Raw genomic sequence first — 501,174 nt, 5'->3', positions numbered from 1 at the left:
TGACAAGCTCCTCTCAGGCCCCTGAACGAAATATCTGCTCAGAGTCACGGAACGACAATGGCAACTGCCTGATCGCGATCGATGGGCGCGTAACAAGATGCAAACCGAATTAAATAAAAATTAAACGATGAGTGGAGAATATTTGGCTGTCCTGCTGAGCAATAGTCATATCAGGATGAGCTACGAGAAATTATTCTGCATTAAACCAAAGGGAGGTTTGTTTGAAGTGTATACAACTATGAGGAACAGGGATTGAATGGCTATTAAGGACATCATACGCTGAGCAGAGGGATCAATACACCAGGTTTGGAAATGAGAAAGAATGAAATCTTCGAATTAATACACCGCCTTCCAGCACCACCGCCACCCCAAAGTGCTTTTCAGACATGGAAGTCCATTTGAAATTGTTTCCATGCTTCTTTTAAAATGCGAAATTTGGGGCAACTTAGCGTGACCAATCTTTCTACACTGCATACATTGTGTGCTCTGGGGGTGAGAACCACGCAGATAGGAAGTGCATTCACTGTCGCAAGAAACGGAACAGCTTCCACAAACTGCACCACTATAATGAGGAGAGAATCTATTCTTGCTGTCGTGTTCGAGGGACAGAAGTTGGATAGTAAACGGTTCCCTGCTCCCTGCAAAACAGTGACACCTACAGGGCAGTGGGACCACAGATTTAAATCTCAAACATGGGACACCACCTCCGCCAGTGCCTGCCAATCTACTTCTCTGTGGATTCCATTCTTTGTCTCTCAGATTTGCAATTCAATGGCTGAGCAATGAGATGGGACATCATAAAGTCCCCAAATGGATGGCAGCGGTTGCAGGAGAGCTTGTGCCCGCTGGCATACATGCCTCTGCAGTGGGAATGATCAGACTGAACCCATGTGTCCAAAATGACTGTCCCGCTATTTAGTTTGGAAAAGGAAACCTGATGGGAATAATTGTCATTCCGCGAGTCGGAATGTGAAGCTATCAGTCACTGACACCCTCGTTTACGCTACCTTGAGTAACGCTCGTGTCCAAGTCTCTGTGCCGCAATTGGTTAGCGCGTTCGGCTGTTAACTGAAAAGTTGGTGTTTCGAGACCACCCAGTGACGTGGTTAGCTCCAAATTTTACTTTTTGCTTTGTCTCCCTTTTCCAGAACAGCATTTGGGACATTGTAACTAAGAACAAAACGCAAAATCTGTATCAACTGCACTGTGTTACAGTGAGATCACACAGAAGTAACTGATTGTTTGACAACAAATTGCAAATTGCACGACACAGGAATCAGACCACAGTTTTGACAACTGAACAGAGTTTGGTTCAGTTAGAATGAACAACTCAATAAATCCCTCGTCCTCCACTGCACTGTGTGACTGTGAAAATCAGAAGAGCAGCAATATTCCGCCTCTGTAATGTCCATTCATCCGCTGTAATCAGAGCGTGTCAACTGCCGTTTCAATCAGTGGGCTACTGCTCATCCCTGGGACACAACATACGGCAATCCGGGACAAGCATCCCATTACACCGAGCACAGGCCCACGATCACGACGGTCTAATACAGCCCACTCACTGAACCTCTGAGCTGCTCATTCGAACCTGAGTGAGTGTAACTAGGCCAGCAATAAATTTGACACTAACATTCTAAATCTTCTCACCGTAAAATTCTTTCATTTCGGAAAAAGTATACTGCTGTAAATCTGAAAATTATCCCCATGGAATTATTGGTACAGAACGGGTTTAACATTTTTCTCTGTCAGGATTGCATTTCACTTTCTGGCGACTGTTAAAGATAGTTTCGTCTGAAAATGCTGACACAAAACGAGAAAATGTTAAACACGTGGAATAATTCGTGTGGAAACTGGGTCACAATAGTTTCAAGGAGGTGCCCTTTGGTTCGGAAGCTGTGAATAATGTTATTGATAATTGAGTGGAGCGGTTTGAACCCATGGGCTTCTGGGAGGCATGTTTCTTCACATTCGGTGCAATCAGCCAATTATGTCACTGCGATGTTTGATGTAATTTGAAATCCTTAGTGTTTAGAGCTCGCTCACTCGGTAGAACTTAAGTCTCTTAATTTCAGGGTCGTGTGTTCGAGCACCACGTTGGGCGCAGGTCCATTATAATGCTGCTTGTTGAACCCATGCTCGCGATTCCCCCGGCTGAGTCGCCGCTCAAACTGTGTCTTTTACCATACAGCTTTGTTCATCTCACAGTTGCTGCTTTGTGAGCGCATAAAGCTCTTCTTTCCGAGTGTGAGGCTAGTTTGTTTGATCCCCCTCATGTACAATGAATTACCTCACTTTAAAAATGACAAGCTCCTCTCAGGTCCCTGAACGAAATATCTGCTCAGAGTCACGGAACGACAACGGCCTGGTCGCGATGGATGGGCGCGTAACAAGATGCAAACCGAAATAAATAAAAATTAAACGATGAGTGGAGAATATTTGGCTGTCCTGCTGAGCAATGGTCATATCAGGATGAGCTACGAGAAATTATTCTGCAGGAAACCAAAGGGAGGTTTGTTTGAAGTGTATACAACTATGAGGAACAGGGATTGAATGGCTATCAAGGACATCATACGCTGAGCAGAGGGATCAATACACCAGGTTTGGAAATGAGAAAGAATGAAATCTTCGAATTAATACACCGCCTTCCCGCACCTCCGCCACCCCAAAGTGCTTTTCAGACATGGAAGTCCATTTGAAATTGTTTCCATGCTTCTTTTAAACTGCGAAATTTGGGACAACTTAGCGTGACCAATCTTTCCACATTGCATACATTGTTGTGCTCTGGGGGTGAGAACCACGCAGATAGGAAGTGCATTCACTGTCGCAAGAAACGGAACTTCGTCCACAAACTGCACCACTATAATGAGGAGAGAATCTATTCTTGCTATCTTGTTCGAGGGACAGATGTTGGATCGGATACGGTTCCCTGCTCCCTGCAAAACAGTGACACCTACAGGGCAGTGGGTCCACAGATTTAAATCTCAAACATGGGACACCATCTCCGTCAGTGCCTGCCACTCTACTTCTCTGTGGATTCCATTCTTTGTCTCTCAGATTTGCAATTCAATGGCTGAGCAATGAGATGGGACATCATAAAGTCCCCAAATGGATGGCAGCGGTTGCAGGCGAGCTTGTGCCCGCTGGCATACATGCCTCTGCAGTGGGAATGATCAGACTGAACCCATGTGTCCAAAATATCTGCCCCACTAATTATTTTGGAAAAAGAAACCTGATAGATATAATTGTCATTCCGCGAGTCGGAATGTGAAGCTATCAGTCACTGACACCCTCGTTTACGCTAGCTTGAGGAGCGCTCATGTCCAAGTCTCTGTGGCGCAATTGGTTATCGCGTTCGGCTGTTAACCGAAAAGTTGGTGGTTCGAGACCACCCAGGGACGTGGTTTGCTCCTCTTTTTCTTTTTGCTTGTCTCCCTTTTCCAGATAGCATTTGGGACATTGAAACTAAGAACCAATCGCAAAAATTGTATCAGCTGCACTGTGTTACAGTTAGTTCACACAAAAGTAACTGATTATTTGACAACAAACTGCAAATTGCACGACACAGGAATCAGACAACATTGAACATTTTTGACAACTGAACAGAGTTTTGTTCAGTTAGAATGAACAACTCAATAAATCCCTCGTCCTCCACTGCACTGTGTGACTGGGAAAATCAGAATAGCAGCAATATTCCGCCTCTGTAATGCCATTCTTCCGCTGGAATCAGAGCGTGCCAACTGCATGTTCAATCAGTGGGCTACTGCTCATCCCTGGGACACAACATACGACAATCCAGGACAAGCATCCCATTACACTGAGCACATGCCCACGATCACGACGGTCTAATACAGCCCACTCACTGAACCTCTGAGCTGCTCATTCGAACCTGAGTGAGTGTAACTAGGCCAGCAATAAATTTGACACGAACATTCTATATCTTCTCACCGTAAAATTCTTTCATTTCGGAAAAAGTATACTGCTGTAAATCTGAAAATTATCCCCATGGAATTATTGGTACAGAACGGGTTTAACTTTTTTCTCTGTCAGGATTGCAATTCACTTTCTGGCGACTGTTAAAGATAGTTTCGTCTGAAAATGCTGACAAAGAACGGGAAAATGTTAAACACGTGGAATAATTCGTGTGGAAACTGGGTCACAATAGATTCAAGGAGGTGCGCTTTGGTTCGGAAGCTGTGAATAATGTTATTGATAATTGAGTGGAGAGGTTTGAACCCATGGGCTTCTGGGAGGCATGTTTCTTCACATTCGCTGCAATCAGCCAGTTATGTCACTGCGATGTTTGATGTAATTTGAAATCCTTAATATTTCCGGCTCACTCACTCGGTAGAACACGAGTCTCTTAATTTCAGGGTCGTGTGTTCGAGCACCACGTTGGGCGCAGGTCCATTTTAACGCTGCTTGTTGAACCCATGCTCGCGATTCCCCCGGCTGAGTCGCCGCTCAAACTGTGTCTTTTACCATACAGCTTTGTTCATCTCACAGTTGCAGCTTTGTGAGCGCATAAAGCTCTTCTTTCCGATAGTGAGGCTAGTTTGTTTGGTCCCCCTCATGTACAAATAATTACCGCACTTTAAACATGACAAGCTCCTCTCAGGCCCCTGAACGAAAAATCTGCTCTGAGTCACGGAACGACAATGGCAACGGCCTGATCGCAATGGATGGGCGCGTAACAAGATGCAAACCGAAATAAAAAAAAGTTAAATGATGAGTGGAGAATATTTGGCTGTCCTGCTGGGCAAAAGTCATATCAGGTTGAGCAACGAGAAATTATTCTGCAGGAAACCAAGGGGAGATTTGTTTGAAGTGTTTTCAACTATGAGGAACATGGATTTTATGGCTATCAAGGACATCATACCCTGAGCTGTGGGGTCCATAAACCGGGTTTGGAAATGAGAAAGAATGAAATCTTCGAATTAATACACCGCCTTCCAGCACCTCCGCCACCCCAAAGTGCTTTTCAGACATGGAAGTCCATTTGAAATTGTTTCCATGCTTCTTTTAAAATGCTAAATTTGGGACAACTTAGCGTGACCAATCTTTCCACATTGCATACATTGTTGTGCTCTGGGGGTGAGAACCACGCAGATAGGAAGTGCATTCACTGTCGCAAGAAACGGAACTTCGTCCACAAACTGCACCACTATAATGAGGAGAGAATCTATTCTTGCTATCTTGTTCGAGGGACAGATGTTGGATCGGATACGGTTCCCTGCTCCCTGCAAAACAGTGACACCTACAGGGCAGTGGGTCCACAGATTTAAATCTCAAACATGGGACACCATCTCCGCCAGTGCCTGCCACTCTACTTCTCTGTGGATTCCATTTTTGGTCTCTCAGATTTGCAATTCAAAGTCATAGCAATGAGATGGGACATCATAAAGTCCCCAAATGGATGGCAGCGGTTGCAGGAGAGCTTGTGCCCGCTGGCATACATGCGTCTGCAGTGGGAATGATCAGACTGAACCCATGTGTCCAAAATGACTGTCCCGCTATTTAGTTTGGAAAAGGAAACCTGATGGGAATAATTGTCATACCGCGAGTCGGAATGTGAAGCTATCAGTCACTGACACCCTCGTTTACGCTACCTTGAGTAACGCTCATGTCCAAGTCTCTGTGGCGCAATTGGTTAGCGCGTTCGGCTGCTAACTGAAAAGTTGGTGTTTCGAGACCACCCAGTGACGTGGTTTGCTCCAAATTTTACTTTTTGCTTTGTCTCCCTTTTCCAGAACAGCATTTGGGACATTGTAACTAAGAACCAATCGCAAAATCTGTATCAACTGCACTGTGTTACAGTGAGATCACACAGAAGTAACTGATTGTTTGACAACAAATTGCAAATTGCACGAAACAGGAATCAGACCACAGTTTTGACAACTGAACAGAGTTTGGTTCAGTTAGAATGAACAACTCAATAAATCCCTCGTCCTCCACTGCACTGTGTGACTGTGAAAATCAGAAGAGCAGCAATATTCCGCCTCTGTAATGTCCATTCATCCGCTGGAATCAGAGCGTGCCAACTGCCGCTTCAATCAGTGGGCTACTGCTCATCCCTGGGACACAACATACGACAATCCGGGACAAGCATCCCATTACACCGAGCACAGGCCCACGATCACGACGGTCTAATACAGCCCACTCACTGAACCTCTGAGCTGCTCATTCGAACCTGAGTGAGTGTAACTAGGCCAGCAATAAATTTGACACTAACATTCTAAATCTTCTCACCGTAAAATTCTTTCATTTCGGAAAAAGTATACTGCTGTAAATCTGAAAATTATCCCCATGGAATTATTGGTACAGAACGGGATTAACATTTTTCTCTGTCAGGATTGCATTTCACTTTCTGGCGACTGTTAAAGATAGTTTCGTCTGAAAATGCTGACACAAAACGAGAAAATGTTAAACACGTGGAATAATTCGTGTGGAAACTGGGTCACAATAGTTTCAAGGAGGTGCGCTTTGGTTCGGTAGCTGTGAATAATGTTATTGATAATTGAGTGGAGAGGTTTGAACCCATGGGCTTCTGGGAGGCATGTTTCTTCACATTCGCTGCAATCAGCCAGTTATGTCACTGCGATGTTTGATGTAATTTGAAATCCTTAATGTTTCCGGCTCGCTCACTCGGTAGAACATGAGTCTCTTAATTTCTGGGTCGCGTGTTCGAGCACCACGTTGTGCGCAGTTCCATTTTAATGCTTCTTGTTGAACCCATGATCGCGATTCCCCCGGCTGAGTCGCCGCTCAAACTGTGTCTTTTACCATACAGCTTTGTTCATCTCACAGTTGCTGCTTTGTGAGCGCATAAAGCACTTCTTTCCGAGTGTGAGGTCAGTTTGTTTGATTCCCCCTCATGTACAATGAATTACCGCACTTTAAAAATGACAAGCTCCTCTCAGGCCCCTGAACGAAATATCTGCTCAGAGTCACGGAACGACAATGGCAACTGCCTGATCGTGATGGATGGGCGCGTAACAAGATGCAAACCGAAATAAATAAAAATTAAACGATGAGTGGAGAATATTTGGCTGTCCTGCTGAGCAACAGTCATATCAGGATGAGCTACGAGAAATGATTCTGCAGGAAACCAAAGGGAGGTTTGTTTGAAGTGTATACAACTATGAGGAACAGGGATTGAATGGCTATCAAGGACATCATGCGCTGAGCAGAGGGATCAATACACCAGGTTTGGAAATGAGAAAGAATGAAATCTTCGAATTAATACACCGCCTTCCAGCACCTCCGCCACCCCAAAGTGCTTTTCAGACGTGGAAGTCCATTTGAAATTGTTTCCATGCTTCTTTTAAAATGCTAAATTTGGGACAACTTAGCGTGACCAATCTTTCCACATTGCATACATTGTTGTGCTCTGGGGGTGAGAACCACGCAGATAGGAAGTGCATTCACTGTCGCAAGAAACGGAACTTCGTCCACAAACTGCACCACTATAATGAGGAGAGAATCTATTCTTGCTATCTTGTTCGAGGGACAGATGTTGGAATGGATACGGTTCCCTGCTCCCTGCAAAACAGTGACACCTACAGGGCAGTGGGACCACAGATTTAAATCTCAAACAATTGGGCACCATCTCCGCCAGTGCCTGCCACTCTGCTTCTCTGTGGATTCCATTTTTGGTCTCTCAGATTTGCAATTCAAAGTCATAGCAATGAGATGGGACATCATAAAGTCCCCAAATGGATGGCAGCGGTTGCAGGAGAGCTTGTGCCCGCTGGCATACATGCGTCTGCAGTGGGAATGATCAGACTGAACCCATGTGTCCAAAATGACTGTCCCGCTATTTAGTTTGGAAAAGGAAACCTGATGGGAATAATTGTCATTCCGCGAGTCGGAATGTGAAGCTATCAGTCACTGACACCCTCGTTTACGCTACCTTGAGTAACCGCGTTCGGCTGCTAACTGAAAAGTTGGTGTTTCGAGACCACCCAGTGACGTGGTTTGCTCCACATTTTACTTTTTGCTTTGTCTCCCTTTTCCAGAACAGCATTTGGGACATTGTAACTAAGAATCAATCGCAAAATCTGTATCAACTGCACTGTGTTACAGTGAGATCACACAGAAGTAACTGATTCTTTGACAACAAATTGCAAATTGCACGACACAGGAATCAGACCACAGTTTTGACAACTGAACAGAGTTTGGTTCAGTTAGAATGAACAACTCAATAAATCCCTCGTCCTCCACTGCACTGTGTGATTGTGAAAATCAGAAGAGCAGCAATATTCCGCCTCTGTAATGTCCATTCATCCGCTGGAATCAGAGCGTGCCAACTGCCGCTTCAATCAGTGGGCTACTGCTCATCCCTGGGACACAACATACGACAATCCGGGACAAGCATCCCATTACACCGAGCACAGGCCCACGATCACGACGGTCTAATACAGCCCACTCACTGAACCTCTGAGCTGCTCATTCGAACCTGAGTGAGTGTAACTAGGCCAGCAATAAATTTGACACTAACATTCTATATCTTCTCACCGTAAAATTCTTTCATTTCGGAAAAAGTATACTGCTGTAAATCTGAAAATTATCCCCATGGAATTATTGGTACAGAACGGGTTTAACATTTTTCTCTGTCAGGATTGCATTTCACTTTCTGGCGACTGTTAAAGATAGTTTCGTCTGAAAATGCTGACACAAAACGAGAAAATGTTAAACACGTGGAATAATTCGTGTGGAAACTGGGTCACAATAGTTTCAAGGAGGTGCGCTTTGGTTCGGTAGCTGTGAATAATGTTATTGATAATTGAGTGGAGAGGTTTGAACCCATGGGCTTCTGGGAGGCATGTTTCTTCACATTCGCTGCAATCAGCCAGTTATGTCACTGGGATGTTTGATGTAATTTGAAATCCTTAATGTTTCCGGCTCGCTCACTCGGTAGAACCTGAGTCTCTTAATTTCAGGGTCGTGTGTTTGAGCACCACGTTGGGCGCAGTTCCATTTTAATGCTGCTTGTTGAACCCATGCTCGCGATTCCCCGGCTGAGTCGCCGCTCAAACTGTGTCTTTTACCATACAGCTTTGTTCATCTCACAGGTGCTGCTTAGTGAGCGCATAAAGCACTTCTTTCCGAGTGTGAGGCTAGTTTGTTTGATCCCCCTCATGTACAATGAATTACCGCACTGTAAAAATGACAAGCTCCTCTCAGGCCCCTGAACGAAATATCTGCTCAGAGTCACGGAACGACAATGGCAACTGCCTGATCGCGATGGATGGGCGCGTAACAATATGCAAACCGAAATAAATAAAAATTAAAGGATGAGTGGAGAATATTTGGCTGTCCTGCTGAGCAATAGTCATATCAGGATGAGCTACGAGAAATTATTCTGCAGGAAACCAAAGGGAGGTTTGTTCGAAGTGTATACAACTATGAGGAACAGGGATTGAATGGCTATCAAGGACATCATACGCTGAGCAGAGGGATCAATACACCAGGTTTGGAAATGAGAAAGAATGAAATCTTCGAATTAATACACCGCCTTCCAGCACCTCCGTATACCCAAAGTGCTTTTCAGACATGGAAGTCCATTTGAAATTGTTTCCATGCTTCCTTTAAAATGCGAAATTTGGGGCAACTTAGCGTGACCAATCTTTCTACACTGCATACATTGTTGTGCTCTGGGGGTGAGAAACACGCAGATAGGAAGTGCATTCACGGTCGCAAGAAACGGAACTTCGTACACAAACTGCACCACTATTATGAGGAGATTCTTGCTATCGTGTTCGAGGGACAGATGCTGGATAGGACACGGTTCCCTGCTCCCTGCAAAACAGTGACACCGGCAGGGCAGTGGGACCACAGATTAAAATCTCAAACATGGGACACCACCTCCGCCAGTGCCTGCCACTCTACTTCTCTGTGGATTCCATTTTTTGTCTCTCAGATTTGCAATTCAAAGTCTGAGCAATGAGATGGGACATCATAAAGTCCCCAAATGGATGGCAGCGGTTGCAGGAGAGCTTGTGCCCGCTGGCATGAATGCGTCTGCAGTGGGAATGATAAGACTGAACCCATGTGTCCAAAATGACTGTCTCACTATTTAGTTTGGAAAAGGAAACCTGATGGGAATAATTGTCATTCCGCGACTCGGAATGTGAAGCTATCAGTCACTGACGCCCTCAATTACGCTACCTTGAGTAACGCTCATGTCCAAATCTCTGTGGCGCGTTCGCTTCTTAACCGGAAGGTTGGTAGTTCGAAACCACCCAGTGACGTGGTTTGCTTCCACTTTTTCTTTTTGCTTTGTCTCCCTTTTCCAGAACAGCATTTGGGACATTGTAACTAAGAACCAATCGCAAAATCTTTATCAACTGCACTGTGTTACAGTGAGATCACACAGAAGTAACTGATTGTTTGACAGCAAATTGCAAATTGCTCGACACAGGATTCAGACCACAGTTTTGACAACTGAACAGAGTTTCGTCAGTTAGAATGAACAACTCAATAAATCCCTCGTCCTCCACTGCACTGAGTGACTGGGAAATTCAGAATAGCAGCAGTATTCCGCCTCTGTAATGTCCATTCATCCGCTGGAATCAGAGCGTGCCAACTGCAGCTTCAATCAGTGGGCGACTGCTCATCCCTGGGACACAACATACGACAATCCGGGACAAGCATCCCATTACACTGAGCACAGGCCCACGATCACGACGGTCTAATACAGCCCACTCACTGAACCGCTGAGCTGCTCATTCGAACCTGAGTGAGTGTAACTAGGCCAGCAATAAATTTGACAGTAACATTCTATATCTTCTCACCGTAAAATTCTTTCATTTCGGAAAAAGTATACTGCTGTAAATCTGAAAATTATCCCCATGGAATTATTGGTACAGAACGGGTTTAACTTTTTTCTCTGTCAGGATTGCAATTCACTTTCTGGCGACTGTTAAAAATAGTTTCGTCTGAAAATGCTGACACAAAACGAGAAAATGTTAAACACGTGGAATAATTCGTGTGGAAACTGGGTCACAATAGTTTCAAGGAGGTGCGCTTTGGTTCGGAAGATGTGAATAATGTTATTGATAATCGAGTGGAGAGGTTTGAACCCATGGGCTTCTGGGAGGCATGTTTCTTCACATTCGCTGCAATCAGCCAGTTATGTCACTGCGATGTTTGATGTAATTTGAAATCCTTAATGTTTCCGGCTCGCTCACTCGGTAGAACGTGAGTCTTTTAATTTCAGGGTCGTGTGTTCGAGCACCACGTTGGGCGCAGGTCCATTTTAATGCTGCTTGTTGAACTCATGCTCGCGATTCCCCCTGCTGAGTCGCCGCTCAAACTGTGTCTTTTACCATACAGCTTTGTTCATCTCACAGTTGCTGCTTAGTGAGCGCATAAAGTACTTCTTTCCGAGTGTGAGGCTAGTTTGTTTGATCCCCCTCATGTACAATGAATTACCGCACTTTAAAAATGACAAGCTCCTCTCAGGCCCCTGAACGAAATATCTGCTCAGAGTCACGGAACGACAATGGCAACTGCCTGATCGCGATGGATGGGCGCGTAACAAGATGCAAACCGAACTAATTAAAAATTAAACGATGAGTGGAGAATATTTGGCTGTCCTGCTGAGCAATAGTCATATCAGGATGTGCTACGAGAAATTATTCTGCAGGAAACCAAAGGGAGGTTTGTTTGAAGTGTATACTACTATGAGGAACAGGGATTGAATGGCTATCAAGGACATCATACGCTGAGCAGAGGGATCAATACACCAGGTTTGGAAATGAGAAAGAATGAAATCTTCGAAATAATACACCGCCTTCCAACACCTCCGCCTACCCAAAGTGCTTTTCAGACATGGAAGTCCATTTGAAATTGTTTCCATGTTTCTTTTAAAATGCGAAATTTGGGGCAACTTAGCGTGACAAATCTTTCCACACTGCATACATTGTTGTGCTCTGTGGATGAGAACCACGCAGATAGGAAGTGCATTCACTGTCGCAAGAAACGGAACAGCTTCCACAAACTGCACCACTATAATGAGGAGAGAATCGATTCTTGCGATCGTGTTCTAGGGACAGAAGTTGGATAGGACACGGTCCCCAGCTCCCTGCAAAACAGTGACACCTACAGGGCAGTGGGACCACAGATTTAAATCTCAAACATGGGACACCACCTCCGCCAGTGCCTGCCAATCTACTTCTGTGTGGATTCCATTCGTTGCCTCTCAGATTTGCAATTCAATGGCTGAGCAATGAGATGGGACATCATAAAGTCCCCAAATGGATGTCAGCGGTTGCAGGAGAGCTTGTGCCCGCTGGCATACATGCATCTGCAGTGGGAATGATCAGACTGAACCCATGTGTCCAAAATGTCTGCCCCACTATTTATTTTGGAAAAAGAAACCTGATGGAAATAATTTCGGTGTGAGAACAGCTGGTGAGTCAGTTTCAGCGGGAGCATTGCGGAAGGAGGTTGCTGGGAGGTAAGTCAACCTTTTACACACTTGTGTTTGCAGGGGCAGGCCAGTCGATTTCGGCGTGAGAACAGCTGGTGAGTCAGTTTCAGCGGGAGCATTGCGGAAGGAGGTTGCTGGGAGGTAAGTCAACCTTTAAAAGCACTTGTCTTTGCAGGGGCAGGCCAGTCGATTTCGGCGTGAGAACAGCTGGTGAGTCAGTTTCAGCGGGAGCTTTGCGGAAGGAGGTTGCTGGGAGGTAAGTCAACCTTTAAAAGCACTTGTCTTTGCAGGGGCAGGCCAGTCGATTTCGGCGTGAGAACAGCTGGTGAGTCAGTTTCAGCGGGAGCATTGCGGAAGGAGGTTGCTGGGAGGTAAGTCAACCTTTAAAAGCACTTGTCTTTGCAGGGGCAGGCCAGTCGATTTCGGCGTGAGAACAGCTGGTGAGTCTGTTTCAGCGGGAGCTTTGCGGAAGGAGGTTGCTGGGAGGTAAGTCAACCTTTAAAAGCACTTGTCTTTGCAGGGGCAGGCCAGTCGATTTCGGCGTGAGAACAGCTGGTGAGTCAGTTTCCGCGGGAGCTTTGCGGAAGGAGGTTGCTGGGAGTTAAGTCAACCTTTAAAAGCACTTGTCTTTGAAGGGGCAGGCCAGTCGATTTCGGCGTGAGAACAGCTGGTGAGTCAGTTTCAGCGGGAGCTTTGCGGAAGGAGGTTGCTGGGAGGTAAGTCAACCTTTAAAAGCACTTGTCTTTGCAGGGGCAGGCCAGTCGATTTCGGCGTGAGAACAGCTGGTGAGTCTGTTTCAGCGGGAGCTTTGCGGAAGGAGGTTGCTGGGAGGTAAGTCAACCTTTAAAAGCACTTGTCTTTGCAGGGGCAGGCCAGTCGATTTCGGCGTGAGAACAGCTGGTGAGTCAGTTTCAGCGGGAGCTTTGCGGAAGGAGGTTGCTGGGAGGTAAGTCAACCTTTAAAAGCACTTGTCTTTGCAGGGGCAGGCCAGTCGATTTCGGCGTGAGAACAGCTGGTGAGTCAGTTTCAGCGGGAGCTTTGCGGAAGGAGGTTGCTGGGAGGTAAGTCAACCTTTAAAAGCACTTGTCTTTGCAGGGGCAGGCCAGTCGATTTCGGCGTGAGAACAGCTGGTGAGTCTGTTTCAGCGGGAGCTTTGCGGAAGGAGGTTGCTGGGAGGTAAGTCAACCTTTAAAAGCACTTGTCTTTGCAGGGGCAGGCCAGTCGATTTCGGCGTGAGAACAGCTGGTGAGTCAGTTTCAGCGGGAGCTTTGCGGAAGGAGGTTGCTGGGAGGTAAGTCAACCTTTAAAAGCACTTGTCTTTGCAGGGGCTAATTTTTAAATTAGTTTTTTAGGCGGGAACAGGAAGTCGACCCGCGGACGTCTGGGAAGACCCTCACCAATAAATTCTGGTGGAGAGGAAACCCGAGACACTACACGTGTAGTGTCTCCCACCCACCCTCCTCCTCTAACCTAATAATAAAACCCATTGGTCTGAGGTAAGTACCATATTTTATTATATTATTATTATTTTTTATAAAAATTTAATTTAGTTGTTAGCCAGATCTTGGTAGAAAGTTAGAGGAATGGCAGGGAAGGGAGTGCAATGTTCCTCCTGCAGGATGTTTGAGGTGAGGGATGCAGTTAGTGTCCCTGCTGATTTTACCTGCAGGAAGTGCTGCCATCTCCAGCTCCTCCAAGACCGAGTTAGGGAACTGGAGCTGGAGTTGGAAGAACTTCGGATCATTCGGGAGGCAGAAGGGGTCATAGATAGCAGCTTCAGGGAATTAGTTACACCAAAGATTGGAGATAGGTGGGTAACTGTAACAGGGACTGGGAAAAAGCAGTCAGTGCAGGGATCCCCTGCGGTCGTTCCCCTGAGAAACAAGTATACCGCTTTGGATACTTGTGTGGCGGGGGGTGGGGACTTACCAGGGGTAAGCCATGGGGTACGGGCCTCTGGCACGGAGTCTGTTCCTGTTGCTCAGAAGGGAAGGGGGGAGAGGAGCAGAGCATTAGTAATTGGGGACTCTATAGTCAGGGGCACAGATAGGAGATTTTGTGGGAGCGTGAGAGACTCGCGTTTGGTATGTTGCCTCCCAGGTGCAAGGGTACGTGATGTCTCGGATCGTGTTTTCCGGGTCCTTAGGGGGGGGCGGGGGAGCAGCCCCAAGTCGTGGTCCACATTGGCACTAACGACATAGGTAGGAAAGGGGACAAGGATGTCAGGCAGGCTTTCAGGGAGCTAGGATGGAAGCTCAGAACTAGAACAAACAGAGTTGTTATCTCTGGGTTGTTGCCCGTGCCACGTGATAGTGAGATGAGGAATAGGGAGAGAGAGCATTTAAACACGTGGCTGCAGGGATGGTGCAGGCGGGAGGGATTCAGATTTTTGGATAACTGGGGCTCTTTCTGGGGAAGGTGGGACCTCTACAGACAGGATGGTCTACATCTGAACCTGAGGGGCACAAATATCCTGGGGGGGAGATTTGTTAGTGCTCTTTGGGGGGGGGGTTTAAACTAATGCAGCAGGGGCATGGGAACCTGGATTGTAGTTTTAGGGTAAGGGAGAATGAGAGTATAGAGGTCAGGAGCACAGATTTGACGTCGCAAGAGGGGGCCAGTGTTCAGGTAGGTGGTTTGAAGTGTGTCTACTTCAATGCCAGGAGTATACGAAACAAGGTAGGGGAACTGGCAGCATGGGTTGGTACCTGGGACTTCGATGTTGTGGCCATTTCGGAGACATGGATAGAGCAGGGACAGGAATGGATGTTGCAGGTTCCGGGGTTTAGGTGTTTTAGTAAGCTCAGAGAAGGAGGCAAAAGAGGGGGAGGTGTGGCGCTGCTAGTCAAGAGCAGTATTACGGTGGCGGAGAGGATGCTAGATGGGGACTCTTCTTCCGAGGTAGTATGGGCTGAAGTTAGAAACAGGAAAGGAGAGGTCACCCTGTTGGGAGTTTTTTATAGGCCTCCTAATATTTCTAGGAATGTAGAGGAAAGGATGGCGAAGATGATTCTGGATATGAGCGAAAGTAACAGGGTAGTTATTATGGGAGACTTTAACTTTCCAAATATTGACTGGAAAAGATATAGTTCGAGTACAATAGATGGGTCGTTTTTTGTACAGTGTGTGCAGGAGGGTTTCCTGAAACAATATGTTGACAGGCCAACAAGAGGCGAGGCCACGTTGGATTTGGTTTTGGGTAATGAACCAGGCCAGGTGTTGGATTGGGAGGTAGGAGAGCACTTTGGGGACAGTGACCACAATTCGGTGACGTGTACGTTAATGATGGAAAGGGATAAGTATACACCGCAGGGCAAGAGTTATAGCTGGGGGAAGGGCAATTATGATGCCATTAGACGTGACTTGGGGGGGGGGGGGGGATAAGGTGGAGACGTAGGCTGCAAGTGTTGGGTACACTGGATAAGTGGGGCTTGTTCAAGGATCAGCTACTGCATGTTCTTGATAAGTATGTACCGGTCAGACAGGGAGGAAGGCGTCGAGCAAGGGAACCGTGGTTTACCAAGGAAGTGGAATCTCTTGTTAAGAGGAAGAAGGAGGCCTATGTGAAGATGAAGTGTGAAGTTTCGGTTGGGGCGTTGGATAGTTACAAGGTAGCGAGGAAGGATCTAAAGAGAGAGCTAAGACGAGCAAGGAGGGGACATGAGAAGTATTTGGCAGGAAGGATCAAGGAAAACCCAAAAGCTTTCTATAGGTATGTCAGGAATAAGCGAATGACTCGGGAAAGAGTAGGACCAGTCAAGGACAGGGATGGGAAATTGTGTGTGGAGTCTGAAGAGATAGGCGAGATACTAAATGAATATTTTTCGTCAGTATTCACTCAGGAAAAAGATAATGTTGTGGAGGAGAATGCTGAGCCCCAGGCTAATAGAATAGATGGCATTGAGGTACGTAGGGAAGAGGTGTTGGCAATTCTGGACAGGCTGAAAATAGATAAGTCCCCGGGACCTGATGGGATTTATCCTCGGATTCTCTGGGAGGCCAGGGAAGAGATTGCTGGCCCTTTGGCTTTGATTTTTATGTCATCAATGGCTACAGGAATAGTGCCAGAGGACTGGAGGACAGCAAATGTGGTCCCTTTGTTCAAAAAGGGGAGCAGAGACAACCCCGGCAACTATAGACCGGTGAGCCTCACGTCTGTAGTGGGTAAAGTCTTGGAGGGGATTATAAGAGACAAGATTTATAATCATCTAGATAGGAATAATATGATCAGGGATAGTCAGCATGGCTTTGTGAAGGGTAGGTCATGCCTCACAAACCTTATTGAGTTCTTTGAGAAGGTGACTGAACAGGTAGACGAGGGTAGAGCAGTTGATGTGGTGTATATGGATTTCAGCAAAGCGTTTGATAAGGTTCCCCACGGTAGGCTATTGCAAAAAATACGGAGGCTGGGGATTGAGGGTGATTTAGAGATGTGGATCAGAAATTGGCTAGCTGAAAGAAGACAGAGGATGGTGGTTGATGGGAAATGCTCAGAATGGAGTACAGTCACAAGTGGAGTACCACAAGGATCTGTTCTGGGGCCGTTGCTGTTTGTCATTTTTATCAATGACCTAGAGGAAGGCGCAGAAGGGTGGGTGAGTACATTTGCAGACGATACTAAAGTCGGTGGTGTTGTCGATAGTGTGGAAGGATGTAGCAGGTTACAGAGGGATATAGATAAGCTGCAGAGCTGGGCTGAGAGGTGGCAAATGGAGTTTAATGTAGAGAAGTGTGAGGTGATTCACTTTGGAAGGAATAACAGGAATGCAGCATATTTGGCTAATGGTAAAGTTCTTGAAAGTGTGGATGAGCAGAGGGATCTAGGTGTCCATGTACATAGATCCCTGAAAGTTGCCACCCAGGTTGATAGGGTTGTGAAGAAGGCCTATGGAGTGTTGGCCTTTATTGGTAGAGGGATTGAGTTCCGGTGTCGGGAGGTCATGTTGCAGCTGTACAGAACTCTGGTACGGCCGCATTTGGAGTATTGCGTACAGTTCTGGTCACCGCATTATAGGAAGGACGTGGAGGCTTTGGAGCGGGTGCAGAGGAGATTTACCAGGATGTTGCCTGGTATGGAGGGAAAATCTTATGAGGAAAGGCTGATGGACTTGAGGTTGTTTTCGTTGGAGGGAAGAAGGTTAAGAGGAGACTTAATAGAGCCATACAAAATGATCAGGGGGTTGGATAGGGTGGACAGTGAGAGCCTTCTCCCGCGGATGGATATGGCTGGCACGAGGGGACATAACTTTATACTGAGGGGTAATAGATATAGGACAGAGGTCAGAGGTAGGTTCTTTACGCAAAGAGTAGTGAGGCCGTGGAATGCACTACCTGCTACAGTAGTGAACTCGCCAACATTGAGGGCATTTAAAAGTTTATTGGATAAAAATATGGATGATAATGGCATAGTGTAGGTTAGATGGCTTTTGTTTCGGTGCAACATCGTGGGCCGAAGGGCCTGTACTGTGCTGTATTGTTCTATGTTCTACTTGTCATTCGGCGAGTCGGAATGTGAAGCTATCAGTGACTGACACCCTCGTTTAAGCTAGCTTGAGGAGTGCTCATGTCCAAGTCTCTGTGGCGCAATTGGTTAGCGCGTTCGGGTGTTAACCGAAAAGTTGCTGGTCCGAGACCACCCAGGGACGTGGTTTGCTCCTACTTTTCTTTTTGCTTGTCTCCCTTTTCCAGAACAGCATTTGGGACATTGTAACTAAGAACCAGTCGCAAAAACTGTATCAGCTGCACTGTGTTACAGTGAGTTCACACAGAAGTAACTGATTGTTTGACAACAAATTGCAAATTGCACGACACAGGAATCAGACAACATTGAACAGTTTTGACAACTGAACAGAGTTTGGTTCAGTTAGAATGAACAACTCAATAGATCCCTCGTCCTCCACTGCACTGTGTGACTGGGAAAATCAGAATAGCAGCAATATTCCGCCTCTGTAATGTCCATTCATCCGCTGGAATCAGAGCGTGCCAACTGCAGCTTCAAACAGTGGGCTACTGCTCATCCCTGGGACACAACATACGGCAATCCGGGACAAGCATCCCATTACACTGAGCACAGGCCCACGATCAGGACGGTCTAATACAGCCAACTCACTGAACCTCTGAGCTGCTCATTCGAACCTGAGTGAGTGTAACTAGGCCAGCAATAAATTTGACACTAACATTCTATATCTTCTCACCGTAAAATTCTTTCATTTCGGAAAAAGAACACTGCTGTAAATCTGAATATTATCCCCATGGAATTATTGGTACAGAACGGGTTCAACTTTTTTCTCTGTCAGGATTGCAATTCACTTTCTGGCGACTGTTAAAGATAGTTTCGTCTGAAAATGCTGACACAAAACGAGAAAATGTTAAACACGTGGAATAATTCGTGTGGAAACTGGGTCACAATAGTTTCAAGGAGATGAGCTTTGGTTCGGAAGCTGTGAATAATGTTATTGATAATTGAGTGGAGAGGTTTGAACCCATTGGCTTCTGGGAGGCATGTTTCTTCACATTCGCTGCAATCAGCCAGTTATGTCACTGCGATGTTTGATGTAATTTGAAATCCTTAATGTTTCCGGCTCGCTCACTCGGTAGAACATGAGTCTCTTAATTTCAGGGTCGTGTGTTCGAGCACCACGTTGGGCGCAGGTCCATTTTAATGCTACTTGTTGAACCCATGCTCGCGATTCCCCCGGCTGAGTCGCCGCTCAAACTGTGTCTTTTACCATACAGCTTTGTTCATCTCACAGTTGCTGCTTTGTGAGCGCATAAAGCTCTTCTTCTTTCCGAGTGTGAGGCTAGTTTGTTTGATCCCCCTCATGTACAATGAATTACCGCACTTTAAACATGACAAGCTCCTCTCAGGCCCCTGAACGAAAAATCTGCTCAGAGTCACGGAACGACAATGGCAACGGCCTGATCGCGATGGATGGGCGCGTAACAAGATGCAAACCGAAATAAAAAAAAGTTAAACGATGAGTGGAGAATATATGGCTGTCCTGCTGGGCAATAGTCATATCAGGATGAGCTACGAGAAATTATTCTGCAGGAAACCAAGGGGAGATTTGTTTGAAGTGTTTTCAACTACGAGGAACATGGATTTTATGGCTTCAAGGACATCATACCCTGAGCAGTGGGGTCAATAAACCGGGTTTGGAAGTGAGAAAGAATGAAATCTTCGAATTAATACACCGCCTTCCAGCAACACCGCCACCCCAAAGTGCTTTTCAGACATGGAAGTCCATTTGAAATTGTTTCCATGCTTCTTTTAAAATGCGAAATTTGGGGCAACTTAGCGTTACCAATCTTTCTACACTGCATACATTGTTGTGCTCTGGGGGTGAGAACCACGCAGATAGGAAGTGCATTCACTGTCGCAAGAAACGGAACAGCTTCCACAAACTGCACCACTACAATGAGGAGAGAATCTATTCTTGCTATCGTGTTCGAGGGACAGAAGTTGGATAGGATACGGTTCCCTGCTCCCTGCAAAACAGTGACACCTACAGGGCAGTGGGACCACAGATTAAAATCTCAAACATGGGGGACCACCTCCGCCAGTGCCTGCCAATCTACTTCTCTGTGGATTCCATTCTTTGTCTCTCAGATTTGCAATTCAATGGCTGAGCAATGAGGTGGGACATCATAAAGACCCCAAATGGATGGCAGCGGTTGCAGGAGAGCTTGTGCCCGCTGGCATACATGCCTCTGCAGTGGGAATGGTCAGACTGAACCCATGTGTCCAAAATGTCTGCCCCACTATTTATTTTGTAAAAAGAAACCTGATGGAAATAATTGTCATTCCGCGAGTCGGAATGTGAAGCTATCAGTGACTGACACCCTCGTTTAAGTTAGCTTGAGGAGCGCTCCTGTCCAAGTGTCTGTGGCGCAATTGGTTAGCGCGTTCGACTGTTAACCGAAAGGTTAGTGGTTCGAGACCAGCCAGGGGCGTTGTTTGCTCCTATTTTTCTTTTTGCTTGTCTCCCTTTTCCAGAACAGCATTTGGGACATTGTAACTAAGAACCAATCACAAAAACTGTATCAGCTGCACTGTGTTACAGTGAGTTCACACAGAAGTAACTGATTGTTTGACAACAAATTGCAAATTGCACGACACAGGAATCAGACCACATTGAACAGTTTTGACAACTGAACAGAGTTTGGTTCAGTTAGAATGAACAACTCAATAGATCCCTCGTCCTCCACTGCACTGTGTGACTGGGAAAATCAGAATAGCAGCAATATTCCGCCTCTGTAATGTCCATTCATCCGCTGGAATCAGAGCGTGCCAACTGCAGCTTCAATCAGTGGGCTACTGCTCATCCCTGGGACACAACATACGACAATCCGGGACAAGCATCACATTACACTGAGCACAGGCCCACGATCACGACGGTCTAATACAGCCCACTCACTGAACCTCCGATCTGCTCATTCGAACCTGAGTGAGTGTAACTAGGCCACCAATAAATTTGATGTGGAGATGTCGGCGTTGGACTGGGGTGAGCACAGTACGAAGTCTTACAACACCAGGTTAAAGTCCAACAGGTTTGTTTCGATGTCACTAGCTTTCGGAGCGCTACTCCTTCCTCAGGTGAGGAAGGAGCAGCGCTCCGAAAGCTAGTGACATCGAAACAAACCTGTTGGACTTTAACCTGGTGTTGTAAGACTTCGTACCAATAAATTTGACACTCAAATTCTATAATTTCTCACCGTTGAATTCTTTCATTTTGCAGAAAGTCCACTTCTCTAAATCTGAAAATTATCCCCTTGGAATTATCGGTACAGAACGGGTTTAACGTTTTTCTCTGTCAGGATTGCAATTCACTTTCTGGCGACTGTTAAAGATAGTTTCGTTTGAAAATGCTGGCACAAAACGAGAAAATGTTAAACTCGGGGAATAATTCGTGTGGAAACTGGGTCACAATAGTTTCAAGGAGGTGCGCTTTGGTTCGGAAGCTGTGAATAATGTTATTGATAATTGAGTGGAGAGGTTTGAACCCATGGGCTTCTGGGAGGTATGTTTCTTCACATTCGCTGCAATCAGCCAATTATGTGACTGCGATGTTTGATGTAATTTGAACTCCTTAGTGTTTCTGGCTGGTTCACTCGGTAGAACATGAGTCTCTTAATTTCAGGGTCGTGTGTTCGAGCACCACGTTGGGCGCAGGTCCATTTTAATGCTGCTTGTTAAACCCATGCTCGCGATTCCCCCGGCTGAGTCGCCGCTCAAACTGTGCCTTTTACCATACAGCTTTGTTCATCTCACAGTTGCTGCTTTGTGAGCGCATAAAGCTCTTCTTTCCGAGTGTGAGGCTAGTTTGTTTGATCCCCCTCATGTACAATGAATTACCGCACTTTAAACATGACAAGCTCCTCTCAGGCCCCTGAACGAAAAATCTGCTCAGAGTCACGGAACGACAATGGCAACGGCCTGATCGCGATGAATGGGTGCGTAACAAGATGCAAACCGAAATAAAAAAAAGTTAAACGATGAGTGGAGAATATTTGGCTGTCCTGCTGGACAATAGTCATATCAGGATGAGCTACGAGAAATTATTCTGCAGGAAACCAAGTGGAGATTTGTTTGAAGTGTATACAACTATGAGGAACAGGGATTGAATGGCTATCAAGGACATCATACCATGAGCAGACGGATCAATAAACCGGGTTTGGAAATGAGAAAGAATGAAATCTTCGAATTATACACAGCCTTCCAGCACCACCGCCACCCGAAAGTGCTTTTCAGACATGGAAGTCCATTTGAAATTGTTTCCATGCCTCTTTTAAAATGCGAAATTTGGGGCAACTTAGCGTGACCAATCTTTCTACACTGCATACATTGTTGTGCTCTGGGGGTGAGAACCAGGCAGATAGGAAGTGCATTCACTGTCGCAAGAAACGGAACAGCTTCCACAAACTGCACCACTATAATGAGGAGAGAATCTATTCTTGCTATCGTGTTCGAGGGACAGAAGTTGGATAGGACACGGTTCCCTGCTCCCTGCAAAACAGTGACACCTACAGGGCAGTGGGACCACAGATTAAAATCTCAAACATGGGGCACCACCTCCGCCAGTGCCTACCAATCTACTTCTCTGTGGATTCCATTCTTTGTCTCTCAGATTTGCAATTCAATGGCTGAGCAATGTGATGGGACATCATAAAGTCCCCAAATGGATGGCAGCGGTTGCAGGAGAGCTTGTGCCCGCTGGCATACATGCCTCTGCAGTGGGAATGATCAGACTGAACCCATGTGTCCAAAATGTCTGCCCCACTATTTATTTTGGAAAAAGAAACCTGATGGAAATAAATGTCATTCCGCGAGTCGGAATGTGAAGCTATCAGTGACTGACACCCTCGTTTAAGCTAGCTTGAGGAGCGCTCATGTCCAAGTCTCTGTGGCGCAATTGGTTAGCGCGTTCGGCTGTTAACCGAAAGGTTGCTGGTTCAAGACCACCCAGGGACGTGGTTTGCTCCTACTTTCCTTTTTGCTTGTCTCCCTTTTCCAGAACAGCATTTGGGACATTGTAACTAAGAACCAATCGCAAAAACTGTATCAGCTGCACTGTGTTACAGTGAGTTCACACAGAAGTAACTGATTGTTTGACAACAAATTGCAAATTGCACGACACAGGAATCAGACCACACTGAACAGTTTTGACAACTGAACAGAGTTTGGTTCAGTTAGAATGAACATCTTAATAAATCCCTGGTACTCCACTGCACTGTGTGACTGGGAAAATCAGAATAGCAGCAATATTCCACCTCTGTAATGTCCATTCATCCGCTGGAATCAGAGCGTGCCAACTGCAGCTTCAATCAGCGGGTTACTGCTCATCCCTGGGACACAAGATACTACAACCCGGGACAAGCCTCCCATTACACTGAGCACAGGCCCACGATCACGACGGTCTAATACAGCCCACTCACTGAACCTCTGAGCTGCTCATTCGAACCTGAGTGAGTGTAACTAGGCCAGCAATAAATTTGACACTAACATTCTATATCTTCTCACCGTAAAATTATCCCCATGGAATTATTGGTACAGAACGGGTTTAACTTTTTTCTCTGTCAGGGTTGCAATTCACTTTCTGGCGACTGTTAAAGATAGTTTCGTTTGAAAATGCTGACACAAAACGAGAAAATGTTAAACACGGGGAATAATTCGTGTGGAAACTGGGTCACAATAGTTTCAAGGAGGTGCGCATTAGTTCGGCAGCTGTGAATAATGTTATTGATAATTGAGTGGAGAGGTTTGAACCCATGGGCTTCTGGGAGGCAAGTTTCTTCGCATTCGCTGCAATCAGCCAGTTATGTCACTGCGATATTAGATGTAGTTTGACAAATTTCCATGTTCCCGGCTAGCTCAGTCGGTAAAGCACGAGTTTCTCAATTTCAGGGTCGTTGGTTCGCGCACCACGTTGGGTGCAGTCCCAGTTAATGCTGCTTGCATAGTTGAACCCATGCTCGCGATTCTTCCGGCTGAGTCGACGCTCAAACTGTGCCTTTTTCCATACAGCTTCGGTCATCTCACAGTTCTTGCTTTGTGAGAGCATAAAGCTCTTCTTTCCGAGTGCGAGGCGAGTTTGTTTGATTCCCCTTCATGGACAATGCATTACCGCCCTTTAAAAATGACAAGCTCTACTCAAGCCCCTAAACGAAATATCTGCTCAGAGTCACGGTACGACAATGGCAACTGCCTGATCGCGATGGATGCCCGCAGAACAAGATGCAAACAGAAATAAAAAAAACGTTAAAAGATGAGTGGAAAATTCTTAGCTGTCCTCCTGAGCAATAGTCATATTAGGATGAGCTGCGAGAAATTATTGTATAGGAAACCAAGAGGGAATTTGATTGAAGTGTATACAACGATGAGGCACAGGGATAGAATGGTTATGAAGCACCTCTTACCCTGAGCAGAGAGATCAATAACCCGGGTTGTGGAATTAGAAAGAATGCAATCTTCGAATTTATACTCTGCCTTCCAGCACCACCGCCATCCCAAGTGCTTTTCAGACAAGGAAGTCCATTTGAAATGGTTTCCATGCTTCTTTTTGAATTCGAAGTCAGGGACAACATGCGTGAACAATCTCTCTACACTGCATGCATCGTTGTGCTCAGGGGTTGAGAATCACGCACATAGGAAGTGCATTCACTGTTGTTAGAAACGGAGCAACTTCCACAAACTGCACCACTATAACGAGAGGAGTATCTGTTCCTGTGAGCTTGTTGGAGGGACAGATGTTGGATACGACACGGTCCCCTTCTCCCTGCAAAACAGTGACACCTACACGTCAGTTGGACCTCAGGTTTAAATCTCAAACATGGGACACGACCTCCGACAGTGCCTGCCACTCTACTCCTCTGTGGATTCGCTTTTTTGTCGGTCAGGTTTGCAATTCAAAGTCTGAGCAATGAGATGGGGCATCATAAAGTCCCCAAATGGATTATCATAGAATCTACAGTGCAGAAGGAGGCCATTCGGCCCATCGAGTGTGCACCGGCTCTTGGAAAGAGCACCCTACCCAAGGTCAACACCTCCACGCTATCCCCATAACCCAGTAACCCCACCCAACACTAAGGGCAATTTTGGACACTAAGGGCAACTTATCATGGCCAATCCACCTAACCTGCACATCTTTGGACTGGTTGGACTGGCAGCGGTTGCACGAGAGCTTTTGCCCACTGGCATACATGTGGCTGCAGTGGGTGGGATCAGAATGAACCCATGTGTCTAAAATGACTATCCCACTATTTATTTTGGAAAAGGAAACCTGATGGGAACAATTGTCATTCCGCGAGTGGCGATGTGGCACTATCAGTCACTGACACGCTCGTTTACGATAGCTTGAGCGCAGCTTATATTCGAGTCTCTGGCGAAACTGGTTAGCGCCTTCGGATATTAATCGAAAGGTTGGTGGTTCAAAACCACGCAGGGACGCTGTTTGCTCCTACTTTTTCCGTTTTGTTAGTCTCCCTTTTGCAGAATAGAATTTGGGACATTGTAACAAAGAACAAATCGCAAAAACTGTATCAGTTGCACTGTGTTACAGTCAGTTCACACAATAGTAACTGACTGTTTGCAAATTGCACGACGTAAGAATCATTGAACAGTTTTGAAAACTGAACAGAGTTTGGTTCAGTTCGAATGAACACCTCAATGAATCCCTCGTCCTCGTCTGCACTGTGTGACAGAGAAAATCAGAATAGCAGCAATATTCCACCTCTGCAATGTCCAATCATCCGCTGGAAGCAGAGCGCGCCAACTGCAGCTTCAATCAGCGGGTTACTGCTCCTCCCTGGGACACAAAATACTCCAACGCGGGACAAGCCTCCAAATACACCTAGCACAGGCCCACGATCACGACGGCGGAATATATTCCGCTCACTGAACCTCCGAGCAGCTTATTCAAACCTGAGTGAGAGTGAGTGGGTCACAAATAAATTTGACACTAACTTTCAGTATCCTCTCACCGTAGAATTCGTTCATTTGGTAAAAAGTTGGTTGTTGCAAATGTGAAAATTATCACCATGGAATTATTGTTACAGGACGGGTTTCCATTTTTTCTCTGTCAGGTTTGCAATTCACTTTCTGGTGACTGTTAAAGATAATTTAGTTTGTCATACTGAAACAAAAGGAGAAAATGTTAAAATCGTGGAATAATTCCTGAGGAGACCGGGTGACAATAGTTTGAAGGAGGTGTGATTCAGTTCGGAAGCTGTGAATGATGTTATTGATTATTGAGTGGAAACCTTTGGACCTATGGGCTTCTGGGGGGTAAGATACTTCGCATTCGTAACAAGATGCAAACCATTAAAAAAAACACTTTACAAGATGAGGGGAGAATATTTGGCACTCCTCCTGAGCATTAGTCTTATCAGGATCAACTGCGAGAAATAATCTTGTTTCAAAATGCTGACACAAAAGAAGAAAATGTTAAAATCCTGGAATAATTCGTGAGGAAAATGGGTCACAACAGTTGCACTGAGTTCGGAAGTTGAATAATGTCATTTCTAATTGAGTGAAAAGTTTTGACCCTTGGGCTTCTGGGAGACAAGTTTCACAGTACTCAGCAAAAGTTTATATCAACAAAAAGGTAGGACGGTAGAAAGAGGGAACATCGACTGTGGATATCTAAGGAAATGAGGGAGAGGATCAAATTGAAGGAAAAAGCATACAAAGTGGCAAAGATTAGTTGGAGACTAGACAATTGGGAAATGTTTCGGGGGCAACAGAAAGCTACTAAAAACGCTATACAGAAGGGTAAGAGAGATTATGAGAGTAAACTTGCTCAGAATATAAAAACAGATAGTAAATGTTTCTACAAATATATAAACCAAAAAGAGTGGTTAAGGTAAAGATTGGTCCTTTAGAGGTTGAGAAGGGAGACTTAATAATGGAAGATGAGGAAATGGCTGAGGAACTGAACAGTTTTTTTGGGTCGGTCTTCACAGTGGAAGACACAAAAAACATGCCAGTGACTGATGGGAATGAGGCTATGACAGGTGAGACCTTGAGACGAGTGTAATCACTAAGGAGGTAGTGATAGGCAAGCTAATTGGGGTAAAGGTAGATAAGTCTCCTGGCCCTGATGGAATGCATCACTGAGTACTCAAAGTGATGGCTAGGGAAATTGCAAATGCACCAGTGATAATTTGCAAAAATTCACTAGACTCTGGGGTGGTCCCGGCGGGTTGGAAATTAGCAAACGCGACACCACTGTTTAAAAAAGGAGTTTGGCAGAAAGCGGGTAATTATATGCCAGTGGGCTTAACTTCGGTAGTAGGGAAGATGGTGTGTCATGTTAGAGTATCTTTAAGAAATGGGTGTTTAGAAATGGGTGTTTACTACTGCAGTGATGTCAGAGAGTGGGTGGAGCTGAGCTGCCTGTCAGTTTTTTTGTTTCGTTTTTGAGCAGGCTGCAGGGTGTGTTTTAGTTTCTTTTTCAGTGTTGGAGCTGAAGCCAGATCAAGCAGGTGTACTGCTGTTCTATCTGCCATCAAAAGACTACCTCTTGATTATTTGGTGAATTCTCAGTAGTGAATGTAAACCTAATGTGCTTCTGGTAAAAGGTGTTTTAAGTCTTATTGACGTTAAAAGGAAAGCTTAAAGGATTACTTCGTGTTGTATTCTTTGGGGGTTGTATATGAAATAATGGTTGCTAAGATGTTCACTGTATGTTTTAAAAAGGTTAACTTGAGTTCATAGAATAAACATTGTTTTGCTTTAAAAAATACTTTTCAATTTCTGCTGTACCACACCTGTACAGTGGGCCGTGTGCTCCCCATACCATAATCTATTAAAAGTTGTGTGTCAGATGAACTCCATGATACACTTTGGGGTTAGAACATAGAACATTACAGCACAATAAAGGCCCTTCGACCCTCGATGTTGCGCCGACCTGTGAAACCACTCTAAACCCATCTACACTATTCCCTTATCGTCCATATGTCTATCCAATGACCATTTTAATGCCCTTAGTGTTGGCGAGCCCACTACTGTTGCAGGCAGGGCATTCCACGCCCTTACTACTCTCTGAGTAAAGAACCTACCTCTGACATCTGTCTTATATCTATCTCACCTCAATTTAAAGCTAAGTCCCCTCATGCTAGACATCACCATCCGAGGAAAAAGGTTCTCACTGTCCACCCTATCCAATCCTCTGATCACCTTGTATGCCTCAATTAAGTCACCTCTTAACCTTCTTCTCTCTAACGCCAACAGCCTCAAGTCCCTCAGCCTTTCCTCATAAGTTCTTCCCTCCATACCAGGCAACATTCTGGTAAATCTCCTCTGCACCCTTTCCAATGCTTCCACATCCTTCCTATAATGCGGCGACCAGAATTGCACGCAATACTCCAAATGTGGCCACACTAGAGTTTTGTACAGCTGCAACATGACCTCATGGCTCTGAAACTCAATCCCTCTACCAATACATCTAACACACCGTACGCCTTCTTAACAACCCTCTCAACCTGGTTGGCAACTTTCAGGGATCTATGTACATGGACATCAAGATCTCTCTGCTCATCCACACTGCCAATAATCTTACCATTAGCCCAGTACTCTGTCTTCCTGTCATTCCTTCCAAAATGAATCACCTCACACTTTTCTGCATTAAACTCCATTTGCCACCTCTCAACCCAGTGCTGCAGCTTATCTATGTCCCTCTGTAACTTGTAACATCCTTCCGCACTTTCCACAACTCCACCGACTTTAGTGTCATCTGCAAATTTACTCACCCATCCTTCTGCGCCCTCGTCCAGGTCATTTATAAAAATGACAAACAGCAGTGGCCCCGAAAGAGATCCTTGTGGTACACCATAGTAACTGGACTCCAGTCTGAACATTTTCCATTAACCATCACCCTTTGTCTTCTTCCAGCTAGCTAATTTCTGATCCAAACTTCTAAATCACCCTGAATCCCATGCCTCCGTATTTTCTGCAGTAGCCTACCATGGGGAACCTTATCAAACGCTTTACTGAAATCTATATACACCACATCAACTGCTTTACCGTCATCCACCTGTTTGGTCACCTTCTCAAAGAACTCAATAATATTGTGAGAGACGACCTACCCTTCACAAATCCGTGTTGACTATCTCTAATCAAATTATTCCTTTCCAGATGATTATACATCCTATATCTTATAAACCTTTCCAAGATTTTGCCCACAACAGAAGTAAGGCTCACTGGTCTATAGTTACCGGGGTTGTCTCTACTTCCCTTCTTGAACAAGGGGACAACATTTGCTATCCTCCAGTCTTCTGGCACTATTCCTGTAAATGAAGATGACTTAAAGATCAAAGCCAAAGGCTCAGCAATCTCCTCCCTAGCTTCCCAGAGAATTCTAGGATAAATCCCATCCGGCCCAGGGGACTTATCTATTTTCACACTGTCCAGAATTGCTATCACCTCGTCCTTATGAACCTCAAGCCCTTCTAGTCTCGTAGCCTGAATCTCAGTATTCTCCTCGACAACATTGTCTTTTTCCTGTGTGAATACTGATGAAAAATATTCATTTAGCTGCTTTCCTATCTCTTCGGACACCAAGCACAACATCCCACTACTGTCCTTGACTGGCCCAACTCTTACCCTAGTCATTCGTTTATTCCTGACATATCTAGAGGAAGCTTTAGGGTTCTCCTTGATCCTACCTGCCAAAGAAATCTCATGTCCCCTCCTGGCTCTTCTTAGCTCTCTTTTTAGGTCCCTCCTAGCTAACTTGTAACTCTCGAGCGCCCTAACTGAACCTTCATGTCTCATCTTTACATAAGCCTCCTTCTTCCTCTTGACAAGTGTTTCGACTGCTTTAGTAAACCACGGTTCCCTTGCTCGACCACTTCCTCCCTGCCTGACAGTTATATACTTATCAAGGACACGCAGTAGCTGTTCCTTGAACAAGCTCCACATTTCCATTGTGCCCATCCCCTGCAGCTTTCCTCTCCATCCAATGCATCCTAAGTCATGCCGAGTCTGTGCGGAGTTTGCACGTTCTCCCCGTGTGTGCGTGGGTTTCCTCCGGGTTCTCCGGTTTCCTCCCACAGTCCAAAGATGTGCGGGTTAGGTGGATTGGCCATGCTAAATTGCCCATAGTGTCCAAAATTGCCCGTAGGGTGGGGTTACTGGGTTATGGGGATTAGGTGGGGTTACTGGGTTATGGGGATAGGGTGGAGGTTTGGACCTTCGGTAGGGTGCTCTTTCCAAGAGCCGGTGCAGAAACGATGGGCCGAATGGCCTCCTTCTGCACTGTAAATTATATGTCTATGTCTATGCCTCATTGCATCATAATTGCCTTCCTCCCAGATATAACTCTTGCCCTGCGGTATATACCTACCCCTTTCCATGACTAAAGTAAACGTAATCAAATTGTGGTCACTATCACCAAAGTGCTCATCTACCTCCAAATCTAACACCTGTCCTGGTTCATTACCCAGTACCAATCCAAGATGGCCTCGCCTCTCGTTGGCCTATCTACATACTGTGTCACGAAACCCTCCTGCACACATTGGACAAAAACGGACCCATCTAAAGTACTCGAACTACAGCGTTTCCAGTCAATATTTTGAAAGTTAATGTCCCCCATAACAACTACCCTGTTGCTTTCGCTCCTTTCCAGAACCATCTTTGCAATCCTTTCCTCTACGTCTCTGGAACGTTTCGGAAGCCTATCGAAAACCCCTAACAGGGTGACCTCTCCTTTCCTGTTTCTAACCTCAGCCCATACTACCTCAGTAGACGAGTCCTCATCAAACGTCCTTTCTGCCACCGTAATACTGTCCTTGACTAACAATTCCACCCCTCCCCCTCTTTTACCACCTTCCCTGAGGTTAATGAAATATCTAAACCCCGGAACCTGCAACAACCATTCCTGTCCCTGCTCTATCCATGTCTCCAAAATGGCCACAACATCGAAGTCCCAGGTACCAACCCATGCCGCAAGTTCACCCACCTTATTCCAGATGCTCCTGACATTGAAGAAGACACACTTTAAACCACCTTCCTGCCTGCCGGCACACTCCTGCAACTTTGAAACCTTACTCATGACTTCACTACTCTCAACCTCCTGTATACTGGAGCTACAATTCAGTTTCCCAATCCACTGTTGAACTAATTTAAACCCTCCCGAAGAGCATTAGCAAATTCCACCCCCCCCCCCCCCCCAGGATATTGGTACCCCTCTGGTCCAGGTGTAGACCATCCCGTTTTTAGAGGTCCCAACGACCCCAGAATGAGCTCCAATTATCCAAAAATCTGAAACCCCCCCTTCTGCACTATTCCTGTAGCAACGTGTTCAACTCCTCTCTCTCCCTATTCCTCATCTCGCTATCACGTGGCACAGGTAACAACCCAGAGATAATAACTCTGATTGTCCTAGATCTAAGTTTCCATCCTAGATCCCTGAATTCCTGCCTTACCTCCCTATCCCTTTTCCTACCTATGTCATTAGTACCTATGTGTACCACGACTTGGGGCTGCTCCCCCTCCCCCTTAAGGATCCCGAAAACACGATCCGAGACATCAAGCACCCTGGCACCTGGGAGGCAACACACCCACCGCGAGTCTCTCTCATTCCCACAGAATCTCCTGTCTATCCCCCTAACTCTGGCCCATAACAGCTGGAATCTATCATCAAGGAAGAAATAGCGAGGCATCTCGATGGAACTTGTCCCATTGGACAGACGCAGCATGGGTTATTAAAGGGCAGATCGTGCCTAGCTAATTTAGTGGAATTTGTTGAGGACATTACCACTGCGGTAGACAATGGGGAGCCAATGGATGTGGTATATCTGGATTTCCAGAAAGCTTTTGACAAGGTGCCACACAAAGGTTGCTGCATAATATAAAGATGCATGGCGTTAAGTGTAAAGTAGTAGCATAGTAGCATGGATAGAGGATTGATTAATTAATAGAAAGAAAAGAGTGGGGATTAATAGGTGTTTCTCTGGTTGGCAATCCGTAGCTAGTGGTGTCCGTCTGGGATCGGTATTGGGCCCACAATTGTTCATAGTTTACATAGATGATTTGGAGTTGGGGACGACACTAAGATGAGCGACAACGCAAAAAGTGCAGAGGATACTGGAAGTCTGCAGAGGGATTTGGATAATTTAAGTAAACGGGCTAGGGTCTGGCAGATGGAATACAATGTTGACAAATGTGAGGTTAACCATTTTGGTTGGAATAACAGAAAAAGGGATTATTATTTAAATGATAAAATACTAAAACATGCTGCTATGCAGAGGGACTTTGGTGTCCTAGTGTATGAGTCGCAAAATGTTGGTTTACAGGTGCAACAGGTGATTAAGAAGGCGAATGGAGTTTTGTCCTTCATTGCTAGAGGGATGGAATTTAAGACTAGGGAGGTTATGCTGCATCTGTATAAGATGTTAGTGAGGTCACACCTGGAGTAGTGTGTTGAGCTTTGGTCTCCTGACCTCAGAAAGGACGTACTAGCGCTGGAGGGTGTGCAGAGGAGATTCACTAGGTTAATCCCAGAGTTGAGGGGGTTGGATTACGAGGGAAGAGTGAGTAGACTGGGACTGTACTCATTGGAATTTAGAAGGATGCGGGGGATCTATAGAATTATGAAGGGAATAGATTGGGGAGATGTGGGCAGGTTGTTTCAACTGGCGGGTGAAAGCAGAACTGGGGGGAGTAGCCTCAAAATAAGGGGAAGTAGATTGAGGACTGAGCTTAGGAGGAACCTCTTCACCCAAACGATTGTGAATCTATGGAATTGCCTGCCCTGTGACGCAGTTGAAGCTCATCATTAAATGTTTTCAAGATTAGGATAGTTTCTTGAAGAATAATGGAATCAAGGGTTATGGGGTTCGTGCGGGTATAAGACCATAAGACCATAAGACATAGGAGCGGAAGTAAGGCCATTCGGCCCATCGAGTCCACTCCACCATTCAATCATGGCTGATTTCAACTCCATTTACCCGCTCTCTCTCCATAGCCCTTAATTCCTCGAGAAATCAAGAATTTATCAACTTCTGTCTTAAAGACACTCAACGTCCCGGCCTCCACCGCCCTATGTGGCAATGAATTCCACAGACCCACCACTCTCTGGCTGAAGAAATTTCTCCTCATCTCTGTTCTAAAGTGACTCCCTTTTATTCTAAGGCTGTGCCCCCGGGTCCTAGTCTCCCCTGCTAATGGAAACAACTTCCCTACATCCACCCTATCTAAGCCATTCATTATCTTGTAAGTTTCTATTAGATCTCCCCTCAACCTCCTAAACTCCAATGAATATAATCCCAGGATCCTCAGACGTTCATCGTATGTTAGGCCTACCATTCCTGGGATCTTCCGTGTGAATCTCCGCTGGACCCGCTCCAGTGCCAGTATGTCCTTCCTGAGGTGTGGGTCCCAAAATTGCTCACAGTATTTTAAATGGGGCCTAACTAATGCTTTATAAAGCTTCAGAAGTACATCCCTGCTTTTATATTCCAAGCCTCTTGAGATGAATGACAACATTGCATTTGCTTTCTTAATTACGGACTCAACCTGCAAGTTTACCTTTAGAGAATCCTGGACTAGGACTCCCAAGTCCCTTTGCACTTCAGCATTATGAATTTTGTCACCGTTTAGAAAATAGTCCATGCCTCTATTCTTTTTTCCAAAGTGCAAGACCTCGCACTTGCCCACGTTGAATTTCATCAGCCATTTCTTGGACCACTCTCCTAAACTGTCTAAATCTTTCTGCAGCCTCCCCACCTCCTCCATACTACCTGCCCCTCCACCTATCTTTGTATCATCGGCAAACTTAGCCAGAATGCCCCCAGTCCCGTCATCTAGATCGTTAATATATAAAGAGAACAGCTGTGGCCCCAACACTGAACCCTGCGGGACACCACTCGTCACCGGTTGCCATTCCGAAAAAGAACCTTTTATCCCAACTCTCTGCCTTCTGCCTGACAGCCAATCGTCAATCCATGTTAGTACCTTGCCTCGAATACCATGGGCCCTTATTTTACTCAGCAGCCTCCCGTGAGGCACCTTATCAAAGGCCTTTTGGAAGTCAAGATAGATAACATCCATTGGCTCTCCTTGGTCTAACCTATTTGTTATCTCTTCAAAGAACTCTAACAGGTTTGTCAGACACGACCTCCCCTTACTGAATCCATGCTGACTTGTCCTAATCTGACCCTGCACTTCCAAGAATTTAGAAATCTCATCCTTAACAATGGATTCTAGAATCTTGCCAATAACCGAGGTTAGGCTAATTGGCCTATAATTTTCCATCTTTTTCCTTGTTCCCTTCTTGAACAGGGGGGTTACAACAGCGATTTTCCAATCCTCTGGGACTTTCCCGGACTCCAGTGACTTTTGATAAGGGTAAGTGGAGCTGAGTCCACAAAAGATCTGCAATGATCTCATTGAATGGCGGAGCAGGCTCAAAGGGTCAGGTGGCCTACTCCTGCTCTTAGTTCTTATGTTCTTATACCTGGCACACAAGATACTCCAACGCGGGACATGCTTTCCAATACACCGAGCCCAGGCCCAGTATCATGAAGGTAGAATATATCCCGCTCACTGAACAGCTTATACACAATACCTGCATGAGCGTGAGTGAGCCACAAATAAATTTGACACTCACGTTCTCACCGTAAAATTCCTTCATTTGATGAAACGTTGACTGTTGTGAATTTGAAAATTATCACCATGGAATTATTGATACAGTGACTGGTTTCCCTTTTTTGACTGTCAGGTTTGCAATTCAAATTCTGACGGATGTTGAAGATAATCCCGTTTTAAAATGCTGACACAAAAGAAGAAAATGTTTAATCGTGGAATAGTTTGTGAGGAAAATGGGCAACAGTAGTTGGAAGGAGGTAGGCATGAACTGAAGCTATGAATTATGTTATTGATAATTGAGTGGAAGGGTTTGGACCAATGGGTTTCTGGGAGGCAATATTATTCACATTCGCTGCATTCAGGCAGTTATGACACTGCAATAATAGATGTAAGTAGATCTTACCCATGTGCCCGGCTAGCTCAGTCGGTAGAGCATGGGACTCTCAATTGAATTATACCTCTTCATTCACCTGAGGAAGAAGCAGTGCCCCGAAAGCTAGTGTTTGAAACAAACCTGTTGGATATTGCTCTGGTGCTGCAAGACTTCTTACAGTACTTAATTTCAGGGTCGTGGGTTCGAGCCCCACGTTGGGCGCTGTTCTTTTTGAATGCTGCATGCATTGTTGAACCCATGCTCGCGATTCCTCTGGCTGAGTCGCCAGTCAAACTGTGTCAGTCTCCATCCAGCTTTGTTCCTCTCACAGTTGCTGCTTTGTGAGCGCAAACTGCTCCTCTTCTTTCTGAGTGTTGTAGCCACCTGGGTTGGCGAACTCCCGACGCAAAATGGAGAACAGCAAAGGCTGCAGGGAAATTCAGCCAACAGAGGCAGAAACTAGCAGGTGCAAGTTTACTGTGTATGAAACTCTGCAAAAGCCCAGACAGCATCGATACAAGCAGCCATCCACATAATAATGTAACAGCCATCTACATACTAATGAGCGATCCCCAGGTACAATGGAAACATTTGGGATAAACAAAGCCAAGCCAGACTCCCCGGCACCAGCAGGAGCCAACACAAAAGAGGTTAACGGACACCTCAAGACCGCCCATCGATCAGGGAACCGCTCCAGTATTGGAGAAATCGAACCAAGCGATTGGAACGAAGTCTAATCACTTGGAACCAGGTACAGGGGCCGCCCCGAAAGGCGGGAAGGCCCTGGGGACTATAAAGTTAAGCCCCCAAGTTCAAATCGTCCCTCTTGACCGGGTCACTCAGCAACACGAACCAACCATTGACAGTGACCAGTTCAGCTGCCACCAAAAGCCAGTAAGTCTTAAGCCAATGCTCGCTGCGAGATAGGCGCTCCTAGCTACCAATCCGTACCAACTTTGAATCCCACAGACTCAGAACCCGAACGAAAGACCATTTGTTCCCCTGACCTGGTGGGCCAGTCCGAAGCTAAGTATAGGCCTGTTAGTTGTAGAAGTAGCTTAGAAGTAGAATTTATGCATGAGTAGCGATTTACTGTGTATAATAAATGTGCTTTGATTTGAATCTTACTAATTGGTGTATTGAGTTATTGATCAGTACTTGAACTTGAACCTCGTGGCGGTATCATAAGAATACCTGGCGACTCGAGAGCAAAGGTTATAAAACAGAGCCAATTGAACCAACCAAAAGTGAGCAACATATTACTGGCGACCCAGGTGGGACCCGAACTAGAAGTGGCTTAACCACTCCGGGAGAACCCAAAAATTTGAATTAGAGATCCAATTGGGAACAGAAAACCACAAGTGTTCAAGCAGTTCTGATCAATCCTCATAATTCAGAAGTGTGTTAAATGCATGCGTAACTAACAGGGCTATCAGGTAATACTGATAGATTTTTTTTGTTGCGACAAAATTGTTGGGAGTTTGTATTTCGGAAATTAGCAAAAGCCATACCTGTAATTACAGCACCGACTTAATACCCCTTGTTCCAAATTTAAAAGAAGCATTCAGATAAGAAAGATGGCAATGCAGGCAATGCAACGCCTCATGAACCCAGAACAATTCGTGATCGCAGCGACCAGTAGCAGTAGAGTAGGACAGTGTCCCGTATGGGAAGAAGAAAGCAGGAAGCACCTCAAAGGGAAAGGATGGCCCCTTTGCTGCGAATTCTGTAGCAATGAGGAAACAGGTCCCGGGAGTATAGGACATACTTGGTGGGAGAACCTGAGCGAGATTCACAAGAGGAGCTCAGGAAAAGCTTGCAAGCCGATGGCAATCGTGTCCTGCTTGGCACAATTGCGACGCACAGAGGAGGTCGTTAGGACGCTCCGGAAAGAGATAGAAGGCATACATCGAATGAGCAAGGTCGATGTCAGTGAGGTAGAAAGAGAGAATGTAGAGTTAAGGAGGAAGTTGGCAGCAAAGGACGGAGAGTTGGATGATGCCAAGCGGGCACACCAGTCTTGTCTGGCGCACTTAAGCAGCTTTCAGTCCCAGTATGAAAAGGCCTATCAGGACACGCACCGTGCAGTCCTGGCACGAGAAGAAACCGAGAAGCAGGTAGAGGCATTTCAGAGGCAGTGTAGTGACCTGACGGCAGCGTTAAGAGCACTCCATGCTGCCACCACGGAGCAAAGACAAAGCTCACTAGACCACGCAAAGAGCCGGAAGTAGATTGCAGAACTGCAATCTCTGCTTTCAGTTCAAAAAGGATTCCACAAAACCTTTGGAGCAAAATTAGATGAGGAAGACGGCCCTGATTGGGAAGAGTTAAATCATAGAATTTACAGAGCAGAAGGAGGCCATTCGGCCCATCGAGTCTGCACCGGCTCTTGGAAAGAGCACCCTACCCAAGGTCCACACCTCCACCCTATCCCCATAACCCAGTAACCCCACCCAACACTAAGGCCAATTTTGGACATTAAGGGCAATTTATCATGGCCAATCCACCTAACCCGCACATCTTTGGACTGTGGGAGGAAACCGGAGCACCCGGAGGAAACCCACGCACACACGGGGAGGATGTGCAGACTCCGCACAGACAGTGACCCAAGCCGGAATCGAACCTGGGACCCTGGAGCTGTGAAGCAATTGTGCTATCCACAATGCTACCGTGCTGCCCACTGAGAAATGAGACAGTGCAGAGATATGTTCAGGGAACATGTGCGCAGGGAAAGCCCCAAAAGAGGAAAGCACCCCAACCCCCCACAGAGCAGATAGTTCAGGCTCCAATTTACCCAGTCACCACCCACTGCACAGCCAAATCGGACGACACGGAATTTCTGTACACCACCCCCTTAACAGTGAGCCAATTACGGGACGCATGCGAGAAGATCACACCGTTCCTCCCCACCTCAGACCCCCACCACTTCTTTGACAGAGTAAAACAATAGGCGACCATGTACGGCCTGGATGAGCGAGAGCACGTAAAGCTCACAGTTTTGAGTTTAGACCCTTCGGTCGTAGCAACCCTTCCAGACCCACAGAATGTAGGAGGAGGCACCCTTGCAGAAATGGATACCGCGGTCCTGGACTCGAACGGGTATAACTGGGGTGACGCCGTAGATGGCCTCATAAATGTCGGCAAAAGAAAACCGAGCACCATACAGCGTTTGCTGGACGCCTGTGGATCCATTTTGCAGCAGTTTTTGGAGACTTAGACCGCGCCCATTTGTCCCCAGACAAAATGGCCAAATGGACCCGCACCCTTATCTCCCATGCCACAGAAACAGGACAAAATGCTTGTGCGAATTCTGACCCCTCAGAGGAGGCTCATAATGAGAAATGGGTCGGAAAAAGATTGTCCAGCGCCTGGGAGCAGTCGGTACAAAACAAATCCTGAAGAAAAGCAGGCAGAAGCAGACATACAAGCAGTTAAAACACACCAGAACCCCGCATGGGTAAATGAAGGCAAGAACAGCCCCCCACAAAAGTCAGAGGAGTGTTTCAACTTTGGCCATTTAGGACACTTTGCAAGAGAATGCAATGCCCCACGAAAGCCACAGAGAGACCAGCAGACGGGCACTCTTAGTAAGAATAAGACAGAGCCCATACATAGCGTGAGCACCCGTTCAGATCAGATGGACCTGAACGGAACGGACTGACGGTGTTCAGGCTCGCCCAGTTGGGTCTGCGACAACCTTTGTGATAGGTCCGGACGACCGGTAGTCACAGCAAAAATACGGGGACAGCCCATCGCGTTTCTCTGGGACACAGGATGGTCCCGCACCACAATAAATTCCTCCACCATGTTCCAAAAAGGACACGTGGCCCACTACAGCCACTATCACCCTCAGCGGCTTTACAGGCCACTCACAGCAGGGACACATCACAGCCCCTGTACCCATTCAAATCGGCAACATCACCACCAAGCACCCCATAGTTTTAGTCGATCTACCCCACACAGCAGAACACATTTTGGGCATAGACTTTATGAATTCCCACAGTCTATCCTTTGATCCAGTCAATCAATGTGTCTGGAAAATGGCAAAATCTGCAAGAGCCACCGCAACACTCACAGTAGGTAAATACACCAACAAAATTAGCGCAGTAGGCGAATTTTGGTTTAACCCGACGACAATTAGCACGGACAAGCAGGTTAGGGCAGTGTTACAAAAGAACAGGACAGCATTCGCGACCCACAAACACGACTGTGGCCAGATGACTGGTTCAGTACAAATCACAGGACCTGACCCTAGACCCCAAAAGCAATATGGATTTCCCCAAGTGGCAGAGGGAGAAATCGCAAAAGTAATCGATAGCTTATTAGCACAGGGCGTACTTAGATCAGTAGCCTCCACTAATAATGCCCCGATTTGGCCAGTGAGAAAGCCCGATGGATCATGGCGACTGACCATCGATTACCGGGAACTCAACAAAATCACCCCCGAAGCAGCCCCCACAGTAGCAACAAGTCCCGAGACCATGCTCAAGCAGGGACTCAATTCCCGATACTTTACGGTTTGGGATATCAGTAATGGATTCTGGTCCATTCAATTGGCAAAGGAGTCCCAGTACAAATTTTCCTTCATGTTTAAAAATCAACAGTACACGTGGACATGCCTTCCACAAGGATTCCACAACTCCCCCTCCATTTTCCACCGACAGCTGGCAAATGGTTTAGCCAAATTCTCTCACCCCGAATGTCTGGTCCAGTACGTAGACGACCTACTACTGCAGACAGACACCAAGGAAGAGCACATTGAGCTTCTGTCCGAACGCCTAGAACTCCTACAAACAATCGGATGTAAAGGTAACCCCAAAAAGGCCCAGATTTTGGAACACAAAGTGATATATTTGGGTACCATTGTCACACATGGTAAACGCGATATTGAGCATAAAAGGATTGACTCGATTGCTAAATTGCCCCTTCCCCAGAACGTTTCAGCCCTCCGGTCGTGTTTAGGACTGGTTGGCTATTGGCGAAACCACATTGACGGTTTCGTCAGCAAGGCAGCACCCCTCTCAGACCTCCGAAAGAAAGGACCCTCTGGGAATGGCTTCCACAGCATACGGATGCCGTGGACTCTTTGAAACAAGCACTCATAGCAGCCCCCGAAACTACAAGTTCCAGACCCGCTTTCCCCCTATGCGATAGAGGTAGCAAGCACAGACCGCACCCTTTCGGTCGTGGTCCTTCAGGAACGGCACGAGCAGTTAAGGCCCGTGGCTTACTCCTCCAGAGTTTTACATGCTGTGGAGCAGGGATTTTCAGCCTGTGAAAGGCACCTGCTCGCAGTTTTTTGGGCAGGACAGTATTTTTCATACATTACCGGACTAAACCCCATCACAATCCTCACGGAACACACCCCCACCCAACATTTACTGGACGTACGACTTAAGGATGGTACAGTTAGTCAGATTAGAGCAGCTAGATGGACCCTTCTTTTGCAGGGACGGGGCATCATGGTTAAAAGGACAAAGACCCACAATTTTTTAGCTGATAACCTACAGTAGCCCGGAACCCCCTATGAATGTGAAATTATCTCTCCACACCACAACACAGGCCCCTTTATTGCTAAAACACCCCCCAGAAAGATAGGCAGTTCAACCCAGAGCCCTAAGCACACAGACACGTGCGAACTCATTAGGATATATGTGGATGGATAACAGGATGCGGCATTTACGTCGAGGATGCGCAGGGATGCGCCCTGGAAGAAAGAGCAATAAAACTTCCAGGACAATTAGGCGCGCAGGCGGCAGAACATGCGGCCATCGCATACATAGTGGAACACCCAGATTCCTTCCCCAGCCCAGCAGACATGTATTCGGACAGCCTCTATGTCTGCAACAGCCTTACGGAATTCCTAGCCCGGTGGAAAGCAAGAGGATTTGTTTCTGCAGACGGAAAACCCCTCCCTTCAGCCCCATTGCTCCATCACATTTTAGAGCGAGCACAGAACAGGACCTTTGGAATAGTCAAAGTTCGAAGTCACCATCGTTCCACCCCCCTGGAAATGTAAAAGCCGACGCACTGGCTAAAGCAGGTTCCAGGCATGGATATTTTTGGACACCCACCGAAAGCACACCAGTGAATGCAGTTCAGGTCTCGCAGACTAATATCGAGGATTTAGTGCAGGCCCAGAAGCAGGACAGCAATCTCAGGGAGATTTTGAAAGGAAACTATCCAGCACCCTATGAGAGATTTAAGAATACACTGACCACACATGACGGTGTGGTGTTAAAAGACACCCTTCATGTGGTTTCTGAACAGGACAGGAATCAGCTCATTTGTTTGTTCCATGACAGTCATGGACATCAGGGAATTGATCCCACTACAGCCCACCTCAGGCAGCTCTGTTGGTGGCCGAGTTTGAAAGAAGATGTAACTCACTACGTTGAGAATTGCCTTATCTGTGCCCAGAACAACTCGGACAGATACGCCAAAAACGCTCAACTCAGTCACACCCGACCCGTTAATGGCCCTTGAACTAAGAACACAAGAACTAGGAACAGGAGTAGGCCATCTGGCCCCTCGAGCATGCTCCACCATTCAATGAGATCATGGCTGATCTTTGTGGACTCAGCTCCACTCTCCGGCCCGTACACCATATCCCCGAATCCCTTTATTCTTTAGAAAGGCATCTATCTTTTTCTTAAAAACGTTTAAAGAAGGAGCCTCAACTGCTTCACTGGGCAAGGAATTCCAGAGATTCACAACCCTTTGGGTGAAGAAGTTCCTCCTACACTCCGTCCTAAATCTACCTCCCCTTATTTTGAGGCTATGCCCCATAGTTCTTCTTTCTCCGACCAGTGGAAACAACCTGCCCGCATCTATCCTATCTATTCCCTTCATAATTTTATATGTCTCAATAAGATCCCCCCGCATCCTTCTAAACTCCAATGGGTACATTCCCAGTCTACTCAACCTCTCGTCATAATCGAATCCCCTCAACTCTGGGATCAACCTAGTGAATCTCCTCTGCACTCCCTCCAGTGCCAATATGTCCTTTCTCAGGTAAGGAGGCCAAAACTGAACACAATACTCCAGATGCGGCCTCACCAACACCCTATACAATTGCATCATAACCTCACTAGTCTTGAGCTCCATCCCTCTAGCAATGAAAGACAAAACTGGATTAGCCTTCTTAATCACCGGTTGCACCTGCACACCAACTTTTTGCGACTCGTGCACCAGCGCACCCAGTTCCATCTGCACAGCAGCATGTTTTAACATCTTACCGTTTAAATAATAATCCATTCTGCTGTTATTCCTCCCAAAATGGATAGCCTCACACTTGGCAACATTGAATTCCATCTGACAGACCCTAGCCCATTCACCTAACCTATCCAAATCCTTCTGCAGACTTCCGGTATCCTCTGCCCTTTTTGCTTTACCACTCATCTTAGTGTCATCTGCAAACTTTGACACATTGCTCTTGGTCCCCAACTCCAAATCGTCTATGTAAATTGTTAACAACTGCGGGCCCAACACTGATCCTTGAGGGACCCCACTAGTTACAGGTTGCCAACCAGAGAAACACCCATTTATCCCCACTCTCTGCTTTCTGTTAGTTGACCAATCCTCTACCCATGCTACCACTTTACCCTCAATGCCATGCATCTTTAGCTTATGCAGCAACCTTTTGTGTGGCACCTTGTCAAAAGCTTTCTGGAAATCCAGATATACCACATCCATTGGCTCCCCGTTATCTACTGCACTGGTAACGTCCTCAAAAAATTCTACCAAATTAGTCAGACACGACCTACCCTTTGTGAACCCATGCTGCGTCTGCCCAATGGGACAATTTCCCTCCAGGTGCCCCGCTAGTTCCTCCTTAATGATAGATTCCAGCTTTTTCCCTACAACCGAAGTTAAGCTTGCCGGCCTATAATTACCCACTTTCTGCCGACCTCCTTTTTTAAACAGTGGTGTCACGTTTGCTACTTTCCAATCCTCTTGGGACCACCCCAGAGTCTAGTGAATTTTGATAAATTATCACTAGTGCGTTTACAATTTCCCTAGCCATCTCTTTTAACACTCTGGGCTGCATCCCATCAGGGCCAGGAGACTTGTCTACCTTTAGCCCCATTAGCTTGCCCAATACTGCCTCCTTAGTGATTACAATCATCTCAAGGTCCTCACCTATCATATCCTTATTTCCATCAGTCACTGGCATGTTATTTGTGTCCTCCACTGTGAAGACTGACCCAAAAAACCTGTTCAGCTCCTCAGCCATTTCCCCGTCTCCTATTATTAAATCTCCCTTCTCATCTTCCAAAGGACCAATATTTACCTTAGCCACTCTTTTTTGTCTTATATATTTGTAGAAGCTTTTACTATCTGCTTTTATGTTCTGAGCCAGTTTACTTTCATAGTCTACCTTACTCTTCTTTATGGCTTTTTTAGTAGCTTTCTGTTGTCCCCTAAAGACTTCCCAGTCCTCTAGTCTCCCACTAATTTTTGCCACTTTGTATGTTTTTTCCTTCAATTTGATACTCTCCCTCACCTCCTTAGATATCCACGGTCGATTTTCCCCCTTTCTACCGTCTTTCTTTTTTGTTGGTATGAATCTTTTCTGAACACTGTGAAAGATCGCTCGGAAGGTTCTCCACTGTTCCTCAACTGCTTCACCATGAAGTCTTTGCTCCCAGTCTACCTTAGCTTGTTCTTCTCTCATCCCATTGTAATCGCCTTTGTTTAAGCTGCTGCTGCAGTCTGTGGGCATTCCGGGGCGGAATGTTTAACCTCCAGATTGATTATATTGGACCATTGCCCCCTTGCAGGAATGGTTATAAATATGTACTCGTGGTGATAGACACGTTTACAAAATGGGTGGAAGCATTCCCACCCAGAACGAACACGACAAAGACCACAGCCAGCATCCTAACCCACCACATCTTTACGAGATGGGGACTCCCCCGCAGCATTGAATCCGGCCAAGGTTCTCATTTTACGGGACGTGTCATGAAGAACATCCTGACGATATTTGGCATTACCCAAAAATTCGACATTGCATACCACCCCAAGTCATGTGGTATCATAGAGCGCATGAATCGGACCCTAAAATCCACCCTCAGAAAAATGGTCCAGCAAAACAACACCACTTGGGACTCAGTCCTCCCCTTTGCGCTGATGTTTTTGCGAAATACAGTTTCAACTTCCACAGGTTACACCCTACACACTCTCATGACCGGACGCCCCATGAAAGGCACAGAATTTTTATTCGGATTAGATTTGACCAGCCCCGAAGTGACGGCCCTCACACACGAGAAAGCAGTAGAACAATTAGTGGCGAATGTTAAAACGGCTCAGCTAGCAGCCGCAGTGAAATTGGGCACAAGAGAGAAACAGAGCAAGGCCTGTTTCGATAAGACAGTACATTCGACTGAGTTCCGTGTAGGACAGCAAGTCATGCTCTCCGTATATAACCCCAGCACATCCTGTCACTAAAGTATTCAGGTCCGTACTCCATTGCGGACAAAGTAAACCCCTGTGTCTACAAAATAAAGTACCCCAATGGAAAGACTGCGTGGTTCCAAATCAACCAAATGAAGGCATATGGAACACAGTCTAACCACACACATCATGTCATGCTCGACGCAGCAGACCACGCCCCGCCCACACCAACGTCACCCTACCCTTCCCCAACACGTCCAGCCCAGCCACGGACTCAACCTTGACTCCACCCCCAAAATATACACTCCGCCCCGGAACGCCCACAGACTGCAGCAGCAGTGACAGCGACTGTGACTCCGACAATAGCCACAGCACGCCTCCCTACTATCCCCATGCAACAGGACCGACACCCAGCGAATCTGACCACGATTCGAGTGATCCCTTCATGATCACTTTCCTAAACAAACCCCACCACCGACCACCGACCTACAATGACGACCCCGATGCCGTCCCCACAGAACTAGACACCACCTTTTGACACCGAGATTATTCATACAGACTCGTCCGGAATGACGAGACCGATCCCAGATCACACCATGCAGCCCTATCAGCCCTACCAGCCCTGATACACTCGAGAGTTTGGCATCCGGGAGAAGATGACGACTTTGAGTCTGACTGCCAAAACGAGAACCCCTTTGCGACCCTGTTCGCAACCGATAACTGAGGTGTCCAGATGATGTTCTAAAAGGAACCGCTTGGGAGAAACCAGTGTCCTTTCTGATGGAACCTGCAGCATGTTTGATGTTGTTTGTAATTGTACTGTTAAATGTTGTATGTTCGACCGGAAATTTTTTCTCCACGGCCCCACGACACCACCCTTCTGACGCCCACTGGCAGTCAGAGAAACTAGTTTGGCTAGACGCTAGTTCAGCGGAACTAGTTTGTCCACAGAGATTGTTAAGATCCCAGATGCCAGTTCAGAGGAACTCGTCTGTCGACGGAAACACAGACCCCCGTTCATAACTGCCCTTCTGGTTCGAAGGAAGAACCAATACGGCAACCCCCCACGATGACTACACTTCTTGCCCGTTCTCGTCGGTTGCTCAGGCAGTGGAAAAACGGCATTGGGACCCGCCCTGCCTGGGAACCCCCACTCTGGTCAGCTACGCTCGGGTAGGGCACACACGGCATTGGTCGCCATCCTACCTGAGGACTCCGTCCAAATCGTACCCGTGGCGGCCCATACGCACCTAATTTCGGCAAGTTTTGTTCAAAAAGTTTTGTTTTGTTTTCAGGTGACCCTTAGGTTGCCAACCTTATGCTATTTACATCCTCAAACATTTGGATGGTAAATTGCACAGTCTGTGAGACGGCTCGCACTGGTTAAATATTTGTAAGTCTGTCTTGTCCTGAAATTCGGTTTTGAAAAAAAAATGAGGGAGTCACACATAGATGACCAATTATAAAGGGAGTAATTGGCACTAAAGGACAGACAGGCTATCATACGAGATATTAAACCAAGGTAGTAACAGACACTATGCTTGATCCCACAGAACTCCAGAAGCTCCAGGACCAGAGAAGAGAAGAGAAGAGAAGTGAAAGTAAAAGAACCATGAGGACATCCTCCGCGTGGCTCATGACCCTAATGGACATTTGGTTGTGCGCGAACGTGAACCCACTGACCTCAACCCCCCTCCCCCCTCCCAGCCGTTAATGATTCACTTCCCCACAGTACCCAGAGCCCAGTCACAAGCGACTCCACACCATCTTGGTGTGACAGGTTTATAACCTGGTACTCCCTGTACTACTTGATAGAATCCCTACTAGCATTGGTGATACTCTGCTGCATCTTGCAGACTATTCATCTGAGAAAATGGAGAAGGAGAGCCTACCGCGCTCGCACCCCGTATATAGGATAAGACCCCCTATTTTCGGATATGACCAGACCCCTGACCCCTGCGATCTATAATAAAGAGCATTCATTTGTGATTTGTTGCAAATAAAGAAATGTTCATGAGCAATTGTACAATCCTGAGCTTGACTGCCAAGCCAGAAAAATGTGTATAAAACTGCTATGATTTTGTTTGTATGGTTTAGGAAGTTAGTGTGGTGAAATGTTTGAGTGAGTGTAGTTCATTAAGTGTAGTCAGAGGTTCAAATTTTCTTGTTTTGTAATGCATGTCCCTGTTTGACATAGCGCCCCTTAGAATTGTCAGTTAAAAATGTTTTGCATAGTTATGGTCAGTGTAGAGGCCATAAAAGAGTGCTCGCCGGGTCAGGGAATAAAAAACAACGCAGTTATGTGATCCTTCACGCTTCGCGTTAGGATCACAAGGAGGGTGTGTAGCCACCTGGGTTGGCCAACTCCCGACGTAAAATGGAGAACAGCAAAGGCAGCAGGGAAATTCAGCCAACACAGGCAGAAACTAGCAGGTGCAAGTTTACTGTGTATTAAACTCTGCAAAAGCCCAGACAGCATCGATTAAAGCAGTCATTTGCATAATAATATAGCAGCCATCTATATACTAATGAGCGATCCCCAGGTACAACCGAAACATTTGGGATAAACAAAGCCAAGCCAGGCTCCCCTGCGCCAGCAGGAGCCAACACAAAGGAGGTTAACGGACACCTCAAGACCGCCCATCGATCAGGGAACCGCTCCAGTATTGGAGAAATCGAACCAAGCGATTGGAACGAAGTCCAATCACTTGGAACCAGGTTCAGGGTCCGCCCCGAAAGGCGGGAAGACCCTGGGGACTATAAAGTTAAGCCCCCAAGTTCAAATCGTTCTTCTTGACCGGGTCACTCAGCAACACGAACCAACCCTTGACAGTGACCGGTTCAGCTGCCGCCAAAAGCCAGTAAGTCTTAAGTCAACGCTCGCTACGAGATAGGCGCTCCTAGCACCCAGTCTGTACCAACTTTGAATCCCGCAGACTGAGAACCCGAACGAAAGGCCATTTGTTCCCCTGACCTGTTGGGCCAGTCCGAAGCTAAGTATAGGCCTGTTAGTTGTAGAAGTAGCTTAGAAGTAGAATTTATGAATGAGTAGCGATTTACTGTGTATAATAAATGTGCTTTGATTTGAATCTTACTAATTGGTGTATTGAGTTATAGATCATTACTTGAATTTGAACCCCGTGGCGGTATCATAAAGATACCTGGCGACTCGAGAGCAAAGGTTATAAAACAGAGCCAATTGAACCAACCAAAAGTTTGCAACAGTGTGAGGCGAGATTTTTTGTGCCGCCTCATGTACAATGAATAACCGCACTTTAAAAATGACAAACTCAACTCAAGCCCCTAAACCAACGAAACTCCGCAGAGTTAGTGAATGACAACGGCCACATCTTGATCGCGATGGGTCCACGTCTAACAGGATCCAACCCAAAAAAGTCCACTATAAAAGATGAGGGTAGAGTATTTGGCACCTCGTCCTGTGCATTATTCATATCAGAATGAGCTGCGAGAAATTATTGGATAGGAAGCCAAGGGGAGATTTGTTTGAAGTGTAAACAAATGAGGCACAGGGATAGAATGGTTATGAAGGATCTCTTTCCCTGAGCAGCGAGATCAATAACCCGGAATGTGGAATTAGAAAGCATGAAATCCTCACATTTCTACTCCGCCTTCCAGCACAACCGCCATCCAAAGTGCTTTTCAGGAAAGCAAGTCCATTTGAAGTGGTTTCACTGTTTCCTTTAAAATTCCAATTAAGGGGCAACTTCGCATGGCCAATCTTTGTACACTGCACACATCGTTGGATTCAGGGGTTGAGACACACTCAGATAGGAAGTGGATTCACTGTCGTAACAAATGGAGCAACTTCTACAAACTGCACCATTTTAATAAACAGATAATCTGTTCTTGCAAAATTGATCGAGGGATACAGGGCATGGTCCCCTGCTCCCTGCGAAACAGTGACACCTACAGGGCAGAGGGACCGCCAATTCAAATCTAAAACAAAGTACATCTACTCCGCCAGTGCATGGCACTATTTCTTCTCTGTGGGAGCATTAACCTGGATTACTGTGCTCAAGTCTGAGCAATGATATTGGACATCGTAAAGTCCCCATATGGATGGCAGCGGTTGTCGGAGGGCTGGTGCAGGTGACACACATATGCCTACAGTGGGTGGGATCAGACTGAACCCATGTGTCGACTTTGACTGTCCCAACATTTATTTTGGAAGAGGAAACCTGATGGGGAACAATTGTCATTTGGCTAATGGCAATGCAAAGTTTTCATTCACTGACTGCCTTTTTTACAATACCATGGGACAAATACGTATACCAGTATCGGTGGCGCAATTGGTTCGTACATTCAGCTGTTAACCAAAAGACTGGTGGCTCGAGATCTCCCAGGGACGGTACTACCCCTTGCGTTTTCACTTTTGCTTGTCTCACTTTTCCAGAATCGCATTTGGGGCATTGAAAGCAAGAAGATATCTCAAATACTGTATCAGCTGCACTATTTTACAGTGGGTTCACACAGAAGTAACTGATTCTCTGACAATTCATTGCAAATTGCACGAAATCAGACTCAGACCTATCACGTAACTATACTGAACAGTTTTGAAAACTAAACAGAGTTTGGTTCAGTTATAATGAACACCACAATGAATCCCCCGTCCTCATCTGCACGGTGTGACAGAGAAAATCAGAATAGCAGCAATATTGCACCTCCGCACTGTCCAATCATCCGCTGGCAGCAGAGTGTGCCAACTGCATTTTCAATCAGCGGGTTACTGCTCATCCCTGGGACACAAGATACTCCAACGCGGGACAAGCCTCCCAATACACTGAGCACAGGCACAGGATAATGAAGGTAGAATATATCCCGCTCACTGGACCTCCAAGCAGTTTATACACAATACATAAGTGTGAGTGAGTCACAATCATATTTGACACTAACTTTCTCACCGTAAACTTCCTTCATTTGATAAAATGTGGACTGTTGTTAACCTGAAAGTGATCACCATGGAATTATTGGTATAGTGACTTACATAGATACATAGATACATAGAAGATAGGAGCAAGAGGAGTCCTTTTGGCCCTTCGAGCCTGCTCCGCCATTCATCACAATCATGGCTGATCATCTAACTCAGTAGCCTAAACTTGCTTTCTCCCTGTAGTCTTTGATCCCTTTCTCCCCAAGTGCTATATCTAGCCACCTCTTGAATATGAACAATGTTTTAGCATCAACTACTTCCTGTGGTAATGAATTCCTCAGGCTGACCACTCGTTGGGTGAAGAAATATCTTCTTATATCTGTCCGAAATTATTTACCCTGAATCCTCAGACTGTGACCCCTGGCTCTAGACACACCCTTCATTGGTAACATCTTACCTGCATCTACACTGTCTCATCCCTTCAAGTTTTATAAGTCTCCATGAGATCCTCCCTCGTGCTTCTGAGGGCAGCACGGTAGCATTGTAGGGCAGCACGGTAGCATTGTGGATAGCACAATTGCTTCACAGCTCCAGGGTCCCAGGTTCGATTCCGGCTTGGGTCACTGTCTGTGCGGAGTCTGCACATCCTCCCCGTGTGTGCGTGGGTTTCCTCCGGGTGCTCCGGTTTCCTCCCACAGTCCAAAGATGTGCATGTTAGGTGGATTGGCCATGATAAATTGCCCTTAGTGTCGAAAATTGCCCCTAGTGTTGGGAGGAGTTACTGGGTTATGGGGATAGGGTGGAGGTGTTGACCTTGGGGAGGGTGCTCTTTCCAAGAGCCGGTGCAGACTCGATGGGCCAAATGGCCTCCTTCTGCACTGTAAATTCTATGTTCTATGATCTATGATCTATGAACTCCAGCGAGAACAATCCTAACCTAGTCAATCTCTCCTCATATGCCAGACCCGCCATTTCTGGAATCAATCTGGTAAACCTTCGCTGCTCTCCCTCGTGAGCAAGAACATCCTTCCTCAGAGATGGAGACCAAAACTGCACAAAATACTCAAGGTGTGGCCTCACCATGGCCCTGGATAATTGCAGCAACACATCCCTGCTTCTACACTTGAAATCTCTCGCAATGAAGGCAAACATACCGTTAGTCTTCTTTGCTGCCTTCTGCACCTGCATGCTTACCTTCAGCGACTGGTGCACAAGGACACCCAGGTCCCGCTGCACACTTCCATCTCCCAATTTACAACCATTCAGGTAGTCACCTGCCTTCCTGCTTTTGCTTCCAAAGTGAATAACCTTACACTTATCCAAATTATACTGCATTTGCCATTGGTTTGCCCACTCGCCCAACCTGTCCAGATCATGCTGTAGGATCCCTTCATCCACGTCACAATTCACCCTTCCACCCAGCTTGGTATCATCTGCAAATTTTGAGATTTTACATTTTATTCCCTCATCCAAATCATTAATATATATTGTGAATAGCTGGCATCCCAGCACCGAACACTGTGGTACCCCACTAGTTACTGCCTGCCAATTTGAAAAGGACCGACTAATCCCTACTCTTGTTTCCTCTCTGCTAACCAGTTTTCTATCCAACTCAATGCATTTCCCCCAATCCCATGCGCTTTAATTTTGCACAATAATCTCTTCTGAGGGACTTTGTCAAACCCCTTCTGAAAGTCCAAATATACCACGTCGACTGGCTCCCCTTTGTCAATGTACTGACTATATCGTCAAAGAATTCCAACAGATTTGTCAAGCATGATTTCCCCTTCATAAATCCATGGTGACAATGACTGATTCAGCACTGCTTTCTAAATATTCCACTACAAAGTCCTTGATAATGGATTCAAAAATTTTCCCCACTACCGATGTTAGGCTTACTGGTCTATAAATCCCTGCTTTCTCTCTAACTCCCTTTTTGAATATTGGAGTGACATGAGCTTCCCTCCAATCTGCAGGGACTGGTCCAGAGTCTATAGAATCCCGGAAGGTGACCACCAATGCATCCACTATTTGCAGAGTTACCGCCTTAAGCACTCTGGGATGCAGATTCTCAACCCTGGTGATTTATCCACCTTCAATCCCAGTAATTTTCCCAGCACCATTTCTCTACTAATGTTATGATGTGGAGATGCCGGCGTTGGACTGGGGTGAGCACAGTACGAAGTCTTACAACACCAGGTTAAAGTCCAACAGGTTTGTTTCGATGTCACTCGCTTTCGGAGCTAGCTTTCACCTGAGGAAGGAGCAGCGCTCCGTAAGCTAGTGACATCGAAACAAATCTGTTGGACTTTAACCTGGTGTTGTAAGACTTCGTACTCTACTAATGTTGATCTCCCTCAGTTCTTCCCTCTCACTAAACCTTTCATTCTCCAGCATTTCTGGTATCTGATTTGTGCCCTCTTTTATGAAGACAGAACCAAAGTATGTATTCAATTGCTCAGCTATTTCTTTGTCCCTTATTATGCATTCCCCTGTATGGGGCCTACATTTCTCTTTACCAATCTCTTTCTCTTCACATATCGATAGAAACTCTTAGTGTCAATCTTTACGTTCCCTGCAAGCTTACTTTTGTACTGTATTTTCCCCTGCTTAATCAATCCTTCCGTCCTTCTTTGCTGAATTCTAAACTGCTCCCAATCCTCAGACCTATTATTTTTCTTGGCCAATTTGTGTGCTTCTTCCTCATAATTTGTATAAGCTCTCCTCATAACAAAATCCCTGAAGACCAAGTACCATTCTTTTTTTGTTAACATTTTATTGAATTATCACATATAAACTGTAATGTATAGTCAAAAATATACACATAATATAGATTTCATATACAACAAAATAAAATATTTTAAAAAACGAATCAAAAGTAGAAAGACAGTTAACGAGTGGAATGGAACAAGAAACCCCTATTACTAAACTGTCCCCCGGGACCCTCTCATGTGTCCAGATTTTTTAAAAAGCAATGAATGGTCACCATCTCTGGTAAAACTCACCCACCATGCATCTGATAGTACACTGAACCTTATCCAGATGCTAGACCTTTATCATAATAATATAATAATCTTTATTGTCACAAGTAGGCTTACATTAGCACTGCAATGAAAGTTACAGTGAAAAGCCCCTCATCGCCACATTCCGTCACCTGTTCGGGTACACAGAGGGAGAATTCAGAATGTCCACATTAGCGAATAGCATGTCTTTCGGGACTGGTGGGAAGAAACCGGAGCACCCGGAGGAAACCCATGCAGACAGGGGAAGTACATGCGGACTCCGCACAGACAGTGACCCAAGCCGGGAATCGAACCTGGGACCCTGGCGCTGTGAAGCAACAGTGCTAACCATTGTGCTACTGTGCCGCCCAAAACTTCCAGCCATGCTGGTGTCTTGGGTGGTGAGGGAGATCTCCAGTTGAGTAATATTCGTCTCCTGGCTATTAAGGATACAAAGGCAAGAACATCCGCCTTCACCTCTGAGTAGAAAGACGGGGAGTCCGAAAGCCCAAATATTGCAACCAGCAGACAAGGTTCTAGGGTTGTCTGCAAGATCTTTTTTTAAATTTATTTTTTTATTTTTCCTTTTCTGAGTTACTGAGTTAGGCGAACCCCTAATCCAGCTCCTTGCCTGCTCCAAAAAACTAATTCAAATTGAATCGAATTCATGGTCCCCACAAGAGAGACATACCAGATCTGAACCCAAAGGCTCAATCTACAGACACTTGATCTTAGCCAAAAGGCCGAGAAGCAATGTTGTCTGCAAGATCTGGGATATTGTATCGAAAAGGGAGGCCCACTATCCAGTAATCTTAGGACCAGACCAAAACGCATGCATGTGGTTAGCAGGTGTAAGTGAACAGCGGTCACACTTGTTCTCCACATCTTGAAGGAATCCACTCATCCTTGTCTTTGTCCAATGTGTTCCACGTAGAATTTTGAACTGAATCAAACTCAGTCTGGCACATGATGAAGTGGAGTTCACCCTGTAGAGGGCTTCTCTCTAAACCTCCTCAGTGAGCAAAAGGCCTAGCTCCTCTACCCATTTCTTGTATACTCTATCCAAAGGGGTAGGATCCGAATTTGAGGTTGCAGATTAGAAATTGATCCTCTCCCCTGCAGTGCCAAGGCCAACACTTTTTCCAGGCAGGAAGGAAGGGCCAGGGAGAAGGAAGAAAATAACTTACTGGGCAATCCCGAATTTGAAATCAAGAAAAAGTTTGGGATCAGTCAGATTGTAACTGTCTGAGAGTTTTTCAAGGCTAAAATGCCTCCATCAAGATCTAATCCAGAATATAAGAGTAGATCACTGCATTTAGTGAGACAGTGTTCCTCTCCCATACGGTGTATTCCCCTGCACTCCTCCAATGACCTCAACGCTGTCGCCAGAGTTCAACTACCATTGCAAAAAGCAATGGAAAAACGGGGGCAGCCCTGTCTGTTGTCTTTCTCTCGCGAAAAGTATTCAGGGGTCATATTTGTGCGGATGTTGGCTTTCGGAGTGCTGAACATCAGACAAACCCAGGAACATCAGACAAATCCGAATCTATCCAAGATCTCAAAAAGGTAATTCTAGTCCGCTCCATCAAATGCCTTCTCTGCATCCGAAGATACTATAACTTCAGGTTACCAAGCAGATGAGGGGAATGGACAATGTTCCAACAGACGTCGGGCATTGGCCGATAACTGCCTATCATTGATAAAGCCTGTCTGATTCTCCAATATTATAGTTGGAAGACAGGTCTCCAGGACTTTTGCCAGTAGCTTAACATCAGCGTTAAGGAGTGAAATGGGCCCAGAAGACACACTCTCTACTGGGTTCTTGCCCTCTTTAAGGAACACCAAAATTATGGCTTGGGCACGGGATGAGGGTAGTGATCCCTTCGACGGTGAATCAAACAAAAACAAAGAAAAGTACAGCACGGGAACAGGCCGTTCGGCCCTCCAAGCCTGTGCCAACCATGCTGCCCGACTAAACTACAATCTTCTACACTCCCTGGGTCCGTATCCCTCTATTCCCACCCTATTCATGTATTTGTCAAGATTCCCCTTAAATGTCACTATCGTCCCTGCTTCCACCATCTCCTCCGGCAGCGAGTTCCAGGCACCCACTACCCTCTGTGTAAAAAACTTGCCTCGTAAATCTACTCTAAACCTCACCCCTCGCCATTTAAACCTCTGCCCGCTAGTAATTGATCCCTCTACCCTATGGAAAAGCCTCTGACTATCCACTCTGTCTATGCCCCTCATAATTTTGTAGACCTCTATCAGGTCGCCCCTCAACCTCCGGCATTCCAGTGAGAACAAACCGAGTTTATTCAACCTCTCCTCATAGCTAATGCCCTCCATACCAGGCAACATTCTGGTAAATCTCTTCTGCACTCTCTCTAAAGCCTTCACATCTTTCTGGTAGTGTGGCGGCCAGAATTGAACACTATACTCCAAGTGTGGCCTAAGGTTCTATACAGCTGCAACATGACTTGCCAATTCTTATGCTCAATGCCCCGGCCAATGAAGGCAAGCATGCTGTATGCCTTCTTGACTACCTTCTCCACCTGTGTTGCCCCTTTCACTGACCTCTGCAACTAGATCTCTCTGACTTTCAATACTCTTGAGGGTTCTACCATTCACTGTATATTCCCTACCTGCATGAGACCTTCCAAAATGCATTACCTCACATTTGTCCGGATTAAACTCCATCTGCCATCTCTCCGCCCAAGTCTCCAAACAATTATTGAACATGTCCAAAATTAAAGCTATTAGACATTCTGAGAACCTCCTACAAAATTCAGATGGGAAGCTGCAAGGACTAGGGGCTTTGCTGGATTGCTGCCAACCAATGTATTTCTGTATTTCTTTTGGGCTTATGGGGATTTCAGTTCCCATTCCCACTCCCTCAATGGTCTGGATGTGTAAATCATCTAGAAACCGCGGGCGTCATTCTCCGAGCCCCCCGGGTCAGAGAATGGCCGTTAGCCGCCATGAATCCCGCCCCCGCCGGTTGCCGAAGTCTCCGAAGGGAGAAAAGTCGGCGGGGCGTTAATGGCGCCGCAGACGTCGGAGAATGGCACGGGTGGGCACAAGGCAGCTGATTTTGGGCCTGCCGATATTCTCCCGTCCGGATGGGCCGAAGTCCCGTCGACGTGATGATGGGTCACGTCGATGTAAATCAAACCTCCTTTTAATCGGCGTCAATCTGTGCTCCAGGTTCACGCCGACCAGCGTGGAGGTGGGTGACGGCCTGGGGGGTTGGCCGCTGGGCAGGCGATGGCGTGGCCGCAGTCTGAATGTGTGGGGAGAGGTGTGTCTAGGGTTGTGTGTGTGTGTGTGTGCGGCGGGGGGGGGGGGGGGGGGGGTGGTGGTTAGAGTGGGCTGGGCTCCGGGGGAGTGCCGGGAGGGGGGTGAGTGCCAGGGAGGGGGATGGGGGGTCCGTGCCGGGGAGGAGGATGGGGGGTCCGTGCCGGGGAGGAGGATGGGGTCCATGCCGAGGAGGAGGATGGGGGCCCGTGCCGGGGAGGAGGATGGGGGGCCCGTGCCGGTGAGGAGGATGGGGAGGTGGGGGGCCGTGCCGGGGAGGAGGATGGTGTCCGTGCCGGGGAGGGGGATGGGGGGGGGCATGCCGGGGAGGAGGATGGGGGGCTCTGCCGGGGAGGATGGGGGCCCGTGCCGGGGAGGAGGATGGGGGGCCCGTGCCGGTGAGGAGGATGGGGAGGTGGGGGGCCGTGCCGGGGAGGAGGATGGTGTCCGTGCCGGGGAGGGGGATGGGGGGGGGCATGCCGGGGAGGAGGATGGGGGGCTCTGCCGGGGAGGATGGGGGCCCGTGCCGGGGAGGTGGATGGGGGGCCCATGCCGGTGAGGAGGATGGGGAGGTGGGGGGCCGTGCCGGGGAGGAGGATGGTGTCCGTGCCGGGGAGGGGGATGGGGGGGGGCATGCCGGGGAGGAGGATGGGGGGCTCTGCCGGGGAGGATGGGGGCCCGTGCCGGGGAGGTGGATGGGGGGCCCATGCCGGGGACGGGGATGGGGTGTCCGTGCCGGGGAGGAGGATGGGGGGTCCGTGCCGGGGAGGAGGATGGGGTCCATGCCGAGGAGGAGGATGGGGGCCCGTGCCGGGGAGGAGGATGGGGGGCCCGTGCCGGTGAGGAGGATGGGGAGGTGGGGGGCCGTGCCGGGGAGGAGGATGGTGTCCGTGCCGGGGAGGGGGATGGGGGGGGGCATGCCGGGGAGGAGGATGGGGGGCTCTGCCGGGGAGGATGGGGGCCCGTGCCGGGGAGGTGGATGGGGGGCCCATGCCGGGGACGGGGATGGGGTGTCCGTGCCGGGGAGGAGGATGGTGGTCCGTGCCGGGGAGGAGGATGGGGGGTCCATGCCGGGGAGGAGGGTGGGGGGCCCGTGCCGGGGAGGAGGATGGGGGGCCCGTGCCGGGGAGGAGGATGGGGGGCCCGTGCCGGGGAGGAGGATGGGGGGCCCGTGCCGGGGAGGAGGATGGGGGGCCCGTGCCGGGGAGGAGGATGGGGGGCCCGTGCCGGGGAGGAGGATGGGGGGCCCGTGCCGGGGAGGAGGATGGGGGTGGGGGTCCGTGCCGGGGAGGAGGATGGGGTCCGTGCCGGGGAGGAGGATGGGGGGGGGAGGCCGCGCCGGGGAGGAGGATGGGGCCCGTGCCGGGGAGGGGGATGAGGGGGGAGCGTGCCGGGGAGGAGAATGAGGGGCCCGTACAAGGGAGGGGGATGGGGGCCCATGCCGGGGATGAGGATGGAGTCCGTGCTGGGGAGGAGGATGGGGGGCCCGTGCCGGGGAGGGGGATGGTGGGTCCGTGCCGGGGAGGAGGATGGGGTCCGTGCCCGGGAGGAGGATGGGGGGCCCGTGCCGGGGAGGAGGATGGGGGGCCCGTGCCGGGGAGCGGGGTGTGAGGGCAAGTGAGTTGGTCCACCTGGCCAGGTGCCAGTCTCCAACAGTTGGACCCATGCGGTCCATGCCACCTGGCTGGGGGGAGGAGGGGATATGGGCAATGATGACATGTCGTCATTCCCCCCCCCCCCCAACCAGGCCGTCATGTTATCCGATCATCCAGCGATGTTGGCCTCCGTGGCGGCAGCCGCTAATGTCTATGTTGCCCTGGATGAGGAGGAGGAGGAGCGTGCCAGAGAGGCGGCGCAGGCTGCCGCATAGGAGCAGGCGGCAGCCACACAGGCTGGAGGGACACCTGACCGACAGGACGAGGAGGGGGAGGAGGACGTCGCGGACCCATGGCAACAGAGGCACCCGACGGCGCCCCGTGTGTACCGGCCCCGGCAGTCATACCAGGACCTCACGGACCGGGAATGCAGGAGGAGACTCCGGATGAGGCGGGAAACCGTGGCACACACCTGCCACCTGCTGGCACACCTGTCACCGCGTGGCACTGGCGGGGGACTCCCTCTCCCCGTGTCCGTCAAGGTTACGATGGCCCTGAACTTTTATGCAACAGGGTCATTCCAGGCACCTAGTGGGGACCTGTCCGGCATATCGCAGACATCGGTGCATCCGAGCAGTGACAGATGCCCTGTATGCCATGGCGCACCGCTACATCCGCTTCCCTGTGGACCGGGCCAGCCAAGATGCCCGGGCCATGGGCTTCTCTGCCGTGGCCGGGTTCCCCATGGTCCAGGGCGTGATTGATGGGATGCACGTCGCCGTGTGGCCACCTGCAGGTAACAGGGCCATGTTCACCAATAGGAAGGGGACCTATTCGATGAACATACAGGTGGTCTGCGACCACCGCATGATGATCCTGCACGTCTGCGCCCGTTACCCAGTCAGTGTACACGACTCAAACATGTTGTCGCGGTCATCCATCAGCGGCATGTACGAGGGACACTATCCCCGGCTGAGGGGCTGGTTGCTGGGCGACAGGGGCTACCCATTGCGATCGTGGCTGATGACGCCTATACGGAGGCCACGCAATGAGGCGGAGAACCACCACAATGATGCCCATGTAGCGACAAGGGGAGTGATAGAGAGGTGCTTTGGCGTGCTGAAGATGCGTTTCAGGTGCCTGGACCTCTCTGGGGGCGCCCTCCAGTATCGGTCAAATAGGGACGGCCGCATCATTGTGGTGTGCTGCGTCCTGCACAACATTGCCCAGCAGAGGGGCGATGTGCCGCAGGCAGAGGAGGGCGGAGTGGAGGAGCAGCAGGAAGAGGCGCAGTCCTCCCCAGATGAGGGGGATGGGGGCAGTGGTCAGAGCAGACGGGCTAGACACAGGCGGGTGGCTGTCGACCGTTACCGGCTGGCCCAGCGGGCACGGGACAGGCTGATAGCCGCACGCTTCACTGACTAGATGGGCGTGGGAATCGGGTAGTACGGCCACAGACCGCGCACCATAGCAACAGCCGACCACCCACCCCCCCACCCAGCACCCTCACCCCCCACCCCAACCCCATCCGCATGCACACCACCCCCCCATTGCCGATCCACCTGCGGCACAACGGCCGGGCTCACACAGTTGCGGGTGGACGTGTGTCTATTGCAGGCCATGGAGGATGATGACAACCCGCCCTGCGATGAGCTCCTGGCTCCACCTCGTTGGACTATGTCTGACCCATGGCCACAGTAGCACCATCCACCCGGACCATCCCTGCATGCGGCTGTGACACTGCAGCGCACGGTCCCGTCCACTGCCCTGGGGGGATGTTGATGGCGGCCCAGGGGGAAGGGGCAGACTCACCTGGGACTGAGGTAAGACCACCCCTCACACACACACACACTTGCGCTCAACGCACATGACACCCCCGCACACTTTGGACAGAGCACAAAGGCAGCTTCTGTAGGTGTAACATTGATTTTAATAACCAAAGGATTTCATGCACGTGCCCTAGCCCCTAAAACTCATCTGTGCCCTGCATCCGTGCCAACTGACTCCGTTTCCTGGGGCGTCCTGGCCTTGATGGGCCAGGCTGCGGCCCGGGCGACTGGGATGGTGAGTTGCCAGCCTGTCCTGCCCGTTGCCCACCCGATGCACCTGGGACGGAAGGGGGGGGTGGGGGGGGAGTCCGAGGTGTCGCGGTGTTCCGGGACCTCCCCTACAGGGGGACCCGGGACGGACCACAGCACCTCCTCCTCCCTCGGGGTGCCCGATGGCCTCCAGGCTTCTACATGGGTGGGGGATGCGAACGGACTGGCCATCCGACGCCCCCCGACATCTGGCGCTGCCAGTCCTGGAGGCCTGTGCTGGTATCGACAGGGGTCTGCAGGTTTGCAGCCATGGAGCCCAGGGGATTGGCAAACCCTGTATGTGACTGTGCGACGCCGGCTCGCACATGGCCAATGGAGCCGATGCCCTCAGCGATGGCCTGCAGAGACTGGGCTATGGCCGGCTGAGACTGGGCTATGGCCTGCTGAGGCTGGGCCATGGCGTTGAGCGCCTCTGCCATCTGGCGCTGGCACTGGCTCATGGCCTCCTGTGAGATGGCAGCCATTTCCTGGGCCACAGACGCCACCTGCACGGAAAGCCCCAGGCCTCGCAAACCGTTCCCCATGTCTGACACCGTCGCACCCATTGCCTCCACCGCGGACGCCACCCGTGCGGTGTTGGCCTGGGTGGCACGTATGACCGGCACCACTCCCAGCTCCTGGACGCGGGTGGACTCCTCCACCTGCGACTGCAGCCGCCGCAAGCCGGCCGTCACCCTCTTCGCTCGTCTCCAGGTCGGTGGTTGCATCGGATCTATGGGTGGGTGTGGTAACTCCAGGAACCCGGGATCCATCTGGGCGGCAGATGCTCGCTTGGTCTGGGCTGCCCTCCAACCGCCCGGCCCCTCTGCTGCTCCTACCTCCACCTGCTGTACCGGGACGGCTGTGTTGTGCACACCAGTGAGTGTACCAGACGCCTCATCACTAAAGTGCCCAACCGAGGTGAGTGTTTCTGCGATGGTGGAGGGTGTTGGTGACAGCAGTGGTGTTGTGTCGTGCTCTTCGTCCCACTCTGAGTCCATGGCACTTTGGGGTGGGGGTTCGTCTTCACCCATCCACTCTGTGTCACTGTCCGGTATTTCGTCTTCCTGGGTAGTGCTGTCCCGGGTAGGGGTGTCCTGGGTAGTGGTGTCCTGGGTAGTGGTGTCCTGGCTCGGCTGTGACGGGGGCCTGTGGCTGCCCCTCTCGTCGCTGGGTGGCATACGCCTGCGTCGTCGCACCCGCACGTGATGGGGGCGTCGTCTCCCTGTTGCTCCAGGTCTCTCCGTCTCCCGTGGTCTCCAAGGGACATCCTGCGGGCGTCGCATGCCGGAGGGTCTGGCTCGCTCCGTCTCCCGTGGTGTGCAAGGGGCATCCTGCGGGCGTCGCATGCCGGAGGGTCCCGGTCTCTCCGTCTCCCGTGGTGTGTGAGGGGCATCCTGCGGGCGTCGCATGCCGCAGGGTCCGGGTCTCTCCGTCTCCCGTGGCATCCTACGGGCGGTCTGCATCTGCGGGGATGGGTGTCTCGACGTTTGCTCCTGCGATACACAATGAAGCATGCATGGTTAGACACGCAGGCAGTGATCAGGTGATATGGGGGAGGGGGATATAGGGGAGGGGGGATATGGGGACGGGCTGTCGGTGGCTCACTTGCTAGTACGCCCCCGACCTCTGCATCAGCAACCTCCCGGTCCTCAGGTCCGCCAGCCAGTTCCAGGGCCCTTTCCTCGTGATCGGTCAGTGGCCTCTCATCAGCGGGGCCTCCTCCAGTCCTCACATGCTCCCTGGTGTTGTGTGCGCGTTTCTCCTGTGGCGGGGGCGGGGGTGGCAGGGGTAAAAGGCAACAGTGTTAGACAGGTATATGAATGCACGCCATCGGTTGTATGTGTATTGCAGAGGTTAAGGTTAGGGCTGGATTCACTTGGGGATATGAGGGGGGGGGGGGATATGGGGGAGGGGGGATATGGATATCGGACAGGGGGAGGCTCACCCTGCCTGCTCTGACGAGGTTGTTCACCTTCTTGTGGCACTGGGTGCCTGTCCGTGGTGTCAGGGCCACAGCGGTGACGGCCTCTGCCACCTCCCTCCACAGACGCCGGCTGTGGCGTGGGGCAACTCTGCGGCCGTGCCCGGGATACAAGGCCTCCCTCCTCTGCTCCACTGTGTCCAGGAACGCCTCCACATCCCGTGACTGGAACCTCGGGGCTGAGCGGCGGCCGGCCATCCGGTCGGGTGGGGGGGGAGCAGCGCGTCCTTGTGAGCCGTCACGCCTTGCGACGTGTATGACACTGCACAGCGTGAACCACGTGAGCAAGCGCGGATCCTGTCACGTCGCTGCTAGCCCATTTCGGGCCAGAGACTTTGCGACGATTTTTGCAGCGTGACGCAGGTCAGATTTGCAGCGTTCGGCGGACTTTGCGCCGATAGCGGAGAATTGCGCCCCTCATGTCTGAGGTATCTGGAGAACGCTCTGACTCAAAGACCTCCCATGGTAAAATGTACTGAAAGTGGCATTTACCTGGAGAGGGGCGGATACTAGGTTACCTTCTTTGCTCTGAATCTGTAGGATTTCTCGGGAGGCAGCCTGCTTCTTCAGTTGATGCGCAGGAAGATGACCCACCTTCTCCCCATGTTCATCGAAGGCGCCCCAGAACGTTGTATCTGATGCACCGCTTTCTTCATGGGAATCAATTCAAATTGAAGTTGCAAGTTTTTTCTATGCATCAGTAATTCCGGCATTGGGGAAAAAGAATATTGGCGGTCAACCTCCAAGGTGCAGTCCACCAGCCTTTGTCATTCCACTCCTTTTTCACAATGTGAGCTTTATATGAGATACTCTCCCCAGAGTGTTGAAGGAGAAATTGAGTCTGTTTTGTTGAGTTTGATAAAGTCTGCTACAGCAACAATCACTCACAAAATTTGTCATCAGACTGTACAGTGGTGTCTGGCTCAGGGGCCGAAATCAAAGCTAAATTCAATAAAATGAGGGGCATTGTCTGAGATGACAATTGAGAGTATTTGGCTGCTCTTACTGAGGGGAGGAGGGATTTGCCAGCAATAAAAAAATCAACTTGGGAGTAGGCGCAGTGAACATGGGGGAAAAAAAAGAAAATCCTTTATTGTTTGGATGCAAAAACGCTGCAGGTCAACCCCTCCAATCTTATCCATGAAAGAGGTTAGTGCCCTGGCCATCCCGCTTTGGGCCTAGGATTTGGACATAGCGTGGTCCAGTTTAGGGTCCACGATGCAGTTTAAGTCTCCTCCCAGAATCATCCAATGCGAGGCTAAATCGGGGAGGACATTCACTAGGGAGTTTATGAAGCTTGTGATGTCCCAATGTTGGATTTGGATTTTGTTTGTCACGTGTACCGAGGTACAGTGAAAAGTATTTTTCTGCGAGCAGCTCAACAGATCATTAAGTACATGAAAAGAAAAGGAAATAACAGAAAATACATAATAGGGCAACACAAGTTACACAATGTAACTACAGAAACACCGGCATTGGGTGAAACATACAGGGGTGTAGTGTTAATGAGGTCAGTTCATAAGAGGGTCGTTTAGGAGTCTGGCAATAGCAGGGAAAAAGCTGTTTTTGTGTCTGTTTGTGCGTGTTCTCAGACATTTGTATCTCCTGCCCAATGGAAGAAGTTGTAAGAGTGAGCAAGCCAGGTAGGAGGGGTCTTTGATTATGCTGTCCACTTTCACCAGGCAGCGGGAGGTGTAGATGGAGTCAATGGGTGGGAGGCAGGTTTGTGTGATGGACTGGGCTGTGTTCATGACTCTCTGAAGTTTGTTGCGGTCTTGGGCCGAGCACTTGCCATACCAGGCTGTGATGCAGCCAGATCGGATGCTTTCTATGGTGCATCTGTGAAAGTTGGTAATTCACCAAATATTGGCATATTGAGAGTTGGCATATGGACCAAAAGCACCAGAGTACTTTCCAGTGAACCACAGACGATAATGTAGCTCCAATTGGGGTCATCCAGGAAGGGAATGGAGGAGGGAGAGGTTTATAGATGGTAGTCTGATGTTGCCTATTAATTTGTTTATGTCCAGTCTTTGAACGAGAACAGGCCGCTATGCTGGTGGGATCTCCTCACCGTGGCGTTGCAGGGTTCCTTGCTTGCTGAACTACAGGTATAGTGGCTGACCCCTCTGGAAGAGGCCATATAACCTGGAACATGAGGGCTGTGAATGACCAGTGAATCGGGCACATTTGAACAATTGGTCTAGACCCAAGTGTTGTGTTTCTACAGGAGATCCACTTGCAGGTAAAAGGCCAGGTAAGACTTCGCAAAAATTGGGTGGGACGTGTCTTTCGCTGTAATTGTAGGGCCAGAGGCACAACAGTACTAATCCATTAAAAAATAGTTTACGCTGGCCCGGATTAAATGGGATTTGCCATTTTGTTCGTTAATTGTCTATATTTTTATATCCCAAACCCATCAACCCTCAATAAAAACATGAAATTTGTATCAAGCACGAACTCTCTACACTTTAGCCTAAGCAACCCCATGCCAGGTGTTTGCGAGTGGGAGCAGCAGAATACCTACATTTGTAACTTCCCTTTACTAGATCCATTTTCAACGATAGCTGAGAGGCTAACATTGAGGAAACTCCCCGTGTCTGTGGGAGTCTATGTGAAGTCTGCACGTTCTCCCTGTGTCTGCGTGGGTATCGTCTGAGTGCACCGGTTTCCTCCCACAAGTCCTGAAAGACGTGCTTGTTAGGTGAATTGGCCATTCTCCAGTGTACCCGAACAGGCGCCGTAATGTGGCCACGACCAGGATTTTCGCAGTAAGTTCATTGCAGTGTTAATGTAAGCCCACTTGTGACACTATTAAAAAATATTATTATTCTGATTAAAATTTGTCTGCATATGTCGCCACATTTGTCTCCCCTTAGCTCGTCCAGCGCAACCATTGTGTCTGAGAGTGCGCGTCTAGGGGATTTTCACAGTAACTTCATTGCAGTGTTAATGTGATACTTGTGATACTAATGATTATTATTATGTGGAGTTTGTGCATTCTCCCCTTGTCTGCATGGGTCTTAACCCCACAACCCAAAAATATGCAGAGTAGATGGATTGGCCAAGTTAAATTGTCCCTTAATTGGAAAAAATGTAAATAAAGAAAATTCACTTATAACAATCCAGTGAAAGCACAGGAAGAGCAATATATACAACAGCATAATAGAAAAAACACATCAACATTAATAACTTTGTGTAATTCAACCATATAAACAATAATTATTTAACCTCTGAACGTCCAGCAATTTAAATTTTGGACAGAAATACAGAAGGGTTTACGCAAAATTCAAACCAAGTTTCTGAACAAAAGTGTTTGCGTCATCTGGGGAGTCAAAGAAGTAATATTTTCCCTCAACAGAGACTCGAAGATGGGCCAGGTATAGTAGCCCAAACCGGATACCATTCCAGAATAGGGCAAATTTCCCCCCGTTAAATACTGCTCTTTTTTTCAGCATCCCAACGCTATGGTCCTGGTATAGCCGGATTGAGCGATCCTCCCATTACAATCTCGGTACCCTCTGGCTCATTGCAGGATCTGCTCTATTTTGTTAAATGTTCTGGCACTTTTCGATCATTGCTCAAGGAGACTCCTCTGCACCAGGTCTTAGTCGCAGCACGCAATGAGCCCGATCTAGCTCTGGGGAGGGTGGTGGGGGAACCTTCTCGCCCACAATCTTAAACAACATGTTGGCTATGTATTCAGTGGGGCTGTTGTCCTCCATTCCCTCCGAACCCACAAGGTTTTGTCTTTGAGACCTGTTCTCCAAGTCACTTACTTCATTTTTCAACAACTTGATTCTTTGTGGTCGGAGAGGGCCACTTCCATATTTTTGTTAATCTCTTACAATTGGCTTGAAATTTGGTTTTGGGATTCATCCACTGGAATTTCACTTCTCCGGATTCCTTGCTTGCTGAACTACAGATGTAATGGCTGACTCCTGCGGGAGAGGCCTTATACCCTGGAACGTGAGAGGTTTGAATGGACCAATGAATTGGGCAAAAGGGTCTTTGCACTTGGTACTTTTTCAGCTCCATCGCCACAATGCGGCTGATGGCCACATGGCCGCCTGAGGGGAGGGAGGCTTACCGCCGCCGCTGTTTTGTCCCCTGCCAACTCCAGGGAACCTTCTCGGCCCTCACTCTCCTATTTTTGTTATTTTGGGGGCATTTTCCATTGCCACATTGTTCCCCCATTCATTTTTAATGTTTTATAATTAGCGCTGCCATTATTGTGCTACAAGGGTCAGATTTTGGTCGGAGCGTCTCTCTCTCCTCACATCCGCCATCGGAAGTCCCAGGTATCATTCTTGTAAACTTCTGTTGCACTCCCTCCAAGACCAAAATATCCTTCCTCGGGCATGGTGTCCAGATCTGCTCACAGTACTCCATGTGGAGTCCAACCAGTGTTTTGTAAAGCTGCGGCATAACTTCTGCGTCTTATACCCTGATTCTCCAGACGTAAAGGCCAGCATTCCATTTGTCTTCTTGATTGCACTTGCTCGTGGCAATTTAGAGTTCTGTGCATCTGTACCCCCAAGTTTCTTTGGACATCCACTGAATTTAGCTTCATGCCATCCATAAAGTACAAGGATCTATCCTTTTTTGGTCCAAATAGATAATCTCACACTTGCTCACATTGAAATCCATCTGCCAGTTTTGCCCATTAGCCTAGTCTATCATTTCCCCTTTGTAATTTTATGCTGTCATTGACACGGTCTACAATGCCACTTGACTCTGTCACCAGTTCCTTTTCCATTTTCCCACCTGCCACTGACAATATTTTCCCAAATCACCACTCAATACTCTGCCTTGCATCATGTACTGGGATGAGCATATTCAGTTTTGCAGAGAGATTCTAGACAGGGATTGTTCTCTTTAGAGCAAAGAAGGTTAAAAGGAGATTTCATGGAGCCGTTCAATATTGTGGGCTGGGGTCACTGGAGGTGGGCAGTTTGAAAGAGCAGATAGGACAAAACAGTTTCCACTGAGAAGGGTGAGTAATCAGAGGATCGGCATTGAAATTAATTAAAGACAGGTTTACATTTAGAAAGCGCCTTTCCCGACCAGTCGACATCACAATCAAATTATTGTTGTAAAGACTGACATCAGCTCCTATGTTTTGTGGTCTTTGCATTTCTTCCCTTGAAACTGGACTAATCCCCAGCCTCCCAAATAAAGATGGGTTCAGTCAAAAACTAAAATCAAGCTTACCTATTTGATTTTTACCCAGAATATTAATCCATGAAACTGTGCTGAAGTTTTTGAGCATCAGCAGAAAAAGACCCAAATGAACAGGTTTCAGTCCTGGAATTGATCAACAGCAAAGTCCAATCACTGTAGTTACTTGTGAACTCACTGGTGTCTCCAAAGATGGGATGACTGAGTAAATTCCTTCCCACAAAGGGAGCATGTGAATGGTCCCTCCCCACTGTGAACTCGCTGGTGTATCAGCAGGTGGGATGACTGAGTGAATCTCTTCCCATAATAGGAGGTGAACGGTCTCTACCCAGTGCAAAATTGCTGATAATCAGTGAGTTGAGATGCCCACCTGAACCCAGTCTCACACTGACAGCACCTGAACGTTTTCTCGCCGGTATGAACTAGTTGATGGGTCATCAGGTTCCTAGATCATTAAAGCACTTCCCGCAGACTGCTCATTAAAAAGGTCTCTCATCAGTGTGAACACGTTGATGGGCTATCCGTTCCGAGGAACTTTTAAAGCACTTCCCACAGTCTGGGCACTTAAAAGGTCTCTCATCAGTGTGAACCCGTTGATGGGATATCAGATCAGAGGAACTTTTAAAGCACTTCTTGCAGTCTGGGCATTTAAAAGGTCTCTCATCAGTGTGAACTCGCTGATGGGACATCCTTTCCGAGGAACTTTTAAAACACTTCGCGCAGTCTGGGCATTTAAAAGGTTTCTCATCGGTGTGAACCCGTTGATGGGATATCAGATCCGAGGAACTTTTAAAGCACTTTCCGCAGTCCGGGCATTTAAAAGGTCTCTCATCTGTGTGAACCTGTTGATGGGACATCAGATTCCCGGAACTTCTAAAGCACTTCCCGCAGTCTGGGCATTTAAAAGGTCTCTCATCAGTGTGAACCCGTTGATGGGACATCAGGTTCCTGCAACTTTTAAAGCACTTCCCACAGTCTGGGCATTGAAAAGGTCTCTTATCAGTGTGAACCTGTTGATGAGACATCAGATCCCAGGAACGTTTAAAGCACTTCTCGCAGCCTGGGCATTTAAAAGGTCTCTCATCCGTGTGAACTCGTTGATGAGACATCAGTTCCCAGGAACTTTTAAAGCACTTCCCGCAATCTGGGCATTTAAAAGGTCTCTCATCACTGTGAACTCTTTGATGGGATATCAACTTTGAGGAACCTTTAAAGCACTTCCCGCAGTCTAAGCATTTAAAAGGTCTCTCATCGGTGTGAACCCGTTGATGGGATATTAGCTTCGAGGAACTTTTAAAGTACTTCCCGCAGTCTGGGCATTTAAAACTTTTCTCATCAGTGTGAACTTGTTGATGGGACCGCAGATTCCCAGAACTTTTGAAGTACTTCCCACAGTCTGGGCATTTAAAAGGTCTTTCATCAGTGTGAACTCGTTGATGGGGTATCAGGTGCCTGGAATTTTTAAAGCATTTTCCACAGTCTAGGCATTTAAACGGCGTCTCATCAATGTGAACTCGCTGGTGTGTCAGAAGGTCTGATGATTGAGTGAATCCCTTCCCACACTCAGAGCAGGTGTATGGTCTCTCTCCAGTGTGAGCTCGCTGGTGTCTCAGTAGGTGGGATGATTGAGTGAATCCTTTCCCACATTCTGAGCAGGTGAATGGTCTCTCAGTGTGACTGCGCGGGTGTGTCTGCAGTGCAGATGACATAGTAAACTTCTTCTCACACTCTGAGCAGGTGAATGGTCTCTCTCCAGTGTGACACCATCGATGAACTTCCAGGATTGATTGGCAATTGAATCCCTGCGCACAATCCTTACATTTCAATTGCTTCCCGTTGTGATTGTGTTTTTGGTGCAAAAGGTCAATTAATCAGCTGAATCCTTGTCCACACACACAACACAGTTTCTCCCCACTGTAACGGTGCTTTTTCCTTCCATGTTCAAAACCTGATGATATTCAGATTACCATAAACTGTGCGACTCTGTCAGATCCTGACGTGATGTTTTGTTTCAGTTTCCCGACTGCAAATCCTCCCCTTCTAATACCCTGTGGAATTGATACACAACGGGAAAAAAGGAGTGAGAGAGAACCACAAAAACACAAAGGCAGGTCGTGAAATTGAGCTGAATTAATGTGGTAATTTTTGGAGCCGGCACCATGACAATTGCTGGTTTGTTGCAAAAACCGAACTGGTTCACTAATGTCCTTCAGGGAAGGGAACCAACACCCAGTCTTGGTCTACACATGACTGGGGCTACAATGTGAGGAGGGGGCAGCTGAGCAGGGTTTGGAGATGTGGGAGGAGAAGAGGCCAAGGAGAGAATTTTATATGCCTACAACCAGTCAGAATCTCCCAAACCCTCAACCTCCACCAGTTAAAAAGATCAGGTTCACATGTCTATGTGAACACCATCACCTCCAAGTCACACACCATCCTGACTGGAGTGAGATGCAGTTCTCGATGAACAGAACTTTCCTCCATTTAAATATTGGGACGACTGAAGCCAATGTCTTCAATCCCTGCTATAAACTCCACCCCATGCACACTGACATCATCCCTTCCCCTCGAAATTACTGAAGCAGACTGTTCACAGCCATGGTGAAAAATGTATTTTTAAATTTGACTTGCAGGGTTGACAAGGCTGAGTTTGCCATTGTCGTTTCCAGTGTCTATGCCTGGTGGCCCGCCCCATTTCCTACCTTTTTACAGACTTGGGAGCAGTTGGATACAACCAAGAGGCTTGCTCTGCCATTTCAGAAGACATTTAAAAGACTGCTGCAGATTTGGAGTCATATATATGCAAGACAAGGTGAGGACAGCAGATTGTTTTCCCTAAATAGCATTAGTGAACCAGATGGTTTGTATATGACCATTAACAATGGTTCTTTGTTCACCATTAGTCTTTCGATTTCATACTTTTAGTAAATTCAACTTCCACACATGCCGTGGCAGGATTCAAAGCTGGGTTACCAGAGCATTAGCCTGGGTCCCCAGAGGATTAGCTTGGGTGTCACCACCGCTAAATCGATGCTTCTCTGTGACTCCTATCTGGTAATAAGAAACAAACACACACTCTTTCGAGCCATTTTGATTCTGGACCCTGGATCCCATGTGAAACACATTTGTTCTGTGATGTCTGCACTGTAAACCTTTCTTTTCTCTGTCAGTCTTTTGCTGTATGAATGAAAATGGAACAATGTTTAGACCCTCTTACCTCGCTTTGAGAGTCTGTAAACAAAAGTAACTCTTTGAGTTCATCCTATCTCATGGGAGTGGGAAATTTGCCATTGCTTATAAAGGAGGAATTAAATCAAAAACATCTTTCAGATTACAAATGGATGGTGAATGAAAAAGTCAGTGTAGTTTAAATTATCACCCCCCCCCCCCTCCATTCCTAACATATCCCAGTAACATTGATTGACATGGCCGTCTTAGCTCATGATTTTTAAACTTTCATGCGTTTAATACTTCTTCGCAATAAGTCTTGTTTAACGATCACCCCTATGCTCACTGACCTTCAAAAGACTCCCGATTCAGAAGCACCAAAAATTTTAAATTCTCGTTCTTGTTTTGCTCCATGGTTGTGACTGTCTCTATCTCTGTAATGTCTCCCAGCCACACAGCTACCGAGAGCGAATTCCAGCCTATTGAATATTCCTGATTTTAACTGCTCCACCATTCGTGACCTTTATTGGGGCAGCCATGTGGATAGCACAATTGCTTCACAGCTCCAGGGTCCCAGGTTTGATTCCAGCTTGGGTCACTGTCTGTGCGGAGTCTGCACATCCTCCCCGTGTGTGCGTGGGTTTCCTCCGGATGCTCCGGTTTCCTCCCACAGTCCAAAGATGTGGTTAGGTGAATTGTCCATGATAAATTGCCCTTAGTGTTGGGTGGGGTTACTGTGTTATGGGGATAGGGTGGCGGTGTTGACCTTGGGTAGGGTGCTTTTTCCAAGAGCCGGTGCAGACTCGATGGGCTGAATGGCCTCATTCTGCACTGTAAATTCTATGATTTCATTTGCCTGGGCCAAAAGCTCTGGAACCGAGAAACCGTGAAGTGCCTGTACCTGAGGCGCTGTAACCTGCCCAGACGCGTGGAAATTGAATTAAAATGGGTGGCGTGATTGTTCTTTCTCCTTATTGGACGAAGCAGATATAATGGGCTGAATGGCCTCTTTCTGCCCCCAAATACACAGTACTATGCACGCGCGTTACTGCACAATACCACACAAATATGACCACGCATGCGCCCTACTACACATTGCCTGTTGGAGACATGGCGGCAGTGAACTCCAGTCTGAAATGGGGAAATAAACTGTGGCCCGCTCAGGACAAACGGGGAACCGGCAACTTCTTTTTCGGGAGTGGTAGTTCGCAGAACATGTTTACGAAGACTCTCCACCCACTTGCCGGTCCATGTCCCCTCCATCCCGTCATTCCACGAACTTACCCATTGAACATTCAATGAACCACTCCATGTTCGCCATTGCTCACAGTGCGCTCGCTCCACTCAGCCATGCCCTCCCCCTTCCCTCCCTCTTCCATTCCGATTGGTTGGAGGACCAGCCGCTTCCGCCCGTTTCTCTAGTCCCGCCTGTCTTTCCCTATTGGTCCGCAGTATCCGTCAATCAGCTTGGCATCGTATTGTTTTCCAGAGGCTCGGCTCAGAGCAAGGTTTTGCAGCTCTTACAGCTGTTTCCTGCCTCACAGTGAAGGAAGGAGGGAGGGGCCGATAAGTTGGGCAACACTGATCGATGTGACCAGAAAGCAAGGTACTGCAGATGTTGCAACTCCCATTTCGAAGCGGAACATGTTGGAAATACTCAGCGGGTGGATTGTTTGCTGCTGCCTCCTTTGCTCCCATGCCTCGGACTTTGGAGTGGGAGGTGTCACGTGACTCGTGTCGGTGCTGCAGGAGCGGAGGCCCAATTCGGCTGTGCCACTCTGAGGTTGGATCAGGATACTTTGTGAACTACTGGTGACCTTTTGTGTCATAGAACGTAGAACAGTACACCACAGTACAGGCCCTTCGGCCCACGATGCTGTGCCGACCATTTATCTTAATCTAAGATCACCCAACCTACACCCCTTCAATTTACTGCTGCCCATGTGCCTGTCCAAGAGTCGCTTAAATGTCCCTCATGACTCTGACTCTACCACCTCTGCTGGCAGTGCCTTAAATGCACCAACCTCTCTATGTGTAAAGAACCTACCTCTGACATTTCCCCTATATCTTCCTCCAATCACCTTAAAATTATGTCCTCTCGTGACAGCCATTTCCGCCTGGTGAAAAGTCTCTGGCTACCTACTCTATCCATGCCCCTCATCACCACCAGTGATGTACTGCACCCAGTTTGGGAACCGTGTGAATTGTTGATGTTGTATGTTGTTACTTGTTTGTATTTTATGTTTGGATTCGAGTGCGATAGCGAGTGTGAATGACTGTTTTAACATTATGTGGAGAGCACGCCAAGTGCGAAGAACAACATCATGCCGAGTGTAAGGAATAACCTCTTGCCAAGTACGATGTTCCCGTAACAGCCTCCCCGAACAGGCGCCGGAATGTGGCGACTAGGGGCTTTTCACAGTAACTTCATTGAAGTCTACTTGTGACAATAAGCGATTTTCATTTTAATTTCATTTTCATGTGTTGCTAACTTTCCGGTTGGTTCAATTGCTCTGTTTTACTACCTTTGCTCTCGAGTCGCCAAGTATCTTTATGATACCGCCACGAGGTTCAAGTCCAAGTAATGATCAATAACCCAATACACCGATTAGTAAGATTCAAATCAAAGCACATTTATTATACACAGTAATCGCTACTCATGCACAAATTCTACGTCTAAGCTATTTCTATAACTAACAGGCCTATACTTAACTTCGGACTGGCCCACCCAGTCAGGGGAACCAATGGCCTTTCGTTCGGGTTCTGAGTCTGCGGGATTCGAAGTTGGTACGGATTGGTAGCTAGGAGCGTCTATCTCGTAGCGAGCGTTGAATTAAGACTTACTTCTGTCGGCGGTCACTGCACCGGTTACGGTCAATGTTGGTTCGTGTTGCTGGGTGACCCGGGCAGGATGAAGATAGAGAGCTGAAGAGAGCGATTTGAACTTGGGGCTCAATTCTTATAGTCCCCAGGGGCTTCCCGCCTTTCGGGGCGGACCCTGTACCTGGTCCCAAGTGATTGGACTTTGTCCCAATCGCTTGGTTCGATTTCTCCTATACTGGAGCGGTTCCCTGATCGATGGGCGGTCTTGAGGTGTTCGTTCACCTCCTTTGTGTTGGCTCCTGCTGGCGCCGGGGAGTCTGGCTTTGCTTTGTGTGTCCCAAATGTTACTTATTGTTCCCGGGGATTGCTCATCAGTATGTAGATGGCTGCTACATTGTTATGCTGATGGTCGCTGGTATCGTTGTTGTCTGGCCTTTTGCAGAGTTAAATACACAGCAAACCTGCACCTACTGGTTTCTGTCTGTGTTGGCTGACTTTCCCATCAGCCTTTGCCGTTCGCCATTTTAAATCGGGAGTTGCCCAATTTAGGTGGCTACAGATGGCACAGCAAGGGCATACCGAGTGCGAGGGTCCTGTTTACTACATATTTGTTTACTATGTAATTGTTTTCTTTGTGTGACTACAATGTTATGTGTTCTGTTGATACATATATTTTGTAGTGTATCCTGTGTGTATAGCATGATGCCGTTTCCCTATGGACTCATGGTACTTGTGATATGAGGATGGTTCATGGACCAGGTTTGGTCTGTCTCCTTGTAAAGGTTAAATGCTGGTGCGTTTGTGGTATTTTGGCTGTTTACTGTTTCATGTTGATTCGTACTTTGTTTTTGTATACACAGGAACACTTAATAAATTAAAATGTGCTTGGACTGACTTGCTTAGACGCTCCTCTTACCTGTTCGGACTGTTTTCCGGCAGTTGGGCTTGGTGCAAAGTTCTCCTGCTCTTCTGGCTGTCTGGTGCCTGTCCCAGTGTGTGTTTCCTGCCTTATCTGCCTAGTTGTGTGGAGATGTAGGGAGTCAAAGTATCTGGGAATCAGACAGCACAGAAAGGCCCTTTGGCCCATCATGTCTGTGCTGGTCAAAAACAACCACCTAACCATTCTAATCCCATTATCCAGCACTTGGTCCTTTGCCTTGTATGCCTTGGGATCGCAAGTGCACATCTAAATACTTCTCAAATGTTATGTATGAGGGTCTCTGTCTCCACCACCCTTTCAAGCAGCGAATTTCAAACACCCACCGCTCGCTGGGTAAAAAAGTTTTTTCTCCCATCCATCTCCTTCCCCTTACCTTAACTTTATGCCCCAGGTCATTGACCTCTCCACCAAGGGGAAATATTTGTTCCTGGTTACTTTATCTATGCCACTCATAATTTTATACATCTCAATCATGTCCCCCCTCAGTCTCCACTGCTCCAAGGAAAACAATCCAAGTATATCCAATCTCTCCTCAAAACTAAAACTGTCCAGCCAAGGCAACATTCTAGTAAATCCCCTCTGCACTCTTTCCAGTGCCATCATATCCCTCATATAATGTGGATTTCAGAACTGCACACAATACTTTAGCTGTGGCCTCACTAAAGTTTTATACAGTTCCAGCATCACTTCCCTGCCCTTAAACTATGTTGATTCCCAAATTTCTTTCTCTGTCAGTCTGGCCTCAATAAAAGTTGAGATGGATTCGCACGTAAAAATAAGTTATTTATTTAGCTTGCAAGCTTGATTCATTTCATAAGAGACATCCAGTTTCCTATATCCCAGAAAGCGAATGAACAAAGAAACAAAGGGATCTCTGCAAATCAATTCAAATGGTATCAAGTTTCACATACTTGACGCCCATAGGTCAGCCTATATCCCTCCTGACCTGTTTGATCTATTCTGATTGGCTCACTTCCAATCCCTTTCTCTGGCCCCTATCAATGCAGCATCACTCTCATAGACACACCTCTTCCTGCTTTTTCCATGCGGTCTCAAATCCCTTTCTCCCTAACTGCCAGAATCAAAGTGGCTTATTTCTACATTACATTAACTAGTATCTCTAAAGTAACTATTTTATATCACATTCGTCATTCCCTCCTTTTATCATTCCATGATAACCGAACTATCCAATCCATAGCTACGGTTCCTCATCTAAAAGATCCGTCGCTGCATTTCCAATTCCTGTCTTAGCCCCCCTTCATCTGCCTCACCCTCATGGATTTTAACAGTTAAATTTTTTTTTTGGTGATTGGGGCGGTGATCTGATCCAGTGCACCCCGCATTCTACCCATCACACATTTAAGGATGGCCAGGCCCACAAAGATGCAGCCGCTAGCTACCACTAGATACATGGCCATATTTATCAACCAGTCCTTCCATCCTCCAAATCCCCAGTTACCCCAAGAGCCAGGATCCTGCATCCCATCCAAGTGATCCCGTATGCGATCCATAAATTTAGTGATGTTAGCGGTCAAGTCCTGGACTCCCATGATACACTTGCCCTGTACTATGGCGCATACCCCACCCTCACGGGCCAGAAGATAGTCAAGAGCATACTGGTTCTGCATTGCAAACAACCGTAGCTGAGACAACTCCTTGGTTATTGCCCCGAGGGCTCCCAAGGTTTCATTTCCCAAGATGGTAAGGCCGCAAATAAAATAATTCCGATCACTGACAGCAAAGGAACCCCCCACACCTCCCAGTTTATCCAACTTTGAAATGCCATTCGGGCCGCCCAGCAATGCGGAAAGCCCTAGTCCCAACAGTGATATGAGAGACATTCGCCCAGCCACAGAGGAGCTGGAGGCCGGCGTTCAATGGAACGCAAGTGGTGTTGTAACAAACGCATTGGCCAGACGCCTGGGTGATATGGCACCTCCTGTCCGTACAGGTGGGAAACAGACATGTTATATTTGTGTCCACCTCTACCAGCAAACAGCCATATCCTTCACTGCTGAAGCAATTCTCGTACGACCGGGAATCCCTATTGGGAGTGAAGTGGCTAGGTATGTACGCTCTCCACCGTCGCAGCCTATCGTACTGTGAATGGGAATTATCCCGAGGAAGGGCAAGGCAAATAGCCGGTGGTGCTGAACCCGGATCGTAAGGAAGAGTGACCTGATCGGGCAGTGGTTCGGAATGCTGACAATGAACCACCGTTTGGGGAGTGCCCCAAAGCGGTGAAACAGAAAATAACCTAGACACCGCTGCGGGGTTTGGGTAGCAGACAACCCGTCCCTGGCCATACAGACGGTGGTAAATCTGGTAGAAGAGATTCATACTACCCGGGTTTTCCTCAGTTTGGCCTTTAATTAACTTAAGTGTATCTCCCGGTAACCTACGTCCTAGCTGTACTTCCCTTCTCATACGTCCCGTCCTCTCTCTAGTCCCTTTCTCTTTCTCATAGCCTCTTCCTACACTCTTCTGACAGCCTGATTTTACCTTTATTGTACCACTCTTAACACATCCAAAATCAAATTTACATGTATTCCAAAAACAAGGCAATGTCCATATAATGTTCCCTTCCCATCGCCGGGACCGGTGCAACTGCTTCATGACTCCTGCATTCTCCTTAACTTTGATGACCTTCCATGAGTCGATACCATGTCCTCATATATGGGGGCAGCGAAGAACATCACCTTTGCATAGGTGATGTATCCTTGTAGATTGGTTGGGGCTACACAGATACATAATATTCCCCTTTTCCATGTCCATCGCCAATAACACGCCAAGCGAAGTGAGGCCAAATATCAGACAGGCGATGCGTAGCCACTCCATCATGCTCCACACCTGTAAAATAGCACTGGAGAAGGGAGGCAGGTTAGTATCCGACCTTTTACAGTAGTGGAGATGGACTCAATTTACAGTGATGTAGGTGGACCCAAGCACTTCGCCCCTCCACTTTAACTGCTGTGGGGGTGGTAAGGAGAACTTGGAAGGGCCCATCCCATCGCAGCTCCGACCCCTTCCTAGTCCAATTTTTGACCATGACATAACTACCGGGCTGGACTGAAAGTGAGCTAGGTACTGGGGGCAATGGCTGGTGAGCCGCGCAGACCTGGCCATGGAGTTCCTTGAGCACTTGCGTGAGGGCTAGAACATAGGCGGTCATTTCTTCAGTCATCTGATGAAACTGAACCAGTCTGGGAACCTGCAGGCTCCAGGGAGTTCTAAGAGGCCTGCCATAAAGAATCTCGGCGGGAGAGAGCCGGGCCGGTCCCGCAGGTGTAACCCGCAGCTGGAAGAGGGCAACGGGGAGCAACTTAAGCCATGTCAGTCCCGTGTCTGCTCTTAATTTAGCCAATTTAGTTTTGAGGGTCTGATTGTGTCTCTCAACCAACCCGGCCGCCTGCGGTCTGTAAGCACAGTGTAACTGCTGGCGTATGCCCAACTGGGAGCAAAACTCCTTGTTAATTTGTCCAATAAAATGAGGCCCATTATCAGAACTTAACTGAGCTGGTATACCGTACCGGGGAATGATTTCCCTCATCAAGACTTTAACCACAGTAGCAGCTTTATTATCGATAGTCGGATACGCCTCGACCCATCTGCTGAACACATCCACAATGACCAAAACATATTTATAACATTGACACCTTTCCAACTCAATGTAATCCATTTGGAGCGTCTCAAAGGGACCACTGGGCAACGGGGTTTGCCCCTTCCCACAAGGGATACCTTTTCCGGTGTTATATTGCTGACAAATCAAACACCGATTACTGATACTTTGGGCCAACCCCTGCATTTTAGGGTGCCACCAAGTGTCCAGCAACAAATCACTGGACCCTCGAGCCCCACAATGAGTTGCAAAGTGTACACATTCAATGACCCATAAAGCCAGCACATCAGACATACAAGTCTGATGTGCAGGCGTAGTCCATAAAGAGGAAACAGAATCATATGTAAAACCTAACCGTTTCCACATTTGTTTATCACTCTCAGGAGCGTCCTCCTGTAACCTTATGACGTCTTGGATGGTTGGCATTGACTTGTCAGAAGCAGACATATTTATAGTAGATCGTTTAGTCTGACTTAACATCTTAGGCACCATCACTTGCTGAATTTGTGCGGCTGTTCGCGCTGCACGATCTGCTCGTTCATTACCAACGTCAACTGGGGTTGTACCATTCGTGTGGGCAGCGCATTTAATAACGGAAATCTGCGCAGGCATAAGGAGGGCCTGCAGTAGGTCATTAACTAAACCCCAGTGGGATATTTGACCACACATAATCATGTCAGGTTGTTCTGACGAAATGTCACTCAAATCGCCCCTTATTGTGGTAGTTTCCTGAATCAAGGCTAAACATTCTTGACCAGGTGCGTCCTCATGGACAGGGGGACCGCTAAGAAAACAGGCTGGATTGATAGTGGTACAGTATTTAAATGTCAGACGTGGATTGTTGAAAAGGTATATCTCATACCTATTCTGATGAGCTGCGGTAAGATGCTGACCATTCGCCCCATATCCCTGGCATGGTACTGGTCATGGACCTGACGTGTAATATGAGGGCTTACCGAAGCTGACTGTGGCCATAAATGTGGTGATATTGTAACAAAATCGGCTGTACCTTCTTTTCCCGTGACTGTGGCTGTAACCTTGACTGGCCATTCGGTCTCAAGTAATGGCCGGTATTTGTCCTCCAACTCCCTGTTTCGTCCAGTTCTGTCATAGGCCAGGGTAACGTGATGCAGTGACTGTTCAACGTCTTACGTCCACCACTGGGGGGTGATAGAAATATAGCACTGTTATCTCATCCTCCTCTTCGCTGATCCACCCACCCAAAGTCACTATATTGGGGCTCCTGCTGGTAAACTACCATTTCTGCCGCTTGTTGGGGTCGCAGATCATCCTTTTTCATTACGTACTCAGTCTTAACCTTTGTAACTGAGCCTCCTTCTTGGCCTACACCCTCCTTCCAGTAAAATCAGACTGCCCTTGCCATCTGGGAAGGGTCGTTCTCTGTCCAATTCATGTTATTACATTTCACAGCAGTAACCACAGAAGGTGGTAGGCAATGCATTAACATAGCACAGTATTGAGGAGAATTCTGACCATTTTGATACAGCAAATCGCCTGACTGCCCCTGGTAGATTTCATTAAAACGCTCCAGAAATTCCCCTGGCTCTTCAGTTTTCCTAGGTTTTAGGTCTAAGATAACAGAAAGATTTATGGGCCTTTGAAATGTGCTATTCAACGCATTCAAGATCTGTGTCCTTCTTTTCTCTATTTGCTCTTTTTTTTTTAAACTTAAAAATGTTTGAAAATTCAAATTGAATTACTGCAACTTGCAAGCTTAGCTCTGATCTCAACTCAGAACTAAATTTACAATTTGCTTAACACAAACTTGTATAACATTTACAACTTAATTATTTCTTTATCTTAACAATTTTTCTTTTAACAAGTTTTTTTTTTCTTTTACATACACATAAGTATTAGCAAAATCAACTATCATCTCCAGATTGACACTTTTTAAAATGGTGTCCATGATCTTCTTTAAGTTTCTATTAATCTCCAGATAAAATGAGATAAACCTTATTTCAAGTAAGTAAAACTTAAGATTCTGGCAATTTCAATCAATTGCTTTCGAAAATAATAACTTTTATCAAAGAGGTGGAGAAACCCACTGGTTTCCTTTAATTAATTCAAAACGTAACTTTGCTGGTGTTCACTGACTCAAAGGAAAGGTATCCGATTACACTACGGCTGCTGCTGTTATCTCAAAGCCTGAGTGAGAAGCACTGTCTGTTTTCAACTTCGCCTGCTGCTGTTAACCCTTTGAGAGACTTCTGCTTCAACCAATATGCAGCATTCCTCACAATCTCAACTAGACCTCGGAACTGCGTTTTTCGCCAATACAGTCCAAGGAGACAATTTTAGCTTAATCAACTATATATTTAAAACAATCACACATAGAGTTGAACCATCTTCAGATTTAAAAACAGTTATACTGGACTGAACCTTCATCTATTGAAGTCCCATCAGCCCCTGAACCCATATAATAGACTGAACCTTCATTACTGAAGTCACATCAGCCTCTGAACCCATATAATAGACTGAACCTTCATTACTGAAGTCACATCAGCCTCTGAACCCTTATACTTGGAATTGAATCATCATTTGAGATGTCCCATCAACCCAAAACCCTAACCCAAGCCGAAACAACAATATGAAATCCCATCAATTAAATTGCTAATCCCCAGACTGACCTGTGATTTCGTCGAGGCGGTCTTTCTGTGCCAACTGCGAGTGACCAGACTAATCAGACGATAGGAAGAGGGGAACAATCAATGCGCGGTCGTTTTCCAGTTCTACATTGAGGGCCCTTTGTTCCCCATCCTCCTGTTCATAATCAGTCTAATTCTGATTTCGCAGTTGCATCAGGATCGCCCTGAGAAATCCCGGTTTTCGGCACCAAATGTTGATTCCCAAATTTCTTTCTCTGTCAGTCTGGCCTCAATAAAAGTTGAGATGGATTCGCACATAAAAAGAAGTTATTTATTTAGCTTGCAAGCTTGATTCATTTCATAGAAATATAAGAGACATCCAGTTTCCTATATCCCAGAAAGCGAATGAACAAAGAAACAAAGGGATCTCTGCAAATCAATTCAAATGGTATCAAGTTTCACATACTCGACGCCCATAGGACAGCCTATATCCCTCCTGACCTGTTTGATCTATTCTGATTGGCTCACTTCCAATCCCTTTCTTTGGCCCCTATCAATGCAGCATCACTCTCATAGACACACCTCTTCCTGCTTTTTCCATGCGGTCTCAAATCCCTTTCTCCCTAACTGCCAGAATCAAAGTGGCTTATTTCTACATTACATTAACTAGTATCTCTAAAGTAACTATTTTATATCACATTCATCAACTCTATGCCTCCGATATTATATGCCTTCTTAACCACTATCCACCTGCTCTGCTACCTTAAGGGACTGGTGTACATGGACAACAAGATCCCTCTGATCCTCAATGCTTCCCAATGTCCTGCCATTTATCAGGTATTCCCTTGCTTTGTTTGTCCTGCCCATTGCATTACCTCACACTTATCCAGATGGATTCCATTTGCCACTGGTCAGCCCACCGATATCCTCTTGTAATCGAAGGCTATCCTCACTTTTTATCACCCCACCAATTTTCTGGCTCCAAACACAAATTACCACTGTGGTCCTTAATGGGCCCTAATCTTTCCTGAGATACCCTTTACCCTTAATGGACTTGTAAGACAACTTCGGATTTTCCTTTATTTTACCTGCCAGTGTCCTTTTTGCTCACCTAATTTCCTTTTTAAGTTTCCTCCTGCGCATTCTAAATGCTTCTCGGACTTCTGCTGGTTTGTGCCCTCGGCATCTGCCTCCCTTTTTCTCCTTATCCAATGCTGTATATCCCTAGATATCCAGGGTTCATTGGAGTTGTTGGTCCCACCCTTTTTCTTTTTTGGAACATGTTGGACTTGCACGCTCCCTATTTCCTTCTTGAATGCATCGCACTGTTTCATAGATTTCATAGAATTTACAGTGCAGAAGGAGGCCATTCGGCCCATCGAGTCTGCACCGGCTCTTGGAAAGAGCACCCTATCCGAGGTCCACACCTCTACCCTATCCCCATAAGCCAGTAACCCCACCCAACACTAATCGCAATTTTGGACACTAAGGGCAATTTATCATGGCCAATCCACCTAACCTGCACATCTTTGGACTGTGGGAGGAAACCGGAGCACCCGGAGGAAACCCACGCACACACGGGGAGGATGTGCAGACTCCGCACAGACAGTGACCCAAGCCGGAATCAAACCTGGGACCCTGGAGCTGTGAAGCAATTGTGCTATCCACTTGTGCTACCGTGCTGCCCACCTGTGACAAATGTCACAGATTTGCCTAAAAGTGTCTGCTCCCAGTCAAATCTGGCCAAATCATATCTGATCTTATTAAAATCGGCCAACCCTCAGATTCGCTCTTGGGCTCATCGGTGTACTTTTCCATAATAATCTTGAATCTAATGAAGTTATATTTGACCCTTCAAGTCTGCTCTGCCATTCCACAAGATCATGACTGATTTGTTGCGTTGACTTCCACACTCCCCATCTACTCTTGTTAACCTTTGATTCCCTTGCCAACAGGAACCTATCTACCTCTGCCCCCAAATATTCAGCCTTTACCGCCTTCTGACGCAGAGAGTTCGAATGCCACACAACACTTGGACAGGAAAAGATTCTCTTCAACACTGTCTGTAAAGGGTGACCATTGTATTTTTTAAAAAGTGCCCCTTAGTGCTGGACTCAATCACAAGCGGAAAAATCCTTCCCACGTCCACCTTGTCAAGACCACCCAGGATCCTATGTGCTTCAATCAAGTCACCTCTCACTCTTCTAAACTCCGGTGGCAACAAGTAAGGGTAGAGGTTCAGAACAGACAATTCTATTTTGATGAAACATTCTTTCCTCTCTTGTTTCCCCACAGATATGGTTTAGAGCAAAATGAGCCAAAGTCAGCAACAAAAGCAAAGGGAACCTTCCTAAATGAACGCTCCCGCATCATGCAGGTTCAGCACCACTTGGCCCTCCATCCTTAATTTATTTACTTAGTTTTTCATTTAAAAAAAAAATTCTACTTTTTTAAAATATCTTTCATAAATACCTTGATCTAAAGCAACTTATAATCAGTAATTTAAAATTGATTTTCCAATTTAACGCAGATTTCCTATTAGTCTTACAAGTCACGGCCTTTTTCAGGTTTTTTTCCCCCAATCAAGGTGTATCACTCACCTTCCCGGACTGCTCTCGATGTCTATATCACTCACCTTCCCGGGATGCTCTCCGGTTTTTATATCACTCACCTTCCCGGGATGCTCTCCGGTTTTTATATCACTCACCTTCCCAGGATGCTCTCCATCACCTTCCTCGGCTGCTCTCCGGTTTTCTCATGCTCCGCTCCTGTTGCTCCTACTCTTCCCAATAGAGGCTTGCATTGGTCCAGACAGGGTGACAGGTTCCCTTCTCTGAAGGACATTCAGGAACCAGTTGGGTTTTTACAACAATCCAGCAGCTTTCATGGTCACTTTTCCTTGTGCCAGCCCCATAAATGACCAGATTCATTCAGCACAATTTCACAACCTGCCTTTGTGTTTTTGTAGGTTCTCTCTCCCTTTTTTCTGTTTTAAATCAATTTCATTGGGTATTTGAAATGGAGGATTTGTAGTCTGGAAACCAAACATCTCACCAGGATCTGACAGAGTTGTTCAGTTCATCATAACCTTAATATGTTGGATTTTGAACATGGTGGAAAAAACACCGTTCGCAGTGGGGAGAAACCGTACATGTATTCTGTGTGTAGATGAGACTTCAGTCGATCACCTGACCTGTGAAAACATAAATAGAGTCACTACAGGGAGAAAGCTTGGAAATGTGGGGATTGTGAGAAGGGATTTAATTATCCAGTTCAGCTGGAAGCTCATCAACACAGCCACACTGGGGAGTGACTACTCATCTGCTCCGAGTATGGAAAGGGATTCACTCAGTCATCCAACCTGCTGACACAGCAACGAGCGTACACTTGCACCCAGTGTGGGAAGGGATTTGTTAATTCAACCACAAGTTTATACTGGGGGGAGACCATTCACTTGCCCTAAGTGCAGCAAGGTGTTCATTAATTCATCCAACTTCTGGTGACGGGATATGCTGAGCAGTCACGCACAAGGTGGCTCTCCTCCGATGGACACGAAAATAGGCACTTCTGGTCAAAATTAACCTGCAAAAACTAGACTAAAAGATCCCCTCATCCTCAACAACACAAAGACTAGCAGGAATGGCGGGGAACCAGCAGCTCCAGAGGCCACAGAGAAACACAAAATGGCAGAAAAGGACAGGAAAAGCGAGCAAGTGGGCCAGCGGATTCACGAGATGGCGAGTCCACGGCCACACCCGACAGAGGGAGACCAGTGACCGCAAGACAAGATCCACCAGCATCCCCTCTCCCCACATCCCCACCGGAGGATGGTTGGAAGACATTCCTCACAAAAGAACTGTAGGAAGAAATAAAAGTCAAGATCAAATTGGCAGTGACATTAGCGCTGGCCACCATACAGGTGGGCCTCAACAAAGTGGGAAAGAGACAAGAGGCTCAGTGCAATACAATAAAAGCACTGGAGAAAGCCTTGACATACCAGAGCGATCGAATCATCGCCCTGGAGGCCAAAATGAAGAGGTTTGTGGCAGTCCAGGGAACCTGAAGAGGAAGGGGAGGACCAGAAGAACCAGTCGAGATGGCAAAACATTGGAATAGTTTGCCTGACAAAAGGAACCAAGGGCAGGGACCCAACGAACAATGTGGCACAGATGCTAGGAAACCTGGTGGGAAGGGACAACCTCCACAACCCACCTGAGATCGACAGGGCCCAAAGGTCCCTCCGGCCAAAATCCAAATGGGAAGCAGCCGAGAGCAATCATCGCCAAGCTACACTGGGGGCCAGGAAAGAATCCCACGATGGGCCAAGCAAACAAAGGCCTGCAGCTGGGAGAACACAGAATCAGAGTGTACCAAGACATTGGGGATGACCTGGCAAAGTGCCGGGCAGCATTTGATCGGGCAAAGTCGGCCCTGTACAGGAACAAAATCAAGTTTGGGATGCTTTACCAGCCAAACTTTGGGTAACATACCAGGGCATGGAGCATTACTTTACCGCCCCTTCAGATGCGGACGACTTTGTCCTAAAAAACAGACCGGATTAGCAACAGAGAAGGCAGCGATGAAACAGACACAGGAGAGACAGATAATGTTAAAGGATGATTTCTGTACCGCCTCGTTCTGAACCGGGGAACCAGTTCAGCAGGGAATTAGCAGGGACCAGAGCAGTGAGATCTGTGGCGTGGGCATTATACGCCGACTTGCATTGGGCCCTAGACAGTTGCATTCTTTGCAGGACCGGAAAATTGTCAAGGTCCGGGACGTGGAGAGCTGGCACCGTCGTCCATAGTGTGCGGTTCGTTAGCAGCTGTGCTGGGGACAGGCCAGCAGACAAAGGAGTCGCCCTGTAGGCTAGCAATGCCAGGTGAAAATCTGAACCCGAATCAGCAGCTTTACACAACAGTGGTTTTACAATGTGTACCCCCTTTTCTGCTTTCCCATTTGACTGGGGTAGTGGGGGCTTGAAGTGACGTGCGTGAAATTGTACCGTCGGGCAAAATCCGTCCACTCCTGACTGAAGAAGCACGGCCATTATCTGTCATGACCGTAAGTGGAATGCCATGATGGGCAAAGGTCTCTTTGCACGCCCTGATGACTGTTGCTGATGTGAGGTCATGCAGTCTGACCACCTCGAGGTAATTTGAAAAATAGTCCACGAGGAGGACGTAGTCCTGGCCTTTTGCGTGGAAGAGATCAATGCCAACCTTGGTCCATGTGGACGACACCAGTTCATTCGGCTGCAAAGACTCTTTCGGCTGAGCCGGTTGGAACCGTTTGCACGTTGGGCAATTTAGGACAGTGTTGGCGATGTCGTCATTGATGCCAGGCCAATATACTGCCTCTAAGGCTAGCTGACGACACTTTTCCACCCCCAGTGACCCTCGTGGAGTTGGCCGAGGACAAGCTCTCGCATACTCTGTGGTATTACTATCCTGTCCATTTTCATTAGTATGCCATCGACCATTGCCAGGTCGTCTTTTATATTGTAGAACTGCGGGCACTGGCCCTTCTGCCAACCATCTGTGAGATGGCGCATGACCCGTTGGAGTAAAGGATCCCTGGCTGTCTCTTGACGAATCTGCGCGACCCTTTCGTCAGTGGCCGGAAAGTTGGATGCGCAGAACTCAACATGGGCGTCGATCTGGCAGACGAAGTCCGACTGCTCACACGGCGTGGTCATGGAGCGAGAGAGTGCTTCGACCACAATAAGCTCCTTGCCCGGGGTGTAGACCGAGTCGAAATCATAGCGTCGGAGTTTGAGGAGGATACGCTGTAGGCGTGGCGTCATATCGTTGAGGTCCTTCTGTATGATGTGAACCAGTGGCTGGTGGTCCGTTTCTACCGTAAACTTGGGGAGTCCATACACATAATCATGGAATTTGTAAATCCCCGCGAGGAGGCCCAGGCACTCTTTCTCGATTTGAGCATATTGCTGCTCAGTAGGGGTCATGGCTCTAGATGCATATGCGACTGGGGCCCAGGAGGAGGATTCATCGCGCTGGAGGAGTACTGCCCCAATGCCAGCCTGGCTCGCGTCGGTGGAGATATTTGTCTCCTTGGCAAGGTCAAAAAATGCCAGGACCGGGGCCTTGGTAAGTTTCGCCCTGAGCTCACGCCACTCTCGCTCATGAGCGGGGAGCCACTTGAAGTAAGTGGTCTTTTTTACAAGATTGCGGAGAGCTGTGGTGTGAGATGCGAGGTTGGGGATAAACTTCCAAGGAAGTTGACCATTCCTCGGAAGCGGAGGACCGCTTTCTTGTCCTCCGCGGAGTGTCTTCATAGCATTGATCGCCGACACCTTATCTGCGTCTGGCTGCACACCGAACTGCGAAATATGGTCGCCGAGGAACTTTACTTCTGCTTGACCGAACGGGCACTTGGCTCTGTTGAGTCGGAGGCCATGCTCGTGGATCCTATGGAACACTCGCTTGAGGCGATCAATGTGTTCCTGAGGAGTTGTGGACCAGACAATGATGTCATCGACGTACACATGCACCCCCTCGATGCCCTCCATCATTTGCTCCATTATTCGGTGGAACACCTCCGAGGCGGAGATGATGCCAAAGGGCATCCGGTTGTAACAGTAACGACCAAATGGGGTGTTAAAAGTGCAGAGCTTTTGACTGGATGCATCAAGCTGTATCTGTCAAAACCCCTTGGAGGCATCCAGCTTCGTAAATAACTTGGCGTGAGCCATTTCGCTAGTGAGCTCTTCTCGCTTAGGGATGGGGTAGTATTCCCTCATGATGCTAGGATACAAATCTTTGGGATCGATGCAAATGCGAAGTTCCCCTGACGGTTTTTTGACACAAACCATGGAGCTAACCCAGTCTGTGGGTTCCGTGACCTTAGAAATGACGCCCTGGTCCTGGAGGTTTTCCAGCTGCTGCTTGAGGCGGTCCTTAAGGGGTGCTGGCACCCGACGCGGTGCATGAACCATGGGTGTGGCATTCCGTTTCAGAAGTATCTTGTATGTGTAGGGGAGTGTGCCCACACCCTCTAAGATGCTGTGGTACCATGCTACAATGTCATTTAATTGGGTTTGAAAGTTGGCATCTAGCGAGCCTGATGCCTCAGCGGGCGACATGGAGTGAACCCGCTGCACAAGATTCAGGATTTTGCAGGCCTGAGCACCGAGCAAGGAAACTTTGTTGGACGTTACTATTTTGAAACACGGTGGCTCATGAGGAACGACGAGAAACCACAAGCTGGCATGAGCCACTGGCAGGAATGGCATTGCCATTGGAGTCGATTAGCTGGCAGGGCGTTGGAAAAATGCTCGGTTTGACGTGGATGGTATCCAGGTCAGACTTCAAAATGAGGTTTGCTGAAGCGCCGGTGTCCAGTCTGAAGCGTATGCGAGATTCGTTGACCGTAAGGGTGGCACACTACTCGTCGTCCGGATCAATGCTCAGCACTGGGAGTGGATTGGCCTTCTTTTTGGAAAGCATTGTATGCTTGGTGACGATGCCCACCGGGAATGGGGATGTGAGATCCTCGGTGTCGGGATCTTGAACCATGTCGGAGTCTGCAGCGTATTGCCACACTGACCGGACTTTCCTACGTTGCGGCTGGGATCGCTGTGTGGTGGGCAGTTGAGCAGATCTGCACAGGGCTGCCTAGTGGCCAAGCTTGCCATACTGGAGACAGCGCGAGATTTCGTGGGGCATTGCCGCTTTAAGTGGGCGGAGCCACAGTTGTTGCATGTCAGAATGTTCCTTGCGCCATCGTGCATGCGCGGTGTGGTCGAGAGATGTGCGCACATGCGCAGTTCGATCCTCGGCCTCGCCGTCCCCTCGGTGTGCGCATGCGCAGGAGCCCGGGAAAAGCACGCAAAATGGCTGCCATCATCCAGACTCAGGCCCTGGAGCTGTTTTACAGCCTGCACCCGCTCCGCATTGTGGGGGCCTTGCCACGCCGTCTCTGCCGCCTTGATATGGGAGTACCGGTCATTAGCGTGCTCATGTGGGACGCAGGTATCGATGGTGAGAGTGAGCTGCTTAACTTTGAGGAGTTGCTGGCAAAGGGAATCGGAATGGACCCCGAAAACGATCTGGTCGCGGATTATGGAGTCTGAAGTGGAGCTGTAGTTGCAGGATTGCGCGAGGATACGGAGATGGGTTAAGAGGGACTGAAAAGGTTCATCCTTACCCTGAAGCCTCTGCTGGAACACATAGCGTTCAAAGCTCTCGTTGACTTCGATGTCACAGTGGCTGTCGAACTTCAGCGGGACTGTTTTGAACTTTGTTTTGCCCTCACCTTCAGCAAAGGTGAGGGAGATAAAAATGTGGATAGCGTGGTCCCCGGCTGTAGCGAGGAAGAGGGCAATCTTTCTGCTATCCGATGCGGCCTCGAGGTCGATGGCTTCAAGATACAGCTGAAACTTCTGCTTAAAAATCTTCCAGTTCACACCGAGGTTGCCGGCGATGCGGAGCGGCGGGGGAGGGCGGACCCGGATGGTTGATCGCTGGTCAAAGGTAGACTCTCTCAAGCTGGGTCCGTCAAACTCAAACATAACTCACTGGTACCATGATGTGTTGGGTAAGCTGGATCTGCGAGGACTGCGTTTACTGTAGCAAAGAGAGAGTCAGGCTTCCAACACTTGAATAAATACAACACTATTTTATTAAACTCTCAACTATTAAACATGCTTGAACTGTGGGTTGATACTATGCTGAGTTGACTGGAGACCTGAGGCTAACCTGACCAGACTATCTTACTGCCACATGGTGGATGTTCTCGTTGTTGCTCACAGGTTCTGACTGTCTCAGAGGCTGCATCTCGAGAGCCTGGGAAAACTAGTGCCCCCTGGTTATATAGTGGCTGTGTCCTGTCTGCTGATTGGCTGCTGTGTTCTGTATGTTCATTGGTCATCCTTTGTGTTACTCAGTCTGTCTGTGCACCATCATATACTTGTGTGTATATTATGACATCTCCAACTTCCCCTCTCTGTCTCTCCTCCTTTTCTGTGTTTTTTCCTCTCTTGACACAGAGATTTAACACAGCATGTTACGGATGCTTCATCATTGAGTATTTCCAGCTGAGATGGAAAGGTTTCTGATCTCTCGGGGAGTTGAGCGAAAAGGGGAGCGCAGGAAATTGGAGTTGACGCCCAAGATCAGGTATAATTGTGAAATGACAGGACAGACTCTTTATTTGGTCTTCTCCTGCCATCATTTCTGATGTGCTTATGTAGGTCCAGAGTGGGGAGCAGGTTCCCTTCCCTAAAGAACATTAGTGAACCAGTTGGGTTCTACAATAATCCAGCAGCTTTCATGGTAAATATTTCCTTGTGTCGGTCCCACAAATTACCAGAATCATTCAGCTCAATTTCACCACCTGTCTTTGTGATTTTTGCGTTCTCTCTCACTCCCTTTTGTCTGTTTTAAATCAATTTCACAGGGTATTAGAAGGGGAGGATTTGCAGTCAGGAAACTGAAGCCAACATCACATCAGGATCTGACAGAGTCGCCCAATTTATCGTAACCTGAACATCATCAGATTTTAAACATGAAAGGGAAAAGCACCATTCACAGTGGGCAGAAACCGTAAACGTGTTCTGTGCGCGGGCGAGGCTTCAGCCGGTCATCTCACCTATCAAAGCATAAACAGAATCACAACGGGGAGAAACCGTGGAAATGCAGGAATTGTGGAAAAGGATTTAATTACCAAACTGAACTGGAAGTTTGTCGGCGCAGTCAGACTGGCGAGAAACCGATCACCTTCTCCAAGTGTGGGAAGGTATTCACTCAATCATCTGACCTGCTGAAACATCAGCGGGTTCACTCTAGGAAGAGGTCATTCACCTGTTCTGAGTGTGAGAAGAAATTCAGTCGCTTGTCCAATGTGCTGATATACCAGAAGGTTCACACAAACAAGAGACATTTTAAATGTCCAGAGTGTGAGAAGTGTGATAAAGGTCCAGAGACTTTATGTGCCATCAAAGTGTTCACACTGATGAGAGTGCTCTCATTGTGCAGCTGGGTTCAACCCATCATCTGAATTCACTGTACACCAGTGAATTCACACTGGAGAGAGACCGTTCACCTGCTGCAAGTGTGGGAAGAAATTCTCTCAGTCATCCAACCCCCTGACACACCAGTGGGTTTGCGAAAAGGTTCCCTCATCTCTAGTGTTAAATCGGAGATGCCTTATTTTGAACTGTCTCTCCTATTTCTAGTCTCTCCCACAAGGGGAAATGTTCTTTCAGCATCCACATTGTCAAGTCCTCTCAGAATGTTATCTGTTTCAGTAAGATCACCTTTCAATCTTCTAAACATCACCGGATACAGGCCCAGCCTGTCCAACCTTTCGTCATAAGATAACCTCCCTCGCCATCTGAGCATCAGCTGTGGGAACGTTCTCTGAATTGCTTTTGACAATTTTCTATCCTTCCTTAAAACTCCTTTACAGAGTTTTCTACTTGTAGTCTCACTAGGTCCCTGTACATCTTGATCAAAACATCCCTACTTTTCGATTCCATTCACCTTGCAATAAACAGCAACGTTTCATTTAATAGAAACACAGGAGATGGGAGCAGCAGAAGGCCACTCGGCCAGATGAGCCAACTCTGCTGTTCAATCACATCATGGCTGATCAACTACCTCAGGCTGATCCAAAGTAATGTGGCCAACTGTCACCATGCTGCAATCCTGTCTTTGTCTGATACTCTATTTTGAATGTCATAGTTAACAGATTAGTCGTGAAACAGTCAAAGTTTCACTATAAGGAAGTGACTACTTGGAAAATGCTCTGTACTGTTACAGATTGACTCACTGAATCTACTCATTCCATCCCAACTTTCTTCACTAATGGGAAAATGACTGAAAATCTGCAAAAGTCAGACGTTTATGTGGAATAATGAATCTTTTGCTCAAATTAGCTCAGGTCTTTTTATGTAGAAGGACTGGAGGAGATGCAACAACCTGTGAGGAGGCAGTGGTATTGTCACTGAGTAATGCAGAGACCCAGGATAATGCTCTGAGCCCTGGATCAGAACCCAGATGGACTGCAGCATTTCAAGAAGGCAGCTCATTGCTGCCTTCTCAAGGGCAATAAATGCTGGCCTAGCCCTTGAATCAATTTTTAAAAAACAAAATCAGGAGTGAGGACAAACTCTTGAATTTCCCTCAGAAAAGATTGGACATGCTCTAAATACTTTTTCTAGTAAAGAGAATGAGGGATGAAGATTTGATGTTGCAGACAAGTGCAGGCAGACAAGAATAAACATCAGTTAGCCATGAATCTAAGGTGCAATTCAGGCGCAATCTTTGAGCAGAGATTAAAGCAGAGAATGCTGAAAATACTCCTCATACCTGTGGATGGAGAAAGAAAGTTAATGTTTCAGGCCTGAGCACTGATGCAGTGCGGTTCCAATGAAATGTTTTTGGCCTGAAATGGGAACTTAATTTCTCTTGCCACAGATGCTAATAGATTGCTGAGTATTTCCAGAATGTTCTGTTTATAGTTCAGAATTTCTTTTTTTTAAATGAATTTAGAGTAGCCAATTTTTTCCACTTAAGTGTTAATTTAGCATGGCCAATTCACCTAATCTGCACATCTTTGAGTTGTGGGAGTAATAACCAGGCAGACACGAGGAGGATGTGCAAACTCCACAAGGACAGTGACCAAGGGCCGGGATCGAACCTGGGATCTCGGCATCATGAGGCAACAGTGCTAACCACTGTGCCCAGTATAGTTCAGAATTTCAACATCCGTAGTGTTTCACATTTCTTTAACTTGAGAGCACTGAGAATGTGAAACTCTTATCAGAAGGATTTGGAATTCCCATCAAAACTAGAAACTCATGGCTATAATGCCATCCTAAAAAGGTAATTTACCATCTTAATATGGAAATGCTTTCATTTGAACATATCATTTAATGTCAGAAGAACACCGTCACACCAGAGAGAGACCATTCAGATTCTTCACATTTACTCAGTTTTCCCATTGATTAAAATTGCATTGTTCAAAGCTCAAAATATTTGACCCATGGTCAGCACGTTCTTATTGACAAGGAGTAGTTTAACTTCAGTCAATGGGAGAAAAAAAATAACGTGTTCATTCCAACTGCTGAGACTCCAGTGTGTTCACACCTAACTACTGGAGTTTGTTCTGCTGTTCAGTTCACCTAGGACAGAACTGTGTTGGGAGGGGGCTGTATTTGCTGTATCAATTGATTTAATAATTTGAATGTGTGTCAGTAGCTGTAATTGTAATCGGATTCGCCAAGCATTAATTTCCATTAAACATGGGTCCCAATGGCAAGGTGTTTACCTGGCATTGTCACAGTTCAGAATGTGCCCTCTTCTCGCCACTGGAGCGCCTCGCGCAGGCGCAGTACCTAGCTGTGAATGGCGCAGGCGCAGTACCCGGCTGTGAATGGCGCAGTGTGGGCTGGTGCTGTGAGGAGCGAACAAGAAACAACGCAGACTAGTTGAGCAATGAAACCAGTGGATCGGGGGAGGAACAGAGCCAGCGGAGTGCGCGGGAAGGGTTCAGAAACATCCAGTGGAGATTTCTAAATCCGAATAACAAAATTACCGGACCCAAAATTTCAGGAGCAAACGGGGAGTGTCACCGGGAACAGGCCTGAGGTAAGGGCTGCCATCGTTATGTGGGCACAGTAAGAAGTCTTACAAAACCAGGTTAAAGTCCAACAGGTTTGTTTCAAATCACTAGCTTTCGGAGCACTGCTCCTTCCTCAGGTGAATGAAGACGTAGGTTCCAGAAAGATATATATAGACAAAGTCAAAGATATATGACTTTGTCTATATATATATATATATATATATATATGTTTCTGGAACCTACCTCCGTGCTCCGAAAGCTAGTGATTTTAAACAAACCTGTTGGACTTTAACCTGGTGTTGTAAGGCTTCCTACTGTGCTCACCCCAGTCCAATGCCGGCATGTCCACATCATCATTCTGTGCAACAATGAGAGTGAGTGCACATGTGCAGCCACTACCTGTCTTTGGGTAGTGAGTTCCAGGGAGCATGCGCGGCCGCAATTTTTATAGAGGCAGTGAGTACCGGGGAGCATGCAAAACCGCCATCTTTGCAGAGGCTGCAAACCTGGATGAATAACCCTCATGGGTCAATGAATCAGAGACTGAGTTTCATGTGGAATCAGTGGATTGTTGTAACAACAGGATGTCAGGTTTACAGTCAGAAACAACAACAACTTCTGTTAACATCATCAATCATCCCAGTGAAATTCACAGGAAAATTATCCAAGTCTGACAACCAGACAAAAAAAATTGGGCAGGTGGACAAAAGTTTTAAGGAACGTCTGAAATGGTCGCTCGATTATTACAGAACCGGAGTATGACTGAAAAAGGGACAGGTTGTTGAAGCTTTTCGGGTCATACTCATCGGGACAGACACAGGAATTCCAAATTTTAAAAGGAACAACAATTTACACTACGAGAAAAGGGCGCTGATTGGTATGCCATTCAGCTCTCATTGTTCATGTGCCAGGGAGCAGTTGCATTCCCCCCAGCTTCCCCCCCCCCCCCCCATGATTTTGTTTAATTCATCAAAAGTCCCATTGCTTGGACATACTCCTTGTAGTGAACAGCTCCCTGTGTATCTCTATGGAGCTTCAAGCAAGTGTAAGGAAGACATATTATAATCCTTGAAATTTGCTATTCTTGTGTTTGCCCTGATGAGCACGAGAAAAGGTTTTGGCAGAAATGCTTCTTTATTTAGCAATACTCTCGAGTCTTAAAGAAGGAAAGCATGTGGGAAATGGAGAGGTGTGGGGAGAGTGTTTCAAAGCTAAGAGATGAAGGGACTGAAGGGACAGTCACTGATTATTAAAATGGGGAATGTCCAAGAGGCCGGAATTAGAGCAAGTAGATATCTCAGAGGGTTGTGTGGTTGGAATGGATTTTAGAGGTAAGGCAATGTAGAGATTTGAAATCAAAGATGATAATTAAAATCAAGTAGCTGAGCAGTTGACAATACACATCAGGGAAAAGAGGGGTGATGGGGGAACAGGACTCAATGTGCTGAAGGCACAGACAGCAGAGATTGGGATGGTGTCAGGACTATGGAGGATAGAATATGGGAGCCCAGACAGGGTGTGTTAGGATAGTTGTGTCAGAAAGTAACAGCGGCATGAATTAGGGTTTCAGTCGCAAATGCACTGAGACAGGTCGGGTGATTTTCCAGAGGTGGAAATAGGGGATCTTAGTGAATGCACTGAAATGAGGTCATGCTGAGATCACAGTAGCATAGTGGTTAGCACTATGGCTTCACAGTGCCAGGGTCCCAGGTTCGATTCCCGACTTGGGTCACTGTCTGTGATGAGTCTGCAGGTTCTCCCCGTGTCTGCTTGGGTTTCCTCCGGGTGCTCCAGTTTCCTCCCACAGGTCCCGAAAGACGTGCTGTTAGGTAATTTGGACATTCTGAATTCTCCCTCAGTGTACACGAACTGACGCTGGAATTTGCCGAATTGGGGCTTTCATTGCAGTGTTAATGTAAGCCTACTTGTGACAATAAAGATTATTAGTATTAAATGTGACACTGATATTGCGAACAGAATGGTTCCAACTCAAGAGTATTCCAAGCGAGTGGGGTGGAGCTGGTATCTAGTGAAGAGATTGGAGTGGGAACTGAACGCTGTGTCTCCAGTCTTTTCAGTATTTAATTAGAGTTAATTGGTCATCAGGAAGAGAACCAGAATGTATCATGAGGCTGATCCCAGGTTTAACGTAGGGAGAAAGAGAAAGAAGAAAGGAAACCCTGGGAGGTTTGGAGAAACCATCGTCCCATCGCTCTTTAAATCTCCATACAATGTTTTGGACACAAGGCTCCATCCACACAATGTTTTGAACACAAGCTTAAATCTGCTGTTCTGTATGGCCGGTCAGGGGGTTTCAGATTAATGCTTTGTCATGCGTAATAACTGAAGTGAATGATCAAGCATATCGTTATTTCCTGCTGCCCAATTGTTTTTGTCTGGTTGTAAAAAAGAAATAATTGTCCTAAACGTCATCTGGATTTCATCGCAGGGAGGAGGGAGAGTGTGTCGGATGGGGATTTTTTTTTAGCTTTGGGACGAACAAATGTTCTATAGAAACTAAAATTTTCTGTTCTAAATTTTTATCCTGTAGTGACTGATGATTTTTGTAAACACTACTTCTAGGGGATTTACTGACGCCGTCAACTGATCAGCCAATCTGGAGAAACACAAGGACACCGGCACCATGGAGAAACCGTGGAAATGTGAGGACTGTGGGAAAGGATTCAATTACCCATCCCAGCTGGAAAACCATCGGCGCAGTCACACTGGAGAGAGACCATTTACCTGCTCCACATGTGGGAAAGGATTTACACGGTTAACCCATCTGCAGACACATCAGCGAATTCACACTGGGGAGAGACCGTTCACCTGTTCAGAGTGTGGGAAGGAATGCACTCAGTTATCCAACCTGCTGACACACCAGCGAGTTCACACTGGGGAGAGACCATTCACATGCTCCAAATGTGGGAAGGGATTCACTCAGTTATCAAACCTGCTGACACACCAGCGAGTTCACACTGGAGAGAAGCCATTCACCTGCTCCGACTGTGGGAAGGGATTCACTCAGTCATCCTACCTGCTGATCCACCAGCGGATTCACACTGGAGAGAAACCGTTCTCCTGCTCAGACTGTGGGAAGGGATTTACTCACTCTTCCTACCTGCTGATACACCAGCGAGATCACACTGGAGAGAAACCGTTCATCTGCTCCGAGTGTGGGAAGAGATTCACTCGGTCATCCCAGCTGCTGAAACACCAACGAGTTCACAAGTGACTGCAGGGATTGGATTCTGCTGTTGATGTTGATCACATGCAGGACTGAACAATGTTCATTCTGATAGTTGGGGTTTGTTTCTGTTAATGTAAATAAGTGCTGTAACTGGGCTGGGGTTTAATATTCTGGATCTATTGCTGATTGTGTTCCCGGGACTGCAGAGTCCCTTTAAGAGTCGCTGTCTGTCATCTTTCCCCATAATTCAGGAACTCTCACCAGAAGATAGTTTGCAACAAGATTCTGAACTTTTACTTCAATCCTATATTGATCTGTGGCATGAATTCTACAATTCATTGTCCGAGATGTTCTACTGATTAACATTTCCAATTAGAATGTGCTGATTAATCCTTGCTGACAATTCTTACTGACTTGCCCCTTACACTCAGTGACACCTCCATTATGCAGCAGAAAGAAGAGGAATGGGAATTGGTGGAGAATTGAGTGTACCCCTCCTGCTGGATACAGAAATCCCCTTGGCTCGGGAATGGAGACAATTTCAACACAACGAACCTTATAAAATCTTCAGAAATGCATGGAATATTCTAGAAATATATCACACACTCACTCTGTCTTATGGAGAAAGCTTTATATCTTAGTGTGATTCCAGGAATTGTAAGTGGAACTGAATCCAGTCAGCATGAGGTGAGGCCGAATAACATTTCAGCCGCAGTTGGAGAGGTTACTGGCCCTGGAGTACCTGGAAGCTTTCCTACTGTAATTTCAGATGAACCTACATCAAAACTACATAGACTGATCAAGCACCTTTCAAAGACCCTATGTCGCAAACCAAATAGATGATTTTCAAATAGACTTAACTATTGAGAAACTGCTTCGTTTTCCCCCTTTCGCTGTGTAATATTTAACTTTTTTATTATTGTTGCAAATCATGAATTAAGAAATTGAAAGGGGAGGGATGTGGTGATGTGCACCCTTTGTTGGAGGTGCGGGTTGGAGAGAAATCACTTGACCCATCGTGGCAATTGAGGAGAGGTGATTCTTAAACAATTGGAGTCCGGGAGTCGTGGAGTGCAGAATCATTCTTATCTCTGTCCTGTGTAGAGTTGTTTCCCCAATACACCCATTGTTAGTTCATCCACCAAGTTGGACATCTTTACTTTGCCGCTATTACATATATCTTATCTTTTTTTAAAGTACCCAATTCTTTTTTTTCCAATTAAGGGGAAATTTAGCATTGCCAATCCACCTACCCTGCACATCTTGGGTTGTAGGGGTGAGATCCAGGGAGACTGTGCAAACTCCACACGGACAGTGATCCGGGGCCGGGATCGAACCTGGGTCCTCAGTCCTGTGAGGCTGCAGTGCTGACCACTGCGCCACCATGCTGCCCAAACACACATCTGTGCCGTCTCCAACAATGGATATCCTTTTGTGTGGGGACTGAGACCTCACATATTTTTCAGAAAATAAATCATGAGATCCTCATGGATATTTCTAATGTTTTATAAACTGGACAAAGAGCTTTTTAAAACTGCTGAATCAGCCTGTCTGACTCCTGAACAAAAGGAATGATCTGGCAGAGACAGAGAAACTCACACCTCGTTATCTCTGAAGAGACATTTTGATTCTTGACTCTGGAACCCATGTGAAACACATTTTTTCTCTGTGATCTCTGCACTGTAAATCTTTTCTTGATCTGTCTTTTGCTGCACGAATGCAAGGAGGCAAAGGTCACACCCTCTTACCTCGTTTTGAGTGGTTGCGCACAAAAGAACTCTGAGTTCATCCTATAACAAGGGACTGGGAAATTTCCCACTGCTTGTAAACAAGGAATCAAATCAAAAACATTTTTTGGTTCACAGCTCGATGGTGAGTGAAGAAGTCAGAGCGGTTTGAGTGAATAGCCCTCCCTATCATATCCCAATAACATCGCTGAACATGGCTTTGCTCATGAAACTTTCATGCATTTCGTGCTTACTTGCATCAAGTCTTGTTCGCCCATCACCCCTGTACTCTGACCTACAGAAGACTACTGGTTCGGAAGCACCAGAAATTTAAAACTCTTATCTTTGTTTTCCTCCCATGGTTGTGACCATCTCTATCTCTGTAATGCCCTCCAGCCACACACTGGCTAAGATTTCTGCACATCTAATTCAAGTCTCTTGAGCGCTCCTAATTTTCAGCACTCCACTGTTCGTGTCCGTAGTTTAATTTGCCTGGGCCAGAAGCTCTGGAAGTGAGAAAAGTGGATGCACAGAAAATAGAAGTACGAGGAGGCCATTCAGTCCTTTGAGTCTGCTCCGCCATTCATTATGATCATGGCTGATCATCAAGTTCAATACCCTAATCCCGCTTACGCCCATGTCCTTTGATCGCTTTAGCCCCAAGTGCGTTATCTAATTCATTCTTCGAATGTCACAATGTTTTGGCCTCAACTACTTTCTGTGACAGTGAATTCCGCAGATTCACCACTGGGTGAAGAAATTTCTCCTCACCTCAATCCTAAAATGTTTATCCCTTAACCTCAAAATATGACCCCTGGTTCTGGAAACCCCCACCATCGGGAACATTTTTTATGAATCTACACTGTCTAGAACTGTTGGAATGCTATAAGTTTCGATGAGATTCCCTCTCACTCTTCTAAACTCCAATGAATATAATTCTAACCAACTTAATCTCTCCTCATATGACAGTCCCACCATCCCAGGAATCAGCCTGGTAAACCTTCGCTGCACTCCCTCCATAGCAAGAACATCCTTCCTCAGATAAGGACACCAAAACTGCACATAATACTACAAGTGTGGTCTCACCAATGTCCTATACAATTTCAGTAAAACATCTCCGTTCCTGTACTCAAATCCTCTCGCTATGAAGGCCAACATACCATTTGCCTTCTTTACTACCTGATGCTTACTTTTAGCATTTTAGTGATAGCGACCACAACATGGTGCAATTTAAGTTTATTATGAACACGGAAATAGACAAATCGCAGGAAAAGTCTTAGGGGAGAACAGACTTCAGTAAAATAAGGCAGGATCTGGCCAATGTAGATTGGAACACATTACTGGTGGGGAGATCTACAAAAGAGCAGTGGGGGTGTTCAAAGAGGAAATGGGGAGGGTATAGGCCCAACATGTTCCCTCTAAGGTAATAGGAAGGAGTAACCAACCCAGAGAACCATGGATGACCAGAGATATTCAGGATACAATGAGAAGGAAGAGAGAGGCTTATCCACTGTGCCACCGTGCTGCCCCTAGCACCCTGAATTCCTGATGCAAGATCTCATTCCTCTTTCTATCCATGTCATTGGTACCAGCATGTATCATGACCTCTGTCTTTTGACTCTCCTCCTTGAGGATGCCCTGGAGCTGTTCAGTGACATCCCGGACCCTGGCACCAGGGTGTCAACACACCATCCCAGAGTCACGTTGACGGCCACAGTAGCGCCTATCTGTTCCCATAACAATGGAATCCCCTCCCACTATAGCCCTGCCATTCTTCCCCCTCCCCTCTAGTGCAACAGATCCACCCATGGTGCTATGAAGTCGGCTGCCCCTCACTCCCACAATATCCAAAACGGTTTATCTGTTAGGGGGATGGCAAGTGCGGACGCATGTACTACCTGCCTACCTCTACTCTTCCTGGTGGCTACCCATGCCCTCTCTGCCTGTTCAACCCTCACCTGCGTATGACCTCCTCACTTAACGTGCTATCCACGACTTACTCAGCATCACAGATGCACCACAGTGAATCCACCCTCAGCTCCAGCTCCAAAATGAGATTGGTCAGTAACTGCAGTTGGACACACTTCCTGCACACGTGGCCACCAGGGACAACTGGAGCTTCCATGATCTGCCACATAGCACAGTGGAGCATACCATGGGTGCAAGCTCTCCTGCCATGACTCGGCACCTTATTTACTCCCTTTTTGCAAAAGAATAAGCTGTATAAGTTAAAGTAATTAATGAATTAGGGTTTTTTTTAAACATGCCTTTGGTTTAGAGAGCTCTACTTATGATTTAGTAAGTAATTAATTAGTTTAACAATGTTTTAGTTTCAAGTTTAAAAAAATAAATTTAGAGTACCCAATTCATTTTTTCCAATTAAGGGGCAATTTAGCGTTGCCAATTCACCTAACCTCATCTTTGGTTGTGGGGGCGAAACCCACGCAAACATGGGGAGAATGTGCAAACTCCTGTCCCGGACAGTGACCAGAGCCAAGATCAAATCTGGGACCTCGGCGCCGTGAGGCAACAGTGCTAACCACTGCGCCACCATGCTGCCCTCGTTTTAGTTTCAAGTTGAGTGTCGATTTCCTCCTAACCAATCAGGTCACAGCTTCCTGGTGACATCCTTTTTAGATTTTTTTTTAACCTCAGGTCAGTTACTCTTTTTACTCACTGGTGTCTGGAACTCCTCCCTCTGATTCTGCTCCCTAGAGACTTACCAGTCAGCTCTCACCTTTGGAGTCTCAGCTGTCAGTTTCACCTTCTCCCAGTTCCACCTAACTCCCCGTTTCCACCCAACTCCAAAATGCACTCTCACTCAGCCAAAGCTCTCACAGGGCACATCTCATAAAATTTTACAGTGGAAAAGGAGGCCATTCGGCCCATCGAGTCTGCACCAGCCTCTGGAATGTGCACCCTACTCAAGCCCACGCCTCCACGCTATCCCCGTAACCCAGTAACCCCACTTAACCTTTTTGGACACTAAGGGCAATTTAGCATGGCCAGTCCACCTAACCTGCACATCTTTGGACTGCAGGAGGAAACCGGGGAACCCGGAGGAAACCCAGGCAGACATGGGGAGAACGTGCAGATTCCGCACAGACTGACCCAAGCCAGGAATGGAACCTAGGCCCCTGAAGCCGTGATGCAACTGAGCTAACCACTGTACTGTGCTGCCCATCTCAGAGGCTTGTGTGGTTTGACGAGATTACAGACAGAGGGAGGTGCAAAGACCTGGGGGCGTTTCAACACGAGGATGATAGTCTTAAAATAAATACATTAGTGTTGTGCGGCATGGTAGTGAGCTGCCTCATGGTGCCAAGAACCCGGGTTCGTTCCTGGTACCGGGTCACTGTCCGTGTGGCGTTTTCACATTTTCCCAGTGTCTGCATGGGTCTCACTCCCAAAACCACAAGTTGTGCAAAGTAGGTAGATCGGCCATGCTAAATTGCCCCTTAATTGGAAAACAAAAATAATTGGGTATTCTAAACGTATTTGGTTTAAAATACATTAGTGGACAGTGACCCAATGTTGGACTTTCTGTGGGTTAAGGCTTGGCCAATAGAGCTTTGGATGATCCAAGTTTACAGAGGTTAGAATGTCCACTTATGTTCCAGAACTGACATTCTGGTGGATCAACATTGTCCTGTTTCCAAGACCAAGACTGATCATTTATAAGATTCCCAGACCTACACAGTCCTGGTGTGATCTAACTAGGGATTTGTATAGCCGTAGTAAACCCTTACCACTTTTCTATCACAGCATTTTTACAAGGTTGCACAGCGAAGGAATTAGATTGTATATATTGTCTGAGAAAAATGAGGACATTCATGATCAAAATAAGTTCCCTTTAAATATTCAAAACCATAGAACCCCGACAGTGCAGAAGGAGGCCATTCAGCCCACCGAGTCCACACGAGCCCTCTGAAAGATCTATCTATCTAGGGCCACTCCCCTGCCCCATCCCTGAGGCAAGGCCTGAATCCAGCACGAATGTAGAGGGGGAGCAGCGCACACCTGGTGGCCCTCCGCTGAACACACATGTTTGGGATGTTTGAAATCCGGTCCCAGGAGAAGAGATATTTTGAACTTTGATTATTGAAATTTGTTTTTTAATTAAAAAAAAAAATTGAATTTAATTTTTAATTTTTACTTTTATTTATTTTATTATTTTATTTTTTATTATTTATCTCGAGTTGGAGAAAGAAGGAGAAAAATATTAAGTGGTTAAGGGATGCGAAAAACAGCTGTGAAGAAGGGAGGAATCGTGGGCTCGGTGCCAAAGGAGAGGACCAGTAAAAGCGCTGACAAGATGGCGGATGCCAGACCGCGTGGTGGGGCTGCACTACTTACAGTGGAAAGGATGACTGAGGTGATGGCTGTAGAGCTGGAGAAGCAGTTTGCGAGGCACATGGAGGCATTGAGGAAGGAGATGGCGGTCACACTGAGATCATTGGTGGAGGAGGAATCGCCCCGGTGAGGGTGGATGTGGCAAAGACATCGGCCGAGGTGAGAGAACAGGGTGAAAAGATGAAGGCAGTGGGGGAAGCCATGTCGCAGCACAGCGGCCAGCTCACCTTGGTGGGAGATGAATGACAGAGGGTGATGGAGGTCAACAGAGGACTCCGAGCAAAGCTCGAGGTCTTAGAGAACTGCTCGAGGCAGCAAATCTGAGAATTGTGGGCTTACCTGAAGGGGCAGAGGGCTCAAGGCCAACTGAGTACTTTGCTAAGAGGCTGGCGGAGTTGATGGGGGCGAGTGAAGACCCCTCTCAGTATGAACTGGACCGAGCTCATCGGTCGTTAAGGCCGAAACCCAAAGTAAATGTGCCGCCGAGAGCACATTTACATATGTGTGGTATTTATGGAAGCAGATTATGGATCTGCTTCCATAAATACCACACAAAGGAAAAGGTGTTAAACTGGGCGGAGCAGAAGCAGGAGGTGCAGTGGAATGGTGCTAGAGTTCAGATTTACCAGGACTTGATGGTAAAGTGGAGTTACCAAAGAGATGAGCAGCGTTCAGCCGAGTGAAGGCGGCACTGTACAACAAGGGACTACGATTTGGTATGGTATACTCGGCAAAGCTGAGGGTGTTGTACAATGCCAAAGATTTTTATTTTGAAACGGTGGAGGCGCTGAGGCGTTCATGAAGGCTTGGGACAGAAATGAGATGTAGAGCTGGAAGAGAGATTGTGGACAGTGTTTGGGGAGCTGGAAAATATATAAATGTGACAACTTTCTTTTCACTGACCTGTATTATAACTTACTTGACTTCATATTGTTATAGAGTTTAACTTTATGTTTGGTTTGATTGTCATTTTTGCTCCTTTTTTTTTGTTGCAACGGTTATATGTTATTTAACTGAGTTGTATGGGTTAGATAGGGCGGGATTCTCCGGGAATTGGCGGGGCGGGCAGAAACAGCGCAGTGGAGTGGCGGGAACCACTCCGGCGTCGGGCTGCCCCAAAGGTGTGGAATCCTCTGCACCTTCAGGGGCTTAGAACGGCCGGCGGAGTGGTTTGCGCTCTGCCGGTCGGCGTGGAAGACCTTTGGCGCTGCGCCAGCCGGGGCCGAAGGGAATTCGGCGGCCAGCGCGGGTCCGCACATGCGCGAGAGCGTCAATGTCTGCTGACGTCATCCCTATGCATGCGCAGGGGGGTTCACCTTCGCGCCAGCCATAGCGGAGGCCTACACTGCCGGCGCACAGGAAGAGAGTGCCCCCAGGGCACAGGCCCGCCTGGGGATCGGTGGGCCCCGACCGTGGGCCAGGCCACCGTGGGGGCACCCCCCAGGGCCAGATCACCCCGCGCCCCCGTGAGGACCCCGGAGGCCGCCCATGGCGCTGGGTCCCGCCGGTAGGGAGCTACCTTGATTTACGCCAGCGGGACCCGTCAAAAACAGGTGGGAACTCGCCTCATGGTGGGCTGGAGAACTCGGGCAGCCCCGAGTCGCGCGGTCCTCGCCATTCTCTGAGGCTGGCGGCGCGATTCACGCCGCGGCGACTTTTGGGGGGTGGGAGAATCCGGAGGCCGGTGGGGGGGGGGGAGGATCGATATTGGATGAGATTTTTTCAAGGGCAAGTGCAGGGAGGGATTCTGGGAGGGGGGGGGGGTTTCGATGTTAATAATGAAAAGGGATGGGTCAGGCTCATGGGGCAGGGTCTGATGGTGGATAAGAAGGGATGGGGGTGAGAGACCCCCAGTTAGGATAGTCACGAGGAACGTGAGGGGGCTGGGAGGCCCAGTCAAGATGCTTGCGCATCTTAAAAGTTTGATGTAGCAATGCTGCAGGAGACCCACCTGAGGTTGAAGGACCAAATGAGACTTAAAAAGGGCTGGGTTGATCAGGTGTTTCATTCTGGATTTGACGGAAGAGCTCAAGGGGTAGCGGTAATGGTCAGCAAAAGAGTATGCTTCCAGATGGAGAAGATGGTTGCAGATCAGGGGGGTAGGTATGTGATTGTGACAGAGGCGCTGGAGGGGATGCTAGTGGCACTCGTAAGTGTATATGGTCCCAATTGGGACGATGTGGGATTCACGAAGAAGGTGTGTCGGGCCATCCCCGACTTGGACACACACAAACTGATAGTGGGGTGGGACTGGAACTTGGTGCAGGAGCCACAATTGGACAGGTCACGGCCGTGCTCGCTGGTCCCGTCAGGGGGCGTGAAGGCGCTGGCTGGGCTAATGGTGGATATGGGAGGGGTGGACCCTTGGAGGTTTCTGCACCCGAGGGAACGGGAGTAGTCGTTTTCCTCAGCGGTCCATAAGGTGTGCTCGTGGATTGACTTTTTCATGGTGGGGAAGGCACTGCTGGCTGGGGTTAAAGGGTCCGAGTACTCGGCAATTGCATCATCAGATCATGCTCCGCATTGGGTGGATATGGTACTGGAGAAGGGGATGGTACAGAGACCAGGGTGGAAGTTTGATGCGGGACTGTTGGGGACCGAGGGATCTGTGACAAAATTGAAAAAGTAATTGAGGAATATGTAAGTTTTTACTGCACGGGTGTGATGTCAAAGTCGCTTTTCAGGCGGTGATGAGGAGTGAGGTGATCTCATTCAAGGCTAGGCTAGACAAAGAGAGGTTGGAGCGTCAGAGGGTAATAGATGAGATGCTGGAGGTGGACAGGAGATATGAGAAGATAGGGACCCAGCGCAGTTGAAAAAGAGGAAGGTATTCCAGGCGAGCTTTGACCGACTATCTACCAGGAAGGTGGTATGCCAATTTAGGTGAGCAAGAGGGGGAAGTTTACGAGCATAGAGAGAAACGTTGGCGGGTCAGCTGCGTAGGGAGGCTACTGCAAGGGAAATTGTCCAGGTGCGGGACAGGGCAGGGAAGTTGGTGGTAGCTCCAGATCAGATTAACAACGTCTTTAAGGAATTCTATGAGAGGTTGTACAGGTCAGAGCCACCTGGGGGAGGCCGGGAGATGCAGGAATTTATAGGTGGGCTGGAGTACCTTAGGTTGGGGGGGGGGGGGGGGGGGCGGGGGGGGGGGGTGGACAGGGATACAAAAGATGTGATTGGGAGGATGCAGTCGGGGAAGGTGGCAGGGCCGGATGGGTTTCCGGTGGAAAATTATAAAAATTTCAAATATGAGCTGGTACTGCTGATGCTGGGGATGTTTGAGGAGGGGATAGGGAAGGGGGTGTCACCACAAACTTTGGGGCAGGACTTTGGGTTGGGGCAGCGTCAAGGGAAATGCGATTCGGGGAAACCATAGATTTGAGCCAGGGAGGTGGGATGGAAATTTTCGGAGATGGGAAGAGACAGGAATTAGGACACTAAAAGATTTATTTCTTGGGGGTCGTTTGCGGGATTGAAGGTGCTGGGAGCGAAGTATGGGCTGGAGCAGGGGGAAATATTTAGCGACATGCAGGTTCGAGACTTTGCCAGAAAGGAAATACAGAGCTTTCCAGTAGAGACAGCTTCCACATTGCTTTGAGGAGGTGCTGACGTCAGGGGGACTGGAGAAGGGGGTAGTATTGGCGGTTTACGGTGCTATTTTGGAGGAGAAGGCACAGCTAGAAGGGATCAAGGCAAAGTGTGAGGAAGAGTTGGGAGAGGATATGGAGGAGGGGTTCTGGTGTGAGGTGCTCCGGAGGGTGAACGCCTCCACCTCCTGTGTGAGGTTGGGGCTGATACAGCTGAATGTGGTGTATGGAGGGCACTTTACAAAGGCGAGGGCGAGCTGGCTCTGTGAGGGGGTAGAAGATGTGTGTGAACATTGCGGGGGGCCCCGCAAACCACATTCATATTTTAGTCCTGTCCAAAGCTGGAGGATTATTGGAAGGTGTTTAGAATAATCTCTAAAGTGGTGCACTTGAAACGGGACCCGGGCCCTCGGGAGGCCATATTCGGGGTGTCGGACCAGCCGGGGTTGGAAACAGGCACGGAGGCAGATGTTATAGCCTTCGCCTCATTGATCGCCAGAAGGTGGATCCTGTTAGGGTGGAGATCAACCTCTACACCTTGTGCCCTGGCGTGGCAGGGGTACCTGCTGGAATTCCTAACGTTTGAAAAGGTCAAATTTGAACTGAGGGGAAGGATGGAGAGGTTCTACAATTCCTGGGAATTATTTATAATGCACTTTCGCGAATTGGATCACATCGAACATTAGGGGGTTTTGGGGCTGGGAGAGTTGAGGGGAGGGGGACTGTATGTGTTAATGGTCATTTTGGGTGATTCCTGATTCCTTTTTGTCATTTGTGTTTGTTAACATGCCGGCCAATGTTTGGGGTTTGGTGGGAGGATGGGATCATTGTTATTAATATGGGGATTGACATTACATTTGTTACTGATTATTCTTTATTGTTGGGTGTAAATCTGGGTGAAAATGTGAAAAAGGACAATTAAAAAAAAAAATTTTTTTTTAACTGAAATTGCACAAATTGAATTCCTCAGATCAATATCTCCATAGCATTCTGCCCCCAATATATTGATGCAAAATAAGATCTTGAAGTGCAGCACGATGACACTGTCGTATTACTAATCAAGTCACTTCAGCTGCTTTCAGTAGAAAGTTTCGGTCGTGTAGTAGTTATCAAGTTAGACTATCAGCCGATCACTCTGGCTTCGAAACGGTGTTAAAGTCATTTAATTTCAGAGAGGCAAAAACTCACATTTCTTGTTGAATTGAATATTTGTTACATCCCTGGAACACAAGATGCTCCAACCCCAATCCAAACCACCCAAATACACCGAGCACAGCCTCAGGAAAACACAGATAGATTATATCCAACTCACTGAACTTCTGAGCAGCATTTACACAATACTTTGTGAAACTTTCCTTGAGCTTCAATCGGGAAACTCAGCTGATACAATTTGTGGAAACTTGCTCCTCATGAACTGTTGTTCATAGAATCCCTGCGGTGCATAAGGAGACCATTCAGCCCCCTCTGAAAGAGCCCACACCCACTTCCCAGCCTTACCCTAACCCACAGATTTTTGGACACTAAGGGACAATTTATAGCATAGCCGGCCCACCTAACCTGCAAGTTTCTGTACGGTGGGAGGAAACCGGAGTAGCCGTGAGAGGAAACCCACGTACACCTGAGGCAGCTAACCACTGTCCCTCCCATTTTTCTCTTGTGAACAGAACTAAAACCTTTTAAATTTGAGATTGTAAAATTATTATTCATTCTTGGGATGTGGGTGTCACTGGCTGAGCCAGCCTTTGTTGCCCATCCGTAACTGCCCTTGACCTGAGTAGCATGCTAGGCCAATTCAGTGGTGGTGGGGGGGGAGGCATTTAAGAGTCAACTGCATCATTGCGTGGGTTTGGAATCACATGTAAGCCAGACAGGATTAGGTCAGCAGATTTCCTTCCCTGAAGGACATTAGTGGACCAGGTGGGTTTTTATGACAATCGACAATGATGTTCATTTGACAGTTAATTCCAGATTTTTATTGAAATCAAATTTCACCATCAGCCATGGTGGGATTCGAAATCTAGTGACAATACCACTACTCCACTGTCTCCCAGTCTGCAGCAGATTATTTGTGCCTTGAGAACCATTACAAACAAACTTTTAAAACACAATTGGCAAAATGGCAAGTGGTAAAGCTTCATGTCATTGGGCAGACGTAATAACATTTCAGACAGCCTGTAGTAGAAATGAATGTTTATTGAAGCAAATTAACATATGTCATCCCCATCTAGAATGAACATGGCTGGACTTAAATGTTTTTAGTTATAAATCCCAACTACTGCAGTTATGTACTTAAGTTACTTATGTACTCTGTAGTTTCTCAGCAAGTGGGGTAACTGAGTGAATCCCTTCCCACACTTGGAGCAGGCAAATGGTCTCTCCCCGGTGTGAACTTGCCCATGTGTCTGTAGATTGCCTAAATCAGTGAATCCCTTCCCTCACTTGGAGTAACTGGTCTCACCACAATGTGAATTCACTGGTGTGTCAGCAGAATGGAATACTGAGCGAATCCCATCGCACACTCTGAGCAGGTGAACTGTCAATGACCTGTGTGAACTCGCTGGTGTCTCAGCAGGTGAGATGTCCGAGTGAATTCCTTCCCACACTTGGAGCAGCTGAATGGTCTTTCCCCAGTGTGAATTCGCTGGTGTGCCAGCAGGTTGGATAACTGAGCGAATCTCTTCCCACACTCAGAGCAGGTGAACAGTCTCTCTCCGGTGTGAATGCAGTTGTGTTTCCACAGGGTGGATGCACCAGCAAATCCCTTCTCACATATCAAACATATAAATGGCCTCTCCCCAGTGTGAGAGCGCTTATGGGTTTCCAGTTGGGACGGGTATCTAAATCTCTTCCCACAGTCCGCACATTTCCATGGCTTCTGCTCATTGTGACTGTGCTCGTGTATCGACAAGTCAGATGATTGGCTGAAGCCTCGTACATGCACAGAGGATATATCTGTGTTCTCCTCACTGTGAACGGTGCTTTTAACTTCCATGTTCAAAATCCAATGGTAATCAGGTTACGATAAATTGTGCAACTCTGTCAGATTTTGGCAAAATGTTGGTCTTGCGTATTTCCACCTGGGAAAATTGTTTAAAACAGACAAAGGTGAATGAGAGAGAACACAGAAAAACACAAAGGCAGATTATGAAATTGAGCTGAATGAATCCGGTAATTTGTGGGGCCGGAAAAAGTGACCATGAAAGCTGCTGGATTGTTGCAAAAACCAAACTGTTTCACTAATGTCCTTCAGAGTAGCGAGCCTGGTCAGAACTTCAACAAAATGTCAGTGGGGTGGAGAGTGAAGGAGGTGTGTGGGATAAGGGAAGCAGGGTTTTATTCATCTCGAATTCCATCAGAACTTTGACAGCTTCTCCCAAACCCTCACTCTCCACCCCTTGAAGGACCAGGATGGCAGGGGTATGTGAACACAATCACCTCCAAATTCCCCTCCCTGTCTCTCACTGCCTGACTTGTCTGATATTCAGTATTGGGTGAACAGAAATTTCCTCCATTTAAAAATTGGAAGATTGAAGTCATTGTCTGCAGTGCCCGCTACAAACTCCAGTTCCTAAGCATAATTTCCATCCATCTCTCCCACAACGTTGAGCCTGAGCCAGACTGTTCACTATCTTGGTCATATTTCACCCCAAGCTGAGCTTCTGACTACATATCACTGAGACCACCTATTTCTACTGCAGTAATTTAAAAAAAAAATTTTTTAAAGATGAATTTAAGAGTACCCAATTCATTTTTTCCAATTAAGGGGCAACTTTAGCAAGGCCAATCCACCTACCCTGCACATCGTTGGGTTGTGGGGGCGAAACCCACGCAAACACGGCGAGAATGTGCAAATTCCACACGGGCAGTGACCCAGAGCTGGGATCGAACCTGGGACCTCGGCGCCATGAGGCAGCAGTGCTAACCACTGCTCCACTGTGCTGCCCCTACCTCAGTAATTTTGTCTCACTTCACTTCTGCCTCAGCTCATCTACTGCTGAAACTCATCCATTCCTTTGTTCCATCTAAACTAGGCTATTCCAGTATTCACATAAAGATAAATCATTCAAAATTCTACTTCCCGTGTCCTTTCTAGCACTAAGACTTGTTCATCTAACACCCCTGTCCTCATTGAGCTACAAAGGCTCCTGGTTCAGCAACACCTCAATATTAATTTTGTCACTGTTATTTTCCCCTCACAAACTCTATAATATCCTCCAATCTACACCTCTCTCAGATATCGAACCTCATCTAATTCTGGCATATTGTGCACCTCTGATTTTAAATGACCCACCAATTGCGACCGTACCTTCAGCTGCCCAGGCCATAAGCTCTGGAATTCCCTCTTCAAATATCTCTCCTTACTACCGAACTCTTTAACCAAGCATTTGATCATATGCCCTAATATCTACTTGTATGCCTCAGTACCAAATATTGTAATATAATATTCCTGTGGTTAACTTTAACTGTTATTACTTTGGACAGTTTTATTCCATTCAAGGTGCTTTATAAATACAAGTTATTGTTGTTAATTTGGATATACATCATCACTGAGTGAAAATCATGTACCTCTTTACCAATCAACTTTGTGGTAGGACATTCACAACTGTGACTGCAGCGGCTCAGGAAGAAGGCGCATCAACACCTGATCAATGCACAATTGAGGATTGAGAATATCTGCTGCTCTTGTTAGTGACACCCAAATCCCAAGGTTGAAGTAAAGAAACAAAAAAATGAATTGGCAGTACCCGTTTACATGATCTTCCCCAGAATCTATCTCCCGTAACAATTTCACACTGAAAATTGCTATTCAAAAGTCCAGGCACCGTTTATCGAGTTGGAGTAGGTCGATGACCTGCCGTCAAATGGCAAGATAACTCTTAGCGACAGTGGCTGACAAATGGTGGTCAGTTTCCATAGTTCTCTACGCACCAGAAAAGTCTCTATCTAAAAATTATTGGTATAATAATATAATAATTTTTATTGTCACAAGTAGGCTTACATTAACACTGCAATGAAGTTACTATGAAAATTCCCTAGTCACTACATTCCGCCCCTCTGCGGGTACACTGAGGTAGAATTCAGAATATCCAAGTTACCTCACAGCACGTCTTTCGGGACTTGTGGGAGGAAACCAGAGCACCCGGAGGAATCCCAAGGACACACAAGCTGACTGTGCAGACTCCGCACAGACAGTGACCGAAGCCGGCAATTGAACCTGGGATCGTGGCAATGTGAACCAACCGTGCTATCCCAGTGTCTGCAAGGGTTTCCCATGGGTGGCATAGTGGTTAGCACTGCTGTCTCACAGCGCCAGGGACCAGGTTCAATTCTGGCTTTGGGTGACTGTGTGGAGTTTGCACTTTCTCCCTGGGTTTCCTTCGAGTGCTCCAGTTTCCTCCCACAGTCCAAAGTTGTGCAAGGTAGGTGGATTAACCATGCTAAATTGCCCCTTAGTGTCCAAAATCGTAAGGTAGGGTTCCTGGGTTTTGGGGATAGGGTGGAGGCGTGACCTTAAGTCGGGTGCTCTTTCCAAGAGCCGGTGCAGACTTGATGGGCCAAATGGTCTCCTTCTGCACTATATGATTCTAGGAATCTAGCACTCATATCAACCTTCAATCCAGCTCCATTGTTGGGAAAATGGTTCTTCCTATCCAGCTTATTTATGCCCCTGCTATACACCTCTATAAATGTCCCTTCTCAACCTTTACGGATTGACGGAAAACAGCCCTAGCCTCCCAATCTCTTTAATCCAATCCCGACTACAAGCTCCACATCTAACCATCAATACCGTTGATCTCTTTTACAGTTTGAGGTGGAAACGGACCGTTCACAAAAACAGTAAATGCTGAAAATCTCAGCAGGTCTCACTGCATCTGTAGAGAGAGAACTGGAAACATGATGAGATTAATGCTGTTGGGGGAGGGGTGTGCGGGCGGAGCAGTGGGGTTGGATAGAGGGCCAGCCATAGGTAAAGCCAAGAGAGATGCACAAAGATGTCGTGGACTGAAAGACAAAGGAAATGTAATGGGTGATGAGTGACACATTAAAAGATCAGATTGTGTTAATGGAAGAACAAATGTAAGCAGTGTGCCAAAGGACAACTTGGAACAGGGACATTTGGTCCTCCTCGGGCAGGGGGGGGGGGGGGTGGTCGATGTTAAGGGGAAAACAGATGGATGGAAGAAAAGAAAATATTTTTAAATGGGTCAAGGTGGAGGAGAGAGTTCACAGTCTGAAGTTATTGTTAAATCCGAAAGGCAGTAACGTGCTTAATCGGAAGATGAGATGCCCCTCCAGTTTGCGCTGGGCTTCACTGGAACAGTGCAGCAGACTAAGGATGGATATTTGGACATGAGGGCAGGAGGGTGAGTTGAAATGGCAAGTGTCAGGAAGATCTGGGAACTGCTTGCAGAGGAATTGACGATGTTCTGCAAAGTGATCACCCAGTCCCCGTTTAGTCCCTTCAATATAGAGTAGACCCCATTGGGAGCAGAAAATGCAACAGTCTAGACTGCACAGGAAGCGCTGCCTCACCTGAAAAATAATGTTTAGGCCTCTGGATGATAAGCAGCGATGAGGTAAAGGGAGGACTGTTCACAACAGTGGTGTCACATTTCACCCCAAGCCGAGCTTCTGACCACATATCACTAAGAGGGCTTTGTCTAACTTCACTCTGGCCTCAGTGAGGCACAAACAATTTGGCTGGAGATGAAGTTGAATTCAAACTGAAGCTTTATTAGTGTCTGAAGTGTGGCCTCCTACAGCAGCTGCCAAAATGGCTGCTAGCTGAAGGCCACGCATATTTATAACCCGGCTCCTGGGCGGAGCTCGGGTTATAAATAAGACTTAGCTCGTTCCCCCTGGCTAGCTGGAATTTCTCTGTCAGTTTCGCCCAGTGTTGCGACCCTACCGTCGGTGTATAGGTCCCTGACTGTCAGTGTCCCCCCACCTTTTGAAGGTGGCATCAGTCAGTGCTGGTGTGGAGATGGGAACTTTGTCGACATTTTGGTCAGGCCAAATTGCTGCCGTAGTTGGTTCCAGGGTTGGAGGGTGGCTATCACCACCGGGCTGCTGGAGTGTTTTTTGGGTGGGGATGGGAGTGTCGCCATGGCGAGAGCCTGGAGGGAGGTCCCCTTGTAGGAGGCCTCTTCCGCACGCACCCACTCGGCTTCTGGCTCCTTGATCCATCCTCTTATTCGCTCGGCCGTTGCCGCCCCCGGGTAGAATTGTAGGTTTGGGAGGGCTAGCCCTCCCCTTGATTTTGTTTTTTGTAAGACCTTCTTTGGGATCCTAGCACCCTTCCCCCCCGCTCCGCCCTCCCCCCCCCCCCCCATACAAACGCCATGATTAGTTTGTCAAATGCTTTGAGAAAGGCCTTGGGGATGTAGATCAGGATGTATCTGAATAGGAAGAGGTACCTGGGCAGCATGGTCATTTTTAAAAAATATATATTTTTATTGAAGCTTTTGCAAAATTTGTATAACAATAACAAACAAAACAAAAACATAAACATCAACATGGTAAACTAGACATTTCCCACCCAATCCCTTAACCATATTGCACCTACCCGCCCCCTCTCCCCCCTCCCCCCTTCAGAATGCTGCTTCTGCTGACATTTTAATTTTCCCCGAGAAAGTCGACGAACGGCTGCCACCTCCAGGAGAACCCCAGCATTGACCCCCTCAAGGCAAACTTTATTTTCTCCAGCTTGAGAAATCCAGCCATGTCACTGACCCAAGTCTCCACACTCGGGGGCTTCGAGTCCCTCCACATGAACAGGATCCGTCTCTGGGCTACCAGGGAGGCAAAGGCCAAAACGTCGGCCTCTTTCACTCACTGAACTCCCGGGTCTTCTGACACTCCAAAGATCGCTATCTCTGGACTTGGCACGACTCGTGTACCTAGCACCTTGGACATTGCCTTAGCAAACCCCTGCCAGAATCCACCAAGCTTCGGGCATGCCCAAAACATATGGACATGGTTTGCTGGGCTACCCGCACACCTCGCACACCTATCTTCTACCCCGAAAAAGTTGCTCATCCTCGCCGCCGTCATGCGTGCCCGGTGTACCACCTTAAACTGTATTAGACTGAGCCTGGCACATGATGAGGAGGAATTAACCCTGCTTAGGGCGTCCGCCCACAGACCCGCAGCACGTTCATTTTGATCGTCTGGACTCTCCCCGCGAGGGAGAGTAAGAGGGTGTTCCATCCTTGCAGGTCCTTTTTTACTTCCTCTGTCAGACTGGTGAGGTTCCATTTATGGATCCCTTTCCAGTCATGGGCTATTTGGATCCACAGGTAGCGGAATTTGTGTCGGGCTTGTTTAAACGGCAGTCCCATTAGTGCTGCCCCACCTACTTGTGGGTGTACCGGGAAGATCTCGCTTTTGCTCATGTTGAGTTTGTAGCCCGAGAAGGCGCCAAACTCTTTCAGGAGCGCGATGATTCCGTCCATGCTGCTTTGTCGGTCCGAAATGTAGAGGGGCAGGTCATCTGCATAGAGTGAGGCTCTGTGCTCTCTGCCGCCCCTTTGGATCCCCCTCCAGCTTTTTGCAGCTCTGAGTGCAATTGCTAGTGGCTCGATTGCTAGGGCGAACAGCAGCGGGGACAGTGGGCATCCTTGTCTGGTGCCCCTGTGCAGCTGGAAGTATCGGGAGTTGGTGTTGTTCGTCCGTACGCTCGTCATGGGAGCTTTGTATCGGAGTTTTATCCTGGAGATGAATCCTGTTCCAAGCCCGAACCGCTCCAGTACCTCTATGAGGTATTTCCATTTGACTCTGTCGAAGGCCTTTTCTGCGTCTAGGGAGACGATCACTGTGGTAAACCACTGTGTTCCTATATTAAGGGTTGTACGCTAGAACCTGCACTACAGGTTCACCTGGGCCCCTGCATGCTTTCTCCGCCCAGGAGCCGGGTTATAAATATGCGTGGCCTTCATCTCGCAGCCATTTTGTCAGCTGCTGTAGGAGGCCACACTTCAGACACTAATAAAGCCTCAGTTTGAATTCAACTTTGTCTACAGCCAAATTGATCGTGCCTCAATTTATTAGTATCTGATTCAGAAGATGGACCTCCAGATTAAACCAGATCAACTGCAGCTGGATCCACACGCAAGCGACGCCAGAAAGGACTTTCAGCACTGGCTAGCTTGTTTTGAAGCGTATATCAACATGGCGCCGACCCCTGTTCCAGAGCCTCAGAAGATTCAAACCTTGTACTCCAGGTTCAGCTCTAAAATCTTCCCGCTGATCCAGGATGCGCCCAATTACGCTGAGGCTATGACTCGACTCAAAGAGAATTATGAGCAGAAGACGAATACGCTGTTCGCCAGACACGTGCTCGCAACGCGTACTCAACTACCTGGTGAGTCAATCGAGGACTTCTGGACGACCCTGATCCCACTAGTTTGGGACTGTGACTGCCAGGACGTTACAGCTAAGGAGCACTCAGATCTCCTTATGAGGGACGCTTTTGTAACTGGGATTGGATCCGATGTTACGAGGCAGCCACGCTGAAGGGGCCACGCGCGACCTCACAGAGACTAAAACACTAGTGCTTTCCATGACGGTCGCCCTGCGCAATGTACAGTACTACACCCCCAACCGCGCGGCCCACTCCTCCTAAGCTTCATGGGCCCCACAGGCAGCCGCCCCAGCGGTGGCACTACCCACCCAATATGCCTGCGCTACGCACCAGCCAGTGATTTCCAGGGGGCCCCGATGCTATTTTTGTGGACAACAAAGACACCACCGCCAACGCTGCCCGGCCCACGCCGCCCTTTGTAAGGCCTGCGGGAAGAAGGGCCACCAAGCAGCGGTGTGCCAGGCCCACTCAGCAGCAGCGGTCGGCCCGTCCCCCGCTCCCCCGCTCCCCCACCCCCGGTCACGGACAATGGGAGCCGCTACCCTCCCCTCCGCCTCAGGCCATGTGCGAGCAACGGGCACCGCCATCTTCTCCCCACACAACACGCGCGTTTCATGGGCGCCGCCATCTCCACCCCTGCAACGTGCGTTCCATGGGCGCCGCCATTTTGTGACCCCAGAACCTCCGGGCGCCGCCATCTTGTCCACCCAGCAGCACATGGAGACCAACGGCGTTTCAGGACCCCGACACAGCGGCCGCCTCACTACCCGACGATCAACCACGACTCGCACCCATGGTAATCGACCAGTCCTGACCACACACTCTGACTAACGCTACCACCAGCGTGAAAGTCAACGGCCACGTGACCTCCTGCCTACTGGACCCCGGGAGCACCGAGCGCTTTGTACATCCAAATACGGTAAGGCGCTGCTCCCTTAAGGTACAGCCTACCAATCAAAGTATCTCCCTGGCCTCCGGATCCCATCACGTCGCGACCCGGGGGTACTGCACGGTCATGTTCACAGTCCAAGGCGTAGAGTTCCACGGTTTTCACCTCTACGTCTTCCCTAACCTCTGCGCTGCACTTATCCTTGGCCTGGATTTCAGTGCAACCTCCAGAGCCTGACCCTTAAATTCGGCGGACCCTTACCACCCCTCACTGTGTGCGGCCTCACGACCCTAAAGGTCGATCCTCCTTCCTTCTTTGCCAATCTAACTCCAGATTGCAAACCCGTCGCCACCAGTAGCAGAAGGTACAGCACCCAGGATAAGGCCTTCATCAGGTCCGAGGTCCAGCGGTTGCTTCAGGAGGGAGTCATCGAGGCCAGCAACAGCCCCTGGAGAGCTCAAGTGGTAGTGGTTAAGTCTGGGGAGAAAAATCGAATGGTCGTGGACTACAGCCAGACCATCAACAGGTACACGCAGCTCGACGCATACCCCCTCCCACGTATATCTGACATGGTTAACCAGATTGCACAGTACCGGGTCTTCTCAACAGTGGACCTGAAATCCGCTTACCACCAGCTCCCCATCCGTAAATTCGATCGGCCATACACCGCCTTCAAGGCAGACGGCCATCTATATCACTTCCTTAAGGTCCCGTTCAGCGTCACCAATGGGGTTTCGGTCTTCCAATGGGAGATGGACCGAATGGTCGACTGGTACGGCTTGCGGGCCATGTTTCCGTACCTAGACAATGTGACCATCTGCGGCCATGATCAGCAGGACCACGACGCCAACCTCGCTAAATTTCTCCGCACCGCCACTCTCCTCAACCTCACGTATCACAAGGAGAAGTGTGTGTTCCGTACAAACTGCCTAGCTATCCTCGGCTACGTGGTCCAGAACAGAGTTCTGGGGCCCAATCCCAACCGCATGCGCCCCGTCATGGAGCTTCCCCTCCCCCACTGCCCCAAGGACCTCAAACGCTGCCTGGGGTTCTTCTCGTATTACGCTCAGTGGGTCCCAAACTATGCGGACAAGGCCCGCCCACTCATACAGTCCACTCATTTCCCCTGACGGCAGAGGCCCAACAGGCCTTCACCCGGATCAGAGCTGATATTGCCAAAGCTGGAAGGCACGCTGTAGACGAAACACTTCCTTTCCAAGTAGAAAGCGACGCATCGGACATCGCCCTAGCCGCCACCCTCAACCAGGCAGGCAGGCCCATGGCATTCTTTTCCCGCACCCTCCAAGTCTCCGAAATTCGGCACTCATCCGTCGAAAAGGAGGCCCAGGCTATCGTTGAGGCTGTGCGACATTGGAGGCATTACCTGGCCGGCAGGAGATTCACTCTCCTCACTGACCAACGGTCGGTAGCCTTCATGTTCAACAACTCACAGCGGGGCAAGATCAAAAATGACAAAATCTTGCGGTGGAGAATCGAGCTCTCCACCTATATCTACGAGATTAAGTATCGCCCTGGCAAACTCAACGAGCCCCCAGACGCCCTATCCCGAGGTACATGTGCCAGCTCACAGGTAGATGGACTCCGGACCCTGCACGACAACCTTTGTCACCCAGGGGTCACTCGGTTGCACCACTCCATTAAGGCACAAAATTTGCCCTACTCCGTCGAGGAAGTAAGGACAATCATCAAAGACTGCCAGGTCTGTGTGGAGTGCAAACCGCACTTCTACCGGCCGGATGGCGTGCACCTGGTGAAGGCCTCCTGCCCCTTTGAACGCCTCAGCGTGGATTTCAAAGGCCTCCTCCCCTCCTCCGACCGACACACGTATTTCCTCAGTGTAATCGATGAATACTCCCGATCAAGGCGCAGGACCGGCTGAACCTCTGACCGGCCCAACGGATGACCAGAGACATTGTTTTTCACTGTTCTGTAAATATTAAAGATTGCGAATTGTATATAGTTATCCACCATCTCCGCCGGACTCAATTTTAACAGGGGGTGAATGTGGTAAACCACTGTGTTCCTATATTAAGGGTTGTACGGTAGAACCTGCACTACAGGTTCACCTGGGCCCCTGCATGCTAGCTCCGCCCAGGAGCCGGGTTATAAATATGCGTGGCCTTCAGCTCGCAGCCATTTCATTAGCTGCTGTAGGAGGCCACACTCCAGCCAAATTGATTGTGCCTCAATCACCTCTGGTGTTCTCTCCCCAGATGGAGTCATTATCACGTTCAGCAGGGGCCTAATGTTGGAGGTAAGCGGTCTACCTTTGACAAAGTCCGTCTGGTCCTCTGCGACCACCTCTGGCACGCAGTCCTCTCGCCTTTTGGCTAGAATCTTGGCCAGTATTTTGGCATCTGCGTTCAGCAGTGAGATAGGTCTGTATGTCTCACATTCCATTGGGTCTTTACCTTAGGTATCAGCAAGATTGAGGCCTGTGGTAGCATGGGTGGCAGTGTGCCCTTAGCCAGCGAGTCTGTGAACATCTCCCTTCAGGTGCGGGGCCAGTGCTGTCGCAAACTTTTTGTAGAAGTCCGCCGGGAACCCGTCTGGTCCCGGTGCCTTCCCCGCTTGCATGGAGCTAATGCTAACCACGATCTCTCCCAGTGCTAGTGGTGTTTCCAAGCCCCATTTTCTGCCCTCTCCCACGACTGGTATGTCCAGTCCATCAAGGAACCGTTTCATCCCGGACTCCCCCATTGGGAGCTCTGGGGTGTACAGCCCTTGGTAAAAGGCCCTGAAGGCTTTGTTGATCTTTTCTGGTTCTGTTTCTAATGTGCCTCTAGTATCCCTGATTTGTGCAATTTCTCTGGTGGGTGCCTGCTTTCTCAGCTGGTGTGCCAGCAGGCGGCTGACTTTGTCTCCGTGTTCGTATAGGGTTCCACGTACCTGGTGGAGTTGAAGCACTGGAGAGCAGATCAAAGTTCCATTGTAACTCTTTCCTCTCCGCCAGGAGTTCTATGGTTGGGGCCTCGGAGTATTTACGGTCTGCCTCCAGTATGGAGTCGACCAGCTGCTGCCAAGCCGCCCTTTCCTCCCTATCTCTTTGCGCTTTGAAAGCGATGGTTTCCCCTCTTAGTACAGCCTTTGGCGCTTCGCAGAACGTGGAGGGTGAGACCTCCCCATTCTGATTGTTCTCCGTGTACTCTTCTATGGCCTGCGATATCTTTTCATTGAAGGCCTTGTCAGCTAGTAGAGCAACGTTCGACCTCCATGTGGGGCGTTGGGCCCTGCCCGTCTCCAGCCTCACGTCCATGTAGTGTGGAGCGTGGTCTGATATCACAATTGCCAAGTATTCCACTTTGTCTATCCACGGAAGCACTGTTTTCCCCACCACAAAGAAGTCAATTCTGGTGTATACGTTATGTACTGGGGAGAAGGAGAACTCCATCTCGCCTGGGTGGGTGAACCTCCAGGGGTCCACCGCTCCTATCTGTTCCATCAAGTGACCGAAATCCCTTGCCATGTTTGAGGTTTTCCCCATCTTGGGTATGATCTGTCAGCCGTTGGGTCCTGTATACAGTTGAAGCACCCCCCCATGATTAGGCGGTGCGTCACTATGTCAGGGATTTCTGCCATGGTCTTCTTGATGAAACTCATGTCATCCCAGTTGAGCGTGTACACGTTAACTAGTACTACCGGTGCCCCATCCAGGGCCCCACTGACCATGACGTACCGTCCCCCTGGGTCCGTAACCGTCTTTGTCCCCCTAAACATCGTCCATTTGCTGAGCAGTATTGCCACCCCCCTGGTTCACGTCCCGTAACAGGAATGGTAGGTCTGTCCCACCTTGCTCTTTCTTACCTGCTCTCTCAGGTGCGTCTCTTGAAAGAAGATTATGTCTGCCTTCATGTTTCTTAGGTAGTTGAGGACTCTGGATCTTTTCACTGGGCCGTTGAGTTCCCTTACATTCCAGGTGACTATCCTGATGGGGGGCTTCTGTCCCCTCGCTCCTGTGGGATTAACCATATTTAACTGGTGGACGCGCCCCTACCCTCCGGGGCTCCCCCTTGTTAGGGGGCCGTCGAGCATGGCCGCAGTCACTGCTCTCTCCATGCGGTCGGGCCCCTGCGCTCCGGGGTCTCCCTTCGTCCAGGGGGCCCCTGGCATGCCCGCCCGCTGTGCGACCGCCACATGGGTAGCGCCCTGCACTCTGGGGACTCCCTTCGCCCAGAGACCGTACTGGGTGGATGCTTGCAGCGATTCCTTATTCCGAGCCCTTGGTTGTGGCACTTTGTAGCCCGATTGCTGTTCCTTTTCTAGCCTTGTTTGTCCTCCGTCCCTGTGTTCCGCAACACCTTGTTCCCTCCCTTCCTGTGCCGCCCCACCCCGGTCCCTCCCTTTCCTCCCCCTTTCTCCCCCTCTTCTGTATATCCCTCCTTTGTCCTTCTTTCCCCTGCTCCTATCCCTGTTTGCTCTCCCCCCGCTGCCTGGCGTCGTCCCCCTGTTGGGGGCGCGCTGTGGCCCAGCTTTTTTGCATGTCCCCGGTGCAAGCTTTCTTGCTAGTGCGGTGACCCCCCTTTAGGGAGTTACTGTCTCGCTTCTCCCCGCCCAGCCTCTGCGTTTTTCTGCCTGCTCTTCCCCCAACCTACCCTGCACTCCCCTCGTTTGCTCTCCCTTGTCCACTACTCTCGTAACCTTGTGCTGGGGCCTGGTTTCCTACCTGTGGCGGTTCTTTGGGTAGCGGATTGCTTTTTGTTCAGGGTGCGCTCGCCATGGTGGGGGTGGGGGTGATGGCGAGGGGGCCTGGCATAGCCTCACCCCCCCCCCCCGTCGGCGTGTTGTTGCCCCTTGCCAGGGGCCCCGTATTTCGACCCTCGCTGTTGGTTTTCCAGCCCGTGTTTGTCATGCGAGAGTGCCCGTTAAGAACTGGTTGTTTAAGCAATGTACCTTTAAGAAAACAGTGATGTCATAGAGTGGGTGGAGCTCAGCTCAGTTAAGCCATTTTTCAGTTGGGTTTTGCAGTTGGAAAAAGCAGTTGGTATGTGGCTGTGTGTTTAGTTTCGCAGTTGCAGGAAGAAAGCAAGGTGCTGGAGTTGAAGTCAACCAAGCTAATATATCTCTGCCATTCTACAGAAAATATATATAATCCTTTAACCTGATGTGATACTGTTTAAAGGTGTTAAGTCTCTTGGAAGTTTGAAGGAACATTTTAAGTAGTTATTTACTGTTGCAATATTTTCTGAGTTATCTTTGAAGTAAGGGGTGTTAAGAGATCCAATGTTTAATCAAGATGTTAAGTTGAGTTCATGGAATAAACAGTGTTTTGTGTTTAAAAACCCACGTGTCCATAATTGTAATCCCACACCTAGGGGAAAAGCCGTGTGCTCGAAAAAGCAACAAATCCATTAAAGGGTGAGGTTGGTTGAACTCCATGATACATTTTGGGGTTCTGAAAACGCCTCGCCCATAACAGTGTTCCTCGATAAACTTGTTTGCATCGGCGGGGACTGTAAAGAAATACTCTCTTTCTTGGTATGTGACCCAAAGTTTTGCAGGGTACAGCATACCAAAACGCACATTGTTCTTGTGAAGGGCTGCTTTCGCTCTATTGAATTTGGCCCGTCTCCTGACGAGGTCTGCCCCAATGTCCTTGTAAACTCTGATGTAGTGTCCTTCCCATTTGCAAGTTATGTTTTGGCTGGCCCAGCACAGGATTGTTTCCCTGTCGTTGTACCAGTGCAGTTTAGCTATAACTGTCCTCGGGTGTTCCACCGCCTTGGGCTTCGGGCGCAGCGACCGGTGTGCTCTGTCCATTTCTGGTGGGTTGTGGAAAGTTTCCCTCCCCACTAAGTTTCCCAGCATCTCGGCCACGTAGGCCGTGGGGTTTCTATCCTCGATCCCCTCTGGTGGGCCCACTATCCTAACATTTTGTCTTCTTGCGCGTTTTTCCTGGTCGTCCACCCTGCCCTTCAGGCTCCCTTGCGTTGTGCCCAGTCTCGCCACCTCTTTCTCCAGGGCCGTGATCCGGTCGCTCTCGTCAGTCACGGCTTTTTCCAGCTCCTTAATGGTCGCCTCTTGGGTTTCCAGTTTCTCCTCTTGGGCTTCCAGTTTCTTCTCTGCTCTGCCCAGGGCTAGCTGCACCTTCGCCAGGGCCTTGGCCATTGCTGCCTGCACTGCGGCCTCTATGTCTGCTTTGGTCCCTGCCTTGCTTTCCTGCTGGTGTTCCCTCAGCGCGTCGGCAAAGGCTGCCTTCCAGCTCCCCTCTGGCCCAGGGGGAAATGCTCCTGTCTGCCCAATTCTTTTTGTTGTAGTGAGGCTTCCATTCTGCCGCTTCGTGCGCTGATGAGCTCATCTGAGCGGGCTCGTGTATTGCCCCGTTTGCTTTTGATACCGTTACTCCCTGTCCTTTGGCTCCCTTCTGGCATTTTTCCCCCTTTTCTTTTCCCCCCTCTGATGCACGATCAATTAAACTCAAAGACGAGGTTGGAACATAACTGAAGGCTTTTATCGACTAGAACTGTTTCCCAGCAGCTTCTGTACAGTAAGTGAGGGCTTCTGGGACGGCACCCGTTCTTATACCCCGCCCGTCAAGGCGGAGCTATATACCAACAGCCAATGGTAAACTCCTAGGTTTAACCAATGGTCTTCGGCCTCTTGGGTACTGTAATACCTGATAATACCACATTCACCCCCTGTTAAAAAAGAGTCCAGCTGGAGGTGGTGGCCAGTGGTTACAATTGCATCTACATGGTATCAGATATGGAGGTACTGTGATATCTCTTTACAGAGTTGTCGAGAATATTTTACAAACGTGGTAGATATATACATTCAGTGTACGTTTACGGTTATAGTTACAGTTAAACAATCAGTCGGTCAGGTGGCCTTGTCGTCCTCCTGGATCGTCTGGGCTTCGGTGGTGATTCTGCTAGGGTTCCGGACGTCTGCGACTCCGGGAGCGTGGCGTCGGTCTCCATGGCAGCTTCGTCACCCCTAGATGGCGCTGGTGGGGCCAACGGTTGGGCCGAAAGGGGGGCGCCTGTAGGGGCCGTCGGTGGGTGGGATGGCCTCGGTAGGAGTGGCGGGAGGACTGACCCTCCAGTGAGGTGCTGTGGGGGGGGTGGGGGTAATGGTTCAGGTGCACGTGGGGTTCCGGCGGGCAACAGGTCCCGGAGGGAGACTGTATCTTGCCGGCCGTCAGGGAACGCCACGTAGGCGTACTGGGGGTTAGTGTGCAGCAGGTGCACCCTCTCGACCAACGGGTCCGACTTGTGCGCCTGCACGTGCTTCCGAAGCAGGATGGGTCCGGGTGTCACTAGCCAGGTTGGGAGCGAGGTCCCGGAGGAGTTCCTGGGGAAGGCAAGGAGACGTTCATGAGGTGTCTGATTGGTAGTTGGACAGAGCAGCGACCGGATGGCGTGGATGGCCTCCGGGAGGACTTCTTGCCAGTGGGAGACTGGGAGATTCCTGGACCGTATTCTTCCAGACCATTTCGTTCTCCCTCTCTACCTGCCCGTTTGCCCGGGGGTTGTAACTGGTTTTCTACTTGAGGCGATGCCCTTACTGAGCAGGAATTGACGCAGTTCGTCGCTCATAAAGGAGGACCCCCTATCACTGTGTATGTACGCGGGGAACCCGAACAGTGTAAAGATACCCTGGAGGGCCTTGATGACGGTGTTTGCGGTCACGTCGAGGCAGGGGATGGTGAATGAGAACCGACTGTACTCGTCAATCATGTTCAGGAAATACGTGTTGCGGTTGGTGGAAAGGTTGGTGGGCCTTTGAAGTCAATGCTGCGGCGTTCAGAGGGACGGGAAGCCTTTATCAGGTGTGCCCTCTCTGGCCGGTAGAAGTGCTGTTTGCACTCCGCGCAGATTTGGCAGTCCCTGGTGATTGTCCTGACCTCCTCAAAGGAGTAGGGCAGGTTCGGGTCTTAATGAAGTGGAAAAAACGAGTGACCCCGGGTGGCAGAGGTCCTCGTGGAGGGCTCGGAGGCGGTCCACTTGTGCGGTGGCACACGTGCCGCGGGACAGGGCATCGGAAGGCTCGTTTAGCTTCCCAGGACGGTACAAGATCTCGTAGTTGTAGGTGGAGAGCTGCCCCGTACACGTCTTCCCCCTACAGAGCCCTACCGGAAGTTCGATGTGGAATTCATACAGAGAGTGCTGGGGAAGATACCTGATCTGGACTTGTGCAAGCTGGTTATGGGAGGGGATTTTAATACAATCATCGACTCCGGCCTGGACCGGTCGTTTTCAAAAACGGGGAGGGTGCCAGCAATGGCAAAGGAACTGATAGGTTTCATCGAGCAGATGGGGGGGGTCGACCCATGGAGGTTTAGGCAGCCGACGGGGAAGGAGTTTTCTTTTTATTCGCATGTTCACAAGGTTTATTCCCGGATTGACTTTTTCATTTTGAGCAGGTATTTGCTGGTGGGGGTGGTGGACTCGGGGTACTCGCCCATCACTATTTTGGATCATGCCCCACACTGGGTGGAACTGCAGGTCAGTGAGGAGAGCTTCCAGCGCCCGCAATGGAGGTTGGACGTGGGCTTGTTGGCGGACGAGGCAGTGTGCGAGAGGCTGAGGAAGTGTATGCAGTACTACCTGCAGGTTAATGACACGGGGGAAGTCTCAGCAGCGGTGGTCTGGGAGGCGCTGAAGGCAGTGGTGAGAGGAGAGCTGATTTTGATCCGGGCTCACAGGGCTAGGACAGATAGGGCAGAAACGGACCGACTGGTTAAGGAAATCCTACAGATAGATAGGAGGTATGCGGTGACCCCGGGGGCGGAGCTCTTAAGGAAACGTCGGAGGCTGCAGGCGGAGTTTGGGGTGCTGTCCACAGGTAGGGCAGTGGAGCAGCTTAAGAAGGCGAGGGGTGCACTCTACGAATATGGTGAGAAGGCCAGCAGAATGCTGGCACAGCAGCTTAGGAAAAGGGAGGTGGCCAGGGAAATAGAGAGGGTGATGGATGAGGACGGGAATTTGATAGGGGACTCGGCAGGACTAAACAGGGAGTTCAGGGACATTTATAGTAGGTTCTATTGCTCGGCACCCTCCATGGGGCCTGAGGGGATGAGACGCTTTTTAGACGGACTGACCTGCCCAAGGGTGGGTAGGGAGCTGGTAAATGGGCTGGGGGCCCCGATTCGGACCGAAGAAATAGTTGAGGGCTTGAAGGCAATGCAGTCTGGTAAAGCCCCGGGGCCGGATGGGTATCCGGTGGAATTCTATAAGAAATTCTCGGGGATTTTAGGGCCGTTGCTGGTCAAGGTTTTCAATGAGGCCAGGGATAGAGGGGTGCTGCCCCCGATGATGTCACAGGCCACTATTTCATTGATATTGAAGCGGGACAAGAACCCGGAGTTATGCGGGTCATATAGGCCGATCTCACTGCTTAATGTGGACGCCAAGTTGCTGACCAAAGTTTTGGCCTCCAGGATTGAAGATTGTGTGCCGGATATGATTATGGAGGATCAAACCGGGTTTGTCAAGGGCAGGCATTGGTGGCCAATATAAGAAGGCTGCTCAATGTGATTATAATGCCCCCGGAGAGTAGGGAGGTTGAGGTAGTTGTGGCAATGGATGCAGAGAAGGCGTTCGACCGGGTGGAGTGGGACTATCTATGGGAGGTGCTGGGACGATTTTGGTTCGGTAGGGACTTTATCGACTGGGTTAGGCTGTTGTACCAGGCCCCGGAGGCTAGTGTAAGGATGAATAGGATGACCTCGGACTATTTTAGACTGTGTCGGGGGACACGACAGGGATGCCCCCTCTCCCCACTGCAGTTTGCGTGAGCTATAGAGCGACTGGCAATTGCTCTGAGAGCTTCAAGGGGCTGGTTCGGGGGGGGTGGAACATAGGGTCTGGCTGTGAGCAGACGACCTGCTCTTATACTTATCAGATCCAGGGGCAGGGATGGGTGAAATTATGGCGATTTTGGGGGAATTTGGCTGGTTTTCGGGGTATAAACTGAATATGACAAAGAGTGAGATGTTTGTAGTCCAAACGAGGGGTCAGGAGGGTCGGCTGAGGGAGCTGCCGTTTAGGTTAGTAGGGGACAGTTTCAGGTACTTAGGGATACAAATGGCGTGCGACTGGGGCCGGTTACACAAGTTGAACTTGTCCCGGTTGGTTGAACAGATGAGGGGCGAGTTTCGGAGATGGGATGCGCTACCGCTGTCGTTGGCTGGGAGAGTGCAGACGATCAAAATGACGGTCCTACCGAGATTTTTATTTGTATTTCAATGTCTCCCAATTTTCATCCCACAGTCCTTTTTAAAGACAAAATCATCCTGGGCTTTGTGTGGGCGAGTGAAGAAGATGATGCTCGAGCGGAATCGGGGAGAGGGGGGGGCTTGCCCTACCGAATTTCAGTAATTTCTACTGGGCAGCTAACATAGCCATGATAAGGAAGTGGGTGGTGGGGGTGGGGTCGGTTTGGGAGCGGATGGAGGCAGCTTCATGTAGGGGCACCAGTTTGGGGGCGTTGATAACGGCACCTCTGCCATTCCCGCCGGCGAGGTACTCCAGCAGCCCCGTGGTAGTGGCGGCCTTGAGGATCTGGGGTCAGTGGAAGAGGTACATTGGAGCAGGGGGAGCATCGGTCTGGTCCCCAATTTGTGATCATCATCGGTTTGCCCCGGGGAGCTTGGATGGAGGATTTCGAATATAGCGAAGGGCGGGAATTGAGAGGCCTGTTCTTAGAGGGGAGCTTCCCTAGCTTCAGGGTGCTGGAGGCGAAGTTTGGGCTGGCAAGGGGGAATGAAGTTAGATATTTACAGGTGCAGGACTTTCTGCGTAGGCAGGTATCATCCTTCCCACTCCTGCCACTAAGGCGGATCCAGGATAGGGTAGTGTCTACGGGATGGGTGGGAGAGGGGAGTGTCTCGGACATCTACAAACAAGTTATGGGGGCGGAGGAGATACAGACGGAGGAGCTGAAGCGCAAGTGGGAGGAGGAGCTTGGTGGTGAGATAGAGGATGGCTTATGGGCAGACGTGTTGAGCAGAGTCAACGCGACCGCAACATGCGCCAGGCTCAGCTTGATCCAATTCAAGATGGTCCACCAGGCCCACATGATAGTGGCCCGGATGAGTAGATTCTTTGGAGTGGAGGACAGGTGTGTAAAATATGCGAGAGGACCAGCGAACCATGTTCACATGTCCTGGGTGGACCCAAAACTAAGGGGATATTGGCAGGGGTTTGCGGATGTTATGTCCAGAGTTTTGAAAACAAGGGTGCCAATGAGTCCAGAGGTGGTGATTTTTGTGGTGTCGGAAGACCCGGGAATCCAGGAGGAGAAAGAGGCAGATGTTCTGACCTTTCCTTCCCTGGTAGCCTGGAGATGGATACTGCTAGCTTGGAGGGACTCAAAGCCCCCGAATTCGGAGACCTGGCTAACTGACATGGCAAGCTTTCTCGGCCTAGAGAAGATTAGGTTCGCCCTGAGAGGGTCACTGTTAGGGTTCGCCCGGAGGTGGCAACCACTCTTCGACTTCTTCGCGGAGAACTAAATGTCTGCAGGGGGTGGGGGGCAAGTGGGGGGTGGGGGGGTTAGGGAGGGTAGCATAGAATGGGCGGGTAATTAGGTGGGTCTTGGCGGGATGGGAGTCGGTGATTGCACTATTTTTCTTGTTCTTTGTACATTGTTTTTTATACTGTTGTTGTTTGTAATGCCAAAAATACCTCATTAAAATTGTTTATTAAAAAAAAAAGGAAATAATATCCGATACAAGGAAGAACAAAGAACAAAGAAAAGTACAGCACAGGAACAGGCTCTTCGGCCCTCCAAGCCCGTGCCGACCATGCTGCCCGACTAAACTACAACCTTCTACACTTCCTGGGTCCGTATCCCTCTATTCCGACCCTATTCATGTATTTGTCAAGATGCCCCTTAAATGTCACTATCGTCCCTGCTTCCACCACCTCCTCCGGTAGCGAGTTCCAGGCACCCACTGCCCTCTGTGTAAAAAAACTTGCCTCGTACATCTACTCTAAACCTTGCCCCTCGCACCTAAAACCTATGCCCCCTAGTAATTGACTCCTCTACCCTGGGTTAGAGCCTCTGACTATCCACTCTGTCTATGCCCCTCATAATTTTGTCGACCTCTATCAGGTCTCCCCTCAACCTCCGTTGTTCCAGTGAGAAGAAACGGAGTTTATTCAACCGCTCCTCATAGCTAATGCCCTCCATACCAGGCAACATTCTGGTAAATCTCTTCTGCACCCTCTCTAAAGCCTCCACAGCCTTCTGGTAGTGAGGCGACCAGAATTGAACACTATACTCCAAGTGTGGCCTAACTAAGGTTCTGTACAGCTGCAACATGACTTGCCAAATCTTAAAGTCAATGCCCCGGCCAATGAAGGCAAGCATGCCGTATGCCTTCTTGACTACCTTCTCCACCTGTGTTGCCCCTTTCAGTGACCTGTGGACCTGTACACCTCTGACTTTCAATACTCTTGAGGGTTGTACCATTCACTGTATATTCCCTACCTGCATTCGACCTTCCAAAATGCATTGCCTCACATTTGTCCGGATTAAACTCCATCTGCCATCTCTCCACCCAAGTCTCCAAACAATCTGAATCCTGCTGTATCCTCTGACAGTCCTCATCGCTATCCGCAATTCCACCAACCTTTGTGTCATCTGCAAACTTACTAATCAGACCAGTAAAACATCCCTGGCAGTGGAGAGATTCGAACCCACGCCCCCGCAGAGACTGGAACCTAAATCCAGCGCCTCAGACCCCTCGGCCACGCTCCCACATTAAGCATACAGTTTGGCCAAGAAAAATAATAGGTCTGAGGATTGGGAGCAATTTAGAATTCAGCAAAGAAGGACAAAGGGATTGATTAAAAAGGGGAAAGTACAGTACGAAAGGAAGATTACAGAGAACATAAAGACTGACACGAAGAGTTTCTACAGATATGTGAAAAAAACGAGATTGGTAACGAGAAATGTAGGCCCACTACAGACAGAAACAGGGGAATGCATAATAAGGGACAAAGAAATGGCTGAGCAATTGAATACATACTTTGGTTCTCTCTTCACAAATGAGGACACAAATCAGATCCCAGTAATGTTGGAGAATGAAAGGTTTAGTGAGAGAGAAGAACTGCGGGAGATCGACATCAGTAGAGAAATGGTGCTGGGAAAACTGATGGTATTGAAGGCAGATAAATCGCCAGGGCCTGGGAATCTGCATAGTGCTTAAGGAGGTGGCTCTGTAAATAGTGGATGCATTGGTGGTCAGCTTCTGGGATTCTATAGACTCTGGAACTGTCCCTGCAGATTGGAGGGTAGCTCACGTCACTCCGATATTCAAAAAGGGAGGTAGAGAAAAAGCAGGGAATTATAGACCAGTAAGCCTAACATCGGTAGTGGGGAAAATGCTTGAATCCATTATCAAGGAGTTTATAGTGGAACATTTAGAAAGCAGTGGCAGGATCAGTCAGAGTCAGCACGGATTTATGAATGGAAATCATGCTTGACAAATCTGTTGGAATTGTTTGAAGAGGTAACCAGTACAGTCGACAAGGGGGAGCCAGTCGATGTGGTATATTTTGACTTTCAGAAGGCATTTGACAAAGTCCCACAGAAGACATTATTGTGCAAAATTAAAGCACATGGGATTGGGGGAAATGTATTGAGGTGAATAGAAAACTGGTTGGCAGAGAGGAAACAAAGAGTAGGGATTAATGGGTCCTTTTCAAATTGGCAGGCAGTAATCAGTGGGGTACCACAGGGGTCGGTGCTGGGACCCCAGCTACTCACAATATATGTTAATGATTTGGATGAGGGAACAAAATGTAACATCTCAAAATTTGCAGATGTTACCAAATTAGGTGGGAGGGTGAATTGTGACGAGGATGCAGGGATCCTACAGCAAGATCTGGACAGGTTGGGCGAGTGGGCAAACCAATGGGAGATGCAGTAGAATTTGGATAAGTGTGAGGTTATTCATTTTGGAAGCAAAAACAGGAAGGCAGATTCCTACCTGAATGGTTGTAAATTGGGAGAGGGGAGTGTGCAGCGGGACCTGAGTGTCTTTGTGCACCATTCGCTGAAGGTAAGCATGCAGGTGCAGCAGGCAGTTAAGAAGGCTAATGGTATGTTGGCCTTCATTGCAAGAGGTTTCGAGTACAGAAGCAGGGATGTGTTGCTGCAATTGTACAGTGCCTTGGTGAGGCCACACTAGGAGTATTGTGTGCAGTTTTGGTCTCCTTCTCTGAGGAAGGATGTTCTTGCTCTCGAGGGAGTACAGCGAAGGTTTACCAGACTGATTCCAGGGATGGCGGGACTGTCATATGAGGAGAGATTGACTAGGTTGGGACTGTTCTCGCTGGAGTTCAGAAGAATGAGGGGGAATCTCATAGAGACTTATAAAATTCTAACAGGACTAGACAGTATGGATGCAGGATGGGTGTGTCCAGAACCAGGCATCACAGCCTGAGGATTCAGGGTAAACCATTTCGGACAGAGATAAGGAGACACTTCTTCACACAAAGAGCGGTGTGCCTGTGGAATTCATTCCCACAGGAAGTAGTTGATGCTAAAACTTTGAATATATTCAAGAGGCGGCTGGAAATAGCACTTGGGGAGAATGGAATCAAAGGCAATGGGGAGAAAGCAGGATTAGGCTATTGAGTTGGATGATCAGCCATGATCGTGATGAATGGCAGAGCAGCCTCAAAGAGCCAAAAGGCCTCCTCCTGCTCCTATCTTCTATGTATCTATGACCCATCGCCGGGATTGTCAAGGCCTGAGAATATTTGCATTGTCATTTCCAGTGATGAGGATCCATTGATCATTAGCCAAGAATGGACAGTGTAATGATATGTAGATTGACATATAACTGAGGGGTTAATCAGAACACCCGGCTGTGGCACAACCACTCGAGGGCATTACACAACTCATTATAAAACCAGACACACACTAGACCCTCCCTCTCACTCCTGGCAGGGACTGTAGGCTTAGCACCAGAATAGTTTAGATCTCAGGCTGTGGCCTAGATCCCAGTTGTACAGTTAGTCATTATCACTGAGTTACTCGAGTTAGATCAGCAGAGTGTTGAACTCATTTATCTAGTTGTTGTTACTGAATAAAACTTACTTCAAGGACTGGAGTGTCTTTCATCGTCATCTGTGGTCAGTAGCAACTTATGTTAATCAATCAGCATAACATAACATGGTACGGGCAGCACGGTAGCATAGTGATTAGCACAATTGCTTCACATCTCCAGGGTCCTAGGTTCGATTCCTGGCTTGGGTCACTGTCTGTGCGGAGTCTGCACGTTCTCCCCGTGTGTGCGTGAGTTTCCTCCGGATGCTCTGGTTTCCTCCCACAGTCCAAAGATGTGCAGTTTAGGTTGATTGGCCATGCAAAATTGCCCTTAGTGTCCAAAATTGCCCTCAGTGTTGGGTGGGGTTACTGGGTTATGGGGATAGGGTGGAGGTGTGGTCTTGGTTAGGGTGCTCTTTCCAAGAGCCGGTGCAGACTCGATGGGCCGAATGGCCTCCTTCTGCACTGTAAATTCTATGTATGTAGTGGCTGCTGCATCTACCTTGGTAAATTCAGTAAGTTTCGAGAAACAATCAAGACAGCTAATCGATAACAGATGCATCTGGAACGACCCTGTTGAATCCAGACACGATGGACAAACCACAAGCTCCTCATCACCTCAGGACCAACGTTAACCTTAGTGTTAACTGGTGCTTGTTTAAACAGAAATTCCAACTGTATGTAGAGGAGTCTGATTTAACAAACGCGACCGATGTTTGGAAAACATCTACAACTCATTTAACTATATAGATGGGCAGGATAAAATTAAGTATGAAACCGTCCTTTAAAAATTTGATAGCCGTTGCGAGGTCCAGGAAAATGAAAGCTTTGAGCGCTACATTTTTAAGAAAAGGATGCAAGGAACAATCTCGTAACTTTGTTGCACTAACTGACTCAATGATCAGAGACCAGAGATCCTCTCAAAGAGTAACTACTAAAGTTTAAACACATGACTTTAGAAATCGCCATAGAAACGTGCACGGTGCATGAACACTGAAAACATCGCAAACTACAGTATAAGAGCCCCGAACATGGTGAAAAAACCTCCCTCGTTGTCGAGTGTGTCCAGGCCATCTCCTGATTGCAGCGCCCCCATGTTTCTGACGGCAGCCATCTTGTGCGTGCGAATTCGCGCCCTGCACATGCACGGTACAAAAGAAAGTATGAAATGCCCGCGAACCGCTCCACGGGCGAAGGTATGAAACGGCCGAAAACCGCATTGCGCATGCGCGAAGACGCATGTAACGTCATGTTGGTGACGCGATGACGTGCACAAATTGTGGAACCGCCCACTTTAGAAAAAAATGCCCTGCCATTGCAAACACTGTCTCAACTGCGGGAAACCTAATCATTATGCTGCCCAGTGCAGATCTGCACCTCAATTCAGAAATTAAAGACCGCTCTTAAAGCAGAGTCGCATCAGAAGTGTGCAATTTCAAACGGATGCGTTTGATCAAGGTAGTACAATGGATCCAGACGAGGAATACCTGGATAAACCATTGCAAGTGGGAATCATCACCAAGTTTGAAACCTCCGCACAGGACACTTTGCAAGTGAAGTCAATCCATTGCGAGGTCCAGGAAAATGAAATCATTGAGTGCTGAAGCTGAATGGAACACAGTGTTGACTGGAAACAACGGCCCCATTAAGTTCAAACTGGACACAGGTGCCTCCGCTAACCTGATCTCAAAGCTCGACTTTACTAAGATCAAGAACGCTCCCAACATCCTTCCAGCTGCCTGCCAACTCCAGAGCTACAATGGCAACGCAATCTTCTCACTGGGGTCATGCCATTTAGCTGTATCCAACAAAGACAGGGAGGTGACCCTGATTTGAGATTGTTCAACCTGACAAGTCATCGCTGTTAGGTGCGCAAGCGTGCAAGCAACTGAACCTCTTTCGAAGAGTCCACACCATGACGTCTTCTCATCACGCTCTCCAGACCAGCATTGACGGAATGCTGGAACAATACCCAGATGTCTTCAGCGGCATGGGCACACTTCCATATCAATATCAGATTCTGCTGCGTGCTGGTGCGAAACCAGTGGTTCACCCACCCAGGAGAGTGCCTGCTCCCCTGAGGGAACGGTTAAAATCAGAACTTGCGAGTCTTCAGAAGAAAGGCATCATCTCCAAAGTCACTGAACCAACTGACTGGGTCAGTTCGATGGTGTGCGTCAAAAAGCCCTCGGGGGACTTAAGAATCTGCATCGATCCCAAGGATCTCAACAAAAACATCAGGAGGGAACACTACTTGATCCCAAAAAGAGAAGAGATCAGAAGCGACATGGCACACAAGCGTTTCTTTACCAAGCTAGATGCATCCCAAGGATTCTGGCAAGTCCAACTAGAAGAAACCAGCAGAAAGCTCTGCACCTTCAACATGCCTTTCAGCAGACTCTGCTACAGTCGAATGCCATTTGGGATCATCTCGGCATCCAAAATCTTCCACCGCATCCTGGAACAGATGATGGAAGGGATAGACGGAGTTTGTGTCTACGTGCGTGATGTTATCATCTGGTCCTCAACTCCAGAGGAACATGTGTCGCGACTGAAGAGGGTATTCAGACGCATACACAAGCATGGCCTCAAGTTAAATAGATCCAAATGCAGCTTTGGAATGTCCACGCTCAAATTCCTGGGCGACCAGATATTGGAACACAGTGTACGCCCTGACACGGACAAGATAAAGGCCATTGAAGCGATGAAGGTCCACGAGGACAAGAAAGCGTTACTTCACTTCCTTGGAGTGGTGAATTTTTTAGGCAAATTTATCCCAAGTTTGGCGACACACACCACGTCTCTACGACAACTGATTAAGAAGTCCACCCCTTTCGAATGGAAGACAGAACATCAGAACAAGTGGTTGGAGTTGAAGGTAAAGCTGACCACTGCACCTGTTTTAGCGATCTATGACCCTGATCGTGAAACCAAGATTTCGACTGATGCCAGTCAGGATGGCATTGGAGCATTGTTGCTGCAGAAAGATGACACCTCGTCATTGGTCCCAATAGCAGATGCATAACGTGCAATGACACCGACAGAGACTCGGTACGCTCATATTGAGAAGGAGTGTCTCGGCCTTCTCCTAGGCATTTTGAAATTTCATGTTTACATCTACAGCCTACCAACATTCACCGTTGAAACAGACCTCAGACCTCTGGTCCACATCATACAGAAGAATCTCAATGACATGACACCTCGGCTACAGAGAATTTTCCTTAAACTTAGAAGGTATGACTTCAATCTTATATACACGCCTGGTAGGGATCTCATCATTGCCGACGCGTTGTCTCACTCAGCCACTTCACCAAGTGAACCACTAGTGATGATCCGTCAAAGTGAAGCCCAGGTACAAATGTACGCAGACAACCTTCCTGCAACGGACAAAAAGATATGTCTCATCAGAGGAGAGACGTGCGCAGGTCCCTTGCTGCAACGAGTAATTCACAACCTAAACAATGGGTGCCCGCAATTCTGCAACATCAAAGACGACCTGACAATGATCAATGGTGTACTGCTGAGAATGGACCGAATAGTGAGCCCGCCGTGTCTCAGGCCCATGGTACTTCGCCAGATCCACGAGGGCCACCTGGGCATAGAAAAATGCAGACGAAAGGCTCGACAAGGCATCTACTGGCCTGGCATCAATCAGGACATCACGGACATGGTCTTGAGCTGTGAGACTTGCCAGAAATTCCAACCAGCGCAGCGTAAGGAGACCCTGCAACCACACAATATGGAAACCTCTCCGTGGTCCAAGGTAGGCATTGACCTCGTCCACTCCAATGGTCGTGACTACATACTACTCATAGACTACTACTCGAACTTCCCTGAAGTACTGAAGCTCTCTGACCTCACCTTACATACTGTGATCAAAGCATGCAAAGAGACCTTTTCTCGTCATGGCATCCCAAACACGGTCATGACTGACAACGGACCATGCTTTCACAGACGAAAATGGACCGCGTTTGCAAAGTGCTACAATTTCAAGCACGTCACCTCTAGTCTGCACTACCGCAGTCCGACGGCAATGTGGAAAAAGGGGTGCACAAAGTCAAACAGCTCATCAACAAAGCGTTGGATTCTGCATCCGACATTCATCTAGCACTACTCTTGTAGCGTGCTGCTCCCTTAGCATCTGGCATGTCACTGGCTCAACTGCTGATGAACAGGGACCTGCGAACAACGCTTCCGGCCCTACAACCGCCGAATCCACATCTCCTACCGGAGATACACAAGATGCGATGGCTTCGTGATGGTCAGAAGCATCACTTTGACAAACATGCAACTGATGCAATGGGCAGCACGGTAGCATTGTGGTTAGCACAATTGCTTCACAGCTCCAGGGTCCCAGGTTCGATTCCCTGCTTGGGTCACTGTCTGTGCAGAGTCTGCACGTTCTCCCTGTGTGTGCGTGGGTTTCCTCCGGGTGCTCCAGTTTCCTCTCACAGTCCAAAGATGTGTGGGGTAGGTGGATTGGCCATGCTAAATTGTCCTTAGTGTCCAAAATTGCCCTTAGTGTTGGGTGGGGTTACTGGGTAATGGGGATAGCGTGGAGTTGTGGGTTTGGGTGGGGTGCTCTTTCCAAGAGCTGGTGCAGACTCGATGGGCCGAATGGCCTCCTTCTGCACTGTAAATTCTATGATTTTTATGATGATTCTATGATATGGACACGCTATCCCCAGCAGACACCGTCAGAATCAAAATTCCTGATGGTGGCTGGTCTGCTCCAGCTGTTGTTATTCGACAAGCTGCACCCAGATCCTACGTGATACAAACGGCTGATCATACCATCGCCCGCAGAAATCGAAGGGTACTTCAGAAAATACGGCCGCCACTAATCATCGCCCCTTCACTGCCGTTTGTTGAGGCAATCCCTCAAAATATCCTGACCGATGTTTCCACTGGTCGTGAGACACACACAATGATCAACCACCGACGTCTACGCCACCACCTCTCAGGGGGCCAGCAAGGACAAGGCAGAAGCCTCAAAGATTGAACCTGTGAATATTTTCTCTTCCCCGTTTGCTCTGTATATAAAGATTGTACATATCATTATATCTAGCTTTGTCACACAATTTCCCTAGTACCACACCTGTAATGTTAAAAAAAAAGGGGGAGATGTAATGATTTGTAGACTGACATGTAACTAAGGGGTTAATCAGAACACCCGGCTGTGGCACAACCACGAGAGGGCATTACACAACTCATTATAAAACCAGACACACACTAGACCCTCCCTCTCACTCCTGGCAGGGACTGTAGGATTAGCACCAGAATAGCTTAGATTTCAGGCTGTGGCCTAGATCCCAGTTGTACAGTTAGTCATTATCACTGAGTTATTCAAGTTAGATCAGCAGAGTGTTGAACTCATTTATCTAGTTGTTGTTACTGAATAAATCCTTTCAACTTACTTCAAGGACTGGAGTGTCTTTCAATGTTGTCTATGGTCAGTAGCAACTTATGTTAATCAAACAGCATAACATAACAGACAGCGCCTGTTGTTATCGATGTAACTTCCACCAGGTACCAGGAAGTGAAGCTCTGCAACCTCCAGATGAGGGCGCAGATTTGGGCGTGGCTACACAATCCCTTGGAGACACACTGGCGTCGCAGGTCCCAACTGAGGATCTGCATAAGTCTGTGCACAGGGTGCAGACCAGCACCAAAACAGGGGTTGCCAAACCAAAACATAAAAAGAAAAGAATTTGCCAGATAATTGTTAAAACAAAAAAGCGGAGAAGAGTGGGACAGCTAGCTTATCCCACTGACAAAAACAAAAAAGAACATGTTGATGTTGTGAAAGACGAGCCAGAGACAGAAGAGACAGAAAACGTACAATGAAGCAGCAAAGAGCATCGTGGGAAGACACAATAAAAGCAGAAGAAGCTGTTGACGCATGTGTGGCCATCACGGATCCATGCCTTCAAAAGGCACGGTGTAAAAAGTATACGAAGCAAGAGACCGACATGCAAACCAGTCTTCAAAAAGACTGGCAATATGCCAAGTGATCACATAGGCGAGCCCGTGAGGGAGGCACAAGAACTGTGTGAAAGGTGCAGACACCAACCAGGCAGCTCATGTCCATGGACACTCCAGTTACATTTCTTTATATTGTTTATGCATATCACAAATGTACAAAGTGAAGATAGTAATCATGTTTGTACACACACATCAATATCTCCTAAGGAAGGGGGATGTGGTGATATGCCCATGGATAATATTATATGTGCAGTGTGACCTCCCATCAGCACATGGCATAAGACATCAGTCAAGTGACATTCAGCTACTAGGAGACGATTGTAAAGCATACACAAGGACAGTCGCACATAAGAGTAGTTCCAGGAAAGTCTAAAGTAACCCTGTAATAATTTGATTAGTATAAGATTCGTATTGTAACCTAACCACGTTTACATTAATAAATGATCATTCGGGCTAAGTCACCAGCAGTTCTGTAGAATCATTGCTAGACAAGGTCATGGAACACAACAGTAACTATTGCCCTGAGTGACATCGGCACTGAATTAGAACATAACAAAATAGGAATAGAACATTTTGCCCTCGAGCGCCACATGATCATTGCTATGAACTTGTTTTCCACCTGTCACATCGCTGACTTTTCCAGCTGTGGTGAAAGATCATCAGTTTCTCACTCCACAGACGTTGCAGGATTTGGTATCGCTAAATGAGGAATTCCTCTTCACCGTGGCAGTTAATACAGCGGTGAGAAGAAATTACACCCAGCCGCAGTGAAAGCACCAAATCCTAACCATTAGACCACCAGGGAATCTAAAAGCAACTTGCTCAATTAGCTGACTTTGATCACTTTAACCATTTGTTCCCTCAGCTCAACTGAACTTAAGAAAATATTCTACTTAAGAAAAATGCTATTTTTAGTTAACCGTTTGTCACCTGCTTTTGCGCCCGGGTCCTGGAGGTAAACATATCTGAACCACCAGACCACCCGGGCTCCATCATAACCAGCTCAATGTTGTCTTGTTCATCATTCCTTGTGTCAGTTAATCCATCTGCCTTGCTCTCTATCACAGACCTCGCCTTTTATTTTAACAGACTAACTCCTGAAAATGCTAGAAAAATGCAGCAAATCAATTAACCTTGAGCGACAAATGCACACATTTTTGAACTGTTCCTCACTCTGAAATTAAAATAATTTGACAATTCTTTTGCCGGGATCGAAGCGGGACTTTTCTCGTGTGAAGAGATCCTGATAACCACTACCCGACAGAACAACTCCGCTGACAGCACCCCAAAGGGACTGCACAGCATTCCAAACTGTTTTGTCATGCTACAATTCATGACCATGTTTTGCACACGTCGAATTTGGTTTGGATTTTTAGGAATGTTGTAGAGAAATTGGTCAGCAATGGAACCGCAAAATGAGAGAGCTCAAAAGGAGGCCATTTTCCCCATTATATCTATGCCAGCTTGTTTTCAAAGAGCTACCCAGTTCGTCTCATTACCTTTCCTCTTTCATCAATTCCCCACATTTATTTCCGATTCAATTTATTGTTCCAATCTCTTTTTCACAGTCCCCTAAAAGTGGTGACACAGGTGGCCAAGATGATATTAAGAAGGCATATGACACACTTGCCTTCACCAGCTGGGGCATTGAGTACAGGAGTTGAGAAATAATGTTGCAGCTATATAAAACCTTGGTTAGGCTGCATTTGGAGTTTTGCGTGCAGTTTTGGTCACCACATTATCAGAATGACGTGGAAGCATTGGAGAGAGTGCAAAGAATGCTCGCTAGGATGTTGCCTGGTTCAGAGGGTGTTGGCTATGAGGCGATGTTGGATAAACTATGATTCTTTTCACTGGAAAGACCGAGGCTGAGGGGAGACCTGTTTGAGGTCAAAGAATTATGAGAGGCATAGACATGGTGGACAGTCAGAGGCATTTTCCACAATTACAAGGGGGCACAGGTTAAAGGTGAGAGGGGGAAAGTTTAAGGGAGATGTGCGAGGTACATTTTTCATGCAGGTGGTGGTGGGTGCCTGGAACACTCTACCATACGATATGGTGGAAGTAGGCACATGAGCAACATTTAAGAAGTATCTGGGTGAGTACATGAATAGGAAAGAAATAGAGGGATACAGACTGAGTAAGGGCAGAAGCTTTTTTTTTTAGTTCGTGCATCATTATCGGTTCAAGGTGGATGGCCAAAGGGCATGTTCCTGTGTTGTACTTTTCTTTGTTCTTGGCTTTTTTAAAAAAACACTGAGTTAACAAGTACATTATTGAAAGTGTTGCAGGAGCTTCTGCAGGGTCCATGCTCAGTGTGTGAAAATTACAAGTTTCCCTGACTCAATGACATGAAGGTTTAGGTGAGGATTCTTATATGATTTTTGAAATAAAAATATTAATTTGTGCAGTTCATTTTGTACATTCCTAAGGATCAAAATTGTAGTGATCTCTATGTGCATGTACATAAGGGATTAATGTGTAATCAGTAGCACCAGATGATCACTAGAGGGCCGAACCAACAGGGGTATAAAAGCAACCGCATTGTGCCTCTCTCTCTCTCTTTCGGGTGTACTGTGACCAGGACAGGAGTATCAGATTAGCTCAGATGGTTAGTGTAGTTACTGTAGTTAGATCTTGTTGACCTTATCACTATTATCACATGGGCTGCACGGCAGCACAAGTGATTAGCACTGTGGCTTCACAGCACCAGGGTCCCAGGTTCGATTCCCTGCTGGGTCACTGTCTGTGCGGAGTTTGCACGTTCTCCCCGTGTCTGCATGTGTTTCCTCCGGGTGCTCCGGTTTCCTCCCACAGTCCAAAGACATGCAGGTTAGGTGGATTGGCCATGATAAATTGCCCTTAGTGGCCAAGAAAGGTTAGGAGGGGTTATTGGGTTACGGGGATAGGGCTTAAGTGGGTCGGTGCAGACTCAATGGGCCGAATGGCCTCCTTCTGCACTGCATGTTCGATGTTCATGTTCTATTCTATGATATCAATGTTAAAGTAAAGAACTCACGCAATTATTGTTACAGTTACTCAATAAACCTTTTGTTACTACTGGACGAGTTTGAGTCTTCTTCATCGAGATTCAGACGATCTCATCAACAACCAAGGTTTGCGTAACACATATTACACTCAGTAGTATATCAAAACACACAAAGAAGTGTAATAAAAGATGATACAGGAGTGCAATAAAATAAATATTGGGTTTGGAAACAGGGTAGTGGTGGTCCAGAAGAATCTCAGTTCTGGAATTTAAGTATACATTCTACCCTCTGTAAATGTGAGGTCATTCCAAAGATTTGGTGTGTTAACTCAAATCAAGTCTCATTTCCCCCAGTCACCTCGCTGCTCTCTGACCGACATTGTCTTCTGTTAAATTACTGGCTTTACTTTAAAATTCTGATGCTTGTGTTCAAATTCTTTCATAGCCTCACTTCTCCCTTTATCTCCACCCACTTGAACCCCACGATCCTCTAATTTATCTGTGCTCAGCTAATTCTGCCCACATGATGGGTAGAAGATCTTCTCATAATGCATTGTCATTTGATGATGGTATTGTTGATTGTTCTATCTCCACCATTCCTAATGAGAACACCTGAATTCTATTTCTTCCAAACAAAGACCCAAAGTGCATGACTCCACAGTTTCCAATTCCAGATAGCTCTATTGGGCTCGGCAAAGTTTCTGTATGGCAGCATGGTGCACAGTCACTCACACATAGAAGGTCCCTGAATCTAAACATGGCAGAAACATTGTCATTATCTAAGTAGTTATATATCTCAAAACCAACTGAATGTGTTGTCTCTGGAGAGTGAGGGCTGAACTGATTGCAGCCTTTTGTTCTTGGGAAGCAGGCGCCGCTGGCCTGCCCAGCATTTGGTACCCATCCCTAATTGCCCTTGAACTGAGTGACTTGCTTGGCCACTTAAAGAGTCAACTGCATCGCTGTGTGGGTCTGGAGTCACACAAAGGTGTCACATGTAGTCCAAACCAGGTAAGGACGGCAGATTTCATTGCCTGAAGGAATTGCCAGAAGAATTTTATTCCAGATTTTTAATGAGTCGAATTTCACCATCTGCTGTGTGGGATTCTCCACCCCCGGACCCCAGTGCATTACCCTGGGTCTCTGAATTACTAGTTCAGTGACAATGCCACTACGCCATCACCTCCTAAAGGATAAGGATAGACAAGCAGAAGATATTCCCACTTTTGAGTAGAAGAGAATAAATGTAAGTTAGTCAGTCACCAGGAAAGCAGATGCATAATTCAGGACCAACCAGTGAGAAACAGAAAATGCTTCAAATACTTGTCTGCCAATGTCTGTGGAATGAGGAACCGAGTTACCACTTCAGGTATAAGCACTGATACAGTTCAGTTCTGATGAAAGATCAACGGAATTTGCAGTATTTTCTATTGTGATTTCACATGCCCAAGATCTGCAGTGTTGTGAATATGGAACCCATCAAGAGAAGGCTTAAGATCCATGTCTCAGCTGGGAACTCGGGGGTAAAATTTCTGAGTATGAAATTAATACTCATTAGCAGAAAAGGAGATTCGCTCAGCCATTCCATCTGACACAGCAGCACAATGCACCAGAGAGAACGATCATGTCGATACTTCAGCTCTGCAAGGAGATTTATTCAGCTGCCCGATTTACATTCCAGCTTTCAAAGTTAAAGGATTTGATCCACAATCAGTGCATCTCAAGCAACAGTTTAAATGTTTCGTGAGGGAGAAAAACCTGATCATTACAATTGCTGAGACTCCAGTGAGTTGAACTTTAATTGTACACGTCTGCTCAATTACAACTGGGACAGAACTCTGGCTCCTGCGAAATTTTGTTCCTACATTCGTTATTTTCAGACCTTGGTCCAATGGATCAAATGCTACTAAAATGACAAAACATATTGTTTATTCAAAAATGTCATATTTCAATGGTGGGCGTTCGCCGCGAATCAGAGTGCACCATGTCCTCAGAACAGGAGGTGGCTGCCCAATGATTGGAGGCGGTTTTTAAAATGGAGCATGCGCAATGTTGTTTCTGATTGGCACATGCGCAGTGGCGTGCTGCAGCAGCAAGAAGGCACAAACGTTGCCTCTGGAGATTGCAAGAAACGGCGAATTCTGCAGGTAATGGAGGCAGTAGAGTGTATGGGGAGGCTTCATAAACACCCGGTGGATGCCGAAAATCCCAAAGGAGAACAAATTGCTCCCGTATTCGAATTAAATGGGGCAGCAGCATGAACTGTTTGAGTTGGAGGCCCCAACTCAATTTTATAGGGGGCAATGTACAGCAGGGTGGCGCAGGCACGGTCATCCTTCTCCAGGAGAAGTAAATGTGAATTTCTGTCCTTGACTGACACTCTTGGAATTTGGAAACTCCTTTAATAATATAATAATGCTCTATATTGTCACAAGTAGGCTTACATTAACACTGCAATAAAGTTACTGTGAAAAGCCCATAGCTGTCACATTCCGGCGCCTGTTCGGGTACATGGAGGAAGAATTCAGAATGTCCAATTCACCTAACAGTAGGTCTTTCGGGACTTGTGGGAGGAAACCGGAGCACCCGGTGGAAACCCACGCAGACTCTGCCAGGAACCTGGGACCCTGTGCTATGAAGCAACAATGCTAACCACTGTGCTACCGTGCTGCCCATATAGGTTTGTAACCCTTTTACAGGGGCTCCGAAGAGGGGAGGGTTTACACACACAACTCAAACCTGGAGATATGTTTGTCTCTTCTCAATTTCAATCCTGGACTGATGGTGATGATTTTTACTTGCAGAATAATAGAAGATTAGGAATTAAAGGCAGCAGATCGAAACATGACAGCGGCACCTGTTTCATCAGAACCTGAATGTAAGTGTGTCTGTGGGGAAAAAAACCTCAAACATTATGTAACAGGAAATCGGGAGGAACAATGTCATGGAGGGATTTGGAAAGAAGGATGGAAATTTTAAATTGACGTTATGTTTAACTGGGAGTCTGTGTAGCTCAGTGACCACAGGGTGATGGGTGACTGAATGGGACTCCATGCACAGGTTGTGAGGTAAAGGATATGTCAAAATGTCGAGAGATGCTGGAATTCTGGTCACTTGACTGGACATAGGGCCCTTACGGTATGACCACCTCTGAACGTGCTATCCACATAGCTCTCAGCCTTACGGATGGGCAACCTTGACTCCAGCTTGAGCCCTGGAAACCTGGACCTCCTGTTTCTGCAACTGGTGGCAGTTCCTGGGCATGTAGCCATCTAGGACACAGCGTCTATGAGTTTGCACATATTCCAGCACACTCATTTCACTTGGCCGAGGTGTCCTGCCATGTCTTTGCTGCTCGTGCATTAAATCTATTCTATTTTAGATGACTTGCGTACCTTTTTTTATATATATATATATATATATATACCGCCTATAAAAATGGCAGACATTAACTCGGTGCCTCCAACTCAGGCAGTTGCTGCTACGGCTCTGGTGAGAAAGCAGCACTAATTAGTTCTCATTCTGTTTTCTCGGCATCCACTGGGTCTTTAGGAAGTCCCCCATGCACTCCACCGCCTAGTTTTATAACCCTCTACAATTCGCCATTTCCTCAATCTCTGAAGCCGATGTAACTGCCTTCTTATTCCAGATGCTAGTTCTTCACGTACTGCCTCTTAAACTGAGCACTTACCAACCAATCAACTTACCAATTTCCTGTGTTGTCACATTTGCTTTTTTGCCCACTGCTGCCTCACAGATACTCAGCAAATAACAGTCCTCTTCCTCTGCAGCAGGGCAAGTCCACTTTCTGAAGGGTGAAAAAGTTATAGAAAGCAAAAAAGCACATCTTTCCCCACAGTACTGAATCTTGACTTGGATCAAATTCCCAAATATACTCCACTGTGTTTCACTCCAGGATGAAGTCTCTCGCTGTTCGTGTCCCACTTACTGATGCAGAAACATTCCTGGAAACTCAACTTCGGATCAAATATGAAACTATTTGATAAGTTTGTGAACAGTCTCAGAGTTTCCAGGCACAGGGGTGGAGTCAGAGTCCAGGGAGTGGAGTTTGCAGCGGGACTAAAAGCAAAGGCATCGTTCTGCAACTACGAGAACCAGGGAAGAATGGTCCTCGATTAATTGATGGTATTTGATATTGCATATCTTCCAAAAGATTCAATTCAAAGGGACAAGTTATGCCAGGACACCTCAAAGCCATGGTGTACTCTTTGTGCTCTATGTGGGAAGTCGGGAACATTTCCAGTGTCCAGGGGCAGCCTGTGTGCCGGAGGTGTCTCCAGCTGCAGTTCCTGAAAGCCTGGGTTTTGAAATTGGAGAGGCGGCTGGGGACATACGGAGCATGGGCCAGGCGGAGAGTATTGTGAACAGAACTTGGAGGGAAATTATCACACCACAACCTTAATGTACACAGGCAGGAAGGGAATGGGTGGTCACCAGGCAGAGCAAGAGGACTAGGCAGGCAGTGAATCATAGAATATACAGTGCAGAAGGAGGCCATTCGGCTTATTGAGTCTGCACCGGCCCTTGGAAAGAGCACCCCACGCAAGCCTACACCTCCACCCTATCCCAGCAACCCCACAGAACCTTATCTGGACACTAAGGGAGATTTAATGTGGCCAATCCACCTATCCTGCACATCTTTGGACTGTGGGAGGAAACCGGAGCACCCAGAGGAAACCCACGCAGACACTGGGAGAAAATGCAGACTCCGCACAGACAGCGACCCAAGCCGGATATTGAACCTGGACCCTGGAGCTGTGAAGCAACAGTACTAACCATTGTGCTGCCATGTCACCCAATCTCCTGTGCATATTTGTCTACAAAAGCACTGTTTAAAAAAAGGAGGTAGGCAGAAAGCGGGTAATTATAGGCCAGTGAGCTTAACTTCGGTAGTAGGGAAGATGCTGGAATCTATCATCAAGGAAGAAATAGCGAGGCGTCTGGATGAAAATTGTCCCATTGGGCAAACGCAGCATGGGTTCATAAAGGGCAGGTCGTGCCTAACTAATTTAGTGAAATTTTTTGAAGACATTACCAGTGCGGTAGATAATGGGGAGCCAATGGATGTGGTATATCTGGATTTCCAGAAAGCCTTTGACAAGGTGCCACACAAAAGGTTGCTGCATAAGATAAAGATGCATGGCATTAAGGGTAAAGTAGTAGCATGGATAGAGAATTGGTTAATTAATAGAAAGCAAAGAGTGGGGATTAATGGGTGTTTCTCTGGTTGGCAATCAGTAGCGAGTGGTGTCCCTCAGGGATCAGTGTTGGGCCCACAATTGTTCACAATTTGCATAGATGATTTGGAGTTGGGACCATGGGCAATGTGTCCAAGTTTGCAGCGACACTAAGATGAGTGGTAAAGCAAAAAGTGCAGAGGATACTGGAAGTCTGCAGAGGGATTTGGGTAGGTGAAGTGAATTGGCTAGGGTCTGGCAGATGGAATACAATGTTGACAAATGTGAGGTTATCCATTTTGGTAGGAATAACAGCAAAAGGGATTATTATTTAAATGATAAAGTATTAAAACATGCTGCTGTGCAGAGATCTGGGTGAGCGAGTGCATGAGTCGCAAAAAGTTGGTTTACAGGTGCAACAGGTGATTAAGAACACAAATGGAATTTTGTCCTTCATTGCTAGAGGGATAGAGTTTAAGACGAGGGAGGTTATGCTGCAATTGTATAAGGTGTTAATGAGGCCACACCTGGAGTATTGTGTTCAGTTTTGGTCTCCTTACTTGAGAAAGGACGTACTGGCACTGGAGGGTGTGCAGAGGAGATTCACTAGGTTAATCCCAGAGCTGAAGGGGTTGAGGAGAGGTTGAGTAGACTGGGACTGTACTCGTTGGAATTTAGAAGGATGAGGGGGGATCTTATAGAAACATATAAAAATATGGAGGGAATAGATAGGATAGATGCGGGCAGGTTGTTTCCACTGGCGGGTGAAAGCAGAACTAGGGGGCATAGCCTCAAAATAAGGAGAATTAGATTTAGGACTGAGTTTAGGATGAACTTCTTCACCCAAAGGGTTGTGAATCTATGGAATTCCTTGCCCAGTGAAGCAGTAAAGTCTCCTTCATTAAATGTTTTAAAGATAAAGAGAGATAGATTTTTGAAGAATAAAGGGATTTAGGGTTATGGTGTTCGGAGCTGAGTCCACAAAAGATCAGCCATGATCTCATTGAATGGCGGAGCAGGCTCGATGGGCCAGATGGCCTACCCCTGCTCCTAATTCTTATGTTTGTATGTAACAGATATACCGCTTTGGATACTGTTCAGGGGAATGCCCTCTCAGGGGAAAACAGCAACAGCCAAATTTGCTGCACTACAGTTACCTCTGTTTCACAAAAGAAGAGTAAAAAGTGTGGGAATGAAAAAGTAATAGAGATTCAACTGTATTGAGATCAGATAGGCATTTCTGTGGCCACAAACAAGATTCCAGGATGTTATGTTCCCTCCCCGGTGCTATGGTCAAGTGGGCTCAAAGTGGCTACAGGACCTTTTTTTACTGTACTTTATTACAAACATGTGTAATAAAGTACAGTAAAATGAACAGTAATATGCACAACGACACACTCAATAACCTCACAATTTACAGTTTGTACAATTTTTGCCCCTACCCTCCCCATTCCCCCTCCGCGACAAACAATTCCTCAAACATTGTCATGAACAACCCCCAGAGTGTTTCAAAGCCCTCCTCCGACCCACTCAACTCAAATTTGATCTTTTCCAACCGTACAAAGCCATACAGGTCCCCCAGCCAGGCAGCCAAATCAGTAGCGTATCCGCCCTCCAATTCAACAATATCTTCCACCGGGCAATTAGAGAGGAGAAGGCCACAACATTGGCCCCTCCCCTGCATCAGCTCCAGCTTTTACGATACCACAAAGCTCACTACCATTGGACCTGACCTCTACTTACATAATTTTGGACAATGTTCCAAATATCACTTCCCAATACCTCACAAGCCCAAATGTCTTTGCCTCTCATAATTTTGTAGACCTCTAACAGGTCTCCCATCACCTCCGTCTTTCCAATGAAAACAATCATACTTTATTCAACCTCTCCTCATAGCCAACACCCTCTAGACCAGGCAACATCCTGGTGAACACTCTTTGCACTCTCTCCACAGCTTCCAGTCCTTCTGATAATGTTGGGACCAGAACTGCCCACAATACTCCAAATGCGGCCTAACCAAGATTTTATATTGCTGCAACATGATTTCCCAACTCCTGTACTCAATGCCCCGGCTGATGAAAGCAAGCATGCCATTTCCTTCTTAATCACCTTGGCCACCTGTGTTGCCACTATTGGGGAACTGAGGACCAGCACGCCCAAATCCCTCTGTATGTTAATGTTCCAAAGTGTTCTGCCATTTACAGTATAATTCGTACCTAGATTTGATCCTCAAATGCATCGCCTTGCATTTGTCCGGATTAAACGTCATCTACCATTTTTATGCCCAAGCCTCTCAGCTGTCTATATCCTGTTGTACCCCTCGGCAATCCTTGGCACTATCAGCAACTCAGCCAATCTTCGTTTCATCCACAAATTTACTGAACAGACAACCCACATTTTCCTCCAGATGATTTATATATACTATAAACAGCAGAGTTCGGAGCACCGATCCCTGCGGAACACCACTAGCTACAGATCTCCATCCTGAAAAACACTCTTCCACCTCGACGATGTCTTCTATAACCAAGAAAGTTCTGGGTCCATCTAGCCAGCCTACCCCAAATTCCATGTGATTTTAGTTTTTGTACCAGTCTGTCATGAGGGACCATGTCAAACGCCTTACTAAAGTCCATATAAACTACATCCACAGCCCTTCCTTCATCAATTTTCTCTGTCACCTATTCAAAAAACTCCAAGTTCATGACACATGATCTTTCCCATTCAAAACCATGCTGCCTGTCACGAACTCATCCATTTTCCTCCAAATGTGCATATATTCTGTCCCTTTTCCAGATATCTTTTCCAAAAGCTTCCCCACCATTGATGTCACGCACGCCGGCCTATAATTTGCTGGATTATCCCTGCTTCGGGACCCTGCTGATTTAGGACTGAGTTTAGGAGGAACTTCTTCACCCAAAGGGTTGTGAATCTCTGGAATTCCTTGCCCAGTGAAGCAGTTGAGGCTCCTTCTTTAAACGTTTTTAAGAAAAAGATAGATACCTTTCTAAAGAATAAAGGGATTCGGGGATATGGTGTACGGGCCGGAGAGTGGAGCTGAGTCCACAAAGATCAGCCATGATCTCATTAAATGGCGGAGCAGGCTCAAGGGGCCAGATGGCCTATTCCTGTTCCTAGTTCTTATGTTCTTATGTTACAAGTTACAGAGGGACATAGATAAGCTGCAGCGCTGGGCTGAGAGGTAGCAAATGGAGTTTAATGCAGAGAATGTGAGGGGATTCATTTTGGAAGGAATAACAGGAAGACAGAGTACTGGGCTGATGATAAGATTCTTGGCAGTGTGGATGAGCAGAGAGATCTCGGTGTCCATGTACATGGATCCCTGAAAGTTGCCACCCAGGTTGAGAGGGTTGTTAAGAAGGCGTACAGTGTGTTAGCTTTTATTGGTAGAGGGATTGAGTTTCGGAGCCATTGAGGTCAGCTGTACAAAACTCTGGTGCGGCCGCATTTGGAGTATTGTGTGCAATTCTGGTCGCCGCATTATAGGAAGGATGTGGAAGCATTGGAAAGGGTGCAGAGGAGATTTACCAGTATGTTGCCTGGTATGGAGGGAAGATCTTATGAGGAAAGGCTGAGGGACTTGAGGCTGTTTTCGTTAGAGAGAAGAAGGTTAAGAGGTGACTTAATTGAGGCATACAAGATGATCAGAGGATTGGATAGGGTGGACAGTGAGAGCCTTTATCCTCGGATGGTGATGTCTAGCACGAGGGGACATAGCTTTAAATTGAGGGGAGATAGATATAAGACAGATGTCAGAGGTAGGTTCTTTACTCAGAAAGTAGTAAGGGTGTGGAATGCCCTGCCTGCAACAGTAGTGGACTCGCCAACACTAAGGGCATTCAAATGGTCATTGGATAGACATGGACGATTCGGGAATAGTGTAGATGGGCTTTCGAGTGGTTTCACAGGTCGGCGCAACATCGAGGGCCGAAGGGCCTGTACTGCGCTGTAATGAAATGCAAATGAAAAAAATGAAAATGAATGAAATGAAAATGAAAATCGCTTATTGTCACAAGTAGGCTTCAATGAAGTTACTGTGAAAAGCCCCTAGTTGCCACATTCCGGCACCTGTTCTATAGGATTAGATCCAAGGAAGAGGCATACAAATTGGTCAGCAAAAAACAGCGAACATGAGGATCAGGAGCAGTTTGGAATTCAGCAAAGGATGACCAAGGCATTGGTTGGTTAAGAAGGGGAAAATAGAGCATGACGGTAAGCTTGCGGTGTGATAGATCTGTACTTTGGTCAATATACTGTCGCCGCACGATATATTACTCGACCAAGCTTCATGCGTGAAGTAAATTCGAGCTTTATTCAGTCAGTTTTCAGATGTCTCTTGATCAAGTCAGTTTGCTTGCAAATACAGAGTTTTGAAACGTTTGTTTTGTCCAGGCAAATACAGATGACTGAGTCAAATTCAATACAAATTACAGTTCTTGATGATTTCTTTCAAATTAAAATACACACTACAGAGAAGTTGAAAATGGATAAAATGGCAGCTTTCAGAGCGAAGTGCAGGAAATAGTTAAAGACAGGAATAAGATAATTCCTGAATAATTTGCTCGAAATCGGCACCTATTTTTAACGTAATTGCTATTGCCAATGTTCGGTCCCCTTTCTGTCCATGATTGGGTCATAATAATTGTAGTTCATTTTATTCGATAGAAATGGGTGCCTATCACATTTTTAGTCTGGGGTGACTGTAACATCTCGTTCCCTCCATACTTTATCAGTTCTCATGACCGACCACTGAATGAGGAACTTTGCCCAGATTCATATACTAACGAATATGTCTGGAGTTTTATTCTGATCATTCTCATGCTATTCAGCAGTTTTCACTGCCTGTCTGTTTGAACTGTGTGACCTTAGTGAACGATTTTGATACTAAATCACTTTAAAAAGCCATTTTGATTTTGAAGGATTTCTTCCTTTTAAACTTATATATTAAAACTAGATTTCTATCACGGGGAATATAAAAACTGATTGTAAAAGTTTTTACCAGTACGTGAAAAGTGTTACGGTATCAGACCAGATCCAAATATCTGTTCGGAAACTGGACGAGAAACCGCAACAATTTTTCAATTTGTAAAACTGAGGAAAGGATACGTCACCCTAAGAGTGACTCCACTTATATTAAAACAAACTTTATTATTAACACAATACCATCGAAATTAACATCAAAGAAAACAGCTTACAGTTAAACAATTCTTAACAATAAAAGGAAACACTTAATTTTTTCTCCATTTCACAATATAAACAACAATCATTCAATTTTATACAATTTGGATAATAAACAAATAACCCTCCCCATATGCCGCACCCTGATTATTGCTAATGACTCCTAATTCTTAAAGAATTAACCGATCTCTATCCTGTAACCAATCTCTATTTGTTGATGTACCATTGTCAACGTACTCTGTCGATTATTCTTTTGTCTACTATGTACATACTGTTCACGTTCCCTTGGCTGCAGAAAAATACTTTCACTATACTTCGGTACATGTGATAATAAATATCAATCAATCAAAAGAAGGAGATAAACAGCTTCCGCCTCGAATAGATCCTCTCCTCTGACCCCCTAGTGACGTGCTTTATTTTCTGCAGATGCAAAAAAACTCTGATAGATCCCCCACCCAAGTCGTCACCTGAAGCGGCTCCAGTGCGTGCCACCAGAGCAGAATCCCCCGGGCTATCAGGGAGGCAAAGGCCAATACATCAGCCCTCCTCCCCTCCTGCAGCTCCAGCTCATCCGATACCCCAAATATCGGCACCCACGGGCCCGGAGCCACCTTTGCACCCCAAAATCTCTGAAATAGTCTCTAAAAAGGACCCCCAGAACGTCCCTAGAACATAGAACATAGAAAATACAGCACAGAACAGGCCCTTCGGCCCACGATGTGCCGAACCTTTGTCCTAGATTAATCATCGATTATCATTGAATTTACAGTGCAGAAGGAGGCCATTCGGCTCCCTGAGACTGCACCGGCTCTTGGAAAGAGCACCCTACCCAAACTCAACACCTCCACCCAACACCAAGGGCAATTTTGGACACTAAGGGCAATTTATCATGGCCAATCCACCTACCCTGCACATCTTTGGACTGTGGGAGGAAACCGGAGCACCCGGAGGAAACCCACGCACACACGGGGAGGACGTGCAGACTCCGCACAGACAGTGACCCAAGCTGGAATCGAACCTGGGACCCTGGAGCTGTGAAGCAATTGTGCTATCCACAATGCTACCGTGCTGCCCTTAAGAACAAATAAATCTACACTATATCATTTTAACGTAATCCGTGTACCTATCCAATAGCTGCTTGAAGGTCCCTAATGTTTCCGACTCAACTACTTCCACAGGCAGTGCATTCCATGCCCCCACTACGCTCTGGGTAAAGAACCTACCTCTGATATCCCTCCTATATCTTCCACCTTTCACCGTAAATTTATGTCCCCTTGTAATGGTTTGTTCCACCCGGGGAAAAAGTCTCTGACTGTCTACTCTATCTATTCCCCTGATCATCTTATAAACCTCTATCAAGTCGCCCCTCATCCTTCTCCGTTCTAATGAGAAAAGGCCTAGCACCCTCAACCTTTCCTCGTAAGACCTACTCTCCATTCCAGGTAACATCCTGGTAAATCTTCTTTGCACCTTTTCCAAAGCTTCCATATCCTTCCTAAAATAAGGTGACCAGAACTGTACACAGTACTCCAAATGTGGCCTTACCAAAGATTTGTACAGCTGCAACATCACCTCACGGCTCTTAAATTCAATCCCTCTGTTAATGAACGCGAGCACACCATAGGCCTTCTTCACAGCTCTATCCACTTGAGTGGCAACTTTCAAAGATGTATGAACATAGACCCCAAGATCTCTCTGCTCCTCCACATTGCCAAGAACTCTACCGTTAACCCTGTATTCCGCATTCATATTTGTCCTTCCAAAATGGACAACCTCACACTTTTCAGGGTTAAACTCCATCTGCCACTTCTCAGCCCAGCTCTGCATCCTATCTATGTCTCTTTGCAGCCGACAACAGCCCTCCTTACTATCCACAACTCCACCAATCTTCGTATCGTCTGCAAATTTACTGACCCACCCTTCAACTCCCTCATCCAAGTCATTAATGAAAATCACAAACAGCAGAGGACCCAGAACTGATCCCTGCGGTACGCCACTGGTAACTGGGATCCAGGCTGAATATTTGCCATCCACCACCACACTCTGACTTCTATCGGTTAGCCAGTTTGTTATCCAACTGGCCAAATTTCCCACTATCCCATGCCTCCTTCCTTTCTGCAGAAGCCTACCATGGGGAACCTTATCAAATGCCTTACTAAAATCCATGTACACTACATCCACTGCTTTACCTTCATCCACATGCTTGGTCACCTCCTCAAAGAATTCAATAAGATTTGTAAGGCAAGACCTACCCCTCACAAATCCGTGCTGACTATCCCTAATCAAGCAGTGTCTTTCCAGATGCTCAGAAATCCTATCCTTCAGTACCCTTTCCATTACTTTGCCTACCTCCGAAGTAAGACTAACTGGCCTGTAATTCCCAGGGTTATCCCTAGTCCCTTTTTTGAACAGGGGCACAACATTCGCCACTCTCCAATCCCCTGGTACCACCCCTGTTGACAGTGAGGACGAAAAGATCATTGCCAACGGCTCTGCAATTTCATCTCTTGCTTCCCATAAATCCTTGGATATATCCCGTCAGGCCCGGGGGACTTGTCTATCCTCAAGTTTTTCAAAATGCCCAACACATCTTCCTTCCTAACAAGTATTTCCTCGAGCTTACCAGTCTGTTTCATACTGTCCTCTCCAACAATAGGGCCCCTCTTATTTGTAAATACAGAAGAAAAGTACTCGTTCAAGACCTCTCCTATCTCTTCAGACTCAATACACAATCTCCCACTACTGTCCTTGATCGGACCTACCCTCGCTCTAGTCATTCTCATATTTCTCACATATGTGTAAAAGGCCTTGGGGTTTTCCTTGATCCTACCCGCCAAAGATTGTTCATGCCCTCTCTTAGCTCTCCTAATCCCTTTCTTCAGTTCCCTCCTGGCTATCTTGTATCCCTCCAATGCCCTGTCTGAACCTTGTTTCCTCAGCCTTACATTAGTCTCCTTTTTCCTCTTAACAAGACATTCAACCTCTCTTGTCAACCATGGTTCCCTCACTCGACCATCTCTTCCCTGCCTGACAGGGACATACATATCAAGGACACGTAGTACCTGTTCCTTGAACAAGTTCCACATTTCACTTGTGTCCTTCCCTGCCAGCCTATATTCCCAACTTATGCACTTCAATTCTTGTCTGACAACATTGTATTTACCCTTCCCCCAATTGTAAACCTTGCCCTGTTGCACGCACCTATCCCTCTCCATTACTAAAGTGAAAGTCACACAATTGTGGTCACTATCTCCAAAATGCACCCCCACTAACAAATCTATCACTTGCCCTGGTTCATTACCAAGTACTAAATCCAATATTGCCCCTCCTCTGGTCGGACAATCTACATACTGTGTTAGAAAAGCTTCCTGGACACACTGCACAAACACCACCCCATCCAAACTATTTGATCTAAAGAGTTTCCACTCAATATTTGGGAAGTTAAAGTCACCCATGACTACTACCCTGTGACTTCTGTACCTTTCCAAAATCTGTTTCCCAATCTGTTCCTCCACATCTATGCTACTATTGGGGGGCCTATAGAAAACTCCTAACAAGGTGACTGCTCCTTTCCTATTTCTGAATTCAACCCATACTACCTCATTAGGGTGATACTCCTCGAACTGCCTTTCTGCAGCTGTTATACTATCTCTAATTAACAATGCCACCCCCCCACCTCTTATACCACCCTCCCTATTCTTATTGAAACATCTATTACCAGGGACCTCCAACAACCATTTCTGCCCCTCTTCTATCCAAGTTTCCGTGATGGCCACCACATCGTAGTCCCAAGTACCGATCCATGCCTTAAGTTCACCCACCATATTCCTGATGCTTCTTGCGTTGAAGTATACACACTTCAACCCATCTCCGTGCCTGCAAGTACTCTCCTTTGTCAGTGTTCCCTTCCCCACTGCCTCATTCCACGCTTTGGCGTCCTGAATATCGGCTACCTTAGTTGCTGGACTACAAATCCGGTTCCCATTCCCCTGCCAAATTAGTTTAAACCCTCCTGAAGAGTACTAGAAAACCTCCCTCCCAGGATATTGGTGCCCCTCTGGTTCAGATGCAACCCGTCCTGCTTGTACAGGTCCCACCTTCCCCAGAATGCGCTCCAATTATCCAAATACCTGAAGCCCTCCCTCCTACACCATTCCTGCAGCCACGTGTTCAACTGCACTCTCTCCCTATTCCTAGCCTCGCTATCACGTGGCACCGGCAACAAACCAGAGATGACAACTCTGTCTGTCCTGGCTTTTAACTTCCAGCCTAACTCCCTAAACTTGTTTATTACCTCCACACCCCTTTTCCTACCTATGTCGTTGGTACCAATGTGCACCACGACTTCTGGCTGCTCCCCCTCCCCCTTAAGGATCCTGAAGACATGATCCGAGACATCCCTGACCCTGGCACCCGGGAGGCAACATACCTTCCGAGAGTCTCGCTCGCGACCACATAATCTCCTATCTATTCCCCTAACCATTGAATCTCCTACAACTATTGCTTTTCTATTCTTCCCCCCTTCCCATCTGAGCCCCAGAGCCAGACTCAGTGCCAGAGGCCTGGCCGCTAGGGCCTTCCCCCGGTAGGTCATCCCCCCCCCAACAGCATCCAAAACGGTATATTTGTTTTGAAGGGGAACGGCCACGAGGGATCCCTGCACTGTCTGCCTGTTTGTTTTTTTCCCCCTGACTGTAACCCAGCTATTCTTGTCCTGTACCTTGGGTGTGGTTACCTCCCTGTAACTCTTCTCAATCACCCCCTCTGCCTCCCGGATGATCCGAAGTTCATCCATCTTCAGCTCCAGTTCCCTAACACGGCCTTTGAGGAGCTGAAGTTGGGTGCACTTCCCGCAGGTATAGTCAGCGGGGACACCGGTGGTATCCCTCACCACCCACATCCTACAGGAGGAGCATGCAACTGGCCTAGCCTCCATCCCCTCTTACCTGACAGAATATAGCTGCCCTGTGGACTAACTAGATCTCCGCCCTCTGACTCTGCTCCCAGTCAGCTACACTTTCTGTAAACTCCTGGCTCTCTTTGCGGAAATGTCAGGAACAAAATGAAAGGAGCACCTAACTCCCTCCTCGCCTAACTCCCTCGGTCACCAAACTCTTACTATAGCACTCAAAATGCACCAAATTCAGCACTCAGTGCAAACAGTCCCTAATTTAGTACAGGACCAAAACAAGTGGGAGTGTTTCGTCGGCCCTCTTGAACAACGCGCGCATCTGCCCTTAACCTTGGGGAAAGAACCCACTAATGCGTGTTCTAGTCATGTGCATGCTATGCACTATTTTAAACTGGATCAAGTGTCTTGCACACGAGGAAGTAGAATTTACCGTATGTGGCGCCTTAGTCCACATGCACCCCCCCCCCCCAATCCCCCAATGCACTATCCTACTCTTCTCCCAATTTTTCTTTATGTCCCCCAAAGAAGCCCTCTCCCTCTCCATCAACTGCCTATAGATATCTGAGACCTGCCCTATCTCATCCAACACAGGACTTTATCCATTAGTGAGAGGGGCAGCAACCAAGGAAAATTAGAGACCTCCTTCCGAACAAAGGTCCTCATCTGTAAAAATCAGACCCATTTCCCCCCGGAAGCTGAAACCTTTCCACCAGTTCCTCCAGGCCCGCAAACCCTGCACAAATAAATTCCCAAATCTCTCTACCCCCTGCCGCTCCCAGACCTTGTAGGTGAGTTAAGTCCCACATATCGACACCCTGAACCACATCGACACCAGCTTAAAATTTTGCATAAACTTGTTCCAAACTCTTAACGAGGCTACCACCACTGGCTTCATAGAGTACCTGGCCTGTGAGACAGGAAGAGGAACCTTCACCAATGTGCTTAAACATGACCATGTACAGGAAGCTGCCTCCATCAGCCCCGAAACCGGCTTTTCCTCCATGACCCATTTCCGAACCTTCTCGATATTTGCCACTCAGTAGTAATTCATCAAATGAGGCAACACCAACCCCCTCCCCTGACTGCCTATTTCTTTGCAAAAACGCTCTCAGAAGCCGAGGTGTCTTGCCCGCCCACATGAAGTTTGATATCAGCTTGTTAATCTTCACAAAAAATATTGAGGTAGAAAGATTGGGAGACTCTGCAATATAAATGAGAAATTTCGAAGGACCACCATTTTCACTGCTTGAATCCTTCCCGCCAACGATAATGGGAGAGCGTTCCAACTTTCCAAATTCCGCTTCACCCCTTTTACCAGGCCGGCCAGATTCAGCTTGTGCAGCAATGCCCAATCATTAGCTATCTGTATTCGCAAATATCTAAAACTCAACCTGGCCAGCCAAAATGGCAAATTCTCAAACCCACACCCTGTCACTGAGGGTTCACCGGGAACACCTCACTCTTCCCACATTGAGTTTATAACCGGAAAAAGAGCCAAACTTAATACCTGCATAATCTTTCCACACTAGAGACAGGGGGCTGGATTGTCCAGTCGCCGGCACCGGAATCGGGTTCGGCGATCGGCCGGAGAATCACAGTTCCCGTCCAAATTGGGGGCGGTGTCGATTTTGCGATGCTCTGCCCCCTCCAAAGCGGCGTAATCTTTGAGTACACCACGGCGTCAGGACATTGCCTGAGGCCCTCCCTCCGAAGCTCCGCCTCCGGCCGGCAGAGTTCCCGACAGCGTTGGTCACGTGTGGTCTCAGGCGTGGACTCGGTCCAGCACTGCCACAGTCGGGGAGGGCCGATCCGCGGGCAAGGGGACTTTATTAGGGGCTGGGGGCACTGTGGGGGGGGTGTTGGTCCGAGGCGCACGAGCCGGCCAAAGCGGGGGCACATTTCGCGGGCTGGGTCCGTGAGTGGCATCCGTCATGTAGCATGGCTCTGCTGCTGCAGGCTGCCGCCGTGCGCATTTGAGGCCACGGACCCGACAATTCTCCGGGCCATATCGTTAGCTGGTGCCGGGTGCTCTACCCTGCCGGCATACTAGCCCCCAGCAACACGCGGAATCCGTGGTCGTTTTACGGCGTTTCTGGTGTGAAATGCTGCCGTACCCACGCTGGTGTGCGAACATAGCCTCAGAATAAGAGAATCCAGCCGAGGGTCTGTGACATACAACAGTAAGTCCTCTGCATACAGGGATATTCGATGCCTCATTCCTCCCTCTCCATAGACGACCTCGCTGTAATAGCCAGTGGCTCACTTGCCAACTCTAAAAGTGGGCACGCCTGCCTTGTTCCCCATGCAGTCGAAAGTACACCGAGTTTAATGCATTGGTACAAACGCTCGCAGTGGGAGCCTTATACAACAATCTGATCCATGTTATGAACCTAGGTCAAAACCCAAACCACCTCGGTATCTGAAAGTGATGCTCCCATTCTACCTGTCGAATGCTTTCTCTGAGTCCATGGAGATTATAACCTCTGGCTCCAAACCCGATGGGGCTGACATCACCACATTCAATCTTATATTGGTCAACAATTGTCAACCCATCCGATCCTCGGGTACTATAACCAGCAGACATTCCTCAAAGCGAGTTGAAAGCAGCTTTGCCAATAACTTTGCATCGGCATTCAACGGAGATATGGCCAGTATGACCCAAACTCCGCTGGATCCTTATTTTTCTTAAGGATTAGAGAGCCAGATGCCTGCGTCAATGTGGTCAGCAGCAGCCCCGGGATAATGAATCATTGAACAACCCCAGTAGATGTGGCCCCAGCAGTCGCCAGTATTTCACAAATTTCCACTGGGAATCTGGGCCAGGAGCCTTCCCAGACTGCATAGAACCAGTGCATCTCATAATTTCCTCCAGCCTGATTGGAGCCTCAAGCCGCTGCAATTTCTCCCTCTCCACCACCAGGAAATCCAGGAATTGTATCATATCGGGCAGTGTGGCAATGCAGTGGTTAGCACTGCTGCCTCACTTGGCCAAAGACTTAGGGCACTGTCCGTGTGGAGTTTGCACTTTGTCCTCATATCTGCGTTGGTGTTACCCCCCACAACCCAAAAAATGTGCAGGTTGGTGAATTGGCAGAAATTGGGAAAAAAAGAATTGGGTGCTCTAAATTTATTAAAGAAAAGAATTGTGTATCAGATCACAGCCTCCCTCTGTGGGCTCAGAATAGTACAACCCGCCGGTAAAAGATCTCAAACACTCCATTTACTCTTCCTGGATCAGATACCACTCCTCCCCACGGGTCCTTAATTTGCACTATTCTGCGAGAGGCTGCCTGTCATCTCAACTGGTGTACCTATAGAACATACAGTGCAGAAGGGGGCCATTCGGCCCATCGTGTCTGCACCAACCCACTTGAGCCCTCACTGCCACCGTATCCCAGTAACCCAATAACCCCTCCTAACCTTTTCGGTCACTAAGGGCAATTTATCATGGCCAATCCACCTAACCTGCACGTCTTTGGACTGTGGGAGAAAACCGGAGCACCTGGAGGAAACCCACGCAGACACTGGGAGAACGTGCAGACTCCGCACAGACAGTGACCCAGCGGGGAATCGAACCTCGGACCCTGGCGCTGTGAAGCCACAGTCCTATCCACTTGTGCTACCGTGCTGCCTATATAGGCTACCGGCCTTCTCCCCAAGCCCAGAGGATGCCTCTCATACATGGCGAAACTGGCCACCAGCCTTCCCTATCGATACAATTTGAACTCCAACTGGAGCTTCTTCCTTGAGCCGCACATTAGTACAGTGGTTAACACTGTTGCTTCACAGCGCCAGGGTCCCACGTTCGATTCCCGGCTTGCGTCACTGCCTGTGCGGAGTCTGCATGTTCTCCCTATGTCTGTGGTATATCCTCTGGGTGCTCCGGTTTCCTTCCACAAGTCCCGAAAGACGTGCTTGTTAGTTGAATTGGACATTCTGAATTCTCCCTCAGTGTACCCGAACAGGCACTGGCATGTGGCGACTAGGGGATTTTCACAGTAACTTCATTGCAGTGTTAATAAAAGCCAACTTTTGACACTAATACAGATCAGATTATTTATCTCCGTCAGTAACTCCTACAGGGTAGCCACGTATTGCTGGTCCACCACCAGAATAGCCTCTACCAGACTCTGAGTTTCTATCCTTCCTGCCTTATCCCTGTGAGCCTGAGTCGAGATCAGCTCCCCCATCACCGCCTTTAACCCCTCCCCATCACCGCCTTTAACCCCTCCCAGAATGTGGAAGGTGAGACCTCCTCCTTCATATTAAACTCCATGTACGTCCCCATAGCAGCGGCTATACTCACATGCTCCCTTATCCATCAACGATGCCACATCCAACCTCCACGGTGGTCGCTGGGTGCAACCCCTCTCCAACACAAGTCTAGATAGTGCGGAGCTTGGTCGGATATGACAATTGCCGAATATGCCGACCCTATCGCCCCAGGGAGCAGCACCTTACCCATTACAAAAAAGTCAATGTGGGAGTAAACCCAGTGCACGTGACAAAAAGGAGAATTCCTTCTCCCTCAGGTATCTAAATCTCCACGGACCTGCACGTTCCATCTGCTCCATAAACCTGAACAGTTCCATTTCTGTTGAACAACATTTTGGCTAGCAGGGTGACCCCCACCTGGGGAAAATGCAAGTTATAGTTTTTAAAATTCCACGCACAGTCCCCCTACCCAAGCCTGATTTTAATCTTGTACACCACAACAATCCATCCCCATACCCATTCCTCCATGCCCCCACTTTCCCACCCATTCCTCCATGCCCCCCACTTTCCCAACCATTCCCAACAATTGCTTTAAAACATCAAAAACCCGTACCCCAAATGCAGGGTAACAGATATTACAGAACTATATGAAATATAACCGGAAGATCCAGTGAAAACAAAACAAAATGCACATGCACCAATACTTTGAAATGTCCCCCAGTTCATGCTCTTTGATAATGTTGTTCACTTCCTCCAGTGTGTCGAAATAATGGTCTCTGCCCCACACGTGAACCACAGGCTGGCCTGGTACATCATTTTGAATTTCATCTTGCTACTAAAAAGAGCCAACCTGGCCTTATTAAACCCGGCCCTCCTTTTCACCAGTTCCGCTCCCAGGTCCTGGTAAATTTTCATGGTGTGGCCTTCCGACTTGCACTCTTGTGTCAACGTTCGCCCACCTCGGGATCGTTATTTTGTCTAAGTACCTGTGGAGTTCGACAATGATTGCCCTTGGCAGCTCCCCGGATCTGGGCTTCTTCCTCAACGACGATGAGCCCAGTCCACTTCAGGAGGGTGTGCAAAGACCCCCTCCCCCACCAGATGCCCGAACATCTTTGCCATATACCCTCTGGTCATCGCTCCTTCTCTGCCCTCGAGCAGCCCAATGATCATCCGGTTTTGTCACCTGGAGTGATGCTCTATTTTTTGCCCGTCCACCATCATCATCATCACCGCTGCTTCTGAGAAGGCAATCTAATCCTCATGATCTGAGACCATCTCCTCCAACTTCTGGATTGACAAATTCTGTGCTTCCAACCGTTGTTCCACCCTTTCTAGAGCTGCCTAAATCTGGCTTTTGCCAGATTGTCCATGACCGCCTCCCTCTGCCTATTAAACTCCCATCAGGATCTCTACCAACTTGTGGGTCATCCACTGAGTAGGCAATGATGCTACAGGTCCCTCCGCCATGTTTTTACCTTCTGCGCCACGCATGTCCCCTGAGTCTGAAGAGAGCGCTCTACTCGACATGCTCCTCGTTTGATAACCTTTGGACATTCCACACTGGAGGAGGAATCCAACTCTTCCAGTGGATCATTTTTTCACCTGCACAGCACCTTCTAAATGGGGAAAAAAGGGCCAAAAATCAAGTCCTCAAGCAGGAGCCAGCCACCTTATGTGCGAACTCTCGTTTCGTGGCCGCCACCGGAAGTCAGGAAACACTTTTAACTACTAACTTAGACCTCAATATCTTCTCTATCTCCAATAAGCAAATTCCATTACAGCCCAAAAGCCTCTTGTTAATAAAGTTATCAAACACAGGGATACTTGCTGTCCTCTGTGCAGAGATTTCTTGGGAGGGATTTTGTGGAGAGAACAAGACTTTCAGGAACAGCCAGCAAACCCTTCTGTGCCGTTGGACTTCAAATCCTATTTATCAACTGCTTGCTGCAGCCCAGGCTCTACCCATTAAGTACATAATTTCTTTTCCACTCAGATCTCATGATCAGCTTACCTGAATCTAAACCGAATGTCTCAAATTATCTAATCTTTCATAGAATCTTTTCAGAGAATTTACAGTGCAGAAGGAGGCCATTCGGCCCATCGAGTCTGCACCGGCTCTTGGAAAGAGCACCCTACCCAAGGTCAACACCGCCACCCTCCCGCCATAACCCAGTAACCCCACCCAACACTAAGGGCAATTTTGGACACTAAGGGCAATTTATCATGGCCAATCCACCTAGCCTGCACATCTTTGGACTGTGGGAGGAAACCGGAGCACCCGGAGGAAACCCACGCACACACGGGGAGGATGTGCAGACGCCGCACAGACCCTTCTTTCTTTAACAAGATTCCATTAGCACTCTATTGGGAATCAAATGAATGGTTAGAATCAATTATTATCTTTCTTTTACGACACTTATATTACATCTTTTGCAGACACACCGCCTGCCTGTAGGTTAAACCAGGATTTCAAAAAATATTCCTGCAAAAAATCTATCATACCATATATAACAATTGTCTATATTCATTCCAAAAGAAAGGCGATTGGTGAAGACAAAAGTAAGGCCCTTATATCAGAAGTGGGAAATTATAATGGGGAACAAAGAATTTGCTGACCAACTAAATACATACTTTAGTTTTTGCCTTCAGAAAGGAGGACATAAATCACTTACCAGAAATGTTGGAGAATTCAGGGTTTAGTGAGAGGGATGAACTGAAATAAAAAACAGTATTAGTAGGGAAATGGTGTTGGAGAAATTGATTGGGTTGAATGCCAATCTACTAGAATTCTTTGAGATGTATCCAGTAGAGTTGCTGAGCGGGAGCGAGTGGATGTTGTTTATCTAGACATTCAAAAGACTTTTGATAAGACCATAAGACATAGGAGCAGAATTAGGCCACTCCGCCCATCGAGTCTGCTCCGCCATTCATTCAATCATGGCTGATTTTCTCATCCCCATTCTCCTGCCTTCTCCACATAATCCCTGATCCCCTTATTAATCTAGAACCTATCTATCTCTGTCTTAAAGACACTCAGTGATTTGGCCTCCACAGCCTTCTGTGGCAAAGAGTTCCACAGATTCAGCACCCTCTGGCTGAAGAAATTCCTCCTCATCTCTGTTTAAAATGATCGTCCCTTTAGTTTGAGACTATGTCCTCTGCTTCTAGTTTTTCCCACATTTATTTAAATGATAAAATATTAAAACATGCTGCTGTGCAGAGAGACCTGGGTGTGCTAGTGCATGGGTCACAAAAAGTTGGTTTACAGGTGCAACAGGTGATTAAGAAGGCAAATGGAATTTTGTCCTTCATTGCTAGAGGGATGGAGTTTAAGACTAGGGAGGTTATGCTGCAATTCTTTAAGGTGTTAGTGAGGCCACACCTGGAGTATTGTGTTCAGTTTTGGTCTCCTTGCTTGAGAAAGGACGTACTGGCACTGGAGGGTGTGCAGAGGAGATTCACTAGGTTAATCCCAGAGCTGAAGGGGTGGGATTACGAGGAGAGGTTGAGTAGACTGGGACTGTACTCGTTGGAATTTAGAAGGATGAGGGGGGATCTTATAGAAACATATAAGATTATGAAGGGAATAGATAGGATAGATGCGGGCAGGTTGATTCCACTGGCGGGTGAAAGCAGAACTCGGGGGCATAGCCTCAAAATAAGGGGAAGTAGATTTAGGACTGAGTTTAGGAGGAACTTCTTCACCCAAAGGGTTGTGAATCTATGGAATTCCTTGCCCAGTGAAGCAGTAGAGGCTCCTTCATTAAATGTTTTTTAGACAAAGATAGATAGTTTTTTGAAGAATAAAGGGATTAAGGGTTATGGTGTTCGGGCCGGAAAGTGGAGCTGAGTCCACAAAAGATCAGCCATGATCTCATTGAATGGTGGAGCAGGCTCGAGGGGCCAGATGGCCTACTCCTGCTCCTAGTTCTTATGTTCTTATGTTCTAACTTCAGTGGTTGGATTTTGCAGTTAATCACACCCAGGACCATGTTCATTGGGGTTTGTTTCTGCTGACATTACTATACTCCAGCCCAGGAAAAGGGGCAAATATTCTGGGTGAAGTCAAATACATCAGCTTTGTATGAAACACAGTGTGTCTAGTCTTTCTGATATCTCCAACACATTACTCCCTTATGAAAGGCTCTCCCTCTCCTTTGTCTCCTCTGTCCTCGCCTCCCTTAATCCTTCCATCAATTCCTTTCTACGTAATTGTTTCTTTTTGCTGTTACTATGTTGCTCGCACGCTTGGACTTTGTATGTTGGAAGGATATGAGGTCAAATCCCATTGTTAAAACTTGAGGGCAGCAATCCAGCTAATACTCCCACAGAGCACTGAGGAAGCCCTGCACTGGTGGAGGTGCTGTCTTTGGTTTGAGATTTTAAACTGAGGTCCCCTCTGCCCTACCAAGTGGATATAGAAGACCCCATGGCATTATTTTAACAGAAAACAGGGACCCATTCCCTGTCCAATATTTATCCCTCAATCAACATCTCAAGAACAGGTTCTCTGTTCATTGCGATGTTGCTGTTTGTGAGAGTAGTTGCGTTTCTGACATTCCAACCGTGAATACACTTCAAAATGACTTCCTTATCTGGAAAGCACTTTGGAATTACGTGGTGATGAAAGGCGCTATATCCATGTGAGGATTTCTTTCTTTCTTAATCTCTGTCCCTGTTTATTGGTCCTCTACTCACGAAAATAGCTCCTTCCTATCCGCTCTATCTTGGTTCCTCATCATTTTATATACCTCACTCTTAGCCTCTTCTGTTCCACATAAAACAAACCCATCCTTTTTTTGAAATAAATTTAGAGTACCCAATTAGTTTTTTCTAATTAAGGGGCAATTTAATGTGGCCAATCCAGCTAACCTGCACGTCTTTAGGTTTTGGGTGTGAAACCCATGCAGACACAGGGAGAATGTGAAACTCCACACAGACAGTGGCCCGGGGCTGGGATCGAACCCGGGTCCTCAGTGCTGTAAGCAGCAGTGCTAACCACCATGCGGCTCAAAATAAACCCATCCCATCCATTGTCGACTCACAGCTCACTGTGATGTGAATAAAGTTCAGAGGAGTTCCCGAGTACTCTCCCCTAATCATCTAAAGTGGATTATTCTGATCTGGATCCTATTTGACATGGACCCGCTGCTTTTAGCCCCTCCAGAAGTGGGCATTCTAATTCTGTGACTCTGAGCAGTTCTGTTGGTTGAGAGCTTTTGGTGGAACTTGTCACTTTTAAAGTATCCTTATTCATTGTGAATTAGCCGCATCTACAAATTTATCACTCACACTCCCAGTTTTTATTCACAAAGCAGCAACTAATAATGACAAAGCGGATGGAGACAGACTCAGCTTGAGCAGTGACACTGCTGGAGGAATGGAGAGCTGGCGTACACCCAGGAAAGCAGCAAAGTTTAAAAACATTGGCGTTCAACGTGGGGCTCAAACCCACAACCGTGGGCAGCACGGTAGCATTGTGGATAGCACAATTGCTTCACAGCTCCAGGGTCCCAGGTTCGATTCCGGCTTGGGTCACTGTCTGTGCGGAGTCTGCACATCCTCCCCGTGTGTGCGTGGGTTTCCTCCGGGTACTCCGGTTTCCTCCCACAGTCCAAAGATGTGCAGGTTAGGTGGATTGGCCATGATAAATTGCCCTTAGTGTCCAATATTGCCCTTAGTGTTGGGTGGGGTTACTGGGTTATGGGGATAGGGTGGAGGTGTTGACCTTGGGTAGGGTACTCTTTCCAAGAGCCGGTGCAGACTCGATGGGCCGAATGGCCTCCTTCTGCACTGTAAATTCTATGATTAAGAATCTCATGCTCTACCCACTGAGCTAGCCAGAAACGCATGTATGCTGTGTCCATGTCTCATATCACAGTGAGATAACTGCCTGAATGCAATGGTAGCAACGAAAATTAACTCCTAGAAGCCCAAGTATCCAATACTTTCCACTCAATCATTAATAACATAATTACACTTCTTAGCTGTACCTCCTTACAATTATTGTGATCCATTTCCCTCAGGATTTGTATCTGGATTTAATATTTACCTGTTTTATATTTTCATTTTAAAATGAGATTCACTTCAATATCCAACGCAAATTGAATTTCAAACCTCACAGACAAACAGGTGGGAAACAAGTTCCTTGTGAACACAAATCCCATGGTGCTCATTTTCAGATGCATAACAGACAGCTTTTCAATCAAAGGAAGGAAGGAACTTCACAAGTTTTTGAAATTTGGTGCGACTTTTATTTGTGACTCACTCACTCAGGTATTGTGTTAAATACTGCTTGGAGGTTTAGTGACCGGGATATCCAAATTTGCAGATGATTCAATGTTGGGTCGGAGGGTGAACTGTGAGGAAGATGCAGAGATGCTTCGGCCGGATTTGGACAGGCTGAGTGAGTGGGCACATGCATGGCAAATGTAGTATAATGTGGATAGATGTGAGGTTACCTGCTCCAGTAGCAAAAATAGGAAGGCAGATTATTATTTGAATGGGTGTAAATTGAGAGAGATGGATACCCAGTGAGAACTTGGTGTCCTCGTGAATCCATTGTTAAAAGCATACAGGTGCAGCAGGCAGTAAAGAAGGCAAATAGTATGTTGGCCTTCATAGTGAGAGGATTTGAGTATAGGAACAGAGATGTTTTACTGCAATTGTGTCGGGCATTGGTGAGACCACACTTGTCGTACTGTGTGCAGTTTTGGTGTCCTTATCTGAGGAAGGATGTTCTTGCTATGGAGGGAGTGCAGCGAAGGTTTACCAGGCTGATTCCTGGGATGCAGGACTGTCATATGAGGAGAGATTAAGTTGGTTAGAATTATATTCATTGGAGTTTAGAAGAGTGAGAGGGGATCTCATAGAAACTTGCAAAATTCTAACCGGGTTAAACAGGGTAGATTCAGAAAAAATGTTCCAGATGGTGAAAGTATCCAGAACTAGAGGTCATAGTTTGAGGACAGGGTGTAAACATTTTAGGATTGAGATGAGGAGAAATTCCTTCACCCAGAGACTGGTGAATGTGGAATTCGCTACCACAGAAGGTCGTTGAGGCCAAAATGTTGTGTAATTTCAAGATATAACTCTTTGGGCAAAAGGGATCAAGGGATATGGGGGGGAAGGCGGGGTCAGAGTATTGAACTTGATGATCAGCCATGATCATAATGAATGGTGGAGGGGCGACCTGATAGAGGTCTACAACATTATGAGAAGCATGGATAGAGTCGATGGGCAGGAACTCTTTCCTAGGGTGGAGGGGTCAGTCACTAGGGAGCATAGGTTTAAGGTCCATGGGGCAAAGTTTGGAGGCAGGTGTTTTGCACAGAGGGTGGTGAGAGCCTGGAACATGCTGCTAAGGGAGGTTGTGGAAGCAGATACATTGAAGGCGTTCAAAAGGCATCTTGCCAAATACGTGGATAGGATGGGTATCGAGGGATATGGCACTCAAAAGTGGTGAGGGTTTTGGCCAAGGGTGGTATCATGACCGGTACAGGTTTGGAGGCCGAAGGGCCTGTTCCTCTGCTGTATTGTTCTTTGTTCTTTGAATGGTGGTATAGGCTTAAAGGGCTTAATGGCCACCTGCTTCTATTTTCTATGTTTCGATATAATCTACCTGCGTTTTCCTGAGCCTGTGCTCATGGTATTGGGAGGTTTGACCTGGGTTGGAGTATCTTGTGTCTCAGGGATGGGCAGTAAACTGCTGATTGAATCTGAAGTCGCTGCTTTCTGCTGGCAACGGATGATTGGATAGTGCGGGCTAAAATCCTGCTGCTCAGCTCTGTCTCACAGTGGAGTGGGCGAAGAGGAAATCATTGAGGGGTTATTTACAACTGATCCAAAAGCTGCGTAAGTGTCTGATGAGTTAGATGAAGGCACATGGGATGTCTCATTGTTTCACAAAGGCGGTTACTAATATGAGGACCCAGTGCATAATAGCAGAGCTGATAAAGTTTTATGGGTATTTTTTTGATTTAAATGTACAAAATTACATCACGGAACTGTGTGACAACAAATGCTGATGGGGAGAAAACAATGAAGGCTCTGTCACCTTTCAAACAGCAGGCGACTGCGCGGACCAATTGCACCACAGGCGCCAAGACGAGAATGGATCTTGCCACATTCATAACAGGGTTTCAGTGACTTAGAACTTCAAATTGCCACTACAAGAATGACAGTTGGTCTTCTACAACCAGTGCAGTATCCTTTTGAGACTTGTGTCTTGTCTGTTGCCTGGTAATGTGATTGCTCAGAAGTTGATATTAGGGTGAATTCCTGAAGTGCGGTTACGAGAACTCTTTCAATGTCTCAGATCAATTAATTCACTGATAACATCAGAGTCAATGGTCTAGCATCTTAAAGAAGGAAAAGGTGCCTTGACTGTCTCTGCTCAGTCGGGGGATTCACCTTTCATTTTCCCTTGATTCTGCTTCCCAAAGCGTTTCTACAGATTCACAAAGCTGGAGATTGGGTTTCCTGGTGTGGCTCCTTCTCTGTTTTCCCCACCTGCCAACTGGCAACATTTTCCAAAATTTCCTCTCAATCCTCCGCCTGGCATCATGTCCAGGGATGTCCAGTATCTCCTTTCTCATTTAATCACTCCAACCTCACATTCTGTCTTGAGACCATTTGTTCTTTCCTCCTCTCTCACTCCCTTTTTCTGACTCTATACTTGTTTGTAAAATCTTTAGTCTCTAAATTCTTCCAGTTTGGATAAAAAGTCAGGAACCTGAAACATTCACTCTTGTTTCCCTCTCCACAGAGGATGTTTGACCTGCTGAAAATTTCCAACATGCTGTGTTGTCAGATTTCCAACATCTTCAGTATCTTGTGCTCACTGTGGATTAGTTTTCTCTGACTAAACCTCACCTGATTAAGTAGATAAAGAGCAGAGGTTTTCACAAACGAGATCCGGTATCTGTCACAGAAACATAGATAAACTCAGCAGGTCTGGCAGCATCTGTGGGGAGAAAAACATTTTTTTTTTAATGCAGGGGCAGTTTAGTGTGGCCAATCCACCTACCCTGCCCATCTTGGAGTTGTGGGGGTGAGATCAATATAGACAAGCGGAGAATGTGCAAACTCCACATGCACAGTGACCCGGGACCAGGATTGGACCCGGATCCTTAGTGCCGTGAGGCAGCAGTGTTAAACACCATGCCACTGTGCTGCCCCGAGAGAGTTAACCTTTTGAGTCCATTTGACTCCGTCAGAGCTTAAGTGGGGGAGAAATGTGATGGATTGTATAGTTGGAGAGGGGCTGGAGGAGGGGGAGCAGAATAGAAGGTCAGAGATATGTTGGAGCTAAAGAGAGATTGACAAAGATCCCATACAGCCTGGTATGGCAACTACTCGGCCCAAGACTGTAAGAAACTACAGAGAGTTGTGAACATAGCCCAGTTCATCACGCAAAACCGCCTCCCATCCATTGACTCTGTCTACACCTCAGGCTGCCTTGGGGAAGTGGGCAGCATAATCAAAGACCCCTCCCACCCGGGTTATTCTCTCTTCCACTGGTCAGGAGATACAAATGTCTGAGAATAGGCACCAACAGATTCAAAAACAGCTTCTTCCTGCTTTTACCAGACTCCTGAATGACCCTCTTATGGACTGAACTGATCTCTCCACTCATCTTCTCTACTGAGTAGAATTACACTCCGTATGCTTCACCCAATGTCTGGATCTATGTATTTATATTGTGTATCTATTGTATGTTCTATGTTTTTTCATGTCTGGAACGATCTGTCCAGACTGTACCTCGGTACACGTGACAATGAACGCAAATCCAATCCATGATCACAAACTAAAGGGAGTGCCATAGGTGGTATTAAGGACTAAAGTAACTGCTGATCATAGCATAAAGATAAGATAGCATAATGTGTTATGAGGAGAATAAAGGTCAGTGTGCAGTGAAAGCAAAACTAGCTAGCAAGTAACGGATGGAACTCGGGGGGAGGGGGAGGAGTTGTGTTGGGGCAACAAAGTAAACAAATACAAGAAAAGTAAAAAGGGGTCAAGGTGGAGGGCAAAGTTCACGCCCCCAATTGGAAGATGAGGTCTTGCACCTGCAGTTTGTATTAGGTTTCACTGGAACTTTGCAGCAGGCCAAGGACATTGTGGGCATGAGATAAAAATTGTGAATTGAAGTGGCAAGTGATAGGTAGGTTGACTGATGCTTGTGGACTGAGCGTAGTTACACAGCAAAGTAGCCACCCGCTCTACAGTTAGTTCCCCCAATGTAAAGGAGACTCCATCGGGAGCAATTAATACAGTGGCCCAAATTGCTTCACCTGAGGCATTGGACAGTGAGGAGAGAGGATGTAAAGGGGTAGGTGTTGCACCTCCTGCAATTGCATGGGAAGGTGCATTGGGGAAGGGGAAGAATTGTTGGGGGTGATGTAAGAGTGGAGCAGGGTGTATTGGAACAAGTAGTGAGATAAAAATGTGTTTTGAGGTGGCATCATGCTGGAGTGGAAATGATGGAGGGATGATCCTTTGAATACAAAGACTGGTGGGATGAAAAGTGAGGAAATGATGGATCCTGCTATGGTTCTGGGAGAGAGGAGAAGGGGTGAGGGCAGAGCTGTGGTAGATGGGTTGGACACAGTTGACTGTCCTGTTAACTGCAGTGCAGGGGAATCGTCAGTTCAGAGAAAAGACAGGCATGTCCAAAGAGCTGTTTTAGAACTTGTCATCATCAGAATAGATGTGGCGGACAATCCTGGAGAACGGGATGGAGTGCTTACAGAATCGAAATTTGAGGAACTGCAGTTCAGGTAGCTGTGGGAGTCGATGGGTTCGAAATGAACAAATAACAAAGAAAAGTACAGCACAGGAACAGGCCCTTCGGCCTCCAAGCCTGTGTCGACCATGCTGCCCGTCTAAACTAAAATCTTCTACACTTCCGGGGTCCATATCCCTCTATTCCAATCCTATTCATGTATTTGTCAAGATGCCCCTTAAACGTCACTATCGTCCCTGCTTTCACCACCTCCTCCGGCAGCGAGTTCCAGGCACCCACTACCCTCTGTGTAAAAAAAAAAAAAAAAAAAAAAAAATTGCCTCGTGTATCTCCTCTAAACCTTGCCCCTTACACCTTAAACCTATGCCCCCTAGTAATTGACCCCTCTACCCTGGGAAAAAGCCTCTGACTATCCATTCTGTCTATGCCCCATATAATTTTGTAGACCTCTATCAGGTCACCCCTCAACCTTCTTCGTTCCAGTGAGAACAAACCAATTTTATTCAACCTCTCCTCATAGTTAATGCCCTCCATACCGGGCAACATGAACAGTGGGTGTCAGTCTATTGTCAGAAATTTGAGGAATAATACCAGCTAGGTTGGGTTAGGTTAACACAGTCGTTTAGATTATCTGGGGAGCTCCGACACAAGCTCCATGCAGACAAGGCTTTATTTCTTTTCAGGAAGATTCACAGGTAAGATTAGAATATTTTTATACCATCATTCTTCGCTTCTCATTTCAACATACTGGCTGATAAATAAAGTTTCAATTTGCAGATGGTATTTCAGCAAATAACTTGACATTGACAAAAGTTAATCCCAGGTAAGAATGTGTAATGCACAGAAATCAATTCATTTTAACCCCCATAATTGAGTTTAGGTTTGTCAGGGGATCCAGCATTAGTTTTGCGCAGTGGCAGTATTGTAGCCATTTAGGTTTAACTGAGGTGTGATTATTGTTTATTGAAAACTTTTATCAATACCCCACTTTGTTGACTTACCATAGAATCAACTTTAGCAATTTTTGGTTGTCTTTTTGGAGGTTGTTGACACATGAAAAAGATAGAAATGGATGATCAGGTGAATATTCAACAGGAAAGCAGCTGTCTCTGAAGGAGTTAATATTCTGTGTTATGGATGTGTTAATTAAATTTTATCATTGTCAGAATTCCTAAATACTGCTTAAAAATTCATGAAAATTGATTTTGTAGTTTTTGTATCACCAAATATTTCCAAACATTGTTGCATTTTCCTGGGTGAGGGGTTTAGTTGCAGCATTGCTAATTTCATTGATTAATGAACCTGTACCCTTGCATGTCATTGAATTTCATTTAGTCTCCATTTTCCAATCAGTAGTTAGACTCTCTTTATTCCTCCTAACCAATAGGGTGGCACGGTGGTTAGGAACCCAGGGACCCAGATTCAATTCTGGCCTTGGGTCACTGTCTGTATGGAGTTTGTACGTTCTCCTCGTGTCTGTGTGGGTTTTCTCGAGGTGCTCCAGTTTATTCCAACAGTCCATAGATGTCCGGGTTAGGTGGATTTGCCATTTTAAATTGTTCAGGGACTGTAGGTTAGGTTAGGGGTTACAGGGTTGGGGCGGGATGGATGGGGAAGTAGACATGGGTAGAGTGCTCATTCGAAGGGTCGGTGTGCACACTCGATGGGCCAAATGGCCTCCTTCTTCATGTAGGGATTCTATGATACTCTTTGACCAACTTAACTACAAGAAAAGAAAAGGAAATATATGCAGATGCCTGTGAAATCTGACACTAATAGGATTACAATGGATTGGTGCTTGATGGCTCGCGCAGACACGATGGGCCGAATATCCTCTTTGTGCAGTGAAACTCTAACTCCATGACTTAGTATTACTTCACTTTAGTTATTGTTCCACTGGAATTAATTGTTGGTAATTTTATCCACATATGAGTTCCTATTCTCTCCCATACCTAAGGCAGAGACTTCTGTCTGTTTGCAAAGCTAGTTATTCCCGGAAAAGGTAGTGAGTCTGTCGCCATGGGTTTACTAACTTGAGAGGCACCACTTCATATCAAGCATGTCTGACCAGGAGTCTATCCCAATCTTTCCACCAGACATTTCGTGTTTGGAAGGATTCACAATTGACACTGAACCTGTTTGACCACGTTAGGAACTCCCCTTCCTTGGCCATTAAGTCCTGGGTTGGGACTCAAACTCAGAGCTACCACTATCCATGACATTACAAAATCTCACATATGAATTAATGATAACTTGTTAGTTAGACAAATGTTCAGAGGGTCAAACAGTAACTGTTTCCATATCCATGCGTACAATTTATATTTCAAAATATGAAACATCTCTGTGATTAATGTGATCGCTTCTCAGCATTTTTGTTTATTCATTCATGAGATGTGTATGTCGCTTGCTGAGGAAACATTCATTGTGCATCCCCAATTGGCCTCGAGAAGATGGTGATGAGCTATTTTCTCAAACCGCTGCAGTCCACGTGGTATAATTACACCTATGGTGCTGTTTGGCTCTGATCCAATCTGGAATCCATTCACAGTTCAGAGATTGTTAGTTTGTATTTGGATATCAATGCTGCTCTCAGCCTGACGTTACAATGGCATTGGAATCTGCACATCTGCGGTCAGACTTACACCAACAGAGTGATCAGAAAGACCAGAAACAACCATCTAATCCAGGGGATGTGCCACACTGTCAGGGTGCCAGTGAAGGGGGTCGCAGAATGAAAGCTGTGTCCGGAACCTCTTCATGAAAATAATCTGATTTGGCTGCTGTGTTTCCTACATCACAACACTGAGGACACTTTAAAATGTCCTTCTTTGGCTGGAAAGTGCATTGTGGCATCCACTGGTTGGGAAAGCCACTATACAAATGCAAATCTGTCATCACTTAATTATCTTCAATTCCAGTCCTCTGGTTACTGATCCTCATCGGTGGAAACAGCATCTCCCTATATGCTTCACCAAACCACCAGTCCCCACTGCCCCTCCAAACCCATTATTTCAAACAGCACAACGAAATTCCGTTTAGTCTTCTTTGCTCTAAAGAGTACAATCTTGGTTTCTATCATCTCTCTATCAAACTGGATTTCCTCACCTCTGGACATGATGCAAGGTGGAGATTGGGGAAGGAACCAAACCAGAGAACTGAAATTTGTGAATCAACACTGCACACAGTACTCCAGCGGTGATCGCACCAGGACCCTATAAACTCTCAGATTTACATAATCTTATTTTTTTATTCTTCCAGGCAAAATGGACAATTTCTTATTTGTCAGAATTATTCTCCATTTGCCAGACCTCGCAATTCACCTATGTATGTCACATTGGTAACCACCTTAAGTCCTCTTCACAATTCACTTTCCTACTTATCTTTGTGCCATCAGCAAATTTCACAACCATACCTTCAGTCCTTTCATCCAAGTCATTTACATGAATTGTTGAGACCCCAGCACTGATCCCTGTGGCACACCATTGATCACATCCTACCAACCAGAAAATAACCAAATTATGCCTGCTCTTTCTTTCCTGTTAACTAGCCAATCTTCAATCCATGCCTATATGTTACCCCCTACACAATGAACTTAAATCACCAAAATTACATTTGTTGTGGTAACTTATCAAATTCCTTCTGGGAATCTAAGTACAGTACATCCACTGGCTCCCCTTTATCAACAGCTAATCCTTGAAAGAGCTTCAGAATGGCCTAACGAAAGAGAAAATGCTGGAAAATCTCAGCAGGTCTGGCAGCATCTGTAGGGAGAGAAAAGAGCTCACGTTTTGAGTCCGATGACTCTTTGTCAAAGCTGACTCTTTATTCAGAATGGCTTAATCTGTGCTCGAATCATTATCTGATTCTATGTTTACCTGACCCTGAGGTCATGGATTGCAAAGTCTTTTCTCGTTTAATCTCTCCTGACATCTACCCTATCAGAGACCTTTCCTGGTCTTGTGTTTCCTCCCTCCTGATTTATTTTGTTTAAAGCTCCTTACATTTCTAACCTTTCCCAGTTTTAATGAAAGATTATGGGGATGAAAGATTAGATTTGTTTCCCTGTGCAGGCTGCCTGACTTCCTGTGTTTTCCAGCACTTTCACTCCACTGTGGACATCTGATCGACTTTGGATGTCACTGAAAGGATTGTTAATTTGAATCCTTCAATCAGCGTTGGTCTAGGGGTGTGATCCTTGCTGTGGATTCCTGCCAGCAGTGAGATTGCGGGAGATCCCAGGTTCAATCCCAGACCAGCCCTTTGCTGTTGTTTACGATTGGCCATGTCGCAGGTTTTGTTCATTTCAGGATGTTGCCCCTACTGTAGTGAAGGAACGGCGATATATTTCCAAGTCAAGGTGGTGAGTGACTTGGAGGGGCTCCAGAGGGTGGGGTTCCCAGGTATCTGCTGCTCTTGTTCTTCTCGATGGTAGTGGCCGTGAGTTTGGAAGGTGCTGTTTAAGGTCCCCTTGTGAGTTACTGCAGTGCATCTTGTAGATGGTACACATGGCTGCCTCTGTCAGTGGTGGTAGGTTTGAATGTTTGTGGAAGGGGGAGCAATCAAGTGAGTTGCTTTGTCCTGAATGGTGTTGAGCTTCTTGAGTGTTGTTGGAGCTGCACTCATCCAGGCAAGTGGAGAGTATTCCATTACACTCGGACTTGTGCCTTGTAGATGGTGTACAGGCTTTTGGGGGTCATGAGGTGAGTTACTGAAGGATTACTAGCCTTTGACTTGCCCTGATAGCCACATATTAATATGGCTAGTCCAGTTCAGTTTCAGGTAAATGGTAACCCCCAGGATATTGATTGTGGGGGATCCAGCAGTGGTAATGCCATTGAATGTGAAGGGGTGGTGGTTCGATCCTCTCTTGTAGGAGATGGTTGTGTGACGCAAATGTAACTTGCCACTTGTCAGCCCAAGCCTGGATCTTGTCCAGGGCTTGCTGCATTTGGACATGGACTGCTTCATTATCTGAGGAGTCGCGAATGGTGCTGAACATGGTGCAGTCTTCTGCAAACATTCCCACTTCTGACCTTATGATGGAAGGGAGATCATTGATGAAGCAGCTGACGATGGTTGGGCCTAGAACACTACCCTGAGGAACTCCTGCAGTGAGGTCCTGGAGCTGAGATGATTAACCTTCAACCACCACAACCACCTTTTGTGCCAGGTATGATTCCAACCAGTGGAGAGTTTTCCCCCTGATTCCCATTGACTCCAGTATAGCTGGGGCTCCTTGATGTCATACTCGGTCAAATGCTGCCTTGATGTCAAGGGCAGTCACTCTCACTTCACCTCTGGCATTCAGATCTTTGTCATTGTTTGAACCAAGTTCTGTAATGAGGTCAGGAGCTGAGTGACTGTGGCGGAACCAAAACTGAGTGTCCATGAGGAGGTTAGTGCTGAGTAAATGCTGCTTGATTGCACTGTTGAGGACTCCTTCCATCACTTTGCTGGTGATGGAGAGCAGACTGATAGGGTGGTAATTGGCTGGTTGGATTTGCCTTTTTCTTGTGTACAGGACACACCTGGGCAATTTTCCACATTGCTAGTAGATATCAGTGTTGTAGCTGTACTGGAACAGCTTGGCTCGGGCTGCTGCCAGTTCTGGAGCACAAGTCTTCAGTACCATTGGCGGAATAGTCAGGGCCCATAGCCTTTCCAGTATCCAGTGCCTTCAGCCATTTCTTGATATCATGTGGAGTGAGTCATATTGGCTGAAGCCTGACATCTGTGATACTGGGGACCTCTGGAGGATCATCCATTCGGCGCTTCTGGCTTAAAATTGCTGCAAATGCCTCAGCCTTGTCTTTTGCACATAGTGCTGGGCTCCTCCATCATTGAGGATGGGGCTATTTGTGAAGCTTCCTCCTCCAGTGATTGTCTACCACCATTCACGGCTGGATGTGGCAGGACTACAGAGCTTAGATCTGATGCATTCGATTAGCTCGGTCTATTACTTGCTGCTTATCCTATTCGACACTCAAGTAGTCCTGTGTTGTCGTTTCACCAGGTTGACACCTCATTTTTTGCTTTGCCTGATGTTGCTCCTGGCCATCCTCTCCTGCACTCTTCATTGAACCAGGGTTGATCCCCTGGCTTGGTGGGGGATATGCTGGGCCATGAGGTTGTAGATTGTGCTTGAATACAATTCTGCTGCTGCTGATGGCCCACAGCACCTCATGGATGCCAGGTTTTGAGTTGCTCGATCTGTTCAAAGCCTATCCCATTCAGCACGCTAGTAGTTCCATACAACACGATGGAGGGTATTCTCAATGTGAAGATGGGACTATGTCTCCACAAGGACTGTGCGGTGGTCACTTATACCGATACTATCATGGACAGATGCATCTGTTGGCAGATTGGTGAGGATGAGGTCAAGTATGTTTTTCCCTCTTGCAGACAAACTCCTCCACTTTGCCTTGTGTGGTGAAATAATGTTCATTGTTTTGGTGGACTACCCACAATTTGGCTGGGTATAACATCCTGAACCAAACCTTGCTCTTAAATACAGCTGTTTTGGCCCTATTAAATTCGGCATGGCGCTTGGCCGGATTGGCCCCAATGTCCTGTTACACACGGATCATGTGCCTTTCCCAATTTCAGGATCGTGAGTTCGTGCTCAGGCTCGGCTCCGTGTCTTGAAACCGGTGGAGCTTGGAGATGGTAGCCCGAGGTGGTTCTCCTGCCTTGGTCATCTGCCAGAGTGACCTGTTGGCCCTCTCCGCTTCTGGGGGATTCAGAAAGCTTTCACCCCCGAACCAGCTCACCCAGCATCTGGGCCACGTACTCAGTCGGCTTCCTGCCCTCTGTGCTCTCTGATAGTCCCACAATCCAGCGGTTCTGGCGATGTGATCTGTTCTCTTGGTCATCTACCTTCTCTTTTAGTGCTTCCTGGGCCACTACCAACCTTGACACCTCTACTTCCAGTGAGGTGATCAAGTCTACCTGGTTGGTGACTGCCCTCTAGAATTTTCACACCGTTAAGTCCTGAATCTCCAGTCATCACTCTGTCCTCTCCAGCACCCTCTTTTTTTCTTCTTTTTAAAATAAATTTAGAGTACCAAATTCATTTTTTCCAATTAAGGGGCAGTTTAATGTGGCCAATCCACCTAGCCTGCACATCTTTGTGTCGTGGGGGCGAAACCCACGCAAACACGGGGAGAATGTGCAAACTCTACACGGAAAGTGACCCACAGCCGGAATCGAACCTGGGACCTCGGCGCCTTCAGGCAGCAATGCTAACCACTGTGCTACCGTGCTGCCCTCCAGCACCCTCTTTGAAGGGGGCCAAGGCATCTGCACTGCTAACTTTACCTTTGCCATAATTTCTTTCTTCATGGCATCTCCATCCATTGCCCTATTGCTGGGTAAATCAACGTTTGCAGCGATTCTGCTCTCTCCACCATATCTTGCTCTGCCTTGCTCTTTATGTCCGCTGTCTCGTCCTTTCTCTCCATGCTCTTGCTGCCCTTATTCTCTCCTTGACCATTTTGTTGGTTCCAGGGGTTATCCTTGTGTATGTGATGATTTTCTGGGCTGGGTGGTTTTTTTTTTTTTTGGCTTCGCCACCAATTTTCAGGTTAATAGTGCTTAATTTGGAGTTACCAAGAGGAGAGCCACCATTCCTGTGACTGCTCAGCAAATCCAACCAATGGAACACAATCTTCTTAAAATTTCCAAGACTAGTTAGTTTGTTTTGAACGGCTCTCCCTTCCCCCATCTCCTCCATACTCACCTCCAACCATGTGTGAGGAGGTCATGGAGCTTCTTTATCATTAAAATTGAGACAATCTGATCAGCTACTTCTTTAGCCCAGCAAGTTAAAAAGAAGTCTCACTTTAAAAAAAAAAATCATTCATGGGATGTGGACATCACCATTTCGGCCAACATGTATTGCCCATCGCTAATTGCCTGTAAATTGAGTGGTTTGCCATCAATTTCAGAGTCAGTCATTGCTGTGGACTTGGAGTCACATCTCGGCCAGATCAAGATTATTCCCTTCTCTAAAGTGAGCCAGATTGTTTTTTACAAAATCAAAAATGATTTCATGGTCAGCATTCGACTTGCAATTTCAGATTTTTTTGTTGGATTCCAATTTGCTGTGGTGGGATTCGACCTTCAGGTTCCCCAGAGCATCACCCTAGGTTTCTTGGTTAATTGTGTAGCTGTAATATCACTGCGGCACAACCTCCCAAGTTTCACTCTGTCATGGCCCCTATAACACCCACCATTCTCCAGTTTTTCTCCTATCTCCTCTCATGACTTCTCATAGCTCATCTGTCTTTGAACATAGAATTCCTACAGTGCAGAAGGAGGCCATTTGGCCCATAGAGTTTGCACCAACCCTCTGAAAGAGAACTCTAACTCGGTGAACTCCCCCGTCTTAACATCGTAATCTCACGCATTGATCAAGGCCAATCCACCTAACCTACACATTTTGGACTCGATAGCATGCAAGAAACAATACTTTTCACTGTATGCTAATACATGTGACAATAATAAATCAAATCAAAATCTTTCTGCTACACAGATAAGACTAAATCCCGATTGGGTGACTACTTTGTGGAACATCACCATTATTCTGCAAGGGTGATCCTGAGCTTCCAGAGATTTACCAGATTAATTCTCCGTCTCACTCCCACTCTGACCTCTCTGTCCTCGACCTTCTGTATGCATCCAATGAAGCTTAATGGAAATGCGAGAAACATCAGCTCATCTTTGAACAGGCACTTTACAACTTTCCAGACTCAACATTAATTTCAACACTTGGGAATCATAAACACTTGTTATGGGCGAGGCGTTTTCAGAACCCCAAAATGTATCATGGAGTTCAACCAACCTCTCCCTTTAATGTATTTGTAGCTTTTCCTAGCACACGGCTTGTTCCCTAGGTGTGGGTTTTAAACACAAAACAATGTTTATTCCATGAACTCAACTTAACATCTTAAATAAACATTAGATCTCTTAACACCCCTTACTTCAAAGATAATGCCGAAAATATTGCAACAGTAAATAATTCCTCAAAATGTTCCTTTAAACTTCCAAGAGACTTAACACCTTTAAACAGAATCACATCTGGTTAAAGGCTTTACTATCATGAGTATAAATTACCCAAATGATCCAGAGATAGTCTTTCATGGCAGAGATCCAGCTCACTGCAAACACAGACACTCCCAAGCTCTTTTCAAACTGCAAAACTAAACTGCAAAATGGCTGACCCGACCTCCGCTCCACCCACTCTCTGACATCACTGTTTTCTTAAAGGTACATTGCTTAAACATTCATGTCTTAAAGGTACTCTCACATGACACACAGTTCCCATTTATTCAGTCAGTAGGTGCAGGTAAAGTTTCTGTAGTTAAATTTCATCCCCCCCCCCCCCCCCCATCTGGATCTGTCTTCTGCTTTTTCACTTGTTCCGTTTTTTCACTTGTTCCAACAGTTTATTTACTTGTCTCATTGTCACCCATGTTACCTCGCACCATCATCCCCTTTATTATTTCATCACTTCAGCCTTCCATCCATTGACAAGACAATTTGTTTTTTCCTCCTCTCCCCGTCTCTTTCCCCTAACTCTGTTCCTGTTTGTAAACCATGAAATCTCTGAACTCACCCAGTTTGGATAAAATATCAGCTACCAGAAACATTCACTCGTTTCCCTCTCCATCGAAGTTGTTAAACCTGCTGAGTGTTTCTAACATTTTCTGTTTTGAGGTGGGCTTTGCAGCATCTGCAGTATCTTATTTGTGGGTCACAGGAGATCAGTTTTCTCTGATTCATCGATCCTTGTTTAAAGGTGAAGAATGAGCTTTTGAAGAATGAGACAACAACTGTCCCCCTGTTCAACATGAAACTAAACTCACTAATTCCTCCTCAATAACAATTTGAAACACAAAGTTTGCAGGCGGGAACTTTCGTATGTAAAGGTGATAATCAGTGCACGAGGGAAATGCGTATGAATCATATCATAGAATTTACAGTGCAGAAGGAGGCCATTCGGCCCATCGAGTCTGCACCAGCTCTTGGAAAGAGCACCCTACCCAAGGTCAACACCGCCACCCTATCCCCATAACCCAGTAACCCCACCCAACACTAAGGGCAATTTTGGACACTAAGGGCAATTTATCATGGCCAATCCACCTAACCCGCACATCTTTGGACTGTGGGAGGAAACCGGAGCACCCGGAGGAAACCCACGCACACACGGGGAGGATGTGCAGACTCCGCACAGACAGTGACCCAAGCCAGAATCGAACCTGGGACCCTGGAGCTGTGATGCAATTGTGCTATCCACAATGCCCCCCCCCCCCCCCCCGCGCACAGAGGGGAACTGACCATCCATCTCAAGCTCTTACTCCCAACAGTAAATGCTGCCAATAATCAGCAAATCAGGCTGAGGCTGCTCCCACCCGTTGAAGGCGTCACAATGGCTGGCTGATTGACGGCAGCTCCGGACCAAGACTGCCTATTGGAGGGCGGGACTGGGATGACCGAACAGAAGCGGCTCGTCCTCTGAGTGAACGCGGGGCCAAGCTGGGATGGAGCATGCGCACTATGAGCAAGGTAATTGGGTGCAGCTGATTTGATTCCCAATCGGAAGGGTTGGAATGAGGGGATGGAGATAGCTCTGGATCCGGCATGTGGGCGAAGAGGCTTCGTAAACATGTGTAAACTACTGTTCCTGAAAAATAACTTTCTGGTTCTCGGTTTACATTTGGCGGGTCACGGTTTTTTCTCAGTTACGGACTGCTGTTCACGGCCTCATGTTTCCAACGGACATTGTGCATTAAGGCGCATACGTGGTGGCCATCTTTGTGCGGGGCAACATACAGTAAGGTGCCTCCGCGGCCGTCAGGTTTCTGAAAGAATCCCGACTGAGCAGAAGCAGGTTATTTGGCCTATCGAGTCTGCACCGGCCCTTGGAAAGAGCATCCAATTTAAGCCCATGCCTCCATCCTATCACAGGAACCCCACCGAACCCTTTGGATACTAAAGGGCAATTTAACATTGCCAACCACTGCACCTGCACTTCTCTGAACTGTGGGGGAAACCGGAGCAAACCCACACGTGAACACGGGGAGAAAATGCAAACTCCACACAGTCACCGGAGGCTAGAATTGAACTCAGGTTCCTGGGGCTGTGAGGCCACAATGCTAACCACTGTTATTTGGGACAATGTTCTTCAAATTTTTAGAATGATAGAAAGGTTACAGTGCAGAAAGAGGCCATTCCGCCGATCAGGTCTGCTCTAGGCAATTAGGAGAAAAAATAAACTTGGATTTGGGATTTGTTTATTGTCATGTTTACTGAGGTACAGTGAAAAGTATTTTTCTGCGTCCAGCTCAACCAGATCATTGAGTACATGAAAACAAAATTCGTAACAAGGTACACAATGTAAATACCTAGACACAGACATCGGGTGAAGCACACAGGAGTGTAGTATTAATCTAATCAATCCATAAAAGGGTTTAGGAGTCTGGTAACAGCGGGGAAGAAGCTGTTTTTGAATCTGTTTGTGCGTTTTCTCAGACTTTTGTATCTCTGCCCGATGGAAGAAGTTGGACGAATGAGTAAATCGGGTGGGAGGGGTCTTTGATTGTGCTGCCCGCTTTCCCAAGGCAGCGGGAGGTATAGATTGAGTCAATGGATGGGAGGCGGGTTCGTGTGATAGACTGGGCAGTGTTCACGACTCTCTAAAGTTTCTTGCGGTCTTGGGCCGAGCAGTTACCATACCATGCTGTGATGCAGCCAGATAGGATGCTTTCTCTGGTGCACCTGTAAAAGTTGGTTAGAGTCAGTGTGGACATGCCGAATTTCCTTAGTTTCCTGAGGAAGTATAGACGCTGTTGTGCTTTCTTGGTGGTAGTGTCGATATGGGTGGACCAGGACAGATTTTTGGTCATATGCACACCTTGGAATTTGAAGCTGTCAACCATCTCCACCTCCGCCTTGTTGATGCAGACAGGAGTGTGTACAGTACTTTGCTTCCTGAAGTCAATGGCCAGCCCTTTAGGTTTGCTGGCATTGAGGGAGAGATTATTGTCTTTACACCACTCCACTGAGTTCTCTATCTCCCTCCTGTATCATGACTTGTTGTTCGAGATCCTACCCACTATTGTTGTGTCGTCAGCAAACCTGCAGATGGAGTTGGAACCAAATTTTGCCACACAGTCGTGTGTGTATAGGGAGTATAGTAAGGGGCTAAGTACGCTGCCTTGTGTGACCCTGGTATTGAGGACTATCGTGGAGGAGGTGTTGTTTATTCTTACTGATTGTGGTCTATGGGTCAGAAAGTTGAGGATCCAGTTGCAGAGTGAGGAGCCAAGTCTTCGGTTTTGGAGCTCTGGTATGACCTTGGCTGGGTTTATGGTGTTGAAGGTGGAAGATGGAGCTTCACCCCATTTCCAGTACCTAGTGAGGTTACAGCACATCAGATGCAGAACTGTAGACATGGTTTCTCATTTCCAGAGCTTGTGGCCCAGGCAAAGAAAGGATGGTCACTAATGGTGGAGTCAGAATTAGATGAGTAGAGATCTCGGGGTGGGTGTGGCTGGAGAACAGTACTGAGACAGAGAAGGTCACAACCATGGAGGAAAACAAGGATGAGAATTTTAAAATATTGGTGCTTCTGAACCAGGAGTCTTGTTGGACAGTGAGCACAGGGGTGGTAAGCAAACAAGCTTTGTTGTAAGTGAGCATGAAATGCATGAAGGTTTCAGAAACATGAAGCAAGACAGGGCCATGTCGCTCGACTTTAGGGACAGGAGGGGTGATAATTTAAACAACACTGATTTCTCCACTTGCCATCTATTTTTATCTCAGAATGCCGACAATGTAGAATTCTGCACCGACCCTTCGAATGAGCACTCTACCCATGTTCACTTACACATCCATCCTGCCCTATCTCTGTAATCCCATAACCTAACCTGCACATCCATGGACATTAAGGGGCAATTTATCATGGCAAATCCACCAAACCCGCACATCTTTGGACTGTGGGAGGAAACTGGGAGGAAACCCATGCAGACACAATGAGAATGTAGAAACTCCACACAGACAGTGACTCAATGCCGAAATTGAACACGGGTTCCTGGTGCTGTGAGGCAGCAGTGCTAACCACTGTGACAATGTGCTGCCCTCGAAACAGAAAGATATTTTTGATTTGATTCCTCTTCTAACTGGTGGAGAATTTCCTATTCTCTTGAGATAGGATGAGGTCAAAGAGTTGGTTTATTTAGACACGCCAAATTATCTGAGAGGGTCTGAAAGTTGCCTCCTTTGCAGTCTTACAGCAAAAGACCAGTAAAATAAAGATTTACAGTGCAGAGATCACAGATAATAATTGTGTTTCATATGATTTCTAGAGTCCAGAATCAAAATGCCTCTTCAGAGATAATGAAGTGTGAGTTTCTTTGGTAATCCCAGATTGATCATTTTGTTTGGGCAGAAATAGACTCTGTTATTTTAACAAGCAGAACAACAATGCCAAACTCAACCCTGTCGACCCTGCAAAGTCTAATTTTAAAATAAACATTCACCATGGTTGTGAACAGTTTTCTTCAGCCTCAGACAGTTTCCAGGGTGAGAGATGGGGTGGAGACATTGCCTTCAGTCTGCCCAATATTTAAACTGAGGAAATTTCTGTTCATCCAGGATAATGTGCAGTGTGTGACCTGCAGGTGATGGTGTTCACATTGACATGTAAACCTAGTCTTTTTAGATAGTGGAGATTGAGGGTTTGGGAGATTTTGATTGGTTGTAGATATAGAACATAGAACATTACAGCAGGGGACAGGTCCTTCGGCCCTCGATGTTGCACCGACCTGTGAAACCACTCCAAAGCCCATCTACACTATTCCTTTATCGTCCATATGTCTATCCAATGACCATTTGAATGCCCTTAGTGTTGGCGAGTCCACTACTATTGCAGGCAGGGCATTCCACGCCCAGAGGGACATAGATAAGCTGCAGCGCTGGGTATAAGATTCCTCTCTTTCGCCTCTTCTCCTCCTACATCTCTTAACCCTGCTCACCTTCCCCCTCATCACGTCAAAGTCCTAATCTTGTGTCGGCACAAACTGGGTGGCTGGTTCCATTCCCCGAAGGACAGTTATGAACCAGCTGGAGCTTTACAACAGTCCAGCAACTTTTATATTCACTTTGTGGTGATGCCGGCCCCACAATTTACTCGACTCATTCAGCTCAATTTCACAATCTACCTTTGTGTTTTTGTGGGTTCTCTCTCACTCCATTTTTTCTGTTTAACTCCGTTTCAGAAGGGGAGGATTGCAGTCGGGAAACTGAAACCAAACATCACAATCAGGATCTGACAGAGTTGCCCAATTTATCATCATCTAAATATCATCGGATTTTGATATGGAACGACAAAGCACCCGTCGCAGTGGGGGGAAACCGTAGATGTGTTGTGTGTGTGGACGAGGATTCAGCATATTTGCCATTTGAGACTACAAATGCAGTCACAACGGGAAGAAATTGTTGAAATGTAAGGATTGTGGGAAGGGATTCAATTACCCATCAGTTCTGTAATTCATCAACAGTGTCACACTGGAGAGAGGTCATTCACAAGTGTGGGCAGTAATTCATTATGCTGACACACCAGTGGGTTCACAGTGAGGAGAGACCATTTAAATGCCCAAATTGCGTGAAGTCTTTCAAAATCTCCGGGAGTCTGATATTCCATCAGAACGTTCACACCGATGAGAGACGTTTTAAATGCCCAGACTGTAGGAAGTGCTTTAAAAGTTCCTGGGAACTGATGGCCCATCAACAAGTTCACACTGAAGAGAGACCATTTAAGTGCCCAGAATGTGAGAAGTGTTTTAAACGTTCCTGGGAACTGATGGCCCATCAACGAGTTCACACTGATGAGAGGCCTTTTAAGTGCCCAGACTGTGGGAAGTGCTTTAAAAGATCCGGGAACCTGATGTCCCATCAACAAGTTCATACTGATGAGAGACCTTTTAAATGTCCAGACTGCGCAAAACGCTTCAAAAGTTCCGGGAACCTGATGTTCCATCAACGAGTTCACACTGATGAGAGACCTTTTAAATGCCCAGACTGTGGTAAGTGCTTTAAAGGTTCCTGGGAACTGATGTCTCATCAACGTGTTCACACTGATGAGAGACCTTTTAAATGCCCAAACTGCGGGAAGTGCTTTAAAAGTTCCTCGGATTTGATATCCCATCAACGAGTTCACACTGATGAGAGACCTTTTAAATGCCCAGACTGTGGGAAGTGCTTTAAAAGTTCCTCGGAACAGATGTCCCATCAACGAGTTCACACTGATGAGCGCCCATTTAACTGCCCAGACTGCGCAATGTGCTTTAAACGTTCCTCAGAGCTAATGTCCCATCTACGTGTTCATACTGACGAAAGACCTTTTAAATGCTCAGACTGCGAGAAGTGCTTTAAAAGTTCCCGCAACCTGATGTTCCATCAACGAGTTCACACTGATGAGAGACCTTTTAAATGCCCAGATTGCGGGAAGTGCTTTAAACGTTCCTGGGAATTGATGGCCCATCAACGAGTTCACACTGATGAGAGACCTTTTATATGCCTCGACTGCGCAAAGTGCTTTAAAAGTTCCTCAGAACTAATGTCCCATCAACGAGTGCACACTGATGAGAGACCTTTTAAATGCTCAGACTGCGGGAAGTGCTTTAAAACCTCCAGGAACCTGTTGTCCCATGAACGAGTTCACACAGATGAGAGACCTTTTAAATGCCCAGACTGCGAAAAGGGCTTTAGAAGTTCTGGAAACCTGATGTCCCATCAGCAAGTTCACACAGATGAGAGACCTTTTAAATGCCTAGACTGTGAGAAGTTCTTCAAAAGTTTTTCAGATCTGATATCCCATCAACGAGTTCACACTGATGAGAGACCTTTTAAATGCCCAATCTGCGGGAAGTGCTTTAAACGTTCGTCGGAACGGATGTCCCATCAACATGTTCACACTGATGAGAGACCTTTTAAATGCACGGATGGCGGGAAATGCTTTAAACGTTCCAGGAACTTGATGACGCATCAATGAGTTCACACTGACGAGAAACCGTTCAGGTGCTGTCATTGTGGGGCTGCATTCAGGTCATCTCAACTCACTGAACACCAGCAACTTGACACCGGGGAGAGAGACCTTTCACCTACCATTGTGAGAAGGGATTCACTCGGCCATCCACCCTGCTGACACACCAGCGAGTTCACACTGGGGAGAGACCTTTCACCTGTTTCCTTTGTGGAAAGGATTCACTTAGTTATCTCATCTTCTGAGATGCCGACGAGTTCACATCTAACTATAGTGATTGGATTTTGTTGTTAACCACATCCAGGATTGAACCATGTTTATTAGGGTGTGCTTCTGGTCATGTAAATAAACTCCAGCACAGTTTTCAGTTTTAACATTTTTTGTAAAAATCAAATAAGTCAGTTTGGTTTTAATTTTTGAATTACCCCATCTTTACGGGGGAGGTTGGGAATAGTCTGGTTTCAAGGGAACAAAGGAAAAGACCCTGGGTGCGATTCTGCAAAATGGAGACAGAGTGTGAACGCCGTCGCGTTTCACAACGGGCGCGGGCACTACCGGTTCTGGCCCCCACAGGAGGCCAGCACGGCGCTGGAGCGGTTCACGCCTCCCATCCCGGCGCCGAATTGGCTCCGCGCCAACCCGTGCATGCGCAGTTGGGCTGCACCAGCCCGCGTATGCGTGGGGGACTTCCTCAGCGCGCCGGCCGCGACCCAACATGGCGTGGGGGTTCAGGGGCCGGCCGCCTAATAAAATAGGGCCGGGGCTGGAGAGACCGGCCCGCCGATCGGTGGGCCCCGATCGCGGACCAGACCCCATCGGAGGCCCCCCCGGTGAAGGAGCGCTTTTCCCTGCCCCACAGGCCGCCCCCCGAACCTACGCGCAGAGTTCTGTCGGCTGCGAGCAGGTGTGAACGGTGCCGGTGCGACTCTGCCATTTCCGCTCGGCCCATCAAGGCCGGAGAATCGGCAGCCCGGCCACGTGGAGCGACCAACGCCGGGCCAAACGCGCAGGCGCAAATGGCGGTGATTCTCCGCTCCTCGGAGAATCGCCTGCCGACGTCGGACCGGCGCCGTGGGAAAAAATGGCGCGAACAGCGATTCTACCATATGGCGCGGCATGGGAGAATCGCCCCCCCCCCCCTAAAACATAGGAGCAGAAGTCAGCCACTGTAACAATTTCATTCTGATGCCCACTGGTTGGGAATGGCAATATATTAATACAAATCTGTCTTTCCTTAATTATCTTCAATCCCCATCCTGTGGTTACTCACCCTTGTCAGTGGAAACAGTTTTGCCCTATCTGCTCTATCAGACCGCATGTCCCCAAAGCTCCCAACCCATAACATTGAACAATTCCATGAAATCTCCATTCAGACTTCTTTATTCGAATCTACAATCTCTCCACAAACTTGAATTTCCTCATCCCTCGGCATGATGCAATGTGGAGGATTGAGGCGATTTTGGAAAATGCTGTCAGTTGGCAGGTGGGAAAATGGGGAAAGAACTGATGGCAGAAGGTCAGGTGGCATTGTAGACAATGAAGATGAGAGCTTAAAATTACAAAGGGATATTGATAGACTAGGTGAATGGGAAAAGAACGGTGGCAGATGGGCTTCAATTGAAACAAGTGTGAGGTTATTTATTTTGGACCAAAAAAGGATAGATCAGGGTACTTTCTAGATTACCTGAAGCTGAATTCAGCAGAGGTCCAAAGAGTCTGGGCCTTCAGGGGCACAGATCATTAAAATGCCATGAACAAGTGCAGAATGTAATCTAGAAGGCAAAGAGGATGCTGGCCTGTATATCTAGAGGATTAGAGTGCAAGGATGCAGAAGTTAGGCTGCAGCTTTACAGAACCCTGGTTGGACCCAACATGGAGTACCGTGAGCATATCTGGGCACCAGAAGCGAGGAAGGATATTTTGGCCTTGGAGAGAATGCAATGCATGTTTACAAGAATAATACCTCAATATAATAATAAACTTTATTAATCTCACAAGTAGGCTTACATTACCACTGCAATGAAGTTCTTGTGAAAATCCCCTAGTTGCCACACCACGGTGCCTGTTCAGGAACACTCAGGGAAAATTCAGAATGTCGAATTCACCTAACAAGCACTTCTTTCGGGACTTGTGGGAGGAAACCGGAGTGCCCGGAAGAAATCCACGCAGACTACGCACACTTCAGGGGTTAAGTTATGAGGAACGATTATACAAATTAGGCCTGTTTTCTCTATAATTTAGAAGGTTAAGGGGTGATCTGATCAAAGTCTTCAAGATATCAACGGGAAAAGACGGGGTAGATAAAGATAAACTGTTTCCACTGGTAGCATATTCTAGAACTAGGGGGCATAGTCTAAAAATTAGGCCCAGACGATTCAGGAGATGTTACGAAGCACTTCTACACACAAAGGGCGGATGAGGTTTGTAACTCGCAAGTGGCAACCAATGCTAGATCAATTGTTAATTTTAAATCTGAGATAATTTTTATTGTGCAAAGGTGGCACTGTGGTTAGCACTGCTACCTCTCAGTACCAGGGATCCAGATCAATTCCGGGATTGGGGGTGACTGTGGAGTTTGCACTTTCTCCACGATTCTGCATGGGTTTCTTCCGGGCGCTGTGCCACGGTGCCATCGTACGAACGGGATATGGCGCTCAACTCATCGATCGACAGTTCCGACGCGCCACAGCAAAAAACCGCACTGACCTCCTCAGAAGTCAAACACGGGACACAACCAACAGAGTACCCTTCGTCGTCCAGTAGTTCCCCGGAGCGGAGAAACTACGACATCTTCTTTGCAGCCTTCAACACGTCGTCGATGAAGACGAACATCTTGCCAAGGTCATCCCCACGCCCCCACTACTTGCCTTCAAACAACTGCGCAATCTTAAACAAACCATTGTTTGCAGCAAACTACCCAGCATGGTCGGCGAGACCATGCAGACGCTGCGACAATGGATGAACGGACATCGCGCGATAATCGCGAGGCAGGAATGTGCCCTTCCATTCGGGGAACACTTCAGCAGTCAAGGGCATTCAGCCTCTGATCTTCGGGTAAGCGTTCTCCAAGGCGGACTTCAGGACGCGCGACAACGCAGAATCATTGTTGCTCCGTCTGGACCTGTAAAGACTTCATTACCTGCAAGGACTCCCATTCAAAGTATCATCTTGCATCATTGACTTTGTCTATATATATATATATATATATATATATATATGTTTCTGGAACCCACCTCTTCATTTACCTGAGGAAGGAGCTGTGCTCTGAAAGCTAGTGATTCGAAACAAACCTGTTGGACTTTAACCTGGTGTAAGACTTCTTACTGTGCTCACCCCAGTCCAACGCCGGCATCTCCACATCACTTGACACATTGACAGCAAATAAAAATCCCTAAAACTTTAACAGGTCCACTGTTATCCAGTAGTTTCTCACACTTGTATCCAGTATTTTGAAAATGCTTTTCAAAAACCATAAAGAAAGAATAAAACCTACCATGTAATTACATCTGACTCACTAGACACCTCAGCAGCTTCGAGGTCAATTGTAGCTGAAAGATCAATAAAAAGGGGACATAATTTTCAGAGGCAGGAGTTTTAGAGGGAATTTAGGGAAATATATTTTCACCCAGAGGGTGATGGGAGATGGAATGCACAGTTTGGAAAAGTAGTAGAGGTAGGAAACCTCGCCAACCTTGAAATCGTATGTGGATGAGCACTTAACCTGTCATAACGTTCAAGACTATGGGCCAAGTGCTGAAAAGTAGGATTAGTATAGATTTAGTGTAATTTTTGTCAGTGCAGGTTTGATGGGCCAAAGGGTTTCTTCTGTACTGTATGATTCTAAAGCTAACCCCTGAATGATTCTCCCTTTCCAGAGTGAGACAGGGACAAGCAGTAGGATGTTCCCCGCACTCTCCAATCATGCACTGCCAACAGAAAGCGGCGACTGCAGCTTCAATCAGTGGGTAAACTGTCCATCCCTGGGACACAAGATAATCCAATCCGGGTCAAACCTCCCAATGCACCGAACACAGGCTCAGGAAAACGCAGGTAGATTATATCCTATATAGGCAGCACGGTAGCACAGTGGTTAGCACAATTGCTTCACAGCGCCAGGGTCCCAGGTTCAATTCCCGGATTGGGTCACTGTCTGTGCGGAGTCTGCACATCCTCCCCGTGTGTGCGTGGGTTTCCTCCGGGTGCTCCGGTTTCCTCCCACAGTCCAAAGATGTGCAGGTTAGGTGGATTGGCCATGATAAATTGCCCTTAGTGTTCAAAATTGCCCTTGGTGCTGGGTGGGGTTACTGGGTTATGGGGATAGGGTGGAAGTGTGGGCTTGGGTAGGGTGCTCTTTCCAAGAGCTGGTGTAGACTCGATGGGCCGAATGGCCTCCTTCTGCACTGTAAATTCTATGATTCTATGATCCTGCTCACGAAACCTCAGAGCAAAGGGTGGCATGTGGCACAGTGGTTAGTACTGGGACTGCGGCGCTGAGGACCCGGGTTCGAATCCCGACCCTGGGTCCTGTCCGTGTGGAGTTTGCACATTCTCCCCATGTCTGTGTGGGTTTCACTCCCACAACCCAAATATGTGCAGGTTAGGTGAGTTGGCCACGCTAAACTGCCCCTTAAATGGAAAAAAAAAAATTGGTACTCGAATTTATATTAAAAAAACTTCAGAGCAGCATTTACACAGTGCCCGAGTGAGTGAGTCAGAAATACAACATTGTACCTACGTGCCCTTGTGAGGAGAAAATAACAACCAGTGCACCACAGCAACACTGTAGGGGCAAAATAGGAAAGGGACTTGTTCAGAATTGTAAAAAGTGTGGTCATGATATAGGCCTGGATCAGGTTTTACAGAAATCGAATTGGGCTTGGATATGTAGAGAACCTGCTGACCCTTGCTTCAGGATGTCTTGTGAACTTCTGCAGTACCAGTTTCTGTGATGCAATTGGGCACTACTTTTGGCTGTTAAATTATAGGTTGGTGGTTCGAGACGGACGTTGTGCTGTTATCTCCCCATCATCATTCATTGTCTCAAAGTCCTGGGTTGTTCTGGGTCCGTGGGCAACAATAAATATATCTCTCGAGTATTACTGGCTCTACTGTTATCCGGTGTTACCAACATTTTTTATTCAATGAATATTCATTACAAGCCTCTGACATGTAATAAAATATATATTTTAAATATGCTATTAAACTTAAATATTGGACTTGAAAGCTTAAATGTTGGCTGATCGTGGGTGACAGTTGCATTTTCCCACCCACTCCCCTTCACTCCCAGATGGACCAGAAACATGTCTATCCCCACCTGAAATGTGTTTAATGATGGAGCATTCACAACCCTCTGGGATGGAGAATTCCAAATATTCACAACCTTTTGAGTGAAGGAATTTCTCCTCATCTCAGTCACAAATGAGCAGCCCCTTATCCTGAGACTCTGCTCCCGTGTTTTAGATTCCTCGAACAATGGAAACAATCTCTCAGCGTCCACCCTATCAAACCCATTCAAAATTGTGTAGGGTTCAATGAAGTTGCCTCATTCTTCTAAACTCCAGGGAATTTCAGCCCAATTTACTCAGCCCCTTAAAACAGGAAAACCCCACCATCCCAGAGAGGAATCTAGTGAACCTTCGCTATACCACCTTCAATGCAAGTATATTGTCTCTTCAATGTGGAGACTGAAACTACACACAATATTCCAGATGTGGTCCGAGCAGAACCCTGAAACACCGTAGCAGGACTTTAAAAATGACAAAACGTAGCGATGCACGGAAGCCTGAAAGGAGATTGTGACTGAATACTTGGCACTGTGCACATTCCTGTATTCCGAAACTGGGAGAATCGGGAAGATGAGATCCTGGGGCGAAATTCTCCGTTATCGGCGCAAAGTCCGCCGATCGGCGCCAAAAATGGCGCAAATCCGACCTTCATCACGCCGCCCCAAACGTCGCAGTCTCCGGCCCGGAATGGGCTAGCAGCGACGTGACGGGATCCGCGCTTGCTCATGTGCTTCACGCCGTGTGGCGTCATACACGCCGCACGGCGTGACGGCTCATTAGGACGCGCTGCTCCCCCCCCCCCCCCCCCCCACCCGACCGGAACACCCGACCGGAACACCCGACCGGAACACCCGACCGGAATGGCCGCCCGCTGCTCAGCCCCGAGGTTCCAGTCATGGGATGTGGAGGCGCTCCTGGACGCAGTGGAGCAGAGCAGGGAGGCCCTGTATCCCGGACACGTCCGCAGAGTTGCCCCACGCCACAGCTGGCGTCTGTGGAGGGAGGTGGCAGAGGCAGTCACCGCTGTGGCCCTGACACCACGGACAGGCACCCAGTGCCACAAGAAGGTGAGCGACCTCGTCAGAGCAGCCAGGGTGAGCCCTTCCCCCCCCCCCCCGCCCGATATCCATATCCCCCCTCCTCCATATCCACCCCTCCCCGTATCCCCCCTCCCTGTATCCCCCCTCCCCGTATCCCCCCCTCCCCGTTATCCCCCTCCCCATATCCCCCCTCCCCCATATTCCCCCTCCCCCATTTCCCCAAGTGAATCCAGCCCTAACCTTAACCTCTGCAATACACGCGCAACCGATGGCGTGCATTCATATACCTGTCGAACACTGTTGCCTTTTACCCCTGCCACCACCCCCCACAGGAGAAGCGTGCACACAACACCAGGGAGCATGTGAGGACTGGAGGAGGCCCCGGTGATGAGAGGCCACTGACCGAACACGAGGAAAGGGCCCTGGGACTGGCTGGCAGACCTGAGGACCGGGAGGTTGCTGATGCAGAGGTCGGGGGCGTACTAGCAAGTGAGCCACCGACAGCCCGTCCCCATATCCCCCCTCCCCTATATCCCCCTCCCCCATATCACCTGATCACTGCCTGCGTGTCTAACCATGCATGCTTCATTGTGTATCGCAGGAGCAAACGTCGAGGCACCCATCCCCGCAGATGCAGACCGCCCGCATGATGCCCCTCGGAGGCCACGGGACACGGAGAGACCCGGACCTTCTGGCATGCGACGCCCGCAGGATGCCCACCAGAGGCCACTGGAGATGGAGAGACCTGGAGCAATAGGGAGACGACGCCCCCGTCTCGTGCGGGTGCGACGACGCAGGCGTGTGCCACCCAGCGACGAGAGGGGCAGCCACAGGCCCCCGTCACAGCCGAGCCAGGGCACCACTCCCCAGGACACCACTAACCAGGACACCACTACCCGGGACATCCCTACCCAGGAAAACAAAATACCGGACAGTGACACAGAGTGGATGGGTGGAGACGAACCCCCACCCCAAAGTGCCATGGACTCAGAGTGGGACGAAGAGCACGACACAACCACCACTGCTGTCACCAACACCCTCCACCATCGCAGAAACACTCACCTCGGTTGGGCACTTTAGTGATGAGGCGTCTGGCACACTCACTGGTGTGCACAACACAGCCGTCCTGGTACAGCAGGTGGAGGTAGGAGCAGCAGAGGGGCCGGGCGGTCGGAGGCAGCCCAGCCCAAGCGAACATCTGCCGCCCAGATGGATCCCGGGTTCCTGGAGTTACCACACCCACCCATAGATTCGATGCAACCACCGAACCGGAGAAGAGCGAAGAGCGTGACGGCCGGCTTGCGGCGGCTGCAGTCGCAGGTGGAGGAGTCCACCCGCGTCCAGGAGCTGGGAGTGGTGCCGGTCATGCGTGCCACCCAGGCCGACACCGCACGGGTGGCGTCTGCGGTGGAGGCAATGGGTGCGATGGTGTCAGACTAGGGGAACAGTTTGCAAGGCCTGGGGCTTTCTGTGCAGGCGGCGTCTGTGGCCCAGGACATGGCTGCCCTCTCACAGGAGGCCATGAGCCAGTGCCAGCGCCAGATGGCAGAGGCGCTCAACGCCATGGCCCAGTCTCAGCACTCCATAGCCCAGTCTCAGCAGGCCATGGCCCAGTCTCTGTAGGCCATAGCCCAGTCTCAGCAGGCCATCACTGAGGGCATCGGCGCAATTGGCCATGTGCTAGCCGGCGTCGCACAGTCACAGACAGGGTTTGCCAATCCCCTGAGCTCCATGGCTGCAAATCTGCAGACCCCTGTCGATACCAGCACGGGCCTCCAGGACTGGCAGCGCCAGATGTCGGGGGGGCGTCGGATGGCCAGTCCGTTCGCATTCCCCACCCATGTAGAGGCCTGGGGGTCATCAGGCACCCCGAGGGAGGAGGAGGTGCTGTGGGCTGTCCCGGGTCCCCCTGTAGGGGAGGTCCCAGAACACCGCGACACCTCGGACTTCCCCCCCCCTTCCGTGGGTGTCATGTACGTTGAGCGCAAGTGTGTGTGTGAGGGTGGTCTTACCTCAGCCCCAGGTCAGTCTGCCCCCTTCCCCCTGGGTCGCCATCAACATCCCCCCGGGCAGAGGACGGGACCGTGCGCTGCAGTGTCACAGCCGCATGCAGGGATGGTCCGGGTGGATGGTGGTACTGTGGCCATGGGTCAGACATAGTCCAACGATGTGGAGCCAGGAGCTCATCGCAGGGCGGGTTGTCATCATCCTCCATGGCCTGCAATAGACACGCGTCCACCGGCAACTGTGTGAGTCCGGCCGTTGTGCCACAGGTGGATCGGCAATGGGGGGGCGGTGTGCATGCGGGTGGGGTTGGGGAGGGGGGTGAGGGTGCTGGGTGGGTGGATGGATGGGTGGGAGGTGTGGGTGGTCTGCTGTTGCCATGGTGTGCGGTCTGTGGCCATACTACCCGATTCCCACGCCATCTAGTCAGTGAAGCGGGCGGCTATCAGCCTGTCCCGTGCCCACTGGCCCAGCCGGTAACGGTGGACAGCCACCCGCCCGTGTCTAGCCCATCTGCCCTGACCATTGCCCCCATTCCCCTCATCTGGGGAGGACTGCGCCTCTTCCTGCTGCTCCTCCACTCCGCCCTCCTCTGCCTGCGGCACATCGCCCCTCTGCTGGGCTATATTGTGCAGGACGCAGCACACCACAATGATGCAGCCGACTATCACTCCCCTTGTCGCTACATGGGCATTATTGTAGCAGTTCTCCGCCTCATTGCGTGGCCTCCGTACAGGCGTCATCAGCCATGATCACAATGGGTAGCCCCTGTCGCCCAGCAACCAGCCCCTCAGCCGGGGATGGCGTCCCTCGTACATGCCGGTGATGTATGACCGCGACAACAAGTATGAGTCATGTACACTGCCCGGGTAACGGGCGCAGACGTGCAGGATCATCATGCGGTGGTCGCAGACCACCTGTATGTTCATCGAATAGGTCCCCTTCCTATTGGTGAACACGGCCCTGTTATCTGCAGGTGGCCGCACGGCGACGTGCATCCCATCAATCGCGCCCTGGACCATGGGGAACCCGGCCACGGCAGAGAAGCCCACGGCCCGGGCATCTTGGCTGGCCCGGTCCACAGGGAAGCGGATGTAGCAGTGCACCATGGCATATAGGGCGTCTGTCACTGCCCGGATGCACCGGTGCACCGATGTCTGCGATATGCCGGACAGGTCCCCACTCGGTGCCTGGAATGACCCCTTTTCATAAAAGTTCAGGGCCACCGTAACCTTGACGGACACGGGGAGAGGGTGTCCCCCGCCAGTGCCACGCGGTGACAGGTGGCAGATGTGTGCCACGGTTTCCCGCCTCATCCGGATTCTCCTCCTGCATTCCCGGTCCGTGAGGTCCTGGTATGGCTGCGGGGGCCGGTACACACGGGGCGCCCTCGGGTGCCTCAGTTGCCGTGGGACCGCGACGTCCTCCTCCCCCTCCTCGTCCTGTCGGTCAGGTGTCCCTCCAGCCTGGGCGGCTGCCGCCTGCCCCTCTGCGGCAGCCTGCGCCGCCTCTCTGGCACGCTCCTCCTCCTCCTCCTCATCCAGGGCAACATAGACATTAGCGGCTGCCGCCACGGCGGCCAACATCGCTGGCTGATCGGAAAACGTGACGGCCTGGTTGGGGGGTGGGGGGGGGAATGACGACATGTCATCATTGCCCATACCCCCCATCCTCCTCCCCGGCACGGACCCCCCATCCTCCTCCCCGGCACGGACCCCCCCATCCCCCCTCCCTGGCAAGTACCCCCCCACCCTCCTCCCCGGCACAGACCCCCCATCCCCCCTCCCCGGCACGGACCCCCCATCCTCCTCCCCGGCACAGACCCCCCCATCCCCCCTTCCCGGCACGGACCCCATCCTCCTCCCCGGCACGGACCCCCCCCATCCCCCCTCCCCGGCACGGACCCCCCATCCTCCTCCCCGGCACGGACCCCCCATCCTCCTCACCGGCACGGACCCCATCCTCCTCCCCGGCACGGACCCGATCCCCCCTCCCCGGCACGGAACCCCCCATTCCCCCTCCCCGGCACGGAACCCCCCATTCCCCCTCCCCGGCACGGAACCCCCCATTCCCCCTCCCCGGCACGGGATCCCCCATCCTCCTCCCCGGCACGGACCCCCCCCCATCCCCCCCCTCCCCGGCACGGACCCCCCATCCTCCTCCCCGGCACGGACCCCCCCATCCCCCCTCCCCGGCACGGACCCCCCCCCCATCCTCCTCCGCGGCACGGACCCCATCCTCCTCCCCGGCACGGACCCCCCCATCCCCCCTCCCCGGCACGGACCCCCCCATCCCCCCTCCCCGGCACGGACCCCCCATCCTCCTCCCCGGCACGGACCCCCCATCCTCCTCCCTAGCACGGACTCCATCCTCCTCCCCGGCACGGACCCCCCCATTCTCCTCCCCTGCATGGACCCCATCCTCCTCCCCGGCACGGACCCCATACTCCTCCCCGGCACGGACCCCATACTCCTCCCCGGCACGGACCCCATTCTCCTTCCCAGCACGGACCCCCCCATCCCCCCTCCCGGCACTCCGGAGCCCAGCCCACTCTAACCACCCCCCCGCCCCCGCCGCGCGCACACACACAAAACCCTACACACACCTCTCCCCCACACATTGAGACTGCGGCCACGCCATCGTCTGTCCAGCGGCCAACCTACCAGGCCGTCACCCACCTCCACGTTGGTCGGCGTAAACCTTGGGCACAGGTTGACGCCGATAGAAAGGAGGTTTGATTTACGCCGACGTGACCCGTCATCATGTTGACGGGACTTCGGCCCATCCGGACGGGAGAATATCGACAGGCCCAAAATCGATTGCCTTGCGCCCACCCGTGCCATTCTCCGAGGTCTGCGGCGCCATTGACGCCCTGCCGACTTTTCTCCCTTCGGAGACTTCGGCGGGCGGCGGAATTCACGGCGGCCAACGGCCATTCTCCGACCCGCTGGGGGATCGGAGAATCTCGCCCCTGGTGTCTCTTTGTCCTGTCAAACAAAGAACAAAGAAAAGTACAGCACAGGAACAGACCCTTCGGCCCTCAAAGCCTCTGCCGACCATGCTGCCCGTCTAAACTAAAATCTTCTACACTTCCTGGGTCCATATCCCTCTATTCCCATCCTTTTCATGTATTTGTCAAGGTGCCCTTCAAATGTCACTATCGTCCCTGCTTCCACCACCTCCTCCGGCAGCGAGTCCCAGGCACCCACTGCCCTCTGTGTAAAAAAACCTGCCTTGTATATCTCTAAACCTTGCCCCTCGCACCTTAAACCTATGCCCCCTGGTAATTGACCCCTGTACCCTGGGAAAAAGCCTCTGACTATCCACTCTGACTATGCCCCTCATAATTTTGTAGACCTCTATCAGGTTGCCCCTCAACTTCCGTCGTTCCAGTGAGAACAAACCGAGTTTATTCAACCGCTCCTCACCGCTAATGCCCTCCATACCAGGCAACATTCTGGTAAATCTCTTCTGCACCCTCTGTAAAGCCTCCACATCCTTCTGGTAGTGTGGCGACCAGAATTGAACACTATACTCCAAGTGTGGCCTAACTAAGGTAGTGTGGATGAGCAGAGAGATCTCGGTGTCCATGTATATAGATCCCTGAAAGTTACCACCCAGGTTGATAGGGCTGTTAAGAAAGCGTACGGTATGTTAGCTTTTATTCATAGAGGGATTGAGGTTCGGAGCAATGAGATCATGTTGCAGCTGTACAAAACTCTGGTGCGGCCGCATTTGGAGTATTGCGTGCAGTTCTGGTCGCCGCATTACAGGAAGAATGTGGAAGCATTGGAAAGGGTGCAGAGGAGATTTACCAGGATGTTGCCTGGTATGGAGGGAAGATCTTTTGAGGAAAGGCTGAGGGACTTGAGGCTGTTTTCGCTAGAGGGAAGAAAGTTGAAAGGTGACTTAATGGAGGCATACAAGATGATCAGAGGATTGGATAGGGTGGACAGTGAGAACCATTTTCCTCGGATGGTGATGGCTAGCACGAGGGGACATAGCTTTAAATTGAGGGGAGGTAGATATAGGACAGATGTCAGAGGTAGGTTCTTTACTCAGAGAGTAGTAAGGGCGTGGAATGCCCTGCCTGCAACAGTAGTGGACTCGCCAACATTAGGGGCATTTAAATGGTCATTGGATAAACATATGGATGATAATGGAATAGTGTAGATGGGCTTTAGATTGGTTTCACAGGTCGGTGCAACATCGAGGGCCGAAGGACCTGTCCCGTGCTGTAATGTTCTATTCAATTGCTGCTCCAACCGAACCACGCGGTCTGTGAGGAGCTGCCATTGGTTACACTTGCTGCAGATGTCGTCGACCGGAATCCTGGATGTGTCACAGATCTGACACATCTCTCAGTTGGAGCACTGCACCCGCTGAATGACATTAAGCACTAATTAATTAATTTAAAATAAACACTTGAATTATTGTTAGATTGAGTTACAATTAACTATATGGCCCTGGCGCTAGATGATTTTTACTGTAAAATTAAATGCTAAATTCCGATCACTGCCCTCAGGTTTAGTTACTCCACTATCTAGTTAATCAATTAGATTTGTTTTGCAGTATTTTTTTTTTTTCAAATTTAACCGATTCCCAACCAGCCAATCAGGTCACAGCTTTATTGTGATGTCACTTCAGTTCCCCCCCCCCCCACAATTTGAAAAGGTAATAAAAATAAAAATCACTTACCTTCCCAGGATGCTCTCTGGTTCTCTCCCTGCAGATTAACAATTACAGACCAGAAGAAAGAGAACAAAACGGTAGGGGAAAAGCACCTCCTCCCACTCTGCACCGAATTACCTCACTGCACCAAATGACCAAGTTCCAATTCCCACTCTGGATGTGTCTCACTCACTCAGGATGTGTCTCCTTAACCTGCGCAAAGCTTACTGAGTATGCTGTCTGTCTGTCTTTTATACAGACCTCAGCTAACCAGGGTGACTCACACTACTTCAGTTTAAAACAGAAGAATACAATGTACACCCTTGTGCCACGAAACAGGCCTCAGGTGACTGACAGAAAGCTGCCTCTCAGCAATTAGGATGGGGGCATCTGTCATCTGTAAACTTCATCTCTTCTCAATACCTTGAATCCTGCACTCTCTATTCCTGCTTTCCAGGTAAAGCTCGGGTTCACCCACTGTACCATGGAAGCTGGATGGCCATAGGGAGCTGGAGGCGAGGCAGACAGAGATGCGACGTGAGAGTGTTTAGAATTTGATGTGTGTTATTTTCAGTGATGAATGTCTGCAGTGTATTGTCTTGTAGGTTTCACAGGAGCCGCAGTGATTAGGATGGTGGGTTTTGGAGATTGAAAGTTACACAATTGCAGCTTGTGGGACTGTCTTACCTCACTGTCGAATTCATGTTTCAGCTGACAGCAATCGGTGTTTTCATTGGCTGAAGAAGTCACTTACCTTTCATCTAAACATGCCATTTTGTTGAAGAAACTTGTCTCTGGTGAAAAAAGTTTGAAAGGAAAAGTTCTAATGGATAAACTAGGTTAAAAACATGACCTCGGGGGACTTCTGGTGCGACGTAGGAGGGAGTTTAAAAAAGGTGGCTACCATTAAGGTCCCGATATTTCGGCCCTTTTCCCTGTTTTTGCTCGGAATGTTTGGGGGTTTAACTCCAATGCTTACCAGGGAGAAAGCTTGAAGTGCTGAGAGGATCATAGAATCATATAATGTACAGTGCAGAAGGGGGCCACTCAGCTCATCGACTCTGCACCGGCCCTTGGAAAGGGCACCCTACCTAAGCCCACACCTCCAACCTATCTCCGTAACTCCACCCAACCTTTTTGGACACGAAGGGCAATTTAGTATGTTCAATCCACCTAACCTGCACAACTTTGGACTGTGGGAGGAAACCAGAACACCCGGAGGAAACCCACGCAGACACGGGTAGAACATGCAGACTCCACACAGACAGTGACCCAAGCCGGGAATCAAACCTGGGACCCTGGAGCTGTGAAGCAACTGTGCTAACCACTGTGCCACCGTGTTGCCCGAGGATATCGAAAACGGCAGTGAAGAAGGCTACGGGGAAGACGTCTCAGACAGGGAGCCCGGCAAAAGACCACGAGGGAGACAAAATGACGGAGGAATCGGCCACACCATCACTCTAGAAACCATGACGAAGGCGCTAGCACAGGAGCTCGGAAAATGTGGAAAATAAATAAATTGCAGGTTTGAGAGGCAATGCAAAGAGCTTAAGGAGTCGTCTAAAGCCTCTGTCGAAGAGGTGTGTTGGGCCCGCTCTGGAAGTAGCTTGGCAGAACTGCCCAGGGCTGTGAATGAGCAGGGTTAGACACTAAAGGGTGTTGAAGATTTCCTGTCTCGTCAAGAGGACCGTCTGGTTTTGTGTTAAACCAAGGTGCAGACTCTGGCAGAGAAAGACAAGGACCTGATAACCAACGTAGATGAATTAGAAAACAGACTGAGGCATTTGAATATTAAAACAAAGAACAATAGAGCACAGGAACAGGCCCTTCGGCCCTCCAAGCCTGTACCGGTCATTATACCAACCTTGGCCAAAGCCCTCAACACTTCCTAATGCTGTAACCCTCTATACCCATGGGTTCAATTCCCGTACCAGTCTCCCCAAACAGGTGCCGGAATGTGGCGATAAGGGCCTTTTTACAGTAACTTCATTGAAACCTACTCGTGACAATAAGCGATTATTATTATTGTTATCCATGTATTTGTCAAGATGCCTTTTGAACACCATTAATGTATCTGCTTCCACAACCTCCCCTGGCAACAAGTTCCAGGCACTCACCACCCTATGCGTAAAAAACCTGCCTTGCATATCTCCTCTAAACTTTGCCCCACGGACCTTAAACCTATGCCCCTGGTGACTGACCCCTCCACCCTGGGAAAGAGTGCCTGCACATCCACTCTATCCATGCCCCTCATAATCTTGTAGACATCTATCAGGTCACCCCTCAACCTCCGTCTTTCTAATGAAAACAGTCCAAGACTATTCAGCCTTCAGACCAGACAACATCCTGGTAAACCTCCTCTGCACCCGCTTCAAAGCCTCCACATCCTGGTGGTGTGGAGACCAGAATTATGCGCAATATTCCAAGTGTGGCCATACCAACGTTCTATACAACTACAGCATGACTTGCTAGTTTTTATACTTGATGCCCTATCCAATGAAGGCAAGCATTCCGTATGATTTCTTGACTACCTTGTCCACTAGTGTTGCCACTTTCAAAGATCTGTGGACCTGCATGCCCAGATCTCTCTGACTTTCTATATCCCTAACAGTTTTGTCATCTACGGTATATTTCCCTTCTACATTAGACCTACCAAAATGCATTATCTCACATTTGTCTGGATTAAAGTCCACTGGCCATTTCTCTGCCCAAGTCACCAACCTATCTGTGTCCTGTTGCATCCTCTGACAATCCTCAACACTATCTGCCACTCCACCAACCTTGGTGTCATTCGCAAACTTACTAATCAGACTAGCTGCATTTTCCTCCAAATCATTTAGGTCCACTACAAACAACAGAGGCCCCAGCACAGATCCCTGTGGAATGTCACTAGTCACAGCCTTCCATTCAGAAAAACACCCTTCTACTGCTACCCTTTGCCTTCTGTGACCGAGCCAGTTCTGTATCCATTTTACCACCTCACCTCTGATCATGTGTGACTTCACCTTTTGTACCAGTCAGCTTTGAGGCACCATGGCAAAGGCTTTACTGAAGTCCACCACCCTCCCCTCATCAAAAAAACAGATCAAGTTAGTGAGGCACAACCTCCCCTTCACAAAACCATGTCCATCGTTAATGAGTCCATTTGTTTCCAAATGGGTATAAATCCTGTCCCTGAGAATTCTCTCCAATAATTTACCTTCCTCTGCCTTCTAGGATTATCCCTGCTATCTTTCTTAAAAAGCAGTACTACATTAACTATTCTCCAGTCCTCTGGGATCTCACCTGTATCCAATGAGGATACAAAGATATCAGTTAAGGTCTCAGAAAGTTCCTCCCTTTCTTCCCTCAGTATTCTGGGGTAAATCCCATTCGGTCCAGGAGACTTATCCACCTTAATATCTTTTAAAATACCCAATACCCCCTCCTTTTCAATGTCAACATGACCCACACTATCCACACATCCTACCCAAGGATCATGTTCCGCAAAGTTATTTTCTTTGGTGAACACTTTTGCAAAGTACTCATTTAGTACCTCGCCATTTCCAATGGCTCAACACATAGATTCCCCCCACTGTCCTTAAGTGGTCCAATCATCCTGGCCACCCGTTTGCTTTTTACTTATGAATAAAATGCCTGGGATTCACCTTAATCCTACTTGCCAAAGACTTTTCATGACCCCTCCTAGTTTCTTGCTTAAGTACCATCCTACTTTCTTTATACTCCTCAAGGGTTTCCACTGTCCTCACCCGTTCCTCAGGTTATGTCTTTAAAAGAGAGAGAGACCTGGGCCAACCTTTCCAGAGTCTACACCCTCGCTGGATTCGCTTCCTTTCCCTTCAGATGGTAGCCATGATGTAGAGATGCCGGTGTTGGACTGGGGTGGGCGCAGTAAGACGTCTTACAACACCAGGTTAAAGTCCAGCATCACCTGATCAGACGATGAAGGAGCTACGCTGTGAACGCTAGTGATTCCAAACAAACCTGTTGGACTCAACCTGATTTTGTAAAACTTCTTACTGTGCCCACCCTTCTGGGCCATGCAAATGCTCCTTTTTCTTTTTGACGAGCTTCACAATATCCGTTATCCAAGGCTCCCTAAACTTCCCATACTTAACCTTCGTTCTCTCAGGAATGTGACTTTCATGAATCCTAATCAACTGTCGCTTGAAAGACTCCCACATGTCCGATGTTGATTTACCCTCCAACAGCCGCACCCAAACCAAATTCTTCAATTCTTGTCTGATGTTATCGTAATTTGCCTTTCCCTAGTTTAGCACCTTAACCCGAGGGTTACCCTCAGCCCTATCCAAAAGTACCCGAAAACATACGGAATTGTGGTCACTGCTCCCAAAATGTTCCCCTATTGAAACATTACCCACTTATCCAGGCTCATTCCCCAATACCAGTTCCAGTACTGTCCCTTCCCTGGTTGGCTATCGACCTATTGTGTCAAGAAGCCTTCCTGAGTACACCCGTTAAGGCTGAGCAAAAAGCTGATCCTAAGCACATCAACAAGTGTTTCCTCTCCTCATCTACGGTGAAGAAACACCAATTTGATGGACGTAATTAAAGAACCCATACCGGAATCTTTTTTGGTATCTCTGCTGAGCACTGTATATGGTATGCTATACTCCATGCCTCTGGTCTGTGTTGTTATGATGGGGTTCATGGGAATTGGTTGCGGAGCAATGGGGCTAGGATGTTCAGACGGAGAAGGAGGCTCAGGCCTCTCGACTTCTTCCAGATCGCCGAATTTGTGAGCTTGTTCATCCAGTACACTCGAATCTACCTCACCTTCCGCTGAATGCTTTGATCCTTGAACTCCAAAGATGCTCATTGTATCCTTCCAGATCTGGAGTTGTGACTTCAACTTGTCTGTCTCATGCTGACAACTGTGGGTAGTGGTTTGATGTCAAAATGTTTTATTGGTTTTATGCAACAATTTTACGGTTACTTGTAAATTACCACATCTCCTTTTAAACCTTTTAATTTCTTTCTGAGCTGAGCTTCGTTCACTAACAGCTCATTCCTTTTCCAGAAAAGCTTTCTCAGTTTCCATTTGGAATTGGCTCATAATTACAGAATTCATTTGACTTTTCTGCACCTCTGTGAGTAATTTTGATTTTGCAGCTTGCAACTAACTCTAGCTTTAAATTATCTATCTCCATGTATTTATCATGCCTCAAATTTTCTATCTCCATTTCTTATCATTTAAATCTGCAGCAACTAAGTATAAAGTGTTTCATATTTCGATGCACGGTTTCTTGACTCTGAGTGGGCTGCTTCCCACTGTCTCTGATCGCAGAACTGTTAATTTGTTCCCAAAACTATCTGTCCATTTGGGCCATTTATGGTTCAGGTACTCCTTGTGTGCCTTTTCCCATTCTGGCCCAGATTCAGCCATTTCTCAATAATAATAATCGCTTATTGTCACAAGTAGGCTTCAGTGAACTTACTGTGTAAAGCCCCTAGTCGCCACATTCCGGCGCCTGTTCGGGGAGGCCGGTACGGAAATTTGAACCTGCGCTACTGACCTTTGTTGTGCATTACAAGCCAGCTGTTTAGCTCACTGTGCTAAACCAGCCCGTCAACTCAGTAATTGACCATGTTCTGGTAGACAGGAAGAGAATGTTTCTCTTTAATCCTTTTAAGCTCCTTTCCAGATACTTCTGTCGCTAACTTCCGGTCGCTACGCACTCGAGGTTTGCTGAAGACGCCTCAAGGCTGATTACTGGAGCTTACATCTATAGTTAGTCACTTTAATCTTTTAACTCTTGCAATTTTATCTGCAACGTCTGTAGTTCGAACATGCCCTCATTACTAATTGTCTTATACACTCTTCACCCACTAAATCCTGGTCATCACGTGGGACTACTGCCCTCTTAATTATGGCTCAGTTTGGGAGGTTGAGATGTTTGACTCAGAACCGATCACCAATCACTTCTAAAGTTAGACAGGTCCCATATGGGATGCCAATATGTTATGCCTCTGCTGACCGCAACTTACGAATGCAAAATGAATTGAATACCCACAGCCAGGTAGATTTACCTTTAAATACAGTTTTTATTATTTCTCTAAGACTTTAGCTATGGTTTTATTTAAACAGTTACATAACTTTCAAGCCGCATGGCTTGAATCAAGATAAACTATCTGATGATTAGAGTGAACTTGGCCAGGGTCACTCTGAGGGGTGCGTGCTGGTGGGCCTTGAATTTCAGGTCTGAACGCACAACGGTTGATCCTAGATTATCGTTGGTGAAATCTCGGTGCTACTGTATTTATTTACTTTTTTATTTTAAAAAAATAAATTTAGAGACCCAATTATTTTTTTCCAATTAAGGGTCAATTTAGCGTGGCCAATCCACCGAGCCTGCACATCTTTGGGTTGTGGGGGCGAAACCCACGCAAACACGAGGAGAGTGTGCAAACTCCACACGGATAGTGACCCAGAGCCGGGATCGAAACTGGGACCTTCGCGCCGTGAGGCAGTTGGGCTAACCCTCTGCGCCATCGGGCTGCCCTGTGCTACCATATTTATACAGTTTCAATTAAGCAATCCTTCCAGCTTCAGACATCAGTCCAGCTTATGCTTGAGAGAATCTTATCTCGGGGTTCGATAACAAAGGCATTGTTTTACAGTGTAATGTCCAGCTACAAGTCTTCTTTCTGTCTGTGTCCAGAAAATCCATTTTGCACAGAACTGCAGTTTTCTCACAGACAAGACACCTTTACAAGTAAGGCAAAATCGCCAAATCCAGATGAACAGAAACTGCTTTCCTCTTTGAGAGGGAGAGCTGACTGGTGGTGATTTAACGTGAGGGTCACCACACCTCAGGCGAGGGACATGTTTGAGAAGGCGCGGCCTTCATGAATAATCTCAGCCAGTGCAGGAATTGAACCCGTGGAATTGGCCTCACTCTGTATCACGAACCAGCTGTCCAGCCAATTGAGCTAAACTGGCCCCTGACAGATTTACCACCATGCTTCACGGTCCAATATTAGCAATTGTCCTCTTTTCCCATCATGCCTTACGGTAAATGTTGGCCATCTTTCCGACTCAGCAACCCCCAATCCCATGTGCTTTAATTTTGCATCCTAACCTCAAATATCTCCAGCATGTTAGTCAAACCTGATTTCCCCTTCACAAATCCATGTTGACTTTGTCTAATTGCATTTGATATTTTCCAAGTGTCTTTTATAACAGACTCCAGCATTTTCCCTACAATTGGTGTGAGGCTATGTGTTCTGTAATTATCACTTTCTCCCTCCCTCATGTTTAAAAACAAGTTATGTTTGTCACCCTCCCTTCTGCCGAGACTGTTCCAGAATCTATAGAATTTTGGAAGATGACTCTGGTACTTTTTTAAACTAATACTAATTACCTTCAATTCCTCCTTCTCACGAGACCCTTGCATTCCGAGCATTGACCCTTGCTTTCCTAACATTTCTGGGAAGTTCTAAGTGTCGTCTTCTGTGAAGACAGAACTAAAGTAGTAGTTTAATTGCTCTGCCATTTCCTTGTTTTCCATTATAAATCCTCCTGTTTTGGACTGTAAGGGGCCTCCATTTGTTTTCTCGAATCTTTTTCTTTTTATATACTTACGGGAGCTTTTACAATCCGTTTTTTATTTCTTGCAATTTGTTCTCATACTCTACTTTTTCTCCTTAATCAATCTCTTGGTCCTCCTTTGCAGAATTTTGAACTACTCCCAATCCTCCTGGCTTGTTACTTTTTCGAGCAACTTTATATGATTCTGTTTTGGATCTAATACTCACCTTATTTCTTTAGCTGGCTATGATTAGGCCATTTTGCCTGCTATGTTTTTGCATTAGAAATGAATGTTCCAATGCCTGGCACTGGTACCTAAATATTAGCCATTGCCTCTCCACAGTCATGTCTTTCAAGGACATTACCGAATATTTCATAGCCAACTCATCCCTCATACCTTCGTAGAGCCTTTGTTTAGATTCAGATTCTTGTCTCGGGGCTGGACGTTTCTTAACATTAGCACAAATAGACCCCTAATAAACATAGTTCAGTCCTGGATATGGTTAACAGCAAATTACAGTCACTGCAGTTAATTGTGAACTCGCTGGTGTCTGAGGAGGTGGGATGACCGAGTGAATCTCTTCCCACACTGGGAGCAGGTGAACGGTCTCTCCCCAGTGTGAATTCGCTGGTGTGCAGTAAGTTCAGATGATCGCCTGAACCCAGTCTCACAGTGAGAGCACCTGAATGGTCTCTCCTCAGTGTGAACACGTTCATGGCACATTAGTTCCCAGGATGTTTTAAAACAGTTCCCACAGTCTGTGCATTTAAAAAGTTTCTCATCAGAGTGAATTCGCCGGTGTTTCAGCAGCGTAGATGAATGAGTGAACCTCTTCCCACATTCAGAGCAGGTGAATGGTCTCTCCCCAGTGTGACTGCGCTGGTGTACAGTGAGATGGGATGAGTGTCTAAATCTAGTCCCGCAGTGAGAGCACCTGAATGGTTTCTCATCAGTGTGAACACGTTGATGGGTCATCAGGTTCCCGAAACTCTTATAGCATTTCCCGCAGTCTGGGCATTTAAAAGGTCTCTCATCAGTGTGAACTCGCTGGTGTCTCAGGATGGTGGAAGAATGAGTGAATCCCTTCCCACACTTAGAGCAGGTAAACGGCCTCTCCCCAGTGTGAATACGTCGATGGGTTTCCAGGTCAGATGGGGATCTGAATCCCTTTCCACAACACTCACATTTCCATGGTTTCTCAGTATTGTGACTGCACTTGTGTTTTGACAGGCCAGATGATTGGGTGAACACACGTCCACACACAGAACACTTGTACGGTTTCTCTCCACTGTGAATGCTGCTTTTCCCTTCCATATTCAAAGTCTGATGATATTCAGGTTACGAGAAATTGGGTGACTGTCAGATCCTGATGCGTTGTTTGGTTTGACTTTCCCAGACTGCAAATCCTCTCCTTCTAACACCCTGCGAAATTAATTAAAAACAGAAAAAAGGGAGTGAGAGAGAACCCACAAAAACACAAAGGCAGGTTGTGAATTGAAGCTGAATTAATCTGATAATTTGTGGGGCTGACACGAGGAAAAAGTGACAATGAAAGTTGCTGGATTGTTCTAAAATGCCAACTGGTTCACTAATGTCCTTCAGGGAAGGGAACCTGCCACCTACTCAAGACTTTGGTTTGAGTAAGAACAGAGATAAAGAGAGAGGGAAAGTGTCGGAGACAGAAAGACAAACAGCAATATGGGTGGCTGGGGATGAAAGTGAGGGATAACATTTCACATTTACCACCTGACCAGAACATTCCACCGAGAAGGACAAGGGTAGCCGGTGTATGTGAACACCATCACTCCATGTTTTCCTCTAAGTAACACGCCATCTTGTTTTATCTGACATCCAGTACTGGATGAACAGAAATTTCCACCGTTTAAATATTGGGAAGACTGAAGTCACAGTCTTCAGTCCCCGCTACAAACTCTATTCCTTTGCCACTGACTTCATCCCTCTCCCTGACCACTGACTGAGACTGACACAGACTGTTCACAGCCATGGTGAAATATTTTACCACCAGGTGAGCTTCTGACCACATATCTGTGTCATCTCGAAGAATCGATTATTTATCTCAGTCACATTGCTTGACTGGGTCACACATAGAAAATAGCAGGAGGAGGCCATTTGGTCCATTGAGCCTGCTCCACCATTCATTATAATCATGGATGATTATCAAGTTCAATACTCTGGTCACGCCTTCCCCCGTTTCCCTTGAAACCTTTAGCCCCAAGAGACTCCCACAATAACCTGGGATATGTCCCATCCGGTCCAGAGAACTTGTGTGCCTTAATGCATTTTAAGATATCCCACATCTCCTCCTTGATATGCTGGCATGTCCTAGAGTACTCACAAACCCATCCCTAATCTCAACATCAGTCATGACCCTCTCCTTGGTGAATACCGATGTAAAGTACTCGTTAAGGATCTCACCCCACTTCCTGACTCCACGCACAACCTCCCTTCTTTGTCCTTGAGTGGACCTACTCTTTCCCCAGCTACCCTCTTGCTCCTTATACATGTGTGTATATACACACACACATTTTCCTTGACCCTGTTTGTCAATGATGTTTCATCGTCTCTTTTAGCCCTCCTAACTCCCTGTTTGAGTTTGTTCCAACTTTCTCTATGTTCTTCAAAAGCTTTGTCTGATTTCAGTTGCCTAGACCTTATGTATGCTTCCTTTTTCTTTTTGACTAGTCTCACAATTTCCCCTGTCATCCATGGTTCCCTAATCCTGCCATTTCTGTCCTTCATTTTCACAGGGACATGCCATCCTGCACTCTAATCAACTGGTCTCTCAAAGACTCCCATATATCAAATGTGGATTTACCCTCAAACACAAGCTCCTGATCCACAATCTCCAGCTCTTGTGGAATTCTGTTGTAGTTAGCTTTCCCCCAATTTAGCACCCTTACTCGAGGACCACTCTTCTCCTTATCCAAGAGTATTCAAAAATTTGCAGAATTATGATCACTATTCCCAAAATGTTGCCCTACTGAAACTAGATCCAGTAAGGCCCCCACCCTGGTTAGACTATCAACATACTGTTTCAGTAGGGGTCACTCTCATCACTTTTTGAATAGCGGGGTGATATTCGCTACACTCCAATCTGTTGGAACTATTCGAGAGTCCAAAGAATTTTGGAAAATGCCCACTAACGGATCTACTATTTCTAGGGCTACATCCGGGCTAAACAGCTGGCTTGTAATGCAGAACAATGCCAGCAGCGCTGGTTCAATTCCCGTACCGGCCTTCCCGAACAGGCACCAGAATGTGGCGACGAGGGGCTTTTCACAGTAACTTCATTGAAGCCTACTTGTGACAAGCTATTATTATTGTTATTATTATCAAGAACTCTGGGATGAAGATTATCAGGCCCTCGAGATTTGCCATCTTCAATCCCATGAATTTCCATAAAACCATTTCTTTACTGATACTAATTTCCTTCAGCACCTTACTGAAACTTGTGTTTCTCAGAACTTTCAATACATTATTCATGCCTTTCTTTGTGAAGACAGAAGCAAAGTATGAATTTTGTTCCTCGGCCATTTCTTTGTTCCTCGTTATGAACTCTGCCATTTCGACTTCCGGTTGTGGCTTTGCGGAAATCAAGGGTCAGCGGCTCCCGCAAAAACGGACTTTTGGGCTCTTTTCAGGGCCCCCAACGGCACTTTTTCGACGTTTCCTGGTGTGGGAAGGAGTTAATAACAGCACCCCATCAGTATATGGCTTTAACTAGGAGCTGGGTGACAAAAAAGGTGGTGGTGGACCCGAAGAAAGGAGGGAAGAAGGACAAAATGGCGGCGGGAGGAGACCAGGCAGCGTGGAGGCAGTGGGCAGAGGAGAAACAGGAGGGTAACCAGCGCTTCCTCAGAGAGATTAAAATGGACTTGCTAGAGCCGATGAAGGCTTCTATTGATAAGCTGCTGGAGACACAGACGGCCCAGGGGGTGGCGATCCGAGAGGCTCGACAAAAGATCTCTGACAATGAGGACGAGATCTTAGGCCTGGCGGTAAAGCACGAGGTGCTCCACAAGAAATGGCAGGAGCGGTTCGAGGAGATGGAGAATCGGTCGAGGCGGAAGAATCTGCGGATTCTGGGCCTCCCAGAGGGGCCGGACGTGGGGGCCTATGTGGTCACCAAGTTGAACTCGCTGATGGGAGCGGGGTCCTTCCAGGGGCCCCTGGAGCTGGAAGGGACCCATAGAGTGTTGGCGAGGAGGCCCAAGGCTAACGAGCCTCCGCGGGCGGTGCTGGTGCGGTTCCATCGGTTCGTCAATCGGGAGTGTGTGCTCAGGTGGGCCAAGAAGGAGAGGAGCAGCAGGTGGGAGAACGCTGGGGTCCGAATATACCAGGACCGGAGTGCGGAGGTGGCGAATAGGAGGGCCGGGTACAATAGAGTGAAGGCGGTGCTGCACAGGAAGGGGGTGAAGTTTGGCATGTTGCAGCCGGCGTGACTGTGGGTTACCTACAAGGACCGGCACCATTATTTTGAGTCTCTGGAGGAGGCGTGGGCCTTTGTTCAGGCCGAGAAGCTGGACACAGACTGAGGGTCGGGATTGGTGATTGGGGACTGCGGTGGATATGTTATGCCTATTTTTTGTTCGGGGGGGGGGGGGGGGGGCGCTTTACATTGCTTTGGATTTCTTTTTCTCTGTTTTTCTCTTTAGGGTTGGGGAGGGTGGATGGGGCGGGTTGGGCACTGTTTTGGTTGGTGGCGGGGCCTGGTAGGTGGAGAGCGCGGGCTTTTTTCCCGCGCCGAAGACTGGGGGGGTGGGTACCGGGGCCAGGAAGCGAGGATTGTTTCCCGCGCTTAGAACGGAGGGGGGAGGGGGAGATCCTGTGGATGGGTAGCAGGAGAGGAGGGTGTGCCACACAATGGGAGGAGTCGAAGGGGAGGCGGGAGTGGCCGGAGTCAGCTGACTTGCGGAAGTGCAATGGGGGGAGTAAACCAGCTAGGATCGAGTTGCTGCTGCTAAGGTCAAGGAGGAGCTGGAGCGCGGGGGGGGGGGGGGGGGGGGGTGGGGGGGGGTCGAGACGGGGGTATGCCGCTGTGGGGAACGGGCCAGGTATGGGGTGCGGGCGTGTGGCTGGCCGAGGAGGGGGGTCATGGATAGTCGGCGGGGGAGGGGGCGGGTAGCCCCCTGATCCGGCTGACAGCCCCCTGATCCGGCTAATAGCCTGGAATGTAAGGGGACTGAATGGGCCGGTTAACCGGGCTCGCGTGTTCGCGCACCTGAAGGGGCTCAAGGCGGATGTGGTTGTGTTCCAGGAGACACACCTGAAGGTGGTAGACCAGGTAAGACTGAGGAAAGGGTAGGTAGGTCAGGTGTTTCACTCGGGGCTAGATGCCAAAAATCGAGGGGTGGTGATCTTGGTGGGAAAGAAGGTATCATTCTTGGTGGGAAAGAAGGTATCACCTGTTTAAGAAGGGTAGCAAGGATAATCCCGGGAACGACAGGCCGGTGAGCCTTACTTCAGTGGTAGGGAAATTACTGGAGAGAATTCTTCGAGACAGGATCTACTCCCATTTGGAAGCAAATGGACGTATTAGTGAGAGACAGCACGGTTTTGTGAAGGGGAGGTCGTGTCTCACTAACTTGATAGAGTTTTTCGAGGAGGTCACTAAGATGATTGATGCAGGTAGGGCAGTGGATGTTGTCTATATGGACTTCAGTAAGGCCTTTGACAAGGTCCCTCATGGTAGACTAGTACAAAAGGTGAAGTCACACGGGATCAGGGGTGAGCTGGCAAGGTGGATACAGAACTGGCTAGGCCATAGAAGGCAGAGAGTAGCAATGGAAGGATGCTTTTCTCATTGGAGGGCTGTGACCAGTGGTGTTCCACAGGGATCAGTGCTGTGACCTTTGCTCTTTGTAGTATATATAAATGATTTGGAGGAAAATGTAACTGGTCTGATTAGTAAGTTTGCAGACGACACAAAGGTTGGTGGAATTGTGGATAGCGATGAGGACTGTCGGAGGATACAGCAGGATTTAGATTGTTTGGAGACTTGGGCGGAGAGATGGCAGATGGAGTTTAATCCGGACAAATGTGAGGTAATGCATTTTGGAAGGTCTAATGCAGGAAGGGAATATACAGTGAATGGTAGAACCCTCAAGAGTATTGAAAGTCAAAGAGATCTAGGAGTACAGGTCCACAGGTCATTGAAAGGGGCAACACAGGTTGAGAAGGTAGTCAAGACGGCATACGGCATGCTTGCCTTCATTGGCCGGGGCATTGAGTATAAGAATTGGCAAGTCATGTTGCAGCTGTATAGAACCTTAGTTAGGCCACACTTGGAGTATAGTGTTCAATTCTGGCCGCCACACTACCAGAAGGATGTGGAGGCTTTAGAGAGGGTGCAGAAGAGATTTACCAGAATGTTGCCTGGTATGGAGGGCATTAGCTATGAGGAGCGGTTGAATAAACTCGGTTTGTTCTCACTGGAACGAAGGAGGTTGAGGGGCGACCTGATAGAGGTATACAAAATTATGAGGGGCATAGACAGAGTGGATAGTCAGAGGCTTTTCCCCAGGGTAGAGGGGTCAATTACTAGGGGGCATAGGTTTAAGGTGAGAGGGGCAAGGTTTAGAGTAGATGTACGAGACAAGTTTTTTACGCAGAGGGTAGTGGGTGCTTGGAACTCGCTACCGGAGGAGGTGGTGGAAGCAGGGACAATAGTGACATTTAAGGGTCATCTTGACAAATACATGAATAGGATGGGAATAGAGGGATACGGACCCAGGAAGTGTCGATGATTGTGGTTTAGTCGGGCAGCATGGTCGGCACGGGCTTGGAGGGCCGAAGGGCCTGTTCCTGTGCTGTACATTTCTTTGTTCTTTGTTCTTTATTCGAGGCGTCAAGCATTGTGGCAGATAATGGCGGTAGGTACATAATGGTAAGTGGTAAGTTGCAGGGAGAGAGGGTGGTACTGGTCAATGTGTATGCTCCGAACTGGGACGATGCGGGTTTTATGCGGCGTATGTTGGGTCGGATCCCAGACTTGGAAGTGGGGGGCCTGATAATGGGGGGAGACTTTAACACTGTGTTGGATCCGGCACTGGATCGCTCCAGGTCTAGGATGGGTAGGAAGCCGGCGGCGGCTAGAGTACTGAGGGGAGACTAAATGGGAGGGGTTGACCCTTGGAGATTTGCAAGGCCGGGGGCTAGGTAATTTTCATTCTTCTCACATGTCCATAAGGTTTATTCTCGAATCGACTTTTTCATTTTGAGTAGGGCGCTGATAGCGAGAGTAAAGGATACCGAGTATTCGGCAATAGCCATTTCGGACCACGCCCTGCATTGGGTGGACTTGGAGATGGGGGAGGAGAAGGACCGGCGCCCGCTGTGGCGCTTGGAGGTGGGGCTGTTGGCGGGCGAGGAGGTGAGCGAGCGGGTCCGAGGAAGTATAGAGAGGTACTTAGAGACCAACGACAACGGAGAGGTCCGAGTGGGGATGGTATGGGAGGCACTGAAGGCGGTGGTGAGGGGAGAGCTGATCTCCATTAGGGCCCACAAGGAGCGGGGGGAGAGGGCGAGGCTGGTGGGGGAGATGGTGAGGGTAGACAGGAGGTACGCGGAAGAGCCTGAGGAAGGATTGTTGAGGAAGAGGCGCAGCCTCCAGGCCGAATTCAACCTGGTGACCACCAGGAAGGCGGAGGTGCAGTGGAGGAAGGCCCAGGGGGCGGTCTACGAGTATGGGGAAAAGGCAAGCCGGATGCTGGCGCATCAGCTTCGGAAGCGGGACGCAGCTAGGGAGATCAGGGGAGTTAAGGACAGGGGAGGGAGCGTGGTACGGAGTGGGGTTGGCATCAATGGGGTCTTCAGGGACTTCTACGAGGAATTGTACTGATCGAAGCCCCCACAGGAGAAGGAAGGGATGGGCCGTTTCCTGGACCAATTGAGGTTTCCAAAGGTGGAAGAGGGACTGGTGGCGGGACCGGGCGCCCCGATTGGGCTGGAGGAGCTGATCAAAGGGATAGGAAGCATGCAGGCGGGGAAGGCACCGGGGCCGGACGGTTTCCCAGTCTAGTTCTATAAAATATGGACCTGTTGGGCCCGCTGTTAGTTTGGACCTTTAATGAGGCAGGGCGGGGGGGCTTTACCCCCGACGATGTCCCGGGCACTGATCTCCTTGATCCTGAAGCGGGACAAGGATCGCCTGCAATGTGGGTTTTACAGAAAGATTTCCTTGCTAAATCCTTGAGGATTGTGTGCCGCAGGTCATCCATGAAGACCAGACGAGATTTGTGTTGACATTTGAACGCGAATGTGCGGAGGCTTTTGAACATTATCATGATGCCGGCGAGGGAGGGGGAGGCGGAGATAGTGGTGGCGATGGACGCTGAGAAAGCCTTCGATAGGGTAGAGTGGGGGTACCTGTGGGAGGTGCTAGAGAGGTTCGGGTTTGGGGAGGGTCAGGTGGGTTAGACTGTTGTATGAGGTCCCGATGGCGAGTGTGGCCACAAATAGGAGGAGGTCCAAGTACTTTCGGTTGCACCGAGGGACGAGACAGGGGTGGCCCCTGTCCCCCCTGGGGGGCCCTGCATAGGCTTAACTTTACAAGGCTGGTGGAGCAAATGGTGGAGGAGTTCAAGAGGTGGGACGCGTTGCTGCTGTCCTTGGCGGGTAGGGTGCAGTCAATCAAAATGACGGTGCTCCCAAGGTTCTTGTTCCTGTTCCAGTGCCTCCCCGTGTTTATCCCGAAGGCTTTTTTCAGGCGGGTTAACAGGAGTATAATGGGGTTTGTGTGGGCGCGAAGGACTCCGAGGGTGTTCCTGGAGCGGAGTAGAGATAGGGAGGGGGCTGGCGCTGGCCAACCTCTGTGGGTACTACTGGGTCGCTGGTGCGACGATTGTGCGCAAGTGGGTGATGGAGGGGGAGGGGGCTGCATGGAAGAGGCTGGAGACGGCGTCCTGTGTGGGTACGAGTCTGGGGGCGCTGGCAACGGTGTCACTGCCGCTCCCTCCAAGGAGGTATACCACGAGCCCGGTGGTGGTGGCGGCCCTCAAAATTTGGGGGCACTGGAGGCGGCATAGGGGGGAAGTTGGGGCCTCGGCGTGGACCCCATGACGGGGAAACCATCGGTTCGCCCCAGGAAGAACAGGTGGAGGGTTTTCAGGGTGGCACAGGGCAGGGATACGAAAGTTGGGGGACCTGTTTGTGGATGGGAAGTTCACGAGCTTGGGTGAGCTGGAGGAGAAGTACGGGCTCCCCCCCGGGAACACCTTAAGGTACTTACAGGTAAGGGCGTTTGCCAAACGGCAGGTGGTGGAATTCCCGCGGCTACTGCCACACACAGTACAGGACAGGGTGCTCTCGGGTGGGGGGGGGGGGGGTGGGAGTGGGGAAGATCTCGGAAACTTACCAGGTGATGCAGGAGGAGGAGGAGGCCTCGGTGGTGGAGTTGAAAGGTAAGTGGGAGGAGGAGTTGGGAGTGGAGATCGAAGAGGGGACGTGGACAGATGCCCTAGGGAGGGTGAACTCTTTCTCTTCGTGCGCGAGGATCAGCCTCATACAATTTAAGACCATAAGACATAGGAGTGGAAGTAAGGCCATTCGGCCCATCGAGTCCACTCCACCATTCAATCATGGCTGATTTCAACTCCATTTACCCGCTCTCTCTCCATAGCCCTTAATTCCTTGAGAAATCAAGAATTTATCAACTTCTGTCTTAAAGACACTCACGTCCCGGCCTCCACCGCCCTCTGTGGCAATGAATTCCACAGACCCACCACTCTCTGGCTGAAGAAATTTCTCCTCATCTCTGTTCTAAAGTGACTCCCTTTTATTCTAAGGCTGTGCCCCCAGGTCCTAGTCTCCCCTGCTAATGGCTTTAAGGTGCTGCACAGAGCACACATGACTGGGACAAGGATGAGCCGGTTCTTTGGGGGTGAGGACAGGTGTGTTAGGTGCTCAGGGAGCCCAGCAAATCACACCCATATATTCTGGGCATGCCCAGCGCTGGAGGAATTTTGGAAGGGCGTAGCGAGGATGGTGTCGACGGTGGTAGGATCCAGGGTGAATTTTTGTTTTTGTTATTTACACTGGAGGGTCTGAGGGGGTGTATACACCTGTTGTTTTAAGTCGGGGTGTTAATGTTAATTTATTATTTATGTACAGGGGGGGGGGGGTTGGGGGCTTGCTTTTTTAGATTATGTTTTGTACTTAACCCTGTTGGGTTCTTTTTTCTTTCTCATTTTGTTATTGATATTTTATGAAAACCTTTAATAAAATTATTTTTTCAAAAAAAATGAACTCTGCCATTTCTTACTATTAGTTTTTATCAATCTTTTTTTTCTTCACACTACTATAGAAACTTTTACAGTCAGTTGCTTTTTAAAGGGGCAATTTAGCGTGGCCAGTCCACCCATCCTGCACATATTTTGGGTTTTGGGGGAGAGACCCACGCAGACATGGGGATACAGTCAGTTTCGATGTTCCCCACTAGCTTACTTCTTAATCAATCCCTTGGTTCACCTTTGCTGAATTTTAAACTGTTCCCAATCCTCTGGGCTATTGCTTTTTCTTGCTAATTCGTATGCCTCTTCTTTGAATCTAATACTATTTCTAATTTCCCCAGTAAGCCATGGTTTGGCCACAGTTCTCTTTCTACTCTTGCGCCAAATAGGAATAAATACCTTTTGGAGCTCACCTATTTGTTCCTTGAATGGCTGCCATTGCCTGTCCACTGTCCTTCCTTTCAATAATGTTTCCTAGCTCATCATAGCCAGCTCATGCCTCATACAATCATACCTTTAATGAGGTTCAGGACCCTGGTGTCAGAATCAACTACCTCGTTATCCACCGTGTTAAAGAATTCTTATATTATGGTCACTCATCCCGAAGAGTTCTCTCACAACTAGATTGCCAACTAATCCTTTCTCATTGCACAACACCCAATCCAAGATGGCCTATTGCCTCGTTGATTCCTCAACATACTGGTTCAGAAAACCATCTCATAAATCTGCCAGAAATTCCTCTATTGTACTGTGACTATCTGTATGCAGATTAAAGTCAACAATAATCACAGATGTTCCTTTATCACATACATCTCTGATTTCCTGTTTAATGCTCTTCCCAACATTCCCACTGCAGTTTGGTGGTCTGTGGCGATCCATCCTTACGAATATATTTTGCCCTTTGTGTTTCATAACTCGACCCAGACAGATTCCACATCATCTGTGCTAATATCTTCCTCCATATTGTATCAATATCTTCTTCAATCAGCAATGCAACTTAACCACCTTTTCCTGTCTGTCTGTCCTTCCTAAAAACTGAATAGCCCTCAATGTTTGGTCACCTTGGACCTTTGTCTCCATAATCCCAACTATATCATACCCCTCTACATTTTTCTGTGCAACGTATTCATCTATTTTATTTTGAATGCTCCACGTGTTCAGGTACAGCACTTTGAGGCTAGTTCTTTTAAAGTTCCTTGTCCTGCCCCTACTATTTTTATAGTGTCATAATCTGATACAGGTCTTTTAACTCTGCCTATCACTTCCTTATTCTCCATGCTGTCTTTTTCTCTTGTTCTTGAAAACCCCTGCTCTGAATCCTTACATAGGTTTCCACCCCCCTGCCATATTAGTTTAAAGCCTCCCAACCGCTTCAGCAAGTAACCTCCCAAGGTCATCAGTCCCGATCCTGTTCCATGTTTCCGAAAGTCATCCATTCTTTTATTACCTCTACACTTGATGATTCAAACACACTGACTGGCTTCCCATTCTAAATCCCTGTCCTCTGCACTGAGTCCCACTTACTCACCCATGACCCTGATCTCCTGGTTAAACAACAACTCAATTTAAAATTGTCATTGTTCTTTTCAAATCCCTCCATTACATTGCTCTTCCTCATTTCCAGTCAGACAGACGTTTGATTTTTTTTTGCACTGACTCACTTACACTCATGATATGGAGATGCCGGCGTTGGACTGGGGTGAGCACAGGAAGAAGTCTTACAACACCAGGTTAAAGTCCAACAGGTACCTGTTGGATTTTAACCTGGTGTTGTAAGACTTCTTTCTTACTGTGCTCACTTACACTCAGGTTTTGTTCTGATGTTTGGTTTGAAATTTCTGCCTTTAAAATTTGCTCTTCTAATATCCTGCAAAATAAAGTCGTCATCATTACCGCAGAATAGAAATTAAAAGAGGCTAAAATAACCCTTGTTTTGACTTTAGTGTGTAAATCCCCCTCTTCTAATCCCTGTAAAAGGAGTTTCCAAAATCCATCAGTGTCAGTCCAGGACAGAAATTGACAACGTTGAGTCCTCCTGCTGACTGGAGCAGGATGACCACGCATACGCCCCGCTACACAAAGCCCCGATAAAGATGACGACTGTTAAGTCGGGCCTGCGACTCAGGCAGCCGCCACCCCGTTTGGTGCGAATGTGGGACAGATCGGTTCGTATTCGGGTTCTGAGTCTTCTACTAGGTATTTGTGAAACTTCTCCACCCTGCCGTCCACCACGATTAACGGTCTACGGTCCGTTGTTTCTCACCTGCCACAGAACCGCAATGTCCACCATTCCTCAGCAGCAGCACCTAGGACACGCATGCGCGGATCTGAAATCGCTCCATGACTGCAAGACCGCCTTTCAAGTGAAGACAGTGCACTTTCTGATTCGCTGTCAATGTTGGGTACGTCTCCCGGCAGTGAAAGGCGATTTTGCTCAAAGAAAATTATGATACATGGTCCGGTTGCGGAACCCTTGGGAAAATATATTAAACGATGAAATCAATTAAATCCGCAAGTAAAGTGCACAAACCCTCCAGCATGGTTCTGTCCAGGGTGTAGTTAACAGCAACATAATTCACAGTTAGATGATAATCGCTTATTAGAACATAGAAAATACAGCACAGAACAGGCCCTTCGGCCCACGATGTTGTGCCGAACCTTTGTCCCAGATTAATCATAGATTATCATTGAATTTACAGTGCAGAAGGAGGCCATTTGGCCCCTTGAGTCTGCACCGGCTCCTGGAAAGAGCACCCCACCCAAATTCAACACCTCCACCCAACACCAAGGGCAATTTGGACATTAAGGGCAATTTATCATTGGCCAATTCACCTAACCCGCACATCTTTGGACTGTGGGAGGAAACCGGAGCACCCGGAGGAAACCCACGCAGACACGGGGAGGACGTGCAGACTCCGCACAGACAGTGACCCAAGCCGGAATCGAACCTGGGACCCTGGAGCTGTGAAGCAACTGCGCTATCCACAACGCCACCGTGCCGCCCTTGAGAACAAATAAATCTACACTATCATTTTACCATAATCCATGTACCTATCCAATAGCTGCTTGAAGGTCCCTAATGTTTCCGACTCAACTACTTCCACAGGCAGTGCATTCCATGCCCCCACTACTCTCTGGGTAAAGAACCTACCTCTGATGTCCCTCCTATATCTTCCACCTTTCACCTTAAATTTATGTCCCCTTGTAATGGTTTGTTCCACCCGGGGAAAAAGTCTCTGACTGTCTACTCTATCTATTCCCCTGATCATCTTATAAACCTCTATCAAGTCGTCATTCTAATGAGGAAAGGCCTAGCACCCTCAACCTTTCCTCGTAAGACCTACTCTCCATTCCAGGCAACATCCTGGTAAATCTTCTTTGCACCTTTTCCAAAGATTCAACATCCTTCCTAAAATGAGGCGACCAGAACTGTACACAGTACTCCAAATGTGGCCTTACCAAAGTTTTGTACAGCTGCATCATCACCTCACGGCTCTTAAATTCAATCCCTCTGTTAATGAACGCGAGCACACCATAGGCCTTCTTCACAGCTCTATCCACTTGAGTGGCAACTTTCAAAGATGTATGAACATAGACCCCAAGATCTCTCTGCTCCTCCACATTGCCAAGAACTCTACCGTTAACCCTGTATTCCGCATTCATATTTGTCCTTCCAAAATGGACAACTTCACACTTTTCAGGGTTAAGCTCCATCTGCCACTTCTCAGCCCAGCTCTGCATCCTATCTATGTCTCTTTGCAGCCGACAACAGCCCTCCTTACTATCCACAACTCCACCAATCTTCGTATCGTCTGCAAATTTACTGACCCACCCTTCAACTCCCTCATCCAAGTCATTAATGAAAATCACAAACAGCAGAGGACCCAGAACTGATCCCTGCGGTACGCCACTGGTAACTGGGATCCAGGCTGAATATTTGCCATCCACCACCACTCTCTGACTTCTATCGGTTAGCCAGTTCGTTATCCAACTGGCCAAATTTCCCACTATCCCATGCCTCCTTACTTTCTGCATAAGCCTACCATGGGAACTTTATCAAATGCCGTACGAAAATCCATGTACACTGCATCCACTGCTTTAACTTCATCCACATGCTTGGTCACCTCCTCAAAGAATTCAATAAGATTTGTAAGGCAAGACCTACCCCTCACAAATCCGTGCTGACTATCCCTAATCAAGCAGTGTCTTTCCAGATGCTCAGAAATCCTATCCTTCAGTACCCTTTCCATTACTTTGCCTACCACCGAAGTAAGACTAACTGGCCTGTAATTCCCAGGGTTATCCCTAGTCCCTTTTTTGAACAGGGGCACAACATTCGCCACTCTCCAATCCCCTGGTACCACCCCTGTTGACAGTGAGGACGAAAAGATCATTGCCAACGGCTCTGCAATTTCATCTCTTGCTTCCCATAGAATCCTTGGATATATTGTCACAAGTTGACTTCAATGAAGTTACTGTGAAAAGCCCCAGTCACCATATTCCGGCGCCTGTTCGAGGAGGCCGGTACGGGAATTGAACCCGCGCTGCTGGCCTTGTTCTGCATGACAAGCCAGCTGTTTAGCCCACTGTGCTAAACCAGCCCCAGATGTGGACTGAACTGAATCTAAGCAGGTGGGGGTGTGCACGTTCTCCCCATGTCTGCATGGATTTCCTCCAGGTGCTCTGGTTTCCTCCCACAATCCAAAGATGTGCAGGTTAGGTGAATTGGCCACGCTAAATTGCCCCTTAGTGTCCAAAGATGTGCAGGTTAGAGGAGTGGAGGGCCCCGAGCTATTTGGTTATAATATCCATTGATGTAATAACTTTATATTTGGTTTTTGATGTTTCAATCACAAACGTATCAGAAAACAGCCCAGTGTTAGTTTCAATGCAGAATGTGCTCCATCGTCAGCAGAGAAGCATCTTGCACAGGTGTGGTATTTTTATTTAGTTTATTGACAACTCAACAATACAGCAACATGCAGAAACAGCATAGTCCAGAAAAAAACATGACATGTCAAAAGAGGTTGCAAGATACAAAAACCATCAGCATACACACACAACCACTCCCTGTCCCCAATGGCAGCCCCACATCGGCGGAAAGCACAGCCCACCGGAAAAGAACCTATAGAGGGTAGAATGTGAGAGAGAATTGGGAAAAACCCTCCTCTCCCACGAAGGGGCCACAGTTCATTCCAAAACAACAGTTCCTTTAAACAGGCCACCAGCAACAGAGTCAACATACAGTCACTTCTCTCCCCCCGCTGTCCCCCCCCCCCCAATGGTAGTCGAATTGTGAATTGAATATGCGCATTGCGGTCTCTAATTGGAGCCTGCACAACACGATCTCCCATTAGAACATGCGCAGTGGGGGCAGCATGGTGGCACAGTGGGTTAGCCCTGCAGCCTCACGGCGTCGAGATCCCAGTTTCGACAACGGCTCTGGGTCACTGTCCGTGTGGAGTTTGCACATTCTCCCCGTGTTTGTGTGGGATTCGCCCCCACAACCCAAAAATGTGCAGGCTAGGTGGATTGGCCCCTTAATTGGAAAAAATTAATTGGGTTGCACTAAATTTATTTAAAAAAAGAACATGTGCATAGCCTGTGCTGCTCCAACGGGGGGTGGTTATTTCGGCTCCAGAATCGGAGAGAAGTTGTGGATTCAAGGAGAGTAATGGAGGTGGCCGAGAGGGTGGGGAAGGTTCATAAGCATATTGTGAACATATTAAACCCAGAATGAAAAAATAGATGCCGGAATTGCATCAATCGGGCAGTAATTCCGGGGCTGCGTTTCCGCTGCTAGCCTCAGTTACCGGCTGCCATTTTTGTAGGGGGCAATGGAAAGGATGGCGCATGCGCAGAGACAATCTTTTCAATTTCTGTCCTGAACTGACATTGATGGATTTTGGAAACTCCTTTTAGAGGGGATTAGAAGACGAGGATTTACACACACAAAACTCAAACCAAAGGTGAATGTTTGTCTCTTAATTCTGTTCTGGACTGACAGTGAATTTCTTTTCAGGATGTTTGAAAATCAGGATTTAAAGGTGGAAATTCAAACCAAACACCAGAACGAACCCTGACAGTGTCTCCATTCATCAGAACTTGAATGTAAGTGTGTCTGTGGAAAAAGATTCAAACATCTGTGTGACTGGAAATAAGGAAGAACAATATCAAGGAGGGATTTGAAAAGCAAGGATGAGAGTTTGAAATTGAGTTGCTGTTGAACTGGGAGCCTGTGGACGTCAGTGAGACAGGGTGATGTTTGAGTAAATGGGACTCAGTGCAGAGGATGTAGGCAGCAGAGATTTGAATAAATGGTGAGATGATGACCTCGTGGTTATATCACTGAACAAAATCAGCGTCCCAGTCTATTGCTCCGGAGAAGGTTCAAACCCCACTCTGGCTGGTTTGTGGAATTTAAATTAAATGAATAAATTTAATGTTAAGATAACCTGGAATTCAAAGTTGGTCTCAGGAATAGTAATCATGAAACTATCAACATGTGTCATAAAAACCCCTCTGGTTCACTGGTGTCCTTTGGGGAAGGAAATCTATCATCCTTACCTGATCTGGCCTATCCGTCACTACAGACACAGCAATGTGATTGACTCTTAACTGTTCTCAAGTGATGGGCAACAAGTGTTGGTCATGCCCAAACCTCAAACAAATAAAAATCATCTAAATTTTCTGAGAAATTGTATTTGGGAGGCCTGGCAAGGGCATGTTAGAAAAGTCAAGTTTGCAAGTTATAAAGGGATGGATGAGAGCTTCAGAAACATGAACTGAGAGAGGGGCAAAGTTGAGTGACGTTACTGAGGCCTTGGAGATGCACAGATATGTTGCCGGAAACTCAGCTGGGAGTGAAATAAGTTGGGGCGGTAAGGTGGCACAGTGGATAGCCCTGCTGCCTCACAGCTCCAGAGGCTCAGGTTCAATTCCGATCTTCAATAATTTTCTGTGTGGTGTTTGCACTTTCCCCATGTGTCTGTGTGGGTTTCCTCCGTGTGCTCCGGTTTCCTCCCACAGTTAAAAGATGTGCAGGTTAGGTGGGTTGGCCATGATAAAATTTCCCATTAGTGTCCAGGGATGTCCACGTTAGGTGGGGTTATGGGGATTGGTTGGGGGAGTGGACCTAGCTGAGTAGGTCTTTCAAAGAGTTGGTGCAGACTTAAATGGCTGAATGGCCTCCTTTTGCGCTGTAGAAATTCCATGATCTCAGCCTGGTAGTGAACAGTTTGGTTTGACCTCACATAGTGGCTAGAGAGAGGGATGGAGTAGGTGGCAAGGGAGTGGAGATTTTGCTGGGGACAGAAGACAATGGCCAAAATCTCAGGATTTAAAATTACTTTGTTTCCCTTAATCAGTATTAGATGTCAGGACAGTGGGTGACTTGGAATTGGTGCTGCTCACATACACCTCCCACCCTGGTCCATCTAGGTGGTGGAGGTTTAGGGTTTGGCAGATTCTGTCAAAGTTCTGGTCGGGTTGTAGCTATTAAAATCCCTCTCCACCATTGTCTGCTGCTCCCACTTCTCCCTCCCTCTTCCCTACCACAAAGATCAGAGTTTTGTGTCGGTCCAGACTGGGCAAAAGTTTCCCTTTCCTGGAGGCAAAGGAAACTAGAAGTAGGAGGCTATTCAGCCCTTTGAGCCTGCTCCGTCATTCAATAGGGTCATGGGTGATCCTCTATCTCAACACCATAGTCCTACCCTCCCCTCCCCCCTACTCCTTTAAGAACATAAGAACTAGGAGCGAGAGTAGGCCATCTGGCCCCTCGAGCCTGCTCCGCCATTCAATGAGACCATGGCTGATCTTTTGTGGACTCAGCTCCACTTTCCGGCCCGAAAACCTTAACTTAACCCTTAATCGCTTCATTCTTCAAAAAACTATCTATCTTTATCTTAAAAACATTTAATGAAGGAGCCTCGACTGCTTCACTGGGCAAGGAATTCCATAGATTCACAACCTTTTGGGTAAAGAATTTCCTCTTAAACTCAGTCCTAAATCTACTTCCCCTTATATTGAGGCTATGCCCCCTAGTTCGGCTTTCACCCGCCAGTGGAAACAACCTGCCCGCACCTATCCTATCTATTCCCTTCATAATTTATATGTTTCTATAAGATCCCGCCCTCATCCTTCTAAATTCCAACGAGTACAGTCCCAGTCTACTCAACCTCTCCTCATGATCCAACGCCTTTAGCTCTGGGATTAACCTAGTGAATCTCCTCTGCACATCCTCCAGTGCCAGTACGTCCTTTCTCAAGTAAGGAGAACAAAACTGAACACAATACTCCAGGTGTGGCCTCACTGACACCTTATACAATTGCAGCATAACCTCCCTTGTCTTAAACTCCATCCCTCTAGCAATGGAGGACAAAATTCCATTTGCCTTCTTAATCACCTGTTGCACCTGTAAACCAACTTTTTGCGACTCATGCACTAGCACACCCAGGTCTCTCTGCACAGCAGCATGTTTTAATATTTTATCATTTAAATAGTAATCCCTTTTGCTGTTATTCCTACCAAAATGGATAACCTCACAGTTGTCAACATTGTATTCCATCTGCCATACCCTAGCCCATTCACTTAACCTATCCAAATCCCTCTGCAGACTTCCAGTATCCTCTGCACTTTTTACTTTACCACTCATCTTACTGTCGTCTGCAAACTTGGACACATTGCTCTTGGTCCCCGACTCTAAATCACCTATGTAAATTGTGAACAATTGTGGGCCCAACACTGATCCCTGAGGGACAGCACTAGCTACTGATTGCCAACCAGAGAAACACCCATTAATCCCCACTCTTTGCTTTCTATTAATTAACCAATCCTCTATCCATGCCTACTACGTTACCCTTAATGCCATGCATCTTTATCTTATGCAGCAACCTTTTGTGTGGCACCTTGTCAAAGGCTATCTGGAAATCCAGATATACCACATCCATTGGGTCCCCGTTATCTACCGCACTGGTAATGTCCTCAAAAAATGCCTCTAAAAAGTTCCACAAAAAATGCAGCACGGTAGCATTGTGGATAGCACAATTACTTCACAGCTCCAGGGTCCCAGATTCGATTCCAGCTTGGGTCACTGTCTGTGCGGAGTCTGCACATCCTCCCCGTGTGTGCGTGGGTTTCCTCCGGGTGCCCCGGTTTTCTCCCACAGTCCAAAGATGTGCAGGTTAGGTGGATTGGCCATGATAAATTACCCTTAGTGTCCAAAATTGCCCTTAGTGTTGCGTGGGGTTACTGGGTTATGTGGATAGGGTGGAGGTGTTGACCTTGGGTAGGGAGCTCTTTCCAAGAGCCGGTGCAGACATGATGGGCCAAATGGCCTCTTCCTGCACTGTAAATTCTATGATAAATTAGTTAGGCACGACCTGCACTTCATGATCCCATGCTGCGTCTGCCCAATGGGACAATTTCCATCCAGATGCCTCGCTATTTCTTCCTTCATTATAGATTCCAGCATCTTCCCTACTACCGAAGTTAAGCTCACTGGCCTATAATTACCCGCTTTCTGCCTACCTTCCTTTTTAAACAGTGGTGTCACGTTTGCTAATTTCCAATCCGCCGGAACCACCCCAGAGTCTAGTGAATTTTGGTAAGTTATCACTAGTGCATTTGCAATTTCCCTAGCCATCTCTTTTAGCACTCTGGGATGCATTCCATCGGGGCCAGGAGACTTGTCTACCTTTAGCCCCATTAGCTTGCCCATCACTACCTCCTTAGTGATAACAATCCTCTCAAGGTCCTCACCTGTCATAGCCTCATTTCTATCAGTCACTGGCATGTTATTTGTGTTTTTCACTGTGAAGACCGACCCAAAAAACCTGTTCAGTTCCTCAACTATTTCCTCATCTGCCATTATTAAATCTCCCTTCTAATCCTCTGAAGGACCAATATTTACCTTAGCCACTCTTTTTTGTTTTATATATTTGTAGAAACTTTTACTATCTGTTTTTATATTCTGAGCATGTTTACTCTCATAATCTATCTTACTCTTCTTTATAGCTTTTTTAGTAGCTTTCTGTTGCCCCCTAAAGATTTCCCAGTCCTCTAGTCTGCCACTAATCTTTGCCACTTTGTCTGCTTTTTCCTTCAATTTGATACTCTCCCTTATTTCTTTAGATATCCATGGTCGATTTTCCCTCTTTCTACCGTCCATCCTTTTTGTTGGTATAAACTTTTGCTGAGCACTGTGAAAATTCGCTTGGAAGGTTCTCCACTGTTCCGCAACTGTTTCACCATAAAGTCTTTGCTCCCAGTCTACCTTAGCTAGTTCTTCTCTCATCCCATTGTAATCTCCTTTGTTTAAGCACAAAACACTAGTGTTTGATTTTACCTTCTCACCCTCCATCTGTATTTTAAATTCCACCATATTGTGATCGCTCCTTCCGAGAGGATCCCTAACTATGAGATCATGAATCAATCCTGTCTCATTACACAAGACCAGATCTAGGACCGCTTGTTCCCTCGTAGGTTCCATTACATTTCTTCTGTATTTACAAATGAGAGGGGCCATATTGTTGGAGAGGACAGTGTGAAACAGACTAGTAAGCTCGAGGAAATACTTGTTAGGAAGGAAGATGTGTTGGGCATTTTGAAAAACTCGAGGATAGACAAGTCCCCCGGGCCTGACGGGATATATCCAAGGATTCTATGGGAAGCAAGAGATGAAATTGCAGAGCCATTGGCAATGATCTTTTCGTCCTCACTGTCAACAGGGGTGGTACCAGGGGATTGGAGAGTGGCGAATGTCGTGCCCCTGTTCAAAAAAGGGACTAGGGATAACCCTGGGAATTACAGGCCAGTTAGTCTTACTTCGGTGGTAGGCAAAGTAATGGAAAGGGTACTGAAGGATAGGATTTCTGAGCATCTGGACAGACACTGCTTGATTAGGGACAGTCAGCACGGATTTGTGAGGGGTAGGTCTTGCCTTACAAGTCTTATTGAATTCTTTGAGGAGGTGACCAAGCATGTGGATGAACGTAAAGCAATGGGTGTAGTGTACATGGATTTTAGTAAGGTATTTGATAAGGTTCCCCATGGTAGACTTATGCAGAAAGTAAGGAGGCATGGGATAGTGGGAAATTTGGCCAGTTGGATAACGAACTGGCTAACCGATAGATGTCAGAGACTGGTAGTGGATGGCAAATGTTCAACCTGGATCCCAGTTACCAGTGGCGTACCGCATGGATCAGTTCTGGGTCCTCTGCTGTTTGTGATTTTCATTAATGACTTGGATGAGGGAGTTGAAGGGTGGGTCAGTAAATTTGCAGACGATACGAAGATTGGTGGAGTTGTGGATAGTGAGGAGGGCTGTTGTTGGCTGCAAAGAGACATGGATAGGATGCAGAGCTGGGCTGAGAATTGGCAGATGGAGTTTAACCCTGAAAAGTGTGAGGTTGTCCATTTTGGAAGGACAAATATGAATGCGGAATACAGGGTTAACGGTAGAGTTCTTGGCAATGTGGAGGAGCAGAGATTTCTTGGGGTCTATGTTCATACATCTTTGAAAATTGCCACTCAAGTGGATAGAGCTGTAAAGAAGGCCGATGGTGTGCTATCGTTCATTAACAGAGGGATTGAATAATTTAAGAGCCTTGAGGTGATGATGCAGCTGTACAAAACTTTGGTCAGGCCACATTTGGAGTTCTGTGTACAGTTCTGGTCGCCTCATTTTAGGAAGGATGTGGAAGCTTTGGAAAAGGTGCAAAGGAAATTTACCAGGATGTTGCCTGGAATGGAGAGTAGGTCTTACGAGGAAAGGTTGAGGGTGCTAGGGCTTTTCTCATTAGAACGGAGAAGGATGAGGGGCGACCTGATAGAGGTTTATCAGATGATCAGGGGAATAGATAGAGTAGACAGTCAGAGACTTTTTCCCCGGGTGGAACAAACCATTACAAGGGGACATAAATTTAAGGTGAATGGTGGAAGATATAGGGGGGATGTCAAAGGTAGGTTCTTTACCCAGAGAGTAGTGGGGGCATGGAATGCACTGTCTGTGGAAATAGTTGAGTCGGAAACATTAGGGACCTTCAAGCTGCTATTGGATAGGTACATGGATTACGGTAGAATGATTATAGTGTAGATTAATTTGTTCTTAAGGGCAACACGGTAGCATTGTGGATAGCACAATTGCTTCACAGCTCCAGAGTCCCAGGTTCGATTCCAGCTCGGGTCACTGTCTGTGCAGAGTCTGCACATCCTCCCCATGTGTGCGTGGGTTTCCTCCGGGTGCTCCAATTTCCTCCCACAGTCTAAAGATGTGCAGGTTAAGTGGATTGGCCATGATGAATTGCCCTTAGAGTCCAAAATTTCCCTTAGTGTTGGGTGGAGGTGTTGGCCTTGGGTAGGGTGCTGTTTCCAAGAGCCGGTGCAGACTCGATGGGCCGAATGGCCTCCTGCACTGTAAATTCTATGATCTATGATTAATCTAGGACAAAGGTTCGGCACAACATCATGGGCCGAAGGGCCTGTTCTGTGCTGTATTTTTCTATGTTCTTTGTTCTATTACATACTGTTCTAGGAAACTATCGCGGATACATTCTATAAACTCCTCCTCAAGGCTGCCTTGACCGACCTGGTTAAACCAATCGACATGTCGATTAAAATCCCCCTTGATAACTGCTGTACCATTTCTACATGCATCCGTTATTTCTCTGTTTATTGCCTGCCCCACCATAATGTTACTATTTGGTGGCCGAGACTACTATCAGTAACTTTTTCGCCTTACTATTCCTGATTTCCACCCAAATGGATTCAACCTTATGCTCCATAGCACCAATGTCATTTACACTTTTAGAGTCTAGAAATCTACCTTTTTCCTACTTATATCTATTTCGTGATTTGACCTCCACAGCCTTCTGTGGCAGGGAATTTCACAGGTTCACCACCCTCGGAGTGAAGGAATTTCTCCGCATCTAAATCCTAAATGGCCAACCCTCTATCCTGAGACTGTCACCCCTTGTTCTAGACACTTCACCCAGTGGAAACAACATCCCTGCATCTCGTCTGTACAGCCCTGCCAGAATCTTATATGTTTCAATGAGATCCCCTCTCATTCTTCTAAATTCTAGTGAATACAGGCCTAGTTGACCTAATCTCTCCTCCTACAATAATCCTGCCATCCCAGGAATCAGTCTGGTTACCTGATGGATTTAACCATTTGGTTACCAGCAGCACTTTGCGATTACTGGAACTCAGTAGAAATTTGAGTTAAAACTTGTCAGGTGCAAATAAGAATTGTTTTATTTGTCTTCTATTGATTCATTTCAATGTCCAGCCATCATATGGCTCACAAAGAGGCAATTTGTCGACAACTGAACTTTCAAACAATCACAGATAAAATTTTACTTGCTTAGGCAAACAGCTCGACAATAACTTTAAAAGTCAAAGTCTGAAAATGAAATATGAATACAGGGAGACAGTGAATAGTTCAGATCAAAGTATTGATGATTCAAAAAGAGAGAAAGAAATCCAGCTAATCTTCAGCTTCAAACCAACTCCACCAACCAACCAACAAAAAATGGCCCCACGAAGCTTACAGATATACTGTTTCATATCTGTCTTAAGCCATCTAATCACACCCCAATATAATCCTAATTTGTTTGGGTTAGACTCAAACACATCTGATTTGACGGCAAGCCGTCCATCTTGAATATGCAACATTACTTCTAATTGTTTCGTATCTGCATACTTGTGTATATTAAAGAATGTGATATTGTGCTTTATCAAGGTCAGCAAAAACTGGTTTTCTGCTGGCTTAGCTATTATAACAGTGGAGCCTTCATGTTATCTTGCCAGGCAATGCTGTTGCTATGGGTCCTGCTCTGTCCTTGGACACTGACTTGAAAAATGTATTAAAACTGTCTGTTTCAATCTAGTAAAGTGAATTATGCTGCTTCTATGAAACCGTTATGTTTTGAGAGTATTGAAATCCTTAATTTAAAATGGGTAAAACTGGGGCTTAATATTTACGCTAAATCGCTATATTTTACCTCTATTAGGTGTTTTAGAAATAGTTGGCTTCTACATTACATTACATTACATTCTACTGCACTACTTCGATGGAAACTATATCCTTTCTTGGATAAGGAGACTGAAACTGCGCACATTTCTCAAGGTGTGATCTCACCAAGGTCCTGTACAGCTGCAGTAAGATACCCTTTCTCCTGTACTCTTGTCCTCTTGCAAAAAGGCCAAAATACAATTTGCCTTCCTGACTGCTTGCTGTACCTGTATGCTTGCTTTCAGCAATTAGCGTACTGCATGTCAATATTTCCCAATCTGTTACTATTTTAAATAATACTCTGCCTTTCTTTTTCTCTGTCAGAAGTGGATAACTTTACGTTTATCCACATTATAGTGCACCTACCATGTATTTGTCCACTCGCTCAACTTGTCTAAATGATCGTCAAGCCCATCGCATCGTCCTCACTACTCGCATTTCCACCAAGTTCTATACGATCAGCAAACTTGAAAATATTACTTTACATTCCCTCATCCAAATCATTGATGTATATTGTGAATTGTTTGGGCCCAAGTACTGATCTCTATGGGACACCACCAGTCACTCCCTGCTACTTTGAATAAAGACCCATTGATTCCTACTCTCTGTTTCCTGTCCGCTCGCTACTTTTCAATCCATGCCAGTAGAAACACAGAAATATACAAAATATAAGTAGGCTATTTGGCCCTTTGAGCCTGCTCCGCCATTCAATATGATCATGGCTGATTCTATATCACAACACCATACCCATTCCCTTCAAACGTTTAAAGTCTAGAAATCTATCTATTTCCTGCCATCCCAGGAATCAGTCTGGTGAACATTCGCTGCACTCCCTTGATGGCAAGGATATCCGTTTTGGATAAGGAAGCCAAAACGGCAAGCAATTCTGGTATATTACCCCCAATTCCATGCCTTTTAATTTTGCACACACAACCTCTTATGTGAGACTTCATCAAAAGCTTCCTGAAACTCCAAATGAGACCGCATCCACTGGTCCACCCTTATCTATTCTACTAGTTTTGTCCTCAAAACACTCCATTAGATTTATCAAACATGATTTCCCTTTCATAAATTGACGTTCACTTTGTTTAATCCTGTTGATAATTTTTTAAAAATAAATGTATTTTATTACAAACATGTACCAAAACAGGTTACAGCGAACAAACACCCCGGGAAACATGCTTCCCAACAACCAATTATAGACTCTGCACTGATTTTTCCTCTTTTTCACCCCTACCCCACCCCCGCGACGAACAGCCCCTCAAAGACGGTCACAAAGATCCCCCACCTTTCCTGAACACCGCCCTGAAGAGCCCCTTAACTTATACTTTATCTTCTCTAATCGCAGGAAGTTGTACAGGTCACCCAACCAAGCCGCTAACCCCAGTGGCGATGCCGACCACCACTCCAGCAAAATTCACCGCTGTCCATTCAGAGAGGCGAAGGCCAAGACATCGGCCTTCCTCCTCTCCATGAGTACCGGCTTCTCTGAGACCCCCAAAAATCGCCACCAAAGGGTCTGGGTCCACCTCCTCCTCCACTATCCTGGATAAGACTGCGAACACTCCCACCCAGAATCTTCCCAATTTTTCGCAACCACAAAACATGTGCGCCTGATTCGCTGGCCCCCGCCCATACCTCTCACACTCATCTGCTATCCCCTGAAAGAACCCATTCATTCTCACCCGAGTCCTATGCACTCTGTGCTCCACCTTAAACTGTATCAGGCTCATCCTTGCACATGAGGAGGTCCCGTTTACCCTACGCAGTGCCTCACTCCATACTCCCCAATTGATCTCCCCTCCCAACACCGATTCCCGTTTCTCCTTGATCTTCACCACCCGCTCACCTCCCTGCTCCCCGAGCCACTTGTATATATCTCCCCAATCCTTCCCTCCCCTTCCCATCCGGGAGCAGCAGTTGCTCCAGCAGGGTGTATCCCGGCAACCTAGCGAACCCTCTCCAGACCTTTTGTGCAAAGGCCCTAACCTGCAGATACCTGAACTCACTCCCCCTCGGCAGCTCTACCCTCTCCCTTAGCTCCTCCAGACTGGCAAACCCTTCCTTCAAATACAGATCCCTCACCTTGACCAGCTCCACTTCCCTCCACTTCCTGTATACACTATCCATCAACCCCCCGGCTCAAACACATGATTCTCGCACAGCGGCTTTAGCACCGACACCCCTTCCACCCTAAAATGCCTCCTCAACTGATTCCCTATGTTCCCTCTGGACTGCACCACTCGGAGCCACTGGTAACGCTGCCGTCACCATAGCCCTCAAACAAGATCCCTCCTCCATCCTAACCCACTCGACTTCTTCTCCTTCCCAATAATAATGAAGCAAGTTTGGCAACAGCAACCCCACCTGCTGCCTCTGCCTCTGTCGCAGAGTCCTCCCCACCCTCGGCACCTTCCTCACCCATACAGAGTCAGAAATTATCATGTCCACTTTCCGAAACAGGCCTTTTCTGTTGATAATTTCTATGTGTCTTGTTATCGTGTCCTTTACAATAGACTTTGAAATTTCCGAACTACTGATGTTAGGCTCACTAGTTGTCTCCCGCCCTCCTATTTTTGTACAACAGGGTTACATTTGTCACCCTCCAATCTGCCAGGGCGGTTCCAGAATCGACAGAATATTGGATCATGATAACCAACGCATCCAATATTTTTGAGGCCACCTCTTTTGCAAAACTGGGATGTAGAATATCAGGCCTCGGGAATTTATCAGCTTTCAATGCCATTGATTACTCCAGCACTATCTTTCTAGTAATATGAATTTACGTCAATTTCTCCTTCCCACTAGACCCTTGATTCCTTCGCATTGCTGGGATGTTATATGTGTTGTCCTCATGAAGGCAGAACTAAAGTATTTTTTAAATTGTTCTGCCAATGTTTTCTGTTGTAAATTCTCCACTTTCAGACGGTAATGGATCTACATTTGTGCCAGGGTGTGTGATGTCTCGGATCGTGTTTTCGGGATCCTTAAGGGGGAGGGGGAGCAGCCCCAAGTCGTGGTATACATAGGTACCAACGACATAGGGAGGAAAAGGGATAGAGATGTAAGGCAGGAATTCAGGGAGCGAGGGTGGAAACGTAGATCTGGACAAACAGAGTTATTATCTCTGGGTTGTTACCCGTGCCACGTGATAGCGAAACGAGGAATAGGGAGAGAGATGAGTTGAACATGTGGCTACAGGTGTGGTGCAGGAGGGATGGTTTCAGATTTCTGGATAATTGGGGCTCATTCTGGGGTCGGTGGGACCTCTACAAACGGGATGGTATGCACCTGGACCAGAGGGGTGCCAATATCCTGGGGGGGAAATTTGCTAATGCTCTTTGGGAGGGTTTAAACTTGTTCAGCAGGGGCTTGGGAACCTGAATTGTAGCTCCAGTATACAGGAGGTTGAGAGTAGTGAGGTCATGAGGAAGGTTTCAAAGTTGCAGGAGTGCACCGGCAGGCAGGAAGGTGGTTTAAAGTGTGTCTTCTTTAGTGCCAGGAGCATCCGGAATAAGGTGGGAGAACTTGTGGCATGGGTTGGTACCAGGGACTTTGATGTTGTGGCCATTTCGGAGACATGGATAGAGCAGGGACAGGAATGGTTGTTGCAGGTGCCGGGGTTTAGATATTTCAGTAAGCTCAGGGAAGGTGGTAAAAGAGGGGGGAGGGGTGGCATTGTTAGTCAAGGACAGTATTACGGTGGCAGAAAGGACGTTTGATGAGGACTCGTCTACTGAGGTAGTATGGGCTGAGGTTAGAAACAGGAAAGGAGAGGTCACCCTGTTAGGGTTTTCTATAGGTCTCCAAAACATTCCAGAGATGTAGAGTAAAGGATTGCAAAGATGATTCTGGATAGGAGCGAAAGCAACAGGGTAGTTGTTATGGGGGACTTTAACTTTCCAAATATTGACTGGAAACGCGATAGTTTGAGTACTTTAGATGGGTCCGTTTTTGTCCAATGTGTGCAGGAGGGTTTCCTCACACAGTACGTAGATAGGCCAACGAGAGGCGAGGCCATATTGGATTTGGTACTGGGTAATGAACCAGGACAGGTGTTAGATTTGGAGGTAGGTGAGCACTTTGGTGATAGTGACCTCAATTCGATTACGTTTACTTTAGTGATGGAAAGGGATAGTTATATACCGCAGGGCAAGAGTTATATCTGGGGGAAAGGCAATTATGATGCCATGAGGCAAGATTTAGGATGCACCGGGTGGAGAGGAAAACTGCAGGGGATGGGCACAATGGAAATGTGGAGCTTGTTCAAGGAACAGCTACTGCGTGTCCTTGATAAGTATGTACCTGTCAGGCAGGGAGAAAGTGGTCGAGCAAGGGAACCATGGTTTACTAAAGCAGTCGGAACACTTGTCAAGAGGAAGAAGGAGGCTTATGTAAAGATGAGACATGAAGGTTCAGTTAGGGCACTCGAGAGTTACAAGTTCGCTAGGAAGGACCTAAAGAGAGAGCTAAGAAGAGCGAGGAGGGGACATGAGAAGTCATTGGCAGGTAGGATCAAGGATAACCCTAAAGCTTTCTATAGATATGTCAGGAATAAAAGAATGACTAGGGTAAGAGTAGGGCCAGTCAAGGACAGTAGTGGGAAGTTGTGCTTGGAGTCCGAGGAGATAGGAGAGGTGCTAAATGAATATTTTCTGTCAGTATTCACACAGGAAAAAGACTATGTTGTCGAGGAGAGAACTGAGATTCAGACTACTAGACTAGAAGGGCTTGAGGTTCAGCAGGAGGAGGTGTTAGCAATTCTAGAATGTGTGAAAATAGATAAGTCCCCAGGGCCGGATGGGATTTATCCTAGGATTCTCTGGGAAGCTAAGGAGGAGATTGCTGAGCCTTTGGCTTTGATCTTTAAGTCATCTTTGTCTGCAGGAATAGTGCCAGAAGACTGGAGGATAGCAAATGTTGTCCCCTTGTTCAAGAAGGAGAGTAGAGACAACCCCGGTAACTATAGACCAGTGAGCCTTACTTCTGTTGTGGGCAAAATCTTGGAAAGGTTTATAAGAGATAGGATGTATAATCATCTGGAAAGGAATAATTTGATTAGAGATAGTCAACACGGTTTTGTGAATGGTACGTCATGCCTCACAAACCTTATTGACTTATTTGAGAAGGTGACCAAACAGGTGTATGAGGGTAAACCAGTTGATGTGGTGTATATGGATTCCAGTAAAGCGTTTGATAACGTTCCCCATGGTAGGCTACTGCAGAAAATACGGAGGCATGGGATTCAGGGTGATTTAGCAGTTTGGATCAGAAATTAGTTAGCTGGAAGAAGTGTTCAGAGAGGGAAATGTTCAGACTGGAGTCCAGTTACTAGTGGTGTACCATAAGGATCTGTTTTGGGGCCACTGCTGTTTGTCATTTTTATAAATGACCTGGAGGAGGGCGTAGAATGATGGGTGAGTAGATTTGCAGATGACACTAAAGTTGGTGGAGTTGTGGACAGTGCGGAAGGATGTTGCAAGTTACAGAGGGACATAGATAAGCTGCAGCGCTGGGCTGAGAGGTGGCAAATGGAGTTTAATGCAGAAAATTGTGAGGTGATTCATTTTGGAAGGAATATCAGGAAGACAGAGTACTGGGCTAATGGTAAGATTCTTCTCAGTGTGGATGAGCAGAGAGATCTCGGTGTCCATGTACATAGATCCCTGAAAGTTGCCACCCAGTTTGAGAGGGTTGTTAAGAAGGTGTATGGTGTGTTAGCTTTTATTGGTAGAGGGATTGAGTTTCGGAGCCATGAGGTCATGTTGCAGCTGGACAAAACTCTGGTGCGGCCGCATTTGGAGTATTGCGTGTAATTCTAGTCGCCGCATTATAGGAAGGATGTGGAAGCATTGGAAAGGGTGCAGAGGAGATTTGCCAGAATGTAGCCTGGTATGGAGGGAAGATCTTATGAGGAAAGGCTGAGGGACTTGCTGCTGTTTTCGTTAGAGAGAAGAAGGTTAAGAGGTGACTTAATTGAGGCATACAAGATGATCAGAGGATTGGATAGGGTGGACAGTGAGAGCCTTTTTCCTCGGATGGTGATGTCTAGCACGAGGGGACATAGCTTTAAATTGAGGGGAGATAGATATAAGACAGATGTCAGAGGTAGGTTCTTTACTCAGAGAGTAGTAAGGGCGTGGAATGCCCTGCCTGCAACAGTAGTGGACTCGCCAACACTAAGGGCATTCAAATGGTCATTGAATAGACATATGGACGATAAGGGAATAGTGTAGATGGGCTTTAGAGTGGTTTCACAGGTCGGCGCAACATCGAGGGCCGAAGGGCCTGTACTGCGCTGTAATGTTCCATGTTCACTAATCTTGTTTTTTAAAAATCTATTACATTAACCATCAGCTACTATTACAGTCCCCTTTTATGTTATTTGCAAGCCTGCTCTCATACTTTTTGTATCCTCTTGGTTGATCTCTTTGTCCTCCTTTGTTGAATACCGAACTGGTCCCAATCCTCAGGCTAGCTGCTTTTTCTAGCAACATTACGTGACTCTTCTTTGGATCCAATGCAATCCTTAATTTATTTTGTAAGCCATGGTTGGACCGTATTTCTTGTTGAGTTTTTGTGCCAGAAAGGAATGTTTCTATCGCACTTGGGGTGAAGGGGATCAACAGATATGGGGGACGGGACTGTGGAATTAGGCTACTGAGTTGGATAATCAGCCATGATCATAATGAATGGTGGAGCAGGCTCGAAGAGCCAAATGCTCTTCTCCTGCTCCTGTTTCTTGTATAACTGTTGCTATGCATACATTTGTTTCTTAATTATTAGCAATTGACTATCCACCATCATCCCTCTGAATGACTTTGCCCAATCTATGTTTGCCAATTCCCAACTCATAACTTGGTTGTTTTCTTTATTGAGATTGAAGACCCTGGTTTCAGATTGGACATCTTCATTTTCCATCCTAATGAAGGATTTGATCATGTTATGGTCACTGTACCCTAAATGGTGCCTCTCAACAACATTATTAATTAACCCCTTCTTGTTACTTGCATCTCTAATTTCCTGTTTAATTCCACCTTAACCACACTAGTACAGTTTGGAGGCCAGGAGACAACTCTCACTAATGTTTTCCTCCCCTCGTTGCGTCTTAGGTCTACATACTTACTCTACATCTAGATTTTATGAGCCAATATCCTATTTCACTGTTGCAATTTTCACATTAACCAACAATGCAACCCCACCTCCTTTACTTTTTCCCAGCACTCTCGAGTACCCTTGGCTATCCAGTTCCCAGCCTTGGTCAGCTTGCAGCCATGTCTCTGTAACAGGAATCATACCATACCCGTGAATAACAATTTGCGCTGTTAATTTGTCTACCATAGTGTGAATACAAAGTCATTAGTGAACCAGTTAAGTTTTTATGACAATTCAGCAGCGTCATGGTCACTTTTTTCCCACATGCCAGCCCCACAAATGACCAGATTCATTCAGTTCAATTTCACAACCTTTTTGTCATTTTTGTTTTTATCGGTTCTCTTTCATTTCCTTTTTCTGTTTTAAATCAATTTCACAGGGCATCAGAAGGAGAGGATTTGCAGTCGGGAAACTGAACACAGATATCACATCAGGATCTCATGGAGTCGCCCAATTTATCGTAACCTGAATATTATCAGATTTTAAACATGGAAGGAAAAAACATAATTCACAATGGAGAGAAACTGTACACGTGTTCTGTGTGTGGACAATAGTTCAAACAATGTTGAGACGCATGTGGAGTCACACTGGGGAGAAAGCATGGAAATGTGCCGACTGTGGGGTTTAATTACCCATCAGAACTGGAAAATCATTGGCTCAGTCATATTGGGGAGAGGCCATTCACCTGCTCCAAATGTGGGAAGGGATTCACTGATACACTGACCCTGCTGCGACACCAGCGAGCTCACACTGAAGAGAGACCATTCAGGTGCTCTAACTCTGGGAGTAGGTTCAAGATATCATCTAAACTCACTGTGCACCAGCGATTTCACACCATCTGCTCCCAATGTAGAAAGGTCTTCACGACCTCCTTACTCCTGCTGACAAACCAGCATGTTTACACTGATGAGACCTTTTAATTGCTCAGACTGTGGAATGTGCTGTAAAAGACCTGAGGAACTGATGTCCCATCAGCGTGTTCACACTGATGAGACCGTTCATGTGCTCTGACTGCGGGACTGAGTTCAGGTGACCTAACCGCACACCAGCGAATTCACACTGCAGAAAGATTGTTCACCTGCTCCCAGTGTGGGAATTAATTCATTCAATCATCCAACCTGCTATGACGCCAGCCAATTCATATTGGGAAGAGGGTGTTCACCTTCTCCAAGTGTGGGAAAGGATTCACTGATTCATCCAATCTGGTGAAACACCAGCGAGTTCACGCTGATGAGAGATCTTTTTAATGTTCGGACTGTGTAAAATGCTTTAGAAGTTCGAGTAATGCGCTCAAACTGCTGAGAGATCATTCAGGTGCTCTCTCAGTGGGACTGGGCACAGCTGATCATCACAACTTACTCTACACCAGTGAGTTCACACTGGGTAGAGACCGTTCACCTGCTCTAACTGTGAGAATGGATTTGCTCATTCATCCACTCTGCTGAAACACCTGCAAATTCACAAATAACTACAGTGATTGAATTTTGCTGTTCCATCACTTCCAGGACTTAAACATATTAATTGGTGTCTGTTGCTGCTGATATTAGTAAAGTCCAATTCAGCTATAGGAGTTAATATTCTGGATAACAGTCAAATAAATCAGTTTTGTGCTTCGCACACACACTGTTGAATCTTTTTGATATCTGCGACACAAGCTAGTTCCTTTTGAAGGGCTCTCATTCTCCCCTGTCTCCTTCATCCTCACCTCCAACAACAAGTGTGAGGAGATGATTGGGCTTCTTTCCCACTGAGATTGAGACAATCCGATCAGTTGCCTCTGCTACTTCCCTTCCTTCCACTAGCCCACCAGGCCAAATTGTTTAAAATAACCCTGGGCACGATTCTCCACTCCCACGCCGGTTGGGAGAATCGCCTGGGCCGCCAAAATTTCCCGCGACGCCGGTCCGACGCCCTCCCAAGCGTCGGGAATGGCCCGGTCGAGTTTCGCGGGCCGCAGGCCGGAGAATCGCCCGAGACACCCAAAACGGCGATTCTCCGGCATCCCTGCTATTCTCAGGCCCGGATGGGCCGAAGTCCCGACGGCGTGACCCCAGTTCACGCCGTCGCCGTTCACACCTGCTATTTAAAGTCGTCAGCCAGTCGTGCTGGCTGACGCTGAGCAGGGAGGAGGTGAACGGACTGTAGCGCAGCGCCCGGAGACCGGGTCGGCTTCCCTGAGAAGGCTGCGGCCAAAGGGGGGGTGCGGGAGAGTGTGCAGGTGGGAGGGGGGGGTGTGGGAGAGTGTGCAGGTGGGAGGGGGGGGGGTGAGGGAGAGTGTGCAGGTGGGGGGGGGGAGAGTGTGCAGGTGGGAGGGGGGGGGTGAGGGAGAGTGTGCAGGTGGGGGGGGAGAGAGAGAGTGTGCAGGTGGGGGGGGAGAGAGAGAGTGTGCAGGTGGGGGGGGGGAGAGTGTGCAGGTGGGGGGGGGAGGAAGAGGGAGAGTGTACAGGTGGGGGGGAGAGAGAGTGTGCAGGTGGGGGGGGAGAGTGTGCAGGTGGGGGGGGAAGAGTGTGCAGGTGGGAGGGGGGAAGAGGGAGAGTGTGCAGGTGGGGGGGGGAGTGTGCAGGTGGGAGGGGGGAGGGAGAGTGTGCAGGTGGGGGGGGATGAGGGAGAGTGTGCAGGTGGGGAGGGAGAGGGAGAGTGTGCAGGTGGCAGGGGGGTGAGGGAGAGTGTGCAGGTGGAAGGGGGGGCGGGAGAGTGTGCAGGTGGGGGGAGTGCGGGAGAGTGTGCAGGTGGGGGGGCGTGAGGGAGAGTGTGGATGGTATCATCCATCCGCGGGTGCCACATGTCAGGACGGTGACGAGGACACAGCCGCAGAGTGTCCGCGGAGTGGCTGATGGGCACAGGCGAGTGGCGCACTGGTGAGCAGTACGGTGTGAAGTGACCGTTGGGCACAGGCAGTGACCAGGTGTTAGGCTGGCTGCGTGTCTGCAGCGCGACCAGGCCACCAGGGCACACGGGTATCCCATGCAACCCGGCTGACAAGGTGTGGAAGAACCTCCGTGTAACATGTCGTTTCTCTGCCCCCCACCACCCTCCTGCAGGTCACCATGTATGCCAACCAGACAGCGATGTTCACTGCCGTGGTTGAAGCCGCAGTTCTGGAGTTTGCCATCCGGCAGCGTAGAGTCGGACGGCCCACAGTGGCTGCAGATGCAGCGGTCGCCGGTGCAGCGGAGGGGATGGCCGCGGAGTGGCCCGTCGTCGACGCGCAGGCCGTAGGCGCTCAGGACCCGAATGTACAGGGGGATGCCGAGGGGAACATTGACCGCCAGACGGCGAGGAATGCAGATGAAGTGCTTGGGGGGGAGCAGGAGGAGGAGGGGGAGCAGGTGGAGCACGAGGATCCACTGATGGTGGTGCCAGGGCGCCACAGGCGTCCAGCAAGGCCGAGGGTGTACCGTGACAGAATGTCGTTCGAGGCCCTACCGGACATCACATGCAGGAGGAGACTACGGTTCAGCAAGGAGACGGCCGCACATGTATGCCAGCTCCTGGAATGGAAGGAGGACTCGCAATACCAGTCTCCGTCAAGGTGGCGGTGGCCCTAAACTTTTACGCTACCGGTTCCTTCCAGGCGCCGAGCGGGGACCTATCCGGGATCTCACAGGCATCGGTCCACAGGTGCATCAGGGTCGTCACCAACGCCTTGTACGCCATCGCGGACAGGTACATTCAATTCCCCGAGGACCGAGCACAGCAGGAAGCACAGGCACGTGGATTCGCCAAGGTGGCCGGGATACCGATGGTCCAGGGTGTCATCGATGGTGTGCACATCCCCATGCGCCCACCTGCAGACAGCAGGGACGTGTTCATGAATAGGAAGGGCGCGTACTCCATGAACATTCAGGTGGTGTGCGACCCCACATGAAGATCATGCACGTGTGTGCAAAGTACCCCGGCAGTGTGCATGACGCCTACATTCTAGCACAGTCGTTCATCCCCGCAATGTTCGATGGATGCCCCCCCACCGGCTGAGGGGCTGGTTGCTGGGCGACAAGGGCTATCCATTGAGGTCATGGCTGCTGATGCCAATACGGAGGCCTCACACCAACGCGGAGAGCCTATACAACGAGGCACATGCAGCAACCAGGGGTGTGGTGGAGCGGTGCTTCGGCCTGCTGAAGATGCGCTTCAGATGCCTGGACCGATCAGGAGGGGCCCTGCAGTACTGGTCCGACAGGGTCGGTCGCATAGTTGTGGTCTGCTGTGCGCTGCACAACATTGCCATGCAGAGGGGTGATGACCTGGTGGAGGAGCCGGAGGGAGTACCCGACGGCACCGGAGCCAACGCAAACGAGGGGGATGGGAAAGAGGAGGATGCGGAGGATGAGGATGATGGGGCGCATCAGGGTGGGGGGAGGGGCGCAGGACGCAGACATTGCCCGGCAGCTCATTACGCCCAGGAGGCTGCGTGACGGCATTGTCGGGGACAGCGGGCACGCGACGCGTTGGTGGCCGCACGGTTCACGCACTGTGGGGGTGGGATTCGCTGAACACTGCCACTTGCACCGTCAATCCTGCACACGGGCACCACACACCAACCGCCCCCCCCCCCCCCCCCGCACCGCGTTCACGGCAACAATTCCACATCACCTTACCACTGCGGCACTACGGGATTGCACAACATTGATGATTGGGTAAGCGGATGTGAACAGTGCCATGTTAAATGATGACAGCCCGCTCTGCGATGAGCTGTGTGCTCAGATTCGCCAGCCGAGGTCTGACTCATGGCTTTAGCTGAACCATGCACTCCAGTGGTCACAGCCTTCCTGATGGATATTTCACCACATGCCCGTGTGGGGTGGCTGGCGTCGGTGTACCGAGGACAACGGTGTCCAATTATGGGGGGGGGGTCACCACATCTGGAACAGACCTTGAACGGCTCGTATACCACAACGCCAATCGGGCACCCTCCCGAGCCCCCTGGCACCGGACATAGCACACAGTCTTACAAGTCAAATTGAACAGTGCGTTTATTCGTGTGGTGAACATAGGTGCCCTACCCACTACAACTAGACTGTGCCCTGCACCCGTGCCAACTTCTTATGTGCCCTACCACTACGTCTAGGTGTGTTCCCAGATGGTACAGCAGGAGTGGAGGTGGACTGTTGTGAATCACGCCCTTCGACATGGCTCCCCTTCGGCACACGTTTCCTGGGGCGGCCCGGCTTCGATGGGCCAGGCTGCTCTGCGGGCATGCTGGATGGCGTGGTGCCACCCTGACCTGCCCGCTCCCCACCAGATGCGCCAGGGACAGAACGGGGGGAGGCCGAGTGTACCTGGACATCCCTTGGTGGAGCTACCTGGACGGGCCACAGAACCTCCTCCTCCCTCGGGGAGCGCGGTGGCCCCCGGGCCTCACTGTGGGACGGAGATGCGCTCGGAGACATGCCCCGTCGCACCCCCGACACCTGGCGCTGCCAGTCCTGGAGGCCTGCAGCGGTATTGACCACGGTCCGAATGTTCGCCGAGACGGGGCCCAGGGAGTGCCACATTCCTGCCAAGTTCTGTGCTATCTCAACCTGTGAGTGCGCTACGCCATCCATCACGTGTGCCAGGCGGTCTATGCTCTCCGCGACTGACTGCTGGGACTGTGCCATCGTTTGCTGGGACCGGGCCATGGCATGGTGAGACTCAGCGAGGGCCCAGAGAGCGGTGGCAATGTCGTGTTGGCTCTGGCGCATGGCTACCTGTGAGAGGGCAGCCCGCTCCTGGGCCATGGATGACGCGTGCACGTGAAGCCCAACGCCTTGCAGAACCTGACCCATGGCCAAAACCCCTTCACCCATTGCCTCCACCGCGGACGCCACCCGTGCGGTGTCGGCCTGGGTGGCTGTGATGAGCGGCACCACTCCCTGCTCCTGGACGCGGATAGACTCCTCCAGCTGCGTGTGCAGGTCCTGGAAGATGGCCCTCATCCCGTTACTCAGTCCCTGGGTGTCCATACGCATCGGTTGTCCGGGTGGGTCAATTACATCCAGGAACCCCAGGGGCAGCACGGTAGCATTGTGGATAGCACAATTGCTTCACAGCTCCAGGGTCCTAGGTTCGATTCCGGCTTGGGTCACTGTCTGTGCGGAGTCTGCACATCCTCCCCGTGTGTGCGTGGGTTTCCTCCGGGTGCTCCGGTTTCCTCCCACAGTCCAAAGATGTCGGGTTAGGTGGATTGGCCATGCTAAATTGCCCTTAATGTCCAAAATTGACCTTAGTGTTGGGTGGGGTTACTGGGTTATGGGGATAGGGTGGAGGTGTTGACCTTGGGTGGGGTGCTGTTTCCAGGAGTCGGTGCAGACTCGATGGGCCGGATGGCCTCCTTCTGCACTGTAAATTCTATGAACCGCCTGGGTAGCAGCTGGTTGCTGGGCCTCGGCTGCCCTCCGACCGTCCAGCCCCTCGGCTGCTCCAAACTCCACCTGCTGTACCGGCTCGGCTGTGGGGTGCGCACCAGACCGTGACCCGGGAGCCTCATCATTTATCTGCCCAACCGAGGTGAGTGTCTCTGTGATGGTGAACGGTGTGGGAGACAGCAGTGCCGCAAGCTCGAGGTCATCATCCGTCAAGAAGTCTGGTGTGTATTGTTCCCCCTCATGGCCCGGTGCAAGCTCCATGCGGGCCATGCCGTCTTGACCTCCAGTTCGATCCAGCGGGTGTGTGGCCGTGATGTGCGCTTCGGCATTACTGTCCACCCTGTGCCCCTGACTAATGTCTGTCCCGGAGGTCTCAGCGTCCCGGTCCTGTGTCCCAGACTGTGAGGTCTGCCCTCCTGTCCGACCAACTGTCAACCTCTGGCGTGCGTCCTGGGTGCCATTGCGGTGAGTGGCGTTGCGCTGCTTCCTGGGCGAGACGTCCCTGAAGGTTCGGACGATGGCCCTGGGGAACATAAAAGATTTGGGGTTCGTTAGACATGGTGGCCCGGGTGTATGGTGGTGGTGGGTGCACAGTGTGAGGGGGGATGGGATCTGGGGTGCAGTGGCCAGAGTGTGAGGGGGGGGATGGGATCTGGGGTGCAGTGGCCAGAGTGTGAGGGGGCGATGGGATCTGGGGTGCAGTGGCCAGAGTGTGAGGGGGGGATGGGATCTGGGGCGCAGTGGCCAGAGTGTGAGGGGGGGATGGGATCTGGGGTGCAGTGGCCAGAGTGTGAGGGGGGATGGGATCTGGGGTGCAGTGGCCAGAGTGTGAGGGGGGCGATGACGGGTTGGGTGTGGAGAGGACATGCAGGGTTCTCTCACTTGCTTCTGCGCCTCCGACCTGGCATGGCGCGATCTCCCGGGTGGCGGATCCCCCAGCGAGGTCCAGGGCCCTCTGCTCGTTAATGGTTAGGGGTGCAGGACAGGAGAACCCCCTCCGGTTCTCATGCGCTCCCGCTGGTTATGTGCTGTCTTGTCCTGGGGGGGGGGGGTTGGATAAAGCATCACCATTAGGCGGGTATCATCAGGGCATGCAGATATTGACACCATTGTTGCTGGTTCAGGAGACAGCACGCCACGGGTTCGCTCCAGGGGGTCCCGGGGCTCATGTGGGTCGAGTAGATAGTTGGGCACCGTGACACCCCCCAAACCCACCCAACATCGCCCCTGATGCCCCAGTCCCCCCAACACTCCCAATGCCCCCTCCCCTGGGTGGGGGGGGGGCGGAGGAGCCTGGGGGCACCCTCATGGCACTTACCCTGGCAGCCCGGGTGAGGTCGTGCAGCTTCTTGCGGCACTGCTCCCCCGTCCGGGGGATCTGCCCCACAGCACTGACTGCAGTGCCCGCCTCCCGCCAGCCGCGCCTCACCGTGCTGGATGGCTGGCGATGCCCATGTCTTGGGCAGAGGGTGTCCCTTCTCCGCTCCACCTCATCCACCAGGGTGTCCAGGTCCGTACCCCGGAACCTTGGTGCGGCTCTTCGGGGCTCAGCCATCTCCTCAATTCTCCTCCGGGTCCTCTGTGCGCGGTTCGCGCAATTTATGACGCAGCGGTGCGTCATTCAGGCGTCGCACGGTGACGACGCGGCCTTCGCGGAAGGCCCGCCTGAGGTTCTCGCGGCCCCGATCCTAGCCCTTTTTTGGGCCCTGAATCGGTCTGGATCGGGGTCGGTCCGCGCCGTTCTGGACCTCAACGCTGTTCCCGACGGCGGGGCCACTTGGGAGTGGAGAATCGCGCCCCCTTTGTCTGATTCCTGAATTTCCATCTTTCTCCATCCAGTCTCCACACTAACCAATGAGTTCAGACTGGTGTGCTGGGACAACAATTATGTACAATATATATATTAATGACTTGGACAAGCAAAGTGAATGCACTATTGCCAAGTTTGGCGATGACACAAACATAGGCGAGAATGCAAGTGTTGAGGATGAAACAAAGAGTCTTCCTGGGGATATGGAAAGGTTAAGTCAGTAACTGGACAAAAACCTGGCAGATGGAACATAATTTTGGAGCGTATGAAGCTGTGCACTGTTGCTAATTTTGCCTTAGTTCAATTGCTCTGTTTTGCTCTTGAGTCACCAGGTATCTTTATGATACCGCCACGTGGTTCAAGTCCGAGTAATGATCAATAATCCATTACACCGATGAGTAAGATTTAAATCAAAGCACATTTATTATACACAGTAATCACGACTCATTCACAAATTCTACGTCTAAGCTACTTCTATAACTAACAGGCCTATACTTAACTTGGAACTGGCCCACCAGGTCAGGGAAACAAACGGCCTTTCGTTCGGGTTCTGAGCCTGCGGGATTCAAAGTTGGTACAGATTGGTAGCTAGAAGCGCCTATCTCGTAGCGAGTGTTGAATTAAACTTACGAGATCGATCTTCACTGCTCCGGTCACGGACAATGTTGGTTCGTTGTTGCTGGGTGACCCGGGCAGGAAGAAGAGTTGAAGAAGAGCTGCTGAAGAGTGAAGAGAGCGATTTGAACTGGGGGCTCAATTCTTATAGTTCCCAGGGGCTTCCCGCCTTTCGGGGCGGACCCTGTACCTGGTCCCAAGTGATTGGACTTTGTCCCAATCGCTTGGTTCGATTTTCTCCAATGCTGGAGCGGTTCCCTGACCGATGGGCGGTCTTGAGGTGCTCGTTCACCTCCTTTTGTGTCGGCTCCTGCTGGCGCCGAAGCGTCTGGTTTTGCTTTGTGTGTCTAAATGTTGCTTATTGTTCCTGGGGATTGCTCATGAGTATGCAGATGCCTGTTGTTTTGTTGTGCTGATGGTTGCTGGTATCGATAGTGTCTGGCCTTTCCAGAGGTAAATACACAGCCAACCTGCAGCTGCTCATTTTTGTCTTGTTGACTGACTTTCCCATCAGCCTTTGCCGTTCGCCATTTTGAATCGGGAGTTGGCCATTTTAAGTGGCTACAGCACTTTGGTAGGAAGGATAAAGGAATTGAATATTATTTAAATGGAGAGAAACTACAGAAAGCTGCAATACAGAGGGATTTAGGAGTCCTCGTGCATAAATCATAAAAAGCTAGCATGCAAGTTCAGTGGGTCATAGGGAAGACAAGTGGAAGGTTGGCATTTATTTCAGTGGGAATGGATATAAAAATAGGGATGTATTGCTAAAACGATCCAAGGCACTAGTTGGTCCATTTATCTAAGGAAAGATATATTGGTATTGGAGTCAGCCCAGAGAAGGTTCACGAGGTTGATCCTGGATATGGATGGATTCTCTTATGAGGAGAGGTTTAGTAAGTTGGGCTTGTGATCATTGGCGTTTCGAGGAATGAGAGCAGACCTGATTGAAACATATAGGATTCTCAGGGAGCTTGACAAGGTAGATGCTGAGAGTCTTTTCCCTTTGTGGGAGATTCTAGACCAGAGGGCAGAATCTTACAGTAAAGGGTTGCCCATTTAAGACAGAGATGAGGAGGATTTTCTTTCTCTCAGAGGGTATTGAATCTGTGGAATTGTTTCCTACAGAGACCTTAGATTCTGGGTTGTTAGGTATGTCGAAGGCTGAGATAGACGGATTTTTAATCAGTAAGGGAATCAAGTGTTATGGGGACAAGGCGGGAAAGTGGAGTTTAGATTATCACATTGGACCAGTCATGATCTCATTGAATGGTGCAGCAGTCTCGATGGACCAAATGGCCTAATTCTGCTCCTCTGCCTTCTGGTCTTATGAACATGAAGTGAACAGTAAGGAGAAATAGCACCACAAGTGGCAGATGTACAATTTTCAAAACACACCAACTTCATCAATGTGGCTCCTCTGAAACTTTCAATGTAAGAGAAGAAACTAACATCAAATCCAGAGGAGGTATAAATGATAACAGCAGAAATGTCATCAGCATCGGGTTTGGGGTGCTAATTATCATCTGAAATAATTGAAATCATAGAATTTCCAGTGCAGATGGAGGGCATTCGGCCCATCGAGTCTACACCGGCTCTTGCAAAGTGCACCCTACTTAAGCCCACATCTCCACCCTGCCCCCATATCCCAGTAACCCCACCTAACCTAAGGACAATTTAGCATGGCCAATCCACCTAACCTGCACATGTTTGGACTGTGGAAGTAAGCCGGAGCACCCGGAAGAAACCCACGCAGATACGGGGAGAATGTGCAAACTCCGCACAGACAGTGACCCAAGCCGGAAATCGAACCTGGGACCCTGGCACTGATGGGTTACAGGACCATGGCAGGGGAGTGGACCTAGATAGGGTGCTCCAGTGTGCAAACACATCAAGGTCCCTCAGATCCTCAATGCTTCCTCGTGTCCTGGCATTCAGCATGTATTCCATTGTCTTGTTTGTCCTGCCCAAGCGCATCAGCTCACATTTATCTGGATTGAATTCCATTTGCCACTGATCAGTCCATCTGACCAGCCAGTCTAGATCCTACTTTAATCTCCACACTACTTATCACTCCACCAATTTTACTATGATCTGCGAGCTTGCTGATTAATCCTCCTACATTCATATCTAAATTATTTATGTAAACCGCAAACAGCAAGGTCCCCAACATTGATCCCTGTGGTACCTCACTGGTCACAGACTTCCACTCAGAAAAACACCTCTCGACTATCACCCAGTTCTTCCTCGCACTCAGCCAATTCTGGATCCAATTTGTCAAATTTCTTTGGATTCCACGGGCACTTAGATTCACTATCCCTTGTGGTCCCTTATCAAAAGCCTGGCTGAAGTCCAAGCGTACTACATGAAATATATTGCCCTCATCTACATATCTGTTACCTCTTCACAAAATGTAATCAAGTTGGTCAGACATGACCTCCCCTAAACAAAACCACGCTGATTGTTCTTGATAACCCCTGCCTCTCCAAATGCAGATTAGTTCTGCCTCTCAGAATTGCTTCCAATAGTTTAACCACCACTGAGGTTAAACTGACTGGCCTGTAGTTTCCTAATTTATCTCTTCCTCACTTTTTGAATAATGGTACCACATTGGCTATCCTCCGGTCCTCCGGCACCTATCCTGTGGCCAGAGAGGAATTGGAAATTATTGCCAGCGCCCCTGCTATTTCCTCTCTTGTCTTACTCGACAGCCTGGGATAAATTTCATCTGGCCCTGGAGATTTGTCTACTTTTACGCCTGCCAGACTGCTTCGAACCTCCTCTTTGTGTTAATTTCTTTAATTTTATCATGGTCCTTCTCCCTGATTTTTATACCCAAACTGTCCCTCTCATGAGTGCACACTGACACAGAGTATTCATTTTGCACCCTTACATTAGGAGGTTCACTAGATTGATTCCAGCAATGAGGTGTTTGTCTTATGAAGAGAGATTGAGCAATTTATGCCTGCACGCACTCGCATTTAGAAAAATGAGGGGAGATCTAAATGAAGTATATAAGTTCATATAAGGTATTGACAAAGTAGACGCGGAATGAATGCTTCCTATTGTGGGCAACCTAGAATGAGAGGTCATAGTTTTAGGATAAGGGGTTACAATTTGGATTTGTTGTCACGTGTACCAAGGTACAGTGGAAGATATTGTTCTGCGTACAGTTCATTTCAAACAAAGATGAGATGAAATTACTTCTCTCAAAGGGTTGTGAATCTGTGGAATTCACCATCCCAGAGTGCGATGGATGCTAGAACGTTGAGTAAATTTAAGGACGAGATAGACAGATTTTAAATTGGTAATGGATTGAAGGGATGTGGAGAACGGGCAGGGAAATGAGGTTGAAGCTGAGAGGAGATCAACCATGATCATATTGAATGGTGGAGCGGGCTCAAGGGGCTGAATTGCTTACTCCTGCTACTAGCACTTATGTTCTTGTGTTGTGTCTGGTGTTGTAATATGGAACAGAATAGATAAGTTATTTATGATTCTGTAATAAGTCCATTAATTTTTATTTTTAGCATTATAATATAGTACTGTAGTTACGTTATATATTTCCACTCATAGAGTCATTAAAGCACAGGAGGAATCCATCTAGTAACATTCCATGACGAGAGCAATGGAGTCAGTCCCATTCCCCCTCGATAGCCCCATTCTCTGCAAGTTTATTTCATAGAACATACAACTGTACAGCATAGTACAGGCCCTTCGGCCCACGATGTTGTGCCGAACTAGCTTGAAACTAAGATCAAATCAACCTACTCCCAATGATTCTAGTGCACTCCATATCCAATAACCACTTGAAAGTTCCTAAAGTGTCCGACTCCACCAACATAGCTGGGAGTGCGTTCAACGTCCCAACCACTCTCTAGTAAAGAACCTACCTCTGACATCCCTCCTATATCTTCCACCATGAACTTATAGTTATATCCCCTTGTAACAGCTACAGCCACCCGAGGAAAAAGTCGCTGAACGTCCACTCTATCTATCCCTCTCATCATCTTGTACACCTCAATTAAGTCACCTCTCATCCTCCTTCGCTCCAATGAGAAAAGCCGTAGCTCTCTCAACCTTTCCTCATAAGACATATCCTCCAATCCAGGCAACATCCTGGTAGATCTCCTTTGCACCCTTTCCAATGCTTCCACATCCTTCCTATAATGAGGTGACCAGAACTGCACACAATACTCCAAATGTGGTCTAACCAAGGTCTTGTACAGTTGCAGCATAACCTCACAGCTCTGAAACTCAATCCCCCTGTTAATAAATGCTAACACACTATAGGCTTTCTTCAGGGCTCTATCCACTTGGGTGGCAACTTTCAGAGATCTAGGGACATGAACTCCGAGATCTCTCTGCTCCTCCACATTCTTCAGAACCCTGCCGTTAACCTGTAATCTGCATTCAAATTTGTCCTACAAAAATGAATCACCTCACACTGATCAGGGTTAAACTTCATCTGCCACTTTTCAGCCCAGCTCTGCATCCTATCAATGTCTCTTTTCAGCCTACAACAGCCCTCCACATTATCCACTACTCCACCAATCTTGGCGTCATCAGCAAATTCACTAACCCAACCATCAACCAAGTCGTTGATAAAAATCACAAATAGCAGAGGACCCAGCACTGATCCCTGTGGTACACCGCTGGTGACTGGGCTCCAAGATGAAAATTTACCATCTATCACCACCCTCTGTCTTCTATGTGATAGCCAGTTACTGATCCAATCGGCCAAATTTCCCTCTATGTCATGCTTCTTTACTTTCTGCATGAGCCGACCACGGGACACCTTATCAAACGCCTTACTAAAATCCATGTATACGACATCAACTGCTCTTCCTTCATCTATGTATTTAGTTATCTCCTCAAAGAATGCAATCAAACTTGTGAGGCAAGACTTACCCCTCACAAATCCGTGCTGACTATCCTGAATTAAGCTGTATCTTTTCAAATGATCATAAATCCTATCCCTCAGGACCCTTTCCAATAATTTACCTATAACCGAAGTGAGATTAACCGACCTATAATTCTCAGGGTTATACCTATTCCCTTTCTTGAACAAGGGGACAACATTCGCCTCTCTCCAGTCTTCTGGCACTATTCCTGTAGACAGTGAGGACATAAAGGTCAAAGCCAAAGGCTCTGCAATCTCATCCCTCGCCTCCCAAAGAATCCCAGGATATATCCCATCAGGCCCAGGGGACTTATCTATCCTCAGGCTTCTCAAAATTTCTAACACATCTTCCTTCCGAATATCTACCTAATATTTCCTTCAACTGTCCATCCAACTTCAATTTGAAATCGTTGATCGTCTCTGCTTCCACCATCCACATACAAAGTGTGTTCCAAGTCATGACACCACACACCAACTAAATAAAGATTTTCCACTCATACCCCATGCAATGAGTGATACTGTGCTGTATATTAAATCTATTTTCTCGTCCAATAAATATCTTGTACATTTACGCAGTGAGCATGGATCTCTGAATAATAATAATCTTATTATTGTCACTAGTAGGCTTACATTAACACTGCAATGAAGATACTGTGAAAATCCCCGAGTTGCCACACTCCGGCACCTGTTTAGGTACACAGAGAGATAATTCAGAATATCCAATGAACCTGACCAGCACGTCTTTTGGGAATTGTGGGAGGAAACCAGAGCACCCGGAGGAAACCCACGCAGACACGGAGCGAACGTGCAGACTCTGCACAGATAATGACCCAAGCGGGAAGCGAACCCGGGACCCGGGTGCTATGAAGCAACAGTGCTAACCACTATGCTACGTGCCAAGCGGTACCTTCAGGAGAATTGGGAGGATGTATATTATGTACAGCTAAGTGTGAATGGTGGGCTGGTGTGTGGGACCCAGATTTGCTGCTATTGGGGAATAAGAGAGGAAAGAATGTTCTGTAGAATTGTCTGTTCTGAGTTTCTATCCCATACTCATAGTATTTCTAAACTCCTTTCACAGGATACCAGATTGGTCAAGGCCTGAATACCATTGACGTTTGAATCTAGGAAGGAGTAATGTTTGTCAGTTCTGTCTTATTCAAAAAAGTTTAAATATCAATGTGACCGGAAAGGCTACGAGACGCTCAGACACATAAGTGAGAGTGTACCAGCGCAGGGACTGTGGAAAGAGCTTTACCCAGTTACAATTTATCACGTCGCAGCTGGGAGGAACCTTACATGTGTTGTGTATGTGGACAAGACTTCAACTCATTGCCCAATCTGGAGATATAGTAGCCGACCCGCTCCCTGGAGAAACTGTGAAAATGTGGAACCTGTGGGAAGGGATTTATATCATCCTCTGTGCTGGAAATTCATCAATGCAGTCACACCGGGGAGAGGTGGTTCACCTGCTCAGAGTGTGGGAAGGGATGTACTGAGCCATCCCACCTACAGACACAAGCAAATTCACACTGGAAGAGACCGTTTGTCTGCTTGTAGTGTGGGAAGGGGTTCAGTCAATCAGATAACTTAATGGCACACCAGATAGTTCAAACTGGGGCGAGGCTGTTCATCTGCTCCGTGTGTGGCAAGGGATTCAGTACTTCAGGTACTCTGCGGAGACACCAGGAAGTTCACACCGGGGAGAGGCCGTACACCTGCTCTGAGTGTAGGAAGGATTTCTCTCGATCATCCACACTGCTGAGACATCAGAGAATTCACACTGGGGAGAGACCGTTCATATGCCCCGCATGTGGGAAGGGATTTGCTCATTTACACAACCTGCTGAGACACCAGCAAGTTGAGTGATGACAGGGGTTGTATTCTGCTTTTATTGCTGCTGTTAATCACACCCAGGACTGAACCATGTTCATTCTGACACTTGGTGAAGTGGGAGGGTCGGAGGGTTTCTTTCTGCTGGACTGGCCGGCCTCATGACTTTGCTTGCATTGGTCTGATGCTCTTTAAGCCTGGACCAGCAGATTTTCACCGAAATGATCCACAAAACCTGATAAAGGACTTTTATTTTATCATGGATAGTAAATAGTGCTTTTCCTGTCACTACCAATCGATCTAAAATAAATACATTTGTATCTTTTGCATTGGGTCTACAGCTCAGGGCCAGGCTAGTCGGCTCAATTAATATATGTCAGTATTTATGTTTCACCCACTCCTCTTCGACCATCAGCATATCCTTCTATTCTTTTCTCCCTCGTCCCGCTTCCCCTTTAATGTATTCATACAATGCACTTCAAGCACTGGGTGTCGGAGCGAGTTCCACACTTTCATCACTCACCTCACAGCGCCAGGGACCCGGGTTTGATTCCAGACTTGGGTGACTGTCTGTGGAGTCTGCACGTTCTCACCATGTCTGCATGGATTTTCCCCGGGTGCTCCGGTTTACTCCCACAGTCCAAAGATGTGCCGGATACGTGGATTGACCATGCTAAAAGTGCCCATTTGTGTCCAGTGATGTGTTGGGGTTACAGGGATAGGGCAGGGGAGTGGAGTGCTTTTTCATCAAATCTGCACCGGCCCTCAGAAAGAGCACCCCAGCTAAACTTAAACCGATGCCTCTACCCTAGCCCCGCAAACCAGTAACCCCACCTATCCTTTTTGGACACTAAGGGCAATTTAGGATGGCCAAACCATCTAACCTGCCCATCTTTGGACTGTGGGCGGAAACCAGAGCACCCGGAGGAAACCCACGCAGGCATGGGGAGAACTTACAGACTCCGCACAAACAATGGCCTAAGCCGGGAATTGAACCTGGGGCCCCGGAGCTGTGAAGTGCTAACCACTGTGCTACCATGCCGCCCATTGATATTATTCTAGCTCTCTATTGAGTAATCCAATCAGTCCCACACTCACTTCTCTATACCCATGGTGTGTTAGAATGGGTGTAAATTGTTTTATATGCTTAGCTTTAGCTTTGAGACCATTAACTTGGAAGGGACTTGCGTTCAATACTGAATGACCAGCTTAACCTGAAAGATCAGGATGTGGAATCAATTTGGGTAGAGATAAGGAATCATATGAGGCCTCCTGTGGGAGTAGCTAATGGACCTCCTAACAGCAGTCACACTAAACTGATTATTTTGAACATAAAAAAATAATAAAATACCACATACACAGTGCATAAATAAAATAAAATAAAATAAATACCAAATGATATACAGCACATGCCTGATTAAAAGACTGTGACCAAGTACAATCTTATTAATCTCTATTCCTTTTCACAAATAATGATTATTATGACTATAAATAAGCTCAAGTACTTCATTTTCTAGTTCACAGTCACATACCTTTCTCATTTTTTTGTGCTTGATTATCCTAATAATACTTCTATAACACTAACTTAATATAACCTAACCTTTTGGTGCTTGTATTTTTTTTTAATGCTGTAAGTATCTGCACATCTTTTCATATTTCATCCAAAGCATTACAAAGGTTCACCCCACAAACTGAAATACAGACTTTAAAGTCAGACAGACATAACATTTTTTAAAGTTGTTTTATCCCACTCAATTCACAATCATCAACCTTTAAAGTCAATTTTGTTTTACAAATTTTCAGGCAATGAATTATTTTTTGCTTCATACAAAATCATTGCAGTTTTCTGTTCAACTGACTCCCTAAACTTCAACACCTGTCATTTTTATAAATCATTTGTTCCTAAGTTGTTGAAAGTTTACTCCACTTACTATTCTTCTGACTTTTTTCTGTGACGTATAGATTGGATTACTACTAGGTTTAATATGTTTTTCCACAAACCGCTGAACAATAATTTCAATGTGGAAAAATAAGTCAAAAATACAAAATGTACAATGACTGCCGATCCAATCTAAATTTAGTTTTACTCAGAATTTCAATCCTCTTTGATTACTTTGTTTTAATATATTTTATATGGGTGTTGGTAAATTGATATCACGTGAATGTTTTTCGTTTTTGTAAGAATCAATTAACATCCTATTGTATGAATCTGATGAAAATTGCAGTCTATTTTAGCTTTAGCATCATGTGAGTATTCTTAGTTTCATTTGACAGCATATTGCATCTTGGGAATTTAGACAGAATACAGTTAAGTTAAGATGAGTTTAAGCATAGAGGGAGGCTAGCAGGAATTGAGAGGTGCAAGAGAGGGAAGTATAACAACACATGTTCCTTTCATTCGTTTCACTCAAGTTATTAAGAAGAAGCAATTGAAATGAAATGAAATGAAATGAAACAAGCTTATTGTCACAAGTAGGCTTCAAATGAAGTAACTGTGAAAAGCCCCTAGTCGCCACATTCCGGCGCCTGTTCGGGGAGGCTGTTACGGGAATTGAACCATGCTGCTGGCCTGCCTTGGTTTGCTTTCAAAGCCAGCAATGCTTTGTAATAGAATTAAACTTTGTTACAGTATATGAATAGCTGTTATAGTGTGATTTTATTAGAACTTTATTACTCAACAGTACGTTACCAGAATGTATAAGGAGACTGGTTTAGACATTTTAAACAGACTTATATTTTATACTCACTCTGTATAACTTTAAGTGCAACTTGTATTGTAACTTTCTGTGTCAGTGTCTTGTTGTATTCTGCATCAGATATACATAGTTTTGTCGTTTGCAACTCTACCACTTTATTCTTTGTTCGAACATTAAAGTGACTTAGTCCAGGACCCAATATCTCTAAATTAGTCACTGATAATGATTTGGATTTGATGAGGCCATTCTAAATTGCCTCTTTGAGTTCAAACATGTGCAGGTTAGGTGGATTGGCCCATGCTATACTGCCCCTTACTGTTGAAAGATGTGCAAGTTAGGTGGATTGACCATGTTCAATAAGCGGGGTTATGGGGATATGACAATGGAGTGGGCCGAAGTAGAGTGCCCTTTTGGAGGGTTGGTGCAGACGCAATGGGCTGAATGGCCTCCTCGTGCACTGTGGGGTTTCTATGATTCTTAGCAAAAATTGGGGAGGCAATTACATTGTGGTTTTGTGGCTTGGCTTGTGATCCAGAAATTTGAATTAGAGAAAATTTTTGAATTGAAATTATAATGATGCATCGGAATGATTGTCATAAAAACTCATGTGGTTCACCGATGTTCTTCAGGGAAGGAAATCTGCCATCCATACCTGGTCTGGCCTACATGTAATTCCGGAGTTTATGGATAATAAATGCTGGATCAGCCATCGACACCCACATCCCATGCATTAATAAAGCAAAAAGTACTCTTTTAATATTTTATCATTGTTCATTATATTAACCTTGGCATTTACGAAATAAACTAAACTTAGATTGTCATTGATTTTGAGTAAGCTTATTTTTGGCAAAGTATATCTTTAATCAATTTGATACTAAAAGCTGTTGAAGATCCCACCCAGTTCAAAAACACGTGGTGTCATCTGCAAACAAAATGATTTGTAATAACTTTTATACCTTCCAAATGTCATTAACAAATAAAAGAAACAAAAATGATATTGGTCATTATGCAGCTGCAGGGCATGTGTATCCACTCGCATAGGAAATGGAAACAGAGTATGGTACACCACTTTCATCACTCCCTCACCCATCCCCAATTAGAGAACAAAGGTTTTGTAACTGGAATGTGCTTGGATGAGAATGTGCTTGAGATTTGAAGGAATTGGTGATATCTATGAAATTAGTTGTTGAAAATTGGCTTAAATGGATAAAAGATGAATACATAAAATAAATAAATTAAATTTTATAATGGAGGATCTTGTTTATTATTGCAATCAAGAGATTGTGAATTTACAGTGCATTGTCTCTTTAACAATCTGCAGCCGTGAGAGAAAGCTGAGGATTAACTGTTTGAAATTTATGAGTTGTCAGAATCTGTGTGTTTGTTTTATATGGATTTGTGTTATTGTTTTGGGCGATGGTTGTTAAGGTTTATCTTTCTGGGGAATTAACTTTGTCTGAAATTAACCTTGTTTTGAGTTTTAATTACAGGCATCTTGGAAGTTTGAACAAAAACTACAAGGACACTTATTCAATTAATTTTGGTTAATGTTGTTTTGAAGTACATGATATATTTCGCTGCTTGTGTTTGAATCTTTGTATATTGTCTGTTTCAAGCTTTAATGTGTTCTGTTTGATATTGTGACTTTGAGATCATAGCTTATGTGATTTAGGTCATGCAGCTAACAAAGGAAAGTGGAATTACCAAACATTTGTTTCAAAAATAATCAGTCTGGATTCATGGTTATTGGCCAGAAGCATGATTCCAGGACATATTTGATGAACATGTGGGAATTTTAATCTGGTATAGATTCACGCATACAAGAATGATTTAATTTTAATTTGAAAGGTTTAATTGGAATATGGGATGTTTGAAATGGCTATGCCCCATCCTGTGTTGGATAGATGTTGGATTAAAACATCTTGTCAGGTTCAAGGATTTGTTCCTGACACAACTAACACAATGAAAAAGAAAAGTTCTGAGACTGAAAAAATGTCTCCAGGAGAAATTGTGAAATAAAATGTGTCTCTGATCGTATTTATTGTTAGTTTCAAACAAAATAAGGGTGGTGACATAATGTCCAGTTGGGATCTTTCACTCCACCCCTTTTCAAACCAAGAGAGAAGTAACTATTGTCTGCTTTTTTTTAACAAACAATTTTTAATGAGGTATCTTTGGCATAACAAACAGCCACAGTACAAAAAACAATAGAGTACAAAGAACAGTAATCAAAAAAGCAACGGCCGACATCCGTCCCTCCTAGGCCCGCCTATTTAACCCCCTACTCTGTACTACACTAACACCCCTCGCCCCCGGCTGACAATTAATTCTCCGCAAAGAAGTCAATGAATGGTTGCCACCTCCGGGCGAACCCTGACACCTACCCTCTCGAGGCGAACTTGATCTTTTCCGGGCCGAGAAAGCTCGCCATGTCGGTTAACCAGGCCTCTGACTTCAGAGGCCTAGACTCCCTCCAAGCCAGTAATATCCATCGCCGGGCTACCAAGGAGGAAAAGGCCAGAACACCTGCCTCTCTCTCCTGAACACCCGGATCTTCCAACACCCCAAAGATCGCTACCCCTGGACTCATTTCCACCCTTGTCTTTAATACCCTGGACATGACATCCGCAAACCCCTGCCAATATCCCCTAAGCTTTGGGCATGCCCAGAACATGTGGACATGGTTCGCTGGTCCACCCGCACACCTGACACACTTGTCTTCCACCCAAAAAGATCTACTCATCCGGGCCGCTGTCATGTGCGCCTGGTGCACCACCTTAAATTGGATCAAGCTGAGCCTTGCGCATGTAGCGGTCGGGTTGATCCTGCTCAGCGCCTCTGCCCATAGGCCGCCTTCCATCTCACCACCCAGTTCCTCCTCCCACTTACGCTTCAGCTCCTCTGGATGCGTCTCCTCTACCCCCATTAATTCTTTGCAGCTGTCCGAGATGCACCCCTCCTCCACCCATCCCCTAGACACTACCCTATCTTGAATCCCTCTTAGTGGCAGGAGTGGGATGGTACCTGCCTGCGCAAAAAGTCCCGCACCTGCAGATATCTGAAATCATTCCCTGCTGTCAGTCCAAACTTCTCCTTCAGCACCCTGAAGCTAGGAAAGCTCCATTCCAGAAACAGGTCCCCCATTTACTCAATCCCTGCCCTTTGCCATACCCGAAATCCCCCATCTAAGCTCCCCGGAGTGAACCGATGGTTGTCACATATTGGGGACCAAACTGATGCATTCACTGCACCAACGAATCTCCTCCACTGACCACAGATCCTCAGGGCCGCCACCACCACGGGACTGGTGGAATATCTCGCCATTGGGAACGGCAATGGTGCCGTTATCAGCGCGCCCAAGCTGGTGCCCCTGCATGAGGCCGCCTCCATCCGCTCCCAAGCCGCCCCCGTCCCCACCACCCACTTATCGCAAAATTTTCTGCCCAGCAATAATTACTAAAATTTGGCAGGGCAAGCCCCCCCTCCCCCCGATTCCTCTCGAGCATCACCTTTTTCACCCGTGGGGACTTACCCGCCCAGACAAAGCCCAAAATTATTTTGTTGATCCTCTTAAAATCGGGAGGCATTGGAACACAAATAGAAATCTCGGCAATATTGTCACCTTAACCGTCTGCACCCTCCCCGCCAGTGACAGCGGGAGCGCATCCCATCTCCGAAACTCGCCCCTCATCTGCTCCACCAGCCGGGACAAGTTCAACTTGTGTAACCGGCCCCAGTCGCGCGCCACTTGTATCCCCAGATAGCTAAGGTTCTCCCTCACTAACCTGAACGGCAGCTCAGCTGACCCTCCTGACCTCTTGCCTGGACTACAAACATCTCACTCTTCATCATACAAGTGATCCGCATACAGCGATACCCTATTCTCCACACTTCTCCATCCCCATCCCCTCCCCCGAACGAGCCCTTTCCAGCCCCTTGAAGCTCTCGGAGCAATTGCCAGCGGCTCGATGACTAGCGAAAACAGCAGTGGGGAGAGGGGCCATGCCTGCCTTGTCTCCCGGTACAGCCTAAAATAGTCTTGAGGTCGTCTTGTTCGTCCTTACACTAGCTTCCAGGGCCTGGTACAACAGCCTGATTCAGTCGATAAAGCCCCTACCAAGCCCAAAACGTCCCAGCACCTCCCATATATAGTCCCACTCTACCCGGTCAATCACCTTCTCTGCATCCATGGCCACAACTACCTCAACTTCCCTTCTCTCTGGGGCATTCATAATCACATTAAACAACCTTCTAATATTGGCCACCAACTGCCTACCCTTGACAAATCCGGTTTGGTCCTCCATAATCACCTCTGGCACACAATCTTCAATCCGGGAGGCCAACGCTTGGGCCAACAACGTAGCGTCCACATTAAGGTGCGAGATCGGCCTGTAAGACCCACATAGCTCCTGGTTCTTGTCCCTCTTCAATATTAACGGAATGGTGGCCTGTGACATCGTCGGGGGCAGCACCCCTCTCCCCCTTGCCTCGTTAAAAATCTTGACCAGCAACGGCCCTAATATCCCTGAAAATTTCTTGTAAAATTTCACCGGGAACCCATCCGGCCCTGGAACTTTTCCCGACTGCATTGCCTTCAAGTCCTCAGATATTTCTTCGGCCCTAATCGGAGCCCCCAACTCACCCACCAGCCCCCTGCCCACCCTTGGGAAAGTCAGCCCGTCCAGAAAGCGTTTCCTCTCCTCGGGCCCCGTGGGGGGCTCCGAGCGATAAAGACCACTATAAAAATCCCTGTTTAGCCCAGCCGAATCCCCTACCAGGTTCCCATCCCCGTCGACCACCTTATCAACTCCCCTGGCTGCCTCCCTCTTCCTCAACTGCTGTGCCAGCATTCTGCTGGCCTTCTCCCCATATTCGTACAGAGTCCCCCTCGCCTTTCTAAACTGCTCCACTGCCTTGCCCGTGGACAGTACCACAAACTCAGCCTCCGATGCTCCCTTAACAGTTCCACCCCTGGGGTCACCGCATACCTCCTATCTATCCGTAGGATATCCTTGATCAGTCGGTCTGTCTGCCCTATCCGTCCTGGCTCTATGAGCTCGGATTGAAATCAACTCCCCTCTCACCACTGCCTTCAGTGCCTCCCAGAGCACCGCTGCTGAGACTTCCCCCGTGTCATTGACCTGCAGGTAGTCCAGCATACACTTCCTTACTCTCTCGCACACCACCTCATCTGCCAACAGCCCCACGTCCAATCGCCACTTTGGGCGCTGGAAGCTCTCCTCACTGGCCTGCAGTTCCACCCAATGTGGGGCATGGTCCGAAATAGTGATGGCTAAGTACCCCGTGTCCACCATCCCTGCCAGCAGATCCCTACTCAAAATGAAAAAATCAATCCGGGAATACACTTTATGTACATGCGAGTAGAAAGAAAACTCCCTAACCGTCGGCTGCCTAAACCTCCCATCTGCTCCATGAACCCTATCAGCTCCTTTGCCATCGCTGGCACCCTCCCCGTTTTCGAGCACGTCCACGCCGGGGTCGATAACCATATTAAAATTGCCTCCCATCACCAGCTTCTGCGAGTCCAGATCCGGTATCTTCCCCAGTATCCCCTTAATGAATTCAACATCGTTCCAGTTTGGCGCATCAACGTTAACCAATACCACCTTCCTCCCCTCCAGCTTACTGCTCACCATGACATAACGGCCCCCCCCATCCGAAATTATACTGCCCGCCTGGAATTGCACCCGCTTATTAATTAAAATCGCCACCCCCCTCGTCTTAGTATCCAGCCCCGAATGAAAGACCTGACTGACCCAACCCAACTCAGCTTAACTTGATCCGCTGCTTTCAGGTGTCTCTCTTGCAACATCACCACGTCCGCTTTCAGAACCCTCAGGTGCGCGAACTCTTGGGCCATCTTGACAAGCCCATTCAGCCCTCTGACCTTCCAGGTGATCAGCCTGGTTGGGGGGCACCACCCCCCCCCCCCCCCCACCGATCAACCATTCCCCTTACTGGGGCCGCCCCCCAGCAATGAGCCGCGCCCACCCCCGACCTCCTCTCCGTCCCCGAACCTAAGTCCCTCCCTCATCAGCAGAGTAACACCCCCCCCCCCAGCAACATCACCCGATAGACCAACCCCTGCCCTGTATTGAACCAATATACGCCCCCCACTGTGCTTCCGTGGACTAGCTCACCCAGCTAGCCTGGTGACCATCGCCTCCGGCACCACAAAGTCTCCCACCTATTCCCTACTCCCCTCCCACCGCCCATCGAAACCACTTCCCTCATCAAACCGAGACCGAACAATCTCCTAATTACCATAGGAGACAGCCCAAGACTGACAGAGACCCCCACAAAACACAGCACAAATTAAAGTAATACGAAATACAACATTGAAAGCCCCACCAACCATCCCCATCAAAACACCGAAAAACCCAACAAAAACCGAATATCTTTTACTCCCCCATTTTCACCCAAAGTTCAAAGACAGAAAAAAGGCAACAATCAAATCATATATACATCGTTCAAGAAAAGAGAAAGATACTGCCGCTTCAGTCCAAAAAGTTCTCAGTTTTGCACCAGACCTTCTTCTTGGCAAAGTCCATCACCTCTTCGGGTGCCTCGAAATAGTCGTGCTGGTCGTCATGAGTGACCCAGAGGTGCGCCTGGTAGAGGAGCCCGAATTTCACTTTCCTCTTGAACAGGATCTCCTTCACTTGCTTGAAGCCTGCCCTCCTTCTGGCCACCTCCACACTCAGGTCCTGATAGACATGCAATATACTATTGTCCCACTTGCAGCTCCTGGTATGTTTGGCCCACTCTTTATCCAGAAATCTGTGGAACCGCACCACCATCACCCTTGGGGGGTCCCCCGGCCGTGGCTTCCTCGCCTTGGCCCTGTACGCCCTGTCCACCTCCAACCGTTGGGGGAAAAGCTCCCTGCCCAGAAGCTTCTGGAACATATTTACCACAAAAGCGCCCGCATCGGCCCCTTCAGCCCCTTCAGGGAGACCGACAATTCTCAAATTCTGCCAGCGCACGCTGTTCTCCAGCTCTTCCACCTTTTCCAACAGCCTTTTCTGCTGATCTTTCAGCATCCCCACCTCCAGCTTGACCACCGTTTGTTGCTCCTCCTGGTCCGCCAGCACTTTCTCCAACTTCTGGATCGTCCGATCCTCTGCATCCAGCCTGCGTTCCATCCGTTTGATCGACTCCTTTTTGGGGTCGAGACAATCTCGTTTCTGTCTGTCGAAACCCTCTTGGATGACCTGCATCAGCTCCTCCATCGATGGCTGGGCCATCGCAGCAGGGGTCCGAACCTCGGCCATGTTAACTTCAGCAGCCACTTCTACCCAGCGCTTGCTTATATTTCTATTTCTTCCTTTACGGTTCCTTGGGTTCTCCGTTCCATGCACCACTGTGTGGATCCAGTACTTAAATGTCCGCACTTTCCAAATCAAGACTCAAAGCCACGAAAAAGTCAGGGAAAAAGGTTCTAAAAGCCCGGCCAGAGCGGGTGCCACCAAGTATGCGACTTACTCCCTCATAGCCGCCACCGGAAGTCAGTAACAGCTGAAGATGTATTCATATTTTTTCACGAATTCGGAATAAAAAAATTGAAGTTTGAATTGTCATATATGTTCAGATTGATTAACCCATTTTGCCCCTTGCCCATTTGGACCATTTGTGTTTTGCTTTTCAGGAAACTTCAAGTGGAACAAGATTTGCAGTAGCTTCAACAAGATGGCAATATATTTGAAACCAAAATGAAAATGCTAGAAAATCTCAGCAGGTGTCGCAGCACCTGTAGGGAGAGAAAAGAGCTAACATTTTGAGTCCAGATGACCCTTTGTCAAAGCTAAAGACAGAAAAAGTGGGAAATATTTATACTGTGGAGTGAGAATGAAGATGAGTCATAGCCACAAAAACCTAGGGAAATGGGCTGCTAATAGCCAGCTAAATGCTAACGCCTGTGCTAACCCCCATCCCCATCTTATCCATCTTTCGTTACCCCTTCTCTCCTTTGCTTCCCCCTTCCCTCTCCCTACATCCACATCTGTCACAGTTTACCCTCTGATGTTAGTTTCTCTGCAGTTTGGCCTTTCACACCTTTTGTCCAGTCTGGTGACTGCCATTAGCACTCTTTCCCCTTGCTGTCTGTGGCTAAAAGCACCCATTTCCCTGGGTTTCTGTGGCTATGACTCATCTTTTATTCTCACTGCACAGTATACATATTTTCCACTTTGTCTGTCTTTAGCTTTGACAAATGGTCACCTGGACTCGAAACGTTAGCTATTTTCTCTCGCTACAGATGCTGCCAGACCTGCTGAGATTTTCCAGCATTTTCTTTTTGGTTTCAGATTCCAGCATCCGCAGTAATTTGCTTTTATCCATGGGAATATATTTGTAGACTTTCAATGCTGTAGCAATAGTCATCCTGATTTAAAATTAGTGAAATGGGGGCAGGCATCTCGTGAGAAGTTACAAAAGACAGAATGGATTTGAGGAGTGTGAAGATGCATTCACCAGTCTTAAACAACTCGAGCAACAGCACCAGCATTAGGCTGCCAGATTTGACTTTCCGCCTTCCACATATTTGACCATTATAATGGAAATTATTACACTACTGTAGTGATTCAACAACATGGAACTATAAGGGACCTGTCACCAAATATTCTAACAAGCAATCAGCAGTTTCTACGGGATGTAGGGAATCCATATATAACGTCCCTTAGTGCAGATTCTGAACATGGGAAGATTTAAAACGGTCTCAGATGCTAGAAGACCTCGAGGGGAGTGTCTATTACTTAAATTGGCAGATTGCAGTATTTAAAGAGGAGGGAAACAACCCAATGGGATCTATGAGCATTGAAGGATGAAACTTGCAGGATAGTGCGAAGCCTAGATAGTGTGGACTGGGGAGGATGTTTCCACTAGTCGGAAAAACTAGAACCAGAAGGGAAAGTGTTCGACTGAAGAGATGATCCTTTAAAACTGAGATGAGGAGGAATTTCTTCAGCCAGAGTGTAGTGAATCTATGGAACTCTTTGCCATAGAAGGCTGTGGAGGCCAAATCACTGAGTGCCTTTAAGACAGAGATAGATAGGTTCTTGATTCATTAAAAAAAATAATTAGAGTACACAATTCATTTTTTCCCAATTAAGGGGCAATTTTGCATGGCCAATCCACCTGCCCTGCACATCTTTGGGATGTGGGTCAGACGCAGGGAGAATGTGCCAACTCCACACGGAGGGAGAGTGACCCCAGGCCAGGATCAAGCCCGGATTCTCAGCGCCGTGAGGCGGTATTGCTAATTACTGCACCACAGAGTCGCCCAAGGTTCTTGTTTGATAAGGGGATCAGGGGTTATGGAGAGAAGGCAGGAGAACGAGGATGAGAAGCATATCAGCCATGATTGAATGGCGGAGCAGACTCGATGGGCCGTGTGGCCTACCTCTGCTCCTGTGTCTTATGGTTGCATGGCGAAGAGCAGGTCCCAGACATGCACATGACTGACAAACGGCTTAGTCTGGTTTCTCATGTGCGGGAGAGTGAAGTGCATGATAGCCGAATAGCTGTATAATTTCCATGCAACAATGGCATAAACAATAATGAAAGCAACATACTGCTAATCTGAAATAGAAACAGAAAACACAATGTAGTTTTGTGTACTCTGCTCGCAATGTGATGTGCCCAGCATTGTCGAAGCCCTATCCAGATTAAGTGACTAGTTTCTGGACTATCACCATTCTCACTGCAAGAATGGTATTGAACTTTCAAGAATTAACTATTTTAATTCTCCATCGCAGTTGTGAGCTGATCTCGTAGTCCTGAGCCTACTGCGCTGTTCCTAGGAAGCTCAATAGAAACCTGAGGAATGGTGCCTCGTTTTGATTGGACACTCTTCTTTCACAGTATAATAGCTCAGAAAAAGCTGACGGTACACATATTTACGATAGTCTGCAATAAGGCAGCATCTCACTCCCAGTGCCATCCTAGCTGTGAGGACTGATCTCCCTTTGGACATTGTTCATAATGAGCCCTTGGTGTTTAGCCTCCGCCCCCTACCCGGGGAGCTCAAAGAACAACAAAGAACAAAGAAATGTACAGCACAGGAACAGGCCCTTCGGCCCTCCAAGCCCGTGCCGACCATGCTGCCCGACTAAACTACAATCTTCTACACTTCCTGGGTCCGTATCCCTCTATTCCCATCCTATTCATGTATTTGTCAAGATGCCCCTTAAATGTCACTATCGTCCCTGCTTCCACCACCTCCTCCGGTAGCGAGTTCCAGGCACCCACTACCCTCTGTGTAAAAAACTTGCTTCGTACATCTACTCTAAACCTTGCCCCTCTCACCTTAAACCTATGCCCCCTAGTAATTGACCCCTATACCCTGGGGAAAAGGCTCTGACTATCCACTCTGTCTATGCCCCTCATAATTTTGTATACCTCTATCAGGTCTCCCCTCAACCTCCTTCGTTCCAGTGAGAACAAACCGAGTTTATTCAACCGCTCCTCATAGCTAATGCCCTCTATACCAGGCAACATTCTGGTAAATCTCTTCTGCACCCTCTCTAAAGCCTCCACATCCTTCTGGTAGTGTGGCGACCAGAATTGAACACTATACTCCAAGTGTGGCCTAACTAAGGTTCTATACAGCTGCAACATGACTTGCCAATTCTTATACTCAATGCCCCGGCCAATGAAGGCAAGCATGCCGTATGCCTTCTTGACTACCTTCTCCACCTGTGTTGCCCCTTTCAATGACCTGTGGACCTGTACTCCTAGATCTCTTTGACTTTCAATACTCTTGAGGGTTCTACCATTCACTGTATATTCCCTACCTGCATTAGACCTTCCAAAATGCATTACCTCACATTTGTCCGGATTAAACTCCATCTGCCATCTCTCCGCCCAAGTCTCCAAACAATCCTGCTGTATCCTCCGACAGTCCTCATCGCTATCCGCAATTCCACCAACCTTTATGTCGTCTGCAAACTTACTAATCACACCAGTTACATTTTCCTCCAAATCGTTTATATATACTACAAAGAGCAAAGGTCCCAGCACTGATCCCTGTGGAACACCACTGGTCACAGCCCTCCAATGAGAAAGCATCCTTCCATTGCTACTCTCTGCCTTCTATGGCCTAGCCAGTTCTGTATCCACCTTGCCAGCTCACCCCTGATCCCGTGTGACTTCACCTTTTGTACTAGTCTACCATGAGGGACCTTGTCAAAGGCCTTACTGAAGTCCATATAGACAACATCCACTGCCCTACCTGCATCAATCATCTTAGTGACCTCCTCGAAAAACTCTATCAAGTTAGTGAGACACGACCTCCCCTTCACAAAACCGTGCTGCCTCTCACTAATACGTCCATTTGCTTCCAAATGGGAGTAGATCCTGTCTCGAAGAATTCTCTCCAGTAATTTCCCTACCACTGACTTAAGGCTCACCGGCCTGTAGTTCCCGGGATTATCCTTGCTACCCTTCTTAAACAGAGGAACAACATTGGCTATTCTCCAGTCCTCCGGGACATCCCCTGAAGACAGCGAGGATCCAAAGATTTCTGTCAAGGCCTCAGCAATTTCCTCTCCAGCCTCCTTCAGTATTCTGGGGTAGATCCCATCAGGCCCTGGGGACTTATCTACCTTAATATTTTTTAAGACACCCAACACCTCGTCTTTTTGGATCTCAATGTGACCCAGGCTATCTACACACCCTTCTCCAGACTCAACATCTGCCAATTTCTTCTCTTTGGTGAATACTGATGCAAAGTATTCATTTAGTACCTCGCCCATTTCCTCTGGCTCCACACATAGCTTCCCTTGCCTATCCTTCAGTGGGCCAACCCTTTCCCTGGCTACCCTCTTGCTTTTTATGTACGTGTAAAAAGCCTTGGGATTTTCCTTAACCCTATTTGCCAATGACGTTTCGTGACCCCTTCTAGCCCTCCTGACTCCTTGCTTAAGTTCCTTCCTACTTTCCTTATATTCCACACAGTCTTCGTCTGTTCCCAGCCTTTTAGCCCTGACAAGTGCCTCCTTTTTCTTTTTGACGAGGCCTACAATATCTCTCGTCATCCAAGGTTCCCGAAAATTGCTGTATTTATCCTTCTTCCTCACAGGAACATGCCGGTCCTGAATTCCTTTCAACTGCCACTTGAAAGCCTCCCACATGTCAGATGTTGATTTGCCCTCAAACATCCGCCCCCAATCTATGTTCTTCAGTTCCCGTCTAATATTGTTATAATTAGCCTTCCCCCAATTTAGCACATTCATCCTAGGACCACTCTTATCCTTGTCCACCAGTACTTTAAAACTTACTGAATTGTGGTCACTGTTACCAAAATGCTCCCCTACTGAAACATCTACCACCTGGCCGGGCTCATTCCCCAATACCAGGTCCAGTACCGCCCCTTCCCTAGTTGGACTGTCTACATATTGTTTTAAGAAGCCCTCCTGGATGCTCCTTACAAACTCCGCCCCGTCTAAGCCCCTGGCACTAAGTGAGTCCCAGTCAATATTGGGGAAGTTGAAGTCTCCCATCACCACAACCCTGTTGTTTTTACTCTTTTCCAAAATCTGTCTACCTATCTGCTCCTCTATCTCCCGCTGGCTGTTGGGAGGCCTGTAGTAAACCCCCAACATTGTGACTGCACCCTTCTTATTCCTGATCTCTACCCATATCCAGGAGTCCCACAGGAAGATCAATGATTGCTTCCCTGTGGTCTTTGTGGGGGTTACGACTCCCCTGCCCTGCAAAATCCAAAAGTTCCCTATCAGCGGCCAATGGAGGGGGCCTTCTGCGCCTTTGGGCGGCATGGTGGCACAGTGGTTAGCACTGCTGCCTCACAACGCGAGGGACCCAGGTTCAAGTCGGCCTTGGGTGGCTGCGTGGAGTTTGCACGTCCTCCCGGTGTCTGTGCATTTCTTCTGGATGCTCTGGTTTCCTCCCAGAGTTCAAAGATGTGCAGGTCAGGTGGATTGGCCATGCTAAATTGCTCCTTAGTGTCCAAAGATGTGCAGGTTAGTTGGGGTTACAGAAATAGGGTGGGAAGTGGGCCTTGGTAGAGTACGGTTTCAGAGGGTCGGTACAGACTCGCTGGGCCGATTGGCCTCCTTCTGTGGCAGTTCTGGGTTACATGAAGTGTAGCAGGGAGTGACATGCTTTTCCTGCTGGATGGCCGAAAAGGAATTTCCAGGATCTCGGTGCCTTATATGCTGTCGCCCGCCGGAGCAGACAATGCTGCACCTATATCCAACTTGATTTATCGTCCTCTTGTTGGGCGGCTGTTCCCTCACCTTGAGAGGTATGTGCTGCTTTGGCGAAGGTTGTACCACCGCCGGTTAGCGACCGACAAGCGGGCTCGCGCCTGGTTAAGTGGTCCAAATGCTTTTCCTGAACTCGGTCCCTGTACAGGGCCAGGCCCTTCCATTCCAGTACCACTCTCGGAAGCCACAATGCACCATCGCCAAACTTTCGAGTGTGTATGGCATCTCTAGGATGAAATGCCCGCTCCGGCGCCCGCAACCATGGTGTTTCTCCTGCGACCTCTGTTGACGCTCGTCCTTGGCAGTGAGGTTGGGAAACATTAGACATGGGAGGGTCCTGAGCTCCTATCTAAAGCTCTGCTGGTGAGATTCCGGTTGGAACACGTGGCAATGTACGATAATTAAACAGAAAGCGCGCCAACCACACGTCCATGGACCCCGCCGACTGCCTCTTCGATTCCCATTTGACAGTCTGGACTTCCTGCTCTGCTTGCTCATTGGGGAAGCATGTTATGCAGCAGTCCGGTGGGCCAAATGTCATTCCGCTACATTAATACAGCAAACTCCTCACTGGTAAATGGAGTGCCATTGTCTATCACCATAACGCCCAGGATCCCATGGGTGCGAAATAACCATCTTAGTTTTTAACCGTGGCCCTGGACGTCGAGAGGTCATCCGGCACACCTCCACCCACTTCGAGCAGGCGTCTGTGATCAGCAGAAACATGCCATGAATGGTCTCTCAAACTCCACCTGGAGCCGGACCCATCGGCGTCCCGGTCATTCCAAAGCGTGAAAAGAGGCTGCTGACGGGAGTCTCTGAAGTTCGCGGCACGCGGAACATTTGTTTCAACTCTCCCGATGTCCCCGTCGATATCTGACCACCAAACATAGCTCCGGACTAACACTTGCATCTTCGACGCCCCCGGATGGTCAGCATGTAACTCCCGTAGTCGGGTTTCCTGACTCTGTGGGGAAATACTACTCGAGCACCCCATACTATTACCCGATCCTCCAAACTAAGCGGAGAGAACTTCTGAGTGAAAGGTTGAAGATTCACAGGTAGGGCCTCCGTTTTACCGCTGCACTAAAGCATAACGCAAAACTTCGTCAACTCTGCGTCCCCCTGTGTCCACGCATGCAAACTTTTGAACCGCTCTCCTTCGAAGAATCGCTTTTTAAAAGAAGTGCGAATTAGTCCAGCAATATGACCAAGCAACTCAGTTGCGACTGTTACAATATGGTGCAGAGGCTTGGTAATCCGACGTGGATAAACACCTCAATGTCGGATGTTTGACTTACTATATGATCTTCAGAAGCTTCCAATGCAGCACCATTGAAAAAGATTGAACTTCTTGGCATGTCATTGGTGCAAGGTTAATGCCTCGCATATGTTGTGCAGGTGGGGAGGAGCTATTACACCACCATAATTCGTTTTGGCAGCCAGACTTGCATTTTTTCAATCTCAGACTGGCTTTCCAATACGGCCGAACGCTACAATTTATTGACCGAATCATTCATGTGTTTCATGGTCGCCCAACTATAAAGCTTGAGAGTGTATGCAGCAGCAATAAATAGTTACCCATTGCTGACAACTTCTCGGCTTGAACTATGTGGAACATTGTTGTTCTATGTGAAACATTGAAGAAAGCATGTGGGAACAAGGTGTGTGCGATTCTGCAGCAGGAGCTAGTGCACATTCTTCAGCATAGATAAAGTTACCAAATTTGTTCTTGCCCTTTGCCCGTAGTGGTATCAGATTGGACACCGTGCCAGTCATACAATATCTAACTGCAATGTTGGAAACAGCACCATGGAATGCATCGGAGAACATAGTAGAGAAAATGCGCTGGCAGGAAGCCCGTCAATTCGGTACTGGGAATGAATCAGCATTCAGCACACTGTGTGAGCATTCAGTAAATTAAATGTAAAATCAATATGATCAGTTTCTCAGGCACAGGTCTTCATTTAATTGCAAGCACCCTCATGGCTGACCATGCCAAATACATTGGTCAGGTCGGTAAACGTTGTGTAGGTACAGGTTCGGCTGTTGTCATTTTTCCTACTTCTGGATTACCAGAGGATTATTCAGTAAGAAAGAGACCATTTGGCCCATGAAGTCTGCATCGACTCTTTGAAAGACCCACCCTACCGAGGCCCTAGTCCCCGCTCTGTAACCCCACCCTAAGGTGCAATTTAGCATGTCCAATGCACCTAATCCGCACACCTTTGGACTGTTGGAGGAAACCAGAGCACCCAGTGGACACACACGGAGACACGGGGGGAAAGTGCAAACTCCAGTCACCCAATATCGGAATCGAACCCGAGTTCCTGGTGCTGTGAGGCTGCAGTGCTAACTATTTTGCCATCGTGACGCATCTGCCTGATATCTGTCCGATAAAAACTGACAAATGCGTGGTTTCTCGCCCTTTTTGCAACCACGCTGACTCTCTGGCAGCGGTTTCCGCTGGAGGTGTTGCAGGAAACTGTTCAGAAGCATTCTAACAGTTGTTTATTTTACCCGGAGAGAAGGCCTTCGAAATTTCTGTTATTGTCGCAGGATTGATGAATTTGTTTATAAACACAATCACTGTAGACATCACTGTATTCTAGGGCGTTGACTTGTTGCTCTCACCTAGATTGAAAGAATTCCGTGAGATTCTTTACCAAGCTTTGATCTCCAGTCTTGTCGACCGCAGTTGGGACAGCATAAGCTTCTGCAGCATTTCACTGGACAGGAATGTGACCGTGCTCGTCACTTCTGGCAGCACAGCAGTGTCAACAATAGAGGGCTGAACGAGACACTGTTGTTTGCTTCGTTATTGATAGACGAATGCCGTTTGAGGGTGAGGTGCTTGGGGCTCTCACGAAAACGCAACTATTTTTAATTTGTAAAACTATGGGAAAATGTTACTGCATCACAGAATCGATAACATAGACACTTTTGAAGCAAACTTTCATTTAATCACAGAATTAACTACAATACCAACAAAGAAATAGCTTTACCGTTAAGTTGCAGAAGTTCTGAAGTAAAAGAAGAATCCTTAACTTACTTCCACTATATTCCAACTACCCAAGCCAATTTATATTAAATAATAGTCATGAATAAAGTTAACAACGAGGATTTTACTTGCTTTTCTCAGTGCAGAATCTTTGGAGAGAGAACTTTTCCAGACCGAACCGAAACACATCTGTTCGGATGAGAGTTCTAGGACCCACTGCCTCTTTAGAGAGCCATGGCTCCTCCTATTAGCGACATCATCTGCACCAAAAGCATAAGGCATTTTTTTGCCTCTTCTTGTTTCTTGAGTTGTTTAGTCAGGACCAAGCGCAACACCCCTCATAATTTATCTCCAACCGAGGGCTACTTCAAATCTAAACACTATTCCATTAGCTATCAGTAAACAAGTAAATGGTTTTCTAGATCGAAAAGCAGAACACTTGACCTGCAAAGCAATGATTATCTCACTTTTATGACTCCTTCATGATCGCTCTATCAGTCATAATGTCGGTATCGAACTGAACCTAGGTTTCAAGAACATTATTGAAACACTTCTAAAAATATATAATATGTCAATTACTTACGTTCAGCACAGTGGTTAAAGTTCACGCACGTTTCTGGAATTTTTGCTTTTCTATGAACAGCATCGACTCATCGGCAGCGAAAATTGGAAATTCTGAAAGTCCCTTCTGTTGTGTTATTCACCCGGGGGTAACACGGACTGCAACTGGATGCAGTTGTATTGGAAAGCAGACACCAAACTTAGACGTTGGTTCAATACGATTTATTCAACTTCTGTAACAGTGCACACAGCTTGCTGTGGGTTGGCACTCTACTACTCTAAGTGTACTAACTATACATAACTAGACCAGACTAGCTCTGAGCCGCGTGTAGAAGGTGCTAACTGATATATACACCCTGACTGTCACGACAGTTGTCACCAGTGGAAAGAGGTCGAGTGCTGATGCGTTGTGTGTTTTATAGTGGGAGACCCCCCTCGAGTGTTCTGTCTGGTGATTGGTTGTGTTCTGTCCTGTGTGTTGATTGGCTGTGCTGGATGTCTGTCACTGCCTGTCTGTAACTCATTATGTGCATGAGTGCATATTATGACATCCCCCCTTGAAAAAAAAAATCTGTTGGTTGCTTAGAGCATGCCCAACAGTATATACAGATATAACTATTTACAGGAAATGGCGAGTGAAGGAATATGTACATGGAAGGTGTCCAGCATGCAGATACAGAACAATATGTACAATATACATGTCTATAAGTCCAATCTTTGGGGCTGACATCGGATCCTTGTCGACCGCCTGAGAGGTGGAGGTGGGGACGACGGCGCCTTGACAGGTGGGATTGCAGCCAGATTGGTGGCCCCGTGGAGGCAGAACAACAGCTGGAAAGGTGAAATTTGGTGGTGGGCACGCAGGTTTGCGTAGTGCCCTTCTGTTGCGCCTGACAAGTGAGCCATCAGCCATATGAACCACAAACGACCTGGGAGCAGCCTGCCGAACGACAGCAGCTGGGGCTGACCAGCCACCATCACGCAACTTGATGTAAACAGCATCCTCCGGAGAGAGCACGGGCAAATCAGTAGCAGGTGCATCATATACCAGTTTTTGCCGGTTCCTGAGTTGCTGCACCTTCTGCAGCACTGGGAGGTGATCCAAGTCTGGTACGTGAATGGCCGGAACAGTCGTCTGCAGGTCTCTATTCATAAGGAGATGTGCTGGAGACATACCGGTGGACAGAGGGGTTGCCCTGTACGCCAGCAGCGCAAGGTTGAAATCGGAAGCTGAGTCCGCAGCCTTGCAGAGCAGTTGCTTCACGATATGGACCCCTTTTTCGACCGTCCCATTAGATTGCGGGTCGTGCGGGCTTGAGGTGATATATTTGAATTGGTACAGCTTGGCAAAGTTGGACTATTCTTGGCTGTGGAAGCAGGGACCATTGTCACTCATGACAGTGAGCGGAATACCATGCCTGGCAAATGTCTCCTTGCAGGCCTGGGTGACTGTCCTTGATGTGAGGCCTGACAGCTTCACCACCTACGCGTAACTGGAGAAATAATCTATGATGTGCACATAGTCACGCCCATTGGCGTGAAAAAGGTCGATTCCCACCTTAGACCACGGAGATGTCACGATCTCGTGTTGCTGGAGTGCTTCTTTGGCCTGAGCAGGCTGGAAACGCTGGGAGGTCGCACAATTAAGGACCATGTTGTATATTTCCTAGTTGATGCCAGGCCAATAGACAACCTGCCGGGCCCTGCACCTACATTTCTCGACACCGAGGTGTCCCTCGTGGATCTGCTTGAGCATTAAGCTTGTGAGGCTGTGAGGAATGATGATGCGATCCAGCTTGAGGAGGATCCCCTCGACGACTGTCAGGTCGTCCTTGACATTAAAGAACTGAGTGCCTTGCCCTTTCTGCCAGTCATTTGCAAGGTGATGCATTACCCACTGCAGAAGAGGATCCTTGGCAGTTTCTTCTCGAATGTTGACCACTCTTTCATCTGAGGCCGGGAGGTTGCTGGCACACAGTTGCACCTGTGCCTCAATTTGGCGGATGAAGTCTACCTGTTCACAAGGCGAGGTGATGGAGCGCGACAGGGCATCTGCAATTATTAGCTCCTTGCCTGGTGTGTATACTAACTCAAAATCGTACCTGCGGAGACGAAGGAGAATGCGCTGAAGACTAGGCATCATGTCATTCAAGTCCTTGTGAATGATATGGACCAAGGGTCTGTGGTCAGTCTCTCCTGTGAAAGTTGGTAGACCGTAGACGTAGTCATGGAACTTTACAATGCTGGTTAGGAGGCCCAGGCACTCCTTTTCTATCTGAGCATACCTCTGTTCAGTCGGAGTCGTTGCCCTGGATGCATAGGCCACTGGAGCCCAGCATCAGGACTCATCCTTCTGGAGGAGCACTGCACTGATGCTGTCGTGGCTGGCGTCCGTGGAGATTTTTGTCTCCCTCTCCGGGTCAAAAACCACTCGTACTGGAGCAGTGGTGAACTTTGCCTTTAATTCGAGCCACTCTGCTTGATTTGTGGGTAGCCACTGGAATGCAGTCGACGTTTTCACCAGATGCCTGAGAGCCATGGTGTGTGATGCGAGTTTGGGAATGAACTTTCCCAAGAAGTTAATCATACCGAGGAAGCGTTATACCGCCTTTTCGTCTTCCGGGGTCTACATGGTGTTGATGGCCTTGACTTTGTCCGAATCTGGTTGCACACCCTACTGGGATATTTGATCACCCAAAAACTTGATAGATGACATGCCAAAGGAGCACTTGGCCTTGTTTAACTTGAGGCCGTTTGCATGGATGCGTTGAATGACTTGTTTGAGACAGATATGTGTTCCTCGGGGGTCGTGGACCATATGATTACATCATCAACGTAGACACGCACGCCCTCAATGCCCTCCATCATTTGTTCCATGATCCTATGAAAGATTTCAGAGGCTGAAACAATGCCGAACGGCATGCGGTTGTAACAGTACCTTCCGAAAGGTGTATTAAACGGGCAGAGCTTCCTGCTTGACTCGTCCAGTTGTATCTGCCAGAAACCACGCGATGCGTCTAGCTTCGTGAAAAATTTGGCGTATGCCATCTCACTGGTTAATTCCTCCCGCTTCAGGATCGGGTAGTGTTCCCGCATTATGTTCTGGTTAAGATCTTTGGGATCTATACATATGCGCAACGCTCCAGAGGACTTCTTCACACAGACCATGGAACTGACCCAGTCAGTCGGTTCCATCACTTTAGAGATTACACCCTGGTATTGGAGCTCCTGCAGCTGCACCTTTAAACGTTACTTCAGAGGAGCCGGCATCTGGCGTGGAGCGTGGATCACGGGCGTGGCATCAGGCCTGAGTAAGACTTTGTAGCAGTACGGCTGCGTACCCATTCCACTAAACACCTCTGGGTATTGTGCCAGGATTTCTTCAATGTCAGCCTGAAGATCCACACTGGCAGATGACATGGCATGGACTTGCTGCATAAGATTAGGTAATTTGCACGGGCACCAAGGAGGGACGCCTTGTCGGGCTGACAATTTCGAATTGCAGTGTGGCATTGATGGTCTTGTTGGAGACCTACAGATGGCACGGTCCTAATGCCGTTATGGCATTGCCATTATAATCAAGAAGCAGGAAGGCTGGCAGAAGAATTATTGGTTGCCTTTTGAAGTGGGCAAGATCTGCCTGAGATATGAGATTGGCTGAAGCACCAGTGCTCTGCTTGAACTGGATGCTGCACTGGTTAACGTGTATGACAGCACGCCATTCATCCGCAGAATCTACGTTGAAGATAGATAGGCGTCTTGCTGATTTTGAGGAGGCATGTTCACACGTAGTTATGATGACGACATGATATGGGGATTCCAGGCAGTCGTCTCCTGGATCCGTGGTGCTACCAGGATCAGAATCTAGTTGCCCTTGCTGCACAGATCGAATGTGTTTGCGTTAGAAATAGGGTCACTGGCCCATGGCCGGTGGCACAGAGCTGAACAAGGCTGCATAATGTCCAGGCTTCCCACAGTTTAAATAGCGGATGCCTCTTGCAGGGCATTGCCGCTTGAAGTGGGCAATGCCGCAGTTCGGGCACGTCATGATGTTGACATTGTTACGCTCCATGCGTCATCGCGCATGCGCAGTGTGGTCAGCTGCCATTCACACCTGCGCAGTTTGGTCTTCGGCCGCTTCATTCTCCCATCCGTGGTGCGCATGCGTGGAACCCTGGGAAAAGCACGCAAAATGGCCACCATCATCAATACTCAGGCGCCGCATTTGGGCGATGTCTTGCACACTCTCTGCCTCGTGGGAGGCAAGTTGGTCCTGTTCTGCCGATTTAAGACGGGAGTACCGACTTCTCACCTGTTCATGCACTTTACATTTCAAGATCGTGACGGGCAGAGTCGTGTTTTTTATTTTAAAGAGCTGCTCCCGCAAGGTGTCGGAGTGGACCCCAAACATGATCTGATCCTGGATGATGGAATCAGTGGTGCCCCATAGTTGCAGGACTGCGCTAGTATCCGGAGATGAATTCCATAGGATTGGAAAGGTTCATCCTTACCCTGAAGGATTGCTGAAAGACATAGTGCTCAAAGCTATCGTTCATTTCGACCTCACAGCGACTGTCGTATTTGGCTAAGACGGTCTTGAAGTTGGTCTTGTCCTCGCCGTCGGCAAAAGTGAGCGAGTTGAAGATTTGGATAGCTTGGTCCCCCACAGTCGATAGGAGCAGCGCGATTTTTCTGGCATCGGACGCATCCTCGAGGCCTCGATGTAGAGACTGAGCTTCTGCTTGAAGACCCGCCAGTTGGCGGCAAGATTGCTGGAGATCTGTAGCTGTGGAGGGGCCTGGATCTTCTCCATGCTGCTGGAAGGCACTTGCTGGTCGTTACTGAATCACGCAATGTAAATGACTTCGATGAAGTAGACTACTGGTACCATGTCGTGTTATTCACCCTGGGGTAACACGAACTGCAACTGGAAAGCAGACACCAAACTCAGACGTTGGTTCAATATGATTTATTGAACTTCTGTAACAGTGCACACAGCTTGCTGTGGGTTGAGACTCTACTACTCCAAGTGTACTAACTACACTGAACTAGACCAGACTAGCTCTAAGTCACGGGTAGAAGGTGCTAACTGATATATGCACCATGACTGTCACTACAGTTGCCACCAGTGGAAAGAGGTTGAATGCTGATGCCTCGTGTGTTTTATAGTGAGAACCCCCCCGCCCCCCCCTCTAGTATTCTGGTAGGTGATTGGTTGTGTTCTGCCATGTGTGTTGATTGGCCGTGCTGGATGTCACTGCCTGTCTGTAACTCATTATGTGCATGAGTGCATATTATGACACCTGCCAAACAGCAACGTGCCTGTTCAACACAACTTGGACTGCAGCAGTGCAGTGATCCGGCCACTGTCACCTGGCCAAGGTGTAATTAGGGGTGGGGAATTAAACTTTGGTCTCTCCAGTAATGTGCACGTTCTGGAAACAATCGCAAAGAAAAGAAAAACAGTAATCTGTAGCCCCAAGACAACTTTCACTGCATTGCAGGATCTCCTCGGATCTTTCAGATCTGCATTTGACTAAAGTCCATGTCCTCTGTTGTTCAGTCGGGTCTCTTGCGTCTCTCCGAAATAGTATGAAATAATCTTGTGAATGGTTCATTCGGTGCTTGGACATTATTTAATTGTCATTCAGGTAAACCCCAAGTTCTCCTGAAGTAGTTTCAGATTGCCTCATGGTTTTCATGGAAGAAATATTGATGTTTATGAGAGACAAGGGTAATGGATCATAAAGCAGTCTACCCTATGTCCTAGGATGTAGCCCAGTCATCCTCACTACAGTGAATGCCCATTCACGTTGTACACCGTTGATTAGTGAGCTTTCCTGAGTCAGATTCATGAATGATTAACTAAGAATTGATATATTGTGAGGCTTGTGGATATTCATACACTGGGTGGTAGACTTTGAAATTTAGTTGCAAAGGTAAAGACAGCTGTAAGACCATCCATAAGGATGGTAGATGGCTTTCGTTAGACTACATGCTCTCAATCGTCTTGCTTCAAATAACAATTTGGATATTATTACAATGAATAGATTAGTAGTGCATACAAGATGGCTTGTCCTGATTAGGGAGCTGGAAAACTGTATTCCTGATAAAGAGTCCACACACGCTACTCATCTTCAGAGAACAGTAAATGCATAGACATTGAATACATTTTTAAGGCAGATGTAGATAGATTCTTGCCGAATAAAACATTGATGACCGTGGGAAGAAAAATTACGTTGAGACCGCAGTCAGATCAGCCATGATCTGATTGAATATTTGAGCAGGCTCGAGTGGCCGAGTGACCTACTCCCTGCTTCTAATTCTCATGGTTGTATGTTTTTATGTTCCTATGTTCTCAAGAGGAGAGTATTCCTTTATCAGTGACACCCTATTGTTCATTCAATTATGCCCTCCTCATGCCTGGTAATCTGCACTGTATGTCTTGCTTCAATTCACCAAGAATGGCAGCTGGTCTTAATCTAGCACAGTGGCATCCAATGAATGGATGGTATCATAGAAATTATTGTTGACTTTATCAAGGTTGATTATAGTTAGGCCCTACGCACTGATGAGAGTTAAGTCTCCATTGTAGTGCAAGGTGTGTTTACGAATCAGATGTTCATCAGCTTGCTTGGGAGGGAACTTTAACTTACCGACAAAATGGCTCACATAAGCAAATCCTGCACCAACCACAACGTCATTAGTTACTGCATTCACATTGTTAAAACAAATCGTGTAACCTGAACCAATGTCTTTGAATTGAGTTAGAAGTAACCCACAGTGAGCAGCAGTTGGCAAGTTTTATTTTGCTAGATCTCGCTCAACCAGAGCAGTTCTTCTAGGCTGATACTGGGCTTGTCGTGAGTGGCCTGGCAGATGAGATTGGTTCGACTGTGCCTGTAATTACTGCAGTTTAGAACGAAGCGAGGAGACACAATTGAAACGCATAAAATTTTGACAGAGCTTGACAGACTACTTGCAGGGCAAAGGTTTTCCTGGAATCTGGAATCAGGGGACACAGTTTGCGGAATCTAGAATCAGGGGACACCGTCTCTGGATATGGGGAAGACCATTTAGGATTGAGATGAGAAAACATTTATTCATTCACATTGTGATGAACTTGTGGAATTCTCTACCACAGAAGGGTGTGGAGGCCAAATCTCCTAATGTTTTCGAGTAAGAGATCGGTTTTATTTTATTTTTGTTCGATTTTAATCGCATAAATGTGTATGGGGACACAGCGAAAATAGGATCAGTATAAGAACATAAGAACTAGGAAGAGGAGTAGGCCACCTGGCCCCTCGAGCCTGCTCTGCCATTCAATGAGATCATGGCTGATCTTTGTGGACTCAGCTCCACTCTCCGGCCCGTACACCATATCCCCAAATCCCTTTATTCTTTAGAAAGGTATCTATCTTTTTCTTAAAAACGTTTAAAGAAGGAGCCTCAACTCTTCACTGGGCAAGGAGTTCCAGAGATTCACAACCCTTTGGGTGAAGAAGTTCCTCCTAAACTCGGTCCTAAATCTACTTCCCCTTATTTTGAGGCTATGCCCCCTAGTTCTGCTTTCCCCGACCAGTGGAAACAACCTGCCCGCATCTATCCTATCTATTCCCTTCATAATTTTATATGTTTCAATAAGATCCCCCCGCATCCTTCTAAACTCCAATGAGTACAGTCCCAGTCTACTCAACCTCTCATCATAATCTAATCCCCTCAACTCTGGGATCAACCTAGTGAATCTCCTCTGCACTCCCTTCAGTGCCAATATGTCCTTTCTCAGGTAAGGAGACCAAAACCGAACACAATACTCCAGATGTGGCCTCACCAACACCTTATACAATTGCAGCATAACCTCCCTAGTCTTGAACTCCATCCCTCTAGCAATGAAAGACAAAACTCGATTAGCCTTCTTAATCACCTGTTGCACCTGCACACCAACTTTTTGCGACACTTGCACCAGCACACCCAGGTCCCACTGCACAGCAGCATGTTTTAACATCTTACCGTTTAAATAATAATCCATTCTGCTGTTATTCCTCCCAAAATGGATAGCCTCACACTTGGCAACATTGAATTCCATCTGCCAGACCCTAGCCCATTCACCTAACCTATCCAAATCCTTCTACAGACTTCCGGTATCCTCTGCACTTTTTGCTTTACCACTCATCTTAGTGTCGTCTGCAAACTTGGACATATTGCCCTTGGTCCCAAACTCCAAATAATCTATGTAAATTGTGAACAATTGTGGGCCCAACACTGATCCCTGAGGGACACCACTAGCTACTGATTGCCAACCAGAGAAACACCCATTAATCCCCACTCTTTGCTGTCTATTAATTAACCAATCCTCTATCCATGCTACTACTTTCCCCTTAATGCCATGCATCTTTATCTTATGCAGCAACCTTTTCTGTGCCCAGAACAACCCGGACAGATACACCAAAAACGCTCAACTCAGTCATACCCGACCCGTTAATGGCCCTTGGACTAAGAACACAAGAACTAGGAACAGGAGTAGTCCATCTGGCCCCTCGAGCCTGCTCCGCCATTCAATGAGATCATGGCTGATCTTTGTGGACTCAGCTCCACTCTCCGGCCCGTACACCATATCCCCGAATCCCTTTATTCTTTAGAAAGGCATCTATCTTTTTCTTAAAAACGTTTAAAGAAGGAGCCTCAACTGCTTCACTGGGCAAGGAATTCCAGAGATTCACAACCCTTTGGGTGAAGAAGTTCCTCCTACACTCCGTCCTAAATCTACCTCCCCTTATTTTGAGGCTATGCCCCATAGTTCTTCTTTCTCCGACCAGTGGAAACAACCTGCCCGCATCTATCCTATCTATTCCCTTCATAATTTTATATGTCTCAATAAGATCCCCCCGCATCCTTCTAAACTCCAATGGGTACATTCCCAGTCTACTCAACCTCTCGTCATAATCGAATCCCCTCAACTCTGGGATCAACCTAGTGAATCTCCTCTGCACTCCCTCCAGTGCCAATATGTCCTTTCTCAGGTAAGGAGGCCAAAACTGAACACAATACTACAGATGCGGCCTCACCAACACCCTATACAATTGCATCATAACCTCACTAGACTTGAGCTCCATCCCTCTAGCAATGAAAGACAAAACTCGATTAGCCTTCTTAATCACCTGTTGCACCTGCACACCAACTTTTTGCGACTCGTGCACCAGCACACCCAGGTCCCTCTGCACAGCAGCATGTTTTAACATCTTACCGTTTAAATAATAATCCATTCTGCTGTTATTCCTCCCAAAATGGATAGCCTCACACTTGGCAACATTGAATTCCATTTGCCAGACCCTAGCCCATTCACCTAACCTATCCAAATCCTTCTGCAGACTTCCGGTATCCTCTGCCCTTTTTGCTTTACCACTCATCTGAGTGTCGTCTGCAAACTTTGCCACATTGTACTTGGTCCCCAACTCCAAATCATCTATGTAAATTGTGAACAACCGCGGGCCCAACACTGATCCTTGAGGGACCCCAGTACAAAGAACAAAGAACAAAGAAATGTACAGCACAGGAACAGGCCCTTCGGCCCTCCAAGCCCATGCCGACCATGCTGCCTGACTAAACTACAATCTTCTACACTTCCTGGGTCCGTATCCTTCTATTCCCATCCTATTCATATATTTGACAAGATGCCCCTTAAATGTCCCTATCGTCCCTGCTTCCACTACCTCCTCCGGTAGCGAGTTCCAGGCACCCACTACCCTCTGCGTAAAAAACTTGCCTCGTACATCTACTCTAAACCTTGCCCCTCTCACCTTAAACCTATGCCCCCTAGGAATTGACCCCTCCACCCTGGGGAAAAGCCTCTGAATATCCACTCTGTCTATGCCCCTCATAATTTTGTATACCTCTATCAGGTTTCCCCTCAACCTCCTTCGTTCCAGTGAGAACAAACCGAGTTTATTCAACCGCTCCTCATAGCTAATGCCCTCCATACCAGGCAACATTCTGGTAAATCTCTTCTGCACCCTCTCTAAAGCCTCCACATCCTTCTGGTAGTGTGGCGACCAGAATTGAATACTATACTCCAAGTGTGGCCTAACTAAGGTTCTATACAGCTGCAACATGACTTGCCAATTCTTATACTCAATGCCCCGGCCAATGAAGGCAAGCATGCCGTATGCCTTCTTGACTACCTTCTCCACCTGTGTTGCCCCTTTCAATGACCTGTGGACCTGTACTCCTCGTTACAGGTTGCCAACCAGAGAAACACCCATTTATCCCCACTCTCTGCTTTCTGTTAGTTAACCAATCCTCTACCCATGCTACCACTTTACCCTCAATGCCATGCATCTTTAGTTTGTGCAGCAACCTTGTGTGTGGCACCTTGTCAAAAGCTTTCTGGAAATCCAGATAGACCACATCCATTGGCTCCCCATTATCTACTGCACTGGTAACGTCCTCAAGAAATTCCACCAAAATAGTCAGACACGACCTACCCTTTATGAACCCATGCTACGTCTGCCCAATGGGACAATTTCCCTCCAGGTGCCCCGCTATTTCCTCCTTAATGATAGATTCCAGCATTTTCCCTACAACCGAAGTTAAGCTTACCGGCCTATAATTACCCGCTTTCTGCCGACCTCCTTTTTGAAACAGTGGTGTCAAGTTTGCTACTTTCCAATCCTCTAGGACCACCCCAGAGTCTAGTGAATTTTGATAAATTATCACTAGTGCGTTTACAATTTCTCTAGCCATCTCTTTTAATCACGTTGGATAGAGGAGTAGGTTCAAAGGGCTGAATGGCCCATTCCTAATCCTAATTTCTATATTTCTGTGTCCTCAGTTCTCTCAGGTGTTTTGGCTGTGATGTTAGACATGCAAATCAATGCTTGCCATGTACCAGCGGTGACTCTTTTGACTTTTTACCTTATTCTGTTGTGATTGGCTTGCAGTTTTATGATGCTATAACTGTTCACCGCTGGTCAGGGAATTGAGGCATACAGTGGGCTGGATTCTCCAAAAATGGGGCTATATCCCCATGGCGATGTATAAACACTGCCATTTCACTCCAGGCTTTCAATAAAGACCAATTCCCCTACCTGCAGGGGGCTGGCAGGGAGCTCGGGGACTAAGGGGGCTGTTTAGCACAGGGCTAAATCGCGGGCTTTGAAAGAAGACCAAGGCAGGCTCGCAGCACGGTTCGGATAGCAGCCTCGGCCATCCATAAGCCCCACCCCCCCCCCCAGTGCTTGATCCACCAGGGCGGCCGCCGACTGAGTCCACAGCCGTCGCGCGTGAGTCGGGACCATCCAGACGTGGTTCGAACTACACCGTCTGGAATTCGGCCGTTCGGGACCGGAGTATCGCTGGGAGGGCTTCTGGCAATGCCCCCTGCCCCCACCCCCCAGGCACGCCGCGTAATTTGGGAGCGGCGCCGGGCCCGAGTCTCGCGTAAATACCGATTCTCCGCCCCCGTGCCAAACGCGATTTCCGCGCAGGGCTGTGGAGATTTCCGATACCTGTTCGAACCCTGAGACATTTCGGGGGATGTGTTTTGCAGTCCATAATACTTTCCTGGTCTTTCAAGGGCCTTCTGACTTAGACTCTTGCATTTTATAAGTGAAAACGTACCGCTAAAGCTTCCGACGAGTCCGAGATGTCCCTTGGCCACAGAACTTGCGACAGATAGATCTTGCATGACGGATGTCATTCTCGATATCGAGGGAACGCCAATGACCTAACGACAAGCAGTCCATGTGATGCATGTCCACCCACAGTTCTGTTCGAGAGGGAATTCGAGGCCCAGCGACAATGAAGGATCGCCGATATGGTAAACGCTTGACAGGAACACTTTAGTTGGTGGTGTTTCCATTCATCTTGTGCCCTTGTCCGTTGAGGACGAAAATGTCTCGGGTTAAAAATCAGGTTATTTCAATGCACTAAAATCATCTTGCTGCAAAACTTATTTTTTGCACGACACAAAACAATTTTCTGGAAATGTGAGCACAATAAATCTGTCAGCAAACTGCATACGAAAACAATCGAGTGCACAGCAACAACAATTAAGCCACACGGCGAATAGAGGTTTGACTCTCGGAAAATAAAGTACCGACGTTCTGATCAAAATGATTGGCGGAGAAGGCTTGAAAGGTCTAAAAGCCTAATCATGCTTCTACTTTCTATGCTTCCATGTTTCTATCTTATGCTTAATTTTGGCTAGGTTCAGTCTGACCAATATAGTGTTTCATTCAGCTTTGGACATTTTGGCAACAGTATATTTGCCTTGGAATTTATGCAGCAAACATTAGGTGCAATGATTTGGACGTTTTAATTAGTTCGACAGCTGGCACAAAAATGATTTGCATTTACTTGAATATGGAACATTGAGAGACGATCAGGTCGATGTGTTCACATTATACAAGGATTCTCCATCTAATTGGAGTTAGACTATTTACTCACTTGCAATATCGGGAACATTCCTGCAGAATGTTTGAGGTGAGGGACGCCGTCAGTGTCCCTGCTGATGTCATCTGTGGGACGAGCACCCATCTCCAGCTCCTCAGAACCACGTTAGGGAACTGGAGCTGGAGCTGCAGGAACTTCGGGTCATTCGGGAGGCAGCGGTGGTCATAGATAGAAGTTTCAGGGATGTAGTTACTCCGAAGGATAAAGATAGATGGGTGACGGTGAGAGGGGCTGGGAGGAAGCAGTCAGTACAGGGAACCCTGTGGTCGTTCCCCTTAGTAACAGGTATACCGCTTTGGATACTGTTGGGGGGGGGGTACTTATCAGGGGTAAGCCATGGGGTACAGGTCTCTAGCACAGAGTCTGTCCCTGTTGCTCAGAGGGAAGGGGGGAGAGTAATAGAGCATTAGTCATTGGAGACTCCATAGTTAGGGGATAGATAGGAGATTCTGTGGGAACGAGAGAGACTCGCGGTTGGTGTGTTGCCTCCGAGGTGCCAGGGTGCGTGATGTCTCGGATCGTGTTTTCGGGATCCTTAAGGGAGAGGGGGAGCAGCCCCAAGTAATGGTCCACATAGGTACCAACGACATAGGCAGGAAAAGGGATAGAGATGTAAGGCAGGAATTCAGGGAGCTAGGGTGGAACCTTAGATCTAGGACAAACAGAGTTATTATCTCTGAGTTGTTACCCGTACCATGTGCTAGCGAGACGATGAATAGAGAGAGAGAGGAGTTGAACATGTGGCTACAGAGAAGGTGCAGGGGGGAGGGTTTCAGATTTCTGGATAATTGGGGCTCATTCTGGGGTCGGTAGGACCTCGACAAACGGGATGGTCTACACCTGGACCAGAGGGGTACCAATATCCTGGGGGGGGGGGGGGGGAATTTGCTAATGCTCTTCGGGAGGCTTTAAACTAGTTCAGCAGGGCCTTGGGAACCTGAATTGCAGCTGCAGTATACAGGAGGTTGAGAGTAGTGAGGTCATGAGTAAGGTTTCAAAGTTGCAGGAGTGTACCGACGGGCAGGAAGGTGGTTTAAAGTGTGTCTTCTTCAATGCCAGGAGCATCCGGAATAAGGTGGATGAACTTGCGGCATGGGTTGGTGAATGAAATGAAATGAAAATTGCTTATTGTCACAAGTAGGCTTCAAATGAAGTTACTGTGAAAAGCCCCTAGTCGCCACATTCCGGCGCCTTTTCGGGGAGGCTGGTACGGGAAGCGAACCATGCTGCTAGCCTGCCTTGGTCTGCTTTCAAAGCCAGCGATTTAGCCCTGCACTAAACCAGTACCTGGGACTTTGATGTTGTGGCCATTTCGGAGACATGGATAGAGCAGGGACAGGAATGGTTGTTGCAGGTGCCTGGGTTTAGATATTTCAGTAAGCTCAGGGATGGACGTTTGATGAGGACTCATCTACTTAGGTAGTATGGGCTGAGGTTAGAAACAGAAAAGGAGAGGTCACCCTGTTAGGGATTTTCTATAGGCCTCCGAAAAGTTCCAGAGATGTAGAGGAAAGGATTGCAAAGATGATTCTGGATAGGAGCGAAAGCAACCGGGTAGTTGTTATGCGGGAACGTCAACTTTCCAAATATTGACTGGAAACACTATAGTTCTAGTACTTTAGATGGCTCCGTTTTAGTCAAATGCGTGCAGGAGGGTTTCCTGACACAGTATGTAGATAGGCCAACGAGAGGCGAGGCCATATTGGATTTGGTACTGGGTAATGAAATAGGACAGGTGTTAGATTTGGAGGTAGGTGAGCACTTTGGTGATAGTGACCACAATTCCATTACGTTTACTTTAGTGATGGAGAGGGATAGGTATATACCGCAGGGCAAGAGTTATATCTGGGGGAAAGGCAATTATGATGCGATGAGGCAAGACTTAGGATGCATCGGATGGAGAGGAAAACTTCAGGGGATGGGCACAATGGAAATGTGGAGCTTGTTCAAGGAACAGCTACTGCGTGTCCTTGATAGGTATGTACCTGTCTGGCAGGGAGGAAGTGGTCGAGCAAGGGAACCGTGGTTTACTAAAGCAGTCGAAACACTTGTCAAGAGGAAGAAGGAGGCTTATGTAAAGATGAGACATGAAGGTTCAGTTAGGGCGCTCGAGAGTTACAATTTAGCTAGGAAGGCCCTAAAGAGAGAGCTAAGAAGAGCCAGGAGAGGACATGAGAAATCTTTGGCAGGTAGGATCAAGGATAACCCTAAAGCTTTCTATAGATATGTCAGGAATAAAAGAATGACTAGGGTAAGAGTAGGGCCAGTCAAGGACAGTAGTGGGAAGTTGTGTGTGGAGTCCGAGGAGATAGGAGAGGTGCAAAATGTATATTTTTCGTCAGTATTCACACAGGAAAAAGACAATGTTGTCGAGGAGAATACTGAGATTCAGGCTACTAGACTAGAAGGGGTTGAGGTTCATAAGGAGGGGGTGTTAGCAATTCTGGAAAGTGTGAAAATAGATAAGTCCCCTGGGCCGGATGGGATTCATCCTAGAATTCTCTGTGAAGCTAGGGAGGAGATTGCCTAGCCTTTGGCTTTGATCTTTAAGTCATCTTTGTTTACAGGAATAGTGGCAGACGACTGTAGGATAGCAAATGTTGTCCCCTTGTTCAAGAAGGGCAGTAGAGACAATCCCAGTAACTATAGACCAGTGAGCCTTACTTCTGTTGTGGGCAAATTCTTGGAAAGGTTTATAAGAGATAGGATGTATAATCATGTGGAAAGGAATAATTTGATTAGAGATAGTCAACACGGTTTTGTGAAGGGTAGGTCGTGCCTCACAAACCATATTGAGTTCTTTGAGAAGGTGACCAAACAGGTGGATGAGGGTAAAGCAGTTGATGTGTTGTATATGGATTTCAGCAAAGCGTTTGATAAGGTTCCCCACGGTAGGCTACTGCAGAAAATACGGAGGCATCTGATTCTGGGTGAGTTAGCAGTTTGGATCAGAAATTGGCTAGCTGGAAGAAGACAAAGGGTGGTATTTGATGGGAAATGTTCAGACTGGAGTCCAGTTACTAGTGGTGTACCACAAGGATCTGTTTTGGGGCCACTGCTGTTTGTCATTTTTATAAATGACCTGGAGGAGGGCGTAGAATGATGGGTGAGTAAATTTGCCGATGACACTAAAGTCGGTGGAGTTGTGGACATTGCGGAAGGATGCTACAAGTTACAGAGGGACATAGATAAGCTGCAGCGCTGGGCTGAGAGTTGGCAAATGGAGTTTAATGCATAAAAGTGTGAGGTGATTAATTTTGGAAGGAATAACAGGAAGACAGTGTACTGGGCTAATGGTAAGATTCTTGGCAGTGTGGATGAGCAGAGAGATCTCGATGTCCCTGTAAATAGATCCCTGAAAGATGCCACCCAGGTTGAGAGGGTTGTTAAGAAGGCGTGTTAGCTTTTATTGGTAGAGGGATTGAGTTTTGGAGCCATGAAGCCATGTTGCAGCTGTACAAAACTCTGGTGCGACCGCTTTTGGAGTATTGCCTGCAATTCTGGTCGCCACCTTTTAGGAAGGATGTGGAAATATTGGAAAGGGTGCAGAGGAGATTTACCAGAATGTTGCCTGGTTATGGAGGGAAGATCTTATGAGGAAAGGCTGAGGGGCTTGGGTCTGTTTTCGTTAGAAAGTAGAAGGTTAAGAGGTGACTTAATTGAGGCATACAAGATGATCAGAGGATTGGATAGGGTGGACAGTGAGAGCCTTTTTCCTCGGATGGTGAGGTCTAGCACGAGGGGACATAGCTTTAAATTGAGGGGAGATAGATATAGGACAGATGTCAGAGATAGGTTCTTTACTCAGAGAGTAGTAAGGGCGTGGAATGCCCTGCCTGCAACAGTAGTGGACCCGCCAACACTAAGGGCATTCAAATGGTCATTGGAAAGACATATGGACGATAAGGGAATAGTGTAGATGGGCTTTGGGGTGGTTTCACATGTCGGTGCAAAATCGAGGGCCGAAGGGCCTGTACTGCGCTGCAATGTTCTATGTTCAAGAATGCCAGGGTGAAATATGGGAGCAATTGTGGAAAGGCTCGCGAAGAACTACAATGAAATGGAAAATGAAATGAAAATCGCTTATTTTCACAAGTAAGCTTCAAGTGAAGTTACTGTGAAAAGCCCCTAGTCGCCACATTCCGGCGCTTGTTCGGGGAGGCTGGTACGGGAATCGAACCGTGCTGCTGGCCTGCCTTGGTCTGCTTTAAAAGCCAGCGATTTAGCCCAGTGTGCTAAACCAGCCCCAAACCAACTATAAAGTTCAATACAGAAGGTTAGCGATATATTGGTGACCTAAAATATCCAGTGCTGATGTGCGAAGGTTAATGCATCAGTTAACATGGAACAATGCCGAGTAAATGTCGCATAGCAGTACTGTCATAAAAACGTAGAAAATGGAAGCAGGGGGACTCATTGGTCCCTTCGAGCCTGTTTCGCCATTCCTTACGATCATGGCTGATCATCAAGTTCGATATCCGATCACGCCTTCCCCCCATATACCTTGATCCATTCGCCCCAAGAGCTTTATCTAATTCCTTCTTGAAATTACACAACGTTTTGGCCTGAACTACTTTCTGTGGTAGCGAATTACACAGATTCAGCACTTTCTGGGTGAAGAAATTTCTCCTCACCTCAGTCTTAAAAGGTTTACCCTTTATCCTCAAACTATGAACCCGTGTTCTGTACGCTCCCACTATCGGGGACATTTGCTTGAATCTACCCTGACTAATCGTGTTAGAATTTTGTAAGTTTCTATGAGATCCCCTCTCACTCCACTGAATATTGTCCAAATCAACGTTTGTCTTCGCATATGACAGTTCCGCCAACCCAGGAATCAGCCTCGTGAACCTTCACTGCACGCCCTCCATAGCAAGTACATCCTTCCTCAGGTAAGGACACCAGAACTGCACACAATACTCCAGGTGTGGCCTCGCAATTGCCCTATACAATTGCAATAAAACGTTGATATTCCGATACTCAAATCCTCTCGCTATGAATGCAAACACACCATTTGCCTTCTTTACTGCCTGCTGTACCTGCTGTGCTTAGTTTCAGCGACTGCCACACGAAGACACTGAGGTCTCACTGACTATCCACCCCTCCCAATTGACACCAATTCAAATAATAATCTGCCGTCCTATTTTTGCTACTGAACCGGATAACCTCACATTTATTCACATTACACTTAATCTGCCATGCATGTGCCCACTTACTCAGCTTGTCAAATCAGGCTGGTGTTATGGGCCAGGGTTTAGAGAACCCCAAAGTGTATCATGGAGTTCACCTGACCCACAACTTTTAATATTCCATGAACTCAAGTTAATCTTTTTAAAACATGCAGTGAACATGTTAGCAACCATTAATTCAAATACAACCCCCAAAGACTACAACACTAAGTAATCCTTTAAGCTTTCCTTTTAACACCCGTACGACTTAAAAACAAAACCTTTAACAAAAGCACATCAGGTTAAAGTCACTACTGAAAACATTTAGAATTCTGAATTCACCAAATGATCAAGAGATAGTCTTTTGATGGCAGAGAGAACAGCAGTACACCTGCTTGGTTTGGCTTCAGCTCCAACACTGAAAACGAAACGAAAACACACCTTGCAGCAAACAGTCTAAAACGAAAGTAAAAAGCTGACAGACAGCCCAGCTCCACCAAACTCTGACATCACTGATAAACACCCATTTCTTAAAGGTACATTTCTTAAGCACACATTTCTTAAAGGCACTCTCACATGACACCTCCCCCCAAGAAAAAAAAATAAACCATCAACTTCAAGATGGTTTCATTTTTCACCTTTTCACTATCCTTTCACAAATGCACACAGTAAATATACTTTTCGTTTCGAAAAACAACACACGCAAACAGGTATAAAATATAGTCCATTTTCTTTTCATCTTCCTCCAACTGAAATCCTTCTTGATTGACAGTTTCTATGAACAAGAAGATCTCTACATGATTCACCCATTTCTCTACGCCTTGGCGTTTCGCTTAAAGTCAGATACTTTAGTCAATCTAATCACAGAGTCCCTTGCAATTCTCCACCACAGGAGCATTGGTTATCACAGCTTTCAGGCTGTCAAATGCCTGTTGAAAGTCCACGGTCCACTGAAATTTTTGACGTTCCTTCAGCAAGTCCATCAGTGGAGCAAACACCCTTCAAAAGTTGTGCACAAATGTTCGATCTAATCCACTCATGCCAAGAATTTGCATTATTTCCCTTCGTCTTGAGGGTATCGAAAACTCCTCAATGAAAGCGACTTGGGCTTTTCCAAATTCACTTTTGGCTAGGCTCATCACCAAACCCGCCTCCTGAAGTCAATCGAATAACTCCATCAAATGTTTGAAATGTTCTTTCCGAAACGAGTTTGTTAGTTAATCGTCGAAATGTGGCTCGGGTGTCTTTTATGCCAAATGGCATAACTTTGAATTGGTATACACCATCTGGAGTCACAAAAGCTGAAATCTCCTTCGCCCTTTCTGATAAAAGTATCTGCCGGTAACCTTTAAGTAAATCCAGTTTAGAAATAAAAGCTGATTGTCCCACTTTCTCAATGCAATCTTCCAAACGTGGGATAGGATAAGAGTCTGTTCTTGTAACTGAATTAACCTTTCTATAGTCCCCACACAACCATTGGGTACCGTCTGGTTTTGGTACCATCACTATGGGTGAGCTCCATTGGCTGCAACCCACTTCAATTATGCCATTTTTACGCATACTCTCAATCTCTTTGTTAACCTGTGCCAATTTTAAAGGTTTAAGTCTATATGGATGTTGTTTGATTGGAACAACATTTCCCACATCTACATCATGTATAGCCATTTTAGTACTTCCCAATCTATCTCTACAAACTTGCCCATGTGATATCAATAACTCTTTCAGGTCAGTCCGTTTTTCCTCTGGAAGGTAACTCAACAATTTATCCCAATTTTTAAGAATATCCTCGTTTTCCAATTTAATTTGAGGTCTGTCAAATTCACAGTCATTTGGATTTGGTTCCTCACTTTGAGTTAGAATCGTTAAAACCTCCTCCTTTTTCTCTCCTTCCCTTTCAAAGTACCTTTTAAGCATATTCACATGACATATTCGGTGGGCCTTCCTCTATCTGGTATTTTTACCACATAATTCACCTCACTTAATTTCCTTTCAATCTGATAAGTTCCACAAAACTTAGCTTTTAAAGGTTCACCTACCACTGGTAACAATATTAAAACTTTATCTCCACTATCAAAACTCCGAACTTTGGATTTCTTGTCCGCTACCCGTTTCAGCACATTTTGTGCAACTTTTAAATGTTGTCTAGCCAATTCACCTGCTCTATTTAATTGTTCCCTGAAATTTGACACGTAATCCAATAATGTAATTTCCGATTCCTCACTCACCAATTTTTCCTTAATCAATTTAAGTGGTCCTCTTACCTCATGACCAAAAATTAGTTCAAAAGGACTGAATTTGGTTGACTCATTAGGTGCATCCCTGATTGCAAACAGTACGAATGGAATTCCTTTATCCCAATCCTCTGGATAATCTTGACAATAAGCCCTCAACATTGTCTTTAATGTCTGATGCCACCTTTCTAATGCTCCCTACGATTCTGGATGGTACACAGTTGATATAAATTGTTTCATTCCTAAGCTATCCATGACTTCTTTGAACAACCTGGAGGTAAAATTTGATCCTTGATCCGATTGTATCTCTGTGGGTAGTCCATATCTAGTAAAGAATTCATGTAATCCCTGCACAATCTTTTTAGCTGTAATATTACGTACTGGAATGGCCTCTGGAAACCTAGTAGACACATCCATTATATTCAAAAGATATTGATTCCCACTTTTTGTTTTAGGAAGCGGTCCTACACAATCAATTAGGACCCGTGTAAAAGGTTCCTCAAATGCTGGAGCTGGTGTTCTCACTGCTTGAGTTTTCCCTATCACTTGACATGTGTGACACGATTGACAAAATTTAACTACATCTTTATGTAGTCCAGGCCAATAAAAATGTTGTATTTTACCTTGCATTTTCCTTATTCTCAAATGACATCCCACTGGTACCTCATGAGCAACTCGCAACACCTCCTTTCTATACCCTACTGGCAATACTACTTGATGAACTTCTGCCCACTTTTCATCCGCCTGCATATGTTAAGGTCTCCATTTTCTCATCAAGACATCAATTTTACAGTAATAACACTCTGGTATACACTCCGATTCCTCTTCCGTATATGCTTTCCGATACATCCATTTTATTTCTACATGTTTATGTTCTAAATCGCCAATTTTCCCGAACTAAAAACATCCGCTTCATTCTGTTCTTGTTCTTTTTCAACCATCTGATAAAAAATCGTTTCTGATATTTGCACTTCAACTTCAACTTCACTCTTTGATTTCTCCTCTTGTCTTAACCTGTGACTTTGCCACCTTGTTACTACACAATCCGGAAAAATCCCAGGATATTCGTCCTTCAGCCTTTCAGTTGTCTGATTTTGCACTGGCATATCAACCACAGTAGGCAGCACTCCCACCTGTGATCCAGCCATATCATTACCCAAGATAAACTGTATTCCTGGACAAGATAGTTTCTCTATTACTGCTACTAACACTTCACCACTCTTCACTGGACTTTCCAATCTTACCTTATGTAATTGAACAGTACTCCTCTCACCCTGAATTCCACATATTATCACCTTTTCTGGCAATATTCTTCCCAAACTATAGAGCTCCTCATCGCTTATGATTAAAGATTGACTAGGCCCCGTATCTCTTAAAACGGTGACTTCTTTACCTGCTCCTCCTGATACACATGAGTAAACATTACCTACACAAGTCAATTATTTAACGAGATCTGGAACTTTCTTATCAATCACCTCTTGATCAGGCTGTACAATCTTTTGCACCTCCTTCGCTTCACTTGGTCTTTCCTTTACCATTTTCACAAACCCCACTGTCTTATCATGTGTTACCACATCAGCCTTTCCAGTGCTTTTCTGCAACCACCAACATTGTGACTTTAGATGGCCAGGTTTATTACAGTGAAAACATTTGAAAATTTCCCTTCTTTTCCACCCTCCTGGATTTTTTTTAATGAGGTACACTCTCCTTATTATCTCCCATCAGATCACCTTTACCTTTACCACTTGAGTTTTTTTCATGTCCCCAATTTCTATCTCTCACAGGCTGAAACTGATGTTGGAAACCAAGCTTTGATTTATGAACTAATTCATAATCATCTGCCATTTCTGCTGCCAATCTCGCAGTTTTAACCCTCTGCTCTTCCACATGAGGTCTCACTACATCAGGAATTGAATTTTTAAACTCCTCGAAAAGCATATTTTCTCTGAGCGTTTCATACGTGTGGTCTATTTTCAAAGCCCTTATCCACCTTCCAAAATTACTCTGTTTGAGCCTTTCAAACTCCATGTATGTTTGACCAAATTATTTCCTTAAATTTCTAAACCTTCGTCTGTGGGCTTCAGGCACTAGTTCATATGCACCTAAGATGGATTTTATCACCTCCTCATACGTCCCAGATACCTCCTCCAGTGGTGATGCAAACACTTCACTAGCCATACCTATCAGCTTTGTTTGAACCAGTAATACCCACATGTCCTGTGGCCATTTCATTTGTTTAGCCACCTTCTCAAATGAAATGAAAAAGACTTCTACCTCCTTCTCGTCAAACCTTGGCAACGCTTGGACATATTTAAATTGATCCCCACCAAGCCTTCGACTTTGAAGCTCTTTCTCACTATCCTCATCACATTCATCCAACTGTACGTTTCCCTTTACGTCTGCCAATTTTAACTGACTGTCATGTTTCATGGCTATTTTCTGAAGTTCAAACTCTCTGTCTTTATCCTTTTTCCCTGAACTGTATCTCCTTTTCTCTTCCTTTTTGTTCTGCTGGGGATATTATTTCTTTTCTCCTTTCTTCTACCTCCTTTTCGTTTTCCTCTCTCTCTCTTTCTTTTTCCTCTCTTTCGTATTCAAGCTGATTTAATTCTTTCTCATGTTCCATTTGCCTAAGTTGTAATTGAATTTTTGCCATTTCCAATGAGTGAAACTGTATCTCAGGCAACTTTAAATGCTTAGCCGCCACCATAATTACCTCAACTTTTCGCATTTTGTCAGGTCATGTTAACTACAATGTTTTTGCCAAATCTAACAGTCTGCTTTAAGTCTCTGTCCGTGAGGTACTGCGTGTAACTGTCTCCAACCCAAAAAACTTCAGAGCCTCTGAAAGAGCCATTGTCCACAACACAATCGCCACTTAAACTAAAATACCACACCTGATAAGCAACCACAATATGCTCACCCCTCACTGTCTTTAAGTTCACTAAGCCAATCTAACAGATAGACTTTTATCCCAGAGCAACCCCCGATTTGTTATGTGCCAGGGTTTAGAGAACTCCAAAGTGTATCATGGAGTTCACCTGACCCACAACTTTTAATGGATTGTGGTATGAGGAGCAAACGGCCCACTCTACATGTATGGTACAGCAGAAATGGAGAAGTATTTTGTAAACCAAATCAATGTTTATTCTATGAATTCAAGTTCATCTTTTAAAATCATACAGTGAACATCATGGCACCATTAATTTAAATACAACCCCCAAAGACTACAACACTAAGTAATCCTTTAAGCTTTCCTTTTAACATCCATACGACTTAAAAATAAAACCTTTAACAAAAGCACATCAGGTTAAAGTTACTACTGAAAACATTTAGAATTCTGAATTCACCAAATGATCAAGAGATAGTCTTTTGATGGCAGAGAGGACAGCAGTGCTTGGCCTGGCTTCAGCTCCAACACCGAAAACGAAATTAAAACACACCCTGCAGAAAACAGCCTAAAACGAAACTAAAAAGGTGACAGACAGCCCAGCTCCACCCACACTCTGACATCATTGTTAAACACCCATTTCTTAAAGGTACATAGCTTTAGCACCCATTTCTTAAGGTACCCTCACATGACACCTCCCCCCAAGAGATAAAAATAAACCATCAACTTCAAGATGGTTTCATTTTTCACCTTTTCACTATCCTTTCACAAACGCACACAGTAAATATACTTTTTCGTTTCAAAAAACAACACACACTAACAGGTATAAAATATAGTCCATTTTTTTCATCTTCCTCCAACTGAAATCCTTCTTGATGACAGTCTCTTTGAATAAGAAGGTCTCTGCACGATCCGTCCATTTCTCTATGCCTTGGCGTTTCGCTTAAAGCCAGATACTTCAGTTCGATCTGATCACAGAGCCCCTTGCAATTCTCCAACACGGGAGCATTGGTTATCATAGCTTTCAGCCTGTCAAATGCCTGTTGATAGTCCGCTGTCCACTGACATTTTTGAGGTTCCTCCAGCAAGTCCATCAGTGGAGCAACCACGCTACAAAACTTGTGCACAAGTGTTCGATCAGATCCACTCATGCCAAGAAATTGCATTATTTCGCTTCGTCTTGAGGGTATCGAAAACTCCTCAATGAAAGTGACTTGGGCTTTTCCAAATTCACTTCTGGCTCGGTTTATCACCAAACCAGCCTCCTGAAGTCGATCAAATAACTCCATCAAGGACTTCCGGTGGCGGCCATGGAGGAGTTGGTCGCGTATTCGGCAGCTCCCGCCTGCAACGGACCCTCGGACCTTTTTTCAGGAGTTTTCACGGACGTTTTGGGGCAGATTGGTTAAGCGAACACTGCTAAAAGGATTCCCTCCCTGCTGTATGGATAGCTGGACCAGGAGTGGTCGGGTGAATCGGTTAAGTCCCTACAGACAGAAGCGTGCGGAGCGGGCGCCGAGGCACGGAATGGCGGCCGGAATAGACCACAGTGCATGGACGCAGTGGTTACAGGTGCAACAGGAGTTACTTAGGGGCTGCTTTGCTGATCCTAAAAAGGACATGCTGGCCCCGATGAAGGCATCAATAGACCAAATGATCACAACTCAGGTGACACAAGGGAAAACGATTAAGGAGATGGAGAAAAGGTTATCCGACCATGAGGACGAGTTGGTCGTATTGGCCCTTAAGGTGGAGGCGCAGGATGACCTCCACAAGAAGTGGCAGGAGAGGCTGGAGGACCTAGAAAACAGGTCCAGGAGACAGAACTTGAGAATCGTGGGCCTCCCTGAAGGTGTGGAGGGGTCGGATGCGGGAGCATTTGTGTCCAATATGCTGGAGACGCTGATAGGGATGGGGTATTCCCTCGACCCCTGGGGCACAGAGCCCTCGCAAGGAAGCCTTAGGCGAATGAACCGACGAGGGCCATGGTGGTGAGATTTCATCGCTTCTCGGATAAGGAACTTGTCTTGCGGTGGGCAAAAAAAGAATGGAGCAGCAGGTGGGAGAACAGTGTGATACGCATCTACCAGGACCTGGGTGCGGAGCTGGCCAAGAGGTGTGCTGGATTTAACCGGGTGAAGGCGACCCTCTTCAACAAGGGTGTGAAATTTGGGATGCTACACCCAGCGAGGCTATGGATCACGTACAAGGAATTACATCACTATTTTGAGATGCCGGATGAGGTGTGGTCATTCATCAAACAAGAAAAGCTGGACTCGAATTAAAGGACAGTTAAGCTTTGGTGGAATGTGGCAGTGGGGATGGGTAACATGGTACCGTTTCTAATATAAGATTGCATACAATGTTGGGTGCGTGTAAGGGCTGTGGTGGTGGCTGGAGGGTGCAGTGTTTTTGGCAAAGTTGAGATACGGAAGGGGGAGGTGGCCCTGTACTTAGTGCGATTTTTCAAGACATTGGAGCCTTGGTTCAACAGGTGTGTCCTCACGGGGCAATGTTAGTGTCTTCTGTTTATTTTTCGTTTCGTATTACTATTTACTCACCAGGGCTGGAGAGGTAGTTTAATTGGTTTATTCATGTGGGGAGAGGGTTCCGGACAATGAGGCGACAGTCTGATCGGCGCCAGGGGCGGGAGCTTCCGAGGTCAGCATGGGTCAGCTGACTCTCGAGAGCGTAGTGGGGGGTGAGCAAGTGCTCAGCTGGTGCTTGGCGGGGGGGTTTTGGGTCGTGGGACTGTTGGGGGGGAGGGGAGGGGGGATACTGCTTTGCTGACAGAGGAGGTATCAATTTAGAGGTACCAATTGAGGGTTGGGGGCGGTGGCTCCCTGTGGGGGCGCTCGAGGAAGCGAAGCACACGGGCTTGAGGTTTGCCAAAAAAGGGTGATGGCTAGTCGGCAGGGGGGGGGGGGGGGGGCTGGTGGTGGTGGTGGTGGTGGTGGTGGGGGGGGGGGGTTTAGCACCCCATCCAGGCTGATCACGTGGAATGTCAGGGGTTTGAATGGGACGGTCGAAAGAGTGCGCGTGTTTGCGCATCTATAGGGGTTAAAGGCAGATGTAGCAATGCTTCAGGAGACACATTTAAAGCTCGCAGATCATACGAGATTGAGAAAGGGATGGGTAAGCCAGGCGTTCCATTCAGGGCTGGATTCGAAGACCAGAGGGGTAGTAATTCTGATCAGTAAGGGTCTGGCGTTCGAGGCTGGGAGAATTGTGTCAGATAAGTGGGGTAGGTATATAATGGGGAGTGGAAAGTCGGAGGGGGTCTGGGTGGTGTTTGTGAACGTCTACGCTCCGAATTGGGATGATGTGGAATTTATGAGACGCATGCTCGGCAAAATCCCGGACTGAGAGTCACACAACCTGATCATGGGTGGAGACTTTAACACAGTCATTGACCCCGAGCTGGACCAGTCGAAGTCCAGGACAGGGAAGCGACCGGCAGTGGCTAAGGAATTGAAGGGTTTTATGGAGCAGATGGGGGAGGGGGGGAGGTGGAACCCTGGAGGTTCGTGCGGCCGATAGCGAAGGAGTTATCTTTTTTCTCCCACGTTCATAAGGTTTATTCCTACATAGACTTCTTTGTCTTCAGTAGGGCATTAATCCCAAAGGTGGCAGGGACAGAATACTCAGCAATCACAGTCTCGGACCATGCGCCGCACTGGGTGGACCTGTGGCGTCATGAGGAGAGAGGGCAGTGCCCACTCTGGAGACTGGATGTGGGGCTGCTGGCGGACGAAGAGATTTGCGGGCGAATTAGCAGGAACATCCAGGATTACCTGGAAACAAACGATACGGGTGAGGTAGCAGCGGCAATGGTCTGGGAGGCTCTGAAGTCAGTTGTCAGAGGAGAGCTCATCTCAACTCGATCCCATAGGGAAAAGAGAGAATGAGCGGAGAGGGAGAGACTGGTGGAGGAGATACTCTGAGTGGACAAGAGATACGAGGAGGCCCCCGAGGCGGGGCAACTGAGGGAGCTGCGAAGTCTGCAGGTGGAGTATGAACTGCTGACCACAGGGAAAGCGGTAGCACAGCTGAGGCAGGCAAGGGGGCAGTCTATGAGTTCGGGGAGAAAGCAAGTAGAATGCTGCCACACCAACTGCGAAAGAGGGAGGCGGCCAGGGAAATCGGGGGAGTAAAGAATAAGGAGGGTAACATGGTCTTGGATCCAGGGGGGGTGAACTGAATCTTTAAGGAGTTCTATAGTAAGCTATACGAGTCGGAGCCCCCGACGGGAGCAGAAGTGATGAGGCAATTTTTGGATGAGTTGAGGTTTCCAAAGGTGGAAGGGGACCTGGTGGAGGGGCTGGGGGCCCCGACTGAATTGAAGGAGATTGTCAAGGGTATAGAGGGCATGCAATCGGGTAAAGCCCCAGGGCTGGACGGTTACCATGTAAAATTCTATAAAAACATTTCGGAAATATTGAGCCCACTCCTGATGAGGACCTTCAATGAGGTTAGAGAGAAAGGAACCCTCCCCCCAACAATGTCACAGGCCTTGATCTCATTCTTAAACTAGGGAAGGAGCTGGAACATTGCGGGTCATACAGGCCGATTTGACTTTTAAATGTGGATGCCAATTTGCTAGCTACGATTCTGGCCACAAGAATTGAGGATTGTGTCACTGGGGTGGTAGAGGAAGACCAGACTGGGTTTGTTACAGGCGGACAACTCAATACCAGTGTCTGGAAACTTTTGAATATTATTATGATGCCCTCAGAGGGAGGGGAGGCGGAGGTGGTAACAGCGATGCAGGCAGAGAAAGCCTTTGACCAGGTGGAATGGGACTACCTGTGGGAAACGCTGGGGAGATTTGGGTTTGGTGAGGGCTTTATTGGCTGAGTGAATTTGCTGTACCAGGCACCTGTAGCAAGTGTATGCACAAACTGGCTGAGGTCGGGGGACTTCGAGCTTCACCGTAGAACGAGGCAGGGGTGTCCCCTCTCCCCGTTACTATTTGCCCTAGCTACAGAACCGCTAGCTATGGCACTGAGAGCCTCGAGGAACTGTCGGGGACTGGTTCGGGGGGAGGGGGGGAACATCGTGTCTCGTTATACGCGGATGATTTGCTCCAGTACATTTCGGACCCTGTAGAGGGGATGGGGGAGGTTCTGCGGATCCTGAGGGATTTTGGTAGTTTTTCAGGGTACAAACTGAACATGGGAAAGAGCGAATTGTTTGTAATCCATGTCAAGGGGCAGGAGGAGAGACTGAAAGAGATGCCGCTCAGGATGGTAGAGAACAGTTTTCGTTACCTGGGTATACAGGTGGCCAGGAAATGGGATGACCTACACAGGCTCAACCTGACGCGGTTGGTGGAGCAAATGGAAGGGGACTTTAAAAGGTGGGACATGCTCCCGCTGTCACTGGCAGGGATGGTGCAGATGGTGAAAATGGCTGTCCTCCCCAGATTTTTGTTTGTCTTTCAGTGCCTCCCCATCTTCATCCCTAAGGTCTTTTTAAGCGGGTGAGTAGGATCATTACGGGCTTTGTGTGGGCGAATAAGACCCCGTGAGTAAGGAGATCGCTGTTGGAGCGCAGTCGGGGGGGCGGGGGGGGGGTGTATTGTCGCTGCTGAAGTTCCGGAACTACTACTGGGCGGCCAATATAGCTATGATTAGGAAGTGGGCGATGGGGGGGGGGGGCGTGGGGGAGGGGGGCGGTGTGGGAGCAGCTGGAGGCGGCGTCATGTAAAGATACTACTCTGGGAGCTTTGACAACGGCTCCTTTGCCGTTCTCGCTGATGCGTTACTCCACAAGTCCGGTGGTGGTGGCGACACTGCGGATCTGGGGACAGTGGAGGAGGTACAAGAAGGTGGAGAGAGCGTCGGTCTGGACCCCGATATGTAACAACCACAGGTTTGTCCCGGGTAGGATAGATGGCGGGTTCCAGAGCTGGCAGAGGGCAGGCATCAGAAGGATGGGAGATCTGTTCAGAAACGGAAGCTTTTGCAGTTGAAGGCGCAAGAGGACAAATTTAATCTGCCGCCAGGAAACGCCTTTAAATGAAAAAACAGGTAGCGGTCTTTCCGACGCTGCCGCCAGTGAGGATACAGGACAGTGTGGTCTCCGGAACCTAGGTGGGGGAGGGGAAGGTGTTGGATATCTACCAGAAACTACAGGAGGTGGAGGAAACTCCGGTGGGGGAGCTCAAGGGCAAGTGACAGGAGGAGCTAGGTGAGGAACTGAAAGTGGGTCTGTGGGCAGAGGTCCTGGGCAGGGTTAGTTCCTCCTCATCATGTGCCAGGCTCAGTCTAATTCAATTTAAAGTGGTCCACCGGGCACACATGACGGCAGCGAGAATGAGCATGTTTTTTGGGGTAGAAGACAGTTGTATGAGTTGCAAGGGCAGCCCTGCAAACCATGTCCACATGTTTTGGGCATGCCAGGAGCTTAGAGAGTTCTGGCAAGGGTTCGCAAGGGCAATGCCCAAGATGCTTAACACACGGGTGGTGCCGAGTCCAGAGATAGCGATCTTTGGAGTGTCAGAAGACCAAGGAGTTCAGGGGCGAAAGAGGCCGACTTGGCCTTTGCCTCCCTAGTATCCCGGAGACTGATTTTATTAATGTGGAGTGAATCGAAGCCCTCGAGTGTAGAGACTTGGGTTAACGACGTGGCTTGGTTTCTCAGCCTCCAGAAAATAAAGTTTGCCTTAAGAGGGTCTACGCTAGGGTTCTCTCGGAGGTGGCAGCCGGTCGTCGACTTTCTCAGGACAATTAAAATGTCAGCTGCAGCAGCAATCCGTAGGGGGGTTGCTGGTGGGGTGGGGGGGGGGGGGGGGTGCTTCATTGGGATGGAGTGGGAAGACTGAGTTGCGTGGGGTAATGTCTATTTAATTGTTAATGTATATTCTCATTTTGCACTATGTTAATGTTCACTCTAGTTTGTTTTGTTATTATTGTTACTACTGTTTTATTATGAAAAATTCTGCAAAACCTCAATAAAAATACTTTTAAAAAAAAGAACAACTCCATCAAATGTTTGAAATGTTCTTTCCATGTCTGGCTGAAAATTACCAGATCGTTGATGTATACCGCACAATTGGGTAATTCCGAAACGAGTTTGTAAGTTAACCGTCGAAATGTGGCTGGGGCGTTTTTCATGCCAAATGGCATAACTTTGAATTGGTATACACCACCTGGACTCACAAAAGCTGAAATCTCCTTTGCCCTTTCGGGTAAAAGTACCTGCCAGTAACCTTTAAGGAAATCTAGTTTAGAAATGAAAACTGATTGTCCCACTTTCTCAATGCAATCCTCCAAACGTGAGATAGGATAAGAGTCCGTTCTTGTAACTGCATTAACCTTTCTATAGTCCCCACACAACCGTTGGGTATCGTCTGGTTTTGATACCATCACTATGGGTGAGCTCCATTGGCTGCAACTCACTTCAATTATGCCATTTTTAAGCATACTCTCAATCTCTTTGTTAACCTGTACCAATTTTAAAGGGTTAAGTCTATATGTATGTTGTTTGATTGGAACAGCATTTCCCACATCTACATCATGTATAGCCATTTTAGTAATTCCCAATTTATCTCTGCAAACTTGCCTATGTGATATCAATAACTCTTTCAGGCCAGTCCGTTTTTCCTCTGGAAGGTAACTCAACAATTTATCCCAATTTTTAAGAACATCCTCGTTTTCCAATGTAATTTCAGTTCTGTCAAATTCACAGTCATCTGGATTTGGTTCGTCACTTTGAGTTAGAATCGTTAAAACCTCCTTTTTCTCCCCTTCCCTTTCAAAGTATCTTTTAAGCATATTCACATGACACACTCGGTGGGTCTTCCTTCTATCTGGTGTTTTTACCCCATAATTCACCTCACTTAATTTCCATTCAATCTGATAAGGTCCACAAAACCTAGCTTTTAAATGGTAACCTACCATTGGTAACAATATTAAACCTTTATCTCCATTGGCAAAACTACGAACTTTGGATTTCTTGTCCGCTACCCGTTTCAGCACATTTTGTGCAACTTTTAAATGTTGTCTAGCCAACTCATCTGCTCTATTTAATCGTTCCCTAAAATTTGAAACGTTATCCAATAATGTAATTTCGGATTTTCACCCACCAATTTTTCCTTAATCAATTTAAGTAGTCCTCTTACCTCATGACCAAAAATTAGTTCAAAAGGACTGAATTTGGTTGACTCATTAGGTGCATCCCTAATTGCAAACAGTACGAATGGAATTCCTTTATCCCAATCCTCTGGATAATCTTGACAATAAGCCCTCAACATTGTCTTTAATGTCTGATGCCACCTTTCTAGCGCTTCCTGCGATTCTGGATGGTACGCAGTTTCATAGAATTTACAGTGCAGAAGGAGGCCATTCTGCCCATCGTGTCTGCATCGGCTCTTTGAAAGAGCACCCTACCCGAGCCCCCCCCCCCCCCCCACCCTATCCCCATAACACAGTAACCCCACCCAACACTAAGGGCAATTTTGGAAACTAAGGGCAATTTAGTGCTCAACACCTCCTTTCGAAACCCTACTGACAAGACTACTTGATGAACTTCTGCCCACTTTTCATCCGCCTGCATATGTAAAGGTCTCTATTTTCTCAAGACATCACTTTTACGGTAATGACACTCTGGTATACACTCAGGTTCCTCTTCCGTATATGGTTTCTGATACATCCGTTTTATTTCTATATGTTTATGTTGTAACTCTGCCAATTTTCCCGAACTAAAAATATCCGCCTCATCCTCCACATGTTCGTGTTCTTTTTCAACCATCTGATCAAAAAGAGTTTCTGATAATTGCACTTCAACTTCATCTTCACTCTTTGATTTCTCCTCTTGTCTTAAGCTGTGACTTTGCGATCTTGTTACTACACAATCCGGAAAAATCCCAGGACATTCGTCCTTTAACCTTTCAGTTGTCTGAATTTGCACTGATTTATCAACCACAGTAGGCATCACCCCCACCTATGATCCAGCCATATCGTTACCCAAGATAAACTGTATTCCTGGACAAGATAGTTTCTCTATTACTCCGACTACCACTTCACCACTCTTCACTGGACTTTCCAACCTTACCTTATATAATTGAACACTGCTCCTCTCACCCGGAATTCTACATATTATCACCTTTCTGGAAATATTCTACCCAAACTACATAGCTCCTCAACTCTTACCATTAAAGATTGACTAGCTCCCGTATCTCTTAAAATTGTGACTTTTTTACCTGATCCTCCGGATACACTTGAGTAAATTGTACCCACACAAGTAAATTCTTTAAGGAGATCTGGCACTTTGTTGTCAATCACCTCTTGATCAGGCTGTACAATCTTTTGCACCTCCTTCGATTCACTTGGCCTTTCCTTTACCACTTTCACAAACCCCACTGTCTTATCTTGTTTAACTCATCAGCCTTCCCAGTGCTTTTCTTCAACCAGCAACACTGTGATTTTACATGGCCTAGTTTACTGCAGTGAAAAGATAAATTTTTCATTTCTTTTCTACCCTCCTGGATTTCTTTTTTAATCTGATGTACGCTCACCCTATTATCTCCCATCAGATCACCCACCTTTACGTTTACGACTTGAGTATTTTTCAGGTCCCCAATTTCTATCCCTCACAGGCTGAAACTGATGTGAGAAACCAAGCTTTGATTTCTGAACTAATTCATAATATCTGCCATTTCTGCTGCCAATCTCGCATTTCTAACCCTCTGCTCTTCCACATGAGTTCTCACTACATCAGGAATTGAATTTTTAAACGTCTCTAAAAGCATAATTTCTCTGAGAGCTTCATACGTGTGGTCTATTTTCGAAGCCCTCATCCACCTATCATAATTACTCTGTTTGAGCCTTTCTAACTTCATGTATGTTTGACCAAATGATTTCCTTAAATTTCTAAACCTTTGTCTCTAGGCTTCAGGCACTCGTTCATGTGCACCTAAGATGGATTTTTTCACCTCCTCATACGTCCCAGATACCTTCGCCAGTGGTGATGCAAACACTTCACTAGCCCTACCTATCAGCTTTGTTTGAATCAATAATGCCCACATGTCCTCTGGCCATTTCATTTGTTTATCCACCTTCTCAAATCAAATGAAAAAGGCTACGACCTCCTCTCGTTAAACCTTGGCAGTGCTTGGACATATTAACTAGATCCCTGTAGCCACCTGGGTTGGCCACTTTCCGATTTAAAATGGAGGTCCGCAAAGAATGCAGGGAAATTCAGCCAAGCCAGGAAAAACTAGCAGGTGCAAAGTCTCCTGTGTATTAGAACTTGCAGAAACCCAGACAGCACTGAAACCAGCAGTCATCTGCAAGTTAATGAGCGATCCCCGGGAACAATTGAATTAAGGTGAATAAGGCCAAGCCAGACTCATCGGCGCCAGCAGGAGCCAAGACAAAGGAAGGTTAACGGACACTCAGGGACCGCCCAGCGGTCAGGGAACGGCTCCAGTATTGGAGAAATCGATCCAAGTGATCTGAACGTAGTCCAATCACTTGGAACCAGATACGGGGTCTGCCCCGAACGGCACGAAACCCCTGGGGACTATAAGGTAGAGTCCCCAAGTTCAATTCGGTCTTTTTGGCAGGGTCACTCAGCAGCGCGAAACAACCCTTGACAGTGACCTGCCTGGCTGCCGCAGCAACCAAGTAAGTTTCCAGTCAACGCACGTTACGAGATAGGCGCTCCTAGCTACCAGTCCATACCAGCTTTTGAATCCTGCAGACTCAGAATCGAACGAAAGGCCATTTGTTCCCCTGACCTGGTGGGCCAGTTCCGAAGCTAAGTATAGGCCTTTAATGTTAGAGATAGTCTAGTAAGTAGAGTTTTATGCATGAGCAGTGATTGACCGTGTATAATAAATGTGTTTTGATTTGAATCTTACTAATTGGTGTGTCGAGTTATTGATCAGTACTTGAACTTGAACCTCGTGGCGGTATCATAAAGATATCTGGCGACTCTAGAGCAAAGGTTATAGAAACAGAGCAAATTAAGAGCCAACCAAAGTTAGCAACATTTACTGGCGACATCCTGACGGGACCCGAATTAGAAGTGGCCTAACCACTCCGGGAGAACCCAACATATGAAGTGAGAATCCAATTGGGAACAGAAAAACCACAAGTGTTCAAGCATTCTGATCAATCCTCATAATTCGGAAGCGTGTTAATGCATGCGTAACTAACAGTGCTATAATGTAAAACTGATTTTTGTTGCGAAAAACTGTCGGGAGTTTGTATTCCGGAAAATGGCAAACGCCATACCCGTGTTTACAGCACCGGCTTAGTACCCCTCGTTCCAAATTTTAAAAGAGCATTCAGAGAGGAAAAATGGCAATGAAGGCAATGGAACGCCTTATGAACCCCCAGGAATTCGAGGTCGCAGCGACCAGCAACAGTGTAGGAGAGTGTCCCGTTTGGGAAGACGAGATCAGGAAATATCTCAAAGGGAAAGGATGGCCCCTTTGGAGCGAATTCTGTGATAATGAGGAAACAGTATCCGGGAGCATAGGACATACTTGGTGGGAGAACCTGTCAGAAATCCATAAGAAAGGCTGAGGGAAACCTTGCAAGCCGATGGCAATCGTGTCCTGTCTGGCACAATTGCGAGGCACAGAGGAGGTCGTTCGGACGCTCTGGCAAGAGATAGAAGAGAGACATCGAATGAGCAAGGTCGATGTTAGTGAGATCGAGAGAGAGAATATAGATTTAAGAAGGAAGTTGGCAGCAAAGGATGGAGAGATGGATGATGCCAAGTGGGCACACCAGCCTTGTCTAGCGCATCTGAGCAGCTTCCAAACCCAATACGATAAGGCCTATCAGGACACGGAACGTGCAGTCCTGGTAAGAGAAGAGACAGATAAACCGGTAGAGGCATTGCAAAGGCAGTGCAGCGATCTAAAAGCAGCGTTAAGAGCACTCCATGCTGCCACCACGGAGCACAGACAAAGCTCAGTGGATCATGCAAAATGCCGGAAGCAGATTGCAGAACTGCAGTCTTTGCTTTCAGTGCAAAATAGGTTTCAGAGCACCTTTGGATCCCAATTTGATGAGGAAGATGTCCCTGATTGGCAAGAATTAAACGAAACTGCGCATAGGTATGTTCAGGGAACATGTGCGCAAGGAAAGCAGCAAAAGGGAAAAACACCCCAACCTCCCACAGGGCAGAAAGATCAGGCACCCATGAATCCAGTCACTACCCACTGCACAGTCACATGGAAGGAGAAGCGGAATTCCTTTACACCACCCCCTTAACCGTGACCCAATTATGGGATGCGTGTGAAAAGATCACACTGTTCCTCCCCACCTCAGACCCCCACCACTTCTTTGCTAGAGTGAAGCAGCAGGCGACCACGTTCGGCCTGGATGAGCGTAAGCAAGTGAAGCTCATAGTTTTAAGCTTCGACCCTTCGGTTGTAGCAGCCCTTCCCGACCCACAGAATGTAGGAGGAGGCACCCTTGCAGAGATGCACTCAGCGATCCTAGACGTGATCGGCTATAACAGAGGTGACCCAGTAGAAGGCCTGAATAAGTGCAGGCTGAAGAAGACAGAACACCCACAGCGTTTGCTTGACGCCTGTGGATCCATTTTACAGCCGTTTTTGGAAACTTAGACCGCGCCCATTTGTCTCAAGACAGCATGGCCAAATGGACCCTTATCTCCCATGCCAGAGAGACAGGCCAAAATGCCTGTATTAATTATTACCCCTCGAAAGAAGCGCACAACGAAAAATGGGTTTTAAAAAGGTTGTCCCGCTCCTGGGAGCAATCTGTCCACAACAAACCCGCAATTAGAAAACCCGAAGAACAGCAGGCAGAGGCAGATATCCAAGCAGTTAAAGCACACCAGAACCCCGCATGGGTGAACGAAGGCAGGAACAGCCGCCCCCCCCCCCCAACAGAAACCACAGGAGTGTTACAACTGTGGACAATTAGGTCTCTTTGCACGAGAGTGCAATGCCCCACGAAAGCCACAGAGAGCCCAGCAGGCAGGCACTCTGAATAGAAACAGGACAAAGCCCATACATAGTGTAAGCACCCGTTCAGACCAGACAGACATGAACGGAACTGACTGACGGTTTTCGGGCTTCACCACTTGGATCTGCGACACATTTTGGGATAGGTCCGGCCGACCAGTCGTTGCAGAGAAAACACGGGGACAGCCCATCGAATTCCTCTGGGGCACAGGAGGGTCCCGCACCACAATTAATTCCTCCACCATGTTCCAAAAAGACACGTGGCCCACTACAGCCACAATCACCCTCAGCGCCTTCACAGATCACTCACACATCACAGCCCCTGTACCCATCCAAATTGGCAACATTACGACAAAACACCCCATATCTTTGGCCGATCAGGACCACACAGCAGAACACATTTTGGGCATTGATTTCATGAACTCCCACAACCTTTCATTTGACCCAGTAAATCAATGTGTCTGGAAAATGACAAAGCCAGCAAGCTCACAGTAGGTGACTATGCAAACAAGCTTAGCGCCGTTGGCGATTTTTGGTTTGACCCGACCACGATTAGTGCAGACAAACAGGTTAGGGCAGTTCTCCAAAAGAACAGGACCGCATTTGCAAATCATAAACATGACTGTGGCAGGATGGCTGGTTCAGTTCAAATAATAGGACCTGACCCTAGACTCCAGAAGCAATACGGATTTCCCCAAGAGGCAGAGGGAGAAATCTCAAAGGTTATTGACAGCTTATTAGAACAAGGCGTACTTAGATCGGTAGCCTCTATTAATAATGCCCCGATTTGGCCAGTGAGAAAGCCCGATGGATCATGGCGACTGGCCATCGATTACCGGGAACTCAACAAAGTCACCCCCGCAGCAGCCCCCAAAGGTAGCCACTAGTCCCGAGACCATGCTCAAACAGGGACTCAACTCACGATATTTTACAGTTTTGGACATCAGTAACGGATTCTGGTCCATTCCATTGACAAAAGCGTGCCAATACAAATTTGCCTTCACTTTTAAAGGTCAGCAGTGGACATGTCTTCCACAAGGATTCCACAACTCCCCCTCCATTTTCCACCGACAGCTGGCAAATGGTTTATCAAAATTTTCTCGCCCCGAATGTCTGGTCCAGTATGTGGACGACCTATTACTGCAGACAGACACCAAGGCAGAGCACATCGAGCTTCTGTCCGAACTCCTGGGACTCCTACAACGAATTGGATGTAAAGTGAACCCCAAGAAGGCCCAAATTTTGGGAAACAAAGTGGTATAGTTGGGAACGATTATCACGAATGGTAAACGCGAGATCGAGCATAAAAGAATTGACTCGATTATCAAATTGCCCCTTCCCCAGAATGTTTCCGCCTTCTGGTCGTTTTTAGGTCTGGTTGGCTACTGCCAAAACCATATTGACGGTTTTGCCACCAAAGCAGCACCCCTCTCAGAACTCCTAAAGAAAGGAGCCCCTTGGGAATGGCTTCCGCAGCACACGGATGCTGTAGATGTTTTAAAGCACGCACTCATTGCAGCGCACACATTACAGGTTCCAGACCCGCTTTCCCTCTATGCTATAGAGATAGCTAGCACAGACCGCACCCTTTCGGCCGTGCTCCTCCAGGAACGGCATGAACAGTTTAAACCCGTGGCTTATGCCTCCAGAGTTTTAGATCCTGTGGAGCAGGGATTTTCGGCCTGTGAAAGGCACCTGCTCGCAGTTTTCTGGGCAGTCCAATACTTTTCATACATCACCGGACTAAACTACATCACAATCCTCACGGAACACACCCCCACCCAACTTTTACTAGACGGACGACTGAAGGACGGTACAGGAAGCCAGATTAGAGCAGCCAGATGGACCCTTCTTTTGCAGGGATGGGACCATCACAGTTATAAGGACCAAGACACACACTTTCCTAGCCGACAACCTTCAGTACCCAGTCACCCCCTCCACGAATGTGAAATCATCTCACTGCACCACAACACAGGCCCTTTATCGCAAAAACACCCCCCAAAAAGATGGGTAGATCACCCCAGAGACCCCAGCACACAGACACGTGCGCACCTTTGAGAATATATGTGGATGGTTCTTCCACTGTATTAGACGGGAAGCGCATTACAGGATGTGGCATCTATGTTGAGGACGCGCAGGGATGCGCCCTAGAAGAAATCTCCTTAAAACTGCCAGGACACATAGCCGCGCAGGCGGCAGAACTAGCAGCCATTGCGTACATTATAGATCACCCAGATTCCTTCCCCAGCCAAGCAGACATATACTCGGACAGCCTCTATGTCTGCAACAGCCTCACAGAATTCCTACCCCTGTGGAAAACAAGAGGATTTGTTTCCGCGGACGAAAACCCCTCCCTTCAGCCCCATTGCTCCAGCACATTTTAGACAAATCACAGGACAGGACATTTGGTATCGAAAAAGTTCGAAGTGACCACCGTTCCTCCCCACCTGGAAATATAAAAGCCAACGCACTGGCTAAAGCAGGTTCCAGACATGGACATTTTTGGAACCCCCCCCCCCGAAAGCGCCCCATTGAATGCAGTTCAGGTCTCACAGACTAATATCGAAGGTTTAGTGCAGGCCCAGAAGCAAGATAGTAATCTCAGGGAGATTTCAAAAGGAAACCTTCCAGCCCCATACGATAGGTTTAAAAATGCACTGACCACACATGACGGTGTGATCCTAAAAGACACCCTTTATGTGGTTCCTGAACAGGACAGGAATCAGCTCATTTGTTTGTTCCATGATAGTCATGGGCATCAGGGAACTGACCCCACTACAGCCCACCTCCGCCAGCTCTGTTGGTGGCCGAATTCAAAGGAAAACGTCACGCACTACGTTGAATATTGCCTCATCTGTGCCCAAAACAATCCGGACAGATACGCAAAGAAAGCTCAGCTGAGCCACACCCGCCCCGTTAATACCCCTGGACTAACCTCCAGATTGATTTTATAGGACCATTGCCCCCTAACAGGAATGGTCACAAGTATGTCCTAGTTGTGATAGACACATTTACGAAATGGGTAGAAGCATTCCCATCTAGAACTAACACGGCAAAGACTAACGCTAAGATTTTAACCCACCACATCCTTACGAGATGGGGAGGGAGGCAGCATTGAATCCGACCAAGGTTCCCATTTTATGGGATGTGTCATGAAGAACGTCCTCACGATATTTGCCATTTCCCCAAAATTCCACATCGCAGTCCCAGTCAAGTGGTATCGTGGAGCGAATGAACCGGACCCTGAAAGCAACCCTCAGAAAAATGGTCCAATGAAACAGCACTGCTTGGAATTCAGTCCTCCCTTTTGCACTAATGTTTTTACGTAACACTGTTTCGACATCCACAGGCTACACCCCACAGACTCTCATGACCGGACACCCATGAAAGGCACAGAATCTTTATTAGGACTTGACTTGACCAGCCCCGAAGTGACGGCCGTCACACACGAGAACGCAGTAGAACTAGTTGAGAATGTAAAAACGGCTCAGCTAGCAGCCGCAGTAAAGTTACCAGGAAGTAACAGAGCAAGGCCTGTTTCGACAAGATAATGCACGCGACTGAGTTTTATGTAGGACAGCAGGTCATGCTCTCCATTTACAACCCCAGCACTTTCCTGTCACCCAAGTAGTCGGGTCCGTACTCCGTTGCGGCCAAAGTAAGCCCCTCTGTGTATAAAATTAAGCACCCCAACGGGAAGACCGCGTAGTTCCATATTAACCATAAGACCATAAGACCATAAGACATAGGAGCGGAAGTAAGGCCATTCGGCCCATCGAGTCCACTCCACCATTCAATCATGGCTGATTTCAACTCCATTTACCCGCTCTCTCTCCAATAAACCAGCTCAAGGCATATGGCTCGCAGTCTAACCACACACACCACGTCATGCTCGACGCAGCAGACTACACCCCGCCCACAGCCAACGTACCCCCACCCTCCCCCAACACGCCCACCCCATCCACGGACTCGACCTCCACTCCACCCCCGAACTCTAGACTCCGCCCCGGAAAGCCCACAGAGAGCAGCAGCGACAGCGACTGTGAGACAGGCAATGACGACAGCACGCCTCCCTACTATTCCCATGCAACAGGACCCACACCCAGCGAATCTGAACACGATTCGAGTGATCCCTTCCTGATGACATTCCTCAACAAACCTCACCAAAGACCACCGCCCTACGATGACGACGCCAACTCCGTCCCCGCAGAATTAAATACAACCTTTTGGCATGGTGACAATTCATACAGGCTCGTCCGAAACGACAAGATGGACCCTAAGTCACACCATGCAGCTTTATCAACCCTCATCCATTCCAGAATATGGCATCTGCGAGAAGAGGATGACTTTGAGTCTGACTCCCAAAACGAGAACCCCTTTGCGACCCTGTTCGCAACTGATAACGGAGGTGTCCAGATGATGTTTTAAAAAGGAACCACTTGGGAGAAACGGTGTCCTTTCTGATGGAACCTGCAGCAGGTTCATTCAATGTTTGTTCGTTAATGTTATCGTTAAGTGGAGTTTGTCCCAGACAACAGTTCAGCGGAACTAGTCTGTTGACAGAAACTTGTTAGAGGATCTAGTTTGTCCCAGACAACAGTTCAGAGGAGCTAGTCTGTCGGCAGACAACAATCATAACTATTCTCCTGATTCGAAGGTAATCACGAGAGGCAGCCCCCATGACGACCACATTCTTACCCGTTCTTGCCAGTTGCTCAGGCAGTGGAGAAACGGCATTGGTCTCCGCCCTGCCTGAGGACCCCCCTCTGGTCAACTATGCTCGGGTAGAGCACATGCGGCATTGATCACGGTCCTACCCGGGGATTCCAACCAACTCTTACCCGCTGCGGCCTATACGCACCCCATTTTTGGCTCATTATGTTCAAAATTATTTTATTTGGTTTTGGCAACCTATGGTTGCTTCCCTCTGCTATTTACACCCTGAAACACTAGGATGGTAAATCACACAGGCTGCAAGACGGCTCGCAGTACGGCAGTATATTCTTCAATGTCTAGTCCAAATTATCGGTTTCAAAAAAAATGAGGGAGTCACACATGGTGACAAATTATAAAGGGAAATTGGCACTAAAAGACAGACATGCTAACGTACAAGATATTAAACAAGATGGTAATAGATTTAATGCTTGATCCCCAGAATCCCAGAAGCTCCAGGAAATGAGAAGAGACAAAACGGAAGATAAGAAAGGAAAAGAAGAGAACATTGAAGACGGCATACATGATTTTCGTTATAATGTATACGCAGTTATGCGCGGACGCGAACCCCATGACCCCAACCCCCCGGCTGTCAATAATTCACTTCCCCATCGCACCCAGAGCACAGTGAGAAGTACCAATGCACCATCATGGTGTGATAGGTTTATAACATGGTACTCCCTTTCATACGTAATTGAATCCCTTTTAGTATTGCCGATATTCTGCAGCATCGTGCAGACTATCCGCATGAGGAAATGGCAAAGGAGAGCCTACCGCCTTCGCACCCCGGTATACAGGATGAGATCCCCTATTTTCGGTTTTCACCAGGCCCCCGAACCCCTTGATCTACAATAAAGGATATTCGTTCAGCGTCGTTTTGTGACTAAAAACAACTGAGAGAATGTAAACCTCTGTGCTTGAATGCAAAGCCATAGAAACTAGTGTTGCTGCTATTTGTACATTTAAAGGGTTGTGGATTGTTTTTGATTGTTTGAGTGAGGATTGTTCATTGAGGATAGTTAGAGGTGCCGTTTTTTTATGTTGTGATGCATGTCCCTGTTGTGACATAGCGCCACTTAGAATTGGTAGTTATTAAAAAATGTCATACATAGTTATGGTCAGTGTAGAGGCCATGGAAGAGTGCTCGCTGGGTCAGGAAGTGAAGACGACGCAGTTATGTGATCCTTCACACTTCGCGTTAGGGATCACAAGGAGGGTGTGTAGCCACCTGGTTTGGCCACTTCCCGACTTAAAATGGAGGTCCGCAAAGAATGCAGGGAAATTCAGCCAAGCCAGGAAAAACTAGCAGGTGCAAAGTCTCCTGTGTATTAGAACTTGCAGAAACCCAGACAGCACTGAAACCAGCAGCCATCTGCATATTAATGAGGGATCCACGGAAACAATTGAAAAATGTAAGGTGAATAAGGCCGAGCCAGACTCCTCGGCGCCAGGAAGGGCGAAGACAAAGGAAGGCCAACGGACACTCAGGGACCGCCCAGCGATCAGGGAACGGCTCCAGTATTGGAGAAATCGATCCAAGTGATCGGAACGTAGTCCAATCACTAGGAACCAGATACGGGGTCCGCCCCGAACGGCGCGAAGCCCCTGGGTACTATAAAGTAGAGTCCCCAAGTTCAATTCGGTCTTCTTGGCAGGATCGCTCAGCAGAGCCAAACAACCCTTGACAGTGACCTGCCTAGCTGCCGCAGCAACCAACTAAGTCTCCAGTCAACGCACGCGACGAGATAGGCGCTCCTAGCTACCAGTCCATATCAGCTTTTGAATCCTGCAGACTCAGAATCGAACGAAAGGTCATTTGTTCCCCTGACCTGGTGAGCCAGTTCCGAAGCTAAGTATAGGCCTTTTCGTGTTAGAGATAGCCTATTAAGTAGTGTTTTATGCATGAGTAGTGATTGACTGTGTATAATAAATGTGTTTTGATTTGAATCTTACTAATTGGTGTGTTGAGTTATTGATCAGTACTTGAACTTGAACCTCGTGGTGGTATCATAAAGATAACCTGGCGACTCTAGAGCAAAGATTATAGAAACAGAGCAAATTAAGTAAAGACACAACGGGCAACAAATTAAGAGCCAACCAACATTAGCAACATCTCCACCAAGCCTTCGACTTTGACACTCTTTCTCACTATCCTCATCACTATCATCCAACTGTACGTTTCCCTTTACGTCTGCCAATTTTAATTGACTGTCATGTTTCATGGCCATTTTCTGAAGTTCAAACTCTCTCTCTTTATCTTTTTCCCTGATCTGTATCTCCCTTTCTCTTTCTTTTTGTTCTGCTAGGGCTTTTCTTTCTTTTCTCCTTTCTTCTCCCTCCCATTCTTTTTGCTCTCTCTCTCTTTCTTTTTCCTCTCTTTCATATTCAATCTGCTTTAGTTCCTTCTCATGTTCCATTTGTCTAAGTTGTAATTGAATTTTTGCCATTTACAATGAGTCAAACTGTATCTCAAGCAACTTTAAATGCTTAGCCACCGCCATAATTACCTCACCTTTTCGCATGTTGTCTGGTCATGTTAACTGCAATGTTTTTGCCAAATCTAACAGTCTGCTTTTAGTCTCTGTCCGTAAGGTACTGCATGTGACCGTCTGCACCCCCAAAAACTTCAGAGCCTCTGAAAGAGCCATTGTTCACAACACACTCCCCACTTAAACTAGAATACCACACCTGATAAGCAACCACAATATACTCACCGCTCACTGCCTTTAAGTTCACTAAGCCAACCCAATAGAGAGACTTTTATCCCGGACGAGCCCCCAATTTGTTATGGTCATGGGTTTAGAGAACCCCAAAGTGTATCATGGAGTTCACCTGACCCACAACCTTTAATAGATTGTGGTATGGGGAGCACACGGCCCACTCTACAGGTATGGTACAGCAGAAATGGAAAATTATTTCGTAGAGCAAAACAATGTTTATTCTATGAACTCAAGTTAACCTTTTTAAAACATACAGTGAACATCTTAGCAACCATTAATTCAAATACAACCCCCAAAGACTACAACACTAAGTAATTCGTTAAGCTTTCCTTTTAACATCCATACGACTTAAAAACAAAACCTTTAACAGAAGCACATGATGTTTAAGTCACGACTGAAAACATTTATAATTCTGAATTCACCAAATAATCAAGAGATCGTTTTTTGATATCAGAGAGAACAGCAGTACACCTGCTTGGTCTGGCTTCAGCTCCAACACTGTAAGCGAAATTAAAACACACCCTGTAGCAAACAGCCTAAAACGAAAGTAAAAAGCTGCCAGAACGCCCAGCTCCACCCACACTCTGACATCACTGATAAACACTCATTTCTTAAAGGTACATTTCTTAAGTACCCATTTCTTAAAGGTACTCTCACATGACACTGAAGCATCTCCGCATTCTCCTTACAGCTCATCCTCCCAACCAACTTTGTATCATCTGTAAATTTGGAGCGAATATGTTTAGTTCCCTCGTCTAAAACAATTAATATACCGTGCGAACAGTTGGGGTTCTAGCACAGTTCCCCGTGGTAACCTACTCGTCACGGCCTGACAATCAGCAAAAGCCCCATCTATTCCAACATTTTGCTTCCTGTCTGCTAACCAGATTTCTATCTATCTCAAGAAACCACAGATTTTCACTGGTCATCTCTATTCTTTACATCTTCAAAGAATTCTAGTGGATTTGTCAAGCACGATTTTCCTTTTGTAAATCCATGCTGACTTGGTCTGATTACACCAATGCTTTCCAAATGCAGTGCTATGAAATGCTTGATAATGGAATCTTGCAACTTCCCTACTACCAACGTTAGGCTCACAACCCACAACCTGCCTATTACTGACGTTAGGCTGGTCGTTGGATAAGTAATCCAAAGACCCAGCATAATGATCTGGGGACCCCGATCTAATCCCACCACGGTAGATGGTGGAACTTAAACTCAACTAAATATCTGAAATTAAAAATCTAATGATGACCATGAAATGAAAGTTGTAAAAACCTATCTGTTTCATTAATACCCTCCCGGGAAGAAACCCTGTCATTCTTACCTGGTATGCCGCACATGTGACTCCAGACCAGCAGCAATGTGGTTAACTCTTCATGGCCTAGCAAGCCACCCATTCCCACACAGTTGTATTCGAACGCCACAAAAACCCAACAGACGAATGAATCCCGGATAGACTGCATGAACCCCTTTGCTGACATGTGAAAATTGGGACAGTTTAGAATAGTCACGCAACAGCCTGACATAGTCATACTCACGGGATCGCTTACTGCAGCACAATGGTATACAGTCGCGAGTGAGGTGCCCTGGGAGTTTTCAACATCCTCGAGTCTGGACCATATGAAGTCTCATGACTACAGGTTAAACACTGGGTTTCGAAACCTGCTGCTTATTATCACGTACCCTCCGCCATCAGCTGATGAATCAGCACCCCTCCATGTTGACACGGCTTTGAGGAAGCACTGAGGTGGCCAAGGCAGAGAATATACCCTTCAGTGACATTACGACAAATGGCTCGGGAGTACCAACATAGACCGTTCTGGTCCTAAATGTCAGAGCTGCTCGACTAAGACTGCAACATGTCGTGAAGGAAAGGACAAGGGGGGAAACATGCCTGATCTCATACTTACTCCCTACCTGTTGCAGCTGCACCTGCCCATGAAGTTGTTGGTGTAAATGAACACCACAGAGTCCTTGAGGAGACAAAGTCCCGTCTTTACATTGAGAATATCCTTCATTGTGTGGTGTTCATTTACACCGATACCACCTCTGTGCTAAATTGGATCGACTGCGATCAGATCTAGCAGCTCATGTCTGGAGATACATGAGGCGCTGTGGACCCTCAGCAGCAGCAGAGTTCTACTCAAATACAATCTGTAACCTCATGGCCCGACATATCCCCCACTCTACCATTCCCACCAAGCCAAGGGGTCAACCCTAATTCAATGGAGAATGAAGGGTAGCACGCCAGGCGCAACACCAGGCATAGCTAAAAGTCAGGTGTCAACCAGCTGAAGCTACAACACAGGACTACTTGTCTGCCAAACAGCAAAGTTAGCAATTAATAGGCAGCAATAAGCGATTCCAAAATAAACAGATCTTATCTAAGTTATGCAGTTCTGTTTTCTCCAGCTGTGAATGTGGGGGCCCTTGCTGTTTTGTGGTTTATGTAAATTATTCAGATATGAATGTAGGAGGGTTGGTCAGTAACTTTGCGGATGATACAAAAATTGGTGATGTGGTCAATAATGAGGATAGCCTATGATTACAGGAGGAACTTTAAGGGCTGATGGAATGAAGTGAAATGAAAATGGGCTGATCAGTGGAAAATGGAACTCAATCTGAATAGATGTGAGGGGATGCACTTGGGCAGGACAAACAAGGCATGGGACTACAGAATAAACGGCAAGACCCTGGGAAGCCCCGAGGATGAGGGAGATCTTGGTGTGCATGTAGAGTGGTTCGTTCAGGTAAAAGAGCAGGTGAACATAGTGGTTACGAATGCACATGGTAAAGTTGTCTTTATTAGCCGAGGCATACAGGTTAAGAGCATGAATGTTATGCTGGATCTATATAAAACATTGGTTATGCCACAGCTAGAATTTTTCGTGTCCTTCTAGAATACACATTATAGGAGGGATGTGATAGCACTGTAAATGGTGCAGCGTCTTGAGTCAATGGGAATCAGGGGAAAATTCTCCAGCGGTTGGAGTCATGCCTGGCAAAAACGAAGATGGCTGTGGTGGTTGGAGGTCAATCATCTCAACTTCAGGACATCACTGCAGGAGTTCCTCAGGGTGGTATCCTCGGAGCAACATTTTCATCTGCTTCACAAATGACCTGCTTTCCATCATAAGGTCAGAGGTTGGGATGTTTGCGGATGGCTGCACAATCTTCAACCCCATTCACGAATCCTCAGGCAATGAAGCAGTCCGAGTTCAAATGCAGCAAGGACTGGATAATCTCCAGGCTTGGGCTGACAAAAGGCAAGTTATTTCACGCCACACAAGTGCCAGGCAATGTCCATCTCCTGCAACAGAGGATCTAACCATCACCCCTTAACATTCAATGGCATTATCATCGCTGAATCCCCCGCAATCAACATCCGAGTGGTTACCATTGATCAGAAACTGAACTGGACTAGCGACATTAATACTGCCGCTCCCAGGGCAGGACAAAGGCTAGGAATCCTACGCGGAGTAACTCACCTCCTGACCACCAAAGACTGTCCACTATCTGCAAGGAACAAGTCAGGAGTGTAATGGAATACTCTCCAATTGCCTGGATGAGTGCATCTCCAGCAACACTCAAGAAGCTTGACACCATCCAGGACACAGCAGCACACTTGATTGCTCCTCCTTCTACAAATATTCAAATCCTCCACCAACGACGAACAGTAGCAGCCATGTGTACGATCTACAAGGTGAACTGCAGTAACTCACCAAGGTTCCTTAGGCAGCGCCTTTCAAACCCACGTCTACTGCCACCTCGAAGGACAAGGGCAGCAGATACCTGGGACCCCAACACCTGGAAGTTCCCCTCCAAGTCACTCACCACCCTGACTTAGAAATATATCGCCGTTCCTTCACTGTCGCTGGGAAAGAAATCCTGGAACACACTCCCAAACAGCATAGTGGGTGTACCTACACCGGACGGAAAGCAGCTGTTCAAGAAGGTAACTCATCACCACCTTCTGAAGGGCAACTACAGATGGGCAATAAATGCAAGCCCAACCAGCGATGCCCACATCCCGTCAATTAATTAAAAAAACTTACCAAGGTAGACAGTGCATCCCAAACCCACGACCATTATCTTTTAGATTAAGGACAAGAGCCGCTGATACCTGGGAACCCGAGCACCTGGAGCACCCCCCCCCCCCCACTACCCGCCCCCCCCCCCTACCCTCCCCCCCCCTCCCCAAGTCGCTCACCATCGGGATTTGGAAACATATCGCCGTTCCTTCACTGACGCTGGGGCAACATCCTGGAACTCACTCCCTAACAGCACAGTGGACTGCACCTCAAGGACTGCAGTGGATCAAGAAAGCAACTCACCATCAGCTTCTGAAAGTCAACTGGGGATGGGCAATAAATGCTGGCCTAACAGTCGATGTCCAGATCCCGGAAATGAATTGAATTAAAAGAGGAGAGTTACCAGGATGTTGTCTGGCCTGGACAATTATGAAGAGCGATTGGATAGACTGGGGTTGTTTTCCTTGGATCAGAGGATACTGAGGAGGAACGGGTGGTGGTGGCTCTAAACATAGAAAGGCAACTAAATATCTAAACTGGGAGAAACATCAGAGTGCTCTGGTGCCAAGAGAACTGGGTGACCTCATGCACTAATCTCAGAAAACTATTGTGCGGGTACAGCAGATAATAAAGACGGAAAAATGAATTTTGGTATTTTTAACGAAAGGAATAAAGTACAAAAGTAGAAAAGTGTTGCTACAACCTTACAAGGCATTGGTGAGAGGGCACCTGGAGTACAGTGCACAGTTTTAGTCCACCGACCTTACGAAGGATGAAGTCACATTGAAGGTAGATCAGAAGAGGTCCACTCGTTTGATGCCAGAGATGGAGGGATTGTTGTATGAAGAGAGAGTGAGAAGTTTGCATTGCTACACTCCGGAGTTCAGAAGAATAAGTGAAAATCTAACTGTTGTGTAGAAGATTATAACAGATAATGGCAAAGTAGTGCAGATGTTTCCTCTTGTGGGGCAAACTAAACCGAGAGCTCATAGATTTAGCATTGGGGTAGCACATTTAAAACAGAGGTGAGGAGGAATTTTAGAGAGGGTGGCACAGTGGTTAGCATTGCTGCCTCAAGGCACCGAGGAACCGTGTTCGATCCCTGCACTGGGTCACCGTCCATGAGGAGTTTGCACATTCTCCTCGTGTGGGTCTCACTCCCACAGCACAAAACAAATGTGCATGGTAGGTGAATTGGACACGCTAATTGTCCCTTAATTGAAAAAGAAATGCGTACTCTAAATTTATTGAAGGTGGCACAGTGGTTAGTAATGCTGCCTGACAACACCAGGGACCCGGGTTCAATTCCGGCCTTGGGTAATTGATTGTCTGTCTGGAGTTTACACTTTCTCCCCGTGTGTGCGTGGGTTTCCTCCGGGTGCTCCGGTTTCGTCCCACAGTTCAAAGTGGTGCAGGTTAGGTGGATTGGCCATGCTAAATTGCTCTCAGTGTCCAAAAAGGTTAGGCGGGGTAAATTGGGTTACGGGGATAGGGTGGAGGTGTGGGCTAAAGTAGGGTGCTTTTTCCAAGGACCGCTGCAGACTCGATGGGCCGAATGGTCTCCTTCTGCACTTTAAATTCTATGATTCCAAATTACTTCTCTGAATGTGTCTTCAATCTGTGGGATTCACTACCCCAGGTTGTGGTGTATGCTGGGTTATTGAGTTATTTTATGGCGAAGATAGAGAGATGTTTAATTAGTTAAGAATTGCAGGGTTAAAGAGAACGGCCAGGAACGTAGAGTTGAGGCCAAGATGAGATCAGCCATGATTATATTCATTTGACATGCAAGCTTGAGGCGCTGCCTTGCCTATTTCTGCTCCTAGTTCTTATGTTCTTATGGTTGCTAGAGGGGCAGCACAGCAGCTCAATGTTCTGGGGTATACAGCCTTTAGGCGAGATGTAAGGTTGTGGGAGTGGTGGTGGTGGTGGTGGTGGGGGGGGGGGGGGGGTGAGGGGTGGGGGGGGGGGGGGGGAGGTTGCAAGAGAGGAGTTGGCTTTGAAATGTTGATGAAGAGGAAATTATTGCAGTGACGAGGGTGATATCTTAGCAGGCTCCTCAATTCGCTCCATATGCGTTGAACTGAAATACAAAAAGAGGGCAATCACGTTGTTGGGTTTTTACTCTTGTCCCTCCAATAGTCAGAGAGATATAGAAGAGCAGATCTATCGAAAGACAGCTCAGAGAAATGTAACATAAAAGGTTATTAATAATCGGGGACCTCAATGTTAATTGGGATATGCAAAGTGTGAAAGGCTTAGAGGGGGCGGATTTCTTAAAGTGCATCCAGAAGAGTATTTCGAAAGAACATGTAGAGAAGCCTACACGTTAGAGAGCTCTATTTTTTTTCTTCATTTGTTTTTATGGGATGCGTACGTCGCTGACGTTCCTAGTTTCCCAAGTATTTATTGCCCGGGCGTCGCTGGTTTGCCCATATCATTTAAGTATCAGCCAAATTGCGTTCTGTCTGTGAGCCTGGAGTTATATGTATGCAAAACTAGGTAAGGATGGCAGATTTCCTTCCCTGAAGTCATCAGTGAATTAGATGACGTTTTAGATGTGTTTTTAGAGAATTCACAATGTTTTCATGGTCATTAGATATTGAATTCCAGATTTTATTGAATTCAAACTCCACTGGGATTCGAATCAAGGAGCCAAGAACATTAGTCTGGTCTCTGGATTACTGGTCAAGCGACAATACCACTGCCACACCTCCTCCATTTGACCTAATTTGACAGACTAAAGCCAGGCAGCTTTTAGAAGTGTGAGTGGGGGAGCATATTGATGACAGCGAATATTACTCGTTGGGATATAAGGTTGATATGGAAAAGGCCAAAGAAGGACTGGAAATTATATTAACGAAACAGAGGGCGGGTGCGGTTTTAATAGGATAAGACAGAATCTATGGGAACTGCTAATTTAGGAAGATCGACAAAACGCCAATAAACGTAAATGGCGTGTCTAGCAGTAACAGTGGATGCCATAGAGGAGTGTCGAAAGTGCAGATATGTATTTGAAAGAAAAAATTAAGAGAACAAAGGCGTGGGGGGGGGGGGGGGGGGAGTGTTGGATACACTGGTATGGAAAGTAATGGGAAATCCGAAGATCTTATATCAGTATGTTAAGGCCCAGTTGGTAACCAGGCAAAAATAGTACCAATTCGGGATGAAAGTTGCAACATGTGCAAGACATACGTGAAGTGTTAAATAGATATTCTGCATCAGTGTTCTCTATGGAGGAGGACGATATAGGTATAGTATTCGGGCAGGGTCACTGTGATGTAATTGAACAGATCGGCATTGAAAGGGAGGAGCTGTTGATGTTTCAACGGGCTAAAATGTGGATAAATCTACAGGCCAAAATGAGATTTGCCCTAAGCTGTTGTGTGAGACAAGGGAGAATATTTCAGGGGCTCTGACACTATTTATTAAAATCTCTCTGGCCACCACAGAGGTATCATGGGACTGGGGGACAGCTAATACGGTACAATGGTTCAAGATAGAAAGAAGGGAAAACTATTTAAATTCAGACCAGTGAATCTGACATCAGTTGTTGGGACTTTTTTTGTGGGGGGTTGGGGGTTCACAAGGACAGGACCAATCTCCACTTGAGGCAAGGGTTAATCAAGAATTGTCAGCGTGGTTTTGCCAGGGGAGATAATGTCTAACAAATTTTATCGTGTTTTTTTGGAAGTGACTGGGTGTGCAGTGCAGTTCATGTAGTCGACATCGACTTCAGTAAGGCTTTTGGCAAGATCTCGAATTGGAGACTCTCAAAAGAGCAAGTGGCTCAGTGACAGAGGACAGAAGGTAATGGCCGAAAGTTCGGGCAGCACAGTAGCATGGTGATTAGCACAATTTTCTTCACAGCTCCAGGGTACCAGGTTCGATTCCCGGTTTGGTTCACTGTCTGTGTGTGCATGAGTTTCCTTCGGTTGCTCCGGTTTCCTCCCACAGTCCAAAGATGTGCAGGTTAGGTGGATTGGCCAAGCTAAATTGCCCTTGGTGTCCAAAATTGTCCTTAGTGTTGGGTGGGGTTACTGGGTTATGGGGATACGGTGGAGGTGTGGGCTTGGGTAGGGTTCTCTTTGAAAGAGCCGGTGCAGACTCGATGGGCCGAATGGCCTCCTTCTGCACTGTAAATTCTATGTAAAGTTGGGTTGTGACTGGAAGCTTATGCCCAGTGACGTATCACATATATCAATGCTGGATCCCATGCTCTTTGTAGTGTATGTTATCGAAACTACACTGTATGGGTATGATCAGTAAATTCGCAGATTATAGGAATATTGCAGGTGTGGTAAATAGCCCGAATGAAAGCCTTAGGTTACAGGGTGACATGGATGGGCTGGTTAGATGGGCAGAAGAGTATCAACTGGAATTGAACCCTGATAAGTGTGAAGTGATGTGTTTCGGGAGGACGAACAAAACAAGAAAATATTCAATGAACGGTAGAACGCTCGGAATTATGGAGGACTGGAGGGACCCTGTGGGACAGGCAGATCAGATGGTTAAGAAGGCATATCGAATACTTTCCTTTATTAGCCGAGACATAGACTGTAGGAGAAAGAGAGTTATGATGGAATGGTATAAAATCCGTATTATGCCGTAGATAGAATGCTGAATGCAGTTGCATTCGCAAGACCATATGAAGCATGTGCTTTCACTTGAAAGGGTGCAGATGGGATTCACAAAGATGTTGCCTGGGCTGGAGCGTTTCAGCGATGAAGACAGCCTGGTTAGGCCATCTTAGAGTTGAAATGGCCCAGGGGGGCCTGATTGAGCTGTGTAAAATAGTGACGAACATAGATAAGGTAGATAGGAATAAACCATTTCCGAAGTAGCGGGGTGAACAACCAGCGGTTGTTGTTACCTTCAACGATTGAAGGTAAGGAGTATGGAATTTGTAGAGGATTTGAGGAAACGCCATAGCATAAGAGGCGACGGACAAAATGCTGCCAAATTGGATTTGAATAATTGGCGTTGGATGACTGGCGCAGACTAAAGAGTCTCTGTCTAACTGTAAATTGCCATGACTTTATGACATTAAGTCATAGAATAAATTGTGAGATCCATAAAAACTATTGAAAGATTATGTGACCAATCTGATCACTTCATTCTGGACTGATGAGCCGTTTATATATTGATTTTGGTTTTTTTCGTCGGTAGTTAGCCAACCTAATGTCTATTCTGATTCTGCCACGGGGAAAATGCGGTCTCTCCACTTGCATCACTCGTTACCTGGGCTCCAGGGCAGTAACCGATCTCCTGGTTGTGACCACCGCTCTGCTACTGAACCCAATGAGTGGTACTTATCGTCCAGTTACTTTCCTGTCCACCACCCTGGCCTGCAGTGTCATCACCGTGTTCATTTATTCATCCCGTGACTGTTACATCTGGCTGACCGTCGCCTTCACCTTCGATCGTTTCATAGCCATCTGTTGCCAGAACATGAAAACAAATTATTGCACTGGGAAAACAGCTCGTCTGGTAATATGTTTAGTTTGCTCCCTCGAAACATTGAAAACATTCCTTGGTACTTTGTGTATGAACCAGTATATGTGATTAATAATGTGCCGTGGTTTTGTCGAATTAAATTAGGTGTTTATGCATCTTTTACGTGGACAGGTTTCAACTGGTTCGACCGTGTTTTAACGCCTACTCTACCGTTCCTACTGATTTTACTGTTCAATGCCCTGACGGTCAGAAACATTATAGCGGCCAGTAGAGCCCGACGGAGACTCCAGACCCAGTGATACAAAGATACAGAGTGACCCGGAAATGGAGAGCCAGAGGAAGTCTATTATTTTACTCTTCCCTATATCAGGCAATTTCATTCTATTGTGGACAACCTTTTTTGTAAATGTTCTGTATGTGCGCTTTATAGATGGTTCTTATTTTACAGGATTTAATTTCAATGATCCTAAGTTTATTTTGGAAGAAAGTGGAAACATGCTGCTCCTTCTGAGTTGCTGAATCAACACGTGTACTTATGCAGTGGCCCAGAGTAAGTTCAGACAGGAGTTAAAGAATGTATTGAAATATCCATCTTATGCCATCGTAAAAATCATTAATAAATGGAAAAGCTAAATCATCACAGGCTATTGACTGTCCCTTATTTCATGTGGAAACATTGCATGTCGCAACTGTCATGCCACACCGCAACTTTCCTCCCCAAATGCAGCTCACATTTATCCGCACACATACACATACATACACACACTTATACACACACGTAAGTAAAGGCACACACAAATATGCACACCCCACTCTGACACAAACTCACACGCACATTCAAACTCTTTTTTCTTTCTCCTTCTGGCTGCCCTTTTCTGTTCCCCCCTCCCCCGCGTTCCTCCTCCCTACCCCTCACGCCCGCCCCCCCCCCCCAGCCCCGACGTTCTTCCGTCTTAATTGCTGCCCGCTTTCTTTTGTGCTTGGTTTGGCGACCTCATCTTGCTTCCTCGCCACCCCCCCCCCCCCCCCCCGCCGAGTCCTCCTTCACTTTCCTTTTTCTATCTTGTCCTGCTTTTTCTCCCTGGCTCCTGGCTACTCATTAATTTATGTGGTGGTCACAAACAGGTCCCGGAAGAGTCGGGTGAATGGCTCCCATGTTTTGTGGAAAATCTCTTCCGACCCACGGATGGCGAATTTGATTTTCTCCATTTGGAGAAACTCCGATAGGTCGGACAGCCAGTCTGCAGCTTTAGGTGGTGCTGCTGACTGCCAGCCGAGAAGGATTCTACGACAGGCAATCAGGGAGACAAAGGCAATGACATCCGCCCACCTCCCCGTGAAGAGATCTGGCTGGTCTGATACCCCGAAGACCGCCACTTTCGGGTATGGCGCCACCCTCCTCCCTAGCACTTTGGACAATGCCTCGAAGAACGCTGTTCAGTATCCAGCTAGTCTGGGCCAAGAACGCAACATGTGGGCATGGTTGGCAGGGCCTCCTTGGCACAGTTCACATCTATCCTCCACCTCCAGGAAGAACTTGCTCATTCCGGTTCTGGTCAAGTGGGCACTATGTACCATTTTTAGCTGTGTTAGGTTGAGCCTCGCGCATGTGGAGGTGGAATTTACCCTGTGCATTGCTTCGCTCCAGAATCTCTATTTTATTTCAAACCCCAAGTCTTCCTCTCATTTCCTGCTTATCACGTCCAGTTCAGTGTCGTTCTTACATATCACTACAGTTTCCTCTGCCGAGGATGTCTGCGTTCAGAAGCTCTTCTGAAAGTGTTTGTCGTGATGGTGGCACATATGTCCTTCTCTCCTTCTGTAGGAGGTTTCTTTTAAAATATATATATTTATTAAAGTTTTTTAACACAATTCTTCTCCCTTACAAACAATAACCCCCCGCCCCCTCCCCGCCTCCCCCCCCCCCCCCCCCCGTAACAAAAAGAAACGAGAAATCGCGCAGAGCAAGATATATACATGGCAAAATGATATATTTACACAGCTTTGTACACTGGCCCTCACCCGTACGTGCCAGTTTCCCCAACCCTTCATGTTCTCTCTTGCTCATCCACCCTCCCAGGCAGTCCCCCCTCTCCCCCACCCCTCCCAGGACGTCCCGTCCCCCCCCCAAGGTTGCTGCTGATGCTGACCGACCTTCCTCTAACGCTCAGCGAGATAGTCTAGGAACGGTTACCACCGCCTGTAAAACCCCTGCGCAGACCCTCTCAAGGCGAACTTAATCCTCTCCAACTTTATGAACCCAGCCATATCATTTATCCAGGCCTCCAGGCTGGGGGGGGGGGGGGGGGGGCTTCTTTTACACATTAGCAAGATCATTCGCCGGGCTACTGGGGACGCAAAGGCCAGAATGCCGGCCTCTTTCGCCTCCTGTACTCCCGGTTCGTCCACTACTCCAAATGTTGCTAGCCCCCAGCTTGGCTTGACCCGGACTTTCACCACCTGAGATATTGCTCCCGCCACTCCTCTCCAGAACCCTTCCAGTGCCGGGCATGCCCAAAACATATGGACATGGTTCGCCGGGCTCCCTGAGCACCTTCCACATCTGTCCTCTACTCCAAAGAACCTACTCAACCTCGCCCCCGTCAAGTGCGCTCTGTGAACCACCTTAAATTGTATCAGGCTGAGCCTGGGGAACGAGGAGGAGAAAGTAACCCTACCTAGGGCATCAACCCACAGACCTTCCTCGATCTCCTCCCCCAGCTCCTCCTCCCATTTACCCTTCAACTCTTCTACCAGCGCTTCCCCTTCTTCTTTCAACTCCTGGTGCATTTCCGACACCTTGCCCTCCCCGACCCATACACCCGAGATCACCCTATATTGAACTTCTTGTGCCGGGAGCAACGGGAATTACCTCACCTGTTGCCTCACAAAAGCCCTCACCTGCATATATCTAAAGGCATTTCCCGGGGGGTAACTCGAACTTCTCCTCCAGTGCCCCTAGGCTCGCAAACGTCCCGTCGATGAACAGGTCCCCCATTCTTCCAATCCCCGCCCGATGCCAGCTCTGGACCCCCCCCGTCCATCTTCCCCGGGACAAACCGGTGGTTACCCCTGATCGGGGACCACACCGATGCTCCCATTGCACCCCGGTGCCGTATCCACTGGCCCCAGATCCTTAGCGTTGCGGCCACCACCGGGCTCGTGGTATACTTTGCCGGCGAGAGCGGCATCGGTGCCGTCACCAATGCCCCCAGGCTCGTTCCTTTACAGGACGCCATCTCCATCCTCTTCCATGCTGCCCCCTCTCCCTCCATAACCCACTTGCGGATCATATTTGCTGCCCAGTAGTAGCTTCCCAGGTTTGGCAGCGCCAACACTCCTCGGTCCCTACTGCGTTCCAGGAACCCTCTCCTTACTCTCGGGGTCTTATTCGCCCACACAAACCCCATAATACTCCTGCCTACTCTCATAAAAAAGGCCTTAGTGATCACGATGGGAAGGCACTGAAACACAAACAGAAACCTCGGAAGGACTACCATTTTGACCGACTGCACTCTACCCGCCAGCGAGAGCGGTAACATGTCCCATCTTTTGAAATCCTACTCCATTTGCTCCACCAACCTCGTCAGATTCAGTTTATTAGGGTCCCCCAACTCCTGGCTATCTGAATCCCCAGATACCGAAAGCTCCCCTCCGCCCTCCTCAGCGGTAGGTCCCCTATCCCTCTTTCTTGGTCCCCCGCCTGTAATACAAAGAGCTCACTCTTCCCTACATTGAGCTTATAGCCCGAAACTCCCCAAACTCCCTTAGAGTCTGCATGACCTCCACCATCTCCTCCATTGGATCCGCCACGTACAGCAACAGGTCATCCGCATATAGCGACACCCGATGCTCTTCTCCCCCTCGGACCACCCCCCTCCATTTATTAGACTCCCTCAATGACATGGCCAATGGTTCGATCGCCAATGCAAACAACGGGGGGGGGGGGTCCAGTCGAAAGTACTCCGAACTCCGCCGGTTCGTCACTACACTCGCCATCGGGGCTCTGTAAAGGAGCTTAACCCAATTGATAAGCCCTACCCCGAACCCAAACCTATGCAGCAACTCCCAGAGGTACTCCCACTCTACTCGGTCTAAGGCCTTCTCCGCGTCCATAGCTGCCACTATCTCCGCCTCTCCCTCCTCTGATGGCATCATTATCACGTTTAAGAGCCTCCGCACATTGGTGTTTAGTTGCCTGCCCTTTACAAATCCCGTCTGGTCCTCATGGATTACCCCCGGGACACAGTCCTTGATCGTCGTGGCCAGCACTTTTGCCAACAACTTTGCATCAACATTGAGGAGCGAAATCGGCCTGTACGATCCACATTGCAGTGGGTCCTTGTCCCGCTTTAGGATCAAAGAAATTGTCGCTTCTGACATTGTCGGGGGCAGGGTCCCCTCCTCTCTTGCCTCATTAAATGTCCTCACCAGTAGCGGGGCCAACAGGTCTGCGTACTTCCTGTAGAACTCCACCGGGAATCCGTCCGGTCCCGGGGCCTTCCCCACCTGCATGCTCCCAAACCCTTGCTCAGCTCCTCCAACCCAATTGCTGCCCCCAAACCAGCCACCTCTTGCTCCTCCACCCTCGGGAATCTCAGCTGATCTAGGAATCGTCTCATCCCCTTTTCCCCCGCTGGGGGCTGGGATCTGTAGAGCTCTTCATAAAAGGCCCTGAATACCTCGTTTATTTTCGTCGCACTCCGAACCGTGGCTCCCCTTCCATCTTTGACTCCCCCTATTTCCCTCGCTGCCATCCTCTTACGGAGCTTATGTGCCAGCATCCGACTAGCCTTTTCCCCATACTCGTAGGTCGCCCCCTGCGCTTTCCTCCACTGTGCCTACGCCTTCCCTGTGGTCACCAGGTCAAACTCCGTCTGGAGCCGTCGTCTTTCCCCAAGTAATCTTTCCTCTGCGTATCTCCTGTCCACTCTCAAAATCTCCCCCACTAACCTCTCCCTTTCCATACCCACTGTCTTCTCCCTATGAGCCCTAATGGAAATTAGTTCTCCCCTGATCACCGCCTTCAACGCCTCCCATACCACCCCCACCAGCACCTCCCCGTTGTCGTTGGCCTCCAAGTACCTTTCGATACACCCCCTCACCTTCCCACATACCTCCTCGTCCGCCAGCAGTCCCACATCCAGCCGCCACAACGGGCGTTGGTCCCTCTCCTCTCCCAGCTCCAGTTCAACCCAGTGCGGGGCATGGTCCGAAACGGCTATCGCCGAATACTCCGTCCCCTCCACCCTCGGGGTGAGCGCCCTACCCAGAACAAAGAAATCTATCCGGGAGTAGGCTTTGTGTACATGGGAGAAGAAAGAAAATTCCCTGGCCTGCGGCCTTGCAAACCGCCATGGGTCCACGCCCCCCATCTGATCCATAAACCCCCTAAGTACCTTGACGCCCCCGGCCTCTTTCCAGTCCTTGATTTGGAGCGTTCCAGTGCTGGATCCAACACTGTATTGAAGTCCCCTCTCATTATCAGGCCTCCTATCTCCAGGTCCGGAATGCGCCCCAACATGCGCTTCATGAATCCTGCATCATCCCAGTTCGGGGCGTATACGTTTACCAACACCACCCACGTCCCTTGCAGCCTACCGCTCACCATTACATATCGCCCTCCATTGTCCGCTACAATAGTCATGGCCTCAAATGACACCCGCTTTCCCACCAATATTGCCACCCCTCTATTCTTCGCGTCCAGTCCCGAGTGGAATACCTCTCCTACCCATCCCTTTCTTAGCCTGACCTGGTCCGCCACCTTCAGGTGTGTCTCTTGGAGCATGGCCACGTCTGCCTTCAGTCCCTTTAAGTGCGCGAACACTCGAGCCCTCTTCACCGGCCCATTCAGGCCCCTCACATTCCACGTTATCAGCCGGATTGGAGGGGCTCTCACCCCCCCCCCCCCCCACGCCCCGCCGATTAGCCATCTCCTTTTCTGGGCCAGTCCCGTATGCACGCCTCCCTCACCCTCCAGTCCCCCAGAGTGGGGGACCTCTGTCCCGACCACCTCTTCTGTGTCCCATTCCCTTTCGGCCAGTGCAGCAGCAATCCTTCCCACCCCCTTCCCCCCCACTCCCCCCCCCCCCCCCCCCCGCTAGACCACTGTCTAACTTCTTTGCTTCCCCCATGTCACTCCCGTAAGTCAGCTGATCCCTGCTGATCCCGGCTTCCCCCGCCGTCCCATTGACCTCCCCGCGTGGGAGTCTCCCAATCCATATGCATTCCTTCGTTCCCCTTCCCGCCTTTCCAAAGCCCGCTCCGCCCCCTCTGGCGCAGCTCCTGTCGCTGCCTTGTCTCTCTCCCCCAGCCCATGTAACATTTCCTGCATGTGATTGACCCCCTATATAGAACAACCATCACACATCAAACCCCAAAACATCCCCCCCCCCCCCACCCTCACAAACCCTCAGTTAGAGTCCAACTTTTCGGCTTGTACAAAGGTCCACGCCTCTTCAGGCATTTCAAAGTAATAGTGTTGGCAATTGTATGTGACCCACAGTCGCGCTGGCTGCAGCATTCCGAATTTCACTTCTTTCCGGTACAACGCCGCTTTGACCCGGTTGAAACCCGCTCTCCGCTTTGCAACCTCCGTGCTCCAGTCCGGGCATATTCGGATCTCTGCATTGTCCCACTTACTGCTCCGCTCCTTCTTGGCCCATCTCAGGACCCACTCTCTGTCCGTGAATCGGTGGAACCTCACCACCATCGCCCTTGGCTGCTCATTTGCCTGGGGATTCTTCGCCAGCACCCGATGTGCCCCGTCCAACTCCAGCGGCCTCGAAGGGACCTTCGTGCCCATCATTGCCTCGAGCATCGTGCTCGCGTATGCCCCGGCATCAGCACCCTCCACTCCCTCAGGGAGACCCAGGATTCGCAGATTCTTTCTCCTCGACCTGTCCTCCAGGTCTTCGAGTCTTCCCGCCCACCTCTTGTGTAGCGCCTCGTTCTGCTCCACTCTCACCACCAGGCCCACGAGCTCGTCCTCATTCTGGCTGACTCTTTTCTGTACCTCCTGGATCTTAGCTTCGTGGGCCTTCTGGGTGATCCCGAGCCCTTCAATTGCCGAAAGCATAGGCGCCAACATCTCATTGCGCATCTCCTCGCGCTGCTCCTCGAAGCAGCGCTTGATGAACTCCTGCAGCTCCCCTTCGTCCCTGGCTGCCGCCATTTTGTTTTCTTCCCCTTGCTTCTCCCGTTGCTCCAGTGCCGCTCCTTTGGCCGTTACACTTCTGGTTCGTTTCATAGAAGTTGGAGGGGGACCTCTTCCGTACGGGCTGCGTCAAATAAAAAAAATAAAAACACAGTTCCGTTGGGGCTCCTCTAACGAACCCGAAAGTCCGTGGAAGCGGGAGCTGCCGAATCGTGCGGCTTAGCTCCGCATAGCTGCAACCGGAAGTCGAGAGGGAATCATTTTGGCAGTGTTCGCTTCACCAATCTGCCCCAAAATGTCCATGGAAACTCCTGAAAAACGTCTGGGAGTCCGTTCCAGACGGGAGCTGCCGAATGCGCGACCTACTCCTCCATGGCCGCCACCGGAAGCCTCGTCCCTGCTTCTTCAATGGCCTTGGTAGATCTTTTCACAGTTGTTTCCTCTGCTGCTAGAATTCACCTTTGATAGAGTCAAGTCAGATTGCAGCGTTAAGCTTGCCCTTCCCCCGCCCGCATGCTGGAAGACGCCCTGTTTATCCTGTTGCAGCCAAATCTTTTACTGTTTCTGCCGGGTCTGGTAGCCAAAAGACATAACATTCCTGGGGGACACTGTCAGGGGAATGCTGCAGTCTTCTTCCCACACCGGGAAATGTCAAACAAATGCCGTGCGGGCCCTGTAAAAGAGCCCAAAAGTCCGTTCCAAGTGGGAGCTACCGAATATGCGACCTAGCTCTACATAGCCACACCCGGAAATCTCCTGTAGGAGGTTTCTAAGCTGCATGTACCTGAGTTCGTTGCCCTTTGCTAGGTGGAATCTCTCAATCAGTTCTTCCAGTGTTGTGATCCTACCGTCAGTATATAGGTCCCTGACTGACAATGTCCCCCCTTCTTGTCTCCACCATTTGAAGGTGGCCTCAGTGAGTGTTGGTGTGAACCTGTGGTAATTGCAGATGGGGGCTTTGGTGGGCTTATTGGTCAGTCTGATTTGCTGCCATAGTTAGTTCCACGTCTGGAGCGTGGCTACCACCACTGGGCTGTTGCAGTGTTTCTTGGGTGGGGATGGTAGTGCCTCCGTGGCGAGGGCCCGGTGCGAGGTCTCCATGCAGGAGCCCTCCTCTGTGCACACCCACTTGGCTTCTGGTTCCTTCCAGTAGTAGGATTGTAGGTTTGGGAGGGCTAGCACTCACCTGGATTTTGTTTTCTGTCGGACGTTCTTTGTGATCCCTGCATTCTTCCGCCGCCCACCCCCCATACAAACGCCATGATTAATTTGTCCAGTGAATTCAAAAAAGCTTTGGAGATAGAAATCGGGATGGATCTTAGTGGGAAGAGTTACCTGGGTAGTACGTTCATTTCAATCGTCTGTACTCTCCCCGGCAGGGAGAGTGGGAGTGCGTTTCATTTCTGATGGTCCTTTTTGACTTCCTCTATCAGACTGGTCAGGTTCAATTGTGGACCACTACCCAGTCATGAGCGATTTGGATCCCCACGTAGCGGAATTTGTGCCTGGCTTGTTTAAACTGCAGTCCCACCAATGCTCCCCCCCCCCCCCCCCATGCGGGTTCACCGGGAAAAGCTCGCATTTCCTCGTGTTGAGTTTGTAGTCCGAGAAGGCACCGACCTTTTTCAGGAGTGCGATGATTCCTTCCATGCTGTTTTGGGGGTCCGAGATGTAGAGGAGCAGGTCATCCGCATAGAGAAGGACTCTGTGCTTTCTGCCTCCTCTTTGGAACCCCCTCCAGTTCTTTGCTGTTCTGAGTGCGATCGCTAATGGCTCGATTGCTCGGGTGATCAGCAGCAGAGACAGCAGGCATCACTGCCTCATGCCCCTGTGCAGCTGGAAGTACTGGGGGCTGGTGTTTTTTGACCGTACGGTCACCATGGGAGCATTGTGCGGAAGCTTCACCCAGTACGTGAATCCTGTTCCGAGTTCGAACCAGTTCAGTAATTCTATGAGGTAATTCCACTCGACTCTGTCAAAGGCCTTTTCTGCGTCCAAGGAGACGATCACCTCAAGTGTTCTCCCTCGGATGGATATGATCACGTTAAGCAGGTGCCTGATGTTCGATGTTCGCTGTCTACCTTTGTCAAAGCCCATTTGTTCCTCTGCGACCATCTCTGGAACACAATTGATCAGCCCTTTGGCTAGGATCTTGACCAATATTTTGAAGTCTACATTCAGTAGCGAGTTGGTCTGTATGATCCACAATCAATCGGGTCTTTCATAGGTATTAGCGAGATACAGGCTTGTGGTAGCGTAGGTGGCTGCGTGCCCCTCGTAGGTGCGGAGCTAATGCTGTCGCACATTTTTTGTGGATGTCCTTCATGAACCGGTCTGGTCCTGGTGCCTTCCCCCCCTACGTGGAGCTAATACTCTTCCTGATCTCTCCACATTTTAGTGGATCTGCCAGGCCCCATTTGTCCTCCTCCACGAGTGGCATGTCAAGTCCATCGAGGAACTGTTTCAACCCGAGTCCCCTGCTGGGGGCTCTAAGGTGTACAGTCCCCGGTAAAAAGCCTCTGAGGTTTTGGGTCTGTTTCTAGCCTGCCTCTGTTATCCCTAATTTGCGCATTCTCTCTAGTGGCTGCCTGCTTTCTCAGCTGGTGTGCCAACAGGCAGCTGGCTTTGTCTGTGTGTTCAGGGTCCCCATGTCTGCTGGAGCTGGTGCACTGCTTTCCTCATGGAAAACAGATAAAAGTCAATTTGTAAGTTTTTCCTCTCCGCCAGGAGCTCTATGGTAGGGCCGTGGAGCCTTGGATTATTTGCTGTCTACCTCCAGTATGGAGGTGACCAGCTGCTGCCGAGCCACTCTGTCCTCGAACTATTTGCGTGTTAACGGTGACAATATCCCCTCCAATCAGTGCCTTTAGTGCCTCCCTGAAAGTGGAGGGCGAGACCTCCCTGTTTCGGTTGTTTTTCGTATACTCCACTGTGGCGTGTGATCCCCTCTCACTTGTCGGCCAGTAGGGCAGTGTCCACCCTTCACGTGAGATGATGGGCGCTGCCCGTCTCCAAACTCACTTCGATATAATGTGGAATATTGCGTCTTGACGAGCCCTGGAAGCACAGATTTTCCAACCACAAAGAAGTATACGTTCTGTACTGGGGAAAATAAGGACAACTCCTTCTCTCCTGGGTGGGGGAGGGGGGGGGGTGAATCTCGTTGGGCCCACCGCCCCCATCTTCCCCATAGAGTGACCGAGTTCCTTCGCCATGTTCGAGGTCTTCCTCGTTTAGGAGTTCAACCTCCCTGTCCGCGGGTCTTGCACCCAGTTCAAAATCACCCCCTCCAACTCCATGATCAGTCAGTGCATCTCTATATCGGGGATCACCGTCATGGTCTATTTGTTGAATTTTGTGTTGTCGCAGAAGGGAGCCTCTACATTAATGAGTAGTACAGATGCCCCATTAGGGCCCTGCTGACCACAATGTACCATCCCCCTGGGTCCATTGCCATTTTCGTCGCCTTGAACATCATCCTCTCATTTATCGGAATTGCTACCCCCCTGGCCCTCGACCCATAGTATTGAATGGTATGTCTGTCCCACCCTTCCATACGCGCACTCTCAGGTGTGTCTGTTCGAGGAAAACTATGTTGGTTCTCATGTTTCTTAGGTGGAGGAAGACTCTGGATCTTTTCACTGGGCCGTTAAGTCCCCTGGCATTCTAGGTGACTATCCTGATAGGGGTTTTGTCCCCCCATGCATACTTACCTGGTGGATGCGTTCCTGCACTCCGAGGTTTCCGTTTGTTAGGGGGCCATCTAAGGTCGTCGCTGTCACTGCTTTCCTCATGCGGTCGGGTCTCTGCGCTCCAGGGTTTCCCTTTTTCCAAACGGCACCCAACATGGCCACCAAATGTGCCTCCGCCATGCGGATATGGTCCTACACTCCGGGGTTTCCCTTTTGTCCAGGTGTTACCCAACAAGGCCGCCAACTGTGCATTCGCCACGTGGGGAGGCCTCTGTACTCCGGGATCTCCCTTCACCCAGAGACCATACTATGTGGTTGACATTATGTGTTCTGGGCTCCTAGTTGCAGCCCTATGTAGCCAGACTATCAGGTTCGCTCCGCTCCTGGCCGTTTCGCTTTCCCCATGACCTCCCCCCTTCCTAACCCCCTTCCCATCCTGCTTATCGCCTTCCCTTGCCCCCCATGTCTCCCTTCCCCCAGACCATTATCCCCTTTGCTTCCCCGTCCCTGCTGTTTGTCCCCCCACGCCCATGCGAGGCGCTGTCCCTCCACCCCCGTTGGGGGTGCGCAGCGGCCTCTATCGGTTGCATGTTCCCGGTGCTATCTTTCCTGCTAGGGTGGTGACCCTTCTCCTGTGAGTTATTATTCCCTTTTCCACCCACTCACTCTCTGTGGTTTCTGAGTGTTCTTTCCCCATCTTACCCTCTACTTGTCCCGCTTGCTACTCTGCTTTCCCTCTGCTGTTGCCATCATCTGCACTCATGGGGCCACCTTCTCCCACCTGCGGCGGTCTCTCGGGTGGCGGCTCGTTGTTCACCAATCCAGGTGCGTTGGGGGATGGAGTGGAGAGTTTATTCTCTCCCCACTTTGTTGAGTTGCTGCCGCATTGCCGTTCTTTTCCTGGGGCCCTCCACCGCCTCTCCTGTTGTCGCTGCTCAAGCCCGCACTCTGCAATAAACCAGTTTGTTTCAGCCGTAAATAAAAGTGCCCTTTTTCCCTGGTATGTGACCCAGAGCTTGGCTGGGTATAACTGGTCCTCAACTTTCCCCCTCAGGTTACCTTGCGTTGCGACTAGTCTTGACACATCCTTTTCCAGTGCCACGATCTGATCACTCTGGTCGGTTGCGGCTGTTTCAAGGTCCTTTATAGTGGCTTCCTGGGCCTTCAGTTTCTTGTTGACCCTGCTCAGATTATTTGTTTTGTACCAGGGGTTCAGGCACCGCATCTTTCACAGTGACCTGCATGTCTGTTTTCATTTCTTGATGGTGCTCTTTCCGTGCCTCGGAGAGGGATTCCGTCCAGCTCCCTCCGGGTGAGGGAGGGTTTTGTACTTGACTGTTCTGTCCTTTTCGCTCCAGCGAGACTTGCGTTCCGCTGCCTTGTGCGCTGGTAGGATTGTCTTTGCTCCAGACCCCTTCCACTTCTGGTCTCGGTGCAATCTCTGGATTGGCATTTTCCGGTCATTTTTTTTCTCTCCTTCTCTCGTCCCGCGTCTTCTTAATGTTTGAGGAACAAGTCGATGGGATTTTTGGCGAGTTTTGTTTAAAAGTGATTGTTTTACGGATCCGTGGGAGGAGAGCCACCTGACTTGCGACTCATCAGCCCAACGTCATCACCAGAAGTCCCACAGGCATATTGATACACACAGGATCACATGCACGAATACACGCATGCGCCCCCACACAGGCACAAATGCAGTCACTTACACACATAAACAGACACGGGAATAAACGCAGATACACACATCAGTATAAAGCCACGCACACACATTCACATGGCACACAAATGCACACAAACACACTCACATACGCACAGTTGTACAAGTTACAAATGCTATCCAACCAACTGACAGTAGTCAGTGTCTGACCGAACCAGTTTCACAGGAACGTTTCCTTTCACATGAGAATGTCCGACTTCTACTCTTGGAGAACAAGGATTGGAATCATGTGCAAAACTACTTGTTCTATCAGATTGCTTCATCAAGGATCCGACTTTAGGATTTCAATCTTCCCTTCTCATGTTTTTCTGCCCTGCAATACCACGTACCTTGAAACTTCTACTCCTCTCAGATACCCAGTCGTGATAAATGAACACCGCTGCTTCACTGACCAGTAGTACGTAGTCAGCAACCTGTCGCTGCCTTTGGACCATCTGCTTTTCTCACAAGTCCTCTCTTAACTTCACATATCTAGGATTTCCAGTGGTGTAGTGGAGGGGGAAGACGCTCACGAGATGGACCCCGCTAGAGACCTGTTCCTTTTACTGTTTTTCTTGATGCTACGGCTTGTTTATTTCTTATCAACCCATGATAGTTATCGTGACCGGGTGCGCTCTTTAAATGAAATGCCCCGAAAAAACAATGATAAGAATCCTTTGAGCAGAAAAACGTCGTCGCGACTCGGAGGCCTCTCGGAGCTCAACGACAAGTAAGAAGGCGGAGTGGGTTTCTTTCTCTCCTTCCACTCCGCTGACAGCCGAGGTTCACTCTAATATCTTGGCAAAAGAGTCTGAGAAGCACCGATTATTCGTGTCTGAGGGTCTTAAAGGATCAATCGCTGAGGTCTTGCCCGTTGTTCGAGTGGCTCTCAGGAAAACCATAAGACCGTCGAAGTCCAGTGAGTCACGATCAGAAGTATGAGATGGCTTTGTCAGACCACAGCGATTGGACTGCCATGCTGGAATCTGATCTAACGTCTTTGGCTGAAACTAATACATAGCTGAGAGGTAAGCTGAATGACCTACAAAAGGTCCAGGAGGCAGAATCTCCAATTTCTGGTGATTTCTGGTGATTTCTGGTGATTGAGGAACATACCTCCACGGAATATTTTTCGATTATTATTGTGCAAAATGATGGGTTAGGGTCGATTCGCATCCCCGCCAGAATTTGACCTTGCTCATCGCACACTTCGGCAGAAGACTAGACTTGAAGACCAAATGTTTATGGTGATTCTGAGATTCTACAGCATTCAAGAAAAGAAGAGGGTTCTGCGATGGGCAAGGTCACTGCATTCGGTTGTAAACACATGGGCACTGAGTTAGCAAAATTAACAGCGCGTTCAAAGCACTGTTGTAATTCGTTTTCTGAATCTGTCGATGGGCATGTTGTATTGTTTGTATTTCTTGCTTGTATTGTTCTTATTGGGGTTGAGTTCTTATCACCTTTGGTTTGAATTAAAGTTTTGTATTTGATTTGTGATTCTTTGTTCGTCAGATCAACATATGGCTTCGTTTATTTAGAAAAATGTTGTTCAGTGTGACATGTAGTCACTGTTCAGGCGCACAAATGTCGTTTTGGTACTTTGTTATTTTAAAATCTATTTTCCCTTTCTCCAGTTGGGAGTCTCCCTGACAACGAGGTAGTTAGTCAAATAAAGCTGTTTCGCAGGGTTCACTGCAATTCATTTTAGTGTTTTGTTCTAGATAATGTTCTAGATAATTTGTTTGACAAAGTTTTCCATGGCAGGTTGATGGAAAAAGTGAAGTCGCATGGGGTTCAGGGTGTACTAGCTAGATGGATAAAGAATTGGCTGGGCAACAGGAGACAGAGAGAAGTGGTGGAAGGGAGTGTTTCAAAATGGAGAAAGGTGACTAGTGGTGTTCCACAGGGATCCGTGCTCGGACCACTGTTGTTTGTGATTATACATAAATGATCTGGACGAAGGTATAGGTGGTCTGATTAGCAAGTTTGCAGATGATACTAAGATTGGTGGAGTTGCAGATAGCGAGGGGGACAGTCAGAGAATACAGCAAAATATAGATAGATTGGAGAGTTTGGCAGAGAAATGGCAGATGGAGTTCAATTCTGGCAACTGCGAGGTGATGCATTTGGAAGATCCAATTCAAGAGTGGACTATACGGTCAATGGAAGAGTCCTGGGGAAAATTGATGTACAGAGATATCTAGGAGTTCAGGTCCATTGTACCCTGAAGGTGGTAACGCAGGTCTATAGAGTGGTCAAGAAGGCATACAGCATGCTTGCCTTCATCGGACGGGGTATTGAGCACAAGAGTCGGCAGGTCATGTTACAGGTGCATAGGAGTTTGGTTAGGCCACATTTGGAATACTGCGTGCAGTTCTGGTCGCCACATTACCAGAAGGATCTGAATGCTTTAGAGAGGGTGCAGAGGAGGTTCACCAGGATGTTGCCTGGTAAGGAGGGTGATAGCTATGAAGAAAGGTTAAGTCGATTAGGATTGTTTTCGTTGGAAAGACGGAGGTTGAGGGGGAATCTGATTGAGGTCTACAGAATTATGAGAGGTATGGACAGGGTGGATAGCAACACGCTTTTTCCAAGAGTGGGGGTGCCAATTACAAGGGGTCACGATTTCAAGTTGCGAGGGGGAACGTTTAAGGGAGATGTGCGTCGAAAATGTTTTACGCAGAGGGTGGTGGGTGTCTGGAACGCTTTGCCAGCGGAGATGGTAGAGGCGGGCACGATAGCATCATTTAAGATGTATCTAGACAGATATATGAATGGGCGGGGACAGAGGGGAGTAGATCCTTGGAAAATAGGCGACAGGTTTAGATAAAGGATCTGGATCGGCGCAGGCTGGGAGGGCCGAAGGGCCTGTTCCTGTGCTGTAACTGTCTTTGTTCTTTATTCTCCTTAGCGGTTTTGTTCTGTTTGGTTTTGTTAAATGTAGGTTTTAGGGTAAGTCTTGGTTTGCCTCGCTCTTCTTTGTATCTGGGTGTGGCCACATTCAATGGCGATGGCGTTGTTGGGAAGGGGGGGGGCATGTAGTGCGGCGGTAGTTTTCTGACAGTGTTGGTTGTTTTTCTGTTCTTCAGTCTTTGGACCTGGCTGAGTAGCTATCTTGAGTGGATATTCGTACTTTATATTATCAGTATCCCTTAATTAATCTCTCTTGATAGGATCAATGAGTTGGGCTCGTCTTTATGCCCTGGCGAAATTTTTTAATGTATTCGTTTGATGGAGTCTGGCAAGGCTCCAGGTCCGGATTGATTTCAGATTGCATCTTAAAGAAGCTCTTGGAGCAGCTTGTACCTTTATTATTGGACATTTTCAATGATTCAAAATCCCGGTGTTCGTTGTCTCCATCCCTCACTCATCCTTTATTTCCTCAAGAGGGTCAAGGACACAGCAGAGTGTGAGGCATATCGTCCTGTCTCACATCTGAATGCAGACGGTAAACTACTTGCTAAAGTGTTGACGCTTCGGTTGAAGCCTTGCCTCCCAAATATAATCTCGGAGGGTCAAACAGGCTTCACGAACAGCCAGAATTTGCCGAGTTAAATGTTATCCTTTCCCCCTCCTACTCGAGCCTGAGGTGATAAAATCTCTTGATGCTGAAAAGGCATTTGCTTGAGAGGAATGCGAGTATTTATTTCAAACTCTTAAGAGTTTTGGTTTTGTCCATCAATTCGTTTCCTTGATTCGTCTTTTATACAGTGGCCCTATTACCAGTATTCGTACGAATCCTTTCAACTCTGATTATTTTCTTTTGAATAGGGGCAGTAGCCAGACTGCCCTCTTTCCCCTCTCCTGTTTTCTCTGGCAATCGAACGGCTCTCAGTCGCGTTGAGGTCGGCTAGCAACTGGAGGGTTATTGATAGAGGTGGCGTGGAGCACCGAGTTGCTCTTTAGGTGGACGACCTACTCCAGTATATTACTGAACCAGCCCTCCCCTCCCTCACAGTAGGCACAATTAAGTTGCTTCCCACATTCGGCTCCCGATCTAGGTATAAACTGAATTTACAATGAGTGAATATTTCCGATTAATCCCACTGGGAGGCGAGCCAACTGGGGTCGTTACCTTTTTCCATTCCTAAAACAAGCTTTCGCTATCTGGGGGTCCGGCTCGCCCACAACTGGGTCTCACTTCGTAAGTTAACTTACACCAGTCCGGTTAATAGAGTCAAAGTAGATTTTGAGAGGGGGAACAACTTCTCTCGATCCTTGGTGAGCAGCGTTCAAACTATTACTAAAATGAACGTGCTGCCATGATTTTTATTTCTCTTAAATTGTCTTCCATCTTTATCCCCAAATACGTTGTTATTCAGGTCTACAAACTGATATTCTCCTTTAATTGTGTAACTAAGAATCCTACAATCCGACGCGTTCTGCTTCAAAGGGAGAGACAGTGTAAGGTTCTCGCCGTCCCCAATTTATTGTTGCACTGCTGTGCAGATAACATTCAAAACATATTGTTGGAATCAGTGACCCCGATTATATTCGACGAATATTGGAGACTCTCTCCTGCACTACTTCTACTCTTCTTACCATAGTCACTGCAACATTCTCTGTTAGCCCGCTATATTTTCCTCAAACCCAGTGATGGTCTCCGCCCTCACGATTTGAAAACAGTTGAGACAGCATTTTAAATTCCAATCCCTTTCCTCGCGGGGCCCTATGTGCAGTAATTTCTTGAAAAGGTGTGTGTTCAGGATGTTTCATATTATATAGAACAAACGTAAACGTGAAGATATATCGAAGACAAAAATATATACACATCGGTCGTCTTCCATTATTTATACCGGTTGTCTTTCGTTATTTAAAACGGTTAGAGTTTCTCCAGTCGGCATTTTGTTCTTGATGGAACTCCTGCTTCCCTCTCCCCTTTTAGATCCAGACCCTGCTCCCCTTCTACTCGCCTGTTGTGCCCTCTTCCCTCATCTGTTCTTATATCCTGTTCCTGTTGAGTTGGTGTGATGCTGTGTATTTTGTTAGGCTCCATGTCCCTTTATACCCCCTCCCCCTTTCGTTTGCATTCATTGTTATACCGTGGCTACCCTCTAACTTCCTCTGCGTATTGGCTGTTGGCTACAAACAGGTCTTGGAACAACTGAGTGAATGGCTCCCATGTTTCGTGGAAGCTATCTTCTGACCTCCGGATATTGAATTTAATGTTCTCCATCTGGAGAAATTTTGATGGGTCGGATAACCAGTCTGAAGCATCGGGTGGTGATGGTATTCGCCAGCCGAGCAGAAATTTCCGGCGGGTGATTGAGGGAGGCAAAGGCAAGGGCGTCAGCCCTCCTACCCATGAAAAGATCAGGCAGTTCTTATACACCTAAGACTGCCTCTCTCGGGCATTGCTCCACCCCGACTCCCATCACCTTGGACATCGTCTTGAAGAAGGCTGTCCCATAGTCGACCAGTCTGGGGCAAGCCCAGAACAAGTGGTTGTGGTTGAGCGGTCCTCCTTGGAACCATTCACATTTGTCCTCCACCTCCAGGAAGAAGCTGCTCAATCGGGTTCTGGTTAAGTGGGCTTTTTGTACCATATTTAACTGCATTAGGTTTAGCCTTGCGCATGTGGAAGTGGGGTTGACCCTGCGCAGTGCTTCGCTCCAGAGTCCCCACCCCATTTCTGTCCGTCTTTGTTCCTGCCACCTTTCCCTGTATTGACCAGTGGGTTGCGTGCCCTTCATAGTAGTCGCCCCTACAGGCCGCCACTGTTCCCTCTCTCTGTGATGTGCATGTACAGAAAGTTCTCTAACGGCGATTGTTGCAGTGGTCATGGGTACATCTTTATTTCACTACTGGGAAGTTTTTGATCTGCATGTCCCTTAGCTCGTTTTCCCTCGTCAGCTGTTGCATCTCTGCTAGTTTCTCTAGTGCTGTTAAGTGCAATGCCTATGTAGAAATCCCAAACTGTCAACGTTCCTCCGTCATGTCTGCAACTTTTGAAGATGGCATCCACTGTAGCAGGGTGTGAACCAGTGGTTGCAGATGTGGGCTGTAATGGACAGTTCAATTCATCCGAAGTCTTATCGTAATTCATTCCACGACCAGAGTGTGGCTGTCAGCACTGGGCTCGTTGAGTTTTAGTTCGGTGGGGAGACGAACGCAGCCGCGGCTTGGGCCCTGAGCGTAGTCCCCTGACAGGAGCTCTCCTCTATTCGCACCCAATTGGCCTGCGGCTCTGTTATCATAGATCATAGAATTTACAGTGCAGAAGGAGGCCATTCAGCCCATCGAGTCTGCACCGGCTCTTGGAAAGAGCACCCTACCCAGGTCAACACCTCCACCCTATCCCCACAGCCCAGTAACGCCACCCAACACTAAGGACAATTTTGGACACTAAGGGCAATTTATCATGGCCAATCCACCTAACCTGCACATCTTTGGACTGTGGGAGGAAACCGGAGCACCCAGAGGAAACCCACGCACACACGGGGAGGATGTGCAAACTCCGCACAGACAGTGACCCAAGCCGGAATTGAACCTGGGACCCTGGAGCTGCGAAGCAATTGTGCTATCCACAATGCTACCGTGCTGCACCCCTTGACTCTTTCTGAAGTTGCTGCCCAATGCTAATATTGCAGGTTTGGGAGGGTTAAGCCTCCCATGTTGCTGGTTCTCTGCAGGACGTTTTTTCGGACGCAACGCCCTCCGCCCCCCCCCCCCCCCCCCCGCACTCAACCCCACCCCGCAACACACAAACGCCTTGATCTGTCTTTCAAATGAGTTGAAGAACCTTGGGTATATAGATCGGTATGGATCTGAAGAGGAAGATGTACTGGGGCAGTAAGTTCATCTTGATCGTCTGAACTCCCTCTGCCATGGAGAGTGAAGTGTGTCTCACCTCTGCAGGTCCTTTTTAACTTCCTCCACAGGCTGGTCAGCTTCAATTTGCGGATTCGGGTCCAGTCATGGGCGATTTAGATCCGCAGGTAGCAGAATTTGTGTCGGTCCTGTTTAAATGGCAGTCCCTCCAGGTCTGCCCCATGCGGGTTCACCGGGAAGGTCTCACGTTTTAACAGGTTTAGCTGGTAGCCCGAGATGGCTCTAAACTCTATCAAGAACGCCAATAATTCCCTTCACCTGCTTTGCGGGTCCGAGATGTGGAGGAGCAAATATTACGCATAGAGCGAGGTTCTGTGCTCTCTGACTCCTCTCCATATCCCCTTTGAATTCGTTGCAGTCCTGAACACGACCGCCAGTGGTTCATATTTGCAATAGTCACCTTTTCCTGCATTCCGATTTGGATCCAACCTTTGATTATTGGGAAGTGACGGTACTGTCACTTTAGGAACCTACTGGTGGAGGGCAGGTTTGTCAGTTTTAGGGAGATGTCTGACAAATCCCAACTCCATACTTTTTAGAATTTTTTAAGTTCACGATTTTTCCATAAGGGTTTCCTTCTTTTCCTTTGGCAAAACCTTCTTGCTTGATGAGGAAGAGTTATTCCCTCGCTTGATTTGGAGAGGGGACTATTTCCGCCCAAATGGTCATATCCTTGCATCGGATTCTGCTCCATTGAGCGCTGACAGGGCAAAATAGGAAAGTGAACTGGGACCCATTCTTGACCTGTGGAGCGAGACAGGGTGAACTCCACGTCTCCTTGAGCCTGATACAGTTTAAAGTATCACACAGGACGCACTTGACTAGGGAAAGGAAGAGTGCGTTCTTCACGAATGTTGAGGATAGGTTTAATCACTGTTCTCTTGGGCAGACTAACTATACACATATGTTTTGGAGAGACCACACATTTATTGGCTTCAGGCATTCCTTCTTTAATACCATGTTGGAGATACTCCACTCGGATTTAGACCCGTGTCCGCTGGTGGCCAGATTAGTGGTGTCAGAATCTCCGCTGATACAGTCTGGGGTAGAAGTGGATGTTGTCGCATTTGTCTCTCTGATAGCCCGGGGGTGAATGTTGCTTGGTTGGAGATTTTTCCACTCCGCCCAGTGCCTTTGGTTGGTTGGGTGACTTAATGTCATTCTTGCCTTTGGCGAATGTCAAGTCCACCATCATGGGGTTGATGGAAAGGTTCTGTCAAAGATGGCAACCATTTATTTCCCTTATCCGGAAGTGAGTCACCCTCAGTTGTTAGGAGGTTTAGTTTACTCAGTGTATTTTTTCTTTTTCTTTTCTTTTTATATTTGATTGTGAAGTGCAACATTTTTCTCTTTCTGTTCTGCTTGTTATTGATATGAAAAAATAATTAAAATATTTTGAAAAAAAATTCACATCATAGAATTTTTTAACAGATTCCAGTTCTTTCTCAATGACTGAAGGGTATTCTTAGAAATTCAGTTTATCCCTCTCTCTTTTGTAACCCTTAGGTTATTTTTTTAGCTCTGGACCTGTTCTCTGCTGTGCCCATTCTGGTCTTGGAATGTTTTTTCTGGGTCCACTTCCTCCAACCAACTGAACTTGCATTTAGTGTCTCCATGGGGTTGCAATTCTCCAGTCTGTCAACCGCGTGTTCCTCGGTTGTGCTCCATTTGCTGGTGGCGGGATTTTATGTTCAAGCTGATTGTCAATAGGATTTCCGATTTTAATCACCACACGCCACCGGGAATCACTCCGGTGGGGCTGCGCTTCCAGCGCAAAAATAGAATCGCAATGACTAGGTCATACCCCGGAACCCAAAGATGAGCTGGGTAGGTGGATTAGCCACGCTAAAATTCCCCCTTTATTGGAAAAAAGAATTGGGTACTCTAAATTTATTTCAAAAAATAAGAAACTCGACCTTTCTTTGTGCAACCAGTCTTACCTGTGCAACGTCTGGAATCGTCTGGAGCGCCATGCACAATGCCTCAGACTCTCAAAACTCTCCTTCGTGCTCGACTTTAGCAGCCACAATTCTTTTGCCTTTACCAACAGATTGAAACGTGCACGTGTCCTTGGTCCTGATAATTTTCCAGATATTATTCGGGGTGAACATGGAACACAAAGGTAACTGGACTAGCCAAAGTGTGACTCTATGACTCTATTGCTGGAAAGTTGGGTTCGAATACGTTATACGTTTGTTTTTGACAGGCGCAGACGCGATGGGCCGTGATGTGTGACTCTATGACTCGAAAGTCAGGTATGAGGGTCGGAATCCTGCAGCGATCAGCTGACAACCTGAATTCCAGAATCCTCCCACAATCTACAAAGCATAAGCCATGGTTGTGGAGGCATGCTGTCACCATTGGCTGGGCGACTGAATCCGCAATACTACTAAAGCAGCATGATCCTAACCACGATAACGTAATGTACTTGATTTGCACCTCATCCACAAACATTCGCTCGCTCAGCTACGGAGACGCTGTGACAGCGGGTGTACTATTTACAAGTTGCACTGCAGAAATTCACCAATATTCCTCAGGCAGCACGATCCAACCCCATACATCTCGCACCGAGAGCGACAAAGACAGCAGAAACGGGCGAAACGCAAAACCTCGAAATTCCCCTTCCTATCACCCAGCGCCCGGACTTGTAAACATATTGCGCTTCTACCACTGTCACTTGTTTAAAATCTTGGAACACCCTCACTAAAATCACTGTGGTTGTATCGGCACCAAATGGATTACAGCGGTTCAAAGACGTCGCTCATCATCAACTTCTCAAGGACAATTACGGTTGGCCAACAATGCATTCAATTAAGAAAAATATATTTCTCTTTAATTTCTATCTGTGGTGTCCACATTCTGAATTCAGGGCCGCATCCTTCATTCTGACCATTTCACTGGCAACAGTGTCGGCCACGATTGATTGCTGTTAACCCTCGCCCATCAGGGTTATCTGCAGATATTAATTTATTTCACTGACTCTGGCAGCAGTGAGGTAACGCACTAACTTGCTTAGAACATAAGAACATACGAACTAGGAGCAGGAGTAGGCCATATGGGCCCTCGAGCCTGCTCCGCCATTGAATGAGATCATGGCTGATCTTTTGTGGACTCAGCTTCACTTTCCTGCCCGAACACCATACGCTTAATCCCTTTATTCTTCAAAAAACTATCTATCTTTATCTTAAAAACATTTAATGAAGGAGCCTCAACTGCTTCACTGGGCAAGGAATTCCATAGATTCACAACCCTTTGGGTGAAGAAGTTCATCCTAAACTCAGTCCTAAATCTACTTCCCCTTATTTTGAGGCTATGCCCCCTAGTTCTGCTTTCACCCGCCAGTGGAAACAACCTGCCCGCATCTATCCTATCTATTCCCTTCCTAATTTTATATGTTTCTATAAGATCCCCCCTCATCTTAGTAAATTCCAACGAGTACAGTCCCAGTCTACTCAACCTCTCCTCGTAATCCAACCCCTTCAACTCTGGGATTAATCCAGTGAATCTCCACTGCACATCCTCCAGCGCCAATACGTCCTTTCTCAGGTAAGGAGACGAATACTGAACAAAATACTGCAGGTGTGGCCTCACTAACACCTTATACAATTGCAGCATAACCTCCCTAGTCTTAAACTCTCTCCCTCTAGCAATGAAGGACAACATTCCATTCGCCTTCTTAAACACCTGTTGCACCTGTAAACCATCTTTTTGCGACTCATGCACGGGCACACCCAGGTCTCTCTGCACAGCAGCGCGTTTTAATATTTGATCATTTAAATAATAATCCCTTTTGCTGTTATTCCAACCAAAATGGATAACCTCATATTTGTCAACATTGTATTCCATCTGCCAGACCCTAACCCTCTTCTTCCGCGTCACTGCAGAAGCCTCTGTCCCTTTTCATCAATATCAAACCCTCTATCGCTATTTCTTTTCTGGTCTTCTTTCTGTCAATCTCTACGGCTGAGCAAACAGTGATGCCATGGAATATCCTCAGGCTCCACCCAGCAGATGAGCTATCACTCTCATCAGTGTTTAGAACTGCAACTGTTTGGAGAGTGGGATGCTGCTGCAGAGGCATGTACATCTGTCCACATTTTCTTTGCCTGTCTGGTGGTCATTCATTCTTTCTCTCTGTAAATACTCTGAAGATGCAGAGTGACCTAATCTATTAACGTATTATCTACTATGCACTAAAACTCAACGATGCTCTGTTGGAAAGCCATCTGCTTCAACTGGCCACTTCGGCTGGAACGAAAGTTTGGCGGGTAAAACTGCAGCTGAACAGTCGGCTATCGTCACGATGGATAGGGTCCAGTCGCAGTCAAAGTATATTCCCTCAAAAGGAAACGTTAGGACAAACTAATTCAGTGCACCCTGGACAAAATAATTAGATCGAAATTAAGATCAGGATAAAAAAGTGTGCGTACGACTGCTGTCAGGTAGAAAATGCAATTGGGAACAAAGAGGAATACAGAAGATTCAGGCTGGAGAAGAAAAAGCATATTAAAAATGCGAAAAAGGATTATGAGAAAAGACTAGCAGCCAACATACAATGGAATCTCAAAGTCTTCCACAGTCATATAAATAGTAAGTGGCTAGTAACAGGAGGAGAAGGGACGATCAGGAATCTAAAAAGACAATTTACACATGGCGGGTTGGGGCTACGGCTGAGAGATGAAATGAGTACTTTGCGTCCATGTTACGAAGGAGGTCAAAGTTGCGCAGCGCATGGTGAAAAACGAGGAATTTCTCTCCGTGCAGTGGTTAAAAATTGATGAATCAATTTTAGACAGTCGGGACTGAAAGTTGACACAACACCAGAATCTAATGAGTTGCATCCAAGGAAATTAGAGTCGAAATTTCGAAGTCGTTGGCCCTAATCTTCGAATATTCTCTCGCCTCAAAGGAAGTTCCAGCGGGCTTGCTACATTATTTTTCCAAAAATGGTTGGAAGGATAAAACCAACAATTATATGACAGTCAGTTTCGCATCGGTGGTGGGGAAGATTCAATTCCAGATATAATTAACAGCCACATGGGAGATGTAGGTTGATTAGGATGGGGCTGTTTAACACAGGGCTAAATCGCTGGCTTTGAAAGCAGACCAAGGCAAGCCAGCAACACGGTTCAATTCCCGTCTCAGCCTCCCCGAACAGGCGCCGGAATGTGGCGACTAGGGGCTTTTCACAGTAACTTCATTTGACAATAAGTGATTTTCATTTTTTTCCCATTTCATTTCAAGAACAAGCATGGATTTCTGAATCAAATGAATGCTCAACTAACTTCCTGGAGTTTCTTTCGGAGACAAGAATGGGCAATTAGGATAATGTTGTTGATGTAGGAATGTCAGAGGATGTTTGATACGGGTCCATGCAACAGAGTTATACTTCAGTGAATTAAGGGGGCAATAGCAGCGGAGATATAAAATTGATTGAATAATATGAAGCAGAGAGAAATACCTAATGGAAACATTTTGCGCTGGAATAAGCTTTGTAGTTGTGTTCCCCAGTATTTGGAATTGGGACCTGGGACCTTTCCATTTCCTAATATATATTAATGATGTAGAACTCGGTGTGCAGGGGTCAGTTTCACAATTTGTCGATGCGAGCGCGGGAATTCCGGCTGTGCTTATCTTTCCATCCATATGTTTCAACTTGTGCCGATTGTTTTGTCTTTTCTTGGTTTACATGGTTTATACTATGTCCCTGGAATTGTTATTCGGTACTTATGCATAATGGAGCCGAGTTAGAAGTCTTGAATCCTCGCTTCGTCGTGGCGGCTGGAAGGAGGGGGATGGGGCTCTGCACTCCGTGGCGCAATTGCACTTGAGCAGACTGCCGCCCTGACGGTGCTATCAGCACCAGCGGATGATGGCTGCCAACCAAGATGCTGTTCTCGCTGATGATCTCTGCTTTGAGGTAATCGAGGCCGAATTCCAACGGTTGTAGAGTGTCTTTATAGCGATAATGGAGGCGCACGAGGAGATGTTCGCATTTAATCCACTCCTCCGCCTGGATTTGATGTGGCCATCCGACCACTTGTCTGTGTTATCTCGTTCCGGATGTCGGGCGGGAGGGGCTGATGGTGGCCGAGTTGGTTGAGTCACCCCGCACCCCCACCACCACCAGCACCACCCCGGGAATGGCGTGGGCTGGGTTCACCGGCTGGGTTGTGCTGAGACTGCATGGTGGAAGTAATTCTGCCCGGAATTCTCCGTTCGGCGGGATCACTTATCCCGCTGCAGCCCAAACCCGCCAGTGGATTTGGCGGCAGCGTTGGGCGTTTCAATGAGAAATCCCATGGACAAGCGGTGGGAAGGTAGCATCCCGTCACAATGCGAATGGTGCGCGGTGGAGAACACGCGACTGCTTAGGTGGGTGGGTGGGGGAGGGGGGGGGGGGAGGATTGTTCGCCTTGTTAGCTGAGTTAAAGAATTGTTAAAGTTTTGTTTTCTCTACGGGTGGGCTGCGGATAGGGGCTTTGAGTGGACAGGACGGGTGAATCTGGATATGGATTGATACTGGCGTTGGTTGAACTGTTGGTGGATTTATTTGTTATGATGAAAAAGTTTGTTTGAATAAAATATTTAAACAAAACACGTCATTGGAAAATTCGAGAGACCCTGAGTAATGTTCATTAAGTAATTCATTCATTGATCATTATACTGCCTCATCATTGACCTTGGCATTCTTCATGTCCCACTTAAGAAACCGATAACCTGAGGGAGCCTTCCATTTCTGCATCCCAATGATTATCCTGGACATTGCTCCTTGTCTGTCATGTTGACATTGTTCATTGTTTCCGTTTTCAGGGAAGTGAATAATGTTCGTGTGATGGCCTACACCATTGTGTATCCTGATTGAACAAGTTTATATTATTGTAAGCCATATGTTGAATGCAGCATATGTGCACAGTCTTTATCCGAAATGCGTTTAGGCCTTATCTTGTCTGACAATTTTTGTTGTCGGGTGGTGGGTGGGAGAGGGGGGTGGGGTGGGGGGTTCCCTTTTGTTGTCTCCGGTCTGTCTCGCTCAGAAGACAGTTGAGCGGAGCTGGAGCTGGTAAAGTGGAAGGCTGGAGTTGGTAGGGTAAGTTTGTCCTCGCTGTGAACGAGGAAGCTCCCGTCAGTTAGAGCCAGCCAGTTTCGGCATTTAACTACTTTTTCTTTCAATTTGGATCGAAGCATTTGTGGCTTTTGCTCTAATGCAGATCTCCATATTTTTCCTGAGTGCTCTGGTTGTCAGGGTAGTTTCATACATAGATACATACATAGAACATACAGTGCAGAAGGAGGCCATTCGGCCATCGAGTCTGCACCGACCCACTTAAGCCCTCACGTCCATTCCTCCCCCATATCCCACTAACCCCTCCTACCCTTTTTGGATAATTAGGCCAATTTAGCTTGGCCAATCCACCTAACCTTGCACGCCTTTGGACTGTGGGAGGAAACCGGAGCACCTGGAGGAAACCCACGCAGACACGGGGCGAACATGCAGACTCCACACAGACAGTGACCCAGTGGGGAATCGAACCTGGGATCCTGGCGCTGTGAAGCCACAGTGCTAGCCACCTGTGCTACCGTGATGTCCTCCAGTTTCCCTGGTGCTCCGAGAGTTGAGTTGACCCCTACTTCCTGGACGCCCCCTACTCCCCTCCACCACCCGCCTCCCCGCCCTCCAACACCCCTTCGGGCATATCCTGACGGTCCCTTCATTTCTGGTACAGGGTTCCACTTTTCCGGCTGGGATCTGATTATATCCCTCTTCACCATTGGCGCTTTGCATTGTCAGTGCCAGAATGTTTCCCCCTCAGCTCTGGGGTTCTCGTGTTTGTTTTAAGTCATTTTCTTATTGTCTTTTAAGCTACGTACATGATGTAACTCTGTGTTTTTGACTGTATCCTGCTTTGGTGCAGATGCAGGAAACATGCTTGAAATGTTGTCCCAGACTCATCTTTGTCCCGATGTTTCTAATGATTTCTGCTATGTGCTGTAACTATTTTACCTTGATGCATGTGGTTTTCTTCTCTTTTTTCATTTTTGACGGCACAATAGTTAGCATTTGAAATCTTCAATAAAATAACGTTTTAAAGAGAATTGCGGATGTCACAAAACATGGCAGCATTGTAAAAGGTGGAGAGCACAGTGTAGAACTATAAAAGGGCATAGAACATAGAACATTACAGCGCAGTACAGGCCCTTCGGCCCTCGATGTTGCGCCGACCTGTGAAACCACTCTAAAGCCCATCTACACTATTCCCTTATCATCCATATGTCTATCCAATGACCATTTGAATGTCCTTAGTGTTGGCGAGTCCACTACTGTTGAAGGCAGGGCATTCCACGCCCTTACTACTCTCTGAGTAAAGAACCTACCTCTGACATCTGTCTTATATCTATCTCCCCTCAATTTAAAGGTATGTCACCTCGTGCTGGACATCACCATCCGAGGAAAAAGGCTCTCACTGTCCACCCTATCCAACCCTCTGATCATCTTGTATGCCTCAATTAAGTCATAGACAAGTTGGCGGAGGGGACAGATAACTGACAGATGAAGGTCAGTGCGGCCAAGTATACGGGGATACATTTTCGTAGGAAGGAGAGGGAGAGACGATATAAAATAACGAACTCACTTACAGTGGAGCAGAGGGAGGTGCGTAACGATGTCCATAGTGAATTAAAGGTGGGAGGGCAGGTCGAGCAAGCAGTCAATAAAGCATAATATTGTGGAGTATATTAATAGGGCAGAAAGTACAAAACCATGGACGTTATGGCGAACAGCTGTATGGCGACTGGAGGCACTGTGGCACGTCTGCGAAGCCCAGAGTTATATAGATAGCACATTTGGAGGGCTGATCACACCGGAGCTCAAGAGGCTTGAAGAAAAAAGGAAACAGGTCACAACCAGCCAGTCGAAAAGAAACAGGAAGGTGGTCCAGGAATCCCCTGGGTCCTGCTCACAAATCAGTTTTCCATTATCAAAGCTCATTGTTCCTCAAGGGAGTGCAGCTAGATTTCAATTTGCAGTTAGATTTATTGTCACATGTATCGTGGTACAGTGAAAAGCATTGTTCTGCGTGCAATCGAGATCGATCGCTCCATGCATGAAATACATAGGACATACGATAAATACACAATGTAAATACATCAGCATAGACATGGGTGAAGCATTCGGAAAATAGTGCTACAACCTTAGAGAAGGTGCATAGAGAGAGACCAGTTCCGTCTATAACAGGGCCATTGAGGAATTTGGTAAAAGCGACGAAGAAGCTGTTTTTGAATCAGTCGGTGTGTGTTCTTAGACTCTTGTATCTTATGCCCGATGGGAGCGGTTGAAAGACGGAATGGTCCGGGTGGGAGGGGACTTTGATTATGCTGCCCACTTTCCGAAGAAAGAGGGGGGTTTAGACAGAATCGATGAATGGGAGGCGGGTTCGGGTGATGGACTGGGCAGTGTTCATGACTCTCTGGAGTCTTACGGTCTTGGGCCGAGGAGTTGTCATGCAAGGCTGTGCTGAAGCCACATAAGATGCCTTCTATGGAGAATCTATAAAAATTAGAAAGTGCCAATGTGGACATGCCAAACTTCCTTAATTTTCTAAGGACGTATAGGAGCTGTTGTTTTTCCTTTGTCGTAGCGTCGACGTCGGTAGACCAGGACAGATTGGTGATGATATTTACACCAATTTGAAGCTGTCAACCATCTCCACCACAGCAGACAGGGGCATGTGCGCTTCCTGAAGTCGATGACGAGCTCTTTAGTTTTGCTGTCATTGAGGGAGATATTGTTGTCTTTGCACCACGCCACTAAGTTCTCTATCTCCCTCCTGCACTAGAACTCATCATTGTTTAAGGTCCGACCCATTGCAGTCGTGTCATCAGCAAACTTATAGAAGGAGATGGAGTGACATTTTGCCACACAGTCCTAGAATCATATAATTTACAGTGCAGAGAAGGAAGCTATTCGGCACATCGACTCTGCACCAACCCTTGGAAAGGGCAACCTAACTAAGCGCACCCCCCACCCTATCCCCGTAACCCCGTAACCCCACCTAACCTTTTAGGACACTAAGGGCAATTTATCATGGCCAATCCACCTAAACTGCACATCTTCGGAATGTGGGAGGAAACTGGAGCACCCGGAGGAAACGCACACTGACATGAGGAGAACGTGCAGACTCCACACAGACAATGACCCAAGCTGGGAATCGGACCTGGGACCCTGGAGCTGTGAAGCAACTGTGCTAACCACTGAGCTACCGTGCTGCCTATTCGTGTGTGTATCACAAACAAAGTGGGGAGATAAGCACGCAGCCTTGCGGGTTCCGGGTTGAGGACTATCGTGGAGGAGGTGTCGTGGCTTATCCTTACTGATTGTGGTCTGTGGATCAGGAAATTGAGAATCTAGTTGCAGAGGGAGGAGCTAAATCCTATGTTTTGGAGTTTGGTTATGAGCTTGGCTGGGATTATGGCATTCATGGCGGAACTGTCGGCAATGACTAGGATTCTGACATTGGGATCCTTGTGCTCGCCAACTCCAGGGATGAGTGTAGGGCAGGGAGATAGCCTCTGCTGTGAATCGGTTGTGGTGGCAGGCGAATTTCAGAGGATCAAGACGACCTGGAAGTTTGGAGCTGATGTAATTCATGACTAACCACTCTTAGCACTTCATAATGATAGATCTCAGGGCCACCGGTCAATGGTCGATGAGGAACTTTTGCCTGGTTGTATATATTCGTACAGTTGATTTGAGTAGAAAGAGGCCTTACTTCCAGAATTTAGGGAGCTAAGAAGTAAACTGAAGAGTAGGATCTCACGGGTTGTAATCTGTTGATTACTCCTTGAGCCCCGTGCTGGCCAGTATGGAAATCTGAGAATTGGGTTGATGAATTAATCGCTCATGTTCTGGTGCAGGAGGGAGGGGTTAACAGTACTGGATGACTGGGGTCGTTTCTGGGGAAGTTGGCACCTATACAACAGCGACAGTCTGCACCTGAGCCAGAATTGGACCAACATCCTTGTGGTTGGGTTTCGTCGTGCTGTTGGGATGGATTTACACTAGTTCGTCAGGAGGAGGAGACTCAATGTGCTAAATCAATATGGAGTTTTATAATAATAGCATGTTGAGTTTCAAGGGTGCAAGTCGAAGTTTGATCGTTTCTACTTTAATGCTAGGAGTATCATTGGTAAGACAGATGAGTTAAGGGCGAGTATTGACTCGTGGATTTGTGATGTTGTCATCACAGACACGTGGTTGAGGGAGGGGCAGGACTGCGAGCTCAACATTCCGGGGTATAGGATCTTCATGCTGGACAGGGGAGGGTGCAAAGGAGAATGTGGTATGGCATTATTGATTAAGGAATACGTTACTACAATGAAGAGGGACGATATCTTGGAAGAGTCTTCAAATAAGGCTTTTTGAGTAAAACTCAAGAATAAAAATAGGAGAAGTCACATTGCTGCGAGTTTATGGACCACGAATAGTCAGTGGCAATAGAGGAGCAGATATGTAAATAATTCACTGCAGTGTGTAAAAACAATAATCGGGGAATTATATTAGTGAATTTTAAATTCCCCAACATGAATTGGGACAGTCACATTGTAAAGAGAGAGAAAACATTTTCAAATGTATTCGAGATATTTTTTTTTTATCAACATGTCGAGGGTCCAAGGAGGGATGGTGCAGTGTTGCGCCTAGTTCTGGGGAACAAAACCGGACAGTTGTTTGAGATAGCATTGGGGAGAATTTTGCCGATTACGATCACAACACCATACGTTTTAACATTGTCATGGAAAAGTGAAAAAAAGAAGCTCCGCAAAAATGGTTTTGGATTGGGGGAAGGGTTACTTTATTAAAATAAGGCAATGGATGCCCAAAGTAGACTGGGGACAGATCTTTCTCGGCAAATCTACAGTAGAACAGCGGGGGGTGGCCAGAATTGAATTGGCGAAAGTACAGGTCCAACATGTTTCGTTTGGAATGAAATGTAAGATGAAATGTAAGAGAACCCAGGATGTCTAGGAATTTTCGGGACTGGACAGGAACTAAAAAAGAAGCTCTTAACAGAAGAAACGTGGCTGGGGGACGGGGGTGGTAAGTTAGTTTTCAGATGACACAAAGATTGTCCGTATGCTTAACAGGGGAGAAGGTCTTATGTTACAAAAGGATATAGACGGATTGATCAGGTGGGCAGATCCGTGAAAGTGAATTTACTCGGAATCAGAGAATCCCTACCCTCATGGAACTCTGACAGCGCATTAGGAGGCCACTCGAGTATGTACCGACCCTCCAAACGAGCACCCTTACTTTGGTTTACACCCCGCCCACCCGTAACCTAACCTGCACATCCCTGGACTGTTGGAGGAAACCGGAGCACCCGGAGGCACCACGCAGACACGGGGTCAAAGTGAAATCTCCACATCGACAGTCATCCAAGGAATTGAACCGGCTCCCTGGCATTGTGAGGCAGATGTCGTCCACCTGGATCCACTCCCGCGCCCTATTCACGTCACCCTACCTGACGTTTGGACACTGAGGGGAAAACAATCACGGCACTTCCCCGAACCGGCACATCGTTTGACTTTGGAAACCGGAGCACACGGAGCATGCCCACTCAGACGCATGGGGAACGTGCAAACTCCAAACTGACAGTGACCCAAGGTCAAAATTGAACACGCATCCCTGTCCCTTTGAGGCGGTAGTGATAATCACTGTGCTTTGTGCAATGTGAGTACATCGCGGCCAGATAACCTTACTGCGGGTAGATCACTGCGGCACGGTAGCACAGTGATCAGCACTGTTGCTTCACAGCGCCAGAGTCCCAGGTTCGTTTCCCGGCTTGGGTCACTGTATGTGCGAATCTGCACGTTCTCCGCATGTCTGCGTGGGTAATATTAAATGAAAAATCGGGGGGTTATCAAGAATTCAGCAGATATCAGTTTGCCTTGTGTCCGCCGACAAATGAACAGAACAAAGAACAAAGAAAAGTCCAGCACAGGAACAGCCCTTCTGCCCTCCACACTTGTGCCGACCATACTGCCCGTCTAAAGTAAAATCTTCTACACTTCCGGGTCGTATCCCTCTATTCCCATGCTATTCGTGTATTTAACTCACCTCACAGACTTAACAAATTTTCCGTACTTTGAACGACTCCACTGTTTTTATTGGGGAGGCAGAATTGCTGCATGTTTGACACTTCTATTGTGTAATTAATCTCGCAAATCGGCTCAGTGGATACTTGACAAGATTCTTCAACTCCTCTCTGAACATCCTCTGAGTCACTGCGTAAATGAATGTGTTCGTGCAAGAACTCAGCAGCTGGAGCATGTTAGCACTTTCTTGCAAAAGGAACTTTGGATCATTGAAGCCAAGGATCTGATAATCATTTGTAAATCGCTCGAACAAAAACTGTGCAACATAGGTCATCCACAAAAGTATGAAACTTCCCGATATAGCAAACAGTAAAATTATGGATTTTCTCCGGCTCTCCATTTGTGGGTCATTCTTATCCTCTGCATTGCTCTGGGCCCAAAGCCTCTTGCGGGCTCTGCTCGCAGCTAGAATATGTCTGACGGTCAGGACATTGAGGAGAACGATCAAGAGGAATGGGAGACATGGGGTCAAGATGCGGTCAAACCAGTCAAACGCTCTCCACAGAAGAGATGTATAACGGAGACTCTTTAGCCTGCAGTACCACGGGACATTGTTGCTGATAAACATGGGTTCGTGTATAAAGTACCAAGGCACACTTTTCAAACACACCAAAGAACAAATCGTTCCTATTACCACCGCTGCCGTTTTCTTGTTGCAGTATTTGGTTTTCAGTTTCAGACAACAAATTGCCACAAATCGATCAACAGTGAAGGCAACCGTTAACCAGACAGAACTGTCTCTGGAAGCATAAATTAATGCAATGCTGAAACTACACACGGGGGTTATGGACAGAAAGCTACCTGGAAAATAAATACCGGGAATGCGATTTAAGAGCACGGCAGTGATGATGACCAGGAGATCCGTCACCGCCATGGACACTAAGTACCAAGTGATACATCCGGAGAGACCGCATCTTCCTCGGGAAAGGATCACAATTGCCACTAAATTAACTGTAAAGGTAAGAATTGAAGGACATGAAACACTACTGGGGAATGAGCTCCATCATATTAATTACAGTTTTACAAAGTTTGTAGCTTTGATATTGCGATGGTGAAATATTGTTATCATCATCCAATGGTAAAGTACGATAAGTCTCCTCCCTCTAGAGAAACACCCATTGATCCCAGTTGATACTTAATCATAACAAACCTTTAAAACTTGAATCTATAATGCGACAAAAACAATCCAAACAACCCATACTTGTCAAATTAATTGCAGTATGCATTTGCAAAAATCTGAATAAAATCAGACAAACCTTCTTGAGAAAAGGCGCAATGGAGCTTGAGGTATGTTTGAAGGATTTCTGTCGGGTTAGTAAATGTGGAAATACGTAAATAGTTGAAATTTTAAAACGAGACAGGAGCGCAAGGTGTTACTTATTACATTGTTGGAAAATGCCAACCACACCTCGAAATTTTATTTACTTTCCGTGCAACTAATCAATGTATAATCATTGATACGAAATTTCAGCATTTGCCTTATATACTTAAATGGTCAATCTATCACCAGTTGGGTACCAAACAGGTTATCGTCCACCGGGTGAGAGATACAGTTATTCATTACGCTCATCATAAATTGAGGCATGTATTGTTTTTATTTACACCACAATCACAAATATGTGAAAGGGAGTTTCTGTTCGGTGTCCTTGTTCATATTCAGTCATCGTTAATATGGCACTGAAACTGATTGTCTGGTATTTTTCCTGTACCGATTATGGGATGATGCTGTGCGCAACTTGGATGCCGCTTCTCCTTCATTATAGCCAGTCAGACTTACTTCTTCAACTGTATTCTGAAGACGTGAAATGCAAGTTTTAAAAAAAGTATTTTCACGAACAGTTTCATCATTCCTGAAATCAGTAGGTTTTAATCGTATTTATGGGCAGCCCAGAGAAAATGCGAAGAAAATTAACGTTCGTTCATTTCAGTTTACTTTACTGTCGTTCCTTTCATCGCCTTCTGCTAATTATCTCCCTGTGATTGCTCTTGCGGCGGTCAGACCTGTTTAACTATGCTCAACCTTGGCTAATATTATCTCGGTGTCATCCAATTGTGTCCCGGTATTTCACTTGAAGAGAATGGTAGGGTCTCTCAATTTCACAAAATACTTCACCCCTGGAGTCAACTCTTTGCTTCACACCCGCTGTACACGTTTAACAAGTGACTATGCAGGTTAACAGCGGATTAAGCATTAAAGTATTAAACTGTAAAAATCCACACTGGTTTATCAGTTGTAGGAAAACAATTAAACCAACAGAACATAACCTCAAAAACCTGCTGAAAAGTATACACATTGTTTGGCAAAATATGTTGCTATACGGCGTTCTTGTGCAGCAATGTAATGTCGAATAAAATCGATTTATTTTGTTCTGGGCCATTACGCAAGGTAGCTGATGGAAACAATTAAATGAGCTTAACACTTAAAGCGACTGCTCCAAAAAATCGTAACACTGAAAATGAAACAGGAGCCGCTCAGCCTGCAGTCGTGATCCAACTGTGCAACTGTCAGAAGCACTTTGCACAGGGTGTTGTCTCTCGCAAGTTATCGGAACAATGCAGATAGTTAAACGCTTAAGTCAATGACTAACACGCTGAAGTGTTTTACCTGGAACAGCGACAGTGGCAAGGATAGTGTAGTATATGGCATAGACTGGACCTCTTGGCGGAAAGTGCATCTTGTGAGAGACGCAGTGGAGAGCAGCACCCACGTTCGCTTTTACTATCAACTATCCATTTTTATACCAGCCATTAAACCCCCCAGAGGGACAATTAGCAAACACAATAATTAATGTGCTTGTCTGTTTTTGAAAGAAACCCACATTCACGTTACATCGACACTTCTGTTAATTACAGGTATTAACCATTGCGCGGTTAAACACACCTATAAATGTTATTTTTCTGAATCGCATATAATGTTGAATGTCAACTCCGAGTTATTCCAACCTTATCATGTCTCTACAATTAAATTTGTTCCCACTGGTGATTTCTAAGATTGTTCAGGACATGATTTTGAAACACATAATAATCGCTCAAAGTGCTCTTCCTGTGTGAATTCTCCACCACGGAAACCGCAGAAGTCACTCACTTTGTTAAAGATGTGTCAGGCACAACTTTTACAGACAACGAAATTAACGGTTGTGAGGGGCGGAGAACAGACAGCAGATTGGAGTTAATAGTATAACTAGATCAGTAATGACCTTATTGAATGGTGGTGAAAGCCCGAAGGGCTGAGTGCTCTACTCCTAGTCTAAACGTTCCTTTTTGACTATGCCTCTGATTTTAGTCGAGTTATAAACAAATGGGGCGGAAAATATTATTTATGAAAAGTAAGCTTGTCTTATCGGCAGGTATAATAAAATCAAAGACTGATAGAGCACAAAAGACGAAATGGTTGCCTGCTGAAACTACTTGGCTATTTTCACGAACAAATTGGATTTCATCACGTCATCTCTTCCTGTAACTCTGTGACATGAGTTTTCCTTTCCAGTTTTTATCCATTTCCCTTCTGAAAGTCACCATTGCATCTACTTCGAACAGTTCAATTTTTAATTCATTTCTAAAACATCACATCGTGTATATTCCGGTTAGTTTGCCAATTAATTGATATTTGTCCTTTCAGTAACGACCATTATGTTACCATAAGCAGTCGGTCACAATTTTACTTTGCTCGGCTGGGCATGCATCCCGCGTACTGCAGCAACATTTCAGTAGGTGGGCACGTGCCAATCTCGGAAGCACGCCCCCGACACTGAAGCGGTCAATCTAAACCAATAAGGGCCAATTGAATGCAATTTTTCCTGGCCCCTCAGCTTTTATGGTTGGCGGGCGAGCAGTCGCGCGGCCTTTCGGTTAGAGCTTTATACGCGATCAGATCAGCAAGAAATATCAGGCCGAGCATAATATTTGAAAAAGTGTTTCGACACTGAGGTTTGTATCTGAATATGCTGCCTAGACATTAATTTCATAGGTTTTCGTCTCCATTTGTTTTTCATAGCTCTGCAGGCACCTGAGACAGCTGCACTTGTCCCCTGACGTGGTACGGCAGCTCGGAACACATCTTTTTATTCGTTTCCGCCCTCTTCCTGCCTTCGACTACAACGCTGAGCCGTTCCCGACGCTGTATTAATATGTTAATATCTTGACAACCAGAGGACACTGATTTAAGATAATTGACAAGAGGGAAGATGAGGAGAAATCATGTTATGCAGGCAATATTTATGATTTGGAAGGTACTGCTTGAAAAGATGGTGGCAACAGATTGGGACGGGATGTTGGCAGTGATTAGCAATGCTACATCACAGTGCCAGGGACCCCGGTTCAATTCCAGCCTTGGGCAACTGTCTGAGTGGAGTTTGTACGTTCTCCCCGTGTCTGTGAGGGTTACATTCGAGTCCTCAGGTTTCTTCCCACGGTCCAAAGATGTGCAGGTTAGGTGGGGCTACGGGGCTAGAGTGGGGGAGTTGGCCTGGATGGGGTGGTCCTTTGGAGGGCCAGGTGCAGACTCGATGGACCGAAATGGTCTCATTCTGAACTGTAGGGATTTTATGATCATATGAATAGTACTTTATAAAAGGGAATTTTATATATACTTGAAAAGGATAAAAAACAGTGCGATGCGGAAAAGAGATGGAAGTGGGACTAATGGAACACTCTTCTGACAGGCGCAATGGGTGAGTCACCCCCTTCTGTGGTGAAAGATTCCATGATTCAGCACCATGATAGCATGGTGGGTAGCACAGTTGTTTCACCGCTACAGGCTCCCAGTTTCCATTCCTGGCGTTGGTCACTGGCTGTGCGGAGTGTATACTTCTCCTCGTGTCTGCGTGGCTTTCCTCCGGGTGTTCCGGTTTCCTCCCACATTTCAAAAATGTGTAGGTTAGGTGGATTGGCTAAGCTAAATTGCATTTATTGTCCAAAAATTAGGTGGGACTACTGGGTTCCGGGGTTAGGATTGCGGCGTGGGCTTAAGTAGGGTGGTCTTTCCAAGGGCCGATACCGAGTCGTTGGGCCGAATGGCCCCTTCTGCACTGTAAATTCTATTATAATTCATAGAAATGTAGAAATTAAGAGCACGCATAGGCCTTTATTTTCTGAACAGGACCTGAGTGTCCTTGTATACTAACAACTGAAGGTAAGCGCGCAGGTGCAGCAGGCAATAAAGAAGAAAAAGTATATTCTGGCCTTCATAACAAGAATATTCAAATACAGGAGCAGGGATGTCTTGCGGCAGCAATACAGGCATTTGCGACACCAGATCTATAATATTTTGCGCAGTTTTGTTCTCCTTATTTGAGGAATGATGTCCTTGCTATAGAGGGAATGCAACGAAGGCTAATTCCTCGAATAGCGGGACTGACATATAAAAAGAGATTGAGATGTTCAAGGTTATATCACACATTCTCCTCTAATCTACAGCCATTGATATAATAATTTACCTTCTTGTTTTTGCTACCAAAGTGGACAACATTACATTTATCCACATCATTTGTCCATTCACTCAATTTGTCCAAATAACAGTGAATCATCTCTACATCCTCCTCACAGCTCACACACACCAACATTTTTGTAATCTGCAAATTTGGCGCAGGTTCACTTAGTTACCTCATCTAAAAATTAATCCACACATTACTGGCATCAGGTATAATTCCCTGTTCCTCGCTATGTCACTTTTTAAGTAGTGGGATTATATTGGCCCCCCTTTAATCCGGAAGGTGGTGTTCCAGAGTTCATACAACTTTGGAAGATGACCACCAATGCATACATTATTTCTAGGGCCACATGTAGATTGTCGGGCCTTTGGGATTTATCAGCCACCAACACCTCAGTTTCACCCATACCATTTCCTTACTGCTACGGATTGTCTTCCGGTCTTCTCTCACTAAATGCGCGTTCCCTAACATTTCGGGTAAGTTATTTCTGTCCTGCTTTGTGGGGACAGATCTGAAGTACATATCGAATTGGTATTTCATCTTCGTGAATTGATTTCTCTTCGCATACCTATCGAATATTTGGCAGTCGGTTTTTACGATTCCACAAATTTATTCTCACACTCCATTTTTCCCTTCTTAATGCACCACTTTGTCCACCTTTGCTGAATTCCGATCTGCTCCCAACCTACAGGACTGCGAATATTCTCATCAATTTTCTCACCTCCTCACGAAGCTTGTCAGTGAGATTTCCCATGATAGCCACTCCACGTACGGGAAACCACGGATGGGCTGCAAAGCCAGCGGGTAAGAGAATACCAGCGGCCGGAGAATTCCGTCCACTATCTCTAATTTCCCTTTTCAGTTATGGTTAAGCCACCTTTCCGGTTTTATTTTTGCACCAGCAGGAATCAACAATTGATGCACTTCACTCATGCGCTCTTTGAATGTTTGTCATTGCTTATCCACAGTCATCCCGTTAAGTAACGTTCCCCATTCATCGTAGCCAACTAACGCCTCATGCCATTGTAGCTTCCTTCCTTCCAACCATGACACTGTAATCTCGAATATATCGCACCTGTTTAGGTCTATTTGTGCAACTAATTCATTCTCTCTTCTGTGAATGCTCTACGCATTCGGGGATAAGGGTAACATTCTTGTCTTTTTGACATTTCTTGTCACATTCCCATTACTTTTCACTGTGACCCTGTTGGAAACTGGCCCTTCGTTCGTCTGCCTGTCACTTTGCTTATTCCCTTTTCTGTCTTTTGCTCTGATCCTTGTTTCCCCTCCCCTGCCTCCTTGCAAAGGTTCCCATGCCCCTGTCATTTTAATTTATACCCTCACTAATGATCCTAGCAAATACTCCCGGTATGTTATCAGTCCCTGTCCTATCCAATTGTAAAACATCCAATTTTTACTTGTCCCACCACCTGCTGAGCTGGTCCAACTGCCCCAGGAATTCGAAACCATCCCCCTTCCACCAGCTTTCCATCCACGTATTCATCCGACATATTCTGCTATCTCAGTTCTTACAAGCTACTGGCTCTGTTCTTAATTCTGAGAGCACTACGTTTGAGATCCAAATTTGCAACTTTATTCCTTACTCCGTACATTCTGCTTTTAAAACCTATCCCTTTTTCTATCTCTGTCATTTGTACTGATGTGTCCTGCGACCGCTGGTTATTTTACCTCTCCATTAAGAAAGTCCGATAGCTGCACTGAGACATCCTTGACCTTAGCACGCGGGGGTACACATGCCACTCTGGAGCCTCGTTTGCGACCACAGAAATGCCTATCTATTCCCCATACAATCGAGTTCCCTATATCTACTGCAATCCAACATTTTTTACTTCTCCACTGTGCAGCAGAGTCGACCGTGGTGTTCCGAATTTGACTGTTGCTACTTTGGCCTGAGAGGTCATTCCCCTCAACAGCATCCAAAGCAGAATGTGTGCTTTTCAGGGGAAAAGCCTCAGGGGATTCCTGCACACCCTTCCTACTCCTCTTCTTCTGCCCTTTTGTTACCCATTCCCTTCCGGCCTGTGGATTCTGTGCTTGCGTTATGACCGCCTCTATATACGTGCGCTCCACGATACTCACTAACTCACCAATGACCCACAGCGTCCCCAGCCACCACTCCAGCTCCGGACTCTAGGCTTCAGGAGCTGCAACTGGGGACACTTCATGCATATGTGCTAGCTGCGTGCAATGCAAATGTTCCTTGCTTCTGGTTTCGAAATTTGAGAATGGATCTCATTGAAACCTATAATATTCAAACAGGATTAGACAGGGTATATTCAGAAAGAATGTTCCCGATGGTGGGGTAGTACAGAACTACGGGCCATAATTTGAGAATAAAGGGCAAATATTTTAGGGATAAGCAGAGGAGGACTGTCTTTACCCTGAGAGTGGAAAAACCCTTAGAATCCGCTGCCCCATGAAGCAGTTGAGGGAAAAACATTCCAAGTTTCCCAGAAGGAATAGATACAGTTCTTGGGGCTAAATGTATCAAAGGATATGTGGGATGGTGGGATCGGGGCATTGAATTGGATGATCAGCCATGATCAGAATGAATGGCAAAGCAGGTTCGAATCTACGAATGATGTAGTCCTGCTTCTTTTTTCCATGTATGCTTCTGTGTATGTTTCCCACATAAAATAGGACGAGCACACTACTGCTTTGAGCTCTCCTGCCGTGAATTACCGCGTTAAATTACGCCTTTTGGAAAGTACTTAAAATGAAATAATATCAATTACTCGGGGTCTCTACTTGAGTAGAGACCCCGTCGGAGACTCACTCAGAATATTGCTCTTAAAAACTATATACACCAAGGAAAGACCTAACAAGCTATTAACCATAAAAGTAGTAAATATGTAGCAGACCATACTCAGTCAATTAGTTGATTCTACTTACTCGCATCAGTTTTACATCTCGATGACACACCAGGAGCTCCAAAATCGAATCCAGAACGTAGATTGCGCCAGGCACTCTTGCTCTCTTTTCAATCTCCTCTCACACTCTTCACTAGCTGCCGCTCACGCTGGCGCCAAGCGCACAAAACATTCAGCTTTTGATTTAACTCACAGAATCCCAGAATTGTTTGTAATGTAGAAGAACGCCACGAATCTTATGGTTAACAGTCAACATTCTACTAAACCGAGATAACTTTGTACATCACTATCACATTTCCACTTAGGATTCTTTGTACTATGGATAACAACCATTGCCGTAGTCTCGAGGATTCAGCCCTGCAGCATTCTAGCCAAAGCGAGCACATTTTCCTTATCCATGAATGGAATTGAGCGCAGCTGCATATGACAGCATTTCAACAAATCATAGAATTAAACACATTTCGCATCCACTTGTTCCGTTCAATCTACACCGACCGGAAAAGAGGAGCCACCGAGCCCGATCCCAGCTTTGCATTATTCTGTCGGTAGATTTGTAGGTTTCAGCGCTTCACGTGCATATCCAGATGCTATTCAAATGAATGGAAGGTTTCTGTCTCTACTACCATTTCACTGAGTGAGTTTGAGGCCCTAAATATTCCGGCTGAAATCACGATCTTCATCTCACTTTAATCTTCCTACCAATCACTTTAAATTGGGCGGTACGGTAGCACAGTGGTTAGCACTGTGACCTCTCAGCGTCAGGGCCCGTGTACAATTCCGACCTTGGACGACCGTCAGTGTAGAGGTTGTAGGTTCTCCCCATGTCTGCGTCGGTTTTCTCCGGGTGCTCTGGTTTCCTCCCACCGTCCAAAGATGTGCAGGTTAGATGGATTGGCCATGCAAAATTGTGCCTTAGTGTCCAAATGTATAGATGGGGTTTGGCGGATAGATGCGGGCAGTGGGCCCAGGTCGAGCCTCTTTCGGAATGTCAGTGCAGACATGTTGGGCCGAATGCCCTCTTTCTGCACGTTGAGATTCTATGATTCTATACATTCACTGCCTGCTCTGCTTTTTTTTGAAAATTTAGAATACCCAAATATTATTTTTCCAATTAAGGGGCAATTTAGCGTTTCCAATCCACCTACACTGCACATCTTTGGTTTGTGGGGGGGGGGGGGGGGGGAACCAACGCAGACACGAGGAGACTGTGCATACTCCACAGGGGCAGTGACCCAGGCCCAGGATTCGAACCCCGGTCCTCAGCGCCACAGTTCCATTGCTAACCACTGCGTCACTGTGCTACCCATACTGCCTGCTCTGCTAAACGGAATCGTCCCTTTCCATCTACTCTATCCAGGTCTCTCACAATTTCATACCTCTCAATCCAATCTCCACTCAGCGTCGTCTTATCTTAGGAGAACATTGCAGCCTCTCCAATCTTTCCTCATAGCTGCAATTTCCCAGCCATGTCAACATGCTTGTAAATGTCCTCTGTGTCCTCTCTAATGCAATTATTCCCGTTCAGTAATGAGAGATCCAGCGTTGGATGCAATAGTCAAGGGATGGCCTCACTATTGTTTATATAGTTCCAACATAACTTCCCTGCTCTTATAATCTGTGTTTCGGCTAATTCATAAAATGATTCGCTATGCCATCTGTACCATTTACTCAACTTGTCCTGCTACTATTATGTATGTGTTGTGACGAATGTAGGAATATCATATATATTGCAAGGGTCTTTCCTGTTTGTTCCTTGTTTATTCCCTTATTTCGCCTTTCTTTTATTTTTGCCGTTAAATGTTTGATCCACCGATAATTTATGGATGTGTGTCTCGAAGACAGCCTCTATGTTTAATTGAAGCAGACAGAATTGGTGGCTTGAGCCTTTAATTCAAACTGATTCCAGAAGGCTGTGCTGTTTTAGGCTGGTTATTCAGAGTGAATAGTGTCCGTGATCACTCAGTTTGATTGAATTGACTGGTGGTGAATGAATGAGTCCAAAAGACTGTGCTCTGCCTATAACTCGTGGTGATTGGATATTATCCGACTGAAATATTATCGGGGTCACAATGTTCCATTTTGGTTTCACTTTTGATTCTGCAGACTGGATCTAGGACCTAACTAACTCTCAACAAAAAGATCTGTTGCCCTTTCTAAACCACAGTGTGTCTTAACTGGTATATGGTGGACAAATGAGAATGAGACTCAATTTCTAAAACAGAACAATATTTATTATCGCGCACACAATGGTTATGGTTTTTCAATCACACACTCCCAACCATAGGTTACACTATACAACAATAGTTCAAAGATCTTAACTTGACTTGGCAGTGACTAACAAGAACTACGCAGATACAGGCCTGTTATCCTTAGTTTAAGTCTTGTAGTCCTCTGTTTGTTGGCGATCAATCTGGTTCTCTTCTGGCTCTGGTCCTGGTCTTCCTTCTGTTGGTAGTGTGAATGGTCTTCTTCGTCGGCTGGTGGAAGTCATAGTGGTTAATTACTGCTGCTCACGAGAAAGAATGAATTCGTGCAGTAACTCTTATGCTGTTTGAATTTCGTGACTCTTTTGGTGGATGGTCTCTGGGTCATTTGTCAGTCAATTGATCAGGGCTCTTTCAGCCTGATCGATAAAGTGCAATCAGGGGCTGCCACATCAATTTGGGGATGGGCACTCAGTGGCCATACTTGAATGTTTTGGAAACATGTAGGCCCTTCCAAATAAATAAATTCTGTGCCGCTGTGTCTGGTGAACAATTGTGATTAACAAGACAGCTCCATTGATCCTGTTGGTGGCCTGGAGATAGCCCTTTACTTATATTATTCACATCAAACTGTAAAATTGTTTGAAGTCTTGTCCATCCACTTGACCACTTTACACAGCATCCCTTTTAGGTTGCCACATTTCCCTCTTCCTGATCCTGAACACTCAACACCAATACCTGTCTAGCAACCCCAGTCACTTGTCAAATGAAGTCAGTTTTGGTACAAGCTTGAAAACAGCGCGAGTGGAGAGTGAGCCGGGACAGTGAAAACAGGGCGGGAGGAGAGTGAGCCGGGACATTGAAAACAGCGCGAGAAGAGAGAAAGCCGGGACATTGAAAACAGCGCGAGAGGAGAGTGAGCCGGGACATTGAAAACAGCGCGAGAAGAGAGAAAGCCGGGAGATTGAAAACAGCGCGAGAAGAGAGAGAGCCGAGACATCGAAAACAGCGCGAGAAGAGAGAAAGCCGGGACATTGAAAACAGCGCGGGAGGACAGTGAGCTGGGGCATTGAAAACAGCGCGGGAGGAGAGTGAGCCGGGACATTGAAAACAGCGCGGGAGGACAGTGAGCCGGGACATTGAAAACAGCGTGAGAAGAGAGAGAGCCGGGACATTGAAAACAGCGCAGGAGCAGAGAAAGCCAGGAGATTTAAAAAGCGCGGGAGGAGAGAGAGCTGGGAGATTTAAAAAGCGCGGGAGATTTAAAAAGCGCGGGAGGAAAGAGAGCCGGGACATTGAAAACAGCGCGAGAGGAGAGAGAGCCGGGAGATTTATAAAGCGCAGGAGCTGCGAGTCAGAGCGGAGATTTTAAAAGATCGCGGCCTAGTTTCGGGAGCCGTTCGGAGGAGAAGGAGCGGTCTCTGTCATGGAGAGACCTGAGAACATCTAAGACACTCAGAAGTTAAGAAGGTAAGTAAGTGATTTTTACTCATTTTTACTTTTATACCTTTTTCAAATTGTGTGTGTCGGGGGAAACTGAAGTGACATCACTGAAAAGCTGTGACCTGTGTGGCTGGTTGGGAATCTACACTAAATTAAAAAAATTAAGCATTGGTAACTAATTAAACATAATTACTTAATTATAATTTAGAGCGGTATCTAAGCCAGAGATCGGAGAGTACTATATTTAGCTTTCGCATTTATATTAGAAATCTAGTGCTAGGAAACAGATAGTTAACAATAACTTTTTTAAAAAAAGTAAAAAAAATATATACATTTTTTAAAAAAACTTTTAATTTTAATTAATTGATTCAACGTCAGTTAGAGGGGTGCAGTGCTCCGTCTGTGAGATGTGGCAGGTCCGGGATGGCTTCATCTGCAAAACATGCACCCAACTGGAGCTCCTCACAGACCGCATGGTTCGGTTGGAACAGCAATTGGTTGCACGTAGGAGCATGCAGGTGGCGGAAAGCGTCATAGATTGCAGTTATATAAATGTGGTCACACCCAAGGTGCAGGCAGAGAAATGCGTGACCACCAGAAAGGGCAGGCAGTCAGTGCAGGGATCCCCTGTGGCTGTCCCCCTCTTGAACAGGTATACATACCCCTTTGGATACTATCGGGGGGAGGGGGGGTAGCCTATCAGGGGAAAACAGCAGCAGCCAGAGCAGTGGCACCACGGCTGGCTCTGATGTTCAGAAGGGAGGGTCAAAGCGCAGAAGAGCAATAGTAATAGGGGACTCTATAGTCAGGGGCACAGATAGGCGCTTCTGTGGACGTGAAAGAGACTCCAGGATGGTATGTCCCTGGTGCCAGGGTCCAGGATGTCTCCGAACGATAGATGGCATCCTGAAGGAGAGGGCAAACAGGCAGAGGTCGTTGTACATATTGGTACTAACGACATAGGCAGGAAGGGGCGTGAGAGGTCCTGTAGCAGGAGTTCAGGGAGCTAGGCAGAAAGTTAAAAGACAGGACCTCTAGGGTTGTAATCTCGGGATTACTCTCTGTGCCACGTGCCAGTGAGGCTAGAAATAGGAAGATAGAGCAGCTAAACACGTGGCTAAACAGCTGGTGTAGGAGGGAGGGTTTCCGTTATCTGGACCACTGGGGGCTCTTCCGGGGCAGGTGTGACCTGTATAAGAAGGATGGGTTGCATCTAAACCGGAGAGGCATAAATATCCTGGCCGCAAGGTTTGCTAGTGTCACACGGGAGGGTTTAAACAAGTATGGCAGGGGGGTGGGCACGGGAGCAATAGGTCAGAAGGTGAGAGCATTGAGGGAGAACTAGGGAATAGGGACAGTGTGGCTCTGAGGCAGAGCAGACAGGGAGAAGTTGCTGAACACAGCGGGTCTGGTGGCCTGAAATGCATATGTTTTAATGCAAGAAGTATTACGGGTAAGGCAGATGAACTTAGAGCTTGGATTAGTACTTGGAACTATGATGTTGTTGCCATTACAGTGACCTGGTTGAGGAAAGGGCAGGATTGGCAGCTAAACGTTCCAGGATTTAGATGTTTCAGGCGGGATAGAGGGGGATGTAAAAGGGGTGGCGGAGTTGCGCTACTGGTTAGGGAGAATATCACAGCTGTACTGCGGGAGGACACCTCAGAGGGCAGTGAGGCTATATGGGTAGAGATCAGGAATAAGAAGGGTGCAGTCACAATGTTGGGGGTTTACTACAGGCCTCCCAACAGCCAGCAGGGGATAGAAGAGCAGATAGGTAGACAGATTTTGGAAAAGAGAAAAACAACAGGGTTGTGGTGATGGGAGACTTCAACTTCCCCAATATTGACTGGGACTCACTTAGTGCCAGGGGCTTAGAGTTTGTAAGGAGCATCCAGGAGGGCTTCTTAAAACAATATGTAGACAGTCCAACTAGGGAAGGGGCGGTACTGGACCTGGTATTGGGGATTGAGCCCGGCCAGGTGGTAGATGTTTCAGTAGGGGAGCATTTCGGTAACAGTGACCACAATTCAGTAAGTTTTAAAGTGCTGGTGGACAAGGATAAGAGTGGTCCTAGGATGAATGTGCTAAATTAGGGGAAGCCTAATTATAACAATATTAGGCGGGAATGGAAGAACATAGATTGGGGGCGGATGTCTGAGGGCAAATCAACATCTGACATGTGGGAGGCTTTCAGGTGTCAGTTGAAAGGAATTCTGGACCGGCATGTTCCTGTGAGGAAGAAGGATAAATACGGCAATTTTCGGGAACTTTGGATAACGAGAGATATTGTAGGTCTCGTCAAAAAGAAAAAGGAGGCATTTGTCTGGGCTAAAAGGCTGGGAACAGACGAAGCCTGTGTGGAATATAAGGAAAGTAGGAAGGAACTTAAGCAAGGAGTCAGGAGGGCTAGCAGGGGGTCACGAAAAGTCATTGGCAAATAGGGTTAAGGAAAATCCCAAGGCTTTTTACACGTACATAAAAAGCAAGAGGGTAGCCAGGGAAAGGGTTGGCCCACTGAAGGATAGGCAAGGGAATCTATGTGTGGAGCCAGAGGAAATGGGCGAGGTACTAAATGAATACTTTGCATCAGTATGCACCAAAGAGAAGGAATTGCTGGATGTTGAGTCTGGGTCAGGGTGTGTAGATAGCCTGGGTCACATTGAGATCCAAAAAGACGAGGTGTTGGGTGTCTTAAAAAAATATTAAGGTAGATAAGTCCCCAGGGCCTGATGGGATCTACCCCAGAATACTGAAGGAGGCTGGAGAGGAAATTGCTGAGGCCTTGACAGAGATCTTTGGATCCTCACTGTCTTCAGGTGATGTCCCGGAGGACTGGAGAATAGACAATGTTGTTCCACTGTTTCAGAAGGGTAGCAAGGATAATCCAGGGAACTACAGGCCAGTGAGCCTTACTTCAGTGGGAGAGAAATTACTGGAGAGAATTCTTCAAGACAGGATCTACTCCCATTTGGAAGCAAATGGACATATTAGTGAGAGGCAGCATGGTTTTGTGAAGGGGAGGTCGTGTCTCACTAATTTGATAGAGTTTTTCGAGGAGGTCACTAAGATGATTGATGCAGGTAGGGCAGTGGATGTTGTCTATATGGACTTCAGTAAGGCCTTTGACAAGGCCCCTCATGGTAGACTAGTACAAAAGGTGAAGTCACACGGGATCAGGGGTGAGCTGGCAAGGTGGATACAGAACTGGCTAGGCCATAGAAGGCAGAGAGTAGCAATGGAAGGATGCTTTTCTAATTGGAGGGCTGTGACCAGTGGTGTTACACAGAGATCAGTGCTGTGACCTTTGCTGTTTGTAGGATATATAAATGATTTGAAGAAAAATGTAACTAGTCTGATTCGTAAGTTTGCAGATGATACAACGGTTTGTCGATTTGCGGATCGCGATAAGGACTGTCAGAGGATACAGCAGGATTTAGATTGTTTGGAGACTTGGGCGGAGAGATGGCAGATGGAGTTTAATCCGGACAAATGTGAGGTAATGCATTTTGGAAGGTCTAATGCACGTAGGGAATATACAGTGAATGGTAGAACCCTCAAGAGTATTGAAAGTCAAAGAGATCTAGGAGTACAGGTCCATAGGTCACTGAAAGGGGCAACACAGGTAGAGAAGGTAGTCAAGAAGGCATACGGCATGCTTGCCTTCATTGGCCGGGGCATTGAGTATAAGAATTGGCAAGTCATGTTGCAGCTGTATAGAACCTTAGTTAGGCCACACTTGGAGTATAGTGTTCAATTCTGGTCGCCACACTACCAGAAGGATGTGGAGGCTTTAGAGAGGGTGCAGAAGAGATTTACCAGAATGTTGCCTGGTATGGAGGGCATTAGCTATGAGGAGCGGTTGAATAAACTCGGTTTGTTCTCACTGGAACGAAGGAGGTTGAGGGGCGACCTGATAGAGGTCTACAAAATTATGAGGGGCATAGACAGAGTGGATAGTCAGAGGCTTTTCCCCGGGGTAGAGGGGTCAATTACTAGGGGGTATAGGTTTAAGGTGAGAGTGGCAAGGTTGAGAGTAGATGGACGAGGCAAGTTTTTTACGTAGAGGGTAGTTGGTGCCTGGAACTCGCTTCCAGAGGAGGTGGTGGAAGCACGGACGATAGTGACATTTAAGGGGCATCTTGACAAATACATGAATAGGATGGGAATAGAGGGATACGGACCCAGGACGTGTAGAAGATTGTAGTTTAGTCGGGCAGAATGGTCGGCACGGGCTTGGAGGGCCGAAGTGCCTGTTCCTGTGCTGTACATCTCTTTGCTCTTTATAATTACCCAATAACCTAACCCTTTTTCAAAATACAAAAAACATTACACATAAAGCTGATAAACGGATAAAGATACAGGTACATTAATGAAAAGTAAACTTAGAAATTACAACACAGCTTGTTACAAGGAAATATAAATGCACTGAAATATCAAAAACCATTTCAGCAGGTATAATGGGTCCGACTGATAGGTTTTCAAAAGAGCTCTAGAAAGGAAACAGCGTGTTAGTCTACAGTCCTCTGCCGTGTACCTTACAGCTGAGTAAAATGTGCAAACAGTTAAAGGACGTGGCAGGAAACTGTAGAATGGAACTGATAGCTTGCATAAGAGTACGTTTATCCTGGGCAATCAGTTACGGTCTGAACAGAAGGCATGTGTTAGGCGCGTGTGCTAAGCATAATCTACTGCTGTTAGACCAAATAGAAATACAAAACGAAAATGGAAAAAATAGGAGCATGAGGAAGCCATTCGGCCCTTCAAGCATGCTCCGCCACTCACTATGATCATGGCTGATCATCCAACGGAATAGCCTGATCCTGCTTTCCCCAGTATTCTTTGGCCCCCTTCGCCCCAAGTGCTAGATCTAACTGTTCTTTAAAGCATACATTGTTTCGGACTCAAACTTCATGTGGGAACGAATTCCACACGCTCACCACTCTCCGGGTGAAGAAAGATATCCTCATCTCTGTCCTAAATGGTCTATCCTGTATCCTCAGACTGTGTCGCCTCGTTCTGACACGTCCACTATCTAGAACGTCCTTCCTGCATCTACCCGGTCCAGTACAGTTCAATTTTATAGGTTTCTATGGGATCGCTGCGCATTCTTCTGAACTCCAGTTAATCCTAACTGATTCAATCTCCCCTTGTACGTCAGTTCCGCGATCCCAGGAATCAGTCTACTAAACCTCCGCTGCACTCCCTGTATTGCGACAACACCCTTCCGCATATAAGGTGACCAAAACTGCACTCAATATTCCAGGTGTGGCCTCATCAATGCCCTATATAATTGGAGCATGACATCCTTGCACACATACACACATTCTCTAGCAATTAAGGTCAGCATACTCTTTGCCTTCTTTACCTCCTGCATGCTTATCTTCAGTGACTGGTGTACGACGACACCCAGGTCTCGTTGCACGTTCCCCTCTTCTAATGTATGTCCATTCAGATAATCGTCTGCCTTCTTGTTTTTGCTAACAAAGTGGATAACCTCGCATTTATCAAAACTGCACTGCAGCTGCCATTCATTTGCTGACTTATTCAACTTGTCCAAATCATACTTAAAGATCTCTGCATCCCCCTCAAATCTCACCCTCCCACCCAACTTGGTGTCACCTGCAAATTTGTAGATATGACATATTTTTTACCTCATCTAAATCAGTAATATATATCGTGAATAGCTGGGGTCCTAGCACCGATCCCTGCGGTACCCCACGTGTCACTGATTGCCAATTTGAATAGGACCCATTTAATCCTACTCTTTGTTCCCTGTCTTCCGACCAGTTTTCCATCCATCTCAATACACTACCCCAATCCCATGCGCTTTAATGGTACACGGTAATCTTTTATGCTGGACTTTGTCAAAACCCTTCTGAAAGTCCAAATACACAACATCCACTGGATCCCCTTCATGAATTCTACTAGTAGCATCCTCGAAGAATTCCAGTAGATTTGTCAAGCATGATTTGCCCTTAATAAATCCATGCTGACTCTGTCCGATCCTGCCTCTATTTTCTAAGTGCTCTGCTATAAATTATTTCATCATGGATTCTATACTTTCCTTCACTATTGACGTCAGGCTCACTGGACTAAAATTCGCTTCCTTCTCGTGACCTCCCTTTTTAAATAGTGGCATTACATTAGCCACCCTCCAAATTGCAGGAACTGTTACACAGTCTATAAAATCCTGGAATTTTACCACAAATACATCCACTATTTTTGGAGTCACCTCCTTCAAAAGCGGGGGATGTAGATTAGCAGGGCCGAGGGATTTATCAGCTTCAAACCCATCAATTTCCCCAACACTGTTTCTCTACTGGTATAGATCATCTTCAGTTCCTCCTTCTCACTAAACCCTGCATTCCCCAACATTTCTGGTATCTTATTTGTGCCGTTATTTTTGATGGCAGAACCAAAGCAGGTATTCAGTTGCTCAGCCATTTCTTTGTCCCCTGCAATGCATTCTCCTGTTTCTGACTCTCTTCACCAATCTGTTTCTCTTCATGTAACAATAGAAACTTTTACAGTCAGCTTTTATGTTCCTTGCAAACTTACATACGTACTCTATTTTCCGCTTCTTAATCAGTCCCTTGGTCCTTCTTTGTTGAATTCTAAACAGCTCCAATCCGCAAGCCTGTTGTTTTTCTTGGCCAATTTATATGCTACTTCCTTGGATCGAATACTATCCCTCATTGCCCTTGTAAGCCATGAATTAAACACCTTTCCCGTTTTACTGTTGTGCTGGACAGGAATAAACAATTGTTCCTGTTCCTCCACGTGCTCTTTGAATGTTTGCCATTGCCTAAACACTGTCATCCCTTGAAGTAACATTCCCCAATCGATCATAGCCGCATTTTATCATAATTTCCTTTGTTAAGATTCAGAGGTCTCGTCTCAGAATCAACGACTTCACTCTCCATTCTGATGAAAAAGTCTGTCATATTATGGTCGCTCATCCCCAAGGGGTCACGCACAACTAGATTGCCAATGATTCCGACACCCAATCTACGATGGCCTGTTCTCTAGTTGACTCCTCAACATATTGGTCCAGAAAAACATCCCGCATACTCTACCAGAATTTCTCCTCTCTTGTATTATGGCTTATTTTATTTTCCCTGTCTATATGCAGATTAACATCACCCACGATTAGTTTTGTTCCTTTATCACATGCATCTCTAATTTCCTGTTTAATGCCAATCCCAACATTCATATCACTGCAGATCGGGGGTCGATATATGACGCCCACTATCGTTTTTTGCCCCTTGCTGTTTCTCAGCTCTACCCATACAGATTCTGCATTTTCGAAGTTAATGTCCTCCCTTACTATTGTGTTATTTTCCCCCTTAACCAGCAATGCAATCCCACGACCTTTGCCATTTTGTCTACCTTTCCTAAATACTGAGTACCCTTGGACATTCACTTTCCATCCCTGGTCATCCTGCAGTCATGTCTCCGTAATCCCGACTATATCATGTCCGTTCATGTCGATTTGTGTGATGAGTTAATCCACTTTATTGCGAACGTGCCACGCATTAAGGTATAAGCCATGGAACTTGCCTTTTTTTAAAATCTTTTTATTGGGGTTTACAAAATTTATAATCATTTATGTGTATTGTTGGCCGTGTTTACTTACTGCATTACACAGAAAGGTTTGTCTTTTCCTTTCCTTAATTTCCCCTATTTACATTCTGCCGCACTCTGGCTCGGCGTTTGGTCCCTCCCGCATCCCCCCAGCCCGCCACACCATGACCCCTCCCCCCTTTTGTGCCCCCCTTGTCGTTTTTCTTTGTGGGAGTGGAACCCCACCCCCACCCTTCCTCCCCTTTTTTGTCTTCCCCCGTCAACTTCGGTTGTGTTTCCCCTGTGATTGGGGAAGGGTTCCCCTCCCTCTCACGTTGTCCCTTTTGTGTCCCTCCAGACATTTCTCCTCTCCCTCCCCTCCCCAGGGCTGTCCGGTCCTATGGTTCCCCTCCCTGCCTTTATTTTTTTCTTTTTTCTCTCCATTTTCTTTCCAACTTTCCCGCTTCCCTGTATTATTCGTTGTTACTAGCCTCGAACAGGTTCTGGAACTGGTCGACAAACTGACCCGATGCGTTTAGGAAGCCTTCATCTGACCCTCGGATGGCATACCCGGTGGAGAAATGCTGAAAGGTCAGCGAGCCAGTCTGCTGCTGTGAGTGATGCTGCTGATCGCCTGCCGAGCAGGATTCTCCAGCGTACGATTAGGGAAGCAGAAGCCGGGGCGTCGGCCCTCTTCCCGAAAGATTGCCACATTTGGTCATGGCATCAGCCTTACCCCCACAACCTTGGACATTGTCTTGGAAAGGGCTGTCCAGAAGCCAGCAAGTTTGCGAAATGCCCAGAACATGTGGGCGTGGTTGGCCGGGTCCCTCTGGGGCCGTTCACATTTGTCCTCCACCTCCGGGAAGAACCCGCTCATTCGAGGTCTGGGCAGGTCTGTTCTGTGCACTACTTTGAACTGCATTGCTAATCGAATGGAATTGTTTATTTTATTCCTAACTTTATTTTTAAATTATTTACTACTTATTCTCGTTTGTAGATTTCCCCACAGACAGTAGCAGATCTCAGCGGCAAGTCTGAACACTTAATCAGCAAAGTGAAATGATGGCACAATGATGATGGCCTTTCTGCACTATCTTCCCCTTCCAACATTTGCGCTGTTCCCAACCCTAATATATCCACTTTATTTCTCATGAAACGCAGTTGATTTGTTACAGGATGGTTATGTGTCCAGGCGAATGTGGCAGCGGTAGGATGAAGGGTCCGGTTGGTGTCAGAGTGTGACTGGGGAGGATGGCACAAAAGAACGGGAGCCAGGTATCAGGAGCAATTACAGAATAGACAGTAATGAAAGATCAAACGGTAAACAAGGGTGTTTTTTTCTGAAAACGTCATTGCATATTCGTAGATAATCAAGTCATGTTCGAACAGCTTTTGCATGACACCCTAGCACCTTGTGGAAATGTTTGCGCTGAAAGAAATTGATTATGAGACAGAGCAAATTCAATAATAAAAGTTCCAGAAAGCGTTTCATTCGTCTTTAACATATTGAGGATTGGGAACATATTTGAGGATTGGGAACAGTTTGAAACTCAGCAAAGGTGGTTCAAGGGATTGATTAAGAAGGGGAAAATACAATATCAAAGTAAGCTAGCAAGGAACATAAAAACTGATTGTAAAAGTTTCTGTAGGTGTGTAAAGAGAAAAAGATTGCCAAAAATGAATTTAGGCCCCTTATAGTCAGAATCAAGGGAATTTATAATCGGGAACAAAGAAATAGCTGAGGAATTAAAATCATACTTTGCTTCTGTCTTCACAAAGGAAGGCATCAGTAAAGTACCTGAAGTTCTGAGAAACACAAGTTCCAGTGAGGAGCTGAAGGAAATTAGTATTAGTAAAGATATGGTTTTAAGGTTTGCACTGAGTGCTGAATTTGGTGATTTTTGAGTGCGATAGTGAGAGTTTGGTGACCGAGGGAGTATAAGGCTTCATTTTTATCTAAAGTTTAGTCTTTCTTTTATTTAGTTGATTAACTTAAAAGTTGCTGTTTGGTTTAGAAGAAGGTGAATTTTCAATCAGCTTTAAACAGGCTTCTACTTCTAGGCACTTGCAGCTGGAGCTTGTTAATTAGTTAATTGGATTAGGCCAGTTTTTCAGAGGCTAGATTCACAGTATAAAAGTGATCCCCTACAGTGCAGACTTTGTTTGCACTGAGTGCTGAATTTGGTGATTTTTGAGTGCGATAGTGAGAGTTTGGTGACCGAGGGAGTATAAGGCTTCATTTTTATCTAAAGTTTAGTCTTTCTTTTATTTAGTTAATTAACTTAAAAGTTGCTGTTTGGTTTAGAAGAAGGTGAATTTTCAATCAGCTTTAAACAGGCTTCTACTTCTAGGCACTTGCAGCTGGAGCTTGTTAATTAGTGAATTGGATTAGGCCAGTTTTTCAGAGGCTAGATTCACAGTATAAAAGTGATCCCCTACAGTGCAGACTTTGTTTGCACTGAGTGCTGAATTTGGTGATTTTTGAGTGCGATAGTGAGAGTTTGGTGACCGAGGGAGTTAGGTGAGGAGGGAGTAAGGTGCTCCTTTCATTTTGTTTCCGACATTTCCGCAAAGAGTGCGAAGAGAGCCAGGGGTTTACAGGAAGTGTAGCTGACTGGGAGCAGAGTCGGAGGGCGGAGATCTAGTTAGTCCACACAGCAGCTATATTCTGTAAGGTAAGAGGGGATGGAGGCTAGGCCAGTTACATGCTCCTCCTGTAGGATGTGGGTGGTGAGGGATACCACCGGTGTCCCCGCTGACTATACCTGCGGGAAGTGCACCCAACTTCAGCTCCTCAAAGACCGTGTTAGGGAACTGGAGCTGAAGCTGGATGAACTTCGGATCATCCGGGAGGCAGAGGGGGTGATTGAGAAGAGTTACAGGGAGGTAACCACACCCAAGGTACAGGACAAGAATAGCTGGGTTACAGTCAGGGGGAAAAAAACAAACAGGCCGACAGTGCAGGGATCCCTCGTGGCCGTTCCCCTTCAAAACAAGTATTCCGTTTTGGATGCTGTTGGGGGGGATGACCAACCAGGGGAAGGCCCTAGCGGCCAGGTCTCTGGCACTGAGTCTGGCTCTGGGGCTCAGAAGGGAAGGGGGGAGAATAGAAAAGCAATAGTTGTAGGAGATTCAATGGTTAGGGGAATAGATAGGAGATTCTGTGGTCGCGAGCGAGACTCCCGGAAGGTATGTTGCCTCCCGGGTGCCAGGGCCAGGGATGTCTCGGATCGTGTCTTCAGGATCCTTAAGGGGGAGGGGGAGCAGCCAGAAGTCGTGGTGCACATTGGTACCAACGACATAGGTAGGAAAAGGGGTGTGGAGGTAATAAACAAGTTTAGGGAGTTAGGCTGGAAGTTGAAAGCCAGGACAGACAGAGTTGTCATCTCTGGTTTGTTGCCGGTGCCACGTGATAGCGAGGCTAGGAATAGAGAGAGAGTGCAGTTGAACACGTGGCTGCAGGAATGGTGTAGGAGGGAGGGCTTCAGGTATTTGGATAATTGGAGCGCATTCTGGGGAAGGTGGGACCTGTACAAGCAGGACGGGTTGCACCTGAACCAGAGGGGCACCAATATCCTGGGAGGGAGGTTTGCTAGTACTCTTCGGGAGGGTTTAAACTAATTTGGCAGGGGAATGGGAACCGGATTTGTAGTCCAGCAACTAAGGTAGCCGATATTCAGGACGCCAAAGCTTGTAATGAGGCAGTGGGGAAGGGAACACTGACAAAGGAGAGTATTTGCAGGCACGGAGATGGGTTGAAGTGTGTATACTTCAACGCAAGAAGCATCAGGAATAAGGTGGGTGAACTTAAGGCATGGATCGGTACTTGGGACTACGATGTGGTGGCCATCACGGAAACTTGGATAGAAGAGGGGCAGAAATGGTTGTTGGAGGTCCCTGGTTATAGATGTTTCAATAAGATTAGGGAGGGTGGTAAAAGAGGTGGGGGGGTGGCATTATTAATTAGAGATAGTATAACAGCTGCAGAAAGGCAGTTTGAGGAGTATCACCCTATTGAGGTAGTATGGGTTGAAGTCAGAAATAGGAAAGGAGCAGTCACCTTGTTAGGAGTTTTCTATAGGCCCCCCAATAGTAGCAGAGATGTGGAGGAACAGATTGGGAAACAGATTTTGGAAAGGTGCAGAAGTCATAGGGTAGTAGTCATGGGCGACTTTAACTTCCCAAATATTGAGTGGAAACTCTTTAGATCAAATAGTTTGGATGGGGTGGTGTTTGTGCAGTGTGTCCAGGAAGCTTTTCTAACACAGTATGTAGATTGTCCAACCAGAGGAGGGGCAATATTGGATTTAGTACTGGGTAATGAACCAGGGCAAGTGATAGATTTGTTAGTGGGGGAGCATTTTGGAGATAGTGACCACAATTCTGTGACTTTCACTTTAGTAATGGAGAGGGATAGGTACGTGCAACAGGGCAAGGTTTACAATTGGGGGAAGGGTAAATACGATGTTGTCAGACAAGAATTGAAGTGCATAAGTTGGGAACATAGGCTGGCAGGGAAGGACACAAGTGAAATGTGGAACTTGTTCAAGGAACAGATGCTACGTGTCCTTGATATGTATGTCCCTGTCAGGCAGGGAAGAGATGGTCGAGTGAGGGAACCATGGTTGACAAAAGAGGTTGAATGTCTTGTTAAGAGGAAAAAGGTGACTTATGTAAGGCTGAGGAAACAAGGTTCAGACAGGGCATTGGAGGGATACAAGATAGCCAGGAGGGAACTGAAGAAAGGGATTAGGAGAGCTAAGAGAGGGCATGAACAATCTTTGGCGGGTAGGATCAAGGAAAACCCCAAGGCCTTTTACACATATGTGAGAAATATGAGAATGACTAGAGCGAGGGTAGGTCCGATCAAGGACGGTAGCGGGAGATTGTGTATTGAGTCTGAAGAGATAGGAGAGGTCTTGAATGAGTACTTTTCTTCTGTATTTACAAATCAGAGGGGCGATATTGTTGGAGAGGACAGTGTGAAACAGATTGGTAAGCTCGAGGAAATACTTGTTAGGAAGGAAGATGTGTTGGGCATTTTGAAAAACTTGAGGATAGACAAGTCCCCCGGGCCTGACGGGATATACACAAGGATTCTATGGGAAGCAAGAGATGAAATTGCAGAGCCGTTGGCAATTATCTTTTCGTCCTCACTGTCAACAGGGGTGGTACCAGGGGATTGGAGTTTGGCGAATGTCGTGCCCCTGTTCAAAAAAGGAACTAGGGATAACCCTGGGAATTACAGGCCAGTTAGTCTTACTTCGGTGGTAGGCAAAGTAATGGAAAGGGTACTGAAGGATAGGATTTCTGAGCATCTGGAAAGACACTGCTTGATTAGGGATAGTCAGCACGGATTTGTGAGGGGTAGGTCTTGCCTTACAAATCTTATTGAATTCTTTGAGGAGGTGACCAAGCATGTGGATGAAGGTAAAGCAGTGGATGTAGTGTACATGGATTTTAGTAAGGCATTTGATAAAGTTCCCCATGGTAGGCTTCTGCACAAAGTAAGGAGGCATGGGATAGTGGGAAATTTGGCCAGTTGGATAACGAACTGGCTAACCGATAGAAGTCAGAGAGTGGTGGTGGATGGCAAATATTCAGCCTGGATCCCAGTTACCAGTGGTGTACCGCAGGGATCAGTTCTGGGTCCTCTGCTGTTTGTGATTTTCATTAATGACTTGGATGAGGGAGTTGAAGGGTGGGTCAGTAAATTTGCAGACGATACGAAGATTGGTGGAGTTGTGGATAGTAAGGAGGGCTGTTGTCGGCTGCAAAGAGACATAGATAGGATGCAGAGCTGGGCTGAGAAGTGGCAGATGGAGTTTAACCCTGAAAAGTGTGAGGTTGTCCATTTTGGAAGGACAAATATGAATGCGGAATACAGGGTTAACGGTAGAGTTCTTGGCATTGTGGAGGAGCAGAGAGACCTTGGGGTCTATGTTCATACATCTTTGAAAGTTGCCACTCAAGTGGATAGAGCTGTGAAGAAGGCCGATGGTGTGCTCGCGTTCATTAACAGAGGGATTGAATTTAAGAGCCATGAGGTAATGATGCAGCTGTACAAAACGTTGGTAAGGCCACATTTGGAGTACTGTGTACAGTTCTGGTCGCCTCATTTTAGGAAGGATGTGGAAGCTCTGGAAAAGGTGCAAAGAAGATTTACCAGGATGTTGCCTGGAATGGAGAGTAGGTCTTACGAGGAAAGGTTGAGGGTGCTAGGCCTTTTCTCATTAGAGCGGAGAAGGATGAGGGGCGACTTGATAGAGGTTTATAAGATGATCAGGGGAATAGATAGAGTAGACAGTCAGAGACTTTTTCCCCAGGTGGAACACACCATTACAAGGGTCATAAATTTAAGGTGAAAGGTGGAAGATATAGGAGGGATATCAGAGGTAGGTTCTTTACCCAGAGAGTAGTGGGGGCATGGAATGCACTGCCTGTGGAAGTAGTTGAGTCGGAAACATGAGGGACCTGCAAGCAGCTGTTGGATAGGTACATGGATTACGGGAAAATGATATAGTGTAGATTTATTTGTTCTTAAGGGCAGCACGGTAGCATTGTGGATAGCACAATTGCTTCACAGATCCATGGTCCCAGGTTCGATTCCAGCTTGGGTCATTGTCTGTGCGGAGTCTGCACGTCCTCCCCGTGTCTGCGTGGGTTTCCTCCGGGTGCTCCGGTTTCCTCCCACAGTCCAACGATGTGCGGGTTAGGTGAATTGGCCAATGATAAATTGCCCTTAATGTCCAAATTGCCCTTGGTGGTGGGTGGAGGTGTTGAGTTTGGGTAGGGTGCTCTTTCCAAGAGCTGGTGCAGACTCAAGGGGCCGAATGGCCTCCTTCTGCACTGTAAATTCAATGATAATCTATGATTAATCTAGGACAAAGGTTCGGCACAACATCGTGGGCCGAAGGGCCTGTTCTGTGCTGTATTTTCTATGTTCTATGTTCTATATTCACCACATGTTTGACAACTCACGATGACCGCAAATCTCTTCCCGATCCAACACATTTCAATGAAATTACCTGGCTTGGCGATAAAATGTCACAATTTGAAATATGCCTCAGCAGTATATTTTGAACATGATAGGACTGTTTTTTGAGAAGTTAACACTCACTTCTCATGCATGAACGCAGATGATCTTTGCAGTGCCTCCATGCGATGACAGAAGCAACTGAAGTAATGACCATACGTTGCTTTTGGTACCTAAATGGTTTATCTCAATATTCCACTGACTGCGAAACCTACACCATACTTTGCATACATTGCTGCACTCTTCACTTGCCTATACGAGGTGCAAATATCCTCATATCTAAGGCCTCTGTCGTTTAATCCTATCGAGTGCTGATCGACAATGCCAATTACAAACTTCTGCAGGTCAAGGACAATCAGTCTCAGTTTGCATACGCTTGCTGTGGAAATTGAAAGAAGTACACAGACAGCAGATGCATGGGACACCAACGCCTGTAATTTCTCTCCTTGCTCATATCGCAATCTGACATGAAACAATATCGCCATTCATGCCCTATCGCTGGTGTAAAATCCTAATTCACTCCCTCCCAGCTTTGTGGGTGTGATTCAAGCGCACATATTGCAGAGGCGCTAGAAGACGCAGCACTCTGCACGTTCTCAAGAACAGTGACGGTACGCAATGAATGTTCGCCATGACAATACCGCCCAGACCCAGGGACATATTTTTAAACAACGCAAAATGCTTCAGGTCTGCTGCTCCATTGCATCCCTGTAGTAAATATATGCGATTTGAGACACGGGCTTCTCATTGATCTTAATCACCAGATTATTATGCTTGTTTGTGGTTTTAGCTTGATGCTTCGGGATGAGTTCAAGAAAGTAATAATCGAAGAAACCGGAATGCTGCCTGTCAGGTATTCCAAAAAATCATGTTAGACTTACCCTGAGGACATTTATTGAAACAAAAGTGATTAAAGCATGAAGCTTACTGTTATTGCATTCCATACCTTTGCAACCACAGAGTCCGATACAATGACAAATTGATAAGACATCAGGAAATTCAAATCAAAGCTGACTGTAAAATCTACTGTTCATTTCTACCGTTTTGAAATTGAGCACCAGTTACTGCTGTTTTTCATATTTTATTTTGAAAAAAATCATTGCACATATAACAGTGACAGCAACGGAAATTTAATGATCTTGGAGCAAAGCAGAGCATTGTGTTATGGGCCTGATTTTAGGGAACTCCAAAGTGTATTGTGGAGCTCACTTTACCTACAACTTTGAATAGATTGTGGTTATGGGGAGCACACCGGCCCACTCTGCAAGTGTGATACAACAGAAATCTACAGTACTTTTAAATTAAAACAATGTTTAACTCTTAATCTTTCCTTGCAACATCCATAATACAAAGCGAACCCTTTTTACAGAAACATATCAAGTTTAACTTCACTCCTGAGAACAATTATCACTTTGAAATCACCAAATGAACATTCATAAGCTTGCAGAGATTCGTACACATATTGCCGTGACTGCAGCTTCTCCAAATCTAAAACGAAACTAAACACATCCTGTAGCTGCAAGACCAAAGTGAAAGTAAAAGCAGAGAGACAGCCCAGCTCCAGCCACACTCTTTCCTCACTGATAAATTCTCATTACTTAAAGGTACATCAACTACAGCTATTTTATAAAACCCCATTTCTTAAAGGTACTCTCACATGACAATTGGAGTCAAAGTTCATTTCAAACATGCGTTATATGAATTACAGAGATGCCATAAGGCTCCATCCTAGCTCCAGACGAGCCTCGGTCAGGTTCAAAACAAATTCCGTCTTAAGTTATCACAAAGAACAAAGAACAATATAGCACAAGAACATGCCCTTAGGCCCTTCAAGCCTGTACCGATCATGATACCAACCTTTGCCAAAACCCTCAGCACTTCCGGGTGCCGTATGCCTCTATACCCATCCTATCCATGTGTTTGTCAAGATGCCATTTGAACGCCGTTAATGTATCTGCTTCCACAACCTCCACTGGCAACACGTTCCAGGCCCTCATCACCCCCTGCATAAGAAACCTGCCTCGCACATCTTCTGTAAACTTTGCCCCACGGACCTTAAATCTATGCCCCCTGGTGACTGACCCCTCCACCCTGGTGAAGAGTGCCTGCCCATCCACTCTATTCATGCCCCTCATAATCCTGTCGGCCTGTATCACCCGTGTGTGCTTAACCAGATGACAGTGTTTATGTAGTTACATTATGTATCTTGTGTTGCCCCATTATGTATTTTCTTTTTATTTTCTTTTATTTTCATGTGCTCAATGATTTGTTGAGCTGCTCGCAGAAAAATACTTTTCGCTGTACCTCGGTACACTTGAAAATAAATCAATCCAATCTAAGCAGGTCACCCCTCAACCTCCGTCTTTCTCATGAAAACAGTCCCAGTCTATTCAGCTTCGCCAAATACTTAACAGCCACCAGACCAGGCAACATCCTGGGAAACCTCCTCTGCACCCTTTCCAAAGCCTCCTCATTCTTCGGGTTGTGTGGCGACCAGAATTGTACGTAATATTCCAAGTGTGGCGTTACCAACATTCCGTACAACTGTAGCATGACGTGCCTGTTTTTATACACGATTCCCCCTCCAATGAAGGCAAGCAGTCCGTATGCTTTCTTGACTCCGTTGTCCACTTGTGTTGCCACCTTCAAAGATCTGTGGACATGCACGCTCAGATCTCTCTGACTTTCTAAATTCAAAAGCATTTTGCAATTTACGGTATATTTCCCCTCTGTATTAGACCTACCACAATGCATTACCTCACATTTTTTAGATTAGAACTATACATTTGTCCGGATTAAACTCCATTTGCCATTTATCTGCCCAGGTCTCCAAACTATCTATATTCTGCTCTATCTTCTGACAACCCACAACACTATCTGCTACTCCACCAACATTGGTGTCATCCGCGAACATACTAATCAGAACGGCTACATTTTCCTCCAAATTGTTTCTGTACACTACAAACAACCGAGGCCCAAACACAAATCCCTGTGGAACACCACGAGTCACAACCTTCCATTCAGAACAAAACCCTTCTACTGCTATCCTGTGCCTTCTGTGACTGAGGCAGTTCTGTATCCACCTTACCACCTCAACTCTGATCCCGTGTGACTTTTCCTTTTGTACCAGTCTGCCATGAGGCATCTTGTCAAAGGCTTTACTGAAGTCCATGCAAACAGCATATACCGCCCTCCACATATCAATCATCATTGTCACCTCCTCAAAAAGCTCGATCAAATTAGTGACGCACGCCCACCCCTTCACAAAACCATGCTACCTATCGTTTATGAATCCATTTGTTTCCAAATCCTATCCCTTAGAATTCTCTCCAATAATTTACCTACTGCCGACGTGAGGCTCATCAGCGTATACTTCCCAGGATTATCCCTGCTACCTTTCTTAAACAGCGGTACCACATTAGCTATTTTCCAGTACTCTGGGATCTCACCTGTAGCTAATGAGGAAACAAAGATGTCAGTTAAGGCCCCGGAAAATTTCTCCCTTTCTTCCCTCAGTATTCTGGGGTAAATCCCATCCAGCCCAGGAGACTTTTATACCTTAATCACTTTTAAAAGACCCATTTCACGCCGTAATCTAAGAGGATGCCGAATTCTACAGTCTGCAGTCAAATTTATACAGAGGGGAAATTAATATTTTTAATGGCAGGCAGTTGTGTTTTACAACCTTCGATATAAGTTGTCCGTTGCGTATGCTTCTTGGAAGTGAGTCAATGCATTATACTTACGTATGTTAATACAAGGGCCTGACGGAAACTCAATTGGAATTTCTAGCATCTCACAGCAACAAATTGTCTCCATGAATGCAAGTGGAGGGTATTCGAATCTGCCGTTTTACCCCTAATTTCTCACAGTGCACGGTCACTTACATCAATTCAAGTAGAAATTATGATTAAGTTGCACATTTTTCAATTTACTGTACTATACACGCTAATACTGAAGCTGCCATCTCCTGCAAGGTCCCACATGGGAGGTTTATAAAGAAGGCAAATGCACACAGGATACAGGCTACCTTGATAAGGTGAATTCAAAATCGGCTTAGCTGCAGGAACCAGAATGTAATAATAGACCACGGCTTTACTGACTGGAAGGCAGTGTCCAGTAGCGTACCACAAAGACAAATGGTCCCTAATTGTTTGTCATTTATGTAAATATTTGTGAAAAATATTTTTATTGAAGCATTTGAAAAGTTTTTATAACAATAACAAAGAAAACAATAATAACATAAACATCAAAATGGTAAACTAGACATTTCCCACCCAACCCCTTCTGTACATCCCTTAACCATATTGCACCTACCCGCCCCTCCCCCTTCAGAATGCTGCTTCTGCTGACATTTTAATTTTCCCTGGGAAAGTCGACGAACGGCTGCCACCTCCGAGAGAACCCCAGCATTGACCCCCCCTCAAGGCAACTTTATTTTCTCCAACTTGAACAACCCAGCCATGTCACTGACCCAAGTCTCCACACTCGGGGGGCTTCGACTCCCTCCACATTAAAAGGATCCGTCTCCGGGTTACCAGGGAGGCAAGGGCCAAAACGTTGGCCTCTTTCACTCCCTGAACTCCCGGGCCTTCTGACACTCCAAAGATCGCTATCTCTGGACTCGGCACGACCCGCGTACCTAGCACCTTGGACATTGCCTTGGCAAACCCCTGTCAGAATCCTCCAAGCTTCGGGCATGCCCAAAACATATGAACATGGTTTGCTGGGCTACCCGCACACCTCGCACATCTATCTTCTACCCCGAAAAACTTGTTCATCCTCGCCGCCGTCATGTATGCCCGGTGGACCACCTTAAACTGTATTAGACTGAGCCTAGCGCATGATGGGGAGGAATTTACCCTGCTTAGGGCATCCGCTCACAGACCCGCCTCTAACTCCCCACCTAGCTCCTCCTCCCACCTGCCCTTCAGCTTGTCCATCAGGGTCTCCTCCGCCTCCAGCAACGCCTGATAGATATCCGACACTTTCTACTCCCCCACCCAGGTACCAGACACTACTCTGTCCTGTACCCCCCGTGGCAGGATCAGCGGGAAAGCCGACACCTGCTTCCTCAGAAAGTCCCAGACTTGTAAATAACTGAAACCATTCCCCGGCGGCAGCTTGAACTTCTCCTCCAGCGCCTTCAAATTGGGAATACTCCTGTCAATGAACAGATCTCCCATTCGTCTAATTCCTGCTCTCTGCCAACTTCGGAACCCGCCATCTATCCTACCTGGCGTGACCCTGTGGTTGTTGCAAATCAGGGTCCAGACTGACGCACCCTCCACCTTCTTATACCTCCTCCATTGCCCCCAGATCCTCAATGCCGCCACCACCACCGGGCTCGTGGAGTACCGGGCTGGCGAGAATGACAGAGGTGCCATTACCAGTGCTCCCAAACTGGTGCCTTTGCATGACGCCGCCTCCATCCACTCCCATGCCGACCCCTCCCCCATTACCCACTTCGTAATCATCGCTATATCCGCCGCCCAGTAGTAGTTGCAGAAGTTCAGCAGCGCCAACCCACCTCCCCCGACTGCACTCCAACAACATTTTCTTCATCTGTGGGGTTTTATTCGCCCATACAAAGCCCGAAATAATCTTGTTTACCTGCTTGAAAAAGGCCTTAGGGATAAAGATGGGAAGGCACTGGAAGACAAACAGAAATCTGGGGAGCACCGTCATTTTCACGGCCTGCATCCTCACTGCCAGCGGGAGCATATCCCATCTTTCAAAGTCCCCCTCCATTTGCTTCACCTGCCGGGTTAGGTTGAGCTTGTGTAATGCCTCTCATTTCCGAGCCACCTGTATTCACAGGTAGCGAAAACTCCTCCCTCCCATGCTGAGTGGCAGTTCCTTCAGTCACCACTCCTACCCCCTTGCCTGGATCACGAACAATTCACTTTTCCCCATGTTCAATTTGTACCCTGCAAACCTGCCAAATTCCCCCAAGATCTGCATAACCTCTCCCATCCCCTCCACCAGGTCCGAGATGTATAAGAGCAGATCGTCCGGATACAGCGAAACTGGTGCTCCACCCACCCCCCCTCCCCCCGAACCAGCCCCTGCCAATTCCTTGACGCTCTCAGCGCCATGACCAGCGGCTCTATAGCCAGAGCGAACAGCAACGGGGAGAGGGGGCACCCCACCTCCTCCCTCGGTGTAGCTTAAAGTAGCCGACCTCAGCCAGTTCATGCACACAATTGCTACCAGCACCTGGTAGAACCATCGCACCCAGTCGATGGAACCCTCCCCAAACCCAGACCATCCCAGCGTCTCCGAAGGATACTCCCACTCCACCCGATCAAAAGCCTTTTCCGCGTCAATTGCAACCACCACCTCCGACTTCTCTCCTTCTGAGGGCATCATAATTACATTCTAAAGCCTCCGAACGTTAGCATTGAGCTGTCTACCCTTATCAAATCCGGTTTGGTCCTCCCCTATCACCCCCGGGACACAGTCTTCTATCCTATTGGCCAGAATCTTAGCCAGCAGCTTGGCATCTACATTCAAAAGCGCGATCGGCCGAGATGACCCACATTGCTCCGGGTCTTTTTCTCGTTTAAGGATGAGCGAAATCGAGGCCTGCGACATCGTTGGTGGGCGGGCGGGGGTGGGGGGGGGGGGGAGGGGGGGGGGCGCGAGGATTCCCCTCTATTTAGCCTCATTAAAGGTCCTCATCAGCAGTGGCACAAAACCTCTGAGAACTTCTTGCAGAATTCGTCCGGGTAACCATCCAGCCCCGGAGCCTTGCCCGCCTGCATGCCCTCCAGTCCTTTAGCAATTTCCTTTTGCTTCAATCGGAGCCCCCAGCCCCTCGTCCAGGGCCTCCGCCACCCTCGGAAACCTCAACTGATCCAGGAACTGCCTTCTACACCAGGCGGGGGTTCCAACTCATATAATTTGCATTAAAATTCTTTTTAAAAGTCGTTCACCGCCCCCCCCCCCCTGAGTCCAAGACCGTTTGACCCTCCCTATTCCTTACTCCCCCAATCTCCGTGGCCGCTTCTCTCTTATTAACCTTGTGCGCCAAAATCCTGCTCGACTTTTCCCCATATTCGTAGACCGCCCTCCTTGCCCTTCTCAACTGGTCCACTCCGTGGTCTGTATATCTCCTGTCCACTCGAAGGATCTCCTCCACTAATCTCTCCCTTTCTGCTCGTTCCACCTTTTCTCTGTGGGACCGAATCGAAATTAGTACCCCTCTTCCAACTGCATTCAGAGCCTCCCAAACCACCGCTGCTGATACCTCACCCATATTGTTTGTATCCATGTAATTCTGAATGGACTTATTCACCAGCCCGCAGACCGCTTCCTCCCCACATCCAGCCTCCACAGCGGGCGCTGCTCTCTTTCCTCACTCAACCGCAAATCCACCCAAAGCGGGCATGATCAGAGACTGCAATCGCCGAATATTCCAACCCTGTCACCTTCGGAATTAGCGCCCTGCTTAGAACAAAAAAAAAATCAATGCGAGAGTAAACTTCATGGTCATGAGAAATAAACGAAAACTCCTTCGACCTCGGCCAGTCAAATCTCCACAGTTCTATCACCCCGCCCCCCCCCCGCCCCCAATTCTGCTCCATTAAACCCCTCAACTCCTTCACCGCGGCAGGCCTCCTTCCAGTTCTGGATTTTGAGCGGTCCAGATCGGGATCAATGACCATGTTAAAGGTCTCCCCCCCGCCCCCCCCCCCCACCCCCGTGATCAAGCCATGAGACTCTAGGTCCGGGATCTTGCCTAACACGCGTCTCATAAATCCCACATCGTCCCAGTTCGGAGTGTGTACGTTTTCAAGCACCACCTGTACACCCTCCAGCTTCCCACTCACCATAATATACCTAGCCCCCTTATCTGCCACAGTTCTTCCAGCCTCAAACGCCACCCGCTTGCTGATCAATAATGCTACCCCCATGGTCTTTGAGTCCAGCCCAGAGTGAAGCACCTGACCAACCCACCCCTTTCTCAATCTCGTCTTATCATTGATCTTTAGATGTGTCTCCAGAAGCGTCGCTACACCTGCCTTCAGCCCCTTTAAATGCGCAAAAACGCGAGCCCTTTTGACCGACCCATTCAAACCATTCCATGTAATCAGCCTGGACGGGGGGCTGCCACCACCACCACCCCCCCCCCCCAACACACACACTCACAACAGCCCCCGAAACCTAATCCCCCAGGTCAAGCACCATCTTAGCACATGTTCACCCCCCCCCACCACGCTGCCGAGAGTCAGCTGACCTATGCTGACGCCGACAGCCCCCGCCTTTGGTGCCAAACAGTCTGGCTCCCTATTGTTCGAACCCCTCTCCCGATATGCATAAACCATTTAAAAACAGCCCAGACCCCAGTAAGTAAACAACCTCAAGTAAAATAAATTGACATAAACCAATGCAGAAACAATCGCTTGAAACTAGACCCAACCTCCCACAGAATAGCACCAAATTCGGGGCCCCCTTCCCCCTCCGCATCCAAGCTCTGCAAAAACAAAGCACCCTCAAAGCACCACCGCAGCCCAATACTTAACCCACATATAGTCTTATTTGAACCGATACAAGAATTACAAAAATTACAAACCACCGCCACATAACTCCTTCAAGGCTTAAGGTATTTTAAGACGATTCCAACTTCTTTTCTTTAATAAAAGACCATACATCGTCCGGTGCCTCAAAGTAAAAGTGCCGGTCTTCTTGCGTAACCCACAACCGCGCTGGATACAGCATCCCGAATTTCACCACCTTCTTGAAGAGGATCACCTTCACCCGGCTAAACTCAGCACATCTCGTGGCCAGCTCCGCTTCCAGGTCCTGGTAGATGCGCACATCGTTATTCTCCCATCTGCTGCTCCGCTCGTTCTTGGACCACCGCAAGACGGGCTCTTTGTCCGAAGAACGGTGGAAACGCACCACCATGGCCCTCGGCGGATCATTCGCCTTAGGCTACCTTGCGAGGGCTCGTTGCGCTCCGTCCACTTACAGGGGCCGAGAAAACGCCCGGGGCACCATCAGCTTCTCCAGCATGCTCGCCACAGATGCTCCCGCATTCGACCCCTCAATTCCTTCGGGGTGGGAGGGGGGTGGGGGGGGGGATGGGCAACGATCCTTACGTTCTGCCTCCTGGATCTGTTCTCCAGGTCCTCCAACTTCTCCTGCATTTTCTTGTGGCGCTCATCCAACACCTCAACCTTATGCTCCAGCACGGTTAGATAGTCCTCCTGGCTGGACAACTTCACCTCAATTTCTTGTATAGCTTTCCCCTGGGCCGCCTGATTCAAAACAACTTGATCGATCGCAGCCTTGATTGGGACCATCGTTTCCTTTTTCAGCTCAGCGAAACAGTCCTGAAAGAACTTCGTCTGCTGCTCCTTAGACCACTGAGCCACCGCTCCCTCGTCCTGACCCTCCACCATGCTGCGCCGTGGTAGCAGCTCCGACTGCTTCACTCTATCTGGGCTGAGTCTTTTCACACGGCCTTTTCTAGTCCAATTAGCCATATATCGGAGGGAGAATCCTTCTTAATATCGTCCTCTACACCGATCTATCCCCTAAAATCCGGAAACGTCGGGAAAAAGATCCGAAAGTCCGTTTCAGGCGGGAGCTATCGAATGTGCGACCTACTCCTCCACGGTCGCCACCAGAAGTCCCGTTTGTCATTTATATAAATGACATAGATAACTATATCCGGGGTAGGATCAGTAAGTTTGCGGATGACACAAAGATTCGCCGTGCGGTTAAAAGTGAGGTTGAGTGTATTGGGTTACAGGAAGATAGAGATGGGGTGGTCAATTGGGCAGAGAAGTGGCAGAGAGAATTTAACCCTGAAAAGTGTTCGGTGATACACTTTGGAAGGAGTAATTTGACAAGGAAATATTCAATGAATGGCCTGACACTGGGAACTTCCGGGGAACAAAGAGACGTTGGCGTGTCTGTCCATAGATCTCTGAAGGCAGAAGGGTACTTTAACAGGGTGGTGAAAAAGGCATGTGGGACACATGCTTTTATCAATCGAGGCATTGATGCCAAAAGCAGGGAGGACATATTGGAGTTTTATAGAACTTTGGTGAGGACACAGCTAGAGTACTCTGTGAAATTCTGGTCGCCACATCATAGGAAGGATCTGATTGTATTGGAGGGGTGCAGAGGAGATTCCCCAGTATGTTTCCTGGGATGGAACATTGAAGATACGAAGAGAGGTTGGATGGGCTTGGGTTGTTTTTGCTGGGGCAGAAAAGACTGAGGGGCGACCTGATGGAAGAGTACTATACTATGTGGGGCATATCAGGGTGGATAGGGAGCAGCTGTTCCCTTTATTTGATGGATAATTTACGAGTGAACAAATGTTTATTGTGAGGGGCAGGAGGTTTATGGGGAGTTTGAAGAAAAACCTTTTAGTCAGATCGTTCTGGCGGTCTGGAATGCACTGTCTGGGAGGGTGGTTGAATTGGGGTTCCTCACATCCTTTAAAAAGTACCTGAGTGAGGACTTGGCATGTCATACCATTCAAGGCTATGGGCCAAGGGCTGGTAAATAGGATTAGGTTGGTAGATCAGGTGTCTTTCATGCATCGGTGCAAACTGGATGGGCCGATGACCATCTTCCGCAGTGTATCATTGGTTCATTATTTGACTTTGATTCTGTCTAATCTGCCTATACTCAGCCATCAGCAAAGTGATGGAATGATGTTTTTAATGTCCGCTATTATGCCCTGTGAAAGTTCACTCAGAAACTCTATCTTCCGCTTTAACCAATCTCTTGGCCCTCTTTTGTGAATTCTAACCTGTTCAATTTTTCAGGTTTTCTTGCAAATTGATATGAATCAGTCTATTACTCTGATAAAGTTCCTCTGCCTCGACTACCGACATATACTGATGCCAGTGTATACCATCTGTACAATATACTGCTGCAAATTTCCACGGTTACAGACCAACGACCTTTGTCACCTGCAAGGACTAGGGCAGCAGATGCATGGAAACACAACCATCAGCAACTTCCCCGTCAAGCCACACAGACTCCTGACTTGGAACTATACACCCGTTTCTTTACTGTTGCTGAATAATCTTCCTATAAATCCTGCTTAACACATGCACCACATTGAAGACAAAACTGAACGGAGACAGACAATAGAACAGAGAACACACAGTGCAGAAGGAGGCCATTCGGCCCATCAAGTCTGAACCGCCCCACTTAAGCCTTCACTTCCACCCTATCCCCGTAACGTAATAACACCTACTAACCTTTTTTGGTCACTCAGGGCAATTTATCATGGTCTATCCACCTGACCTGCACGTCATTGGACTGTGGGAGGAAACCGGAGCACCCGGAGGAAACCCATGCAGACCACGGGGATAACATGCAGACTCCGCACAGACAGTGACCCAGCGGGGAATCGATCCTGGGACCCTGGCGCTGTGAAGCTACACTGCTGCCCTGTCATAAGGGCATTCTTAAGTGCAGACAGGGATGGTCAGTAACAATAGTGGTGTTTCAGCGACGCCCATGTACCGGGAGCGGAAATACCACAAAAGAAAGATCTGTCAGAATGATTTTTATTAAACTGACACTCTAAAGCTTTATCGTCCCGATGAACTATTCTGTGCACGTGGAAGCAGGAAGAATAAATGATTCACAGAAGGATCAATTGTGTGGGCTCCCCGCGATGTGACAGTGCGAGGAGTTCCAACCGGAACTGTGAATTAAAATCCCTTCCCACAGACCGGGAGTTTTCTGTGGAGTAACTTCAATAGTATGTAGTGGTCGGTTTGCCACACAGTAAGCACATATACAGGCTTCTTCTGCCGCGTTTCCTCCTTTAGCTTTGCAAGGGGTACGTTAGGCAGTTCCGGATGAATCGAATTGCTCTGCCAGATGTTTCTGAGCTGCTAAATTTGAGTTTTTGTTCCTCAAATGTTCCTTCCAAAATCCTGGAACATGGATTTATAAAGGCCATCACTATCAGTCTAGGATGGGATTTCCAGATGGAAGTTTCTGGTCACGGTTGCATTTAGTTCTTCTTCCTTCCTTCCATAGTATAATAAAATCCCGGCCCAAACACGCTCCATCCTTTTCTATCCATGCCAGAGCCTTTCACACTATTGTATAAGATCATACGAACTAGGAGCAGGAGTAGGTCATCTGGCCCTTCGAGCTTGCTCCGCCATTCAATGAGATCATGGCTGATCTTTTGTGGACTCAGCTGCACTTTCCCGCCCGAACACCATAACCCTTTATTCCTTTATTCTTCAAAACGTCTTTCTATCTTTATCTTGTTTAATGAAGGAACCTCAACTGCTTCACTGGGCAGGGAATTCCATAGATTCACAACAATTTGGGTGAAGAAGTTCCTCCTAAGCTCAGTCCTAAATCTACTTCCCCTTATTTTGAGGTTTTGCCCCCTAGTTCTGCTTTCACCCGCCATTGGAAACAACCTCCCCGCACCTATCTGATCTATTCCCTTCATAACTTTGTACGTTTCTCTAAGATCCCCCCCCCCGCCCCACCCCCCACCCCGCCCTCCCCCTCCCCGCATCCTTCCAAATTCGAACGTGGACGGTCCCAGTCTACTCAACCTCTCCTCGTAATCCAACCCCTTCAACTCTGGGATTAACCTAGTGAATCTCCTCTGCAGATCCTCCAGTGCCAGTACGTCCTTTCTCCGGTAAGGAGACCAAAACTGAACACAATACTCCAGGTGTGGCCTCACTAACACCTAATACAGTTCCAGCATAACCTCTCTAGGCTTAAACTCCACCCCTCTAGCAATGAAGGACAGAAATCCATTCGCCTTCTTAATCACCCGTTGCACCTGTAAACCAACTATATGCAACTCGTGCACTAAGACATTCAGGCCCCTCTGCACAGCAACATTTATTAATATTTTGTCATTTAAATAATAATCCCTTTTGCTGTTATTCCTCCCAAAATGGATAACCTCACATTTGTCAACATTGTATTCCATCTGCCAGACTCTAGCCCATTCACTTAAACTATCCAAATCGCTCTGCAGACTGCCAGTATCCTCTGCACTTTTTGCTTTTCCACTCATCTTAGTGTCGACTTCAAACTTGGACACATTGCACTTGGTCCCCAACTCCAAATCATCTATCTAAATTGTGAACAATTGTGGGCCCAACACTGATCCCTGAGGGACACCACTAGCCACTGATTGACAATCAGAGAAACACCCATTAATCTCCACTCTTTGCTTTCTATTAATTAACAAACGGTCTATCCTTGCTACTACTTTACCCTTAACGCCATGCATCTTTATCTGATGCAGCAACCTTTTATGTGGCACCCTGTCAAAAGCTTTCTGGAAATCCAGATATACCACATCCATTAGCTCCCCATTGTCTTCCGCACTGGTCCTGTCCTCAAAAAGTCCACTAAATTAGTTAGGCACGACCTGCCCTTTATGAACCCATGCTGCGTCTGTCCAATGGGACAATTTATATCCAGATTCCTCGCTATTTTTTCCTTGATGATAGATTCCAGCATCTTCCCTACTAGTGAAGTTAAGCTAACTGGCCTAGAATTACCTGCTTATTGCCTACCTCCTTTTTAAAACAATAGTGTCACGTTTGGTAATTTCCAATCCGCCGGGACCACCCCAGAGTCGAGTGAATTTTGGTAAATTATAATGAGTGCATTTGCAATTTCTCTAGCCACCTGGGACTGGTTTAGGACAGTGGGCTACACAGCTGGCTTGTCATGCAGAACAAGCCAGCACCGCAGGTTCAATTCCCGTACCGGCCTCCCCGAACAGGCAAAGGAATGTGGCGAGTAGGGGCTTTTCACAATAACTTAATTGAAGCTGACTTGTGACAATGAACTATCATTATCATTATCTCTTTTAGTACCCTATGATGCATTCCATCAGGGCCAGGAGACTTGTGTACCTTTTGCTCCATTAGCTTGCCCATCACTACCTCCTTAGTGATAACACGTTACTCACCTGTCATAGCCTGATTTCCACCAGTCACTGGCATGTTATTTGTATCTTTCACTGTGAAGACCGACCCAAAATACCTCAGCCATTTCCTCATCTCCCATTATTAAATCTCCCTTCACATCCTCTAAAGGACCAATATTTACCTTAGCCTCTCTTTTTGTTTTATATAATCAGCCATGATTGAATGGCGGAGTGGACTCGATGGGCCGAATGGCCTTACTTCCGCTCCTATGTCTTATGGTCTTATATATTTGTAGAAACTTTTACCATCTGTTTTTATATTCTGAGCACGTTTACTCTCATAATCTATATTACTCTTCTTTATAGCTTTTTTAGTAGCTTTCCGTTTCCCCCTAAAGATTTCCCAATCCTCTAGGCTCCCACTAATCTTTGCTATTTTGTTTGCTTTTTCCTTCAAGTTGATACTCTCCCTTATTTCCTTAGATATCCAGGGTCGATTTACCCTCTTTCCTCCGCCCTTACTTTTTGTTGGTATAAACGTTTGCTGAGCACTGTGAAAAATCCCTTGGAAGGTTCTCCACTGTTCCTCAACTGTTTCACCATAACGTCTTTGCTCCCAGTCTACCTTAGCCTACTCTTCTCTCTACTCTTCAGTCTACTCTTCTCTCATCCCATTGTAATCTCCTTTGTTTAAGCACAAAACACGAATGTTTGATTTTACCTTCGCACCCTCCATCTGTATTTTAAATTCCGCCATATTGTGATCGCTCATACCAAAATGATCCCTAACTATGAGATCATTAATTAACCCTGTCTCATTACAGGACCAGATTTAGGAAAGCTTGTTCCGTCATGGGTTCCATTACATACTGTTCTAGGAAACTAGTGCGGATACATTCTATAAACTCCTCCTCAAGACTGCCTTGACCGACCTGGTTAAACCAATCGACATGTAGTTTTAAATCCCCCATGATAACTGCTGTACCATTTCTACATGCATCAGGTGTTTCTTTGTTTATTGCCCGCCCCACCGTAATGTTACTATTTGGTGGCCTATCAGTGATTTTTTTCGCCTTACTATTCCTGATTTCCACCCAAATGGATTCAACTTTATCCTCCATAGCACCGATGTCATCCCTCACTACTGCCCGGATGTCATCTTCAAATAACAGAGCTACTTACCATCCACTCTGTCCTTCCGAATAGCTTGATACCCTTCGATATTTAACTCCCAGCCGTGACCATCCTTTGACCATGTTTCAGTAATGGCCACAAAATCATAGTCTATCACGATGATTTGCCCCATCAGCTCATTTACCATATTACGAATACTACGAGCATTCAGGTAAAGTGCCCTTACGTTGGCCTTTATACCTCTACCTCCACCTCTATCAATAACCTCTCCTAAGTTATTTTTCCTTTTAACTTTCTTCCTAATTTTCTTTGTCGTTGAACCCATATCTTCATGTAATAACCTGCTGCTTCGCTTTCCATTCAAATTTGTGCTTCCCGTTTTATTCTTTTTAGTATTACTAGGCCTATTCACTGAGCTCTCCTCAGTCAATGTACCCTGTACTGTGGCCCTTTTTGATTTTTGGCTATCTTTTCTCTGCCTTACACTTTCCTTCTTACTGCCTTTTGTCTCTGTCCCCGTTTTACTTCCCTCCGACTTTCTGCATCGGTTCCCATCCCCCTGCCGCATTAGTATCTGTTGCTGCCATCCTTCAATTCTCACTTACTATCTCAAACTCACCCCTTCTCGCTGTCAGAAATGGCAACTAATAGCGTCCGCTAAATTACAGGCTGGCATTAAATAACAGTTTTATAATCTCGAGGTGCTCAGTCTGACAGTGTTCAGGACGAGTCTCCCCAGTTCTTTACTATCGTTCTGCTATCCAGAACGTTCGGACACTTGTCCCTTTCTGATTTGCATCCATGGAACCTCAATGTTAAAATTGACTATTTAGGCCTACAGTCACTTGTCCCACTGCCTCTACCTCCACGCATTGCCTCCCTATCTCAATTACCTGCTGACTCTGATTGAATTCTGTTACACACACATTCGTGGGTGCTTCCTGCTCACAAGGTGCGGGACGGACGATTTTACTTTTAAATCCATTATTTCCTTCGCCTCCTTTTGCTTAAATATTCTCATAGTGACAGTGTAGCACCCTAGTCATTGATACGATTGCAGGGTCATTAACACTGAGGAGCTGGAGTCCGTCGTTTTGACGATGAAACATTGTTCTCTTTCAGAAACATCACGATTAATCTTTAATTTCAAAGGTTAATGATATACTTGCCATACAGGGGGTGCAGGGAAGATTCACTAGAGTGATTCCTGGGATAGCAGGATTGACAGATGGGGGGGGGGGATTGGAAGACTCGTCCGTTATTTACTGGAATTTAGAGAAATCAGAGAGGCTCTAATTGAATCGAATACAATTCTGACAGGGCTGACCAGACAATGTGCACGGATGTTGTTTCCTCTGGATGGAGGGTCTAGAACAAGAGATCACATTCGCAGGATACCGGAAAGGCCATTTTGCATGAGAAGAATTCTGTGAAATTATCTAATGCATCGTGCTGATGAACCAAACAACTGACTATGTTTAGAAGGAAATAGATTTGTCAACTCGAAAATCATTAAGTTGCATGGGAGAGCACAGGGGAATGGTGTTGCAAGACAGGATCAGCCATGCTCATCTTGAATGCCGGGGATAACTCGCGGGTGCTAATGCCACACTCCTGATCTTTTTGTTATTTTTCAACATTTCTAACGTTTTTGTGAATGAGAAGTCTAACAATCTCTGCTTTAACCATGCACAACCATTAAGCTTCTACAGTCCTCTGTGATAGAGAATTCCAGAGATTCACAATCATTTTGGAAACACGCTTGTCGTCATCTTGGACATAAATATCATCCCCTCATTGAGAACTGTTGCCCTGTTTGTAGAGTTCTCGACCAATGGAAGCACCTTATCGACTGCGAACGTAACTTTTCGTTTAATTATTTTATGTGTTTAAATAGGATCACCTCTCATTCTTCAAAACTTTAGTCAATGTTGAGGAGGGGACCAGGTATGCAAATGAGGACAATTATTTTATGTACTTGATATGGATTTCAGCTAAGCCATTGACAAGGTACCACATTGGAGACTTATAAAGAAGGCACACGGGGTAATTTGATAAGGTGGATTAAAATTGGCTCACTTGTAGGAGACGGAGTATAATGACATAAGGGTGCTTTAGTGACTGGAAGCCAGTATGCCGTGCCATACCACAGTGTTCTATGCTGGTTCCCCTGTTATTCGTCATTGATATAAATGTATGGATGACTCTATGGTAGTGTGGTCAATATGTCTACGGAAGACAAAAAGAGTGACATTGAGTGACTTGGGTTACAGGAAGACATAGATGGGATGGTCAAATGGGCAGATCAGTGGCATTCGCTATTTAACCCTGAAAATGTGAGGTAATACACTTTTGAAAGGCATGATCTGACAAGGAAGTATTCAATGAACGCCACGACAATCTGAAGTTCTGAGCAGCAAACGAATCTTGGTGCGTGTGCCCTTAGATCTATGAAGGTGGTAGGGCAGGTGAATATTGTGATGAAAATGGCATATGGAAACTTCTCTTTGTTAATCGAGTCATAGATTACAAAAGCAGAGAGCTAATGTAGGAGAGATATAGAACTTTGGTGAGGCCACATCTGCAGTACTGTGTCCAGTTATGGTCGCCACATTATAGGAAGGATGTGGTAGCACTGCAGGGGCTGCAGCGGAGATTCACCAGGATGCTATCTGGCGTGAAACATTTTAGTTTGAAGTGAGGTTGGATAGGCTTGGTTTGTTCATGTTGGAGCAGAGAAGACTGAGTGACGACCTGATAGAGGTTTACAAGATCATGAGGGGCATGGACAAGGTTAACAGGGAGCAGCTCTTTCTTTTATTTGAACGGTCACAAGTTCGAAATGAGGGTCAGGAGGTTTACGGTGGCTGTGAGATAAAGGATTATTACCTAGAGGATGGTGACGGTCTGTAACGCATTGCCTGGGAGTATAGTAGAAGCATGTGCCTCATATCTTTAAAACGTATCTGGGTGAGCACTTGATACATCATAACGTCACGACTATAGGTCAAGAGATCAGGTAGGCAAAGCAGGTGTTTTCATAGAATCATAGAATCCATACAGTGCAGAACGAAGCCATTCGGCCCATCGAATCTGCGCCGACCTTCTGAAAGAGGACCGCACCTAGGCCATGTCCACCAAAGCCACCTCCCTAACTTTTACACCTTTTGACTGTGGGAGGAAACCGGATCACCTGGAGGAAAGCCATGCAGACACGGGGAGAAAGTGCAAACTCCCACACAGTCAGCCAAGGGCGCAATTGAACGTGGGCCCCTGGCACCGCGACGCAGCGGTTCTAACCACTGTGCCACCATGCCACCCCACGTATCGGTGCAGACTCGATGGGCTCAAGGGGCTTTTTTGTTATTTGTGATTCTGTAATTATGGGATTCTGAATACCGGTCCAGTTTGCCCAATCTCTCATCATCGGACAGTCCTGCCATGCCCACAATAAGTCTAGTGAACCCCTGTTGCATTTCCGCCATGGCAATAATGTCCTTCCTGAAAGAAAGGTACCTAAACTGACCACACTATTCCAGGTGAGGTCTAAACAACCTCCTATAGATCTGACTTCTCCTGTACTCAAATACCTATGCGACATACATTCCTCGCGTCTTCCTAATCGCTACCTGTACCTGAATGTTAGCCTTCAGTGACGTATGGACAAAGACACGCTAGTACCGTTGTAGATCTATACGTTCAAATTTCCTTCCATTTAGGACACACTGTTTCACATCTGTTTCTTCTACCAAAATGGATCATCTCATTATCTGTCCAGAATTAGTTTCCACACTACCCGATACCATTAATTCTGACAGATGTAAATCTTTCTAGATAGGAACATCAGAACAGGAATAGGTCATTGAGCCCTTCGAGTGTGTCCAGCCATGCAATGAGGTTATGGCTGATCTGCGACCTACCTCCATATCCCTTGATATCTTTACATAACAAAAATCTATCTATCCCAGATTTAAAATTAAAAGCTAGTCTGCCTTCAACTGTCCTTGCAACACCAAGATGGCGCTGGAGCGAGGCGACTCTCTGCGAGCTCTCCCAAACAGATCCACTTTTTACTTAACTTATACTCGTTCTAATCTTTTAAAAATTAATTCTAAAATTAACATTATTACTAACTGCTCTCTTTTATCTTCTCTTGAAGGCTTGAACATCCTCCGAGGCCCTTGGAGACCTTTTGACCCGACCCGACCTGATCTCCGTGACCTGGAAGAAGATCGGGCCCAAACCAGAAGTGAAGCCCCGACCTCGATTTGGAGCCGCCCCGGGCCTCAGAGCTCCCAACCCGGCGTTACTACCGACGCTAGCCCCCGGATCGCCTTGCCCAATCCCCGGAGCTCCCGACCCGACCCCCGACGGCAAGACCCGGCCCAACGCGACATCCCGAGACCCGCCCACCGACCCGACGCGAAGAGGCCCGCCCAACAACCCGACCTACCTGCTGATGGAAGAAAGAAAAATCCACCTGGAAGCCCGAGCGGGCCTACTTCAAGATCCGACACCAGGAGCGCCCGGGGGTGGGGGAACGGACCATGGGACCCAGCCCAACCTGCCTCAGGAAGCCCCTGCCCATGACCCAGGACCCCAGAAATGGCGGAGACCCCGCGCGAGGACCCAAATGCGCTGCAAGGTATTCCGACGAACGCAGAATGCCTGGACCGATCCGGATGGCAAACTCACCCCCCTAGCAACTACTCTACCTTAACCAGCTCCCGGGACCCTGCCAGACGTGACCCCGGATATGAAAACAGCGCCCTGGTCCCCGCCAGCGCCCTGGACCCCGCCAGACGCGACCACCTACCTGCCACAAGAGCTGACATCTGCCATCAGACGCCAGGATGATCCAGCAGCAGCCGGTGATCGAGGAAGTGATGGAAACGCGGCGGTCTGCAGGTTAGACTAAAGCAACGCAGTTTCAAGACCCCTCTCCCCAGCATACTCCTGGCAAACGTCCAAGCGACCGGTACCAAAGAAGAACCAGGCAACGTGCCTCAATGACTACCGACCAGTGGCCCTGACTTCAGATGTAATGAAGTGCTTCATGAGGTTGATCATGAAGCGCATCACCTCCATACTCCCAGAACGCCTTGATCCACTGCAATTTGCATACCGCTGCAACCGGTCCACATCAGACACCATTTCCTTGGCCCTACACGCATCCCTAGAGCATCTCGAAAACAAGGACTCCTACATTAGACTCCTATTTATTGACTACAGCTCCGCCTTCAACACCATAATCCCATGCAAGCTCATATCAAAGCTCCAAAACCTAGGACTTGGCTCCGCACTCTGCAACTGGATCCTCGATTTTCTGACCAACAGATCACAATCAGTAAGAATGAACAACAACAGCTCCTCCACAATAGTCCTCAACACCGGCACCCCACAAGGCTGCGTACATAGCCCCCTACTCTACTCCCTGTACACACATGACTGCGTGGCATAACTTGGTTCCAACTCCATCTACAGGTTTGCTGACGATACAACGATAGTGGGCCGGATCTCGAGTAATGACGAGTCCGAATACAGGAGGGAGATAGAGAACCTAGTGGAGCCGTGTAGCGACAACAAGCTCTCCCTCAATGCCAGCAATACTAAAGAGCTGGGAATTGACTTCAGGAAGCAAAGTACTGTACACACCCCTGTCAGCATCAACGGGGCCGAGGTGGAGATGGTTAGCAGTTTCAAATTCCTAGGGGTGCACATCTCCAAAAATCTGTCCTGGTCCACCACGTCGACGCTACCACCAAGAAAGCACAACAGCGCCTATACTTCCGCAGGAAACTAAAGAAATTTGGCATGTCCCCATTAACCCTTACTAACTTTTACAGATGCACCATAGAAAGCATCCTATCGGGCTGCATCACAGCCTGGTATGGCAACTGCTCGGCCCAGGACCGCAAGAAACTTCAGAGAGTTGTGAACACCGCCCAGTCCATCACACGAACCTGCCTCCCATCCATTGACTCCATCTACATCTTCCTGGGGAAAGCGGGCATAATAATCAAAGATCCCTCCCACCCGGCTTACTCGCTCTTTCAACTTCTTCCAACGGGCAGGAGATACAGAAGTCTGAGAACACGCACAAACAGACTCAAAAACAGCTTCTTCCCCACTGTCACCAGAATCCAAAATGACCCTCTTATGGACTGACCTCATGAACACTACACCCTGTATGCTTCGTCCGATGCCAGTGCTTCTGTAGTTACATTGTATATGTTGTGTTGCCCTATTATGTATTTTCTTTAATTGCCTTTTCTTCTCATATACTTAGTGATCTGTTGAGCTGCTCGCAGAAAAATACTTTTCACTATACCTCGGTACACATGACAAGAAACAAATCCAATCCAATCCAATCCCTTAGCGGGAGAGAGTTCCATTCCTCGACATCGTTTGAGTAAACAGGTTCTTTACAACATCTCTCCTGAAAGGTCTACCTTGAATTTTTAGACAATGTCGCTAAATAATATATGAACACAAAATCATAAGAAATAGGAAAACGTTTGTATTGTTTTCAACTCCTCAAGACTGCTCGGTCATCCTTGGAGATTATGGCTGATCTTGGTGTTCGACATGACTTTCCTTCACTGTACCCGTATTCCTCGATGTTTTAATATGTAGAACTCTATCGACGCCCGTCCTGTACGTAATCTATGACTGAGCCTCCAACATCTTCTGGCAGGGGTGCAGAAGACTCGCCAACCTGTGACTGAAGAAATGTCCCCTCATCTCCACCCTAAAAGAACATAACCACATCTTCCACATGTCTTCCTGCATCTATCTGTCGATTCCTAATGGATTTTATTTTAATATTTCGATTAGAACGCCCGTAATTCGTCTAAATTCTACAGGTCTATGTATTATTAGTCGAGTTAGAATAAACTTTGCAGATTCAGCGGATGTCTAAATAGCATATTGAGAATCTTAGAGAAATATGGAAACGTTCTTTTAAAAAAATTATTTATATTGTCCTGCTTGTTCACATTTTCTCCCAAATTTGCATCCATGGAACAATAAACAATAAGCAGTAACGAATATAATGTTAATCCCCATATCAATAACAACGATCCCATCCTCCCACCAAACCCCCAAACATTAGCCCGCATGTTAACATAAAAAAATAACAGAAAGGAATTAGGAATAACCCATAGTCACCAATAACTCATACAGTCCCCCATCCCCCAACTAATGTTAGATGTTATCCAGTTCTTGAAAGTGCAGAATGAATAACGCCCATGAATTATAGAACCCCTCCATCCTTGCCCTCAATTCAAACTTAACCTTCTCAAGAATCAAGAATTCCAGCAGGTTCCCCCGCCACGCCAGGGCACAGGGTGGAGAGTTTGCTCCACATCCCATCAGGATACGCTTTCGGCCGATCAACGAGGCGAAGGCCGCACCGTCTGCCTCCGCACCCGCTTCCATACCCGGCTGGATATGGAAACGTTCTTTACAACTCACCCATTAGCTTTATGCCGATCCAGAAGATTGAGAAGATTTTTTTAAACTTTACCTTCTCAGTCAATATTTCAGAAGTCGAACTCCCTTTAGCGGATTGGCAATAAGTTCCGATGCTGGGGGGCGGGGGGTGTGGGGGGGGGGGGGGTGGTCTCGAATGAGGCAACACCCCAGAATCCCCGACGGGTGGGTGGGGTGGGGGGCAATGGAGGGAGGATGGTGGGTGCGGCGCATACCGCTGGTATGGGCAAAGTACCAATACACCTGACACCGGGGACGGGCGCCAGAGGCCCCTCCGGTTCTGGTCATTGATGCGGCTCGGGGTAAAAGTTCAAGTGTTAATTATGCACTTCTTTTTTAAAAATACATTTAGAGAACCCAATTCATTTTTTTCAACTAAGAGGCAATTTAGGATGGCCATTCCAGCTAGCTTGCACATTTTTGGGTTGTGGGGGCGAAACACACGCAAACACGGGCAGAATGTGCAAACTCCACACGGACAGTGACCCAGAGCCGGGATCGAACCTGGGAACTCGGCACCGTGAGGCTACAGGTGCGAACCCACTGTGCCACCGTGCTGCCCACGTAATTATATACTTCTAATGAATATTAATTTATAACTGAAGGGGAAAAGGTATCTACTTACTTTGGAGTTTAATACCGTAAAAGTGGAAAACGTCATATTGTAAAATGGGATAAATTTTACGAGGTAAATGAATAATTAATCTTATTGAATGCAGAACGCTTATGAGATATACCGAGAAGAATTATTGGTAATATGAGAACAGTGATTAAAAAGGAATGATTCGCGGAATGAACAATTAGCCAACATATTTTACTTGGAACCCCGGTAGCTGCAAGGGAAGGATATTAATCGACAAACACCACACCTTGTGGTGATGCGTTCATTTCTATCAAAACTGAAATTGTAGGGCAGCACGGTTAGCACTGGGAATGCGGCGCTGAGGACCCGGATTCGAATCCGGGCCGTGGGTCACTGTCCGTGTGGAGTTTGCACATTCTCCCTGTGTTTGCTTGGGTTTCAGGGTCACAACTCAAAAGGTGATGTGAATTGGCCACGCTAAATTGCCCCTTAATTGGCAAAAAAAATAATTGGCTGCTCAAAATTAAAAAAAAGAAACTCCAATTGTGCTCCCTGCTGCTCTCAGAGATTGCCGCATTTATTCATTTTTTAAATATAAATTTAGAATACACAATTAATTTTTTTTTCAAATTAAGGGGCAAATTTGCATGGCCAATCCACCTGCCTGCGCATCTTTTGGGTTGTGGGGGTGAGACCCACGCAGACACGGGGACAATGTGCCCGGGTCCTGGATCGAACCTGTGACCTCAACACCGTGAGGCTGCAGTGCTAACCACTGTGCCACCGTGCTGCCAAGTTGCATTTATTCCTGATGTCAGGTTCGAGTGGGACAATTAAATCATCTCAATGTTCAACATTAATTACACTGATTAAAGCAAGCACATTGGCGACGTTGTGCTGTTTACGTTTGATACAATTAAGTATTCATTTGCAGGTCACTGATACAACGCCATAGTGAAATACTCAGAGTGTATAATGTGGTCGCGGTTAAACACTTTCTGAAAAATATTTAGAATTTAAATTATCGACCGTTTCAACCAGGAAATTTGGCATTGCGCAAAAGGAACGTCTCGGTTTAACCAGTTGATAGTCAGTTAAGTCGTCTCTGCACTAGTTATAACTGAATCGCCTGCAGGAAAACGCAGCTGAATCCTCCTTCCTGATCATCATTCAGTCCATGTGATCATGGGTCAGGTACAACGTGGTTGCATTACTCTGACCGATTGGCTAAGGCCTACAATGCAGTTGACTCTGTATGTATTGTGCCGAAGTGATGTTGAACCCTGGAACATGAACCTGCATAGTGTTTCTATCCAAAGAGGCTGTGGTCTACTGAGTATGTCCGCCATATTCTTTTAAAAACAAAGCTTTGTATTGGTATTTCTCATACTTATAAACAATTGTATATATACATCACATTTTTCTTACCCGCGTTAATTTACTTTATTTTACAGTGAGGTTTATTGTGGCTTTCGTTCAATTAACCATATTGACATTTTGCCACCCTCTGGATCGGTCTATAGTTCCTCCCCCCTCCCCCTAGTTCCCCCCTCTACTCCCTTCCTCCCCCTTCCTCCCCCCTTTGGCTACAGCTGTGCTTTGCGTTTATTTTCAGGGAATGGAGGCTTAGGGGTTACCCCCCTCTCTCCTCTCTTCTCTTCTTTTGTGGACTCCCCACCTTTCTTCCGTCTCTGCCCCCCCCTCCCGCCCCCCCCCCCCCCCGAGTTACACAGTCATTTGGTTCTGCATCTATCTTTGTTTTTTATTCTTAACTTACTCCGCGTTGCTGGCCTCTAACAGGTTTTGGAACAGGCCAATAAACTGCCCCAAAGTATCGAGGAAGCCTTCCTCCGACCTTCGGATGGCATACTTCTCCCAGTGGAGAAATTCCAAAAGGTCAGCGAGCCAGTCTGCAGCTGTGGGTGGTGCTGCCGATCGCCAGCCGAGCCGGATTCTCTGACGTGTGAGTAGGGAAGTGAAATCAAATGTGTTAGCCCCCTTCCCAATGTGTAGTTTTGGCTGCTCCGATACACTGAAGATTGCCACTTTCGGGCATGGTTTCACCCTCACCCCCACAACCTTGGACGTTGCCTCGGAGAAGGCTGACCAGAACCCAGACGATTTGGGGCAAGGCCAGAACATGTGGGTGTGGTTGGCCGAGCTCCTCTGGCACCGCTCACATTTATCCTCCACCTCTGGGAAGAAACTGCTCAATCGGGTTCTGGTCAGGTGCGCTCTGCGCAGCACTTTGAGCTGCATTCGGCTTAGCCTTGGGTAGCAGGAGGTGGAGTTAGCCCTGCTCAGTGCTTTGGTCCAGAGTCCCCATCCTACCTCTTTCCCCAGTTCATCGTCCCATTTTTGTCTGGTGTCAACCAGTGGTGTCCAGTAACTGTCCGTATGTTTTCCAACATAGCCCCGCCTTCAGGCTGTGTGTGTCTATCACGTCCTCTAGTGGTGTGTTTTCTGGGGCCCCGGGGTAACCTACTGTCTCTTTGTGGCGGAAGTGTTTTATTTGGAGGGGTTTCATTTCCTGTCCTTTTGCTAGTTTCCACTTAATTGGCAGTTCGTCCATTGTCACCAGTCTGTGCCCTACGTAGAAGTCCCCGACTGTCAGTACGCCCCGTCCTGCCTCCATCTTTTCAAGGTGGTATCTAGCATGGTTGGGGGGTGTCTGTGCTTGCAGCAGATGGAGGCCATGGGGGACATTTTAGTTATCCTGAAGTGTTGTCTCAGCTGGGTCCACGTTCTTAGCGTGGCCGCTACCACTGAGCTCGTTCTGTATCTTGATGAGGTGGATGGGAGTGCTGCTCTACGCAGGGCCCGGATGATCATTCATTTGTAGAAAGCCTCCTCCATTTGTACTGTTTAATAAGGGTAGCAAGGATAATCCAGGGAACTACAGGCCGGTGAGCCTTACTTCAGTGGTAGGGAAATTACTGGAGGGAATTCTTCGAGACAGGATCTACTCCCATTTGGAAGCAAATGGACGTATTAGTGAGAGGCAGCATGGTTTTGTGAAGGGGAGGTCGTGTCTCACTATCTTGATAGAGTTTTTCGAGGTCACAAAGATGGTTGATGCAGGTAGGGCAGTGGATGTTGTCTATATGGACTTCAGTAAGGCCTTTGACAAGGTCCCTCATGGTAGACTAGTACAAAAGGTGAAGTCACACGGATCAGGGATGAGCTGGCAAGGTAGATACAGAACTGGCTAGATCATAGAAGGCAGAGAGTAGCAATGGAAGGATGCTTTTCTAATTGGAGGGCTGCGACCAGTGGTGTTCCACAGGGATCAGTGCTGGGACCTTTGCTGTTTGTAGTATATATAAATGATTTGGAGGAAAATGTAACTGGTCTGATTAATAAGTTTGCAGACGACACAAAGGTTGGTGGAATTGCGGCTAGCGATGAGGACTGTCAGAGGATACAGCAGGATTTAGATTGTTTGGAGACTTGGGCGGAGAGATGGCAGATGGAGTTTATTCCGGACAAATGTGAGGTAATGCATTTTGGAAGGTCGAATGCAGGTCGGGAATATACAGTGAATGGTAGAACCCTCAAGAGTATTGAAATTCAAAGAGATCTAGGAGTACAGGTCCACAGGTCATTGAAAGGGGCAAGGTAGTCAAGAAGGCATATGGCATGCTTGCCTTCATTGGCCACGGCATTGAGTATAAGAATTGGCAAGTCATGTTGCAGATGTATAGAACCTTAGTTAGGCCACACTTGGAGTATAGTGTTCAATTCTGGTCGCCACACTACTAGAAGGATGTGGAGGCTTTAGAGAGGGTGCAGAAGAGATTTACCAGAATGTTGCCTGGTATGGAGGGCATTAGCTATGAGGAGCGGTTGAATAAACTCGGTTTGTTCTCACTGGAACGAAGGAGGTTGAGGGGAGACCTGATAGAGGTCTACAAAATTATGAGGGGCATAGACAGAGTGGATAGTCAGAGGCCTTTCCCCAGGGTAGAGGGGTCAATTACTAGGGGGCATAGGTTTAAGGTGAGAGGGGCAAGGTTTAGAGTAGATGTACGAGGCAAGTTTTTTACGCAGAGGGTAGTGGGTGCCTGGAACTCGCTACCGGAGGAGGTGGTGGAAGCAGGGACGATAGTGACATTTAAGGGGCACCTTGACAAATACATGAATAGGATGGGAATAGAGGGATACGGACCCAGGAAGTGTAGAAGATTGTAGTTTAGTCGGGCAGCATGGTCGTGCCGAATGGGCTTGGAGGGCCGAAGGGCCTGTTCCTGTGCTGTACATTTCATTGTTCTTTGTTTGTTTTGTACACAATCTGTGCCGGGTTCTTGTACCCTTCCAGTCATTCTTTCTGTCGTTGCTGCCCAGTGATAGTTTTTTAGGTTTGGTAAAGCCAAGGCCCCTTTGATTTTCCGTCTTTGCAGTGTCGGTTTGGGAATCCTCGGGTTCTACCCCCCACCCCCCACACAAACGCCATGATTCGACTGTTTACTTCCACGTATTCTGTTTTATTCCTTTCATCATGGTCATATTCAGTTATGCAAAAGTTCCGTTTGGCACAGTTATTTCAAGCTGCACTGATCTAGTTTTGTTCCGTAGACTTCAGTGTGGACTAGTCCAGTTAAGTCACCTGCAATGTTGGCACGTCAGTCCGGAAATGGTGCATGTGCAGAGGTTTAGCCCTGTATCTTTAAGCTTTGTGTCACATGATACAGTTCAGCATGTTTGAGCCGAGTGCTGCATGTCTAGGTTTATTACAGAGAATTTCAATGAAGACAGTGTGCATTTGAGCACAATGTGAGTTATTGCGTACCGCTCTATTTCTCCATGTTTCTTTTTCAGAAAATATTTTATTAAGGCAATTGTAATGTTAACCATTTTAAAAAGAAGAGATCAACAAACACAAGAAATCCACAATAACGGAACCATCTCCTCCAACCATAAACCCTCTCATGGTCCATGTAACTACTCCATCTCAGAGTTCTTCCTCCAATGGCTTTCCTACCCTTATTCGTCACTTCATGCCTCCTCCTCCACCCCCCCCCCCCCTCCCCCACCCCTTCTCCCCTCCCTTTGCTGACGGACTAATTTTCCTTGAAGAAGGAGATGAACGGCTGCCACCTCCAGCCGAACTGGTCTAACGAGCCTCTTCAGGCAAATTTGATTTTCTCCAACCTGAGAAACCCCGCCTTGTCACTGACCCAGACCCCCGACTTTGGAGATTCCTAGTCCCTCCATCCCAACAGAATCCGTCTCCGGGCCGCCAGGGAGGCAAATGCCAAAACGTCGGCCTCTCTCTCCCCCCCCCTACCCCCCCAGGCTCCTGGATGTTCTGCCACTCCATATATTGCCACCATTGGACTCGGAGCCACCCTGCCTTCCAGGACCTCTGACATGACATCCGTGAATCCCTGCCAAAATCCCCTCAGCCTCGGACACGCCCAGAACAAATGCACATAATTCGCAGGGCTCCGCCCCCCCCCCCCCCCCCACATCGCCCATACCTGTCCTCCGCCTCCTCAAAAAAATCTGCTCATCCGGGCCACTGTCATATGAGCCCTGTGGACCACCTTGAATTGGATGAGACAAAGCCTGGCACACGACGAGTATGCATTGACTCTCCTCAGGGCCTCCTCACATAACCTGACTTCTAACTCCCCTCCCAACTCCCCTTCCACCCAGTTCCTCTTCACCTCCCCTTTTGGAACCCCTTCCCACTCCATCAGTTCCTTATATGTTTCTGAGACCTTCCCTTCCCCAACCCCTGCTTTTCACATCATCTTGTCCTGTAGCCCCTTTAGTGGGAAGCGCAGAAAGTCCGGGACCTGCCTCCGAATAAAATCCCGCACTTTCAAATACAGGAATCCATTCCCACTTGGCAACACTAACTCCTCCTCTAGCGCCTCTAAACTCGTGAAACCTTCCTCGATGAAAAGATTTCCGAATATCTTGATTCCTGAAACCCCGTTCAGCCGCTCCAGCCCCTCCGGAGCAAACTGTTGATTGTCACAGATCAGTGACCACAACGCCGCCACCTCCAGTCCCATGTGCTGCCTCCACTGCCCCCACACCCTCAGTGTTGCCACTACCACCGGGCTTGTGGAGTACCGAGCCACCGAGAGAGGCAGAATTGCCTTGAGCAAAGCCTTCTGACTCTTACAAGATGCCACCTCTACCCGCTCCCACACCGACCCCTCCCCCACTACCCAATTCCTAACCATCGATATGTTATCCGCCCAGTAATAGTTGATAAAGTACGGAAGGGCCAGCCGCACCCCACCCCCCCCTCCCCACGCCCCCATTCAAGTAGGACCTTCTTCACCCGCGGGCCATTCCTGGCCGAAATATCAGGCAGCACGGTAGCATTGTGGATAGCACAATTGCTTCACAGCTCCAGGGTTCCAGGTTCGATTCCGGCTTGGGTCACTGTCTGTGCGGAGTCTGCACATGCTCCCCGTGTGTGCGTGGGTTTTCTCCAGGTGCTCCGGTTTCCTCCCACAGTCCAAAGATGTGCAGGTTAGGTGGATTGGCCATGATAAATTGCCCTTACTGTCCAAAATTGCCCTTAGTGTTCGGTGGGGTTGCTGGGTTGTGGGGATGGGGTGGAGGTGTTAACCTTGGGTAGGGTGATCTTTCCAAGAGCCGGTGCAGACTCGATGGGCCGAATGGCCTCCTTCTGCACTGTAAATTCTATATATAAAATCTATATATATAAAACCCGAGATCGCCACATTCATCTTCCTAAAAAACGCCTTCGGGATGAAAATTGCGAGACACTGAAAAACGAACAGCAATCTCGGGAGCAGTGTCATTTTTTCAGCCTGTACCCCCCCCCGCCAATGACAACGAGAGCAAGTCCCACCTTCGAAAGTCAACTTTCATCTGCTCTATCAACCTGCCCAACTATAATTTGTGAAGCTGACCCCAGTCCGTGCCACTAGGTACCTCAAACTCCCTCCGATCATCTTGAATGGCATCTCCCTCAGTCTCCTCTCCTGCCCCCTTGCCTGGATCGCAAAACTCTCGCTCTTGCCCATATTCAATTTATAACCTGAACACTGGCCAAGTTCCTCCAATATCCCTATAATTCCTGCAATTCCCCACAACAGGTCTGTTATCTAAAGAAGCAAATCGTCCGCATAGAGCGAGACCCTGTGTTTCACCCCCTCCCCCTCACTATCCCCGCCAAATGTCCGATGTTCACAGTACTATTGCCAACGTTTCAATGGCCAGAACAAACAGTAGTGGAGAGAGTGGACATCCCTGTCTCGTCCTCCGAAAAAGGCTAAAATATTCCAATCACAAAGAACAAAGAACAAAGAACAAAGAAATGTACAGCACAGGAACAGGCCCTTCGGCCCTCCAAGCCCGTGCCGACCATGCTGCCCGACTAAACTACAATCTTCTACACTTCCTGGGTCCGTATCCTTCTATTCCCATCCTATTCATATATTTGTCAAGATGCCCCTTAAATGTCCCTATCGTCCCTGCTTCCACTACCTCCTCTGGTAGTGAGTTCCAGGCACCCACTACCCTCTGCGTAAAAAACTTGCCTCGTACATCTACTCTAAACCTTGCCCCTCTCACCTTAAACCTATGCCCCCTAGTAATTGACCCCTCTACCCTGGGGAAAAGCCTCTGACTATCCACTCTGTCTATGCCCCTCATAATTTTGTATACCTCTATCAGGTCTCCCCTCAACCTCCTTCGTTCCAGTGAGAACAAACCGAGTTTATTCAATCGCTCCTCATAGCTAATGCCCTCCATACCAGGCAACATTCTGGTAAATCTCTTCTGCACCCTCTCCAAAGCCTCCACATCCTTCTGGTAGTGTGGCGACCAGAATTGAACACTATACTCCAAGTGTGGCCTAACTAAGGTTCTATACAGCTGCAACATGACTTGCCAATTCTTATACTCAATGCCCCGGCCAATGAAGGCAAGCATGCCGTATGCCTTCTTGACTACCTTCTCCACCTGTGTTGCCCCTTTCAATGACCTGTGGACCTGTACTCCTAGATCTCTTTGACTGTCAATACTCTTGAGGGTTCTACCATTCACTGTATATTCCCTACCTGCATTAGACCTTCCAAAATGCATTACCTCACATTTGTCCGGATTAAACTCCATCTGCCATCTCTCCGCCCAAGTCTCCAGACAATCTAAATCCTGCTGTATCCTCCGACAGTCCTCATCGCTATCCGCAATTCCACCAACCTTTGTGTCGCCTGCAAACTTACTAATCAGACCAGTTACATTTTCCTCCAAATCATTTATATATACTACAAAGAGCAAAGGTCCCAGCACTGATCCCTGTGGAACACCACTGGTCACAGCCCTCCAATTAGAAAAGCATCCCTCCATTGCTACTCTCTGCCTTCTATGGCCTAGCCAGTTCTGTATCCACCTTGCCAGCTCACCCCTGATCCCGTGTGACTTCACCTTTTGTACTAGTCTACCATGAGGGACCTTGTCAAAGGCCTTACTGAAGTCGATATAGACAACATCTACTGCCCTACCTGCATCAATCATCTTAGTGACCTCCTCGAAAAACTCTATCCAGTTAGTGAGACACGACCTCCCCTTCACAAAACCGTGCTGCCTCTCACTAATACGTCCATTTGCTTCCTGTCTCGAAGAATTCTCTCCAGTAATTTCCCTACCACTGAAGTAAGGCTCACCGGCCTGTGGTTCCCGGGATTATCCTTGCTACCCTTCTTAAACAGAGGAACAACATTGGCCATTCTCCAGTCCTCCGGGACATCCCCTGAAGACAGCGAGGATCCAAAGATTTCTGTCAAGGCCTCAGCAATTTCCCCTCCAGCCTCCCTCAGTATTCTGGGGTAGATCCCATCAGGCCCTGGGGACTTATCTACCTTAATATTTTTTAAGACACCCAACACCTCGTCTATTTGGATCACAATGTGACCCAGGCTATCTACACCCCCTTCTCCAGACTCAACATCTACCAATTCCTTCTCTTTGGTGAATACTGATGCAAAGTATTCATTTAGTTCCTCGCCCATTTCCTCTGGCTCCACACATAGATTCCCTTGCCTATCCTTCAGTGGGCCAACCCTTTCCCTGGCTACCCTCTTGCTTTTTATGTACGTGTAAAAAGCCTTGGGATTTTCCTTAACCCTATTTGCCAATGACATTTCGTGACCCCTTCTAGCCCTCCTGTCTCCTTGCTTAAGTTCCTTCCTACTTTCCTTATATTCCACGCAGGCTTCGACTGTTCCCAGCCTTTTAGCCCTGACAAATGCCTCCTTTTTCTTTTTGACGAGGCCTACAATATCACTCCTCATCCAAGGTTCCCGAAAATTGCCGTATTTATCTTTCTTCCTCACAGGAACATGCCGGTCCTGTATTCCTTTTAACTGCCACTTGAAAGCCTCCCACATGTCAGATGTTGATTTGCCCTCAAACATCCGCCCCCAATCTATGTTCTTCAGTTCCCGCCTAATATTGTTATAATTAGCCTTCCCCCAATTTAGCACATTCATCCTCGGACCACTCTTATCCTTGTCCACCAGTACTTGAAAACTTACTGAATTGTGGTCACTGTTACCGAAATGCTCCCCTACTGAAACATCTACCGCCTGGCCGGGCTCATTCCCCAATACCAGGTTCAGTACCGCCCCTTCCCTAGTTGGACTGTCTACATATTGTTTTAAGAAGCCCTCCTGGATGCTCCTTACAAACTCCGCCCCGTCTACGCCCCTGGCACATCTGTCTACCTATCTGCTCCTCTATCTCCCGCTGGCTGTTGGGAGGCCTGTAGTATACCCCCAACAATGTGACTGCACCCTTCTTATTCCTGATCTCTACCCATATAGCCTCACTGCCCTCTGAGGTGTCCTCGCGCAGTACAGCTGTGATATTCTCCCGAACAAGTAGCGCAACTCCGCCTCCCCTTTTACATCCCCCTCTATCCCGCCTGAAACATCTAAATCCTGGAACGTTTAGTTGCCAATCCTGCCCTTCCCTCAACCAGGTCTCTGTAATGGCAACAACATCATAGTTCCAAGTACTAATCCAAGCTCTAAGTTCATCTGCCTTACCCGTAATGCTCCTTGCATTAAAACATCTGCACTTCAGGCCACCAGACCCGCTGTGTTCAGCAACTTCTCCCCGTCTGCTCAGCCTCAGAGCCACACTGTCCCTATTCCCTAGTTCTCCCTCAATGCTCTCACCTTCTGACCTATTGCTCCCGTGCCCACCCCCCTGCCATACTAGTTTAAACCCTCCCGTGTGACACTAGCAAACCTCGCGGCCAGGATATTTATGCCTCTCCGGTTTAGATGCAACCCGTCCTTCTTATACAGGTCACACCTGCCCCGGAAGAGCTCCCAGTGGTCCAGATAATGGAAACCCTCCCTCCTACACCAGCTGTTTAGCCACGTGTTTATCTGCTCTATCTTCCTATTTCTAGCCTCACCGGCACGTGGCACAGGGAGTAATCCCGAGATTACAACCCTCGACGTCCTGTCTTTTTACTTTCTGCCTAGCTCCCTGAACTCCTGCTGCAGGACCTCATGCCCCTTCCTGCCTACGTCGTTAGTACCATTATGTACAACGACCTCTGCCTGTTTGCCCTCCCCCTTCAGAATTCCCTCTACCCGTTCGGAGACATCCTGGACCCTGGCACCAGGGAGGCAACATACCATCCTGGAGTCTCTTTCACGTCCACAGAAGCGCCTATCTGTGCCCCTGACTATAGAGTCCCCTATTACTATTCCTCTTCTGCGCTTTGACCCTCCCTTCTGAACATCAGAGCCAGCCGTGGTGCCACTGCTCTGGCTGCTGCTGTTTTCCCCACATCCGAGTCGTGCTTCCATTTGCCACCGGTGTCTGATATTGTAACTGGACCCATTCCACAAATCACTGCCCGAACCCAAACCTTCCAAAGACATCCCACAGATATTTCCACTAATCTGATCAAAGGCCTTTTCTGCATCCATGACATCCACCACCTCGATCTGGCGCCCCACTGCAGGCATTATTATTACGCCAAGGAGCTGCCTAATGTTGGACGCCAAGTGTCATCCCTTAACAAATCCCAGCTGGTCCTCCCCTATTAGTCACGGATCATGGTCCTCTATCCGTGTGGCCAAGACCTTTGCCAGCAATTTTGCATCCACATTTAGCAGGGAGATTGGCCTGTATGACCCATGGCTTTCCGGATCTTTATCCCATTTGAACATAAGGGAAATCGCTGTCTGCATAACGTTTGGGGGAGCACTCCCAACTCCTTTGAATAATTGAAAGCCTTTAAAAAATGCGGCCTCAACAGCCCGCAAAACATCTTATAGAACTGCACCGGGTATCGTTCAGTCCCTGGGCATTGATCGATTGCATCGCCCCCAATCCCTCAAAAACCACCAGAGCCCAATTGGGGCACCCAGTTCCTCCACCAAAATCCTCATCTATCCTCGGGAACTCCAGCCCCCCTCCCCCCCGCCACCCTCCCCCCCCCCCCCCCCCGCCACCCTCCCCCCCCCCCCCCCCCCGCCTACCCCGCCCAAAATTCATTTCATTCCCTCCTCCCCGTCTGGAGGTTCCAATTTATAAAATTTACTGTAAAACTCCCGAGACACATCATTCCACACACACCCCCATCCCCCCCCCCCGCCGAGTCCTGAACCACATTCTCCCCTGTGCCCCTCACTTTCCCTCACTCTCTCGTTGCCTTCTGTTTCATAACCCGCTCCTCCTTATCCTCCTCAGCTGTCCCACCGCTTTACCTGTGGAGAGGAGCCCAAATTCAAGCTGCAGTTTCTGTCGCTCTTTCAAAAGCCCATCATCCGGAGTCTCCACATATCTCCTGTCCATTTCACCTACCAGTCTGTCAAACTACGCCCGCTCCGCCTTTTGCTTTTGGGCCCGAATTGACACGAATTCTCCCCTGATAACCGCCTTCACTGCCTCCCAGACCACGCCCGCCGACACCTCTCCTATATCAGTCCTTTTAATGTATCCCCGATGTACGGGTAGCATGATAGCACAGTGGTTCGCACAGTTGCTTCACAGCTCCAGGGTCCCAGGTTTTGATTCCCGGCTTAAATTACTGTCTGTGCGGAGTCTGCACATTCTCCCTGTGTCTGGTGGGATTCCTCCGGGTTCTCTGATTTCTTTGCACAGTCCAAAGATGCAGGTTAGGTGGATTGGCTGTGCTAAATTGCCCTTAGTGTCAAATAAATAGTTAGGTGGGGTTACGGGGACAGGGTGGAGGTGTGTGCTTATCTCGGGTGCTCTTTCCAAGGGCCGGTTCAGACTAGGTGGACCGAATGGCTTCCTTTTGCACTGTAAATTCTATTATCAGAATTGCCTCTCTCACCCGCTCACACACTTCCTCCTCCAATAACAACCCCACATCCAACCTCCATTGCGGGCGCTGGGCCTTTACTTTACTAACTTGCCAGTCCACACAGTGCGGGGCGTGGTCTCACACCACTATTGCTGAATATTCAGCATCTACCACCTCAGCCGGCAGCGTTTTGTCCACCAAAAAAATTCTATCCGGGAATACACCTTATGCACATGGGCATAGAACATAAGGTCCTTACATCTCGGCCTCCCGAATCTCCACGGATTCTGCATTCCCCACATCGAGCGCCACCCGCTTATTAACCAAAATCGCCACCACTCTCGAACCCCGAATGGAACACGTGCCCAACCGATCCCTTCCTCAACCTAATCTGGTCCCCCATATTCAAATGTGTCTCCTGCAACATAGCTACATCCGCCTTCAGTTGCCTCAAGTGCGCGAACACATGGGCCCTTTTGACTGGCCCATTCAATCACCGAACGTTCCACGTGACGCGTCTCGTCGGGGGACACACTGCCCCTTCAGCTGCCAATCCGCCATACCCTCTCCCAGGCCAGTCTTAGGCCTCTGTCCCGCACCTCCCCTGGCCTGCAGTCGGGTAACTACGGCCATCCACCCTCCTCGTCCTCCACTTTGAAAGTCCCCTCCCCGTCAGCAGTACTGTACCCCCCCCCCCCAACCCGGTCCCCCTCCATTCCCTCCTCCCCGATCTTCAGCTCACCTCCCACTGTACTTCCCTGAACTAGCCCACCCAGCTAGCCTGAAAACCCCCGCCCATGGCGCCTAGCATCCTACCTCTCACTGATTCCCCTCACCCCGCGCTCTTAATGCAAATAACCAAAACAAAGGGAAGAAATAAAAATAAACAAACAATCCTTCCCAAGGTATGAACACAGAGACCCACCCCTCATCCCTTAACAAACAACAGTAAACCAGCCTGAAGCTAAAGAAAAGAAAAAAGAAACCAGAACACCAAAAACAAGCCTCCATCAATGTTCAACGACCTCCGTCTCCTGCCAGTCCATTCTGTTTCATGAAATCCACTGCCTCCTCCACCGAGCCAAAGTGCAACTCCCGGTCCTCTTAGGTCACCCATATGCGAGACAGGTACAGTAGTCCGAACTTCACGCCCTTCTTGTACAGGACCGACTTGACCTTATTAAAGCTCGCCCTCCTCTTTGCCAGCTCTGCCCGACGTCTTGGTACACACTGATCTTGCTACCTTCCCAGTTGGAATGCCTGGTCTGCCTTATCCAGGCACCGATGTAACCGTACCACCATCGCCCTCAGCGGCTCGCCCCCCTTGGGCTTGCGCACCAGGCCCTGTGGGCTCGATCGACCTCTAACGGCCAGTCAAACGCACCTTCCCCAATCAGCTTCTCCAGCATCTTATTGATGTAGGCATCAGAATCCCCTCCGGCAGGGCCACGATCCGGATATTCTGCAGACGCGATTGGTTCTCTTGGTCCTCCCCAGTAGTCGCTTCTGCTGCTCTCGCATCAGTCCCATCTCCGCTGCCATCGAGGTGGACTGTTCCTCATGGTCCACCGCCAGCTCCTCCAATCTCGGGATCGCCTGTCCTTGAGCTGCCAGTCTCGTCGCAACGTGGTCAACCACCGCCTTGATCAAGTCCACTGCCGGACCAGATCCTCCAAACCTTCCTTCCACTGGTGGGTGAACTTCTCGTTCAAGAAGCTCACCAACTGCTCCATCGACCACTGCGCCGGCAGGGCCGTGTCCTGCCCATCCACCATCTCCACGTGCGTTGCCAGCATCTCACCCACTTTGACGAATTGGTTTGCTTTTTTCTGGACATGTCTGGTCCGCCGCTCCATGAACTAGTGGTGGACGGGGGGGGGGGGGGGGGAGGGGGGGGGGGGGTCAAGCTCCTCTGCTCTCACTGCTACACCTTTTTCCTCCAAAGTTGCTGCTACAAACCGGGGTAAGGGCCACGCAAAGACAACCACGAGCGGGAGCTACCACATACTCGATGACCGCCACCTGAAGCTTTCTCCATGTTTCTCTGATGCATAGAACGCTCTCGTGCATCCCGGTTACATTCATTGTGGACAGGTAAACCTTTTCAAATTTCAGTTTCGAGTTCTAATTAGGATCCATTTTTTGTCACTGTGGTCAGGTCAAATTATGCACTGTTGCACTCAATATGAGCAGTCTCAGTTCAGTCTGCTTTATTGACTGTGCACATGCCTTGGGTCTGTAGGGTTACTTTCAATGTGGACGGGTGAAACTTGGCAAAAAACGTTTTGCAGAGGTCCACTCGTAAACGCTTCATTTCAATGCGCGGAAATTAGTTGTTCAACTTGGCTCCATGCAAAGTGATCTTCTCAACTTGGCTGCATTCGATGGAGACAAGGCCAGTCGAGCACGTTCATTAGTATAAGCTAGTACCTGTCTGCGCGGTGTGTACTGTGACGTTCAGTCGGTTCTGTTCAAATTGGTTGCTTTATTTGTGCATTATTACGATCCGTGCACGGTTCTGTTCGAAACTTTCGTATTTAATATCTTAAGGCCGAGTACAGCACTATGATTGACAGTGTGAAGATGTCCACCTTGGCATGGAATTGGTTAGTGTGCAGATGCCTCGTAACATTCACTGCGAACAGGTTCAGTTCTGCAGGATGTTTTTCAATGAGGCCTGCTCTATAGAAGCATAGAATTTACCGTGCAGAAGGAGGTCATTTGGCCAGTCGAGTCTGCACCGGCCCTTGGAAAGAGCACCTATCCAAGCCCACACCTTCACCCAATCCCCGTAACCCAGTAACCCAATCTAAGCGTTTTGGACACTAAAGGCAATTTAGCATGGCCAATCCACCTAACCTGCACATCTTTGGACTGTAGGAGGAAACCAGAGCACCCGCAGGAAACCCACGCAGACACGGGGAGAACATGCATACTCTGCACGGCAGTGACCAAAACCGGGAATCGAACCTGGGACACTGGGGCTGTGAAGCAACAGTGCTAACCATTGTATTACCATGATTTTGTTTATGGCGGAAAAGTCCAGTTTTGCACGATTGTGTTCAACCATGGAGTGGACCAAGTATGCGCAGTATATGCAGGAACATTAGGTCAGGCAAATAAAATCGCCAAGACAATGGGTTCTAACCATTTTCCATTCATACTTTGATGACATTCCAATCGCTGAGTTCTCCCATCGACAATACTCTTACTGAGGATGGAGGCTGAGCGAGGTCACTATTTAGCAGGAATTGAACGACACCAGCCACATCAATACTGTCTCGCCTTGTGCAGGGCAGAAACTAATTATGTACGGTCAGTGATTCACTTTTAACCTCCCAACCCGTGCAAAACGCGCCGGCCTGAAGGTGAAACTTAAATTACGCGGCTTCAAGACTGCTCTCCCCAGCATACTCCTGGAGAAGGTCCAAGCGATTGAGAACAAGCTGGACGTCCTCAACGCTAGACTTACCTCCCAGAGTGAAGTGAGAAACTGCTGTGTGCTCTGCTCCACCGAGACATGGCTCACTCCGGCCACACCAGACTGTGCCACCCAACCCGAAGGTTTTTCAATTCACCGAATGGACTGCACGAAGGCCTCAGGCAAGTCGAAAGGTGGGGGCGTTTGAAATGAAATGAAAATGAAAATCACATATTGTCACGAGTAGGCTTCAAACTAAGTTACTGTGAAAAGCCCCGAGACGCCACATTCCGGCGCCTGTTCAGGGAGGCTGGTACGGGAATTGAACCGTGCTGCTGGCCTGCCTTGGTCTGCTTTCAAAGCCAGCGATTTATCCCTGTGCTAAACAGCCCCTGACTCTTGATCAACACCACCTGCTGCTCGGATGTGGTGTCCCCAGCGTGGCATTGCTCCCCAGGCTTGGAATACCGAACCGTGAAGTGTCGCCCCTTCTACCTCCAATGTGAATTCACCTCTGTACTCATCACAGCAGTCAACATCCCACTCCAGGCGGAAGTGAAGAAAGCACTTGAAAAACGACATTCCACCATCAACAACCAAGAAACAAATCACCCCGCAGCCCTGACAATCGTGGCTGGAAAGTTCCACCAGGCCAACCTCAGGATGGGCCTACCCAAACTCTATAAACGTATCTCCTGCTGCACAAAAGATGCAAACACCCTGGACCACTGCTACACGAGCATCAAAGGAGCCTACCACTCCCTTCCCCGACCTCACTTTGGCAAATCCGACCACAAGTCGGTATTCCTACTTCCGGCTTACAAACAGCAACTCATGTGTGTTGTGTCAGTCAAGAAAACCGTGCAGTGCTGGTCTGGGGAATCTGAGGACACCCTCCGCGACTGCTTGGAGACTGTGGATTGGTACTTTTTCAAGACCGCGGCAGCTAACCTGGACGAGTACGCAACCACCATCACAGACTTCATCAGTAAGTGTGTCGGGGACTGTGTTCCAATTAAGAAAATGCGGGTATCCACCAATTGGAAACCCTGGCTCAACCAAAAGGTTCACTCCCTGTTGAAGTTCCGGATGGAGGCGTTCAATCTGACGACCCAGACCTTTATATGAAATCCAGTTACGACGTACGGAAAGCCATCAGGGATGCAGAAAGACAATACCGCATCAATCTGGAGTCCCAGGCCAACGACACTAACGCAGGACGACTATAGAACAAAGAACAAAGAACAAAGAAATGTACAGCATAGGAACAGGCCCTTCGGCCCTCCAAGCCCGTGCCGACCATGCTGCCCGACTAAACTACAATCTTCTACACTTCCTGGGATCGTATCCCTCTATTCCCATCCTATTCATGTATTTGTCAAGATGCCCCTTAAATGTCACTATCGTCCCTGCTTCCACCACCTCCTCCGGTAGCGAGTTCCAGGCACCCACTACCCTCTGCGTAAAAAACTTGCCTCGTACATCTACTCTAAACCTTGCCCCTCTCACCTTAAACCTATGCCCCCTAGTAATTGACCCTTCTACCCTGGGGAAAAGCCTCTGACTATCCACTCTGTCTATGCCCCTCATAATTTTGTATACCTCTATCAGGTCTCCCCTCAATCTCCTTCGTTCCAGTGAGAACAAACCGAGTTTATTCAACCGCTCCTCATAGCTAATGCCCTCCATACCAGGCAACATTCTGGTAAATCTCTTCTGCACCCTCTCTAAAGCCTCCACATCCTTCTGGTAGTGTGGCGACCAGAATTGAACACTATACTCCAAGTGTGGCCTAACTAAGGTTCTATACAGCTGCAACATGACTTGCCAATTCTTATACTCAATGCCCCGGCCAATGAAGGCAAGCATGCCGTATGCCTTCTTGACTACCTTCTCCACCTGTGTTGCCCCTTTCAGTGACCTGTGGACCAGTACTCCTAGATCTCTTTGACTTTCAATACTCTTGAGGGTTCTACCAGTCACCGTATATTCCCTACCTGCATTAGACCTTCCAAAATGCATTACCTCACATTTGTCCGGATTAAACTCCATCTGCCATCTCTCCGCCCAAGTCTCCAAACAATCTAAATCCTGCTGTATCCTCTGACAGTCCTCAACGCTATCCGCAATTCCACCAACCTTTGTGTCGTCTGCAAACTTACTAATCAGACCAGCTACATTTTCCTCCAAATCATTTATATATACTACAAAGAGCAAAGGCCCCAGCACTGATCCCTGTGGAACACCACTGGTCACAGCCCTCCAATTAGAAAAGCATCCTTCCATTGCTACTCTCTGCCTTCTATGGCCTAGCCAGTTCTGTATCCACCTTGCCAGCTCACCCCTGATCCCGTGTGACTTCACCTTTTGTACTAGTCTACCATGAGGGACCTTGTCAAAGGCCTTACTGAAGTCCATATAGACAACATCCACTGCCCTACCTGCATCAATCATCTTAGTGACCTCCTCGAAAAACTCTATCAAGTTCGTGAGACACGACCTCCCCTTCACAAAACCATGCTGCCTCTCACTAATACGTCCATTTGCTTCCAAATGGGAGTAGATCCTGTCTCGAAGAATTCTCTCCAGTAATTTCCCTACCACTGAAGTAAGGCTCACCGGCCTGTAGTTCCCGGGATTATCCTTGCTACCCTTCTTAAACAGAGGAACAACATCGGCTATTCTCCAGTCCTCCGGGACATCCCCCGAAGACAGCGAGGATCCAAAGATTTCCGTCAAGGCCTCAGCAATTTCCTCTGCAGCCTCCTTCAGTATTCTGGGGTAGATCCCATCAGGCCCTGGGGACTTATCTACCTTAATATTTTTTAAGACACCCAACACCTCTTCTTTTTGGATCTCAATGTGATCTGCAATGCGCCTACACAAGATCACAGGCTATAAAGCAAGGCCAGGTGGAATATCTGGGTCTGGACCATCCCTACCCGATGATCTGAACACGTTCTATGCCCGCTTTGAGTAGTCAGCCAATGTATCAGTGCCACCAGCCCCAACATCCCTGGACGCACCCATACCCACTGTTACAGCCTCAGAGGTAAGAACTGCCTTCCTGAAAGTGAATCTGCGGAAAGCGACGGGTCCCGACCGTGACACTGGGTGAGCACTCAGACCCTGCACAGACCAGCTGGCGGGTGTATTCGCAGATATCTTCACCCCTGCAAGGATGTGTGCTCAGTCCTCCACTGTGCTCTCGAGACACACATGACTGTGTGGTAAGATTTAACTCCAACAAAATCTATAAGTTTGCGGATGCCAGGACTGTGTGGGCTGTATCTCAAACAACGACGAATCAGACTTCAGGAGGGAGATAAATCACTTGGTTGCATGGTGTACCGAAAACAACCTCTCTTTAAATGTTGGAAAGACCAAAGAACTGATCATCGACTTCAGGAAGCGTAGCACGATACAAACATCCCGTCTGCATCAATGGCTCCGAAGTGGAGCTGGTCGTTAGCTTTAAGTTCCTGGAGGTCACCATCACCAACAGTTTGTCCTGGTCCACTCACGTTGATGCAACAGTCAAGAAAGCACAATAACGTCTCTATTTCCAACGGAAGCTGAAGAAATTTGGCACGTCTGCATCGACTCTCACAAATATCGTCAGATTTGCGATGGAGAACATGCTACCCGGGTATATCACAGCCTGGCATGGCAACTGCTTGGTCCAAGATCGCAAGAAACTGCAGAGTGTGTGAACTCAGCCCAACGCATCACATAAGCTTGCCACCCCTCATTGATTCTGTATACACCTCCCCCTGCCCCGACAACATTATCAGAGACCCGTTCCACCCAGGCATTGCCTTCTTCCAGACCCTTCCATCAGGCACAAGGGACAGATGTCTGAAGAGTCGCACATCCAGACATAGGAACAGCTGCCTCCCCACAGCTACAAGGCTCTTCAACGACTCCCCCTCGGGCTGTTCTGTTCCCTGTAAAACACTATTCACGACGCCCTATGCTGCTCTTGCTCTTGCTCATGTATTTACTTTGTTTAGCCCCTTGTTCCGTGCTGTAACCAATCACTGTTTGTCGATGTATCATTTGTCAATGTTCTCTGTTGATTATTCTTTTGTCTACTATGTACGTACTGTATACGTTCCCTCGGCTGCAGAAAAATACTTTGAACTGTACTTCGGTCCAAGTCGCAATAAATCAAATCAAATCAAAAATCAAATAAATCAAATGTGGGTAGGTCCAAGTAAACTGAGAAATTGAATTCAGCCCAGGACAAGGTATTCCAATTGGTCAGCGCACTAACCAGCATGTTATAAGTCCACTCCTTCCACTACTAGGGCATCCTGGCTGCCAAGTGTGCCATCTATAAAATGTGAATAAACACGTCAGCAAATATTTTTCCTGACTATTCTTTACCAGGTTTTACTGCTGCTGGCGACTACCAGACCATTCATTCCAGGCATTGACATTAAATGCACCATCGTTTATACTGGACTGTCGAGCAGGGTGGACAACAATCTGGACGCCACATCCAACCTCCTGATGTAAACAATAAAAGACGCCAAGCTGCACAACATCTCTATCTACACTGCAGATGGAGCGCCACACAGATAAATTTGGTCAGGGCCAGACTGCGCCTGGCGTTCCAGGATAGATGTCCTATTTGCTTCCCGATAGATCATGGTCAGATGCATCAACACCAAGTCGATGTTCTTCTCTGAGCATTGCCTCCCACTAGCCAATTGTCGCCTCTAGAAAAAGCAGGGGAGCATGGAAACTGTAACTTTGCAGGGCAACATGTTAGCGGAACGTGCAGCTGCTGTCCCACACATGAGGAAGATTAACGTCATCTTCAAAGATGCCCTAAATCTGGAGAAAAGAAGAGTGAGATAATAGGGAATGCCTCAACTACAGAAAACTTCGTAGGATCTGTGGCGTCTGTTTTTGATGACTATTGATGTTAATGTATCTCAGGGATAAAAGAGACAGCATGGTTCTCCATCCCGTTCTCAAAGTTCTGGGGCTCAGGTCCACTTTTGGGCGTCAATATTACAACCTGTCAATTACTTCAAGATAATTACCAACATCGTCAAACGTCGTCAAACAGATTGCATACATATCGTATAAATCACCGGGAAGTTAGTTCATACAACAACAACGTGTAAGCGTGAAATTGACTGCCTTAATTTGTTTGTTTTGTGAGCTACAACTAATGCTGATTGTGATGCAATACATCTTTCCACTGGAGTTACTATCAGACATAAATATCCGATCAATTGAAAGTGCATCAGATATCAGTCCAACAGTTTTAGCTGAAATGCATGCTCCAGTAACGGGTCCTATATTTGCCATTTACTATCCTGTCTTTGCAGCTATCGCAGTCCCAGGTATGTTATTGCAGTTAGCTCAGCATGGCATGAACATATGTTTACAGTACCGAAGTTCCCCGTAAGGAACTTCAGTGAAACAGTTATTGCACAAGCATTTTTACGGGATACCTGTTGCTGGAAATTAATTTCAGGAAGGTTATAAATGAAATATGACGTTTCAACAATGATTTTCTGTGGAGGTCATTACAGTCAGGTATGTATTGTACACACATTTGCTTAACGTTTCACAGTTCTACACAACTCATATATACACAGTATTTATTGTAAAAAGTCTCTGCTTCTAGCATCATTATTTGACGTGTCGTGTTAGAGTGCCCTTTGCTACAAGTCTTTCCTTCAGGTTCAATTGCAGATTCTATATAATATGCTATTTAAGATATTGATTTGAATCATTATTTTATCTGAAAGTTGCTGCAGTATTTATTATGCATGCATTTGTTTACCTTTAATTCTATCAGATACGTTATTGCAGAAAGCTATCCATTGTTGAATCCGTTACGTTAATAGCAACCTATGTCTAAGTTACTGCAGTAATATATTCATTATGCCAGCCTTTGGTTAAGGCATCAATATGTGCGAAATGCATTGCAGTGATTGTGTCCATGTACTGGTGAGGCACATATTTGTATTGAACATTACTTGTCCTGAATTTCTTGTTTCTTAAAGCTAATTTAGTGGCGATTATGACCCTATCCAGAGGAAGATGTGGACTTTCCAGATGCATCACATATTACCTGGTATCCATGGCAGTTACAGATCTCCTCGTTGTCATCACTGCAGTGCTATTGAATCGGATCAGTGGTATTTATTTCCCCATGACTTTTCTGACCACCACCCCGGGCTGCAGTGCGAGCGCTGTCGTAACCTACGCAGCCAGAGACAGTTCGGTTTGGTTAACAGTCGCTTTTACCTTTGATCGATGTGTGGCTATTTGTTATCAGAAGTTGAAAACAAAGTATTGTACCGAGAAAACAGCAGCTGTGGTTATAGGAACTGTCTGTTTTCTGAGCTGTGTTAAAAATGTCCCCTGTTATTTTATATATGAACCATTGTACTTTATCGACAAGGTACCATGGTTTTGCAGCATGACGGTATCATTTTATACATCACCTGGTTGGGCAGTGTTTGACTGGATGGACCGTATTCTCACTCCTTGTGTGCCTTTCATTCTGATTCTTTTGCTCAACAGCCTGACAGTCAAACACATTCTGGCCGCCAATAGATCCCGTAGGAGTCTCCGGGCCCAGAGCAATCGGAAGAACCATATTGACCCAGAGATGGAAAGCCGGAGAAAGTCCATCATTTTGCTTCTGTCTATATCGGGCACTTTTATCCTGTTTTGGCTGACCTATGTTGTAAATATGTTGTACGTGCGATTTTCCAAAGGTAATTATTTTGCAGGTTCAGACTTTACTGACCCAAAGTTTATTTTGCAGGAAAGCGGCTATATGTTGCAGCTTTTTAGCTGTTGCAGCAACACATGCATTTATGCAACGACACAGCGTAAATTCAGAGAAGAGTTAAAGAATTCAGCAAAATACCCATTTAAATTAATTTGGAAATTATTTCAGTAACATTATTTATCAAAAGGAAGTAGCATTCACACTTCACTAACTTTTTAGTTTCTTGTCATTCCCTATCCCTCTCTGTCTCTGTCTCTCTCTTTGCTGACTTGCACAGATTCCGTATACATCCCATTTATTTTCTTTATTTTTCTCTCCGAAATGTCCACAGGGAAAGGGTTGGCCCACTGAAGGATAGGCAAGGGAATCTATGTGTTGAGCCAGAGGAAATGGGCGAGGTACTAAATGAATACTTTGCATCAGTATTCACCAAAGAGAAGGAATTGGTAGATGTTGAGTCTGGAGAAGGGGGTGTAGATAGCCTGGGTCACATTGTGATCCAAAAAGACGAGGTGTTGGGTGTCTTAAAAAATATTAAGGTAGATAAGTCCCCAGGGCCGGATGGGATCTACCCCAGAATACTGAAGGAGGCTGGAGAGGAAATTGCTGAGGCCTTGACAGAAATCTTTGGATCCTCGCTGTCTTCAGGGGATGTCCCGGAGGACTGGAGAATAGCCAATGTTGTTCCTCTGTTTAAGAAGGGTGGCAGGGATAATCCCGGGAACTACAGGCCGGTGAGCCTTACTTCAGTGGTAGGGAAATTACTGGAGAGAATTCTTCGAGACAGGATCTACTCCCATTTGGAAGCAAATGGACGTATTAGTGAGAGGCAGCACGGTTTTGTGAAGGGGAGGTCGTGTCTCACTAACTTGATAGAGTTTTTCGAGGAGGTCACTAAGATGATTGATGCAGGTAGGGCAGTAGATGTTGTCTATATGGACTTCAGTAAGGCCTTTGACAAGGTCCCTCATGGTAGACTAGTACAAAAGGTGAAGTCACACGGGATCAGGGGTGAACTGGCAAGGTGGATACAGAACTGGCTAGGCCATAGAAGGCAGAGGGTAGCAATGGAGGGATGCTTTTCTCATTGGAGGGCTGTGACCAGTGGTGTTCCACAGGGATCAGTGCTGGGACCTTTGCTCTTTGTAGTATATATAAATGATTTGGAGGAAAATGTAACTGGTCTGATTAGTAAGTTTGCAGACGACACAAAGGTTGGTGGAATTGCGGATAGCGATGAGGACTGTCTGAGGATACAGCAGGATTTAGATTGTCTGGAGACTTGGGCGGAGAGATGGCAGATGGAGTTTAACCTGGACAAATGTGAGGTAATGCATTTTGGAAGGGCTAATGCAGGTAGGGAATATACGGTGAATGGTAGAACCCTCAAGAGTATTGAAAGTCAAAGAGATCTAGGAGTACAGGTCCACAGATCACTGAAAGGGGCTACACAGGTGGAGAAGGTAGTCAAGAAGGCATACGGCATGCTTGCCTTCATTGGCCGGGGCATTGAGTATAAGAATTGGCAAGTCATGTTGCAGCTGTATAGAACCTTAGTTAGGCCACACTTGGAGTATAGTGTTCAATTCTGGTCGCCACACTACCAGAAGGATGTGGAGGCTTTAGAGAGGGTGCAGAAGAGATTTACCAGAATGTTGCCTGGTATGGAGGGCATAAGCTATGAGGAGCGATTGAATAAACTCGGTTTGTTCTCACTGGAACGAAGGAGGTTGAGGGGCGACCTGATAGAGGTATACAAAATTATGAGGGGCATAGACAGAGTGGATAGTCAGAGGCTTTTCCCCAGGGTAGAGGGGTCAATTACTAGGGGGCATAGGTTTAAGGTGAGAGGGGCAAAGTTTAGAGTAGATGTACGAGGCAAGTTTTTTACGCAGAGGGTAGTGGGTGCCTGGAACTCACTACCGGAGGAGGTAGTGGAGGCAGGGACGATAGGGACATTTAAGGGGCATCTTGACAAATATATGAATAGGATGGGAATAGAAGGATACGGACCCAGGAAGTGTAGAAGATTGTAGTTTAGTCGGGCAGTATGGTCGGCGCGGGCTTGGAGGGCCGAAGGGCCTGTTCCTGTGCTGTATATTTCTTTGTTCTTTGTTCTTTGTTGACCCCTCTCCCATGCCACGGTGAATTCTGTGTGCACTCTATAAGACTATAAACATAAGACACAGGAACAGAATTAGGCAACTCGGCCCATCGAATCTGCTACACCATTCAATTATGGATGATATATTACTCATCCCCATTCTCCTGCCCTCTCCCCATAACCCCTGATCCACTTATTTATCAAGAACCTATCTATCTCTGTCTTAAAGACATTGAATGATTTGGCCTCCAAGCCTTCTGCAGCAATGAGTTCCGCAGATTCACCACCCTCGGCAAAAGTAATTCTCCTCAACTCTGTTTTAACGGATCGTCCCATTATTCTGAGATGTTATCCTCTTGCTCTAGCCTTCCCGAAAAATAGAACCATCCACTCCCCGTCCACTCTATCTAGGCCTCGCAGTATCCTATATGTTTCAATAAGACACTCCCTCATCCTTCTAAACTGCAACGAGTACAAACCCACAGTCCTCAAACGTTCCTCATACGACAAGCTCTTCATTCCAGGGATCATTATTGTGAACCTTCTCTGGACATCTTTCCTTAGATAAGAGGCCCCAAACTGCTCACAATACTCCAAATGGGGTCTGACCAGAACCTAATACAACCTCAAAAGTACGTCCCTGGTCTTGCCTTCTAGCCCACTCGACATCAATTCAAACATTGCATTTGCCTTCCGAACTGCCGGCTGGACTTGCATGTCAAACTTAAGCGAATGTTGCACAAGAACTTCCAAGTCCCTTTGTACTTCTGATTTCGTAAGCATTTCCCTATTTAGAAAACAGTCTATGCCACCATTCCTCCTTCTAAAGTGCATAACCTCACACTTTACAACATTGAGTTGCATCTGCCACGTCTTTGCCCCTCTCCTAGCTTCAGCAAGTCCTTCTGCAGACCCTCTGCTTCCTCAATACGACCTGTCCCTCTACAGATCGTTGTATAATCTGCAAATTTAGCAACGGTGCCTTCAATTCCTTCTTCCAGACCATTAATGTAAATTGTGAAATGTTGTGGCTCCAGGGCAGACCCCTGAGGCACACCACTAGTCACCAGTTGCCATCGGAAAAAGACTGCTTTATCCCCACTCTCCGCCTTCTGCCATTCAGCCAATCCCCAATCAATGCCAGGATTTTACCCATAACATCATGGCTCTCAGCGTATATAGCAGTCTCTGGGGCAGCAACTTGTCAAAGGCCTTCTGGAAATCTAAATAAATCTAAATAAATCACGTCCACTGAGCCTCCTTTGTCGAACTTCCTTGTTACCTCCTGAAAGAACGCAAACAGATTTGTCAGACAAAGCCTAGGTGTCTATTCTGCCTTTGAATTCATAACATGGGCTTGTCCTTTTGTTTAAGAGAAGAATTACGGTTTAAAGAAAATTAGATAACTCAATAACGACAGACATAAAAAAATGACAAAATGCTGGAAAAATTCAACTGCTGATGAAAAAACTTTAGAAAGAAACAGTAACGTTTCAGGTCGATCTGAACATCCATGAGACCAGATTCTGCCCTTCCATTTATCCTTCCTCTGGTCCTGTCTTTTGGTTTGTCACTTCTCCCATTACTTTATTTAACTACCTCATTTTCATCCAATGTTGCTTTGCATCGTCATTATCATTGCCATTTAATAACTCCAGTTTTCCATCCTGGCAAACGACTGTTTGTCCTTTCTTCATCCTCCCTGCTCCTTCCCCCTAACTCTATAATTGTATATAATCAATTCATAACTAAATGTGTCCAGTTTGAATAAAAGATCAACGACCTGAAACATTCACCCGGTTTCCCTGTCCATAGGAACTGCCTAAGCTTCTGAGTGTTTCCAACGTTTACTGTTTTGAGGTCGGACATCTAGAATCAGCAGTATCTTGATTTGCTGAGAATCGTTTTTTCTCACATGACATTACTATAATAAACAAATGAATGAAACGGCTTTGGAATAATGAGGCATCAGTTATGTCATCCTGTTCAACATGAAGCCAAAGTTGCTCTCCAGTGGCAATTATAAATATAAAGTCTCCAACCGGATTAAACAAAGAACGTCGACATGCAAAATAAACGTGGTAAGTAAAATACCACGTCTCACAGGAGCTAGGCGGCTGGCAACAATACAATGTCCACATCGCTTATCACAGTGAGATAACTGTCGGAATATAATCGGAGAGACGGAAATTGACCTTCAGAAGCAAAAAGGTCCACTGCTTTCCACTCAATCATCAGTAACATCACCCACAGCTTCCACTTCTTAGCTGCACCTGCTTCCAAATAGTGTGACGACTTTCCTCAGGATTTGTTCCTGGATTTAATATTTAGATGATCTGTGTCCTCACTTCCAAACGGGATTGGCTCAAATATCCAACAGAAATTGAATTGGAAACCGGACAGACAAATAATAGGGAAACCGCTACTCGGTAACACAAATCTCATGGTGCTCGTTTTCAAATCCAAAACAATCAGCTTTTTACAAAGAACAAAGAAAGGTACAGGACAGGAACAGGCCGTTCGGCCCTCCAAGCCTGCGCCGACAATGCTGCCGTCTATACTAAAATCTTCTACACCTCCGGGGTCCGTACACCTCTATTCCCATCCTATTCATGTATTTGTCAAGATAACCCTTAAAAGTCACTATTGTCTCTGCTTCCACGACTTCCCCCGGCAGCGAGCTCCAGGCATCCACCACCCTCTGTGTAAAAAACTCCGAAAGTTTCAGAGAACTGTTGTAGCTTTCTTTTCTGACTCACTAACTCGGGTATTGTGTAAATGCTGCTCGGAGTTTTGGTGTGCAGGATATAATCTACCTGCGTTTGATTGAGCCTGTGCTCGGTGTATTGGAAGGTTTGGCCCGGGCACGCCACGATACAGAGTATCTTGGCACCTGAGGATGCGCGGTAAATCGGTGAATGAAGCAACAGTCATATTTTCTGCTGGCAGCGGGTGCGTAGAGAGCGCGGGGTAAAATTCTGCTGCTTGGTCCTGTCTCGTTCACTGTGAATCCGGGGAAGAGAGAATTATTGATAGGTTTGCATTGATTTTTAATAGTTTGGATGCAGGTACATGGAAGGTCCTATTCTTTTCTCATGGTTTTTGTCATGAATATTCCAAAAATCAGTTTTTAATGTGAGAACTTAATGTATAAGAGTGGAGCAGATAAATATTTGGCGATATTTTCTTGCTGTTTATGTACAAAATGCCAAGCCGGAACTGCGAGACAATGAATGCTGATTGAGAGAAAACACTGAAAGCTCCGTTTTTGGGTGGTCTCAAGTCAGCAACCATTTAGTGAACAGCCGAATGCAGCAACCAACTGCACACACACAGTGAGGCAGCATTGTTAAATATAGCCTAAATCAGCCAGTGAAAGCATCAGTTTCCGCTACCAGAATGACAATTGTTCGCGATCAGTTTTACACTTCAAAAATATAGGCTGTGGCTTACATTGTGAATCCATGGGAGCAGTCTTATCCCACCCACTACAGACACGTCCATGTCACCGGGAGCCAGCTCTCGTGTAACCGGTGCTGTCTCCCTTCAGGCCTTTCAGTGTCTTGTCTCTTACCAAGGTTTCTGATTCTCCAGAAGCTGACATTAGGTTTGAATTCCTGATCTGTAGTAACAGGAATCCTTTCAATGTCTCAGATCTGTTAATTTCACTGAAAACATCAGTGTAAATGCTCCAGCCTCTTAAAAAAATGGAAAGTTGCTTGACTGTCTCGGCACATTCGGACAGTTCACCCTTCAATCTCGTCTGCCTCCAGTTCCCAACGAGCTTCTAAACATTCAGAAAGCTGGATACTGGGTTCTCTGGGTTGGTTCCTTTTCCTTTTCCTTTTTACCAGGTGGCAATATTTTCCAAAATGTCATCTTAATTCTCCATCTTGCATCATGTCCAGGAAGGGGGAGTTTCATTTTATTTTCCAGTTTACAACTCACATTTGACTAAAAACTCCGTTTTCAAAATCACCATTTACGGAAAACAACAGTAAACAATTGAAACACTAAAGGAAAACCACACGATTCATTTATTAAAGACGCACACACTCATTCGTCTGCGGGAGCATCCACTCAAACACTTTAAAGCATGACACTTCGTTTGACAACGTCTGACTCCTGCACATGTTAGCACATTCCACCGCCCACCTGGGTGATCTCTGCACCTGAACTGGCCATTTCATCACACGGGCCCACGGGCTCCACACCCTGGCGTGGTGGAGGTGTGCACAGTGGGGTGGGGGCGGTGATTGCCTGTAGTGATGGGGTGGGGTTGGGGCACTGCTGCGGTGGGCGCTCTCTGAACCGCGGTCCCTGAGCCAAGCTCATCCCAAAAGTCCGTCCATTCCCAGTTACCCACCCGCCACTGCGGCCAGCCCACCCCAGTCTACCCTCACACCCATCAGACAGAGCACCGAGGAAAATTGTAAAACATAATGCACAGGTGTGTTAAGTGAAAACATAGATTCTTGTTCTAACCCGTATCACTAAATTGTGCTCTGCTCCGCGACAACTCAACTCAACTCAACTCATGTTATGGCTATACGGGCCTTAACGCTATGTCTAGGAGGATCCCCAAACGATACGTCAGGAGTGGAGGCGATCTGCTGTGATTCTTGATCTGTGACCTGAGTCCTCTTTGGCGGGCCACTTCTGAGGTGGCTAGGCCTGGTTGGGCTGTGTGGTGCTTCTCGGTTGTGGCAGGTGGCGTAGTGCCGCTAAATTCTTCTCACTGTCCACCAGAAGCGCCAGGGGCAGGAGGCCGGGAGCGTGGGGGGGGGGGGGGGGGGGGGGAGGCGGGTTGGGTGTGGGTGCCCTCGGTGCTCCGGTGTTCCCTGCGGGAACATTTCCGAATGTTCCCTGCGGGAGTCACAGGTATGTGCCACATCACCTCCTCCCCCTCGGGCCCGCCGATGCCCGCTGAGCTACTCCTTGTGACGGGGCGCAGCTATCACCTGAGGCTCCACCGCCCCCTGGCTCTGTCGGCCCTGCAGGCCCGCTGCAGTCTCGGCCAAGTTCTGCATGCTCGCGGCCATGGAGCACAGGGAGTGGATCACCTGCTGTAACTGCCCAACATAACCCATTGACTGTGCCACCAGCATCTATTAAAAAAAATTAGAGTAACCAATTCATTTTTCCCATACATGGGCAATTTAGCGTGGCCAATCCACCTCGCCTGCAGATCTTTAGGATATGGGGGAGAAACCCAGGCAACACGGGGAGAATGTGCAAACTCCACACGGATAGTGACCCAGAGCCGGGATCGAACCTGCGACCTCGGCGCCGTGAGGCAGCAATGCTAACCATTGCGCCATCATGCTACCCTGTTACCAGCATCTATGTCTGTGCCACATCAATCAGTGACTGCTCGCTCTCCCTCTGGGACTGGGCCACCTCCGCCTATGTCTGTGCCACATCGGCCACGCCTGGGCTATGCCGCCGACGCTCTCAGCCATTGTTTGCTGTGACTGTCTGATGCATGCAGCCCAGTGTTTTGGTAGCTAGAGGCTTCAGAGGCCAGCAACCCCCGCCATGGCGGCCTAAATGGGTACCGGCCTGTGGTGCAGCCTGTGGTTCTGGCACTCTGCGTGTGTTGGAGGGTTAGGGTTGCGTAGGGCGTGGGTTGGCAGGAGCACAGTGCTGCCTATTGACCCTGGCCACCTTGAGGAGATTGTGCAGGTGTCTTCCTGTATTGCCGGCCGGTCCGGACTGTGTTGCTCATTCAATCATGGCTGATACTTTCTCATCCCCATTCTCCTGCCTTCTCCCCATAATCCCTGATCACTTTATTAATCAAGCATCTATCTATCTCTGTCTTAAAGGCACTCAGTGATTTGACCTCCACAGCCTACTGCGGCAAAAAGGTTCACAGATTCACCACCCTCTGGCTGAAGAAATGCCTCCTCCTCTCTGTTGTAAAGCATCGTCTCTTTAGTCTGAGATGGTGCCCTCTGATTCCATCTTCTCCTGCCAGTTGAAACAGCCTCTCCACGTCCATTCTATCCAGGCATCGCAGTATCTTGTAAGCTTTAATTCGACCCCCCCTCATCCTTCTAAACTCCGAGTACAGATCCAGAGTCCTTAATCGTTCCTCATACGACAAGTTCTTCATTCCAGGGATCATTCTTGTAAATCTCCCCTGGACCCTTTCCAAGGCCAGCACATCCTTCCTTAGATACGGGGCCAAAACCTGCTCACAATATTCCAAATGGAGTCTGGCTAGAATCTTACATAGCCTCAGAAGTACCGCCCTGGTCTTGTATTCTAGCCCTCTTGACATTAATGCTAACATTTCATTTGCCTTCTTAACTGCTGACGTTAACATCAACAGAATCGTGACCAAGGGCTCCCAAGTCCCTTTTTGTTTCTGGTTTCCTGAGCATTTCCCCATTTAGAAAATAGTCTGTCCCGAAGTTCTTCCTTCCAAAGTGCATAACCTCACACTTTTCCACATTGTATTTTATTTGCCACTTCATTGCATTTACAATTTGGTGTTATCACCGCCACGGCCCGGGTCCCATTCCAGGCATGGGAATTACATTTCTTGGCCTTAAAGGGATCAAGGGATACCGAGAGAAGGCAGGACCAGGTCATTGAATTTGATCATCAGCCATGATTATAATTAATGGCGGAGCAGGCTCGAAAAACCGAATGGTCTCCTCCTGCTTCTATACTCTATGTATGTGGCCTACACTATTTATCGAATGCACATAAATTTAAATATTAATACGTATAATCATATAAAATATATTTATTTCAAATATACGAATAGACTGAACCTGTATCTAACACATTATCTAATATTGAAATTATTCCAGTCAGTGGGACTCCCCAGAGCGTCCCAGAGACTGATGCCTTAATCCAGCGCCACGGTAACACACGCCGAGACAGTATACGCATTTAATTTACTGCTGTTAGCACTGAAAGAAACCAGGAAGAGGGATGCTGGGACAGATCATAGATTTCCTCGAGCCTCTTCCGTCAGTTGGTCAGATCCTCCTGGCAGCGTATGTGGTTTACGAAACAGAGTTATCTTCCATCTGGATGAGTTTTCATCAGATCTGGATAAGTTAGAGAAGTAACAGGTGAGAAACAAGTCCATAGAGGAGGGAATGTAGTGAAAGCACAAAAGGGAAGGATTGGGATAGGTTACAAGGCAGGAGAGAGAAATTGACTGCAGGGATGATGGGAAAATGTGAGTGGAACTAGGATAGATTTTCTTCCCCGTGATCAAACTAGCGCCAATATCACTCCTGATCAATTAACCGCTCGTTCGAATTAGCACACAGGCCGAATGGCCTCGTACAGTGCAGCAACTTTTTAGAGTTATTTCATTTTCACCACACTGCTGCTGCCTTCAAAGTCATCGTATCATCTTACAACCCATGACATCAAAATCCACCTCTCACCCTTAAGTTCGGCTTCTTTGACTACATTGGACTTCGTAAATTCAGTGAGACGATTTCTTGAAATTTAACACGAGATTTGGTCGCATCTGAAAGTTATTTGTCTCAGTGTAAACGGTAAAATCTGACCCATTATCACGCAGATTTTATCTTCCGTCACCACCTCTCTCTTCAGTACTTTGCAGCCTATCACTATCCTTCTCTTTCTGCCTCCATATTTGTTCTCAGCCTGTTGCACATATGACATTTCCAGCTCTGACGCAAAACTCCAACTCTCACTCCTCTGATTCTGAAATAGCTGTTTTCAATCAGGAAGTAATTCAGGTTTATCTTCACAGTTTTTCCAAGTGCAATCAATATTGTTATGCCGTGACTAGGAATTGAACTCGGCGAAAAGACCGCCGAATCCTAACGAGACCACCAGTGAAATGAAGTAATGAAGTGCCTCTTCTCTTCGTTTCTTCAACATGTTTTACTGGAATGCAAACGAAGTCTTCAGCTAATGAAATTATCGATTGCTTTCGGCTGGATCATGAAAATGACAGTGAGGTCAAGTAAATAGGACTAATTGCTGGAAGATAGTTCGCACATGTGTGAATTGTTGGTATGAGGCATGAGCTTGTTATGACGGACTGGCAAACAGTACTGGAAGGACGAAGAACGGACAGGTAATGGGACACATTCAAGGACCGAATAGGTGAACTCCAAAGGTTGTTTATTCCGATTTGGCAAAAGCGTAGAAAGGAAACAGTGGCTGTAAAATGGCTTGCATCGGAAATTAAAGATAGTATTACATTCAAGGAAGAGGCATGCAAATGAGCAAGGAAAAGCCTTGGAACTGAGGATTCGGAACAGTTTAGAATCTAGCAAAGGCAGACGAACGGATTGATTAAGAAGGGAAAATACAATTTGAATGTAAAATGGCGGGAGCAAAAGGTTTTATGTTATGTAAAGATTGCTTAAAAACTAATGTTTGAGTTAGAAACGGGGAAATTCATAACAGGGAACAAAGAAATAATTGAGCAACTAAATTAGTACTTTGCCTCTGTCTTCGCAAAGTAAGACACGAATAATGTACCGAAGACCCGAGTAGCACAAGTTCCAGTGAGGAGTTCAAGGACATTTGTATTAATAAATAAATGGTTTTGGGGAAATTAATGGGATTGAAGACGGACAAATGTCCAGGGCCTGACAATTTCCATCCGACAATACTTAAGGAAGTGGCCCAAGAAATAGTAGATCCATTGATGGACATTTTCCGAAATTCTTTGGACTCTGCAATGGTTCCTACCGATTGGGGGTAGCCAGTGTAACCCTGCTAGGTAGAGAGAAAACAAGCAACTAGAGGCCAGTGATCCTAACATCGGTAGTCCTGTCAAGTGTCAATGGTTTCACAGACAGCATTTGGAAAGCAGTGGTGTCATCAAACAAAGTCAGCATGGATTTACGGAAGGAACGTAATGCTTGACAAACCTACTAGAATTCTTTGAAGATGTAACGAGTAGAATTGGCCCAGAGAGAAATAGTGAATGTGGTTTATTTAGACATTCAGAAGGCGTTTGAAAGGTCTCACATAGCAGATTAATATGTCAAGTTAAAGTGCTTGGGATTACAGGTAGTGCCTTGAGATGAATAGAAAGCTGGTTAGCAGGCAGGAAGTAAAACGTTGGAATAAATATTATTTTTCTAATTGGCAGGCAGTGACAGTGGGGTACCGCAGGGATCAGTGCTAGGATCAAAACGGTTCACATTATATATTAATGATTTGGACGAGGGAACGAAATGTATTATCTCCAAAGTTGCCGATGATATAAAGTTGGGAGGGAGGGTGAGTTGTGACGAGTATGCAGAGAAGCTTCAATGGGATTTGGACAGGCTGAGTGAGTGGACAGTGGGCTTAGTGTTGGGACCCTGTCTTTCTTGATTTATATAAAAGATTTAGAAATGGGCTTTGAGAGCAAAATCTCTAAATTTGCAGATGATACTAAACTAGGGAGAATAGTCAATTATGAGGATGACGCTGAACGACTTCAGAGGGACATTGACAAGTTGGCCAAATGAGCAGAGACCTGACAGATGAACTTCAATGTGCAGAAATTTTAGGTATTTCATTTTGGTACAAGAAATACTGGGAGACAATATAGGCTCAATGGTAGAGCTTTGAGACGAGTACAGGAACAGATGGACATCGGGGTTCTAGTGCACAATTCCCTGAATGTGGCCAGGCATGTTGAAACAATTGTTAAGAAGTCTTATAGCATCTTTGTGTTTATAAATAGAGGCACACAATCTAATAACAAGGAAGTGATGCTACACCTCTACAAATCAATGGTCAGACCAGATTTGGAGTATTGGATTCAGTTCTCGCTACCTTATTTCAGGAAACACGTCAAAGCCTTGGAGAGACTGCAGAGGAGATTTACTAGAATAATACCAGGAATGAGGGTTTTTAGATACAAGGAAAGGTTGGAGAAATTGCCGTGTTCTCCTTGGAGTAGATATTTAGAGGCAACCTTATTGCGGTTTTCAAAATTCGGAACTATTTTTACAGAACGATATTCTGCAAGAGAGCTCGGAGTGAGATCAGAAGAAACGTTTTTGCGCAGAGAGTTGTTGGGATTTGGAATGTGCTCCCTGGGAGAGTGGTGGAGGTGGATTCCATAGGAGGTTTGAAAAGAGACCGAGACATATGTTTGAACGTGATGAATTTGGAGGGCTACGGAGATAGGGCTAGGGGATGAGACTAGCCAAGTTCCGTTTTCGGGAGCCGGGGCAGACATGATGGGTCGAATGGTATCCTTCTGTGCTGTAAATAACAAACAAACAAAGAAAAAAATATGGAATGATGAAGTGTATCTACTTCTTTCAATATCGAAACCACTCTCTTTCTCTGTCTGCCCCTCTTTGTTGCTGTACATCTGCTTCTGTCTCTTTCACTCTCACAGTTTCTTTGTCTGTGTCTCTACCTTAGTCCCAGGTAACCTGCGTTCCTGGGGCCACGTGGTCTCGGGTCTGAGTGGCGCCCAGGATAGATTTTGTTGACCGTTGACCGCAAATAGTGTTGCCACATCCCACTCAATTCAGTCCACAGAGTATATTGGCCTACCGGTATATGACTGAAGTGATCCGCACGTAAAGCAAGAGCAAGTGAAGTGAGGTGTGTGCTGATTATGCAGAACATTGATTGTGATAGCCTTGCACTCCCTCTACCTCCAAAGTTTAAATGTCACTTTTGTTAATGCAATTTGAAGTCGGTGGCATTTATATTAATATATAAATGATTAAGCGTTTGCTAAAACTTGTTATGAGATATTCAGCATCTATTAAATGAATCTAATCTTATTCAATGGGTTATGCTGAGTGAACAAGTCTCAAGTTTCCACTTGTCGGAAACACTAGAATGAAGGGGCAGCACGGTGGCACAGTGGTTAGCAGTGGGGCTACGGTGCCGAGGGCCTGCGTTCGAATCCCGGCCCTGGGTCACTGTCCGTATGGACTTTGCACATCCTCCCATGTCTGCGTGTGTTTTACTCCCACAATCCAAAGATGTGCTGGTTACGTGGTTTGGCCACGCTAAGTTGCCCCTTAATTGGGAAAAAATATTTGGTACTCCAAATTTATGAAAGAAAGAAACAAAAAGGGAACACTAGAACCGGAGGGCACATTCTCAGACTAAAGGGACGATTCTTTAAAGCAGAGATGAGGAGGAATTGCTTCAGCCAGAGGGTGGCGAAACTGTGGAAAACTTTGCTGCAGAAGGCTGTGGAGGCCAAATCACTGAGTGTCTTTAAGACAGAGATCGTTAGATTCTTGATTAATAAAGGGATTAAACTATTATGTAGAGAAGACAGGAGAATGGGATGAGAAATTAGCAGCCATGATTGAATGGCGGAGCAGATTCGATGGGCCGAGTGGCCTAATTCTGCTCCCACGTCTAATCGTCTTATGGTCCCATGGTGATATTTTCGCTCCTGGCGGGGTATAGCACACTGCCGACCGTCGATTTTAGTCCTCCTTGGAGCGATCCTGCCGTTGCCTAATCCCGGCCCCGACGTCGGGGAATATGGAGCTGAGGCGAGTTCTGAGTGACATCCCATGAGCAATTCTTCTGGTGCAATCCAGGTGGTGGAATGCGCTGCAGTCCGGTAGCTGAAGAGAAAGCAGGTCTGACTTGTCGGATTCCATTCACGGCCATGAATGATTCAAATCCTTGGTAGGTGAATGCTGTCCCATTATACATCACCAGAACTTTGGGCATCCGGTGCTAAAAATGTGTCGCAGTTTGACATTTGGAATCGGCATCCACAGATTCCAACACCCCCCCCCCCCCCCCCCCCCCCCCCACGAACAGGCCGGCGAAGTCCATGTGGATCCGGGGTCCTGGTTTCCGCAACCATTCTCATGGAGCCGCGTGATGGACTTTCTGGTATTCCTGGAAATAGGCGTAGTGTTTGGCAACTCTCTCAATCTCTGAGTCTACCCCGGACCACCAAACGTAGCTGGGTGACAGCATCTTCGTTTTGGCAACCCATGGTTACGGGACGTGGGACGCAACTTGGGACAACCACTTGCGTCCTCCATAAAATGACGTTGTCTTCTACACTGAGCTCCAGTAGCTCATGGTGTGGGCCCTCAGATCATCCGGCACTACTCTATGCTGGGCCCTTTAGCGGAAGTGGCGGACACGTTAAAATTGCTGCTCTGTCTGGGTCCACTCTTTGATACGAGCTGCACTGACTGGCAATGTGCTGGAGAGAAATCATTACTTCCGCTGCCGAAGCGGGCGCTGGCTGTTTCCTGCAGAGGGGTAGGCGGCTCAGTATGCCAGTGTATGGTATTTTTGTGCCTGGGGGTGCTTATAAGTGTATTCGTAGGCGGCTAGTAGCAAAGCCCACCGTTAGGCCCGGATGCGATCGAAGGAACCACCCTGTCCTCTTTAAATCTTTCCAGCAGAGGCTTGTAGCCGACATAAACCCTTGAAGTCGCGCCGTAAACGTACTGATAGAACTTCCATACTGCATATACAACGGCTAAACGTTCCTTCTGAATCTGCGCATAATTTCGTTCGGCATTGGCGAGCTTGCGGGAAGCTAAGGCTTTTAGGTGTTCTGAGCCGTCAGGCATCCGGTCCTCCAAGGCAAGGCTCGCACATGAGGAGCACCGGCTTCGACTGGTTGAAGTGTGTTCGTAATTTGCTTGACGATAGTTGCCACTTCAAATTCTGGAAGACGTCGGGTCCGAGGGGTTCCATGCCCAACGCTGCCCTTTCATTAACAGCTAGTGTCGCGGATTGTGCAACCTGGCCATTCTACGTAAACAAATTCCGCAGTAGTTGACCAATCCACGAAATGAGCGGAACTCCATCGGGTCACGACGGCTGAGGGCCTATCGAATTGCCCGCACCTTGCCCTCTACTGGTTGAAGGCCCCAATTGCCCACCTCGCAACCGAATTAAGTGACCTCAGGGGCATTAGAAACGCATTTCTTCCTTCGGAGGTGAATGTCAAGCTGTTCAAACCTCTCTAGGACTTCGCCAAAATTCTCCATATGTTCTTTTTTTCGGAGGTGCCAGTAATTAGGACATCGTCAAGAGATACCGCCACCCTTGGCTAACACCGTATGATGTTTCCATGACACACTGGACAATTGCGGAGGCTGAGAAATCCCGAACGGCAGCCGGGTATATTTGTAAAGCCCCCTATGGTTGTCCACCGTTACAAAATTTCAGGACCTCGGATCAAGCACCAGCTGCTGTTATGCATGGCAGTGAGCCAGAGAAGACACAGCCAGAGTGAGACAGCAATGAATGAGTTTGTGAATTTGAATCGAGGTGGGAATTCGAAGCTGGGTGAGGAGGAGATGTTTTTTTACCCATGATAAGTGACTGGTAAGTAGTTTTTCTGTTTTCTTTTTCTTTTCTTTGGTATATTTATTTATTTTTCCTTCGTTGTTTTTTTTTTTGGAAATTGTAGTTGTTGAAGTTAACCGAAGGTTTAAGACATGGCAGGAGATCTCAGACCCGTGTCATGCTCCTCGTGTGCGCTGTGGGAGCTCAGGGACACGTCCACTGTCCCTTGCTCCTTCACGTGCAAGAAGTGTGTCCAGTTACAGCTCCTGTTAGACCGCTTGACGGCTCTGGAGCTGCGGATAGACTCACTTTGGAGCGTCCGCGATGCTGAGGACGTCGTGGATAGCACGTTTAGCGAGTTGGAAACACCGCAGGTGGAAGGTACTGAGGGAGATAGAAAATGGGTGACCAAAAGACAGAGCAAGAGTAGGAAGGCAGTGCAGGTGTCCCCTGCGGTCACCTCCCTGCAAAACAGGTATACTGCTTTGGATACTGTTGAGGGAGGTGGCTCACCAGGGGAAGGCAGCAGCAGCCAGGTTCATGGCACCATGGCTGGCTCTGCTGCGCAGCTAGGCAGGAAGAAGAATGGCAGGGCTATAGTGATAGGAGACTCAATCGTAAGGGGAATAGACAGGCGGTTCTGCAGACGCAATCAAGACTCCAGGATGGTATGTTGCCTCCCTGGTGCAAGGGTGAAGGATGTCTCGGATCGGCTGCAGGACATTCTTGGGGGGGGGGCGAAGGGAGAACAGACAGCTGTCGTGGTGCACATAGGCACCAATGATATAGTTAACAAACGGGACGAGGTCCTACAAGCTGAATTCAGGGAGTTAGGAGTTAAACTAAAAAGTAGGACCTCAATGGTAGTAATCTCAGGATTGCTACCAGTGCCACGAGCTAGTCAGAGTAGGAATGTCAGGATAGATAGGATGAATGCGTGGCTCGAGAGATGGTGCAAGAGGGAGGGATTCAAATTCCTGGGGCATTGGAACCGGTTCAGGGGAAGGTGGGACCAATACAAACCGGACGGTCTGCACCTGGGCAGGACTGGAACCGATGTCCTTGGGCGGGTGTTTGCTATAGCTGTTGGGAACAGTGTAAACTAATGTGTCAGGGGATGGGAACCGATGCAGGAAGTTGGAAGGTAGTAAAACAGGGACAGAAACAAAAGGCAGTAAGGGGGAAAGTGTAAGGCAGAGAAGCCATAGTCAAAAATCAAAAAGGGCGACAGTACAAGGTACAGTGACTGAGGGAAGCTGAGTGAATAGGACCAGGAATATTAAAAGGAATAAAACGGGAAGTAAAAACATTAATGGTAAGCAACGCGGCAGGTTGTTACATGAAGATATGGGTTCAACGACAAGGAAAATTAGGAGAAACATTAAGAGGGAATATAACTTTGGAGAGGTTACTGATCGAGGTGTTAAGATTCAGAACAGAGGTAAAAAACAAAACCATAAGTGTACTTTACCTGAATGCTCGTAGTATTCGGAATAAGGTAAATAAGTTGATGGCGCAAATCATCGTGAATGACTGTGGTTTAGTGGCCATTACTGAAACATGGTTAAAGGATGGTCACGACTGGGAGTTAAATATCCGAGGGTATCAAACTATTCGGAAGGACAGAGTAAATAGTAAGGGAGGTGGTGTAGCTCTGTTAATTAAGGATGACATCCGGGCAATAGTAAGGGATGACATCGGTGCTATGGAGGATAAGGTTGAAGCCATTTGTATGGAAATCAGGAATAGTAAGGCGAAAAAGGTCACTGATAGGAGTAGTCTATAGGCCACCAAATAGTAACATTATGGTGGGGCAGGCAATTAACAAAGAAATAACTGGTGCATGTAGAAATGGTATAGCAGGAAGACTTCCGGTGGCGATCGCGAACGGAGCGGCCGCAGCAAAGACGTTCCCACGCAGCCACAAAATCACAGCTTTTTTTTGTGTGTGGGGGGGGGGGCGGTTCCCGGGGTTAAAAAAAAAAACATTCCTTCGGCCCTGCCCACGCGCCAAAGCTCCGTTCCACGGAGCTGGAGAGGGAGAGGGGAAAAAAAGGAGAGACTGGTCCCGGTGAGCTGCACGTGGAGGAGGAGTGGGGATCGCTCAGAAACGGCCTGAAATTCGGAGCACGGAGAGGATCACAAGGACAAAATAAGAATTTTAAAATTCAAACTTCCTTGTTCCTCTCCTCAAAATTTTTTTTAAAAAAGAAAAACTTTTTTAAAGGGGGGGGAAAAAAAAACTTTTTTTAAAAAATCCCTTTTTATTTTAAAAAATCGTTTTTAAAAGGAACGCACAGACAGAAATAAGCCTCCAAATCATAAATTGAGGGGATGGCGAGATGTTGAGGGGACGGAACAGCAGCGAAGGTGAAGGAAAAAACAGGAGCTGTGGCCGCGCAGGCAGAAGACCCCACGGGGCGAGGCGGAGGTTCAGGCGAATCAGGAAGTGGAAAAGCTGGCGAGCCGAGCAGCGGAGCAGGAACAGGACGCGGCAACCATCCCCCCTCCCCCCCCCCCCCTCCCCCCGCACAGGTGAAGGAATGGAGAAGCGTACTGAAAACGGAAATAAACGCCACAAAGGAGGAGATAAATACGGAGATAAACGCCATGAGGGAGGCACTCAGGACGGAGCACCACACAATGATGAAGGAGATGCTGGCTGAGACAACAGAAAAAAATGCAGTGAACCTTCAACGGCCTGGAATGGAAGGTGGAGGTGCAGGAGAAAACTGTTCAGGAGTTGGAGAGGGCCGCCTCGGATCAGAGCGACTGGATGGTAACTCAGGAAACCGAGGTGAAAAGGCTGGTAACGACCCAGGGGAGCCTAAGGGGGAAAGTGGAGGCCCAAGAAAATAGGTCCAGACGGCAGAATGTTAAAATAGTGGGTCTGCCAGAGGGCATGGAGGGCAGAGACACAACAGGCTACGTCACCCAAATTCTGGGCAAGCTAGTAGGAAGGGAGAAGTTTCCAAACCCCCCAGCACTCGACAGGGCGCACAGGTCGCTCCGACCCAGGCCCAAAACCGGGGAGCAGCCCTGAGAGATTATCGTGTAGCTGCACAGGTTCCAAGACAGGGAAAAAATCCGAACGTGGGCCCGGCCGACGAAAGCGAGCACGTGGGAAGGGGAGACCATAAAGGTGTACCAGGACATTGGGGCGGACCTGGCCAAAAGAAGGGCTGAATTCAACAGGGCCAAATCAGCACTCTACAAAAGTAATGTGAAATTTGGGATGTTATGCCCAGCCAAACTCTGCGTAACATTTGAGGGGAAGGAGCTGTTTTTTAACACCCCAGCGGCAGCGGAGGAGTTCGTTAGAGCGAACAAACTGGGGGAGGGACAGCCACAATGGCCATCATGAAAGCGACGGGGATGGAGAAGAAAGGAAGAATCGGAACAAAGAGCAGCGGGCAGACTGCAATCAGAGACAATAAGATCACGAACTGTACACACGTGTTTGGTGCACTGTGCGGGACTGTGCTGACTCGTTCCCGGGCTCGTTCCACCTCTCAATTCAATGGGGGGAGCGAAGCAAGATGAATGAGGGTGAAAAAGGCGGACAGGAGGGCGAGACATGGGCTGGCAAAAGCAAGGTAAAACAGGACCAGAGCAGGGCAAGTGCTGGGAAGGGGCCACCGTTCAGGAGGAGGGCTAACACGGGAGGTCAGGAAGAAAGGAGGGCCGCGGCGCACTTCTCAGGGGAGAGGGAGCGCCTGGTACAAAGAGAAGGGGGCAGGGCAGAAGGGGGGAAGAACACAGAGGGAGGGGAGACAGAGGAACAAGGGCTAAGCGGGGGGGGGGGGGGGGGGGGGGGAGAGGAGTCGGGGGGAGAGCGCAGAACAAAAGAGAAGCAAAGGGAAGGGTGAGGTAGATAAGCAGCAAGGACACAGGTCTCGGCAGGCATGGAGCAGGGCGAGGAACCAAGACGGTGCCACAAACAGCCACTCGGGAGGGCTTCAAGATGAAGGGAGACCCTGGAGTGCAGGGGCGCAGCCACGTGGCGTACACACAGCTGGCGGCCATGATGGGTGCCCCGTGGACAAATAGAAACCCGGAGCCCTGGGTCCCAACCTCATGGTAAGAGCGGTGAACACGGCCATTTTGTACGGCCCCCTAACAAAGGGCAACCCCGGAGGGCAGGGGCCCATCCACCAGGTACGTATGGGTGACCCCGCAGGACTGGGGGGTCAACCCCCCCCCCCCCCCACACACACACCAGGTTTGTTACCTGGAACATAAGGGGACTCAACGGCACGGTCAAAAGATCCAGAATCTTCACCCACCTATGAAGCCTGAAAGCAGACATAATCTACGTACAAGAGATGCACCTGAGGGAGAAGGACCGACGGCTGGTAAGGAAGGGCTGTGTGGGACAGACATACCACTCATGCTACGGGACGAGGGCTAGGGGAGTAGCAATATTAATTAGTAAGAGGACGAGGTTTACGGAAACCAAGACAGTTACGGCACCAGGGGGACGGTACATCATGGTCAGCGGTGTCCTGGAAGAGGCACCGGTCATACTGGCAAATGTGTACGCTCCCAACTGGGCCGACACAGAATTCATAAAGAAGACCATGGCAGGAATCCCCGACCTTGACACACACCGACTGATCATGGACGGCGACTTCAACTGTGTACAGGACCCACTGACCGATCGATCAAACCCCAGAGCAGGGAAAAAGACTGGCATGGCTCGGGACCTAGGAGCATTTATGGAGCAGATGTGGGCGGTGGACCCATCGAGGTTCCTGCACCCGGGGGAGAAGGAATTTTCATACTTCTCACAAGTACACAAGGTAAACACCCGTATTGATTTCTTTGCTGTGGGGAAATCGGTGGTTCCAGGGATCACGGGAACAGAGTACTCCGCGATCGTTATCTCTGACCATGCTCCACACCATATGGATGTGAGGTTGGAGACAGGCCGTTCCCAGCGCCCCACAAGGAGGCTGGACACGGACCTCCTGGCCGACAATGCCTTCTGTCAGAAAACATCGCGGGCCATAGGCGACGACGTGAGTAACAACCAAAACGGGGAGGTCTCACCCGCGACGTTCTGAAGGCCATGATTAGAGGAGAGATCATAGCCTACAAGGCAAGCAGAGATAGGGAAGAGAGGGTGGCCAGGCAACAACTGGTGGACTCCATCCTGGAAGTTGACAGAATATACTCCGAGGCCCCGACCGTCGGGCTGCTGGCAGAGAGGAAAAAGCTGCAAATGGACTTTAACCTGCTATCCACTAGGAAAGCAGTGTACCAACTCCGTCAGACACGGGGGACCTTCCACGAACACGGAGACAAGGCTGGTCGCCTATTGGCTCACCAGCTGAGAAAGCAGGCAGCCAACGGGGAAATAGCGCAGGAAAAGGATAGCAGAAGCAGACTGGTAACAGAACCAAAGGAGGTCAATCGGGCATTTGAGACCTTCTACCGGGGACTGTGCACCTCCGAGCCCCCCAACGGGGACGCGGGGATGAAACTGATCCTAGACGGACTGGAACTACCGGTTGTGGGGGAAGACAGACGGGCGGAGCTCGAAGCAATAATAGACCTTGGAGAAATCATGGAGAGCATCAGCTCCATGCAGGCGGGGAGGCACCGGGACCAAATGCGTTCCCGGCGGACTTCTACAAAGAATTTGCACCAGTCCTGGCCCCGCACCTAAGGGACATGTTCGCGGCGCACTGGTAAGTGGCACCCTGCCCCCAACACTAGCGCAGGCCACAATTTCACTGATACCCAAAAAAGATAAAGACCTGATGGAATGCGGACCATTTCACTGCTGAACATGGATGCGAAAATAATCGCAAAGTTCCTGGCCAATAGGCTGGAGGGCTGTGTACTAGAGGTGGTCGCAGAGGACCAAACTGGCTTTGTCAAGGGTAGGCAGCTCACAGCGAACATCAGCCGGCTGCTGAACGTAATAATGACCCCCTCTGGGGAGAGAACACCAGAGGTGATCATCTTCCTGGACGCAGAAAAGGCCTTCGACAGAGTCGAATGGAAATACCTCCTCGAGGTACTGGGACGATTTGGGCTAGGAGCGGGGTTCACCGCCTGGGTGAGGCTCTTGTACAACGCTCCCAAAGCGAGCGTCTGATGTAACACCACCAGCTCTAAATACTTCCAGCTGCAGTGAGGGACAAGACAGGGCTGCCCCCTGTCCTCACTCTTGTTTGCGCTAGCCATCGAACCCCTGGCGATAGCCCTGTGGGACACGAAAAGCTGGAAGGAACTTCGGAGAGGAGACAGAGAGCACAGAGTCTCACTCTATGCAAATGACCTGCTCCTCTATGTCTAGAAGCCACAGGATGGACTGAAGGCAATACTGCAAATGCTGAAAGAGTTTGGAACCTTCTCAGGCTACAAACGTAACCTGGGCAAAAGCGAGGCATTCCCAGTGAACCCAAACGGGGGAGGGAGAGAGCTGGAGGGACTCCCATTCAAAACAGCCCAGAACATATTCCGCTACCTGGGTATCCAGATAGCCAGAGACTGGACACTGATCCACAAGTGGAACCTGACCAGCCTGGTGGAAGAAGTAAGAAGAGACCTTCAAAGGTGGGGCTCACTCCCACTCTCCCTGGCGGGGGGTAGTGCAGACGATGCAGATGAACGTACTGCCAAGGTTCCTCTTCCTGTTTAGATCCATTCCGATCTTCATCCCCCAGGCCTTTTTCCAAAACGTAGACAGTCTAATCATGGCGTTTCTGTGTGTGTGTGTGTGTGTGTGTGTGGCGGGGGGGGGGGGGGGGGGGTGGGGGTGGTTAAGAACCCGAGAATCCCAAAATAGACACTGCAAAGAAGGAAAATCAAAGGGGGCTTGGCCTTACCAAACCTACAAAACTACCACTGGGCAGCAACGGCAGAAAGAGTGAGGTGATGGGTACAAGAACCTGACTCAGATTGGGTACAAATGGAGAAGGCATCCTGTAAAGGAACGACCCTCCGGGCCCTGGCTACAGCAGCACTCCCATCCCCCTCAACAAGATACACAACAAGCTCAGTGGTAGCGGCCACGGTGAGAACATGGACCCAGCACAGACAACACTTCGGGATAACTAAAATTTCCCCCATGGCCCCCATCTGCGGCAATCACAGATTCCCCATAGCCATGCTAGATACCACCGTCAAAAGATGGAGGCGGGTCGGGGGCACATTGACGGTCGGGGACTTCTACGTAGGGCACAGGCTGGCGACACTAGTCAAACTGACGAGGAAGTGGAGACGAGCAAAAGGACAGGAAATAAGTCACCTCCAAATAAAACACTTCCTCCGCAAAGAGACAGTGGGGTACTCTGGGCACCCATAAAGCACACTACTAGAGGACCTGTTAGGCACAAGCAACGAGAAGGTGGGGGGGGGGGCGCTATGTGGGAAAATATACGGACAGCTACTGGACAGAGCCCGGACTCCACTGACGAGATCAGACAAAAATGGGAGGACGAACTGGGGACAGAGGTAGGAGGGGGACTCTGGAGCAAAGCACTGAGCAGGCTGACCTCCACCTCCTCCTGCACAAGGCGAAGCCTAATGCAGCTCAAAGTGGTGCAGAGAGCGCACCTGACCAGAACCCGAATGAGCAGGTTCTTCCCGTTGGTGGAGGACAAATGTGAGCAGTGCCAGCGCGCCCAGCCAACCACTACCACATGTTTTGGGCTTGCCCCAAGCTTGCTGGGTTCTGGACAGCCTTCTCCGAGGCAATGTCCAAGGTTGTGGGGGTGAGGGTGATGCCATTCCCAGTAGTGGCAATCATCGGGGTATCGGAGCAGCCAGAGTTGCTCATGGGGAAGGAGGCCAACGTCCTTGCTTTCACTTCCCTAATCGCACGCTGGAGAATCCTGCTCGGCTGGCGATCGGCAGCACCACCCACAGCTGCAGACTGGCTCACTGACCTTTCGGAATTTCTCCACCTGGAGAAGATTAAGTACGCCACCTGAGGGTCAAAGGAAGGCTTCCTGAATACTTGGGGGCAGTTTGTCGGTCTGTTCCAAAACCTGTTCGAGGCCAACAACGAGGGGTAACCTGATAAGATTTTTTAAAATTATTTTGTTAATGATTAAAACACCAAGATAGATGAGTTACCAAAAGACTGCGGAACCCGGGGGGAGGCGGAAGGAAGGCAGGGAAACCACGAGAGATGATTCCACTCTGTCCGGAAAAGAAAAGAAAAGCACAGCCGAAGCTGGGGGTGGGCGGGGGTGGGGGGGGGGGGTGCACCGGGAAGGGAGAAGAACCATAGACCGATCCAGAGGGCAATGAAAGGCACGTACTGTCAGTTAAACGAAGGGCAAACTAAACCTCTGCAATAATAAAGGAAATTAGCGCAGATGAGAAAACTGTGTTGTGTATATATACAACTGTTTATAAATATGAGAAATGCCAATAAAAAGATTTTTTTTTAAAGAACAAAAAAGAATAAAAATAAATGGTACAGCAGTTATCATGGGGGATTTTAATCTACATGTCGATTGGTGTAATCAGGTCGGTCAAGGCAGCCTTGAGGAGGAGTTTATAGAATGTATCCGCGATAGTTTCTGAAAACAGTATGTAATGGAACCTACGAGGGAACAATCGGTCCTAGACCTGGTCCTGTGTAATGAGACAGGAGTGATTCTGGATCTCATGGTTCGGGATTCTCTCGGAAGGAGCGATCACAATATGGTGGAATTTACAATACAGATGGAGGGTGAGAAGGTAAAATCAGAGAGTCGTGTTTTGTGCTGAAACAAAGGAGATTGCAATGGGATGAGAGAAGAACTAGCTAAGGCAGCTAGGGGCTGTTTAGCACAGGGTTAAATCGCTGGCTTTGAAAGCAGACCAAGGCAGGCCAGCAGCACGGTTCAATTCCCTAACCAGTCTCCCTGAACAGGCGCCGGAATTTGACGACTAGTGGCTTTTCACAGTAACTTTATTTGAAGTCTACTTGTGACAATAAGCGATTTTCATTTCATTTTCAGGTAGACTGGGAGGAAATACTTTATGGTGAAACAGTTGCGGAACAGTGGAGAACCTTCCAAGTGGTTTTTCTCAGTGCTCAGCAAAGGGTTATACCAACAAAAAGGAAGGACGGTAGAAGGATGGAAAATCGACCGTGGATATCTAAGGAAATAGGGGAGAGTATTAAATTGAAGGAAAAAGCATACAAAGTAGCAAAGATTAGTGGGAGACTAGAGGACTGGGAAATCTTTAGGGGGCAACAGAAAGCTACTAAAAAAGCTTTAAAGAAGAGTAAGATAGATTATGAGAGTAAACTTGCTCAGAATGTAAAAACAGATAGTAAAAGTTTCTACAAATATATAAAACAAAAAAGAGTGGCGAAGGTAAATATTTGTCCTTTAGAGGATGAGAAGGGAGATTTAATAATGGGAGATGAGGAAATGGCTGAGGAACTGAACAGGTTTTTTGGGTCGGTCTTCACAGTGGAATACACAAATAACATGCCAGTGACTGATGGAAATGAGGCTATGACAAGTGAGGGCCTTGAGAGGATTGTTATAACTAAGGAGATAGTGATGGGCAAGTTAATGGGGCTAAAGGTAGACAAGTCTCCTGGCCCTGATGGAATGCATCCCAGAGTGCTAAAAGCGATGGGTAGGGAAATTGTAAATGCACGAGTGATAATTTACCACTATTCACTAAACTCTGGGGTGGTCCCGGCGGATTGGAAATGAGCAAACGTGACACCACTGTTTAAAAAAGGAGGTAGGCAGAAAGTGGGTAATTATAGGCCAGTGAGCCTAACTTCGGTATAAGGGAAGATGCTGGAATCTATCATCAAGGACGAAATAGCGTGGCATCTGGATGGAAATTGTCCCATTGGGCAGACGCAGCATGGGGTCATAAAGGGCAGGTCGTGCCTAACTAATTTTGTGGAACTTTTTGAGGATATTACCAGTTGGTCATAGCCTCAAAATAAGGGGAAATAGATTTAGGACTGAGTTTAGGAGGAACTTCTTCACCCAAAGGGTTGTGAATTTATGGAATTCCTTGCCAAGTGAAGCAGTAGAGGCTCCTTCATCAAATGTTTTTAAGATAAAGATAGATAGTTTTTTGAAGAATAAAGGTATTAAGGGCTATGGTGTTCGGGCCGGAAAGTGGAGCTGAGTCCACAAAAGATCAGCCATGATCTCATTGAATGGTGAAGCAGGCTCGAGGGACAAGATGGCCTACTCCTGCTCCTAGTTCTTATGTTCTTATATTGAGCTTCATAAACGTCTTGCCCAATTGAATTTCGCATATCCGTCCAGGATCGGGAACGGTCAAAGACGATACCCAGTAAACTGTCATTGTGTAGCTAGGAAAGGGGGTAGGGTGCCAGGCGCTATGGGCGTGGGCTGCCAAGCTAGCTGGTTGAGCTAGTTCACGGAAGCACAGTGGGTGGTGAATACGTTATTGGAATGTTGATGGAGGTTGGGGTTGTTGTTGTTATTTTTTTTGGGGGGGAAGAGCTGCTGACAATGGAGGGTTGTTGAAATGTATTGTGGGAGGGTCGGGGATTGTAGCCATCCGAGGACGGACCTGAGAGAATGCTTGCACGGGCTGGAGGTTGGGTAGGTTGGTTCAGAGTATTTGCCAATTGTGGTTTCGGACCATGCGCCGCATTGGTTGTACTTTCAGGTTAATTCTGGAGTGGGGGTGGGGTGGGGGCAGCGCCCACACTGGAGGTTAGATGTGGGGCTCTAGGCCAGTGAGGAGGTCTGTGAGTGTGTGAGGGCTGCCATTCGGGGATATGTGGAGCTTAATGACACGAGTGAGGTTTCGGCAGCCACACTGTGGGAGCCATTTAAGGCAGTAGTAATGGGGGACTTTATTTCGATAGGAGCACAGATAGATAAGACGGAGAGCGCGGAAGTGGCGAGGTTAGTGAATGAGGTTTTCCAGGTGAGTAAGGGGTATTCAGAGGCCCCAGAGGCTGGGTTGCTGAGGGACCGGCAGTATTAAAGTTGGAGTTTCGGCTGATCTCGACGGGTAAGGTGGTGGGGCAGTTGAAGAGAGTTAAAGGGGGTCGATGAATATGGTAAAAATGCGAGTCGGATGTTGGCACATCAATTGAGGAAGCAGGCAGCGAGGGACATCGGGAAGGTGAAGGATACAGGAGGGCATGCGGTCTTGGCCGGGTGTGGCTGAACGAGGTGTTTGCGGATTTTTATAGGAGTCTGTATAAGTCAGAATCCCCAGCCGGGGTGGAGGGCATAACGCGTTTTCAGGAATACCTGAGGGTGGAACAGCAACTGGTGGAGGGGCTGGGAGCCCCCATTAGGCTGGTGGAGGCGTTGGAGGGTGTGGGGGCGATGTAGATGGTGAAGGCCCCAGGCCCGGACGAAAATGTCCATCCCACTTCCCTGGCTCAAATATATGGTTTCCCCGAATCGGCATTTCTCTTGACTCTGCCCCCAAGCCCGAAGTCTTGGCGAAACGGCCTCCAAATTCTCAATGATGCAATTATTACCGGATTTCCCTGGGGCCATCGGGAGTGGCGCTGTTGCTAGTGCTTTCAATCACGACTCCCTGCACAAACTCTCTTCCATTCTGACCCACTGGGAATCAACCCATCTGACCCAGCTCCGCACCATCTCCACGTTCGCCACCCACTAGAAATACATCAGGTTCGGAAGACCAAAAGCCATTGCCTGCCTTCCCCGTTGTAGCAGCATCTTTATAAATATGGCCCCCTTCCCTCCCCATATGAACGAAGTAATCATTCCCTCAATCTCTCTGAAAAAAGCGTTTGGCAAGAAAATCGGCAGGCATTGGAAAATAAACAGAAATCGCAGAAACACGTTCATTGTAACCGTCTGTACCATACCCGCCAGTGACAGAGGGAGACTGTCCCACCTTGCCAGATCAGCTTTCACTCTCCCCACCAAACTCGACATGTTGTACCTGCGCCGCCCTCCCCGCCCCCCCCCCCCACTCCCGGGCATCCTGCGCCGCCAGGTACCTAAAGTGAGTCCCTGACCTACGGAATGGCAGCCCCCCCACCCCTTCCCCCACCCCCGGCCGAGACACCACAAAATACTCACTCTTGTCGAGATCTAGTTTGTACCCCGAGAAAGACCCAAACAGCCGAAGCAGCTCCAATATTCCCCCTATCGAGACACTCGGTTCCGACACATAAAACTGCAAGTCATCGGCATGTCAGGACACCCTATGCTCTACACCCCCCCTTCCCCTCCCCCCCCCCCCCCCCCGCCCCCCCCCCCCCCCCGCACTATTCCTTTCCATACCCCCGAACTTCTTAATGCAATGGCCAACGGCTCAATCGCGAGTGCAAACAGCAGGGTGGATATAGGACATCCCTGCCTAGTCCCACTGCGGAGAGAAAAGTAGGACATAGGACATCCCTGCCTAGTCCCACTGCGGAGAGAAAGGTATCTTGAGCTGATGTTGTTTGTGTGGACACTCGCCCTCGGCTCCTTATAGAGTAGCTTAGTAGCTTTACCCTGTTCACAATTCTTGGTCCAATCCCAAACCGCTCCGGAACTGCCATCAAGTACCCCCATTCTACCCGCTCAAATGCCTTCTCAGCGTCCAATGCCACAACCACCTCTGTTTCCATCCCCTCCGTCGGTGCCATAACCACGTTCAATACCATTCTAACGTTCGAAAAGATCTGCCTCCCTCTCACGAACCCCGTCTGATCTTCACCTATCACCTTTGGGAGGCACTCCTCTAGCCTACCCGCCACTACTTTCGCCAATACTTTGCATCCACATTCAAAAGAGATATGGGCCAAACGACCCACACTCTGTCGGGTCCTTATCATTTATTAGCAACAGGGAAATCGATGCCTGCCCAAAAGTTGGGCATCTCCCCCTTCCCTATCGCCTCTTTAAACATCCCCACCATCAGGGGTGCCAGCTTATACTTGAATATTTATAATATTCCACTGGAAACCCATCCGGCCCTGCCAACTTCCCCGACTGCATCCTTCCAATCGCATCTTTTATCTCCTGCTCCACTATCGCACCTTCCAACATAGACCGAACCTCGGGTACTCCAACCCATCTAGTAATTCTTGCATCTCCCGGTCTCCCCCAGGTGGCTCTGTCCTGTACAACCTCTCATTAAATTCCTCAAAGACCTTGTTAATCAGATCCGGAGCCACCACCAACTTCCCTGCCCTGTCCCTCACCTGAACAATTTTCCTTACCGTTGCCTCCCTCCGGAGCTGACCTGCTAACATACATATCTCCATGCTCATATACTGCACCCTTGCTCGCCTCAGTTTCTGTACCACCTTCCTGGTAGACAGCCGCTCAAAGCCGGTGTAGTTCCTCTCTCTCTTCCAACTTCCCTGGGTCCCCATCTTGTGCATAACTCCTATCTACCTCCAACATCTCATCTATTACCCACTGCCGCTCCAACCTCTCCTCTTTCTCCACCCTGGCCTTAAACGAGATCACCTCACCTCTCACCACCACCTTTAGAGCCTCCCAGCCAACAAATTTAGACACCTCACCCGTACAGTTGAAACCTACATATTCCTCAATTACCTTTTCAATTTTGGCACAGAACCCTTGGTCCCCCAAAAGTCCCACATCTAATTTCCACCCCGGCCTCTGCGGTACCGCTTTCTCCAGTACTATATCCACCCAATGCAGAGCTTGATCTGATACTGCAATTACCGAGTATTCCGACCGCTTAGCCCCAGTCAGCAAAGCCTTTGAAATCAGACGACTGCAGACAGTTGCAGCCATTGAATAAAGGACATTATAACCTTTGAAGTCACATAAACTCTTAATCTGGAAGTTGGATTACGGCACAATCGAAAACTGGCTTCTGTTTGGTAGACCTGTGAAACACAACCTCAGCATCCAGAGGGTCATGACACTGACACAATCGAATCTTCGAAAGGCTGGAAGAAATTGTATAAAGAAGCAGATATTTGTAGCTCCTTCGAAAAACTCTGGAGCAATCATCACAGAAGGGTATCCCGAGTCAAGGGTTGTATCAAGGGTGATCAGAAAACCGTTTTCGAGAAAGCCTGGCCAACTTATTTGATTGGTATGACGTTTCAGTTCGATTCGTAAATTAACTGACAGTTATCACTTACTCAGTTAAAATGTGTGTGGCACTTATTGTGTTCAGCTGTGTGGCGTGTTCATTAAGGGTTACATCTGGCGACTAGGGGCTTTTCACAGTAACTTCCTTGAAGCAAACTTGTGACAATAAGCGATTATTATTATTCTTATTAGTCTGTGTGAGAATACTTAACTGCATAAGAGGCTAGGCCACATTTGATCCGAAAAAAGTAAACTTGATTCAAGAATACTTGTGTAAGTAGATTGTGTAACGTTCCAATTGTGACCCTCATCCAGGAGGGGCAACAGATTTTGTGAAAGGTTTGATCGTCCGTTGTTGAAAAGAAAGATATATCAATTTCAGACCTATTTGTATATGGTGACACAAAGGAAAGTGATGCGTCGTCTGATGAGACAATACCAAAAAGAAGCATAATCCGAGTTTAAAAAATGTTCAAACTGCGAGCGGCACTGCCTTTTACAAACATGCATTCAAATACATACAATAATGTAAAACGCATGCACATGCAGGCAGCCAAATACATATTGATATCGCACGTCGACACATATGCATCTGCCTGTGTATATTTGATACAACTTCAGATGTAAATATTGCCGCTACATTGGCTTATCTTGGTAATGCACAAATTGCCAAATTGAAGAGACCAACACGATTTCGGAGCAGGGAACAAGCGGAGCCCACAGCATAAGGAATGGCAGCACTACCTACAGATTTCCAGTGATGGCGCTACAGCCGTTGCCTCCACCAGTTTAATTCAGATTCGCTGAATTTACACATACGACCACTGAGTTACCAATGCAGCCAGCATCCAAAGTTATTCAGATTTTCTGCTAACATTTTAGAAAGCAAACACTCGAAATTATTAAAATAATTTTCCAAGGATTAGTAGGTTAGGACGATTGGTCATACTACATTGTATCTAAGTGTCTGAAGGTTAGGTGGGGTTACAAGGATGGGTTGGGGATTGGCCTTAGGTTATCTGCTATTCCGGAGGGTCAGTGCAGACTCGATGTGTCGAATGGCCTCCCTCTGCGCTGCATGTAATCTATGAAATGGCGTTCCGGTTTTGAATAGACGGATAACATGTTCAATTAGTGTATCAATTAATCTTAGTTTAATTGGTTGGTCAAATTTTCCAATTATCTGCAGGTGTTGGCTGGCTAAATTTGTTTAAAGAAGTCGGTTTCAGCGCAGAGACATGAAAATACAACAGTAACGGAAAATTATAATAGTCAATTTCCCATTTCTAAATCCGTGCTGAACTCCAGAGACAAGAGGCCGAAAAGGCATTTGAAGTAGCTTCTTGCTCCAGTCAATATCAAAGTATTTGACATAGAGTGTAATTTTGAGGTTTTACAGAGTAACCCCAAGGCAAAATATACAGGGCTGGATTCTCCGCTGTCGGGATTCTCCAATGGAACATTCCATAGCCCGGTTGGCGGGGCGGAGAATCCCGCTGCCATTAAGGGCGCGCCGCACCAGAAGACTGGAGAATCCCGCTGACAATCACTGAGCCTGACGGTGTCTTAGCACTGTTACTGTTAGCAATCTTGATGTAATGGGAGGGTATTTTCAGATTGAATTAGAGTATTTTCAATGATTAAACACTCAGGACGAAATCATTTGATCAGGTAGTTAGTTGAAAAATACTTAACTACGTGTAATTTGCAACTCAGTAAGAGTTGGAAATGACTGCAAGCGAGATTTGAAATAAATAGATAACCTGCCTATCTTAAGCGAGATAAAAGTGCAATTCGTATCTCACAATGTTATTCCTTTTTATTTCTACTTTTTCGATGAATGGGTAATTTAGCGTGGCCCGTGCACCTACCCAGCACATCTTTGGGTTTTGGGGGTGACACGCATACACGGGGAAAATGTGAAAACACTACAGGTACAGTGATCTAGGGCGGGACCGAGCGCAGGTCCTCAGCGCTGTGAGGCAGGAATTACTAACTAATGCGCCATCCTGCCGCCCTGTAATGTTCTGCTTTGACATAAAACAAAATTTTCATTGCAATCTCTATTCAACATACGTATGTTGATATTTATTTCATAAGCAATACTGTTTTGAGCCTTTTCCGACATAGAACAGGCGAATGGTCCCCAGTTCGAGTTCATGTGTTGGTGTTTCATCAAACATAATGAAGACGTCTATCACTTGCAGCTCTCGTACAGGTAGCAACAATTCCTGCCAGTTATCTACTGGTTGAAAGCAACCCATGTATCAAGGAAATGCATCAGCTCTTACAAGGTAAGTTAAAGTGGGAGCATTTGTTGATGGGACAATATGTTTTTTTCTGATGTGTACATTGAATGAATGACTGAAGATGATGAATGTGTGATGAATTGAGAAACTGTAAACTGGATGTGGCCGTTCTAATGCACAAGCCCACGTTCTACTCTCATTGCTTATACAAGTTCGAAACAATAAGAAACATTCAAAGGGAAAACAAAATCACTGAACAATATTTGCTTAAACGAACAATAAAAGGTCACACAGAGCCGTTGCAATATAATTTCTACTGATCCTTCAACCGGCAGAAACAATTTTAAGTTAGACAATGTGGAGATGTGGTGCTGTTCTTTAAGGAGTAACGATATGTTTCTCTGAAAGACTAGACGCCAAAGAACAAAAAATAAAGTCACCTAGCTGACGAGCTCTTAAACGGAGTCGAGATCACATGAAAAGGAAAAAAGCAAAATAAAGAGCCAACGGAGAAAAGAGAGTTATAGCGGGGCTTATGGTATAGTTCTTTCAAAGAGCTGACACAGGCACAATGGAATAAACGTGTCCTGTAAGATTAATTGATTGACCAAACGAGAGGGCTGATCATTCAGCTTTGTTGTGGAGATCCTCGGACTTATAGGACGGCGTATTATTTATATAACTTTTTTTTTCTCACGTGCAATTTTAAAACTTAAGGGGTCGCCCTGGTTGGTATTGGTACAAATACACCAAGTCTTGAACATCTGCAACACTGTAGATTTCCGCTGAAATTTCCTGAATGTTTAGATCGTGACCTAATGTCACCGCTGTGCTGCCCAGGATAATGCTTCGCAGCTATCTTCAATGCTCGACTGCATACATGTTTTGTGCAATACTGGAGTTGTTTTTAACCTGGATATCCATTACAGGTCGGTGCTGAGCTTCGTTCGGCCTTAATGTATTGATTTATTGGAAGTTGACCCAGGAGGCAAATTTGGTAATCTGTTGCATTTTGAAGAAGATGTTGCACTGCGTTTAATACCGAGTACTTGTGCAGGCGACGCTGCTGAAATGCATTGCTGGTCTTATGCAGGAGTAAACTTTAATGTTACCTTGCGAAAAATGTAATTCACATTTGATTGTGACTGAGAGTGTGATAGCAGTGTGATGTCCAGTGAACACAATACATTTCACATTAATGGTGTGTGACCCCCGTTTCACCGCTGTCTTGTTAACAAACAGCAAACAAGTCCTCGTCCAAAAATAATGCTACCTTCCAGTACACCTTAAACGCAACGAGCAAAATACCACAATATTTAAAAAATAATCTCGGGAATTGTCTGTGCTAACCTGAGACCGGATCCTTTGTGCAATTCCTACCGCTGAGGTTGACCATGGACCCTGACACTGCTCCAGGGTCAGAGCGATGAAGGGGAATGACACTCCGGATGGAACAATTAATGATTGAGGCGTCAAAGGTCTTGAAATGGAGCAGCTGTCTGTGAAATGGAATTATCAAATCTTGGCATGGAACCCAGGTAGCCACTGATGCATTGGGAGCTACAAAGTACCTTGTGACATGATCAGAATAGCCACTGAATTGATTATTCGAGAGGCACGGGGAAACCAGTCGAGAGACTGAGCGACCATTTAAACTTCAGTGATTTTTTTTTAGCATTCGCCGGCATAGTTTGTTTGTAACAGTGGAAGCTGGTTAGCAGTCCAAATGAAATACAAAGCTTTTCTTGCAATTAATTGTTTTAATTAATTATGAATTTTAACAAATACTCTCAATACGTATTTACAACCGTTCTTTAACTCCTCCCTGAATTTCCGCTGGGTAACTGTATAAATAAACGTGTTGGTACAACAACTCAGTAGCTGAAGCACGTTCCCACTTTCCTGCAGAATAAATTTGGGCTCATCTGAATTGGAACCTGCGAAATAATAGTCATTTGTGATTCGCACATATAGAAAGTCCACAAGGTAGACAGTCCATAACAGGATGAAACTGCCCGAGATGGTGAAGAGTAAAACGATGGATTTTTTCCGGTTTTCCATCTGTGGATCACTCGGATTCTCTCCAGTGAATTTCGCCCGGAGTCTTCTGCGGGCTCGACTGGCGACCAGAATATGTCCCACAGTCATGTTATTGAGCAGAAGAATAAGGAGGAATGGTAGACAAGGCGTTAAAATACGATCACTCCAGTGAAAGGTTGTCCATATAGGAGAAGAGAAGAAACCTAATTTCATACTGCAGAACCACGGCACATTGTTCAGTATATATAAAGGTTCATACACAAAGTACCATGGAATATTTTTCAAACAGCACAGGGCACATGTGATCGTTATAACCCTCGCTGCAGTTGTCTTGCTGCAGTATTTTGTTTTCAGGTTTTGGCAACAAATCGCCACAAATCTATCAAAGGTGAAGGCGACTGTTAACCAGACAGAACAGTCCCGGGCTGCATAAACCAAAGCATTACTAAGGCAGCACAGCGGAGTCAAGAATAAAAAGCTGCGACGAAGATAAATACCACCAATCCGATTCAATACTACTCCAGTGACAATCACCGACAGATCCGACACCGCCATGGATATCATGTACCGAGAAATACATCTGGAGAGACCACACCTTTCTCGTGACAGGATCATAATCGCCACTAAATTTACTGTAAGAGGGACAAAGGAAAGCCAGTGGTGAGACTCAGACCGACCATACCGGTTCCACCGAATATTTGTTTCATCCAGAAGAATGTAGCCTCGTTACTTTATAATACCGGTAATCTGTAGTTTATCTGGAACTTAAGCATGCACAGAATAAAATGGAAGAGAGCAATGCTAGTTGTACAACAACGGGTTATCATATATGTGGTGAGGGCTTCAACAGCACGTTCAAATAAATCGTTTTTAAAGGGTATTTTCAAGGAAGAAACAGAGGCAGAAGCATGGAAAATCTTCAGGATCTAATACTAGAGTTCAAATCCGGTAGTGTACAGTGCAAAAAAGTGTGTATGATTTCAAATAGGAGGTGTACATGAGGTCAAAACTGAAGGAGGAGGTGTTCTTAGACGTCTGCGGATCTAGCGGGGATTGCAAAAATAGCGAGAGGAGATGGTTAAGCTGGATTTGCAAACAGCGATGCCAATTTTAAAATCAAGACATTACTGGATTAATAGCAAACGACGCAGGTCAGCGAGCACAGGGGTGAGAGTTACATCAACATCAGAGTATGTAAGAAATGCAGCAAGTGCTGCAAAGACTCAGAGGCTCTGGCAGCATCATCGAAGAAAGAAAGAGTTTTACATTTTGGAATTTAATGTGACTCATTTTCTGAATTTGATGGCCTCATGTTAATGGAGGGTAGAAGGTGGAAGACAAACAAGGTCTGCCTTCGAATAACTCAGTTCCAGACAACGGCGGTATGAATTAGACTTTGCAGATTCGATATACCAAATGCTGTGCAGCACCAGAGAAATTGTGGATGAGGAAAGAGACGGTCGTGCTAACAGCAGAGACATGTAGAGAACCGCCACCGCAGCTCAAAAGATACAAGTTGGCGAATTGATTTGGCTTAGGGAGAGGATTGGATGGGTTGTTTGGAACAGGCATCGGAGCGTGGAAATCCCCCAAAAAACTGATGGAACTTGATGTCCGTCCTGTATTGAATTTCGAAAAAGCATTCTGATACTTAAAAAAAAAATATTCGGGTGTTTGTAGTTTTTATAATAATAACGATAACAGCAACATAGAACATAGAACATAGAAAAATACAGCACAGAACAGGCACTTCGGCCCACGATGTTGTGCCGAACCTTTGTCCTAGATTAATCATAGATTATCATTGAATTTACAGTGCGGAAGGAGGCCATTCGGCCCACTGAGTCTGCACCGGCTCTTGGAAAGAGCACCCTACCCAAGGTGAACACCTCCACCCAACACTACGGGCAATTTTGGACACTAAGGGCAATTTATCATGGCCAATCCACCTAACCTGCACATCTTTGGACTGTGGGAGGAAACTGGTGCACCCGGAGGAAACCCACGCACACAGGGGGAGGATGTGCAGACTCCGCACAGACAGTGACCCAAGCCGGAATCGAACCTGGGACCCTGGCGCTGTGAAGCAATTGTGCTATCCACAATGCTACTGTGCTGCCCTTAAGAACAAATAAATCTACACTATATCATTTTACCGTAATCCATGTACGTATCCCATAGCTGATTGAAGGTCCCTAATGTTTCCGACTCAACTACTTCCACAGGCAGTGCTTTCCATGCCCCCACTACTATCTGGGTAAAGAACCTACCTCTGACATCCCCCCTATATCTTCCACCATTCACCTTAAATTTATGTCCCCTTGTAATGGTTTGTTCCACCCGGGGGGGAAAGTCTCTGACTGTCTACTCTATCTATTCCCCTGATCATCTTATAAATCTCTATCAAGTCGCCCCTCATCCTTCTCCGTTCTAATGTGAAAAGGCCTAGCACCCTCAACCTTTTCTCGTAAGACCTACTCTCCATTCCAGGCAACATCCTGGTAAATCTCCTTTGCACCGTTTCCAAAGCTTTCGCACCCTTCCTAAAATGAGGCGACCAGAACTGTACACAGTACTCCAAATGTGGCCTTACCAAAGTTTTTTACAGCTGCATCATCACCTCATGGCTGTTAAATTCAATCCCTCTGTTAATGAACGCTAGCACACCATACGCCTTCTTCACAGCTCTATCGACTTGAGTGGCAACTTTCAAAGATGTATGAACATAGACCCCAAGATCTCTCTGCACCTCCACATTGCCAAGAACTCTACCGTTAACCCTGTATTCCGCATTCATATTTGTCCTTCCAAAATGGACAACCTCACACTTTTCAGGGTTAAACTCCATCTGCCACTTCTCAGCCCAGCTCTGCATCCTATCTATGTCTCTTTGCAGCCGACAACAGCCTTCTTCACTATCCACAACTCCATCAATCTTTGTATCGTCTGCAAATTTGCTGACCCACCCTTCAACTCCCTCATCCAAGTCATTAATGAAAATCACAAACAGCAGAGGACCCAGAACTGATCCCTGCGGTATGCCACTGGCAACTGGTATCCAGGCTGAATATTTAACATCCACCACCACTCTCTGATTCTATAGGTTCGCCAGTTCGTTATCCAACTGGCCAAATTTCCCACTATCCCATGCCTCCTTACTTTCTGCATAAGCCTACCATGGGGAACCTTATCAAATGCCTTACTAAAATCCATGTACACTACATCCACTGCTTTACCTTCATCCACATGCTTGGTCACCTCCTCAAATAATTCAATAAGACTTGTAAGGCAAGACATACCCCTCACAAATCAGTGCTGACTATCCTTAATCAAGCAGTGTCTTTCCAGGTGCTCAGAAATCCTATCCTTCAGTACCCTTTCCATTACTTTGCCTACCACCGAAGTAAGACTAACTGGCCTGTAATTCCCAGGGTTATCCCTAGTCCCTTTTTTGAACAGGGGCACGACATTCGCCACTCTCCAATCCCCTGGTACCACCCCTGTTGACAGTGAGGACGAAAAGATCATTGCCAACGGCTCTGCAATTTCATGTCTTGCTTCCCATAGAATCCTTGGATATATCCCGTCAGGCCCGGGGGACTTGTCTATCCTCAAGTTTTTCCCAACACATCTTCCTTCCTAACAAGTATTTCCTCGAGCTTACCAGTCTGTTTCACACTGTCCTCTCCAACAATATCGCCCCTCTCATTTGTAAATACAGAAGAAAAGTACTCGTTCAAGACCTCTCCTATCTCTTCAGACTCAATACACAATCTCCTGCTACTGTCCTTCGTCGGACCGACCCTCGCTCTAGTCATTCTCATATTTCTCACATATGTGTAAAAGGCCTTGAGGTTTTCCTTGATCCTACCCGCCAAAGATTGTTCATGCCCTCTCTTAGCTCTCCTAACCCCTTTCTTCAGTTCCCTCCTGGCTATCTTGTATCCCTCCAACGCCTTGACTGAACCTTGTTTCCTCAGCTTATATAAGTCTCCTTTTTCCTCTTAACAAGACATTCAACCTCTCTTGTCAACCATGGTTCTCTCACTCGACCATCTCTTCCCTGCCTGACAATGACATACATATCAAGGACACGTTGTACCTGTTCCTTGAACAAGTTCCACATTTCACTTGTGTCCTTCCCTGACAGCCAATGTTCCGAACTTATGCACTTCAATTCTTGTCTGACAGCATCGTATTTACCCTTCCCCCAATTGTAAACCTTGCCCTGTTGCACGCACCTATCCCTCTCCATTACTCAAGTGAAAGTCACAGAATTGTGGTCACTATCTCCAAAATGTTCCCCCACTAACAAATATATCATTTGCCCTGGTTCATTACCAAGTACCAAATCCAATATTGCCTCTCCTCTGGTCGGACAATCTACATACTGTGTTAGAAAAGCTTCCTGGACACACTGCACAAACACCACTCCATCCAAACTATTTGATCTAAAGAGTTTCCACTCAATGTTTGGGAAGTTAAAGTCACCCATGACTACTACCCTGTGACTTCTGCACCATTCCAAAATCTGTTTCCCAACCTGTTCCTCCACATCTCTGCTACTATTGGGGGGCCTATAGAAAACTCCGAACAAGGTGACTGCTCCTTTCCTATTTCTGACTTCAACCCATACTACCTCAGTAGGCAGATACTCCTCTAACTGCCTTTCTACAGCTGTTATACTATCTCCAATTCACAATGCCACCCCCCCCACCTCTTTTACCACCCTCCCTAATCTTATTGAAACATCTATAACCAGGGACCTCCAACAACCATTTCTGCCCCTCTTCTATCCAAGTTTCCGTGATGGCCACCACATCGTAGTCCCAAGTACCGATCCATGCCTTAAGTTCACCCACCTTATTCCAGATGCTTCTTGCGTTGAAGTATACACACTTCAACCCATCTCCGTGCCTGCAAGTACACTCCTTTGTCAATGTTCCCTTCCCCACTGCCTCACTACACGCCTTGGCGTCCTGAATATCGGCTACCTTAGTTACTGGACTACAAATCCAGTTCCTGTTCCCCTGACAAATAAGTTTAAACCATCCCGAAGACTACTAGAAAACCTCCCTCCCAGGATATTGGTGCCCCTCTGGTTCAGATGCAACCCGTCCTGCTTGTACAGGTCCCACCTTCCCCAGAATGCGCTCCAATTATCCAAATACATGAAGCCCTGCCTCCTACACCATTCCTGCATCCACATGTTCAGCTGCACTCTCTCACTATTCCTACCCTCGCGATCACGTGACACCGGCAACAAACCAGAGATGACAACTCTGTCTGTCCTGGGTTTTAACTTCCAGCCTAACTCTCTAAACTCGTTCATTACCTCCTCACCTCTTTTCCTACCTACGTCGTTGGTACCAATGTGCACCACGACCTCTGGCTGCTTCCCCTTAAGTAACCTGAAGACACGATCCGAGACATCCCTGGCCCTGGCACCCGGGAGGCAACATACCTTCCGGGAGACTCGCACACGACCACAGAATCTCCTATCTATTCCCCTAACCATTGAATCTCCTGCTACTATTTCTTTTCTATTCTCCCCCTTCCCTTCAGAGCCCCAGAGCCAGACTCAGTGCCAGAGACCTAGCCGCTAGGACCTTCCCCCGGTAGGTCATCCCCCCCAACAGCGTCCAAAACGGTATACTTGTTTTGAAGGGGAACGGCCACGAGGGATTCCTGCACTGTCTGCATGTTTGTTTTCTTTCACCTGACTGTAACCCAGCTATTCTTGTCCTGTACCTTGGGTGTGGTTACCTCCCTGTAGCTCTTCTGTATCACCCCCTGTGTGGGGTGATACATGGTACATAAAACATTTCCATCCCTATCCCGTTTTTCGCACCCCAAACAATGAAACAATAGCCTAACACCACCCCCCCCCTCCTCCGCCCCCCGATTTCTGTCTCTGCTGACACTTTAATTTTCTCCAAGAAAGTCGACGAATGGCTACTACCTCCGGATGAACAGTAACATTGACCCTCTTAGGGCGAACTTTATTTTCTCAAGACTGAGAAACCCATCATGCCACTAACCCAGGTCTCTACTTTTGGGGGCTTTGAGTTCCTCCACAACAGAATCCGTCTCCGGGCCACCACGGAGGCAAAGGCCAAAACGTCAGCCTCTTTCACCCCCTGGACTCGCGGCTCTTCCGACACTCCAAAGATCGCCACCACTGGACTCGGCACCATCCGTGTTTTAATTTCCGTGGACATAGCTTTAGCAAAATCCTGCCAAAACCCTGTAAGCTTTGGGCATGCCCAAAACATGTGGACATGATTTGCTGGACCTCCCGCGCACCTTGCACACCTGTCCTCTACCCGAATAAACGTGCTCATCCGGGCCATCGTCATGTGTGCCCGGTGGACTACCTTGAATTCAATCAGGCTAAGCCTGGCACATGGTGAGGATGCGTTAACCCTGCTTAAGGCATCCGCCCACAGACCCGCCTCTATATTTCCCCATAGCTCGTCTTCCCACGTACCCTTTAGCTGCTTTGTCTGAGTTTCCTCCGCCTCTATAAGTTCTTTGTCGATATCTGAAACCTTCCCCTCTCCCACAATGTTCTAGAAACTACCCTGTCCTGTATCCCCTGTGGTGGCCAGAGCGGGAAGGTCGGAACCTGCATTCTCAGACAATCCTGTACCTGCAGATATCTAAACCCATTCCCGGCTGGCAGTTCAAATTTCTCTTCCAAATTCTTCAAGCTCGAGAAGCTCCCGTCTATAAATAGATCTCCCATCCTCTCAATTCCTGCTCCCTGCCATCTCCGAAACCATCCATCCAGTCTTCCCAGTTCAAACCGTTGTAAATCGGGGCACAGAACGATGCTCCCTCCGCTCTCCAATATTTCCTTCACTGCCCCAGACTCTCAGAGCCGCCACTACCAGCGGGCGTGTGGAGTACCGGGCAGGCGAGAACGGCAGAAGTGCCGTTTTCAGTGCCCCCAAACTTGTGTTCGTACACGATGCCTCCACTACTCGCTCCCACACTGACCCTCTCTTCCCCCCCCCCCCCACGCCCCCCCCCCCCCACACACACACACACACTACTCACTTCCTAATCCCGGCTACATTAGCCGCCCAGTAGTAGTTACAAATGTTCGGGTGCGCCAACCCCCCCACCCCCCCACCCCCACCTCACCCCCGACTACGCTCCAACAACAATTTCTTCGCTCGCGGGGTTTTACGCGCCCACACAAAGCCCGAAATCACTTTATTCACTCGTTTAAAAAACACCCTCGGATGAAGATGGGAAGGCACTGAAAGAGAAGCAGGAATCTGGGGAGGACCATCATTTTCACGGTCTGTACCCTCCCCGCCAGTGAAGACGGGAGCATGTCTCATCTCCTTAAATCCTCCTTCATTTGTTCTACAAGCCGGGACAAGTTTAACTTGTGCAACGTCTCGCATGCCCGAGCCACCTGGATTCCGAGATAGCGAACGCTCCTTCCTACCATTCTAAACGGCAGCTCTCCCAGTCTCCTGTCCTGTCCTCTCACCTCGATCGAGAACATCTCGCTTTTCCCCATATTCAATTTATTCCGAAAACCTGCCAAATTCCCCTAAGATCTGCATAATCTCCCCCATCCCCTCTAACGGGTCTAAAATGTACAGGAGCAGATCATCCGCGTAAAGCGAGACCCGGTGTTCCACACGCCTTCCCCGACCCCCCCCCCCCCCCCCCCCGGCCCCAGCCCTTTCCAGTTCCTTGAAGCTCTTAACACCATAGTCAATGGCTCTATGGCCAGAGCAAACAACAGCGGGGAGAGGGGACACCCTTGCCTTGTCCCCCGGTGCAGTTTAAAACAATCCAACATCAGCCGATTCGCACGCACACTTGCTACAGGTGCCTGATACAGCAACTGCACCCGACCATTGAAGCCCTGACCGAACCCGAACCTTCCTAACATGCCCCACGAATAATTCCACTCCACCCGATCAAAGCCTTTCTCCACATCCATCACAACGACCACCTCCATCTCCCCCCTCTCTGAGGGCATCATGACAACATTTAAGAGCCTTCAGACGTTGGCCATGCGTTGCCTGCCCTTTTCAAATTCCGCCTGGTCTTGCCCTATCCCCCTGGGATGCAGTCCTCTATCCTTGTGGCCAATATCTTAGCCAGCAGTTTGGCGTCCACATTCAATCGGGAGATTGGCCTGCATGACCCGGATTGCTCAGTGCTCTTCTCCCGTTTCAGAATCAATGATATCGAGGCCTGAGCTATTGTGGGAAAGGACTCCCCTCTCCCTTGACTCATTAAATGCGCTCACCAGCAGTGAGCCCAATATCTCCGAGAAAGTCTTGCAGAATTCCACCGGGTAGCCGTCCGGCCCCGGGCGTTGCCTGACTGCATTCCCTCCAGCCCCTCTTTTATTTCTTCAATTTCAATTGGGGCTCCCAGCCCTTCCACCAGTTTTTCCTCCACCCTCGGGAACCTCAACTGACCCAAGAACTGTCTCATTCCCTTCACCCCAGCCAGGGGTTCCGACTCAGATAACTTGCTATGAAAGTACTTAAACACTTCATTCACCCCCACTGGGAGCTGGACCGCATTCCCATTTCTGTTATTTACTCTCCCTATCTCCCTGGCCGCCTCCCTTTTCCTCAGCTGGTGTGCTAACTTTCTACTGGCCTTTACCCCATACTCATGCACCGCTCCCCTTGCCTTCATCAGTTGTTCCACCGCCTTCCCTGTAGATAACAGCCCAAACTCCATCTGTAACCTCCGCCGCTCCTTCAGTAACCCCGCATCCGGGGATTCCGAATATCTCCTATCCACCTGCAGTATCTCCCTAACCAACTGATCCCTCTCTGTTCGTTCCACCTTTTCTGTATGGGCCCGCAGCGAAATTAATTCCCCTCTAACCACTGCCTTTAGAGCTCCCCACAGCATTGCTGCCGAGAATTCCCCCGTATCATTTATTTCCAGATAGGTCTGGATGGACTTGCTCACCCACCCACAGACCGCCTCATCTGCTAATAGTCCCATATACAACCTCCATCACGAGCACTGCCTCGCTCCATACTAACCGGTAGATCCACCAAATGTGGGGCATGATCTGACACCACGATTGCCCAGTACGCATCATCAACCATCCCAGGCAGTTGAGCCCTGCTCAGTATTAAAAAGTCGATCCCAGAATATACCTTGTGGGACATGGGAAAAAAAAGAAAACTCCTTCACTCTTGCTCATCCGAATCTCCATCGGTCTACTCTTACCATCTTCTCCATAAACCCCTTTAATTCCTTCGCTGCGGCTGGCACCCTCCCTGTCCTAGATTTAGACCGGTCCAATGCTGGATCAAGGAATAATCAGATTATGTGCCTCCATGTCTGGGATCTTACCTACCACCCGCCTCATAAATTCCACACCATCCGAGTTTGGTGCATACATATTCACATGTACCACCTGCATCCCCTCAAGCTTCCCACTCACTAGAGAGTACCTGCCCCCCGTGTCTGACACGGTTCTCCCTGCTTCAAATGCCACCCGTTTGTTAATCAGGATCGCGACCCCCCTGGTCTTAGGTTCCAACCCTGAATGGAACACCTGGTCAACTCGCCCCTTCCTCAATATGGTCCGTCTATACCTTTTAGGTGTGTCTCTTGTAACATTGCCATGTCTGCCTTCAATCCCCTCAGAAGAGAAAACACGGCCCCTTGAACGGCCCATTTAGCCCTCTGACGTTGCAAGTAATCAGCCTATTCGGGGGGGGGGGGGGGCTTCCTGCCCCCCCCCCGCTGCCGACTAGCTAATCACCCTTCTTAGTCAAGCCTGCAGCTCGCATCCCTCACCTCCTTGGGCCCGCCCTTGGGTATCCACCGTCCTCGACCATCCCTTTGTCCCCTAGAAACAGTTCCTCCCCTGTCAGCAGAGCAGCTCCGCCCCCTCCGCTCCCTCCCCCTAGTGACAGCCCCCAAAACCCAACCCCCCCCCCCCCCCCCATATCAAACCTCTCACCTGGTCACCTCCCACTTTGCTTCCTTGAGCTCGCTAACCTAGTTAGCCTAGTAGCTCCCGCCCTTGGCGCCAGACATCCGATCTTCCCATTGTTCTCCCTCCTCCCCCCACTTGGACGTACATATTCAAAGCATCACTGTCCCCAATAAACAAGCAGGAGAAAACTATCCCTCCACCCAACTCCCAATAGATCAAAGTTAACTTTACATTTCTGAGAAGCTGCTCAAACATCTTATCACAACGAAAACCAAAGAAAAAGGAAGGGGCAAAGAAAAGAAAAGCAAACAAAGCGAAAAAGGACAAGAAACAAACATAACCCGTTGTTACAGAGAACACTGCATATTCATAGAATCATAGAATCATAGACGTTTACAGCATGGAAACAGGCCCTTCGGCCCAACCAGTCCATGCCGCCCAGTTTTTACCATTAAGCTAGTCCCAGTTGCCCGCACTTGGCCCATAACCCTCTATACCCATCTTACCCATGTAACTATCTAAATGTTTTTAAAAGACACAATTGTACCCGCCTCTACTACTACCTCTGGCAGCCCATTCCAGACACTCACTACCCTCTGAGTGAAGAAATTGCCCCTCTGGGCCCTTCTGAATCTCTCCCCTCTCACCTTAAACCTATGCCCTCTAGTTTTAGACTCCCCTACCTTTGGAAAAAGATGTTGACTATCTACCTTATCTATGCCCCTCATTCTTTTATAGACCTCTATAAGATCACCCCTAAGCCTCCTACGCGCCAAGGAAAAAAGTCCCAGTCTATCCAGCCTCTCCTTATAACTCAAACCATCAAGTCCCGGCAACATCCTAGTAAATCTTTTCTGCACTCTTTCCAGTTTAATAATATCCTTCCTATAATAGGGTGACCAGAACTGCACACAGTATTCCAAGTGTGGCCGCACCAGTGTCTTGTACAACTTCAACAAGACGTCCCAACTCCTGTATTCAAAACAACACAGAAGTGATTTTGACCAAATCGTCACCGCAATGCCCTCCCCGTGTTTCTGTGTCTTCAGTCCCCAGCTAACCGTTTGTCCTTAATAAAATACATCACTTAGTCTCGTGATTCAAAATAAAGTTCCTGGTCATCAAACGTGACCCAAAGATGCGCTGGATACAATATCCCGAACTTCACCCCCTTCTTGAAGAGGGTCGATTTTGCCCTATTAAATCTGGATGGCCTTTTGGCCAGTTCCTCGCCCAGTTCCTGGTATATGCGCAACTCACAGTTCTCCCACTTGCAGCTCCGTACCTGCTTGGCCCACCGCAAAGTTTATTCCTTGTCCAGCAACTGGTGCATTCACACCACCAGTGCCCTCGCTGGTTCATTCACTAACGGCTTCCTTGCTTGCGCTCTATGCGCTCTGTCCACGTCCAAGGGCCGAGTAAACGCCCCATCTCTCATCAACTTGTCCAGCGTAGTTTCCACATATGCCCTCACGTCCGATCCCTCACTGCCCTCAGGGAGGCCGACTATCCTCAGGTTCTGTCTCCTGGACCTGTTCTCCATGTCCTCCAACTTATCTTGCAAACTTTTCTGGTGGTCCTTCATTAGCCCAACCTCGGCCTCCAAAGCGGTTGATATTCCTCGTGCTCGGACACCTTTTCCTCCACCTTCTGAATCGCCCGACCGTGGGTTTCTAGACCGTGCTCCACCTGATCAATCGATGCCTTAATCGGGTCCAGCGTGTCTTTCTTTAGCTTGGCGAAGCACTCCTCAATGAACTTCACCAGCTGTACCGTCGATCACTGTGTCGCCGCCCCAGGGTCTTGCACCTCTGCCATGTTTTCCTGCGCTGCCGGCTCTGCACGAGCCTTCCTTGCTTGACTATGCCTCCTTACAAGGCCACTTCTAGTCCAATGCTCCATATACTGGCGGGGGATTTCTCTTCACTGTCTCACTCTCCACCGATTTATCCATAAAGGTCCGAAAAAAACGGGAGAAAAGGTCCAAATATTCCGTCACAAGCGGGAGCTACCAAATGTGCGACCTCCTACTCCATGGCCGCCACCGGACGTCTCATCAATCTGATAATTTAACAGCAGGCTTAGCGTCGAAAAAAGTGGTAGTGATGTCAGCTTCATGTTAGCAGTGGAGATGTAGAATCTCACTTGGTGTTTCTGGGTAATCAACAAATAGCACAGAAATGGTGGGGGGTGTGGTCTCAATGAAACGTTCATTTTGGGGTGAGGCGTCTTTAGAAATAACGTTTCGAAAGCGAGGAGGGAAGACTTTGCAAGTGTCACCCTGCAAAAGATTGGATAAGTACTTCTGGAAACAGTTCGACAGAGGGGAACACCATGTAGATGTTTTGGAGGAGGATGGTGCTGTCACAATTGTCAAAGTTACAGCCAGGCCACAAAGATGACGATACAATGTTTCCTTTGTTGCTGTTACATTGCATGTTGCCTGGGGAATCGCTGATGACAACTTCAGCACAGTGCAGACGGGCATTGATTGTAGAGTTCAATTGTGAAGTTCCCAGAAAGATGGTCACAGGAGTGAACATATTCAAGCAGTGTCGACAGGAAAGCGCTCTTGGAAATTGGGCGGTGTCTCGAAATGGCAGTGGCATCAAGAACGGTTTTGATGAGAGTTGCCTGATAATACTTATAATCGAGCGAGCAACACAAAGTGGAGAGAAAATATTTTACATCGGATATCACGGCATTTTCACTGTCTCCCAAGTTGAGCTTGCGGATTGGGGTGGTGCTATTCATCTGATCCACTTTTATCTATAATAATGATAGCTAAATAATATTTTGCAATGCATTTTGCTGCTCCCGCACTATTCACTATTCTGTCACCCAAAGGGCATTTCCTTAATCAGCATTTCTGTCGGGAGAGAGGATCAACGCAGAACGGAATTGGTGAGCTGGATTAAGTTCAAATGCGATATGAGATGGGGGAAATAGAATACAATTTTAGCTAGTTTTCTTTTCGAGGCTGTGGCAGAGGGAGTATTGTCCGTCGTTTTGTCTGGTGGCCTTGTGGAAGGAAGGAGCACAACGGAGGCAACTGATCGCATTTTCTGAATCTCGGTGACAAATAATTCAATACGCTACTCAGAATGTTGCAGAATACAGTGGAAAATAAAATGAAGACTTAAGAAAGCGGCAGCAGAGGAAAGATGGCTCGTTCATGTTTGCATTCCAATGCTAGTCAAGGATCGGTGAGTAAATATAAAAGAGGAAAGCAGGATCCGACAGTGTTTTGTATGATAAAACCAGATATGACGGTGGGTGGCTGATACTTTTGCCAGAAATAAACTTTCAATTCAGGTCACTGGTACTTAGGAATCTTCATGAGGGCTGGTCAAGAGTTGGCAGTCATGGTGGAAGATAATTGTTAAATTAAAAGACAGGACTTGAACGGTAGAAGAGGATTGCAAATGAGCGAAGCAATAGCCCACAAATGCTGTCGCAAAGGGTCCATTTCGATTTTGAATCTGAATATTTTATTGAATCGGTGAATATTTATGTGTTAGATGCAGAAAGAGCTACTTTTCGGCTTTTGGAGCTGAGAGTTTTGAAGGATAGAATAAAATTATGAGAATTTCCCATATCTGCCTTCGATCTGATGGGTGTAGCATGATGGCGTGAGATGCGAAGATTGACAGGGTGGCTCTCTATGCACATTGACATTATTAGTTGCAGGCAGCATTTCAGGGATATTAAGAGGACAGTAAACACGGCGTGGGTAGGTTATGGCGACCTGAGATCGTGCTTGAATGCAGTAAGATGGGAAGTTGAAGATGGATTGTGCAGACTCTAAGGGATGAAACACTGAAGCTATCTCTGAGAGGTGCTTTTTAATCGCACCTGGGGTCCTGGAGCAGAAATTTATAAAGCAGGGTGAGGGGAGGGGGGATGGTGAAGAGTGAAATACTCTAAGAATAACTATCTACCAGAGATGTAGGTGGTCAGGAAAGTATGTGGTTTGGTAATGAGAGGACATCACCACAACGAACGTATAACTGTGTTTCCAACAATTCCAGAATGTCGACATGGTCATCCGCAAAAGATTCATGAATGACAGCGGACAGTTGGACATTTGAATGGATATTCTGCCCGCTGGGATGATCTACAGTGCCAGCAGTTTGAAAGAGTAATGGGACAAGATGCCACCATGCTGTATCAACAAGCTCACCAAGAGGGATGTGACGCGAACGAAGTCCAGAAGATATAAGCAAAATAGTAATATAGAAAATAGAAATAACAGGAGGCCATTCGGCCCTTCTATCCTGCGCCTCCATTCATTATGATCATGGCTGATTATCAAGTTCAAAACCCCTATCCGCCTTCTCCCCGCGCCCCCCCCCCCCCAATATCCCTTGGTCCCTTTAGTCCTATTAGCGAAATCGAATTAGTTCTTGTAATTACACAACGTTTTGGCATCAACTACTTTCTGTGGGAGCTAAGTACACAGATTCACCACTTTCTTGGTGAAGAAACGTCTCCTCACATAAGTCATAAAAGGCTTAACACTTATCCGTAAAATATGACCCCTAGTTCTGTACTCTCCACCATAAAGAACAAAGAACAAAGAACAAAGAAATGTACAGCACAGGAACAGGCCCTTCGGCCCTCCAAGCCCGTGCCGACCATACTGCCCGACTAAACTACAATCTTCTACACTTCCTGGGTCCGTATCCTTCTATTCCCATCCTATTCATATATTTATCAAGATGCCCCTTAAATGTCCCTATCGTCCCTGCTTCCACTACCTCCTCCGGTAGCGAGTTCCAGGTACCCACTACCCTCTGCGTAAAAAACTTGCCTCGTACATCTACTCTAAACCTTGCCCCTCTCACCTTAAACCTATGCCCCCTAGTAATTGACCCCGCTACCCTGGGGAAAAGCCTCTGACTATCCACTCTGTCTATGCCCCTCATAATTTTGTATACCTCTATCAGGTCGCCCCTCAACCTCCTTCGTTCCAGTGAGAACAAACCGAGTTTATTCAACCGCTCCTCATAGCTTATGCCCTCCATACCAGGCAACATTCTGGTAAATCTCTTCTGCACCCTCTCTAAAGCCTCCACATCCTTCTGGTAGTGTGGCGACCAGAATTGAACACTATACTCCAAGTGTGGCCTAACTAAGGTTCTATACAGCTGCAACATGACTTGCCAATTCTTATACTCAATGCCCCGGCCAATGAAGGCAAGCATGCCGTATGCCTTCTTGACTACCTTCTCCACCTGTGTTGCCCCTTTCAATGACCTGTGGACCTGTACTCCTAGATCTCTTTGACTTTCAATACTCTTGAGGGTTCTACCATTCACTGTATATTCCCTACCTGCATTAGACCTTCCAAAATGCATTACCTCACATTTGTCCGGATTAAACTCCATCTGCCATCTCGCCGCCCAAGTCTCCAGACAATCTAAATCCTGCTGTATCCTCAGACAGTCCTCATCGCTATCCGCAATTGCACCAACCTTTATGTCATCTGCAAACTTACTAATCAGACCAGTTACATTTTCCTCCAAATCATTTATATCTACTACAAAGAGCAAAGGTCCCAGCAGTGATCCCTGTGGAACACCACTGGTCACAGCCCTCCAATTAGAAAAGCATCCCTCAATTGCTACCCTCTGCCTTCTATGGCCTAGCCAGTTCTGTATCCACCTTGCCAGTTCACCCCTGATCCCGTGTGACTTCACCTTTTGTACTAGTCTACCATGAGGGACCTTGTCAAAGGCCTTACTGAAGTCCATATAGACAACATCTACTGCCCTACCTGCATCAATCATCTTAGTGACCTCCTCGAAAAACTCTATCAAGTTAGTGAGACACGACCTCCCCTTCACAAAACCGTGCTGCCTCTCACTAATACGTCCATTTGCTTCCAAATGGGAGTAGATCCTGTCTCTAAGAATTCTCTCCAGTAATTTCTCTACCACTGACGTAAGGCTCACCGGCCTGTAGTTCCCGGGATTATCCTTGCTACCCTTCTTAAACAGAGGAACAACATTGGCTATTCTCCAGTCCTCCGGGACATCCCCTGAAGATGTCCATCGGGAACATTCTTTCTGAACTACCCTGTAGAATCCTGTTTGAATTTTGTAAGTTTCTATGAAATCCCCTCTCACTCCAGTTCTTCTAAGCTCCAGTTAACCTGGCAGTTCCGCCATCCCAGGAATCACCCTGGTATTCGTTTGCTGCACTCCCTCCACAGCAAGAATATCCTTCCTCTGATAAGGATGCCAACACTGCACACAATACTCCAGCTGTTGCCTCGCCAATGCCCTATACAATTGCATTAAAACATCTGAATGCCTTTAGTCAAATCCTCTTGCTATGAAGGCCACCATACAATTTGCTTTCTTTACTGCCTGGTGTACCTGCGCACTACTTACTTTCAGCGACTGATGCACGAGGATGCAAAGATCTCGCTGTGAATCCACTTCTCTAAATTTAGACCCATTCAAATAATAATCTGCCTTCCTCTTTCTGCCTCAGAAACGGATAACCTCACATTGATCCACATTGTACTGCGTCTGCCATCCATGTGCCATTCAACCAGCCTGTCCATTTCCCGCTAAGCATCTCTGCATCCTCCTTAAAGCTCACCCTCCCACCCAACTTTGCATCAGCTGCAAATTTGGAGTTAATACATTTTGTTCCCTCGTCCAAATAATTAAAACATAATGGGAACAGTCCGGGTCCCACAACAGATCCCTTTGGTACACCCTAATCACTGACGGCCAATCAGAACGACACCCATTTATTCCAATTACTTGCTTCCTGCGTGCCAAACAGTTTTCTATCTGTCTCAAGGCTCAACCGGTAATCCCATGCGCTTTAATTTTGCATATTCACCTGCTATGCGAGACCTTGTTCAAAACCTTCAGAAAGTCCAAATAAAACACATTCACCGGTTTTCCCTGGTCAACTCAACCAATTATATCTTCAAAGATATCTGGTAGATTTGTCAAGCATGATTTTACTTTCGTAAATCCATGCTGACTTTGTCTGATTATACCACTGCTTTCCAAATATTGTGCTATGAAATCCTTCATGATGGGCTCCAGCAACTTCCCTACTACCGACGCTAGCCTCACTGGTCTATACTTCCGTTTTCGCTCTACCTCCCTTTTTGAATAGCGGGGTTACATTCGCTACCCTCCGATCTGTAGAACCCATTCCAGAGTCGAAAGAATTTTGGACAATGACCACCAATGGATCTGCTATTTCTCGGACAACTTCTTTAAGTACTATGGGATGAAGTTTGTCAGGCCCTGGGAATTGTTTTGCCTTCAATCCCATTAATTTGCCCCAAACCATTTATTTACTGATACAAATTTGCGTCAGCTCTTCACTAACCTTGTGTTTCACACGACCTCCGGTGTATTATTCATGTCATCATTTGTGACGACAGAAGCAAAATATGAAGGCCTGAGGTGTTCAGGTCAGGCGACCCTGACCCATACAAGAAATCCAGGTACGACCTCCGCAAATCCATTCGAGATGCCACGAGAGAATACCAGAGCAAGTTCGAATCATGGTAGTGGATAGGCCTCAACAGCATAACCGACTACAAGGTGAAGCCGAACAGTACCTCCATGATGAGCGCGCCCCTCCCCGATTAACTCAATGCATTCTACGCTCGGTTCGAGCAGGAAAACAACGATCCACTTTTGTGTGCCCCAGAAGCCCATAACACACCCAAACCGACCATCACAGCTTCTGAAGTCAGATCGCTCTTCCTGAAAGTGAACCCTCGGATGACGACAGGTCTGGACGGGATACCTGGTCGTGCAATCAGAACCTGCACGGACCAGCAGTTAGATGTGTTCGCAGACATATTTAACCACTCCCTACTCCGCTCCGAGATCCTCACCTGCTTTAAGAAGACCACCATCATACTGGTGCCAAAGAAGAACCAGGTAATGTGCCTCAATGCCTACCATCCGGTATCCCTGACTTCGGTCGTAATGGAGTGCTTTGAGAGGGTGGTCATAAAGCGCGTCTCTTCCATACTCCCAGCAATTCGCATACCGCCACAACCGGTCCGCAGCAGATGCCATCTCCCTGGCTCTACACTCACCTCTCGAGCACATAGACAACAAGGACTCCTACATCACACTCCTATTTATTGATTACAGCTCCGCCTTCAATACCATATTCCCAGCCAAGCTCATATCAAAGCTCGAAAACTAGCACTTGGCTCCTCACTCTGCAACTGGAGCCTCGACTTTCTGGCCCTCAGACCACAAGCAGTAAGAATAAACAACAACACCTCCTCCACAATAGCCCTCAATACCGGGGAACGGCAATGCTGCGTACTTAGCCCCCTACTATACTCCCTGTACGCACACGACTGCGTGGAAAAATTCGGTTGCAACTCCATCGTCAAGTTTGCTGACGATACGACCATAGTGGGCCGAATCTCGAATAATGACGAGTCAGAATACAGGAGGGAGATAGAGAACCTAGTGGAGTGGTGCAGTGACAGCAATCTATCCCTCAATGCCAGCAAAACTAAAGGGCTGGTCCTTGAATTCAGAAAGTAAAGTTCTGTACACATGAACAGGACCGAGGTGGAGATAGTTAGCAGTTTCAAGTTTCTAGGGGTACACATCTCTAAAAATATTTCCTGGTCCACGCATGTCGACGCTACCATCAAGAAAGCACAACAGCGACTATACTTCCTCAGGAAAGTAAGGAAATTCGTCATTTCCACATTAACTCTTACCAACATTTTCAGATGCACCATAGAAAGCGTCCTATCTGGCTGCATCACGGCCTGGTATGACAACTGCTCGTCCCAAGTCCGCAAGAGACTTCAGAGAGTTGTGAACACAGCCCAGTCCATCACACGAACCTGCCTCCCATCTATTAACTCCGTCTACGACTCCCGTTGCCTGGGGATAGCGGGCAGCATAATCAAATACCCTTCCCACCCGGCTTACTCACTCTTCTAACATTTTCCAGCGGGCAAGGGGTACAAACGTCTGAGAACACGCACGAAGGGACTCAAAAACAGCTTCTTCCCCGTTGTTACCAGACTCCTAAACGACCCTCGTGTGGACTGACCTTATTAACACTCCCCCGTGCATGCTTCACCCGATGCCGGTGTTTACGTAGTTACATTGTGTAACCTGTGTTGCCCTATTATGTATTATGTTTTCATTTACTTAATGGCCTGTTGGGCTGCTCGCAGAAAAATACTTTTCACTGTACGTCGGTACACGTGACAATAAACACAATCAAAATCCAAATCCAAATTTAGTTCCTCAGCCATTTTTTCCCCCTGTTATGCATTCCCCCTCCCCGCCCCCCCACCCCCCCCCCCACCCCGCTTCTGTCTGTAATGGACAAAAATTATTTTTTAAATCAATCTTTTGCTCTTTACATATCTATAGAAATGTTTAAAGTCAGTTTTTATGTTCCCTGCTAGTTTACTTTCAAATTATCTTTTCCCCATAATATTGTATCTATATATTCTTTAATAAACAACGCAATTACACCACGTTTTTTTTCTGTCTGTTCGTCCTAAAAACTGAATATCCCTCAATGTTTAGTTCCCATCTTTGGTCACCTTGGAGCCATGTCGCCGTAATCCAAAGTTTATCACAGCCCTTTACATCGATCTGCACAACTAATTCATCCATTTTATTTCGAATGCTTCACGCGTTCAGGTGCAACACCTTAGGGCTAGTCCATGCAAAGTTCCTTCTCCCGTCCCTCTACTTTTACAGTGTCATTATCTGATACATGGCCTTGAATTCTCTGCCCATCACTTTCTTATTCTTCTTTCTGTATTTTTCTCTTGTTCTTGGTAACCCCTTTTATGAAGCCTGACATAGGTTACCATCGCTCTGCAATATTAGTTTTAACCCTCCCCAACCGCGCAACATGTATCCCACAGAGTTTCATACTACACTCTGATCGAGACCTTTCCTCGGAAAAACATCCAACACTTCTACAGAGTCAAACACAGGATAGACAGTTGATGGGCAAATTGAAGGTTATTCATAATCCTGAAGCAGATTGGTTTTTGTTTTATTCCGACAAACGAATTAACTTATGGCTATAAAAAATATGCTTGCAGATTTCATTACATAAATATTGACTTGGAGAGATTTGGAGAGACACGACGTCGAGTATCACGTGGAGTTAACCTTGAACAAGATAAACAGGCCTTAGAGGGAGTCCAGTACATATTCACCAGACTCGTTGCTGCATTTGCAAGTCTGTACTATGAGGTGTGATTTCGGGGACTCGGCCTATATTCTCTAGAATTTGGAAGAATGAGAGTTGTTCACATTGTAGATTAAAAAATCATTTCAGGTATCGACAAGGTAGACTCAGCATGTATAATTTCACTTATTGAAATGTCCAGAACCACGGGAACCAATCTCAGAACATGAGGTAGGCGAATTATTAGAGGCAAGGAGACATTTCTGTAAATCAAGGGGTGTTTGATCTTTGGAATTCCTGACTGCAGATGTTTGTGGTTGCTTAGCCATGGAGCATGTTGATAACAGATTTCAATAGATTGCGGAAAAGTAGTTGCATCAAGGGACACTTAGGATGATGGCGTTGCGGTAGAATACCAGAAATTATCTAGTGAGATGGCGGCGCAAGCTCGAGGTCTACTGCTGGCCTAGTGTCCCTATATCCCTGAACTCCAAACAGACACAACATCAGCAGAAGGCAGGCAATTCTAAATCGCATCAGCAATGGGAGCAAGGCCGGAGTCTGATCATTGTTAGCATGCTATGTGGGAAAGGAGCTTCAATCAGAGACAGAAGTTCACTGTAACGGTTTAAACACTGTAACCAGAGCAGATGCCTCTTCAATATGTCCAAGGAGACCAGAAATAAGAAATAAAATTTCAGAGCATTTAGATTATTTTGACGATCTTTGCAGCAATGCGTGGGTGAAGAATAGCAGAAGCTTACAGACAAAAACAGAGACATGTGCAAGAAATAATGTAAAGCCGAATTTTGCAGTAAAGTTATTGCTTAGCGCAGCCCCGCAAAATACGATTTCTGGGCATTATTCCATGTTGACACATTGATTTAATTTTCCGACCATTCCCACTCTAGCATTCTCCCTATCTGGAGCTTTATTGTATATCTTTAAAGCACACACCAGTAATGATGGTTCTACAAATTTCAATTTCTACCGTAAATTAAAATGACTATTTAACATTGTAAAGAATGCATTAACCATTGAGATGGAGAGAAGTCGTGCATACCTTATTGAGTTATGCATCGGGAAATGGGATAAAGAATGGCAGATTGGATCATTGTGAACATACATATGTCTGTGCCATTATGAACAAGATTGGTGAACATTTAAGTAAGCATTAATAAATTTCACATGACAAATAACGTACAGCTTTCTAAGTTGCGTGGAATGAATTATTTCTGAGAATTCATGAATCAGATATTTTATATAAGTATTATTGAATTCATCCTGTTTACTTGACGGAAGATAATTAAACAAAATTGAACATTCTAACAGCATGTTATTCGTATCTCCCTGTCAAAGCACGCCTGATAGATTTAAGCGTGACCTTTAGGTCTGCATAAACTTTTAATTTTTACTGAATGAAACCAAATGAAAATCGCTTATTGTCACAAGTAGGCTTCAAATGAAGTTACTGTGAAAAGCCCCTAGTCGCCACATGCCGGCGCTTGTTCGGGGAGGCTGGTACTGGAACTGAACCCTGCTGCTGGTTTGCCTTGGTCTGCTTTCAAAGCCAGCGATTTAGCCCTATGCTAAATATGGCTATTCAGCATTAAATAGAATTACTGCGGATAGAGACAACAGTAAATGTGTCACATTATGTTTTTGTTGCATTATATTCGACACTCTTGAGAGACAACAAGAGTTTAACTTGAGAGATAACAAGTTTATTGCAGCAGCCACCAACGCTGCCAGTTCACGGGTCATTTCAATGCTCAGAGAACGGCCTTTTCAATAGGCACTTGCAGGATTCGTATATGATTATGCTGTGCATGCAATACTGTCATATATATTGGGTTATGATGGTTTAATTGAAAGATAGATCAACGTATGATTAAAAAGTTGTAACTAAAAAAGAGTTCACTTTTTTCTTACAGACTAACATTTATGTTGGAGTCTAAGGAAGTTCGCAATTTCAGTGAAATTCCACCTGAGAACCGAGAGCAAGAGCAGCGCCGCAGAACTCATTGAACCGCTAACCTTGCAAAGATTAGAGATTACAACAGCGTGATAGGGACACGGTGAGCACACGTGGTCGCAAAGCAGGCGTTTATGCATTTTAACAAAGATTTATATGACGAATAATCCGCTTAAATAACTCACCTGGAGCGCCAAGAACTGCAAGTATAGGATAAAGAACGGAAAATGCAGGATTATTCGTTGGAGTATGCATTATCCTGTCAACTACTTCAGTTCTGACAGGGATCGTGTGGGAAATTTGAATATTTTATAGACACAACTAATCTCCAGAGATCCAATTAGATTGCACCATTGACTACATTAGTTCAAATCATTTGAAGAGACATGGTGTGAAAAACATAGTCAATATATTTTACAAATTAATTTAATGAATATTATGACAGAGAAGGAACTTTAATTTTTATTGGAACAACTGCTATACATTCTGGATAACATTTCCTCAGAAATGAGTTCACAGCCAGCGGACAGATCTACAGTAAATTCGCCGGACAATGTTGAGTGGGTAGTCCATGGCCGGGAATCACTTCAGAAACCCATGCAGAAGCAGGGGATATCTGGGCAGTGCCTGCCCTCTTCTATTTGGACCGTTCAAGGGTGCCATGTATTGTAGAATCATTAAATCCCCACTGTTCAAAGGGATGCCATTCGGACCATCGGGGCCGCAACCACTTCGGCTGACTCCCCCACCCTATCCGCGTAACCCCACCGAAGTTTCGGACATTAAGGGGAACTTTAGCGTGATCAATCCACCTATTCTGCACATCTTTGGACCCGCAGGAACTCACACAGCCACGTATAGAATGTGTGCAAACTCCACACAAAAACACAACCGTGGCCTGAACCGAACCCGGGTTTCACTCTTTGTGAGGAAGCAATGCTAACCACTGTGCCACCATTCGGCCTCAATCGTGCGCGAAATGATAACTGAACACATTGCATTCTCCCTCGTTAAATATATAAATAGAAACTTACAGTTCAGGCACATCAAAGTATGAATTAATGCATGGGTGAATTATGAGAAGCTCCTTGGCACCTGAAAATTCGAATCTAGGAGTAAAACGAGGATTACGATAAATAAGAGAGAATAGGTTCTGCGAAACCTTTTCTCCAGTATGGCCACTGAATGACCAGATTCCAGATACATCACTTAAATATTTTTAGATTATTTCAGGATGTTGGCATTCAGTGGCGAGGAGGTATTTGTTGTTCATTCCTTTTTTGCCTTTTAGATAGTTTCTCGCTCGACTATTTCGTAGGGCAGTTAAGAGTGAGGCACATGGTTGTGGTTCTGGAATGGCGGGCAGACAATGCCAGGGCAGCAGATTTCCTTCCCGAAAAGACGTCGGTGAACCAAATAGGTATTTCTAATAATTGATGGTAATAGCCATGGTCGTTTTTCAGATGTATTCATTTAATTCAATATCCATTACAGCTTATTTGAAAACACGTCCCATGTTAATTGGTCTGGATCTCTTGATTGCTCTTACGATCATTATGCCGCCCATTTCAATCACCAGCGAAGCACCAGGAACAGTTTTGCAACGGAGAGAACGCATTCAAGGCTAATTTGCGGCCTAATCAGATAAGATGAGAGCTGTCATTTATGAAAAATGCTCACATGTTGCACAACATAACGCCAATATCTAATGCCAATGGCTGGTCGACGGATTGTGCTACAGTGATAATGTCAACAGAACAGTAACTCAGAATTCTGGTCTAACATTCTGGCGTCAAGAGTTCAAACCCACCTTGGTAGCTTTGTGGAATTCCAGTTAATTTAAAAAGTTTGAAATATAGAGCTGGTCAATCATCTGAGCTACCACGGAGGTTCCATGATGTTTGAAATATTGATTCAAATTGCCCTTATTATCGCCCAGGCCATTGGGGAAACTAGGGGACAGCTTCACACGAATCATTTTAAGATGGATATTAATGCTCTCATAATCCCGAGTGCGCACCCTGATGAACTTTCCTTTCTTCAGACCAGACGTCGTCAAAAACTACGTAACAAGCATTAAGTCAATTTACTCTGTTCGTGATCGTAAAAATATTAGCCACGTCATCTGCGATTATTTGCTTTGTAAATTTTAGCGGTGATTTATGACGACTCCACCTTCACGGCACATCATTGATTTCAGCGTTCAGACTATAGCTGAGAAATGTAGCAGCGTCGCCCAGTGTCCAAGCTGAGTACCTCGTAAAACTGCTTCTGGATGTACGCGCTCATCTGTTCATGGGCCGGCTTCAGTGGCTGCTGTACAATCTATTCCAGTCTAACCGTGAGCATTACTGGCGATGGAAAACTCGTGCCGTTGAAAAAGGCTGCTCTTCTCAAAGTTAGATGTGAGATCAGACGGACAACTGCTTTCGTGCAACAGCATCAAATCTGGACATATTCCGCCAAGTTTGGCGGGCGTTCTGTAAAACACTTGGGAATGTCTTTCATCACTGTAAGTCGGAAATCTACCACATGGTCTCAAATTGATGAGCGTGTGCGTGTATGTCTGTGTGCGGTTTGGAGTGTGGTGAGAGAATACGGTACTAGATATGTATAGACCTGAGAGAGACGTTCTGCGTTTGAGTCCTGGCGACCTCAAATTGCAGCATGATCTCTGCAGCCAACTTGAATATTACTGCACTTCATTTAAGGGCCGTTTTTTAATGTCCCTAATGGCCCTTTTATTCTATTGAAACACTGTTGAGTGCAATATTATCTAAGTGGAAAACATGAGCATCATTGAACATTTTACGTTGGCTATTTTGGAATATTTTGTAATGTAATTTCAATTATTGTATCAGTAAAGTTCCTTTTATTGCTGAAAAACGCCGTGGCATGCGTAGTCGAAGAGAAACTGCCCCAAATAGAATATAGAATATATAGAACCTGGCAATCATTCAGGCTTTTCATTTTGCTTGAACAAAAATTAGTTCTCGCGAAGATTTCAGCGCAACCCTTAACTCCTGTCTGAACTCACTGTGTGTCACTCCGTTTGCTGATGCAGCATCTCAGAAGCAGCATCGTATTTCTGCTTCATCCAGCATGAAGTTGAAATTATTCAAAATACATCCCTGGAAAAAAGAACCGTCTGCAATCCGCACATTTACAACGTTGGCCGTTCATAGTAGGATGAAATTTTCTGATATAATAAAGAGTAAATCGAAAAATTCTTCCCTAGTCGCTATTTCCGGGTCACTCTGATTCTTCCATCACGATGCCTCTGCTCATCCTCCAGCTTTTGCTGGCTGCTACCATGTGTTTATTTCATCAAGCCACTGTCGAATCAAGTTAGGAGAAATTGTATATTCGTGGTAAAGCACGGTTGGGCAAGTCGTATCCAATTCATGCAAATTAAGATTTGTTAAAATTTCTGCAAAAGCAGCACAGATTGTCAGTCACACACCCAGATTCATACATAAAGTAACTGAGGTTACTTATTTGTTAATTGAAATTTCCCAAAGTGCAGACTGAGAAAATGACCGCACACTCTGCTTTCCCGGCTCAATGGTTGAATTCAGAATCTGGCAGAAAATGGTTACTGTACTTTAGAAGATGAAACCGATGTCGAACTCGTCGGACAAAATGTTGACTGTACAGGCAGGAGCGATGAACGGAAAAGTAACTGGCAGATTTTTTAAAAACCCGATGGTTTTACAAAAACACTATTTACACTGCAGATGCCCTAGATTCTCAACCATGTCTAGTGCGTCTGAAATCTCTGGAAAATATCTTCGCAATCCATCAAGCCCACGAGAATGTATTTGCAATCACCATCACAGGGTTTGTGGACAACGTTGGTTTCTGAACTAAACGCCGGTTCGAGATCCTTTCACAGCATTTTCACAGGCTTGGTTCCCCAATGAAGCTCTTCTTGTTAGGAAAGATCGAGCAGGGAACACGTATACAGTTTGGATTTGAAAAGAGTGAGCGTTTATTGTATTGACATGCAAACATTTTGTACGGTCCGTTACACAGTCGATGATCAGAAGAAGTATATACTACTCCTGGAAATGTACAGTTTTGGGCACAGTTTTAAAAATAAAGGCCATTTTTTTTAACATCGCTTTGGAGCTCGGAAAGTGAAAGAGTTCAAGGCTGAATTAGACAGACATTCTATCTGAAGCCGGTTAAAAAGTTAAGGAGGGGAGCAGGAATACAGCCCATAATAAACTCCATTGTACTGAATCGAGCAACAGGTTTGTTGGGTCTAATTGCCTGCCTTATTCATATTTCCTTTGGTGTTGTGGACCTGTGATGTATTCCTAAGTGCCTTGTTCCTATTTTCTTTAAAATGGAATGCAGTGTTATCCCACTAATTGATTGACTCGGGTGACTGATTCATCGGAGGAAGGGGCTGATTCCGAAAGCTAGTGATTCAAAACAAAACTGTTGGACTTTAACCTGGTGTTGTAAGACTTCTTACTGTGCCCACCTCAGTCCAACGCCGGCATCTCTACATCATGGACAATAATTGATGTTACGTTACCTGACCGGCATTTCCCACTTTCTGCCTCTCTTCTTTCTTGAAGAGGAATGTTATATTTGTAGCTTTCCAATATGTTGGGACGTTTCTGCATCAAGTAAATTTGAAAAAATTTCACATATAATTGCGACAGTCAGTCGACCACAATTACAGCTCCGCAGGTGGAGCGGATGATTTGAGTTAGCCTTTTCTCGCCTTACAGTAGAATCATCGAATCATACATGACAAAAGATGCCTTTGGCCCATCAGGTCTGCACCCAAAGGAGAACGTCTGATCTACATTACACCCACTCCCCAGCACTTGGCCAATGTCGTTGAATGTTAGGTCATTTCAAGTGCCCATCCAACTGATTTTTAATGATTGCGAGGTTTCCTGCTTCAACTGCCCTTGCAGGCAGTGCATTCCAGATTCCCACCACACTTAGCGTGGCAAATACTTTCCAGAGGTCCTCTCTAAACGCCTCTGTTTGACCTTCATTATGCAACCTTGTACTCCACGCTTTAACTGAGAAGAACAGTTGCTTTCTCTCCATCCTGTCCGCGCCACGTTTATTAGGCACTTTATAAGCCTTTCTACTGCAAAGGAAGCAACCCGAGCAGCATGGTAGCACAGTGGCTAGTACAGTTGTTTTACCGCCCCAGAGTCCCAGGTTCGATTCCCAGCTTGGGTCACTGTCTGTGCGGAGTGTGCACGTTCTCTGCGTGTGTGCGTGAGTTTCCTCCGGGTGCTCCGGTTTCCTCCCACAATCCAAAGATTAGTGCAGGTTAGGTGGATTGGCCATGATAAATTGCCCTTAGTGTCCAAAATGGTTCGGTGGGGTTACTGGGTTAAAGGGATAGGGTAGAGGCATGGGCTTGGGTAGGGTGCTCATTCCCAGGGCCGGTGCAGACTCGATGGGCCGAAGGGATTCCTTCTGCACTATAAATTCTATGATTCTAAGATTATCCAGCCTATCTTCCCTGCTAAAATGCTCCATCCCAGGCTACATCATACTGATTTACCCCTACATCTATGATGTGCAATTACATTCTTCATATAGTATACTGACGAGAAATGAACACAGCACTACAGCTGTGGCCTAGCCAAAGCACTGTACAGCTCCAACATAACCTCTCTGCACTTATAATCTCTGCCATGCCTGATCACGGCAAGTCTCACGTATGCCCTCTTAACTGCCTTATTAATCTGGCCTGCTGCCCTCAGCGATCTGTTGGCAAGTACTCCAAATTCCTTCTGTTCCTCTGAGCTTCAAGTGTTCAGACATTTATTGGATACTCTCATGACTCTGTCTACTATGACGAAGCAAATTTTGGATACAATTTGTCACGTTGCTCCTGATCCCATGTTCTTTTACTCCCTCCCTTTTATCAACTATTTTCTCGTATGTTTTTGTTTTCGGTCCTCCACTCTGTGGTCAGGCAATATGTTCGTTAAAAGTTGCCGCCTTTTCCTGGCCTCCCCTTGTTAATCCCTCAGTATTATCCTCAAAGAGATCAATCCGGGATTTGGCCACAAGCTTCTTTTATATATGCTTCCAGATATTTTAATGCCCTTTTTCTGTTATATTTCTGCAACGTTACTTTCCTAATAGAATTTCTCCTTCTGTATTACATGTTACACATCTTTGATGGTTTCCATTTTTGTCCAAACCTTCTGGCTCACTACGGACCTATGCAATGTTAAAAGCGGGGCATTTGCAGGATTAGTATTGTTTTGGGACTAGCGTTTCATTTAAAGTGGGGAAGAAGTGAGGTGCGAAGTGGTCGGTGAACTGTAACGAATTAGCGTGGTTGGAATCGTTTAGTGGAAGACGTTTGCACATTCTCAGACGAATAGACATTGTGCAAAGCAGTTGTTTTGACTGCTGGAAGACTTGCACTATCTGAGCCACAGCAAGGTCTGAGGAATGACTGTTTTTATACATGGTCATGCTTAAAATCTTCAGTTTACTTACACCATAGAATTGAGTTGTGAATTTACAAAATATATATATTTAGAGGTTCTTCCTGGAGACAAGGCTCATGCGTTTCACGTTGCCATATACCTTCGTTTTCCGCTGCTCTCAATACCAATTTAACTCTCGGGTTTCAGAGTTATTCAGATATCGCTGATGTTCACAAATGGAAAAGTCACCCTGACAGAATCCGAGAGATGCAGCTTATTAATGGAGGCAGCCAGTCTCTGTTGTTCACCCAGCAGCACGCAGCTGTAAGGTCGTGCTCAGATCGAATAAATTAAATGTGTGACTATTTAAAGAAAGCAGGCGGCACGGTGACACAGTGTTCAGCACAGCTTCCGCAACACGCCAGGGATCCGTGTTCGAATCCAACTAAGGGTGACTGTCTGTGTGGAGTTTGGACATTCTTCCCGTCACTATGAGTGTCCTCCGGGTCCTTCGGTTTCCTCTCAGGTCCAAAGATGTGCGGGGAAGGTGGATTGGCTATACCAGACAGCCGCTAGGTGGGATTCTCGGTATTGGGTAGGGGATTGGGCGTAAGCTGCTATTGCAGAGTGTCGGTGCAGACTCAATGGGCAGAATAGCCTCCTTCTGCACTGTGGGGATTGTATGATTCTATGGATGATGCTCTTTGCTTTGGATCGATGGAGAATGGTATCGTGAAACTGATTTGTGGGATTATTTGTTTTAGAGAAGCGAGCACGTTTAGATGCCATACATTCCAACTGCTGAAGGAAGATTTTGAATCTCACTGAAACTTAAGTGTGGGAAATCAATTTCTATAATTCAAAGTCTCCCACCCTGAAAATTGTTTAGCGACGGTAGAATTGAGTTTATTTCTGATTGTAAATATCTTCAAAGATGAAAAAAAATGTTGTGTAATACTTCTCATTCCGCCTGATTGAATTAAAATGGCGTGTTAAAACTTGTCAGTCTCTTCTGCTTTCGCTAATACTATACATTGGGGAAGCACGGTGGCACAGTGGTTAGCACTACTGCCTCACAGCTCCAGGGTTGCGGGATCAATTCCAGCCTCGGGTGACTGCCTATGTGCAGATTGTTCTTTCTCCACCTGTCTGCGTGGGTTACCTCCGGGTGCTCCGGTTTCCTCCCACAGTCCAACTATTTGCAGGTTCGGTGGATTAACCATGATAAATTGCCCCTTAGTGCCCAAAAGGTTTGGTGGGGTTACAGGGGATAAGCTGGAAGCGTGGTCTTAAGTAAGGTGCTCCAAGGGCCGGGGAGACTTTATGGGCCGACTGGCCTCCTTCTACAGTGTAAATTCCATGATTCTATGAATTCATGCAATCCCTAATTTAATTAGTTGGACAGGAATGGATTGCCCTACTCATAATGTCCTTCTTCCTCATTAAAATTCATTTTTGAGTTTTATGGTTTTCTCTTTAATTCCTGCCAGTGATTCGCGAACATCATAACTTTTATGATTTTGGGAAAGACACTGTGGTCCGGCAATTACATTTCTTAAGTTTAAAATGCTATTTTCAGACCCAAGTTTCTCATCCACAATCCAATGCGAGATGTCATGATTACTGTAGCCCAGAGAATCTTTAATGAGATATCATAACATCCTTCCATACCATTAGTGAACATACATATTGTTTAAAAGAACATACAGACCCAGTCATGTTGAATGAAAACAGCCGACACATAATGATTGGTATGGAGTAACAGTATATAGTGAAGCAATTAAGAAAATAAATATTGCCTTTTATGTAGCACATTTTGCTGCATGCGTTTTGCGGGAGCATGGTCAAATACGTTTTCTGGGGTTAACTCCATTTTGAATAAATAGGATCTTTATATTACAGATATTGCACCTTTACTAAATGAAATTGTGTGAACATAAAATCCACGGAGCCCAGTTACCTAATTCAGATTCCCCACATTTTAAAATAATATGGAGAGTGTAGAATAAATTAGAATCACAGATTCACGGTAAAATTTACATTTTGAGCATTGTTTTTTTCACTGCAATGCATTTCAACCCAGCTGTCGAGAAATAGTCACGTATCCAGCAAACCGTGATTCACGCACTTCAATATTAAAATAATATTGAGGACAACCAAATACATGTTTTGATATCGTTAGAAGATTGTAGCCGACAAAACTCGTATTAAAAAGGTATAGTGAATGAAGCTCACCCAGCCTTCCTTACTTAAAATGTCCTGGACATAATCCAACCAGGTCCCTGGTGCAAATCTCCATTCTGAATAAGCAACAGCCGAATTTCCAGCTAATGGCTTGGACCAGAAATAGGTTATTTGTCAGGAGCGGGTGAGTGTTGTTCGGTGGGGTCGTGGGTTGTGGTGATTTGGTAGTTACCTGAGCGGTCATGTGTTTGGCGGCTGTCCCATGTGAAGCTGGGTTTGCGGAATTTTAAGTTGTCATTCTGGAGTGAGAAGAATTTTTTTCCTTCTAACTCTTTCAAAGTAATAATCATGCTCAGCGTGGCAGAACTATCTGAATGTAACAAATATAATTGCTTCTTTCAGATGGTTCCCAGTTCAGCGCTACTGTTCAGAGAATGTTAGCAATTCTGGTTAGTTGACGCGTAAACCGTTACCTGGGCACATCAAAGAGGGATTTTCAGCGCATCAATGGGGTTTGCCAGGAATCCATGGGCCGCATCTTTCCTTAGGTAAGCGCACAATACTGTCCACAGTATTCCAGACATTTTCTAAACAGTATCTTGTATACTTTTAACAAGACTTCCCTATATTTATATTCCATTCGCTTTGAAATAAACGCCAACATTCCTTTATCATCGCCGAAAATGTGCTGTACTTGTTAGGTAGTTTTGATGATTTATGAGAGGAAGAGAGTGAGCGTGGGCGAGCGAGAGAGAAAGAGCGCGAAAGAGGCCGGATGTGTGATTATGAAGAAGAAACAAGCAAAACCCACATTCCGCACATGCTGGAAATCTAAAATGAAAAAAACAACAACAATATATCCTGTATAATGGTCGTATGATACTTCTTCTGATTGGTGGCTGTGAGAGATTGGGAGCGAATGAGATAACTGCTCAGAACTTAGAGAGAGAACAGATTACTGTGTTGATTTGGGAACAAAACTATTTCGTTAGTCATGTACAAGTAGAATTTACGGCAACACAAATAAACTTCTGATCACGAAATCCTGCGATACAAATCGACATCCCCATTATGTCCGAAGCTTCTCGATATGCGACTGAACACTTGATGCCGGATGGAAAACTCTGAAGATTATTTGGTTGCGTTTGTCTTCCAATGTAACTGAAATAAGATGAAAAATGAATGAAATTAAATGAAAACCGCTTATTGTCACAAGTAGGCCTCAAATGAAGTTACTGTGAAAAGCCCCTAGTCGCCATTCCGACGCCTGTTCGGGGAGGCTGGTACGGGAAACTGTATTCGGGGAGGCTGGTAGGGGAAACACATTCCAGCGCCTGTTCGGGGAGGCTGGTACGGGAAAGATGAAACTGGTTATTCAAAAGGTAGCCTTAACAGAGGTCTCATCTGCAGACAGAGCCGAATGAATCGGAGACATGGCCAGCCAGATCGCTTTGCAACTTCCTACTTTCTATTGCGGGCAATTTCTGTCTGGATCTGATCATGCTGTGAGGCAGTGAGCGCGATGGATTACACGGCACATTATGGTTTGGTTTAGCGCACAAAAGATGAATACAATTAATCAGAATAAAATATTTTAACTTTACGTCAACAATGTTTTTATTCATTCAGGGGACGTCGAAGACACTGGCTGGGCCAACATTTATTGTCCATTCCTAATTGTCAGTCTTTATAAGACATTTACGGGTCACCCACAAAGATATATCAAAGGACATTATTCAAAATATGTCCTCCAAAATCAGACAAAACATGCAAGTAACATAGAGCGGATCATCTGGTAGAACATTCACTATGGTCTCAGAGGGTGGGCCGGATTACTAAAACAGTAACAAAGGACCAAGAGAGGGTGGAATCGCTCTTTTGTTACGTCATTATTTACCGGACGCTTCGCCGGTCTAGAACAGTGAAGTCGACTGTGAGCTCGTAGTGTAATACGCGTGAATCACTTTTCAAGTCGGGACAGTAATAATCAGGAGTCGGTTTTCCCAATGCATCAATCAGATTTAATCGCAATGGCCATAACCATTTAGAAGCGAAGTTTGAATTATTATGAATGCACAATGTGTAACACTTTGCAATTTATTTTAGATCGTTAGCAGCATTCCACCATCCAAAAATTCTGTTTAAGTAGGAAATAAATATGCTCTAACATAGCGCATAACTTCACCCATACCGGGACAGATTCAGAAACCCATATAAGCTCCCTGAACAGTGCTGCACAATTTGATACAGCCATCGTCTGCTGTTTGAATGACTATTCAGCTGTGAATCAAGACAAGCTCCTATCATCACCCAGTCTATCGTATCCGCGCGCAACTGTGGTTGCTGCCTGAGGTGGGGGCAGTTTATTGCACTCCAGTGGCCATTTGCGTTCTGTTGCACAGTTATAGACCAAGAACAGGTAGGTCATTCGACTGTGATTTTAGTGGTACTCGAGTCCGATCCCATAGGCCCTCTATCCAAAGGGATGAACAAGTCCTGTATTGTAGCTTCAGCAGGGATGCATGATGGTTTTTAGACATGTTTGACGTTGATTCAGTTATGCATTCATGCTTTCGCCATTGAACCAGTGTTTCCCCCCTTTCTGGATAGTAATGATAAATTCAGGAACTTACTAATCGATGAGCTTGCGCATATTGGTCGAACTCAGTTCTGCTGTTGCGGCTGAAGGAAGATCGATGCCCAATAACGTCCGGCTTCCGGCGGAAAGCCACGGACCGCCGATCCCGAGATGGAGAAACGCACCTAGTTGCGCTCAGATGTCGCGAGGAACCTTCCTCTATCTGTGGGAGCCTGGGCCCTCCACCTTGACTGTCTGCGCAAGCTCCTGCGCTGCGCAGGAGGAGTGAGCCGTTTCCCCTTGTGACATGCCAAGTTGGAAACGCCAATTGGAGGCGTGCATTTAAACTGTAGATTTATATTTAAATCAACAAGTGTATGTAGAGGTTGTTTTAAGTTTTGTACACAACGGGCAACAAAATATTTACCCACATACGTACAACCATTCTATCTATTTATCAGGGCGAGGGATGGAGCGGGGCAAGAGGTATGGCGAGCAAATTAAGTGGGAGGATGGGAAACCGGGAAGAGGAGGGGAGGGTGTGAAGCGCTGAATGAGAGGGAGGGAACAGGGGCAAGGGTTGCGAGAAAAGAAAGGGGAAAGGAGAGGGAGGGAGTGAATGGGGAGGTAAGGAGGTGAGAGGGGAGAGGTGGGAGGAAGAGAGTGTTTTCGCATATTGATTATTAATCTCAATGTTCAAAGTCCAAAATCGCAATATCCTGGCACACATGTCCTCCATCATGCTTTTTCTGTGCATTCTTTGGGGTGGATATTTGATTAGCATCCTCGCCAGGCGGGGGAAATTCCTGAATCTTCTCTCATCATCCGTGTGCCTAGAGCGAAGCATGGGAAGAACTTCAACTATTTCAAGAAGCCAAGCTACTCGTGTGATGTCTCAGTGGAATTGAAGCATCGTTGCAGATTTTGAATCTGCACTGGATTCTGCAATACCTGTCAGAGAGACAGTTAGCATTAGCTTACAGGTGGCTTGCAAACGTCAACTAAGATATTTAACTTTGTTAAATGATTTGAAGTAATCACAGAGGAGGCTTGTAAAGATAAGCATTACATCAGGGAAACACTGAATAATATATCTTTCAATTCATTGCAAATTCAAAAGTACATTAGCTCTGAAGCAGTTGGGAGGACAGACCTGCTAACATTAATGCCCTTGAAGGAATCAAGAGCACCAATGTCGAAGCCATGATTATCCAATATGAACTCCGGTGGCCTGCCAATATGGGGGAACGGAGGGGAGGACGGGAAGCGGAGAAGTGGAGGGTGGGAAGAGGGGCAAGGATGGAGGGAAGAGAGTTGAAGAGGACGTGTCAAAGTCAATATTTTCCTGCTTCTGTAGTGGAAAGATTCAACATACTCGTTAAGACAGAATAACAAGCTTTATTTTCGAAAACAACTGCATACAGTAATGGCTGAAACTTGAAGTCAGAGAGCAGTCAACAAAACTGCTGAGACTTTCACAAGTTCCGCGCTTTCGGGGAGAATTAGCTCCATATTTATTCATTATCATTATCAAGATTATGTGACAACAGTATAGTCAGGAGTTTGATCGGAAATACAAACGGAAGCATAGACCAGACCATGTTTGACCATATCACTCATACCATTATTTAGTCCTTGGAAAGACCATTGAAAGGTCGGAATAGACTTGTTGCTTCCTGAACTTATCTTGTTTTAAATTCCTACGGCCCTGGGTTATGACGAGTTAGTTTTACCAGGAGTTACCGAGGTCCGGTGTTTTGGAATGGCTCGACCTTCGCTGATCTTTTCAGACTTCAGGTTATGCAGAGTTGGCCTTATCAGTCTTACATTCTGAAAGTGGTTAGGGCAGCATTCTTTACATGGGCCTGGTGAGCTGGAATGAGTAGTTTCAGCCTTTCTTATATTGTATCAAAGCTTTTGACCAGTCTTCCCATCGATCAGTTTCCCCATCTTGCCATTACTTAAATCGTATCATATCACATTCCATCCTTTTGTCATATCATGACAACTAGTTAAATAAGTATATCCATGACTCGTTTGAAAATGTATTTACACAAACAACCAAGCAATCCTATCCCTAGTAGAATTAGGAGTAGTAGAATGAAGGCTTTAAAGATCCAATCAAATAATCCGTGACCCAACCATCCTAGCCAACACGGCGGGTTATAGTCATGAAATTCACTGCCAATTTCTTGAATTTGACCAGCCTGTGTCTTAATATGGTCGGCCTGGTTAGTGATATTTTCCGAGTCTTCTGGAATATAAGTACAGCAGTCCTGACCTATGATAGCGCACGTTCCTCCCTGCGAGGCTAACAGATAATCCAAAGCCAGTCGATTTTGTAATCCCACTGTCCGGACAGCTACTAGCTCAGCTGACACCTCAGGCAGTGCCTGTCCAGTTTCCCTGGCTTCTGCTTCCGTTACATTCGCCAGTTGTTCCAATGCTGTGGCCATGTGGATCAGTTCGTCGGATGCCTTGCCCCTTCCATACAAGGGAAAGGCCATCATAAAGAACTGTTCCGTTTTAGGAATAGTCCTTTTTGCTTGCAAGGGGGTGTGCTTAAGGATGGGTAGGTGACGCATTTGAGGTACGATGTATCCCAAAAAGCAGGATCCTGTCCAATCAATGGGGAGCCATGGATATGCTTTAGTGCCGCATAAGAAATAGGTTCCATTATAGGCCGTAAAATCATCAGCTGATGTCATCCAGGGGATTGGGGATGTCTGTCCCCATGAAATGTCAGAGGACCAATCACAGTTAAACATGACCTTGTTGGATATGCCTGGCACCTGTCCTTGCCAGTCAACTGTAAGGTTGCCCCTACTTTGCCCCATTAACTTTCCTTTCCCTGATTTATTAAAACACGTGGAACCGTGAACATTATACGAGTGGACAGTGAGGGAGGGTGGAGTCAAGGCATGATTATAGGTCGGTTGTTACGAAGCTGAAAATTTAGTCATGTCATAGCCAGCAGATCTCCATATTTCCAAATCCCCCCTATCTCCCCTGCTCCCTGTTTGATTTTGTCATAAAATCCATTCAACCGCCTCTGCGATATGAAAGGGGAGGGATTGGAGAGGTATTCCTTCCCTCGAATGGACGGGGTAGTGGGTACAAACCCAACACTTGCTTACGTTCAATTTTTCGGCATAAAGATATGAAATATATAAATAGGTATTGGAAGGCAGGTCTCGTTTAGGTCGTTTTTTTGCTACCGAGTGGCCATTAAGGCTAAATAGTCCAGAGAGTCGAAAAATTATAATGAAGATCTTCATCCTGTGTTCTCGTCTGGGTTGGAGACTATCTTCTTGCAATCGGATAGATGTATCCAACTTGAACGTCCTTCAAGTTTGACGAATGTTGGTGTAGTCAGCAGTACGAGGAAGGGTCCGCTCCAGCGTTGTCCTACTTTCTTTCTGTCCCAGTTTTTCACCAACACATGGTCTCCGGGTTTGATCACTGGATATCGAGGGACGGCTGTCCCTGCTGTTACTGGGTGATGTGCCTGTTTTACCTGTGAATGGAGAAATTTCAGAGCAAGTGTTAATTGCTTCAAATTGTTCTGCATTTGTTCCCCCGTCACTCCCTCTAGGGGTTTTTCATGGGTATCCCAGGGAGTCCTCATTGGCCGACCATAGACTATCTCTGCAGCTGACAGTCCGGTCCGCGAATGGGGAGTCACTCGCATGTGAAACAGTGCCAAGGGTAATAGTTTTAGCCAATTTAACCCAGTTCCTTCAGTTAATTTAGATAATTTTTCTTTTAAAGTCCCGTTGTCTCTTTCCACAATTCCTGCAGCCTGCGGGTGATACGCGCAGTGCAGTTGCTGTTTAATTATGAGTGCTTCGCACAATTCAGTATTGATCCGAGCTACAAGATGTGGTCCATTGTCTGAGCTCACCATTTTGGGTACCCCAAAACGAGGAATGACTTCCGTTAACAATAACTTCACCACTGTATGTGCCGTACAATTAGTGGTGGGGAAGACTTCAATCCATTTACTAAACAGATCGATTATTACTAATATTTATAGCACTGTGCTTTTGGCAATTCGATAAAATCAAGCTGTATACAGGCAAAAGGGCCATCTGGCAAGGGAGTGGTTCCTGGAGGGCATTTAATGCCTTTACCCTTATTATGTTTCATGCAAATAACGCATCAATCGAGCCGCGTTTGCGCTGTTGTATTCAAATCTGGGTGCCACCAAGTTTTCAGGATTAGCTGTAACATTCCCTCCTTGCCAAGATGGGTATAAGAATGCAAATAATCAATAAGTACCGGCAATAAAGAATTCGGAATACAAACTTGACCAACGGGTGTAAGCCAGAGGTCTCATGTCAAGGAGTGTGAACACGCCATTGACTTCCATAGTGTGCGCTCGGAATCAGAGGCGTCCCTCTGTAAATTTTGAACTTCAGTTA

At 47.3% G+C, this 501,174-nt stretch overlaps 3 protein-coding genes and 4 non-coding genes across 26 annotated transcripts; 5 read left to right on the top strand and 2 right to left on the bottom strand.

Moving 5' to 3' along the window:
- Positions 1–3,324: 3,324 nt before the first annotated feature.
- Positions 3,325–3,398, top strand: trnan-guu (transfer RNA asparagine (anticodon GUU)). The gene has a single exon. It is a non-coding gene; the product is annotated as a tRNA-Asn (tRNA).
- A 19,432-nt stretch (positions 3,399–22,830) lies between these two features.
- trnan-guu (transfer RNA asparagine (anticodon GUU)) lies at positions 22,831–22,904 on the top strand. Its single transcript has one exon. It is a non-coding gene; the product is annotated as a tRNA-Asn (tRNA).
- A 12,025-nt stretch (positions 22,905–34,929) lies between these two features.
- trnae-cuc (transfer RNA glutamic acid (anticodon CUC)) lies at positions 34,930–35,115 on the top strand. The gene is made up of 2 exons: positions 34,930–34,966; positions 35,080–35,115. It is a non-coding gene; the product is annotated as a tRNA-Glu (tRNA).
- Positions 35,116–64,317: 29,202 nt separating this feature from the next.
- Positions 64,318–70,870, bottom strand: LOC140420796 (uncharacterized). Its single transcript, XM_072504825.1, has 2 exons — positions 70,770–70,870; positions 64,318–68,365 (listed from the first exon to the last, which is right to left on the bottom strand). Exon 2 carries the CDS (start codon positions 68,024–68,026, stop codon positions 66,797–66,799), a length of 1,230 nt encoding a protein of 409 aa, XP_072360926.1. The 5' UTR covers positions 68,027–68,365; positions 70,770–70,870; the 3' UTR covers positions 64,318–66,796.
- Positions 70,871–70,975: 105 nt separating this feature from the next.
- On the top strand, positions 70,976–314,814 carry LOC140420795 (uncharacterized). Of its 20 annotated transcripts, none has more exons than XR_011946574.1 (5): positions 70,982–71,091; positions 141,974–142,047; positions 222,311–222,399; positions 237,837–238,243; positions 252,214–256,909. XR_011946574.1 is itself a non-coding variant. In XM_072504823.1 (3 exons), the coding sequence occupies exon 3, from the start codon at positions 184,049–184,051 to the stop codon at positions 185,492–185,494; it is 1,446 nt and encodes a 481-aa protein (XP_072360924.1). In that variant the 5' UTR covers positions 70,982–71,091; positions 141,974–142,047; positions 183,720–184,048; the 3' UTR covers positions 185,495–185,848. The 20 variants fall into 20 exon arrangements, 2 of the variants coding, with proteins under 2 accessions (XP_072360924.1, XP_072360923.1); XR_011946571.1 differs by lacking the exon at positions 70,982–71,091 and adding an exon at positions 141,118–141,316; XR_011946572.1 differs by lacking the exon at positions 70,982–71,091 and adding an exon at positions 141,125–141,316 and having other exon boundaries at positions 237,837–237,917.
- On the top strand, positions 170,343–170,483 carry LOC140422854 (U4 spliceosomal RNA). Its single transcript, XR_011947634.1, has one exon. It is a non-coding gene; the product is annotated as a U4 spliceosomal RNA (small nuclear RNA).
- LOC140420797 (uncharacterized) lies at positions 204,532–218,606 on the bottom strand. The gene is made up of 2 exons (XM_072504826.1): positions 218,552–218,606; positions 204,532–207,460 (listed from the first exon to the last, which is right to left on the bottom strand). Exon 2 carries the CDS (start codon positions 207,350–207,352, stop codon positions 206,567–206,569), a length of 786 nt encoding a protein of 261 aa, XP_072360927.1. The 5' UTR covers positions 207,353–207,460; positions 218,552–218,606; the 3' UTR covers positions 204,532–206,566.
- Positions 314,815–501,174: the final 186,360 nt, after the last annotated feature.

Source organism: Scyliorhinus torazame, chromosome 5 (assembly GCF_047496885.1).
Source record: "Scyliorhinus torazame isolate Kashiwa2021f chromosome 5, sScyTor2.1, whole genome shotgun sequence".
NCBI classification, from domain to species: domain Eukaryota; kingdom Metazoa; phylum Chordata; class Chondrichthyes; order Carcharhiniformes; family Scyliorhinidae; genus Scyliorhinus; species Scyliorhinus torazame.
Note: the sequence above shows the minus strand (reverse complement) of the source record. Positions and strands in the feature narration are given on the sequence as shown.

Excerpts from the sequence above, each read along its gene's own strand:
- LOC140420796 (XM_072504825.1), bottom strand. The coding sequence starts at position 68,026 with ATGTCATCTGCACTGCAGACACACCCGCGCAGTCACACTGAGAGACCA.
- LOC140420797 (XM_072504826.1), bottom strand. The coding sequence starts at position 207,352 with ATGGAAGGGAAAAGCAGCATTCACAGTGGAGAGAAACCGTACAAGTGT.
- LOC140420795 (XM_072504823.1), top strand. The coding sequence starts at position 184,049 with ATGCTGACACACCAGTGGGTTCACAGTGAGGAGAGACCATTTAAATGC.